Raw genomic sequence first — 511,396 nt, 5'->3', positions numbered from 1 at the left:
TCACTGGGGGTTCAGGGCTGGGATGCCTAAGCTGGGCTAGAGGGTGGGGTGGGAGGATGAGAGCAATGGAAGGCGTGGTGCTCTGACCCTGAAAGCTGGCAGAGCAGCGGTAGGAAGCCATCAGCTCCCTATCAAGGCGTTGGATCGGGGAGGGGAGGCTTTCCACAGTGCTCCTCAGCCTCTTTAGTCTTTGGAAACTGGCCAGTGTCTGGGAATGCTCAGGTTGACCGATGGATGTCAGGTTTCCCTGCAGGGGTCCAGGGATCCCTGTGGATCAAGTTCTCCCTGAAAGTTGACTGCTTCAGAACCTTGCCCTGAGATGATCTTTTGCTGCCCCCTTACCCCCCAAAACTGGCTGTCACCTGGCCCAGAGGCTTAAAGCACCCACGCATGTCAGTTCGCCTATCCACTCCCTGAATTGCTGCAAGGCTCAAAGAAGTGAGATAAAGCTTGTATGAAGTTGTATGTGTAGGAAACACAGAATGCATCAACGTACTATCTTCCCAGAATTCTCTGCCTCTATGTGTTTCACAATTATTTTTGATATTTCAGCTCAATTATTCTTTCCTATAATATTAGAATCAATCAAGTTTTAAAAATTCTATGAGTTTTTGTTTGGGGGAATGAATTGGCATCTTTTAAATATTTCGTCATGGAAGATTGGGCTCTATATTCATTCAAACCTTCTTTAATTTGTTTCATTATTTTCTGTGTATATGGTCACACATTTTTCTCATTAAGGTTATTTTCAGATACTTGGTTATGATCATGAATTGTGCTTCTTTTATTTTTCTCATATTTTCTTTTGAATACGAACCAACGTTAATTTTCGAGATGCTCTTTCAGGGTAAGAGTTCTTAACCCTGGATGTAGTTTAGAATCATCTGAGGATCCTCATCTCAGGCAATTTGTATACAAATTTAAGCCATTCTTTTAGAATATTCTTTTAAAAAAGAAAGAGTGGGGGGCACTGGAAATACAGAATAGTATATATTCAATAAAACAAATTTCTCCTGCCCTGTCTTTGTATTCCCATATTTTCCCAAGAGGAAACTGTAGTTATTCTTCTAGGGCAAGTGTTGTAAAGGGTCAAATAGTAAGTACAGTCGATCCTTGAACAATGCAGGTTTGAACTATGTGGGTCCACTTATTTTTCAATAAGCGAGTATTTTTCAATAGTAAATACTATAGTACGACACAGTCAGTTGAATCTGCGGATGCAGAAGAACCCAGGATACGGAGGGCCAACCAGAAGCTATATGTGGATTAACACACCCCACCCTGAATTGTTCAAGGTCAACTGTATTTTACTCTTTGTAGACTCTTAGTTTCTGTCACAACTGTTCAACTCTACTGTTGAATACAAGAAGTTGTGTATGTGTTCCAATAAAGCTTTATTCATGGACATTGAAATTTGAATTTCATGTCATTTTCATGAAATTATATTAGTTTTCTACTGATTTTTTTTTTCAACCTTTGAAAAATGTGAAAACTGTTCATAGCACACAGAAACAGATGGTGGGCTGGATTTAGCCCTCAGGCCGTAGTTTGATGACCCCTGTTCTAGAGGCATTCATGCATATTCAATTACACATTCCTTCTGTTTCCTGGTATATTTATTTATACCAGGAACAGGCTCCATGCTATACATAATGTTGTGCCCTGAGCTTTTTCTGTTAAGGTTTCCTGGTGGTCAACCCATATCCGTTCGTAGAGATACTTCCATTTTACTGGTCAGGTGATATTCAGGCACGTGCTGTGATGTGATGAGCATTAAGTTTGTTTCTGATCTTGGGGGCTTCCCTGGTGGCGCAGTGGTTAAGAATCCGCCTGCCAATGCAGGGGCCACGGGTTCGAGCCCTGGTCCGGGAAGATCCCACATGCCGCGGAGCAACTAAGCCCATATACCACAACTACTGAGCCCACGTGCCCCAACTGCTGAAGCCCGCGTGCCTAGAGCCCGTGCTCCGCAGCAAGAGAAGTCACTGCAATGAGAAGCCTGCACACCGGAGATTAGCCCTTGCTCGCCACAACTAGAGAAAGCCCACGTGCAGCAATGAAGACCCAACACAGCCAAAAATTAATTAATTAATAATTTGTTAAAAAGTTAGATAAAAAGATTGTTTCTGATCTTTGCCTTCCACAGATAACGCTGCAGTGGATATTCTTGTGCATTGGTGCATCTCTGTGATTCTGTCTGTAGAATAAATTCACAAAGGAGTTATCAGTACTAACAATTCAGCATAAATATAAGTAAAGTTTCTGAGCAGAGGTTTGACCACTTTCATTGCAGTTCATTACGGGGCATGTCCAGACCACACCAAAGCCCTGGGTGGTTCAGGAGACAACTTGTTATCAGGGATCCTAGAGGGTAGGGCCTAAATTCATAGGTACAGGTATGTCTTAGATACCAGTGTGCAGAGGACGGGGGGGGGGAAGGAGTACGCAGTGAGCCCGCCCCTCACAGGACACCAAGACTCTGAATGACCCCTTAGGGGTGCAGATTAGAGGCTCCCTTACCACTCTCAGGGGCTGACTGGTGCCACACAGAGCTGGAGAGGAGAGAGTGATTGGGTTTACGATAGGATATGGGAGGAAGAAATTTGAATTTCATGATTTATAAAGAAATTACTTCCCCAGAAGATTATGCACTAATTTTATTAATTACATTTTATTTTAATGGCAGATGGACGTCATCTACATGAATCTTTTGGGGAATCATTTCATAGCATAAGTAGTTCCCCCTAAAGTGGTTTGTTTTATAATAAATCAAAGTTTGGATTAGCATATGACAACTCATATTTACACATATATGTAGCCTTTGTACCCATGATAATTGCTGCCTCAGAAAGTGCAAACAGCAGATAATCCAAATTTGGTTTATTCTTGGTCCAGCAAAGGACTTAAGTCATCCCCAGCTTCTGTTTCTTCACCTCTAAAATGGGAGGGTTGGGATATTTGCTCTCCACGGTCCCTTCCAGCTTTAGGACAATGCAACCTGGACAATCAAGAAATGCCCAATAGATCAGTAGGTCCAGGAAGTCAGGAAATGTGTCTGTTTTTTTTTCTTATTATGATATTCTTCTGCTACTTAGAACAGTGTGTGACATTTAGTGGGCACCCAGGAAATGTTTGTTAAATGAATGAAAAATGAATGTATCAAGTAGCTTTTGCATTTGTTGGAGATTCTTGTTGTCGAACCCAGCAGTCATTCCCCCTTCCTTCTTTGGAATAGAACTCTGCTATTGTTTAAATGACTACCCTCCTCCATATCCCTAAGTTTCAGGGGATGTGCTCTCAGGTGGCACCTGCCAGTCATAGTGATTCCATTGCTTTTGCCTGTGATTGGATTAAGCATGGTCACATGATATAATTCTGGCTGTAATGATAAGTTAGGGGAAAATTACCGCAGGACTCTAGGAAATTTTCCCCATTGATAAGAAGGGACTCCTTGAGTAAAGCAAACTGCCCATTGTCGTCCTGTCTCCTTGACTCCTGGGATGATTGCAGCCAACTTACAATCATGAGGGAGCCAGCTGAGGACAAGTTGAGAAGCCTAGAGTGATAGAGCAGAAATATGGAAAGAATTTGAGTCCATGATGACAGTGTTCAAGCCCTGAGGAAACTAACTCTGGAGGAGCCCTGCTGCTGGATTTTGTAAGAAGTGAAATAATAAATTCTTTATGATTTAGACAGTCAAGTTATTTTTTGTTACGTGCAGCCAAAATCATCCTAATAATGTGTCACTTTTATAGTTATTATACAGACGACTTTGGTGAAAATGAAAGTCTTTATTGCTTATAAGTTGGAGCTTAATGGGTAGAAAATAAAGATGCATTTTTATTATCCTTCCGCATGCTATGGAAAATCGTAAAAAGCAAAGACTGTTAGATAGGGAAGAGTCTAGTATTGATGACAACAGAAAAAGCATACCTATCGCCAATTTTATAAACCATGTAGAGAGATTACAGAACTGGGCAGCTTTAAAAATGATTTGTGAGGCTAGATATAGTACAATATTTCCACTTTAAAATGGGTGAACATTTGTAATTGGTTACATAGATGTTTTGACTTTGATTTTTCTTTAAGGTGGTAGGCAAAAGCCCTGTGTTCCATAATTTAGGTAAATTTCATGATACTAGCATTAATAACTGAATCAATAAAATACAGGCAAAGCACCCACAGCTGTGTCAGTATCTTGAAAATAGAGAAATGCCCATTATTTCTTTGGTGTCCCACCCATAGCAGGAAGTTGGGTGCTGAGGTAAGCTTGTTAGAGTTTCGGGCCGCTACGTGATTAGCTATAGTATTATGGGAGCACATTATAGGATTAGCTGAGGATAAACTATTATTAGACCTGTCAATATTTGTTAATTGCTCGATACATCTCATCTCTGCCTCCACACAGAATCTCTCTCTTTTGAGCCCAAACACACACACACCTTGGGCCACAGTAATGGCTGTTGATTATACTAAGCACGGGTCTCAAGGACCCTGCAAACTTAATTTTTTTGCACTTTATTTTTCCAGGATTCTGGTGACAGGTGCCCATAACCCTGCTCTTATTCCAGAGATATCTTTGCTTATAGAAAGCACCAGAGAGCTCTAAGCATAGAGTCCCACAACCACACAAATGAGGTTGTTACAGAGAAACAGAGCAACTGGATGATTGTGCTAGAAGAAAAGGTCTTTGAAACCTTGATTGACAAGTCCTACCAGTTGCAGCAAAGAAGGCTTTCCATTCAGTTATGTGATCATAACATTCTTAGTCATAAGCTGTTGTAACTTTCTTCACCTTATAACCACTCTTATTTCATTTATTTTGCTTTCTCTTCCCCTCCGTGCTTTTTTTTTTCTCCCACCCGTTTGCCCTCCTTCTCTTTTTCTCATAGGTTTGAGGAGGTGAAAATTTTGCCTAACAATAGTACAGAAGTGATCTTGCAGTGTTTCACAGACAGAAGTTCTATGTTAACTGTAAAGCCACTAGTTGGGGGTGTGATAAATGGCATATTCCATTCTGTTAAGGTCTAGAAGCCTTCAGAGGGGGCTAAGTCCACATTACATTAGGGTTGCATGAATGCTTCAAGTCCATCACTGAGGTTAGTTCTATGCGGTAGAAGAAGCGTGATGTAATGGAAGGAGATGGTGATTTAGAATGAAGCAGGCCTGAGTTCACAGAGCATCTGTGTTACCCAGTCATTGAATGACTTCAACCAGATCATTAGCCAATGGAAGAGAAGCCTCAGTTTTTCATTTGCCAAATGGGATATTAATATAGACCTTGTAAGTATTAAGTGGGAGGAGGCATGGGAAGCAGCTTAGCACTCACTCATTTTACAAACTTTTCTTTAGTACTCTGTGCCAGGCACATGTAAGGAAATTCACAACCAAATATGGCGCAGTGCCGCCTGACCCCAAGAATTCCAGAAAAGAAGCCCAGAGGAGGCTGGAGATGGTGGTGATGATGACGGTACAGTGACAGCGAAGGCTTCACTGTAATACTGAAGATCCCTGAGATGTATTACAAAGGACGAGCAGGAATTAGGTAAAAGGAGAAGTGAGGGGAAGGGTAGGTCAGCTTGAATGGAAATGTAGTAAGGACACTAAGGTTTCCCAGAGCATGTGGAATTACCACTGGAATTGTATGGCTGGATCAAAGGGAGTGATGGAGGTAGCGATAGGAGATGAAACCAGAGAATTTGTCAGGAATCCCACCGTAAAGGGCCTCGTGTGCTGACGTATGAAGTTTGGGCTTACCCAGGTCACTTGGTCACATAGCCTGTAAGGGGTAGGTAGATCTAGGGTGGAACTCAAGTTTTCCTTCTTCTTTTTTATAAATAATTTTTATTGGAGTACAGTTGCTTTACAGTGCTGTGGTAGTTTCTACTGTACAGCAAAGTGAATCAGCTCTGCGTATACATATATCCCCTCTTTTTTGGATTTCCTTCCTATTTAGGTCACCACAGGGCACTGAGTAGAGTTCTCTGAGCTATACGGTAGGTTCTCATTGGTTGTCTCTTTTATACGTAGTGTCAATAGTGTATATAACTCAAGTTTTCTAAATCCAAGACCAGGAGTTCTTCATTACAGCTCACCATCTCCTTCGGTATGGGACCTTAACATAGTGACCTTCATCTCAGCGCCTGCAGGCGTCACCCAGAATGGTATAGTCTGGATTAGTAGCCTAAGTCTCTCCTTGGGATGAAGAGGTACAGGTGGACCCACCGAGATGTTAGCTGCATGGTCAGGGGCAGGCCTGAGCAAAGTAGTTAGCCTATGGCTTCTAAAGCAGGAGGAGTCTGAGATTAGCTGCCATAAAAGACCAATAGCAGGTGGGAAGCCCATCCAAAAGTGAGTGAGGACTATAGGGGATGATGCCCTGGGTCAAGCAATATGCAAGCACGATTACAGAGTAGGAAGGAGTAAAGATTGCAAGAGGGAAGAGGGTTCGGGACCCTCTTCAAAAGGGCTGCGAGGGCTCAAAGCCCCTTGTTATTTATTAGGTTATTTATAACCCAGTAAGTTTTATAATTAGGTCTATAATTAGATTATAAAGAACCTAAAAAATAATCTCTGGCTGCAGAGGGTGTGCAGGAACTAAATGCACTCCTCGTTAAATGCACAGTTGGCACAGAGGGCGAGTTGTAATTGGCAAAAAGAGCATCCCTTGTAACTGAGCTCACCTTTGCAGGATACCACTCCCATGCCCCACTGAGGAGCTTTCCACTTCCTTCGGTATCTTAGCATGTGCTTTTCCTTCTTATGTCCTAAGGCCCTCCAAACCAAGGTTGCCATTTGAATATTTACATAGTAAACATTCCCTTGAGGATAACCCAGGCTTTTAAATTAAAGTCATGTGTTGAAACTCACCTGCCTGAGAATGTTACACTATCTTCATATCCTGAAGAACATCATTGGCCCAGAAAACATGCTAGAGAGAATTCGCATTTGGGGAAAAGTTATCAATAGATGGCAGAAGGGAACAAAAAGGACCCCCAAGAAAACCCATTCCAGCTGCTTTCTGGGCTAGAAGGCCAATCCAGTACTACAGGTCTTCAAACAGTGTCATCTTGGTAAACCCGTTTCTGTTGGCTTTGCTGGGGTTAATTTCCTGTCGTGTTGTTTGGGTATTAGACCATAATGCTCTGAACTTGCTCTGAATTTGACAGTTGCTTTCGGTAGAGGGATCACTGTTGGTATGTGTCACTGAACGTAACCAGTTCTTTATTCCTCTGCCCCCTCTTGCCCAAACTAGAGAAGCATATTCTTTCAAGATCATTTTTCAATGTCCATATGTCATATTGATTTTGATCTGGAAATACTAAAGTACATTGAATTCCAGCTAGTGCCCTGAAAAGATCAAGGAACCCGCACACTGTGTTGCCCACAGACCAGCTGGGGCCGCACTCATCCAAGACTTGCTTTTGGGTTGTTGCCAGTTACTGAACCCTAAATTCATGCCTTTTGGGGAAAACCTAATGCTCCAGTTTGCAATGGCACTGATGTTTTTCAAATTACTTCAGAGCCAAGAAAGACATGGCTCTTTCTAAAATAGCTTGCAGATTCCGCATCGTAGTATATATAGTAAAGCCAGAAATTTTTTAGAACTCTAAAAAGAAATGTATGAGGCTGTGCTTTTCTGTGGAGCACAGTTGCAAAAGTCATATTTCCTAATTTGTTAGAGTCTGAAAACTTCCTTTAGAATCCTCAGTGGACTCTGGGTCCAGCAGAAAATACTGCCTGTCATCTACGAAGGGATCCGGTAAAACCACTGGGGGACCTAAACTTTCTTTTTTTTGACCTAAACTTTCAAACGTCATGATGAAAGCATGCAAACACCATCGTAGCTTGCTCCTGGAAATGGGACTTATCAAAGCGAGATATGCTAATTCTAGAACTAAGGCTCTTGCCGCATCTTCCTTCTTTCTTCGCCTACTTTTCTGCTTTCCTGAGGATGGCGGGGGTGGGGGGGGCAGGGGGTGGGGGAGTGTCAAGGAATCACTCTGTTCCTTCTGAAGAGATCCAAGTCTTTCAGCAGGGCCATATTGTCCATCAATTTACTCATATTTAAGAACTGCATTCTCAAATGAGTAACACTGCTTGTCTTCTCCTGTCCCATAAAAACCATTCCTGTGATTTGGAAATATTCTGATAATCTTGGGTCAGAAAAACCAATAGGTGGAATGGAAGCTTAATGATGGCAGAGATCATGAATTGAAGTATCCCAAGCGCTTAGAAGAGTGTCAGGCACAGAATGAGCATGCAAAATATTTGGTAAATAATAACAGAAGGAATGAATAAAGATGCAAGTGCGTTGGTCATTAACTAAGCGAGTCCAGAGAGTATGAGGTGCTATTGGAAAAGTGTAGTTTCCTCTCTTCTTCCCTCTTGGGTTGAGAGGTGTGAATCATGGAATGAGGGTGGAAGAATGGGTGAGGAGAGGTTTGAGAAAACTTGGAACTTTCAGAGAACAAGGTGAAGGGAGAAGAAAAGGCTTAAAAATGAACAAACAGAGCTTCCCTGGTGGCACAGTGGTTGAGAGTCCGCCTGCCGATGCAGGGGACACGGGTTCATGCCCCGGTCCGGGAAGATTCCACGTGCCGCAGAGTGGCTGGGCCCATGAGCCGTGGCCGCTGAGCCTGCGCGTCCGGAGCCTGTGCTCCGCACGGGAGAGGCCACAACAGTGAGAGGCCCGCGTACTGCAAAAAAAAAAAAAAAAAAAAAGAACAAACAGTAAATACCCTAAGGAATTGAAAGCAGGGACTTGAACAGATATTTGTTCACCAATGTTCAGAGTATCATTTTTACAATAGCCAAAAGATAGAAGCAACTCAAATGTTCATCAACAGATGAATGGATAAACAAATATGTTATGTACATATAATGGAAAATTATTCAGCCTTTAAAAAATGAATTTCTGATACATGCCATAACATAGATGAAACTTGAACACATCATGCTAAGTGAAATAAACTGTAAACAAAAGAACATACTGCATGATTCTACTTATATGAGGTAGAGTAGACAAATTCATTGAGACAGAAAGCAAAAATAGAGGCTACCAGAGGCTGGGAAAGGGGAAGCGGGGAGTCATTGTTTAATAAGTGTGGAGTTGCTCTTTGGGATGATGAAAAAGTTCCAGAAATGGATAATGATGATGGCTGTACAACATTGTGAATCTACTTAATGCCACTACATTGTACGCTAGAGATGGCTAAAATGGCAAATTTTATGTGATGTATATTTTTCCACAGTTAAGAAAATAAACAACAACAAAACCTGACATTTTCATATGCCCAGGAAGCAAAGCAAACTCCATCTTTTTCTCTGACTCTTTTTCTCTGCTGTGGTACAGAGGACTTTGGCATCAGACAGAATTGGCTCAAATTTAAGCCACACCCCTGGTGTGGATTTGGTCAAATTAGTTAACCTCTCAGAGTTCCGGTTTTCTCACTGGTAAAATGGAGATGACAGAAATACTGAATTATTATCATGTGAGAATAAATGTTATCATGTATGTAAAACTCTTTAGCACAGGCAATAAATGGTCCGTTGATCTCTCTCTCACTCTTTCCCCATCTCTCCATGCTCACCACCCTTCCCAGCATCCTCTTCTATCTCTTCCATTTTACAACATGTGGTGCCCTGATCCAGGGCCTAGATCTCTAACAGATGATGTTCTCCCAGGCTGGGCTCAGCGAAGTGTTCCCATAGAGAAAGCCATTCCTGATCCAGGTGTGTGTTTTGAAAACTTTCCGTGCAGCTATTTCAAACTTGAGCTCCCGTTCCTTTTGTTGTGCCTCTGGCATTGCCGACTCAGCCTACACATTCCTCATTGCATCAGGGACTTCAGAGTCCAACCTGTTTCTTGGAACATCATCTTACCTTCCTTACACCAAAGTGTAAAAGAACTTCCTCAATCCTACGGGTTGAGGTCATCGGAGCCCTTGCTTCATTCTCTCTTTTACAGTTATTTTTATTTAAAAAATTATGTAGGTATAGTTTTGAGAGTCAAAAAGTTCTACAATGATTATGATGAAAAATAGTCTCCTCCCTCACCTCTGATCCCAGCCACTCAGAAGCAGGTGCTATTAACTATTACTGCTGTTATTGCTAATCTTGCACTCCACTTTCTAAATGATAAGACTTTATTGCTGTACCCTGTTTTTTCCCTCAAGTTAGATATTTTCAATTGACTTCTTAGAATAAAAGATGAATATTTTACTCACTTAAAAATCTTTCCCAATTTTCTACCTCCATTTTCTCCCTCCCTACATCTTTCCATTATACAATTTTGGATTATATTAACATTTAAAGTTTAGATTTTTAGAATGATGTAAATCTTATTCCCAATGGTAGTATTTTTTATTATTTTTCTTGTACAACTTATAGTATTTTTATTCTTCTTCTTGGGCAACTACTTTTAATTTCCTTGGAAATAATAATCACTTAACTTTTTATTTGTTTGGTAAATCTTTTTAAGACTTTAAATGTCTGAAAATGTGTTAACTTCACCGCCACATTTGACTAGTATCTCGAGTAGCGAATTCTAGATAAAACTAATCTTTCTTCAGCATATTAAAGCCATTATTACATTTCTTCTAGTTTTGGCATTGTTATTGAGAAGTGCAGTGACATTGTGATGTCTGATCTTTTATTTTTGACCTACTTTTTTTTCTGGAAGTAATTATGATCTTCACTTTGTCCTCAGTTTTCAGAAGTGTTGTGGTGCTATAACATGCGGTGTGTGTGTGTGTATGTGTGTGTGTGTGTGTGTACGTGTGTACTGTGCTGGACCTTCAATGGGCCCTTTCAACCTGGCAACTCATGTCTTTCTTTTAGTCAATACTCATAAATTATTTCTTTGCTAATATTCTTTATTTCATTTCCTCCAAACTCTTTCTGAAACTCTCTGAGTGTTGGATCTCCCAAACTCATCCTCTAGTTCTCATATATTTTGTCTCCTATTTTCTCCTTTGTCTTTTGTTCTACTTTGGGGAAATTTTTTTCACCTTTATCTTTGAGTCCTTCTACGGACCTTTTAATTTTGGTTACAGTGTTTAACTTCCAAGAGCTTTTTCTTATTCTCTGAATGTTCTTTTTTACAGCATCCTGGCTTTATTTTGTGCATGCAATAGCTTTTGTCTTAAAGTTATGAATTATAGAGATATTTTTGGACAGTTTCATCTGTTTTCTCCATTGACACTTTCTTCTGAAGTTCTTTTTTTCCTGTTTGTCTAATTTTGTTCATTTTTCATTGTGGGAGATTTTTCAAAAATTTTTGTGACCCTTGGTTGTTTATTCATATGTAAGAGTAAGGGGATCAAACGCTGATTAAAGCTCTGTGAGCAGTAGGTGGGCTTGCTGGCTGGTGGTTTTCCCCATCCGTGACTCAGTCCAGGACCTGGCCATTTTTAGAGGGAATTCAACCATTGGCAACTAAAGATACTTTTTCTCGGTCAAATTAAAACCTTCAAATTTTTGGTGTGTGTGTGTGTGTACAGGAGTATAAATCTACCTGAATCATTCTGGGAACTAACACAGTTGGGGCTCTTAAGATGGACAGTGTTGACTGCCAACTTGATTACCCTGTTTTCATCCAAAGTCTTTCTGGTTTATTCATTCCAGAGTATAAGCTTGCAGATTTCTATCAGGATTAGGGAGTAAGTCATCTGGGCTGTGAGAAAAATCTAAGGGGTTTCTTATTTATTGTATAGGTGGAAAGTAATGGAAATACTCTTTAAAATGGCAAATTTAGAAAAATTGGATACAAAATGAATGCTCATCAACAGGGACAAGGTTAAGTAAATTGCGGCATAGCCATATCATGACATACTATATAGCCTCTAAAATCATGCTTTAGACAAGATAGATTACATAGGAGAATTGTCGTCTTGTATGGCTAAGTGAAAAAAGGTGAAGGCTATAAGAGATGTGTAAAATGTGATTGTGTTTTTATTAAAACAAAACTAAAAACTGCCTTACTGTAAACTTTCTATCTCTATAAATATTTTAGTAGTAAGACGAGGGATGTGTTCATAAAATAATCCAGAGGATAGAGCTCTTTAAAAATAAGATGGAGGGCTTCCCTGGTGGTGCAGTGGTTGCGAGTCCGCCCGCCGATGTGGGGGACACGGGTTCGTGCCCCGGTCCGGGAGGGTCCCACATGCCGCGGAGCGGTTGGGCCCGTGAGCCTTGGCCGCTGAGCCTGCGCGTCCGTAGCCTGTGCTCCGCAATGCGAGAGGGCACAACAGTGAGAGGCCCGCGTACCGCAAAAAAAAGAGATGGAAAAGTTTCCAAAAAATTTTTGTCCCATCTGATAAATACAGCTGTAAGGAAATAGTTTTTCCAATTAGTCTGGCTATTTATTTTCTACTTCTAATCTTTTCATCTCTATGGCTCACAGATGCTTCTGCATCATTGTTTAGCCAAATTAGGAAGTGGGGTACAAGCTCTCTGATACCAAGTTATCCAGGACCCTGCAGCAAACTTTAGTGGCATGAACTCAGGAAACCAAAAACCCCTGAGGCCAGGAGGCGAGACGTATAAAATGAAGAACGAAAGTGAGCAAGTTGCAAACATCTTTGGAAAAAAACAGCATTTAGGGGGAAAACATTCAGTCTTTTATTATTAGGATGTTAGCAATAAGCATTTTGACAATGCTCTTTGTGAGTCTGAGGAAGTTCTATTCCTAGTTTGCCTAGAGTATTTATCAGGGGTAGATGTTATATTTTCTCAAATGCTAGTACTGCATCTATTGAGACAATCATGTTTTTAAAAAAATCTATTAATAGTGTAAGTACACTGATTTATTTTCAAATTGTAAACCAGCTCTGCATCCTTAGAATAAATCCCACGTGGTCATGATGTATTCACTTTTTAATATATTTTTGGGTTTGATTTGCTAATATTTTGCTAAGAATTTTTACATCAATGTTCATGAGGGTTATTGATGTTTTATAACGTTTGCCTGGCTTTGGTATTAGAATCTTTTGAAGTGACTTGGGAAATATACCTTCCTCTTCAATTTTCTGGAAGAGATCAGGTAGAAATGGTATTTTTCTTTCTTCTTGAATGTTTGGTTGAATTCACTAGAAAAGCCATTTAGAGGACCTTGAATGGCTAGGCTCAAGAGCGTGGCCTTTGCTCTGAAACCTTCACTGGTCCCTATGGTAAAGAGATGATGGCTGAAAAGTGTGTTTTGGGAATATGGATCTGACAGCTGTGGGCAGGAGATATGTTGGCATTGAGGGCCTAGACAGAGGCAGCAGGAAAAACATAATTTCCAAAAGTTCTGCAGATAAAGCTTTGCTCAATTTTTCACAGGCTTGAGGAAACTCCCCACATAAAAGGGAAAGTGACTCCATTTGATGACAACTGCAGATAGGCTGGAAGGTGCCTTTTCTTCACCGAGAGGCTCTAAGGGTGGTGCAACTGTTGTCACTGAAAAATTTATCTTGGTGCCCAAGGTTTCTCGTTAGGCTAAATAAGTCCAGTCTGGCTTTACGCCTGCTTTATGAAGTCCCCACACCAGAGTTAGATTGCAGCATTTTTAAGTGATTGAAGTTTTTTAAAAGGAAAGTGATTATTGTGGTCTGAACGTGGTTTGGAAAAGAATTTCCAGACACAAGGCAGAATGTAAAGAAGATAGAATTTATTAGAAGGAAGGGTCGCTGCCAGAACAGCGAGCTGACTTCCTAGTAGTCTGGGAGAGTCGAGCCCGAACATGTGCTATTGATCAGTTTTTAGAGCCAGAAAACAAAGGAATGGTCCGAGGTGAAAATTTCGTTTACTGACTGGTCGAGGCACATATACCTTCCTTCTATAGGGTGGGAGTGGGACAGGCCAGATGCCTTTCCTTATTTGGGACAGGGCCCAGGGCCCAGGTGGGCGGAGGAATTTCGTAACCATCACAACATGGTGGGTAGGGGGATTAAGAGTCCGGTAGGGGGTGTAACACTGAAACTTTGCAGGCAGGGTCGTCCTTTGTCCTCGAAGCATCACTGTCCTTGGAGCGCCACAATTATTTCACATTTTCTTTTCTTTACAGGTTTAAAGAGTCATAAAAGAAACACACATCTTAAGGACTCGTTCATAACACAACTCTGTAAATTAGCTGCCTGCCCTCAACACTGGAGATTTGTCCTTTTGCACAAGCACAGTCTTCTGTTCTGGGCATGATATTCTACATGTGTCCTTCTACACTGTTAATTATTTTAAGAACAATATTGCAATTTGATCATCTGATTGCAGTAGCCACTCTCAATGAGTTTCACTTTATTGCATCAGCTCTAGGGATAGGATAGGCCAGTGCCAACCAAGGAGCTTAGTAACTCAAACTGCAAAAATAACAATATGTTATTTGTTTTAAGACTGAAGCCATCATATTTTACAAGCTCTTTTCAACTCATGAGTGAAAATACTTCCCCAAATACAAGTTTCGTGAGAACATTGTTCAGCATTTTCTTCTGCACGGCAACTCAAACAATGCCTATATGTTAGTAAAGCAGGCACACCTTTCTAATATAATGCAATGCTGTTGGGAGGGAGACACAATTGACATCAATGGAAAATTCAGTGGATTAGGGAATGACTTTCATTTGGCATCAGTGTGAATGACTTGGCATTGTCAATATGGGTGGTGTTATTTTAAACACAGAACATCGTGCACAGTGATTTTCATTGTAAACAAAAAGTCCATGATGTCGGGGCTTCCCTGCCGATGCAGGGGACACGGGTTCGTGCCCCGGTCCGGGAAGATCCCACATGCCGCGGAGCGGCTGGGCCCATGAGCCATGGCCGCTGAGCCTGCGCGTCCAGAGCCTGTGCTCCGCAACGGGAGAGGCCACAACAGTGAGAGGCCCGCGTACCGCAAAAAAAAAAAAAAAGTCCGTGATGTCAAGCTTCCGTAAAATGCCCTTCTGGGAAGTGAACCTACAAAATGTCCACAAGGCAAAGGTCTTTTTTTCAAACATCCCTGAAAAAAAAAAAAGCTCACGTTTGGATAATACATATTTGTTAATCTCATCTGTCCCTTTAAATATGTGAAGTGACTTATTCAAATTTTATCGTTGACTCATTTTACAGATGAAAAATTGGAGGCTTGGAGGTGCAAGAGAATTTACCAGGATTATAAAGCAAGTAAGTGGCAAAACTAAGATCGGAACTCAAATCTCTTAACGCTGGCTCCCCTGCTATTACTATTAATGGCACACTGCCTCCCTGGCGTGAAAACACAGATGTGATGATGAAGCGATTCCTAGCTTGCAGAACCCAAAATACGCACACCTGGTATGTAACAAAGGGCGAGCCAATATTATACCCCTCGTATTGAATAGTTTGTAAATCAGCTCCCAAATGTTATAGTTCCACAGAGAAAAAACTGTTAGGTTTTTGTTATTAAATAAGGTTAATTAATTCTGTCCATTAATATACCATTTTGATGATATCTCAGAGAGCTTATGTGTAGAATCTTAGGGAAAAAAGAGACAGTCATGGAAAATGTGAATGTATTTAAATGTATAAACAGGGGTTTATAGGACATTTTTAGAATCCATAGATAGGTACCAGGAGATACAGGGATCCCTGAAATTAAATGTCAATTTTTGTATGTTTTTAAAATTTTTTTGTTTTGTCTTTTTCTGGGCAGATCCTTTGGTTTCATCAAACTTTAAAAAGGAATGTGATTATTCTTGAAGAACAATTACTCTAATAGACACAAAAACAATTCCCCCTTTCCCACACCAAGGCAGCCCCCAAAGATTTCTCCATCTCCTAAGCAATCAGAGAGCTTATTGTCTGTTTGCCGCATTTATTGGGTACCCATTGAGCACAGCTTTGCCTTGTTACCTAACTGCATCTATAAATAAGAGAGAGTTCATCTTAATCATCTGTGTTTGTTTCAGAGTACCCAGAATCCTCCTGTGTGTAGTCGTAGTGCTTAGTAAATCACGGATTCGTGAGTGTTGACTTTCAACTCTCTGATAACTAAGTCGGATTTTATCATTGACTCATTTTACAGATGAAGAAATGGAGGCTTGGAGCTGGAAGAGAATTTACCAGGATTGTAAGGCAAGTGGCAAAACTAAGATTGGAACTCAAATCTCGTAACACTTTTCCCGGAACACACGAAGGCTTGTGGGATCAAGCTTTTTGTAGCCATGCTATGTAAGGCACTTCGTTAGCAAATTAATTCTAAACACTAAAATGAAGTAACAGTTGTGATTATCAAGTTACAGGATAACTTTTTAAATTGTCTTAGCAGTATATAGTAACCTAGATGAGTGTTACCGTAGTCAGTGCAATTCCCTTGGCTGGTTATGTGTTTATTTCAGAGATGGTGCTATTGGCTGGAAGTATGTTCTGTTAGAGTTCCTCATTAGGACGGCCAGGGAGGGTGTCAAAATGGTTTTAATCAACATGACAAAATTACTATGGTCCCTGACAGAACGCTCAGTGGTTTTTGCTGTTTCAGAATATTCAGTCTACCCTCAAGGATGTAAGTTTTGCTATAACAATATGTGAGCAAAAGACAGCCGTATGCCCCCTGAACCTAAGTCCACAAAAGGACCTCCAACTTGTGTGGGGTGTAGGATACGTTGGAATAGGTAAATAACCTCTCAAGGGTACTTCTTTAATGAGATTATGCTCACCTGAAGGCGTCGTGCTGGTATGCTTGTTTATAAAATATTGCTTGCGTTTGTGGGTTTCAGATTAACGAATGGTATTCGAGCATTAAAAAGTGCCCAACTTTGTGCTATACATGGGGGGGGGGAGACAAAGATAACGAAGACCGAATTCTTACATTAGAGAAGCTTTTATTTCATTCAGTCAGGAAGGTATACACATAAAAATAGATAATCTCTATATAACGGGGTAGATAAGAGACACATGAGCCAAATTGGGTCAACAGGGAAGGCTTCCTGGAGGAGGTGACATGTGAACCGAGTCTTGAAAGAAGAGTAAGAGCCAAGTGAGGAGAGATGAGAAGAGCACACAAAGCAGAGGGAAGAGCATGAGCAAAGGCACAGCTTTGTCTGAGAAGCAGCAGTTTGTGGAGTGGGGTGGAGATTACAAACAGTCAGGTGTTACCAGAGCGTGGAGTTTGGGCTGGGGAATTGCAGGATAGAAGAGAATTGAGTAGCAGGGGTCGAGGTCATGGTGGTCTCGAGCCTGAGCCTAAGAATACTGGCTTTCATTCTGTCGGCAGGCAGCAAGAAGTCATCTAAGATAGGGAGTGCCACAGTCATATTTGCACTTTGGAAAGATGACTCCGTGGTTTGAATTACTCCAAGCCCCTGCAGGCCATTGCTGTGATAAGTTCTATACACTGACTAACTAGCAAAACACCGAGCAAGCATCATCTAAAGCCACCTGACCCCACCTAATACATGTCATAATTTGCGGCATCATCTGGAGTGACTCTGTCCCTTAAGCTCCAGATAATATGGGCTTGAACTTCCATCTCACATTCTGTAGAAAGTCCACGGTCCCCGTTCTAAGCGTCCCTGGGGGGCTTCTGCTGTCTAAGCTCTTGCAGCTACTGAGTTCAGTTCAGTTCCTGGATTGTTCTGTAAGTCCCTTCCCTGTCCTGCTGCCACATCTACCCAGATCTGGGATTGGGCTCCTTTCCAGGACGTTCATCAAAAGCCACTCACACAAAGTGTGAAGCCACACACCTTCCTGAAGAGCTGAAGAGGTGGAAGGGTTCACAGTGCAGAAAATGTCAGCGGTCCCAAATTGCCTGTTAGACGTTCCTGCTGTCCGACAGCTGGAGCCCCAGAGGTCCGTGCACGCCACGTAGCTCCACCCTCTTCTCCACCTTACTGCTTCCCAGCACTTCCCCACCCCAGTCCTGAGGCCTCTTTTCTAGAATGCAGAGCAATTCAGCAGTCTGTCGCTCACTCCCCAAACCCAGCCCAGGACTTCCTTTGTCAACTCCAAAGATTTTCCTTCTCTCACAGCAGTATAGAAATTTCCTTTCCCAGGACATTCCCAGCCCTCCTGCCAAGGCAAAAGAAGCTACAGTTAGTTTGGGTTTTAAGTCGTCTTTTTTTTCACCTTCATGTCACTGGATTTCTAAGAGAACTAGAGATTCCGTCGAAACCGGTGTGCCGCTTTTGGCGAATTGGCACTATTAATGAGGTCCATGGAAATCTTATTTGTTTGCTAGTAGAGATAGTGCGCAGAGTGCTGGGCACACAGTGCCTGCTGCAGGGGAGGGAGAAGCCAGGGAGAATGGCACGTAGCCTCTAGTCCCAGCCTCGTCCTCTCCGGAGGTGACCGGATCCTGAGATAGGAAAGGTTGCTTCTCTTTTCTGAATGGAAACAGGTACCGGGGCTGACGTCTGGGAAGAGGCTGTTTTCTGTTTCTAAGCTGTTTGTTAATATTTGGCTTCTGTTCTGTGACATGCATGGGTGCCCTTCAGAGACTCACCTCACTTAAAGAGCCTTTCCTCGAAAAGAGGACAGAAAAAAAAATTCCTTTCCTCAGATTTTGGGTCCTAGGAGGCACTTGTCTTTCAAAACAATGTTCTTTTTTTTTTTTTAATATATATATATATATATATATATATTAAGGCTCACGAGCTCTTGTTGAATTTCGAGGCACATTAGGAGAGTAACTTACTCTGTGGGTCATTGTCTGATGAATGGGGTCTCCTTGCTGGGTAGATATTGGCAGACATGTTCTGCTTCCCCAGCTGGGACCTGTTACCAACGGTATCAGACAAGTACCTGACTCAGTGACCTTGGGATCCCTTTCAACTGAGAAATACCAGGATTCTGAAATTTGTTGGGGGAAATAGTTCCGATAATCTGCCAATGCCTTTAAAGACTGGGTGGGTAACAGGGAACATATCAATACATAGCAGTTGGATAGATGGAAAATGCTGGATCCTGTCTAAAGCCATTACATTGAAAAAAACATTGTGCGACCTATAGAAAACATGCCTGTAGAGGACATTGTTCAAGAGCTAGCACAGAACTCTGTACAAAAAGGACCCTGCCAGATAGGAGGACTCCCTTTGAATGGGTGAAAAGCTTGTACTTCTGTGGACTGGGATTTATGCTCCAGGCTCGTACCTTCTTCTAGGTGCAGACTTCCTTTGTTAGGGAGGAGAAGCGTGACTTTCCCTCCGGCTACCATGCAGCCTCATTGAGTTTCTCCACTGATGCTGCAGTCATGCCTGTCACCCCTGCGCAGTCAGGGGGCAGCCAAACCGATACCCGCAGGTAGAGAGCACAGCTGGGATGGAAACCAGCTAGCTTTTCCTGGGGGAGGGGACCAACTATCATGACGCATTCTCCACTCCAGAGACACGGCTTGTACACGTACTGTGCCCTCACCATCCCCATGGCCGCTGCATGTGGAGTAGAACTTTCTTCTATCCCCCCAAGCCCAAGCCATGGCCATCTACCTGCCCTACTGCCATAGTCTCCTAACTTATCTCCCTGTTTCCACCCCTGCTTCCCTGCAGCCTATTCTCAACAAAGCAGTCAGCACGATCCTTTTAAAATGAGATGTCCCTCTACTGCCCCCAAACCCTCTTAAGTGGTCCCATCACTTAAAATCCCAAACCCCAACCACATCCCTAGAAGTCTACATCACTTGGTCTTTGCTGCTCCCTTCTCCCCTCCCTCTCTGCCTTGGTCACCTCCACCTACATGGCCACCTTGCTTTATCATAGATGAAACAAGCATGCTCCTGCCTCAGGACTTCTGCTTCTGCTCTGTCCTCAGTAGGCCACTTCCACAATTCTACCAGGTTCTTTGCCCAAGTCACCTCCTTGGAGGGCTTCCGTGATGGCTGTTTCTAAAACAGCTCATTCTATCATTCTCTGCCCTCTACCCTGGTTGTTTTTCTTTGGAGTTCTTATCACTCCCTGACATATTAAATGTCTGTTCCATTCCTGACTCCCAGCTAGAATGAGCACCATGAAGGATGGGGCTTTGGCCTGTTTTGTCCTCCACTGGTTCCCCAGAATCCAGAACAAAGTATGGCACATAGGTGGTATTGAACAAGTGCATGAAATAAGGACAAATGAAGTGTGTGTGTGTGTGTGTGTGTGTGTGTGTGTGTGTGTCTGCGCGTGTGCGCGCGTAGAGGCGGTACCTTTTGAAGGGGCTGGTGCATATATATCTTTCCTCAATTTCATTAAAAGTTCAAGAGCTTTTTGAGTTCCCTCCTAACTGATGATCAATTTAGGATATGCCAATTATAAAACTGTCCTAGAACCTTTCAGAAACTCTCACTGTAAGTACCCTGACACCAGAGAAGGAATGCCAGTGCTTATCTAGTTATCTAAAATCATCCTCCAGCATTTATAAGCCCTTCTCAGGAAATCACAGGGCTATTTGTTTGGGGTCAGGTAAAAAGGAAAATTTGCTTTTAGCTTTAGAGAAGTAGTCCTTGGCAAATATCACATGTAAATGGACGAATTTAAGAAAACATACATGACTATGGGTTTAAACCATGCTCTCTGCCCTCAATCAACCAGTAGGCAAGAAATACCTCTAAGTAAGAGCCTAGAGCATTAGTTAAATGTTCAGACCCAATATTTATCATTCCTCCACATCTCTTAGGTTATGGGCCCATCACATTTGCTGAGCGGGATAAATCCAAAGATCGTGCTAACCTCACCTCCTGGAGTGGCACAAAGTTTAACATCTTTCCCCCCCACTGATTAAACAGACCTCTCTGCATAACCGGTGAACTTAAACCAGTCACCTGTGCGCTTTAATCAGCAGAGGGTCACACATACAAGGAATTCTGCAGAGCTCTTGGGTACAGCACGATTGAATTTGATTTCTTGGAGTGAAGAAAGATCTCCAAATGCTAGCAGTTCGAGGGGAGACCTAAGAGGGAACGCTTGCAAATGGGATTGAGTATGAGTGCAGACCAAAGTCAGATCTCCAAATGGACACAAGTCAAGAATTTTAACTTTTTAAAAAAATGAATTATGATTTTTTTGGCACTGGAGAACAGCAGCTGTTACTTGAATAAAGCACTTTATAAGTGTCGCCTCTCTGTCTTAGGAGGACCCTATGCAAGTAGGTGTTATGATTTTCAGAGGACAGAAGTTTGGATGATAAGCAACCTACCCGTGGCCACAGCTAGTCAGGTGGAGGAGGGAACAAACTTACATTCCTGTCACTGCAAAGCTGGTATTCACTCAACATTTCACTCATTAAGTGAATCTTAAATTCATTAAGGACTCTCTGTTGAGCTTTTAAAGATTTTTTTTTGACAGTTTATCTTTCCCTCAATTTCCTTATTTTCTTCCCACTACTCCCTGAGCCAATTCCAAGGTTGAGCACCCAATATCACTCAGACATTTGGGAGCCCTTGCTTGGAAAAAGTTTCATGGAATATCTGTGTCTAAAGGCTCATAAAAATTTAGCCTTATCATAAATGAATTTCAACACAGACCACTTAAGAGCTGATGAGGGGAAAGTATCAAAATGATTTTTCTTGCTTGTCAAGGCCTGTCTTGTCCTGTCACCCTGGGGCTTCCTACCTTTAGGGCCTGTTCTCTGTCATCCACAGGGAGGAAGCTCTGGCCTAACATTCTTTGGTAATAGTGGCTTTGATTTTCGTTTCTCTCATGGGAGGGGTGGAAAGGGGGAGTTTGAGAGGGTGGCACATTGGCTGTCTATGGTGAGGCACTAACTGTACTTCTAAAGATGGCCAGAAAAGGGACATCTCTCATTCTTTCAACTTGATGGGCCCAGATCTGGTGGTCCTGGTTGCTTCCCAGAAAGGGGTGACTGAGCCATATTCAGTTGAGAAAAGGAGAAAGATTTGGGTAAAAACTTTTGGAAAAGTGCTCTAGAAAAAGGAAAGGCTCACAATAATTCTCTCAAAAATAAACTTTATTTAGGTTAAACGTACAGTTCATTAATAAAACAATGTTTATCTACAGGTCAGCAGGATGGGATGTGTCCCAACATGTGCCTCTAGAATTCTGAAGATTCTGAGCGTGATAACTGGTGGTACGCTCTGGACTCCTGAGGCCTTATGTGCTCTTAAGTCACATTTTGGTATCAGGTGACATTTTTAAAAGGGCGAGAGAGTTTTGTCAAAGCCAGTCATTTCGTTCAAAGAATTCTCCCCCCTCCTTGCGTATGTGTGAAATGTGAGCAATGCCCAGGTCTCAGGGGTAGATTCCAGAATACCTAAGATCCAGTCTCAGAGTTACAGCATCATCACTCCGTGGACTCAAGTTCCAGTTCTTTCTGTCTTCTTGGGCATGTATCTCCTTATAATAACCGTAAAATTTAAGATTTGTTGTGTTATAGCTTGTTTTCCCCAGTGTCTTCATACACAGGAATGATGTTGCCTGTCTATAAATTCCTTTAGGGACTCTTTATCTTTCACTTTGCAATCCAGTAATCTACTCCTGCTTCTGTGATGGCCAAGGAAAATAATTCTGGAACTTCTAGCATCTTGTAGGCGTGGCACAGAACTAATACACTTATTCTGTGCCAACCTGATGTGGAGGTGCTAGCGTTCCACCCCCGTGTGCCGCCATATTGGAAGTCAGCCATCGTGGGCATCTGAGAAACTGTGGAAGCATCCTAAGGTCATTAGTAAAGGGAACTCAGCAAACATACAACGTGACATTCACCTTAACCTTTACACAGCACTGCCTCCTTTCCTGAGAGGAGATGCCAGTAAGCACATAGGGTTTGGAATCATTTGTTATTTGTAGCCTCAGTTTTCACATCTATAAAATGGAGGTAATACTTACCTATTCAGTTTGTTGTGAAGATCAAATAAAATACATGAGAGCATTTATTTAGCACGTTATTAAACGTATGATGAGAAGTTGAGATTCAAAGTGCTTTGGCTGCCATCCAAAGCCTGTGCAGGCCCCCAAATATTTATTTCCACGTCTTAGGCAGTGAAGTCAGAAGGTTGAGGCAGAAACACACCTGCTCTGTTTCTAGGGTTCAAAGCATGTAATCCTTTAAGCCTTTTTATCTACATAAAAGCTACTATTTCTACCTGAATTTCAGACTTCGATCTCATCAGATAGGTATAGTGGAAAACAGATGGGACAAGGTCTAATGCGTGTTACACTCAATGAGTTAAGTTACCTGTAATTCTCACTGGGCAGGTCGCTTACTAGTTTCTAGACCGTGCCACCATAAATACAAGTAGAGGCATACCTCTGAGAGTGACATAGAGCAGTGACGTGTGCCTTGCACCCTCTAAATGCCAGATGCAGGGATGAGCTTTCGTGTGCTTTCTCACTGAATCCTTACCGTGTCGTAGCAAGAGTCCCCAGCACCTCTGTGTACAGAGTGCCTTAGTGACTTGCCCGAAGGTACCACATGCAAGGCTGATGCAGCAGCCAGCGCCCTTAACCTCCTTGCTGCCAATCTGACTTTGCCCTTGAGCACAGTGAAGAAGAAAACTGTTTCTGATGTGCCACAGGGTCGCCCGCAGAGCCTGTACCTCCACCCTCAGCCTGCCTTCCTTCTGCCTCAGTGACTGTGGTTGGAAGGAGACTGACAGTGGGGCTGTTGGTCGGTGGTCCCACTTCGTTCCTGTGTCTCAGATGAGCCGGGCTCAGAAACACTGAATGCATCTGGGGGACAGGACAGAGAGATGGGCCACTCCTGTGGGCTGTTTCTTAGCAGCTTATCCCTGGACCCCGACATTTCACATATAGGACCTCACCACTATCTCGCATTCAGCTTTTCATGTAAAAAGAAGGCTGATCACCCTTCCCATGAATTTATTTTGAGCTGGAAAGCTTCTATGCTTGATTTGAGAGAAATAAGTCCAAAAAATGCCATCGTTTAATCTTCAAATTTGTTTCTGCTGCGTTTGGAAGATACCTTTGAAGCCTTTTCCGACTTTTATGTATTCCTGAACTTCCACAGTTTAGGTCCACGATATGGCTGAAACATGGACATACAATTCTCAATTTTCCCAGAGTCAGGCTGAACACTTGATTATGAAACTGAGAGCGCAAAAATCAATGATAAAAACTAGCAGGTTGTATTCTTCATTCTCAGACCCAAGTTGTCGCAGCAAAAGTGTAGATGCTTTTTGAAAGTTTCCCCAGCATTAAAGCAAGGAGTCAAGCTTCTACTGGGTTCAAAATAGTAAACTGCTTCCCAAGGTAAGAACTCTAGGAAATTACTCGTTGGGCTGCACGACACGGGAGTACACCCCATCAGAATCTTCTGGTTGGGTGTGAGGATAGTTAAAAGGCAAACTTCTGTGGGAGGGAGACGCAAGAGGGAGGGGATATGGGGATATATGTATGTGTATAGCTGATTCACTTTGATATACAGCAGAAACTAACACACCATCGTAAAGCAATTATACTCCAATAAAGAGGTTTAAAAAAAAGAAACTTCTATTTAGGTCTCCCGTTTCTAAGTGTTAACTGAAGAGTTAGTCCTTTAAATGCCCTATACTTTTGCTATTGAAAGCCTGTCTTCTATTTTTTTGAGAAGGGCTATCAGACTTCCAAAGATATAAGGAACAGAAGCAAGTGTCAAAGTCGAAGTCTCCATCTTTTTGCCTTGTGTTCATCAAGAATTGAATACCATAGGTTCGGAAATGATACCAAGGCTTTAAAATAGCTGTAAGAATGTTTTAAGAGAGCTGGTTGATCAACTGGGACTGTTTCTTGCCGAGTAGATAGCTTGCAAAGGCCACTTAAAAATCTGGACTCAAAGACTTGACTGGATTTCCTTACCAGAGGCCACAAACCTGTTTATTCATCTATCAGTATCAGTCTTTCTAGCAGTTGGTAAAGCCTCTGGAGGACTTCCTTTCTGTGACTTGTATGACAGCCTCATTTAACTTCAAACAGCCTCCTTTAGCGTTTGCTAAGCTTCATATTTTATCTCTTAATTCATTCTCATTTCCCACATTAAACTGTAGAGACACAGCAAACTTACAGCAAAAGGTTTCACATAGGATTCTTAAAGTTCTTGTGTGGGTACTGATTCACAGGCTCTGGCCTCCCATGATCTCTTAATTCATGCTGAATTGGCTAGCAGTGTAACTATTCTAATTTCCATAGAAATATCTAGTTACGTCATTTCTTCAAGTGAGTTTGTACCTTTTACGTTAGCATTTCTGTCCTTGGCTAAAAGAATGAGATGCTTTAGACTCTTGGAAGGTTGGAAATTGGGACCTAGAACCTGGAGGAACACACTAGGGACTGGAATCCAAGAGATGATGGAGAATCTGCTTGATTTTCTTAACAACTATGACTTTGGGTGTTAAGAGTTGATTAATACTGTATAATCCTTGTAATGGCGGAGAACACTGGTGTCTTTAAGCTTCCTAGGAGGGAATTCTGTATTGCTCCAAATGAATAAACCAATCAGTGGGTTTTGTACCAGAGCAGGGTCAAAGTCCCAATCAACCAAATGGCCTTTAGAGTTTACATTAGATGAATGCTCACCTACTTATCAAATAGGCACTCCAGATACCTCACATCAGTAGGCCACATCCTGTTTAGTGTTATGACTACCTGAAGATGAAGCAACAGGTGGCCAGAAGAGTCCTACCTTCACAACTACGTCCTTTTGCTCTACATGTTTGACCTCCTCATCTCCCAGAAAAAAGGTTCACGCCTATTCTTTCTTTCACTTTCATCCATTTGACCAAAATCTCAAGAGGGTACCTATTAAACAAGATGACAGAAGCACCTTCTTCATCCGAGATTATTGATCTCTTTGCCTGAGCCACAAGCCACATGTCCACTGTCTTATTTATATTCCATATGAAGGTGTACTCTGACTCATCCACTGATCCATTTAGCTACTCAAAACATCTTCTCTTCATCCTTTGGCTACTGTGCTGATGATTCAGTTCATGAAGACTGCTGCACCTTTTGCAGTGGACTCTCACCTAGAGCATCTTCCCAGGGTTAAAGCGTTGTATCTTCCCTTGCTTGTTGGCTTCCTGTGGCTTTAGAGAAAGAAATGGCCAATCTGATGAAAAATTTATGCAAGCTCTGTGCTACTTTTTCTTCTACCCAAAGTTCTTATCTACTCTTCATATTACACGTTTCAAAAATTGTCCACAGAAGGAGTCCATCCTATGCCAGCCAGCCTGACAAATTAGATCATCTTACAGATTCTCCACGAAGTCACTTTAGAACCATGGTTTTCAAATTTTAGTTCACATCAGAATCACCTGAAGGGCTTCTGAAAACACATACCCCTGGACCTTACCCTCAGAGTTTCTGATTCAGCAGGTCTGGGGTGGGGCCTGAGAATGTGCATGTTTAACAAGTTCCCAGGTGATGCAGATGCTAACCTTAAGTCCACTGAGAACCACTGCTTTAGGCTGTTCAGGAATGGCGTTTCTGCTTGTTACCTCCCTAGCTCTCCTCAGGGTTGACTGTCTAGGCGTGTAAAAGGAGGAAGTCCTTACCCATGCTTTGCAAGGCGCTTGCCCTTGAACACTATATAATGATAGGACACGTAAAACAGAGACTTAAGTACAGAGAAGCAGAATTGACAGAAATCTTGGCATATGTTTCTGGATCAGGCAACAAATGAATGAGAACAGGAACTTTCCTCAAAGAAGAAGAATTCCAGGTGCAGGTTAAGCTAGCTTCTTTTACAAAATAAATATTTGGGGAGGCAAGTATCAAGTGGTACCTCATCCTTTTAGCACTTGATTGTAAGAGAAACCAGCCAAATTGTAGGCTTCCTTATATAATACAATACCAAGATCCATAGCGCATCTATTTAGTTAGAACACCTGCTACTAACTCAGCTTGTTTATAGAAGTTCATCCTAGAGGAATAGGCACAAACCATGGTTAAGCTGCTTGGTTTAATTTTTTTAGCACTTGGAAAAAAAAATGTACAGTAGTTTGAATACTTAGTTCTTTGCAAACCTCCACTGAGGTCAAAGATTTCATTCATACGTACAAAATTAGTTTACAAATTTTTTGGCGATTTCATCTTAGTAACCCGTTTTATCCTATTGCCATTGTCCCAACCATTGAAAAAGTTTACAATAATTTACATAGAAATATTTTCAAAGTGCTTAAGAATAGTGATTGTTCTCTGGGATATTTACAGGTGGCCTATACAGTGTATGTACAGGTGGTATACGCTATAGCGCAAGTTTCATCGCTGGAATATGGCTTTCTAGGGAAAGTGCATATTTGGCCAGAGGTGGCAATACTGTCTAGAAATTCAAGGGTTACAGATACTTTTGGTAACCACATCCAAAGCTGAAGTAGAATGTGGACGGGAATATCTACAAAAGTAATATAAAAATGGTTAAGTATACAAGCTTGATCCACGCAAAGATATTTCGATGTTCTTCCCAACTGGAGGAAGAAAGAGGCTTCAGCTGCTGGCTCGGTTACCATTCCGAAGTGGGTTATTACTGGTTCAGACCTCAGAGGTCACAACTTGTCTCAGAAGTCAAGCTAGATCGTCGTCTGTGCTTACAACGGATATCTGTGGAAGAGAAAAAGCATGGAATGTGTCTGGGGATTCCCTCACTGGTGGCAGCAACTTCAGTCTCTAAAATGAACCTTGCTTTTGCGCTGGTCATCCAGAGACCAAAGGTGCACAGGAGGGAAGCCAGATCCCAGACAGTATTGAGTTGCATCACTAATGCATGTTAACTTGAATTCAACTCTATCTACCTGGCAGAGAGAGAAAACAGTGTGACTAATTCTGCCTGTTCTACTTAATGATTTTAGAACCTGGAGAAAAATGTGAAAAGATACACGTGTGCCGTGAACTGACCACACTCTTGTTTCACTAGAGCTTGAGGGAGTGCTCAGCACTTGTTCTGTTCAGAGTTCTGTAAGTGAAGGCCATATACTCCACGTGAGTTTCAACTGAAGAACAAGTGACTGACTCTACTGTTGAAAGGGAAGCTAGCTCTTGAGGTGTAAGAGGTCATTTTCAAGTATCTGGTCATTTTGGTTAAATGAATCTTGCTCAATACACTGACTTTAAGTCACCCCCCCCTATCTACGATATTTACTTTTACTAATTTACTAATTTACTTTTAAGTATCCAGAAGGCAACTGATGAAACAGTTCAGAAAGGAGACACTTGGCTCCTAGATACATGCTAATGTTTACATGTAGTTTCTATAACCCCAAATATCTCAAATTGTATAGTGATGTCCTTAATTGACTTGTCATTCTGTTTGGGGCAGATACTTGTCAACTGACTTACTTAAGTTCTAACAGCCTAGACTGTCTAATCTCCAGGTAGTAGATGAACTTTTCGGTGGCTCCATGATTCTAATGGTTCTTTCTAGCCCAGGCAGCCATAGCTTGAGGTGTGGTCTCCTTTCCAAAAAGTCCTACTGCGAGTCATGGTACGTAAAGACACAAAGCTGACTTACTGCTGGGTACGTGTGTCCGACAGAAGCACTGTGTCTACCAATGTCTATTGACAGGTCCTCTTCAGTGGTCTTCAAGTACACAGGATTGTCAAAGTTCATGCTTTTCATGTTCTTGTGTTGCCAGTTCCGCCACATCAAGTAGCCACCTACTGCTGCCATTGCTAAGAGCACTGCAAAAAAGTTAGAAGGTGACTAAACAAGGTCTAGTTTCAAAACATACGAAAAAGATCATGCTAAAGAATCCACGATAATCCGAGCTTTTAATTAATAAAAGCTTCACGTTTTAGGAATCTGGGATGACTAGAAGTTAGACTATAAATGGGCTGGGAGCTTAAAACAAGTTCAGACCAGAGGTTGTGTTATTGTACAGACTCTGGTGCTCAGCTCAGCACATCCATCTGGGCAAATGTGGAGTCCTGGGCCCCTCCCCAGGCTGACTGAATTCGAACTGCGGAAGCTTCTGGAGGGCTCTTCAAGTGGTCCTCCTGGTTTGTTAGCCAAGCTTGGAATCCCATAATTTAGGATAAAGAGGCCATTTGGCATAGTGCTTTAGAATTCACACGCCCTAGAATAGCTTTAGAGCGTTTGAAAATTCTTAACTGTTTTTAATTTACCCTCTACAAGTGCTATAACTCCTCAAGAAATCATTTTAGCATTTGTGTAGCTCCTCTGTATGAAGTGTTATACATATTTCGAAGGGGAACAGAACAGTGCTCTTCACTGGAAACGACTTATTATGAAAGGGGATAAAGCCGGACGAACAGCTCTGAAGTAGAAAGCAGTAGGCACCATTCATCACTGCTGGTCGCTGTGCTAAGGATACCACTGTACAGAAGGCTGTGGACTCTGAAATCAGTGTGCCGGGCTGGTGAGGGGAGCAAGGGTAATTCAGTGTCACGAGTGCTATGACAGTACAAGGGGCCATGGGAAGGGCATCTCTAGATGAACTAGAAATACCCATCGAGTATTTAAGAAGTTCCTTGGATCCAGATATGTGGGGAATCTACTTACAGAGGGGAAGGATGGCCCAGGCAGCAGAAGTCCCTTTTGGGGGAACACTGACCTCCGATACTGCTGTGGTCACATTGATCTCTACGGGGGAATAAAAGGAATCAGTTTAGAAGGATCTGAATTCAGACTTAGAAATTCAACCACCTGGTAGAGAGAGCCTCATGCCCTTTTGCATCCATCACTGATGCTCAATATCTATTACAGTCGTGTACCAAGAATAACCGGTCTAGAAGTATTTGTGAGTCTCAGGCTATAATAGCCATTTCACTAACAGCTGTCTCAGAGAAATCTTAATGAGTCAGGTCAGGCTAAGGGTTGCAGGTTCTAAGTCTTTGGAGTTTAAACATAGGTTACCAATTAGGGGCAGAATGAGTAGTTAAAGGCTGCATTAATGATTTAAGGAACAGGTAGGTAAAAAGAGTGTGGCTGTTAGCTGAGATGAACAGTTTGCAGAACGGAACCCAATACCTCCAGGAGCTAGTCCACTAGTTGGTGACATTTCTGTTGTGTTGGTATCTTTTGTCTCACTGTAAGTCACAGTAGCTGCAGTACCTGAATTACAAAACCAAGAACCAGGTCAATGCCAAGGTTCCAGAGTGGCTATAGCCGTTTAGCCCAGACAAGCCATGCGATGGGTTATTTGAACGCTGCGGGAAACTGACGAACCACTGCCAAACCAAGTTGCAGGGTGGGTGTGCCATAACCAAGGGAAACAGCAGCAAAACCAGAGAGACACTGGGGTCTTCGGGCAGAATCACAAGCATCTGGAATTAGACAATTCAAAAGGACCGACGGCCTCACTTAAGGACCCCTCTAAGCAAAGTCCCAGGCTCCTGGAAGCTGCAAGAAATGCTCTCAAAACCAGACCACCAGGCATACCAGTCTTCCTGCCTAATTGTCTGATAACTGCTTTCTCAGTAAACAGAGCTAGTCCCCGTAGGGACTCAGTATCACGCTAATAAAAACCTCACAATATGAGATCCTTGCTCACAACCCGCGGGTTTAATTTGCCGGTTAATCAAAAGCTAAGAACAGGAGACTAAAATGCACGTTTCGTTTAAGTAAGAGTTTAAGATAATGTCACCCACGGGGGCCAGAGGGTTTCCTGTAACCACGGCCTTTTTTTTTTTTTTTTTTTGGCTGTGATGGGTCTTCCTGCTCTCTAGTTGCGGTGAGTGGGGGCCACTCTTCATTGCGGTGTGCGGGCTTCTTACTGCGGTGGCTTCTCTTATTGCGGAGCACGGGCTCTAGGCGTGCAGGCTTCAGTAGTTGTGGCATGTGGGCTCAGTACTTGTGGCTCGCGGGCTCTAGAGCCCAGGCTCAGTAGTTGTGGCACACAGGCTTAGTTGCTCTGTGGCATGTGGGACCTTCCCGGACCAGGGATCGAACCCATGACCCCTGCATTGGCAGGCGGATTCTTAACCACTGAGCCACCAGGGAAGTCCCCCAAGGCCTTTTTTAAGACTAATTTCAGGCCTCTCTCTTTGGAGGAAAATGTTAAGACTTTGTTTAATTATCTGCAAGTTGGCTGGCTCAGTGCTGTAATTGGTATATCAGCATAGTCACCTGTAGACTCATCTAATGTTGAAATGAGTTAGTGCTGAAGTAGTGATGTGAACTCCTGGCATGCAACAGTAGCAGATATGTTCTCCAATCTATTCCAAGAGTGAGTTAAAACAGAATTCTTAAAGTCCAGGCTAGTTTCTGTAGCTAGTGTTTTAGTCTAATGCCTGTTGTATGTCCTGCTTGTGTTTGAAAAGTAAAAAGCCTTACTTTGGCATTCTCGGCCATTGTCCTCTAGACGGTAGCCATTGGGACAGGAACAGGTATATTTTGGAGAGTGGTCATTAATCTGTGGGGCTGGCAGGCAGAGGTATTCACATCCTCCATTCTCCATGTCTTCTTTGCACCAGTTTTTACCTGTTCAGAAAGAAAAGTCCTTTAAAATGGGTCTTCCAGCGCCTGCTGTACATAAACTTTGGTTCTAGATGCTGAAGACATGACTCCTTGTCTCCAAGGAGCCCAAACTCGTATACTCTGTCAAACCCTAAAGTTAAACCAATACCAGTGAAGGATAAATGTAAGGGTACAGGCAGCGTGCTCTAAGGACAGCAAAGTGCCACAGAAACTTCTTGGAAGTAGGACAAGAGTTATGCGGTAAACAGATGGGTGGTGAGGGAAGAGGTGGGGAAAGGAGATGGGTGACCGGACCTGGCCTCCCTATTGGTCCAAAGCTTACAAACTGGCTAGTCTGAGGCTCAGAGGAAGGAGAGAAGCATGCTCTGCGGCTTTGCCTCACTCCCACAAAACAGAAGGAACCCAGCTATGGGGAGGTTTAAGGGTTTCATTTGGGTAGAACCAGTCAAGTATTCTGAGCAGGAGACCATAGTGTTTGAGGAAGCACACAATTCCATATACGATGTGCCATAGTGGGGAGGGAGGAAAAGGCTGTGGCATAAAAGCGACTTTGGAGGCTAGTGCAAAAGTCCTAGCAAGAAGGAATGAATGCCAAGGAGATATGGAAGGGACTGAAATAAAAGACAGAGCACTGATGGTTGGGAGGGCAGCTAAGAGATGAAGTTCTCAAGCTCTTTGACTTGGAAGTCAGAATAAAATATACCGAGCACCAGGTTTGAGGGAGGCTCCAGGAGGGGAAAGTTCCATTGTAGAGCAAGCTGAGTTGCTAGGGAGCTACGGATCCCCAGGGGCACTGTGTCATGCTGCTACCCTGAAAGTAGCCACGAGGGGCTCTGCTTCCCCACAGTACCTGATGGCTGTACAAGTGCATGATAGACGATGATGTCTTGGGCATCGTTAAGGTTGTTGACTAGAGTGGCCAGCTCCGATCCAGTGAATTTATTGGCGCCGTAGACGGCTTCATTTTCCCCATCTATCCAGTAGACACGATCCTAAAACAGAACCCCCATATTAGTATGTACGTGTAGGATGAACACGAGTCAGTCTCTAAGGTCATTATTATTTACTGGCAATTTAATGGACCAAGTTTATTTAAAGCTGGTCTGGGACATCGGATGTAAAACTCTGAGAGAAGCATGAGTTCAGGTTTCTTAAAATGCTATGAGGAATCAGTACGTCATTTGTCCCAGGTTTTAGGTGAACGCAGTTTCGCAAGTCATGCCCCTCTGTCCTTCCCTCCTTCCCCTGTTCCTTCTCCCCCAAGGTGCTACAGTAACTCAGAGGTATACACTTAGATGTGAGACACACGTCTTACCTCAAATATTGTGAGCGCGAGGGGATGAGCTAGGAATTCCAGAGACTTTAGGACCACCCTGCGATCTTGGCCGTTCAAGTCCACACTGGATAACATGTGCAATTTGGAATCCAGCCAATAGAGGCGGCCCTTTATGAGGTCTGGGTAGGAGAAGAATGGTCGCTGTATAAGAAGTCAGTACTGCCCTGCTTCCATTTAAAATAGCTAAGGAATCCAATACTCTACTTTCACGGTTCCTTCTCCAGCAGGGGCTGTTAACAGGGTCCCACCAACCTTGTGAAGCAGCATGCAGAATCTGTACCCACATTCATTTGGGGGGACTCAAGGGGTACCTGAGATTGTCAAAGTAACTGACTTAAGAAGTGTTAGTGACGTTATAGAAGTATTAAAAGAGGTGAGCATTTTGTTGCTCTCCCCTTAGGAGCCAGAAGAAAACCGTTATGAGCCTGCAATTCAGGAAATGCTGCGGCACCTAGGCCAGGAGTATGTAGGATGAGAGTTCACAAGGCCCAAGATTCACCTAATTCATGTCACATGTTAGCTCCAAATGGATAGAAAAGCTAGTAATTATGGAGCACGTCATCTGTTAAGTCCACCATTCCACTTGTACTGTTCGGTTCCTCTCATCCTAAGTCCCTGCTAAAGAAGGCACCATGAGGGTTGTCTGCTGTAGTCCAGAGTTAACTATGGAGATGAGTTAAAACTCTGCAGACAGTTGAATCGTGGTCGAGGAAGGAAGAACATACGTACCAAGCGTAATTCCGTTAGGCCACTGAATGTCCGCTGTCACCAGCGCCCGTCTGTCAAATCCATTCATTCCGGCTTTTTCGATTTTAGCTGGTTCACCCCAGTCTGACCAGTACACAAAGCTGGGAAGAATTAAATTAGAAATAAGCCTTGCTGGTTTAGAAGGAATAAAGTTGCAGCTTGAGACAGACATTTTCAAAGAGTGAGCAGAAAACTCTAGGGTACAAATTGTGCCACTCAAGGGTCTAGATTATGTTCTGGGTAAACAGAAGTTAACACTGAATCTACAAGCTCATTATTAACTATAGTAAACTATATAAGTCTGCTATTTAAATTTCAGCCCAAAGTCACAGGTTATATATTTCCTGTATAAAAGGCCAATTCTTTCAGTGGAGCAAAAGATGAATATCTGTTAAGTTTTACAGTAGGGGCGGGCTGACTGTGTCCTAGTGAGGCTTCATGGGGGCCAACTGTGATTACTACAGCCTTAGTCAAATACCTTTTTTTTTTAATTATTAATTTTTATTGGAGTATAGTTGCCTTACAATGTTGGGTTAGTTTCTGCTATAACGCAAAGCGGGTCAGCTATGTGTATACATACATCCCCTCTTTTTTGGATTTCCTTCCCATTTAGGTCACCACAGAGCACTGAGTAGAGTTCCCTGTGCTATTCAGTAGGTTCTCCTTAGTTATCTAATTTATACATATTAGTGTATATATGTCAATCCCAATCTCCCAATTCATCCCCCCCCTTTTCCCCCCTTGGTATCCATATGTTTGTTCTCTACATCTGTGTGTCTATTTCTGCTTTGCAAATAGTTCATCTGTACCATTTTTCTAGATTCCACATATAAGCGATATTATATGATATTTGTTTTTCTCTTCCTGGCTTGCTTCACTCTGTATGACAGTCTCTAGGTCCATCCACTTCTCTGCAAATGTCACTATTTCGTTCCTTTTTATGGCTGAGTAATATTCCATTGTATATGTGTACCACATATTCTTCATAGTCAAATTCCTAACAGCTGCTTTTCTATATTATTTAGGGGCAGTTTGGGGGAAGTCCTCAGTGAAATGTTTCTAGAGAGGTCTGTTTATTTCCACTGGACTTTCAGACAACTTGCACATTTAGATGAAAGCCTAGAGGTAATGTGGTTACCAAAACCCTTACAACTCATGCTACTACTTAGGTTGGATCATCCAGAGCTGACCTGATAAAGTGTTCAGACAGAAATTAAAAATCATTTGCATAGCGACACAAACTTATCTATGAAAGAGAAACAGACTCACAGACATAGAGAACAGACTTGTGGTTGCCAAGGGGAAGCGGGGGTGAGGGAAGGATAGATTGGGAGTTTGGGGTTATCAGATGCAAACTATTACACATAGAATGGATAAACAACAAGGTCCTACTGTATAGCATAGAGAACTATATTCAATATCCTGTGATAAACCATAATGGAAAAGAATATGGAAAAGAATGTATATATGTATAACTGAATCACTTCGCTGTGCAGCAGAAATTAACACAACATTGTAAATCAACTATACTTCAATTAAAAAAATCACTTGCATAGAAGCTGGGTGGGCATAAGGGTTTAGATACAGCTTTTGGTGTACCTCAAATCAGAAATGTTGTTCCACTAATGTGAACCAGCAGTCATCTGCTCAGGGAGGGCCTGTCGTATAGATGAGGCCATCCCCGGGTTGCTCAACAGTGGCACCACTGACGTCTTGGACTGGATGATTCTTTGTTGTGGGGAGCTGCTAAGTCTTGGGATTTAAGTACTGCTTTAGGCATGAGGAAAGCTCCTGACCTATGCAGATAGCATCCGAAAGCTACGTGATGAAAAACACAGAATACAAACCCAGACAACGGGTCCACAGCTATGGAGGCAGGCTCTCGCAAGTCAGAGTTAAACAGGAACTTCCTCTTGGTTCCATCTAGGGTAGCTACTGAAATAGTCTTAGAAGCCGCATCAGTCCAGTAGATGGTCTTGTACACCCAATCAACAGCAATGGCTGCAGGATTATAGACATTGTCGATCATTTTAACATGTCTACCAACCTTGTCATCAATTGAGGCACTGAAACAGAATAGGTCACAAGAAATTTAAGAGTTTGACACCATCGGAGCCTGGAGAATGGACTTTCTGCTCACAAAATGGTCAACAACTTTGTTCGGAAAGAACTCTAGCAAACCCCATAGCTCAGCTCACCACTCAAATTATGTAACCATTTTGCTTACTGATCCTAAACAATACTGTAGGTTATCTCATTGTTGGTCTGTACTCTACATGCAAGAACACCACACTTCTAAGTGAAGCTATACTGATTCTAAACAATAATGTAGGTTATCTCGTTGTTGGCCTGTACTCTACATGCAAGAACACCACACTTCTAAGTGAAGCTATTTGTTTCAGTAACCATCACCTGAGTTTCTATAGTTGCCGTTAAGAAAAAGCTATCACTACCATTTCTATTTGTAGCAACTATGAACAGTTCTCAACTAACTGGAGAGAAAGGGAGGAAAATTGGAAAAATTAAGATGTTGTCTGTTATAATCTTATAGTTGTAGCCATCTTTTATAGGCGATTGTTAGTTTCTAATGAGGAACTGACAGTAATTTAATAAAGAATCAGTGTTTAGAATTATTATTCCCAACTAGTTAGATGCTAGATTGGAGCAAGACACAAGAGAAATTCCTCCAAACCTTCCCAAAGGCCAGTGACAATGACTTAGGCGAAGACACCAAGAACTGAAAGTTACCTGAAGATGGCCTTTTGGCTTAGATCAGCCCAGAATAGTTTCTGAGCAGCAATGTCAGCATCGAGAGCCACAGTGTTTCTCAGCTGTTCAACTAGTTGGATATATTCTTTCCTCTCCAAGCCAATCTTCCTGATGTCCCGTCTATTAGTGAAGATCAGACTTGGCTCTTTGCCTGCAAGACAGGAGTCAGGTTAATTTAGTTTTGCTGTAAAAAGACAACGTCCTTCCAAGTCCCCTCCTCCCAACAGAGGAGCACTTAAAAAGTGAGGGCACTGCTGAACACCTCAGGGGTACTCTTGCTGAAGTCCATGCCCTGGGACCTGCAAGCACTTCAGCACTTCCTACGGTTTAAGAAGACAGCCCTGGAGTCACAGCATTCAGTAAGAGGGCGGCCGATGATAAGTTACTTATTTGAATTATTTGAATTGCACTCAAGTTCTGGAAGCAGAGAGTAAGTAGATATTCAAGGTACCATATGCAAAAGGAACTGACCAAGGCAGGAGTCTGGGGCAACAATTTGCTATTTAGCCTATGATATTGCACTGTGCGTTCAGTACCATTGCTCTCAAGTACTTTTTAAATTTTATATTTCGTTTGACTGTTGTAGTCACTGGCTGTACCTTTCGTAATCACGTATTCAGAAAGGTACCAGAGCAACACCAGTCCAAGTCCATTTACCTACTGCCTTGCACACGCCAGTGGCAAGATCCATTTGATAGCCACGACTACATTCACACTTGTAACCGCCTTTTAAGTTGATACAAATTTGACTGCAGATTCCCGGGTTTTGGCATTCGTCAATATCTAGGAGGGAAATTAGAGTTAGTCTTGCTGTTCCTAGATCACCTACGGAGATCTACGGACCTTTCCCATCACCCCCGGGGCTTGGGCTCTGTTCTTCGACTCACCTCCACAGGTTTTCCTATCTATCAGTTCAAACCCAGCTGCACAGTCACATTCGTAGCCTATCACTAGGTCTTTGCAGATATGGGAGCATCCGCCATTATTAACCAAGCATTCATTTACATCTGAAATCAAAAGGTAGTAGAGTAACTCAACACTCCAACTGATATTCGTCCTATTAACATTTAAAATCCAGGCTGTTTGTCTAGATAGTCTGGTCAAGCCCATGATTTTTCTAAGATCTAATTATCCGTCTTATAGATATGCATCTCAGCGTGTACTGGGGGAAGAGTAAACCCAATCTCCTTGGCACGTTACCAGTTAGTTAAGCAGTATTTAGTCAAGTTTCTCTATTGCTGATTGGTTACCTTGAAGGGGGTGAAACTAGGAACTACTTTGTCACTACTTCTAAGTCATAAAATTTCACTTTTAAGCCCAACAACTGAACCTAGTTCATCAAAGTAGTTTACCCAGGCATTAGGCAGGCTCGGAACCGCATCAGCTCTGCCGGGTCTAATTAACCTTCCCAAATCTGTCCTCAAGCAACCCCTTCACTTACGACATTCTTTCAGGGGCTCATCACTCCAGTCCCTGCAGTCCTGCTCCTGGTTACACACTTTACTGATATCTATGCATTCCCCGCTTCTGCACTTGAATTTCCCGGGGCCCAAGCACTGATTGACTACAAAGAGAAACACAGAAGAGAGATTCCATTCGTGGGTCTGATCAGAGCAGTCCTTTGACTAACACCCCACACCTAGGGACCCTTTACCATTTTTGCAGTTGACTTCATCAGAACCGTCGACGCAGTCTCGGATGCCGTTGCACTGCCTGCTGCCGTGGATGCAGCTACCATCCTCGCACTCAAACTGGTCAGGTTGGCAGGTTCGGGAAGCTACAGCGGGAGGGAACGGCAGGGGATGAAGCCAGCCAAAGCGTCCCTGGTTGATACGTGGGAGAGAACCGAACGTGCCGTACTGATAGGAAAGCTACTTACGACAGTTGACCTCATCGCTGCCATCCTTGCAGTCAGGATCCCCGTCACATCGCCACTTCTTGTGGATGCACTCGCCAGAGCCGCACTGGATCTCGCTGGCTGGGCACTTGGTGTGGATCACTGGCTGGCGGCCGCACTGCTCGAGGGACTCATCCGACTGGTCCGAGCAGTCTGCGTCGTCATCGCACACCCAGCTGATGGGGATGCAGGAGGAGGTGCTGCACTGGAACTCGTGGGCCCCGCAGGTGGGTGGGGTGCAGTCAAGCTCGTCGCTGCCGTCGCTACAGTCATCCTGGCCATTGCACACGAAATTCCTGGAGATGCAGCGGCCACTGGAGCAAGTGAACTCATCAGGGCTGCACGTTACGTTGCCTATTGAGAGAGAGGACGCCCCACTGAAAATGCATCCAGACCTGTCCTTTCAAGCATCTTGTCCCAAAATCTAACATGCAGATCATGGATCATGAATCCAAGCTTTCTTGCCTAACTTAAAAGCTAAAGTCAGATTATATCAATAGGCAGTTCCCAGAATACTAGGAAACAGTCTTACCACGTAAGAGATGCTAGGACATTTGAATACGAAGAGAAATGTAGAACCGAGAAAAGAGTTGAAGACTAGAAGTTAATTTGAGATGAGATGCATCTTAAAGGGACAGTGATCAATAACTTAAACTGTCACAAGAGACTTCATTGGGGAAGGCAGACATGAGTTATCTTTAAATGGATATACTGCTCATCAGGCCAGGCCACATATCATGAGATGAGATTATCATGCATCAGGTACATAAGCAAACATTCACTCATAATAAGCATTATGACACCATCACCAAAAAGTAGCCCCCATGTATTATAACACCATACACGGTTCCTTCTCTTCTGGTCTTTCCAACCAGGATCAGGAATAACAGGTCTTCAATACTTTCAAGTTTTAGAAAGTCACTTCTGGGGCTAGAACCGCAATCTAGCAGCCAGGTGCAATAATAACGATAAGCTAGTCAGACTAGCCAGTTTGTACTTTGACTCAAATTCCTGCCAAATTAATTAAGGTCAATAATTGGTGGTGATTGGGGTGGAGACCACGACTCTCTTGGGAAGCAAAGTCTGGATTTCAGAGGGAAACGTGTGGCAGCGCCACAGCTTACCAATCCATAAAGCTCAGTTCTAGGATTAAATGCCAAAACTCATTGGACTAGGTGCAGTGGTAATGACCTCAGGAGGTGACTTCTACGCGCAAGACTGGTGTTTCAGCTACAAGTACCCTCAGCTCATTGTACACTTACTGCATCAAGAGGCCTGTGCTTGTCAGTCTCAGGAGGCCCTATAAAAAGGGCGGTAGCTTGAAAGAACATTCAACGCAATGTTTGTTTAACCTAGAGATTTTCCCAGGGCCTCACCTTTAACATTGAGCATTTTATTACATATTTTCCAAGAGCAGAAACATGAAAGCCTAGGAAACAGAGTTCACTTTTACAGGCAGGAACTGTGTGATAGGAGACAAAGGTACCACCGGTTGGGTAGAGTTATCTTTGGGTATCTGCCAGCAAGATGTTAATTCCTACTTCTGTGCCAGTTTAGCTTTTGGAAAGGTTAAAAGAAAAACTAGTTTGGGGACTGAGAAATGCTTGGGTGAGACTCCAGTAGTTTATTCCACTAAGCAGATCCAATTTTCGACCTAGGGATGTGTTCGCTGGCCCTAGTCCCTTTCTAGCTTGATTGAGCCCAAGTGAGGAAGGCCCACGAGTTACTGTCCTGGCTGAGACAAGAGTCCACAGAATTGCGGCTTCACTGAGCTACTTCTACATGGAAGTGCCTCGGATGACTTACCTTCTTATTTCTATTTGCCTAGAAGAAACACCCAAGCAAGCAATGGTCAGTCACCATGCGAACTTCTCTCAGAGTTTGAGGGCACTTAAGAAGGACAAGTAGTAGAGCAGAGAGTGAGGTCATTAAAAGGCAAGTCAACTGCACCTTCATGCCCACCCTTCTTTGAGCAAAAGGGTCTTTGGGATAAGCCACTCAACACTGATCTTCTTACCACAGTTTTCTTCATCTTCTCCACTGTCACAATCATTTTCACCATCACATCTCCAGGACACTGGGATACACTGAGTGGAACGGGCACCACAGCTGATTTCACTTATGCGGCATGTTCTCATATCTGTTGATGATATACAGTCTCAAAAGAGCCTCCAAACTCATGAGTGCAAAGCTGCTGCTCCTGTGCTGCCTGGAAGTGGTGACATCTGTAACTCAGTGGCCGGGCACACGGGTGAAATTCGACTTACTAGCTGAAGCCTGGGCAGATCCTTCGACAACTCCATGTCTCGGAAGCCATGCCAACCTAGGCTACCTGGCAGTCCACCGGAGAGCCTTGACCGTGCTACTCCGTCAAGGTTCCGCGGTGTGCGCAGTCCTGGCTTTTGTTTTACTTGGCGTGGTTACGTTCATTGGCTGGCCTGCTCCTTGACCATTATTTATCTGCTGCGTATCAAGTGACAGACCCAGATACTGGCAACCTAATCCCAACTTCATTAAAAGCCAGATGCTCTATCACCTATGAAGTCTTCCTTTGCCTGGATTCCTTCACAGACCTCCTTCACAACCTCTTTTCCACTGACATCTTGCAAAGTAGGGACACCCCCTAATTCTTGACTTTATGGGGTCATCCCCCACTAAAACTTGGGCTGAATCTTCATGGAACCTGTCTTCACCTATGGTAACTCACCTCCCTTGACCAATGCTCATATAACTTCCTTTACTTCTTGCCTGGAAAAACTGAAATTAACACACATCCCTTCCTTTCTGCTTGATTCCAGACCTAAACTTTGTTCATGTTAGACTTCCACTTTTAGTGCTTTAACAGGCCTCTACTGCCTTAAAAGGAACACCGAGACTTTCTTCACCAGGACATGCAAATGATTCTAATTTAACTGTCCCAAATCATCTTCCTCTATGATCTCACAGACTTTTTCCTGAATATCAGCTTGAGGATACACACGTATTTGCACACCTATGAAGTTTCTCTTATTTCAGAACAAGCTGTAAGCTCCCTACTTTAATAACTTTACGTTACATGTTTCTTAAGAATGGCTCTATCATCCTATTTCTAGTCACCTTACCCCTTCGGTAACAGATATTTTTTTCACAACATGAGAAGCTGTGCACCTAAAAGCTTACACGTGGCCCACGGGGGGACCCTCACATCTTGACTTAGCTTCCAGGACCAGAGTACCATCCACTCAGAGTCATTATCATCAAACATTTGAAATCTATGCACCTAGTCAAGGAGTTCTTGAATCTTCTGGCTTCAGTCTTAAATGTTCAATAGCGAAGCTACCCAAGAGAACGTCAGTCTTGTTAGACTAGGAAGAGCATTCTTTATGTTTTTAAAGATTGGCTGTTAATGATTTGACTGACCTCGGAGTCAACTGGCCTAACTTTAAGGGAGGCCAAGGAAAACTAATCAAGTTTTAGATTATACAATACTTAGAGCTATGAGACACGGAACAGCCTGGAAAAGTTCAAGTCCAAAGCAAGTCACACTCACGGCACTGCTCTGGGCTTTCATCAGAACCATCTTCGCAGTCGGGGTCCCCGTCACACTGCCATCGGCTGGGAACACACTGGCCGTTGTTGCACACAAAGTCAGACTCGGCACACGTCTTCTTCACTACGAAAGTTGATTTGCAGGGTTAAAGTTGAAGTCACTCACCCAAGAGCCCTACATTCCCACTGGGGGTACAACTGCATTTGGATGTGTTTTACTCTAAAAAATAAATCTGAGTCAGTTAGCACTCAACTGCCAATATCCCGGAGAATCTTAGAAAAATCTTTTTTTTTTTTTTCTTTCCTCTTTTTCCTCAGAGGAGGAAGGTGATCATTTGAGAGACTTAGAGGACGCTGAGGTGAAGGGATCCCTTATAATGAACTTCTTGCCTGCTTGCTAACGTTGAGATTAAGGAATAATTTTGTTCTTTTCACGCATTTCTTCCAAGTCATTCAAGTTTAACAGTCAAACGACTGGATCATAGTATAACTGTTCTAGCGGCATCTTGTAACAACACATGGGTTTAGTGCAGAGGCAGAAGACCCAGCTCCAGTACTGAATACTGTCACCCTTACAGGTCTATTGGGGCAGAGGAACCCACTGGGTAAGAAATAGAGAAAGCGCAAACCTGAGTATAAGAGAGGTTGTATTTAGCATCCGAAGGGTGGGCTCACATCCACCAGCTAAAAGTCACTGAGCCTGCCGTGGAAGCTGCCAGCACCCGTAACTGACTACTAGACTTAAATTGCCTAAGACAAGGTATCAGTTCTGCTACTAGTGCTTACTAGGGCAGCCTTTTCTCCTCAATTAGGGAGACCATGCGATCTGTTGTCCAAATTGACACAATCTCAGTAGAAGGGGGACAGTGTTAATTTTCCCAGGAAGATAAGCGTTGACCAGAACGGTGCTAAGCAAAGCAGGCAGCTTGGTCATCCTACCTGTGAGGAAGTGAGGGAGTAAGAAGGGGCCTGACAAGGAGCCACGTCGGGTATTCTAGGGTCATCCTCAGATTATATTCTTCTTTGCCCGTGTGCCTATACTTTCTACTTGAATTTCCAGTTTAAAACATTCTTCTCTAACGAATATTCTGTAATGGGAAATCAGCTAAAAGCCAACCATTTGCTGAAAAGATGAAAGGGACCACCTCAGGTCAGGGGTTTAAGCCAGGTACAGCACTCAGAGTTCAGCCGCTCTGGGTTAGCCTCAGATATTGTTAATGGGGAGACAGTGATGATAGTCAATTTCTAGAACTCAAGATGGGATGATCAATTATGATGATCTGAAAAGGATTATTTACCTCCTAAAATTGTGTAGCCAAGGGAACATGAAAGGCCATATTACTTTTTAGATTCATAACTGCTTCTAAGATCACCGAAATACTCAAACGCCAGTGTTAACAGTTTAAGTGATATCCAAGGCCCATCTTCTCCTGAGCATGTAGGAAGGTGCCAGAGGGTCTCAGAGTCAGTTATTGTAATTCACCCTGTGATACTCTTCAGAAGTTGCAAAAGAGAGAGTACGGAATGGTTGTAAAGAGACCTCATGAATTTAAGAAGTATAAGATGTTACAGGGATAGAAGAGACTGGTTATACTACAAAGTGAACAAGATACACAGGGTCAGATAGATTGCTAGGGTTCCTCTCTCTCCATTCTGAGCACAGACTGGGAGGGTAAAGATAGGCTGTTTGAACTGGGCCTTGAGAGATGGATAGAAATTTAGATGTGCCACCAGGGAAGAGAACTACCAGTTCCACTCTTGGGGTATCCGAGTTACTGATGTATCAGTTCAGCCTAACACTTGTAGAAGAGTGAGTTACTAGGACTGATGGAACATGGCTTGCAGAATCCAAGCTGAAGTTGACTAAATATGCTAGTTGACATGCTCGAAAGAAAAGGCCCTGCTGAAACTGTAACCAAGTTCAACATCAAGAGGTTGGGCAGGAAAAACAGGAATTGGCTTTGGAAGTTTTAAGTAATTGTGTAGCTTTTCCCTTCATGGAGGAACATCTCAAAATAAGCATTCAGAGCTTACCCAAGCAAAGCTCCCACTTTCCTTCTCTACCTTCATATCTGAGAGGCAGAGACAAATTCTGGCCAAGAATATATTTACTTTTTCCCACTTTGCATGATCTTGATTATAGGTACATCTACCTCCTTACCGCTTCCAAACTTTCCTGTTACGTGGCTAGAATCGATTTATGCAGAGACTATTTTAGGAAAAGCCAGCGATGACCCCTACAATGACTCAGGTTAGTTTCTACTGAGGTAGTCAAATGGTAAAGTAAGACTTCACACCATGGAGAGAATAATTACTCTCTTAAAAAAAAAACAAAAACAAATGGGTTTTGCCAAATATAGTTTAGCACAGAAGAAGAAGGGCTACTTACACCAAGAGAACAGTGGGACAAGAGTGAGGTCCTTTAGTGAGAAAATTAGTGAGAGAATTATATCACCCCGGTAACCCAGAAAGAGCATGGAACTCAGTATCTCGTAGAATAGATTAAAATCTTAGTGTTAGGATGCAAATGATATAAATGTGTCACATTGGAGAACTATTCTTGGTCCTGAGACTGGAGATAAGCTTCTTCTGATATTGCAGCATGGGTTTACTCTGCTTCCAAATGAGCTGCTAATTTACATATTGGCATGCAGACATCCATGATGCTGCTCTGAGAGCTCAAGCACAGGACTGTCTGCCAGTATGTTTATACTATAGCAGTTTAGTAATGATGCATGAAGTAGGTAAGGGCATAACAAGATGGCAGTTGGTAAAATCTACATTTAGCTTCTATTTTTCTTCTGGATTTTTAGTTTGTATAGTGGACATCTTTATGTAACGTCTTTTATTTATTTTTTTGATTTTTTTTACATCTTTATTGGAGTATAATTGCTTTACAATGGTGTGTTAGTTTCTGCTTTACAACAAAAGGAATCAGTTATATATATATACATATGTTCCCATATCTCTTCCCTCTTGCGTCTCCCTCCCTCCCACCCTCCCTATCCCACCCCTCCAGGCGGTCACAAAGCACCGAGCTGATCTCCCTGTGCTATGCGGCTGCTTCCCACTAGCTATCTACCTTATCATGTAACGTCTTTTAAAAGGTAAATGGCAATGTTATCACCGACATTCATGAACAAGCTTATTTCAAGAGTTTTACAACACAGAACAAAGGGATCATAAAGCAAACTTCAGCATGTATTCAAGGTACCTAAATGCCATCTTGACATGTAGTTCTCAGCTGTCCTGGCTTAATGAGAGGTTATATAGGTTGCAAAGACAGGCATTTCTCATAATGATCTTTTTTTTTTTATAAATTTATTTATTTATTTTTGGCTGTGTTGGGTCTTTGTTGCTGCGTGCGGGCTTTCTCTAGTTGCGGTGAGCGGGAGCTACTCTTCGTGGTGGTGCGTGGGCTTCTCATTGCGGTGGCTTCTCTCGTTGTGGACCACGGGCTCTAGGCGCTCAGGCTTCAGTAGTTGTGGCTCGCGGGCTCTGGAGCGCAGCCTCAGTAGTTGTGGCGCACGGGCTTAGTTGCTCCGTGGCACGTGGGATCTTCCCGGACCAGGGCTCGAACCCGTGTCCCCTGCATTGGCAGGCGGATTCTTAACCACTGCGCCACCAGGGAAGCCCTCATAATGATCTTTTAATAGATGCTGATCAATGGGTATGATGGCGTATCCCTATTTTCTTGGGGGAGAGAATGTCTTCCATCTTGCCTAGTGCTTTAAAATCAGCATCTCTGTAGACAGGGAATTAAAAAAAGAATCCTTATCTGATCTTTGATCTGGGCTGGCTTATAGTTTCTATACCAGGAGTTAACTAATTCCTGAAACTGCAGGGGATTTCTTACCGTCCACGGCTTGCTTTTTGGGGATCGGAACCATTTGAGAATTAAAAAAAGAAAGTCTGGGGCTTCCCTGGTGGCGCAGTGGTTGAGAGTCCGCCTGCCAATGCAGGGGATGCGGGTTCGTGCTCCAGTCCGGGAAGATCCCACATGCCGCGGAGCGGCTGGGCCCGTGAGCCATGGCCACTGAGCCTGCGCGTCTGGAGCCTGTGCTGCGCAACGGGAGAGGCCACAACAGTGAGAGGCCTGCGTACCGCAAAAGAAAAAAAAAAAAAAAAAGAAAGTCTGTTCAAAGCAGTCTTCTGTCTGTCTCTATTTCTGGTCCTCCCCTTCCTTCCTCTAGCTTCCTATACCAAAATTTTGTCTGATCTAAGATCAACCGCGTCTACCGTTTGAAAGGAACTCCACTGTATCTTCAAAATTCCATACTCAAGTCGCTAACTTCACATCAATCATATCCCTCCAGACCAGGAAGTATAGAATCTTTGGACTCGAGTTCAAAGCAGTTCTTAGGAGTGGATTCTATTTTTCAGAATCTCGATACATTTGTAGACACTAAGATATAATATCATCATCTTTCAATACAATGTGTACGTCCTAGTGAGGTGGCAGGTGAGACCGTCCAGCTCTTTACTCACCACAGTTCTTTTCGTCACTGCCATCAGCACAGTCTTCGTCCCCATCGCATTTCCACAGCAGCGTAATACAGCGGCCATTTGTGCACTGGAATTGGGAGGGTTCACATTTGGCTTTTCTTCCTAAAATCAGGAGGGAACACTCAGCTAAGCTGGGACACAAGGATCGTAAGTTAGAGGTGCTCGTTACCTGAAACCCATGGATAGGAGTCCTCTTGGAGGGACAGCTGCAGACTCAGAGGCCATAACACTGTAGGGGCCAGAGCTGGATGGGCCTTGGGGCAGTGACTGACAGTAAGTGAGTTCTTAGCTGGGCACACTCCATCTGGATAAGACTAGATTCCCCAGCCTCTCTTGCAGGAGGCATAGCCATGGGACTAAGTTCCGGCTAGTGGGATGTAAGCAGAAATGGTATATACAACTTCTGGGAAATATCCTCAAAGGCACAGGGGATCCAGTTTCCTTAATTTTATTCCTTTCTGGTTCCTGAAAACTAGGCATGGTGGCTGGAATAGTAATCTTGGGTCAAGGGAGCCAGACCAAGATAGAAGGAACGTAGATTGCCCAGAGACTGCAGGTGGCAGGGCAGGGGATTCACCTGTGGACTCATTTCTCCCATTCCTTTAACTCATTTGTGTCATTATAATCATGCAGCCAAATCCTGATCTTTTAATGGCATTTCTTGTCCACATTCTATACCGTTACTCATCAATGATGCTTCTATTACGAGCAAAGTAAAGGATATTTAGAAAAGGCGTGAGGTTTAATACATGCTTCCTCATCTCAGAATTGGAGGTCTAATTGCAAAAAGACATGTTTACAAAATGACTCCAAGATAAGATAAAAAGCACGAAGAAGGTACAGTTAAGAGGTGAAGGGAGATCATTTTTTAAATTTAATTTTTATTTTATATTATAGTTGAGTTACAATGTGTTAGTTTCAGGTGTACAGCAAAGTGATTCAGCTATACATGTATATATCTTCATTCTTTTTCAGATTCTTTTCCCGATTCTTTTCCCACATAGGTTATTATAGAATATTGAGTAGAGTTCCCTGTGCTATACAGTAGGTCCTTGTTGATTATCTATTTTATACCTAGTAGTGTGTATATGTTAATCCCTAACTCCTAATTGATCCCTCCCCCCCTGCACCTTTCCCCTTTGGTAACCATAAGTTTATTTTTGAAGTCTGTGAGTCTGTTTCTGTTTTGTAAATAAGTTCGTTTGTATCAGTTTTTTTAGATCCCACATATAATCGGTATCATATGCTATTTGTCTGGCTTACTTCACTTAGTATGATAATCTCTAGGTCCATCCATGTTGCTGCAAATGGCCTTATTTCATTCAAGGCAGAGACAGCAGAGCATCTAACCATCACGGGGCTCTTCTGAGTGTGGTAACCTGAGCAATTGCACAAGTTACCACAAAGCTGGCTCTGACTTGGGTGTTTGAATGAGGACGCATAAAATGGGAGGGTACGAAGGGAATTCCAGTCGCTGCAAATGGCGTTATTTCATTCATTTTATGGCTGAATAATATTCCATTGTATATATGTACCACATCTTTTTTATCCATTCCTCTGTCGATGGACGTTTAGGTTGCTTCCATGTCCTGGCTATTGTAAACAGTGCTGCAGTGAACATTGGGGTGCATGTATCTTTTTGAATTATGGTTTTCTCCGGTATGTGCCCAGGAGTGGGATTGCTGGATCATATTGGTAGTTCTATTTTTAGTTTTTTTTAAGGAATCGCCATACTGTTCTCCATAGTGGCTGTACCAAGTTACATTCCCACCAACGGTGTAGGAGGGTTCGATTTTCTCCACACCCAAAGGGAGATCGTTTTTAACTTAGTGATGTGAGAAAAGCAAAGCAAGGTGGGAGCCACAGACCTGGATTCTATTTTTCTGAAACTCAGTTTTCCTATGCTCAGTGTATGAATATAATTCACATAATGGCATGAATGAATACTTGGAAGTAGGGCACTTAGTTTTTTTTTTTTTGCCTGGAATGGGACAGCTGATATTCAGGTGTTTCCAATCATTAGCAGGTCTATCCTTCTGGAGGACGTAATTTCTTTGAGATAAAAGGCAAAGATGTGGTTGCTTACAGCAAATACACTGCAAATATTCGAGAAAAACAGTGGAGCCACGTAGTTCATGCAGATTCCTTAGGGAGGTCTTCCCAGCAGAAAGCCTTGCGACTTCCTGTACCTTTCAGCATCTGCAGCTGTGGCATGTGGGCATAAGAACAGATGCTACAGTGACAAGCACAGACTGGAACTCTTGTGTCATGTACACAATGCTCTAGTTGGCATCCGTACTGTCAGCTACTCCCTACTGTCTGGGAACATTCTATACTTTGTGGCTAATTCCCAGGGAGATTAAAATCTGGTCCTAGTTTACCATATGGGTGTGTGGTTACTTAGGTACTAAATGTACTCGTCTAAGAACTATATGTAGCACTCTGCCCACAAGAGTGTAGTTAAGCTGGGACCCAGATACAAAGCAGGATGAATCAACGGCACTTCCTATCTGTAGTTCATTTTTTATTTTATTTTTTTTTATAATTATTATTAGTTTTTTGGCCACACCACGTGGCTTGCAGGATCTTAGTTCCCCGACCAGGGACTGAACCGAGGCTCCAGCAGTGAGAGTGCTGAGTCCTAACCATTGGACCACCAGGAAATCCATCCTGCGTGGCCAACCCCACCCCCCCCCCGGCATTTTTTAAAGTTTACCATGTTAACCATTTTTATTTATTTGGTCGTGCTGCGTGGCTTGAGGGATGTTCCCCAACCAGGGATTGAATCCGGGCCACGGCAGTGAAAGCCTGGAATCCTAACCACTAGGCCACCAGGGAACTCCTCTTCCTACCTGTATTTCATACTATTCATTCAATCCACAAATATTTTACTGGGCATAAGAAGGGGGAACAAGGAGAGGGTAGAGGCTGTCAGGAAGCATCGCACGCTAGTTTTTATACCGCGAAACCAAGTATGAAGTACCTGGCTGCCTCTCACCCTCCCCCTTTTATCACTGGAGTCTCGATATAGTCTTAATATTCTCAATGCTGGGGTTATCTGTTCCAGGGCCCACTGGCTGTAGTTCTTTATCCCTGTGACCTCTGACTGTTGTGGGAGTGGTAAGAATCTACTTAGAGTACTTTACTTGGAAAGTAAAAAAAAGAACAATTTATGATAGTCAGAGAACAGAAATATACATATACTTGGAAAGACAAGTCAGGTTGCAATTAGAATACCTTTTTAAAAGGTGTTAGTTACCCAAGGTTTTAGTTGTTTGGTCAAAATGAGACAAAAACATCGACGTTGATATCTATGCTGTCAGAAAGGTAACCATATAATCCGACTTGCACAGGGACTTAAAAGTAGGCGTCAGGAAAAAAAAAAAAAGTAGGCGTCAGATGATGGTTTTCCACTTGGGGTTAGGTACCTGGCAGATCTCTTTAACAACGAGCCTTGATTGTAACTACAGATTTTACAGACACTCAAGCTGGCCTGGGATTAACTATGGGCGCACAGTAGCCTAAGGCTGGTGTTTAGTCCACTGTCACCTTAAGGAAGCTCTCTGAATGTAACTGGAACACACAGGCAATCAACGGTCATAAATGCTGGGTTAACATCCCAGCAATGCTGCTTTAAGAGTCGCTGTTGAGCGGGCTCAGGACAGACACTCAAGACAAAAAGGAGTTTAATTTCTACCTCTTATCTCAGACGTTTCCACTTCACCCAAGCTTCTGCCCGATGGTCATAAAGCTGTGTTTTACCATGACACACACGGCTCTCCGTTAAGAAAGGAGCACAATGGCGTTAAGAATGGAGTACGCTGCTAACCAACCATCCCTGCTTCTTTAAAAGAGGAGAGTGGTGGGAGTGGGGGTGGGTAAAGCTAGCTGGCTTTATAAAGGGCTCTTTCTTTAAAGAGAAGAGAAGAAAGACCCTAAGCTCTATGGCCGCGCCTCGGTTTCTTAAGTTTCCTAAGCACCTTGTTTTGAAAGATTGCTCCTGGGTAGAAAGGACTCCCTAGTTCTGTTTAATCCCCTGTATCGTGCAGAGCGGGGAGAGCTCAGCCACCTGACTGCAGCATGGTGGGTTTTCTGCCCAAGTTTCAGGAAGATTCTCCCTTTACACCTGTGGTACCTACCTGGGAATGCTGCCGTACAGAGCTCCAAAAGAATCGAAAACACCAAATGAATTAAGCTTTCGGTTTGCAAAGCTCTGGGGGATTACAGGATTGTGGGCCTGTAGTCTATTTCCATCCGTGACAGTTAAGTCTCAAGTTCAGCATTATACTTTCATAAAGAGAACAGGGTGAGCTTGAAATGATCGACACCCAGGGTCCTTTCAATGCTTAGGCTAAGCTAAAGCCAATGATGCCTCAGAAAATAAATTACAAGTAGAAGCGCTCGGCATCCTACAACCCAGGGTCTATCTGCTCAGAAGGGTGAAAAGTCGGAGTCAATGTGATTTTTAGCGGGTTCCTCAAAGTCACGGGGTTCACAGGAATGCCTTGGCAGCATCGGGGTGGCTGCAGTCAGGGGAAGGGCTACGACAGCAGGGAACCTGGGTATTCCGCCTCTGTTTCAACCAGCATTTCTTTTCAACATTGGAGTTTTGTGTAAGGATTTGAAAAGTGTTCCATAACTTTAAGAAATCAAACGGTTGGACTAGATCTGGGTTTCCTTTCAGCTCTAATACTTAGGATGAATACCCCTACCCCTTTGGGCCAGGGGGTTGGAAGTCACTTGTACCTAGTCGTCTGCACGGCTGTTTACACTTGTAACAAATGACTGAAGGCCCAGAAGCGTTGAAGATTTCCTCACTAATTCTGCGCTTACACAGTTGATATCAGACTCTGCAAACTTACTTCAAGGCACCCATGTCCCAGGAGCCTTGCTTACCTAAATAGTTAACGTTGCTACCCAGACATGTTGGCAGTTCACTGGCTCCAAGGAACTCAGGGGTTTTAATGCATTTAGAAGTCAGCCTGCCGTTGTTGTCTAATTGTCCCTGCAATGGTTAACATGGAAGAACAGTACGTAAGCTTCGGTTAAAAAAAAAACAAAAAACTGCATAGACCTTACGGTAAATACCAAGCCTTCCAAGTGGGCTACGAAGTTCCCTGTAGGGCTCCGAGTGGCACCTTTGCAGGAGTGCTCCAGAAGGGATGCCCACAGTAAGATGTTTCTGCGTGTCAGGCTCAGACATGAACTTCAGCCTGCACAGAGGGGCTGCGGCTGCCACACTGCTGGGACTAGCAAGGCCAAGTGTTCACATCTTTCACAGCCCTCCCATTTGCTTGAGTGTACGGGTGTTATCATCTCCTGGAATTTTGTTCAGTCCATTTGTTTTGGCACTTCTGGGGCTGCCAAGGGCATTTATTTTTAGTCCAGCTCATTCCTACTGCTTGCCACTTGAACGCCAATCTTTCTATTCATAGGCTAAAACTCCTTTTAGGACAAGCAGCTTTTCAAGTCAGCAAAGAAGTTTTCCTACAAGGGAAGAAGGTTAGTAAGAGGAACTGAGGATGAGGGACTGAGCTGTATTCTGGCCTTACAGACAGCCTCTCAAGCCTTGTGAGAACCAGTCGGGGGCCAACTAAAAACTGTGAAATACTTGGGTTAATCCTGATTCACTCAATCCTACAGTTCAATTGTCAGTTTTCCCATTTACATCAGATTGAGATGATCTTGAGAATCATGGATAAATAACTTAATTTTTATTCTTAGCCAAACACTGTTCTAAGAACTCAGTTTCTTAATTGATTTAATTCTCAATCCTCCACAGTCAGCGCTACTGTTCCCCTTTTACATACCAGGGAACCTGTTTGGGGAAGGGAGGACAGTATTTGCCCACGATCACCTTGGGCAGAACTAGAATTTGAACTCAGGCAGTCTGGCTCCAGATACCATGTGATTGAGCACGCATACCAACTAGAGCACCTGACTCAGGACCACTTCCTTCCAGAATATTCTGCTGACTTGTGATGTGGGTAGTAGTGTCAGTTTAAATTAATCCGGAATTAGGTACTATCACTTGTCAGGATGTCACTGTCCTAACACAGCCTTATTGTTGAGATAGAGCCCACCCTCCCGTCCCCATTTTGATTTTTAAAAACTGCTGCCTCAGTATCCCTAGCAGGTCTTTTCCTAGAAGGACTATCATGCTTGGTCTTCTTGTCTAGAAAGAGATAAGGCCCTCCTGATATATTTGGGAAGTTATTAGTTTTGTGGGTGGTAAAAGTCAGTGGTTCTCAAGATCGAGTTTGTATCAGAAACCCCTGAAGGACTTACTAAAACACAATGCTGCCCCCTCACCAGAGATTCTGACTTTGTAGGTCTAGCATGGGGCCCAAGTTTGCATTTCTATTGAGTTCCCGGAGGCTGTTGACCTAGCTGGTCCCTGACCGCACTCTGAAACCACTGCGGGAAGGTTAGGAGGCTAAGATTCTACCCACAATGCGGGTGACTACTTCATTCTCAGGGTTGGACTCTATAGTACTCACCCCATAAGTCGTGTGCATCACTGAATGGACATAGGTGACAACTGCCAATCGAACAACAGAGATTATGATGACGACCTTTGTGCCATTAGGTAAAATCTACTTGGATATCTTAATAGGTGTACACGGTAAAGAGGTTCTTCTAAAATCTGTCTTCCCATCCCCGTGTGCCTGATCTTTGACCCACCACTTACTCTAAGTCAGTAGTCCAACCGTGAGCCTAGATTCTTCTCCTCTGACATTTTGCCATCAAGTCCTGGGCATGTCCAAGCACTCATCTCTCACTGGATCTAAACTTGTCTCTTGTTCCTCTGCCTCCAGGCTGCCGTGTTCTCTATCCACATCAACACGGTGAATCAGGCAGCCAAGAATGGCCCAGAGTGCCAGGGATGGGACCACTTGCAGGCTTCTCACGGGCTCTAGGATTGAGTCTAGTTTCCTACCCATTTCCCCCGGCTTCTTCCTATTGCTTACCACCCGTTCAAATGTCATCCTTGAACGAGCCCCTCAGTTGCTTTCTTGACCAATTAGGTGTGGTCTGGCTGCTTTCTCACTGTCTCCTGTGCCTGTCACAGAGCCGTCACATACTGAGATGTGCTCACCTACGTGTTTCCATCTCTACAAGCGGAGATCCCCTATGGCAGGGCCTGGAATGTGTCTTTGTAAGTTGGGACCGGGTGCCTGACGTCTAAAATTTTTTTAGGCACTAGCGAGTGCCATCCGTTGATTTGTTAGTTCACTAATGAAGTTGGTCTGAACTACAGATTTTTTTCCCAAAGCATTCTTCCCAGGTTTTCTGAACTTGAAACCAAGTATGAGCAGTTGTTTCACTAGTTAGCATACTTTGAAAGACTCTTAGGTTACAAAGGCCACAGTTCTCAATGCCTACGAGGGTACTTTCACCTCATCTTCAGAAACTTTATCATTTAAAAACACAGCACTTTCCTGCACTTATATATCAGAATGAGTGTGTCAGTGTGGGTCCGTTAGCTTCGTTTCCACGTGAGGAGAGCGGTTCCGGCACGCAGGGCTCACTGGTAAAGTTAGAAATTTCAGGGCTTTTACCTCTGACGGATTTTAGCGCTCTTTGGTAACGTTGGCAGCCATCCATTGTTGATTGAGTGCTGTCACCTTTGTAGGATCATCTGCAGAGATGGACTAATTCCTGGCTTTGTCACATGAGAGTCTAAGTTCTCGGTGAGTTTTGAGAAATCTTCATAAGCTGTAACCCATGTGGTGTGTGGGACCTCCAGCAATCTTCAGCTGCTACCTGCCTCTTTTATGATTAAGTCTTGACCACTGGGTCTGCTCGCTCCCATCCAGAGCTTCTATTCCAGGCTGTCTCTGGATCACTGATTTCCTGGTTTGACTTTCCCACTACACTAAATGTCATGAAGGAAGAGCCCAACTTCTTGGTCGCTGTGTCGCCTATGCCTGGTGCTATATGGCATGTGGTGGGCACTCAGTAACTGGAAGTCAAGTGCTTTTGAGCAGAGGTACAAAGGATGCTGGCATCAAGCTACCACCTACTTAGGGAACCTACAGATCAGTTAGTAGCTCAGACCTTGGAAAGGTATCTTAAGAAAACTAAAGATTAGAGGCAGTCTATAAAAGAACCTTATTTACTCATAGTATCTGGGGGAAGAATTATAACACACGATGTAACTTGCAAATGTTGTCTATCACCAAGGGTTTTATCGCCTCCCTTGTTTGGCAAATTACAAGCCCGACCCGATAGCCCACCCCTCCCTCTCCCACAACCATGGTCCTATCTTATAGTTTCTGCCCCCAAAGTTCTCTCTTAAATACAGGGCCATGAATGCCCTTTCCCTGCTCCGCCCACCCATGCAGCATCTTTAAAATACAAAGTGGACAAAAGATCTCTAAGCAGATATTAAGCCACTTCTAGCAGAGTCGCTGTATTTATTCTCCCAGCACCTGGCAGGCATTCTCTTGTTAATTTAGAGCCACCATCTAGCCATCAGGCCCAAACTTTTCTAGGAAACTTCGCATGAAGGGCAACGTGTGCTAAGTTTAAGGTATCACCTGCCATCTCATTTAGTCCCTGCAGTGCATCTAGTGTATCTAACTAGGCAGTGTTAACAATGTTTAGAATTTTTATCGAAAACCAACAGAAAAGCTTAGCAGAGACACCAATTCGGACTGAAAAAATGCAGAGTGAAACTGAGGTAATCGTCCTTTACAAAGCCAGATTCTCCTAGAGCTAAGCTATTCCTCTGTCTTTAAGTCCTACGAAAAGCTATCAGTCTTCAGATTTCCTAGCCAACAACTCTTTAGGTGGGCCAGAACACTGCCCCCGGACCACTTACTTCTGCTCAACAGGTACATCTCCTCCATCTCTGCCCAGGTATTCTTGGACTCTTTCTCTTGAAAGCAGTCTCCGTGCTGTGGCTTAAGCACAGACGGGAACAAACGAAGCAGTGTTGAGTCTATCACGTAACTACCTGGAGAGCAGCCGTATTAGCCCACCCTGAGAAATGCTTCTAAGGCAGGAACTTTTATCATAAGCTTCATTATAGAGCTTATCATAGTCCTTTGAGGGATTTAATTTTTTATAGACTAGTAATGTGAAGGTGGCTTTCCAAAGAAAGGTCAGTATCCAAAGTAAATTCAATTATGACTCGAAATTGTATAGATGACCACCTAAATTTGATCACTATTCCCTCTAGAGAGGGACAACTTTATTCACATTCTGTAAGAACTAGAAAATGGTCTAAATAGCTAATATCTACATTTCTATGTGGTGCTCCAGGTCTTCTGGTCTCTGGACCAAAACCCGAAGCCCTACGGCTGGGGGCTGTTCCCTTGAGCTTCTGGTTGTGCTCTACTCTAGGAGTTCTTGCTAAGTCTGATCAGTTTGACATTCCTCCTGGAACAGAAGGGGCTTGTGACTATTTTTCACCTCTCCTAGAACTGTAACAAAACTACTCAAGTGAGATTGGGTTTATGGGTATCCAATTTTATAAAAGGCAGAAGCACTTCTTTGGAGCACGGAGGCTGCTATAATTAAAATATACAGTATGGTTATATTGAAGTCCTAACATTTGGCAGTTCTACTGAACTTGGCCTTTATACATGCTTTAGGTATCTAGGGACTCCAAACAATTCGAGCAAAGAACCAAAATGAGCCAGGGCAGGTACACAGCTAAATGTCACGTGAATTGGGCAAAGGGGCGATCTGGGGAGCAATGCTGCTCCAGACCACGGGCAGCCGTCATTGCCAATGAAGGACTGACTGGTGACCCTCCTTTAAAGAGTCCCTGCTCACATGCTCATTCTTTGATCCAGATGAGGATTACGATTATTGTCATAGCTCCTCTTGGTGCTATCTGGATAAGTCAGGTTTATTTTCCCTCTGCCCTCCGGTCTCCTGTCCCTCCAGGTACTGCCAATTTCACCAACCCACTCCCCACAAGAGGAGAAGTTCCGTTGACTCTTTTGTTGGTGGCTAGCCATATCTGAATAGCTCTCACAAAACCCTGGTTCTTCTAGGCTCTGGCCTTAATGAATATATAGTACCCCAGATCCTAATCTTGACTACCTAGGCTGGAGGAAAATGTCCTGGAACTCCCAGGGATTTTTTTCCATCAGGTACGCTCCATTACTGAATTTTAATTTCTCTTGTTAGCCTGACTTAAGTTCCTTGGCAGAGTCTTAAAGCACACGTGCCCTGTCCTAGAGTATTTTAGACCAGCATCATGCGTGTGTATGGTCAGAGTGTAGAAGACCAGGACCAGAAAGTCAGTCCGTATGCCTTGGGGCTTTGAACTTCAGACAGGAGCCAGCCTGGGTTAGCTTAGGGTCAATACCTGCCTCAGCCAACCCCCAATTTCCTCCAGCTCAGAAAGGATGTGTCTCCTTTCCTTCGAAGAATTTAAGTCTTACATGGGCTTCTATTTTCCGCTGTTCATGGCATGTCATATATTTCACATGTGACCTAGGGGAGCAAAAGGGAGGCTCACCTACCTGATACAAGGTGAACACATGGCTTCAACTAACTCATTTCAACAATTTAGGTGCATTCATAGCGTTCTATAGGATAAAGTTAACCTCCAGTGGAAAGTTATTTTACATTAAATTAAAAGAATATGAAAAGAACGCAGCAAAAACGAATCTTCTCTCCCACCTTTCTGGACAGTCATCAGTGGTTTCTGGTATATCGGAGTCTTTTGAAATGATATGAAAGGTGTAATGTAAGCCATGGCACTACTCTGAGCAATCGTTTAATAAGTTAGTATTGCTCAATCATTAATGATTAATGTTAGAGTCTGAAAACTTTTCAGGGCTTTTCCAATCTCTTAGTTTGGTTACACATCAGGGGTCATCTTCACTAGACACTCGCCGTTTTTCAAGGAGTCCAGGCAGGCGAAAGCATTTGAGAGAACAGTCCATTGGAGCCTGTCAGTTTTTCACGTTCCCTTAAAGGTAACATTTCTCAGGCTGCTAAATTACGAGCCCGCGGAGCCACGTGACCAACCTAAACGTGATCGGGCGGCCAGCCAATCGCAGAGCGCAGAAAAGCCCGTCGCAGCTTCTCACGCTCGGGACAGTCAGAACCTAAGGGCTGGGGGCATTCGGAGACTCAACCCCCACAAGTATTGCTTGAGGGGCTGCTTGACCATACATTAAAGTTCGCTCTCACTTCAGGAGACTCGTGACTGCGGGCAGGAGGGTCTCCCAAGCCACCGGGCGACAGGAGCTAGGGACTCTGGAGTGGGTACTTAGGACGGGGGCAGTTTTCCGTCCCATTTCCCCAGAGGTGGCGAGCCAGCCCCTTGGTGTCATGTCGAGATCACTTCAGGGACCTGCCAGGATTCTCACCGAATCCTCTTAGAAGGGCTTCGTGTCGCCTGCCTGAGAAAGTTGTGCGGCCCCTAATGAGAGAGTGGCTGAGGACAGGGCTCCCAGGCCCAGTGCGGCACACCCTGGGGACCCGACAGTTGTCCCCACCGCCCTCCCCAACAAGCCACAGTCACACACCAGCTCTCCCAGCTCTCGTGCTACTCCATTTGATCTACTGGTTAGAATGAAGGCTAATTACAGTCATCAGATAAGGACCCAATTCCTCTCGAGGAAATCTCACCGGGAACGAGGCTCAGCAAACTAACCTGATTAAGTCTTCGTTCCACTCCCCTCCCCCGTTCAGCTATCCTGGAGACCCGAGAGGTTTACAAACGCTCCCCGGAGAGCGGAGAAACATCTAGAGGTGAGTCCTATTTGATTCAAGCCTCACTCTTCCTCTAACCCGCACTACACAGAGACTGCCCGGCGCCCGGGGAGTCGCAGTCCGGGTGCGCAGGCTGCGCACTTCTAGCCGCTCGGCGTAGACTCCCAGCGGCAGCCCACCGAACGTGCGGGTTCCTCACCGCCGCGGGGAACTCCACTCCCGGTCGGCACCCGGCGCCCCGCATCGCCGGAGGCGCCCTTCCTCACCCACCGCCCGCTCTCACCCTCCGTGAAGTCCGAGGGGCGCTCCGGGGGCTGCCGCGCACGTCCCGGCCCACCCGGCCCCCTGCCTCCTTCCTAACACTCCGCCTGGCAGAAGAGACACAACCATTGTTCAACGGCTCAGAAGCCCATATTCCCCATCCCCGGCCAAGCGGAGTGAGAAACGAGGCAAAGCACAGGTTTTAGGGGAGGCAGTGTAAGGGAATGAAGACTAGTTCGGGCAAGGCTTTAGGACACCCCAAATCCCACTATCCCCCCAGCCTGGCTCCCGGGAGCCGCGGTGCTGACAGCTCAGAGGCGCCACCAGGGTGGGGAGGGAGAGAAGGCGACGAGAGTGAAGAGGCGCCTCCTAGGAGGGGGGTGGGCAAAAGGAGACCCGCGCCTCGGGGCCCCCTGGCGCCCCGGCTAGGTCCAGGCAGGCCGCGGAGGGGCGCGTCCTCACTCACCCGCTCCGGTGGTGCCGCTCTCCCGGGGCGCCCAGCACAGCGCGAGCAGCAGCCAGAGCGCCCAGCGCGCGGACGTGCCCATGGTGCCCGTCTGGATGGTGCCGCCGCCGCCGCCGCTCGCTCCGCACAACAAGTTACCAGCCCTTCGGAAAGGAGGAAGGAGGTGGGGGCGGGGAGGGAGGAGGGGGAAGGGGAGGAGGGGAAGGAGTTCGAAGGGGGGTAAAGGGAGCAGGGAAGAAGAGGCGCACCCCCTCCCCTACAACTTGCACAATCTACCCCCCACCAGCCAACCCACCCACCCACCTACCTCCCCGGGCTGCAGCGGTAGTGCAAGCCGAGCCCGCGGGCAGAAAATAATGCAGGCGCTGCAGAGGAGGGGAGGGAAGAGGAGGGGAGAAAGGGAGAGGGGGGTGGGGAGCCAAGAGCGGAGAAGACAGAAGAGAGAGGAGCCGGCCGCGGAGCACCCACCCTGGCGGCCGCTGGAGCGCGGGGTGAGGAGCGAGGAGGGGGCAGGAGGGGGAGTGGTCAGCGGGGGATGGGGGCGGGCGCGGCGGCTTCAGCCCTCCCTCCCCACCCTCGACGCGCTCCTCTTATAAGCTCGGGGCAGCCAGGTTCCTGCGTCAGGGTTGTGTGAGTGTGCGTTCGAGTGTGAGCGTGAGTGGCCGTGGCCGCCGCTGCCACCCGGAGTGCTCCCGGGGCTCGGCTGCTCCGCGCGTCCGCCCGGGGCTCACGGGGGCCCGGGGCGGCCGCTGGTTGGCTCGCGCGCCGCCCTCGCCTCCAATCCCCGGTGCCTGCCCTAATTTCCTGATCCAGGGAACCTGCCGCCGCAGCAGCTGTGCGCTCCCTACAGTCATTACTGTACCTTCCCGGCAGCCGCCAACCGTAAATGCAGCAGCAGCAGCAGCAGTGGCAGCAGCAGCAGTTAGCACTGATGCAACTACTGAGGCTATTGCCACCGCCTTCCCAGTAACGCGGCTTACAGCCCGGAGGGGGGACTTGCAGTTTCCAGGGGCAACAAGCGTCTCTCTACCACCTTCTCCTGCGCCTCAAAGAGGGCTGGTCCTGTGAGGCTGGTAGGTAGCTTCTTTCTTGGGCCTCCTCTCTCCACTTAAAAGTGATGAAGAGGAGTGGATCTAAACATTTGGGCTACTTTGGTGTGGGGTTGGGGATGCCTGTCTCAGTCAAACGCTAAGATGCCATTTTTGCTAAAAATTAAATGTGTCTTTAAGTGAGAGCGTGTGTGTAAGGAGAGTGCGCGCGGTTGTGGTTGGTCCTCTGTAACAGAATGGGACGAAAGTAACCCAGTCTGGGCTGAGGAGGAGGGGGATATCGATAGCGCAGCTCTGCATTCTCTCTTCAGCGATTATAGTTAATGGCTAATTGCACAAATGATAGTCAGAGGGCCTGTAATTAGAAGCTTAACCTTTTCTTGCTTGGGGGAGGGGAAACCCGGTTTATTCTTCTTGATATAGTTTGCAACATTCAATTACAAGGCTCAAGGAAAGAAAGAAGGAAGCAAAGGCAAGACTCCTGTAAAGGATTGATTCCTGTTTTGTGTCTGGCAATACTGAGCCTGTAATTTGCTTTTGTGTACTTCAGTTTTCTTGCACAATTTCCCCTGGTTGTCCCCATTTAACCAGACGGGGAGGACACACCGGGCTATTTCACCTTCTTAAATAAAGGGTTTGTATATTTTTAAAAAGTAGTTTCGATCTCGAACGACTCAAACTCCACCGATTTCAATAGGACCAGCTCTGACGCTATTCTGTCGATGATGAGAGAAGTAGAGGGCTCCTGGCTAGCTATATTCCTCTTGTCTTGGTGCTCCAGGGCATTTGTCAAGGCTAACCATCAGATGGGATGTTTATTAGGAACTTGCTGGATCCAGGAGATGGAGAGGAGAGGAAAATTCCAGGTCAGGATACACTTTGGGGTGGGGTCAGAGGATACCCAGATTGTGAATGGTCTCCACGAAGGGGCTTAACTCTGTCAATATGTATTGTGGAGACTTGCACTACAGTTCATTTTGAACTCTGGTTTGCTCGCTCTGTGGTTACACGTTTGATACAAACTGCAGCAGACGCACATGTGTTGCGTGTGAAACAGTTGAGCTCTGCTTTATGCCATTAGTAGTGAAGATGCATGCAGGTGTTGCTCACCTAGCAGGCATTAAGGGATGGTGGTAAAACAGGTGTGTGGCATTTTCAATATTCTCGGGGTTCTGAAAGAGTACATTAATATAGTCGTGTGGTTTGTTTCTAATATTTTACTCAGAGATAAATATGTGTACTATAAGCTGAACACTGATATGGTATAATAAGATTTACCTTTGACATACACGTTATGCTTTCTATCTCTCCAAAGGATATAAATAACCTGTTGGTGCACTTAGCTGCGGCTCTGTGTTCAACCCTGTAGCTCTCTTGTTGGATCAAAAGGAAGCATAACTTTTGGCTCTACCTCTCATTGGCTGTGTAACTTGGGAAAATCTCAGTGCCTGTCTGTGCCTGCCTTCTGACTTACAAACTGGACACAAAACCAGTTCACATAAAGTCAAAGTGCTCTGTGGCCTCAAGGACCAGCTCTCTGCAAAGTGTTGATTATTAGAAGGAAAGGTTGTAAGGAAGAGTGAATTTGATTAATATAGAAAGTAACCGAATAACCAAAATGATAAATTTATCATGAGTGGAGATGGGTGTGGTTGAACTAGGCTCAGAGAGGCTGACACTGCTGCATACAGAGCCTTCAGGTAAATGCATAGGCAACCCCACTCCCACAATCTACCACATTCGTTAAGTTGTTGAAGCAACACACACTGAGCATCCCTGGGTAGCAGGCGCTGTGCTAGGCAGTAGGTATACGGAGATGTTTGTCTAAGGAAGCTCAGGATCTGGTGGGGGAGGCAGAGAAGTTGGCGATTGTGGTACCCTATGCACAGCACACGCTTAGGCTTCAAGGTGCTATAAGGTTATAGGCAAAGAGTAGCTAATCTGACTGGGGGACCAGAGGGTCAGAAAAGGCTTTCCAGAGCACTTGTCTCTGAGCTGAAGTCATGACTTTTACCAAGCCATTCCAATTCTCTTTACTGCTGGACACATGGTAGGATTGCACTTCCTGGCTCCATTATAGTTAGGTGGGGCTGAAAGACCAATTTTGGCCAATTATTTGTGAGCGGAAGTTCTAGGGTGTCACTTCTGGACTGGGGCATTTAGTGGGACTTGCATGAGACCCTCCCTTTTGGTCTGCATGGTGACTAGAGATGCTCAAGAGATGGCTGCTCCATTAGCCTGGTCTGAATGACTAGACTGAGTAGTTCTCTGCTGTCTCCATGTCTCTGGCAATGATCACGTAGCGTAGAGGTCAGCAGATGGCCAGTGACCTGTCTCTATATGACCTATGAAAAAGAGTGGTTTTTACATTTTTTAAAGAGTTATACAAAAAAGTGAAGAAGAAGAAAAGGCAACAGAAATTGTATGTTGCTCACCAAGTGTGTAATATTTACCATCTGGGTCTTTAGAGAAAAAACTTACCGCCTCCTGACATTGAGTGAAAAATAAACCTTTGCTGTCTTTATCTACTGAGCTTTTGTTACCGCAGCATGACCTCTCGTTCGTTAACTTGACTGATACTCTGGGTGAAGGGGGAAGGAAGACCTTGGTGAACAGAGGGAACAAAGGCAAAGAGAACATCAAGTGTTGAGGAAACGCAGGGGCTTCAGGATGGTTCCATAATGGGGTTGCAGTGGGCTGACAGCAGGAGGTAAGGCTAAGGAAGAAAGTCAGGGCCTGGATTATATGGAAATGTGTATGAAATGCCAACACTTTGTTTTTTTGCATTTAAAAAAATTTTTTTTAAATTAAAGTATAGTTGATTTACAATGTTGTGTTAGTTTCAGGTGTATAGCAAAGTGATTCAGTTATACATATACATATATGTGAGAATATGTATATATTCTTTGTCGGATTCTTTTCCATTATAGGTTATTACAAGATATTGAATATAGTTCCCTGTGCTGTATAGTAGGTCCTTGTCATTCATTTATTTTATATATAGCATTGCATATCTGTTAATCCCAGACTCCTAATTTATCTCCCCCCCCTTTCATGCCAACACTTCGGACTTGATGCTGTTGGCCATGGTGAGGACTTGTGATGGATTTCTACCGTGATAGATTGTGATCAGAGGCCTGACATTCCGTGTGTTTTAGAAAGTTCGCTCTGACGTGAAGTGGTCTGTAGGGTGACTTCTTTGGGAAGCAGTTAGGATGAGACTAGAGGAAGAACAGTTAGAGGCCCTGGTAGTGACGGAAGGCACCAGGAAAGGACAGGAAGAAGCTATTATTTGCAGTCAGAAATATTCATGTAATTCTTTCATGAGATTTTTCTCCCCAGTCCTCTGCATATAGCTTCAATTAATTAATTAATTTAGTTATTTGTTTTGCGGTACGCGGGCCTCTCACTGTTGTGGCCTCTACCGTTGTGGAGCACAGGCTCCGGATGCGCAGGCTCAGCGGCCATGGCTCACGGGCCCAGCCGCTCCACGGCATGCGGGATCTGCCCGGACCGGGGCACGAACCTGTGTCCCCTGCATCGGCAGGCGGACTGTCTACCACTACGCCACCAGGGAAGCCCTGCATCAGCTTTTAGAACAGTGTTTTCCAACCATGGTCAATCCGTAAGAATCCCTGGGGATTTCCCTGGTGGCGCCGTGGTTAAGAATTTGCCTGCCAATGTGGGGGACACGGGCTCGAGCCCTGGTCCAGGAAGATCCCAGATGCCGCGGAGCCTGCGCGTCCGGAGCCTGTGCCCCGCAACGGGAGAGGCCACAACAGTGAGAGGCCCGCATACCGCCAAAAAAAAAAAAAAAAAAAAGAAACCCTGGAAATGTGTGTTAAAAACACAGATTCCCAGGTCCCTCCCTTGGAGATCCTGACTCTGTAGGTCTAGTCCAGCCCAAGAGGCTGGACTTGTAACCTTACTCCAGGCGACTCTTAGGATTAGCCATGATTAAGAAAGCTTCCTAGAGAATGTCTTCTTCAATGCAGTCTTAACTGCTAAGTAGCTTTACTTCTCTCAAACCTGTATATATATATTTGTCCAATTTCCCCAGGGAAAGTGGGTTAGGGCCCACAGAGAACGGGAGGGTTAATGTCGGGCATTTCTTTTTCTTCAAGCCCTGGAAACTAATAAATATGGGCAGCAGAAGTCATCTTCAAACCATGTTGCTAGGCTGAAGCACTCATTACTGTGTTTTCTACTTCATAGCCTTACCATAGGAAGTAAGAAGTGAAATGAACTGTCCCCTTCTGCAGCCTTCTCCTTCTACAGTATTTTGACGGTACTTTCTCAGGCCTCCCCTCCACCATTTTCTAATTGTGTGGCAGCCAGTGAAATAAACGGGATTCACCCCACTCTAGGCTTTACACGTAGGATCTGATGGTTTAAACCAGTGGCTCACAAACTTTAGCTTTCATGAGAATCACCTGCAGGACTCGTTAAACACAATTGCTAGGCACCATCCCAGAGTTTCTGGTTCAGCTGGTCTGGGGTGGAGCCAGAGTATTTGCATTTCTAACAAGTTTCCAGGAGATGCTGATGCAACTGGTCAGGGAACACATTTTGAGAACCATCGCTCTAAATCCATCAGCATAACTTCCCCCCTCAGCCACTGTGATCAATTCAAGGGTCTCAGCCAGTCAGCCTGTGGTCTTCTGGCCACACTGATTGGATACTTCAGTCCTAAGCACATTATTCAAGTTGATCCAGTTATAATGAAGTTCAGGATTTTTGCTTGGTTAGAAAGCCACCCTTTTTTTCTTTTTCTTTTTTTTTCCTTTTCACTGACTTCTTATTTTTAATTTTTTTCCAGTGTTATTTTTATTTTTAATTAATTTAATTAAAAATTTTATTTTATATTGGATCATAGTTGATTAGCAATGTTGTGTTAGTTTCAAGTGTACAGCAAAGTGATTCAGTTATTCATATCTATGTATCTATTCTTTTTCAAATTCGTTTCCCATTTAGGTTATTACAGAATATTGAGCAGAATTCCCTCTGCTATACAGTAGGTCCTTGTTGGTTATGTGTTTTAAATATAGTAGTGTGTACATGTCAGTCCCAAACTCCTAATCTATCCCTCCCCCCCCTTCCCCCTGGTAACCATAAGTTCAATCTCTAAATTTGTGAGTCTGTTTCTGTTTTGTAAATAAGTTCATTTATCATTTTTTTTAAGATTCCTCATATAAGCAATATCATATGATATTTGTCTTTCTATGCCTGACTTACTTCACTTAGTATGGTAATTTCCAGGTCCATCCATGTTGCTGCAAATGGCCTTATTTCATTATTTTTAATGGCTGAGTAATATTTCATTGTGTGTGTGTGTGTGTATATATATATATATACATACACACACATACATATACACACACACACATACACACACACACACATATAAATACATGGAATGTATGTACCACATCTTCTTTATCCTTTCATTTGTCAATGGACATTTAGGTTGCTTCCATGTTTTGGCTATTGTAAACAGAGCTGCAATGAACATTGGAGTGCATGTATCCTTTTGAACCATGTTTTTCTCTGGATACATGCCCAGGAGTGGGATTGTTGGATCATATAGTAGTTCCATTTTTAGTTTTTTAAGGAACCTCCATACTGTTCTCCATAGTGGCTCTACGAATTTACATTCCCATCTACAGTGTAGGAGGGTTCCCTTTTCTCCACACCCTCTCCAGCATTTACTGTTTGTAGATTTTTTGATGATGGCCATTCTGACTGGTCTGAGGTGATATTTCATTGTAGTTTTGATTTGCATTTCTCTGATAATTAGAGATGTTGAGCATCTTTTCAGGTGCCTCTTGGCCATCCATATGTCTTCTTTGAAGAAATGTCTGTTTAGGTCTTCTGCCTATTTTTTGACTGGGTTGTTTTTGTTTTTTTTTTTGATATTGAGTCATATGAGCTGTTTGTAAATTTTGGAGACTAATCCCTTGTCAGTTGCATTGTTTGCAAATATTTTCTTCCATTCTGTGGGTTGTCTTTTCATTTTGTTTGTGGTTTCCTTTGCTGTGCAAAAGTTTTTGAGCTTAATTAGGTCCCGTTTGTTTGTTTTTGTTTTTACTTCCATTTCTCTAGGAGACAGATCCAAAAAGATATTGCTGTGATTTATGTCAATGAAGAGTGTTCTGCCTTTGTTTTTTTCTAAGAGCTTTTATAGTATCTCGTCTTACATTTAGGTCCTTAATCTGTTTTGAGTTTATTTTTGTGTATGGTGTTAAAGAATGTTCCAATTTCATTTTTCTACATGTAGCTGTCCAGTTTCCCAGCACCATTTATTGAAGAGACTGTCTTTCATCCATTGTATAGTCTTGCCTCCTTTGTCGTAGATTAATTGCCCATAGGGGCGTGGGTTTATTTCTGGGCTTTCTATCCTGTTCCATTGATCTATATTTCTGTTTTTGTGCCAGTACCATACTGTTTTGATGACTGTAGCTTTATAGTATAGTCTGAAGTTGGCGGGGGTGGGGGTCTCATTCCTCCAGCTCTGTTTTTCTTTCTCAAGATTGCTTTGGCTATTTGGGGTCTTTTCTGTCTCCATACAAATTTTAAGATTTTTTGTTCTAGTTTTGTGAAAAATGCCCTTGGTAATTTGATAGAGATTGCGTTGAATCTGTAGATTGCCTTGGATAGTATAGTCATTTTGATGGTATTGATTCTTCCAATCCAAGAACATGGTATATCTTTCCATTTGTTTGTGTCAGCTTTGATGTTTTTCATCAGCGTCTTATAGTTTTCAGAGTACAGGTTTTTTAATCTCCTTAGGTAGGTTTATCCCTAGGTATTTTATTCTTTTTGATGAGATGGCAAATGGGACTGTTTCTTTAATTTCTCCTTCTGATCTTTCATTGCTAGTGTATAGAAGTGCAACAGATTTCTGGGTATTAATTTGTATCCTGAAATTTTACTGCATTCATTGATGAGCTCTAGTAGTTTTCTGATAGCATCTTCAGGATTTTCTATGTATAGTATCATGTCATCTGCAAACAGTGACAGTTTTACTTCTTTTCCAATTCGTATTCCTTTATTTCTTTTTCTTCTTTGATTGCCGTGGCTAGGACTTCCAAAACTATGTTGAGTAGAAGTGGCAAGAGTGGACATCCTTGTCTTGTTCCTGATCTTAGAGGAAATGCTTTCAGCCTTTCACCATTGAGAACGATGTTGGCTGTGGGTTTGTCATATATGGCCTTTATTATGTTGAGGTAGATTCCCTCTATGGCAAGGCACTCTTTTATAAGCAATGTGGTGTATGGACTTAGGCCAGGACTTCTGTAGCCATTGTGCCACTGTGAAGGAAGCCAATCTGAAGACCAGCTGACTCGTGGAGAAGAGGAAGCTGAGAGAATCAGGGAAACAGCACCCAAACTGGAGCTGGAGCCCACGTGCGATTCTCCTGAAAGCTGCCATTTGTAGGACTTTCACTTTTCTTAGCAAATAAATTCCCTTTGTTGCTTAAGCCCAGTATGGATTGAGTTTTCCATTGTTAGCAAGTAATTAGCTGATAGAGGTGCCCTCTTGAGGGAAGTAGCTTGTATATGGTAGAGCACTGGGCAAAACTCCACCTGTGGACGTATTTACAGTGGAAATAACACACCCACCCCTTCTGGCGTGGTTTTGGAAGAGGAATGCAGGTATCAGTAAGGACCGTCTTAAACAGTTGCTCTCTTGGGCATCCTGACTGAGTCGACTCCCGCCATACCTCAGCCCTGAATCAAACACTCCATGTGGGCTTATTACAAATGAACCTTTATTGAGGGTTACGATCTAATAAGAACACTTTTTTTGAAATCCCAAGGCCAAAGACTATTTTGCAGATAGCTTTTGAAGAATTTCAGAGAGTAAAAGTGTGGCCAAATGTGGTAAAAATAGAGTGATGTTTAGAGAGAAACTCTAAAAACTCCAAAATGAGTATGAGGGTGGACCAGTGATTCTCAGCGGGGAACAGTTTTGCCCCCAGTGAACATTTTTGAGTTGTCATGCCTTCCTGTAGTTGTTTAGGGGGTTGAGCCCAGGGCTGCTGCTGCTTATCCTACAGTGCCCAGAACGGCCCCCTCAGCAAAGAATTATCTGTATCAATGGTGCCACAGTTGAGATATCCTGGGCTAGACTAGGTAAAGTCAGATGATTCTGAAATGTATGCGCTTTTTACCTCGAACAGGGTAGGAGAACATTATTTGGAACTTGGATGGCCCGTTAGAAGGATGTTCTCCCTTTGAACAACGAAAGGACAAACTGGGTTTTGTCCAGTCGATGACAGCTGTGAATGCAGTATCAAAGGGCAATGTGTAGATTTACAGACCCGGGAGACGTAAAGCAAACGACGAGTAGATTCCATTCAAATTGAGGTAGACCAACGTAGGCTATCTACATTTTGGCTGCGTTGTGAATTCGTAGTGCCCTTTAGTTTGCAAGGGTTTTGTTTTGTTTTTCAAGGCAGGGATGAAGTGCTTGACCACTTCTACTTTAATTCTGATAGTTAATTCCTCTGATCCTTGTCCCAAATTTGATTGCTTTCATTTGTCCTAAATGCAATTTACAAGAGGTTTTAGAATGTAGTGCTATAGCATTTAAAACACTCTTACAACTGGAGTGTTTTTGGAAGTAGGGGCTTTGTGGTCCCTACTGTGCTAGCTAAGTATAGATGCTTATTAGAACATAAGAATTTTAATCTGCAAGTTATGAGTAATGCAGTGAGCTGTAAAGCATGTACCATTTCACCAGGATAGTTCCATTTTCAAACTTCTAGGAGTTTTGTGGAAATGGATAGTTGATATATCTAATGTTGTTTTAGTTGGCTATGTATGTAGTTTAAATTCGTATGATATGGCTGCTTGCATTCCTTGAAGGACTGAGTTTCTACATGGATATGCTTCTGTCCAACCTGGCTCTTTGAGAAGGTTTTCCTAGCATCTCTAAATCGTTTAGAAACACATTTACGAGGAGTTCAAATGCTGATGACTGTGTCTGGAGTGTGGAGGGAAGCCTGGCTTTTCCAGCCTGCTTTTTATGGTTGTTTGAAGGAGGTGCAGGTAATTCTGAACTGTTGAAGGGTAGAGGGGCTTAAGGTGGGAGTAGATACCAGGGGGGAAGCCAAGTACCGTTGGGGAAGTTATTTGTGTATCGTTTTGATCTGTATCCCATAGGCAGTTAGTAAACCATTGAAGGTTTTGGATCAAGAAATGATGGATCAGATATATGTCTTCAGAAATATGATTATTTGAGAAGGTGATTATGGCTGTATAGGATCCAGAGGTCACCCTATGTGGTCCCTGAAAGCCTTTGTGCCTTCAGTGCATGCAGGGAGGCAATGTAGGTTAACAATTATGAGAGAAGGTGCTGGAGCCAGTCTTCCTGGGTTCAAAGCTTGGCTCAATCACTTACTGGCTGTGAAATTTTGGGCAAGTTATTTAACCTTTCAATATGCCTTAGTTTTTTCACCTGAAAAATGGAGATAACAAGTATGCCCACTTCTTTCAAGAATTCAGGGCTTCCCTGGTGGCGCAGTGGCTGAGAGTCCGCCTGCCGATGCAGGGGACACGGGTTTGTGCCCCGGTTCGGGAAGATCCCACATGCCATGGAGCGGCTGCGCCCGTGAGCCATGGCCACTGAGCCTGCACGTCCGGAGCCTGTGCTCCGCAACGGAAGAGGCCACAACAGTGAGAGGCCCGCGTAATGCAAAAATAAATAAATAAATAAAAAGAAAAAAAGAATTCAGTGCACTCATATTGATACAAGTAAAGCAGTTAGAAATATGCCTGGCATATAATAAATGCTCAGGAATTGTTAGCGACTCTTGTTAATAGTAATGACATTTATTGTTTTCTTGTTGTTTTTATTATTACCAGCACCTCCCGTGTAAAAGAGGCAAAGGGATTACAGGTGTGGGCCCAGGATTGGAACGTTGGAAGGCAGTGGTACTGGACCCCATATGCACATTAAAATCCCCCAGAGAGCTTTTTAAGACTATCAACCCTGGAGTCCTACTCAAGATCAATTCAATAACAGTGTCTGGAAACAGGGCCTAGACCTGAGCATTTTTAAGCTTCCCAAGTGATTTGCATTCTAATTATGACTCACTTGGTGTCAGGCCTGATGCCCTGCCTGGCCCAGAGGAGACAGGAAAAGCTGGGTGGTAACACTTGAATGAACTTCACCCCAAGGGCGACAGGGATGCCATGGCGGCGGCTGCAGAGGAATCACGAGCAAATCCCCTGTCTGTGTTCCAGAACAGCCTCGCTGTCCTCGCTCTGTGTGTCCTGCTCCTGGCCTGGCATCCCACATTCAGCTAGATTTGTCAGCTGTAAGAGAGCCAAGGACCATGGGAAGTCAGAAGCTCTGCACAACCAGACTGCTAGGAACCCAGCTGGTGTCTCCCCATCAGTGATAGATTATGTATCGCCAGTCTCATGCCTTTGCACATCAATCCCCCAGCAAGGACTTGCTGAGCACTTTCTGGGGCCCAGCCGCCTGCCAGGTGACTGGAGGGCAGCAACCAGATAGCAATGTGGCTGCCACTGAGGAGTGAGTTGTTATTGTTTTGTTTGCCTTTTCTACAGGAGCCAAAATTCAGGCTTGTTAAGTGGTAATTGACAGTCCTTCCTTCTAAGGAAGTTTCTCTTGGATTTGCTGCCAATAGGAAGTATATTATTCCTCCTAGCACTGTAGCATTCATTTATCGAGTGCCCACTCAATTATGAAGCATGACAGAGTTTGCCATCTAAGAGAGGAAAGACCACTTAATGATTCCTAGAGTCAGAAGTCTGGAATAAATGGATAGACAGATCAAAGAGTTAAGGGGATTCCGTTGTACTAGGAGAGGCAATTTGAGCAAGAGCTGGGTTTTCCACTTAAGTCTTTTCTTCTTTTCTTTTTTTTTTTGCGGTACACGGGCCTCTCACTGTTGTGGCCTCTCCCGTTGTGGAGCACAGGCTCCGGACACGCAGGCTCAGCGGCCATGGCTCACGGGCGCAGCCTCTCCGCGGCATGTGGGATCTTCGCGGACAGGGGCACGAACCCGTGTCCCCTGCATCGGCAGGCGGACTCTCAACCACTGCGCCACCAGGGAAGCCCCCACTGAAGTCTTAAAGGAGCATTTGAATAAGTTGTGTGGGAGACAAAGTATGTTTTTGAACATTAAGGAATAGTGATTTCAGCTGATCATCTCATAGACTAACAACGTGCAAGTTGTGGTTGTTTTCTAAACCATGGTGGGAACACATGTAAGACCTGGTGGAAATTGAAATTCTATTTTGAGATCTTAACAATTATTCCCCCTACCCCAGGGGAAATTGAACTCTCTCAGAGAGTATGTTTACCATAGTAATTTTCTGGGTCTGATTGTTTTTCTGGATGGACAATTCTTACATGTGAGGGAAATAAAAAAGCTTCACCCTTTGGGAGGGGTTTCCTTCTAGAGTTGAAGAAAGGTTCATGGTTACTGATCCAGACTGAAGGACGATTGATGGTTAATGACCCAAATCAGACCTTGTTCCTTGGATTTGACTTGGGAAGAAGATAACATGGGCTTCCCTGGTGACGCAGTGGTTAAGAATCCGCCTGCCAATGCAGGGGACACGGGTTCGATCCCTGGTCCGGGAAGATCCCACATGCCACGGAGCAGCTAAGCCTGCGCGCCACAACTACTGAAGCCCGTGTGCTCTAGAGCCTGCGTGCCACAGCTACTGAGCCCACTGCTGCAACCACTGAAGCCTGCGTGCCTAGGGCCCGTGCTCCGCAACGAAGAGTAGCCCCTGTTCGCTGCAACTAGAGAGCCCATGTGCAGCAACGAAGACCCAACACAGCCAAAAATAAATAAAATTAAAATTAATTAATTAATTAAGTAAACACATGTGGACCTTTAAAAAAAATAAAAGAAGGTAACAGAAGGCCATTGGGAAGCACAGATCAGAGGTCTTATGTAGATAGAGATGGAATTGGGAGGGTACTGGGTTTGGGATGAGGGAGCTTGGGAAATGAGACATAGCTGAGACTTCTACTGAATCTAATAGTTGCCTTTCACCTTCTTAACCATAACACCCCAATATCACCAGTATTCTTCTTTGCAATCAAAACTTACTCCTTTCCTGATGTAAACAGTAAGCAAAAATTATGGTTTAAATGTTTGCCATGTTTGTGAAATTGAATTGGAATATATGAACAGGTCTTTTAATCAAGTTCTCTTGGTGAGCTCCAGAAAGGCATCTTTCTGTGAATAAGTGACTGAAAGGAAGATGGGTAATTGCTGAGGTTTCTCTTTTGACATTCCTTTACTCCTCTCTTCCGTTTGCCAGAGACTGCAACAAAGAACAAAGAGATGAGGGAGAAAGGGCAGGCTGGCTGGCACAAACACTATGCGGAACACCCAACAGAAAATCTCTGAAGGTCATGGAAGATCTTCTCTTCCTTTTATAGTGATTCCATAGCACTTGCCTGGCTGGTGGGGCTGTTTTCTAAATATGCAACAACAACAAAAAATGATGGTTATGTCTTACACAGTGTGAGAAGAATGTCTTGAATCTGTGCACTGCCTTTCTTCTGAGAACGTTCAAAGTACTCTACAAACATGACACCATTGCTCCCTGGGAGGAGACTGTGGACAGACTTTCAGGGGAATAATCCCTCTTCAGCAGTTCGGAAGGAGCTCAAGCAGAGATCAGTGTCCAGACTCAGCTCAAGCAAGTGTCCCAGATTGGTTGAGTTCTAAATCTCACATAGAGAAAGATGGTGTTAATACTAAACACGGCCAGATAAAGTTTACGTTGCAGTCTCTTGGTGAACTCTATGTCTCATGCTTTAAGAAGACACACTGTATGTTTTTCTTGTTTCTTACTCTTTTTCCCAAATGGCCATGCTTCAATCTAGCCTCCATCCATTTTGTTTGTTTGTTTGTTTTTTGGAGTAAGGCAAAAATAAAACGACAGAACCAAACAAGAGACACCAAGAAGTATTTGTGTTATCATGACAACACCAAATTGACTCACCTCAGCAAAACCTGGAGTCTTAGAGAAGATTCCTTGAAGAGAGAAATGGAAACGTCGTACCTCCCTCTGTTGTTCTGGTTAGGATCTTGTGGCAAAGTAGGGTAATTAGAAATTCTTTTAACTTGAAGGAAAGAACAAATGCGGTAGTTATTTCTTTTTCTGCCTTTGCAAGGGAAATGTAATCACATCCAAGAACTTTGCTTATTTTTCTTTTCTTCATTCCACTTCCCAGTCCCTGCCCTGCCTTCTGCCTGGCTCTCTTAAGAAATCTTGGGAGGTCCTGCCCATGGCAGAAAATTCACAGGATATGAAGAGGAATGGAAGGGTGCCTCGTAGATCTTAAATCATTTCCTCAAATCAAGGTCCACTTCAGGGGAAGATTCACTGGACGAATTACTGGAAGTATTGCAACAACGGTTATTTAGAAATTGAAGGTGAAAACAGGAACTGTTCAGCAGTATAGGTCAAATTCTCTTCCCATTTCCTTTGACGCTGATATGAACTGGCTTCAGTGTTTTTTCCACTGACAGGTGTGATACTCTGTCAGATGAAGTAGCTCTTCCATTAGAATCTTTATTTTCTTAATCACCAGAGTACCTCTGGAAGGAAATGGTGCTGGCCATTTAAATCATGCTATAAATACTTGTCCTGTATCTAGACATGACACTGTACTTCTTAGGTTTACAATCACAGCAGCAAGCCCTGTGCCTTATTGTGTGCTCACCAGGATTTTTGGCGGGCTCTTCGTGTTTCTCTCCCCAAATACTCCCTTGTTAATTAAAAAAAAAACAAAACCAAAAAAACTTCTTGTGGGTATAGTGGGAGTCTTTGATTGATTGAATTGGATTGAAAAAGAGACCGTGATGGTTTGTGGCATTTATTTATACAGTTGACCCTTGAACAATTCAGGGGTTAGGGGTGCCAACCCCCAACCCCATGCAGTCAAAAATCTGCATATAACTTTTTTTTTTTTTTTTTTCGGTACGTGAGCCTCTCACTGCTGTGGCCTCTCCCGTTGCGGAGCACAGGCTCCGGACGCACAGGCTCAGCGGCCATGGCTCACAGGTCTAACTGCTCCGCGGCATGTGGGATCTTCCCAGACCGGGGCACGAACCCGTGTCCCCTGCATCGGCAGGCGGACTCTCAACCACTGCGCCACCAGAGAAGCCCTGCATATAACTTTTGATTCCCCCAACACTTAGCTACATAGTCTACTGTTGACCAGAAGCCTTACTGATAACATAAATAGTCGATTAACACATATTTTGTATATGTATTATACACTGCATTCTCACAATAAAGTAAACTAGGAAAAAGAGAATGTTAAGAAAATCATAAGAGAAAATACATTTACAACACTGTACTGTTTTTATCCATACTGTAAGTTTACTTTGTTTACAAGATGCCTTGTCTGTTAATACCTGCATCAGTACCATCTTATATGATATAAAACAGTGTAGATGTTATACTAACACTAGCATCAAAAGTAAAAAGATAATGTACAAAGAAATTCATATTTATGATGATATAATGACATATGGAATAATGATTCATGCGTTGATAACAAAGAAGCAGCAATATGATTGCCCTGTGGTAGCCGAGTGTCATCAATACGATTGCTTCACAGTACCCTAACCTGTACACTAATGAATGAATCGTTATAAAATTTTTATGGCATACAGTATTACAGTGATATTCATGTTAGATATTGTATTGGAAACGTTGTTACACTTCAAAACCCACCTACCTGTGATGATAGGCTGATATGCAGTTTCTCCAATTACCAGAGAGAGGCATATTGTATGGTAATGTAATTGTTTGAAAGCAAAGTTATAAAACAGTAAGGAAACTAATATGTGATTAATTTTATATGCAGTATCACTTACCTTTGTGCCTGTGTAAGGATAGACTAGTATCTACATATATTTTGTGCATTCATGACATAGCTAACTTTTTCTTAATTTTTTTGGTATATCTAGGCTATGTAGTTCGCTTGCATGTTTTTTAAATTGTCACAGAGCTCCAAAAACTTTTCCAATATATTTATTGAAAAAGCTCCATATATAAGTGGACTCGTGCAGTTCATACACATGTGTTCAAGGGTCATGTGTAGATGGACTGCCAAATTCATCTTCTCAGCTTTTCCTACTGTACACATTACTCTTGCTGAGAAATTTCCAGTGTCTTTCCTTCCAAAGGCTAACCCCCTTATTATGGACACTTGGAGCCTCCTGCCCCCACCTGTCTCTGTGAGTGCATCACCCTCTCTTCCCACCCAGAACCCCCTGCTATGGTCACGTGTTTTCTCGTGGCTTATTTTGGTCTTTGGTTGCTAGTGTCATGGGAGATGGGGTCTATGAAATTTTGGCCATTATATACATGTCATATTCAATAAGGTTGGGGATCACAAAACATTGCTCTTTGTTTGCTGTGTAACTTTGCCCTCCTTTTGTTATTTTTAACCTTTTAAGGCTGTCCAATCTCTTCAACTGTGTTGACATCCCTGTAATGTTTGGGACCACAACCATGGTGCCCACGCTGGGAGGCTTCAGCACATACACACATGAGGAATGTCTGTCCCCAGCCTGTACTGACTTACCTTCTGTAACCTACTGAAATTCCTACTGGAATCAGAACTGAGACCCCAAATGCTTGAGGCCTTCATAAAATTCTGTCCTCTGGAGCATGTAACGTGGACCTCTCGTAGATGTGACACTGTGTACCGGAATCCTTGTGTAACTTGACAGCTTAAGTTGGGGACTGGACACGAGAAACATTTACCTTGTGCTAAAGTTGCTTTGTGGAGAGAAGTTAACAGTGGGGTTCCACTGTGTGTAATTTGAACCACTGAATGTGATCTGTGGTACTTGTTCATTGATAGAGATTATGCAGAACAAGTGCCATACTTAAGGGATGAACTCTGATGGGTGGGCACTAGGGGTGCACATCTGTCCCACGCATACAGCCTGGAGGTGCTCCCATTGCTTGTAGCAAGCACTGGTTTCCAGATCCCAGAAGCCCACAGCCCTTCTCACTCACAGAGCTGCATTCTGCTCACAGTTCTGAGAGGCAAGTGGGAGGGCTGTCCCATCAGCTCCTGGCGTGCTCTCCCGGAGTTCGGGGGCATCCACTGAAGAGAAATGGTGAGGTGCCCATGCTCGGTAAGGGAAAGGAAGAATAACTCCTGTCAAAGCGATATGGAATTTCAGAGCAGGAAGTGGCCTTAGCTCTCCTGCTGTGATGAGGAACACACACGAAAAAGAGGCATCCTCGAAACTTCTTGCTCTTTCCCAGGCTCTGCAGGACCTTTGAGTTCAGGAACGCAGGGGATAATAAGCAGTGGTGTTTGATAATTCCAATATGAAGTTTGTAGCCCCTAGATAAAATTCTAAATTGCTTGGGCATTTTCCATTAATAGCAGCTGAGTAAGTAACAGGTGGGAGTTTGTGTGTGTGTGTGTGTGTGTGTGTGTGTGTGTGTGTGTGTGTGTGTGTTAAAAGAACTTCTGGCTCCTGTTGGTGACCCAGTACTGTCCAAATTGTAAGTCCTATCCTCTCTACTTGTCTAGGGAGGGTGACTCTGGTTACCTTGTTTAAGAAAGAATGAATACATCTAACAGCATGTTGCAGAAGGGGCTTGTTTGACTCTGGGATGGCTTTGCAACATTTTCCATTTTCATCACTTTGATGTGATATGACCTGTGCTGGCATTTGGATTCAAAAACTGGGGTTGGAGTCTAGACTCTGCTGCTCAGGAGCTCTGTGTCTTTGAGTAAGCTCCTGAACTCCTCCTGGGCCTCACTTTCTTCAACTGGGGAAAGGAGATAGTTCCTGTCCTACTTATCTCTTACAGCATTTCATCTGGCTCCAAAGAGAGAAGGTGCATATGAAGGGGTAGGTAGGGGTAAGTAAATTTGCATAAGGAATTTGATAACCTTCCTGGGAAGGAAGGGACCAAAATCTCAACCCTCTTTCCTAGTAATTTCAGGCTATAGAAACCTTCAGGGTGAGCTGAGTGATCTAGTACCATAGGAGTATAAAAAGGCCTCTGTAAAAGCACTCAGGGTGGAAAGATGTGTTGGATGTGAGCAGAGATGCTGGATGTTGCCTTGTTCCCAAAAGCAAAGGGTTTGGCCTTGAGCAAATGTCTTGGGTGGGTGAATCTAAAGAGATGGCAGTTGGGAGCCCAAGTCACGTTTGGCATGTGACACCCACAGCTGAGATAACTCTGAGTAGGGAACCCTCCTCCTTTCTAATTGAAGATTTGGCACTCTGTTTGGTGGGAGGGTAGAGTGGTTCCCAATGCTATCAGTTTACCCCTTTAATAAGAAATATCTTAAAATGCTCCTTTTCTATCTTGAAATGAAAGTTATAGATAATAGCACATATACACATATATGATCTACAAAAAATAATCAACCTAATGTCCTAAGTATAATATAAAGAAAAAATGAATGGAAACCAATTTGTAATAAAGCAATATGGCCCAACTATACCAGAAGACACAATACAAAGTCAGACATTACACGTGTAGAATCTCCGTGAGCACAATGGCCACATAGGCCAACTGATACAGGTATAGTGGGTTGAAGACTGTCATAATACAAGCAGCTTAGCTGTTAGTGATACAATCTTCTGAAATGGTGAGCCACAACTGGTGACGTTCCAAACAAAAAACCCAATAACTTTCCCTTTACTGAACGTGGTAGCTGCATTCCTGGAAATTTCAGTGTATGTTAAAACCTTGCCACGATCTTTTGTGCTTATATGTAAAACAGAATCAGGATCTAGGCTCAGATAATTATAAACAGGGGATAAAACTTTAATGCTTGGTGGAGTATTTTTGGATGGTTGAGTCATGTAGGTCATTGTTCTTGATGAGTAAGATGTATCACCTGCTTTGCAGGATGTCTAGAATCCCTGGCTCTGCCCACTAAAAGCCAGTAACACACCTTCAGTCATTGTGACAACCAAAATGTGCCCTTCTAATTTTAAAACACCCTCTGTAGGTCATGCCATTCTCATTGAGAAGCACAAGGGTAGAGGTCCAGCTCACCTCCATTGCTCTGGAGACAGTTGGAAATGACCAGGCCTTCTAGTGAAGGGATTAATAGCCAATGGAAGACCTTATTGAACTTCATGGGACCCCAGATGTATTAGCTTGAACTGCAATAACAAAATACACCAAACTGGGTGACCTAAATACCAGGAATTTATTTCTCAAAGTTCTGGAAGCTGGGAAGGCTAAGATCAAGGTGTCAGCTGATTTAGTTCCTCTTTTCCTGGCTTATAGGTGTTGCCTCTCTCTGTGTCCTCACGTAGCAGAGAGAGAGCTCTGGTCTGTCTTCCTCTTCTTATAAGGACACAAATGCCATAATGGAGGCCCCACCCTCATGACCTCATCTAAACCTGATTATCTCCCAAAGACCTTACCTTCAGGTTTAGTGTATGAAGTTTGGGGTGATGAAAACAATAAGTCCATAACACCAGGTTTCTGGTCTTTGTTTTCTAAAGCAACCATCTTCTGTCGGGAGCTTCTGGGATCAAAGGAGACATCTGAGTTCTGGTTCTAGGGGCTACCTAGAAACAAGAGGGATGAAGAAACCCCTTGTTTATGAGGAAGTGCCTGGGGAGTTCTTAGATCTTTTGGGGTGGGCAGGTGCTGGAAGGGGAATGTAGACTTTCTGCTCTTCTGGACAAGTAGAGTCCCAATCAAGTCATGTTTAAGAGTGTGTACTTGGGAGTTAGACGGATCTGGGTTTGAATCCTGGTTCAGTCATCTGGTAACTGTGTGACCCTGGAAAAGGTACTCGGCAGCCTGAGCCTCAGTGTGAAAATGGGCATAGGTCTACCTGGAAGGTTGCTGGTGAGGAGTCATGAGATCTTTAGTAAAAAGCTGCAGGGTTTCAGGCACTTGGTTAGAACTCACTCCATTAATTTGTGTTGTTGCTTATGGTAAAACAGTCATCCTTTGAGGACTCATTTTTGTGGGGAAGAGCATTCGTCACAACTGAGGCAGCATAGAACAGCCCTATGACAAGGTACAGCGCCATTTCTGCAAAAAGTGATGGGAGTTTTTCTGGAAAGTAATTTGGGGGGAAAACAAGCCAACTCTGGATCGTGTTGCATGGAATGTTTTAAATATGAAAGCCGACATCTTCCCTCTGACCCTTAATACTTAAGGGAATTTCTTCTTAATACTTCCTCCTCAGTCCCAAGGGACCTCTGAGCAGCTACGGCGTAATGACCATCATACAGTAACCTTTATACAATTGGGGGTATAGGCAGTGGCTGCTTTGGAATTACAGGTTTGCCTTGTCATGCTGACTTATCTCCAGCTAAGCAGAGTTAGAACCTATTACTATTCTGTTTGGAAAGGACCTGGAACAGAAGTTCATGGGAGTCTTCCTTATCTATGCTATTTCCCCCCAAAGCGAATATAATGTGTGCTTCTGTTGATGCAAAACAAGCAACCAGCAGGTCCTCTCATGCGCACACATTTCCCTGGGACAAACCACAGAGAAAAACTGTTTGGATGTATTTAATGAAAACATTTTGCTAGCTCAGAACTTCTTAAAGAGATCCAGCTTTCTTATGGAAAACAGCCCAGGATTCTTAGAGAAAATATTGAAGGTTGGAGAAGTATTCTTTTCCTTTATCAGTGTTGTTTTGCCAAAGAAGATGCTGGATGTCTTTTTCACTGAAGAGTGAAAGGAAGTTCTGATCATATGCTTCCATCAGTCCATGGACACTTTTTCAAACTTGATTTTCTTTATAACATTAAGGCAAGTGCTTTTCTTGTAACTATCTTGTTTCATAAAGACTAAGATAATTAAAACATAAGAATATAGGGGCTTCCCTGGTGGCGCAGTGGTTGAGAGTCTGCCTGCCGATGCAGGGGATGCGGGTTCGTGCCCCGGTCTGGGAGGATCCCACATGCCGCGGAGCGGCTGGGCCCGTGAGCCATGGCCGCTGAGCCTGCGCGTCCGGAGCCTGTGCTCCGCAGCGGGAGAGGCCACAACTGTGAGAGGCCCGCGTACCGCAAAAAAAAAAAAAAAAAAGAATATAAAATATAACGAGGACTAAAGACAATGAGAAATAAGGCAAAGTTGGGGGTAGAAAATGTGTGCTTGTGGGATGAAAATTTGGCAACCAGGGCAAAGAGGAAGATCTCATTTGGTTACATGATTTTTAAAAATAAAGTTTCTTAGAAGGAGCTCAGTTGTCCCTGGCACTGAGAACAGAATTATGTTTTTCTCACAGGTACAAATAAAGAGGATATTTTGAGCTCTGAGGATCAATTTTCTCAAATGCCCCACAGTGACTGCCACTGAATTCTATAGGACAGCTTTATAGAATGTCCCTCATTGCTGGCATTTTGCCAAAGTGTGATTCTATAAAGGAAAAGAAAGAGCCTTCAGGCAATTCTCCATTTATACTATGTATTTTCAAATGAACCTGTGCAAAATATTGAGCAGCAAAGAGTTGGCGGTCATCTCGGATAAGTAACTGGAAGGCAGTTCTTTGTAGATGGGAAAGTGCAGAGACACAGACTTGAAACGGTTCGATGAGCTGGGGCAGAGATGACATTCCTTTATAAATGTAAAAAGGAAACGCAAAGGTGTGGGAGGCGAAGAGGAGGCCTCTACTTCTGCGTGTTGAAGGGCAGGTGCATCAGAGAAGATGTAGATAATTTGGGGGAAGGAGAAGAAAAAAGTTAATGATAATTTTATTACCTTAAGGTAACTGCTATTAGCACTTTTGTATGTTTCCTCCCCATGCCCGCCATCTACCATGGGTAATGTTAACAAAATTAGAATTTGCATATAATTTTATATCATTTTTCATTTAACTAAGCTGCATAGAATCAGTGATTGTATTTTCTATTATTGGGGCATGTAGGATGCTGTGATATAATTCCTACCATGGTTTTAGGCCTTCCATGAAATGCTATACACCCACATGCTGTGAGAAAACAATGCTTTGGGAAAATTAGGAAAAGAGGCTGTTTAAATGGATCGGTGATCAGTAAAGAGACCAGAGTGGTACTATTTGGCAGGTCTTCTCTTTTAAAGTAGCTTTCCCAGGAGTCCCTTTTTTCATGGTCAAGAATTTTTCTTTTTTGGGGGCGGGGTGGGCAAAAATTTGTTACCGATTATAGAGTTAGACACTGGTGTTTACATTTAAACTAGTCCCCGAATACAAAACTTCCCAATAATCTATTGCTCATTTCTTTCAATTTTGTGTTTCTCCCTCCCAGAAATAAAACATTTCTGATGCTTCAATACAAGCGCAAATGCACTGAACTCATGTCTTGAATGACCTCTAGGTTCAGATGTTTCTTTGCTGACCTTGTGTAGATTTCCTTATCTCCTTACTGTATGGCTTTGAAATGTGTCACTTTTTTCTCTGTGACTTTGAATTACCTTCTGTTCCAGGAAGGGATATATAAATGCATTTCTTAAATTGAGGTAGTTTTCTGCTAGCCAGATGCCGTGGTCGGATTTTACCTTCACCCGGGACTGAAATGTGACTTTCCAGTGAAGAAGCTAAGCTTTTTTCTTCCTATCATATGTGGCTTGTAGAAATCAGACCCAGTGTTATGGTTGCTTTGTTCTCTGACAGCCTTAAAAAGTGGGGGGCAGGAAATCCATCAGTAGGTTGTCTCAGACAATCCCTTTTGCACTAAAAGATGATTTCTTCTGAGGAAATTTAACCAAATGTGACTTGAACCTTCTAAATTCTTCCTTTCCCAATAAATGAATTTAAGTATCTGAAAAGACGTCATAAAATTAGAACCTTTCATTTGGTTTAATTAAGCAGCTGGGATTAATGAGAGAATGTACTTTGCCTGCAGTTATGAATCCTCCTCTGTTACCAGTATTCAGTTGATGAAAGGAAACAATCTGTACATGTTTGGGATTTTTTCTTCTCTCCAACATTGAAAATTTTATAAGCTGCTAGTTTGGGATATTTAAAGTCTTATAAGAGAAAAAACTGCGGTTTTCTTTCTTATCGCAAGAGGGAATGGATTTTTGTGCTTCTAGCATAAGAGGTAGGCTGTCCCTAGGTGGTATGTTTACTGCTCATACTTCTGTTTCAGAAATGTAAATGTGGTATAGGTACTGCATCATAGAAAAGGTCAATTTCCTAACAAATTGGTTCAGCATTTAACTGCAAAGTGAATCCTCTTTTCTCATGAGCTTCTATTCTAAAGCAGAGAAACTGCCTTGCTAGACTAGACAAATGACTTCAAAAACGTGTGATGATTGGTTCAGAGGGTTACTGGGTCCCTGAAATTCTGGGAACATCAATGGATTTCACCTGTAATTCTCTTCTCTCCTTTAGAGGCTCGGGTCACACTATTCCTGGGAAGAGGACTCTGGGTCTGTCTGTGGATTCTAAGAATGTTTGTCTCGATGTTCATGGCTTCTAAAACTTCTTCATTCTCCCTTTAGTTTAGATACTTGTAAGGACCTCTGTGGAGCTGGGTTTCAGTGTCAGTTGAGCCCTAGGTTCTCTAATAGCCTCACAGAGCCTTTCCACATGAATGTTTCCTCTTTTCCTCTCACTCCCATCCAGCTCCCCCGTTTCCTGTTATTTCCCCCTCCCCCTCCTATCCCCCAATCCTCCCTTCCTCGCTCTCATAATTTTTTTTGGTTTCTTTCTCTTTATTTCGATTCATTAGAAAAAATATTGGAAAGCGCTGAGCATAATATGGCAATTTCCACCATGTAAAATTTATAATTAACATTTCAAACTCTGAATTTTTTTAATAAGATAAAACATTATAGGTAAAATTAAAGCCCTTTTTGATGCCTCGGTCCCATATTCTTCCTTGCCCTTCCTAGAGATAACCCTTATCAAGTATGTATCCCGTTAGGCCAAAGAGTCATCTGATGGCCCTTCTTCGTCTGGACGGTCATGTCAACTGGAGCTTCACAGAAGGCTGTCCTCTTGCTTTGTGGGTCATTAGTTTATTACGTGTAGTGAGGGCTCTGGGTATCCCAGAAGCAAATTTAATAAACATCCACTTTTAAACAAGCAGATTGGGACTTCCCTGGTGGCGCAGTTGTTGAGAGTCCGCCTGCCGATGCAGGGGATGCGGGTTCGTGCCCCGGTCCGGGAAGATCCCACATGCCGTGGAGCGGCTGGGCCCGTAAGCCATGGCTGCTGGGCCTGCGCGTCCGGAGCCTGTGCTCCGCAACGGGAGAGGCCACAACAGTGAGAGGCCCGCGTACTGCAAAACAAACAAACAAACAAAAAACCAAGCAGATCGAGTGGCCCCTGGGGTAAATTCATGGAAGGATCAAGTCTAGGAGACTTGAGCAGGTGCAGCAGGTCCTTTGAAGCCACAGGAGATGTTCTTGTTGGAGTTCCATCTCCCTGGTCTCCCATGTGTATGAGCAGCCAGAGCCTTAGTGACTGTCCCTGATTTTCCTTTTCTTCCCAGGAAACCTGACTTGGGTCTTCATCACTCCTGACCTCATTCTTCATTGTTCTCTTGGCTTCTTATGGCTTCTCATGTCCACATTTCTAACCCTGGCCTCGTGGCCATTTCCTGATTCCCTGGTCATGTGATGGTTTGGCTTTGATATTCTTAAATATATCCCTAAGCTCTGCTTTATTTAGTTGAAGGAACTCAACGATGGGCTCCAATATAGTCTCCTCACGCTAACCCACCAGAGCATGCTAGGAGATAGGTAGTTGCTGGTAATCCACCTGGCTAAGACTGGACTTTATCCCCAGATCTGCACACCTTTCTTCCATTACTGCCTGCTCTCTCCTGCTGTATCCGGTTAACTTGTCCTCTCGGCTGGTGAACTGTAGTAGCACATAACTGGAGAAATGGAAAATATTGATCAGCCTTGTATAAAGCATGCCAAAATGTTCATCATCCTTTCTCACTTTCATCAGCTACCGGGGAAATAATATGGTGTGTAATGGACTCCAACAGGCATCTGTGATTCAGGTCTCATGCTGTAGATTGTATTTACTGTGGGGAAATTAGTTTTATCTGGAGTCTATAAAAAGATAATAGTACTAAAGAACAACCCTCTTTTACATATACTAGTTTTAGTGTTCTTTGGTCTTACAACCCCCTAGTGATTAAACTTGCGGTTCATGAGGAAGAGTAATCGATCAACTTTTTCTCTGTGCTTTTGCACCATCTCTATTTAAGGTGGAGTTACAGTGTTGGAGGACCCTCTTAACTGCCCCCTTTTCATGCTTTTTAAGAAAAACAAACCAAATAAAATAAAACATCAAACAACACAAAACGAAACTTTCCGTATCCTCCTAGAGATTAGAATATGCTCGAGATTCAAATTACCAGCCGGACGTCTCAGTGAGTTCCTCTTCCTGGTAGCAGCAAGAATATTGGGTCCAAAAACACTTGGGCATCTGGCTGTCTGGATTCTAATGCTAGTCCCAGCATTTACCAGTTGGGAGGACCAGAGAGAAATCATCTAACCCCTTTGAACCTCAGTTTTCTTGTGTGTAACATAGGAGTTGATGAAACAAGCCTATCTTAGGATGTTGTTAATAAGCCGAAGTGGGTGAAAGATGCTTAGCAAAGAGGTTGGCATACAGTCAGCGCTCAGGTATGGCTGACTCACCTCTGCTTCCTCTCCTCTCCCCTCGTCCCCCTCCTATAGTGAGTGCTTCAAATCAAGGCTCTGTCATGGGGTTTCCTGCGGTTGATATTGGACCCACCCATTCTTGCTATGTCACCTGGGATAAAACCTTCCCCTTTTCTGAGGTTGTTTCTGTATCTGAGAATCGATAATGGTGGAGATGATGAGGGTGACATACTCGAGTTCACGTTTTAATACAGTGCCTGAAGCATAGTAAATGTTCACCAGTTGTTATTATAACATGATTATTAATATTCTTTCAAGGATGGCAGTCTTAGATCCCTGCTGAAGTTCTGGGGTGCTGGTGGAGTTGAGATGGGGATGGAGTAAAATATATATGAAGTTTAGAAGAATAATCAGTGACTTTTCAGAGAAGACATGCTGTCTTGATTCGTTCATTTAAATTTAAGTGAGTCTCAAGTGATCCCTAAGGTCCTTTTAGTTCTATTACAGTCTCCGTCCTCATTACCCTCTGTCCCTAGAAGATGACAGAGAAATGGAGCTGCCTTAGATCCCTTCACCGAAGCTGCTGCTGAGGGCTTGGGAGGAGGGGAGCTGCCAGTCCTGCTGGGCAGCAGCCGGCGTTTTTCCTGGGTTTCTGTACGTCCCTTCTCCTCTCTGTCTAAAATGTAAATAGACGCAGTGAGTGTCACCACTTGGGATGTTGTCAGCCAGCCCTGCCTTTGCCGTTTTCGAGTTAGTGGGAATTAACTGACAATTGTGTGAAAGCAAAGACAGGACCTGGGTGGGCCCTGGGGAACTGCTCAGCATCTAGTGTTGAGCGGGTGGAAAGTACCCACATCAAACTGCCTGTTTTATAGGTTTTCCTGAGCTCATTTACACTCATCTCCTTCGCTGGGCCTCCCTAGGTTGCAGTCTACAGCCCATTGTCTTTGCCTTTAGCAGATGGAGACTCTCTAACCACACCCGCTCTTAGTTCGGCTTCTTTCATGCAGTATTGGCTGAGCCTGGTCCAAATAAACTATTCCTCTGTGTGTCCAGAGGTAACTACGTGTTCTTCCCCTCTAGCGAATTCGAGGCTTGTGACCTTAACAGTAGCTCACGTCTGACTCGCCCAAACCATTGAGAAAGAACCCTTTTCCTTACCCGTGACGGCTAAGCAAATAGCCCGTGGTTCTCACCCATAGTGCTAACAGCATGGTCGGGTTCTCTTTCTCCCTTCTCAGCCAGTGTGGCAGCAGTCATCCTTCTCTGTAACGTAGTGACTCAGACTGGACTCTTGTCCATACCCAGAAGAACTTGTGCACATTTTCTGAAGTGGTTTAAATTAAGGGCTCATGCAAGTCATTACCCCAAGTCATCAAAACAGCAATTAACTCAATAGCCATGACACTAAGCTAGCTGTTTTTTTCTGGGGAATGTGAAACTGGAAACCAAAGCTGCAGTGTGCTTGGCTCAGCTGTGAGTTTTCCACGAAGCAAAACTAAATATTGCAATTGTAAATATTGTAAATATTTGAGTTCAGAGGGACAGTAGACTACCTCTCTTTTTTGGGGAAAGGATCATGGGGACAAAATGAGAAGTACGGAATAAGGAGAGAAAAAGATGAAGTGTCCAGTTCCGGAGGAACATCTTTATAAATGAATACCCACAGCTTTTCTGTGTTGTTTACTGTATCATGCATCATCTGGTATACTTAACATATTCAAAAACTGTTCTGGTTAAACTTCTCCTAGGGGAATAGTATCTTTGGCAACAATGCTATAGAAAATTTGGGCTAATTTCATTATACATAATGACTGTGTATAGTTATATTCCTTTAAAATTATATTTTGAAGATTAAATTATACTTTTCATGAACTAGAAGAGCTAATTTTATAAAGGAGCTATGAAAGCTTTCTCTAAAAAGTATTCTGAGTATTTCTCTACAGCTTATTTGACCTGATCATTTAATGATGAAAACCTAAGTTTTTCTTCAAACTAAAACCTAAAAGCCTGATACTCAGGAAATATGGCAGTAATCAGACTTTTCCAGCCGAAAGAAGATCCCACAAATACTACAACCAAAGGCTTTGGAAAAAATGTTTTTTGTTTTATTCCTGATTGTAAAATTAACATGTGTACATAGATTATTTGAAAGAGTACATAAAACTATAAAGAAATGAACGTTAGTAATGTAACCCCATTATGAGACCATTGTTAGCACTTTTGAAGTTTTCCTTTGAAAACGTTTTAACGCAGATGTGTCAGGCTATTTAATTGTACCCATTATTAGATATTGTTAATAACTAATGTTGCAGTGAACATTTCAGTGTATTAATCTTTGATTTTCTGCCCATTTCCTTAGGATATATTCTTAGAAAGGGAATCAATTTGTTTAGGCGTCTGACATATTGTTAAATTGCATTTCAGACAGATGATACTGATTTTCACTCATTAGTGTTTCTGTGTGTTCTGACTTCACTGTACCCTCAATGCCACGGAGTATTATTTTTTGATCCAGTTTTTCTCAACTCTGGCTTTCACTTTGGAATCAGTACAAGAGTTTTAAACGAACGAAAACAAATACAAACAAACAAACAAAACAAGCCTATGCCCGAGCTCTACCGTAAACCAATGAAATCAGAATTTCTGGGGAGTTGGAGGGCCAAGGCATCTGTAAGTTTAAAAGCTCCCAAATGCATCTAGTGGATAGAAAGGATTGAGAACCACTTTGCTAACTGAGTAAATGAAAACTACTTCAAAGCCCTTTGATATCATAGCACATTAGAATCTAAGTGGTATATGTTTGCCTTATTAGCTTGAAAAACAAACATACTGTGCAATTAGGGTCTGGCCAGAATATTTTGCCCCAAGTGGATTTTCACACGCTTGGAAAAAAATAAGGTCATCTCTGCCTCAAAATAGCTCCCCCCGTTCCTTACCGTCTTACCAATTAGTTTTTAGAAAAGTTTTGCAGGGCCTTTTCTACTTCTTCCGATTTCATCTCTAAACTTTCTATCTGAGGCTCCTTCAGAAGTAGTACATTTTAATTGTCTTGGCTTTCTCATCGCTCTTCAGTTGTTTATCAAGTATTTCATTTATTTTGGCATTTTCTGCACCAGGCCATGCATTGTCCATGCAAGAGTCTTTCTGTATTTCAGTGTAACAGCGTTTCCCCATCTTATTTGTTGTTTGGTAGATAAAAATACTGAAGAAGGCTATAAATAGCCTGATAGAAATACTAAAGAAGGCCTGTAAGTAGTTTGACCTGTCAGGTTTGATGATGCTCCAGGCATGTTCTGGGTCCTTCTGGTTGTTAGTCCAGGGAAACCTTTGACGCTCACCCTATTAGGGTAAGTTGGTGTGAAATAGTCTGCTCTTTGGTGAAATATTTTCCTGTGCATGAGAAATAGGGAAGGGAATGTTTCCTACGCACTTCTAGTGATCTTACCTGAAACTCTGATGCCAGACAATTACTTAATCTCCTTAAAGGCTTTTATTTCCTCATTTCTATCTTGCCCCTGGCGCCACACCTCACTCTTACCCAAGAAGGAGAAGTCCCTTTGCCACATCCCCAGTACTCTCTTATAGCCAAGAGTGACCCTATGATACAGTTTTGTCCAACTACATGTGAACAAAATTCTGCTGGCAGATTTGGGAAAGAGTTTCATTTTCCAAATAAAAGTGCAGTGATAATGGAACCCCTTTCCCTTCTAGCCTTGAATTTAGATGTGACGTCTAGAGTTTGATGGCCATGTTGCAACCATGAGGTAACAGACCCGAGAGAAAGACCAAGTGAATAGCAAACATGGCTCTGCTATCTTTGAGCTGGTGGACCAACACTAACCATTGCCTGCATCCAGACTTTTTTGGGGAAGTAAACATGCTGTTATTTGAGTCAATGTTAGATGGATTTTCTGTTACACTCAGCTGAGAGCATTCCTGGTTCACGCAGATATTAGTCAGTATCACGTTTAGCCATTGATCGTAGCTTGTTATTTCCTATTTCTTCTGTATAAGAGCTGAATTTTAAAGTCCAAGACCATTCCTACAGGGGGCAAGGCCAAGCTATCTCGTTATCTCCCTTTTATTCTCTTCTCCCTTCGGCAATGGTCAGATTTGGGCCAGTTTTGGGGCTAAGAACTGGGGAAAGTCACTGCTTCTTATTGTCTGTCTCTGATTATGTCTCTGCCTATGCTGGTAGGTCAGCTTGCTTTAGTCTAAAGCTATTTCGGCTTAATTCAAATAGAAAAAAATGGGAAGTTATTGTCTATACCAACTTCTCCAAGCTTTTCACTATTGATTTTGGGCCCACAGACACACATAATAATAGTTGTTTGCTTCCTTTTTGCTCTTGTTTCTTGCGGATTTCTGTCTTTTACAATCCTGGTAAGGTGGGGAAGCTGATATCTAAGCAGGATATTGGTACCTCTTTTGCTCTAAGTCCATCTGTATTACTCTAATTTGACACAATTTCCCTCATCTTTAATGACTGACATAGTTGTGGGAATGAATGTAATTTGAGGTTACATCTATTTGTTCTGTGCTACCAAATGTTATGCCAGTGCCTTAATTGGTTTTGTTAGAGTGAGCTTGAAGCCACAGGTATATAAAACAATTAAAATGTTTTGGCGTTTTTCATCAGTCACTGAAGCATCATAAATTTTTGATTGCTATGTGATGAACATATTTACTGAGCACAAGTAGATGTGATTTATATGAGTTCAACTAGAGGATGGCAAAGAAAATGCAAGTATGTTTGAGGTGAAAGAGAAATGTACCAAACATCCAGTCATCGCTATAGTAGCTAAGTGTTGAGTCAAGAGGGAAAATAAAGGTAAATTTAACCTTTTCCTCCATATAATCATCACCAGCTTTACCTATTTCAAATTTTTAGCTAAGTGATTTTTAGATTGGTTTTGTGTTGTTTTCTAGCTGTTCACGATTTATTTCTATTAAATGTGTAGGAATTTATAGAACTGGTCCGTATTTTGCCCCTATACTTGTCATCTTAGGTCTGTGGAAGTATCATGTAAAAACAGGTATTTACAATGCTGGGCTTGAACTAAACTGCTGAAACAAAGACCTGGTTTATTTGTAACCAAGAATCACCCAGTTCATCTTCTTTTTCAGATGTAACATGTACTGGACCGTGAAAACAGCTATGACAAAGAGCTTTCTTTGGAGACTAAGTCATATTACTTGCTCTCTGGAGCGTCCTCTTTACATAGCCTGTCACCATGATTCTAGCTCCATCTGATTGGAACAGAGATTGATCATGGAAAGAAGCGAGCCTATGTAGAATGTTACTTCCTAGCAGAGTGCCCAGGAAAAGGGTGCCAAGGAAAACCCAGACAGGTCCTTTGCACATGGACACATGAGACCATGTAGTGACCTCCTCCCAGAGAAGGCTCTTACTAATAAGAAACTTTCCTTTTTACTTATTCACTTTCAGCTTCCTTTGTGGCTTGATAACTGGGTGCAAGCTTCACCCTGACATCTTGACTTTAAATATATAAAAGGAATTTTTGTGGTCTACCCTGTACCCCAGGCTCATTGGTATATTCTCTGCATGTTTCAGGTGAGAGCTAGGTCAGTTCCCTGTGAGATCAGGATGTGAGTGGAGGAGACTATGTCCCTTTCTTGACTCTTCATGTCCTTCTAGAGATGTTCTGACTCCTTCTTATCATTCAGACTTGGAACCAAAGAAATCAGATTTTATTCTAGAAACCCGCTGCCAAACCTTGAAGTCCCCCAACCTCAGGCTGGGTGGCAGTGATGGTCAATTGCAAAGGGGCAGTGTTCTTCCCTGACAATACTGAAGTCATTGCTGAGTCTTCTCCACATTCTTAGGAAGTAGACAAGTTAGTAAGTAGTTACCTTACTTCTATACCGACAGAGGAACTGGCAAGAGAATTAAACCTCTCAGTTTCTGGGGCTCTCGTTTAGACCCCATCCTGTGTTGTCATTCAGGCTCCTGGCCTTTGCTCTGTTCCTGGCTCATCCCAGAGGAAACGGGCCAGACTCCATCACCTGGTTGGCCTGTGAGTTCTCCCCCTCTTTCCCAGTCTCTCCTTGTTAATTATCAGCACAGACAACCCCCATGTGATAAGACTCTATAAAATCCTCCCAGGCCTCAAGTGATGAGGGTAAGAACTAAAAAAATATCTCTGCCGTGGAAGCTAATTATGTATTTTTAATTAATTGTTCCAATTAGTCCCACTCTTTTCAGTTATGTTACTCTATAACAATGTCAGCTGGGATGCTTCTGGAAGTAGAAATTTCTGTAATGGTCAGGTACTCGTCAATTAAAACTCTTACTCTATGCAATTAGCTTTTTGTGTTTTCATGGCAATGCTGGGGAGTATGACAAGCAGCATGGATGCAGCTTACTCGAGAATGAATGGCATCAATCCATTTCTATCCTATAATTTTGATCGCGTATACATATTTTATTCTAGGGAGAAGTCAGCTATCAAAGATAGTACAATTAATGATGAAATAATTGTAAAAGACCTAGTCTTGCCCCTTTATTTATTAAATTTTGTAATGTAAAATTGGACAAACAAATAATAATAGCAGCAGATGATGTATAGTTAAATATAGTATATATTTGGAGGCAAATGGCTTTCAAAGATTTCAACGAAGCACTTTGAAAGCGTATTTAACATTATTGTCACGGCTCTTTGTGATTAGCATATTTATTTGGTCATTAGAATCAGGCTTCTTCAGGATCACAAATAAGGAAGAAGAGGATAGGCTGGTTTTAGTTACCTACCTGGGCCTCCTAAAACTTTTTTATCTCAGATATTCAGGATTTTCCTTCTGTAGCCTAAAATTTTATTGTACAATAAAGTTGGCTTTCAAATAGAGCTAAGCACAGCATGACAGTTATTGCATGATTATTTAATAATTAGAATTCTTTTTACCACAGTCTGTTTTTTAAACATATTATGAACTATTACAAACATACAGAAAAGTACACAAAACATAAATCTATAGCTCAGTGGTTACTCATGAAGTAAATATCCATGTAAGCACACCAAAGTCAAGAAGTAAAATATTGAGAGCAGCCCTTAAGTCCTCCTCATGTCTCTTCCCAGTCACTCCTTGTGCCTCTCAAAAAGCAACTACTTTGAAGCAATTTCATTCGGCATTCATTTTCACGTTTTGGGAAGATGGCTGTTGGTCTCGTTGCTTCTTTAAAAGCAATTTTCTTTGTATGCTAACTGCATTTAAAATTTCTCTTTGTTTTTGGCTTTCAGCAGTTTTACTGTGATTTGCCTAGTAAAGTCCTAGGCGAGGACTTCCTTATTTATCCTATTTGGAGTTCACAGGACTTCTTGAATCCACAGTTTATTGTTTTTCATCATTTTGGAAAATTCTCAGCCACTATTTTTTTTTCTTTTTTTTTTTTTGCGGTACGCGGGCCTCTCACTGTTGTGGCCTCTCCCGTTGCGGAGCACAGGCTCCGGATGCGCAGGCTCAGCAGCCATGGCTCACGGGCCCAGCTGCTCCACGGCATGTGGGATCTTCCCGGACCGGGGCATGAACCCGTGTCCCCCGCATCGGCAGGTGGACTCTCAACCACTGCGCCACCAGGGAAGCCCTCAGCCACTATTTCTTAAAGTGTTATTTTGGACTCATTTTTTTCTTTCCTGTCTCTCTAGGATTCTGGAAGTATGTTGGAGTTTCTCACTATTTTTTCTACCCTCTTTAAAAAATATTTTCCAACTTTTTGTCTCTGTATGTTAAGTATTTTTTTCTTACTTTATTCACTAATTTTAGTTCATTAAGTCTTTTTTCTATTCTGTATAAATTGCTCTAAACTGATCCATTGAGGTCTTAATTTTGGTTATTGTATTTTTTGATTCTAGAATTTCTACTTAGTTCTTTTTCAATTTGAAATGTCCTTTAAAAATAAATTCTATTCTGTGCTGAATTCATAATCTGGTCTTTTAACTCCTTAGAAGAGTAAGCATAGTTTTGTTTTTATGCTTTCTATATTTTGTTGCTATTCATGACATACCATACTTTGATGAATGTCAGAAAGATGATGTGATGTTTCCCTAGACAATGGTATTCAATGTGTTATTGATGTGGTGATATCAAAAGAGCCAACTAAGATTCTCTTTGGATTGATTCATAGACTTTTTTCTTTTTGTCATGAAAAATTCACAGTCTGTACTGAAGTAGAGGAAAATGTATGAGAACTCACAAGAATCCATTACCCAGTTTCAACAATTATCAACATTTAGCAACCATAGTTATCTTAAAGTTCATGCCTGATAAATCTAATACCTGGATCCACTGTGGATCTATTTCCATTGTCTGTTGGCTCTATGTCTCTTTTTCTTGTCTTCTTGCTACTATTTCTTTGGGTTTCAGAAACTGTATTGAAAAATTATTTGTAGAAATAATTTGATGTGTAGGATAATTTCTTTCTGTAGGGAAGATTTATGTTTTCTTCTGCTACATGCCTGGCAGCTCTTGAATCTGGAATCATCTTAATCCAATTTCAGGGACGAAGATGATTCAAAGCTGAGCTGAAATTGCTGCAAGAACCAGTCTCCTTTGGGTCACTCTGTTAGGGTGACCTAGGCTCTCTTACCAAGTCCAAGACTACAACATTTGTGATTTTATCTCCATGAAACTGCTAAAAGTGCTGCGTAGCCCTTTGGCTGCCCCTTCCTGAATTGGTAAATTCCGTCAGAGGAAAAACCCAAACATTAGATCTTTACTATCTCATTAACTGTCCAATGCTTTCAAGCAGAATAAATATATGTGTATTATGAATATGTGTGTGTACATTAGTTATCCTCAGAAAGAAGATTGGTCCAGATCTGCTGATCTTCCATTACTAGAAGCAAAAGCCTATTCTACACATCTTAAACAATCTCTCATCCTACAGTCTTTTTTACTAATCATTTTTAAAGGGCAGCTTGAATTGTAATATACAATGATTGCTTATGGATTAATTGATTTCTATATCTACCAGTAAGAATTTATTAATCGCTGTTTCTGTAAGCTCTTTGTTTACTCTCGGGTCCTTTTCTCATTCTGATTTGTGTCACAATACAGGCTCTCTGACTCTTTGGCTTCCAAGTAGGTGTACCCAAAGAAGGCCCTGGTAGAAAATTGGAGGGTGAGAGTAGGGCAGAGATGTCAGGGTATTCTTACCTCTATTTTTGCTTCCTTTGGTGTCTCTGGCAGTAGCTGGGTCTCCTTCATGGTCTAGCTCTTACTGAAAGGCTCTGGCTTCTGGGTTGTGGTAACATATCTCCTCCCATTGTTTCCCCCACCCCTAAAAACGATAGAGTATTCCCACAGTTGCTAACCTGTGGGTTGCCTTACTCTTTTTGGATTCTCAGCCCTTCTATCACTGTGTAATCAGTGATACCTCTAAACTTACCTCCAAATTCCCACCATATAATAATACCCCCTATTTTAAAGACCTAGTGCAGTTACTTTATCTGTCTATAGGATTTTGTTACAGTACGAAACGTGTAATACGCAGTATTTATCCGCAGGAAAGGTACAGTCTTGACAAGGAACAAATGACGTCTGTATATGAAGAAATGACAGACGACCATGTGTTAAGTGTCAGCCTTGATGGATTTACACAAGAAGGCCAAAGCAACTCAAGGAAGGGAGACACCCCCTGGAATCCTCAGGACCTTTTGGTGGAGGTAAGTCAGGTTGTGTGGTAGAATAGAATAGAAAACTCTCCAGGTGGAGCTGAAATAAGAAGTTTCTGGCAAACAAAACTCTAGATCAAAATCTGCATGGGAAAGTAGCTTTTGAAATTATTTTTCCATTCAAACTAATGACATATATGAGTCACTTGGTGATTCTTGTGCATGCTTTGAAAAATCTTTAAACTTCGAAAAACCTTTAAAACCGATGTGACGGCATTTTCTCTTTTTTTTAAGATTTAATTTTATTTATTTTTGGCTGCGTCGGGTCTTCGTTGCTGCACATGGGCTTTCTCTAGTTGCAGCGAGCGGGGGCTACTTTTCATTGTGGTGCACGGGCTTCTCATTGCGGTGGCTTCTCTTGTTGTGGAGTATGGGCTCTATGCACGGGGGCTCTAGAGCTCAGGCTCGGTAGTTGTGGCGCACTGGCTTAGTTGCTCTGTGGCATGTGGGATCTTCCTGGACCAGGGATCGAACCTGTGTCCCCTTCATTGGCAGGTGGATTCTTATCCACTGTGTCACCAGGGAAGTCCCTGTGATGGCATTTTCAATCTCACTTTACACCTTTGGTCTTACTAGTTCATAAACTTGAGCTTCACTGGAAATAACCCTGTCATTCACTGCAAACAAGTTCTGTCATTTCAGGTGCTACCAACAGACAACCAATTGAAAACTGAGCGATGAGTGGTAGTCAAAGAACTCTTGAGCAAATACGTAGTTTTCCGGTGAATAAGGGTTCATGATGGGTGCATGACGAAATGCTGTTTCTAAGCCAGGATGTGACTCTACTTTTGGGTGGACTGAGGCATTTGAAGTAAGTTGGGAGATAGAAGGTGTTGTGTGAAACCAATTATTTGTATGTGGATTGTCACTCTGGAGCTCATTTTTATCGTGTTGCCAGGCTGTGGTCAAGCCCAGTGCTGGGGGATGAACATTCCTCTAGTTTGGTGTGTATTGTTTCTGGGCAGTCAGTGGAAAGAGCATTGAATTTGGAGTCAGATCTAACTTGGAGACCCCTCTTGGATCTTCCTTGGCTATTTGATCTTGGGGAAAGCATTTAACTTCTTGAGTTTCACCTTCCTTATCTACAAATTATTAAGAGTATTGCAATCTCGTAGGAGACTGTTGTAATAATTTAGGTGAAAGTGCTTAGTAAACTCTTACAAATGTAGCTATTTCTTGCACAAACATTTGAGCTGCCCCACTATGTCTAAGCTATTGTGCTTGGCCAGGTTAGAAAATTTGCTGGGGGAGAGATCGTAGGCACCTAATGGTACTTCTACATAGGACCTTGTCCTTATAAAACAGGCAAGGGAGAATCACATAATTTTCTTTCTTGCTTTTTTATTTTTCATTTTTCAATTGCCACTCCTAAAACTGACTTATAGAATATTTGCATTCATTGTACATATTGCTCACACGATGCGCTTGGCTCTGCTCCAAAGGTGGAAGTTGAAATAAATGTTCGTATTATAACTAAACTCTATCTCCTTCCCTCTCTTGTATCCTGGAGTCCTTATAATATATACACAGCATAAAATGTACATGAAATAACAAGTCATTATTTGCAAAGTACATTTTTTCCCTCTCTGGGGCCTTATTAGCAATTGACAATCTTAAAATTTTATCTCCCAAGCAGGGTCCTCATCAGGTATTCCTTGACTCCATTCTGTTAAGCATCTTCACCAATCATTATTAAGCCACCTACTAAAAATCGGGGGAAAAAAACCAGCTCAAGGGAGCCTCCCCTGACCCCTACTGCAAGCTAATAGCTTCCCCTATCCAGAACAAATGCTAAAACTGGTCAGAAGTCACATTTACTCTCAGAATAATAGTCTTTTGCAGTTTATGCTTATCTTGTCACCCAACCACAGTAATAATATGTTTGACATGAACTGCATACTAATTACTTTTATTATTCCAGAAGTTTCATTAGCAACAGTCCTCCCTTGCCCCTAATACTCCCAAACTCCCGAATGTCTAAAAATACCATCTTAACTATATCCCCGAAGACAAAATAAATTCCAGCATACACATTTTATATTTGTTCCTCCACCTCACTCCCACCCTTGCCGAATCTTTCAGCCATCACACCAAAAATGCTAAAAATCAGAAAGAATATCATCATGATTTCTCAAAAAGAGCGCTTACTTTGAACTTAAGAGGACTTTAAGAATCTTCTCTTAACTCAGACCTGAGAGACAGTTGGACACTTTCTCCCTTCCTTAAAACAAACAAACAAATTATGGTCTGTACAGATTTTTAATTTTATTAACCAGTTTTCAGCTTTTAGAAGCCTAGAAAATAAATGTAAATACCGAACTTCTGAATGCCAAGATTTAACTTGGAATTTGAAAGTGGATAATGAAGAAACTTGAGGCAGTCAAAATAAATGAAATAGCCTCCATGGATCACATTCAAACTTCTGTTTTAAGCAAAATTTGGGCAAGTGGTTCATAGCAGATGAGAAGTAGTGACTCGGAAATGGAAATGTGGTTGCCCTGTGTTGTAGTCAGTTCGAACTGCCATAATAAAATACCATAGATGGGGTGGCTTAAACAAGACACTTATTTCTCCCAGTTCTGGAAGCTTGGAAGAACAAGGTGAAGGTGCAGTCCTATTTTTCCTAGTCCTCTTCCTGGCTTGCAGACAGTCAGCTTCTCACGTGGCCTTTCCTCAGAGCACGTGTGTGAGGAGAAAGAGAGACTCCCTGGTGTCTTTGCTTTTAAGGGCACTAATCCCATCATGAGGGTCCCATCCTCATGACTTCATCTAAACCTACTTACCTCTCAAAGGCCCCATGTTCAAATACCATCACCATACCATTGGGAGTTAGGATTTCAACATGTGAATTTTAGGGGGACAAAATTCAGTCCATAGCGCTCTGCAAAAGTCAGATATACCAGCAGCAGCCAAAAGAGAAAGTAATCCCTTGATAGGGAGGGATCAAAGAAGAACTACTGTAACATTTTATTGTTAAAAGGGACCATTTAGTTCAGGAACATGTTGCTCTGTGGAGGTGAGTGGTTCCGGAGGGCATCATGGTTACTCATGTTCATAATAATGAGTCTGATTCATTAAAAAAAGGATGAAATATCTTCAGTGCCCTCTGTTTAAGAGGGCACTGAAAAGAATGTAATCTATTTTAGATTTATTGTTGTCAACGTACTTAAAATATTGGTGTGTCTGCAGGTTGCAATCAGTCCTGTGAAACATCCATTTATGTGGAATTGTTGGTCTTCTGAAACCTGATAAATCTCATGCATTAATAAACAATAAGTATTTTTTAGGGTCAGTCAGTAGGATACCATTTCCAAAGAACAATTTTCTTTTAAACTGAATTATGCAAGAGCTAACAAAATCTAGGGTTGTTATTTCAGCTGTTGAAAACAATCCATCAGGTTCTTCACGACTTAGCACCAAGGTAGAAAAAATTTATCACAGTGCTCTTTTATCCACGCATGTCTATGCATACCAATCTCATTGCCCTTTAATTTAAAGGTGGTAGTAGAGATCAGGGGGACAATAGAAGAGAAAACTGATGTTGGACCATAGTTCTTCCACCTGGGCCAAGGAGCAATGAGTTCCTGACTTGTCTGCCTTTTGTCTTAGTGCCTTCTCTCCTGTTAGTAGCCTTTCTCTGGACCCTATTGTGATTGCAATGGCCAGATTTCCCTTTTTGCTGCCTGCCATACTTACCAACAAATCAGCATCCGTCTCCGCAGTGAGGCTTATCTTGCCAAAAGTCGAGGATACTCGAAGACCATTGGCTGCAACTCCCTATATCAATCCCTAGACTAGAGATGGCCTTGCCAATGGGACCGTAATAATTGACATTGCTTGGCAAAGCCTCCCCATACTCTTGGATGATGTTTGGAAAGGTATAGTCGGCTTCTGCCTCTATAGTTCTCTTTTTGTATATGTTTTCATATATAAAAAACCCCATTTGGCTGATACATCCCTCTTTAGCTATATTAAAATCTTTGAGGTCTGGTCTTATCTTGCTGGCAGTGGTCCTGGGCTGTCTTGTTAAGGTGACACTGCAGATCTTGGTTATGAGCCATTATGTCCTGATTTTAGAGTTTATGCCTGGGTATAGTCTTATTCTTTTAAATCTGTGTTCTTGAGGAGGATGCCTCAGTGTAGTACCCCCAAATCAACAGGTACTGAAGAACACTATGTACCAAGTGCTTTATCTGCTACCCACATCTAATCTATCAGTAAAGCCTAGTGGATATAAAAAATATATCCTGATTCTACTTCTCCTACTTCCACTGCTGTCAGTCTAGCCCAGGCCTCCACTCTTATTCATCTAGACACTGCCATGGTCTCCTAACCAGTCTCCCTTCTTCCAGTCTTGTCTGTTGGGCTTTTTCAACACAGCAGCCACATACAGATAGGCTCATATCACTCTTCTGCTCAAATCATCCAACTGCTTCCTATGAGAGAATAAAATACAAATGTTCATTGACTGGATACAAGGCCCTACCTGGTGTAAGGGCACCTTCTTGACCTCATCTTCTAACATCTCCCCCTTGCTCACCCTCTTCACTTACGCTGGCCTCCAAATGCTTCTTTCGACATGCTAAGCACGGTCCTGCTTCGAGCCTTCTGCCCTTGCTGTACCCTTGCAGGGGTGGTGGTGGTGGAGCGTGCAGCGGGTAGGCCTGTTTTTTCCCCTGATGTGTGCATGTCCAGGTCCCTCACTTCATTCAGAGTGCTGTGCATATGTCCTGTCGTTGGAGAAGCCCACCCTGACCACCCTATCTAAAATAAGAGCCTCCCACCCTATGCTATATTCCTCCGTGTCTCTCCTTGCCCTGATCATTTATTTGCTCATTGATTTTTTGGTTCAACTCCCGCCACTAAAACATAATCCCCACTAGAGTTGGTTCACAGCTATATCCCCAGTTCCTAGAGCAGTGTCTGGCAACTAGTGTGCCTTCAGTAAACATTTGTTGGCTAATTGACAGAATGATTCCTTATCTAATTGAATCCTCACAGCACTTCGTTTAGGGGTTAGGTGCCTGTAATCTGATTTTGTAAAGAAACTGAAAAAGCAGGCCTACTAACTTGCTTAGAGAATGTAGATACTACAGAGCTAAGTTTTGGATTTTGGTCCTCATGACCTGGTGTTCAGTGTCTAGTGCAGCACGCTTTTTTTTTAAGCATTTATTGTTCATTTATTTCTTTTTTTCACAACTTTATTGGAGTATAATTGCTTTACAATGGTGTGTAAGTTTCTACTGTACAACAGAGTGAATCAGCTATACATATACATATATCCCCATATCCCCTCCCTCTTGAGCCTCCCTCCCACCCTCCCTATCCCACCCCTCTAGGTGGTCACAAAGCATTGAGTTGATCTCCCTGTGCAGCACACTTTTAACCCCTATCTAGTGATGTGGAGCTATAGGGCAATGTCAGTGAGTGCTGGGAGGTGGCCTTCCGGGACCTGGCCATTGGCGTTCAGTGGCAGCACAGAATCATTAGGTTATTGCTGATTTTACAGCTGATGATGAAATTTCTCAAGAAGCTAAATTGTGGCCCATCCACATATCTATCAATCAGGACTCCTCAGTCTCAACATGGAGAATGCGGAGTTTAGTTTTCTGTTTTCTTGACATTCTGTTCTGAATTAACAGGTCAGAAACTTAATGATTGGACATTGTGTTGTGGTAGTTATTACTTACTTCCTCACCCTTTCCCAGATAGATAACAATAACAGGACCTAGAGTATATACAGACTGAATCCAGAGCCAGAAGATAGGAGGTTAACCAGATCAGAATCGTTCATTCAGGGATCGGAGTCACATAACCAGCTACAGGTCCAAGATACAGAGTGTTAGATGTGACGTTTCCAGGATTTTCAGCAGTCAGGTCTTCTTTATCGATGGACTACTGCCCCATTGTAGGAGTGTCTGGTGTTAGACAAGGAGGACTCTAGAGACTAACCAAGTGCCCACACTTGCCTCTTAATGCCGCCTCGTGGGCCAGGGCAAAGGCAAGGTCAGGGGCACCTGTCGACCACATTGCCCTAGCAACTGGAAGCCAAATGGGCTCCATGGCTGGCTGCTGGTCTCTGTGTCAGTGTGGTTCGTCTCTGAATGGACAATGCTGACTGTCTGAGGTTGATGCCATTTGGTTTTTGTTTATGTGTAGATAAAATTCTAAAGTCTTCTAGCCCCTCTTTTAACTTTAACAGCTGCCAGCACAAGTCTGCTGAAACTATGGGAAATAAGTGACTCTACATAAATATGTTTTTTAAAAAGTAAGACGCAGGGCTTCCCTGGTGGCGCAGCGGTTGAGAGTCCGCCTGCCGATGCAGGGGACACGGGTTCGTGCCCCGGTCCGGGAAGATCCCACATGCTGCGGAGCGGCTGGGTCCGTGAGCCATGGCCGCTGAGCCTGCGCGTCCGGAGCCTGTGCTCTGCAACAGGAGAGGCCACAACAGTGAGAGGCCCGCGTACCGCAAAAAAAAAAAAAAAAAAAAAAAAAGTAAGATGCAATGGGCTCAGCATGAGTCAGCATGTGGGAATACTGCTTAGGGGGCAAGTGTGACTCTGGAACTTGAAAACAGGAACCTAGCAAGAGGTCCTTTTTCCTACAAACATCATTTTAACCATATGTTTTTAGAACACCTATTATACGGTAGGTAGTGTGTTATATGCTGTGACACACAGACACAAGGTCAGACAGTTCTCAGGAAGCTCAGTATCTAGTGACTTCATTGTGGGTCACTTCGAGACTCTTGTGTTCCTATTTCCTTCAGCTTTCAAGAATTATAAAAGGGAACATAAAAAGTGAGATAAATGAAAAAGAAACTGATTAGTCTGAAGGTTTAATGATTTAATGATCAGTTAGAGGAAAGATACAGAGAGCATACCATGCAGTTCATCTCCCTTCACACTTAATGAGGTGTCTGTGCAATGAGAGAGATGGTACTAAGATATAATGGATGGAGAGACCCTTCCTTCCTGACCTTAAAGCAATGAAAATATTTGCATATATATTATGTATATCTTGTGTGTTTGCATATGTGTGTACACATATATACAAGCATACCTTGCTTTGTTGCACTTTGCAGATACTGCATTTTTACATATTGAAGGTTTGTGGCAACCCTGTAATGATTAAGTTTGTAAACACCATTTTTCCAACAACATTTGCTCACTTCATGTCTCTGTGTCACATTCTGGTAATTCTTGCAATATTTCAAACTGTTTCATTATTATTATATTTGTTATGATGATCTATGATCAGTGACCTTAAATGTTACAGTTGTAATTGTTTTGGGGTGCCATGAGCCATGTTCATCTAGACAGGGAATTAAACTGATAAATATTGTGAGTGTTCTGACTGTTCTATCGACTGGTATTCTCCCATCTCTCCTCTCTCCTCATGCCTCCCTATTTTCAGAGACACAACAATGTTGAAATTAAGCCAATTACTAACACTACAATGGCCTGTAAGTGTTCAAGTGTAAGAAAGAGTCTCATGTCTCTCACTTTAACTCAAAAGTTAGAGATGATTAAGCTTAGTGAGAAAAGCATGTGGAAAGTTGAGATAGGCTGAAGTCTTGCCCTCTTGTGGCAAAAAGTTAGCCATGCTGTGAATGCAAAGGAAAAGTTCTTGAAGGAAGTTAAAAGTGCTACTCCAGTGAAGACATAAATGATTTAAAAAAAAAAAAGTGAAACAGCCTTATTGCTGATATGAAGACAACTTCAGTGATCTGACTAGAAGATCAAACCAGTTTAGGGAAAGAAGCCATTTCCATAACATAAAAGTGCCAGGTGAAGCAGCAAGTGCTGATGTCTTAGAAGCTGCAGGAAGTCATCCAGAAGATCTAGCTAAGATAATTCATGAAGGTGACTACACTAAACAATAGATTTTCTAGATGAAACAGCCTTATATTGGAAGAAGATGCCATCTAGGACTTCCATAGCTAGAGAGGAGAAGTCAATGCCTGGCTTCAAAGTTTCAAGGACAGACTGACTCTCTTGTTAGGGGCTGATGCAGCTGGTGACTTGAAGTTGAAGCCAATGCTCATTTATCATTCAAAAAATCCTATGACCCTTAAAAATTATGCTGAATCTACTCTGCCTGTGCCCTGTAAATGGAACAACAAAACCTGGTAGACAGCACCTCTGTTTACAACATGGTTTAAGCCCACTCTTGAGACCTACTGCTCAGAAGAAGAAGATTCCTTTCAAAATATTACTGCTCATTGACAGTGCACCTGCTCATCCACGAGCTCTGATGGAGATATACAACAAGATTAGTGTTGTTTTCATGCCTGCTAGCACAACATTTATTCTGTAGCCTAATCATCGAGGAGTAATTTTTTAGACTTTCAAGTCTTCTTATTTAAGAAATATATTTCGTAAGGCTATGGTTGCCATAGATAGTGATTCCTCTGATGGATCTGGGCAAACTCAACTGAAAACCTTCTGGAAAGGATACACCATTCTAGATAGCATTAAGAACATTTGTGATTCATGGGAAGAGGTCCAAATATCAACATTAACAGGAGTTTGGGAGAAGTTGATTTTAACCTTCATGGATGACTTGGAGGGGTTTGAGACTTCAGTGGAGGAAGTAGCTGCAGATAGAGTGGAAACAGCAAGAGAACTAGAAGTGGAGCCTGAAGATGTGGCTGAATTGCTGCAATCTCATGGTTAAACTTTAATGGATGAAGAGTTGCTTCTTAATGATGAACAAAAAAGTGGTTTCTTGAGATGGAATCTACTCCTGGTGAAGATGTTATGAAGATTGTTGTAATGACAACAAATGATTTATTTATTTATTTATCTTTAACATCTTTATTGGAGTATAATTGCTTTACAATGTTGTGTCAGCTTCTGCTGTATAACAAAGTGAATCAGCTATACGTATACATATATCCCCATATCCCCTCCCTCTTGCGTCTCCCTCCCACCCTCCCTATCTCACCCCATAGGTGGTCACAAAGCACGGAGCTGATCTCCCTGTGCTATGCGGCTGCTTCCCACTAGCTATCTCTTTTGCATTTGGCAGTGTGTATATGTCCATGCCACTCTCTCACTTCTTCCCAGCTTACAACAAAGGATTTAGAATATTACATAAACTTAGTTGATAAATCAGTGGCAAGTTTTGAGAGGATTGACTCCAGTTTTGAAAGAAGTTCTCCTGTGGGTAAAATGCTGTCAAACAGCCTTGCGTGCTGCAGCGAGACCTTTCATGAAACAATGAGTCAGTTCATGCAGCAAACTTCATTGTTGTCTTATTTTAAGAAATTGCCACAGCCATCCCAACCTTCAGCATCCATCACCCTGACCAGTCAGCAGCCATCAGCATCGAGGCAAGACCCTCCACCAGCAAAAAGATTAGGACTTGCTGAAGGTTCATATGATGGTTAGCAGTTTTTAGCAAGAAAATATTTTTAAATTAAGATAAGTACATTACAGTTTTTAGACATATTGCACACTGAATATACTATAGTGTAAACATAACTTTTATAAGCACTGGAAAACCAAAAAATTCGTGTGACCCACTTTGTTGGGATATTTGCTTTATTGTTGTGGTCTGGAACCAAACCCATAATATCTCTGAGGTAAACCTGTATTTGTGTCCCCCCCAAATTCCTATGTTGAAGTCCTAACCCCCAGTACCTCAGAATGTAACTATATTTGGAGATAGGGTCTTTAAAGAGGTAATTAGGTTAAATTTGGTTATTGGGTTGGGCCCTAAAGCAACATGACTGGTATCCTTAAAAGAAGAGAAGATTAGGAAGCAGACAGGCCCAGAGGAGAAACCATGTGAAGACACAGGGAGAAGACAGCCATTTCTCGTAAGCCTGAGAGGCCTCAGAAGAAATCAACCCTGCCAGTGCCTTGATCTCAGACTTTTAGCCTCCAGAACTGTGAGGAAATACATCTCTGTTGGTTAAGTTACCTGGTCTGTAGCGCTTTGTGATGGCACCCCTAGCAAAATGACACAATACACAAAGTAAAAGGACTCTAGCGCTAGAGATTTCAAGTACTCAACAACTGCACATATGTATCAGGGCTAGCTTAGAAAGAAATATTCTCAGGTACGGGATCATGCTGGGCTGCTAAGCATAGTGATGGGATGAGAAATAATCCTGGATGCTCCAGCTCTGTGGATGTGAAGTGCTTTATGTCTCTACTAGCTCGTTCACTCAGTGAGTATTTTTTAAGTTCCTGCTATGTACCAGGAAGTGAACTAGGTACAGGAAATACAAGATGGATTGGCAAAAGGATTTGTCCTCAAGGAGCAGTTATGGCTGGCTCTTGCTACAGTGTGGGAAGTCTTATGATGAATATTTGAACAGGGCACCTAACCTCACAGGGTGGTCGTTCCAGCTCTGTGTCCCGACAGTCACTGGACTACACTTGGTCTCTTTCTTACTTATTTCTCCCATTTTAAAGTCCTGTCTTTTATTGACCTCCTCCAGTTCTTTTCTTTCTTTTTCTAAACGACTAAGTGTTAGATATCAACCCAGGATTTGTAGTAGTTCAGTTAGGCTCCCAGGAAGTCATTCAGAGAACATGATGCAGTAAATCAGAGTTTGTGTTTACTCTGACTTGGAGAGTTACCATCTGTCTGACTCAATTCCAGAAGAGAGAACCATCTCCTGTGACCTCTTCCCCTGCATTTCAGGCCATAAATAGGTGCTGGGGCCCTGCCAGGTTGGGTCACTGTGGCTCAAAAGGGACTGTCAGTTCCTCACAAACACTACACAGCTGCAAAATGACTGTGCCACCCAAGGTGACTCATAAAATCTGCCCCTATAAAAGGGACTATTAGAAATGTCACCTCCTGGCTATCACTAGAATGCAATTATGAGTCTAGTTCTCAGCTGACTACCCAGAGTCCTCAGAAGAACCAAGAGAGAAATCTGGGAAACCTAACACTTTGATTTGCCCAAGGCAAGTGTTAAGAAGCAGTCAGAGTAGAACTTTTAGAGGCTATTTTTAATCTAGGATTGTGACAAAATATAAATGATGTTTGCTACCTGCTTGTATTTAGTCAGGGTTCTCCAAAGAAACAGAAGGGGAGAGAGAGAGACAAAGATAAGAGGAGAGAGGAGAGAGAGAAAAGAGAGGAGAGAGAGAAAAGAGATTGATTGATTCTAAGGCATTGACTCATGTGATTATGGGGTTTGCAAATCCAAAATCAGCAGGGCAGACCCGCAGGCTGGAAACTCAGACAGGGTTTCTATGTTGCAGTCTTGAAGCAGAATTTCTCTTTTATAGGAAACTTCAGTCTTTGCTCTTAAGGCCCTCCACTGATTGAATGAGACCCACTCACATGGCGGAGGGTAATCTGCTTTACTTAAAGGCTGCTTATTGTAGATGTTCATCACATCTGCAAAATGCCTTCTCAGCAACACCTAGGCCAGTGTTTGACCAAACAACTGGGCATCGTAGCCTAGCCAAGTTGACACATAAAATGAACTATCTTACTACTTTTAACTAAAAGAAGTAATCTGAATTTTTTAGCATGTTATTTTAGCATGTTATTGAATAAGAATCTTAATATAGGTAATTAGTAGTCACAAAAGTTTACTAACGCTCGTTTGCCTCTCTTTGAATGCTTTCAGTCCTGGGGTTTTGAGCCATTGCTTCATAAGGCAGGCAGGTCCATCTCTGGATAACTCTTATGGTTGACAAGCCCTTGCTTGAATTTATTTTTTTTATTTTTCTATTTTTTTTAAATCTTTTTTTTTTTTCCATCTTTCTTGGAGTATAATTGCTTTACAATGGTGTGTTAGTTTCTGCTTTATAACAAAGTGAATCAGTTATACATATACATATGTCCCCATATCTCTTCCCTCTTGTGTCTCCCTCCCTCCCACCCTCCCTATCCCACCCCTCCAGGCTGTCACAAAGCACCGAGTTGATCTCCCTGTGCTATGCGGCTGCTTCCCACTAGCTATCTATTTTACATTTGGTAGTGTATATATGTCCATGCCACTCTCTCGCTTTGTCACAGCTTACCCTTCCCCCTCCCCATATCCTCAAGTCCATTCTCTAGTAGGTCTGTGTCTTTTTTTTTTTTTTTTTTGCGGTATGCGGGCCTCTCACTGTTGTGGCCTCTCCCGTTACAGAGCACAGGCTCCAGACGCGCAGGCTCAGCGGCCATGGCTCATGGGCCCAGCCGCTCCGCAGCATGTGGGATCTTCCCAGACCGGGGCATGAACCTGTGTCCCCTGCATTGGCAGGCGGACTCTCAACCGCTGCGCCACCAGGGAAGCCCAGGTCTGTGTCTTTATTCCTGTCTTACCCCTAGGTTCTTCATGACATTTTTTTCCCCCTTAAATTCCATATATATGTGTTAGCATACGGTATTTGTCATTCTCTTTCTGACTGACTTCACTCTGTATGACAGACTCTAGGTCCATCCACCTCATTACAAATAGCTCAATTTCGTTTCTTTTTATGGCTGAGTAATATTGCATAGTTCCCATCCTGCTCCATGTAACTGTCATGCCTTAAGTGCAGTTCTACTCTCTGAAACAACACTGAAGCAAGACAAAGACCAATTCCTCTTAAATCATATCCCGAGTGTGTTTTATGGGATATTCATTTTGTATGACGCTCAGCGTGGGGATGGGGGACAGGGGAAGTTCTTTGGTCAAGTAAGTTTGGGAAACATTGCTTATAAGCTCTTTCTTTGGAAGATTTATCATGACTCATATGAAAGGCTTTGTAATTCTGCAGCAAAGAAACCAGCTGAACTAAACTTTAACTTAGCATTTCCCAGACACCTGATCTTGGAAAAACCCCTTTCTTTTTAGTACCATCCTACAGAATAAATGAAAAAGTTCTGCAAGATTCTCTGGCACCATCAATGCCCAGCCTTTAGTTTAGATGCTCTGTCCCCCTGATTGCTGGTGCAATGCAGCTGCGTTGTGGAACACACCACTCCAGTCCTTAGTGGTTAATAATAAGTAATAGCCATTTATTATTTCCCCCATGTCTACAGTTCACTGGGTGATTCTGGTGATCTGGGCTGATCATGATTGATCTTGGCCGGGCTTACTTATGCATCTGCAGTGATGAGCAGGCTGTGGTATGTCAGGTCTAGCCTAGCCTTGGCTGGGATGACTCAGCTTTATTCCATGTGCTTCTCATATCCTTCCAGCAGGCTAGCCTAGGATGTTTTCATTGTGGCGACAGGAGTTGAAGAGAAGAAAGAAACATGAAAGCAAACACTTTTCCATGCATTAAGTTGCTAAAACACTTGCTTGCATCCAGTTTCCTAAGATTCTGTTGGTCAGAACAAGTCACTTGGGCAAGCTCAGAGTGACAGCGTATTGCAGAGTTACAGGGCAAAGGGCAAGGATATGGGTGGCCATTAATTGAGGCTATTTGTTCTATTTATTTAATGCAGCTGTTGAATGCAGATCTGAGAAAGGGTGCCAAGATAGCTGCAGCATGGGCTTCCCTGGTGGCACAGTGGTTGAGAGTCCACCTCCCGATGCAGGGGACACGGGTTTGTGCCCCGGTCCGGGAAGATCCCACATGCCACGGAGCGGCTGGGCCCGTGAGCCATGGCCGCTGAGCCTGCGCGTCCGGAGCCTGTGCTCCGCAACGGGAGAGGCCACAGCAGTGAGAGGCCCGCGTGCTGCAAAAAAAAAAAAAAAAAAAAAAAAAAAAAAAAAAAAAAGATAGCTGCAGCAGAGTTGCCAGGGGGAGGATAGTAAACTTGAGGTCCTCAGATCCCCACCCCTCAGAGATGCTCAGGATGGGGTTGGGTACCCATAGTTTTAAAATCTCCTTGGGTAATACTGATGATAAGCCAGGTTCGGAAACCCTTGGTCTAGACCCTTCTACTGTTTAACAATATTAATTAAGGTCTTACAATGATAAATGCCACAAGGGATAGAGAAAGAGATGTAAGGTGAAGATGATGGAATTTCTCATTGAGCTTCAGGCAGATAACACTGATGTGGTGAGTTACATAGCAACAGGTCAGCTTTCAATCCGATTGCTGCCATGATTCTTCCCTGGCCTAAAATCTGACCTGGCTCTTGGGATCCCTGCAACTAGATCATTTTCTCAAACTGTAACTGACACATGTCATTCTGTGTGTGCCGTGCCCTCAGTCAGAGGGCCTGTGAGGGAGGGAGACTGAGTCAAGGGTAGTGCAAATTTAGCCAGACTTAAAAGGGTCTGGGAATAGGTGATTCCTACCCCAAAGACCAAAGATGCCAGGGGGTCAACAGGGTTACTGATTGTAGAGGGTTGACTATGAAAACATAGCTGCAGACTGAATAAAATAATATCTCCCAAATGTATATACAACTTTTTTCCCGAAGACTTTTATATACTGTTATGATTAGTAACAGGCACTACTGAACTCATCATATCAAATTGTGTGTATATATGTATTTATATATAACCTCAGTCAACAGATACTGAATATTCAACCAATTAATACCTTGCGGAAGTTAATATGCTTTTTTTACATTATAAGGTTGGGAACTATATTAGTCTGCTTGGGCCGCCATAATGAAAAACCACAGACCGGGTGGCTTAAACAATGAACACTTCTTTTCTCACAGTCCTGGAGGCTCGAAATCCATGATCAAGGTGCCAGCAGGATTGGTTTCTGATGAGAGCCCTCTTCCTGACTTATAGACAGCTGCCTTCTCACTGTGTGTGACCTTTTCTTTGTCACATGCAGAGAGGGCAAACTCTGGTGACTCTTAGAAGGATACCAGGTCTATCAGATTAGTGCCCCACCTTTATGACCTCGTTTAACTTTACTACCTCCTTAAAGGCTCTGTCTCCAAATATAGTCACATTGGAGCATATGAATTTGGGGGGGACACAGTTCAGTTCAGTGGTTCACAGGAACCACTGAGTTAGACTGCTGCTGAATGGAACGAAATGCCCTCATGCCTTACTGTTCCCCTTTGGGATCTCCTCCCAGACGTATTCCGGACTCAGAAGCTTCCCTAGCTCAGTCCTTTAGAGTGCTGACTCTCAAACATTTTTGGACTGTAGCCATTATAGGTAGCTCAGAAGGTCCTTTGGCCTCCCTACTTCATGTGCTCCGCTAGAATATATAAAGCAATTGGGTTCAAAATATGTGGATCATATGTTTACTTTAAAATCGAATGATGAGCTTATATATAGATTTTTATGTCATAGATCTTTACAACCTAGACCATGGACTTAATCAAATAATCTTATTATGCTCATCTTGATCATATGTTGCAATTTAGAAAAAAGCAAACAAAATTTTCTCACATCTCCAATGAATGTACAAGCATATATCTTACATCTTTATCAATAAGGGCGTGAATGATTAATATTTGAATTGCAATGTCTCTGAGTGTGTCAGTATAGCTATTAGAATATTTTAGTCTCCTAATCTCATATGTGCTTCATTGGAAGCTCAGAAGGCATATGTTAATGGTATAGTGGTTAACAGTGAGGGCTCTAAAGCAAGGGTCAACAAGCTATGGCCCGTAGGCCAAATCCTGCACGCTACCTGTTATTATAAATAAAGTTTTTCTGCAACACAGCCATGCCCATTTGTTTACCTAGTGTCTGTGGCTGCTTTTGGGCTACAATAGCACAGCTGAGTACAGACCATATGGCCTACAAATCCTAAGATACTTACCAACTGACCCTTTACAGAAAAAGTTTGCTGACCCCCAATCTAGAGTAGAGATCCTTGAGTTCAAATTCTGTCTCTGTGGTTTCCAGCTGTGTGACGTCAGGCAAGTTACCTAACCTCTCTGTGCCTTAGTTTCATCATTTGTAAAATGAGTACAATACCATTACCTGCCTCAAAGGGGTCTTAAGAGCAATAAATGAGTACGTAAAATCTCAGCATAGGGCCTGGACTAAAAAAACACTCAAACAGTAGTTGTTATTATTAAACAACCCACGACAAACTAAATTTATAATGAAGATGCTAAACTAAGAGCATTTATAATTAAAAAGGAAAATTAACAGTAATTAAAAACCTCACCAGCTCAGATCTACAGTGGTGAGGGTCCTCCCTAAATATCCTTTCTAAAAATTTACAGAAATTCTGTTTCTTTGTGGGGTATGCCTGGTGGGAGGGTTTTTTGGTTTGTTGGTTTGTTTTTAACATTGGTAAGTGTTGCCTGGCACTAAGCCATCTTAAGAGAATGTAGAATAAATTCATAGTAAATTTTGGCAATATACTAAGTTTAGTTTATTAATAACACACTTAGCAACCCTTAGTCATTCATTTAGTCATTTACCAGTAAATAGCCTCTAGCCATTTATAATGAGTTGGTGGAATTATCCTTTGTCTCACCCTAACCCATACCCCTTTCTGACTGATGGGCAGCCGTCTAGTTCATAGAGTCAATGAAACCAAGTCATGGATTCGATCCCTAGTTTCATTGTCATTCTTGATTCTCTCCTGTGGCCACAGGCTGAACCTTTCACCAGGGGCAGATTGGTCCCTGGGAAAGATTGAGTAGTAGCATGTATGGTTGGGTAAGCATAAATATCTTAGTCTCACTGGAAAATACATCCCAGTGACGAGTGGTAGGTCAGTAGCATCATGTTTTGGTAAAGGAAATACATAACCCAAGATAAGGCAGTGGAGGTTACTTTCTAGTCTACCTTGCTACTCTGGTCACACCCAGTTACGTGAGGTCATTGCCAGTTTGTACCACAAGGAGTGAGTTTTGCAGTTGTATACAAAACTGGGAATAGCAGTCATGAAGAATAAACTGGACGTTTAATTAGGAGTAGAAAGGGCAAATAGAAAGCTCCTCGTCTAATCTGTTGGTTGTTTGGATCCTTATTACTGTCAGAAGTTTCTTCACAAAGTTTTGAAATGAAATACAAATAATCATCAACCTGTGAGCATGATTGGAAAAGAGCCACCGAGAATGGTTACTCAGTGGCATGGCAAGGTTCATTCACCACAGTAGACTCTAATTTTCTTTTTTAGATATACAATAGATTTTTTAAAAAACTTCCTATGGATGGTTCTTGCATAAGATTCTCCACACTAAAATATCTGGTCTTTTCTTTCTTCTGACTTTCTGTTGGCAGCCTCTCTGACCTGTGAGAATCTGCGCAGTGTTCCCTCTCTTAGCGTGTCCTCTCCTGTATCTATTTCTTCAAGTTCCGTGCTCCCGGGAGCTCTCCACCCTCCCCCATCGATTTTTATCATTTCGTTCCGTTCTTGAAGATTCCTTATATCCCAGCCTAACTTTGATCAAGTAGAAGTGAGCTGTCTATAGCCTACTTTGTTTGTTCCTCGGTCAGAAATGACTAGATAATGTATTATTGAAAAGAAAGAAGGACATAAAGGAAAGTATATGTGAATTTACAGTTCTTGTTCACCTTACTTGGTTTTTAAAACAACGTGCATTTCCTGATTATAGAAGAAGTACTTGTCCACTGTAGGAAGTTTGGCAAAATAACACTAATAAAGCAAAATATAATCACCCATAATCTTACCACACAGGATAACCACTGTTAATACTTTGCTGTATTTCTTTCCTGTCTCCTTCATCTATATGCTAATTATACAGATACCTGCATACAATTTCTCTGCTAAAAAGTTACATTATAATAATAGCTTATATTTATACTGTGTACTAGCTCTATGCCAAGCATTTTATTTACATTATTACATTTAACCTGCATTATAACCCTATGAAGTATGACGTATTGTTCTCGTGCTAAATGAGGAAATAAGGCTCAGAGAATGAAATTATTTGACCAAAGTAAGTAAGGATGAAAACTCAAGCAGAGAGGAGCCCACAGTATTAATGATACACTATTCTGGTCACCATTCTACTTCATTAATACTAGATTTCATTGTTTTAATTAAATTTACTAGTGATTAGAGGATTAATTTTTTAAAGAGTTATTATCTTTGAGAAAAATAATTTAATGTGTATTAATGATGGTTAACAATACATAAATTTCTTAACAGCACCTTTTTTGTCCTCCATAAAATGGGTCAGGGAATTATTACCCATATGAGCTGCCATAAACTGAACTTGTCATTTTCTTCATTTCTCATTTCTTCTTTAACTGCCCTAAGTGAACTGATGAATCTGTCAGGAGGAGAAATCATCTCATTAACCCACAAAGGATTCACATTCCCCTACTCCCTTCACTCACTTCTTCTGTTGCCCTGGAAGAGTGACCATTACACACTCATGAATATCAAATCCATTGCTTCCTTCTCAATCCAGTCTCCTAATATTTCCCCAATGGTATTAATTATGAAATGGCCAGGAAATCTAAGTTCTCAGCCAACTTGGCAACATCTGACAACATTATGATTTCCCTTATAATAGAGAGTAGATTAAATGTAATAAATATTTTATTGTTCCAAATGTTATGTTTTATCAGTATATAATGTGTATTTCCTTCTGTCAGTGATTTATGTCTTCTAAAATAATACTCTTTCAGACTATAATTAGGAGTTCTACCTTATCTCCATCTAAAAATATTTGTGTTGGAAAATGTTATCTGAAATCATTATACACATTTATGATCTGCTTTTCCATATAATGGTCTCGTGACTTACACATTTTAGAGGGCTGCATAGTTCTTGATTCTTTAGATATATTTATATTGTTTGTGAGTATGTAAACTATATCCATTTATAAATGAGCTTCAGGGGGCACTGCTGCAGAATTTCTTCAAACTATTGCCATTTGGTTCCTGGAGTTCCTGTGAGATGTCACTACTACTGCTTATTACTAAGAAAGTAGAATAAACAAGCATCCTAAAAGGATATTCTTACAGTACGTGATTTCAAATGCTGAATAACAAGGTTAATTTAGAATAATAAGATTTCATTATATAACAGATATAAGGTAAGATTATTCATTTTAGCCCTTTTATTTTATGGATAAAGAAACTATGTGTATGGCTTGCCCAAGGTCAACAGCTAGAAGAGAAGTCTCCTGTCTTTGAACAACCAAACCTTCTATAATATCTGAAAGTAGAAAGTATTTATTTTCTCCACTATTCCCTAAAGGATTTGGGATGTAGAAAGACTCTCTGGAAAATTGAGCACTTTCCTGTCTCCACAGTCTCTGAAATGAAGTTGCCCGCAACTCTCCAACTTCTGCACCCAGGGGTATGCAAGACCATCCAATGGTCAACTTTCAAATTACTTTTAGACTTACAGAAAAATTGCAAGAATAGTACTGAGAATTTCTATATGTCCCTGTCTCAGCATACCCCAATGTTAGCATCATACATAGTGTAGTATAATTATCATAACCAGGAAATTAACATTGGCATAGTACCATGAACTAAAGACTGCATTTGAACTTCACTTTGAAGTGTCCAACTAATATCTTTTTGCTGTTGTGGTTGTTCCCAAGATCTGATTAAGATTCCACACTGCATTTAGTTATTTCTGTCTGGTCTCCTGTACTCTATAACAATTCCTCAGTCTTTCCTTGTCTTTTGTGACCTGGACACCCCCCAAAGAACATTGATCATATTGCTGCATGCCGCTCGTTTCAGGCCTGTCTGGAGTCTTCTCATGATTGGACTGAGGTCCCCATCAGAAATGCCGCAGAAATGGTTCCTCATCCTTCTCAGTACATCAAATCACAGCATTTGTGATGTTGATATGTATTCCTGTTGGTGCTGTTGATCTTGATTGTCTGGCCAAGAGAGTCACTACTAGACTTTTTCACTCTGAAGTTACTTTCCCAAAATGGCTAAGGATGGAACATTTTGAGCAATAAAATAGATAATGATAGTGCCAGATTGTAACCCATACGATAATATAAATATCCACGAGTTCATAGTGATATAAATAAGTAACTGTTAAAATAGATACAGTCAAATCTCATTATTCGCGGTAGTTATGTTCTGTAAAGTCCCTGTGAATATTGAACTGTTGCTCCTGGGGGAAGTACAGGGTTAGGTTCCTGTAATTCTCTGGTCAAAACCTTTTCATCAATTGATCAATATACTTTGCTGTATACCTGGCTTTATTTTTTAAGTTTCTGCTTAAAGACACCTTATTTAATGTATTTTGTTGATTCATTAACATTGAGCTCATAGACAACGGCACTATAACTCATGCCTGAATGAAGTGTATCTAACACACATATGTTCTCTGTAAGACACACCTCAGCCTTCTTGAATTTAGGAATAGCACTTAAGCACTATGCTTGGGGGATATTTTAAACAGTGACGTTATCAACAAAAAGCACCAAAATGTGAAAAATGTGGCACTAAATATAACAAGAAAAGGACTCTTGTTCACAGTATGAGGGCTGAAACAAGGAGGCAGAACAATGCCTTCTCCAGCCTCAGCTGGGAATGTGTGCTTTGGATGACTTAAATTTTTCACTGTTCTGCACATGTCCATGGATGACCAAGAAAGTGCCATAAGTATTGATTTAAGCATTACAAATAAATTTTAGCAAGTAGGCAAATTCTCAAATATCAATACATAATCTGTGAATAACAAGGATGGACTGTATATTTAGGAGAAGTGACAGCTCTTCTTTGCAGTAGAATTCCAATTAATAAATGTGAAAAGAATGAAGGGTCTAGAAAATTACCACTAGGTAACCCCCACAGGAATCATTGTTATAGATGGATCCACTGATGGATACTGGAACCTTGGGCAAAGGTTTGAGGAACAGAAGGATTTGCAGAGTCTCAAAGTATCTCCCCCAAGACATTTGTTGACTGTAGGGGAAAATATAGCCAATTTATATTTATTTTAGACCCTGAATTGCCAAAGCAATCTTGAGGAAAAGGAACAAAGGTGGAGGTATCACATTCCCCGACTATGCTACTTCAGACTATACTGCAAAACTACAGTAATCAAAGCAGCATAGTATTGGCACAAAAACAGACACATAGGTCAATGGAACAGAATAGAGAGCCCAGAGATAAACCCATGAACTTACGGTCAATTAATCTATGCCAAAAGAGGCAAGAATTTACAAGGGACAAAAGACAGTCTTTTTAATAAGTGGTACTGGGAAAACAGAATAGCTACATGTGAAAGAATGAAATAAGAACATTCTCTAACACCATACACAAAAATAAAGTCAAAGTGTATAAGGACCTAAACGTAAGACCTGAAGTCGTAAAACTCCTAGAAAAAAACATAGGCAGAACACTGACAAAATTGTAGCAATATTTTTTGGGTCTGTTTCCTAAGGCAAAAGCAGCAGAAGCAAAAATAAACAAATGGGACCTAATTAAACTTAAAAAACTTCTGCACAGCAAAGGAAACCATCAACAAAACAAAAAGACAACCTACTGAATGGGAGAATATATTTGCAAATGATATGCCTGATAAGGGGTTAATATCCAAAATATATAAACAGTTCATACAACTCAATATTAAAAAAATGAAAAAACCCGATTAAAAAATGGGTAGAAGACCGGAATAGACATTTTCTCAAAGAGGACGTACAGATGGCCAACAGACCATGAAAGGATGAACATGAAAAGATGCTCAACAACAATAATTATCAGAGAAATGTAAATCAAAACCACAATGTGATATCACCTCACCTGTCACAATGGCTATCGATTGTCAAAAAGTCTACAAATAACACATGTTGGTGTGGATGTGGAGAAAGAGAACTCTAGTACAGTGTTAGTGGGAATGTAAATTGGTGCAACTACTGTGGAAAACAGTATGGAGGTTCCTCAAAAAACTAAAAATAGAACTACCATATGATCCAGCAACTCCATTCCTGGGCATATATCCTAAGAAAAAAATTACTCTGAAAAGATACATGCACCCCATTGTTCATTGCAGCATTATTTGCAATAGCCAAGATATGGAAGCAACTTAAGTGTCCATCAACAAGTGAATGGGTAAAGAAGATATGAAATATTACTCAGTCATAAAAGAGAATGAAATTCTGCCATTTGCAACAATGTGGTTGGACCTAGAGGGTATTGTGCTTAATGAAATAAGTCAAACAGAGAAAGATAAATACTGTATATTTTCACTTATATGTGGAATCTAAAAAATAGAATTAATGAATATAACAAAACAAAAACTGACTCACAGATACAGAGAACAAACTAGTGGTTACCAGTGGGGAGAAGGAAGGGAGGATGGGCAAGATAGGAGAATGGGATAAAGAGATACAAACTGCTATGTATAAAATAAATAAGCAACAAGGATATATTGTACCACATGGAGAAATATAGCCATTATTTTTAATAACTTTAAATGGAGTATAATCTATAAAAATATTGCATCACCATGTTGTACACCTGAAACTAATATAAATTAACTATACTTCAGTAAAAATGGTTTTTAATATTTATTTTAAAGTTAACATTGCATCATTATGTTTCTAATATTTATATAGCATTAGCAGATGTTAACTACCAATACATATAAATAGGTGGCAGTGTTCAAATTCTTGATGATGGGGGGGCCTCCAAATTTTTTTTACTGTATTTTCATATCTGGATAATTAGCTAGTGTTCAGTCAAAGCTGTCAGTTTATATATAATTGGAGGAAAGTCAAAGAAGCTGCCACTTCAGGGGGGGACTTGGGAACCTTATGGAGCACTTCCTGTGGGAATTCTTCCCAGGTAGTGGTAAACACTGTTTTTCTGTGTTGTCACTATGCCCTGTTTGAATAGACTAGAAATATCTACTTCACACTGTAGAACTGATTGTGTACACAGTTGTCTCCTGAACAGGGTATTTCCTGCAGACAGTGGCTGCCTCCTTCATCTTCGTGTCCCTAGTGACAAGCACAGTGGCTCACACACAGTAGGTGCTCAGTAAGCCTTAATCAGAAATGGGATGGTGTGGGATGGGGCAGGGTAGGATCTAAGTTAAATACTCTGGGTCTGCTGGGCAACCATTGTCTGTATTTTCTCACAGACAAGTTTTTGTTCTTGACATATTTCTGGATGTTAATGTTTATCTCCTGCGCATGGGGAAAACAGGCATGCTCTTTGTAGTATTTAAAAGTACATGAAAATGAAGACAGGCTTTTTAAAGCACATTTAGTTCAATGGAGTTTCCTTACTCCACAAGGCTTATTTCAGGTGTGACCTTAGGTGTTCTATTCACAAACCTATTTTTATCCTGAAAATAGTGGTACTGTTGTCTGTAGAGGCAAAACAGAGGCAAGTGTTAGGGATTTTATGAAGCAGCTTATCTGAAAAAGACTCCAGTGTCATGGTTGGTTTTGAGCATTGGGATGGTTGGTTTCAGGTTTAGTCAAATGTATTAGTCAGGGTAGCTAATGTAACAAAGAGCCCCCAAATCCCAGTGACCTAGTATAAGACATTTTTTCTTCCTCATAAACTGTGGAAGCATTGTTCCTGGTTGGGTAGTTTTCCTCCAGGCAGTGTTGCAGGGATAAAGGCTGCTTGCAGCTAGTGGCTCTATGAACTTCCAGTTCCTCAAAATCCTCTCTCCTCAGCTGGCGGGTTTTATGGGCCAGGTCTAGAAATGGTTTCCTGCCTTCTTCCCACATTCCCTTGGATGTAAATCACTTGTATTTCTATCTCTAAATGCAAGATATGCTGGTAAATGTCTAACTTTGTGTGTCCTGAAAAAAAAGCAAAAAGGAGGGAAATTATTTGGTGAACAACTAGCCAGTCTCTCTCACCAATTCAGCCTGGAGTCTCTCCTCTGAATTCTTATGCCATTTGTTTTCCTTATTCTTCTTAAGATTCTTTCTTCATTGTATTCATTATTAATAATTAAACCCCTTAATACCATAAAGGGTTTATACAACATGCCAGTTAATGGGGGTTGTAAAGGAAAATCAGGGGCAGAGCCCACCCTGGAAATCAATCTAGTTCAACCTTATTTAGATGTTAGAGTGTTTGGAAGTCATGAAATACTCATATTTAATTTTATCATCAAAATAGGAAATAATATAAATTGCATGACTACCTAGTCCACAAAATAAGTACTTTAAGCTACTCAAGTGTCCAAATTCTGCCCCAGACATTTATTTGCTACTCATTCACATTTTCATACTTGTTCATGTTTTGCCTTTTTGTAGTTTTTTCAGGAACAAGAAGAGGCAGATATCTAAGACTTAAAGAAAATGTAAAAGTAAAAAACTTTAAATTCTCTTTTTAAATTTAATTATACTTGAAATTTGGAAAAGGTTATTATTCAGTCTTATTAGAGAATTACAGTTTTGAGAACCACTGGTGTAATCTCCAGTTATCTGTGGACATGGTATTCCTCTTCTGCTAGCCTGTAAGCAGTTTGAATTTAGGGACCTTGTGTAACAACACTGTTGGTGGGAATGTAAATTGGCAAAGCCACTGTAGAAAACAGTATGGAGGTTGCTCAAAAAACTAAAAATAGAACTGCCATATGACCCAGCAATTCCACTCCTGGGTGTATATCTGGAAAAAAGAAAATACTAATTCAAAAAGATACATGCATCCCAATGTTTATAGCAGTACTATTTACGGTAGCCAAGATATGGAAACAACCCAAGTGTCCATTAACAGATGAATGGATAAAGAAGATGTGGTATATGTGTGTGTGTGTGTATAAACACATATATACACACACATAAATGTATAAATGGAATATCACTCAGCCATAAAAAAGAATGAAATAATGCCATTTACAGCAACCTCTGGGTTTAAATTCAAAATCAACATTATAATCATAATCATGATGCAGATTACTTTGCATGGACTAAGTAGTTATATTTGGGTCAATAGTTTAAACACTTCTTTGTGATATAGTGCAACACCAGTATCTACATATCCTAGCTTCACAGTTTACTGACTGCAGTCCTTCCAACTGGTATCCTTGTTTGTAAAATGGGCACGATGGATGCTACTATCTACCCCATAGGGTTGATGGGAGGATTAAATGAGTCAATACATATAAAATGCCTGGTATGTTGGTAAATGCTCCATAACTCTTAGCTCTCATGACACTATATACAAGTTTAAAAATAGTAGATGGTAGTCTCTCTTCATAAGCAGGCTTTAAATCAGTGATTCTCAACCAGGAGTGATTTCCCCACCCTGTTCCCCAGGGGACATTTGGCAGTACCTAGAGATGTTTTGTTTGTCCTCACTGGTGGAGGTGGTGGTCGAGGGGATGCTACTGAATAGGGGCCAGGGATGCTGTTCAACATCCTACATTGCAGAGGAAAGCCCCCTGCAATAAAGGATTATCTTGCCCCAAAACATCAATAGTGCTGAGGTTGAGGAGCCCTGCTTTAAAGAAATGTACATGCTGTACTGTCATAGATGGAGGGGGAATTGGCCATCCCACTTTTACAATTAGGAAGTAAGCTCTCTGATCATCAATTTACATGTCTGGAAAAGAGGTTAATAGTACCCAATTCACCTGGTTTTTGTGGACATTAAACGGAAGACTTTAATGCTTTTATAAACTGATGTACTATGCAAGTATAGGTTAGTTCTAAATTGTTTTCCTCAACCTTTAAAATTTTTTTCATTATTTCCCTACTACGGTGCCTCTGTAGATACTTTTCTTCCCTGATTGCTTTCTCCCACCGTGAAATTTTAATACTACAAGTGTGCTGTGTGTCTATTGATCTAGTTAGATAGGTTCAAGGTTTGGAGGGCCACAAACCACTGTGATATCTAAGATGAGTTTTTGCCCCACATGAACCAATTTTCATCCTCTTGGGGCAATATCACCATCACTGAGAAGGCATGTTCTAAATAAAAGAGGAATGAATTATAAAAGTAAAAAATATTTTTTATGATGTTTTAATTACTTATTAAACTAAAAGTCATTTAATATCACTTGTTCTGCATTTGGGATCGTATGAGATAGCAATAGAAAACTCAAAAACAATTCTGCTGATTTAAAGTGCCTATAGGCTATATAAGGATCAAATGTCTATAGCACTTTAAATGGACAGCAATGCTCATGCAAATGAATGTCGATTTAGTGAAGTCTGAAAAGACAAAAATAAAATCTGATAGAGGGCAAAAATACGAGAAATTGAAGAGAAGATGAAAGCTTTCTAGAGAGGCAGCTAATTTGAATTTAAGCTTCTCATGAAAAGGAAACATAAAAGAAAGGTTTGAGAGGCAATAGGAGGGAAGGGAAATTGGGCTGGATAAGGAAGCTGAAGGAAATAATAGTAACATTTTTTTTTTTTTTTCTTGCGGTACGCGGGCCTCTCACTGTTGTGGCCTCTCCCGTTGCGGAGCACAGGCTCCGGACGCGCAGGCTCAGCGGCCATGGCTCACGGGCCCAGCCGCTTCGCGGCATGTGGGAACTTCCCGGACCGGGGCACGAACCCGCGTCCCCTGCATCGGCAGGCGGACTCTCAACCACTGTGCCACCAGGGAAGCTCATAACATTTATTTTTGTAGGTGAAAGTTACTAATTAATTAGGGAGCTTCCCCCCCCCCCCCGCCCCCGCTTTGTTTGAAAAGGAAAGACTAAGCACAACTAAATCTGCAAAGAGAGGGGCATGTCACGTGAGGGAAAACTGGAAGCTTAGGGCCTATAGGTTAGCTATCTGGTCATCAGGCCATAGGTCTGGAAGGAATCTTTATGTGGCCTGGCCCATTTTTATCTACTCCCTTAGTTCCTCACTCCTCAGCAGAAGGGTCCTGTCTGAGGTTTCAGCCTACATCGTACCACAGCATCTCTACAGACCCTCTCTTCTCCTCAGGTCAGCCTCCCAACCTCCCAGTAGTTCTTGTGGGTTCCTGCTTCCTTACTTCTGTTTGTAGCTGATACTTCTATTTGGATTGCCTTCTCAGTGCTTCATTTTCTCCTTTCTTACTCTTCCTTTTAGTTCTTACATCTGCATGCTGACATTGTTAGGGAGGTAAGAGCCTCACTTTCCAGGTAAAACTACAGGGTGTATGGCCCTCTGGGGTCACACAGCTAGTATAATGAGACTCCAGGTCTTCTGGCTCAGAATCTGATGCGCTCTCTACTCTTGTGTCTGGGCCTATCTAGCAACTTGACTGACATGTTGTAGATCTTCAATTAGCATTTTTTTTCCTACTGGTGAACATATAGACATATACCTTTTTCCCTTGAAGATGTATGAATGATGGTAAATAGAAATACCAGTTATCTGCATTATAAATTTTATATTTTATTCTGCTCGTTTGTTAGCATCTGACAGCAGCTGGAAATAAAACTTTAACTGTTTGTTTTCTGTCTGCAAATGTTTTGTTCTTGTCCAAGATGAGAGCTGAACGTTGACTCCACAGAATGACTATCTTGCATGTTGGGTCTATATATAGTGCACTGAGTTTTTAGCTATTTGCTATAGGTTTGTGACCATATGTGGAGGCCAGGGTGTTCACAGGAAGTGTGGGGTGTTACACTCCTTGAAGGTGGAATTTGCTGCACTTATTTTTGTGTCCATGAGCCTAGCCTGGCCCTGGTACATGATTGGCGCTTAACACATGTTTACTAAAGTAAAGGAGCTATTGTTTCCCTCCTTCTCCATATGGGGTGTCTGCCAAGTTCGTAACAATTCTCCCTTCTCTGGGAACTCAGAATTGGTGTTGGCTATTTCTTCCCTGAACTCCTGCACCCACCCCATCCAGTCATAGTCAACTGACCAGGGCTGATCACCTGACTACATCAGGGCCACATTCCCCTCCTTGAAATTTGGAATAGAGACACTGAGGGGCTGAGGGTCAGCCTCTGTGGATAAACCCAGAACATAAAAATACAGGAGCTGTAACAGAGCCGTATTATAGATTGAATGTTGGAGAAAGCTAGACTTCTAAGGTAAGAGGCTGAAACCAGCATACAGAGAGGAGCAGACAGGATACCGAGTGAAATTCCCAAGGGATTCTAGCCCATTCCGGAATGGGCAGTGTCTTGGTTGCACTTCTGCATTTGATCCGTGAGACACCGTCATGTTCTTTGAATAAACTCTCTTTTGTATTTGAGTCGGTTCAAGTTTGGTTCCCATTATTTGTAACTAAAGATCTTCTACCACTATATCAAAATTCAGTTTTCTCATTTCAATGAAGGAAATTATACTAAACAGAAAAAATATGTAAGGGGGAAAGACTAAACTTAGTTTAAAAATTATAACAGAAATCAATTGGGAATTATATGTATTAAAATTGATTTGGGGGATTGGTAGAATAATGCTGAAGGGCTGTATACACTGTTAATTTTTAAGTAGTAGGAATTTTTTCCTTCAAGATGAAGTAAGAGTGTGAAGAAAGAAAAATAATAAGTCTAAAAACCATAGAGGGTAGTCAGTGTTTAAGCGAAGGACCAAATAGTTAAAATGGGATACCTAAGAAACCTGAGTCATTCCTCGATGCTTTCTGAACATTGGCCATCATATCTAACCCATCTCTAAATGTAGTAGGTATATGAGGTTATCAATAGCTAAAGTATAATTATTGTTAGTAGGATGCCTAGGATAGCTCACAAAGGCCTGTTGAACCCATAGTGTCTCTAAAGCAGTAATTGAAAATTTTAAAATTATTCTTTATTGGTTTATAACATTATATAACTTCCATGTTTACAATTTTGACTTCTGTATACACTACAGCATGCTCACCACCAAAAGTTTAGTTTCCATTTGTCACCATGCTATGGACACCCTTTACCCATTTTGCCCTTCCCCTAATTCCCTTCCCCTCTGGTAGCCACTACTGTGTTCTCTGTATCTATGTGTTTGTTTTTGTTTTGTTTGTTTATTTTATATTTCACATATGAGTGAAATCATACAGTACAGTATTTGCCTTTCTCCGTCTGACTTGTTTCACTTAGCATAATACCCTCAAGGTCCATTCATGTTGTTGCAAATGGCAAGATTTCATTTTTTTTATGACTGACTTGTTTTCCATTGTGTGTGTGTGTGTGTATCACATCTTTTTTTAAAATTAATTAATTAATTTATTTTTGGCTGTGTTGGTTCTTCGTTGCCACGCGCGGGCTTTCTCTAGTTGCGGTGAGCGGGGGCTACTCTTCGTTGCGGTGCACGGGCTTCTTATTGCGGTGGCTTCTCTTGTTGTGGAGCACGGGCTCTAGGCACGTGGGCTTCAGTAGTTGTGGCTCACAGGCTCTAGAGCACAGGCTCAGTAGTTGTGGCACACGGGCTTAATTGCTCTGCAGCATGTGGAATCTTCCCGGACCAGGGCTCAAACCCATGTCCTCTGCATTGGCAGGCAGGTTCTTAACCACTGCGCCACCAGGGAAGGCCCTATATCGCATCTTCTTTATCCTTTAATTTGTTGATAGGCTTTTAGTTGTTTCCATATCATTGCTATTGTAATAATTCTGCCGTGAACATGGGGGTGCATATCTTTTTGATTAGTATTTTCATATTCTTTGGATAAATACCCAGAAGTGAAATAGCTAGATTATATGGTAGATCCTGAATAGCCAAAGCAATCCTGAGAAAAAAGAACAAATCTTGAAGGTATCAAACACCCTGATTTCAAATTATATTACAAAGCTATGGTAATCAAAATAGCATGGTATGGGCAGAAAAAACAGACACATAAGTCAGTGGAACAGAACTGAGAGCCCAGAAATAAAACCACACATAAATGGACAATTAATTTATTACAGAGGAGCAATGAACAGACAACGGAGAAAAGACAGTCTCTTTAATAAATGGTGTTGGGAAAACTAGACACCACATGCACAAGAATGAAACTAGACTACTACTTCACACATAAAAATCTACTTGAAATGAATTAAGGACTTGAATGTAAGACCTGAAACCATAAAATTCCTGGAAGAAAACCTAGGCAGTACGCACCTTGACATTGGTCTTAGTAATACCTTTCTGGATCTGTCTCCTCAAGCAAGGGGAAAAAAGTAAAAATAAACAAGTGGGACTACATCAAACTAAAAAGCTTCTGCACAGCAAAGGAAACCATCAACAAAATGAAAAGACAACCTACTGAATGGGAGAAGATAATTGCAAATCATATATCTGATAAGGGGTTAATATCCAAAATATATAAAGAACTCATACAACCCAACAACAAAAAACAAACAACCTGATTAAAAAAATGGGCAGAGGAACTGAACAGACATTTTTCCAAAGAAGACATACAGATAGCCAGCAGGCACATGAAAAAATGTTCAACATCACTAATTATTAGAGAAATGCAAATGAGAACCACAATGAGATATCACCTCATGCCTGTTAGAATGGATATTATCAAAAAGTCAAGAAATAACAAGTGTTGGAGAGAATGTGGAGAAAGGGAACAGCTCATACAATGTTGGTGGGAATGTATATTGGTGCAGTCACTGTGGAAAACAGTATGGAGATTCCTCAAAATATTAAGAATAGAACTAAAACCATAGTTTCAAGCCTTGAAATCTACTAAGACCCTATGGGCCTTGAGAGGGACTTAGGGGATGTGGAGGGAAAGAGGACTCCAATTACTAGAAACTCCCAGAACTCCATAGGGGAAGGCTTCTCTGACAGGTGTGTCCTGAGGTCTGCCATTCTAGTAGTGAGCATGGGACTGGGCAGATGGCATTGGAGAGGAGCCTTGGGGACCATTCAGGGGAAGAATAACCTCGTAAGCCAGCTGATAGGACTGGCTAGCATAAGTCCCTTTTCCTTTATTCTGTGTATGTCCCTTTTGAAAGTGTGTGAATTTAAGTAGAAGATACAGCTGCTCCTCTAGAGGAAGACCTTTCCTGCATCTAGACTATAGAAGTAACTGTACTTTGAGCTAGACTTTCTGTCTAAATATTCCACTCTAAGAGGAAGAAGAGGAAAGGTGTTTCCAAAGTTAGAAAGATTGGTATAGAAGCCCTCTGAACAGGGGAGCGAGGTCAACTTATGGAGGTGATGATAGACATTGCTGGAGAGAAGGGTGAAAGGCACTCAGAGAATGAAAAGAAAGAAAAAACACAGGCTACTTGCCTGAGAATGAGGGACATGAACTTTGTGCGAGTTCAATGACCAGATTTTCTGACAAATATTCCCAGAGCCCATAGCTCAGTAGAAGGGCCAGTAACTTTTCTAGAAAATATGTTTTGTTTTAGAAAGAATAATACGGTTGCAAAGTTAAGGAAAACCTGAAATCCTGAAGATATCAAATTATTTAAACAATTACTTGGCAGTGAGTTGTTTTCACGAAATTAGACAGTACACACACAGTGCTCTGAGAAAAGCATTTTTGTTAAAATTCCAACAAAGAGGATTGCCTGACAGTAAACCCCAGTGTACTTTCCAAAGATTTTTACAAACACCACCCATGTAGTATGAAACACACGAATTCTGATGAGAACGTATTTTTCAGGAATTCATCACCCCCTTCCCTTTCACTCGGAAGGTGGCCTCTTATCCGTGGCTGTTGGATGTAGCCAGTGAACCGAAACACTTGAAACCAGTTTGCTGGTTTGAGAAGAGGTTATTGATTCTCACAGCATGTATCTCCTGGGAGAATGTTATTGTTTAACTCTACATGTGGATGATTCTAGCCTCACGCTACTATAAGTCAGGCAGACTGGGTGAAGTATGTGGATTCTGCTTCTTTAGTGAAGTTTTCAGGGGCTTTGAAAAATGTTTCACAGGTCTGAGTGCTGCCTTGAGTTTAAAACACCATCGTATGTGCTTCTCAGAAAATGTCTGGTTAGGTAAGAGAGATTTTTTGTAAGCATGTGCTTTATTTTTGAGGCGGGGAGTATGTGGGGAGAGAAATTGCCTGTGCACTTCTCCCAGTGCCAAGAAGACAATGGAAGTGATTGATAAAACACCAAATTAAACAAATATATTTCAGGGTCTTGGTTAAATGATCACTGCTTGAGCTGTTGGTGATTTGTTCTCAGAATTGCAAAGCCCAATCAATGTTTTATTCATATCTTCTAGCATTATTGGTCACATGTCTTAAATTTCTGTTCTTGAAGTGAAAAGCTTCTTTCATCCCTGGTGGAAGGGAGGAACAGAGGGCGTATGGTATCAGCCGTACAACATACTCCCTGAATGATCTTGTGCATTTGTATTATTTTTCACTAGATAATAAAAGTTCAGTTGAATAGTTAATGTTCAACTCTGAGTGGGTGAAAAAACTCAGCATATCTGAGGTCGATATCTCCTCTGGGTGTTGTTTTAGAACAGATGTACGGTGGTGAAGCCACAAGCTGCTGAATGTTCCCTTTCAGATCCTGCACGTGTGTGTCTCACTCTACTGCAGCCACCATCCTATCCACTTTTTCCCTAGAAATATTATTATTGGCCCAGAGAAGGTTCATTCCAGCAGGAAGTCTGCCATTTTGAACCAGATCGAGCAGCCTTTGTAACAAGAAATGATTTATTGTTTCCAGCTGTCGTTCATAAGGTGCCCATTATAAGCAAGTCTGCTGATAAATCCACAGCCATAAGGGAGGATTTAATTTGTGACAAGGAAAATTTCTTTCTGCTGAAGGCGGAGGAGCATCTCTGATTTTTATCTGTGTGGGTTTATGGTGGGAGACCCTATGGGTATTTATTAACTTGAACTGAGGGGTCTTTCTCATATATAGTTATGTTTCAGAACTAAAACTCTCTAGGTCCTCATTTGGGGTGTGCAACTGGTGAATAAAAGCATCAAGTTCATCTTTTTCTCAAACATCTGCATTTTTGACTTAGATTTTTTTCAACTGACAAGTTACTTCTCTTTCAGGCCCCATAGTTGATACAAAAGACTGTCATATGAACCAGAAAGGGTAACTGAAACCAAAGGACCATAGTGTCTAGCCAAAGACATGCCACAAGGGGTGACAAGGAGCAGATGTCTCAACGAACAGGGCATGAGACCAGCTGTGCGTGGCCAGGTAGGAGGATGAGAAATATTTAATTTGCTGTGGTGGCACAGAAAGCTCGAGAAGCACATCGCCCCAACTTAAGGATCTTGTGTTATAATAATTTTTCGAAGACTGTATAGCGGGCACACCAGCCATACAACTAAGATAGTTATGTTTTGAGTCATTTATACACCTTGGTGATTAGCAGCTTGGGGACCTGTCTGCTGAATTTCTTGAGAAAACCTCCAGAGAGTCAGAAGTTACTCTAAGACTGAGGCAACTTTCGAGGTGTGAGATGCGTCATTCTTAGGTTTTAGACTTCCCTTGGGATTCAATCTGCAGCCAGTCTAGAGCAGGTCACCTGGAACTGACATTCTTCTGAGACACAAGAACAGGGAGGGGTAATTATTATCAGGGAGGATGCACCGTGCACTTTGCCCTCTGCTCAAGGGATGAACCAAGTTTGAAGGGTGGTGAGGACACTGGAAGAGTGATGTTTTTAATATATGAACAGATTTCCCCCTCTGGCAGCTCCTGTTGCCTTGACCTCTCCCCCTAACCTCATTCAGGCATCATTTATTGTATCAGGGGAAAAAGGAGTTTCACCAAAGCACAGGGAAAAAAAAGAAGCTTTTGATTTTCAAAAGTCAAGACTCTAAAGGCACTTGGCATAGAAATTATAAGATGAGTTGGACCAAGGCTTCTTACCTCTGAGAGAACATGCAGTTTTCCAGGTGTGCTGGTAAGGAGGAGGGAAGGGTAGGTGGAAAGGGAGAGGGGAGCAGAGAGAGCTCTCAGAAGCTGGTGGCCCCTCTCCCTTCTGAGAAAGAGGCTTTGGCCCTGCTTCTCAGGGGGAAAGGTGGTAAATGCAGAAACCCCACATGACTTGGGGTGTCATGACTTCCCAAGTAGAACCCAAGGAGACTGCAAAACCTCAGGATAGAAATGGCTGAGTGGTATCTAAGGTACAGAGAGTCTGAGCTAGCTTCCTGGAGTTGAGTGCACACAGCACATGGCTGTGAGTCTTCTGTGTTCAAAAGGGCCACCAGTGTTATGACAAAGGACCCACAACCTTCGATTGGCATCTAAACTAGGGACAGGGACTTCCCTGGTGGCGCAGTGGTTAAGAATCCGCCTGCCAATGCAGGGGACACAGGTTTGAGCCCTGGTCTGGGAAGATCCCACATGCCGCGGAGCAACTAAGCCCGTGCGCCACAACTACTGAGCCTGTGTGCCACAACTACTGAAGCCCGTGTGCCACAACTACTGAAGCCTGCGCACCTAGAGCCCATGCTCCACAACAAGAGAAGCCACCGCAATGAAAAGCCCGCGCGCCGCAACGTAGAGTAGCCCCCGCTCGACGCAACTAGAGAAAGCCTGTGCGCAGCAACGAAGACCCAAAGCAGCCAAAAATAAAATAAATAAGTAAACTGGGGACAGTCTTGGGGGGACTGAGCCCTTAGCTTATGGGATCTAACTCTACCTCCAGCAGGTAGTATCAAAATTGAATTGCATTGTAGGACACTCAGGTGGTATCAGAGGATTGGTTGGTGTGGGAAAAAAACCCACGTGTTTGGGTTAGAAGAGTTTTGAGTAAAAACAGTTCAGACGTTTTGACGTCTTCCCTGTTTTCCAAGGCACAATTCACATTTCACCTGTTCCCAGGCATCTTCCCAGACCTGTCAGTTATTAGTGTATCTGTCCTCGTGTTTCTGTAGCTCTTCACCCATTCATTACAGCCCTTTATCAAAGTCAGCCTCCTACTGCAGGTTAAGTTAGGGTGAGCTTCTGGGTTTGAACCCCAGAAGTGTTCTGTTGTGTGTGCTTACAGCACCTGCCATGAATTTAGCACCCTAGGCTGGCAGGTGTTTTGGTGCCTGGCACACAATAAAGCCTCAATACATAGTTGTCGAATTAAGTTGAATTTAAAATTCTAAAATACATAGTGAAACAAGAGACAGATCCTTGAAAGAATGTTTCATTGGCTATATCTTTGATTCCCTCACTCCCTTTCTTTCTTTTCCCCAACACTTGGTTTCAAATTTTTTCCAACATACGAAACTTTTTTTTTTAACATCTTTATTGGAGTATAATTGCTTTACAATGGTGTGTTAGTTTCTGCTGTATAACAAAGTGAATCAGCTATACGTATACATATATCCCCATATCCCCTCCCTCTTGCGTCTCCCTCCCACCCTCCCTATCCCATCCCTCTAGGTGGTCACAAAGAACGGAGCTGATCTCCCTGTGCTATGCAGCTGCTTCCCACTAGCTAGCTATTTTACATTTGGTAGTGCATATATGTCAATGCTACTCTTTCGCTTAGAATCTTTCAGAGAACACCCATATAACTACCAGCTAGGTTCTGTAATGTATGTTCTATTATATGTATGTATCTATATATTTATGTAGTATTACTTGTTTATCTGTCCATCTAGCCATCAATCCAAATTAGGTTTTCCTCACTGCTTTTCACATACAACCGCTGTTTGACAGACCTTCGACTCTGGAATCAGATCCGGGATTCATTCCTGGATTCGGCCCTTACTCATTGCATGGCTTTGGGAGTGTTGCTTAACCTGCATCTGCTTCCCGCTCTGTAGAGCAGGAGGCCCCTGAAACCTATTTCACAGGTTGTGGTGAGGAGATGATGTAGATAAAGGGCCAGGCACAGAGTGTGTGTTCACTACATAGTAGCCAGAGACAAAGTACAATGTAAATACTTATTTCAGCCATCGGCACTGGATTTGCATGGTTTGTGCTTCTAGAGTTCTTGCTTGCAGCCTCTGCTGTAGGCCCAAAAGGAAAAGAAATTCGTAAGAGACAGTGAATCTCAGACTCTTCCTTGGTTATGAGCATGAGGTCCCTGGCTCCAAGAGGTAAGCAAGAGGAATCTGGGCTTTGGTGTGGAAACTGCATTCTGAACTCCCCGGCACAATGAAAAGGCCAGCAGTAGAATCACCAGTTATCTACTTACACCACACAAGGTGGGGGATCTTCATGCTTGCCTGAAATGCAGAAGAACCTTTTCTAAAAATAGAGAGGATTCGTAGAGAACATCGGGACTCTCCTGCAGCCCTGAACACCACTTCCGGAGCATATGTTTCCTGAGTGTAGGCCCTCACTAGTACAGCCTTCCACTCTCAGGTGAGAGAATAGCCTCAGATCAGGGAATCAGAATTATGCCCAGATCATTTTGTTCCTGAAATGGCCCTGGAAAGCTGTAGCAAGAGTGTGAAGGATGAGATTTCCTTCCCCAGGGCCTCAGACCAGTCAACATCGGGGATTGTTGCAAGACTGGAAAAAGGAAATCTCATTCTTTGTTTCCAGCATGTGCTCCCACTGTGCCCATCCCCATGCCCAATCATTACGATCGCCTTCACACCCCTTAGTTTAAACATGTTGAAAACAGGATGGTATGAATACTGTGGTTTGAATGAATAAAATTGTGGCCTGTCCATATGAATTGTTTTTTTTGCTGCACACGTAGAGTTGGGGCTCTTGGTTTCAAATTTGTGTTGGTGTTTGCCAGTGGAATTATCCCTGCATGAACGGGAAAATGCCTAATGTCCTCCTAACGGTTTACAACGTAGGTGGCGTCCCACGTTACTCTGTTAAAAAATACAAGTGCCTGCTTCCCCTCGATTCCACTCCCAACCCTGGGAGTCTGAGTCAGTAGGACTTGGGATAGCCCACTGGAATCTACATTTTAAAAATCTCTACAGATTATTTTACTTCACAGCCAGAGCTAAGAACTACCTCTTTACCATAAAGCTGTACAGCGCTTCTTATTAAAAAACAGTGAGAGATGAAGCGTGTCTTCTTTTGAGATTCAGAATCTTGCTTGACGTTTTCATTTTTGCTTTGTGTTCTACCAGTTGATGGGCATATAATGGAAAAGTAGCTAAAACGGAAAAGTTGGAAATACTTCCAAAGTAGACAAAGTTGGGCATAAAATAGAAATGACAACCCAGGAGAGCACTGGAGGAGACTCTCAGCTAAAGAAAGAGGAGCTAGGAGAGGTTCTCACAGCCAATAAGGAAAGCAGGCAGGGGATTAGCAGGCGAAGGGCATAACCTAGGACCACAAAGCAGATAGGGAGATGGAGGTACTGTCTGTTATCAATTCTCAAACATCTGTATTTCCCATTTTAGCATCCCAGGCATCTGTTTGCTGGGTGCCAATTGGGATGGAGCTGTCATTGTCAATGTAGAGCTAATTTTATTGTTATTCTTGGTGACATAACTGGACGACTTCACTTCCTCAGTGTTTCAGTCAGCAAACAATTTAAGGACTGTTTGAAGAAAGAATCAAATCCTGGTTGTTGTCTGAAAACTTACTCTTGTCCTTTGCTGGTTAGATCAAAAAAGCAACAACATCAAAACCTTTAGATCAAGTGTTAGTTGCTTGGGGGAAAATTCTGGAGATAACAGTGGAATGCTTTTAAAGGGAATACTGCATTTTTAATGGTCTCGATGACACAGGTACTAATATCACGTGAAAAACCGAAACAAATGTGACAGTTTTGAGTTGGCCCAGGAAGGTTAGAATCTAAATGTGAAGTTCGGGGTATAGTTCATTGGCAGCATTTTTTTCTCTCTTAAATGCTCCACAGTAGTTATGCATCATATAATCAGTGGTGTCTTAGATTCAGTGTAATATGGTATTTGTGTTGGTCTTTACAACTGAGAATATTGAAGAAAGTTCTCCTCTAAATTATCTCCTGCTGAAAGTATATATAAACCTATAGAGGAGGATCAGGGAATCACAGACCCGTGTGTGTCTATTTCCATAAAGGATGTTCTCTTTGAAAAAAAGAGAGAAGAACCACCATATATTTAAACAATAGTCATATTTTAAAAGAAAAGAAGCTGGATTTCATTAACAAGGAATTATTCCTATTTTATTGGATTTTTTTGGAGAACTAAGTAAGCACATGAACAGGAATTGATGGATGTACCCAGGTAGGCTTCCAAAATGTTTTTTTTTTTTTTTTTTTTTTATAGCTGAAGGTCAGTTGTTCATTACCCCCTCTTGGGTGGGAGTACCCCTGAGAAGCGGTCATTTTCTCTATAGTGGGTACCTCATAGCAGAATCCCTGAAGACCCATAATCACAAGTCCCGCACCTCTTCCATATGCTGCCCTTTGAATATCCCAAGATAGCTTTCATATAAACCTCTCTCGGCTCTTCCTCAGGCGAAACATTTCTCTTCAAAGATGTACCATAATCTCTTTTTTTAATTAATTCATTTATTTTTATTTATTTGGCCGTACCGGCTCTTAGTTGCAGCTCGCGGGATCGTTGTTACCACGTGTGGGATCTTTAGTTGTGGCATGCACAATCTAATTCCCTGACCAGGGATTGAACCCAGGCCCCCTGCATTGGGAGCGTGGAGTCTTAGCCACCAGACCACCAGGGAAGTCCCCATAATCTCTTTTTTTGAGACCTGCCGCTCCTGCAGTTTCTCCTCTGAATCCCCTGCAATCTGTCTATATCCCTTATAACTAGGTAACATTGGTCCCAGTTTATCCAGGAGTCTTAGTTTTTGCCTATTTTCCAGGCTTAATTATCACCTGCAAACCCTTTTATTCTAAAAACTGTCCTGATTAGAATATTATCATATGTGGTCAACCTACTTACAACCGACTGCCCTATCTAAGGGTGGGCTGAGAAGTAAAAATGAGAGCAGGGCTTTCACTGTCCTCCATCTCGGTAGTTGACACGTGCAGTCAAGCAGATGCATTAGTGACTTGAGTCACACATCCCACCATTGCCTTATGTGGAGCTTGTGGCTGATGGCACCCGTCAGAGCCATGCCCTCCCCGTACGGCACTGGTTCTGGTGGTTCTATGGCATTTGTTCCTACACAATTTCATGGTGTTTGAATTCAGCCCACTGTCCAATCTGTAAAGAACTTTGTCATCCAAAATGCTGTCTTATTCCTTCCAACGTGCAGCTATTGGAAGATGTAATCATGCTTTTCTGTGTCATTATCTAGGTTCTTGATGAAAAAATATCGCATAGGATGATATTGTGGTACATCACCTCTTTCCAGTCTGACCTCTCTTCACATCCTAGTGTCATTTAACATCACAAACTCACTTAATTGTAGTGTCATGCAGGCCATGTATTTCTTCCATTTGCATGATAATATTTTGGGAAACCTTAGCGAATGTGAATATCTATTTTATATGAGACTCAGATGTCTAATATAAAATGTCTTTCCTAATCTATGCATCTAGGTCTTGGACCAGAAAATGGGAAAACAAAAACAGAGTTAAATCTAATGTGACTTCTCAGTGAGTGCACGTCTTTTTAGCTCCCATGGGACCTTGGAAATGTTGACTGACACATAGACGAGGTCAGTGCTCTATGAATATTTGTTGATCCAGGCACCATTTTTCATTGAAAAATAAGCAGAAGATCCTGTTCATGGCTCTTGCTGTGAAAAAAAAGCCTATTTCTTTACACCTGTCAAGGACATCTGCTTTGGGAAGTCCCACACACAGCTTAAGTCCACACCAGAGTATGAATTGACTATTTGCTAATCATGTAAATATTATTGCTGAAATGAAAACATGATTGAGGCTGGAAGTGTGACCCGAATGCAGAAAGTGCCAGCTCTTTAATGCAAGCAATTAATTAAGCATCATCTTTAAGTCTGGTGATAGGTCCCAGGGTGTCAATCAAATCAAATATCACCAGCTGCTGAGAGAACGGGCTTTCAGGAAGCGTTTCCTATACCAAGGAGGAGAGGGAGGTGGCACTGAAATGGATTTTCTGAGGCTCCAATAGCTAAGGACACCTATAGAAGGATGGTGATAAACTGCTTTGTGGATACATCTGTAACACAGGATCACACAGGCACTGTGTTGAGTCAGCTGAAATGGTGGAAACGGCCCAGATTTGGAAGCCAGATAGGGCTGGGTTCACCTCTTGGTTCTGCTTCTTTTCTTAACCTTGGAAAATCATATGATATATCTCAGCCTTAGTTTCTTCAGCTTTAAAATGGAGATGACAACACCTGTCCTGTAGGACTTTTGTGTGGGTAAGAAAGATGGCAGTGCCCGGCTTGCAGGGAGGATTCTGTATGGTGCTTGTTAATGACTAAATGATTTCTGGTCCCCACTCTGCTGCTGATGTCTCCACTTTGACCTTGGACATACCCTCAGCTTTTTAGAGCTTGCTCTTCTCCAGCTCTGAAGAGGTAGAAGTGGACTAGACAGTGTTCCAAGGATAAAAGCCCATCATTCTGTGACAGGGATGGAAATTAGGGCAATTTTGTGACAAGTAGAGTGAGCCGTGGGGAAAGTGCACTGATACATGGGAGGGGTGTCTGGTCACCAAGGGTGACGTCCCACAGGGCCTTCATTTTCCCAACTCCGATCACCTCCTTCCCCCCAGAGCAGGCTGGAGGCCACTTGAAATGAGCTGTCATCTCATCTCGGGTCCTTACCACCCCACCTGCCTGGCTGGAGCTCACGGTAGAACATGTCTGTGCAGGGCAGAGAGACACTCAGCTCCACGACAAGGGCACCTTGAAGGAAAAAGTGATTTTATAAAGTGGGGAAGGCCTGTCTTGAACTACTGGGGTATTTAAAGTAACATTTCTTTTTCCTTTTTTTTTTTCTTACTGCAAATAAGAAAACCAGTACATGGTTGATGCTGAAAACTATGAACATACAGTAGTTTAAAACAACTACCATTAACATTCTATGTACATCCTTCTAGTCATTTATATACAAGACACAAATGACCTCACAGTATCACCCTGTCTTTTTCTTTTTTTAATTTATTTATTTTTGGCTGCGTTGGGTCTTCGTTGCCGCACGCAGGCTTTCTCTAGTTGCGGCGAGCGGGGGCTACTCTTCATTGCGGTGCGCAGGCTTCTCATTGCTGTGGCTTCTCTTGTTGCGGAGCACGGGCTCCAGGTGCACAGGCCTCAGTAGTTGTGGCTCATGGGCTCAGTAGTTGTGGCTCGTGGGCTCAGTAGTTGTGGCTCGTGGGCTCTAGAGCGCAGGCTCAGTAGCTGTGGCGCACGGGCCCAGCTACTCCACGTCATGTGGGATCTTCCCGGACCAGGGCTCGAACCCATGTCCCCTGCTTTGGCAGGTGGATTCCCAACCACTGCTGCCACCAGGGAAGCCCACCCTGTCTTATAGTGTACTTTCCTGGGTATATTTCCCCCTCCTTATCACTGCTGTTTTAAGTTCTGCGGATTTCTGTTAACATAACAGTGCCTTGGTTGTTTAACAGAGGTCTCCAAAATGGGATGCTTGCCCCTTGGGCACATGCAAGGTAATATATCGGGAAGCAGGAAGAAAATTTTAGAATTCCTGTTTATACTTTCACCTCTCCTTTTAAAAATTGTGTGTGTGTGTGTATTTCATAACGTGTAAAAATGTGTCTGGAGGTAGGCAATCCAGAGCTGGGATGGTGGCTCAAGGATGCCACCAGGGACTGAAGCTCTTTCCAACTTTCTGCCCTTCTACCTTACATACAGGCCTTCACTCTCAGGCTGGCAGCCTCATGTTTGCAAGATGGCTGCTGCACATCTAACCTTTATATCCATATTCCAGACAGGAATAATGGGAAAAAGTAAAGGGGAAGGGATTTTCTCCTAGTGAAGCTTTGCTTTTTATTCAGAAAGGCATGTTTTCCTTCTCATTGGTCAAATGAGAAAAGTCGAGAAATTGAAATTTTTAGCTTTTTGGCCTCTTTGACAAAGGAAGTCAAGGGCATAGGAAATGGTGAATTGTGCGGGGGTAAACCGTCCATAGGGTCTGCCACAGTCCTCTCGCCAGAAAAATGCATCCACAGGTACACACACATCCAACTTTGCCAGGCAGTTCCAGGGGGTTTCTCTAAGTGGGGGTTGGAGGGGAGCCACTCTATAGGGCCAAACTAAGAGAGAGCCGCTCAAATGGATTCTCAGCTCAGCCCAAAGCCAGGGAGCATGAGAGAAGCAATAGGGGGAGAAGACAGAAGTCAAAAGAGAAAGTGAAAATATATGAGTGGGAGGGGAAGGAAGAGAGAACAGAGTGGCCATGAAGGTTGTAAGTAGCAGATATGATACTAACAGTAAACAAAAGAAATACAGTGGTGAAGAGAGGGGGAAAAAGGATAAAGCAACACCACAGTGGGGAAAAGAGGAAGTCTTTTAAGTTTAAGGGAAGATGCTACTCTAAAGGATCAGAAGTCACTCGCCAGCGGGGTCTGCGGGTGGCAAAGGTGGTGATGGAGGGTGCCAGTTAGTGAAAAGTTGGACCAAGTGCTGTTAACTTCTGTGGAGTCACAGGACATTCATTAGAAATTCAAGGGTGCTCTCCAGAAGGGTTTGGTGACTTGGAGATTTGAAGTCTGATAGGGAACAGTCCAGCAAGATAAGGTCAGTTCTGGAGAATTCTGAAACATGGTGTTAAATCAGGTTTTGTAAATCATTTCTGGTGGAGTTTATGATGGCAGCTTGCAGTCAGTTCCCTGATCGTAATCTTTGAGATTGTACACGTTGCCAATAGCATACACACAAGCAGCAAAATAATTAGCAGTGTCCCCTAAACCATCCTACAGGACCTATGGCAAACTTTCTCCAGCTGGAAAAAGTATAGATCCCTCCAGCATCTTTGGGCCATTATAAATTGCAGAAGCAAAAGGTTTTTAAGAACACAGGTGTTGGAGCTGTGTGTATTTTCTCTCAGGGGTCTTAATGAATCAGAGGAGGATATCACGTTGGAAAATAAGTTTAAAAAAAAAAAAAAAAAGGAAATCATGTAGCTGAAAAAGAATTCACTGACTTTTCCAGGGGAAGAAATACCTGATTTCTGAACACAGTCTATATCCTGAACAGTTTCCTAGAAATAACGGAACTGATTAATTTTTATAAAGCACTCCAAGTGTCACACAGCAAGTTTTGATGCTTCCAAGTGCCCAAAGAGGTAAGCAATTTAAAGGAGTTTAAGAGTTTTACCTGTATCTAACTTGGAGACCCACCTAGTGAAACTGCAAATTTTGGGTTCAGGGTAAAGAGTGATTTTAAAGACTGAGCTTCTGGAGTCAGACCGCACAGTTTGGGATCCCAGCTTCATCATTTGTCAGTTGTGTGATTTGGAAGAAATTTACTTCACTTCTCTGCCTTCACTTCCTCATCCGTAAAGTGGGGATAACCACTTCATAGGATGGTTTAGCAGATTAAATGAGATAATCTACATGAAGCTCAACACAGGGCATGGCATATCCCGGACACTCCAGAAACACATGGATGGATAAACAACATTTTTTTTCTGATTAGTTCCATGATTTTTCCTTTTAATTTTTACATCAGTACCATGAGTTTACCTAAAGATAAGAAACCATTTTTATTGTCAGCTCATTGCGAAAAATAGCGTTAATTCCTATTAAGGTGTTCACCATCTTTTTTGCAGGCATCAAAATGATGTAATATTTAAAAGTGATCACACTTCTGGGTTTGAATCCCCACTTCTTGGCTCCAAGACTTTGAAAAATTGCTTAACCTCTTTGGGCCTCAGTGGCCTTAGTTGTAAAAAGGGGATTCTGTGTAGTTTGAGTTAATAGATACAAAGTGCTCACGTCAGTGCCAAGTACATAAAAGTGCTCAAGGCTGCTATTAACCAAGCATTTTCCAGAAAAGAAAATGGATTTGAGAGGTGAAACCCCCAAATGGTTTTCTTCAACTTGTAAGTAACATACTGAACTTCCTGCCTCATAATATTCAAGATGAAATTTTGAAAGATGCCTACATCAGGAATTTTTTCATAGCCAAACACTAAAAGCAAAGTGAAGGTCTACACAGACAGAGATGGCAAACATATGGCCTACCGCACCTGACACCCAGGGCCATGACAGACATTACTAATCCATTATGGCACTGTTACCTACTGAGTTCATGTTCACCTTTGCATTGTTCTCAGCGGGACACTCTGCACCACCATTGTCAATTTGATTGGTGTTATGTGAAATCACACTTATTTTCCATCCTTGTTCTGGTATTATGTCTTCAGAACTGTTATTTTCCCCAGAGGTTGAAGAATTGATGTTTGCAAGCAAACTCCTTCCACTGAAATTCCATTCAAATTCTTAAATGATGAGAGATAATCCTCCTTCAAACCCTTGAGTAAGCAGAGTGAGTTATATAAAAGAGAGCTGGCAGTACGCATGATCTGTTGTTTGTGCTGCTTTGGAAGATGCTGCTAAGACAGATGACACTGATACCTGCAATTAAAAAAAAAAGATTTGCTGGGGTCTGAGGAAATCATTTGGAATATGGCTACTTTTGCTCTTGACTTGGTAAATAATTTTCCGGAAAGAGCCAGGTATAGCACACAGCTGGGCATCTTTCATCTTATCTTAAGAGGAAGATGCAAATGACTAAATGTAAAGATGTTTCCTATATGTTGATCGGTGTATTTGTCTGCTAGGGCTGCCGTAACAAAATACCACAGACTGGGTGGCTTAGATAACAGAACTTTATTTTCTTTCAGTTCTAGAAGCTAGAAGTCTGAGATCAAGGTGTTGTCAGGTTTGGTTTCTCCCGAGGCCTCTCTCCTCAGTGTGCAAATGGCTGCCTTCTTACTGTGTCATCACATGACCTTTTTCTGTGTGTGCCCCACCTGCTTGGTGTCTCTCTCTTGACGTATAGGGTCACAGCCACCTTGGAGTAGGACCCCCATACACTTGTGACCTCATTTAACTTTAATTACCTTCTTAAAGACCACAGCTCCAAATATAGTCACATGGGAGGTTAGGGCTTCAGCATATGCATTTGCGGGGGGGGGGGGCATGATTCAATCCATAACAATTGGTGTGTACCCAAATAACTCTAGATTCTATAGCATCTTATAACCCCAGCATTGTTACTTATACTCATCATCATGTGACTCTAGTTCTGCCAGAAAAGATAGTCATGCTAGTTACACACTATGGAGACAAAGAAGTGTGTGCTTACTTTAGAAAAATTTCTGTCGCAAATCAACAAAACGGCTACATCAATGGAAAATGGGCAAAGGTAGAGTCAAAAGGCACAGAAAGAAAAAATACAAAAAGGTAAGAATATGAAGAAATGCTCAAACTCATTAGTTGACAGAAAAATACAAGATAACTTGAGATATCACTTTGCATGTACTAGACTGGCAAGATTAGGATAATGCCAAGTGTTGGCAGGGGTGTGCGACCATGGGAACCCTTATGCACTGCTGATGGGAAGGACAACTGGTGTAGAAGTTCTGCAGAGGATTCTGGTGGTAATAGCAAGTTAGCTCTAGGTATACTTCTTGACCCAGCAAATCCACCCCGGGTACATATCCAGAAGGAATTCTCACAGAGTTTATTAAGGTCCTGTATGAGCAAGGTGACAAGGCATTTTAGCTTGTCTGGGGCAGTTACAGTGTACATATGCTGTCTCGGTGGAATTATGAATAGCACCCTTTTGTTCCTCAAAAGTGCTCACCCTGTGTGTAAGGGTTGTCTTCACAGTGTTTCTGTGGTGGTAGGGGATTGGAGGCACTTTGGGGAGTAGAGAGGCAGAATGTGTTAGGTTCATGCTATTCAGCAGAAAGACGTAAGAGACTAGATGTACCCATAGTAAAATATATGAATCTTTAAAACATAGAGCTGGATGAAAAAAGAGGAGAGATTGAGGTTTACAACAACAATATTTACACACTGTTACGATCCATGCATATAAAACTATATGTTTTATAAGAACACATATTAACAAAAGGGCTTGCGTTGAGCACATTGAAATGGTTGCCTTGGGCTAGGTGAGGAATAGCAGTGGGATATAGGGGAAAAAAAGAAAAAAAGATGTGAGGGGTCTTAAGCCAAAGATGATAATGAACCATTGAGAAGATGATTAACTTAGCCGTAGTATCTGAAATTGAAATGTTCTGTCAAAATAGATTAAATTGAAGAATTTTTTAAAGTGTTTAAAATATTATACATTTCTTGAGAAATTGGCACTTATTTGTTTGCTGGTTTATTCTCTGAAGCTCTGAAGGGCATTTAAGTCTGTTTATATAAGTATCTTAAGTAGGACCAAAAAAATAAAAAAAGTAATTGAATGAGGGAAGCAGAATAGAGAGTATATAGAACTAGAAAAGATAAGGCAAAGTCAGGTGTGAGGTTAATATCTAAAATTCACACCCAAAGTCCTATAGATTTCCTAGAAATGGGTCTCAGATTAGGCGCGACACCAAGGAGATGCCCTCATATGCATGATCTACATTATCTGTAGTAACAGCCACCACAAAACCACTCCAAGTACTAAGAAGCAGCCCAACTATTTCCCATTCTGAGATCAGAGAGAAATTTCTCCCTGGGCTCTCCTAAGGAGGGCACCGTGTAATGGAATAGCAGCCTAGAAAACTAATTTCGACTGAAAGACTCATCCCAAAGCCGTGTCGAATACCTGAATGCTAATTTACTCTCACAGGGTTTGAGCTCCTTGAATTTCTGCAAAATAACTTGGTTTCAGTTCCGGTAGAGTTGAGGAAATGTCCCTGTGTATGCAGGAAACCTGTGGTCCACAGATGTTTGGGCTCTTCCACTGAATTATGAACCATAGGGCCAGAAATTCCCAGTCGTTACAGCAATAGCTAATGAAAGCAAAAAGAAAAGGATTCTCCTTCCAGATTCCGGAGTGCTGTTGCCTTGGTACCCCTGAGGAGGGGGTGGGAGATGAAGAATGTTTTCCTCTATCTTTTCCTGCATCAACTTTAGCAGCAATTAAATTTTTATTGACTGAAAACCTAAAATAGTAATTATTGTAGAGACTACAGAAAGTAAATCTAGTATGTGAAAACAGGTGTCACCACAAGAGTGAAACCAACAAAGAACAATGCAGAATGGAAGGGTTTAGTGGCAGGCATCTGCAGAAAGAGTCCAGTCTGAGAGATAATCTCCAAGTAGACATTTGGGGCGTGTGGGTGTGGCAGGAGAGGGAGAGGGACAATCTGGCGTTTCGGTACATTTTGGTTTGAAGCAAGTATAGTTGATCAAGTTCTTTTGAAGCTTGGTTGAAATAACCCCGGAGCACTGTCCAACTAGATTTGATTTTGTATTTATCAAGTGACCTCTGCTTATTAATTCAGATTCTAAGAACCTGAGAAAGGGAGGTATGGAAGATTGGTGCTAAAATAGCTGTAATGATTTCCTTTCCTATATCATGTATGTGACTTTGTGACTCACCTCATTAATAGGTAGAGACTATTTCTTCACCCCTTGAACCTAGGCTGGCTTTATGACTTGTTTCGGCTAATAAAATTTGGTGGAAGTGATGGTGTGCCAGTTCTAAGCTTAGGTCTCATGAGGTCTTAAATACTCCTTCGTATCTCTGAACCTTGAACAGCCATCACGGGAACACACCCAGGCCAACTTGCCCAGTGATGAGAAACAAGGCCCATTCACTCATATTGCAATGGCTGATTGCCACGTAACACTAGACATGTGTGTGAGGCCATCTTAGATCAGCCGCCTATGGCCCAACCACCAGCTCACCACAAGTGCCTGTGTGAGGCCAGGAGAGATCAGCTGAGCCTGGCCCAGAACGGCGCTGCTGGATTTAGATGTGTGAGAAAAAACAAATGCTTGTTGTTTTACGTCTCTAAGTTTTGACATGGTTGTTATACAGCAGTAGCCAGCTGGTACAAGAGGGTTCCCTGATATTAGTATTATAACTAATAAAAAATTTTGTCTACTATTTTAAATTTAAAAAATAGAAACAAAAATATTATAAGTGAAAAGAAACCTCACACCTTTGGCATTCTGTTTTGTGTTTTAGGATCTTATAAGTCAGTGAGCAGGAAAGTCCCTGAGAACCTGAGTAGCTTTGAATATGTGGACAAAATTGAATTTCTGGACTTGCAAAATGGAAGATCAGACCCTAGACGAGTGGCTTTCAAAACACTCCCACCTGAGATTCTCAGCATGAGTGTGGGGAGACAGCCCTATTTCTCTCTTGGGAATAAAATCTCTAAAAGTTAACAGTTACCATTTCCCCATCTCAGCCTCGTTGACATGACAGAGGGTTGTTTTCTCTTAGAGTATCTTTAATTACTCCTAATTAATTTGCTTTGCACCCACTACTGTAAATTCTGTAAGTTCCTTTCTTAGAGCAGTGTTTCCTACTCTTGGTTTATATTTCACCACCTCTCCTTGGGGAAACGAGAGGGGAATGTTCACAAAAATACCTGTCACAGGGAAGCTGGAAAATCCCCACTTTTAACTGGGTTCTACAGTGGTTTCTGTGACCACTTCTGACCCCCTGACATTTTCCCTTCTGTGAGTTTCATCATCAGTTTTACTGTGAAGAATTTGGTTGGGCTTAATGTTTGCAACAAGAGGGAGATGCATCGCTAGACCTGGCCCCTCTCTCCCATGAGTCACTGGCGTCTGTTACGCCATGGCCAGCTCTCATTAGTGCCACTACTGGGCTGGCAGATCTTTTGAAAGCAGGAATGGAGGGCTCTGGGATTCACTAATGACTACTGGGGAGATGCAAGAGGAGGGTTACTGTCTTAGGGAGGTCATTGTGAAAATGCACCAGTCCGTATCTTACAAGAAATGAAAGGTGATTTCTTTCCTTTCAGAACTGCTAAAGGAATTCTTAGGCTATCCATACAAGAAAATAAGCAGAATTTAGGATTGAGTTTATAAAATATCTAGGAACGTTGGCAGTATTTTTGGGAAATTAAATTTTCCACGCTCTTTCCCCTTTTCAGAAATTAAAGAGTTAGAGCTTTATGGTACAATGATTTTGAGATGGGACTAGACAGCTTGGATTTGAGGCACACTTGGCTTCCTGTCTCTGCCATGTGAACCATATGTGGCAAGTTACTTAGGCTTTCTGAGTCCTCAGTTCTCATCTATAAAGTGAGAATGGTATAAATATGTCATGAGGATTAAATAATTTAAACGTGTGTAATTCCTAGCGTGCCTGGAGCATAAAGACTTGATAAATGCAGTTCTTTTATTTTTCCCTCTTTTCACCTTTTCTGGCTTTTAGTTCTGTTGTCGCTTGCTTGCTTGCCTGTATATGGGTCCAGAAATTTAAAAGTACAAAGGTGTCATCATGAAAAGGTCCATTGTTGCTTCAAAAAAATGTTCTTCCTGGTTATTTTCCTGTTTGCCTTGTTAAAAAAAAAAAAAAAATCACTTTTTTCGCCCCCCCTTTTTTTAATCATATGTGCTATTTGCTACTTATTATTGTTTCCATGACGTTAGTAAATTCTCACCCCCTCCCCTAATAGTTAAAAAATAGACCAGTATTAACTTCCTGTGGATTCAACATGAATCACTTCCTTCTAAAAAAGATTGTCAAATAGGCTTACTTCTTTATTCTAGGTAGCCAGTTTCCAAGAGAAGCAAAACTCTAGATTATAACCCATCTTGCATGTTTATGCATCTATTGGGAGATATTTCATAATAACTATGCCAGTCCTTCATAATGTTTGGAATAAAATGGTCAAAGAGTATACCATTAAAACAGTCAAGAAAGCATTTAAAATGGAGAAAAGGGAACTCATTTTGACTGGTCATTTGTTACATGCTCATCCCTATGCTGGGGTATTCCAAACTGTTGCTTTTACCAAAACCCTGCCAGTAAGTTTTTTATTTTATTTTATTTTATTTTTTATCGAGGTATAGTTGATTTACAGTATTATATTAGTTTCAGGTATACAACGTAGTGATTCAAAATTTTTATAGATTATACTCTATTTATAGTTATTGTAAGATGTTGACTATATTCCCTGTGCTATATATCCTTGTAGCTTATTTAATTTATACATAGTTTGTACCTCTTAATCCCGTACCCCTGTATTGCCCCTCCCCCACTCTCTGCAGTGGTAACCACCAGTTCTCTATATCTGTGAGTCTATTTCTTTTTTGTTATATTCACTAGTTCATTTTATTTTTTAGATTCCACATATAAGTGATAACACACAATGTTTGTCTTTCTCTGTCTGACTTTTTTCACTAAGCATAATACCATCTCGGTCCATCCCTGTTGTTGCAAATGACAAAATTTATTCGTCTTTATGGCTGAGTAGTATTCCATTGTTTTTATATATACTGCATCTTCTTTATCCATTCATCTGTTGATGGATACTTAGATAGCTTCCATATCTTGGCTATTGTAAATAATGGTGCTATGAACATTGGGGTGCATGTATCTTTTCAAATTAGTGTTTTCATTTTCTTCAGATATATATCCAGGAGTGGAATTGCTGTATCATATGGCGACTCTGTTTTTAGTTTTTTGTGGAACCTCCATGTTGTTTTCCACAGTGGCTGCACCAATTTACATTCCCACCAACAGTTCACTAGGGTTCCCTTTTCTCCACATCCTCACCAGTATTTGTTATTTGTGGTTTTCTGTATGTCTTCTTTGGAAAAATGTCTATTCAGGTCTTCTGCCCATTTTGTAATCAGGTTGTTTTTTGATATGGAGTTGTATGAGCTGTTTATATATTTTGGATACTAACCCCTCATTGGTCATATCATTTGCAAATGTTTTCTCCCATTCAGTAATCTGTCTTTTTGTTTTGTTGATGGTTTCCTTTGCTGTGCAAAAGCTTTTTAATTAGGTCCCATTTGTTTATTTTTGCTTTTGTTTCGTTTGCCTTAGGAGACAGATAAAAAAAAATACTGCTAATATTTATGTCAAAGAGTGTTCTGCCTATGTTTTCTTCTAGGAGTTTTATGGTTTTGGGTCTTATGTTTAGGGCTTTAATCCATTTTGAGTTTATTTTTATTCATGACGTGAGAAAATGTTCTAATTTCCTTTACACATAACTGTCCAGTTTTCCCAGCACCATTTATTGAAGAGACCATCTTTTCTCCATTGTATATTCTTGCATCTTTTGTTGTGGTTTAATTGACCATAAGTGCGTGGGCTTGTTTGTTTGTTTCTGGGCTCTCTATTCTGTTCCTTTGATATATGTGTCTGTTTTTATGCCAGTACCATACTGTTTTGATTACTATAACTTTGTAGTATAGTCTGAAGTCGGGGATGGGATTTCTCCAGCTCTGTTCTTTCTCAAGATTGTTCCGGATATTAGGGGTCTTTTATGTTTCCATGCAAATTTTAAAATTATTTGTTCTAGTTCTATGGCAGCTTAGGGAAAATGGGAAAGGGTTGAAATAAGTGAAGCACAGGGGATTATTTAAGAGAGTGAAACTATTCTGTATGATAACTGTAATGGTGGGCACATGATATTATGCATTTGTCAGAAACCCATAGAACTTTATAGAATAGTGAACCTTAATGTATGCAAATTTAAAAAATCATTTAGTATGTTGGGTATGCCAGGATGAAATGCAGAATTGTGATAAAACAATATAACTGTGCTACAAATGTGTTAAACAACCTCACTGAAGGCTGTGGAGAAAAAAAGGTGCTGACCTAAGTAATCTCAGAAATGAGTGGAGTCTGTAAGACTAAAGACAAAATGAACTGTATGTAAGCACTCTACCCTCGTTGATAATGCTATGTCCCAGGGGAGTACAGATTAATGATTTTAATGCCACTGTACATGCATACTGAAACTCAACAATTAAGTAAATGCATGCACAATGGTGGGAGCCAAGTTTGGTTGGAGGTTACAGATAAGTAAAAGGAGGAGGCTGGAATCATCCATGCGATAACAGATTAGAGTTGGAGACATCAATATGGACTCATGTTAGCTTAATATAGACACAGATGGTTATATATAGAAATACTTATAGATATGCGTATATACATGGGTTAGCGTACATACATTTGTACTTCCTTGTTCTGTCACCTGAGAGGACCTAGAGGCAATGACACCCCAGTAGCAACGAGCATACCTAGCCCCCAGATCTTGGTTTCTAATATTATTCTCCAACAAAAGGAACCGGAACTTGGATAAATGGCTGATTTTAGGACTAGGGTAGAAAATAAACAAGATGAGCCTGGAGCATCTTATAGCGCCGAAAAGAAAGTGCTCAGAAAAACAACAACGCAGTGATGGGGATGTGTCAGAGGGACACAGCTACCTGAAAGAGCTCCCAATGGCCAAGGCTGGAAATGGTAAGCAGCAAAATAAATGAAGTAGTGTAGGGTTGAAACCCAAAGTAGAAACTAAATGAGTCCATACGGATATGAATCAATTATTGAATAAATACATGAAGGAAAATAGACAAATGTTCTGTACCAAAGAATTCTAAACATTTTATTTAGATCCTATACCCTCAGGGAGGTGGAATAGAATTCCCCACGTCTTAAGTTGGAGTTGAACATAGTGACTTATTTCAAAAGAGTACAGTATGAGAAAGGGGAGCAAAGAGCAACTTTATACCAGAGAAACCTGATAACACTCTCTCAGCCGAATGAGGATCAGCGTCCGTAGTGATGTCATATTGAGAATGGCTCTACCTCTGTGGTCTTCTTCCCCAAGCATGTAACCCCAGTCCAGTCATGAGGGAAACAGCTGACAAATCCCAATCGAGGGACGTTCTACAAAATATCTGACCAGTACTCCTCAAAACCATCAAGGGCATCAAAAACAAGGGAAGTCAGTGAAACTGTGACAACCAAGAAGAGCCTAAGGAGACACGACAACTAAATGTAAATCCTAGATGGGATCCTGGAATACAAAAAGGAAATTAGGAAAAAACTGAGGGAATATGAAGAAAGTGTGGACTTTAGTTAATAATAATAATGTGTCAATATTGGCTCCTTAATTGTAACAAATATACCATACTAACGCAGGATGTTAATAACTGGGGAAACTGATGTGTGGAATATGGGAAATGGCTATACTATGTTAGCAATCTTCCATAAATCTGAAGCTGTTCTAAAATAAAACATTTACATAAAAGAATCTGCAATGCCGAGTGCTACCCTGAGAGTCTGATTTAACTTGCCTGGTCTGTAGCCTGACCCTTGGGACTTTAAAAAGCTGCCCAGGTGATTCTAATATGTCGCCAGCAAGTCACTGCTCTAAGGGAAGTGAGGGCTCTTACAACCAGCTGCACTTCTTTTTTCCTTTCTACTTATAATAAATGCTCTGACCTTGTCCCTAGTAAAATAGCAGTGTGACGTAATGATTTCGGTTGTTTGAATAAAGCAGTTCTTTAAATGTACAGCCAGCAGTATGGAACTTAGTGATATTTCCCATTAAATAAAAGAATTTTGCCCAAGAAGCTCAAAATACCATCAGCTGTTTAGGTAAACAGGGTAGGCTAGACTGTGCTGAACGTATCATTGGTTTAAATCTGTACCTAGTGGCAATGCCTTTCATTTCTCTCTGCAGTGCTATGCCACATGCCATGTGTACATGGAGGTAAAAGATCTGCTAAGTTTTAGATGCAAAGGTTTGGCTTTGATTAGACAGGAGGCTTATTTTCTGGTGTTTGATTGTGACAAATGCGGTAAAAGCATCGCGTGCTGGCAAACACAGCTTAAATGTTCAGGGACTTACAACTGACCTGAGCCATCAATGTTTCTCGTGCAGGGAACCTGGCAGCAGGGGTTCCTGGGGATCATATCTGGCACTGGTGATGATTGGCTCCACCAGTCAGTGAGGAAGGGGTCCTACTGACCCCAGCCCCCCGACCAGCTTCAGTGAAGAGACGGAGACTGAGGTGATGGAGCCCTGGTTCCTCATGCACAGACAATTATGGTACTTAATTTGGAACTGGTGAGAGTATGTGTTGGGACTTACTCTGTTTACTAAAGACCCTAACAGGCCAGGAAATTGCTTCATGTACATTAAGGGATGCAAAAAAAGATGTATTTTTCCCATCATTTCTCTTCCTCAGAAATAGTCATTAATAGGAATTCCTACTTTTTTTAAACCTATAACACTATTAACAAACCAGAAAACATCTGTTGATTGAGTCTTACACTATTCTAGGCACTGGGGGAGATATCTAAAAAGTTAAAAAATAATGTTGGCTTTTTATTCATGCATCCAAGCAGTGCTTAATTGAGTGTGTGTCACATACAGGCATCTGCTAGGTACTAGAGATTTTAAAGAGTAAACAAAAGACTAAGATTGGTCTGCTTTAGTAAGAAACCCATAGTCCAAGAACTTACTATCTAGATCAGTGGCTCTCAACCAGGCGTGATTTTGTGTCCCCCAGTGAATATTTGACAATGTCTGCAGAAATATTTTGTTGGCACTACTGGGAGAGTTGGGGGGATGCTACTGGCATCTAATGGGTAGGCCAGGGATGCTGCTAAACATCTTCCAATGCACAGGACAGTCCCCATAACTGAATTATAGGGCCCCAAATGTCACTGTGCCGAGGTTGAGAAACCCTGCAAACCCACTGGGCCCTTCACTGGAAAGAGAACACACTCTCCAGGTGTGAATTAACAAAGCCCTAAAGCCACCTCCTGCCCTCCCTTTACCAGGTGAGGTTGGAACAGGGGAGGGTCCCTAGCTGAGGGGAGAGTTAATGTCACTGCCCTGCCATTCAGAGGGGTTATGGTGGCCCTGCTCAGAGGAAGGTCAGCTATTCTGCCATCAGGTCCCAGCAGTTCCAACAGTAACAGCCCAGGCCAAAAGGCACGTCAGGTTAAATCAGGCTGCATCAGAGAGATGACCTGAGCTTGCTTTTTATTGAGAGCAGCCAAGTTTCTATAGTCAACCCTGGAAATGCACAAATCCTTTTGAATAATATTGCTAAAGGCCGAGGACACTCTTACAATTTACACATAACATTTGTACCTAAGTTGAAACTACTGTAAAATTTTTGGGGTCATCTTACTTATGCGTACGTATTAACTGTAAGTTTAAATATGAAAAGTGGCCTTAGAACCATGCCGTTCCATATAGTCACTAGCCACATGCGGCTATTTAAATTTACATTAGATGAAATTAAATAGTATTTAAAATTCACTCCTCTGTCACAGTATTCACATTTAAAGTGTTCACGAGCCACATGTGCCTATTGGCTGTTGACTCGGACAGTGTTGATGTAGTACGTTTCTGGCATCACAGAAAGTTCTATCGATAGCGCTGGCTTACAAGCCATTTCCAAGGATCCTCACCAGTATTAGTTATTGCTTTTTTTTTAAAGGCTTGTTTTCTAGCAGCTGAGGCATCAGGGCAAATGCTTTGCAATATCTCATTATCACTGTCTGTTAGAAAGACACAGACGTGTTCTGCTGGGGGGGACCATCTCTTGTTAGACATGGCGTTTTGTGAAGGTTTATGTAATGGATGTTGAGTAATGTATCAGATGATTGAAAATGATTTTCCAGAAGGTATAACAATGTGAAATTCAAGTAGATAACCTTTATCAGGCATTTCTGATCTAAGTCAAGTGTGTATTGTTAAATATTAATTCCATTAAGGTGTGTCAGCAGGGAATTAAGATATGTGACCCAAGTATATTTCTTTCTAGTAATTGAGTGTAGTAGGGAACTAGTGTTTAGTGGATCTCAACTGGGGATGGGGCAGGATGAAGGGAGGAGGGGGAGGGTCGAAATGACCTAGGGAGCTCTTTCTTGCAAAATTCACAGGGTGCCACGACGTAAGGTTTCTCAGGATGGTGAGGTGGGTGGTGGGTAAGGAGGGTCTTGCACATGTATATTTTGAAAAAGTTCCCCACATAATTCCAGTCTAACCAATCCAGTGTATCGTTTAGAGATATGAAAAGGAAAATTTTGTGTCTCTTCCACTGTGTGATGGGGTCATAGTGGGGTAGGTCGGTGTGACTTAAAAAAGACACCTGGTCCCCACCTCCAGATGTGATTCCGTACACTTCGGTGGGCCCAGATATCCACTCAGTTCTCTCTCACTGTCTTTCTTTCCAGCGACCTCTGGCCATGCCTGTCTTCCCTTCCCCGTAGGTCATTTAGAATGATCAACTGGGTTTAGAACAACTGCCTTAGGCATTTCTTTCCACGATCAGGTGTGTCTAGCGAGCTTTTGCAAGTGACCACAATCTGTTCTTGGACGCCTTTTCTGATCAGTGCCTGAAACGATGCTGTTGATCAAAGGAGGTGTCCCGTGCACAGAGGATGCACTGGCCAGAGAGGACACTCAGCTGAGGAAATTCAGGAGCCCCTTTCCCCAGAAAGATGGGTCATGGGTGTGTGAACAGCCTAAAAATATTCTCCAAAGGGACCTGATCAAGCCTTTGGATAACTGTTTAGGTTGAGCCTTCAGAGTTTGGTCATAGAGCTTGGCTCATTTTGTTAATATTAGGAGGCTGTTGCTGTAGAGAAGCCTCACGACAGTCCAATCCCATTGACAGCTAGGTCTGCTGATGGATGGAAAACTTCACTGCTCTTCCCCATCCCTCATTTTTTTTTTTTGATAGTTAAGAAGTGATTTACTAGAATAGGACGCTTGTGAGGCTTACAAGCAGGTGGGCAAGAGGGTGCTGCCCTGAGAACTTGATGGCTACATAAAGTAGAATTTCATACTGTATTTTCAAGGCATATCAGCCTTGAATGGATTTGTTTGTTTTTCAGTTTTGTGGGGTTTTGGGTGTTTTTTTTTTTTCCTGTTAATGGATTTAGAATATCTCTACTATGTTCTGTATTTTCTTCATCCCTGGTTTCAGATTTTCTCCTGGTAGAGATCCAGTTTTCCCTGACATGTAAAATGCTGGTTACCTTGGGATTTTAAAAGTATAAGGTGGGATTCGTCTCATTGGGAAACTATCCAAAACATAATAAAGTCCTTTTGGTGGCATGCTGTACGATATATTATATAAGCAAAAATAGCGTACCTCCTCTAGCAAATGTCCAGCCCTAGCTTCCTACTTCTGTTTAGGACTACAGAATCTGTTTGTAGTGAAGGTGACAAGAAGGGATACAACTCTGAGGAGACTGGGGCAGCTTGTATATCAGTAGTTTAGGTTCCTTCTCTAAAAAATCTGTGTAACTGTTTCTCCTTTGAGTCTCTCTTTGCTTTGGGTATCAGAGGTGTTGAAATGCCCTAGGATTCTGCAAGCCAGTCAGGGTTTGTCTTCTCTAGATGATCTGACTAGAGGGGAAGGAGAAGCTTAAAGCCATGTATAGTTTTGGCTTAAAAAATTTAGCAGTCTTTCAAAAGGAAAGAAGGAAAGGAGAAGGAACTTTAGAGTGACCCACTGGAGACTGTATCATTCATTAACAAATACAGAGTGTCTGTTACGTGCCAGACACTGTGGTACAACGTGCTGGTGTGGCATGATAAAAAGATATGTTTGGTCTTTGTCCTGGCTTCTGGCACCTAAAATCCTTGGAATTTCCAGTGATAGGAGTGTCTCTTTTGTATTCTAATGAGGTGACTATAGATGGGGTACTTAGAAAGCTTCAGGATGGGGGCTGGTCCCCAGAGGAACCAACCATGTGACTAGAGGAGTAGAACTTCAGTCCCACCTCTAACCTCTGGGAAAGAGAGAGGGACTGGAGATCGAGTTCAAGCAGTAATGGCCAAAGATTTAGTAAATTTAGAAGCTTCCAGGTTGGTGAACACGTTGATGTGCTGGGAGGGTGTGCCCTTGAAAAGAGTGTGGAAGCTCTGTGCCCTACTTACTCCTGTACCTTGCCCTATGCATCTCTTCCCATTTGGCTGTTCCTGAGTTGTACTCTTGATAATAAAACTGTAAGAGAAAGTAGAGAGCTTCCCTGAGCTGTGAGTTGTTCTAGCGAATTACTGAACCTGAGTAGGGGTTGTGGGTACCTCCAGATGTATAGTCGGCTGGGCAGAAGTGAAGGTCGTCTGGGGACCCCATTTGCAGCTGGTGTCTGAAGTGGGACTGAACCCTTACCTTCTGGGGTCTGTGCTAACTCTGGGTAGTTAATGTCACATTGAATTAAATTATTGGGCACCCAGTCGGTGTCAGAGAATTGGAAAGTTAGTGTTGGAATGACACAGCTGGGGATAAAATGGTGAACAAGAGCAGACATTTTCTGCTCTTACAAAATTTACAAATATTTCTATGAGTTTGTTGGGTTATGTAGCACTCTGCTGGATGTCATCCAGTTGCCCTTCCAGATCTACTCACCCTGGTCTGTACAGGCTGACTCTTATGGACCACGTCAGTGGGCACCCTGTTCTGTCTCTGGTTGAATTTGATCAGTGGAGAGCCCTGGCAGAACACTGAAGGGAGGGGGGTGAGTGAGGTCAGAGTACTTATCCTCCTTACTCCGTCCTTGTGGGGACACCTTGGCAAGGTCCCTAGATGGAACACCACTTCTCTTTTCAAGGCAGTCTTCTCTTTATGGCTTTCTTTTTCCAGGTTCTGCCAACCCCTCCTCCTTGTCTCCTTGTACCTAGGGTTGGTAACAGTGGCTGAGCTCCCAACCCCGGATTATTGCCCACAATTCCTTGTGGTTTTATTTCAACCTGCGTACACCTTTGTAAAAAGTTCCTTGGTAAATAAGCCTTTGAATGATCTAATTAGAGTATTCCATCTTATGGGGACCCTGACTAATGTAAGCACTGTCCATTTAAATGTGGGATTGACGCTTGCCAAGTATGTTGATTTTTGTTTTGATATAGTTGATGCTACTATATTAATGTAATATAGCCAGCTGCTTCTTAAGAAGGTCACCCTATCAGTGCTTCTTAGTGATGGTAAAATCATATCATAGGGCTTCCCTGGTGGCGCAGTGGTTGAGAGTCCGCCTGCCGATGCAGGGGACGCGGGTTCGTGCCCCGGTCCGGGAAGATCCCACATGCCGTGCAACGGCTGGGCCCGTGGGCCATGGCCGCTGAGGCTGCGCGTCCGGAGCCTGTGCTCCGCAACAGGAGAGGCCACAGCAGTGAGAGGCCCGCGTACCACAAAAAAAAAAAGAAAGAAAAGAAAAAAAAATTTTTTTTAATCATATAGACTAGAATGCTTATCTTCATATTTCCTTTGGCAGGAGAGTATACATTCAGTGAGTTAAAGAGAAGGGAAACTAGCACATCAGTTCTGTTTTATAGCATTTAGAATTGCAATTTCAGTTGCCAAAATGTTCTTCTTACCAATTATGATTCTGGCATTAATACTATATTCCAGGCTTTGAAGGTTCATTAATAGCCTGGGATTTATACCAAGATGATAATACTGATGTGAGGTCAATAAAGGTTGCACAAAGTCATTGTTATTAACTGGTTTATTGGTGAGATGGAACAGGATAGTAGCACCCAGTTCAATAGTTGTCCTGAAACATATATTCTTTCATGATAAACACTAGAAAGAAAGAGAGAGGAAGAGGGGAAGAGAACACCCAGAAATGAGTTGTGAAGAGAGCACAGAATGTGTGCTTTTATTGTTTACAGAGGTTCTGCCATGGGGAACTGTGTCATGAAACTTACATTTGTTATTGCTCTTTCCATCTGAGCCCCCCCCCAGCACCTCCTTGGAATCTGTTACAAGCCAGTTTTTTCAAATGATGAATTTCCTGTAGAAAGGGATGAACTTATCCGTTTGTAGCCTTTCATCAGAGTTACTTTGACCCTCCTTTCTTCCTTCTTTTGCTTCCCAAAGTCATTATTGAAATATAAATTTGGATGGCCAGACAGGATTATCAAAGATGGTGTCAGTTTGTCTGTAATCCATTGTTCTGTAGACAAGAGGGAAAGCTTTTCTCAGAAGATTGTACATGTTTATATCTCAGAAGAACTAGTGAGAGGCTGTATTCATCCTTAACCATTAACCACTAGAGATAAAAGCAATTTCAAAGGTCATCTGCCCCCTAATGCTATAGGTGAGGAAACTGAGACCCAGAGATATTAGAAGACTTAGCCAAGAACACAGCTGTATTAGTTTGCCAGGGCTCTGTAACAAAGTACCGCTGACTGAGTGGCTAAAACAACAGAAATTTATTGTCTCCCAGTTCTGGAGGCTAGAAGTCCAAAACCAAGGTGTTGGCAGGGTTGGATCCTTCTGAGGCCTGTGAGGGAAGGACCTGTTCCAGGCCTTATCTCTCCTTGGCTTATCAATGGCCATCTTCTCCCTGTGTCTGTTCTCATCATATTCCCACTTAGGTGTGTCTGTGTCCAAGTTTCCTCTTCTTAGAAGTCCACTAGTCATATTGGATTAGGGCTTACCCTCATGACCTCCTTTTAACTTGATTACCTCCGTAAAGACCCTGTCTCCAAGAGAAAGTTGCATTTTAAGGTGCTGGGGGTTAGGACTCCAACATATGAATTGGGTGGAGGGACACAATTCAACTCAGAACAATAGCTGTCTAAAGACTGACTAGAATTTTGGTCTTCTGATGCCCTTGTTAGGTTTTTTCCCCTACTACACCATGTGCCTTTTAATGTTCTTGTTCCCTCGGACACACAGAAGACCATTTTCTTTTTCACAGAGGTAGGATACAGGGATGTGATTAGAACCTCATATTTCACTGCCGAGGGGATTGGGGAACTAAGATCCCACCAGCTGCGCAGTGCAGCCAAAAAATGACCATAGTCTTTAAAAATCACAGCAGATTACATAGTCACCATCTTTAATTTATTAATAAGTATTTTAAAATAATGGGTTTTGGTTCCTATCCCTCTGGTTTCATTTTCTAGATGGTGTGAACAGGTGTCGTTTCTGTGGTCTAGAGTGCTCATTTTGAAGGAGGGAAACCTGATGATCAGAGAAATAACGTGATCAGCCCAAGAACACACGTGCACTCTCCGCTAGACTAACGTGCTTTTCACCCAGGACAGCAGCGGCGATGTAGAACTCGGGAACAGTGGACTAGGTGGCCTTTCTTACGATCTGCTGACATCCACGAGGGGTACTCATAACATGGCACGGGGCCTACTTAACCAACTCATACACTGTGTCTCTTGGTACTTAAAAGAGGTAGTAGTTTCTAGGATTTCCCCTCTGTGCCGCTTCCCCTAGCAATTTCCCAAAGCTTATCTCTTGCATCACCAGCCTTTCAACATACACCAAGGGAGAAATTTCAGTGGTTAAAGAAATTCGAAAGATGCCACACACTGCATCCCTCTCGTAGCTACTCATCATGCATTCTGGAATACAGAAGGCTTTGCAGTGTCTTTCAAGAAGAAGCACTGAACTTCCTTTAATCAGGTGTATCCAAAGTCATCTGATTAGGGAACCATTTGTCCATGTAAACCTGTAATTTGCAAGCAACACATTTTTTGAGAAATCCTGTCTAAAACTTGCATAAGTTGAAGAGATATATACATTGGGAAAGAATTTAGAATAAATGTATAGGAAATAGAGCAAGAGATCTCTCTCTAGATACTTGTATCTAGATGCTTACCTTCTTAGAATCTCCACCAAATATTCCTTATGGCTGATTAGCAGGGGCGGAATACTAAGCTGGACTGGCCAGACTTTTCACTCTTTAGGATCTTTCTTTTCTTTTTTTTTTTTTTTTTTTTTGCGGTACACGGGCCTCTCACTGCTGTGGCCTCTCCCGTTGCAGAGCACAGGCTCCGGACACGCAGGCTCAGCGGCCATGGCTCACAGGCCCAGCCGCTCCGCGGCATGTGGGATCTTCCCGGACCGGGGCACGAACCCGTGTCCCCCGCATCGGCAGGCGGACTCTCAACCACTGCGCCACCAGGGAAGCCCCATTAGGATCTTTCTTAATTGTGAGGGTGTGGGTGACTGTTTTTTGTGTATATGTATGTGAGCGAAATGGGGAGAGAGAGGGAGAGTGTGTGTGTGTCCCGGAGAATCAGATGGCTTAAAAAAGAAAAAAATGTACCGGGCTCACAATCAGAAGGCCCGATATGTTTCGGCCTTTGTCATGGATGTGAGATGACATCTCCTCCACTAGTGAGTATGGGTGTTATTGCACAAACCCCATCCCTCTGTCACAAGGCAGGCCTTTAGTACCCAGCGGGCCTCCCTGTACACTGGGGATCTCAGCAAATACTGTCTGAAGGTGAAGAGGGGGAGGTTGTCAGGCTGATGACGTAACGTCTAAGCGTTTGGGTCACCGCAGGGGGAGCAGAGTGTTTGGTCCAAAGGGCTGTCATTCCTGAGGGAGATAGGAATGGGTTGTCTAACACCCTACAGCAACCATGCAGCGCAGCCTGATGGGCCATGCAGGATGCTGGTGGTTAGATGCTCCTGTAACGAAGACCCTCTGGTTTTGAATAACAGACACTATCTTTGGGCCAGCTTAAGAAAAAAAAAGAAAATATATTGGGTAGATATTTCAGCATCTGATGGAATTTAAACACTTGGAATAGCCAAAGCTTCAGAAACTTCAGAAGCATGATGGCTCAAGGCATCTGCTTTTCACTCTCAGTTTATGTGAGCCTCAGCTCTAATTTTGGGTGAAATGTCTGCTCTAGGCCATTTAGTTATGATATATCGGTTTGTTCGGCAGAGTGTGGCAACACCTTGATCTCATGGAAAATGGGTCTTTTTCTCCAGCCCCGGGGGATGCAGTGTGACACTATAAACCGGTCACCGTGATCTCATTGCCCTGTGTCAGGAACTGGTCTAGGGGTGGCCTTGTGACCCAGTACTAAGGTAGGAGATGTAAATAGAAGGGGGCTGGATAGAGATTCTGGAAAAGCTTTTATTTTCCCAATAAGAAGGAACGACAAATTCACAAGGCACAGCTCTTTCTCCCTTTGCTTTTCCCTTCTTTGGAGTTCAGACATGATGCCTGGTGGTGCCGCAGTCATCTTGTGACTGTGATGTGACAAACCAGATGAAAGTTGTGTGCTAGGAGCAGGGATTTTAAAGGAGGGAGAGGCAAGATGTCTTTACAGCAGGGCTGCCACACTGACACCGGGCCCAACGCCTCCTGATTTGTTCTCGAGAAAAATGATAACCCCTTCGTTGAAATTACAGTGCACTACAATAGGTTGTTGTTATTGTTGTTACTTTGCAACCAAAATCATTCCTAAAATATAGATGTCGGGAGCCAATCCCTATGGGTCAGAGAGTGATTCTCAGATCTTTAATGGGGGAGAGGACAGAGGATGGCTCATGAAATGGGGAGAGGTGTCTATGAAAGCTCCCCTGGACCGTGAATTCTTACCACTGCTACACAGCACGGAGAGGGGAGCCCTCTTTGGGCTGGTCCACACCTGTCCTAGATGGAATTAACTCATTAACTAATGCATTCATTTTGCTAATTTTTTATTGATCCCTTATTATCTGCTAGATATTTTTCTAGGTGTTGAGAGCAGGTTGGAGAAGACACAGGAGGCGTTGGTTCTCATTAACGTTTTACAGGGGAAATAGACAATAAACCAGAGAAATAAATGAACAGAACCATTCCAGATAATGAGAAGTGCTATATGAAATATAAAATGGAGTGTTGTGATAGAGGGTTTGGGAGGGTGTGTGCATAGAAGGCTTAAGGAAGCGATACTGGAAATAAAACTTGAATTGCAGAAAGGAGCCAGCTGTGTGAGACCCGGGGGCCAGGCTTTTCAGAAGGGAACAGCCAGTGCAGAGGCCCTTAGGCAGGGATGAGCACGGCCTGCTAGAGGCACAGACTGAATTATTAATGGGCGTCCAGTGCATGGTGATTCGGGAGGCCACCCGTGCTCATCTCATTGTGACCGCACTGGCCACTCAGCCTGCGGGCGTTATGATGGATCGCCAGGTTGCTGACAGGGCTCCATGCTGCATAGGTGACTGTTCCTATCATCTGCTTCGGGCTGGGATGGGATGGCTGCGGGAGGGTCCATGTAACAGACTGTGATCAGAGTGACTGATCATGCCCTTTCCCTTTGAGAATGGACCCATCGTTCTCAGCCACAGCACGTAGGCTCCCCAGGGGGCTGGCTTCCCCTGGAATGGGTCAACCCTATTCTGGAGGGGCTGGCAAAGCATTCACCTGGCACACAGCTGCTTCAGGACCACACTCCAGTCACTCCCTCAAGTTACATTTGCCACATTTGACGTGTCTGCCTGTGGAGAGACATGGCTCTGGCTCCCAGCCTGCTATGCCCGGTCATACCCAACATCGTTTTCAAGTGATACTTATCAGTGAAGCAGTCACATGAGATCATAGGCCTAGAAGCTCCCTCAAAGGTCGTCGTGTCCTGCATTCCTCATGTGTCTGGCATTACCCAGAACAAAAGTGCTGGAATGCCACCACCCCCATTTCTAGCAGGTTCCCTGCTAAACCAGATACCCACCTGGTTCCGGTGCAGAATCCAGTTCTCTTTAACACAGAAACTTGGGGGCAATGAATTATATCTTGGAGCTGTTAGATTTTCCCATGGGTCCTGTGTGATTGGTGGGACCGTAGGCATGTGTTCACCTTAAGAGGGTAAGGTGGTCCGCAAATAGCCAAACTACCATTTAAAAACTCTGGTTCACTTCTCCTAGTTCTGGGATGAAACAAATCACACAGTATCAAAGTTGGAAGAGACTTCAGTGATTAGTATCCCTCCTCTTATAGATGGGGAAAGAAAAGGGAAAATGACTTAACCAAGGTTAATATTAATTCTACAATAGAAGGCTTTTGGGCATTCACATGAGTCTTTCATACATGTTTACAGCATTTTGTTGTTTCCCTTTGACTTATGGAATAAACGGAAAACAAGTTCCTGGGTCAACAGTGTGAATGTGTACAATCACAGTTCTCTGTGCCTCTGTTTGATTCGACTCTCACTACCTATGTAGCAGGAATTCTTTTTCTCATTTCACACATGAGGAAGGTGAGGAAAATGAATCCATGAAGTTAGTTAAGTGGCAATACTGAACTCAAGCTTAAGACTTCTGACTTTTATCTGATATCATTTCCAAGTCCATCTCCATTTTCATTCTCTGGGGGTTGAGGGGCATAACAGAAATTAGCCATAACTTAGGTAGGGTAGAATACACAGGAGCCCTGAAGCTAATGTTCTAGGTTGCTACGAGCCCTAAGGAAAGGATTCTGATTTTTATCAAACCACTGTCACCTTCACTGGTGTGTGAATACTTCCCTCCTAGACCCCCTGTATCTGAAGTAGAGGCCCCATGGCTCCTAACATAACCTGGTGCTGTCATTTCAATAGCTGCCTTCAGTTATTTTTAAATAGCACCTCCTGGATAAAGTGTGGCGTGTATTACAAGCCCAGGCTGTTAGAACCAACTGCCTAGGTTCAAATCCTGGCTCTACCACTTCTTCTGGGTGACCTGAGGGATATTACTTAACCTTCTGGTATCTATCTCACTTTTCTTATCTGTAAGATGGGCTAGCAATAGTGCCTTCCCAAGAAGAGTAGGTGTTCAGTAAATGTTAGTTGTTGCTATATTGGCTCTCGAGACAGCAGGAGGAATTCTGTCACAGATCTGAGTTTTCTCCAGCAGTATGAAAAGAATACTTTCATAGCTCATGATAACAGGTAGGCATTCCAGGGTGAGAAGTATCTAAAAACATAATCATATACAGTTTACTCCTTGACTCCAGAGAAGGTTTGTTCCGGGCACTCTACTACAAGAGTTATCTTCTTCTCCAACAGCAGGAAGCTTTGGTTCATGCACCTGAAAAGCTGACCCGGAAGTTATGCTTAGAGAAGAAAAAGAGGGAAGAGCCTCTTAGGTAACTTGAAGAGCATCAAGGATCCAATGATAAAAACCACTGCCCTGAAGTGACGTGTGCTACTTTCAGCTGAGGATTCAACTGCTGACATGACACCCTCGAGATCTCTCTTTTTCTCCTCTGCCATCACATCCCGAAATTCTCCAGAGTGGATGCTTCATCAGCGTGGGTTTGGAGCTAAGATGATGATGATACTGAGAAGAGCCTGGGGCAGACTCACTATGAAAAATAAACTTTTATTGTTTTAAGCCACTGAAGAAAACAGAAAACACTGCCCTGAACTTTCCAAGGTGTAATAAATCTCTCTGCATAAGACTCTGCAGTCATTGCCAAGGTATCATTTGTCTTCTTGTTTTTGTCTTAAAATAGACTAGAAAAAATGCTAACAAACCCCTTCCCATTAGATTGTGTATTTGCACTTAAAGGCTATGAAATGCCATTATTTCAAGCTCTTCCCATCATCTCAAATAACCCCCCTGTGTGTTTTATGGTTCCTGAGCAGTATTGATTGTGACTGACTTTGTCTGTTTCCTCACATGCAAATGATTCTCCCTCTCCTTTCTGTTTCTCTCTCTCTCTCTCTCTTTTTTTGCATATACTTTTTGCATGTTTAGACCATCTCTCTACCAGCCTTTCAGTGGCTCAGCACTTTGTTGCAATGCATGAGCGAAGCTGGAAAACAGAGCCAAGTGACACACTGTGAAGCAACAGCTCAGCCTCACAGAGCAAGTGCACTTTGTGCTCTTTCTGGCCAGGGCAGATGTGGCCTTGATGGGCCGTGAGGAACAGTATCTCTCAGGTAAAAATAAGTTACTAAGATTAACACCAAAATGATGTAAATCCTGCATCTGCAGGCAGATCCTGAACTGAGAGCCACGTGGAAAGAGGACTGGAATGGACATCAGATTCGGGGTCCTGCTTGGGTTTCTTCCAGATGACCCCACCCGTCAGCCATCTGGTCTCAGGTAAGTATCTGTGACTTACAAAAAAATTTTTTTTAAATCCACAACAACAAATAGGGAGAATTTAATAACAGAACTGTGTGTGCCACCATTGAGTTCTAGGCAATCCTGACATTTGGACGAGTTCGCTTCAGACCTAGCTGAGTTTTTTGTGGATTCCTCCTTAACCCCATTTCCCTTCCTCCTACCCCAGAGCTTAACACTGTCCTGAATTTGCGTGCTTTCATACTTCTTCCGTATGCATGTTTTCAACAATAGGTACTCTTGTTTTGCATGTTTTAAAACATTAAATAACTTTAAATACAACGTGCATATCATTCTACACCTTTTTTTTTTAATTTAGCATTAGATTTCAGCAGCAAAGCTCTGATCCGTTCATTTTAACTACTATATATTGTAATGATTTGTGAACAGACGTCAGTCTGTCTGTCTATCCATCTATATCCATCTCCATTCTCCTGTTGATGAATAATTAGATTGTTTCTAATTTTGCTCTATGATAAACAATGCTTCGATGAGTGTTCTTGTTTATGTCCTGTACTGACATACAAAAGCTTCTCAAAAATAGCATTTTTTCAAAATGTTTTGTCTACGCCCACAGTTAAACATACACTTTACGTGGAAACCCAGCACATACGTGTGCTACATTTCTGTGTCTGTGTGTATACACAGTGTATGTGTAATAAAATTTCTCAGAATAATTACTCACCCTTGTTGTCTATTCAGCTATAATCCAGTTTGGTCTGGTCTATTTCACACACCAAAAAATATGCTGTTTGCAATTTACTAAATGATTCCATGACCCAGTGGTTCATCTCCACTGTTCTGGGGTCCACACTTGGACATGGAATTGCTGGGTCTTACGTTATAGCCATTTTCAAATTGAGGAATTTATGCCTTTGTGAGTTCATTTGATGCATTTAAATGGATATTTGCATTTAGCCAGCATTGTAGGGGTTTCTAAGATGCAGCTTTTTGAGTTATTTAGTGGCTGGAAATGGAAGTCCCGTTTTAGCTTTCCGGGCTTCAATTTGTTCATCTGTCACAAGAAGCGGAAACAAAACAAAAATAGTGGGCTCTTCAGTGTTTTGCAGACTGCTTTCTTTTCAGCCCCAAGGTCCTGGGGAGGGGTTCAGGGTCTGCCGTAACGTGTGTAAGCTGTGGGGAGAGAGGGGCTAGGGTAGCGAAAGGAAGAGAATGAGTAGGTGGAATTCTGGGCCTTTCGCAACAGTCCCTACCCAAGGAGCTCATTTTGATATTTATCCATTGTATTTCCATTGTGTGCAGCTTGAAAATATTCTTAAACTATAGGTTTAGATATTCTCCAAGGCTCTTTCCAGATCTAAACTGGAATGAAAATAACTTCTGAGTCTCTGGACCGTTTAAAATTGCAGCCAGAATTAGAGAACATGATGGCTTAGGGCATGGGGCGTTGGCAAATAGTGTCGGTTAACCCAAATTCTTTGCGGATTTCTGCCACTGTAGAATCTGACTTGTAAAGGATGCTTTCAGAGTCCTGTGGGGCAGTGAGTTTGGGGCACTCTTGGGCTGGGGCTGCCACCTTGGGGACAGCCATTTCTACCCTGTCCCATGGGCTTCATCCACATGAGCCTGCTTTAAAGAATTTTGGGGTTTTTTTCAGTATAGTTGATTTAAAGTGTTGTGTTAGTTTCAGGTGTATAGCAAAATGATTCAGTTTTATATATATATAAAATATAAACATTGTATGTTATATATATATATTCTTTTTCAGATTTTTTTCCATTATAGGTATTGCAAGATATTGAATATAGTTCCCTGTGCTATACAGTGTATCTTTGTTGTTTATCTGTTTTATATATAGTAGTGTGTATCTGTTATTCCCAAACTCCTGATTTATTCCTTCAGCTCATGGGCGCCCCCTTCCCCCTTTGGTAACCAGAAGTTTGTTTTCTATGTCTGTCAGTCTGTTTGTGGTTTGTAAATGTTTGTCTAATTTTTTTCCACATATAAGTGATATCATATGATATTTGTCTTTCTCTGTAAAAAAAAGTTGCTTTGTTTTCACTGGCTTGTTTATTTGGTGAATAAGGGCCTAATATAAATTTCTCTGAGCTCCATTTCTGCCCTGCAAACCGTTCTACAGGCTCATGGTAAAGCTTATTTACTCAGCAGGGCACACATACAGTTAAATCATTATATTCACAGAGAGGAAATTTTATTGTCATTTTAATGACAATATTCAGCTCCTTGTGGGTTGATTTTTGCCTTCCCAAATAGGGGATGAGCCTAAAAAACTGGTGGTAACTTGGTAGTAAAGTGACTTCCGGGTGGCATAGGTTAATTCATAGAGAATCCTGGTTCCTGCCCCTAATCCCCATGCTTTCTCTCTCGCTCTCCCTGCCTTCCAACGCCCAGAAGACTGCCTCCCCTGGTCCCTCCCTTTGATTTGTCCCACTTGCATTTCATCTTCCTTAATCACTGTTTTCATCACATCACTCCATTGCTCAGAAACCCTCCAGGGATTTTTATTTCCCACCACATCAAATCTAAACGCGGTGGCCTGTTTTCAAGGCTTCTCCTAATCTATTCTTTCCTCGCGTCTCCAGCTTTACTTCCTTTGCCAGATGTGGTTCTGGTTCCTGTGGTTTAGAGATAATGGAATTTTTGTACACACTCACACACAAAAATTGAAATCTGCATCATTTTTCTTAAGCACAGTTCAGCCTAGTTCCCTTACACAAAGCGCACATCAGCAGTGATGGCTCACTTCCCCCTCCCCCAGGCCACGTGGGCGAGACCGAGGGGTCCTCTGGGGGCAGCGTGTGGAGGAAAACAGTTTAGGCCCCCACTCTCTCTCCATATCCTGGGAGAAGATTAGGCACTGAGAAAGGTGACTTTTCACTGGAGTGGCTTGTGAAAAGCGCTGCCATTTTGACGAGACAGGCAGGATGCAAGTAGCTTAGAAGGCAAGTATGAAAGATACGAAATTTCAAGCCAGAAGGAGTTGGTTCAGAAACTTGGAAAGAGGTACCCCCTGGATAAGGCAAAACTCAGCAGATCAAGAAGCCCCAGAAGAGATGCTGGTGAGGGTGGTAAAGGAGATTCAAGGGTAGGTCTACCTGTCGAAGTAGGCCTATAATATCTGTGAATATAGTTTATTTTTGACTTTTTATTTATTACGCAATGTGTGTGTGCGTCTAATTGTCATTTACTTTGTTTTTCAGTAACTATTTCGGTAAGTCCTGGCTCTTCCACTTAGTAGCTGTATGATTTGAGGCACGTTTCTTTATCCATAAAGCGGAGGTTATGATGCTGCCTAGTATATGGGGTTGTTGTGAGGACTCAACAAGATAATACATTTAGAGAGCATAGAACGAGGTCCAAGACAAAAATATTAGCCATTTTCCTATCACCGTTATTACTGTAAGTACACATAAGCTGCTCTACATTTGAGCAGCTGCTAAAATTCCACCTTCTCTCAAAATACCTTCAGGTCAGTTTCGTTGAGCAAACATTTGCTGAGTGCTCAATATATCTCTGGCACTGATGCAACACTGACGAAACTACGAGCAAGAAATTGACCTCGCCCTTGAGTAGCTTGCCTTCCAGTAGGGAAGACAAACCCATAAGCAGATTATTTCAGTTTAAGGCTTGGCTGTCCAGTGCAGTCACTACTAGCCATGAGTGGCTATTAATTAAGCTTTTGAAATGTGGCTGGTCCGAATTGAGATGTGCTCTACATGTCAAATACACAGTGGATTTTGGAGACTTGAAATGGTAAAAGAATGTAAAATACCTAAATAATAATTTTTAATATGATATTGATTACCTGTTGAAATGATAACATTCTGGATATGCTGGGCTAAATAAAACACATAATTAAAGTTAATTTCAGCTGTTTCTTTTTAATTTTTAAAAACTGTGCTACTAAAAAAATTATGTGGCTCCCGTTAAAGATTTCTGTTGGCTAGCACTTAGTCTAAGATGATACAATGGAAGTTCAAGCGGGGTGTAGGAGGGAGGCACGTCATGCAGCCTGGGGTTGAAGGAAGGCTTCCTGAAGGAGCAGATGCATCCTGAGCTGAATCTTAAAGGATGAGCAGAGGTTATCCAGGCAACGACAAATCTAAAGGGCATTCCAGATGGAGGTAACAGGAAGGCGTGGAAAGGATGGTGTTTATGAGGCACTGGAAGCAGTTGGTTATTCCACAGCATAAAGTATGGTGAGTTGGGGACTGGAAGAAAAAGCTACCAGAGAAGTGAGGTCTAATTTTCCCATCATTTAACATCTAGCTGTCATTAAATGCTCTGGTTCTTGTCTTATACTTGAGGTCTGGTTATGTTTCCACTATTGTTTGAAGTTTTAGACTATCAGCCGTGGAGAGTTGGAAAGTTATGTCTGTACAAGAATAGGGTTTTCCCAGAGGACGGGACTAATGAATGCACACATGATACTTGGAAGGCAGGATGCCATTGTCCCCTCTGCAGTGAGTCCTAAAGGTGGAAAGGCAGCCTAAAATTGCTGCCTAGAGTGTAGGACTAGTGAATGAGAATCAATATAGGAAGCCAGAGCTTTTGATTTGCTCTCATTCATTGGGTTCAAGGAGAGTATACATGGCTGCACTCACACTCATTGACCTGTCAATGGATGTCAGTAGGACTCCGCCCCCATAAATGTCCACCAATAAGAAATATAATCATTTGTCAGATTATATTAATTTGGAAGTGCATTATACCATTCTATCACAAATCATCCTCAGGTCTTCTGCCATTACTAACTAATTATTACATGGTTATTTAGTAGACCATGAAAGAGCACGTGGAAGAGGAGCAGCAAAAGAAGACTCTGAAAACCGAAGCAGATGGAGAAACTGGAGAGTTAGTATCTTCCAGGTCTGCTTCTCACTCATTAATACACATAAGAATTACATGGGATCTTGTGAAAATACAGGTTCTGATTCATTAGGTCTAGGGATGGAAGCAACAAACCGCACTTTTTATCAAGCTCCCAGGTGATGTTAATGCCACCGGCCCACAGACCTCACTTTGAGCTGCAGGGTCTTAGAGTCTGTTTAGTACAGTCCTTTACCCAGGGCTGCAGTCTCCATTGCAACAGCCCTGAAAAGGAATTGGAAGCCTCTGCAGGAAGACCTCTGGTGTGCCTCACCTCCTGTTCCTTTGTGGGATGAGTCTGATTGTTGGAAGAGTTTTGCCTTGTCCCTAGATGCTATCTGGGAAATTTCTGTGCATTGGTCCTTGATCTATTTTTGGAACCACTACGATAATGAATCTAATCTCTCTTTCTCATGATAGCCACTTGGAAATTTGAAGAGCATTTGTATCTTCCCCTTAACTCTACTCTTCAATGGGTTAAATCTCCTCATCTCCTTTAGCTATTAATCACAGAACCCTCTGGACTCTCCCAGGAAACAGTGTACCTCTCCTAAAGTGTACCTCTCACAATGTTCCAAGCTTTGTCCAAACATCAAGATGTAAAATGGGTTTATTAGCTCCCTAGCTGTTGATTCTCTGCTTCTGCCGGCGAGTCCTCAGTCTTGGTTGGTTGGCAGCCATGTGAGACTTTAGATTCAGAATGAACTTGGTTGATGAGGAAAAGCCCTGTTTTTTCTTGCTGTTGATTCATCTAGCACTTCCGGAGTTTATTTTTATTTTTAAAAAAAGAAGCTGTGATGACTTCTTTTCTGGTTATGAAATAAATATTTGGAAATGTGGAAAATGTGAACAAGCAAAATGACCATTATGAACATGTTGATGTACGTAAGCCTAATTGTTTTTATGCACAGGGATGCGTATGTATTGTCAGTGGCGTTTTGCAGTGGCACTGAACCATCCTCTGTGAACATGTTTCATACAACATTTTTATCAGCGACATATTTAATCATATCAAAACTTCGTAGATTATTCAACTAGTTCCCTGCTGTTGGACATTTAGGTTTTGATTTTTTTTTTGTCATTGTGATCAATGCTTTAATAAACATCCATGAACCTAAATTTTTTTATTTTCATTTTTTTATTGAACTACAGTTGATGTACAGTATTGTGTTAGTTTCATGTGTACAGCAAAGTGATTCCGTTTTTATATATATATATTCTTCTTCAGATTCTTTTCCATTATAGGTTATTATAAGATATTGAATATAGTTCCTTATGCTATACAGTAAATCCTTGGTGCTTATCTATTTTACGTATAGTACTGTGTATCTGTTAATCTCAAGCTCCTAATATATCCCTCCTCTCTGCCCTTTCTCATTTGGCAATCATGTTTGTTTTCCATGTCTGTGAGTCAAGAACCTAAATATATATACATTTTTTATTAAGGTAAGTTCCTAGGAGTGAAATTACTGAGCTAAAAGATATGACATTTGAAGTTGTTTCGTTTGTTTCTATATGTCATATTGTCTTCTAGAAACATTGTACTAATATGGATGTGTTACTAGCAACAATAAGAACACCGATTTTTCTACACACTTGCACTCATAATCATAAAAAAGTCTGATGGTTTGAAGAACAAAAACAAATGATATTCCATTGTTTTACTTGCATTTTAATAGCTAGTGAGAGTGAACATTTTTTTGCTTGTCTATTGCCATTTTAACTTTATCTTTTGGAGAATTAACTATTCATATCTGTTGCTCATTTTTCTGTTAGGGCATTTTTATTTTTCTTAATGGCTAGATGGCTTAGAGTAGTTATTTTAGTGCAAAGAATATTTATCGCAAATAATTTTCTCAGTTTTATTTGCTTTTTAGTTTTGTATTTCATTATAACTGGATGTGTTCTGGATTATGTCTTCTGTCAGATTATTCTTGATTTATAGAAAAGTTATATTTTTGTGTGTGTGTGTATGTGTTATTTAACTGGTAAGCTTGCTAAACGTTCATATTCATTTGAAATGTGTTCTAAGTTAATTTTGAATTTCATATCTTTTTCTTGTCTTATTGTATTAGCTAGAAATTCAAGAACAGTGCTACATAATAGTGGTGGTAATGGGCATCCTTGCTTTGTTCCTGACTTTAGGAATACCTTAAAGTTTAATTATTAAACATGATACTGGCTTTTGGTGTGAGATATGTGTCAAAACAAGTATGTATTTGCTAAGTAAATATCCATTTATTAGATATTTTTACAATTTTAAAATTTAACAGTAATTCCTGAATTTTATCAAATATTTTTTAGCATCTGTTTATATGAATGTGGTCTCTCTCTCAGGAGCTCTCTGTCTCTCTTGAAACAATTGCAAATTTGGAGAAAAGTTGTGAGTACAGTACAAATGACTATTTTTCCAGAATCATTTGAGAGTTTGCTGCTGACATAATACCCATCAACTCTAAATACTTTTGTGTATATTTTCTACAAACAAGAAATATTCTCTTGCATTACCAAGATACAACCACCAAAACTAAACACCGAAACATTACTATCATCAAATCTGTAGATCCCATTCAAGTTCTGTCAAATGTCCCAGCCACTTGGCAGTGACACCCAGTTCAGAATCACATGCTGTCCATACAAAAAAATTATACACAAATGTTTATAGCAGCATTATTCATGATAGTCCAAAAATGGAAGCATCTCAAATGTTTATCAGTTGATAAATAGGTAAAAGAAATGTGGTATCTCCATGCAATGGAATATTATTCAGCCAGAAAAGAAGGATTGAAGTGCTGATACATGATACAAGGTTCATGGATGAACTTTGAAAATATTATGCTAAGCAAAAGAAACCAGTTAGAGAAGATCACATATGATATGATTCCATTTATATGAAAGGCCCAGAATAGTCAAATCCATAGACTGAAAGTAGATTAGTATTACCTAGGGATTGGGGGGTGTTGGGAGAGGGAATGGGGGTGACTACTAATGGGTGCAAGGTTTCTTTTGGGGTGATAAAAATGTTCTTAAATTGTGGTGATGGTTGCACATCTCTGTGAATGTAGTAAAAAAAAAACATTGAAATGTATACTTTGAAAGGGTGAAATTTATGTGGTGTGAATTTTATCTTCATAAGGCTGTTATTAAAGAAAGGACTTGTATGTTGCATTTACTTCTCATGTCCCTTTGGTCTCCTTCAATATGGAACAATTGTGCAGTCTTTTCTGGGCTTTATTGACCTTGACACTTTTGAAAATTATGGGCCAGTTCTTTTGTAGATGGTTCCTCAATTTTAGGTTGTGTTCTTCACATTGTATCTTATCAAGTGGTACATGATTTCGATTTGTCCCATTACTGATGACGTTCAATTTGATCAGTTGATTAAGGTGTTGTCAGGTTTCTCTCCTGTGGAGTTATTCCTTTCCCTTTTAAATAATTTTATTTTGTGGAAAGATACCTTGAAAGGGTATAAAAATCCCATTCTTTATCAAAGGTGTATTCATTTATTATGTTAGTGTGAACCCATGCTTTCATATTTAATTTGTCATTAATTTGATTACTCAAATTAATTTTTTGATGTCAAATTATCCCAGATTTGACCCACGGGAGCCCGTCAAGCTGGTATCTGTGTCCTTTTAGTGTATCCCCTTCATTCCGTGAATGATTCCTTACTCTCTGGTATAAGAAGATGCTCTATTTCATTTTGTACTTTGCCTTCCCCAGCCCTAGAATCAGCCATTTTCCCAAGAAGCCCCAGTTCCTCTTAGGAGAAAATGTTATTTAGAAACTAAGAGTTGATCTCTAAGGTATGCTCGCTGCTTTTGGGGTTTCACTGCTCCAAACCCCTCTCAGTGGACTGAGCTAGAGGATATATGTAGGTTTCTGTGTACCTACACACACGCTTATATGTATGTGATTTTCTGTATTATCTGTGTTTATCCATCCACCCATATGTCAAAAAACATGACTTTATAGAGATACTTTTACCCCATTCCAACTCCGTAAGTTTGAGTGTTCTGCGTTTCCACATTTGTAGCTCCCTCCTCTGAGAGTAAGAAATCTGACTTCTGTTATCAGTAAGAGCATTACCTATGTGATGAAACCCTGTGTAAAACCAGTCTTCCATCTACTACCACTGTTCTCTCCTCTGTGTTTGCCCTTCTCACCACACTCAAGTTCTAACACACACCCATTTCTTCTTGGCCCTAGATACTGGCTTTTGGATTGAATTGGTCAGGAAGGGAAAGGGGACAAGGTGAGAAGGAGGAGAAAGCTGTTTTTCTCTTTTGACTTATAATTTAGTGAATTATACTAATAGGTTTTTCTAATATTGACTCATCCTTGGACTTTTGCAATGTGCCCTGCTTTGATTTCTCTACTCTTTCATTTAAGATTTCTTGATAAGTTTTTTTTTAACATTTTAATTTTATTGGAATATAGTTGATTTGCCATGTTGTGTTAGTTTCAGGTGTACAGCAAAGTGATTCAGTTATACATATACATATATTCATTCTTTTTTAGATTCTTTTCTTATATAGGTTATCACAGAATATTGAGTAGCATTCCCTGTGCTATACAGTAGGTCCTTGTCGGTTATCTATCTTATATATAGTAGTGTGTGTCTGTTCATCCTAAACTCCTGATTTATCCCTCCCACATTTTGCTTTTGGTAACTGTAAGTTTTCAATATCTGTAAGTCTGTTGCTGTTTTGTAAATAAGTTCATTTGTATCTTTTTTAAAAAATTAGATTCCACATATGAGTGAGGTCATATGATATTCATCATTCTGCGTCTGACTTTCTGCAACATGGATTGACCTAGAGATTATCATACTAAGTGAAGTAAGTCAAGGTTTCTTGATAAGTTAATTTATTTTGCTCATCTGAAAAAGCCTTGACATGCTAGAAATTTTCTTAGACATTCCCTTAATTTCATTCTCTTTGATTTCTACAGGGGGAATACATGGCTTTCTCCTCACTTCTTTGCGTTTTTACAGTGCCTTTGAAAGTACCACCAGAACGATGACTGCATTTTCAGTGGTGGAAATTATTGCTATGTCTCAGAAGCAAGGAATCACAGGATATCTACTTTCCAGTGGTGATATATGACTCTCATAAATGAAAGCCACACCATCATTTATAACACCCTAATGAGTTTTTTTCATAGAGACAGAACAGAGATTCCTAATGTTTCTTGGAACTTCCCAAAAAACAGGGCAAGAAAAAAAAATTCAACTAAATGCCTGTTTGTTAGCCCAGCATTGGAAGGGAGCAGCCTTAAAGAATAATTGGTGAGTAAACCCACACCAATACCACCGTCCTTCATCTCCTTCAGATCAGCCTGATGCAAAAGAATTTGTTGGAGCCCACAATCTTCTTTTAAGCCAAGAAGATTAATTGAAAAGATAAATATGCTTTGCGAAGCACTTGTATTTTGAGGAGAGATGGAATTGCGGAAGTGCCATGTAGACGTCTATCATTCTACAAATCATGATTATTGTCAGTGACCTGAAACCTGGAGCATGTTACGAGGGTTAAATAATGTCCATAGTTTTGCTCTCGGGAATGGTTTCGTTCCCCACCTGATCGTTACCACACTGCCTTGAGTCTTTTAGGCCTAAAGTACATAAGTTGCTTATATTTATCTGGGTAGTTGGTTAATTTTGGAGATAACCACCTTGCAGGTATGATTTTCTTCTGCTGACAGAGAACAAAGCCTGGATTCTTATCCTTTTTATGTTTCATTATTCATGCTTTCTTCCTCATCTCCTACCAACCCTCCTACCAGTTCTGTTTAAAGAAGATATTATTTATTATATATGTATGTAGATTCCTCCAGAAAGATCTAGCTATGCCCAGGTTTGCTTGTGTGAATACACATATACCCACAGTATAAGTGTACTTCAGTATGTTTTTTTTCCCCTTGACCAGGTCGCTCCTAAGAAACCATTAATATAACAAAAGCTGTCAAAAGATACGAAGGAAGAAAGGATGGTACTTTTTGATTATGAGGTATGAATTTATTTTTGCATGAACACTTGACCACTGGGGAACTGTGCCTTCCTGTGAAATGCATGCTCCAGCCACGCCATTGGCTCTGGTGACCCACAGAGAGGGCAATCCAATTATCCAGGTAAAGAAATGTCTGAAAACAAAGAATAAATAGCAGTTATATTTTGGAATTAAGCTCATTCATAAAACTGGTAGGTCACATTCATTTCAGAGGTACATCAATTAGAATACTGTGTGAGGCTGTGATTAAAACATTCATTCATTTGTTCATTCAACAAATATTTATTGAGAGCCTTCCATGCGCTAGACACTGTCCTGGGTGCTGGGGGTGTATTAATAAGCAAAGACAAACATGGTCCTTGCTGGTAAATTTAACAACTGGTTTTCCAGAAACAAAAGCCCTGTCTTTTGAGTATTTGCCAGTTTCAAGGTCTCCATGTTCTGCATTACCTGGCACAGAGTCAGAACTCAAACATGGCAACCATCGTCATCATCTTTCTGTCTCGATCGTAATTCTCATCAATATTATGTATGATGATTGTGCTTTAACAACATACTAAAAAGAAACTCATGATCTACGGAGGTAAATGTCCAAGACACGTGTTTAGGAGTGTGTGAGTGTGTGCGTATAAAGGTAAAGAAAGGCAGAGAAGGGTCTGAAAGGATGCACACTGGATTTGGTGTGGTTACCTCAAAAAGATGTGGGATTGAGTGGAAGTTAACTATCAAAGTGGGACTTTTTTTCTTTTCTTTTACTAAACATCTGTAGTTTGAATTTTCATGAGTATGGATTAATTTTATAATTTTTAAAGAAAATTTGCACTGTCCAAGTTAAACAAGCATAGCTCTCTCACATGATGGCAGTCCAACAGTGACCAAATGCCTAGTAGATAAAGGGCGGTTATTATGGGAGAGTCAGGTACCATAATATATGAATCATTGTAGATGGAGTCATCCTTAAATGATTGTTAGGTGGTTTTCCTGGCGAAAAGTGACTTCAGCTGTTGACAGAAGATGAAATAGAATCAAGACACTTGACAAGTATTCCAGTTGCTGTAGAACAAACCACTCCAAAACAGCAACTTAAAATAATGACAGTGTTTATTTTGCTCACAGATTTGCAGGTGGGGTGGGGTGGGGTGGGTGGGGACATTTTGTCCCTTCTCTGCTTGGCATCAGGTGGGGTGACTGGCGGGCGGAAGGTGGAATCATCTGAAGGGCACTCCCTCGCGTGTCTGGTGGTTGATGCTGACCGTTGGCTGGGACCAACGTGGGGCCGTGGCTGGAACACCTACGTGTGGTCCTTCATACGGCTGCTCATCTTCCCCACAGTATGGTGGCTGGGTTCCAAAGGTGAGTGTCCCAAGAGAGAGCCAGGTGGAAGCTGTATCAGCTTTTATGACCTAACCTTGAAAGTCACACAGCATCACTCCCTTCACATTCTCTTACTCAAGGTGGCCGCAAAGCATTGCCCAGGTGCCGAGAGAGGAAAACTGGACTCTCTCTCTTGATGGGTAAGTAGCAAGTTCTACAAGAACATGTGGGACTGGAAATACTAACGTGGCCATTTTTGGAAAATACAACGTGCCCCAATAAGTCCTCTCCTTTCTAATGTGGTCTGTACTACATACGTACAGAGCAAATATGGAAACTTGCCCAGATCCTCTTGGCTGCCCTGCTACATGTGAGTATGTTGCAGTTTCACCTTTACTCCAAAAACCATATTCATGCATTGTGAAAGCTGTAAATTCTTATGTGAGAAACAAAAAGAATTTTAGTATTATAAGATTCTATTTCCCACGCTTAGCACAACCATGGTTTTTAAAACAATCTCCCTGTGTACTGTCAAATTTGCCTTAACCTAAAAGGGAGATTGACACATTACAGGGATGGGGAAAGTCTACCTTTATTGGTTGGACTCAGGAAGCTGGTGGGTTTGTATTATTTTTTATCTCTGAGCTTACTTGTCAAATACAACAAAAGATAGAACACAGAAGAGAGATTCATGGAAATGAATGGTTTGCAATGGAATTTCAAATATTCTTCTTAAATGCACATTGGTGTTATTACCTACCAGCCACGCTATTCAAGACTATGTTAAGTCTGTTTATTTTTAAAATTTTAGTTTATTTATTTTTGGCTGCGTTGGGTCTTCTTTGCTGCGCACGGGCTTTCTCTAGTTGAGGCGAGCGGGGGCTACTCTTCGTTGCAGTGCGCGGGCTTCTCATTGCGGTGGCTTCTCTTGTTGCGGAGCCCAGGCTCTAGGCGCGCGGGCTTCAGTACTTGTGGCACACGGGCTTAGTTGCTCCGCAGCACGTGGGGTCTTCCTGGACCAGGTCTCTAACCCGTGTCTGGCAGGCAGATTCTTAACCACTGCACCACCAAGGAAGTCCCAAGGCTATGTTAAGTTTAATATGTTGAGAGTCAGATGCCTTTCTCATTTTTTGTTAAGGTTTGAGTCAACTTACTCATTTGTATCCCTAGTGTCCTTGGTTCCCACTGGGGCATGCATGCATAGAAAACATATTTACATAGAGTGGCACTTAGAGAATTGTCAGAAAACATCCAATTAATGGAGTCTACTAAGTTCAAATCTCCTTTTACTTTATGGTATGAATTATTCTCCCCAAATCAGCTGTAAATTAGATCTGCAGGGATTCTAATTTTTAAAAACTCTATTACTGTTAATTTTTATTTCTTTGAACACAACCAAGTTCTTTCCTCATTGAAGATGTGGTCATCATGTAACCAAAGTCTTAAAAACTAAGCTCTTTTGGTGATTGACATGTGAAACAAACAAAAAAGAAAAAAACCAGACTTTCACATTGCCTTTTAAAGTGTGAAAAACAGCTTGTATCCATGGTTGGGTAAATCAGTCAAATTGAATTTTAACAAAGTTTTGCCTCCTAATATTTTCTTGTTTAGACTCAAGACAACCATAAGACATTTCGTTTTAGCTCAGTCAACATTTTATTCTTCAGAAATTTGTTAAAGACTTGAAACTTTTTCCAGTCTGTTCTCTGCCACCACTACAGCGCCAAAGTAACAAAAGGAGCAAGGTCAGTGCCTGTATCTTCCCTGAAACTGACAGCATAAATGGAATTCAAATATTGTGAGCCCAGATTCTTACGTTCATTGATGTATCCTTGTAAAGAACATTTACTGATATGTCCAGCTCAGACAGTTATGCGAACCATTAGCCAAGACAATAAACATGGTTGTTCTTCAGCTCACCTGGGGGAGCTTTTATAAAATACTGGTTCTTTGTTCCACTCCCGGAAGATGTTGGCTCACAGGCCAAGTATGAGGCCAAGGAATCTATACTCTACAAAAGTCCCTCTTATGATTCTGGGCGTCAGCCCATGGTGGGAATGACTGAATGAGAATTTGCTAACTTTTAAAGTAACTTTTGTGAAGTAAGATGTTTTGCCTTGATAGGGTTTTTATAGCTCAAAACAAAGTGATACTATGTTTGAATTTCTATCCTTGTTACATTTTACAATAGGAATTCAGGCTTTATCTAAACTTTCATATATTGACTTTACAGTAGAAGCTACAGCTTTATTTAAAAAAAGGGGGGGAGATGTAGTTCATAACTCTCATCATTATTTCCGTCTCTAGCTTTGTATTTGGGCTGAAATATATTTTATATGTAAATAATGTTATATATAATAATAATGATTACTGTCATTATCTGGTAAAATTTTTCTTTTACATCCTTTAGGCTCCTCTAGCTGGAACTCATGAAGTAAATGAAGAACTACAAACAATTTATTATGGTTAGAGGATATGAATGGGGCATGCCTCATAAAAGTAGAAATTTTTGTATAGAGCCACAAAGGATACCTAAGATTTCTACAGATAGAGGAAACAGAATAAACAAAGGCACAGATGCCTGAACTTGCCTGGCACATTCAAGGATGTAGGTAAGCGTAGCCAGGGTACGAGATAATGGGAGATATCCATGGCTTAAAATATTCAATCTTCAGCAGTGGGGGCAAAGAATTCTGTCTCGGTTCTATTTCCAGTTGTCTGGAGTGGCTTTTTGAAAAAGTATGTTAAGATGGATTCTGAGGATGCATCTGGCTCTGAGGTTGATTAGGGATCAGCTATGGCCAGAAGACCGGGCAACAGAAAATCAGTGTATTTTCTATTCCTAGTCTACGTGCTGTAACTTTTGGGCATGTATTCTTGATCTTAGTGTTTTCTTCCACACTTTCTCTTAATTTGGTATATACATTCAATGCCTTTGTCCTGATTTTAATTCTCCCTGTGGTATCTTAGATTATATATTGATCTTTGAGGGGTTCATGAAATACTGATCCTTTGAGAAAGACGTTTTGCCTTAGGCTGCCCTTCTAACCCTATGGGTGGGCACTGTGAGTGGACTTTGCTGGAACATATTGAAGTGGTGAGAACCAGATGACTACAACCCAGTGTTTGCTTCTGAATTTCTGAATCAGCGATCGAGTCAAAGGGTGACTGATGAACTGTTAAGCTGATTTGCTGCATTTATGGGTTTCCATTTAAAAGCCGATGGGGCACAGACATATGTTTCTCCAGAAGAAAAAGAGCTAACATAGAAATTAGGTCCTACTTCAGTTTTACCAAGAAAAGTTTACACTGATTGTCAAAGCACCTGTATTATTATACATGTAAATATTGATTGATCTAATCAATTTACCAGTTTTCAGAAACAAATCTGAATACTTAACATGCTGCAAGGAAATTTTAAAATGCATATTTACTTCTTCAAAACTAATTTCTGTGAAAGCTCTTTTTGTTGTTCCCACTTTTTTTGGTTACATCTAGCAGTCTCACTTGGACAAAATATATAGGCTCTTCATTAATACTACTTGAAGACTTTATATTTAATTAGCATGTGCTTTCACTTCTAAGGCTTTCTTGGGGCCACATTTTAACACTCTGAAATCGGGCTATGTGCATTGTAATCCCTGTGAACATTTCGTGTCGCATTTTCCGTGTCTTTTCCTTCTCTGGCCTCCCCATACCAAAAAGCTGTTAATAAATCTATGCTGCTTCTTGGCTATTTTAGAATCAAGGAAGTGTGGAAAGTGCATGCGAGGATGGATGACTTTCTTTGATTTTGCCAAGAGGAGAGAATGAGAACTTGATAAATAAGGCAGAAGAAGAATTGCTTTGACGGGAGATTTCGAAACCATCTCTCCTCTTCCCCTGCATTTTGAATGGGGCTCCGTGAACGTCTGAAAGCTGGAAGTGGGTCATGACTTTTTCTGCAGTGTCTTAAAGGAGCAAAAAATGATGTATCAGCTGCTTACAATCACTTTACTTCCAGTATTTTAAAATTGGTTTAGTAAGCTAATGATGTCAATCATTTCTGGTGCTAGACGGAACATTTTTACCTAGAGATTAAAAACCTTAGAAAGTTAAGTCTTTTCTAAAAATTTTTATATTGGAGTACAGTTGATTAACAATGTGGTGTTAGTTTCAGGTGTACAGCATAGTGATTCAGTTATACATGTATCCATTCTTTTTCTAATTCTTTCCCCTTTTAGGTTATTACAGAAGATTGAGTAGAGTCCCCTGTGCTGTACAGCAGGTCCTTGTTGGTTTTCTACGTTATATACAGCAGTGTGTATACGCTCTGCCCCTCTGTCTCCTGCATACCCACTGCCACTGTCCAGACTTCCCGCATCCTTCTCCAGGACACTTCAGGTAATGCCTGTGTTCATTCACTATCCTGCAGAGAATGTTCTTCCTCCAATATTCTCCATTCAGGTGAGCTCACCAGTTTTCAGAAAAACAGGTATGATCTGTATTTAAATATAGTTGATTTATAATGATGTGTTAGTTTCAGGTACACAGAAAAGTGATTCAGATATATATATAGATATATTCTTTTTTAGATTCTTTTCCATTATAGGTTATTATAAGATATTGAGTATAGTTCCCTGTGCTATGCAGTAGGTCCTTGTTTGTTATGTATTTTATATATAGTAGTGTGTATATTTTAATCCCAAACTCCAATTTATCCCTCCCCCCCCCCACTTTTCCTCTTTGGTAACCATAAATTTGTTTTCTAAGTCTGTGAATCTGTTTCTGTTTCATAAATAAGTTCATTTGTACCATTTTTTTAGATTCCACATATAAGCAATATCATATATTTGTCTTTCTCTGTCTGACTTACTTCACGTAGTATGATAATCTCCAGGGCCATCCATGTTGCTGCAAATGGCATTATTTCATTCTTTTCTATGGATGAGTAGTATTCCATTGTGTGTATGTACCACATCTTCCATTCATCTGTTGATGGACACTGAGGCTGCTTCCAGGTCTTGGCTATTGTAAATAGTGCTTCAGTGAACATTAGGGGTGCGTGTATCTTTTCTTTTTTGAATTTTATTTATTTTATACAGCAGGTTCTTATTAATCTCCCAGTTCATCCCACCACCACCACCCACCGCCCCTGCTTTCTCCCCTTGGTGTCCATACGTTTGTTCTCCACATCTGTGTCTCCGTTTCTACCTTGCAAACTGGTTCATCTGTACCATTTTTCTAGATTCCACATATATGCGTTAACATACAACATTTGTTTTTCTCTTTCTGACTTACTTCACTCTGTATGACAGTCTCTAGGTCCATCCACGTCTCTACGAATGACCCAATTTCGTTCCTTTTTATGGCTGAGTAATATTCCATTGTATATATGTGCCACATCTTCTTTATCCATTCATCTCTTGATGGACACTTAGGTTGCTTCCATGTCCTGGCTATTGTAAATAGTGCTGCAATGAACATTGCGGTGCATGTGTCTTTTTGAATTATGGTTTTCTCAGGGTATATGCCCAGTAGTGGGATTGCTGGGTCGTATGGTAGTTCTATTTGTAGTTTTTTAAGGAACCTCCATACTGTTCTCCATAGTGGCTGTATCAATTTACATTCCCACAGACAGTGCAAGAGGGTTCCCTTTTCTCCACACCCTCTCCAGCATTTATTGTTTGTAGATTTTTTGATGATGGCCATTCTGACCGGTGTGAGGTGATACCTCCTTGTAACTTTGATTTGCATTCCTCTAATGATTAGTGATGTTGAGAATCTAGCCATCTGTATTTCTTCTCTGGAGAAATGTCTATTTAGGTCTTCAGCCCATTTTTTGATTGGGTTGTTTGTTTTTTTGATATTGAGCTGCATGAGCTGTTTGTAAATTTTGGAGATTAATTCCTTGTCAGTTGCTTTGTGAATATTTTCTCCCACGCTGTAGGTTGTCTTCTCGTTTTGTTTATGGTTTCCTTTACTGTGCAAAAGCCTTTGAGTTTAATTAGGTTCCATTTGTTTATTTTTGTTTTTATTTCCATTACTCTAGGAGACAGATCCAAAACGATATTGCTGTGATTTATGTCAGAGTGTTCTGCCTCTGTTTTCCTCTAAGAGTTTTAGAGTATCAGGTCTTACATTTAGGTCTGTAATCCATTTTGAGGTTATTTTTGTGTATGGTGTTACAGAATGTTCTAATTTCAGGGAATTTTAAAGGTTGTCCCATCCTGCCATATCCTGTAAAAACCTTCTTCCAGCTTTAGGTCCAGAGTTCTGCTTGATATTTCCTCAGCCTCATGCATATGGGAAGTTCTTAGCCACTTCCTGCCCCATGACTTCTGACCTTAGAGCAGCAACCTTTAAGCCAAGTTAAATTTTCTAGTTGCCATAGACAGATAAGTTGCTTAATGCTCAGCAAGGCATAGGAGATATTTGGGGCTCAGACAGACTGCAGTTCAGGCCTCAGTTCTGCCATCTCTTAGCTGTGTGACTGGTCAGGTTACTCAACCTCTCTGAGCCTTATTCATTTATTCACATCATTCCAAAAATCATCAGTATAAAGGAGGCTTGCACACCTAGAAAGCGCCAGCTGTGGCCTGGATGCTGAGTGTACGTTGCTAAACAAAACGGACATATGGTTCCTGCTCTCTAAGAGCTTAGCTCGGGAGGATGCTTGAGAATGAGTTGCCAGTGACACTCCAGAGCGTACGTTCTCCGGTAGGTTAGCCCAGGCTTGGAGACGCAGGCAAAACTTCTGGAGAAATTACATCAAAGCTGAAGTGCGAAGAATCACTCGGGGTAGTCAGGTGGTGAGGAATGATCACGAGTGCCTCAACTTTCTTCCCTGTAAAATAGAGACACACCTACATAGAAACCATGAATCTAACACACCAGAACTGTGCCTCGCAGGTCAGTCTTGGGCCGGAAAACATGTAGTGAACAGGTACCCTCCTAGGCAGTGGGGATGGGAAAATGAGTAGGTTGCTGTCTCTGTGCTCCTGGGTCTTAGAGGCTTGAGGTCTACCTCTAGCTGCGAGGGCTGCCTCTATTACTGCTCTTGTCCCACTGTATATTGTACTTGCCTGTTGTCATGTCTGGGTCTTGAGACCATGAGCTTAGCCAGGAATGCTTCTCTCTTATCCACTGTCATATCTTCAGCGCTGAGCAGTTCCTAGTGGACCTTTGCTCTTCTTATCCGCCGTGGCTGATGTGGTAGGTTCCCTGTCACATCATCTCTCCCTCACCTTTTCAGCTTACACCTGCCCAACTTTCAGCTGCTCTCCCCACTGCTTTGATTTGCCTGAAGGTTTGCTCTGGCTGATGAGGGCCACTCAGCTCACTAGTAGGGGAGGGAAGCCGGGAGTGCAGGAGAATTAGGGCCCACCCCAGCTGCTCTCAGCAGCTTGGGGTAGAGCTGGTGTATAAATAACTCAGCTCCTAGGCCCTGGAATGACTCTGAGACATGTCTTCTACACTGGCTCCAAGTCCCCCGTAGAGGATTTAGATCTAGTTACCTCATAGCAATAACTCGATTGATAAGTTACCCTCCCTTCCTTTCCCCACTTCCTTACCAGTGATTCCTGGGATTTTCACAGCTCCCAAAGAAACCACTTACACTTGAATCCTTGTCTCAAGGTCTACTCAGGCATCCAAATCTCTATCATATGTTTAGGGAATTCTGCCTATAAAGAGCCCATCTCCCATGACAGGAATGGAAAATGTCAGATACACTTGTGGCCAGGGTTGGGCACATGACCTGGGCATTGAGCATTAGATGTACCCATCTCCACACTCTCTAAATTGGAAGCTAATGTCATGAAGAAGTAGGAGATGCCCAGATTTGATTCTGTTGACAGATGGCAGCAGGGACAACAGTTTGAATGGCACCTTGCAGCATCCAGTGTTGCTGGTACACATGGCACGACCCAAGACCTCGAGCATGGCTTCCCCCACACAGTGTCACCTGGAGATTTTCGAGCACTGTTCTTTCCCTTGTAGTCTCGGAGCCGGGTTCTGGGGTCCTCTCGGAGATTCTTTGATCTCTCCAATAGCTTTCGTGGTAAAATCCTTTCCTGCCAACATGTCAAGGGTGGTTTCTGTAGCTTGTAACTAAGAATGGTGTCTGTGTCAGTCAGGATAGAGCCAGGAAAACAGTCCTCTAAATCTTGCACGCAGATGGGGTTTAATAATTTAATACAGATAATAGGTTAAAAGGGTGATGGAAAAGCTGGCAAGCCAAACAGGGAGAAAGGAAGCAACTCACAGGTCGGTAATAGCTGGAAGCTGCTACCACCACTAGGGCTGGAGGGGCAGTGGAGGAAGGGAACCCATCACCTGACAGGAGCTAGAACCATGTAGGGGCTGTGCAGAGGGTTGACCAGTGAGATCCAGGAGCTGAAGCTCACAGGAAGGATGGGCAAGAGGGAGAGAAAGAAATATCTGGTCTTCTTTCTTTTTCCCTCCCTCCAATTTTACACCGTACCTCCCATAAGTTGGAAGTAATTACCAGAAGCTAGAGGGCAAGGGAGCCTATAGTACACAGCAGAACAGGGCAAGAGCCAGAAATAGACCTGAAAGCCGACAGGCAATTGCCATGCCCATGTGCTAGGAGTTCAAGTGCTCTTTGGCTGAATGAGTGAACAGAATAACCAAGGAGAGGGCTGGCACCAGAATCTTGTGCTGTACCAACTCTTAAAAGAATAGGGAAATGAGAGGATTTCCCTTAAGAAGAAGCAATCGGAGAGAAAGGAGGAAAATGAGGCAAGAGTAAGGCCCTGGATGTCTTGGCTCTGAAGCAATCAACTCTGCCAGGCTTCTAACTGGACACCCACCAACTAGACCTGTGAATTATTCATCGAGTCTAGACAGGAGACTCAGAGCGCTTATCCAGGAGCTTTGAGTATCATAGCTTCTAATCCAGGCTATTCCCTGGGTAACGTGGGTTATTAAGTGAGGATAACAGTGCTTACCAACTTTCATTGGGCAAGGTAAGAAACAACGAATAATGAAGAGTTTTAAATACTTGGCATCTTGATAACCAGGAGATGAGCGCATTCACTCACAGTTTGAATTGATGGTATCGTCCTCGATGAATTCCATGAATAAATGGAATGTAATCTCTTTGTTAGTGGCAGTGCGTAAGAGGAAGCAAAGGTCTGTGTTTGCATTTGTGAGAAGGAGCATGGTATACAGGCAAAGCTTCTAGGCCATGATAAATATTTGTTCCCTTCCTCAGTCTCCCTTCTTCTTATCATAGCTGTAACCTAGAGGGAAAAAAGTGAGAAAGTGAAGTACTGTCTAGAAAAAATGGCTGGGGTGAATCCCTTTTATAGGAAAATGCTTAAAACACCAAAAATCCATGGGCATTGTAAATCCAAGGCCATTTACTCAGGATTTCAGATGTTCTAAAAAAAAATTCATCTGCACTTATTTTGTTTCTTCAGTGTGAGGAATGAGGAGGTGAGGAATCCTCACTTCCCATGGGTGCCGTGAAATGTCTACTGGTTTCTATTTTCTGTGGGATTTCATTCTCAGGTGGTGTCTTGGTGTTTCTGTGACCCAAGCAAGGAGTCCCGTGACTATAGCACACTTTTGACACGGTTGGAAATAAGATCACCTCGAGGCCCATTGCAAAAGGAGCCGGGCCTCTGCCATGGGTCAGCAGCAGCCAGGAGGGTTGCCAAGATACGGTACAAAACACAAGACCCTACATCTCCCTCTGGGTTTCTGCAGCAGCTTTCTTGAACTCAGCTGTTGAAATTTCACTTCCTTCACTGAAATCCAAACACATCTGTCCCCCCAGATAGGAAAGTGCTTATTAAGTGACTTCCTCCATGCTGGCTAGGCTTGTGGTTTTATTCAGCCCTTACAGAGTGTGTGGGGGCTTCCCTGGTGGCGCAGTGGTTGAGAGTCCACCTGCCAATGCAGGGGACACGTGTTCGTGCCCCGGTCCGGGAAGATCCCACATGCCGCGGAGCGGCTGGGCCCGTGAGCCGTGGCCGCTGAGCCTGCGCGTCCGGAACCTGTGCTCCGCAACGGGAGAGGCCCGCGTACCGCAAAAAAAAAAAAAAAAAAAGACAAGACAGTGTGGGAGCTGAGTACCACAAGGATACCTGAGTACCAGGGATGAAGGCAAAGCCCAGGGATGGGTCACTGGGGTGGAAGCATGCCAGCCAGCACTGATACCTGGGGGCCGTCGTCAGGGTACTCACCGCTTGGCTTGGCTTTGAAACATCAGCTGGAGCCCAGGCAATATCAGGTCTCACTTAAGCTTCACCCTCTACGCCGTCTCTCATTCTTCTACTTGTCATGGACACAATCCTTTTCATCTGTTTAATTTCAGAGCACAACAGGGATATTGATTGCTTTATTTATGTGTTGGTCAGGTGCCTTCAAATATCAATTTTGTCATGACTTGCTGTTTTAGAAACTATGATTTCAAACCAAAATGTAATTTTTTTTTAAAATGAATGGTGGTAGTGTCGAGCCAAGCTTATCCTATGTCCTAGGCAGTGCCTATGTCCTAGGCGGTGGAGGTCACAAAGGGAAGCTCTCCCCTATGAATTTTTAGGATTGGGTTGCCCTTCAGGCCCTATTCCAGACCAGAAAAGAACCTTCCCAGAATAGGCGAGACCCATGTTCGGGGTTTGTATGATGGAATGCTAAGGAGGGCAACTCTTCCCTTCCTAGCATTGTTCCCAGCAGTGCCAACCCCATGGTGGACCCCCTCACCCTCAGATCCCTCGTGGAAGCTGGTGCGCTGGAAACCCAGAAGCAGAGCAGCCCCTGGTCCCCCTGCATCTGTCTCACTCACTCAGTCACTTATTACCCAAAGGGCCATCATTACCCATGTCCTGTTCTTTCAGGACTATTTTAAACATATTTCTTCATTCATGTTAATATTCCTCATTCTACATAGAATGCCTACCTCTGAGGTAGGTCATATCCCTTTACCCTTCCTCCATCCTTCTAATTTTTTACACTACAGTTTTTACTATTTGTGTTATCTGACAATGGAATATTCACTGTTGAGCCGAGTCTGTTATCATTACGTTTCCTTTCTTATTCAATTGTTTTTTTTTCCTAGAGCTGATAAATTACTTATGTTTTAGAAATGTACTTACTTTTCTCTGTACACGTTGTTAATGTTTTTTCAGTCCCTCCGAGAGCCTGTAATATTCAAAACACTATTTTAACACATTAAGTAACGTATTTAATTTTTTAAGAAGCCCTGTGCGGTAGGTACATCACGATCCACATTTTATAGACGGGAAACATGAAGCACCGGGAGGCTGCCTGTGCTTCGTGGGGATGTAAGATCATTGTGGCAGAGGCAGCATTTGAGCCCGGCCCGTCTGGCTTTCGTATCCACGTTCCCAAACTGAAGCAGCACAGCCTTTGAGAAAACTTTCTACACAAGCAAGTTTACCCGATAAGCAATTGGTTTTTTCTTTTACACTAGAACTCTTTCTCCTGCATGTCCCTGTGCTCTCATTTTCCTCTGGATTTTGCTTGTTTACTATACCTGTACCTGCTGTCATAGTAGGATGGATTTTCAGTATCATCAAGGGAATTTCCCATATCTCCTTTCTGTACTGATTCCTCATTTTCTGGATATCACTTCTTTTGGGTGTACCTTATTGCTTTAGGGGGAAGCCAATCCTTTAGAAGACTTCTTGAGAAAAGGTGAATGGGAGACAAATAATTGTTAGATCTTAAATGTTAGCAAGTGTTTGTATTCTAGTTTGATAGCCCTGGGTACAGTGTTCACTGCCCTCTTATCCTCGATTGTTTACATGGGACCTGTCTTTTACTATCTTCCTGGTATTCTGAAATTTTACAGCAGTGGTTGGTATTTTTCATTTATTGTGCTGGGTGTTCGGGAGGACTTTTCTGCAGGTCCAGAAAATGTTCTTGTACTATTTCTCTTGACATTTTTCTCTTGTGGATCCTTACGGTAGGCTGTTGGGCCTCTGGGATTGGCCTTCTGGTTTCTTCTTTTTTTCTGTCCCATTTTTTAAAGGTTTTGAGGTATGTTCCTATTTGCCATATATATACAATACGCATATAAATGTATATTTATCCATGTAATTTTAGCTCTCATATTTACATTTCTAAGAATGCTTTCTTATCCTAATAATAATGTCTGCTTATTCCTTTTTCTTAATAGCATCCTGACCTTGTTTTAATGATAGCTTATCTTCTCTTTCTGAGGTCATTAAATATGTTTTTTTAAATTTTCTTCTTTTTAGTGAGTTCTCTCTTTTTTTTTTGAGTTTTCTTTCCTCCTTGCTTCTGTTTTGATGTCTCTATCTTTTATGGTAGAGGCTTTCTTCACCTGTCAAGCCATCACTGGTTTTCTGTTCATATTGTAAAAGTTAGAATGCTGGAAGCTCTGTGTGCTTACACTTGGCTTGTCAACTGTAAAGTGCACTGTAGAGTAACTGGGTGATGAGTTGGCTTTTTCATTGGGAGATTCCTATGTGTCAGGACCTACAGAGTGTTCTCTAAGCACGTGACGTATTTATTTGTGTAAATGTGTATTGAAGTCTTGAGAAGATTGAGATAATTTCTATTACGGCAGCACAAACAAACAACAAAAAATTCACTGTGAGATATGTGGGTGGGTTCCTAATGTGGGTGGGTTCCTAAAGCTCTTCCTGCTAGCTATTTCTGCACCTTGGACTCTATTTCCCCACCGTATTGCTTATCATGGTCTCCTCTCCCCACTATTAAATTCGTACCCATTTTAAGGTAGAGCTGTTAGGTTCATGCTGACGTATGTCCTCAGAATAATCAGCTTCACGAATTCTTACGAATTCTGAAGACAGTTCTAGCCCAAAGAAGAATCTTTTTTTTTTTTTTTGCGGTACGCGGGCCTCTCACTCTTGGGGCCTCTCCCGTTGCGGAGCACAGGCTCCAGACGCGCAGGCTCAGCGGCCATGGCTCACGGGCCCAGCCGCTCCGTGGCATGTGGGATCTTCCTGGACCGGGACACGAACCCGTGTCCGCTGCATCGGCAGGCGGACTCTCAACCACTGCGCCACCGGGGAAGCCCAGAAGAATCATTCTTAAGTTTGTGCCACATACCCAACTATTAGAGGTGAAAACTCTAGTAGTTACATGATAACTATCAAGAAACTTTACTTCTGGACTGGTGCCAATTTACATATACTCCTTATTTCTGTAATTACTGCATGTAGATCCATTCTACGCATCATGATAATTACATTTATCTTGATGTACCTCCTTCTCCTTGTTTCAGTGACTCTGCTGAAACCACATGTTTCTTTATCCTCTTGATGCCTGAGATTTTCTCCATTTGGGGACAGTCACACTAGACTGTCCCGCTATGGGACTTTCAATTTAACGCTCTAGACCTCTCGTCTAACATATTGTTGAGAGTTCCTCCCCAAGCCCTCAAGGTTATAGAAACTAGTTGTAGACAGAGCTGGATCCTTAAACGTGATTTCCTTTATGTGGACTCACATACTTGATCTTTCTGGTATTATTGTAACTTGACCTCCTAGCAGCATTTAATACACTGGATTGGTTTCTGCTTCTTAGAGTTTCCCTGGATACCACTCTCTCCCAATATTGCTGCTACCTCCTATCCCGTTGGCCACTCTTTTCTCTCCTCCTGTGTTAGGTCCACCTCCTCAACCTGACCTCTAATGTAAGAGTGCTTCCGGATCCTGTACTCACCTCTTCTCTTCTGTCTACCAGGTCTCTTTAGGTGATGCCATCTAGTCCATACTTTTATGCTAATGACTCCCAGACATTTAACTGTGTTGTATCCCCAGGACTCCTGACTCTAGTTGCCTCCGTGACATCTTCATACAAATGTTCAATAGGCCTCTAGTGCTTAGCATAACATCCTAACTACCCCTTACATACCTCTTTCTTCCCATTTTGGAAAATGGCACCAAAATCCAGCTACTTGCTCAAGCTCCTAATCTGACAGTTACCCTTGATTCATTTCTTTCACTTTACCCACAAAAACTATTTATCTACAAACACTGTGGGTTCTACTCCCATAAATACCTTGAATCTGTCCAATTCTCTGCATTTTCTTGACTCTTACCTTAGACAAAGACATCATAATATTTCTTCTAGGCTACTGCAGTAGCTTCTTACCTGGGATCCCTGCTTCCAAGCTTGCACACAGCAAACTTTTAGAAGCATAAATCAGATCACGCCACTGCTTAAAATCCTCCAAGTTTTATGATTTACAGAACCATACATGTTCTAGCTCTGGTCTACCAACCCTTCCTTTGGTTCCTCACAACACCAGGCTCATTCCCTCCCTAGAGTTTTTGACCCAGCTCTTCCTCTGCCTAGAATGAGCTTCTCTCTCATTCTCACAGCGCACATTCAATATTCTCTTCTTATCTAAAAAGTCACCGCCTCAGAGAATCCTTCCCAGGGTACCCACCTAGAGTACTTATTCAGTCATTTTCTCTACCATCAGCCTATTTTAATTCTATGGATAACACTTATTCCTCTCTGATATTTTTGTTTGTTTATTGTCTGTCTAACGCCCACCACTCCTTGAGAGAAGTGACCTCATCCATCTTTACTCAACTAGTATCATCAGTGCCTGGAACTAAAAAAAAAAAAAATCACTCAGTGCCTATTTGTAGAATGAATGGATTAACAGATGGCCTTAGAGGCCATCTAGTCCAACTTCCTCACTTTCAGAGGTGAGAAAAACAGAGAGAAAAGCGACTTGCCAAAGATGATGTAGTTCTCAGGCTCTTTGGCTTATTGTTTTAAATTTGTTCATTGTTATGGTGACCTCAACTACATCCCAAAGCAACTATCTTTAATTATACTCTTGGCTCTGCCAATCTCATTTGTTCATCATCTCACCTTAGGGTCATATCTTATTAGTGTTATCCTACCCAAGGGTGTTTGGGATAGGAGCCAACTCTACATTCTATTGTGTCAGTTGCCATTAACACAGGTCATATTTTTCCCGGGGCAGTTATAAGCTTTTTTTATAAACTTAGAGAACTGACTTTTTGGCTGTTCTCACCTGCTGACCCACTAAAAACCCACCTTTCTACCAAACTAGATACTTGATAGTGTTTATGTGTAGGGTAGAATTATAAATCTATTTTGTCATCATGGTAGTGGCCCAGTTTACAGGGTAATCATGGTTTGGCAGAAAGACCTTCGCCTTGGGAAGCCTGGTTTTTCATCCATTCTATTACTCAGAAGCTGTCTGAGCTTAAGCAAGCCCTTAATACTCTAAACTTCAATTTCGTAGCCTGTCCAGCTTTGCCATGAGCAGGGAGAAAACAACAACAACAAAACCAAAAATACCAATAACCACTCTCTCTCACTTCCTCTCAACCACTCTCTCTCACTTCCTCTCACTCTCTCCCCCTTTTTTTTTTCTTCTAGTTTTTGCCCGCACAGCATGCAGGATCTTTTTGGGATCTTAGCTCCCCGACCAAGGATGGAACCCGCACTCCCTGGAATGGAAGCACAGAGTCTTAACCACTGGATTGCCAGGGAAGTCCCTCTCGTCCCTTCTTTATTTGGAATAACAATATGAAAATTCACTTCCCAGGGACTAAGTGAACTTATTAATAAACCAGTTAGTTGGATTAAATCAACTCATGAATGAGAAGACATTTTGCTAAGTGTAAAATGCATTACAGATACAAGGGATTAAATGTAAGGGATTGCTTACATTAATCAGTTTCTAATGTATTAAATATACAGCCGTCAGTAATTGTGATTTTGGTTAAGTCCCTGTTACATGTCAAACTTGCAAAACAAGTGTCTTCTTATCCCGTATACTTTTGAATAATGATTTTAATTATTCTTTTTAATAAAAGTACTGTGTTCACTGTAACTAATCCAAATGATATAAAATGAAAATGGAAAAGTCTACTTTTTCACCTCAAACTCCACAAGTATAAGCCCCAGAAATAAGCAGTTAGCATTAGTTATTTTTAGTTACTACTGTTACTACTCATAATAGCTAACATAATGATAGTTTAGTACTTCACTGTGAGTCTGATGTTGTTAGAAGCACTTCATATATAAACTTATTTTGGTGCTTACAATAACCCTATGGCTTAAATATTACTGTTATCCTCATACGTGAGCAAACTGAGGCACAGAGCTGGGAAGCTATCTGCCTGGTGTCACACAGGCATTTGGGCTCAGGCAGACTGGCTCCCAAGTTCACGCTCTCAGTCACTATAAGCAGTGTATCTCGGACACCTTTCCATTTGCGTATACAGAGATCTACTGCGTAATTTTAGTACCTACAGAACACTCCATTGTGTGATGGCGCTTATCAGCTCCCAATTGATGAGAATTTTTATTCTCTTCCACATTTTTCATTATGAGAAATAAACTGCTAAAAATTAAAAATTGAACTGCCATGAACAACCTCATACTTCTGTGTGAGTGTGCCTTGGCATATACTTCTAGAAGTGAGTAGCTGAAACAAAGGACGTGTACACTAAACTTTTTGAGCACCACCACCACGTTGCCTTCTGTAATGATTACTGATTTTCACCTGGAGTCTACCAACCACCAGCATCACTGAGCAAACTGGTTATTTTTATGTGCTACTGTTTTTTTCTCTAATTGTGTTTTACATCTCATTGCTCTGCTGTTTGACAAGGAATTTTACCATATGGTAAACACAGCATTTGGGGAAAGCTCCTCCTAGGCCTGTGGGGTGATGTCTCTGCTCCTGGGCATAAGGTGAGCAGGAATCCAGGGACCTTCCTGCTTGTGCTGCCTGATACCTGAGGCTCTGGAGCAATTACTGTGTGACTGTTCACCTTGGCTCAGCCTGAGAGCTACTGTGACAGATTTAGGGGCTCTGAAACATTTATCCAAGCAGAGCCTCTAAACCAACATACATTTTCACTCACATGCACCCTAGGGAGAGAAGGAGAACTCTAGGGAGTGAAACTCCACAGAAATGTAGTCTACCCCGCACTTCACCCTTGGAAACTTCTTGAGAAATGAAATTCATTTCTTCCAATCCCAGGTCTGTCTTTTTTTAACCAGTTTTTCTCAGTGGGTCGGTACGGAGAAGTACATTAATAAAAGGAAATTAACAAGGTCCTTCAATCAACTACTATTTCATTATTTGCTTTGTAAGAGAAAATATTGAATAGTCTATGGTTCTTGCCTCCAAGAAACTTGCAGTCTCCTCCCACGGTCCTTCAATCAACTACTATTTCATTATTTGCTTTGTAAGAGAAAATATTGAATAGTCTATGGTTCTTGCCTCCAAAAAACTTGCAGTCTGCTCCCACCTTTGTAGGTATGGAGGGTGGAGAAATGGCTTGAATTTATAAAGGAAGGAATTTAGAGCAATAAGGAAGAACATAGAAGGAAAACTAGTAATAGTATTATCCCTAGTTTCCTGATGATAAAAATAAAGCTTAGAGAGATTCTTGATGATAAAAATAAAGCTTAGAGAGATTATGTGACTTAGCAGAGCTTACTCAAGTAGAAAGTAGTAAAGTTAAACAGTTCAAACTCTGGTTCCAGTTTCAAAGATCACACATTCTCTACTGCACTTGCTGGTGGTCTCCAAACCTAACTAATGCAGGGTTCTAGTTTCAACTACTTAACATATTGACGTCCTTCTGTGTACTACATGCACACAGAAATGCTGGATAAAATATAACAAAACTGTGATATACATTGCCAAGGAAGAAAGGGAGGGAGAGAGAAAGGAAATTCTTACAGGCCAAAAATAAAGAAGAATCTCATAACCGATATGGTAAGTGCATGAGCTGATGCCAGAACGAAACAGAGGATATCAGACATGGCTATATGACCTAACGGCTAGGGGCTGTGGTTTTTAACACATGTCTAGAACAAAAGACTTGCCTTTGGGCCTGTGAAAGGGGAGGAGTTGGAACTGAAATTCATGCATAAAGCTGGGACCGAGGAAGAGCTGCTCCCACCATATAAAGGGACTATGAAACATCGCTCACTTACTACAAACGCACAAGTGGCAAAATTCTCACTGATTAGATATCTGGATGGGAAGAAGTTCCACACAATAAATGGCAATTTAAAAATCTATGTTATGCACGGGTGTAGAATCCAAATCTTAGACTATTTTCATAGAATAGGAATCCCAAATGGAGATACTGATGGAGACACTGGAAATATTTCAGACCAGTGGAACTCCTGGAATCCTCAGAAAAATCAAATGTAAGACTTCTCTGAATGGTTACCACCAAATCTTACAGTACACACAGGGATTCCACAGGGAAATATAACCTAGCCGAAAATATGCTCACAATTAAAAAGTACAGATTAAGTAAGAAAGTGGTTCACAACATGGGAGAGTCAGCAGATACAGGTGGGAGGAAAAGCACCACAAGAACCTGAGATATAATGATCAAAAGCTGTCTGTAAATTAAGTATATTTACAATCATTGAAGAGATAAAGGGAGAAATAACAACCCTCATAAAAAAAACCAGGGCATTCAAAAAGAACAAGCAGATATGAAACACAACCCAATAGAACGATTCAAAGTGAAAAGTTGTGAATAAAATTAAACACAATGACCAATTTAAGAGCAGATTGGGAGTTAGTTATAGAGAGAATTGATGATATGAAAGATGTACGTGAGAAAATTACCCAGAGGGAGATAAAGAGATACGAAACCCAAAAGAGAGGTTAGGATAAATGGATGATTAAACTAGAAGTTTCAATTTGCGTCTAATGGGAATTTCAGAAGGAGAAAATGGGGAAGGGGCAATATTTTAAGGGAAAATAGCTATGAATTTTTCAGAACTAAGAAAAGCCATGAAACCTCAGTCTGAAGAACCACACTGAGTCTTGCACAATATAGAAATCCACTGCTAATCCTGTGAAGACTGGAACACTGAAGAAAAACAAACTCTAGTTGAAAAGCAAGTAGAGAGAAAAGACAGATAACATGCAAAGGAACAATCATTAGAATAATAGAGGATATCAATGAAATAGAGACCAGAAGACAATTCTCACTTATCATCAGAATCACTTGAGAAGCACATTAAACTACAGCATTATGGTTTTACTCCAGATGCCTTGCATGTTGTTCAGGAATGTGCATTTTAAAAAGCTTCTCGGGTCATCAAGTATGTTTAAAACCCTCTTTCCTTAGCACCAAATACATAAACACATACATACATTGGTATGCTCACACACATTGTTCTCTGCTGTATTTTAGTGAGATTACCCCTAAAAAAAAAATGGAGAGGTTGGATCCATAACTAAGAATCCATGCTAAATGGTGCCAGAAGATGATCCCAAAAGAACAAGGCAAAGGAGTTAGTACAGGTATCTCTGACCTGCGAAATCTTTTCCCATTTCCGTCTTCTCCAGTGTACCTATGACTAGAACCAGAGGGCACATCATTCTGCCTCACACCTTCAGAATCCTGGGTGTGTGTTTGATGAGACTAATGAATGTTCCAAATTTTCAGAGTGTTTGGCAAGACATGCTTTCTGTCTTACTTGGTATATCATATTAAATACAAAACAAACCTTAACCCACCAATATAAGAAATTTAGTCTACCTTTATGGACATCTGTTTTCAGATTAGTGGTTGTTTAACTCTTATAATAAAGGCTAACTCTACATTAAAGTAATACTGAGTGTAATTAGAATAGTTACAATAGCCATACTTTTTGAACTAATAGCACCACTTCTAGGAATTTATCCTAAATACCCAAACACAAAAAAACCACATACACAAAAAAAGAAAATTGCAGGCCAATATCACTGAAGAACATAGGCGCAAAAATCCTCAACAAAATACTAGCAAACCGAATCCAACAACACATTCAAAGGCTCATACACCATGATCAAGTGGGATTTATCCCAGGGATGCAAGGATTTTTCAATATCCGCAAATCAATCAGTGTGGTACACCATATTAACAAATTGAAGAATAAAAACCATATGATCATCTCAATAGATGCAGAAAAGGCTTTTGACAAAATTCAACACCCATTTATGATTAAAATTCTCCAGAAAGTGGGCACAGGGGGAACCTACCTCAACATGATAAAGGCCATGTATGACAAACCCACAGCTAACATCATTCTCAGTGGTGAAAAACTGAAAGCATTTCCTCTAAGATCAGGAACAAGACGAGGATGTCCACTCTCACCACTGTTATTCAACATAGTTTTGGAAGTCCTAGCCATGGCAGTCAGAGAAGGAAAAGAAATAAAAGGAATACAAACTGGAAAAGAAGAAGTAAAACTGTCACTGTTTGCAGATAACATGATACTATACATAGAGAATCCTAAAGATGCTACCAGAAAACTATTAGAGCTAAAAAATGATTTGGTAAAGTTTCAGGATACAAAATTAATACACAGAAATGTGTTGCATTTCTATACACTAAAGGTCAGAAAGAGAAATTAAGGAAACAATCCCATTTACTATGGCATCAAAAAGTATAAAATACATAAGAATAAACCTACTTAAGAAGACAAAAGACCTGTACTCTGAAAACTATAAGATGCTGATGAAAGAAATCGAAGATGACACAAACAGATGGAAAGATGTACCAATGTTCTTGGGTTGGAAGAATCAATATTGTCAAAATGACTATACTCACCAAGTCAATCTACAGATTCAATGCAATCCTTATCAAATTACCAAGGGCATTTTTCACAGAACTAGAACAAAAAATTGTAAAATTTTCATGGGAACACAGAAGACCCCAAATTGCCAAAGCAATCCTGAGATAGAAAAACGGAGCTGGAGGAATCAGATTCCCTGATTTCAGGCTATACTACCAAGCTACAGTCATCAAAACAATATGGTACTAGCACAAAAACAGAAATACAGATCAATGGAACAGGACAGAAAGCCCAGAAATAAACCCACACACCTATGGTCAATTAATCTACAACAAAGGAGGCAAGACTATACAATGGAGAAAAGACAGTCTCTTCAATAAATGGTGCTGGGAAAACTGGACAGTTACATGTAAAAAAATGAAATTAGAACATCTCTAACAACATACACAAAAATAAACTCAAAATGGATTAAAGACCTAAATATAAGGCCAGCTGCTATAAAACGCTTAGAGGAAAACATAGGCAGAACACTCTATGGCATAAATCACAGCAGTATCTTTTCGGATCCACCTCTTAGAGTAATCAAAATGAAAACAAAAATAAACCAATGGGACCTGATTGAACTTAAAAGCTTTTAAGCCATAAACAAAATGAAAAGACAGCCCACACGATGGGAGAAGATATTTGCAAACAAGGCGACTGACAAGGGGTTAATCTCCAAAATATAAAAACAGCTCACGCAGCTCTATATCAAAAAAAAAAACCAATCAAAAAAAATGGGCATATGAACTAAATAGATATTTCTCCAAAGAAGACATACAGATGGCCAAAAAGTACATGAAGAGATGCTCAACATCACTAATTATGAGAGAAATGCAAATCAAAACTACAGTGAGAGGGCTTCCCTGGTGGCGCAGTGGTTGAGAGTCCGCCTGCTGATGCAGGTGACACGGGTTCGTGCCTCGGTCCGGGAGGATCCCATATGCCGCGGAGCGGCTGGGCCCGTGAGCCATGGCCGCTGAGCCTGCGCGCCCGAAGCCGGTGCTCCGCAATGGGAGAGGACACAACTGTGAGAGGCCCGCGTACCGCAAAAAAAAAAAAAAAAAACTACAGTGAGAGATCACCTCACATGGGTCAGAATGGCCATCATCAAAAAATCTACAAATGATAAATGCTGGAGAAGGTGTGGAGAAATGGGGACCCTCCTACACTGTTGGTGGGAATGTAAATTGGTACAGTCACTATGGAGAAGAGTATGGAGGTTCCTTAAAATACTAAAAATAAAACTACCTATGATCCAGCAATCCCACTCCTGGGCATATATATATCTGGAGAAAACCATAATTTGAAAAGGTACATGCACCCCAATGTTCATTGCAGCACTATTTACAAAAGCAAAGACATGGAAGCAACCTAAATATCCATCGACAGATGAATGGATAAAGAAGATGTCGTACATATACACAATGGAATATTACTCAGCCATAAAAAAGAATGAAATAATGCCATTTGAAGCAACATGGTTGGACCTAGAGATGATCATACTAAGTGAACTAACTCAGACAAAGAAAGACAAATATCATATGATATCACTTACATCTGAAATCTAAAAAAAATAATACAAATGAACTTATTTATAAAACAGAAACAGATTCACAGACTTCAAAAACAAACTTACGGTTACCAAAGGAAAAATGTGGGTGGGAGGGATAAATTAGCAGTTTGGGATTAACATATACACACTACTATATATAAAATAGATAATCAACTAGGACCTACTTTATAGCACCGGGAGCTCTACTCAATATTCTGTAATAACCTATATGGAAAAAGAATCCGAAAAAGAATGGATATATGTATACATATAACTGAATCACTTTGCTGTACACCTGAAACTAACAACATTGTAAATCAACTATACTCCAATATAAAATAAAAATTAAATTAAAAAGCCTATATATTCAAAGATATTCATTCCAGCATTATATAGATATATGTGGAAATCTGCAAGTCTCCAGAAGGGACAGAGGGCACTAAGATCTTGGCAAATTGTTTCAGACACATGTAGAAATGCATTTGCTTTTTGGCTTGAACTCCTTACACATATATTTGGCTTTCCCTTTTCGATAGAAAATGCTTAGATAAATAATGCTATATCCACATGACAGAACTATGCCAGTTTAAAAATTATCTTTGAGCAGGTGGTTTACAAAAGAAAGAAAAATGTACCACAAACACAAATATTTAACCTTATTAGTATTAATGGAAATAATAAAATTTTCTTTTCACTCATCTGATAAAAATTAGTTGAAGAAAAAAAAGATTGATAATACCCAGTGTTGGTGAAATTGTGGAGAAATGGGCATAACTTTGCCGTTGGTAGTATAAGTTGGTACATAGCTTCTAGACAGAAAGTTGGTAGTATGTAAGCAAAGTCTTAATTCTTTTTTTTTTTTTGCTCAGCAAATCCATATAGAAATATATTTTTTAAAAAATTGAACAAGTGTAACACTGTTTATATTAAGAAAAAATTGGGAACTTAAATATCCCCAAATAGGAACTAATACAATATGGTGCTATACAATGGAATATAGTTAGCAAAAATATTAATAATATATAGGTAATAAAAAAAATGAAAAATAGGTGAAATATTATAATTTTGTTAAATTATAGATCAGAACACATAAAATGCCAAGAAAGAGTTGTACTAAGAATTGGTAATGATTATCTCTGGGTGGTTGGAACTTCTGGTTAGTTTTCTTTTTGCATAGTATTGCTTATAAATTTTGTAATGAAATTTTATTTTTTAACAAAAATAAGATACAATGATTTATTGATAAAACTTTTTAATATGAGATAGTACCGAATATGGCAAAAAGATTACAACTATGTATAAATTAAAAGAATAAAGGATATAAATAAAGGAAAAAAGGAGGAAGGACCGAAAACTCTCTCCTTATAGTTTTCTTTGGCCAGTGAAACATGGGGCAAATGTTTTCTACTTATGACTTTTTCATACTTTCTAATATATTACCAATTTTATTCTTAGAAGAATGAGTAGGAAATTTATTTTTTAAATATAAAATTGAACTTAATAAAGTAATCAGCATCTTGCCATCCTATTTTACACACCTCTCTGCTCTGTCAAATGTCCATACTGAGTCCTAATGCCAAGTTTCTGGGCTCCAACCAGGCCACCACATTAGGTAAGTTTACATACAAATATTACTACTGAATTTATGATTTGAATCATGAAAACAAAGGCTTGGAAACTTTTCTAGAATCCTCTCAGGAGTCTAGCAGGGAGCTGGGTGGGATTCGAACTGGCTGGTTTCCACTCAACATTCCATCTTAGTCTCCAGTGCGGATGGGGAGTGATGAGATCCTGTTCCAGACCCAAGTTGTAGTGCATTGGTTTTTTGGCTGGAACTCCTCACACATATGGTTTGCCTTTCTGCGATCAAGCAGAGGGCTCCTTGCCTGCACCAGTCTGGATGTCAGCAGGTGGCCTGCTGTCCCCCAAAGCCTTCTGCATGAATTACTGTGTGTGGTTTCTACACGTTGAAACATGGAACCCACACACATCCACACCTCCCTGCCCCCACCCCCCAACATACACTCTGTATTCCATTAGAAGCCTGTTCCATTTGGCCACGATATTGGGCCACCGGCAGACCTTCAAAGAATCACCAAGTTTCCATCTGCTAAGATACCATATTTCTTTTCCCCTTTCCAGATAAAGCACACTCTCTGGTCCCTTTCCAACTCCTTGGTTCTTCCTCTCCAGTCCTGCCTTTGCAGAGCCACCTGAATGAACTGATCTTGTCACTCCATGGCCCTTGAATCTTCTGTGGCTTCCCATCACATTCAGGATAATATGTGTATTCCTTGGATGGCTAGCCGGGTCCTTCGTGATATGCCCCCAACTTACCGAGTTAGCCCTCACTGTCACCACAGACTTCCCACCTTCCGCTATTTCTCTAACACACTGTATTTGGACTTGACCTGCTTTCTCACTTGCGTCTGCTTTTCCACAGGTTGTTCCCTTCCCTTCTCCCCTTGGTCCCCCGGTCAATGCCTCCTTGTCTTTCAAAACTCAATTTGAGTGTCATCCATCCCTAGTGAGAGAAACCTTTTCTGCCTCTCCCTCCCTCCCTCTCACCTCCCTTGTCCCCCCCATTCAGTCCAAGGCTCTCTCACGCATGACCCCTACAAACAGCTAAGAGTATTTGCTGGCCCATCTCTGTCCTTGCTTGGGTCTTGAGGTCCTTGCAAGCAAGGGCTGGGTTTTTCTATGACTTTATTCCAGTGCCTAGCCTACTTTCATTGTTTCCAGTCAATAGCAAGCACTCAAAAATATTTCCAATAAAAATTTCACTCTTGGGTATAATCCCAACATATGCAAGACATGTACAAGACTGTTCAAAGCAGCATTTTCTGGATTAGTCCCAAACTGTAAATAACCCAAATGTCTCGTAACCATAGAATGGGTAAGTAAATCATGGCATTTAGAATAAATAAATCCTATACAACAGTGAGACTGACTGACTGTGAATGAATTTCACAAACGTAATGTTGAGTGAAGGAAGCCAGAAATAAATGATGTAGAATTCCATTTATATAAGCTCAAAAAGCAGGTAAAAGTTATATATGGTGTTAGAAATCATGAGAATAGTTACTCTCCAATGTACAGGGTAACTGATAGAAGGGGCATCTGGGACCCCAGTAGTGTCTACTTCTTGATCTGGGTGCTGGCTGTGGAGTTTTCATCCAGCTGTATGTTTATGATTTGGGCATGTATCTGTCTCTCATATTTTAATAAAAATTTTAATTTAGAGATGTTCCCCTTGTGAAACATGTTTCTCTGTGGCATTGACGACAGTGACAGAAGTGGGGAGTGTAGGTTTGACTCAAATGAATTTCCAGGCTTCACTAATGCTCTTTTCCCCACTCAGAGCAGTGTTTCGTGGCAGAAAGGAAAATTAAAAAAAAAAAAAAAAAGGAAAATCTCTCCCGTACAGAGTTTAGCATTTGCTTTAAATGTGATACTCAGTGGTGTCAGCAGGTGTTAATTTGAATAGTTCGACTTCGCCACTTGAATTTCGGCAAGCTCAAATAATTTTAGAATGAGTCAGGGTATAAATAAATAGCTATAACTGCAATTTCACTCTTTGCTTGCTATCTTCATCCTTCTGCTTTTAAGGCTTCTGTCACCGATAGGCATAAGCTTATTGGCATGCACACATCAGTCAAACCTTCTGTATACTTTGTTGATTCACAGTTCACTGCTGCAGTTTAAAATTGGTTTTTTTTCCTCTTGGTGTAAGGATTGTGGTTAATTATCGAAATTAACATCTTTGAGCTGATAGGATTTTTTTCCCTCCCTTCCAAACCTTAAGGGCTCTAGAAATCCCAGACTATGGGACATCTTTAAAAACACATTTTCTTCTCTTTAAACAGATCAGTGTGAGAAAGGAGCCTTGAACCCTTGTCTCTGAAATCATTGCAGCCATTTTGGCTGTGGCCTTCTGCAGCCTCCACGCTGGAGCCCATCCAGCCATCAGGGCGGGAACTCACCGAGTTTCTCTCTCAAGTTCTGTAATAAAGGCCTTTCGGTGTCTGCACAGATGGGAATTCTGCCACCTTCTCATTTCACATTTCCTGCACTTTTCTTCCTAAGCACTCTACTGCCCAAAATAGAATCACCGTTTTTTAAGTCCCTGTGTAGGAATTTACAGGGAGAATGGACAGGGTCTCTGGAGCTCCCTGTAATCATCACACCCTGAAGTAATTTTCCTGCTGGCTACGAGGTAGATAAAGGATTCAGAAGGATGCTCCGATGTCTCTCAGAGAACAGCGTGGATTTTCTTTCAGGGGAATAGTTGGGGAGGGGCCCATCGTGAGGCAGGGCATTAGTGCTGACTCTGTGGACAGCGAGGATACAATAGGACAGGGGCCTGTGCCAGCCCTGCCACCCATGAACCCCCTTCATGAGTCCTCTGCTCTCCTGAGGTCTCTTCCTGATGGGATATATCCTTCCTCTCTACCTTTTCTTTTTTGGTGGGGGGAGATGTTCCCAAAGGGATCAACTCCCCTTACTCCTCTCTGCCTAGTTGAATTATCTCCATCCTTTAAGGTCTTGTTCAAATCTCACCTCCTCTGGGAAGCCTTCCTGGATGACTTCAGCTAGAAGTGATTTCCCCCTTGTTTGAATTTTTAGATCCCTTAATGACTGTACATTCTGGGGGTGCCCACATGAACTATAATTTACAGCAATAATAAATAGTAACTGAGTATTATGTGCCAGGCATTATTCTTGTCACTTTACTGATATAAAGTCAGAATCCATACAATGACTCCATAAATTAGGCTGTATTATTATTCCCATTTTACAGATGAGGCTCCCAGGGCCCATAGTGCTATCCTATCTCCCTCATCAGATTAGAAGCTCCATTTACCATCTCTTTGACTTACTGACTTGTCTCTTTTTCAGCACAAGGTTTAGGAACTTGCAGTTGGTGACTGTTCACCTCATATCTGTCCATTTAATTTTGTGCTTAAAGGACTTGAGATCATGAAAATAGCATTTGAAAATAATTTCTGTTATATATGCTACCTTTCCATTTCTGTCAACATGGAGGATGGTGCAGTGGAGTAGGCGAGACTGATAAAAAATCGTAATAAAAGAAAAAAGACCTCATTTCATATGTACTGTACGCCAGGTGCTGTGATAAGTGATATATGTTCACTCTCTTTCTTCTCAGCTTTCCCCCGCCGCCCCCACAAAGATCAGAGAGACGTTGCAAAATGATCAAATAAGTAGATGAAGGCGTTTTAGCAAAAGGAATATGAATGTAGGAAGTCAAACAGAATCCTGGGTTCAGCCATTACCCAAGAATGCATGCCCTGAGGACCCTCGTTTGTAGGTGAACCACAAACTTGGCTCTAGGCTTCCTAGTGTTTGACAAAAAAGGACACACAATCAATTACAACACTTATATTGCCTTTAAGATAAAGACAAACCAGCTATTCAGAGGAAGCACACATAAATGTCACATCAAATAATTTCCTAATACAATTCTCAGTGCAGGCCAGTCTCATTTTGCCGAAGGGCAGAATGGTAAAATCCATTCGAGGAAGAGACAGAACTATAGGGTCTAGCTATGCAGTCTAATTTGGTTTAAGACATTCATAGACTGTACACATTTCAGGAAACTCTCTCTCAAGTGGCCCCCATACTATCTGCTCCAGACAATTACCTTTCCACCTTCAACTAAAAGCTGAATAGGAGTTTTCGTTGAACACCTATTAACAGTCTGTAAAACTAGCATGCCCAGGAACAGATTTTGGAAAACCTCGTCATACAGGCAACATAAATCTTTAAAAATTGAGGTTTTCAGTGGGGAAAATGAAATGCAAACTCCTTTCCACGATTTATGATGCTTTTCACAACCCAACCTCAACCTGCCGTTCCAGACCTAATTTATTCCCACCCCTCACCCTTCACCATCTTTGTTTAGCCCAAAGTACATAGAGTTCCAGGAATATACTCCATGCTCTCTCATTGAGACCTCATAGATGCTTCCTGAAACATCCTTTCTTCTCTCCCTTATCCCCTGGCTTCTCTGCCTACTGGGGCTTGAAGGATGTCACCTTTTCTGATTCCACCTAACAATTAATCTTACCCTTTACTACGCTTCCGTAGCACTTTGCTTCTATCACATTTTATTATGCCCTTTTGTTAGCTTCTTTGATTTTTCTGCCAAACTGTGACCTCCTCCAGCGTGGAATGTGTCTTATTTAACTTTTTATCCTAGCACTGGGGACAGAGTCTGACCTGGATTTATTTCATCAAATATTTATTGAGTGCTTCCTGTACTGACAAAGCTGGGACAATTTCCATCCTGCGATGCTATGTAAAAAAAAAACATGAATTACTCCATGGTGACCTAAATATGTTTCCACTATTCTTTGAAGCCATCCAGTATTGTGTAGATGGATTGCTCTATATGGCTTGATTTAGAAAAGGATGACCCAGTAAATAGGTTGAACCACAAACTGATTCTACTGAACTCTGTCTTTTTCCTGACTCAGTATTTCCCAGATTTGAAAAGCTCCAAAGGAAGCTGCACTTGTATGTTGCTATTTATTCCAAGTGCCTTCTCTTGTTTGTGTAACATCTGTTACACAAAGAACTTTGGAAAATTATACTTGGCATAAGGATGCATCACTTCCTCCACCAATAAAACATATGCCCCTTACAAGTCAAACAGAGCAACCATCCCAGGAGACCTTAATAATTTTACTGCAGAGCTAAGAGGAGGGTCAGAAATTTTAAAAAGCTGTCTACTCCTCCATGATCTCCTGACATGAATAGGATATTTAAGAACTAAGTTACCAAATTTCATTGTCAATGAAACAACCTATTGAATGGAGGCTGTATACAGTAAGTATTGTGCAAATCTGACCTTATTTCTGAACTTCCAGAGCATTTAATCAGCCGTCCATTACAAAAACCCATATTGTGGCCATTCAGATCCACATAAACACTGTGCAAATATGAGAATGTTTCCATAAATGGGGTTCCAAAAATGTGTTGAGCAAGCAATGGAAGCATTTTAGATACAGAAATCAGAACCAGTATTGGAATTTACTTTACATCAAATTGTTTATATTTATAACTAGCCTAACAAAGTTTCTTTTGCTTTGTTAAGTATATACTCAAAGTAGAATGACACTAGTGAAATTTGTTAGAAAATGTTATTTTACAGAGGATGTTCAATATAACAGAACATACATCTTTCAGCAGAAGGTAGATCTAGTGGACAAGAAAGATTAAGTCCAGGACCTTATAAATTCACCATTAGTTTTTTATTTTCAAAACCTCACCAAATTTATATTGAGAGTTAATTGTGTGCCAGCCTCTGTAGTTGTTACCAGAGGAAGAAAGATGACTAAAATACTCTATCCAGGTGGAGATTATACTACGTTAGGGAAGACAGACCAGCAAAGATACAATTTCAACATTATAGTATATAAATTCTAAGATGCAGATACTCACGAGTGCTATGGAAACTCAGAGGAAAGGCATTGAGGAGAGGTCAATGAAAGGCTTCCTGAAGTTGCTGGGTCTTAGAAGGATGAACAAAGTGAGCACCATTTATCAGTTGGAGAAAAAATGACAATGAAATAACAGTAGGGACCAAAGACAAGATCTGGGATATCCCATAGATTAAGGGGTACGTGGAGGAAAAGGAGACTTTGAAGGGGATCAAGAAGTGATGAGAGAGGTAGAAATAGAACTGGGAGAAAATAGTGCCAGAGAAGCCTGCTGTGCAGAGCAAGAAATTATAGACAGCAACTCAAGGAGAAGGTAATATGCAACAGTAAAGTACAGAGAAAAAGTAGAGAGAAGACATCATTGCTAATTATTAGAGAAATGCAAATCAAAACTACAGTGAGGTACCACCTCACACTGGTCAGAATGGCCATCATTAAAAAAGTCTGCAATTAATAAATGCTGGCGAGAGTGTGGAGAAATGGGAACCCTCTTACACTGTTGGTGGGAATGTAAATTGGTGCAGCCACTATGGAAAACAGTATGGAGATTCCTGAAAAGACTAAAAATAGAGTTGCCACATGATCCAGAAATCTCACTCCTGGGCATATACACAGACAAAACTACAATTCAAAAAGATATATGTACCCCTATGTTCATAGCAGCACTACTTACAATAGCCAAGACATGGAAACAGCCTAAATGTCCATCAACAGATGAATGGATAAAGAAGATGTGGGGTGTGTGTGTGTGTGTGTGTGTGTATGATGGAATATTACTCAGCCATTAAAAAGAATGAAACAATGCCATTTCCAGCAGCATGGATGGACAGAGATTATCACACTAAGTGAGGTAAGAAAGAGAAAGACAAATACCATATGATATACTTAAATGTGGGATCTAAAATATGACACGAATCAACATATCTATGAAACAAAAAAAGACTCATAGAGAACAGACTTGTGGTTGCCAAGGGGGAGAGGGGGTGGAGGAGGGAAGGATTAGGAGTTTGGGATTAGCAGATACAGACTATTGTATATAGGATGGGTAAACAACAGGGTCCTACTGTATGGCACAGGGAAGTATATTCAATATCTTATAATAAGCCATAATGGAAGAGAATATGAAAAAGAATATATATATATATGTATATGTATAACTGAGTCACTTTGCTGTACAGCAGAAATTAATACAACATTGTGTACCAACTATACTTCAGTAAAATTTTTTTAAAAAGTAGGGAGAAGAGAGGATGGAGCAATGTCCTCAAGCTGATGGGAGGCCAAGTGTATGGGTTGGAAGAGTTGACCATGAGTACCTCTAATCCTCCAAGACCATAGGGAAAGATCCAAGAATGGGAGCAGAGGTAGGTAAACTTGGAGGTGGGAACACCACAGGATGGTACAGTTCAAGCCAGATGGCTTCAGTTTTTGTTGAAGTAGGTTACAAAGTCACATCTGCTGGTAGTAAGGACATTGAGACTGGGGAAAGGGCTGAGGGAAAATGGTAGCTTGGGAACATCAGAGAAGTAAGTAGAAGGAGAAATATCACTGATGGCAGGGGAGCGCATTGGGTTTGAGATGCCTCTGGTTTGTGTTTTTTTTTCATGGTTGTGTTTTTTTCATGGTTGTGTTTTTTTCATGGTTGTGTTTTTTTCCACCTGCAAGCAGAAGCCCAGGAACAGAGGCAGAAAATAACAGCAAACATTTACTGAGCATTTCCTATGTACCTGAAACTTATCTTAGCATCTCTCCATATTGTGGTAAGCAGAATAATGACCTAGTAATGGCCACATCCTAATCTCTGGAATCTGTGAATTGCTACATTATATGGCAAAGGGGAGTTAAGGTTACAGATGGAATGCAGGTTGCGGATCAGCCAACTGCGAAACAGGGAGATCATCCTAGATTATATGGGTTATGTGGGCCCAATATAATAAGGGTCCAAGAAGTAGAAGATGGAAGCGCAAGAGAAGATCAGAGTGATACGAAGTGAGAAGGACTTAACCTGCCATTGCTGGTTTTGAAGAAGGAGGCAGGGGCCCTGAGTCAAGGAATGTGGGTGGCCTCTAAAATCTAGAAAAGGCAAGGAAACGGATCCTACCCTCTAGCCTCTAAAAGGACTGCAGCCCTGCTGACAACTTGATTTTAACCCCTGAGGCTCTGCCAGACTTCTGATCTACAGAAATGTAAAACAGTAAATTGTATTCTTGAATTTTTTAAATGTGTGGTAACTGGCTACAGCAGCAATATAAAACTAAAACCTATATATGTTTTCTTTTATCCTTCACAACATTATTTTATAGTTGGGCCGTTTGGGGAGTTGATCCTGGTTATTGACCTGGATGTCATGAAGGAGGTGGAGACAAATCTTGAGAAAGAAATGTTTCCAACTTGCAAGGCGTCTGCCTCCAGGGAAGCCTTTGTAGTATTTTTAGGCAAGGAATAATGGACCACTTCTGAAGGCCCAGAGGGTTCAAGGGATTCTGAGGACCCAGAGTACTCAATTCTTCCATCTAGATGTCCCCATTCTGTGCCCCAGTATCCCATGCGTTCCCTATCAAACCTTGACTTTGGCGTATGAGATTTGGTGGGGCTACATATTAGGGCTTCTCTGTAATTTGTTTTTCACAGTCAGGTCCTGGGCCTGATTTTCAGCCCAATCTGCCTTCTGTCTGCGGTAGTGCAGGATCTCTTTAAGTCCGTGAGAGAGGCCTCTTGAGTTGCACATTACGCCCTGAATAAGTGGTTGGTTTGGTTGAGCCTGCCAACTCCACAGCCCTTATAGTTACCACTGGACTTTATCTCTCAAGTATTAGCAAGTTTGCAAATGCCAGTATCTCATCTCACCTGGCCTCAGGTGAGATGCTTAGTAATTGTGATATTACACAGCATACTCACCTTAAATGTCACTTCACCTAAATCCTAGGGAGTCCTTCCTTGACTCTTCAGTCTAAAACCTCATAAAATTCACCATCCCTACACACTATTTCTTTTATAATATGTAGAACACTGTATTTTATTTTTGTGTCTAAAATTTATTGTTTGTACATCCAGATATAATGAGACCTTTTAAAATGCAGTGCTAGTTCAAGGCTTGGCACAAAATGGACTCAATAAATATTTGCAAAACAAATATCTGAATCTAATTCACTGAGCTTGAGTGTATTAACAATGCAGTATATGTGAAAAACATTTTAGTTGTAAAGTATTTTTATCTGTACCAAGCACTAGATGAAAATATTTTGGAATGTTCAAAACTGTGCCTTGGTGGATCAGTGATTTGATGCTACACCAAAAATAGCAGTACTTGTAGGAACTTTATGGATATTTATTATATAACAATGTTTCAAATGCTCACATCCATGTTTTTTGCAATATTTTTTGAAATGTGTCATTTTATCTTTAGAAAATGAATTATGTGCAAAATTCGAGCTGTGAAAAACTGGCACATTTTGGGGGTTCTGAATGTGTAAATGATTATATATACAGTGAGTAATTACTTTCCCTTTACCCACCAGCCAAATTGTTTAAATTCCTTTGAGGCTGGAGTTAAAAGAGAAAGGCAATATAGGACCAAAACTAATACACCTCTGAAATGCCAGTCACAGAGGCACCAATCAGCTTTGAGCCCTGACGTAATTGAGCACTGGATATGTGTAAGAATGAGTTACTTGCCACTGTCACATGATTTGTATCTATAATCAGAAAAATATGAGTCTTAAATGTCAGGTGCATATTGACATTCTCCACCCTGTTGAAGGAAGCCACGAGCTATCCCTTAATGTCCGTTTCTTCTCAGCCACCTAGGACGTCAAATCAAGAAGCATCTTTGGAAGGCTCAGATTTTGAATTGTAAAGTGATCTAGCTATTACACAACTTGGGCAAGGGGAAATTAATCAAGCAGTAGACTTTTAAAGGAGAAATTCGGCCTGCATCTTTTATACATGAGTTGAAGGAGGCTTATGTTGAAAACATTTTCCAGAAACAAAATTCTTTGTGACTGTAATTCTTTCAACAGTTTAATGATAATTGCCCTGAAGTCATCATTAGAAATACATAGAGGACTTCCGTGGTGGAGCATTGGTTAAGAAGCTCCCTGCCAATGCAGGGGACATGGATTTGAGCCCTGGTCTGGGAAGATCCCACATGCCACAGAGCAACTAAGCCCATGCACCACAACTACAGAGCCTGCACTCTAGAGCCCATGAGCCACAACTACAGAGCCTACATGCTGCAACTACTGAAGCCCACGTGCCTAGAACCCATGCTGTGCCGCAAAGAGAGGCCACGGCAATGGGAGGCCTGTGCACAACAAGCAGTGGCCCCCGCTCACCGCAACTAGAGAAAGACCATGCACAGCAGCGAAGACCCAACGCAGCAATAAATAAAGAAGGAAAGGGGGTGAGGGAGAGAGGGAGGGAGAGAGTGAGACAGACAGAGAGAGAGAGGAAGGGAGGGAGGGAGTGAGAGAGAGAAAGAAAAAGAGAGGAAGGGAGGGAGTGAGAAAGAGAGGGAGGGAGGGAGGGAGGAAGAAAAAGAAAAAGAAAGAAAGAAAAGAGAAAGAAAGAAGGGAAGGAAAGAAAGAAAAGAAAGAAAGAAAAATAGAATGGGTACGCCAGCTTCTATAGCACATGAAATTTCTAGGATCAATCCCAAGTCCACCTCCTTATAATAGAGTGCTAGCTCTCACAGGCACAGGACCTGCTTCTCATACTTTATTTAACAAATTTCCCAAACAACACTCTTCTAGATTATTTCCATAGGAGTACAAGAAACAAGTTATAATTCAAGGATTCAATAACTGGCTGGGTGCCTTAGAGTTTCATGCTTTCCATTTCACATGGGGTTCAGATAGGAAAGAACACTGCTGGCTATCACAATCTGAGAACATACCATGCACCAGTGGTATCGCCTGTATTAGCTCATCTCATTCGGCCCTCTCTGTAACATCCTGACATGATTTTTCTAAATGTTGGTGACAAGGAAACTGAGACAACTCATCAATGGACACAAAAGTATGTATCAGAGCAAGGATACAAACCCAACTCTAATAGGCTCCAAGGCTCATGCTCTTTCAACCATACTATCTGCTCTTCCCACCAATGTTAAGACCAATGCTTACCACTGGCCTGCAAAGAATGCTCCCAATTTTTGAATCTAAATTCAGCCCCCTGGAGAGTTTTCTCTCAGTGGCTCACAGCAGTATCTATTGACAGCATCAGCCGAATTAGTGGTGTCCCTAGGAAAAGCCCAGTTGAGCCTGTTCCCATCAATGCCAACCGTCAGGAGCTGAAGTTGGTCCCCACTGAACAGTACACCCTGGAGCCTCTGTAGCAGGAACTCTCAGCAGCAGCAGTTGCTCTTAGAAGTGGTGGCTCCCAATAGTAGGTCGCTTAAGCTGCCTTCTAGCCATCTCTCCTAGCAATGAGACCTCTTGCCAGTAAACAGGCAAATTATCATCAGGCTCCTCTATGGGCTTTCCAGTCTCAGGTAGCTATGACTACCCAATAAGTGATTATGAATAAAGTCACATAGCTCTTTGGAGAACATTATTGCAATTTCAGTGCAAATTTCCACTCAGTGTTATACTTTTGGTTGTCCCTTCAGCCATATTCTATTTTGCTTGAGGCCAAGAAGTACTCAGCCTTCTCTTAATCTCCAAGGGGAACTATTCTCCAAAGGGAGAGGAATAGAGAACTACTTACTCTCTTCTGAAAGTACTGGATTCAGGTTATTTCAAGATGGACTGCTGTAAAAATCTGACTCTCTTTTCTTGGAGGCACAGAAGTATCTCAACAAATCAAGACCCCAAAAGAGTACAAGAAATTCCTTAGGTAGTATTCAAATGCGGTACTATTAGAAACCCAGTCTAATGCAGGCTACATACTGAATGTTCTTCTTTCTCTTCAGCTTTCTATGATAAATGATCTCTCTTAGCTTAAAAGAAAGCCCTTATTTGATTGAACTGTCTCTCTGGTTACCAACCAATCTCTCTGTTGCCTTTAAGCATTTACATTCTGGACTAGAGATGAACCTGCTTCAATTCTATTTCCTCCTCTGTTTGCAATTTGATTTCTTTCCCCCAAATTCTAGTATTCTTGGATTCTAATGTAGGTGATTCCAATGACCTCTTTAAGTCCTCATTTTCCTTGCTCCCTCTTTAGAATTTTCCAGGTGAGAAACCGAGATCTCTGGCTCTCAGCACCATCTCAGCACCTTGAAAAGCCAGCACCATCTCACTAGTCACATGAGGGCACCATCTTGGAAGCAAATCCTCCAGCCCTCTGCTAATAATTATTACCCACCAGCTACTCCGCAGCTAACACTGCATGGAGTAGAGACAAGCCTTTCCCAGGAGTCTTGCCCAAATTGAAGATTTATGAGGAAGAGGGAAAAAATGCTATTGTTTTAAGCCACTGTTGTTTTTTTTTTTTTTGGTTTTTTGTATTTTTTTTGCGGTATGCGGGCCTCTCACTGTTGTGGCCTCTCCCGTTGCGGAGCACCGGCTCCACACATGCAGGCTCAGCGGCCATGGCTCATGGGCCCAGTCGCTCCGCAGCATGTGGGATCCTCCCGGACCGGGGCATGAACCCGCGTCCCCTGCATCGGCAGGCGGACTCCCAACCGCTGTGCCACCAGGGAAGCCCTAAGCCACTGTTTTAACTTTAGGGTTAATATGACTTTAACCCTAAAGGGCCTGACTGTCCTCTGAATCCCTTAGTACCACTCATCTGTCATTGAACTCTGCTATCTTGAGTTAGAAATTATTTTTTCTTGTGTTTAGAGAACACCTTACCAGCTCAGTAATTAGCTTCTTAGGGACAGGTGTCTTAGACTACATTTGTGGAGTTTGCTGTATCTTGTAGCACAGTGACTTTTGAGGCAGTAGATACTCTATAAATATTTCTTGGCTAATTAAATCAGAGATTATGTGTTCTATAAGATAAAATAATTTCTTACTGTGCCAGTTCGGCAAACATGAGATATGGTGTAGAGCAGACATATTAAAACCTACCCAGACTCTGGGTAGATAAGCACACTGACATTTAAGATACTAAAGTATTTGCATTATAGAAAATGTATATAATCACCAATTCTTCAATCCTCTAAAGTGCTTATTTAATGCTCCACTGGAATTTGATACCCAAATCTTGGAATTTATTTAAAAAGTCAAACCACATTAGAGTCTCATCACTCAACAGATTTTTTTGATTAATGGGTTACAACACAAATGAAGCAAGTTTGCAGTTAATGAGCTACAAATAATCTATCTGTAAATAATAATTACTACTAATATACAAATTAGTTAGACTTCAGGTTTGTTCTAACTCTTTGTATTTACACCGATTTATTTCCTTTACCCTAATCAGCTAAGTTTCATCTAAAGATAATTAGAGAGAGATGACTTCTAGAATGGCAATATGAAGAGTTCTGCAAACTAACTCCCCCCAAAACAACCTTAATTGGTCAAAATTATTTTAAATAATAATAACTATTTTTAAATCTCTGTAAAATGCCCAAGGAAATACAGAAATTGAGGAAACATTTATTTAAGAAAATCTGATAAAACTTGGACAGAACAGTGAGCACTTATGTCACTTGAGTCAGGGTCTAGTCCCTCCCTTGCTCCTCCCCCACGGCTCAGCACAATGGAAACTCCACTTCAGAGGGGGCTCCCTCTATACCAAGCTACCAGTCAGGCACTAGAGTATCTCTCTGGGATCGACAGGCTGCCAACACTTCTCACCCTCCCCTAGCCACCTGCTGCAAAGGCTAATTTTTAGACAAGTGTGGTCATGAGGTCAGGGGCTCCCTTCTTCCGTCCAGCTCCTTTTGTAGCCCCACTGGTTCTATCCCAGGCAAAGAGGGCTGATAATACTGGGGCCAATTACCCTCACCACAGTTTGCTCATAGGGAGAATATTTCACACTGGGAGAAGAAAGCTGAGAGGACAAGAGGCTACCGCCCCTTCCCATTGCCCTCCTCATTAGAGCAGGAATGGTACTCTAAGAGAAGTGGGTCATTGTCCCTGCTCTCAGATCCAAAGCAGTGGCTCTGATATTTTGCTTAGAGGGAGAGGCAGGCCAAAAGAATATGAATTTGAATTGATTTGCAACAGAATGTGGAGAAGCTCAATCCTACGTGTATTCTCAAACAACAATGGAGGTTCTGGTGGTAAGCAATTCAGAGGAGGTTGGTAGCTCCATGAAAGCAAGAAGAAAAACTACAGGCCAGCTGGATTACCAGAGGAAACGAGGTAAAGAGAGAACTGCTAAGATGAGCAGTCCTGGAGTCAAAAAACACCTGAAATACTGGCCCTATGAAGAGGTCCAAATTTAATTGTATCAGACTGTGGAGCAATGTATGTACTAGGACATTATCAATAACAAAAATCAACCAGGAATTAGTGGAGCCTAACAGCTGGATGTAATACCAACAGAGACGAACAGCTTAACAGAGAAATCAGAAAAATAGACAAAGAGAGCCCTACTAAAACCAGTCATCCCAGAGCAACTGTGCCCATGCCTAGCCTGCATCCTCTTAAGAATGACATCGGAGACTTCACAATGCATGAAACATAGATATCACTAAAATACTCCAGCCAAGTTACTAAACAAATAAGCAAACAAATAAGCAAATAAATAGCAACAAGAAGGCTGGGGGAAGAGAAATCAGATCCAGAATTCCTACAATATATTATAAAAAATGTTCAGTTTTCAGGGGGGGAAAAAAAAGGAGAAATGTAAAGAAGCAGGATAGTATGACCAATATATGGCAGCTGGGGAGTGGAGGAGGAGAAACCACCTCTAAGATGGCCCAGATGTCTGACTTAATAGACTTCACAACATCCATCATAATATGTTCAAAGAACTAAAGGAAACCATGCATTAAAAAGTAAAGCAAGGGACAACTAGGGCACCTGCTGGACGCTGGTGAGAAACCTTGACACCCAAGGAGATGGGAGGAACCCCCAAGCGAACTGGTAAGACGTGGGGGAACTGAGGGGGTAGGAGAGGTGGAAGCCGGACAGGACTGGTGCCCCTGAGAGGTGGCTGGGAGGGGGGAGGCTTTCCCACACCTGGAGGGACCCTCGGGGGCTCAGATTGGGGGCAGTGCGCTGAGGATTTCCCCTGCCCTATCAGCCTGGGAAGACTGCTGAGCTCCCAGGCCAGGTCCCCCACCCTCCAAGGTCCCCTTCTGGGCCACATTGGTCCTGGGAACATAGGAAGGAGGCTGGGGAAGAGCAGGAGAGGCAGGTGAGAGGGGCTCTCCAGGACTAGAGGAGCGAGAGAGGAGCAGAGGGCATTTGCTCTGCCTGCTCAGGCCCAGGGAAGCCTGCTGGGTCCCCGACCCTCTGAGACCAGAGGCACACCTGGGCCCCTTCTGTTCCGTTGACACTAGGCCCCACCCCACACCCACCCCAGGGCCTTTTCCAGCCCTGTGGGTCCTAAGCATACGCCCCACCCACCACCTAAACCCCACCACTGCATAAGCCACACCCTCCACAGCAAAGACTTTTTCTACCTTTTTTTTTCCTCTTGTGGTTCTGTTTTACCTTCTGGTTGTTGCTTCATCTATACTTTTATTTTTATATTCTTTCTAACATATTGGTTAGTTTCCTAGTCTAATTTTATTTTTTATTCTTTGTTATTGTTCTCCCTTTTTTCTTTTTTTTTTTTTTTGCCACACCACGTGGCTTGCGGGAGCTTGGTTCATGAGCCAGGGGGTGGGCCAAAGCTCCTGCAGTAGGAGCTCCGAGTCCAAAACACTGGACTAACAGAGAACCTCAGACACCAGGGAATATTCATGGGAGTGAAGTCTCCTGGAGGTCCTCATCTCAGCACCAAGACCCAGCTCTACCCAATAGCCTACAAACTCCAATGTTGGAAGCCTCAGGCCAAACAACCAGGAAGACAGGAACACAATCCCACTCATTAAAAAATAAATAAATAAATAAATCAGACAGCAAAAAATATGTCACAGATGAAGGAGCAAGGTAAAAACCTACAAGACCAAATAAATGAAGAGGAAATAGCCAACCTACCTGAAAAAGATTTCAGAGTAATGATAGTAAAGATGATCCAGAATCTCGGAAATAGGATGGAGACACGGATTGAGAAAATACAAGAAATGTTTAACAAAGATCTACAAGAACTAAAGAACAAACAAACAGAGATAAACAACACAATAACTGAAGTGAAAAATACACTAGAAGGAATCAATAACAGAATAACTGAGGCCGAAGAATGAATAAGTGAGCTGGAAGACAAAATGGTGGAAATAACTGCCAAGGAGCAGAATAAAGAAGAAAAGAATGAAAAGAATTGAATACAAACTCAGAGACCTCTGGGACAGTGCTAAATGCATCAACATTCGAAGTATAGGGATCCCAGAAGAGGAAGAGAAAAATGAAAGGTTTGAGAAAATATTTGAAGAGATTAGAGTTGAAAACTTCCCTAATATGGGAAAGGAAATAGTCACCCAAGCCCAGAAAGTGCAGAGAGTCCCATACAGGATGAACCCTAGGAGAAACACACCAAGATACATATTAATCAAACTAACAACACTAAAATTCAAAGAAAAAATATTAAAAGCAGCAGGGGAAAAGCAAAAAATAACATACAAAGGAATCCCCATAAAGTTATCAGCTGATTTTTCAGTGGAAACTCTGCAGGCCACAGGGAGTGGCAGGATATACTTAAAGTGATGAAAGAGAAAAACGTACAAGCAAGATTACTCTACCCAGCAAGCATCTCATTCAGATTCAACAGAGAAATCAAAAGCTTTTCAGATAAGCAAAAGCTAAGAGAATTCAGCACCACCAAACCAGCTTTACAACAAATGCTAAAGAAACTTCTCTAGGTGGGAAACACAAAAGAAGAAAAAGACCCACAATAACAAACTCAAAAAAATTAAGAAAATGGTAATAGGAACATACATATCGATAATAACCTTGAATGTAAATGGATTAAATACCCCAACTAAAGACACAGACTGGCTGAATGGATACAAAAACAAGACCCATATATATGCTGTCTACAAGAGACCCACTTCAGACATAGGGACACATACAGACTGAAAGTGAAGGGATGGAAAAAGTTATTCCATGTAAATGGAAATCAAAAGAAAAACTGAAATAGCAATATTCATATCAGATAAAACAGACTTTAAAATAAAGACTGTTACAAGACATAAGGAAACACACTACATAATGATCAAGGGATCAATCCAAGAAGAAGATAAAACAGTTATAAATGCTCATGCACCCAACACAGGAGCACCTCAACACATAAAGCAAATGCTAACAACCATGAAAGGGGAAATCGACAGTAACACAATAATAGTAGGGGACTTTAACACTCCACTTCCATAAATTCCAAACAGAAAATAAATAAGGAAACACAAGCTTTAAATGCCACCAGATAGATTTAATTGATATTTATAGAACATTCCACCCAAAAGAGGCAGAATACCCTTTCTTCTCAAGTGCACAAGGAACACTCTCCAGGAAAGATCACATCTTGAATCACAAATAAAGCCTCAGTAAATTTAAGAAAATTGAAATTATATCAAGCATCTTTTCTGACCACAACACTATGAGATTGGAAATCAATTACAGGAAAAGAAAACAAAACTGTGTGCTACTAAATAACCAAGAGATCACTGAAGGAATCAAAGAAGAAATTAAACAATACATAGAAACAAATGACAATGAAAACACAACAACTCAAAACCTACGGGCTGCAGCAAAAGCAGTTCTAAGAGGGAAGTTTATAGCAACTCAATTTCACTTCAAGAAACAAGAAAAATCTCAAATAAACAATCTAACCCTACAGCTAAAGCAACTAGAGAAAGAAGAACAATGAATACCCAAAGTCCGTAGAAGGAAAGAAGTCATAAATATCAGAGCAGAAATAAATGAAATAGAAATGAAGAAAACAATAGCAAAGATCAATAAATCTAAAAGTTGGTTTTTTGAGGAGATAAACAAAATTGATAAGCCCTTAGCCAGACTCATCAAGAAAAAAAGGGAGAGGATGCAAATCAATAAAATTAGAAACAAAAAAGGAGAAATCACAACTGATACAGCTGAAATACAAAGAATTATAAGAGACTACTACAGACAACTACATGCCAATAAACTGGACAACCACGAAGAAATGGACAAATTCTTGGAAAGGTACAATTTTCCAAGACTGAACCAGGAAGAATTAGAAAACGTAAACAGACCTATCACAAGCAATGAAATTGAAACTGTAATTAACAATCTTCCAACAAACAAAAGTTCAGGACCAGATGGCTTCACAGGAGAATTCTATCAAACATTTAGAGAAGAGCTAACAGCCATCCTTCTCAAACTCTTCCAAATAATTGCAGAAGGAGGAACACTCCCAAATTAGTTCTACAAAGCCACCATCACCCTGATACCAAAACCAAAAAAAGATATCACAAAAAAAGAAAATAATACACCAATATCACCAGTGAACATAGATGCAAAAATTCTGAACAGAATCCAACAACATATTAAAAGGATCATACACCATGATCAAGTTGGATTTATCCCAGGGATGCAAGGATTCTCCAATATATGCAAATCAATCAATGTGATACACCATATAACAAATTAAGGAATAAAAACCATATGATCATCTCAATAGATGCAGAAAAAGCTTTTGAAAAAAATTCGACACCCATTTATGATAAAAACTCTCCAGAAAATGGGCATAGAGGGAACTTACTCAACATGATAAAGGCCATATATGACAAACCCACAGCAAACATCATATTTAATGGTGAAAAACTGGAAGCATTTCCACTAAGAACAGGAACAAGACAAGGAAGTCCACTCTCATCACCACTCTTATTCAACAGTTTTGGAAGTCCTAGCCATGGCAATCAGGAGAAAATGAAATGAAAGGAATACAAATTGGAAAAGAAGAAGTAAAACTGTCACTGTTTGCAGATGACATGATACTATACATAGAAAATCCTAAAAATGTCACCAGAAAACTACTAGAACTAATCAATGGATTTGGTAAGGTTGAAGGATACAAAATTAATGCACAGAAACCTCTGGCATCCCTATACACTAACAACAAAAAAATCAGAAAGAGAAATTAAGGAGACAATCACATTTACCATGGCAACAAAAAGAATAAAATACCTAGGAATAAACCTAAGGAGGCGAAAGACTTGTACTCTGAAAACTATAAAACACTGATGAAAGAAATCAAAGATGACATAAACAGATGGAGAAATATACCATGTTCTTGGATTGGAAGAATCAATATTGTGAAAATTACCATACTACTCAAAGCAATCTACAGATTCAATGCAATCCCTATCAAATTACCAATGGCATTCTTCACAGAATTAGAACAAAAAATTTTACAATCTGTATGGAAACACAGAAGAGCCCGAATAGCCAAAGCAATCTTGAGAAAGAAAAATGGAGCTGGAGGAATCAGACTCCCTGACTTCGGACTATACTACAAAGCTACAGTAATCAAGACAGTATGGTACTGGCACAAAAACAGAAATATAGATCAATGGTACAGGATAGAAAGCCCAGAGATAAACCCACACACATATGGTCACCTAATTTATGACAAAGGAGGCAAGAACATACAGTGGAGAAAAGACAGCCTCTTCAATAAGTGGTGCTGGGAAAACTGGACAGCTACATGTAAAAGAATGAAATTAGAACACTCCCTAACACCATACACAAAAATGAACTCAAAATGCATTAAATACCTAAATATAAGACCAGACACTCTAAAACTCTTAGAGGAAAACAAAGGAAAAACACTCTTTGACATAAACCACAGAAGATCTTTTTTGACCCACCTCCTTGAGTAATGAAAACAAAAATAAACAAATGGGACCTAATTAAACTTAAAACTTTTTGGACAGCAAAGGAAACCATAAACAAGACAAAAAGATAACCTTCAGAATGGGAGAAAATATTTGCAAATGAAACAATGGACAAAGGATTAATCTTCAAAATATACAAACAGCTCATGGAGCTCAACATCAAAAAAACAAACAACCCAATTAAAAAATGGACGGACACTTCTCCAAAGAAGACATACAGAAGGCCAAGAGGCACATGAAAAAATGCTCAACATCACTAATTATTAGAGAAATGCAAATCAAAACTACAATGAGGTATCACCTCATACCAGTCAGAATGGCCATTATCAAAATATCTAGAAACAATAAATGCTGGAGAGGGTGTGGAGAAAAGGAAACCCTCCTGCACTGTTGGTGGGAATGTAAATTGATACAACCACTGTGGAGAACAGTATGGAGGTTCCTTCAAAAACTAAAAATAGAACTACCATATGATCCAGAAATCCCACTACTTGGCATATACCCTGAGAAAATCATAATTCAAAAAGAGACATGTACCACAATGTTCGTTGTATCACTATTTACATTTGCCAGGACATGGAAGCAACCTAAATGTCCACTGACAGATGAATGGATAAAGAAGATGTGGCACATATATACAATGGAATATTACTCAGCTATAAAAAGAAACAAAGTTGAGTTATTTGTAGTGAGGTGGATGGGCCTAGAGTCTGTCATACAGAGTGAAGTCAGTCAGAAAGAGAAAAACAAATACTGTATGCTAACACATATATATGGAATTAAAAAAGAATGGTACCGATGCACCTAGTGGTAGGGCAGGAATAAAGACACAGACAGAGAGGATGGACTTGAGGACACGGGGAAGGGAGGTGGAAGCTGGGGCGAAGTGAGAGTAACATCAACATATATACACTACCACATGTAAAATAGATAGCTAGTGGGAAGCAGCAGCATAGCACAGGGAGATCAGCTCAGTGCTTTGCGATGACCTAGAGGGGTGGCGTAGGGAGGGTGGGAGGGAGGGAGGTAGGTGATATGGGGATACATGTATGCATATGGCTGATTCACTTTGTTGTACAAGAGAAACTAACACAGTACTGTGAAGCAATTATACTCCCATAAAGATGTATAAAAAAAAGTAAAGGAAGGTATGACGGCAATGTCTCATCAAATAAAGAATAATAACAAAGTGATAGAAACTAAAAAATGAGCAGAATGCAGATTCTAGAGCTGAAAATATAGTAACTGAAATGAAAAATCCACTAAAGGGACTCAACAGTGATTTTGAACTGGTAAAGAAAAAAATCAATGATCTTGAAGACAGTTTGATACAGGTTGCAGAAGCCAAATAACAGAGAGATTAAAAAAATGATGAAAAATTAACAGTGGCTCAGAGAAATGAGAGACATCATTAAGAGCACTAACATATACAGAATGTGGATGCAAAATGAGAGGAAAGAGAAGGAAGTAGAAAAAATATTCAGTAATAGCTGAAAATTCCCAAACTTTGATGAAAAACAGTAATCTATACATAGAAGTTCAACATATTCCAAGGAGGATACAGGCAATGAGATCCATAGCCAGACACTTCATAATTGAAGCCCTGAAAGATAAAGATAGAAAATCTTGAAAGCAGTAAGAAAATGGATTCATCATGTACAACGGAATCCCAAAAAGGTTAATAGCTGACTTCTCCCTAGAAACAATGAGACTGGCAGTGGGATGGCATATTCAAAGTGCTAAAATTTTTAACAAATAGACAATTAAGAAACTTAAATCCAGTAAAACAGTCTTTCAAAAATAAAGACAAAAATCAGAATACCCAGATAAATAAAACTGAGAGAATTTATTGCTATCAGAGTATCTTACAAGAAATACTAAAGAAGGAGTTCTCCAAGATAAAATCAAGTGGCTGCAACCAGTAACTTAAATCTATGTGGAAAAAACCAAAGAGCACTGATAGAGGTAATTATGTAGTCATATAAGACAGTATAAGTGCATATTTCTTCTCCTTTCTCTTATTTAGAAAGCAGTTGTGTAAAGCAATATGTATATAATTGTATTTGGGGGACTATATAATGGAAATGTAATATACTTGATCATAACAGCAAAAAGGAGGTGGGTGGGAGCAAGGCTATATTGTAGTAAGGAAATAACATCATATGCTAACTAAAAAACACAGGAACAAATGAAGAGAACAAGAAATGGCAAATAAGACAGTTACTATAACAAACACTGTAAGTATATGCTTGCTCTTTTTTCTTCTCTTACCTCCTTAAAACGCGTAAAATTATATAAAGTAATAATTACAAGAATGTGTTGTTGGGTTTGTGAGATACACACACACACACACACACACAATAATCACACAAAAGGGGGGAAGAGACTATAGAACTAAAAGGAGCAGCTTTTCTATATTTCACTGGAATAAAGTTGGTAAATCTGAAGTAGAATCTGAAAACTAAGATGTGTATGGTAATTCATAGAGTAAACACTAAGAGAATAACTCAAAAAATATACAGTTGACCCTTTAACAGCACAATGGTTAGGTACTCCAACCCTCTACACAGTTGAAAATCTGCATATAACTTATAGTTGTCCCTGTGTATCTGCAGTGTCTCTGTATCTGCAGTTCTAAGTCTGCAGATTCATCCAACTATGGATTGTGTAGTACTGTAGTATTCACTATTAAAACAAAAATCTGTGTTTAAGTAGACTTATGCATTTCAAACCTGTGTTGTTCAAAGGTCAACAGTATAGTGAAAAGTTACACTAGAAAATATTCATTAATGCAAAAGCAAGTAGTAAAAGAAGACTAGTGGAACAAAATATTATTATGGGTTGAGTTGTGTCTCTACAAAATTTACATGTTGAAGTCATAACCCTCAGTACCTCAGAATATGACTCTATTTGGAGATAGGGTCTTTACACAGGTAATTAATTTAAAATGAGGTTATTAGGGTGAGCCCTAATCCAGTATGACTAGCGTCCTTTTAAGAATGGGAAATCTGGGCACAAACACAGAGGGGAGATGATATGAATAGAGACACAGGGAGAAGATGGCTATCCTCAAGCAAAGAAGAGGGGCCTGGGACAGATCCTTTTCTCACAGTCCTCAGAAGGAACCAAACCTGACAACTTGGTCTTAGACTTCTAGCCTCCAGAACTGTGTAACAACAAATTTCTGTTGTTTAAGCCACCCACTTTGTTGTACTTTGTTATGGCAGCCCTAGAAAACTAATATGCACATAGAAAACAAAGGAATATGGCAGATGTAAATCTAACTACTTCAATAATAACATTAAGTGTGAATGGATTAAACATTTCAATTAAAAGGCAGAGATGGTCAGACAGAATAAAAAGACAACACCCAACTATATGATGTCTGCAGGAAACCTAGTTTAGATTCAAAAATACAAATAATTATGAATAAAAGAACAGAATAAGGGTTTTCCTGGTGGCGCAGTTGTTGAGAGTCCGCCTGCCAGTGCAGGGGACACGGGTTCGTGCCCCGGCCTGGGAAGATCCCACATGCTGTGGAGTGACTGGGCCCATGAGCCGTAGCCACTGAGCCTGCGCGTCCGGAGCCTGTGCTCCGCAACGGGAGAGGCCACAACAGTGAGAGGTCCACATACCTCAAAAGAAAGAAAAAAAAAAAAAGAATAGAATAAGATACATCTTGCAAACAGTAAACATAAGAAAGCTGGATTGACTATACATATATCAGGCAAAATAGGCTTTAGAACAAAAATTTTAATAAAGATAAAGAGAGACATTTTCTTATTACAGAAGGGTCAATCCATCTGGAAGATATAACAATTATAAACATATGTTCACCTAAAAACAGCCTAAAATACATGAAACAAAAACTCACAGAAATAAAGGAAGAAAGACAATTTAACAAGATTTGAGACTTTTATACTCCAGTTTCAATAATGGATAGAACAACAAGGCAGAAGATGAACAAATAGAAGAGTTCAACAATACTATAAACCAATTAGACCTAATAGAAGCCTCTACCTAACAGTCATAGAATATGCATTCTTCACACGTGCACATAGATTCTCCTTGATCGACCATATGTTAGGCAATAAAACAAGCCTCAATAAATTTAAAAGGATTTAAATCATACAAATGATGATCTCCACAATAGAATGAACTTAGAAGTCAATAAAAGAAAGAAATTTGGAGAATTTATAAATATGTTCATATTAAAAAACACACTCCTAAACACCCAATAGGTCCACAAAGGAATCAGAAGATACCCTGAAATGAAATTAAAGTTAAAATACAATATAGCAAAACTTATGGGATGTGAATAAAGCTTAGAGGGAAATTTGTAGCAGAGGAAAATCTCACAGCAGTAACCTAGTATTCCACATTAAGACACTAGAAAAAGAAGAGCACACTAACTCTAGAACAGGCAAAAGGAAATAAATAATAAAGATTACAGCAGAAATTAATGAAATGGGAAGAGAAAATCAATAGAAAAAACTTTTTTCTTTGAAAAAAAATCAACAAAACCTTTAGCTAAACTAACAAAAAAAGAGAGAAGAGTCATTTTACTAAAATCAGGATGAAAGAGGGAACAGAACTACCAACCTTACAGAAATGAAAAAATTATAAGGATACGCTATGAACAATTGTATGCCAACAAGTTAATCTAGATAAAACAAATTCCTAGAAAGATACAAACTACTAAAAGTGACTCAAGGAGCAAAAGACAATCTGAATAGATACATAATAGTAGATTAATTAGTACAAATTTAAAAAGAAATTATACACAAAGAAAACCCCAGAACCAGATAGCTTCACTGGTTAATTCTACAAAATATTTAAAGAATTTGCACCAATACTTCATAAACTCTTTCAAAAAATAGGAGAGAAAGAAACAATTCATTTTATGAGGTCTGTATTACCCTGCTACCAAAACCATATGAAGACATCACAAGAAAAAAGAAACTATAGATCATTATCTCTTATGAATATAGACACAAAAACCAACAAAATTCTAGCAAACCAAACTGAGCAACATTTTAAAAGATTACAAATCATGATCAAGATATAAAAAGACTATACATCATGACCAAGTGGGATTTATCACAGGAATGCAAGATTGGTTCAACATTCAAAAATCAATCAATGCTATACAAATAGAAAAATGACAAAGCACATAATCATTTCAATAGTTGCTGAAAAAGCATTTAACACAACAGAACACCACTTCATAATAAAAACGCTTATCTAGGCATAGAAAGGAACATTCTCAATCTGAAAAAGGACACCTATGGAAAACCCAGAGCTAAAAGGAACTAGCGTGAAGGTTCTGCCAGCTGCTATTTATGTCTATTCCAATTATGCACTTTCAACTGGAGAAATAACCACAGATGGGTTCAGGAACTCCGTGGAACCACTGTGAGAGATACCTATGCTAAAACTCCATTGATCACCAGACCACCATAAGCTGCTACTCTGGTACACCACAGCTGACATTGTGTCACTTAGAATTAGTGTCAGTTAGGAGCCAGTGTTCAGATCTGAAAGGTCTGATTATTTCCTTTTCCCTGATATGCAGTTACCCTCGTAAAAGGTCATAGGTTCCTTTAGGGGAAGTCTGGGAGAAAGGTTAACAGTACAGTTGATCCTTGAACAACATGAAATTGAACTGCATGTGTTCCACTTATACGTGGGTTTGTTTCATACATACTGCACAGTACTACACAATCTGAGGTTCATTGAATCCCTGGCTGTGGAACTGTGAATATGGAGGGCTAACTGTAAAGTTAGACTCGGATTTTTGACTGCATGGAGAGTCAACACCCCTAACCTCCACATTGTTTAAGGGTCAGTTCTATAAACTTTTGGTAGATACAAATACAAGTACTTGATAGTACTTAGATTTTTCTTCAAGGGGACTTGGCTTCCCTTTCATCCAAGGAGTTCAGGGTCTGTAAACTGGCTCAAGTCTGGGAATTGACTGAAGGACCATGACTGTGTTTTATGATTCGGGTTAGACTTTTGTTCACTTGACTTAGAAATTTTCTGCTTATACATATCAAGAATAAGTAGCCTTTCTATCTCTTTGACTTCTAGGAACACCATGACTAATTAGCCAGCACCAAAAACTCTGTGCAGGTCAAACTATTCTGATTGTTGCTTTGACTGCTGTTCATCATGGTAACGACGCCATTGTCTTTGGTGCCTGAGTGTCTTCACTTGGACCCTGCCACCCCGGGATCCAATTTCTTCCATTGCATTTAGGTTTCCCAATTCAGTGACTGCATTTCCCACTGTAAGGTCTGACCTACAGAGAAGAGGGAATCACAAAGCTCCCCTCACAAATGTATTTCTCAAAGTATTGGTGAAAGGTATATCTTTTGGACCCTCCCACTGCAGGTAATTAAGTCTTAAATGAAAAATCCACTCTAACATTCCAGTCTCCCTATGTCTTTGAATCCTTTCTCCTCTACATTAAATCAAGGCATGTCTGGCATTTCCAATTTGCTCATGGTGAGCCACCTTTTGGTCCATGTTTCATAATCCTTAAAGGGGAAAATCTCATTGCTGCCCTCTAAAATCAGGGATGACTGCTCTTACCATTTCTATTCAGTATTATACTGGAGGTTCTAACCAGGGCAAATTAGACAAAAAAATAAAATTAAAATAAAACAAAAGGCATCAGATTGTAAAGGAAGAAGTAAAACTATCTCTGCAGATGATGTGATCATGTATATAGAAAATCCCAAGGAATCCACCCAAAGCTGTTAGAACTAGTAAATGAAATCAGCCAGCTTGCAGGCTATATGATCAATATACAAAAATCAATTGTATGTCTACACAAGAGCAGTGGATAATCCAAAAAATGCAATTAAGAAAATAATTCCATTTACAATAACTTCAAAAAGAATATAATACTTAGAAATAAGTTTCACAAAAGAAATGCAAACCTCACACTCTGAAAACTACAAAATACTGCTGCAAGAAATTAAAGACCTAATTGAATGGGAAGCATCCTGTGTTCATGCATTGCAAGACTTAATATTGTTAAGATGGCAAAATGCCTCAAACTGATCTATAGATTCAACACAATTCCTATTAAACCCAAACAGACTTCTTTACAGAAATTGACAAGTTGACCTTAAAATTTATATGGAAACTTAAGGGACCCAGAGTAGCCAAAACAGTCTTGAAAAAAAAAATTGGAGGACTTGATACTTTCCAATTTTAAAATTTACTGCAAAGTTACAACCATCAAGACTGTGTGACACTGGCTTAAGTCTAGCCATACAGATCAAGTAAACTGAATTGAGAGTCCATATTTCATTCCCACATTTATGATCCATTGATTGTCAACAAGAATGATAAGAAAATCCAATAGAGGAAAGAACAGTCTTTTCAACAAGTGGTACTAGGGCAACTGGATTTCCACAAGCCAAAGAATGAAGTTACACCCACACACCACAACACTATATATAAAAATTAACTCACACTGAATATAACAACCTAAACGTAAAAGCTAAAGTTAGAAAATACTTTGAAAAAATCATAGGCATAAATTTTCATGACCTTGGATTAGACAATGGTTTCTTAGATATAATACTAAAAGCCCAACATCAAAAGGAAAATAAATTGGACACCATCAAAATTAAAAACTTTTGCACTCTAAAGAATACCATTAAGAAAGTTAAAATACAGTCCACAGAATTGGAGAAAATATTTGCAAATCATATATCTGATAAAGGATATAGAGCTCTTACAACACAATAATAAAAGAAAAATAACAAATTAAAAAGTGGCAAAGGATCTGAATAGACAGTTTTCCTAAGATGATATACAAATGGCCAATAAGCACATGAAAAGATGCTTGACATCATTACTTATTAGGTAAATGGCAATCAAAACTACAATGAGATACCACTTTACACCCACTAGAATGGCTACAATAAAAAGACAGAGAAAAACAAATGTTGATGAAATTGGAGCCCTCATACACTGCTCATAGGAATGTAACATGGTGCATTTTGAAAAGTACTCAGGCAGTTTCTGAAAAGGTTAAACATAGGGTTATCTTATTGCCCAGCAATTCACCTTCTAGGTATAAATTTAAGAAAAAATGAAAATGTCCACATGATAACTTGTACATGAATATTCATAGCAACATTATTCACAATAGCCAAAAAATGGATACAACTCAAATGTCCGTCAACTGATGAATGAATAAAATGTGGTGTATTTATATAATGGAATACTATTCAACCATAAACTAGAATGAAATACCCCACATATCTCAACCTGGATAAACTTTGAAAACATTATGCTAAGTAAAGGAAGCCAATCACAAATGAGCACCTATTGTATGATTCCATTCATATGAAATTTCCAGTTTAGGCAAATTTATAGAGACATAAAGTACTTTTGTGATTGACTAGGGCTGAGGGTTTGGGGAGAAATGGGGAGATCACTAAGAGTATGGGGTTTCTTTTGGAAGTAATAATATACTAATAATTATTTGATTTTATACTTTAGGTGAATCATCTGGCATACAAATTATATCTCAACAGAGCTGTATAAAATGTAAAAGATAATTATAACATGTTTAATTTGTATTAAATATGTTCAATTCTATTCTGAGGTTATTATAATGTCCCAGGAGAGGTTTAAAATTCACAGTATTTCCCAAACTTATTTGGCCAGAGAAGAGTTTTTCACAGAATTTTTCATGTAACTAATGTTCTATAGGACACAGAGAAACACTGGCGTAGCCCAGTCCATCCCTTTTACTGATGAGAACACTGGGGCCCAGAGAGGAAAAGTGACTTGCTTAAGTCATGCAATAAATTATTGATGGAGCCAGAACTTGAACCCAGATCTCCCATTTCTCAGGCGGACTTTTCTCAGTGGCAGCACAACGGTCACGGGTTTACCTGGGATGGACAGCTTGTGAATTGTCCCTTCTCTGTTTTGTTTGTCTTTTGTTTTGTTTTGTTTTTTAGAGTCCTGTGGTATAAGAATGTCATGGTAAATTGTTTTTCAATAAATATTTTGAAACTTAATAAAAAACAAAATAAAATAAAAAATTTTTGATAGTTTCATTAATATATTTTCTGCATTATAGTTAACATATGTACTTTCTGCGTGTCACCTTATTTTCTGTTATGTATTGATATTTTGTTATATTAAGACATGAGTACATTTCAACAGTTTTTGCAGTAAATATAATAGATTCACATAATAAATATTCTTTACAATAAAAAAGTTTAACAGACTTTTGTCTTAAAAATAGTCAGAACTCAACTGTGTGATTTATACATAAAATATACAAAAAGCACCACAATTTGTGGTTAAGGCAATGAAAACAGAAAAGATTAGAACTACCCAGCTGTTAACTAACCAAGGGTCCAAAAACCATTAAGCTTTTTTTTTGTTGTTTTGTTTTGTTTTTTGGTGCATTAGAGGAGTGTCATCCTCCTTCAAAGTCTAAACCAGAGGAATGAAATGTGTCATTCTGGTGATCAGGAAATGTTGACGAGTAGAAGCAGCTAAATAAAAATAAGGGAGGGCTTCCCTGGTAACGCAGTGGTTGGGAGTCTGCCTGCCGATGCAGGGGACACGGGTTCGTGCCCCGGTCCGGGAGGATCCCACATGCCGCGGAGCAGCTGGGCCCATGAGCCATGGCTGCTGAGTCTGCACGTCCGGAGCCTGTGCTCTGCAACAGGAGAGGCCACAGCAGTGAGAGGCACGCGTACCGCAAAAAAAAAAAAAAAAAAGTGAAAAAAATCAGTTAATATGCAGGCCTGTGTCAGAGGTGGCTGTCTAGCAAACCTTCGTGTGCCCTCCCTCATGTTCGTGTGTAGGTATAAACTATGCAACCAGATATGGCCATGCAACGAGTTCTCATTAATGGACATAAAAATGAGGTTCTATGCACCAAGGTTACTTTCTTCAATCTCTCTTTCTCCTTCTACTAAACTGGATGCTGAGAGCACTGGGGCCCTAGGGAATGGCCCTAGGCCATATAATAGAAGGAGGCCTGCTTTCTGAACGTGCATATGGAGGAAAGCCACTGGCCCACCTGGGAAGATTCTTACATGGGCAAGAAATAAACTTTTATTGTGCTAAGCCACTGAAAGTTCTGGGTTTGATGCCACAGTTCACATTGCCCTAGTTATCACACTGAAAAATGAAAGAAAATGTAGGGCCAAAGAAGCGATGAGAGACATCAAAAAGCATGGGATGATGGATTCAGAAATTGGGGGACACAAAACCATTCCATCTTAACTGGGAAGAGCCTGGAACAAGATAGACCACCCCTTATTTTCAGAGATGGTGAGGTCTGGCACAGACACAGCATCCCTGACACCATGCCTTCCCCACCCCCGTCTTCACTCAATCACATCACCTCACTAAACATTCTTCACAGTACCTGCTTCTCTCCATTCCCACTGCCAGTGCCCCAGGCTGAGTCATCTTCAGCTTTTGGTTGAATTACTCCAGAAACAATTAGCTCTATCTCCTGTTAGCTGCCCTCCCCCCATCCCTCATTAATCTATTTTTCCATGCTAGGGCCAGAATCATCTTTGCAACACACAAAGCAGATTAGAATCCACCTCCCCACCACCCACCTTGAGCCCTTTCAATTAATTCTCAATGTGATTACAATAAAGTCCAATCTCCTTTGCATGATATATATGGCCCTGCATGATATGGCTTCCTTTTCAGCTCTCACCTCCCATCTTTGGGCTCTGTCCTTCAGCCATTCTGAACTCCTTTTGGCTCTCCAAATCGGTCATGCCTCTCTTGCTTCTTAGCCACCGCATAGGACATTCCCACTTCCTGAACTATCCTGCCCCTTTCCTTCCTCCCCACCATGTCCTTCCTCCCCTCCCTTCCAAAAGCTTGACCCTCACTCAGCTTAGCTCTCACCTTTTCTGGGAAGTCTTCTCTGGTGCTCTCAGACTGGATTAGCTTCTTAGGTTCTGTTTGTCCTCCCCCAACCCACCCCAAAGGACTTTCAGGCTGTACTTGTCTATCAGTCTCCTTCACCAGAATGATCCTTGAGGGCACAAACGCCTCATTCATCACTGAATCTGAGCACTTCTCGGGTGCATGGCACAGAGTAGGCACTTGAAAAATTGTTCTTAAGAGAATGAATTTGGAGGTGGGTGTTGGATGGTTGGGATGGATGCCACCCTGTACAAGCCTATGACAAAGTTTGTCATAAGGCAGTAAGCAATGTTGCTTGACTATTAGTGAAAATACGCTTTTTAAAATGCATGCATTTATTTAACTATGCACCTTAAATATCTTTTAAGATATGTATTCCAAAGTTGCTGTGTTTGGCTGTTTTAAAGGATTTAATTAATTTAGTTCGTTTATCTAGGTGAGTAGACAAGCCAGCACATCTCACTCATTCTCTGCCAGCCAGGACTTAAAGAAACTGGGCTGTTTGGGCACAAGGAATGAAGTGAAGTGCTCTTGGGGTTAAGATCTTGGCTCTGGAGTCGGGGATGTCTGGGTTGAGTCCTGCAGTAAGATTTACCAGCCACGTGACCTTGGCCAGTGACCTAATGTTTCTACAGTCCTTAGCAGAGTGTGTGGTACATAATAAGAGCTCAGCTGGTAGCAATAGTTATTTTTCTATTTGCTACAAAAATTAATATTAATGTTATTATCATCCTGCAGCAATATTGTCATTAGATTGTGATGAAGACATCACGGGTTGTGGTGGAGGGAGTGTTGTGCACTCTGTGTAGGAAAAGTAAGCAACAAAGGCCAGCCCATGAGGTCATCAGGGAAGATCTAATTCTCCCCATTGGACAGACAAGAAAACCCACACTCGGCAGGGTGAGCAGACCTGCTCCTAGTCACGTAGCCAGTAAGGGCAGAGCTGAGACTCAGACCAGAACTTCTGATCTCAAAGCCAGGCCTCTTTCCACCACACTGCACGGCCTCTGGACGTGAGCACTTCCAGGTCCTAAAGGCTTCCAAGTTTCTAAGATCAAACAGGATGCAGGCACACTGGGACTGGCTGTCCCCTGCCTCCATTCATGGGCGCTTGGGATCGCGGCCCCCAGGGCATTCTGCCCAAGCTGCAGCACACACGGATGTGTCTCCTCTCCCCAGGCTGCCCTCTGCCAAGAGGACAGACCTGCTCCCATGGAGACCAAAGTGTCCTTCAGTGGAGTAGCTGCTGCATCTCCCCCAGGACTGGGCTGGGAATGCCAGCTACCCCCGGCACTCCAGATGCCACAGATGCCTGGTAGATGCATACCAGGGAAACCGAATATGCTTACCACTTGAGTGAACCTCAGGACGTGCTGCATCTCTGAAGTCCAGTTCTCAGTGCAAACTGCCAAAGCAGATACATCGAGTACTCAGAAGTCATAGATCGTCCAGGCTCGATAGGACCTGAGGCCCCATCTTAGTCTGAACTATTTCTTTTGTAAAGGAGAAAATCTGGGCAGAGAAATGAGCAGAAAGAAATACCTAGGCTTTGGTGGGGTGGGGGGCTCTTTCTAAAGCACTGTCATAATTGGGTTCCAGTTATGGTCATGAACTACCTCCGACATAGGACACTGCTGAGGATGTTTGCCATCACCATGGGGAGCATTTTTTGATACAGGTCATCTTCAATGATCTGTGATTCCTTCTCAGGATGGGATAGTTAGGGTGGGATCCCAGTCTCTGGGGGCTTTGTATAACAGGAGGCCATATAGAGGTGTGGATAATTCTAGAGCTGTTTCAGGAACGGTGCTCATCACTGGTTTTTCAGTGTCCAGAGAAAGGCACTGGAGAGGTGAGACTTTCATTAGGATCTGTGAGTCAAGCTGAAAGGCCAGACCAGGGGGAATGGCTATCAGCCATCCAGTTGCAGGGGTTATCTCTTGAGTAGACTTGGAGAATGAAGACTGCCCCCAAACACCTGCCTTACCCATGGCCTAGCCTCTTCACAGGTGGGAGGGAAATCTTAAAGGGACCACTTTGGGCTGATCAGTTCTTGGAACCTTTGATGTCTTCAAAATCCCATAGGATATTGATGTCTCAGAACCTCATAGGAGGTCCCTGGACCAGGATTTGCTCCAATCAGACAGATCAACAGAGGACATATCTAATGTCTTCCATTCTTTACAGTGTCCCAATCCTAAATTAGGGACAGGCAACTCTCTCCAGTATAGCAGTACCATGCCGGAGGACTAAAGGAGGTCTGTCTATAGCAGAGAACCATTCACGGATAACGCGGAGCTGAAAGTAGATACGAAGGATCTTGTGAGCATATTTAAATTCCATTCAAGGCAGGAAACAGTGCTTTTTTTTTTTTTCCATTTTCTTTTATTTTCTTTTATTCTTAAGCCTCCATTATCCTCCTTGGTACCCAGTACATGGAAGAGAGTGAATAAACACCTGACAAATGACTAGGGAAAGAAGAAAGAAAAGAAAGAAACGGAAAAAAGGAAGGAAGGAAGGAAGGGAGGGAGGGAGGGAGGGAGGGAGGAAAAGTGAGTGTTTGAGTTAATAAATGAACTGTCTGGGTAGAGAATGATTGTGGAAATACACAAGGGAATTGCAAAACCTTGATGATGCATGAATAAATTTGCATGAATTCTACGCTGGAGAAAGAGGTTCATCTGTTTATCTAATGCCTATTAGTACGGCATTTCCTCTTCTGTTCTTTAGTCTACTGAACTCTGTAGAAAAAGAAACATTTAACTTAGCTCTTTTGTTCTCTGAACATTTGGGCAGGATTAAAATAACTTTTTGGTGTCATTTCTTTTATTTTTCTAACCAGTTGAACATTTGTTCCCAATCCAGAGTCCAAATGAACTATTTTTCATTATAAACTCTCTCACTGTCTTGTCTTTTGCTAACACCTGCCCTTGTTGCCACAATATTCCTTCACACCCTAGTGGGAAAAAGACGAACTGGAAGCAGACAGCAAAGTGGTAAAGTGGGGTGTGGGATGCGGGTTCTGGGGGCAGACAGCCCTGAACCCTGGAGTCCACCATCTAATGCAGTAGTTTTGGGCAAGTTACCAACCTCTGGGTAATAATGGAACTTATACCATGAATGTGATCATAAGTAATCATACAAGGAAAGTACTCTGTAACCTGTCCATCACAGGGAATGCTCGGTAAGTTTTAGTTACTCTTTGTTAGGTTATATTGTATTACACTATATTACATGATATTATATATACAGTATTGTATCATATCACATTATATATAGCAGCAGTATAGAGTGTAGCCTTGTAAAACCAGTGCCAATGGGTATGTTGACCAAAGTCACATTCCCCCGTACAGATCTCTTCCAGTCACCTTTTTTCCCCCAGACTCAGACCACTTTTTATTTCTCTCTCATGTATATTCTAAAAGCAATACCCAGTGCTCTTCAGGGAGAAAAATCTACTTGTTCTTCCTCTAAAATGACATTCAGCTACACCTGTGGCTGGGCCGGGCCACTCAGGAGAAGCCACTGGAGTTGAGTCCTGACAGGAACCCTCTGTCTAAAGAAGGAAATCCACTTCAAATCTCTTTCACTGACCTGACTTTCACCCTTCCCCTCCAGCATTCCTAACTCCCACTCACATCAACAAACTGCATTTTGTGAAGTTGGTTAGACTTGTGAAAGCTTAAGGTTATGGGAGCTCAACATAAGGCCACAGCTGAGTCTGACAGCTTATTTTACTCCCTGCGCTGGGGCGGTCAACGCCAGGGCAGAATCAGTGAAAGGCCAGGGCTTTGGGCGTTATGCTAGGGAAGGCATGTGGGGCTAAACACGTGTCATTAATAAGAGAAAATAGGTACAGTACATGGCACAACTCATGGAAAATAGGTATAAAATAGGCACAACTCTGCTTAACCTGTTGTCAAGCATAGTTGGTTACCTTCTCTTTCCATCTCCTTTAGGTTATAGGATCCCCACTTCTGGGTGTGGCAACATACTTAAGGAAAATGGAACCCTTCCCCCAGCCTGAGAGAATGAAGCATAATTGGCTTACACCAAACATAGCAATTTCCTTCCCCTCTCCTGGTGACAGAATTGGAAGTGGGCATGTGACCCAGTTCTGACCGTTGAGACCAAAGGGGCAGTTTGTTGAAGGGATCTGTCTGTTACAAAGAGAAACAGTAAGTTCCTTCCTACCTGACTTGAATGCAACTGCGTGAGAACATGGTGCTTGGAGTGACAGCAACCATTTTGTGACCATGAGGCAACAAGCCAAAGGGCACAGGATAAAACAGTGAAAAGACAGAACACGGGTTTTTGATAATATTGTTGAACTGCTGATCTAATCTGCAACCATTTTCTTCCAGAATTTGATAATTTGTGAGATGGTTAAAATTTTCTTTTGTTTTAGCCACTCTTTCATTTCTCTTACTTGCAGCCAAAGACATCTTCTGTGATATAAACACTATCCAATTCATGTTGTAATTTATATATGTTATATCTGGATTCTGTCTTATTAATTTCTGTACTTTTAGCATTGAATATTATCCTGGCACTTAGTAAGATTTCAATAAATGCCTGTTGAAAAGGTGTGTAAGTGATAAAAAAAAAAAACCTCTGAAGTTCCTGAGGTATGAATATTGGGATCCAATTTTAGGTTTTATAAAGGTCTTGATTCCCTCACTGCCAGGGACTTCTTGATTTCTGTCTCATCCTACCTTTTCTGGGGCCAAAGAATGACTGAGAAACAGTATGAAAAGTAATGGATGTTGCAGCTACTGCTGAGAAATATCTCCTCAGAATTCCCAGCGATTCCCATGAGCCACATTTAGACCTAACTCTCTGGTGATCCATGTTTCTGAACTTCAATTGGAGTACATAATCCATGGAATATTTAAATTGGTATTGCCCTAGAAAATCTAGGGTGTGTGTTCTATACATTTAGTAAGATTTATTTAACATCCCTTATCTACCAGGCACTTTATGATGCATTGCGGATGTTGAGATGCACCACATAGCCCTTATCCTTGAAAAGCTTACAGTGACAAAACAGAATGTTACAATGTGAACAGAGGTATTTACAAGGTATCATATCTAGCCCTCTTAGCACAGCACAGTACTACCATTGAGTTAATTAGGAAAACCACGTTCCCAGGCATATATCTCTGACAAGTGTTGCCCATGAAAGCTTCCCAAGCTTGGTCCTCCCTAGCTGAGTTTATTTTGGGAGGTGACTTTCTGCTGTCATCGCCCAAGATCCTCAACATTTACCCTCTATTCTCCAAAGTTATTCCTTGCCCAAAGCGCACCCGCTGCATGGTTCACCCAGAGCAGTTATTTCAAGGGGAAAACAAATTTGATAATTTAGTGAAGATTTGGGGGGGGGGCATGTTTAAGGTGGAGGGGATTATGAGTTATGCCTTACTTCCTTTTGAATCAGCAAATGTTAGGATAGAGAAATCAGATTCCGTCCTCCTAAGCTGACTGTGACTTCTGAACAAGGCCTGAGCTCTCATGCTCAGCATCTCTGGCCCATCAGCCTCAAGGACATCTTTCATTCCTGCCTGGAATATAAGCACACAAAGGTACCAGACCAGGAGTATTGCTTTCTCCATTGGTCTGCCTTTTGTAGAACTGCCAGAACTGGTTTTTCTATCCCTTCCTAACATAAGCCTTCCTGCGCTCTCCTATACATCTTTTCCCCCTCTGCTGATATCCAGTCATCAAGCCTTGAGGGATAGCTCTGGCCTTCTGCTTGTTGCCGCAGCTATATTTTTCCTTCTTGGAGAGGCATTGATTCCAGAGCCTGACTGCTTGGGAATGAATCTCAGCTTCCCTATTTAGAACCTGTGGGATTCAAGTTACTCTTACTCCCTTTGTTCCAGCTGCTGCAGCTACAAAATAAAGATTTACCACCTTTCTTTCTAGAGTTACCATCAACGGCTTCCAATTTGCCAACCTGGATCGCTGAGCTCCTCTTAGCTGACCCCCTAACTGTAATCGCTCACCATCCAGATTCCTGGTTGTGGAACCACAAGCAGAAACATCACTGTTTTTTGTTTTTTACATCTTTATTGGAGTATAATTGCTTTACAATGGTGTGTTAGTTTCTGCTTTATAACAGAGTGAATCAGCCATACATACACATATATCCCCATATCTCTTCCCTCTTGCATCTCCCTCCCACCCTCCCTAGCCCACCCCTCTAGGTGATCACAAAGCACCAATCTGATCTCCCTGTGCTATGCGGCTGCTTCCCACTAGCTATCTGTTTTACATTTAGTAGTGTATATATGTCCATGCCACTCTCTCACTTTGTCACAGCTTACCCTTCCCCCTCCCCATATCCTCAAGTCCATTCTCTATGTCTGCATCTTTATTCCTGTCCTGCCATGTTCTTCAGAACCATTTTTTTTTTAGATTCCATATATATGTGTTAGCATACAGTATTTGTTTTTCTCTTTCTGACTTACTTCACTATGTATGACAATCTCTAGGTCCATCCACCTCACTACAAATAACTCAATTTCATTTCTTTTTATGGCTGAGTAATATTCCATTGTATATATGTGCCACACCTTCTTTATCCATTCATCTGTCGATGGACACTTAGGTTGCTTCCATGTCCTGGCTATTGTAAATAGAGCTGCAGTGAACATTGTGGTACATGACTCTTTTTGAATTATGGTTTTCTCAGGGTATATGCCCAGCAGTGGGATTGCTGGGTTGCATGGTAGTTCTATTTTTAGTTTTTGAAGGAAACTCCATACTGTTCTCCATAGTGACTGTATCAATTTACATTCCCACCAACAGTGCAAGAGGTTTCCCTTTTCTCCACATCCTCTCCAGCATTTATTGTTTGTAGATTTTTTGATGATGGCTATTCTGACCTGTGTGAGGTGATACCACATTGTAGTTTTGATTTGCATTTCTCTAATGATTAGCATCACTGTTTTTAAGACTCAATTTGCATTTCGGTTTATGCACTTTATGAAAAGTTATGAAACTGTGTACTTAGTATTTGTGTCTTTTTTCTGTATATAGGTTATACTTCAATAAAATATTTACTTTACTTATTATTTTATTATTATTTTTTGTGGTACGCGGGCCTCTCACTGTTGTGGCCTCTCCCGTTGTGGAGCACAGGCTCCGGACGTGCAGGCTCTGGATGCGCAGGCTCAGCGGCCATGGCTCACAGGCCCAGCCGCTTCATGGCGTGTGGGATCTTCCCAGACTGGGGCACGAACCCGCGTCCCCTGCATCGGCAGGTGGACTCTCAACCACTGCGCCACCAGGGAAGCCCAAATATTTACTTTAAAATGTTGCCTTTATGTTAAATCCACTTAGCCAGGCAGGGCTTACTTTCTCTGCTCTTTTTCCCTCTCAAATTCACAAGACTTACACGTGTATAGTCATTTTAGAACAATAATATGAAGCAGAGCAGCAGAAGAATGAAAATTTAAAACTATTTCCAGACTCAAGAACAACCAATGCTGAAATTTTAGAAATTGTGTATCATTTTTACAAAAAATGAAGTCATATGTTAATACTGTTTTATAACCTTTTTAAATATAATCTACCTATAAATTCCAGTATATTATTGTAAAAGGCTGTGTTATATTCCACTGAAAGGGTATAACAATTATTTAACCAGTTCTTACCGTTACAGATATAGATGGTTTCAGTATTTAGCAGTGTTGCTATGAACAGCTTTGGGGCTGAATCACTGCACTGCACTGGGGTTTCATGCAATTCACATTTCAATTATTCATACCCAGTTTAGGAAGTTTCTTGGTCTGTGAAGGAATTTAGAATCGCTTTATTACATACTACGTCTTCTGGACTTTCCTTCAGAAAGATTTACGTTTCACTGAAACTAATAATAGGCTTAATGCAGCCTTCTTCAAAGGTACGATGGGAAGGGACAGAGGCCCTTTGGGTCACACATCCCTTTTGCTGGAGTGGGCAGAGACAGGGAGTCTCACCCTCTAAGACCCTTGCCTCTGGACTTACATACACTACCGAATGTAAAATAGCTGGCTAGTGGGAAGCAGCCGCATAGCACAGGGAGATCAGCTCAGTGCTTTGTGACCACCTAGACAGGTGGGATAGGGAGGGTCGGAGGGAGATGCGAGAGGGAGGGGATATGGGGATATATATGTATGTATGGCTGATTCACTTTGTTATAAAGCAGAAACTAACACACCATTGTAAAGCAATTATACTGCAATAAAGATGTTAAAAAAAAAAAGACCCCTGCCTCTCTGGGGGCTACTGCTGTTCAGAAGCCCTGTTCCCACTCAGTGGTATTTGCATCCTGAGTGTTATTTGCAGCATTTCTAGGTGCTAATGACTAGAAATTGCTAATGGCTGTGAAAAACTAATTGTTGTGCAAGGTGTTTCTGCCCTCCCCTAGTTGCCAGGAGAGCTCACAGTGCTGGCTAAACAGAGATCTCATTAGTATCTCTCTCTGACACAGTCCCCAAGGGGGGGGGGGCGCCTCCTCACAGCTTGGCAAGTAGCCAAACCTCCTCTCCAGCCCCAGAATCAAGAGGCTGTGCAACCCGCCAGCAACAAAACACAAGGGAGACAGAGACTGAGGAAGCACCTCCCTTGAGGGACCAAAGGAAGTGGGAACACTTGTGTTGTGCTTCAGTTGCAGAACCCAAGATATGGAAAGGACGCGCTCTTTGTAGGCAAGTCTCCCAAAAGAACAACTGTGCGGCAGCTGGAGTGTGCCGGGCACTAGTCTGGTGCGCCTTGTGGCTTTTTCTCCATTAATCATCCCCTTCTTCAGAGGTACACTGAGGCTCAGAGACCGAATCATTTTTACCAAATCTGTTAGCAGTGTACAGATCTGGTATGTGACGCTTGGGCTTTTCACTCCAGACCAGATGCTTAACCACTGCATAACGGTACTTCTTGAAAACTAGTGGAGTAGCTTCGGGCCATGCTGGGGTGTGTGCGCCTGCCTGCGAAATACGCACAAGCGTATATATGTGCATGACGAGAATTTGAACACTGAATTTAATCCATCATATTCCATGGTTACCTCATGAAATGTGGGCTGGTTAAAAAAAACCAACAGCAAGCCTCTTATGGGCTGACGAATGCTTCCTTCTGTAAGCTACGGTGCAGTGTCTCCCTCTTCTTCCACTTAAGTCCTGTTTTCCAGGCTATCCATTTTAAAAAATCTGTTCTGTTGATTCCCTATTATTTCACTGTCCTTTGGCTGAAGGGTAACAATCTGTCCAACAGGGCAAACTTAGGCTCAGTAATGTTTGTTCAAATTTGTGGTCCCTCAAATTTTGCAGTCCCTTTTCCTACTTTTCTATGGACTCATTAGAGTTACTCAGCTGAAGATCTCAGTTTCAGAATTCCTCTCCCTCTCCGCCCCCAACTTTTAAAATGTATCCTTCAATATCCACCTTCCTTTTCCCAGTCACTATAGCCATTTGCTGCTTTGTGCTGGTAATTTCACGTGCAAAATTGTGCTTTCAGTTCTGTACAACTTTTTCAAAAAGACATGAAATCGACAGCAAGAGAAATCAACAGCAATAAAAATTGACAGAGAAGGCATGTCCGGAGTGGCCACGATGACTATTTGTGTTCATCCCACACAGGCTTTGAGAAAACAAAAGGGAGAGGCCAGGTGGTCTGCTAACACAGGACAGAGGGAAGCAACACTGAAAAGCATTGAACTGCCATTTACGGTCGTGGGAAAAGTTGCCTGGGCAACCAGAGACTCAAGGGATGATGGGATGGGCTCACCTGCCATCCTCCATGCTTACCCGGCCTCATTAGCTTAACAGAGATAGCAGTTGCCTTCACTGGCTTGACAATTAACAGGGCAAAGAACTGGCACTGAAGTTGATATTAAACTCTCAACCAACTAAATTCAGTAATGAGATTTAGCATGAGCCAAAAATTAACAACAACAAAGAAGTCCACATTATTTCCAGGGCCTCAAGAAGTGACATGTGTGGACTGCAGCTAATAAACTACCCCTGACATAATTATTCCAAGCAGATGATTTAGTGCAAAAAGAGACCTGGATGCAAATAATATGATCTGAAAGTTAAGAGAGAAAGTGAGGAAGGAAGCTCCCAAAGCAGTAAGAAAATGGTTCCTTCAGAGAGCAAGTCCTCTTGGATTCTATCAGGTCTCTGTCCAGGATGGGTTATTTCCATTCAGGGTGAACACAAAACAGTCCCTATCATTCTCGTTTGACATCATGGGCTGGAGCAAAATGAGGACAGCCTACTTCCAGGGCTGCTGAGCTGACAGCTGCCACCAGGTATCACCCCCCAGTTGAAAGGACAGAACTATCATGTGAAAAGGCCCCTCCCTTGCTTGTATTTGGGAAATGGAAGGCTTTCCTCTATCAGCCGAGCTCACAGCCAGTGCAGAAGCAAGAGTTTGCAAGCAACTTTAGTAAGCTGGATATGTCCTTGTGGTTTCTTTTTGCTGGAGTTTGGGACAAAGCCAAACACATTCATGATTCCCAGAAGAACACCCCCTCCCCCCTGTGTAAATGAGAACGCTTTATGAGAGAACTAATAGGAACCTCCTCCCCGAAATCTGTTCTCCTCTTGAATTTCTTGTCTTGGTTAAAGGCTCAACTCGCCCTCATTGGCTTCAGTCAGAAACTCAGCAAGCGTCTTCAACATCTCCCTTCCCTTCCCTACAGCTTTCAATTTCCCGGGCCAGTGGTTCCTACTTCCTTAATATTCCTCGCATTATTCTTTTCTCCATTCTCACGTGTTCTGTGCTGGTTCCGGATGCCATATTTTCTTACTTGAATTACTCATGACAACAGTGACCCAAAGACTTATCACCCTGTATGCTACAGCATGATTTTTCTTTTTAATTCAACATCTGATCACGTCATTTCACTGGTAAAAATATTTGGTAATTTTCCAAAAGTTTTAAGGATGAAATTCAAACTCTAGTTTAGGGAGAAGCAAAATGTAGAGAGCAGACATCGTACCCATCTTGTTTCAACAGAGGGTAGAACCACAGGTAGGCCTAGCACCACCCTCTTGTGGAAGGCGGAGAGCAAGGAAGGCTGCTTATGTGCTAAGTGGTGAGAAGGGTGGATTGGGCTTTACAGGGCCAATGTCAAGGTGATAAGTTTCTATCCTAATAGGGCTGCCAAGTAAAATAGAGGATGACCAGATAAATATGAATTCCAGAAAAACAATGAATATTTTTTTAGTTTAATATGTTCTATACAGTATTTGTTTATCTAAGGTTCAAATTTAACTGGGCATCCTATATTTTTATTTCCTAATCTGGCAACCTTATGCCACAGCACTTGGTATGGGATGGAAGGTGAGGGGACCCTCCCAAGACAGTATGAGAAATCTAAGGTCCAGTACAAGGAAAAGGACTGTTCATTAAATATGGCAGGTCTAGCTCAACTCTAACCAGAAAAATCTCCAACGTGATAGTAAGAGAATGAAAAAGAAAACCCATAAGTTATGAAGAAAATGGGAATAAGACATGACAGTAAGTGATAATATTTCAAAAAAATTTCAGAGATACAAAGTAATAGATAAGTGATAACTGACACCATAATGAAGAAAGCTTGTAGAGGGAGAAACTGATTAACCTGCAAAAAATCTGAAAAGGCTCAGGATTTAGGGGTACCAGGGGCATCAGAAGACACTGGGGTGCGGAGGGATTAGTGAGTATAAGAAGCAGGTAGCACCCAGGAGCCTTTCCAGCCCCAAGCTCAGAGGAGCTGATTTACTGGAGAATAGGGACATGAGAGCCTCCAGAGTTAAGTACATCAAGCACAGAAAAAAGTGGAATATTGTGCTGTAAACAGAATAACTAAGAGTCTACATGGTAAACAGTGAGATCCTACTCCCTTCCTTCTCTGGCTTGGTTTTCAGATTGCTGACATCATAGCTTAAGGGAAAACACCCATTGATATGTGCAAGAAATTCACCAGGAAAATTACTGGGTCTCTGACTGATCATTTTAAAATGCTCTCCACCCATCAACCAATCCTGCCTATGCAAATGGATCATCCACTCAGCTTCCTAGTGGCACATTCTAAGTCATGAACAGATAGCCGGGGGGGGGCTGATGTTTAAGGAAAACCCCCAAGTAAACCAAAAAAGATAAAAGTTACTTGGAGAAAAAATAAAGGGCTTACAAGAAGTTTCAAGAAAATTATATATATTATTCTCAGAAAATTAAGGGAACATTTTGCTTCAATGAAACAATGGGATGCTATTTAAAAATCACTCAAAACAAGAAATAACAAATAGAAAATCAAAATATGATAACAGAAAGAAAACATTCAGCACCCCAATGTTCATAACAGCACTATTTACAGTAGTTAAGACATGGAAGCAACCCAAGTGTTCATGAACAGATGAATGGCTAAAGACGTTGTGGTATGTATATACAATGGAATATTACTCAGCCATTAAAAAGAATGAAATTCTGCCATTTGCAGCAACGTGGATGAAACTAGAGAATGTTATGCTTAGTGAAATAAGTCAGACAGATGAAGACTGTATGGTATCACTTAAATGTGGAGTCTAAAAAATAATGCAAATGAATGTATATATAAAAGAGAAACAGACTCACAGACTTAGAAAACAAGCTAGTGGTTACTGAAGAGGGGAGGGACAAATTCCAGGTATGAGATTAACAAATACAAACTACTTAGTATAAAATAGATCAGCAACAAGGATATATTGTATAGCACAAGGAATTATAGCTGTATAGTAAGTTATAATGGAGGTATAATCTGTAAAATATACTGGACCACAATGCTATACATCTGAAACTAATACAATATTGTAACTCAACCATACTTCAATTTAAAAAAAGAAGAGAGAGGTCTTCCCTGGTGGCACAGTAGTTGAGAGTCCACCTGCCAATGCAGGGAACACAGGTTCGTGCCCGGGTCCGGGAAGATCCCATATGCTGTGGAGCGGCTGGGCTCGTGAGCCATGGCCGCTGAGCCTGCGCGTCCAGAGCCTGTGCTCTGCAACGGGAGAGGACGCAACAGTGAGAGGCCCGCGTAACGCAAAAAAATAAATAAAACATAAAATAAAATAAAATAAAAAAAGAAGAGATAAACCTTACTATGCCTAATAAAAATGTATTACTGGGCTTCCCTGGTGGCGCAGTGGTTGAGAGTCCGTCTGCCGATGCAGGGGACGCGGGTTCGTGCCCCGGTCCGGGAGGATCCCACATGCCGCGGAGCGGCTGGGCCCGTGAGCCATGGCCGCTGAGCCTGCGCGTCCGGAGCCTGTGCTCTGCAACGGGAGAGCCCACAACAGTGAGAGGCCTGCGTACCGCAAAAAAAAAAAAAAATGTATTACTATGTTCAAAAAAAAATTCAATAAAATAACTGGAAGATGAAGTTAAAGAAACCTCAGCAAGTAAAACAAATTGTCAAAAAGATGGATAATGAGAGAGGATGTAAAATTTGAGAAACAGTTCAGAAGCTGAGACATCTAGCTAACAGAAATTTCAGAAAGAGAGAAAGGAGAAAAATGGAGAGTAGAAAATCATTAAAGAAATAAAACAGGATCGCGGATCTCAATTTTGAGAGAGCCCATCATGTGTTAAAGAATTAAAATTTTTAATTTAATTGAAGTCACAAACTGACAACAGCAAAATGTATCAAGGTACATTATAATTGATCCCAGAGACAAAGAGAGGATCCTAAAAACTTCTGGGGCCAACAGGGAAGAAAAAGGTCACACATAAACACATCAAGAATCAGCAATGGCATCTAACTTGAGCCACACCGGAAGCTAGAAAAAAGCGGGAAATGTCTTCAGAATTTTGAGGGAAAGTAATTTCCAGCCAAGAACTCTTATCTCCTGCCAAAGTAGCCATCAAATCATCTGTGACGGTAGTATAAAGATGCGTTCAAATATGCAATATCACAGTGGAATCAGCTCAGGAGTGCACAAAGGGGACAAGACAAAATAAAATAACCGGCTAGTGTTTAGGGCTCCTCACTTGGATGTAAAAACCGTAGGGTGTGTGGCTACAACGGGCTGCCTTGACCTCTATAGAGCTCTACTTTCCTCCTAATGCTTCTCCCCCTTAAAGTCCCCACCCATCCACATCATTCCCTGGTGAACATGGGAATAAGCAGCCCCTGCCTTATGAAAGCATTTCTTACTCTTGGGAGAGAACTGACTTTCAGTTCTCTGTGCCCCCAGCCTAACAGAGAGAAAACTCCTAACACTTTATCCCACTTATCCCTTTACGTGCTGGCCTTCCCATTTATTTATTTTAGATTTAAAAAAAAATTTATTTTATATTGGAGTATAGTTGATTAACAACGTTGTATTAGTTTCAGGTGTACAGCAAAGTGATTCAGTTTCACATATACATGCATCTATTCTTTTTCAAATTCTTTTCCCATTTAGGTTATTACAGAGTATTGAGCAGAGTTCCATGTGCTATACAGTAAGTCCTTGTTGATTATCTATTTTTTTTTACATCTTTATTCGAGTATAATTGCTTTACAATGGTGTGTTGGTTTCTGCTTTATAACAAAGTGAATCAGTTATACATATACATATGTTCCCATATCTCTTCCCTCTTGCGTCTCCCTCCCACCCTCCATATCCCACCTGTCTAGGTGGTCACAAAGCACTGAGCTGATCTCCCTGTGCTATGCGGCTGCTTCCCACTAGCTATCTATTTTACGTTTGGTAGTGTATATATGTCCATGCCACTCTCTCGCTTTGTCACAGCTCACCCTTCCCCCTTCCTGTGTCCTCAAGTCCATTCTCTAGTAGGTCTGTGTCTTTATTCCCGTCTTACCCCTAGGTTCTTCATGACATTTTTTTTTCTTAAATTCCATATATATGTGTTAGCATACGGTATTTGTCTTTCTCTTTCTGACTTACTTCACTCTGTGTGACAGACTCTAGGTCCATCCACCTCATTACAAATAGGTCAATTTCATTTCTTTTTATGGCTGAGTAATATCCCATTGTATATATGTGCCACATCTTCTTTATCCATTCATCCGATGATGGACACTTAAGTTGTTTCCATCTCCTGGCTATTGTAAATAGAGCTGCAATGAACATTTTGGTACATGACTCTTTTTGAATTATGGTTTTCTCAGCGTATATGCCTTCCCATGTAGACGGCAGTTCTTAGGGTATGTTCATTTCAGTTTCTCTGGCACCAAGTAGTGAGTCACAGTGAACACTCAAGTAAATATTTCATGGTTGGATGTACGTATGGAGGGCTTTCAGGAAAAAAATACCATTACCCAGTTAGCAGCCACAGGAAAGGAAGGCTCTCCGTATTGAATCTGGCACTCAGAAAAAAGACAATTTCATGTTGAAAGCCCCCCAGGGAACAAAATGCTTATATTTTCCATTCATTCATTCAACAGGTGTTTACTGAGCACCGTGTCCTACACTTTACTACAATCTATGCGGAATGTTAGATAATGGCTTCTGCCACTAAATGCCTTTAATTTTAGTTGAGGAGAAAAGTCTGCTTATTAAATCAATAATAGAAGAGCTGTATAACGATATAAGAGATGTCACAGGCAGGATAAAATCAAGCATCAAAGCAGAATTCCAAACAGTAAGTCCAGGATGGGGAGACCACTGTGGGCTGTAATAATCAGAGGAGGCTTCACAGAGAAGGCGCGACTTCAGTTGATCTTTGACCTATAAGATTCACGTAAGTACAGAGCAGAGCTTTCCAGCCAGGCAACAGAGAGGATGGAGCAGTGCGATGGTGCCAATCATGATGGGTGGTGAGACTGGACTAGTGGGGATACTTTGCTATAGACTGAAAGCTTGTGTCCCCTTAAAATTCATGTGTTGAAAACCTAAAGCCCAAAGTAGTGGTATGAGAAGACAGGGCTTCTAAGAGGTGATGAGGTCATGAGGGTAGAGCCCTCATGAATGGACCAGTGCACTTTTAAAAGAGACCACAGAGATATCCCTTGCCCCTTCTGCTGCGTGAGGACAAAGGGAAAAGACAGCATTCTGTGAACCAGGACATCCTTGCCAAACACAAAATCTGTTGGTGCCATGATCCTGGACTTCCCAGCCTCCAGAACTGTGAGAAATCAATTCCTGCGGTTTATAAGCCACCCAGTCTATGATATTTTGTTACATCAGCCCAAGCTGGCTAAGACACATATATTGGAGACCCCAGAATCCCACACCAAGAGGACTGGGTTTTACAATGGAGAGCCATATGGGAACCCTTCCCCAAACTTCAATTTCTCCATAATTATAACCACATGGAATCAGCAACTCCCTCCTCCATATTCCCACAACCTCCTATACACATTTCTGATAGCATAACCGTCACAGTGGATGATGACGATTTGTTTCTGTAGCTGCCTTCCCCACAAGACTGGGAGATCATGACAGCCAAGACTGTCATTTTTACCCTTGCTTAGCACAGTGCCATGAACTTAGTGGAGCCTCAGGATACACTTGTTGAAGGAACAGAGTGAGAGGAAGGTGAGGGCTGAGGTAGACTTAGTGCAGGGACAGATGTATGATGCACTTTCTGCACCATCTCCTTCTGCTGCCACCTCCCATGGTTTCCGGGACCCCTACCTTACACCCTAGTGCTATGAAAACTCTAGCTCTGGAGAGAAACACCAATGTTTAATGCTTCTAATGCACTCAAATGTCAGCTCAAAGTTAAAACCCAAAGGAACTTCAAAAGTCTCTGTACCTTGTGCTATTCTCCATACACAGTACTGCTTGTGACTCTGAGAACAATTGCCCTGTCTTGCATGTGCCTCAGTGAGATCAGCCCTTCAACTCCTATAAAACAGCTTAGGAAAGCAAATGTACCTCCTCTGCATCCACTTCTTGGCCCAGAAGAGAGGGCTCTCCCCTATACATAAATATATATGACGTCTTAGTAGTTCAGGCTTCAGATTTAACTCCTGGCTTGGAGAATTCTGCTGCTAATTTATTTGTCAATTCCCAATCCCTCACCAAGGCCATATAGCATTAGGATCAAAGGATCTGCCTTCTATTTTCAAAGCAGTGTTCTCTGCTCTGTTAGGAACTCTGCCCACTTCTGGGGAGTGACAGGAGTTACATTAAAATGCATGCTGTGCTGAGAGGGTTGACCAGATGAGCTCTCTGCATCTCTAATTTCTATAATTGCCACTTGGGGGATCTGATCTACATTTAAGTTTCATTCCTAGAAGCTGTACCAGAAAAGCCTTTTAAAACTCCCTTAAAGATTACTATATTACCTTGTTTTCCCTCAAGCAATAAACACCCAGCTTCTAGCACTTACAGTTTTGTGAGTTCCCTCCTGAATGGTGCCAGAGCTGAATGTAATTAATATGGAGGCCCTGGGCTTTGTTTTTCCCCTGCCTCCACCTCTGAATCACTGTTTCCTTCTTCCCCTGTGAAGCAGCGAACAGCTGGTAAACCAGTTCATTCTTTCTATTCCTTTTATCTCATGCTCAAGCTGCCAGAGACTCGTAAGTGTAATCTTTTTCTAAATAAGTAGTTCTCTGCATTGATTCTTTCAATTTCCTGAGCAGTTACTTTTGGTCAAAAAAAGGTTTTTCTTAGGAAGATACAATAGAAAATATGATATGGTTTTTGCCCTTGAGCAGCCCATGAGGGAAGGCAGACATGGAGAATTAGAATTCAGTGTGCTAAGTCCACTACAGAGGTGTGTACACTGCACTGGGGAAACCTAGTCGCCAAAGAGTAGCCACCTCTAGGGATGTTATTTCCAGAGGAAATAACATTTAATGTGTGTCGTCTTGGGGTGGAGGATTGCTGGGGAGAAATGGGTCTTCCAGGCCAGGCAAATAGTTCATGCATTTGTACAAAGGTATCAAATATCTGCAGAAAATTTAATGATAATCAGCTAATGGAAAAATGACGTTACTCATCAAAGTGCCTGATTGGGGATGAAATTTCCTTCCCTTTGCTGTTCAGTCCTCTGAGAACAAAGGACTTAATGCCCTGATTCGATATTACAAAATTCACATTCATAATTGTCTCTATTTATAAGATGTTCATGCAGTTTTCCCAGGTAAATATCAGTGTATGCTAGTTGCCCTGTTTTAATTGGTAAAAATAGCCTCTTTCACTCTCAAATGTCTTTATGTCTGGACAATAAATAATATGGCTACTCCACCTATTTGGAAAAAAATCCGTAAAATATTTATCTGACCAAGAGATCTTGGTAGATACATGTAACTTCATAGAACAAAAACGACTTCATACCCTCTGAGGAGAAAACACTTCTTTCTGAGACAGGTTACTTGTAGGGAATGAAGTGGACTCAGTGAATGCTAAAGTCTTTCCCAAGCACACATTTCTGTGATCGGAGAGGTTTCTTTCCCAATTATTTTGAACAAAGACACAAACTAACAAAAAAACCTTACTTCTTCTACCTAGCAACGTTTCTCTCAGGCCAGTGCAGTAGCAGGTTACCTCCTGGGGAAAAAAATTCTTTTGTATTCTTTTTCCCAGCGGGCTTTGTACCAAACAGTATGATTTCTAGCTGTGACTAAGTCGAATGTAATTCTCCTTCCCTCTGGCTAGGAAAAAAATGGATGGAATACATTAAGGATACAAGACCAAGTCTCACAGAAAATTGGAGAATCCCCATCATTGCACTGTTACCACAGGGGTTAGAGAGCTCTAATTTTAAAATCTGACTCAACAATTCACAAGTATTTACTGTGCTAGGATATGGGAAGTACAATGAAAAATAAGCTGCCCCACCTATTCTTGAATCAATCAGGAAAGACTAAGTTATGCTGCAGTAACAAACAACCCTAAAATCTCAGACAACAAAAGTTTATTTCTCAGTCAGACTCCATGTCAATTATCAGTCATTTAGAAACTCTACTTTGAATACATCTCATTCTGGGACCTATGCTAAGAAAGCAACACCATCTGGGACATTGCCAGTTTCTATGGGAGAAGGAAAAGAGAATTTGGTGAAGCACATATTAACTCTTAAAGTTTCCACCAGGAAGTCATATCATCTCTCATTTCATTGGTCAAAGCAAGTCATATTGCTACATCTAAATTTAAGAGGGAGAAGAATGGTAATCCTACCATATGCTTCAAAGAAGAAAGAGATGAAATAACTGTGAACATATTCAATGACTATGACAACCAACATGGAGGTTACATTTTACAAAGGAAATTAGTCAAAGAATTCAGTCACACTGACATAAATTCACTAAGAGGCTTGTACAGAAATCTGATTGAGCCCAGCATTTTATGGATATAAAATCATAAAATGGATTCTCTGGTGGAATCTCTTATGATAAAATCTTTTGATATTTAAGGAATCAGCAACAGGTAAGGACTATAGGAATTTAATATGATGTACATGCACTAGATAAAGTCAACGTTAGCACTGAAAATAATAGAATTTCAAATATGTAAGGGACATTGGACATCACCTAGATCCCTTGTTTTACTGGCATGGGACCTTACAGTTCCAGCATTATTGTGAACTAAATGTGGATTTCTCTGTTTTCCTTCCTGATACAAATATGAACAAATGCAAGATGAAAAGTTTTTAGTGAATGTGACTGAGCTTGATAAAAAGAATGAGAAATATTTAGATTCCAAAAAGCAGAATATATCACCAGAATGGTGAGCATAGATGCTAATACTGGGATACCCAAGGTGACATTAAACTGGGATATGGGTCCTATTGGAAAGAGCCTAGAGTTCTGACATACATGCAGATATGCAATACATGGTCTAAGGCCCAACTGGAGTATGAAGCAAGCACCAAAACTTTGCAAAAAGTGAAGATCCCAAATGGTTCTCCCCTTCACAGAAGGAAACTTAGAAAAGCTTTATATTCTGGCCTAGGGAATCTTCTCTTCTCTTGGCTTTGGGGTTGGGCAAAAAGCTTCCTATTAGACATAAAAATACCAAACTTGAAAAATACACAGGTGTGATATCATAATTTAGTTTGCTCATGTTGTATAGAAATCTTAAGCAGATATGTCAATGGGTAAATTGGTCTTGGGATAATAAGGCCTCGCATAGGGTCCTGATTAAAGAAAATGCAAATTTCATCTGAAAGAAGGTATTTTCAATTCAATGCATATGGAGTTTCTAAAGGAAAGAGGAGGAAATGGCTGATAAGCTCAACATAAAATTTAGAAAACACATGATGAAAAAACCTATCTACCATAAGGCAGAATCAATGACAAAAGAGCGGGATTGGTACTCCCTATTATCGAGGTAATAAGTTTCAAGAAATTATAAAATAAACAGGTTCTTAATAATGAAAACAAAGTTAAAGGAAAAAAAACATAGCAAAAGAAGAATACACTATAAAGAGAAACAATGCAGATTTGAAAAAGAACCAAATAGAATGTGTAGAAATAAAAATAATATAAACCCTCCTCCAGAAATTAAAAACTAAATGGACAAATAGGAAAGACAAGATGGTAGATTAAAATCCTAAATATATCAATAATTGCATTAAATGTAAGTGGACAAAATATTCCAATTATAAAAGACTAAGATTATCAGATTTTTAAAAATCTTTAACTTGATTATCTGCTACACATTGAACATAAAGACACAGAGTTTGAAAGTAAAAGACTAGAAAAATATACACATGCAAACACCAATGGAAATAAGTCCAATGTGGCATTACTACTATCAGAAAAAAATACACTGTAAAGCAAGAAGTATCATTAAAGAGAAAGATGGGTATTTTATAATTATAAAGGGGTCAATTAGTCCTCTATAAAAATTTAAATGTGCACTTCTAAACATTAACTTCGAAATGTATAAAAACAAAAAAGTAACAGAATTTACCCTCATAGCCTGTAGGATTGCTACATATCAAGAAAAAAAGAAAGAAAATAACAAATGTTGGCAATAATGTGGAGAAATTAGAACCCTTATGTACTGTTGGTGGGAATATAAATAGTGCAAACAGTGTGGTAGTTCTTAAAACAATATTAAAGAAATAATTACCATATAATCTAGCAATCCCACTTCTGGGTATATACTCAAAAGATTGAAAGCACTGTCTCAAAGAGATATTTGTACACCCCTCTTCACTAGCATTATTCACAATAGTTGAAAAACAGAAGCAACTCAAATGTCCACCAGAAGATGAATGGATAAACAAAATGTGGTATGTACATACAATGGAAAAAGGAAATTCTGACCAATGCCATAACATAGATCAACTTTGAAGACATTATGCTAAGTGAAATAAGTTGGTCACGAAAAGACAAATATTGTATGACTCCACTAATATGAGGTACTTAGAGCAGTCAAATCCATGGAGACAAAAAGTAGAATGAATGGTGGTTGCCAGGGGCTGAGGGTAGGGGGAAATTGGGAGTCTCTGGTCAATAGGTATAGAGTTTCAGTTTTGCAAGATGAAGAGTTCTTGACATTGATTACACAAAAATGTGAATGTACTTAACACTACTGAATTGTACATTTTAAAATGATTAAGATAGGAAATTTTACATTATGTATATTTTTACCAGAATGAAATTTAAAATTTTTTTACAAACAACAGAATTAAAAGAAGACAGGCAACTCCACAGTGAAATCTCTCTTATATTAATTATCTATTGCTGCATAACAAACTGCCCAAGATTTACCTGCTTGAAACAATAAACATTTATCATTTCTGTTTCAGCAGATCATGAACCTAGGTTTGGCTTTGTTAAGGGTCCTCTGACTTAAGATCTCAGATAGGGCATTCTTATCTGAAGGTGCACTTTCGGGAAGATCTACTTCCAACGTGGTCGTTAACAGGATTTTCATTTCCTCACAAGCTGTTGGACATAGGATCTCAGTTCTCCTCTGGTTGTTTACCAGAAGACTTTTTCAGTTCCTTGCCATAAGGACACCTTCATCAGGCAGCTCACCATATAGCAGGTGACTTCTATCAGAGTGAGCAAGCAAGAAAGCATCAGAGGGCAAGAGTCTTTCATAATCTAATCTTGGAAATAATATTTTACCATGCTTGCCATATTCTATTCATTAGAAGCAAGCCTATGTACAGTCCACAGTTCAGGAGAGAGGATTAGAGAAGGATATAAATACTAGGAGATGGGGATTGTTAAGAACCATCTTAGAAGCTGCCTGCAACATTTCTCGATAACTAATAAAAAAAGCAGACAGAAATTAGTTAAGAACAGAGGAGATAGGTGAACAAACTTGATCATGTATAAAATAATTTATCCAACAACTATAAAATACATTATTTTCAAACACATATGGACTTTTCACCAAATTTGACCTTATGCTTGGTCATGAAGCAAGTGTTGACATATTTCAAAAATTGAAAAATAGAGTATGTTTTCTTATCACAGTGGAAGTAAGCTAGAAATTAATAACAAAAGGTAATCTGAGTATCTACAAAGGTTTCAAAATTAAGCAAGATAATTCTAAATATCACAGTGGCCAAAGGAAAAATAAAATCAATGCGTTTTAGAACATTTATTAACTGGATTATGATGAAAACAGAACATATCAAAACTTGTGGGATATAGTTAAAAGTACACAGTGATAAAATTTCAAAGAGAATGAAAAATATCTTGAAAACAACTACTCATCAATGAACTTTAAAACACTAGTATACTAAACAACAACAATCGAGTACCAGAAATACATATAAGTAAATAGTAAATAATACCTGAAATTTTGAGGAGAAATAACAGTCACCTTAGAATTCTAAAGAAATCAGAAAATTACCTTCAAGGATTAACAGCTAAATTAACATTCAAAAATAAAGTGGACTTCTCTTTTTGGTAATACATTCAGCTTAGTGTCTGGACTAACCTTTCTAATGTTAAGAACTAAAATGAGGAGATTGGTTCAAGATGGCAGAGTAGAAGGATGTGTGCTCACTCCCTCTTGAGAGAGCACCAGAATCACAGCTAATTGCTAATTGCTGAAAAATCATCGACACTGGAACTCACCAAAAAAATAGCCCACATCCAAAAACAAAGGAGAAGCCACAGTGAGATGGTAGGAGGGGCGCAATCACAATAAAATCATAACCTATAACTGCTGGATGGGTGACTCACAAACTGGAGAACAATTATACCACAGAAGTCCACTCACTGGAGTGAAGGTTCTGAGCCCCACGTCAGGCTTCCCAACCTGGGGGTCTGGCAATGGGAGGAGGAATTCCCAGAGAATCAGACTTTGAAGCCTAGTGGGATTTGATTGCAGGACTTCGACAAGACTGGGGAAAACAGATACTCCACTCTTGGAGGGCACAAAGTAGTGTGTGCATCAGGACCCAGGGGGAAGGAGCAGAAACCCCATAAAAGAATGAATTTAGAACACTCCCTAACACTATACACAAAAATAAACCCAAAATGGATTAAAGACCTAAATCTAAGACCAGACACTATAAAACTCTTAGAGGAAAACATAGGAAGAACATTCTTCGACATAAATCACAGCAAGATCTTTTGTGACCCACGTCCTAGAGGAATGGAAATAAAAACAAAAATAAACAAATGGGACCTAATGAAACTTAAAACCTTTTGCACAGCAAAAGAAACTATAAACAAGATGAAAAGGTAACCCTCAGAATGGGAGAAAATATTTGCAAACAAATCAACAAAGGATTAATCTCCAAAATATATAAACAGCTCATGCAGCTCAATACTAAAAAAAACAAACAACCCAATAAAAAAATGGGCAGAGGACATAAATAGACATTTCTCCAAAGAAGATATACAGATTGCCAACAAACACATGAAAGAATGCTCAACATCATTAATCATTAGAGAAATGCAAATCAAAACTACAATGAGATATCATCTCACACCAGTCAGAATGGCCATCATCAAAAAATCTAGAAACAATAAATGCTGGAGAGGGTGTGGAGAAAAGGGAACACTCTTGCACTGCTGGTGGGAATGTGAATTGGTTCAGCCACTATGGAGAACAGTATGGAGGTTCCTTAAAAAGCTACAAATAGAACTACCATATGACCCAGCAATCCCACTACTGGGCATATACCCTGAGAAAACCGAAACTCAAAAAGAGTCATGTACCAAAATGTTCATTGCAGCTCTATTTACAATAGCCCGGAGATGGAAACAACCTAAGTGCCCATCATCGGATGAATGGATAAAGAAGATGTGGCACATATATACAATGGAATATTACTCAGCCATAAAAAGAAACGAAATTGAGCTGTTTGTAATGAGGTGGATAGACCTAGAGTCTGTCATACAGAGTGAAGTAAGTCAGAAAGAAAAAGACAAATACCGTATGCTAACACATATATATGGAATTTAAGGAAAAAAAATGTCATGAAGAACCTAGGGGTAAGGCAGGAATAAAGATGCAGACCTCCTAGAGAACGGACTTGAGGTTATGGGGAGGGGGAAGGGTGAGCTGCGACAGGGCGAGAGAGAGTCATGGACATATACACACTAACAAACGTAGTAAGGTAGATAGCTAGTTGGAAGCAGCCGCATGGCACAGGGATATTGGCTTGGTGCTTTGTGACAGCCTGGAGGGGTGGGATAGGGAGGGTGGGAGGGAGGGAGACGCAAGAGGGAAGAGATATGGGAACATATGTATATGTATAACTGATTCACTTTGTTATAAAGCAGAAACTAACACACCATTGTAAAGCAATTATACCCCAATAAAGATGTTAAAAAAAAAAATCTACAAACAATAAATGCTGGAGAGGGTGTGGGGAAAAGGGACCCTCTTGCACTGTTGGTGGGAATGTAAATTGATACAGCCACTATGGGGAACAGTATGGGGGTTCCTTAAAAAATTAAAAATAGAATTAGCAAATGACCCATCAATCCCACCCCTAGGCATATAACCTGAGAAAACTATAATTCAAAAAGACACGTGCACCTCAATGTTCATTGCAGCACTATTTACAATAGCCAGGTCATGGAAGCAACATAAAGGCCCATCGACAGACAAATGGATAAAGATGTGGTACATATATAGAATGGAATATTACACAGCCATAAAAAGGAACAAACTTTGGTCAGTTGTAGGGATGTGGATGGACCTAGAGACTGTCATACAGAGTGAAGTAAGTCAGAAGGAGAAAAACAAATATCGTATATTAACGCATATATGTGGAATCTAGAAAAATGGTACAGATGAACCACTTTGCAAGGCAGAAATAGAGACACAGATGTAGAGAACAAACATACGGACATGAAGCGGGGAAAGCAGGGCTGGGGGGATGGTGGTGGGATGAATTGGGAGATTGGAATTGGCATATATATACTAATATGTACAAAATAGATAACTAATAAGAACCTGCTGTATAAAAATAAATTAAATTTTAAAAAAAGAACTAAAATGAATGATAAAATATAGAAAACACCTTTTAAAATTATCTAAGAGGGAAAAAGAGGAAAAAAGGAGATAAGAGATTTTATCATTATAAAATCTAAGTGAAGGTGGGAACCCATAGATGCAAGAGGAACACAGATGTTGCTTCTGCCTTGAGGGCATTTATCAAATCTGATAAATTTGAGTCTAAATATTCATAGGATCATATGCATAAGGGATAGAAGATAAAGTCCAGACTTCCCCTAAGTAGGGACTCTAATATGTAATCTCTCCTAAGGCTGGAACACTCCAAATGGCTGTACTTTTAATATAAGAACAGGCAAGTAAACAGTCTCATGTGGATTTGCAGCCCAAATTCAAATCACCCAAGTAGTCCAAAAACAAACAGAAATGATTAGCCTTTTTAAAAAAGTATTATTAAAGGAACTTAAACTTGTAGTACTCATGGGTTCATAGCAGAGAAAAAGCAAATTCTGTCCAGACAAATGCACCTTTATCACAATCCTCCAAGAATTTCCAGAAATAATTTTTCCAAGGAAAATATACAACAAACACAAACGTTTCAAGCACACAAAGAAGTAATGCTCCACAAACACAAAGAGCAGCAACAAAAGACAGCAAAAGACCCTCAAATATTTCAATGCGGGCATTATCAGACATAGAATTTAAATAACTACACCCACTATGTTTACATTATAAAAGACAAAGTGAAAATTATCTATAGGGAACAAGAATATAAACAAGCAGAATTTTTTTAAACCACAAAGTAAAACAAAAACATATTTTTAATACTTTTAAAACTCAGGTTTAACAGCAAATTAATTTAGCTAAAGAGTTAATGAATTTGAAGTCTCAAAAATTATCCACAATCCACAAAAGAACATACAATGGAAAATAAAATTGAGCTTAAAAGACTTGAAGGGAAAAAAATAAGAAGGTTTAAAATATATATTGCTAATTAGATTTCATGGAGGGAGGGAAAAGGAGAATATGGTAGTGGCAATATTTAAAGGTATAATAACTGGATAGTTCTGACAATAGATGCAGTGCCCAATCCATAGATTTTTTTTTTCCTAAGAATCCCAATGAATCCCAAGCAGGATATACAAAAAGAAATCTACACAAAGACGTGGCATAGAAAAACTGTAAGACACTAAAGACAAAGTCTGAACAAAGAAAAATGATATATTGTTCTCTAGGAATAACAGATTGAAAGCCGACATCTCAACAGTAAAAATGAAAGCTTTCAATATACTGTAGTGATATCTTTAAGGTGCTGAAAAATAATAATGTCCAACCCAGAATTCTATACCAATCCAAATATCTTTTAATAGTGTCACAAAATACAGTATTTTCAAGAAATAAAATCTGAGAAAGTGTACCATTACCAGAGCTTCATTAAAGGACATTTTAAAGAATGTTCATTTGGTTGGGGAAAAAAAAAGATCTATAAGGGAAAGTTTGAGGTGCAAGGGAAGAAGAGAAAAGCAAGCAGTAATACTTGGGAAATATAAACAAATATTGACTATAAATGATACTTCTGTTGCAGGATGGTGGCAGTTAATAGAGTTAATAAGGTCGAAAAACTTGTAAGGCAGATGGTAAATGTATTAAGATGTGATAAGTTAAATATGTGTTGTAATTTGTAGGTTAACCATTAAATGAATATAAACAGAATATATAACTTTCAAACAAGTACAGGGACAAAAGGAAATAAGAAAAAATGCTTAATCAATGCAAAAGAAAACAGGCATGGGATCAAAAAAGAAATAAAACTGAAGAGACAACACAAAATAAGATAGTAAATAATAAATCCAAATATACAAATAATTATATTAATTATAAATGAACCAAGTGCTCTAGTTAAAAGATAAAGATTATCATACTGGATAAAAAACATATCCAACAACATATTATTTATGAGTCACATAAAATAAAAGAATATAGGAAGTGAAACCAAACAGGACCCTATGGGGCTCCAGGGATACACATAACAATATCTTTTGAGCTCTTTATAGAACTAAAACCCCCAATAAATGGAAGATGAAGCAATCCTCATTCCAGAGAGAAGGTCACAGTTTGATAGCTTCAAGAACCAGAGAAACTTATCTGGAGACCACCTGAGGCCAGATTAAAGGAATGCAGGCCCTGCATGCATCTTAATCTTATCAGCAACCCCAGCCTTGAACCACTGCTATAAAACTCCTCATCAAATCCTCCCAGGTTGGGGGACACAGTTTTTGAGGGGCAGGAGCCCACTGTGTCCCCCTTTGCCTGTCAAAGCAATAAAGCTATTCTTTCTACTTCACTCAGAACTCCGTGTCCAAGCTTCAATTTGGTACCAGTGCATAGAGCCTGAACTTTCAGCATCAAAATGTTAAAAATTTAAAGAACAGAAAAATGATGTATCATGCTAACAATAGATGGAAGTGTATATGTATATCAGACAAAATAAACTTTAAGGTTTGAAGAACTACATTAGTTAGCAAGCACTTTATAATAAGTTAAATTTACCAAGAAGATATAACATTTTAAAATTATATATACATAATAATATAGCCTCAAATATATGTAAAGTAAAAAGCAAAATATATAAAGAAAAAAGAAAAATTCCAAGAAGTAACAAGCAAATCCACAATCACATTGGGAGATGTTAACACACTCTATCAAGAACTAATGGAATACAAAGACTCAAATAACAAAAAGCAAAGCTCTTATAGAAGATTTAAACAACATGATTAACAAATTTGATTTAATAGATAATTATAGAATGCTGTGCTCAAGAATTGCAGACTATAAAATTACTCCAAGCAAATGAAACATTCACAAAAATTGGCCACATCTTGGACCAATGCGACACAAATTTCAAAGGACTGAAACTGTGCTATCAGACCATAGTGTAATAAAACTAGTAGTCAATAACAAAAAGATACCTAGAAATTTTCCTATATGTTTGGAAATTAAGAAATACCCTTCTCAATAGCCCAAGGGTCAAAATAGAAATCGTAATGGAAATTAGAAAGATTTTCAGCTTAACTGTAACAAAATAAACCATATAGAATGCAATTTCAACAGTATTTAGAAATTTATAGACTTGAATATTTGAATTAGAGAAGAAAATAGGTTAAAAATTAATGAGCGAAGCATCCATTTCAAGATATTTGGGAAAAGAACCATAAAATTAAAAATAGTAGAAGAAAGAAAATCATAAAGAGCAAAATTTAATGTAACAGAAACAAGCATAAAATAGAGAGAATTGACAAAGCCAAATACTGGTTTATTGAAAAGCTAATATAATTCACAAACCTCTTGCAAGACTGATCTAGAAAAAAAAAAAAGATAAGGCACAAATGACCAATATCAGGAATGAAAGAGGCTACTACTGTAGATGCTGCAGATATTAAAAAGATAATTTATTCTGAAAACATTTTGTGAATAATTTAGAAAATTTTGAAGAAATTCATTGAAATATGTAATCCACTAAAACTGTCTTTGACCTGTGAGACAAGCTCAGAGTAAGAGACTATTTCTCAAGCCCAATTCTAAATTCCCTGAAGAGGCTTCCCTGGTGGCACAGTGGTTGAGAATCCGCCTGCCAATGCAGGAGACAGGGGTTCGAGCCCTGGTCTGGAAGATCCCACATGCAGCAGAGCAACTAAGCCCGTGCACCACAACTACTGGGCCTGCTCTCTAGAGCCTGCAAGTCACAACTGCTGAAGCCCGTGCACCTGGAGCTCATGCTCCACAACTGGACAAGCCACCACAATGAGAAGCCCGTGCACTGCAACAAAGGGTAGCCCTCGCTCGCCGCAACTAGAGAAAGCCTGCACGCAGCAACGAAGACCCAATGCAGTCAAAAATAAATAAACAGGGCTTCCCAGGTGGCGCAGTGGTTGAGAGTCCACCTGCCGATGCAGGGGACACGGGTTCGTGCCCCGGTCCGGGAAGATCCCACATGCCGCGGAGCGGCTGGGCCCGTGAGCCATGGCCGCTGAGCCTGCGCGTCCGGAGCCTGTGCTCCGCAACGGGAGAGCCCACAACAGTGAGAGGCCTGCGTACCGCAAAAAAATAAATAAATAAATGAACAAACAAAATGAATAAGTTTATAAAATAAATAAATAAATTCCCTGAAGAGAGAATTTAATTGGACACTCTTTAGTCCAGTGACCACACCATATACAATTAATTAACACCAGAGTGTTGGATTAACTTGCAAAACATATCTGCCAGGGGTCAGTACTGAGAGGACAAAGAGGGAGGAGAGTTCTGAGATAATAGGTCATTGTGGGGGGCAGATATTCCAAAGAAAATGTACAAGTGTGTATCACTTATCAACATGTATATTATCAACTTTTACTTATAATTTGTTTCCCATCACTGGGCTTCTCCAAGGCAGTTCTCGGCCGTGTGTCTGGGATAGAGTGGTGCTCAGACCATGTACACTGAGTAAATGCTTTAATGAATGAACTTCATCTCTTTGAGATTTTAGATTTTTATCTTTAAAATAGGAAAAAACAATGCGTTATGACTGAAGGAATGAACTTGGACCCAATAATGCTGAAATTCTTTTTTCAGACCTATGATCACATGTGAGACTTTGAAATATATGTTTAACAAAAACTTGTTTTGTATATTTTACATGTATTTTTAAGATCAAAAATTAAAAACTTATTTTTATATTTTGCGACCTTACTGAGGTATAAGTGACAAAAATTGTATATATTTAGGGTGTACAATATGATGATATATGTATCATTGTGAAATAATGGCCACAATAAAATTAACACATCTATCACCTCACACTGCTAGAATATTTGTGTGTGTGTGTGTGTGTGTGTGTGTGTGTGTGTGTGTGGTGAGAACACTTTAGGTCTACTTGCTTAGCAAATTTCAAGTATACAATACAGTATTGTTAACTATAGTCACTATTCTGGACATTAGACCCCCAGAACTTATTCATCTTATAACTGAAAGTTTGTACCCTTTGACCAACATTAAAAAATATGTTTTACTAGACGCATATATCTTCAAGATTGAATTGGGCAGGTTGCATCATATTATCATTTCCTGAGCTGTTGAGAGTATATCCAATGCTGGCCTCCAGCTCTGATCTCTCATCCCTTAGGCACAGACTTCAGGATGTGCTCCTTCTCTCTGGGAAGAGCTTATTTTTCTAGAAGACTCATATTCTGTCTCCTATGTGTACCTTCTCTCTGGTCCCTTGTCTCCTTTTTACTACTTTCTGGAAAGATCTGATTCCCCATTTGCAAGAAAGTTCATCAATGCCAGAAATTCTCTTAAATATCATACTTCTGTAACACAACTCTGGTCATGTTACTTTCCTTTATAAAATGCTTTGTGGTGCGTACATAAATGTTACTCCACAGATTTGCGTGTTTGAGGAATATCAAATTTTTAAAAAATCCAATTAGATCTAATTCTAAGCCCCTATTCTTACAGCTGGCAGGAAATTCAGTCACAGTATTTAATGGAGGTTCTTTTCTTTCCCTAGAGTAGTCCAAGAAAGCAGGAAGCTGTTTTCCAGGAAGCATGGTGCCCAGAAAAAGGGATGGCTTCCAATATTCAGTCTGTAATGGCTGCCACTGATAGCCTCGTTTTCCAAACCTACATGGACCCAGAAGTATGGGCATCTCTTCAGCTGTTGTGCCAGTTGAGCTACTGAGGTATTTGCCTAGCGGGGAGCAGCAGTGCCAGGGTTTGGCTTCTCCGAGGCACCTCCCTGAGTTCCTGCCATCCAGGTCATCAGGTTTGTGTCTCTGACCCTCTGGGGAGGTGACAGTCTCTATTTCCTACCAGACGGAGGAAATCTCTCTCTCTCTCCCTCCTCAGCCTTTCTCTCCCAGGCCCTCTCCTCTTTCCCCTCCCACCCAAGATGCTGAACAGAATCTCCTCTAAAATATGAGTCTTTGAACACAAAAGAAAGAATGTTGTTCTTCCAACAGTTTCTCCTTCGGGCCCTGCCAATGCCCTAGGGCGAGGGAAGAGAAAAGCTCAGGCTACCTTCTTGAAAGAAGAGTAGGGTGGGGTGAGTAGTTATTTATGGAAAATGTAAATCAGTAATCACAACAAATCATCTTGCCACACCCTCAAATACTTTTTTTTTTTCCAGAATAGAGTTCAAAATTCTTAGCCAGACCTCTAAGGCCTCCATAGTATGGATTCTGCCTGCTTTTCTAGTCTTTATCTTTCTCTCCTGCAAGCCCTGCAGAATTATTAATAATCCCTCCCCATGTTCTTCTGAGGCACTGTCATGTTTAAGTGACTGTTCAAGCTTCTCTCTGTGGCCCCATCTCCCCCAGGACACACCAATTCATTCACCTGTAAAGATTCAACTCAAGGACTGTCCCTTGTGGAGACTTGTCCTGACCTCCTCAGATAGGAATAGCCACTCTCTTCTGCAGACGCCACTGCTCCCTGTGACATTTCAGTACACTTTTTAATATAGATGACTGCCTTCCTCTACTACCCTGTAAGTCCTTGAGGATAACAATCATGTCTATTCGTTTCTCCATCCCAATATCTGGCCCATGCTTAGTTTATTGGTGGTAAATAAAATCAAATAGAGAACCAAGAACACACAAAGTAGAGACTCAGCATGGTTGGACCTACAAACATGAAGGTCCGGAGGCCTTGATCTCTGAAGTGTTGTATGTTTGTGCATTGTGTGACCAGCTTCCACCTAGAGTCATTTTGTATTTAGGAGGCACATTCTTCCAACGATGTTTATGCTGAGGCCCCATATTTTTTCTTTCAATACGTTCTGCCTTTAAATACTTTGTGTAAGGCCAACTGGCCCGAGGCAGGGGAACGCAATCAGATTCACAGGTTGCATGAGACCGAAACTGTCCGGACCACCCAGTTCCAGAAACTGACCTGGAAACTCTCCGGACCACCCAGTTCTAGAAACTGACCTGGAGACTTTCCGGACCACCCAGTTCCAGGAACTGACCTGGGGACTTTGAACCCAGCCCAGCCTTCCCGCCTTTCGAGGGGCGGGACTAACGGTCCCCTAGGATACCCGAAAAGACCACCAAATAAGGAATACCCTGCGCCCTCCCAGATTCACCACACCCCTTTCCCTTCTTCCCCTATAAAATCTTGCCCAACCCTCGCCCGGGTGCGACTTCTCTGGCCCCTTTCTCTCGGACCAGTGAGCCTCGCACGGGAGCGCTCCCTAATAAAGCCCACTTGAAGCTTTCCTCTGTTTCGCGGTGCCGTTTGTTAAGATCCGACCTTACACTTTGCATTTGTGATTTGAGTTCCAAGCCACTGGTTTCTGGGACTACTATTTAAATTTTCACCAAGAGTCTAGGCCAGAGGTCCCAAACTAGCAAACCAGTCAGTGAAATGTAACAGCCATGTTTCAGTTGGTCAGCAAGTTTTTTGTTTTTGTTTTTAATTTCGGTTTGAATGCTCTTCACATAGTTACACCGACTGCTGGCTCTTGAAGGCATTTAAATCAGTGCTCCCTACTCTATGCCAGCTCTCCATACAAGCCAGTCAGTCTCTAAACCCTTCCCATACTCCAGCCAAGAGTTAGTCTAGCAGGTGGTTGACCATTTTATATGGTGGGTGCCTGTGAGCGCATGTGTGTTTGGATGGAAAAACGAGCAGGGAAGAGAGGAAGAAATGAAAGGGCAAGTTGCAAGAGAGGAAACAGAGGGGAAAAGATGGAACCTGTGAGCTCTGCTTCCACCTTGTAGCCACCCCTCTATTCTAGCGCAGGGCTATATCTCTTTGAGATGTTGCCTGTCCGGATGGGAATTTGCCCAGTGTCAGGAGAGTCATCTGAGCTTCCATTCCACTTGGGTAACTTTTAGCCACGCCTACATACAGTAAGTGTTTTCATCAATGCACCTCTATTCAGTTTAAGAAGTCATCATATTGAACTTATGCCGTGTTGGGCTATATCCTAGTGCTACCGGGATGATTTGGCTATCCTTAGGGGGCACACAGTTTAGGGAAGACTGACATCTGGACAGATCACTATCAGATAAGACAGAGCTATGCAGAGGGTGCTGTGGGAATTTAGAGAGGTACTTGGCATAATGTGGAGACTCAGGGTAGGCTTTCCAGAGGAGGTACTCTTTGTGCCAGGGAAAGAAAGGCAGCTGGGGCCCATGGTTGGGGTGGGGGTGAGGGTTGCCTAGGAGATAAGACTAAGGAATAGATTATAAAGAGTTTAACATGCCAAGAATTTAAACTTTAATCTGAAGTCAATGGGGAACCCTAGAAGATTTTTTTAAGGAGGGGAATAAAGAAAATTTGAATTTTAAAAAGTCAGTCTGTTTCTCTAAATAGATACCCTACTTAAACTATTCTAAGACATTTTAATAGATGCAAGATGAAATATTTCCATATGCTTGTCTGTCAGCAACTGTGTAACGTACATGCATGTGTGCTTTTACAAAACGGTAGATGGCCTTTTTCCTTCCATTATTTTATTTGCATTTCGCTCTAGACACTGAGAAATAAAGCAACTTGGCCAAAGACAGTCAAAAGCTTCCAAAAGGCAAATAAAATCCAAGACACCCAAGTTTCAAATTGGCAAGTCAGTAAGTCCTATGGAAATTTACCAGATCCTACCTGAAATTTGTTCTACCCACTTCTTTTATACTCTCAGATCTCATGCCAACTCAGCTCCAAACTTTAAAATTGTGTTTTTGTCACTGTAGTAAAAGTCCCTTTATAGATTTTTTTTAACAAATGTCAGTTCTTGCACATTGATTCCTCATCTGTTTTCCATTAATATTTACATGAATGATTAACAAACAGGCTCTCAATGAGGAGAGATTACAGGGCTTATTTATAAGGATGTCACATTTTAGCGTACCTCCAAAGCCGTGGCTTTTACCTCCATCGCTCATATTTCTGAATTTGCTGACATTCTAGCTTTCAGAAAACCAAGAATTCAAGCAGCTAAATATTGCTCAAAAGAGAATGTCCCACTAGGTTACGTTCTGTAAATCTGAAAATAAATCGGTTTGAGTATGTGTTTGCAGGGCAGGATCTTTCCCTGTAGTGGGTTACGAGGGGAGGGAACCGTGTTTCACCTTTGTCTACCGACTCCTGAATGGGACAAGGCATATGATTTGTCACTTCCATAGTTACTGCCAGAGGCTCTTTGCAAACATTTTAAATATTCCCTGGGTCGGATACCTTTCTCTTTGTAAGAATTTTGAGTAGTTTCTAATTGTGAGATTAACAAAGTTTGTCTTCTAAGTTTTCCTACCCTTATTTTGACCCTGTTGATCCCTGGGTGCCCCCAGTGACTCCCACCTCTGTCCTAAGTAATCCTGGATGATCCAGAGCAGGTGTTCCCTTCTATCCTCTCCCAGTTCAAATTTGGAAGTCATTTGGTTGGAAAATTTATTCCCACTAACCTATTGATGGCTAGAGGTGTTTTATATTATTCCTCCTAGAGATGTTTTTAGTTTTACTAGAACGGATTGCCCTCATGCAAAGAAATAGATCTGCCAAGTTTGTGGCAAAACTGATTTATTTTCTGAAGCAATTTATTTTTCATACCTTCATTTAGCAAAGAGCTACAGTATTAAGTTACTACTGTGACAAAGGCACTTTGCTCGGAGCTGGTGGATACCCAGATAGAGCACACATAGATCTTGTTTGTAAGCAGCTTACGGATGACTGAGCAGGTAGCCTTTCAGGCTGGAGGCACCAGGCTGGTAGGGTGCCTAGTATCTGGGCACAGCTATAGCCCAGCATCTAGAGGAAAGCCTGCACTTTATAGGTGCTCAACAAAATTTGTTGAGGGATGAAATAGACCACTGAGAGGTGAAGAGACCAGAAACAAGTTAGGCTCCTGAGTATTCTGCAACCTTCCAGGGAGGGGCGGAGGGGGAAGAGTCCATTTTAGAACTAGAAGTTTAATAGGACACCTATATAGAGGCAAACATACATTTGGCTAGCTGGTGCTGCCAAAAACAGAGCTCAGAAACAAAACTAAACAAAACCACTGTAAGACCTCAATAATTAAATAAATAGATAGATTAATATATATATTTATATTTGTCAAAGCTTGGAGCTGAAGCTGGGAAGGAAAGTACATTGAGGTTTTTTCAAACCATAACTGGACTCGCCAGGGTTTTGGCTAAGAGCCAATATGAGGAAGCTAAGTACAACCAAATCAAGGTCCCCAGGATGGGAATAAACTGATGAAAGAAATATTAATGTTCAGTGAGACAGATTTTTTAAAAACGTAGCTGACTTTCTATTAAAACGTGGTAGTTACTACATGATGAAAACCTATGTAGCAATTAAAGTCATGTATACATTGTGATAAAAAATATGTATGTGCATAGAAGTAAATGCACCGAAATATCGACTAACAATGGTTACCCCTAGGAGGTAAAATTATGGGTGATTTTTATTTATTTTTATTTTAAATAACAATTTACAACGAATGTTTAATAAATTTTAGAGTTCATTTTAAATACTGAATTATTTAATAATGTTTAAATAATTAATGTTTATTGACAAAAAATGTTTTAAAAAAATAATAATTACTTCATGTAGCTTAAACGCTTCAGTGACAAGGCCTGTGTGGGGCGGAGGGAGAGGAGGGTAATGCATGTGAAATGAGGTGTGGAAAATTCAGGATGATTCTCGGTGCTAGAAGAGGCTTGAACAGAGACCTACCTCTTAAATGTCAGTGAAAGCGAACACCTTGTTTTCAAGTAAGAAATTCCATTTTGACCTGTCAGGGTGATTATACTTTTTGCTTTGATATGATTAAAAGACAAAAACCAAACAAACAAACAAGCAAAAATACCTAAACAACATCTCTAAGGGATGAAAAGGCAGCAAGTGCCACATTCTCTGAAAAGGCTCTTGGATGGGGGAAGGCCAGTGACCATGGTGCTGGGAGGTGGGGAGATGGGAGGGTGGGTAGAGGGAGCTTTCCCAAAACGCTGACTCTAAAAATTATAGGTGAAAACTACTCTAACCCTTTTCCTCGAGTCAAGACAAAAATAAGAGTCACATGTAGTTGTCTTACATAAGTAACCCAATCTACATTGAGGTCTTAATAATTCTATTGAGATTGGTTGGTGGTACGGCTTCTTTTCTGTTGAAATCAAAATACATTAAAAATTCCTTTGTGGGCTTCCCTGGTGGCGCAGTGGTTGAGAGTCCGCCTGCCGATGCAGGGGACGCGGGTTCGTGCCCCTGTCCGGGAAGATCCCACATGCTGCGGAGCGGCTGGGCCCGTGAACCATGGCCGCTGAGCCTGCGCGTCGGGAGCCTGTGCTCCGCAACGGGAGAGGCCACAGCAGTAAGAGGCCCGCGTACCGCAAAAAAAAAAAAAAAAAAAAAAAATTCCTTTGTGACATACCTAAAAAAGTAAACAATGAACTTTAGGAACAGCAGAGTTTTAGGTGATTTTTGTTTTGGTCTTTTGCTCATCTGTAGCTCCTGCTTTTTAATTGCATTTTACTAGGAGCATGTATTGTTTAACAACAAAAAGAAAGGATAACACTCAAGAGGATCAAAATTAAGTGACACAAAGCATGTGTGAAAAGAGAATGGACTACAAGAAGATATACCCATTATTCCTAGTGCTTGCCTTTGGGACCGATTATAAGTGATGGGTAAGTTTCCACTTCTTTGTATTTTGCATATTCTCCAAACTTCCTAAAATGGCCATGGGAAAACAATACACATAGCACGATCCCACTTTGTAAAAAATGAAATTGCCTACCTATATAATGTATAGTTTTGCAGGGAAATATTTAGTAGTATACATACTAGCACAGTGATTTTTGTTTTGTGGGGTGGTGGGAAGATGCATTAGAAATGAGAGAGGAAGGAAAGCTTTTTTTGTTGGCATCAATATACTGTTTGATTCTGTGTGCAACAAGTGTGTATTACTTTACTAATTTTGCCAAAAACAAAAGAAATTAGAAAACTGCACGAGAAAATCTTGACAAGCCCAGGTTGTCTTGCTAGCTTCTTTGCACCCTTTCACGTATGTTTTGTTTATGACCTAGGGAGGATGTGTCTCCCATTGTAGAGTTCCACTGTTCAGCTCTGGCTCTCACTGAGGTTCTTAGCCCTTTAAACGATTTGAAATGCATTCTAAAGAAATAAATCTTTTTCTATGGAATCCTCCCCACTTTTGCAGTGTATCTGAAAATCAGGGAGCCAGGAAGAGTTACTTTGAAAACTCAGATTTCTCTTCAATTTATATCATACAGGAAGTGATAGGACCTATTAATATTAAAAGGCTGTCCATATAGCTTGCATTTTTGCTTTTGGAAACTAAAGTGATGGGTGAAGAGCACTGTTTATCTCAGTTAGCTGTGTCTTCCTGTGTCCCACATGCAGAGCAGAACCAAAATCTACAGAGGTCGGTAATTTTATAATCCAAGCTCTAGCAAATTCTGCATAGCATTTTCATTTATTGGCTTTCAAAAATGAGAATTCTGTCCTTTAAGCCACTGAGGGAATGGGGTTCACAGCATTGCTTTGATAGAGTTGTAATGTTCAGTTGCACAGATTGGGCACAGCACAAATGTGTCATGCACCTACAGTGGCGTATTAACCCCAAGGGGATGCTGGCCTCTAGCTTGCACAATGGCTGGACATGGGTTACCAGGAGCCCTGAGGGTCAGCAGCCAGCCAGGGGCTGGCAGGCACCCAGATTACCTCTAATTGGTAAGGAAATCACTCTGTCTTCATCACTGCACACAACTGTTTTGCTCATTTTTTAGTCTCTTTCTCCTACCCACGATTCCTGTTATTGATCGGGTTGCACCTCCCGCACTCCTTACAAAAAACAAAGGAAGAAGATGTATTGGAGTACCTCGGAATGCGACTTTATTTGCACATAGGGTCTTTTAGAGATAATTAAGTTAAAAAGAGGTCATTGGGTGGCCCCTACAGAAACAGAAATTTGGACACAGGGAAGAGCATATAAAGACACAAGAACACCATCTACAGGCCAAGGAATGCTGGAGGCTACCAGAAGCTAGGAGAGACGCCTGGAACAGATCCTTCCCTGACAGCCCTCAGGAAGAACCAACCCCGCCGAGACCTTCTTCCAGACTTCTTGCCTCCAGAGCCATCAACAGTAAGTTTCTGTTGTTTAAGCCACACAGTTTGTGGTGCTTTGTTTCAGCAGCTCTAGAAAATGAATAAATGCCCCGCCCCCGCCCCAAGCTCTCCATTTTTCTCACTCCATGGCTTTCTCCTGTCTTCCTTTCTCTCACCTTCTTGTCCCAGGAAACCCATCTTTATGTCACTTCTCTGCTTTGGTTGCATTGGCTGCTCAAACATGTGGTCAGTGTGTTCAATGAAATAAGCCAGACCCCAAGAAATCACGAAAGAAGAGAAATGCCTCTTCGAAGGACCCTGTGTTAGTCATGGTTTTTTGGATAATTTACACTCCGGGCATTACCAGTGCCAGCATGTCTGCTCTATTTCTTAAATTTCGACTCCATGTAGTATCTAGTGCACGTCCGAAGTTACACCTGCTTGAATACCTCCTAAAGAAGAACCAGGAGCACACAGAATGTCTCCAAATGGAACTGAATTCTGTACTCCATACATATTATCAATTATTGCCCATCGTCTATGATAATCAAGCACCTCTGAGCTGTTTTACTTTCCGCTCATTTAATAAATAGATTTTCTTCGTGACGACAGGGATAGATTTTTGTCTTGGCAGTCATAACTGTGGATGGACTTGCTTTGATGTAGAAACCTGTCAAGAATATAGATGAAAGAAACGAAAGCAATATATCCAGGCAACCTAGAAAACAGCACTTTCCAAGAAGTACTGTATCCTGAGTTACCAGCCTTGGATCTTAGAAGCTGCATTCCCAGCCAGGATTAGACTATAGTATTCCAGTGACCCAGATGATAAACTTAAACTTGTTTTCTTTGGGGGACAAGAGGAAGGAACATCAGTGGGCTGTTTTCTCTGAAAATTATGTACAGTTGACCCTTGAACAATGCAAGGGGTGTAGGGGTGCCCACCACCTTCCATGCAGTTGAAAATATGCCTGTAGTTTATTGTGGATCCTCCCAAACCGAGGTTCTTCTGTATTCATGGTTCTGTATCTATGGATTCAACCAACCGCAGGTGGGGTAGTGCTGTATTTACTTTTGAAAAAGATCCACGTACAAGTGGACCAGTGCAGTTCAAATGCATTTCAAGGGTCAACTGTATAATATCCTAACATCCTACAGTTTGTTCGGTCTTCACTCTGAAGGTCATTTATGCTCAATTCTCAAAGGTTTTGCAGGGATTTGAGACATTTCAGGCCAGGTCCCTCCTACACACAACACTGGCATGTAGAGATCTAGTGTCTGTCATTAAAAACTACCTCAGAGTTTCTTGCCAAGTGCCATTCATTTGATGGTACTATTAAAACTGGCAGTGACTCCATATCCCCATTACTGAATGCACTCTTGAGATTGTGAATTCTACTCCCCAAGCCTGCCCCAGATTTTTGCACAAACCGTAGGGCTCTGTTGCTTCCTTCCCACTGAATACCACTACAGACAGCGTCTGTTGAATCAGACAGACCTGGGCTCTGGGTCATGGTCTAGTTACTTAACCTCTCTGAGCCCCAATTTCCTCTTCTGTGTGTAACTGCGGAGGCTGGGGAATGCTCTACAGATCTACACTGCCTTCTGAAGGGGGCAGATCAAGGCAAGGGTAAGACCTTCAACTCAGGGCTTCTGTAGGTCCTTTGTACTGCTGCAGAAATCAGTGGCTGTTTTGGGTGAATTTTTTTTTTTTTTTTTGTATGTAGTGGTTCTATAAGGGTTGTTCCCAGACCAGTGGCATCAATGTCATTTGAGAACTTGGAAGAAAGCCAACTTCTCATCCATATCTACAGGCTCAAAACCCAGCAAGCTATGTCATAAGGCCCCTAGGTGACTCGGATCATGTCCCTAGCATGCTCCGATTTGAGAACCACTGGTGTAGGTAAAGGAAGGCCTGGAACTGAGTTTAGATGTAGGAGCTTGTGAGAACTAATGACTGCTCTACATAATAAAGAGGAAGCTGGAGTTCAGTACAGTCTGGGAAGTGGGTATAAGAGGAATGGAGCCAGCAGGCTGGTGGGAGGCCTAGATGGTGACAGGTTGCATGAGGTCACATGGGCAGTGAGAAAGCCCCAGCCGTGTGGTGGCTTCAAGGACCTTGAGAGCAGGCCTGCCTAATACATGATTTGGCTCATGTGCTGTATAGTGTGATTTTGGTCCCTTCGGCCCCATACCTACAAATATTTAGATCCTTCTCCTGCATGCAATAACTCTGCATGAGTGGGATCTTGTGTTAGGAAGGGAGGGATGGCAGTTTGGATATACACTGAGGTGAGATGAAGAAATCAGTGGATTTCAGGAAATCAAAGCCAGAGATGATATACTCTAGAGCAGGGCTTCTCAACCTCAGCATAACTGATATGTTAGATTAGATAACTCTTTGTGGTATGGGCTTCTATCAACTGTGAACTTTTAGCGGTATCCCTGGCCTCTAGCCACAAGATGCCAATAATACACACAGCCCAAATTTGGGCCACCAAAAACGTCCTCACCCATTGCCAGAACAGGGAAAAATAACCCCCTTTGAGAACCACTGCTCTGGAATCTTCTAGGGGGACACTGGATTTTCTTAAGGGCATGTAATAAGTGAGGTAATTAGGGATATGGTGAGTACATTTTCTCTGAATCAGAAGCGACCAGGTTATCCTAGCTGACATCTGTGGTGGTAACATCTTACAGAGCAGTGTGAAAACACAGTGAGAGTATCTGTAAAGTGCTGGCAGAGTAGTTGGTCCCTGATAGACATACTGTCTCTTGCTTTTCCATTTCCATTATACGCATTCTTAGTAGACCATGACCCATGATGATCCCAGAGGTCTGTACACTGTCCTCTTTACTTCATGTCCAGAACCGTGAAGGGGCTGAGACTATATGCAAGCTCACAGGTTAACTTACTTCAGTTTTATGGATGCTGACAGAAGCCATGAAGCCGCTGGGTCACAGACAAAGGACCATTTATGACTCCCAGAAATAGCAGTAGCCAGAGCATGAGCATTTTCTTGAGCTGGTTTTCCAATTCCAGTTCTCACACAGTGGCACTAAGGGGGGCATGCATGCACACCCAGGTTTGCCTTACAAGAGAGTAACTCTGAGCTTAGGGAAACTGAATCTTGTGTGTTAGACTGTGAGCACGTCTGCCCTTTGCTCTAGGGGTAGATACTCTGTCTTTTAAGGCTGTTCATTATACAGACAGGTATCCTTGAAAAGATAGTCTTGAACGGAGGCAATCTCTTGTGTGCCTCTGCTCACAAGCTGTGCAGAAACATAAGAGATTGGCTCCCAACGTTACTATTCTGTAAGCTCTTTTGGGAGCAGGACCATATTTATTCATCTTTGTAACTAACCCTGGTACCCAGGAGGTCATCAATAAGCACTTTTGGGATTATATAATAAAAATTCCTAACAAAAGCGTGTGGGATGAGTGCAAGGAGCTATGTTTGGCCCGATTCGACATTCTAACCATTTGAGAGTTCTATTAGTTTTCAACTGCTGCTGTAACGAGTTACCACGAACAGTGGCTTAAAACAACAGATATTTGGGTTAGAGTTCTGGAGGTCACGAGTCTGAAATGGGTCTTATTGGGCTAACATTAAGGTGAGGGCAGAGCTACATTTCTTTTGCAGGCTATAGAGGAGAATCCTTTTCTTGCCTTTTCCAGCCTCTAGAGGTCTGCGTTCCTTGGTTTGTGACCCTTTCTGCCATTGTTAGAGACATAGCATCTTCTAGTCTTTCTCTGGCTCTGACCTTCCCCATGCCCTCCCTTTTTCACTAATAAGGACCCTTTTGTTCCATTGAGAACACCTGGAGAATCCAAGATACTATCCCTACCTCAAGATCTTTAGCTCAATTACAGTTGCAAAGTCCCTTTTGCCGTGGCAAGGTAACATCTCCACAGTTTCTTGGAATTGGGATGTGAAAAATCTGTCTACCCTTTTGTAAGCAAAATCAGGTTTCTATCCCTTCAATAAGACTTCCCCGAGGTATAAAACATAGTCATTCTTGTTTGGGAAATCAGGAATGAACTTTTTCCTTCACACTATTTTTTCCTCTTATAATTTACATTTGGAACACAGTTAAAAATATTTTTTACCAGTCCTCTGTTTAGCACCAAAAGTACATTAAGGAAAAAGCGTTTCCAAGAAATAGTAGGCAGCACACCATGTTTACTTTTGATTTTTCCATGTTATCTGTAGAGGAGATTATGTACATTTCCTCTTCTTTTATAAATTCCTTTCCTACTAGATAATTTTAGTCAATAGCAACAAGAACTTCTGTCAAGTCTTGGTAAAAGTGGTTGAACATGCCTTAAAGACCCTATTATATGAGAGGAAAAGAAAATTCTTGAGCATTGAAAATGTGCTAGGAGCTCTACTAAGCACCTAGCCTGACCATCTCCGCTAATTCTCAGAACAAATCTATTAGGTTGGTATGATCATGACCCTAGTTTTACAGGTATACATTATCTGTGTTGCCCAAGCCCCAGTACCTGTGAGTAAGGCACAAATCACACCCAGGCTTTCTGATTCCACAGACATAAAGCTCAACACCTAAGCTCTACTTCTTTCTTGGCTCTGAATCCTTCTTTTTTGTGAACTATGACATACATACCCCCCAAATGCATAAACAGATAATCATAAAGCAAACACCCCTGTAGCCATGACTTAGAAGAGGGGTTGGCAAATGGGCCAAATCCATTCTGCTGTCTTTTTTTTTTTTTTTGGTAAATCCTTTTATTTTTTGGTAAAGTCCTATTAGAACACACCTATGCCCATTCCTTCACGTATTGTCTATGTCTACTACTTTCAGGTTATAACAGCAGAGTTGAGTAGCTGTCACAGAAACCATATGGCCCACAAAGCCTAAACTAATTACTGTCTAGTCCTTCACAGAAAAAGTTTGCTGACCCCTGACCTAGATCAAGCCAAAGAGCATTGCCAGCACTCTGGAAGACTCCTATATGCCTTTCCCCACGCATAACCCTGTCAGTAATCACTATCCTGCTTTTTGTGATCATGATATTTTAAGTAATAAGTTTAGAACCTAAATATTGCTAAACTGTATATTTCGGTTTTGCTGTTTTTTGGAACTTAAGAATAGAGTCATACCATGTGACTTTTTCCATTTTGTTTCTCTTGCTCAACATTAGATGTGTGCGATTAATCCACGTTGTTACATTTAGCTGTAGTCTGTTCATTACCATCAAATTGTACTCTATCCTATTGGTATCACACCACTTATTTATTCCTTCTACTATTTATGAAAATTTGGACTATTGCAATATAATGACTCATGCTGCTAAGGATATTCTTTTCCATGTCTCCTGGAGCACATGTACCTGAGTTTCTGCTGGTAGGTATCTAGGAGTAGATTTGCTGGGTCATAACATGTGTGTTAACTTCATATTCTGATGTGAATAGGGATACTAGTAGTATTCTGGATACTAATCCTTTGTAAGTTATATGTAACATAAATAGCTTCTCCCACTCTACGACTTTCCTTTTCACTCTATTTATGTTGTCTTTTAATGGACAGAAGTCCTAGATTCTTAATGTAGTCAAGTTTATCAATCTCTTCGGTGAAGGCTTTTTGGTCTTAAGAAACTTTCCCCCATATTTAAGTTACTCTCCTTCATTACCTTCTTAAAGCTTTATAGTTTGCCTTTTACATGAGGTCTTTAATTCAACTAGAATTCACTAGTGAATTCTAGTTGAATGGTGTGACCTCAGGGTCAATACTTTTTCCCATATTACTACCCATTTGTCCCAACACCATTGACTGCAGGTACTTTCTGCTCTTCCTCAGGGCCTCTCTTTCATATACACAGTGGCCATTTATGCATTGATGTGTGTTCTAGGTTACCTTTGCTGTCTCACTGGCATATTTGTGTATCTCCACACCAATATTATATTGTCTTTATTATAAAAGAAGTTGTGAAAATTGGTAGAACAATTCTTCCCACCTTGCTCTTCTTCAGGAGCATGTGTGGCTATTTTTGGCCATTTGTACTAGTGTATAAATTTTAGAATTAACCTGTCAAGTTCCACAGGTTCTACTGAATCTATAACTCAGCTGGGGAGATGTTACAAGTTTTACAACATTGAGACTTTTATTTTTACTTTTTTTTTTTAAAGTTTTTATTTTATATTGAAGTATAGTTGATTAACAATGTTGTGTTAGTTTCAGCTGTACAACAAAGTGATTCACTTATACATATGCATGTGTCTATTCTTTTTCACATTCTTTTCCTGATTAGGTTGTTACATAATATTGAGCGGAGTTCTCTGTGCTATACAGTCATACTGAGTAAAGTAAGTCAGACAGAGAAATATCTTATGTTTATATGTGGAATCTTAAAAAACTAAATAGATACAAATGAACTTATTTACAAAACAGACTCACAGACTTAGAGAATGAATTTATGGTTACTAGAGGGGGAAGGGTCAGTGGGGAAGGATAGTTAGGGAGTTTGGGATTGACAGGCACACACTGCTATATTTAAAATAGATAACATTGAGACTTTAGTCCACAAACATATTCTAGCTCTGGACTTATTAGGTCATCTTTAAAATTTTTCAAAAACATTTAATCATTTTCTCTCTACAGATCTTTCATATGTTTTGTTAGATTTATTCCTAAGAGCTCTGTATTTTTAAAAAAATTTCTGTTTAATGCTGATACATAGGACTATAATTATTCTCTATTGCATTCTGTATCTGGAAATTGTTGGACTCTCATTAATTCGAATACATTTTTGGTGTATTTTTAATAAACAAAAATATTATGTCATCTGTGAAAAGTGGGAGTTTTATTTTCAATTGTTAATTTTTTTTCTGACTTATTGCACTGACTAGGATCTCCAGTACAATGCTGAATAGAAATAGTAATAACAGTAACTTTATCGCTTCTGATTTTAAAGGGAAAGTATTCAACATTTCACCATTAACATGACATCTGCTAAGTGGTGTTTTTATAGATGCTCTTGATCTGAATCAAGTAGTTCCATTTTTACAACCAGTGTGCTTAAATCATAAGTGATACTGCATTTTATCATAAGGTTTTTCATTGTCCATTGATATGATTTTTTTCCTCCATTAATATCTTAATGTAGTTAATTATATTAATTGGTATTCTAAACCAATTTTCAAACTAATCTTGCATTCTTGGAATAAACCCAGTTTGGTCTTAATGTATTGTCCTTTTTACCTATTCCTAAGTATTCCTAAGTTTGCTAGTATTTATGACTTTTGCACTTATATTAATGAGGGAGAGTGGCCTATAGTTTTCCTTTCTTATTACTGTCCTTATGAAGTTTTAGTAAGGGGGTTATGTTAACTCATAAAGTGAGTTGTGTGTGGCAAAGACATGCTATGTTTATACCACATCGTTTCTACATCCTCTACATATAAGACTATTTCCCAGCCTTCTTTGCAGTTACAGTGGCCAAGAGAAATATGGGTAAAAAGGACACACATTTATAGTCTAAGTCAGTTAGGAGTGGTCATGCCTTCTCCATACTTTCTCTTGGAGGCCACAGGCATTCCAGATTACGTAATTACAAGATGGTGGAGGGACAGAGCACAGCATTAATTACCACTACAAATAGGGAATATATTTCCCCTTTTTCTGTTCTCAGAATAACTTGTGTGAAATGAGTTTTCCTTTAGATTTGTGGTAGAACTCACCTATGAATTTATTTGAAGGAACATTTATACCTTCTCATTCAATTTCATTAATGGTAGTAGGGCTGTTCAGGTTTTCTATCTCTCCTTACGTCAGTTATGATAAATTATGTTTTTAAAGGATTTGATACTTTTATCAAAATTTTCTAATTTATTCATATGAAATTGTTTCCAATATCCCCTCATTACATTTTAAAGTGTTTGCAATATCTGTGGAATATCAATGTTTTCATTTCTTATATTCATTATTTGTGTCCCCCCCCCCCTTTTTTATCCTTGATCTATCTTGCCTGAAGTTTCTCAATATTATTAGTCTTTTCAAAAAACCAGCTTTTGACATTGTGAATTATATTTTGTGTGTGTCTCCCGTTAAGTTACTTTCTGATCTTATTTTTATTTATTTCTTTTTACTTTTTTTGAATTTTTGGCTTTTATTTCTTTTTATAAAAACTTAACTTATTAATTTGAAGCTTTTATTTTCTAATATAAGCATTTACAGTTATAAATTTCCAAATACTGCTATGTCTGTCCCCTTAAGACAGGAAAGAAAGTCATTTTCAATGTTCAGTTAAAAATGTTTCTAATTTTTTGTTTATGCTTTGTTCTCTGACCTATAGATTATTTGGAAGTAGAGTTCTTAATCAATAAGGGTTTTCTAATTATCTTTTTGCTATGGATTTCTATGTTAATTCCAATGTGTCAGAGAACATGGTGTGCATCACGTCATCCTTAAAAATCTGTTGACGCTTGCCTTGTTGTCCAGGATATGATAAATTTTTGTAAAAAGTCCATATATACTTAGAAAAGAAAGTATATTTTGCATTTATTGGCTATAGTACTCCATATAAGTTCAATAAGTCAAATTTGTTAATCATTTCTTTTAACTCTTTTATATAATCACAGAGTTTTTCGGTCTGCTTTTTCTATTAGTTCTCCTTAGAAAAATGTGTTAAAAATCTCCCACTGTGATTGTTAATTTGTTATGTCTTCTTGTAATTCTGTCAACTTTTGGTTTATATTTTGAAGATAAATTATAACATAAATGTACATTTTAAACAGTGTAGAATAACTTCCTGATGAATTGAACCATTTATCTTTATGAAGGATCGTATTTATCTCTAGCAATATATTTTGCCTTAAAATTTATTTAATGTAGAAGTAGCATAATCAACTATATTTTAGTATTTACATATTCTTTTATTTTTTAACATTCCTGGTTCTGATATTTTAGGTATGTGGCTTGAGAATGACACATAGTTAGATTTTATTGCTGTTATTTTCATTTTCTATCCTGCCTACAATATTTGTCTATTAATTGGAATATTTGATCCACTTATATTAATGTAATTAGTTACACACATGTTTTAAATCTATCATTTTTTGTGTGATTTCAGTTTTTTGTGTGTGCCTATGGTTTCTTTGTTTTAATCTCATACCATTTATTCTTTGGATTGATTTTTTTTCTCATTCCACTTTTTTCCTGCTTGTTACAATGGCAGTTGTATATTTTATTTCTCCATTTTGTTGTGCTTTCTACAAATAATAATTAACATTAAAATTTGAAGTTAATACCATTATTATGCTCCCAAAATCTATGAAGAATTCTCTTCCCTCCTTCCTTATATGCTATTGTTGTCTATATTTTACTTATACCTGTTTCTTTTAAAATTTATATGACAAAGTCATTATTTTATTCAATCTGAGCTCTTTTAGGTATAATCATATACTTACATTTTTTTCTCTGTATTTCTTTTTATTCTTTCTTGTATTTCAGACTTCCCATTTTAGATCATTTTCCTTCTGTCAGAAGGTTATCTCTTAAGCAAGATCTCCCCCGCAAAACAAAAACAAACACAAAAACAAAACAAACACAAAATAATATATAAAATACTAGCCAAAAAAAAAAAAATCTCAACAAAAGCCCTGGACTACAAAGAAGCAGTAGCAAAAACTCCACAGAGCTCAAAAATTAAGGATGGCTGCATAGAAAAGTGCAGGAGGTACATCACCTATATCACTCCATCCCCCAGTGAAGAGCAGCTCTGTACCAGGAAGGATTCCCTCAGAGGAATTTCACCCCACAGGAAAAAGAAGAGCAAGAGAACCCCAGCAAACCTCACCACTGTGAATGCTTGCAACCTTTGCTGCAGAAGTCTACCACAGTCTTCACCAGTGTTGATGCCAGCTGATGGAGCTGCCCTGGAGTCCCACTTACTGAATCTACTCTCTGACGCTAGAACTGTAGCTGTGGTGAGAACTGCCCTCAGGGGCCCCAGTTGCTGTTGTGCCCTGCTCTCCAGGTTTAGGACACCACAACACCTCACCATTTATAGGGTAAGAGCTGCTACTGCTCTATGCCCCACATTGCCCTATGTCAAGGCTTCGTCTTACCATTACCACGGCAGCCTCTATTGCCCTGATCCCTAACCCCCTAGATCCCAGGTTGTGGCTCTGATCCATCATTTCTGGGGTAAATAGAAATAGAATCCTCAACAGACCAATAACAAGCAAAGAGATTGAATCAGTAATCAAAAGCCTCCCAACAAACAAAAGCCCAGGGCCAGATGGTTTCACTGGTGAATTCTACTGAACACTTAACAGAAGAATTAATACCAGTCCTTCTCCTCCAAAAAAACTGAACAAGAGGAAACACTATGAGACTCATTTTACAAGGCCAGCATCACCCTGATATCAAAGCCAGATAAGGGCACCACAAGAAAAAATTATAGACCAATACCCCTGATGAATATAGATACAAAAAATTTTAATAAAGTAGCAAGCTGAATCTAACAGCACATTAAAAGGATCACTCACCAGGATCAAGTGGGATTTATCTTTGAGATTTAAGGATGGTTTAACATATGCAAATGAATAAATCTGATACACCATATTAATAAAAAAATCATACGATCATCTCAATAGATACAGGATAAGCACTTGATAAAATACAACATCTTTTCAGGGTAAAAATGCTCAACAAATTGGGTACAGAAGAAATGTTCCTTGGCCTAATAAAGGCCATAGGTGACAAGCCCACAGCTAACATCATACTCAATGGTGAAAAGTTAATTCTTTTTTTCCTCTAAGATGAGGAACAAGAAAGACAAGGATGCCGACTCTTACCATCTCTATTCAACGTAGTACTGAAAGTCCTAGCCAGAGGGATTAAGGAAGAAGAAAGGCATCCATATCAGGAAGGAAGAAGTAAAATGTTTGCAGATGGCATGACTTTATATGTAGAAAACCCTAAAGACTCCACCAAAAAACTCTTAGAGCTAATAAATGAAGTCAGTAAAGTTGCAGGATACAAAATCGACATACAGAAATCAGTTTCATTTTTATACATTAACAATGCGCTATCTGAAAGAATAATTAAGAAAGCAATCCCTTTTGTAACAGCATCAAAATCAACAAAATTAACCAAGGAGGTGAAAGACTTGTACACTGAAAAGTATAAGACATTGATGAAAGAGACTGAAGAAGTCAAATAAATGGAAAAGTCTTCCACGGTCTTGGATTGAAATAATTAATATTGTAAAAATATATTGCCCACAGTGATCTAGTATTTAGGGCAATCCTGATCAAAACTCCAATGGCATTTTTCACAGAAAAAGAAAACACTATTTAAAAAAATTGTTTGGAACCACTAGAGACCCCAATGAGCCAAAGCAATTCTGAGAAAGAACAACAAAACTGGAAGCATCACGTTACCTGATTTAAAGTTATATTATAAAACTGTATTGTAAAACAATAGTAAACAAAACAGTAACATATGGGAATAAAAACAGGCCAGTAGATCTGTGGAACAGAATAGAGAACCCACACATATACCTATGCATATGTGGTCAGCAAAGTTTTGACAAGGATACTAGAACACACAATGGGGAAAGGAATGTCTTTTCAACAGATAGTTTGGGGAAAACTGGATATCCACAAAAGAATAAAATTGGACACCTTTCTTATACCACTCACAAAAATTTGAAATTGATCAAGGATCTAAATATAAGACCCCAAACCATAAAACTCCTAGAAGGAAACATAGGGAAAAAATCCTCACATTGGTCTTGGCAATGATTTCTTGGATGAGACACCAAAAATACAGGCAACAAAAACAAGTGGGTCTACATTAAACTAAAGAGCTTCTGTACAGCAGAGGAAACAATAAATTGAAAAGTCAAACTAGAGAATGGGAGAAAATATATGCAAACCGTATACTGGATAAAGGGTTAATATCTAAAATGTATAAAGAAACGCATACAATTTAATAGGCAAAAAGCAAATAATCCAATTTAAAAAGGTGCAGAGGACCTGAATAGACATTTTTCCAAAGAAGATATATAAATGGCCAATAGGTATATAAAAAGATGCTCAAAAGCATTAATCATCAGAAAATGCAAATCAAAACCACAGTGAGATGTCACTTCACATCTGTTAGGATGACTATCATCAAAAAGATAACAGACAACAAATGGCAAAGACGTGGTAAAAAGGAAACCCTTATATACTGTTGGTGGGAATGTAAGATGGTACCGTCATATGGATAATAGTATGATACTTCTTCAAAAATTAAAAACTGAACTACCATATGATCCAGCAACCCCACTCCTGGGTGTATAGCCACAGAAAATGAAATCACTACCTTGAGGAGGTATCTGCACACCATGCTCATTGCAACATTATTCACAACAGTCAAGATACGTACACAACCTAAACATGTGTTCAATGTAGGAATGGATAAGTCACATATATATATATATATATACACACACACACACATACACGTGCACGCGCATATACATACATACACAACGGAGTATTATTTAGCCATGAGAAAGAAGGAAATTCCACCATTTGGTACAACATGGATGGACCTTGAGGGCATTGTGCTAAATGAGACAAGTCAGACAGAGAAAGACAAATACCCTATGATCTCACTTATGAATGGGATCTAAAGTCGAACTCATAAAAACAGAGACCAGAATGGTGGTTACTAAGTGCTAGAGGGTGAAATGTTGTTTAAGGGTACAAACTTACAACTAGTAGATAAATAGGTTCTGGAGGTCTAATGAACAGCGTTATGATTATTGTTAATATTATATTATAAAGTTTAAAGTTTCTAAGAGACTAGATCTTAATTCTTCTCACCACAAAAAAAGAAATGATTATATGACATGATAGGTGTTAGCTAATAGTGGTAATCATATTGCGACATATAAACATAACAGACCAACATGCTTTATACCTAAATGTTATGTGTCAACTGTATCTCAATAAAAATAAACTTTCTCTTAAAATTTCTTTTAGTGAGAATCTTTGAATGGTGATCTTAATTTTGTCTGTCTAAAAACATTTATTATCATCACTCATTCTTCAAAGATTTTAGTGTACTATTTACTGTTCCAGGTTGGAGATATTTTCTTTCTGTTCATTAGAGATATTATTGCACTGACTTTTGGGTTCCCTTGTGGCCATTAACTGTTGCTCATTTGAAGATGACTTTTCCTTTCCCCCCGCCTACCAGCTTCTCTTCGTTTTTGGTCTTCTGCAGTTTCTCCGTGGTATACCCAAGTATAGAGCTTTTTTAGTATCATTTTTGAATTTGCTGGGCTTCTTGAAAATGCAGATTCGTGCCGTTGTTTGAGGAACTCCTTTACAATTAGGTCTTTTTAAAAAATAAATGTATTTATTTTTGGCTGCACTGGGTCTTCGTTGCTGTGTGCAGTCTTTCTCTAGTTGCTGAGAGCTGGGGCTACTCTTCGTTGCGGTGCGCAGGCTTCTCATTGCAGTGGCTTCTCTTGTTGTGGAGCACAGGCTCTAGGAGCGTGGGCTTCAGTAGTTGTGGCACGTGGGCTCAATAGTTGTGGCTCACGGGCTCCGGTGCACAGGCTCAGTAGTTGTGGCACATGGGTTTAATTGCTCCGCGGCATGTGGGATCTTCCTGGACCAGGGCTCGAACCCGTGTCCCCTGCACTGGCAGGCGGATTCTTAACCACTGCGCCACCAGGGAAGTCCCACAATCATGTCTTAATATTGCCCTCTCCCCATTATTTTTCTCCTGTCCTAGAACTGATGAAGCATAGGTTACACTTTCTCACTTTATCCTTCTGATTTCTTAACTCTCTTCCCTATTTTTCATTTTTTATTTTCTGTACTGCATTCTGGCAATTTTCCTCACAGCTTTTTTTCAGTTCTAATTTTTACCCATCATTTGAGGTTTTATTTTTGTCTATTCTATCTTTTCTATTGTGTGTTTTTCCTAATATGGTAGGTCCCCTTTTATATTTCAATGTTCTTTGTAGAAACTTCTAAGTTTACCTTTTATTTATTTATACACTGGTTATCAAGTAATTATGCTTACAGTGTTCTATAATTACAACATACGAAGTCTTTAGGGGGCTGTTTCTTTCATTTGCTGGGTGTCTGATTCTCACTTATGATGCTTTATTTCCTTGGTGCTCAGTTATATTTGACTGTGTGATGTTTACTGCCCTTGAATTATTTTCTCTATGGGGATTTTTTATTTTTTTGAAGCCTAGAATAAGTGTCTTCTTTTAAAGAGAACTTGTATTTATCTACTCCTATTTGGGGGTACTATCTGTCACCAATCATGTAAAATACGTTGATGACTTGAGATCCCATGGATCAACCTGTTGCAAATCTGTGCATGAATGGGGTGTGGCCACAACTTATGGACATTTTTCCCCTCTTGCTCTATCATCAAGGCATTCTCTCCTGCAACACTGCAGCAGGAGGTGGTTTACTTCCGGTTCCCACTTACACTGAGAGTTTTCCTTTGGGGTCCAAAAGGGATGTGGCCACCTTAAGTTCTCTCCCTCTTGATTTGTGACAATATTTTTTTAAATGGCCAGAACAGTTAAATGCCTAGAAAAGTGACTCTGATGCTAAGGCTCTTAATTTTAACTTCCATTTTCATTTAAACTGTGTTGTGGTAGTTCCTTTCAGTCATAGGAGGTGTTTCTTGTTAAAGAAATTTTAAAAAATTTAAGTTGTTTTCACCTAAAGTTTTGGCCCAAACAACTTAATTTCCCACTCTTGGAATCAGAAATCTGTGTATGTATGCATGTTTTAGAGATGTCCCATACAGTATAGTTAGGAGACAGTCTCTGAAATGGTGTATTCTAAATTGGCCAGAGGATATTACTTTGGGGCCCATTTGTCAGGCTTGAAGTCAAAAGGCCACCTTCTTTGTCCTCAAACACCACCTTTCAGAATGTGGCACTGTCAGGAGACATGCTTTGTCCCTTTATTTTGATAAAGCTCATCAATACCATCTACACAATCGTGAAGTGAAAATGATTGTCAGGTAAATTCTAAGGACGTGAGCCTCCCTGCACTCAGCTTGGGTCTTCAAATCTCTGCTAAGCAACTGATATGTTTATGAAATTTAAGTTTATAAAGCACTTTAACCATCACCTCCTAATCTGACCTTCACAACATCCTTGGGAGCTAACCAGGGCAGGAAGAGTTACTGGTCTTTCACAGAGGGAGTTAGCTGGGACCCTAAGATACTGGAGTGGGACCTGAGAGTCAGGACTCACTCTCCTTATTGAATGCTCTTCAACTATAGGGCTCAGCGTCATTGGAACTCTAACATCCAACAGTCACCAAACGACATTTTCAAAGCCGTACTGCCTGATATTCCGACGTCCCTAATTGATCCGTGAGAATGAGTATGCTTTCTAATACTCGACCACAGCCCATTTTCTCACAAGTTACATAAAAGCCCATCCTGAAAATAAAAGACCTTCAGTAGTTTTATTACTGCCGTGACTGCCAGTTCTACTGTTGACTACAATTTTGAGAGTTTGTATCTTTTCTTTCCTGCCTGTTTTCACCTTTTCTTTCTCCCTCTCTTGCTTCATCTTTCCCTCTTCTTTCTTGCATTCTTGCTGTCTGACTTTTCTGTCTTTCTCTCCTGTTTTTTCCCTCTATGGACTGCTTTCTATTTGAGTTTGGATGAAATCGAGCAGGGGAATTTAGAAGCGGGGGGAAGAAAGGGGGTTACATTAGTTTCACCTGAGTTGTGTTTTCCAGCCTCAGGATTTGGTGTTTGAGCAAAAGATAACTCCGCTGAAGCCTGTGTGAACTTAGTGTAACTCGAATATCCCCAGGCCTCAGTATGTTCATGAATAAATGACATTAACAGTTAAGTCTTCATGTTACTAACTCTAATACCGGACCAAGACATAATTTCCAGCCCCATGAGAAGAGCCCCTGGCCGGTAACTTGGCAGGGCCTCGAGGATTGGCCATCACTTGACATTGTCCTCTGTCCCTCTGATGCCTATCATGGTGCCTTCCGTGGCTGCCTCCACGGGTGCACATCCCCGTAGATAACCCTGACTGACACATGCTTAATCCTTAAGTCATCTCAACAATTCACTGACTTGAAAAATAAGAAACAGCTTCCTCCCTCTGCCTTACATTCAGACGGAGCTCCACAGCACAGCTGTTTATGTCCCGACACGTTTGAGTTTAATAATACAGTCGCACCTGAGTTTATAGGCAGAAACCTCTTTGTTCCCAAGGTGGACAAACCCACAGAGTAAGTGAGTCAGAGAGGATCTTAGGACCAGCTGCCGTGCCCACCTCCCACCCAGACTCACAGATGCCTCCCTCCTCTTGGTGAATTCCCATTTTCTGAGAGGCTTCTGAGGTCCTCCACACTTAACCCCACCCAGGGGTCTGAAGCTCAGTTTGGGACACGCTATGATGTATTCCCAGGAGCCTCTGCAGCTCTCATGATAATCAGAGGAGCAAGGACACAGCAGACAGTAGAGATAAGCCCAAGTCTCCACAACTGTTGTATCTAGATCTCGAGGTAAAGCCCACGGGCCCTTTGACTCACTCTGCTGGTGACCAATATCCATTCTTCCCTTCTTTGAAAATGAAGTTTTAATTATATTCGAGGTGACAATGTACTGTGAAAGTCAAACGTCCCACTCCCTTGTGGATAAGTGTGGCCACCTGACAAGTTCCAAGCAATGAAGCCTAAGCAGAAGTGGGGTGGGGGGGGGAACTCAGGAAACTCCTTAAAGGAGGAGCAGACAGCTGCTCAGGTACGTTTTGACCTTTCTCCCTTCCTCTTTGCTTTCTGGAACAGGATAGGACGGCTGAGGTCCTAAAAACATTTTTGTATCATAAAGTGAACTTAAGGATCAAAGGTGGGCACGAAGTTAGGATGGTGACCCAGAAATGTAAGAAGGAACCAGAGCCCCAATGACAGAGAGTAGTTATATCTGGATTGGCTACTTCCAGATTCTTATTACCAGAGAGAAACAGAAAATAAATCTACGTGTGTACTGGCTCCTGTTATTTACTATTTCCTGTTAATATCTGCCTCTGTCTAGTTCTAGCTGATCAAGCTCTCTGGTTGTGAGCTAGGTGTGGAGCAACTTTTCCTGGGGTCCTGTGCCAGCTTTCCCATGCTTATCTCTGTGTGCTTGAACAATTCATTCAAGCTCCCTGGGCTTCATTTTCTCATGTGAGAAACAGGATAAGCAGAGCAGGTGTCTCACAGTAATAACAGGGTCAAATAAGGTAATACTATGAAGCTCCTAGACGAGCCCTTGGAACACCGTCTTCATTAAATATTTGTTATTATTACCTGTGAGAGAAAACCTGTCCCTATATTGACTGCGTTGGACAAGTTCAGTGCTATTGTATCTGCACTTTCATTTAAATGCCCAAGATTCACTTTTCTCCTTTTGCATTTCAGAGGAGGCTGGACCTCCCAGCTGGTAAACTTTGCTTCCCCCTCACTCGTAGAGAGGCGAGACGTGTGCGTACGTATTTGAATACACAGTTTCCCCTTGGTTTCAGACACCAGAGAATGATCTCAATTTAATAAAAATCATAGATCTAGCATCTTGCCTTCAAGCTCAGGGTCAGTGACAACCCTGGCAAGCCCACATTTTCTTTGTTTAGGATTCCACGTTGTTCTGCAAACTTTTCATCAATGCCATCACTGCCACTCAGCATGAAAATATAGACATCTCTGCGACACAGGGCAGGATGGTGTGGCTCTTACAAAACTTTGTAGACGCATGGCACTATTGTGCAAAGAAACAGAAGAGGCCCACTTCAATCCAAGGGCAGAAAACCTCAAGAGGCAATCAGTCCAGATGCCCCTCACATGCCTCCCTCGGGCGTGAAAATGGGAATGGCTGAAATTGAAAATGACGTGGGAAGAATGAGGCATCATTTGTAGGAGACGCCAGAATACAAAGCTCATGAATGCTCTTTGCTCCCACTCCGTGATTCAGCATCTACTGTTGACCCGTTATCATTTGCATCCTTTTGTGCTGGGCCACCTCAGAGATTTCCCATTTTTGGAGACAGACGATGAATTCCAAACCCACTCTGAATAAGCCAATTGCCGACCATTTGTTTCTCGAACAAGGGTGAATGTATGGGGCTTGTTTGCGGCAGGATGGCTGCACTCTGCCTTCTTTCTGCCTTGATAATGGGGAGGCGGCAAGATAATGGCCAGCCCTCGGGGGCAGCCCCATGAGGACCCCCAGCCAGGTGCACAGGATGGAGGAGGCTGGTTTTAGTTCATTTTCAGAAGGTACAGGCTCAGATTTTCCCCCGGTTTTCTTCTTGGAGCAAGGCAGAAACAGAATGAAGAGGAATCAAAGCAAAGAAACAAACCTAGAGAAAATAAGGACCACATGTACCATTCTACCTGAGCCTCCAGAAGATGACAGCCACATCAGACTGGAAGAGGGGGTTTGGAGTTCAAAGGAGCAGACTCCTCATATATAGGCAGCCAGAATGCAGGACTCACCCAGGCCTGAACCCAGGGCTCATTTCTCAAGTCCAAATGGCCTGGCAGGTTAACTGGGGAAAAAAAAAAATGCGTCTACTCCTAAGCCTGCAAACGCCCAGGAAACTCCTTTGGGCTCAGGGAGATTGGTGCATTCAAAAGTAGTAGCCCAAGGCCCTGTTTTGATATGCAGAGGTCAATGGAAGTTCCTGGTTTAATAAATGGTGAGGGAAAAATTCAAAACGGCAATTATGTTTTCCTGTCAGATTCCATGTGCTCCTCTGAGTTTTATCCTTGCTGTCTTCCTGATGCTTTTGATAATTATTTAATTGGTTTCCAATCTAAATAGATGCTGTCTGAACTGCCTTTCAGGGCTGGTAGAAAGAGTGACTTATTATACAGCTCCCAGATAAATAAATACACAGAACTTTTTTCCTTCCCTCTGATCATAGAAAAGCAGCACTTTGGATTCATTGATAGACACAAAGTGAGGCCGAGAATTGAAGCAATTTCCTACATAATTTTAATATGCACATTTTTTGGGAAATAGCCAGGTATGTAATGACAGAACAGTCGCTTTACGAATAGCACCTACACTAGCAAGAGTTGAGGGCAGGAGAAAGGGCACTTCTTTTTTTTTTTTTTTTTTACATTTTTCAAATAGCATATTACAAGAAGAGAAAGTGACTCTTAGATCTAAAACTGAGTAATCACACATTCCATATAAGCACTGTATCTTAGAGGTAGTGCTTCAGTAATAGAGGATCCCTATAAGAACTTTGAATTTGGACCATTTTAAGGCTTGATGAAAGAATATAATGTGTTCTTCTAAACTGAGACCTCTTTGTTGCTATCAAGTAAGAAGTTTTAAAAACACTGTAAAAAAAAAAAAAAAAAAGTACAGCACTGTTACAATTGTTTTTATTACTAGCCACTTCAATGCTAGTTAATCCCAAAGCAGCAATGTGTAAATGCCGTGAGTAACGTGATTTCAAACCAGCTCCTCAAGCGAGAACAGCAGGGCTAAGCAAACCAACTCCTGCCAGAGACTGGATTATACCCCTACCTTGGGATCTTGTTAGGCACTGTGGTGGTATTTAGGGGGACTTTCACTTTATATTGTTGGGTCCCTGCTCAGCTATCAGGCAGAATAATACCTGTGTCTTTCTGCAATCCTACAGTGTTAGGAGAATTAATGAGGTAATCCCATTGTAAAACATTTTGGCATCAAAAGCAAAAATGGGAGCTAAGGGTTATGCCTTTTGGAGAGAGACCCATCACTGTCTACTCTGAAGCCATCACTAACTACCCCGCACAGACCTAGTTGTCCCCTCCCATCTGTCCTTCTCTATGGCCCAAGTCACACTGTATTGTCAGTGTGTCCTCCACAGACTGGGAGAACTTGAGGAAGCAGGTCTTGCTCATCTTGGCATCTTCAGAGCTAATGCACCTCCAGGCAGAGCAGGTACTTAACTTTTTTGAAGCAATGATAATTTATCAAACATTCTATCATCCAAAAGTATTGTCTTGACTCAACCTTCTTTTGGACAATGCACCAGCTGGTTATTTTGGTGAGAATGGACAACTAGGGCTGGATGTGGACCAGGAGAACCAGGTGGCCAGCTTACCTTCCCTTTGGTAACCAACGTTCACTTGTTTAACAACAACCACTCTGTGTTTTGACGAAACATTCCTCTTTAGGGTCATTACTGCTGTTTGGTTCTACACAAGAGCCGGGAATTATGACCTGCATGAGAACCTGTACCATTTGCTTTGGTCAGATGGAAGATGCTCTGATAGGAGAGGGTAAGGGGAAAAAATAGCATCCCTACTATGTGCCATCCATTTAGAACAACATGGTAGCTGGAATTGTGTCAGACTGGTGATCTGCAGATGTAATCGACTGCGTTCTTTTCTGATCAGTACCCATCTTTTTAAGAGATTGGATTTTGAATACTATAGGCCTAGCAGATCAAGTATAGCTCATCAGGAGTCCTATCAGGGCCCATCATCTCACATGTGACCCATTTCACAGATTAATGTGACCTCCCAGTCTCTAGCAGGCAGTTGAATTTGCTGTCCTGATTTAGTTCAACCCCCTTTAAAGTTTTCCTTGTGTTATGATATAAAACCAAGACCCAAGGCCACTCATCTGGGGAAGGTTGTCACAGTCAGCCTTCTAAAATTGCTCCCAATGGTCCCTACCTCTTGCTGTCCACTCCCTGTATAATATGTGGCCCTTGTGTCGGGGGGGGCGGATCTAGTGATTTGCTTCTAACAAACACAACACAGAAAAAAATGGAAGGAAGTCACTTCCTACACTAAGTTATCTGAGACTGACTTCTGTCTTGCTTGTGTTCTTTCTCTAGTACCCATGCACATTCTCTTCCCTTCTTGGCTTGTTCATTTTAACGAACCAAGTTCCCACATTGGAGAGGCCTATGTAGCAAGGAACTGAGGGTGGCGTCTGGCCAACAGCGAGCGAGGAACTGTAGTCCTCAGACCAAGCTGGTGAGGAACTGGGTCCTGCCCACAACCACTGAAGAAGCTTGAAAGCAGATCCCACCCTCACTTAAGCCTTGAGATGATGTGGCCAGACCCAACCTTGATTACAGTCTTCTAGAGATCCTGGGCTAACCCCCTGACTGCAGCTATGAAGAAACCCAGAAGAAGACGACCCAGCTATGCCACGCCCAGATTCCTGACTCACAGAAACTAAGATAAAATTTGTTGCTTTAAGTCACTAAGTTTGTGGTCATTTGTTACACAGCTGAAAGTGTTCTGGTACCAATTTCAATGGAGGAGTGTGGGTGGGGTTTCCCACACCAATGAGCAATTCTCTGGGAAGGGTTTTTCCCCACAGAGTGAGTAATTCTCCAGGACAGCTGGGTATCCCACCATTCAACTCCATTCTGACACTACCTACCCAGAGACAGCAACACATTCCACAGATCCAGGGCTCAGTCTTACGAGACTGCCCCTTCCTCCACCACTTCAATGCCAGTCACAAGCCCAGGTTACCTGTGCTGCTGAATGACTGGGTATAAAACAGAGGTTCCCACAACTTTCTTCTTGAGTTTGATTAGCTTGCTAGAGAAGCTCACAGAACTCAGAGAAATATTTTTAACTTACTAGAACACTTGTTGATTATAAAAGGATATAACCCAGGAACAGCCAGACAGAAGAAATGTAGGGCAAGGTATGGAGAAAGGGCTTAGATCTTCCATACCCTCACCAAGCTCACAGTTCTCCCAGTACTCCATGTGTTCACCAACCTGGAAGATCTTCCAGCGCTGTCCTTTTGGATCTTGGGGTTTTTGTAGAGGCGTCATTACATACTCATGATTAATTCAACCTCTAGTCCCTCTCTGGAGGTCAGGGATGGGACTGAAAGTTCCAACCCTCTAATTACAAGATTGGTTCTCCTGGCAACCAGCTCCCATCCTAAGGTGGGGTCCAAAAGTCACCTCATTAACAAAAACACGTTTATGGCTTTCTTCATTGAGGAAATTCCAAGTGTTTTAGGAGCTCTATGCCAGAAATAGAGTTGCAGATCAATATTTATTTTAATACAAACCACAATATCAGAGCAGCTACAGAGAACTACATGATGGCAGAGTAGAGCCAACTACATGACGGCAGAAGTAGAGCCTCGACCCCTTGCCTTTCATTCACCACTCAGTGCCCCACAGGTATTGGCAGCACTGAGCCCCTTTAACCAGCCAGCGGACATCCACGCTATCAAGCTCAGAGTAAAAAGGGTTGTCCTCCTTTCTTGGCTACACAGAAAACTTCACAAGCATTAAAACAGCTGCAAATGATCAGAAATTAAACGGAGCAAGATAGAATATAAAAATGAACGCAAGTCACTAGAGTGTTATACTAGCAATTATTTCTGTGTTCAGGGAGGGAAGTCTGGTTCTCTGAAGCTGCTTTCAGAGGAAGTTGGAGACAAAAACCCTCTCTCTGACCCCATTGTCCCTATCAGAGCCAGAGTCCTTGCGAGCCCAGGATGGAGTTGTGGGTGGGAAAGCTCCACATGGGCCTGCTCAGCTGAACATGTGACCTTGCTGGATCCCCATGTCCATCTGATGCGAGCTGGAAATGGGGGGCAGTGGGGTGGTGAGCAGTGGTCCCTACATCATGAGCTCCCTCGGGTCTCCTGCATTGATCATACATCATGATTCCCTTTCCCAAATTTCCAGCCCTGGCTTGGGGCCAGCCCTTCTGTCCTGCCATCTTCTGAGACTCTGAATAATTCCCTCCCTTCATTTATATTGCTTCTGTGAAGTGTAACTTTATCTTGTTCCTCCAGAGCCTTCTTTTTCTAGGTTATGTAAATTTAGCTCTTCACCCTCCTTTTTACAACTTGCCCTCCAAACCTCTTGCTAGTTTATTAATTTTTCTTCATTTCTTACACATATGCACAGGTACGCACCGTGTTGCAGGCTAAAAGGGCCATAGGAAACAAGATCAAGAAAATGTGAAAAATTTACACTGAGAAAGGGGAAAAAAAGTGAAACAGGAGGGAAGGGGGCAGGGCACAACCTTTGGAAGAATGACATAGCCCAAGGACATGACATGAACTGATTAGAACCAAATGGGTCCAAGATGGCAGACAAGTCAACTTCCACCAGACCTTAAGCCTCAGTATACGCTCACTGTAACACATCAGCAAACTAGGTGACACACCCACAGGTGCCATGACAGTTCTAAGACCGATGATTCCTGGAAATCCCTGTCCTTTCCCGAAATAGCTAGAATACTCCTCCCACTCGTTAGCATATGAAATTACCCACCCCTATAAAAACTGACAACCCCATACCCTGAGATGGCCCATCGTCTTCTGAGATGGCCAACACTCTGTGGAGTGTGTTTGTCTAAATAAATCCACTTCTTACCTATCACTTTGTTTCTCACTGAATTCTTTCTGCCATGAAACATCAAGAACCTGAGCTTCATTAAGTCCTGAAACTAGGTGTGTGATCTCAGTTGTAAGACTGTGGGTTTTGGCCGGGTTTGAGTCCTGGCTGACTGGGTTCAAGTCCCAACCTGAGGTGCACTGTTTCAAAAGGAAATTTCTTTATTCTGATAGTAAATGCATGGAAACTTGTTTGGGGAAGGCCACAGAATGAACATCATTTGGAAAAGATTATGGTTTTGGGAAATTGTATTAAGTTTCTTCCTCAAGACAAAGAGTTCTAATTAAGATCAGTCTAAAAGATGTTTTCAACGCATGCCGGAGGGCTAAAGCCAAGAGATTTGTCTTTCTCTCATTACTTCTTTTCCTCCCCCCTCTCTCATCTCTCTCTCAGAATCTCACTGAGCCCCTGACTGACCCTGACCTACTCAAACAAGCTGCAAGGCATGGAGAGAAACAGAGAAGCCACCTTCCCTAGGGGAGAAGGCAAGGACAAGGGTGCTAGCTCTAATCCCTGCCTCAGGGTAACTCTTTAAGTCAGCAGAGCTGCTCTGGGAACATATACCCTCCCTACCCTGCCTGTGAGCTTTCTAGGCCACAGGTAAGTGCATTTAGGAGACACCCGGGACGGTTTTACTGCATTACAGAAAATATCTGAGGCAGAATCAATGAATCTATGCCTTGTTTTTGTTTTTCTAGAAACCCTCTTGAAACCCAAGTTCTTTCTTATTTATGATTTCAAAAGCTTTGTTTCTTTTTTTTCCCCTCCTTTTTCCCTTTCTCCTTAATCGTTCTATTTTAAGGAGTTGAAAATATTTCTGCTTGTCAGGACTTCAATGTGGCCACTTCCGGCATTAGGGGCTAAGGAGGATGACCATCTTCTTCCCAGACTTTCCCTCTTACAGTAAGAAGGCAACAGAATGGATTGTGTCTCTTCTCTGTGGGCAGAAGAGGAGGATTTAGCCAAGCAAAAATGAAGTTCCTTAGGGATGAAGAGAGAAGGCAGATGAAGAGACCCGGTGCTCTTCAGCCTCCAAGAGCAGTAAGTGGGTGTGTTGATGCCGCAGGTTACGTATATGTATGTCTGTGGCAGGCAGAGTAATGCACCCCTCCACAGATGCCCATGTCCCCACCCCAGAACCTGTGACTCAGTCACCTTACACGGCAAAAGGGACTTTACAGATGGGATTAAGGGGATGAGTCTTGAGATGGGGAGGTTGTTCTGTATTATCCAGGTAGACCCAATGGAATCATAAGGGTCCTTAGAAGAGGGAGGTAGTAGGGTCATGGAAGGAAAAGGTGGTGTGACAATGGAACCAAAGGTTGGAATGATGCACTTTGCAGGCAAGGTCATGAGCCAAGGAAGGCAGGCAGCTTCTAGAAGGTAGAAAAGACAAGGAAACATTCTCCTCTAGAGCCTCCAGAAAGAACAAGCCCTGCTACACCTCACTTTACCCCAGTACAACTGATTTTGGACTTCTGACCTTCCAACCGGTAAGGTAATAGACCTGGGCTGCTTTAAGTCACTAAATTTGCGGTGATCTGTTGTAGCAGCAATAGGAAACCAATACAATGTCTTGAGCACATCTGTCTCTTCCTTTTCTGTTCCCTTGCCCATTTCTTCTTCCTTTTCCACCCCCCGCCCCACCCTCACTGGCTTTCTGTCAATCAGGAATCAGCAGGGGCTGCCCTGAGGAAGTGCTGTTGGGTCCCTAGAGCCTGGAATTCTCACCCTGCTCACAGTTCTGAAGGCCTCTCCAGGCCCGAGAATCCAATTGATGAGTAACCCCTATACTTTCTGCCTCACGCCTCACGTCAGCCTGGATACCTTCAACGCACACAGCCAAAATCTGGCTTGCGCCTGACTGATGACTTCAAATAGATTATTTTCTTTCTTTCAAGAAAATCCAGACACCTTGATATGGGCTTTAGATGCTATGGGCTATCAACTCACAGCTGTGTAAGGTAGGTACCGTTACTCCCATTTACCAGAAGAGAAAAGAGACAAAATTACTCCTCCGAGGTCACAGAAACCAAAGCCCACCTAATTACAAAGACTCCCCAAGACAAACGCTTGCCGGGTAAAGATTCTCTTTAGTGAATATCCTGATGTTTACATTCTGTCCACTAGATGAAGCACAGCAGGAATCTCACTACGAGCACAGTCATTTCTTATGATTTGCTTTCTACACGGCTCTCATCCGGGCAGCAGTTTGGTTTAGTGAGCTTTGGGGTTAGAGCGCTCATTGAATCCCAGCTCTAGCTGTAACATCTTGAATAGCATAGCAAAGTGGCTACTGAAATTATATACAACCTTCAACTCAGCGCTCTCAACCCTGGGAATATTGTCCTTAGAAGTAAAAGAACAAGTCACTTAAGACTATACATACGAGGATGATTACTGCAGATATGTTTATAGTAGGGGGACAAAAGGAAAAATGAATGCCTACTATATGGGAATGGCTGAATTAATGGGCTATATCCAAACCATGGATTATGCAACCATTGGAACACTGAGCTAGATCTACGTCAGGTAAGTGGAGAATTCTACAAAATACTACATAGCGAAAATACAATATACGGATGTGTGTGCATATTATATATATACAGATATATAACAATCCCAGTTTTAGAAATCAATGACACAACTCCTTATTTGAGATTATATAAGAAAGGAAAAAATGTATTTAATATATTACAGACAAAATTCAATACCCATTCTTAATCTTTAGAAATTGCAATTGCAATGAAATAGTGTTAGATAAATAAGTCTGTTACAAGATAAAATACTTCTGTCGTAACCCCAAAGGAAATACTATGCCTAGTGTGAAGCACTAGAAACATTCCCATTAAAGTCAAAAATAGAACTTGATGATGTGCTAGAAGTATAGGCAGCACAACGGGGTAAGAAAAAGAAATCATAATTCTAAAAGCTGGAAAGAAACGTGAAAAATTATTTGCAGGTGCTATGACCATATGAAACCAACTGAAAAGTTACCATAACCAATAAGAGAACTCAGAAAAATAATAGGTGTATAAGAACAGAAACATCAGCTTTCACATACATAACCCCATAGATGATATAAGAAAAGACTACATGAATGTAACAACCAAAACAGGAATTACTGACAATACGTAGGCCTCCTAATATTTCCAATACCCCTGAAGACCTAAGAAGACTTTTTAAAAAATGGAAACACACACCATGACACAGATGTGAATTTTCCATAACCTAATTGATAAGTTTAATACTTCCCAATTAAAACACCCCAAAGGTTATTCAGGAAAAAAAAAAGACAACTGGGTAATGTGATTCTAAAGCTCACATGAAGACATAACCAGGAAAACTCTGAAAAAGAACAATGGGGTAGAATGAGGGAGGTGGAAAATGTCACAGTAGATATTAAAACATATTTAAAACCTTCAATTATTAGATCATAGTAATAATATATAAATAGACTGATGGAAGGGAATAGAAGTCCAAAGGAGATATATACTCACACATACACACAGACCTATCTATAGAGAGGCTTGAAATCAGTATGATAAAGACATCTCAAATCAGTCATGAAATGTTTCAATATATAATATTGGGATAATTGGAGAACTAGCTAGAAATATATAAAGTTAGATGCATGCTTCACTGGAAGCTGTGGGATTGTTGCCAAATGGATTAAAGCCTTCAATGCACTGAAACCATCAAAGTTCTAGACAAAAACATGGGGCAGTTGTAACCTTGGAGTGATGATGAGCTCTCTAATTAGGACTCAAATTTAGAAGTGATAAAGGAAAAGACCGGCAAACTCAACTTAAAATAGAAATTTCTCCATGGGGAGAAACACCATACGTAAGGTCAAAGGAAGAGAGAAACTAAGAAAAGCTATTTGTAACTCATATCACAGAAGGCTACCCCCCCTAATATATGAAGAATGCCCAATAGAAAAATGGGTAAAGTAAAAATGAACAAGCAATGCATGGAAAAGGAGATACAAATGTCTCTCCTCTCAAACATAAAGAGATGGTCAACTTTATTCAAAAGAGAAATAATTCTAACTACACTGACTTAACAGGTTTCACCTATCAGACTGGCAAAACTCCAACAGTTTGATGAACACTGTTGGCAAAGCTACGGGGAAACAGGCATGTTAAACTCTATGGGTGAGTGGACAATTGGTCAGTATCTTCCGGAATTACAAATGCTTCCCTTTACCTTTGATTCACCAGTATGTCCTACAGAGACACTAGCACTCCTAGGGAAAGACACATGACCCACTTGAGAGCTGATTCATTTCACCATTGTCTGTAGGAGCACAAAATTGAGAACACCTCAGCGTTTTATTCAAGTTAAATTACGGAATTCGCTTTTATAAATTAATAAAGTGGAACATGATGCAGCTAATTAAAAAGACTTTAAAACACTTCACACTGATTTGTAAACATCTCTAGGATAGAGTTAAGTGAAAAAATGAAAAGCAACTTATGAGATAGTGTGTCCATGCTGTCATGACTAAATAAAGGGAGAAATACATCCATACATGCATTAAAAAGCCTCCAGGGGCTTCCCTGGTGGTGCAGTGGTTGAGAGTCCGCCTGCCGATGCAGGGGACGCGGGTTCGTGCCCCGGTCCGGTCCGGGAGGATCCCACATGCCGCGGAGCGGCTGGGCCCGTGAGCCATGGCCGCTGAGCCTGCATGTCCGGAGCCTGTGCTCCGCAACGGGAGAGGCCGCAACAGTGAGAGGTCCGTGTACCACCAAAAAAAAAAAGCCTCCAGAAAGAGTTGATAGATTAATGACAGTGCTTCTCTTCTGACAGAGTTTTTGCTTTTCTAAGTATGTAAAAGCACTGCATATTCAAAAATTAAATATTTGAGAGTTTTTCTGTATTGATTTTTTGCCATCAGCATACATTATTTGAACAAGAAAAATGTATTTTTCTTTTGAGAAGGAAACTTCAAAGTTCGAATTTGGAAGTTAGATCAAGTGCCTCTAAATTCCGGTTCCACTTCTGAGCAGCTGTGTGATATTCTCCCTGCAGAGCTTTACTCCTAACATGCGTGTAATAGCTCGGCATGGGTTGTTTTGAGACTTCACTGTGGTAATGACTGTGAGGGGTTGGGGCCAGAGTAAGCCCTCAAGAAATACCACTTCTTATTCCCTCACAGGCTGTTGTGGACAGAAGCCCATGAGATAAACTACCTAAAGCTGCTGGTGCAGGCGCTCAGTGAATACTCATGTCCTTCCTTCCCTTTCCCTTCCAGTTCTCCTGTAGCTCAACTCACGCTAGGCCTCATTGCCGGCCAATGTTCCCTGTCTGCTCAAAGTTCCTGAATCATCTTTCTTGGCAGTATGTCATCATAAAGGAAAAAATGGCTAAAGACTGGAAATAGTGATAAGTTACTTGCTGTTTTGGAGGCTGTTCACCCTTCTTACAATGAACTTCCCTAATAACTGGAAACTGCAGACCTGGTCTTAACAGCTTGGCTGGAAGTGGAATTATATACACAGCCAAGGAATCCCAGGGATTCAATTGGATGCAAACGAACAATTATGTTGACAAATTTTGAATTTCCAAGTGACCGAACTTTAGAAGATATAGAAAATTAATAAACCCATGCTTTTCAGCCTCTTCTGTTTTCTTCTTGATGTTAATATTTGAGTTGAGTGGATCCTCTCAATCTATGAAGCAGTCAAAACTCAGATATTGGTCATTAATTATCAATACTTTAACCAACATTTAAGTAGCTGCTAAGTGCAAAGCATACTGTTGGTCTCTGTGTGTGGTCTGAAGAAAATGAGTAAAAGTTACGACTTTGCTTTAAAAGTCGAATAACGAAGTAACCCAGTCCTTTAGAGTAGGAAAATCAGTCATTCCAGCCCTATTAATTTTGAGTTTTTCTAAGAAGAGAGATTATTATGCTTTAAAAGTTGAATAACAAAGTAACCCAATCCTTTAGAGTAGGAAAATAAAATATCATTCCAGCCCTATTAATTTCAAGGTTTTCTAAGGAGATTATTATGCTTTAAAAGTTGAAAAAGTAACCCCCCAAAAAAAACAGTAACCCAATCCTTTAGAGTAGGAAATAAAATATCATTCCAGCCCTATTAATTTCAAGATTTTCTGAGAAGAGAGATTATTATACCAACAATTTATATAAAATAGAGACAGGGAATGCCTTGGCTTCTTCTACCTTAGTAAGCTTCAACATTTTTGAAATACCAGTTATGTGTAAAGGATACATGTTGAATTTGATCATGCTTGACGGTTCTATAAGGGAGCGCTTTTAGGTGTTTGCTATGCAATACTTTATAGGCAGTGTGTAACATTTGAAGACAAAAACCTCTTTCCAATAATATAATCTGCAGCACAATTCTCATTTGGAGCCCAGAGGGGAGAGGAGGCAGAAGTGGGGGCAGGATGGGGCACGATCTCATCAACTCCCACAGCCCTTCAACATGGGCATCACAGTTCCCACTTTACAGACCATGCAGTGGAGGCTTAGGCAGAGAGGGGCCGAGCCAAGTCTCACCCAACAGGAAGCAGCCACATCCCAGATGTGCTGACGACACGGCACGCGCCCTTCGTCTTCTTCACCCCACTGCCTAGTTCCCCTTGCTCTGTAGCCATTAGTGAGACAGGAGGCCAAGGCTAGGCATGACCATGACCATGGCATAGAGCATTAGCGACTGGCCACAGAGGAACCCAACTCCTTGCCTCGGCCTGTTTCGTGCAGGGAACTGAAAAACAGGCCTTGATTTTAGATTCCAAGCCCTTAGAGATGCTAACGATTGAGGGGAGGGAATCTACCTTTCAGGCTTTTAAAAATGATCATTCAGTTATGGGGTAGTTTTAGAGTTCAGAACCACCTAAGCCCTAGGTTCAGGGTACCACATCTTCCACATCCCCCTGGGCCCTGTACATGGCGTATATTGGGTTGGCCGTAAAGGTCATTCGGACAATGACCTTTTCAGCCAACACAGTACTTCCCGAGCTCTCCTTCTGAAACCTCCTCTCCCCTCAGCGGTATGTTAGCTCTTCAACAGGTTGTGTCAATAACATTTTTGTTGCAGACTTCTGTTTTATATCCTGACTGATTTTTCGTTTAGACACTCATCATTTTAGAAATCCCAGGTTGATCTCAAAACAAGACTATTTTATCTGTTCCAGTCTGCGTTCCATTTTGCAGACTTCCCGTGCATTCTTCCATAAGCTGTGTGAGCTCTCCACCAAAAAGTAAAGGAACCTCAAGTTGATCTGGCAAGAAAAATAGAAAAGCTGCTGGTGGAGGGGTATAGACCTTGCTCTGAATTATCAGAGGTAAAACTCCAGACGAAATAAAAACAGCAACTACTTAAGGACTCTGAATAGTCAACAGAAGCAGGTGGGTGAATTGTGGAACAAGTGAATATTTGAACAACTAATGTGGCAACAATGACTCTCCTGGTTTTATGTTTTTCTGTCTACCTGGGTCTTCCGGCTTTGACCAAAAGGCAAGCCAAATAGGGAAACTGCACAGTGGACATATACAACTAAACTCACAAAATCCAACCTTTCTGGCCAAAGGATTGGCAATAAGGGCCTAGTAAAAGCTGTAGAGTATTGTGAAAATCCTACTGTTTTCCTCTCTTTTTTCTCTATCAGCCTGCCCCAAGGCCAGTCACATAGTTGCCACAATAGCATGAACATCTAAAAATTCTGAGATAGGTTTTACCTCTCCAAATAGAGGAATTAGGATAATAGGTCCCTGTTGTGCAAAGAGTATAAGGGTAATTCCTGTTATTTTTCTCTTTTCCTCTTCATTTCTCCCCAAACGTAATAGTCATGGTGGTCACAACTCTAAGAGAAACCCTGTATTTCCAGCTAGATGAGTAAGGAAAGAAGACTTAGGGAACCAAAAAGAATGGAAGAAATACTGCAGAGGACAGAATGAGAAGAAAGGGACCCCCTAATTCTTTATATGAGTTGATACAAATCTCAGGTTCACCCAAGCTGTAAATTTGAAGCACACACCAGAAGAATCACATGCTTTGACAAGTGAACGACCATATAAGCCACGCCTCTCGTCCCAGACTACCCTTTAGTGGCGTATGCAGGAACAGACCCAGACAGCATAGCAAAGGCTTCGAAAACTGAACTGACATCAGAACCACTGCCCTCAGAAGGCAAGACAGATTGATTCCCTACTAAAAGTAACAGAAAAAAAAATTTTCTTCTCCAGAAGATCTTAGTAAAACCCAGAGCTTCACAGCGTAATTTACAAGATGTGCAGGATACAATTTGAAGTTACTCGACTTACCAAGGACGAGGAAAAATATGACCTACTTTCAAGTAAAAGACAGATGCCAGGGCTTCCCTGGTGGCACAGTGGTTGAGAGTCCGCCTGCCGATGCAGGAGACGCGGGTTCGTGCCCCGGTCCGGGAAGATCCCACATGCCGCGGAGCGGCTGGGCCCGTGAGCCATGGCCGCTGAGCCTGAGCATCTGGAGCCTGTGCTCCGCGACAGGAGAGGCCACAACAGTGAGAGGCCCGCGTACCGCAAAAAAAACCAAAAAAAAAAAAAGACAGATGCCAACTCTGAGATGACCCAGATGTTGGAATTATCTGAGAAAAACTTTAAAGTAGCAATTATAACTATTCTTCAGGAGGTAAAGTGCACTCAGTAGGGAGGAGGGGAAGGGGATTTAATTGCTTGCTCCCTCTTATCTCCTGTGTCCCATGGGTCAAAGTTTGCCCTACAAGGGCAAACTACCATATATATATATATATATATATAATTTTTTTTTAAACCTCCCAGCTCCTTTGGCAACCCTTTGGCAAGTAAGAGACCACGTCTTACAGCAGGAGTTAGAAAACTTTCTGCAAAGGACTGAATAGTCAGTTTTAGTGTTTGCAGGCCATACAGTCTCTTTTACAACTACTCAAATCTGCCATTAGAGTGCCAAACCATAAATAACATATATACAAATGGGCATAGCTGAGTTTCTTTAAACTTTCCCTATAAGAAATGGCAGTAGGCTATATTTGGGCCACAGGTCACAGTCTGCTGATCTATGTCCTATAGCTTAACTCTTCATCCAAAGCTGGAAGTAGCAGGAGGATACAGAGGTTCCGAGACGATGGGGTACATGATCAAAACCGGGGAAGTTTGTGATTTGAGTCCATTTTTGCATCTCCTTTACAGTAAGTTGTGTCCGTCAGTCTGAAGCAATGTCATACAGGATATAATGCACTGTGGACAAATCTGCGTCTGAAGTAGATGTCAGTTCTAGTCAGTAACTCATCGCTCTTTCCAGAACAGAAGGAATGCAAAATAAGTCAGCCTGCCACCAGCTGCCTGGGTGGTCTCCCCAGGGATGGTGCCAGCTAAGTTGATAGACGTACCTGCAGTCGATGGCATCTGGTGCACACTAATATGTGTGCTCATTCGCATGGGGCCATCCACACAGCTCTCAGATTCCACAGTCACCCATTTCAGCCTGAGACAAAGACTATATGCTAGTATGTTTTGGGAGCTCAAGACAGGAAGAATAGAAAACAGAGCTAGGTACAGAGGATGGGAAGCAATGAAAGGTAATGTGTTACCATATGGACACTGGTTCACCATGAGCTGTGAAGAGATTCAGCTGGTCACTCAGCAGGTTCACTGGCTCAGCCGTGTGGGACACCTCCATATAGGCTATTCTTTGCTACAGCCATGGTAGGGAGGGAAAGAATTTATCTGCTGGCTCCTTCCCATCTGCCAATGGTAAACATGTGCCCAAAGATTTACTTGGCTTGTCTTTGCCTTTTCAGCAGGTACTTGGGAAATTGCAGCATGTAGTTGAGTCTCTGGAAGTGGCCAGAAGAGCCAAAGGCTCTGTAGCTGGCTGTCCGCAGGCAGCAGAGCCATTTAAATGGGTTCACAGGGAGTCAACTGGCCATAACAGTGGCTTACGTGAAGCCATGCTGCCTGTGGACTGGGAGACAGGCGAGGCCAAAGAATCTCGAGAGGTGTCTAAATTACACCCACAAAGAAGCCCTCGGTGTTTACTTATTCAACAAATATTTATTACACTCCTAGGCACTGTACAGGATCTTGGGAAAACAGAAATGTTTTCTGCCATCAAGGAACTTTGTCTAGTGAAGATAACATAAATAAACATTTTGCACAATGTTTAGTACTGTACGATGAGTTTTTAAAAATGCCATAGCTTTCCAGAGGAGGATGTTCAACCATGCCTAAGAATTTTGGGAAAGGTGTTCCCAGAGAAAACCATGAATCGCATTCAATTTTGTAAAATCGAAGTCTTCGGTTAGAAAGGAAACTTAAGAGCTCATCTGGCCAACAATGTACTTCAATCCCCCAAGTCTTTATTATCCTGGCACCCAAGACAAGATAAACACCACCGCAATCCCCACCTACCTCAGTCTGCATTACATATTCAGGCATTATTAACCATTTGCACTTTCCAGATCAAAGACATTGCATGTCTCTGAGCCTTTGTAAATAGAACCCCCTGCCCAGAACGCCCTTTTGCGTTGCTCAGGACAGAGGACCTTATGTTACCACATCATCCACTCTGCAATTTCACGGCTTTAAACAACAAAGATTTCTTTCTTCTCATTGTCACCACTCAAGAGACAAGACTGATGATAGCTTTATCTTAACATATTGTTTCCACAGTTTCTGTAGCAGTGAGATGGAAAAACGGTCAACCACTACTGGCATTTAAAGCTTCTACCTAGAAGTGATACACGCCACTATCCCTCACATCTCATTGGCTCAAGCACAACCAGTCGCCACGCTTTTCAAGAGGATAAGGACACGCTATTCTACTGTGTGCCAGAGGTAAGAACCAGAAATAGTCAAGGAAGAGTATTAATGACTCACATTTCTAAAACTTCTCCACCTGCCTAATTCCTACTCGAGCCTCTAGATCAGGGGTCTCCAACACCTGCGCCGCGGGCTGGTACTGCTCTGGCAGCCTGATAGGAACCGGGCGGCACAGCAGGATGTGAGTGGCAGGCAAGCGAGCAAACCTTCATCTGCCACTGCCCGTCACTGGCATTACTGCCTGAGCCATCCCCACCAGCCTAGGCCGTGGAAAAACTGTCTTCCACGAAACCAGTCCCTGGTGCCAAAAAGGCTGGGGACCGCTGCTCTAGATTCAGGCCAGGTGTCATCCATTCAAAGCGGCCTCCCCGCTCCATCTCCCCCACATTCCTGCTCGTTAAGGAGACCTCACCAGAGCTCCAGACACCATGCACCTGCCTCATTGCACCACAATACTGCAGAGGTCTTCTCTCTCTGCTTGTCCCTCTCCCCAAGCCCCCTCTCACTTACCTCCGTGTGCTCAGCACCCAGCACAGTGCCTGCTCTCGTCAACAGACACTCAATGCATGTTTGTTGAGCTGAACAAAACTAAAACAGAACTTAAAAGGAAACTTCCTTAAGAATCCATTTTAACAGTACTAAGTGAAGCGTCGCACAGCACTTTAAGCTTTTTTGCAATGCCAGTCTCTCCTCCCCTGCTGTTTATCAAATTAAAGTGACACATTCAGGCGATAAAAAGAACTCCCCTTGCACAGAACCTAAATATAAACATCTTAGGAAACCTTTACCATCATCCGTCTTGCTGGTTAAGTGTACCTTGCCCAAATCCTCAAGTTTGGGTTTGTTTTCTGGGTTTTTCTTCCCCTAAGCAGAGTTCAGCAAGGAGGTAGGGCCTAGATGGGGAAAGGAACTCATTTCCCTAGCTCTTTGCAAAGACAAAAATCAGGTCATAAGCAAAAGTCATTTGGAAATCTGATTTCTCTATGGGCTCATCTGTTCTACTCTGCTAAGTGGGTGAATCCCACGAGCACCAGTCCTGTCTTTTCTGGGCCGTTAAGAAAGAAGGGGAAATTGTACTTACAAATTTCCTCAAGCTCAGGCTCCTTTGTTGGTGGTCTCAAAAACTTAGGCCAAGTCCACTGTGGGGCTGAACACAGCCAAGGACAGCTCTGCGGTGATACTCGGCTGGCAGTGAAGCAGGGACGACATCTTGCTGCAACTCCACGCAGACGCTCTACGAACAGCCCAAGCAGCCCCTTCCTAGGCCCTTTTTGTAAGGTGTGGTTCATGGGCCACACCTGGGGCCTCATTAGAAATTCAGAATCTGAGCTCCTTGCCGCATACTTGCTGAATCAGAGCATGCTTGTTCAGCAAGCTTCCCAGGTGACTCTTGTGGACCTTAAAATTGGAGAAGCCCTGAGCCGGGCTCTGAACACGGTTTATGGAGGAGACGGATACGTGTAAGGACAGCTGTGCCCGTCACAGCCCCATCTGTCACTTGGGAGAGGTAAACACTCCTTGACCCATGAAGCACAGCACTGCCTTTATTCACTGTGTAGGAGACAGGAGGGACTGAGCGGGAACAGAGTCACGATGGATCCTAGGATCTCAGTGCCAGGTGCTCTGTGGACAGCACTCTTTATCATCATGCTGGTGGTCAGCAAGGTTGAAAAGGTGGACAGCCAGTTTACCAAGGGGTGACCCAAGAGACCCAGAGATGCTGCAAAAACATTTCCAAAGGCTCCAGAGGTGCCCAGCCACTTATACTACAAGCTACACCTGGTATCTCATTCACAGCCTTCACCTTAGGTGAGGGGAGGGAGAGGTAGGGGAGCCGCAGGATTTGTGAGCTGGTTAAAACCTTCCAAGTCTGGGCTTCCCTGGTGGTGCAGTTGTTGAGAGTCTGCCTGCCGATGCAAGGGACAGATTCGTGTCCCGGTCCAGGAAGATCCCACATGCCGTGGAGCGGCTGGGCCCGTGAGCCATGACCGCTGAACCTGCGCGTCCGGAGCCTGTGCTCCGCAATGGGAGAGGCCACAGCAGTGAGAGGCCCGCGTACCACAAAAAAAAAAACCCAAAAAGCCTTCCAAGTCATTGTTCTCCCTTCCGCAAATACGGGGCCTTTCCTGTCCTTGTCTATCTTCTCATCTGACTGTCATCTATTTCTGAATGCCACCTGTCTGATGTCCACAATCTCTCCTTTCCTCGCTGCTGTCCCTCTTGTGTCACCACTCTTCACATCACTTTGGTGGACGGGTAACTTGACTACCCTTTGATGTGATCTTGTGTAATCCATCACTTTAGACTTTCACGATAGAGTATTTTAGTCCACGTCATTCCATCTACCCTGGGATGAAGGCATTTCTCTACTGACGTTTGCTCCCTTTTCATTGTATTATTGTACCACATACAATGGCATTACAATTTAGTGAGTTCCTTTGCGAAGGAACTAATACAACACGCTGCCTATAGTTACTTGAAAGCAATTCGGCATGGGTAAAAATCTTGCTTCGTCAATTATCTCTGCTCTCTCCATCTCCAATGGCAACTGACCTTCAACCTACAACATATTAAAATCGCTTCCATCTTTAAAAAAACCCAACTTTCTTCAGTATTGCTCTTCCTGAAGCATACCATCCCATCTCTTCCTTCCTTTTGGTGTCCTTAACTATCTTCCCTGCCTCCGTTTCTCTCTTTTTCACTGCCACCTAAGTGGACTTTCTAAAACATATACTGTGACTGCACTCCCCTGCTTGAAATCTAGTGAGGTCTTTCTTCCATTAAATTTGATAGGAATTAACACAGACATTGCCCTTTGCAGCTAAGTCTCAGCCCCACTTACCAACCTTATTTCAAGTCATTCCTTACCTGCTCAAATCATACATCCAATCCCATGGTGCTTTCAAAACACAGTCATCGTTTTTCCTTCTCCCTGTCTGTGCTCATAACAATTCCTCTGTGTAGATGGCTTTTCCCTATTAATACCTGATGAAGTCTGCTTGCCTCTCAATACCCAGCTCAGGTCACCTCCCTTGGTGAAGCCTAAGGCCTTGCCTCACCTCCCCCATGTCTTAAAGTGTCTTGGCCATGCCTGTGTCTCATTCATTGCCATGTGAATAACTGCACTCTGCAGTATGAACTTCTTGAATGCTTGGACTTTTATTTCGTCTTTATAGCCCAGCTTCTAATATAATGCCTGATGTATAAAGGTACACAAATATTTATTAAATTACATTTCAAATGGGTTCCAATTTTTTTATCAGTTTATTACATACTGTGGTTTTAGATTCATAAGATGTTAAGAACTCAATCCAGAGAGTCATGTACAGAGAGGGGCATGACTGTAAGCAAGCAGTACCCTATGGGGCCTTCCCAGGACAGGAACACCCCCTCTGCCCCATCCCCCTTCCAATGTCCTCCACCTGCCTCTTGCTTATAGAAAAACTTTAGCCTCCTAGGCCTTCCCCGAGTTCCAAATAATAATTCAATCAGAGAAGTGAGAAAATGCAGAAACAAAGGAAAACAGTCAAGCAGGACAAAATAATCATAGTTTAGCCATTAAACAAAGTCAAGGACCTTTAGTTCCTCCTCAAGGGCTATAGATAATATCCTGAGCCATGTCCTTTGAGCTGTTTTGCAGACGCTGAAGCCCCCACCAGGTGGAAGAAGTTAACTGTATGTTGACCACAAGCACATAGACCCCAGACCAGCTGGAACCAGAAGGTTGATGATCTTGACTCCCAGTTACCTCACCACCACCCAGTCAGAAGAATGTCCATGAGCTGATTTGCACCGTGCAATGCTCTCTCGCTCACCCTGTCCTTAGAAACCGTTCCCTGAAAGCCATCGGAGAGTTCAGGCCTTTTGTGCGTTAGCTGCCTGGACTCCCTGCTTGGCTCCTGCAATAAATGCTTCACTTTCCTTCACCACGATTCAGTGTCAGTAGATTGGCTTTTCTGCTCATGGGAGAGTGGACTCAAATTTGGTTGTAAATCACCAGGCCTCTTAGCCGGGAACGTCCTCTCCCCATCTGCTTTTGATTTGATCTGCTGGGGCTAGAGAAGTTGAAAAGCAACTTTTCTAGCCTCCCCAGCTGCCAGAGATTAGCCTGGATGATGTGACTACTGGGAAGGGGGAAATGCTGGACCCATCCCCCCGCTGGCCAGATAGCCACTGAAAATGAGGCCAAGCTGGAGTGGGCAGCAGTGAGGCCTCTGTACTTGAGGAATTTGAATACAGAGAAAGGAGCCTGGAGAACTGTGAATTGTTTTCACTTAAAACTTGTATACGTATAGCTGATTCCCTTTGTTATACAGCAGAAACTAACACAACATTGTAAAGCAATTATACTCCAATAAAGATGTTAAAAAAAACCAAAACTTCACACTTGCTTTACGGGGCGGAGCAACAGATGCAGGCTGTATTGGGGGCACCTTACAAAACCCCACTTCACTTTGCTCAGTCTCGATTGCCCACTCGGCTGGCCTCCGAACTTAATGTGTATGGTTCCTTAACCGCGTTGCGTCCAGCTCTTCAGAGCCGTGCTGTGAGCAGAACTGAGTATCCTGAGGGTGCAGATCTGACTTTAGCTGGGGGTGGACCAACTTCTCGGCTGGCTCAGGGACCCCGAGTGGGCCTATGGGAGAGTGGTGAACTGTATTTCACATACAAAAGGTCTTCCATACAACCCCACCCCTGCCCCCAAGGCCAGGGTGTGCAGCCTTGAGTTTCAGGACTTGTCTGAGTCTAAATTTAGGTACCTTGAAATGTTAAAGCTTTCTGATGCTCCAATCAACTCTGTCTTGTGCCCAGACATCAGGGGAACTTTTCTGCTCTCAGAAGAAATAGCTTCTCCCCGTATGTCATGCTGAGCTCACATCATCATGAGATGACTCCGTGAAATGTACAAGAATTTTTCTAAAAATTAGCTGGATGTGTTTGTATGTGAGCAAGCATGTTGTGCTCTCTATGTCCTCTATGTAAATAATTGCAATGCAAGCTTCTTAAGTATTGAAATACTTCTATTTTTTCCTGGAGGAAGGCTTCATATGTGTATCCATATTTTTAAGTTCTGAAATCTGATTTTTTCACACCTTGAGATATACCCAGAGAGTTATTGACTGCCCTAAAATTTCAAATCTAACAAAACCGCCTTCATTTAGAAAGTGTTCATCTATGCCTCGGAAATCCTCAGGAGGAGAATGAAAGTGACAGTCAATGAAGTCGAGCTTCTATTGCGAGGAATATTTTTTACTCTTGTTCAAAGACTTTTGAAAAAGTGGAATATAAACATGATAGAATTGCAATTGATGCAGGGAACCCTGCATCAGATACTTCATCTACACATGATGAAATTGAAAGCGTGGAATGCAAGCTGGCAATGCTCTTTGAAACAAAGCTATAGCTTGCCGTCCATGAAAAGATTATGGTTTGTGCAGAAGAAAAAGCTTTTCAAAAAACACCTCCTCAAAGTTGTCAAACAAGAGATGAGATTATTTGAAATTAAGTCAAAGGAAAATGTTTGGAGTCAGTTTATGAATAATTTCACCATCATCCTTCCCATGAAGAATCAAAGATTTATCAACAGCTGGAGCACTGCATCAAAGTAAACCCTCATCATGACACCATAGTTTTTTTAATGTGAACTTAACTTTTAAATAATATTTAATTTTCAACTTCCATGGTTGATAAAGTTTTTCCTTTTATACAGTGTTTTTGAGTATTACTTTATGCTGTTAATTATATTGTTAGTAAGTGATTTTAGAATAACCAAGTATGTTTAATAAGCATACTTTTAAAATTTCCATTTATAGTTGTTTTAGAGTATATTTAATTTTTTAGTTGTCACATATTAAATATTTGGTATCATTTTTTATTTCACAAACTCTAGCTACATTAAAGAACAGAAAATGCTAAGATCAGTACTACTATTTCAATGTTATACAAAATAAATACCAAATTGCTGATATTAGCATTTTGCTTTGGTACTGTAATCACCCAATAATAAAACAATAAAAACCCATAATCAATATGCACGCAACACACACACACACATACACATAAATAAACAATCATAGAGGGACCTTGAGGGCTTAGGATTTCTATATCTCTGTCCCTTATATTCCAGTTTCAACCATTTGATTAAATTGAATGCTGAAAAATGTTCCTAAAGCTTACCAAAATTAGGGCGATTACTCCAATCTGGGTAAAACTGTATTTTGGTTTCCCTTGTGTCGCAATGATATGGAATTTGCTGGACTTCAAGCTGGCCAAGTTTCCCTGTTTGTTTTGTCTCTTAGTACATGCAGTACAAGCAGTAAATCAGACATGACAGATTTCCTCCCTGCCTCTGTCTAAGATTGGAATTCTTCCATCACCAGCGCAGTGCCTTTGAGCTGGACCAGATCACTGGGTGCTGACCTCTGAGATGTTTTCCCTTCCCATAGCCAACTCTGCAGCACAACTCAGGTCCTCATTTCAAGAGGGGCCTGGGTTCTGATTCCCTTCTCTGAATTTCCTGGAGGATCCTCTGGGACCCATGAATATCTAATGAGAACTCTTTCAACCCATTCAGATTAGGTTTCCCCCTATTCTTCAACAATAACATAAAAGGCAAAAAAGTATAGTTTCTAAACAAAGAGAGAATGTTTAATAGGGCATTTGCAGGTATGGTAAAGTTTTCTTGTCTAGTTTCGGGTTCTCAGCCTGTCCCTGGGGAGAGAGAACCTACTCACAAGTCACAGTTAGCCAGTGATTCAGCCAGGATCCCACCCAGGTCTAGCTGCCTCGAGAGCCCCTGTTCTTTCCACTCATTCCTGAACTGCAGCAGCATCAGAATCCCCTAGAGGGCTGGGTCCCAGTCCCAGAGAGCTGGAATGAGGCCCACATATGTGCATTTCTAACAAGATCCCAGGAGATGCGGGTCCTCAGACCACACCTGGACACCTACTGCCCCATATAGTGGTACCCCAACCTGAGGAGGAGATTGTTATGAAAGCCTCAAGAACTACTTCCAGGCTATTCTGATGTAGGTGATCCACAGGCAACATTTGGGGCAAATTACACATTGTTAGCAGTGGCTACATGAAAGGCCGTAGTAAATGTAATTCCAAATAACGTGGGCAAAATACAGTACTAAACAGAAGTTTAAAAATAATTAGAAGTGAAAGGCAGGGAACAATTAATTTTACATGGACAGTGGTAGGAACCAAAGATGATTTTAATGGGAAGGAGGCATTGGAGCAACATATTTTGCAGGGTCCAGTGCAAAAGAAATCTGGGGTCCTTTGCTCAAAAAGCAGGAAAAGCACGTCATTCATGGTATTAAGCTTATAAAGTTTTTTCCTTTCTCAGTCTCTCAACTTGTCATGGCGTTTTTTTATTTGCTATTTAATGACATCCTAAGTAAAGAAACAATTTTTAATTTTAAATTATTTATATATATTTTGTCATTCGTCTTTACGTGTGCAATGACAGTGTTAGATGCAAACTTAAAAGCATTTAATTAACATGCAGAATCACCGACATTATACAGTTCATATTTTGGAGATTACCAGACAGTAGAAATGCTGCGCAAAACTAACCAACCTATTTTAATTTCATTTCTTGATATATGCACATTCTACCAACACTCTCTCTCTTCAGCTTACTGATGAGTAAGGAAGAAAGGACTAAGGGAAAGGAACTATGGATTGCCCTGTCTTGCCTTTTTTTTTTTTCTTTAGGTCATTATTTTCAGCTCAAGTGGTTGGCTGATCAGGGAAATAACATGAGTAAGAAAGGATAGGATAGGATTCCTTTGTCATTCCTGTTTCTTAGGACACCATTGCCTTCTTCCTGTGTTGGAAGCATGTTCTGGTTAGAGCAGAAAGCATGGCTTCTCCAGGCTATCAACATCCCCACTTAGTTGTAGAGGTAACACTCTTACATTGTACTCACTCACCTGGAAGTTTCATGCACGCTGAGCCCCCCAGAGTTCTGTGCTCAGGGGGCACTTTGAACACTACATGCGAATGAGGCAGCAGGGAACAGAGGCACCCACACTGCATGCATCTCAACCACTCACGTGCATATGCCACTGTTCCATCAGGTTTCACTTGCAAAACCTAAGTTCAAAGATACAATTATTAAGTATTTGTTGTTGTTGTTCTACAACTTGCTTTTTTAAAAAAATTGAAATATAGTTGATTTATAATGTTGTGTTAGTTTCAATTGTACAGCAAAGTGATTCAGTTATACATATATTTATACATATATATTCTTTTTCAGATTCTTGTCCCTTATAGGTTATTACAAAATATTGAGCAGAGTTCCCTGTGCTATACAGTAGGTCCCTGTTGCTTATCTATTTTATATACGGTAGTGTGTGTATGTTAATTCCAAGCTCCTAATTTATCCCTTCCTCCCTTTGCCTTTTGGTAACCACAAGTTTATTTTGTCTGGAGGCCTATTTCTGTTTTGTACATAAATTCATTTGTATCAGTTTTTTTTTTTAGATTCCACATATAAGCGATATCATATATTTGTCTTTCTCTGGCTTACTTCACTTAGTATGATAATCTCTAGGTCCATCCATGTTGCTGCAAATGGCCTTATTTCATTCAAGGCAGAGACAGCAGAGCATCTAACCATCACGGGGCTCTTCTGAGTGTGGTAACCTGAGCAATTGCACAAGTTACCACAAAGCTGGCTCTGACTTGGGTGTTTGAATGAGGACGCATAAAATGGGAGGGTACGAAGGGAATTCCAGTCTGAGAGAATCAGGTGGGGTGGACGGGGGTGGGGGGTTGTAGGCGGAGGGTATGGGAGAGGCACGCATTCAGTACCATAAAAATGGAAGGGAAGGGCTTCCCTGGTGGCGCAGTGGTTGGGAATCCGTCTGCCGATGCAGGGGACGCGGGTTCGTGCCCCAGTCCGGGAAAATCCCACATGCCGCGGAGCGGCTGGGCCCGTGAGCCATGGCCGCTGAGCCTGCGCGTCCCGAGCCTGTGCTCCGCAACGGGAGAGGCCACAACAGTGAGAGGCCCGCATACCGCAATAAAAAAAAAAAAGCTTAAATTCATGCATAAGAATAAAAATAAATGTGAGGTTATTTTATTTTTATATGCTATATTTTCTCTCAAAAGCAAGAAACCTCATGAAAACTGTATGTTATTGATCAGTGTAATAAAAGTATCAGAAGATAGTTTTCAGGTTTCGATAGTCTAGAAGACATATTAGTTTCTTTAATAAAATTATAAAGAAATATTTCCACTTGTTTGTTAGTTTTCTACATGAAACCATGTTTCTTAAATCATATTGTTATGACTCTCTCTCTCCCCTTGGTTATGACTGTGAAATATTGAGGCCCAAGGCCCAGCCTGTTGGGGATGGTTTTGTAACATAGCTAATATTTTGTGAAAGAGTAACCTCTCTTTGCTTTTCAAATTACTATCATATGAGCTAAAATTAGGCCTCATTTTTACTTGTGTGATCCAAACTAGGAGAAAATTCTTATTAGGCTCCATTATCAGATTTTATATAAAAATACATTCCTTTTTTGTCCAGAGATTAGACATTGTATTTATAGATTAAAATAATATAAGAATTCAGTATTTAATATTTCAATATAAATTTAACATATTATGTCAAATACTTTGTAATGTGTCTTTTAATATACAAAGTTGACATGTTAGGGTTCAAAACTAAATTCTAATATTTGAGATGAAAGTGTATTTTGTAAATTTTTACCTTTTAATATTAAATTGAAATTATACAAGTAATTTATTAGTCCTTACTCACTGCAAAAGATGCAAACAATACAAATAAATAGCGGTCCTCCCTGAAAATACCCCTCGAGAGGTGACAATTATTATCAGTGTTATAGGAATAATGTAAATTATTTTCTTTGCATTTATATCATAATGTGCATATAGAAACTTGGACTTTTTAAAAAATATAAGTGACGTTATTTCGTGCTAACTGTTCCGAAATTTGCTTTAACTTTAAACTATCAATGTCAGAAAATTCTAAGCAGGTATATACGTATATACATAGATCTAACATATTCGTTTGACTGCTGCCGTACTCAGATGTTTCATTGTTCATTTATCTCCTTCCTAATAACATTTTGATTATTTTCAATTTGTCACCCTACATACAATGCAATAATAAACAATCTTGCCCATGGGTATTTTCAAGGATACAAAGTAAAAAAATTAGAACTGATAGGTCATAAGAGATGTACTTAAAAATTTTTATAGATCCTGTCATATTACTCTCCAAAAAGACTTTACCACTTTATACCCATGTTCCAATATCCAAAACTTGTCATTTTGAATCTTTTTAAGTACTGGCAATCAAGTGGGTGAAAACTGATATGAGTTTTCTTAGGAATGCAAGGAAAGACTAATATTAAAAAAATCTACTGGACTTCCCTGGTGGCGCAGTGGTTAAGAATCCCCCTGCCAGTGCAGGGGACACGGGTTCGATCCCTGGTCCGGAAGATCCCACATGCTGCAGAGCAACTATGCCCGTGCACCACAACTACTGAGCCCATGTGCCACAACTACTGAAGCCTGCATGCCTAGAGTCTGTGCTCTGCAACAAGAGAAGCCATCACCATGAGAAACCCAAGCACCACCACAAAGAGTAGCCCCTGCTCACCGCAGCTAGAGAAAAGCCTGTGCGCAGCAACGAAGACCCAGTACAACCAAAAAATAAATAAATAAAATAAAAAATCTATTGATAAAATTACCTATGGTAACAGAGGAGAAAATCGTACAATACACGTGCATTTGATAAAATCCAATTGCTTCTCTGTGGTGGTTAAGTTCATGTGTCAACTTAACTGGGCCATGGTATCCAGATATTTGGTCAATATTCTAGATGTTTCTGTGAAGGTACTGTTTTAGGTGAGCTTAACATTTAAGTCAGTAGACTTTGAGTGAAGCAGAGGGCTCTTCTTAATGTGAGTGAGCATGATCTAATCAGTTGAAGTCCTTAGGCAAAAAAGGCTGGCCTCCCCTGAGGAAGAAGACATTCTGTCAGCGGACAGCCTTTGCACTTGAGCTGTAGCATCAGCTCTTCCCTGGGTCTCCAGACTGCCAGCCTCCCCTGCAGATTTTAGACTTGCCAGCCTCCCTAATCACAAGAGCCAATTCCTTAAAATAAATAAATCTCTCTCTCTCTCCACACAGACACACACACATGTCTGTGATACACATGCATGCATCTAGACAAACACATATAGAGACACACAGATACTTACACCACTTGTACAGGCAAACACAGAGACAAAAAAAAATGCACCCACATAGACACCACCACCCTCTTTGACTCTATATGAACAGCAGTCTACAGAATAATGAGAAGGACACTACACTGGGTGCCAGAACACCTGGGTTTCAATTCTGGTTTTGCCCCTTACCAGCTCTATGACCCTTACAAAGTTATCTATTATCACTGAGCTACAGTTCCATGCCTTAACATTAAGAAAAACAAAAAATAACATCCTACTCATAGACTAAGTTTTTAAACAATTGTTCATTGATAGAATACGATGGAACACAAAGTAAATTTTAAGTGCTTGTTTTTTAAGAAATAGATAGCTACATAAACACTTACACACACATCAGTTATAATGGCCTTTCATTCTTCCTTATTACAAATTTTATATTCACAGAGAATTCTGTGTGTGTGTGTTTAATGAGATTGCTATGAGACTAGACGCCTCTGGTTTTATTTTTTGTTGTTTGTTTGTTTTGTTTTGTTTTCTATTTTTGAGTTGGCATGAGCAAGTATTAGTGCCCCAGGTTTTGGTTTAGTGTATGTAGTATTTTTTTTTCCCAAGCAAAAACACACCACCATTGATAGGAAGGGTCAAAAATAAAACATAGACATCTCAGTTCAAGGCAACATCCAGACTCTGACTTGAGGGTACCTTAGTTATAATACTGCAGCATTTCAGAAGTCAGGTCCAGGAACTCCACAGATGACAAAAAAACAGCTGACAGATTTGATCATATAAAAAATCCTAACTTCTGAGGGATGGAAGACACCATAAACTAAGTTAAAAAGACAAGTAACAAGCAGGGATATTTGCAACATGTAGAACAATCAAAGGATTTATATCTAGAATGTATAAAGAGCTCCTACACGTTGTTATGAAAGACAAATATTCCAACAGAGAAATGAGCTCAGGATGTGAACAAGCAATTCATAAAAGAAGAAAAGCAAAAACTCCAATAAACAGATGAAAAGATGTTCAACCTTACTAGTAATTAGATAAATGCAAATTAAACCCATGTGAGCTATCTTTCTCTATACCCATCACATCCGCAAAAACTCAAGAGCTTGACAATATATAGTACTGATCGAGGAAACTGGCATTCTTGTACACTAGCAGTGAGAGGGTAAGGATCGGTAAATCTGTCGTGTTTTACATGGATATACCCCGTCCCCCTCTCCGCCGTCTCTCATATCTCCCTCTTTCTCTCTCTTCCAAGTGAGGATGTTGCAGGAAGATGGCTATTGTGCAAGCCAGGAGCAGAGCTCTCACCAGAAGCCGAATCTGCCAGTACATCGATTTTGGACTTCTCAGCCTCCAGAACTATGAGAAATAAGTTTCTGTTGTTTAAGCACTTGGTCTCTGACATTTTCTTATAGCAACCTGAGCAGACTAAGACACCAAGGCAGTGGTGAAATCAAACCCTGGCCAGGCTATGAGGCTAATTAGCAGTGAGTCAAGTAAGCAAACCAGCTCTGGACGGTAGCCACCACACTGCCCTTTCCCTTCACTGGCGGTGTTGTGCGAGTTTGCCCTGTCCTGGGGGCATGCCACTCAGGCACTGTCACTCTGAGTCCTGGCTCTGTCAATGCCACTAATCATTTGTGTTTCACAAATCCCGTTGTCAAGAGCCCATCAGAGCTCGTGATGTGAAAAGTAGTGGCCATAATTCCCATCAAGAGCAAAAGGAATTGATGTGTCAGAGGGCCACCAATTCCTTATAGCTCCTTGAGAACTTTTAAAACTTCCAAAAATAACCCGTCACAGACCTAGAGATTGTCATACTGAGTGAAGTAAGTCAGACAAAGACAACTATCGTATGATATCACTTATACGCAGAATCTTTAAAAAAAATGATGTCCCAGTGCTTCAGATTCACAAAAATCATGATAGCATCGAATTTGTTCTGACCACCCATACTCCCCCCATGTTCTGAGCAATACAGTAGGTAAACATAAATTAAATTTATATGTTTTTTCCAGACCCTCAGTGAGAATAATTTCACATGTAGGAGCAATTGAAATGCTGGTGATCAGGTAGCTTCAGATGAAAGCCTCATTTTCCTACGTGGAGGATGTAAGCTGTTGCCTTATCAAAATGACACCTGCAAGTGCATCTATAGTAAGTAGAAAATGCAAAAGTGCGGTCCCCTAACTCAGATGTGCCCAGAGTGGGATTTTCTTTATTTTTCTACAACTTAATCTGATTTCTATTTCAAGTCCCCTTTATGCCAGAAGAGCATAAACTGAATCACATTCTATTTGAGGACTCCCGCCTTCCCTGGGGTTGTGTGTAAGTTTGAGGGGAGGGTTCAAATGGTATCATTGTGAGGGGGGGACCTTGGCCCTCGGTATCATCATTTCTTCAGGCTGGCATCTGCTGAGACATTTCAATTTCCATCTGGACTTCAATTATCCATCAAAGCAGCTCCTGGGTTGTACCTCATCTCCACGGAAGGCCTTTGGGTGCAACTCTCTCAGCTGCGGCCAAGCTCCACTGAGGGGCAGGGGGGCAATTCTGGGGCTCCAGCACCACGCTGAACCATGGTAAGACCCGGAGGCTGTGTAGGACCCCACGTGCCTCAAATTACCGCACAGGCAGCCACTTCTCTGCTCATTGGCTTCTTTCCTAGGATGCTACTTAGGGCAGGAGGCTCAAGGCATCTTTGCTCTCAGATTTCCCCGGTTGAACAGGAAGTGCTCTCACCCCCAGATGAGTGACAGGTTGAGAACACGCCCCCATCCCCCACCAATCCACAACATACACCCATTCTTGGCTTCCTCTTTCTTTTTCTCCACCCCTCATCCAAATTCTGGGAAGCCAGAGCTAGTCTAGAGGTAAGATGCCTTCCCCTCACTCACCAGGTATCAGTCCAAATCTATTGTTTATGCCTTAGGTACCCTCGAGGCTAGGCTTTTGAAACTCAAAGACTTTTTTTTCTGGTTTTGCAATAACATCAATTCTCCAGGGCGAAGAACACCTCAGAGTCTGGGCTTGAAAAGGGGAAGGGTCAGGGGGTTGTGGGGTAACAGAAAATAACAGGAAAATTAAGACTACTATTAATATTTTAAAATATTATTTCACCGCAGGTATTCTCGGGTTGGTTGCAAGCCGCAATTTCAGGAGCTTCAGCTCACCTTCAAAGTTCTTCATCCCTTCAACTCTTCTGAGGGGGGGAAATCCTAAAATGTGCTTTCACCGTTGTTCCCTCCCCCTGCTAACTGTCAGCTCAGGCTCAGGAAACCCCGGGGGCCACTACAAAGGCCCCCTGTGCCACTTCCTGTGGCTGCCCAAACCCGAGGCCCCAGGCTGCCAAGTCAGCGAAGGCTTTTCTGCGCTCTCGACGTCCCCCGGGGATTTGAGAGAGACAGTTCTTTTAGCTTCTACTCACTGTTTAACTTCCTTGGCCGTGAGCCCATGGGGCTGGCGCAGGGGGAGATCTGAGTGACAGACGTGGTCCCTGCCCCCCAGTGGCATTCAACTTCTTGGGCTCCGAGCATGAAGCGTCCATGCTTTCCTCTGGCACGAGAGAGAATCCTGTCCAGCAGGCTCTTGGGTCCTGCAGGCAAAGAGGCCTCTGGTGGGTCAGCTCCACGGGCCCCCTGGATGTGCTCAGGTGGGTTTGAATCCTAGGACAGAGACAGTCAAGGTTCTCAGGCTGGGACCCACAAAAACTGACACCAAAGACTGATCAACATACATACAAACACTGGCATTTGACATCCTTTCCACTTCTAGGTGGTAGAGGCTCAGAGGCCAGGACTAAGGAACTTTGTCTCTGCTCATGGACACCAGTCTGGCTACCTCCACCTCTGCTCTGAACTGAGACTAAGGGGAGCACACCTGTGAGGACAGGACAGGCCCCAGAGAAAGACTGGATACCTTCTTCCCCCTTCTTGGGAATGCAATGGCCTTTTGTACTATAACCCTCCCATGCTCTCCTCAGATAAATTCCTTGGCAAGTAAAAATTTTAAATCACTCTTTAAAAGTCATTGAGCCTGTAACCAACAAGGACCTATTGTATAGCACAGGGAACTCTGCTCAATCTATGTAACAACCTTAAATGGGAAAAGAATTTGAAGAAAAATAGATACATGGATATGTACAACTGAATCACTTTGCTGTACACCTGAAACAAACAACATTGTTAATCAACTATACTCCAATATAAAATTTTTTTTAAAAAGTCACTGAGCCTGATACATTAAGAAAATAAAAATTTCCTCTTTGGGGGGGGCCCTGAAATATGGCCACGCCCTAGTCCCCAGAACCAGTGACTATGGCAAAAGAGACTTTGCACATGTGATTAAGAATCTTGAGGTGAGGGGATGAGCCTGGATTATCCAGTGGGCCTGATATAATCACAAGGGTCTTTATAAAAGGATGCAGAAGGAATCAGAGTCAGAGAAGAAAGCAATGTGAGAATGGCAGCAGAGACTGGTGTGATGGGGCCACAGGGCAAGGAATGCCAACAGCTTCCAGAAGTTGGAAGGGGAAAGGAAGCGATTCCCCTTGGAGCCTCCGGAAGAACTCAGCTTTGCCCACACCTTGATTTTAGGTCTGTAAGACTCATTTGGGACTTTTGACTTCCAGAACCGTAAGACTCCCAAAATACTAAGTGTGTGGGAATTTGTTACAGTGGCAATGCGTAACTAGTACAGCCTGCTTCCATGAGGTAACACCAGGTTCAGACCCTGTCACAACTCAGGAAAATTACTGCAATAGCAGTGTTAACTTAAATCTGGAATTTTACCACATAGCGCTAGAGCCGTAGAAGGGCTAGGAGGTTGAGAGAACCTAGAACTGGTGTTTCTTATCAAGGAGATGGTTGGGATCCGCTTGCCTATTTGTCCTTCATGGAATGGCAAGCCTATGTGAGGCACAGCACGCTAAACCTATAATCCGTAGACCACTTTGAACCCTGGTTGCCATTTGCTAGCTGAAGGATTCAGCGCAAGTAACTTAACCTTTGTAAAATGGGAGAGCTCATGAACTATCTAAAAAGATACTGTGAGCCTTCAATGAGATAATGTAAGTGAAAGGATTTCCTATCCCACAAAGACCTTTACAAAGAGTATAAGCTACTCTTACAGAGAAAACTATGGCATAGAATGTATAAAAGACTCCAGACATTTGCATGTCCTGGTTGTTTGCATTTCAGATAAATGGGAATTAACTGAAATCTGCCTCAGGTGTTCTTTTAAGGAGCTCAGATTTCAGGGAAAGTTTTGGACTCCATCTATAAGGTCCCTTCCAGCTCTGCCATTCTATAACTCTAAATGTCAGCCTGAACGATGCTGTGACAGCACCGTTAATTCTCTCATGGCAGATATATAGGACCAAAAGCCCAAGAAAGAAGCTAGAGTTGATCAAGAATGAAAGATGGTGTGGGCCAGTGTACAGACTTCTGAGTAAGAGTGTTTTATTCATGCATTCTTTATTCATTTGTTCATTACACATATAATCACCACGTGAATATAATATATATCAGCAGCTATGCTAGGCACTGGGTAGGATGAAGTGAGAGTGATTGAAGGACACGGAAGAGTTATAAAAATGAATAAGACAAGTTCATGACCTCCAAGACTATGCAGTCAAGTAGGGGAGACAAATATGCAACCCCCAACAGCCCGACTATCTCTAGGCCTCACCTTCCTGGGGTCTCCAGGGAGGTCCCACTATATCTCCTTGATTCAGGGATGCACCTACTCACGCAGAAATTCAGCCCCTTGCTAAATCGCCCGATATTTCTAGGGCCTGTGGAGATTATCTCACCTGAGCTCACCAACATTCTGGGCCTGCTGCCACTCCCAACAGGGACGCCACCAGCTGTGCCCTGTGCCGTCACAGCCATCAGGCTGGCTCCTCTGCATGTCACCGATGTGGTTAACTCTCCAGCCAACTTCCATTGCAGGGCTTGTGACCACCTAAACCTTCCCATAATTTCTGTACGTTTCCATGGTTTCCATCGTCCTTACCTGCTTTGTTTATCACTCACCCACCTCCAACACCCTTCCCCGCATTCCTGCTGCAGAACTCAGCTCCTTCTACTGTCTCCAAAGAAATCCATGCACATCAAACACTTCCAACCTCCCTCCCTCCATTCCTTCCTCCCTTTGGTTGATTTAACTGACTGTAGGGTAGGGAAAGGACAGAGAGGGGATTCAGAGGGAGAGCACATTGCACAGGGATATCCTTCTGCCACCCACTTGCTCCAAGCCCCTCTCTCCCTCCTCCCCTCTCTCCTTCCTCCCCCCTCTCTCTCCCTCCTCCCCTCTCTCTCTCCCTTCCCTCTCCTAAGTCACCAAGCCAACCCGCCCCCCTCAGTTTCCACCCAGGTGCTTCGGAGACTTAGCTCCTAGTACAGGTGATTAGCCAAATATTTTCCCAAGAAAGATGTGTGGAATCCCGAGAAGGGGCTGAGCCTCACGTGCAGAATCTTTCGGGATACAACACAGTAGATCCAGCCCTTAAAATTGCTTCCATTTCATCACCTAAAGCCTCAGCGTCCATTCTGTCTGGGTTCCGGTGTCATTTGAGATAATACAGGCACGAGGACATGAGCCAGCTGTGTGGTGCTGGGCTGCTGCTGTTTGTGTTATGAGGACTGTGGGATGCGGTGGGTCTGGGCTGCTGCTTTTTGTGTTATGAGGACTGTGGAATGCGGTGGGTCTGGGCACCTGCCTCGTGTAGTGACGGACTGGACACAGCAGGACCCCCTGGTAAACACAGAGCAGGAGCCCTTCCATGTTTTAGGGTCCTGAGTGTTTCAAAGTATCAGTCATACACCAGATGTCACTAAAGGAAGCTTTTTTGAAACAATCTGACTTGAAATAATGAGGCTCAGATTGTTGCTATGAGCTCAGGGGGACAAAACATAAACACAAGCTGAGGCGGATTTAGCCTGAAGCTAATGAAGCTCAAGGTTCAGTGTCTGTCGCTCTCGCAGGTTTTTCTGGGGCCTGTTCCTAACTTTGTTTTTTGTCATTTTTTACCCATTTCCTTACAAAAGCTCCCCCAGTTGTTAAGTTTCAGGTCCCCTGAAACCAACCTCCCCAGAACACCGCCTGAACACAGACACGGGCTCTCAGAGGACCAGCTCTTGCCAAACCAGGCAAAGTGAGAGCTCGTGACTGACATCCTTCCACCCCTCCCGTTTCAGATCTTGCGGCCTTGAACCTCAGAATCCTCTGTGTTCCCACTGAGTGTGCACCACCTTCCTCCTGGGTGCACTCAGCTGCCTTCCATCCCCTTGTCTAATGCAGCCATCTGCAAACTACTGCCTGGGGGTCCAATCCAGCCCACCTCCCATCTTTGCAAAAGCCGTTGTAGTGGAATACAGCCACACTCACTGCAGCCACATGTTATTTATGGCGCATGAGGCAGGATCGAGCTTTCCTGGCCCTTTGCAGAAAAAGTTTGCCAACCCCTGATCTCATCCGAATAACTTCATAACCGATATTGAGAACTCATTCTATCAACCAAAGATGTGTATAAAAAATAAACCAACTCCTGCTCTCTCCTCTTCCTCCCCATGAAACTTTAAAGGAAATCCAGCTCCTTACCAGGCCCTACCAGGGTTTATGTGATCAACACGTAATCCTGACTCCCTGATGTCTTCTGCCCTCGCCCTTTCCCTCACTGTGTCACTCTCACTTTCTTTCTGTGCTTCCGACACGAAGTGCTTCCAGCCTCTGAGTCTTTGCACATGCTGTTCTCTCTTCCTGGGATCTCACATGACTGGGCCTTAGGATTCAGATTGCAACGTAAACGTAAACACTGTCTCCCCAGAGAGGCTATCTGGGACTGTTACCAAACCAAACTTGGGTCCACTTACCTGCTCTCAGTACATAAAGCCAATCTACTGACACTGGGCTGTGCTGAAGGAAAGTGCAGTGTTTACGGCAGGCACCAAGCAAGGAGTCCAGGGCAGCTAGTGCACAAAACATTGGAACTCTCTGCTGGGTTTCAGGAAAGCATTTTTTTTGTTTTGTTTTGTTTTTGCGGTACATGGGCCTCTCACTGTTGTGGCCTCTCCCATTGCGGAGCACAGGCTCCAGACGCGCAGGCTCAGCGGCCATGGCTCACGGGCCCAGCCGCTCCGCGGCATGTGGGATCTTCCCGGACGGGGGCACGAACCCGCGTCCCCTGCATCGGCAGGCGGACTCTCAACCACTGCGCCACCAGGGAAGCCCCGGGAAAGCATTTTTAAGAGCAAGATGAGGGAGGGGAGTCCCAGGGTATGTGATCAGCTCACACACAGTTCTCTGACCAGCCTATGGTGAGGTAACAGGGGTAAACACTGTCAATCCTTAGGTGCCAATAGGTCTGAGGACTATGTGCTCATGGTCATCAAGTAGTTAATTTCTTCTGTTTGCGGTGGTTTTAGCATCTGTGAAACAACTCAGGAAATGTGCCTCAGATACTATTGTCCAGGTACTTCAGAGGAGAGCTAAAGCAGAGGATGTGGGGGAGGAGTCTGTCCCGGGAAGGCCCCATAGGGTCCTGCTGCTTTACATGACCACTTATCAAATATCGTCTCCTACCTTCAGTCACTTTTGGTTACAGGCCCTGGTTTCTTTTTTTATAGCTCTCGCGATCATCTTGTTGGTTTACCAGTCTACCATCAACATCTCCCATTAGAGTGTAAGCTGCCCAGGAGTAGGGCCAGGAAAGGACTGTCTCATTCAGTGTTGAAAAATGCCTAGAACAGTGCCTGGCACATACTAGGCTCCCAAGAATTATTTGTTGAACACATGGATGAACAGAATGGTTATGTCTTAATAGGAGGACTCTGAAAGTTGAAAAGGAATCACCTCTAACAGAGGAATTTCAGAACCTCACACACAGCTGTGTGGGTACCTTGCAGGGAGACCAGACCAAGGGTCAATCAGGTTCTCCTTCTGGGAGCCTTGGGAGGTAGGTTTCAGGTGTAAGCTATGACCAGGAAACCACCCAAAGCTGAGATGGATGTAATGCAAGCCACACCTTTCACACTCTCACTGGAGAAAGAGAACTCACCTTAGGGCTCAGCCTGGACTAGTGAACCTATTTGTTTATCACCATGACATATTGCAATAAACGGCCTCTGACACTGAAGCAATAACCAGAGGTGAGGCCTTCTTCACCTTGAAACCTCCTTCTCGGTAGCAACAAGCATCTCCAATAGCAGGCATTACCCTGACATTATCCATGATTTTTGTTTTGTTTTGTTTTTTGTTTTTTGCGTTACGCGGGCCTCTCACTGTTGTGGCCTCTCCCGTTGCGGAGCACAGGCTCCCGACGCACAGGCTCAGCGGCCATGGCTCACGGGCCCAGCCGCTCCGCGGCATGTGGGATCTTCCCGGACCGGGGCATGAACCCGCGTCCCCTGCATCGGCGAGCGGACTCTCAACCGCTGCGCCACCAGGGAAGCCCGATTTTTTTTTTTTTTTAATCTCTTCCTGCTGTTGTTTCCACCCACAGCAGCCTCTCCAGTCACTCCCGACAAGCTTAGCACTTTCTGCACGTGCTCCCACTGCCCTGCTCCCCTGCTGTCCTCCCACCCTGGGAACGCCCTCCCCATCGCCTTCACCTCCACTTGCCGTGGCCCACCCTTCCCCGAGGTCCTGTTAAGTTCCAATCACTACCAACCCAGCGATCCCCAAAGTCAGCGTTCACCTCTTATTCCCTGACATCCTGTCCTCCTTATTACTTTGCTGCTTTGCCTATCACTGCATCACAGACCACCCCAAAACTAGTCAGCTTAAAACAACCACCATTTTATTTTATCTCATGATTTTGTGGATCCGAAATTTGGGCAGGGTTCAGCCTGGTGGTTTTTCTGCTCCACATGAGGTCAAATGAAGTCATTAGGTGGAATTCAGCTAGTGAGTAAGTCAGTCTGGTCTGAGACAGCTCCCTCAACGTTTAGCCCTCAGTGGGACTGGAGGAAGGCTGGACTCAGTGGAGGTGTTGTCTAGACACCTACACGTGGCCTCCAGCATGCGCAGGCCGGTAGTTGGACTGCTTTGGTAGCAACTCAAAACTCCCTGAAGAGGGATCTAGGAAACACGAAGTGGAAGCTTTGGGGGCTGCAGTTTCCTCCCTGAAAATAAAGCCATCGCATTGATGAGGTGGTCTCCCGATTGCCTCCAGCCCCAAAGTCTCACACTTTACTGTCTCAGAGTGTGTGCACTCAGCAATTAATCCCTTCTTTACCTGGAAAGCAGAGAACATCGAGGAACGGACAAATCACAGTAGAATATTTTAAGAACTGTTTGTTAGAAGGGCTAAGGGTTATGAACCAACCTAGTAGAACAGGATCGCACATGCATACGTACTTCACTATGCTGGCAAAAAACAAAAATAAAATAAGCTTCTTTATATTCTTTAATTGATCTTATCTCTCTCATTACAGCTTCTCTTCCAACCCTACTAAATAATGGGGATATGGGGCAGCATTTAACTTAATTAATAGTATCTCTATGTGAAATAACTCTTTTAGACAAAAATTCACTTACTTTAAATTCTTTAAACAGAGCTGTTTCCCCTCTCTCCTTTCTCTTTTTCAAGGTAACTTCTGAGTGAAGGTAAAAGCTTGAAAGTATTTCTGATCCCTGGGGGAGTGGGGATGCAGCAGGGGGCCAAGGCAATGAGAGGCAGCTGGCCCAGGAAATGTCCCTCCCTGCAGACCTGGCACAGGGTGGCTGTGTCAATCTGGTCTCAGAATTGGCATCTGCAAAGATGGTGCCCTCAGTAGAGCAATACAGTTCCCTATGTAGACAAGTGAGGTAACTCATCTGACTGCACACATTTAATAAGAGGCAGAGCTAAGATTTGAATCCAGGTATTTCTAATCCTTGGTCTTCTTCCCTAACTGCCCTGTCGGGCAGTTGAGTTAATTCATCGGATAGAAGCTTGGGGTCATGACCCCTCTAAATCACTGGCTCTCTACTGGGGGAAGGGTGATTTTGCCCCCCACCTCCACCCCAGGGGACGTTTGGCACTATCTGGAGACACTTTTGGTTGTCACATGTCGAGGGCGTGCTACTGGCATCTAATAGGGAGAGGCCAGGGCTGCTGCTGATTGCTCACAATGAATGAGGCAGCCCACCCTGCAAGGAATTATCTGGCCCCAAATGTCAATAGCGCTGAGGTTGTGCAACCCTGCTCCCGTCAAAGCACAGCGGTTGTTGCTTCCTAAACCCAGTGGTGAGATCAGTCCTGAGACCTTCAGATGGGTGAATCACTCGGTGTGTTTGCTTCCAGCTGGCCTCCAGCAAGAGAGTAAATGCTGGGACCCAGGCTGAAGGCAAATAAGATTAGCACACACCGCAGAGCATGTGAGGCAGGGGTGCTGGTGGACAACACCCATCTCCTGGGGGTGGGGAGTAGGTGAGGCGGGGTGGAAGGATGCAGGCCCCAGTGTCCTACAGAGGGATGGGGGTGGTCTGAGAGACACAGGGAGGTCCCTCCTCAGCCCTGGATCTAAACCTCCACACTCACTCAACCTCTTCGGCAGTCACCCCTGGCTCCAAATCAGACTGTGACTCCAGGGAATTGGTGTTTTTTTCAGCTGAGCTTTATTTACTCTTTTATCCTTTTTTTTTTTATTTTGCAATCTCTCTTTTTTGTGATTTTTTTCCTAAGAAAACTTGAAGCACACTGGTATCCTTTTTCACTATTTTTCATTCCCCTAACTGGGGGCTCCTTGAGGATATTTTCTGTTTCATCAACCAAGGGCCTGGTACATAGCAGATGCACAATACACATTGGTGGGAATAAAGGACTTTCTAAGATGGAGGTAACAATGCAAAAGCAGCTCATGTTGTCTGTGCTTAATGGTTAACATATGTGTGGCAGAGGAGTTGATTGCGTCCACAAACGCTCACCGAACATGTACTTGTCAGTGTTTCAGGTGCTCTAAGGGATATACAGATAAATAAATCATGATTTCTGGATCAAGAAGTTAAAATCAATGGGGGGGAAGCCAATTTGCAAAGATTTAGCTAGTCCAAACAAATTATGGCAGATACTAAAGTGAGAATATAAGCAGACTGTCAAGATCACAGAGAAGAGATACATTTAGAGAATTTTGTTTTAACAAGAAAAGCTTAGAGGTGAGGTGGCATCTCAACCGAATCCTGAAAGCTGGTGAGATATTGATTGGTCCCGTCGATCCACATTATACCTGCAGGCGTGATGCCCTTGACATTATTTTTAAATTTTTAATGTAAATGTAAGGACTAGACAGAAAAGTGCACAGTTCATAAGTATATCATTCGATGAACTGTTACAAAATGAGCACACTTGTGTACTACCCAGGTTAAGAAATGGAACACTACTCTGTTTCCAGAAGCCTCTTTGTACTCCTCCCCAATACTACCCTTCCCAGCCCCCTAAAGTTTAGGACTCTCCTGTTTCTAAAAACAGATTCATTTTGCCTGATTTTATAAAAATGGAATTTCATAGTATGTTTTTGCTCATGTGTTGGTCACAGTTACTTTTAAGAGAATCATCCATTTTTCCCCACATAGCTGTAGTTGACTCATTTTCATTGCTGTATAGCATTCCACCCTATGAATATGCCACCATTTATTCAGAAAATTTCGAATTTATCCACTCTACTGGTGATGACAAGTGATTTGTCTCAAGTTTTTGGCAATTTCAAATATTGCTATTTTCGTGTGGATTGTTGGTAGACATGTGTTTGCTTCTTTATTGGGTATATGACTTAGGATTAAATTTGTAAAAGCAGTTTAATTCCATGAATTAAAGACTGGAGACTGAATGTACACGGATGTCCTTATCTATTCTTAATTGGGGGTGAAATCTTTGCACGTGAGGTAGTAACCTGGGGATGGATGAGATGATTTCAAACCCAGAGGGTTGAGAAAATGGGATACACAGGTGAGATGAATACGCTACAAAAACACAAGGCTTGCTGATATGTTGAGCAACATAGATGTGGATGCCCTCCCCGTATCATCTGACAGAACCTTGTTGGGACTTGGAAAGGAGTCTAGAACAGCAGTGATTCCACCCTCCCATTTCAGCTCCAATCTTAACCACAGACGTCAGCCAGACTGAGCCCATGTGCTCTGGCAAGACTTTCCATGTCACTTAAATCAGGTTTCATCTCTGATTTATCAGGATTTTCTCAAATTGCTAAAACGATTACTCTACCCCCATCCATTTCATCAGCAGCAGTTTAGGCTCCGGGGCCTTGAATCAGTCAGAGTCCCAAAGGTTTATTTGGCCTTATATTTCTTAACACAATTTACAGCATTCAAATATTGAGTTAGATTTCGGGATGACATTCATCAAGCCTGCTGTAATATGCCCTCAGCTTTTTTCTCATCGTCCCTGTTAACTATCTTGGCAGTAAAAGCGCCGCTGCCTTTACCTCTGTTCCATATGATCAGATAAAATCACTTTTTCTTTCCTAGGCTTATATTCCAGCAACACCCAAGAACTCATCTACGTGTCCTGCTTAAATTTCATTCTTTCTATAAAGCTTTGTAATAAACTCCCTGCTTCAAATACATTTTTCCCAAGGACATACCCCAAATTTGGTCTTTTTACCTTTCTGAATGCCAGAATTGCTTACGTGGGTAAGGGATATCATATTTTCTGAAGCAAAGATCAGCTCCCCTGGACCCCCAAGAATGCATGTGTTCATGGGGACAAAGGGCTGAAACACTGAGCTAGGCTGGGAACATCTCATTTATAGGGGTCATTGTTCAACCTGAATTACTTCCCAATGGTTAAGTCCCCAGGACTCCAGGCTAAAAGGCAGAGTTCCTAGATTCCCTGGAGATATGGCTGCTCTATCCTGACTCCTTTCAGACTCTAACAGAGGCTACAGTGGGATCACCCAGTCCAGCCCCTCTTGTTTCATAAATTGGGAATCTGAGGTCTATAGAAACAGATGAATCCTAATAAGTCCTAATAAGTCTAATAAGTTACCAGGCAAAGTTCCAGATGTGCCCTGTGGGTATTGTAGCATCAATCATTCCCAAAGACTGTCACAAAAACCCCCACTGTAGAAACTCCAGGGGAAAAAGAGCACAAGCTTTGAGAACACACAACCCCAGATTTGCAGTGAGGACTGCCCCCCACCTACAGATATTCAGGCAGAGTATTTTCCTCCCCTTTGAAATGGGGTATGACACCGCCTCCCTGAAAAATCGCAGAGAACCTATATAGGACCTAGACATTGTGGAGCTTGGTAAACGGCAGCTAAACAGTAATGTTGGAGAGCTGGGGAGCAATATGTAGACACTGGACATTGGGGAAAAGAGCCAGAGAGTTGGGAGGTAGGTGGAGTCTGAGGATGACCTGAGAAGCCAGTGAAACCCGTGGGCTGATTCGCACAGTCTACCAATGCCTGCTTTAAGATCTCTGGGCCGGGACTTCCCTGGTGGTCTGCCTTCCAATGCAGGGGATGCGGGTTCAATCCCTGGGTGGAGAACTAAGATCCTACATGGCTTGGAGCATCTAAGCCCTAGCGCACTACAACTACTGAGCATGCAAGCCACAACTAGAGAGCCTGAGTGCCGCAACTACAGAGCCCATGCAGTCTGGAGCCTGCGTGCCACAACTAGAGAGAGAGGCCTGCGTGCCACAACGAAAGATCTCCCATGCTTCAACGAAGAGCCCGAGTGCTGCAACTAAGATCCAACACAGCCAAAAATAATTAGATAATTTTTTTTTTTTTTTTTTTTCGGTACGCGGGCCTCTCACTGTTGTGGCCTCTCCCATTGCGGAGCGCAGGCTCAGCGGCCATGGCTCACGGGCCCAGCCGCTCCGCGGCATGTGGCATCCTCCCGGATGGGGGCACGAACCCGTATCCCCTGCATCGGCAGGCGGACTCTCAACCACTGCGCCACCAGGGAAGCCCTAAATAAATGTTTTTTAAAAAAGGAAAAAGAAAAAAAAGATCGCAGGGCCAATTTGCAAGACAAACGACCTCAGTCAAACCACTGCTGTTCAGAGAATTCAGTTTCCTGGAGTTCTCTAGATTCTGCCTAGTGTCACGCATCTAGTTGTTGTTCCTCTCCTGCAGACAGGAAGAGCAGAGGAAGTCAGGTAAAAGAAGAAAAAGATGCTGGCCAGAGCCCGGCCCCCTCTTTCAGTAAGAAAACTGGATCTCACTCAAACATGCTGCCCTCTCCCCGCTCCTTTATTCCAGGTCCTGAGAGTGCATGCAGATGTCAGTGTTTCAGTGCTCCTCTAAAGGACGTCCTATAGCTTTCTCGCTCAGGATTCCTGGCACATTGCTGGGCATAAGGAGAGGCATCCGATAAATCATTTGTAAAGGCATATAGCCGGAAGGGAGTTGAGAGAGAAACTCATTTTACCAGGGAGAAGGTGGAATGAGGCTGGGAATTGGAGAGAGCTAATAGCATCATCTTTCCTGCTGTTTGGGTGTAAGAGTGGGTATAACGGTGTTCCAGAAGATCAAAGCTCGACCTACAGTCCTTCCTCCTAACCATGCTTTTTGTCTCTCTGCTCTAGGTGACCACAGAGGCAGCCACGGTTTCTGTTTTCACGCAACCTCCCTGCTGAATCTTGCCATCCTGCATCATCGAGTGGCGCTACAACCACCCACAGCCAAGTGAGAGAACCATTTCCTCTTCTTCAAAACTTTTATATGTATGGCCTTTGTTCTCCTTCTCAGCCAGTTTCCAGCTAAAGTTGAATTCCCAGTTTGGAAGTGAACACGTGGATATATGATTTAATACATTCTTGTTGGTAGAACTGGAAGTCTTTCTTCAGAAATATACAGCTGTGGCTCAGACCCAAGATCATGGTTTAACAGCAGAGAATAGTAGGGACCAAAAGAAAAAAAATACTATACAGTTTTAAGGTTCAGCGATCCCAAACTCAGACGACTGTCGCCACAGCCGGGCAAGTTAAGGCCACTCTCTGCAACAGCTGGGTTTCCGTAAATATCACGGAGCCTCTTACTCATCAGTGGCATTGTGTCTTTGTGTTGGTTTCACAAGACTGTCTGCCTCTTGGCACCATTTCATTGTGTGAATATTTCCATTGAAGATTTCCCCTTCTGGCAGCTGCCAAGGCAGTCATGCCCTGGTGTGCTCGGCGGTGTCCTTACAAGGGGATCAGGCCACTGAGAACGTGACACCTGCCTACGGACTATGAGGCAAATAGCCAGACGAAGCAAAACGTCCCAGGGCATGGCTGCAAAGAAAGAAATTAAATATGTTGTATGCTGCAGGTGTAGCCAGGTGACAGAAGTCCATCTGGATGTAACCTTTCTGAGAAGCAGTCAGAGATCCAAGAAGTGGCAGACACACAGATGTAGAAATTCTCATCCCTTGTCAGTGAGATTGCGAAGTTTGGATTCTCCGTAGAGCTCCACATTTGGGATAGTCACCCACCCAGCCAATAATAACATCTTTTCAGGTCCATGAACGTCGCTACACCTTCCTGGGCTCGAAAGAGCCAAGCAATCTCATCACATGCTAGTCTCTGGGAGATGGATAATGAGAAAAGTCAGAGGTGCTCTGTCTTCATCCTGGTGACCTCTACTGGAGAGCTTAATTAAAATGTTAGGGAGGGTGGGAGGGAGGGAGACGCAAGAGGGAAGAGATATGGGAACATATGTATATGTATAGCTGATTCACTTTGTTATAAAGCAGAAACTAACACACCATTGTAAAGCTATTATACTCCAATAAAGATGTTAAAAAAAAAAAAGAAGATGTGGCACATATATACAATGGAATTTTACTCAGCCATAAAAAGAAACGAAATTGAGCTATTTGTAATGAGGTGGATGGATCTAGAGACTGTCATACAGAGTGAAGTAAGTCAGAAAGAGAAAGACAAATACCGTATGCTAACACATATATATGGAATTTAAGAAAAAAAAAATGTCATGAAGAACCTAGGGGTAAGACGGGAATAAAGACACAGACCTACTAGAGAATGGACTTGAGGACACAGGAAGGGGGAAGGGTGAGCTGTGACAAAGCAAGAGAGTGGCATGGACATATATACACTACCAAACGTAAAATAGATAGCTAGTGGGAAGCAGCTGCATAGCACAGGGAGATCAGCTTGGTGCTTTGTGACCACCTAGAGGGGTGGGAGGGAGGGAGACGCAAGAGGGAAGGGATATGGGAACATATGTATATGTATAACTGATTCACTTTGTTATAAAGCAGAAACTAACACACCATTGTAAAGCAATTATGCTCCAATAAAGATGTAAAAAAAATACAAAATAAATTTTAAAAAATTAAAGAAAATAAATAAACAAATCAACAGCATTGCTCTAGTTAAAAAAAAGATGTTTAGGGAAAAGGAGGAGGGCATGTAGTAAAAGTAGGTTCTCATTTCCTTTCGTGGCTAAAAATGACCTCTTATTCCATCTCAACACAAATAGAATCCTGATTTATGTTTCACGATTTTCATAGGTGATTTCCTGTACTTTTGACAGTTTCAATATATATTAGGCAGTTAGGCCCCCTCCTTCACTGGGAAACTGGAGGGGAGAGGGGAGTCAGGTGCCTTTCTGTGCCCCTTGGGTGCCAAGTGGATGGTGTCTAGGTCAATGCTTTGCATATGGTAGGTGCTCAATAAGTATTTGCTGCATTGAATGTAAGCAAACATATTCACAAGGGAAGAGGGCAGAGACCATGTGAGAACAGGACTCAGTGTTCCCGTCACCACCAAGACCACTCCAGCCCCTCACGGTGGGAATTAGGGATCAGCTGAAGTCGCCTGCTCATCTGATTGAATTGTTATAAGAATGATTCCAGGTCCTTTACCCGCGATGCTCAAACCTTGCTTAGTGAGGAGTAGTTGTAAGGATCTGGTGGTGAAGTAGCCAGTTTGACTATGTACTGGCTGCATGGCCCTGAGCAAATAATCTAACCCCTCTAAATCTCAGTTATCTTATCTGTAAAATGGGAAAAAGTCACAGGACCTCTCTCTCCAGTGGTGGGCTGGTGTCAGCTCTCTCTGTATTGCAAGGGCTGATTTTGTGCTTCTCTTCCCAACTCCGAGTTCAGGGACCTCACATTAAGTTGAGAATGACCAGTGGGAGTATTTACACCATGGAAATTGGCGAAAGCTATAGATCAGAGCTTTTTCTTTTTGGAGAGCCAGCTGTAACACATTTTGTGTGGGTTAGATAATATAATTCATATTAAAGGACTTCACAGTGTCTTGCACACATTAGGTGCTTGAGAATTGTGGATTATTACCAGGTTTCCTAGACTATGACTTTTGATTTACGTTTTTACATCTTTGAAGCCAGAATGTGACTTATGATCAGTGGCATCTTGCAATTATAATCAGCAGTATATTTCCTCAGGAGCTCACAAAATAATGGCTCATGTAACAATCAGCGGAGTATAAAGGGTCAATGACACATTATTATTATTATTAGCAGCAGCAGCGTTACACTAGGTCCTTTGTAACAGTCTATGTATATGATTTTCAGAAGGTGAGGGAAAACACGCCAAAGCCTTACCAAACCAAGTAGCATCTGGTTGATTCTAGGGGAGATTTCAAAGTAGATAAAACCTCCCTATCTTCATCCTTGCCTACCCCTGACAGTTCTGCCTCATCCAGCCAAGCCTTGTCTCAGGAATGATCCCATGGGACCCTTGGGACTCGCTCCTCTGAATGTGACCCCTCCCTGAACAGTTTTCCACTGACACCCTGACAGCTCACTAGGTACCAGGAGCTTGAGTCCCCTTTAAAGGCACTTCCGGTGTCTGTGGTGGGCAGATGAAAGGGGCTGGGCTGTCAGGAGCCTTTCCTGACACCAACATCATCCATACGGGTTGCTGCTTGCAAAGTAGCCGGTCTTACAAACCTTTACAGACGATGGCCGAGACTCAGTACACGTTTGTTGAATAAGCCAATGAGTGACTAAGTGCATAACAATATCAAAGTTATGCCAAATATAAACGTTTTAACATATGAAATCATCAAGTATTATTTAGGATGTACTCAAAGACCTTGCTGGTGGGGTGTAAATTGCTTTAGCTCTTTTACGGGACACTTTGCTGGTGTGTATTAAAATTTAACACGTGGAGAGAGGCACTCACACTTGGGCACAGACTAGAGGGCACAAGGATGTTCATGGCCGTGTCACCTCTAGTGGCAAAAACTATAAGCGGCCTAAATACTAGTAAGGGATGGATTAAATAAACACTATGACACCCATAACCATTCTATGTGCAGCAGTGAGGAAGAATGAGGCGATTTGTGTATACTTGATCAAGATAAAAATATTAGTGGGAGAAAAAGCATTTTATTGAACACTGTACATAATATGATAATGTTTCCACCTTTAAAACATGAAAGAAGACCTTTTTTCTGTATTTTTATATATGAGCCTAAATGCCTAAGAAAAGGTTAACAACAGTTACCTCTGGGAAGGGGGATGCAGTGCATTGGGAGGGGATGGAGCATGTGGCCAAGGCAGACTTTACCTTTATTTTTATGTTTGGATTTAAAATTTTGCAACCAAAAGCTAGCCATGTGCTATCTGTGTCATCAACATTTTTAAATAAATAAAAGGGAAGCCTGGCCGGTGGTCGCTCAGACTGAGGCACAGAGCCGTGCAGTAGCTACGGAAGCACGCTCTCTGCTGGGGACGAGTCTGAACTGTTGAGCGGCCGAGCACCCTGAGAGGTGATGCTCGGAGATGGAGGAAGCCAGGAGCCCCTCATGGGCTGATGGGACAGCAGTGGCCACAATGCCCCGCCTTCCTCCTCCTTCCTTCCGTCCCTTTGTTGATGCCTCTGTTGATGGTGTGTGTATGCATGTCTGTGTGTGTGTCGGGGGAGGGGAGGGGGGATGAGGAAGGAAAAGGGAGGGAGGGGCAAAGGGAGGAGAGTAGAGTCTACAAGACAGGCATGCCGACCTGGTCACTGTACTAAGAGACTGGGCTTTCCATAGCGGAGAATTCAAGGGATTTGATGATTTCTCCCCGGCTCCTTCATTCCCCCTACCTCCTGGGCAGAGTGATCTGTCTAGGCTAGTACCAAGCTCCAAACTTCCTCACACTACATAGCCTTAGAGCAAGTTGGGACCTCAAAGAGCTATCGCTTTGAGTCATCCGCTCCTAGGAAGTTAAAAGTTAAGCAGGCCATGGGAAAAAAATCATCACAATACACCCAGAACATTCTTTTTTCTTCTTTGGAAACCAAAATATTTTTGCTTTCCCTTTGGGAGTCCACGTTCTTATTTATTTCCTAAAGGTGTCACAGAATGGGATTCTACCATTTGCTTGGTCTGCATGTACCCATCTGTCCATCCATCCATCCATCCAATGACATTTACATAGCACCAACCTCATGTATACAAGTATCTCATTACTACAGGGCGCCAGGTTTTCAAGGGTGAAGAGTTTCACAGAAAATGAGTAGCGTGTGTCGAGATCCCCCAGGCAAATATTTGGGGGTGTGAGTGATGAAGGGTGGGAGTAGCATGACGGGGAGGGGGGGGCGGGGACCAGAGCAAGCACACTCCAGACCAAAGGAAAACATGGGCTGCAATATGTTTTAGCAACTCAAGCTCCCCTGTACTCAGAGAGGGAAACAGAAAGTACAGGAAGCAACTCTCAACTCAGGGATGAATAAGTGAATTAGAGTTCCTGTAGGATGCTGGGTGAGACTTTACAAAGCACAAAGACCATCCGTCTGAGGGACTTTTTTGCTTGCTAATGAAATATCAATAAAGGCTATGGAGGCAGAAACACAGTCAAGTGATTCGGAACTGGAAACTGAATTTCCGGTGAAGGCTACTGGATTAAGAGGGTGCTGGTGTTTCTTCCAAACCAGGGCAGCCGGACAAAGTCTGAAGTGCTCAGAGGAAACTCAACCACGAACTTGATTTTTCAAACATTTAACTTATGGAAATCACCCTTTGCAGAAACAAAGTAAAAAACAAGAAAAAATCAGAATCTGAAAAACAGACACATTCTATTTGGGAAGTAAATTAAACTTTTTAAGATGTTTTAAGAGGTAGCTTTTCTAAGATAATTGTATTGCAAGGATTCCAGGCCAATCACTCTTTAACCCAAACGTCACCTAGCTGTGGATACCAAGAGGTCACATCTAAATTGACGTTGTAATTACAGGGCCTCTGAGTCCAACAGACATTCAAGCAAACCTTCAGTGCCCCTTGCCCCGGTTATCGCTGGCGGGCTCTGAGGGGTGTCTCCTTGTGTCCGTGGGGACCGGGCACGAGGACTGCCACAGATCCCTCTCCCTGTTTTTCTCTCCTGCCCTGCCCCACCTACCCATAAAGGAAACTCACAGGTGCCCTGCTGTTGCTGCTGCCTATCACAGATGCCAGTGTCCATGCCCAGGGGCACTGTCTCTGGTGACCCCAAAGCTGTCAGCTCTTGGAGAGCCAAAGTAACCATGGTGGTATGAGTGGATTCCCCAATGCTGAGACCACTTGTTGAGCTCCGGTCCCAGCAGCCACTCTGGCTAGCAACACCGCCAAGGCACTTAGCTGACCTGGCAGGGAACAGAGATCAGGCTGTCTCCTACAAGGTCCTCCTCTCCCTTCTCTTCTGCTGCCCCAGCTCCAAACACTCCTCCCTACTCCCCAAGTTCTGGTGAGAGCCTCCAGGGCATCATCAAACAGATCCAAGGTGGAGGAAATCTGCCCGGCCAGCAGGGAACAAACGGCTTCATCGGCCAAAGGCCCCAAAGGCTGCTGCGGGGCTTCTAAACCATCTGCTTGGTGCTAGTGGTCTATAAACCTAAAATAAGGTTCCCATTAACCCGTAAGAAAAAAAAAAGCAACTCAAATAGCTGCATGATTTTGTTCCAAGTTGCATTATAGTTGTTCCTCCTATGGGATCAGGTTAAGGTGACTGAGGCATAAAAAATGATGAACGAAGTTAAAGCGATAAAGGCATCAATATGCCAAATGGGAAATGCAGAAGATGGTTTACTACAGGTAAATTAGTATTACAGCTATTCATTATAAGCTGAGGCAAGACAGCAAGCTATCACAGTAACAATTCCTTCAAAGGACTCATTGGTGAGGGGAGGGCTGCGATACATCGGTTAACATTTCTTAGTTACGTAAAGGTCATTTTTAACCCTCTTCATTTCTGCCTAACATTAACTTCTTCCACTTCAGCAAGTTCATCAGAGAGAGTTCATTAGAATAAATTCATTTATTCCTTTACTACATAGTACTGTGTGCCAGGCATTACTTTGGGGTATGATACATGATTGACCAAACCTACCAGGCCCTGACTTCATGGGTTTGCCTTGTGTAATTGAGGGACAGACAAACAACAAACAAACAGAAAAAGAAATATTTCATATAACATCAGGTAGTGATGAGTTACAAAGGTAAACAAAGGAACTACGGGTGATAGGAATACTTCAGATAGGGTCAAAGCAGACTCTCTACGGAGGTGACATCCGAGCAGCTGTAGGATTGACGTGAGGCAGCGTCCATAGGGTCATCTAGAGAGAAGCATATCCGAGAGGCGCAAACAGCAGGTGCAAAAGCCCTCAGGTGCTCAACACAGGTGAAGAGTAGCAATCTGGGGTGAGAGGAGTGAGAGTTCGGGAAGGGACGCCAACAAGTGGTAGCATGTGTGCAGTGGGTAGGTCATGGTGAGCACTTAGATTTTACTCAGCATCTTGGATAATTACAGATAATTTCTCACCTTAGAATTTACTAATATTTTGATCATTTGCTTAGTGGATGTTATGCTGAACCACCCAGACTCCCTAATCCTTCTTCAGGACCTACATAGCCATTCCCCTCAGCTGAGGGGAGTACAGGCTGCTGAAGACGCAGCCTAAGACCCTCTCCAGGAACTGTGGTTTTAAGGAAGCTGCCTCACAGAAGCTGACACGCCCCCTCTCATCAACAGTAGCCAGTGACTGGTCAGCGTGGGAGCACGGAGGCTCAGCCCCTTTCCTCAACTGAAATAAGCCTAAGGGTCACATTCGCTTCTGAGCTTTCTGTAGGGTCGGCTGCGGCTTCTGCTACGACTGTACCGCAGTCCGACGTCTCCTCTGGCCAGTCCTGCTTCCGTCACGCCACACAGGTGTTGAATCTACCCAATAACTCTCCGGCACACAAATCTCAAAATCTCGGAGTCTATCCCCTAAGGAACTCAACTAAGGACAATTCTCAACAACAAACTGCATTATACAGATCTTCATCTGTAGATGGAGAAGTAGAAGATGACAGCCAATGCATTCCGACAAGTCGACAGAACCGGTGAGTTAATTTTTTTCATTGTATTCCTGATTTGGATTTTTGTCATTTGGCGCTTTTCTCTAAAAAGTAGAAGACTGAGAAGAAAGAGGGAGGAGGTGGTGCATATTCTGCGTTGGAATCTTTATTTTTTTCTCATGAGCCAATCAATTAGTTCATTCAAGGATATGGAAAGCATGTTAACAGTATTTAGTGCAGTGTGAAGGGATGTGCAAAAGTAACTCTTAGAAGTTTTTGGCAGTTTGACTACCACTTTTCTGACTTTTGAAAAATCTAACGTCTTCAAAATAGAGGTAATGCTGTTTATCTTGAAAATTTCGTGTTGCTAACAAGTCTCGTAAATGTCTGCACGCAGCTGGGTTGAATGTTGTTGCAGAGTCTTGGTCTTACCCAGGTGTTTGATATTACTGCTGCGCGGTACAAAGTTGCACCTTGAAGGTAGATCCTCATTTACCCACTGAGAGTATTTGTTTCACCACCATTATGCTGAGCTCAAAACGGTAATCAAAATGTGCCCAGCCCCTGTGCTTTAACAATGTTACTCTCCTAGTTACCTCTCTGGGATCTATTGACCTTCTCTTTCTAACTGAATCTCCGTACTGTTGGGAGTAGCTAGGCAGCCAGTGAAAACCTACATTTCCGAGGTTCTCTTGCTGTTTGGGATGGGAGGAAGGGAGTGCTGGGGAGGTGAGGGGTGCTGGGACAAGTTGCCAGAAGTCATTTGGTGGGGCTTCTGGGAAACGTCTTCATCAGGACCTGAGTCAGCTGATGGGCGCCCTTCTGCCTTCCCCTTGTCTTTCCCCTTGCTCTCTGGATCATGGCTCCCAAACTTGAGGGTGTCTCGGAATCACCTGAAGGGCTTGTTAAGACGCTCACTGCTGCTTGTTAAGACCCCACTCCCACCCCCGCAGTTTTCTGAGGCAGCTGGTCTAGCGTGTGCTGGAGGAACTTTGGAACAAGTTCCCAGGTGAGCTAATGCCACTGGCCGGGAGACCACACGTTATAGCTGCAGCCACAGTGACCGTCTTATGAACACAAGATGACCTTGAGGTTAGAAACCAAGTCCTAAGGGTTGCAGAACATAAGGATAGAAGGAGTCTGGGTAGCTGACATTAAATTGGTGATATCACGGTTTATAATAAGAAATATATGTTTGCTTTTTGTCCTGTTTCTAGCACAGAGCTTCTGAAACCCTTGGGATGTCCTAAGGGGTAAGAGAGAGAAAGGTGTCTTTTGTTATGTTAATGAGGTGACTTTGGAAAGCCCTTTTGTCCCTTAAGGATGGGAGCTGGTTGCCAGGGGAAGCAACCCTGTGACAGAGGGTTGGGACTTTTAACTTCCCTCCTCTTGATCTCTGGAGAGGGGAGTGGGGAGGTTGAATCTATCGCCAGCCACCAATGATTTAATCAGTCGTGCCTATGTAATGAAGTCGCCATAAAACCCCTAAAAGAACAGGGTCTGGAGAGCTTCCGGGCTGGTTGGGGAACAATGTGGAGATGCGGGGACACTGGTAAGCTGGGAGAGGGCATTGAAGCTCCGCGCCCTTTCCCCACACCATTCCCTGTGCATCTCTTCATCTGGCTGTTGAATTCTTACCTTTTAATATTCTTCGTAATAAACCAGTTACCTAGAAAGTAAAATGCTTCAGTTCTGTAAGCTGCTCTAGCATATTAATTGAACCTCAGGAGAAGTTGTGGGAACCTCAGACCTGTGGCTGATCAGTTAGAAGCACCTGGGCTTGCGACAGGCGTCTGAAGTGGGGGATGGGAGGCAGATCTTGTAGGACTGAGCCCTCAACCTGTGGACTCGGAAGCTGTCTCCGGGCGGATAGTGTCAGAACTGAGCTCCTTTGTAGGGTGCCCGGCTTGTACCCGAGAAGCCCCCAACAGCATTGGAATTGTGTGCAGTACTCTTTTAACTTAAGAGTCATCCTACCAGCCTGGATTTCCTTTTCCTAAGAGAAGAATAAAACTCTTATCTTGTTAAAGCCCGACTCCTTGGATTTTCTACTGTATGCAGCGGAACTTACTCGTATTTGATAAAAAGGCCTCAGGCCGTATCTCATAGTTTCCTCCTCTTTTTAGAAAATCCCAAGTGAACGGAAAATTGGAATGTGACTTTAGTCCTTGAACTCTAGCAATGAAAGCCTTGAATCCTTACATCAAATTGGGCTGTGCGGCTTAAAACTCTCCGTGAATCAGTACTTGCCCTGATTATTTTATGAGAGATTGTACACCCTTGAACCCTGGGTGCGGAGGCGGCAATGCGAGTGGTCCCTCCAGCACTCAATGCACTGTCCCGGGATGTGTGTTACAGGGATCCCTAAATCCTGTGCTCCTGACACCTGCATGTAAGGATTTTACGCTCTCAGTGGAAGCAGCTGGAATCAACACTGACTTTTTTTCTTTTAAGCAAGGAGTGACAAGGCTACCTGCTCTTTGTAGAGGTCACCCTGCCTATCTGATTAACGAAGGAAAACCATGTAGTATTTAAAGTTCCTGTGATGAAAGTCTTTGGATAATTATACTGTTCCTGAAGGTCCTTTGTTAAAGCTCTGTCTTTGAGAATTTGCTGTGCTTGCTCTTTGAAATAGGTTTTTATCAAAGATTAAGAAACAGCATCTATTTGTCGCAAATAAGATAACAGATGCTTGTGAATGGCTGTTGCCACGGGTCCGTAATTTCTGCTCGGGTTGAAACAGAGGGTCAAAACATTTAGTCCTCACCCACACGTCCTCAGTTGCCTGGTGATACTGGCGGAAGAGGGCAGATGCTGCTTTTTCTGTCTCTGTCACCACAGCAGGTACATTAGCTCCAGGGCACGTCATTATTTGGACTGTTGACAAATTCCACCTAAAGGATGCGAGCTGAAGGTAGTGTAGGTAACATCCGGCATTAGAAATGCATCCTGTCTCAGACTACACACAGGGGAAGCCTGCATCTGTGGGTGAGGCCGTACCCCAGGTACTGTTTAAAGGCGGCGTGTCTAGGAGGAAAGAAAGAGATCTCGTGAACCCTAGTCTCATAAACCTAATCCTAAAAATGGTCATCAAATATCACTATAAAAGGGCTTCCCTGGTGGCGCAGTGGTTGAGAGTCCGCCTGCCGATGCAGGGGACACGGGTTCGTGCCCCGGTCCAGGAAGATCCCACATGCCGCGGAGCGGCTGGGCCCGTGAGCCATGGCCGCTGAGCCTGCGCATCCGGAGCCTGTGCTCCGCAACGGGAGAGGCCACAGCAGGGAGAGGCCCGCGTACTGCAAAAAAAAAAAAAAAAAAAAAAAAGCACTTTGCTGATTTCCTGGTTTATAGACTCTTTCCCCACTTTCAAACTAACCTACAGAAAATAAATCATTGATCCTGTGACGTTCTAAGAGGCTCTAGGCTGGCTGGGGATCTCAACCAACTGAGTCTCATCCGAAGCACACATTTCACCCTGGGGTTTCCATACCCCAGACGCCAGCCCATGTGAGTCCTCAGTCTGGTCACCCTCGGCCAATAGGACCGAAGCCTAGGGCAGAAGTGAGGTGACTTGTGGATATAAAATGGAGAGCTGAGCAAGGGCTCAAGGAGCATGGCAGGTGTGTGGTTGCCATGTGTTTCATTTAATTCAAAGAGAATTAAATCCCTACTGAACAGAAGGGGCAGGTAGAGCAAGTCCCAGGCTGACATGACAATCTAGGGCTTGTTTTATTGTCGTTGTCATTGTTTGAACCAGGGTAGCATTCACTACTCACCCTTCTCTGTGGGTGTCATGAGCATTAGGCAAGTAGAGATGGGGCAGAGCTTCCCTCCACCCGCAATTGGCCCCATACACACAGACCTCTGGTATTTAGGACCCTCCTCCTTTTCTTGGTTTTATACATACGCTGCTAAGTTGGATGTGGGACAGGTGGATAATGTCCATGGGGGATAAACTAGAAGGGGTCCAGGGACTTCCCTGGTGGCGCAATGGTAAAGACTCTGTGTTCCCAATGCAGGGGGCCCAGGTTCGATCCCTGTCAGGGAACTAGATCCCACATGCCTGCTGCAACTAAGGAGCCCGCCTGCTGCAACTAAGACCTGGCATGCATGCATGCATAAATAAAATAAAATAAGAAAAGAAAGAAGGGGTCCAGCAAAAGTCCCCAGCACAGACAGGGGCGGTCCTGCTATGAAATCAGGTGTGGTACAGGATGTTAATAAAATGAAGTCCTTATTACCTAGTTCCTGGGCACAGGCAATGGGCCAATTGTGTATGTATCTATTCTTGCAAAAGTGAAGTGAGGGGAGCCGTGATTCAGCACCCAGGTAGCTCCTGCATGTTCCACCAGCCCGCCTCCAGGGCGCCCACCGAAGGTCCACACAGCCCCTACTTTTTACGGAAATCCCCAGTTCCCTGAGGCATTTCCTCCTTTGAGTATCCCCTTTCTTACCTCTTCTTCAAAACCCCTTCTTCCTTTTCTCATGCTAGACGTCGATGGCCCAATAGACGTGGAACCCCAAAGAATGGGAACCAGTGCCCTTACCTTGGAGGCCAGGAGGGCTTCATCTTTCTAGGATAGCACAGAAAAGGAGGAAAAGGAGAAGCAATTTACTCTCCATATTAGCATTTCCTGACCTTTCACATGTGTAGCCATCACTGTGGATACACTGAGGTTGCCAGGCAGGGCTCTTTAAATAAGCTCGCAGCACCAGTGCACGCTGAGGACAATAGATATTGAATAACAAGAAAACAATTAAGTTTCTGGGATGTGCTCCATGGGTGTTTATTCCTGGCAGTAATTATTGGCATCTGAAGTCCTGGGTTGAGGAATTAGAATCAACAGCTCTTTTTCCAATTCAATTTTTGCAACACAGTAGGAATTGTATACATATACATTTTTCTGTTTGCTTTGAATTATAGGCAACATCTCACAAGTATGTATTTGAGGTGCAGCCAGGATGCCTACATTTAAATTTCCTAGTAAGAGGTACAGTGAGGTTCTGGAATTGATAAAGCTTTTCAGCCCGGCACCGTTTGACCCCTGGCACATAGATCCATCCTGTGTTGTAAAAGCTGGAGTCGTGAGAGGGCAAGATGAAGAGCCCGGGTCAGGATGAATCATTTTGGAATGATGCACGATGCTGCCTAGACAATAACTACTGCCTCTTTTAGTCAATTAATGTTCTCCCAATGGTCCACGGGTACAAATGACTTGATATTGATGGTTCAACAGAATAAATCGGAAAAGCTCCCTACTCTCCCTGTTATTGTAAGGATATGATTTTTAAACTAAAAAGCATATCATTTTCATTTTATTTCCTCATGCAAGAGCTTGGATCAAACACCCATAAGCCCAGCTCCAAATGCAAATGGTTTTCAGTTTACTCACCTGCAGAGTTGATTTTCTTTTTTCCTGACAGCCTCCATTCCTTGATTAAATCCTGGAACATCATTGACTATGTTAAGTCAGAACCAGAGTCCCTAAAAACAAACCAAATTAATCATGCGATTCATTATCTAGGAGGCTGTTTCTTTCACTGTTTTGTTTGCTGAAAAGGAGTGTGAAAAAATGAGAGACGGACCAAATAAATAAATAACAATAGATCAATAGGAGAAATAGATGAAAGGAAAAAGGGAGATGATAACTATGGTAAATAGGTTTGAAAACAGATGTGTGTCAGATGAAAGGCTTTCCAGTCCTTTTCTCAATTAAAAAGAATCTCATCAACCTTAATTTCTTTATTAGGTTCTTATCTCTTTTTTTTCTGCTTCTCTAATTGCACAGAGAGCAACGTATGAGCATCTCAACAGTCGTCCTGTTAGATCAGAAATGATACTACTTCAGATCACTTGATAGAAGATTTCTCAAAATTTTGACAAATTTTGGTGGTTTTGGAAACGATGGTAAAACTCAAGAAGTTGTCATACAAACATGCTTTTGGCATCATCATCATCTTTAATGCCTTAGTCATTGTTACCGTCATCACTGATGTTGTTATTAGCAAACATGGAACATACTGATTTTAATTCCAAAGGCAAACAAAAGTTTGCATTCAGTTGAAATCATGGTCTCTGGTTTGGATTTGATGCCTTTTCTGGATGTATAGAAAAACTTTGGTTTGTATAGGAAAACTTTAGCACGTGAGCTCACTTCTTTGCTTTAAAGATGCTTGATTAGCAAACACAGGGCAACAGGAATGAGTAGGCAGATTTCTACAGAGAAGCCAAGGGCTTAAAAAATGTAGAATTCCCAACAATGGAGAAATCACTCAACAGAATACAAAGAAGTTTTCCCCTAATTTGGTCTTGTTAAAAGCAGTAGGAACTAAACATTTTTGTACTTTCAAACAGCTACCTCTGTCCTCCAGGTCTTGAGTGTGGTGGGGAAGGAGACCAGCAGTGTTGGGCCGTGATAAATATTCGCTGTATCCGAATCTGAACAAGTAGGCTAGACAGCCAGGGAACACTGTTTACATCATGATTCCTGCCCCATCACCACACTTCAAAAAACCTCTCTCCTATAATCCCACCCTTAGGAAACCATTCCTTTGATTGAACAAGTTTCCATTTGACAAATGAAAAGAAGTCATTGAGAAGGTTAAGACGATAAATAGTAATGAGCCATTGAGGGGTGAGGGGTGAGGAAGAAGATGTATATTGTCTATTGCTCCTTCTCTGAGCCTGGGTGAGAAGAGGGGATAGTATGAAAGAGTGTCTAAAGCCCAAACTAGAGAGTCAGGGAGACCTAGATTTGAAACCTAGCTCTGCCCCTTGCTGGCTGTGTGACCTAAGGCAAATTACTTCACTTCTCTGAATTTTGACTGCTTCATCTTTATTTTTATTTTATTAAAAAATTTTTAAAAATTTATTTATTTTTGGCTGCGCTGGGTCTTCGTTGCTGTGCGTGGAGGCTACTCTTCGTTGTGGTGCGCAGGCTTCTCACTGCGGTGGCTTCTCTTGTTGCGCAGCACGGGCTCTAGGCGCGCAGGCTTCAGTAGTTGTGGCTCGCGGGCTCAGTAGTTGTAGCTCACGGGCTCTAGAGCGCAGGCTCAATAGTTGTGGCACACGGGCTTAGTTGCTCTGCGGTATGTGGGATCTTCCCAGACCAGGGCTCGAACCCGTGTCCCCTGCATGGGCAGGCGGATTCTCAACCCCTGCACCACCAGGGAAGCCCCCTCGACTGCCTCATCTTTAGAATAAGGAAGATAATCCTACTTCCTAGGTTGACTTGGGGAATCAAATGAGATTACAGTATACATATCAATCCTACCTGTGCAGGCAATGTAGGATATGTAGAATAATAGTTATTACCTAATTATCTGACGTGCCTTGCCAGTTCTCAGGTGTGACAGTGACCTGTGGTTTACAGTGTAGCTGAAGGTCTGCCTCAGTACAAGGGCCCTTCCAGAGAGACCCTAACCTGGCCTGAGTGGATCGCGTGGCAAAGAGATCACCTTCAGTGTCCTTCCCCTTTCACATAAGTAGAGCTGCCCTGCTGTGGGCAGGATGCATACTCTTAAATCTAGGTCTTTAGGTTTAAGATAAAGAAAGAAATAAAAAGCCTTGCTCTGCCTATACTGCACACTTCCTTTTGGCTACCATTTTCTGCTTTTTTTTCTTTTAATTTATTTTTTATTGAAGTATAAAAATATTGAATTACAGTGTTGTGTTAATTACTGCTGTATAGCAAAGTGACTCAGTTATATATAGAGAGAGAGAGAGAGAGAATATATATATATATTCTTTCTCATATTCTTTTCCATTATGGTTTATCACAGGATACTGAATATAGTTCCCCGTGCTATACAGTAGCACCTTGTTGTTTGTCCATTCTATATATACAGGTTTGCATCTGCTAATCCCAAACCCCCACTCCATCCCCCTCCCACCCCCTCCCCCTTGTGGCTGTCACTTTCTGAACTAATTACTCATTCTAGTCACTGGCAGCTCCTATCAACAGCCCCGTTGCTGGCATCGCTCCCTATACACTCCTGTAGCATTAACATTTCATGAGGAACAATAGGGTAGGACCATACACCAGTTTCTGGAAAAGAATAAAGCACGGGAAAGAATGAAATAAAATGGCCTGAATACTTCGAGGGAAATGTGATAAACCCAGAGCCAGTTTCCTCAGCGGTGCTTTACAGAAAAGGATTTATTGTACAGCAATGAGCTTTTATTTATTCTTCTTTCAGTAGGCATTTTTGCATTATTATTCATTCGGCAATTCAGCTAGGTATTCAGAAGTGACAGCTTGCCAATTTTTTTTCACAAACATTTTGGACTTTAACATCTTAATCCGACGTCATTGCGGTAATTACACGGAAGTAATGGGTGGGAGGATATGGGAAAGGTAGCAGTGTTTTCAAGATGCTCAGACCAAGAGGAATTGTGCTAAACACGTAGCTCTGACAGCTGCAGATGGAACGTTTGCATCTCTGCTTGCTGATGGAGACCAAGAACAGAGATAGATCGGATGTCGAAGTACTGCTTTCTCTGTCTTCTCCCGTTTTAGAAAATGATCACACCTGTGCCAGCCAAGATAGCGCTTGCTCTCGTCACCTTCTCTTTGAAAGCAGCAGAGAGTCATTGAAGCTATCCAAAGGCCATACCCAATCAACCAATTAATCAATATTTATTAGGTATCTACTATGCCTAGTGAACTCTCTAATCCTTTATCTTGCTTTATTTTCTTCATACCACTTGCTATTAATAGTGTTACATTTCAGTTGATTTATTTGGTTTATTTTCTGTTTGCCCAGTTAGAGTGTAAGTTCCATGAGGACAGACACCTTGCTGGGTCTTGTTCACTGCTGCATCCCCGTCACCAAGAACAGTGGCTAGCACACAGTAGGGGCATAATCTTTGTTGGATTAATGAGTGAATGAATGTGGGAATGCTAAATGCTGAGGCAAATTAAAGAGTGGTAAGACACTTTCCCTTGTCTTGCTGTATAAGCTAGCAGGAAAGCAAAGTGTGTGAATGGTAAGAGAGCCTGCAAAGCCAGGCAGGGCTTCAGAAGCTCTTGGTTTTCCTTGGAAGGGTAGTCCCTACAAGCAATAACAAGGAGCTTCCTGTGCAGAAGGAAAAAGAATCTGTTGCCACCCCCATTTCAACACTAACCAGTAAAAATAAACTCGCATCACCCTTGGACCTGCTTTCCAAATCCTGCCTTGCATGCTCTACATTACTCTGTTCCTGACCCTTACAGAGTTCCTTACTTTGTATCTCATGGCTGAGGTCTAGAGGTTCCCCACCTGCCAACGTTACCAATTGGTTCGCCCCCTTCTTATCCTGTTAACTATGTTCAGATGGTGGCTTGATACGAATGCATCCCTGAAAGAGACAGCTTCAGCCATGTTTCTCAGCTTGTGTTGCAAAAGATGAAGTCTTTGTGGCTATTAATAGAAATGTTATGGGAAAATGTTTCCATAGTCCAATGGGTATGAGGAATACAGAGTTAATCAAAGTCACTCCCATACTGGTGTGCATTTAAATATCTGAGACAGGGGCATAGTAGATGGTGGGTGTTTCCTTTAAATTTATTTGACAATGGAACTTTTCTCTCCTAAAATATACATTACCTCTTGCTACCACTGAAACATAATCTAGGAAACATTGGTCTACAAGCTTTGCAGGAGAAGGGCGTGTAGAGGTGGTAAGCCAGAGCTAGACCTTTGGGGGTGTGACCTTTGAAGATTTACTGATGGTTCATCACCAAGTGATTGGGGATTACCATGATATGTAAGTTCATAGAACCAGGACCATAGCATTGCAGAAGATGGGAGAACCAAGGTTTCAAGGAAGGCATAGGATGGAGCTGGGCTTCAAGTGATAGGATTTAGGTAGAGGAGGAGAAAAGAAAATTTCAAGTGTGGGCAAAAATGACGGGGAGATGCATAACAATGAGTATTTTTATTTTCAAAATTTATTTTCCTCAGATTTATGAAAATTCAGTGGGACTTTTATTGATGGTTCCAAAACCCAGTCCTGTTTTTCTTACTAAGTCAGTGTGTTGGTTTGCATCCTCTGAAGCAGATACTGAAACAGAATTCAACGTACAAGGATTTTATTAAGGGAAATAAAATCTGTGTGACAGAAAATGGGGAGAACACTGGGAAAGCTATCAGACCATTATGCAAGACTGACCCCAAGTGAAGGAGAAAGGGAAGGGAAGTTGGGTAGAAGTGTTCTCAGCTACTGTGAAGTCTAAAGAAGGTTTAGCGATACAGTCAGGCAGTCCTGTTTCAAAGTCAGACATTGGAAGAGTCCACTGTCTCCCAGGACTAGCTCTGTCCAAGTATTCCCACTGTGCTGAGTTACCAGCTGGAAGCAGCCCATGGGAAACATGGCTTTGGTGCAAATATGGTGATGGGTTTCAGAGCTCAACTGCTGGCCCCTTGATCAATTAAGCTCCCTGTAGTTGGAATTCTGCAAGACACACTCTCATAACCACCACACTCAGGAAACAGAGCTTTTTAAAAAGTGAACTGACGTACATATGAGGAACAGACTGCCCCCAGACTCAAAGTTACGCATCTGAAATGAGGGATAAGGGCAGGACAGTATCTGCTGCAAATGACCTTAGGCTTAGCCTGGTAATAAGAGAGAGTCTTGCTACTTCTCATTTTATACATCTCCAGATAAGAATATTTTATTTTCTCCAGGGGGTAGATTCATTTTGTGGGATCTCAGCTTATAAAATTGGATGTTGATGATGGGGAAGACTATCATTAAGAACAAAGAATATAAATGACAAACCCAAAATGATCAGAGCTCCCCCCCGGGGCCTTGGAAAGGGGCCCTGCACGTAAGAGGCCAGCTCCAGACTCACTTGCTGCCCATCTGCAACTTATGGGTAAGAAACTTGGAGTATACTGCATGAACATATTCAAATATAATTCACTGTTGATTGATTCATGAAGATGGAAAATGCCTCACAAGTGTTTAATTATCTGAACTATGTGTGCTTTTGGCGGCAAAGAAACAGCTGATGAGAGACAGAGAGAGTGAGCCACCGAGGGTAACGCACAGAGGATGACCCTGGTGTGCTCCCTGCTGCTGAGCTGACTGAGCTGCTGACACAGATCCAGAAGGACGTGTTCTCAAACCCCAGCTCCGTCACAGTCTTCGGAGGGGAGCACAGTGTGGCTTTGGTTCTCTGATTTTTCCCTGTCTCTTGAGGGACACAAAGTAAGGAAAACGGGGGGGAAACATGCAGCACAAAAAGATTTGTTCTTTTAGCTGAGCCCCACGATGCAGTGCAAGAGGCAGTCAAATGCTGAGGGCTGCAACTAACACACTCGTGTTGGTTTGTAGAGATCCAAGGATGACAAGATGTTTCCCAGAATTCACTTTTTCCCCCCAGAATTCATTTTTGTAGAGGACTCCAAACTATTCAGATGGAGAGGCTTCTAATGAGAGAAATGAAGCAAAACAAAAGTGAAAATGAGGGAGGAATAAGGAGGAAAAGAGGAAGAGGAAGTGACGACAGACGGCAAAGGGAAAGGAACAGGAAAGAGAGTGGAAGAGAAAGGGGAAGGGGGGAAGGATCAGAGGCCCATTGCTTCTGGATCTTGTAGCGTCATTTGAAAATAGAATATTAGACTCAGGCAGATCTACTTAGGGGAAGCTCCGGTACTAGAGGTGTCTTTGCCGGACTCTGATAATCCAAAGGTCTTCATCCTGATGGCTTTCTAGTTTGGTTTCCAGTCCATCCGAATATTCCATTGCTGGGATAATCTTCCTTACACCCAATGACACGATGACATTCCGACTCCCCCAACTCAGCACGGAGTGAAACTCTGCAGCTGGCCATGCGAATCCAAACCCTCCCCTAGCACAGTCTTGTACCACTTACTTCCTCCATCTCACCTCATTTCTTGCTATTGCTCTCTCTCTAACACTTGATCAGCCCTATTTCTCATTTTTTGTATTGTTCTCTACCTAGACCCATTGTTCCAACCAATCAGATCCTGGTCTGATGAACTTAATCATAATAATTAAAATTTCCTCCTGATCTTTGTATTCCCCATATTTTATAAGCTCCAAGAAATTTATTGTCCCACTCGTAGCACCTATCCCAGTGGATGGCAGATAGCAAGATCACGGTCAATATTTCTTGAAAGAATGAATGAAAAAGATATTATATGCATATATACTTCCCTTATGATTCCTATGACTTTTGCTTAATTATCTCTTTTTCTTTAAAAACCCAGCTTAAAGTTTGTCATTTCCAGAAAAATGTACTGAAATACTCTTTTACACACACACGAAACTCTGTGTTGGAAGGTTCTAGGTGCTGCTTTACTTTTCATTTGTTTTCCTACTGTGAAATGTAGCAGACCAATTGTAGCAGACCAATGATTCAGGAAAGCTCGTATTTAAAAAAAAAAAAAAAAAGAAATTCTGCTTTAAGGCATTAGAGAGCAACTAAGAAAATCAGGATTTGAGGGGCTAAGATCCCAGGAGGAAAGGGAGCTCACTGATGTGACCCCAACATTCTACACTGAATTTCTCCTCAGGATATATGCTAATTTTTGACATGGTTTGAGAGGCTGAGAATCCAGGCAAAAGGTTGACATCTAAGATGTTGAGAAGCTAGCTGAACTTTTGGCAATCTTCTGGAACTAGGGAGAAAAAAAATTTAAGTTTGGGCGGCCAATGCATTAGGAGTTGTATAATCTAGAACTCTGAAAGAACGGATAAACAGAGAAGGGAGCCCAACACTTGGAGGTTTTTCCCCCTCAATGTATTTGATGATTGGATAGAAGGCTTAAAAGCCAAGTTAATACCATCTAAAAGTCACAGTGGAGTTCTTAGCAGTCACTTAGTCCTGGGGAGACAAAAATTGGAGTTCAGGATAGGCCATATTAAACACCTCAGCATCTCATCTGAGTATCCTAAAGGACTGTCCCCTAGAAGCTGGTGAAAAATCAGAAGTAAACTGAGGCTTACTTAGTCCCTAACAGCACTGAGGTGAACTGTCCGTCATCCAGCTGCCTGCGGAGGAGAGGGTAAATTCCCTCTGGAAGAAAATAACATCGTGCAAAGCCTCTCACATTTTTCTTATGTAATATGTCTAACAAGCAATCAAAATTTGCTAAGGATATGGAAAAAAGGACAGAGATGAAAACAGAAAAGAGGGACAGATCCATAGGTGCTCAGATACTGAAATGATCAAACATTGGCTGGACCACGTTCAAGAAAATAGATAACAAGATGGAAATTTTACCAAAAAATGGAATCTATTTAAAAAATGACCAAATGAGAATTCTACAGCTGATATTAAGATATCAATAAGTGAATTTAACAGATTATTAATACAGCTGAAGTTTAGTTAACTAAAAGTTAGCAGGAAATAGCAAAGCTTATAATCGTAGACAGAAAAAGGAATGTAGAATACAGAAAGGAGCCTGAGACAAATAAAACACAGGGAGAAGGTTTGACATATTGTAATTGGAATCTAAGAAGGAGGTGAGAGAATAGGAAAGAAGCAATATTTGAAGAGAAAATGATAATTTTCCAAAACTTTTGAGAGATATCAAGCCACAGATTCAAGAAGTTCTATAAACTAAATACAAGTGGGTTAAATACAAAAGCCCCCCAAAAAACGACACCTAGACGTATTATCATAAGACCACTAAACACTAAGGACAAAGGGAAATCTTAAAAGCTGCCAGATCAAAAGACAAATTACCTTCATAGGAGCAAAAATTAGGCAGATGGAAGACTTCCCCCCAAAACAATGGAAGTTAAAAGACAAAAGGATGACATCTTTTAAAGTGTGGAGAGAAAAATCCTGCCACCCTAGAATCTGTAACCAGGGAAAATAGCCTTCAAAAATAAAAGTAAAAGACTTTTGCAGTCAAACAAGAACAGAATTTCATCTCTTGCAGAGCTGCGCTTACAAAAGGGAGGGAGGGAGGAAAGGGAAAAAAGGGAGAGAGCTTTCTTCGGAAAGAAGAAAGTTGAGCACAAAAGGAATTACAGAAAGGCAAGCTGGAATAGACAACAATGAAAAGAGAAAAATATGAGGATAATTTTAGGTTAATATAGACTGCATAAAACAATGGTGGTGAGATTTAAAACACATAGACTCAAAGTGCATGATGGTAATGAAAAAAGGCAACATTTAATTCATTAACAAATGCATTAATTTCATCTTGTCCATCTCTGTGTCCTCAACGCCAGGCACAGTGGAGAGTATACAGTTAGTGCCATATAATTGAATGCTCCTTGAAACCCTCATTTTACAGATGAAGAAAAGGGAAGACCAGAGACATAAATTTACTGTCAGGGGGTGCCCAGCGTCCAGGTCCTTTTCAATGACCAGCACTCCTCCGGTGCTGACTTGAGAGTCTAGCTTTGCCCTCCGCCCACTTCAAGACTGGTGACATTTTAAACTACTTTACATTCCATAAGTGCGCTTGGGAACAAAACCTTGCACCCCATTACAAGAGTCTGACCCCAGGGCAATTCTCTGTGTGCTCACCCACCGGGGGCCCAAATCTAATCTGGGTCCCGGTGTGTAACCACTTTCCTACCTTCTTTTGTAAATATCCTCTAAGTGGCAAAGCTTTGAGAAAGCCAGACTAACCTGAGACCTGGGTGTGGGTCATGGTTATTTATATTGGCTCAAGCCCCCTTTTCCTCCAACTGTTGAGGCTTTGTTCCAGAAGAGTGCAAGGGAGATGGAGGAAAACACTGCAGTGGCCTATTGTCTGCAGAGCTGTCAGAGTTCATTTTCCAAGCAATTCTTCCAAAGGTCTTAGGATGACAAATGGCTTCTGCCTTGTCGATGATTCTGTTTTTAAAGGGAAAGACTTGGAGGCTGCAGGGAATTGCTAAAGGGGAGAGAATAAGATGAGAGCTTGAACTTTCTTACAACCCACTTCCACTCTCCTAACAGGATCAAAAACAGCTGGCATGGAACAGGTATATAATACAGGACTGGTTTGCAGACTTTATGATATGCAATATTTTATTTTGTACAATAATTTTTAGTTAATGTGCAAAACAATGAAGTAGGTTTCTGGGCAGGGGAGGAAGAGCTTAGGTCTTGCAGTTCTTAATTTCAGTCCTTATTCTGCTTCATAGATCATAGACCTAACCTCTCTGAGCCTCAGTTTCTCCATCTGTAAGTGGGGAACATAGTAATCCCTACCCAGCTTACTTTACATGATTTTACAGGGAGATCAAATGAAATGACATGTATAAATATGCTTTTGAAATGGAAGAGTCCTGAAAACAATCTCAAGTTTCGTTACTTGCCTAAAGAACACTGCAGATATTGCAACCTGTGACAACTGATGAGGAATGCATGGAAAAAAAATGCCAGGAGTGTTTAGAACCGGATGGATACTTAAGGCCGTTCTAGCCGAATACATTTATTTTTCAGATGAGAAACCTGAGTGAAAGCCAAACAAGGAAAGTTACTTTCCCAAAGTAATGAAATCAGAAAAAGGGGGAAGGAAGAGCCTCCAAATCTGATTCAAATTCTGCCTGGAGTCTCCCAGTGCAGGGGAGTCAGAATTACCAGATCCTGGTATTTACTATTTCCTGGTTTTTGATGTGCACAGAGAGTCCTGATCTGAGCAAGGAGATGAGCGGGTGATCAAAGAGAGATGTTAAAAGTCATAAGCATCTATCTGATGTTTTCTTCCTGGCATAATATCAAGAATTACAAAAGCACTGGGAGACTTCTGTAAAGAATGTGGGCAACTTATCTGAAGAATGTTAGGTCAATAAAATTGTCTCCGGTGGAGGCACTGACATACCTCCTCAGAATGGAGGGGGGGGTGTTCTGGTTACTGCTTCAGGACCATTTCTGAGACTTCTGGGGTTCACTTGCAGTTGCTCAAATGTCAGAGAGAAAAACGTGGATTTCTAGTGGATCCTGCATCATCTCGGGAGCAGTTGGAGGGAAGAAAGGAGGGCACCTGACATGTGAGGGTGTATCTTTGGTGTGCATGACAGACCTTTGAACACACGCTACCCTCGGGCTCTACAATGATGGCCACATAAACTCCTCCATTGAGTGTTGGGACGATTTCTGATATCAGGTTGGAGTTTCTCCAACAGCACAATTTTAGGGGTCTGCACAGAGAAGACAAGCCCACCGTCCACTTGGTACAAGACTTAGAAAAAGTTACTTGAGCCCTTGATCAAACAACTATGAAAATAACACTCCCTACCCCCGTCCCCTTCAGTGCTGCGAGGCCTCAGGAGTGTTTGAAGATGAAGTGGCCATTTGATCCTGAACTTACTACCACCACCACAGCGTGAATCAAAGCTTTCCAGCAAGTCTTTTCTTCCCCCCTGTTCAAAGGTTAGAAATCAAAGAGCCCCAGCTCTCTGTGGGTCCCAGAATGCTGCTGGTTTACCCAGCCACACGTTGGCACTGGGTCAACACCATTGTTTGGACTTGGGTGTTCCCAAGATCACATTCCTCCTTAATCAGTGTTGTCCTCTGAAGAGGTAAGCCCCAGAGCCTGCCCCAAATCTGCAGATGCATTGATTTCATGTCATCAGGGACGGAATGGAACACCTCTGGTTCAACAAAAATAACTGTCACTGACTCAGAAACAAGAAACGGCCTGTCCCCAAGGGGCCAAGTCACCAGGCAGGAGGGCCCTCCCTAAGGCCTGGCATGATGCCTTTGTTCTGTGCCAGTCAGCTACCGCCTTAAACTGTGTTGTCATCTCTGATTCAGCCCTTTCTTTCCATGCACGGGGACTCGGGGATGGGGAGGTAAAGTGCGATGGAAAGTCTGGCTACATTTAGTTGATAAAATACAGCCAGTTACTGCCAAGCCAAAGGGGGCAAATGGATAGTCCAAGGATGCCCTGAAGTAGAACCCTGAACAACTTGACAAATGGCAGCGGCCGCACACAGCTGAGCCGGGACCACAGTGGATGGGCTTCTTTGGCCTTCAGCCATTTTGTGCAAAAGCATCAGAAGCTCTTGGGGACAGAAAGTCAGAGCCACAAGCACTGGCGCGACCCATAAATGCCAGTCAGGGGCACCAAAGAGAGGCAGGCCACAGTCAATAATTTTAGTCATCTATTAAACATAAGCTAAATACCACTCAATGTAGGACGAGCACTATGGTAGGACGGTAATTATCCATAGAGGAGCAAGGTGCTCTCTGAACCTAGCAGGCTGGACTCTGGTTAGGTGAGATAAGGTGGCATACAACTTGGTGCTCATTTTGAGCAATAACTAAAGAATATATATATATATATATATGTTTTTAAATTTTATTTATTTTTAATAGGTCTTTACTGGAGTATAATTGCTTCACAATACTGTGTTAGTTTCTGTTGTACAACAAAGTGAATCAGCCATATGCATACACATGTCCCCATATCCCCTCTCTCCGGAGCCTCCCTCCCATCCTCCCTATCCCACCCCTCTAGGTCATCACAGAGCACCGAGCTGATCTCCCTGTGCTATGCGGCTGCTTCCCACTAGCTATCTATTTTACATTCGGTAGTGTATATATGTCAGTGCTACTCTCACTTTGCCCCAGCTTCCCCCTCACACCCCTTGTCCTTAAGTCTATCCTGTATGTCTATATGTTTATTCCTGGTCTGAATCTAGTTTCATCAGTACCATTTTGTTTTAGATTCCATATATATGCATTAGCATATGGTATTTGTTTTTCTCTTTCTCACTTACTTCGATCTGTATGACAGACTCTAGGTCCATCCACCTCACTACAAAAAACTCAATTTCGTTTCTTTGTATGGCTGAGTAATATTGCATTGTATATATGTACCATATCTTCTTTATCCATTCATCTGTTGATGGACATTTAGGTTGCTTCCATGTCCTGGCTATTGTAATAGTGCTGCAGTGAACATTGTGGTACATGTATCTTTTTGAATTATGGTTTTCTCAGGGTATATGCCCAGTAATGGGATTTCTGGGTCATATGGTAGTCCTATTTTTATTTTTTTAAGGACCCTCCATACTGTTTTCCATAGTGGCTGTATCAATTCACATTCCCACCAACAGTGCAAGAGGGTTCCCTTTTCTCCACACCCTTTCCAGCATTTATTGTTTCTAGATTTTTTGATAATGGCCATTCTGACCAGCATGAGGTGATAACGTCATTGTAGTTTTGATTTGCATTTCTCTAATAATAGTGACGTTGAGCATCTTTCCATGTGCCTCTTGACCATCTATTTGTCTTCCTTGATGAAATATCTGTTTAGATCTTCCACCCATTTTTTAGCTGGATTGTTTGTTTTTTTGAGATTGAGCTCCATTAGCTGTTTGTATATTTTGAAGATTAATCCTTTGTCTGTTGTTCCATTTGCAAATATTTTCTCCCATTCTGAGGGTTGTCTTTTTGTCTTGTTCATGGTTTTCTTGGCTGTGCAAAAGGTTTTAAGTTTAATTAAGTCCCATTTGTTTATTTTTGTTTTTATTTCCATTACTCTAGGAGGTGGGCCAATAAAGATCTTCCTGTGGTTTATGTCAAAGAGTGGTTTTCCTATGTTTTCCTCTAAGAGTTTTATAGTGTCTGGTCTTACATTTAAGTCTTTAATCTATTTGGAGTTTATATTTGTGTATGGTGTTAGGTAGTGTTCTAATTTCATTCTTCTACATGTAGCTGTCCAGTTTTCCCAGCTCCGCTTATTGAAGAGGCTGTCTTTTCTATATTGTAAGTTCTTGCCTCCTTTGTCATAAATTGGGTGCCCATATGTGTGTGGGTTTATCTCTGGGCATTCTATACTGTACCATTGATCTATATTTCTGTTTTTGTGCCAGTACCATACTGTCTTGATTACTGTAGCTTTGTGGTATACTTTGAAGTTGGGCAGTCTGATTCCTCCAACTCCGTTTTTCTTTCTCAAGATTGCTTTGGCTATTCAGGGTCTTTTGTGTTTCCATACAAATTGTAAAATTCTTTGTTCTAATTCTGTGAAGAATGCCATTGATAATTTGATAGGGATTACATTGAATCTGTAGATTGCTTTGGGTAGTACAGTCATTTTCACAGTGTTGATTCTTCCAATCCAAGAACATGGTATATTTCTCCATCTGTTTATTTCATCTTTGATTTCTTTCATCAGTGTTTTATAGTTTTCTGAGTACAAGCCTTTCGCCTCCTTAGGGAGATTTATTCCTAGGTATTTTATTCTTTTTGTTGCAGAGGTAAATGGCAGTGTTTCCTTAATTTCTCTTTCTGATTTTTCATTGTTGGTGTATAGGAATGCCAGAGATTTCTGTGCATTAATTTTGTATCCTTCAACCTTACCAAATTCATTGATTAGTTTTAGAAGTTTTCTGGTGGCATCTTTAGGATTTTCTATGTATAGTATCACATCATCTGCAAACAGTGACAGTTTTACTACTTCTTTTCCAATTTGTATATCTTTTATTTCTTTTTCTTCTCTGATTGCTGTGGCTAGGACTTCCAAAACTATGTTGAATAAGAGTGGCGAGAGTGGACATCCTTGTCTTTTTCCTGATCTTAGTGGAAATGCTTTCAGTTTTTCACCGTCGAGGACAATGTTGGCTGTGGGTTTGTGATATATGGCCTTTATTATGTTGAGGTAGGTTCCCTCTATGCCCACTTTCTGGAGAGTTTTTATCATATCGGTGTTGAATTTTGTCAAAACCTTTTTCTGCATCTATTGAGATGATCACATGGTTTTTATTTTTCAATTTGTTAATATGGTGTATCATGTTGATTGATTTGCGTATATTGAAGAATCCTTGCATTCCTGAGATAAACTTCACTTGATCATAGTGTATGATCCTTTTAATTTGCTGTTGGATTCTGTTTGCTAGTATTTTGTTGAGGATTTTTGCATCTATGTTCATCAGTGATATTGGCCTGTGGTTTTCTTTCTTTGTGACATCTTTGTCTGGTTTTTGGTATCAGAGTGATGGTGGCCTCGTATAGGAGGTAGAGAAAAGGTATAGAAGAGATTAAAAAAAAAAAAAATCGGGCTTCCCTGGTGGCGCAATGGTTGAGAGTCCGCCTGCCGATGCAGGGGACACGGGTTCGTGCCCCGGTCCGGGAAGATCCCACATGCCGTGGAGCGGCTGGGCCCGTGAGCCATGGCCGCTGGGCCTGCGCATCCGGAGCCTGTTCTCTGCAACGAGAGAGGTCACAACAGTGAGAGGCCCATGTACCGCAAAAAAAAAAAAAAAAAAAAAAAGGAGGAGGGAAAAGGAAAAAAAAAGGGAGGGAGAGGAAGGCCTTTTCTGTGGAGGGTGGGGCCTATGCTTAGGACCCACAAGGCTGGAAAAGGCCCTAGGGGCTGTGGGGGGTGGGGCTTAGGCTTAAGGAACAGAAGGGGCCCAGGCATGCCCCCCCACCCCTGGTCTCAGAGGGCAGGGGACCTCACTTGGGAGCCCAGCAGGCTTCTGGGCTCTAGTGGATGGGGCAAACGCCCTCCTCTCCTCTCTTGCTCCTCTGGTCCTGGAAGGCCTCTCCCACCTGCCTCTCCTGATCTCCCCAGCCTCAGGGGCTCTGATCCTGTCTGGCCTCCACTTCTCCTCCCCCCCCAGTGCCCCCACATCCTACCTGTTCACTTGGGGTTTCCTCCTGTCTCTTTGGGCATCATGGTTCCCCACCAGCAGACGGCAGGGGCCCGTAGTTGTGAGGAGATGCTAACTCAGCGTCTTCCCACACTGCCATCTTGACTCTCCCCCCTAAATTTATTTGTAATATATATTTATCTTGTGTATATTATATATTCTACATTGTATATTAGGTATATCTATACACATACATATATACATAAACACACATGCATACATATATGTACATATACATCTACTTTTTTAAAACATCACCTGTTGCCCCCCTCATCTGCATGCTGACTGAACCTACTCCTATGCAGAAAAACTCATGATCATTGGGTTTAAAACCAAAAATTACTATGTAAAAACACCTTTTTGAAGTGTAAACACCATGTGCAAATATAATTTACTTTAGGCAAAGACTCATAAAGACAGAGAATTGAAATTTTTTTTTTAAATGTTTGAATTGGGTTAGAGTATAAGCTTGTCTTGGTTGACTCCACTGGAGTCTGAACTCTGTTTCTGAATTTAAGGCAGGGGAGAGCTCAGGAGAGAAGTCCTTCACCATCAGGAGGGCTGGGCCTCCAACAGGCACTCACAGAGGCAGCGGTGATGCATGCGTTGGGAGGCTGGGGGCACCATCCTGTTCAACCTACTTGCCAGCCTCATTCCTGGGCTCCTCCTTAGATGAGTGTCAATGCCAAATAAGTCAATATTTTACATTAGACATAATGTTTTACAAAGATAATTCCAATGATGGCATAAAGTATGACTTAGAGGTGGGGCATGATTGGAGGTAGAGAGAACAGTTAGGAGGATATTGTACTAGGTACCTAATACAACATAGTTGTATTAGGAAAGGTGTAATTGGTGAGACTCACATGGGTATCAATGGCACACTGGGACAGGCCTGATGTGCCAGAGAAGAGGGTCTTTCCCTTACGTGCCCAGACTCTAGCTATAATAGTGAATTTAATTTCTAGCGCATGCTATAGTGACAAACAACCCCTAAATCTCAATGGCTTAACACAGTAAATGCTTCTTTATGCAAAGACCAGAAGTCTCCATGGATATGAGCGGATACAAATAGTTACAGGGGGAAATGATAACTAGTTCCACTCACCAGAAGTACAATACTTCAGGCCTGCCAAGATAACAGATACGGAAATGCAGGTGTTTCACAGAGAAAACCAACTCATTTCAGTTGCTAAAAACTGCATGATGAAGAGAATGATGTACAAGACAAGGCAGCCCAAAACATGGTGCTTGACATCTATTTTTTGAAGTATGTTTTAGGACTTCGGAGGCTGCAGAGCCCAGTTTTCATTCTTCCTGCATGTGACCCTCGTTTTCTTCTGTCATCTGGTTGAGCTGCCATCATTGGCCAAGTCACCACTCTAGTGTGAAGACAGAATAGCAGTATAATAAAATGACAAAAATAAGTCACGACATGTACAGACAGTTTGGTTGAAAGAGGTAGAGAAGGATGGTAGAATAGCTGCCGTTCACTTCATTAAAATGGGAAGTAGCCTGCAGTTTGTTTTCCTCCTGTAGATCATCAGTGACCCGTATGGAATAGTCAGGCTTATTGCTGCTGTTCCTGTTTTCTTTTTTTTTTTAATTTATTTATTTATTTTTGCTGTGTTGGGTCTTCGTTTCTGTGCGAGGGCTTTCTCTAGTTGTGGCAAGCGGGGGCCACTCTTCATCACAGTGCACAGGTCTCTCACTATCGCGGCCTCTCTTGTTGCGGAGCACGGGCTCCATAGTTGTGTCACGCGGGCCTGGTTGCTCTGCGGCTTGTGGGATCCTCCCAGACCAGGGCTCGAACCTGTGTCCCCTGCATTAGCAGTCAGATTCTCAACCACTGCGCCACCAGGGAAGCCCCTATTCCTGTTTTCTAAAAGAAGAATATAGAAGGTTAAAACTGAGAGGCAGTTGAAAGTTTACCTAGTCCACCTGTCCCATTTCATGGATAGGGAATCTGAGACACAAATGGCTTAAATAAATTCCCCAACTTACAGAGCTGACAAAATCAGGGCAGTAAAATACACAGTTCTCATCACCCATCCCAATCCGCTGTACAAATCCTCTCTCGTCCTCTCCTTTTCCTTCCTCCCCTCCCCCTCCTCTCCATCCTCTTTCCTTCCCCCTCCCCTTTGCCCCCTCATTAAAATCATCTTAAGAAAACAAGTATGAATATAATACATAAAGTAGTTAGGCTATCAACTCATAGCTCTGATAAGATTTAGCTTCTTATCTGTGGATTTTAGTATCCATCTTTAGACAGGTGCTCCTGGGGGAATGTCAGCAAGTCTGGAAATGGAAGAGGCTTGCTGATGGTAGAACATTTTTCAGTCCAGTGAATCCTCAGAGCAAACAGCCATGGCATCACGTGTTTCCTTGTCATTATTCATAATTGTGCTCTCAAAGCATTAAAGGAAAATAATGTGTGGCATCTATGAGGCACTTTCTCAGCAGACATGCTGAAGAACCGAGGTGTAAGAGAGTCCATAGGGAATTGACAGGGCAGGGTGCTGCTTTGTCAAATCTGTCTGTTGTATGTGAGTCCTTAAAATCTGACCCAGAGCGATGTGCTGTCCTTCTTACTGAGTGGTGAAACACTAGATGCACACCATTTGGGAATGTGCTATGACATTTCTTCCTCCAGAAGTGATGGGGTGTGTGACAATCTGGGGTTAAAAGCAGTCCGTAGACGTAATTATGACAAGGAGCTAGTCACTTAACCTCTCTGACTTTTGTTTGGGTTTGTTTGTTTGTTTTTTCCCCCCAGTTTATAAAATGGAGGAATTGAATTAGATGACCTCTAAGACCCTTTCTAGCTCAGACATTTCAAATCTATAAACACAAAGCCACCTGCCTCACGTCCGGATTAAACTCATAATTTTGCCTCATTAGCAATCCGTCCTACTCAGCCCAGAGAAAAGGAGAGAACAGAGCTTTTGTTTGAGGTGTGGGCACCAGGGGAACCCAGATTCTTGATCTGAATCCCCTTTCTAAGAAGAGATTTTCACTTTTCTATGTGGCCACAAAACTCTGTGCTCCTAACTTGCTGGGCTACTAACAATAATTTTAAATCAAATGAAAAGCAAATGAGCTGGTTCTGGGTTAGATACCCACAGCCGTTTATGCAAACGGCTGAATCCACAGCCGTTTACAAACATTGTTGGTTGTTAGTGAGAAAGAATCATATTAAATTCATCTACATACCCCATCTACTAAGACTGCTAGAAGAGATGTTAAAGGAAATCTTGTCTTAAACATGAAACATCAACATCTCCTTAGGAGGATGAAGGGTATAGATTGGAGTTTTTAATTGGAGGTTTACTTTTGTGTATATAATAAGCATTTGTGGTAGATAATATTCATGGTTAATCAAGTCTGGCTGTTTTTATACAGGAAAGATTTTGGTTGATTCTTAAAAAAAAATTTTTTTTTAATTAAGGGAATAAAAGCCTGTATAAAGAGAACATCTCTGTGTGAAAGAAGATGCTATCTCAGAGCTAATTGAAAGTGTCAGTTGTGCAGAACAAGAGTTATCTTAGATGGTTTCTTCATTCGTTTCTTCCACCACAAATTTTTTGAGTGCAAAAATACTCTAGCATTAGGTGCAGATACTGTAAATATAAAAAGAGATGGTGCGTATGCTCAAGAGACTCACAGTCTGATGGGGAGACTCGCATGCACTGGGCACGCTCCATCCACAAGGCAGGCACTAGGGATGGAGGAGACTCCGGGAGACCAAAAGTACCGGCCCCAGCACGGGAGAGCTGGAAGGTCACTAAGAATTAACATGTGACATTTGTCTTCAAGATAGATGGTTGAAATTTGAAGCAGAGATGTTAGGAATGGGCATTTGTTCTGGATATCTTCAGTTTGCCCCTCCAGGTCCCATCCTTCACCTTCTGCTAGGGCTACGGGACCAGCTGACCTGGGTGAACCCTATTGACAGGCTTCATGCCCTTTGGCTTCAAGTTGTGACCCGTCAATGGGCAGCCCCAGCAGGAGCTTGGAGGAAGAGGAGGGTAAGGTCTGGGTATTTTAGCCCCCTGGTTTCCTTCCTGAGGGGGCTAGTTGATTCTCAGTCTGAAGTTAAACCAAAGGTTTCTGCTCCTCTCAGGCGGCTTCTACAGGACCCTCTCTTTTTGGGTCCCAGTAAACACTCTCTCGACGATGGACCCTATGTTACACATTTGCCCTTGGGCTTCTCTTCCCTTGCACTCCCCTTCCTGTGCAACCCTCTCTTTGCACACCGATTTGAGTGTGCCCTCTCTTCCCAGCTGGAACTCGGACTGAGACAGCATCAAAGGCTGAGTGGACAGACTGAGCAAAGATAAAGGGAGTGCCAAATGACTGTATGCTTGGAAGTCAACCTATAGGTCAGAGATGCTAGAATATAAGGGGCATTTAGGGTGGGAGGAGGGAGGGCAAGAGAAGCACCAAAGGTTTGTGAACTAGGACATTAGGATGTAACAGGATTCAGTCTGAGTTGACAAAGATCAGCCTGGCAATAGCATGGAGAAAGAACTAGAAAAAAGAGACAAGAGTCTAGGGACAGTAGCTGCCACTCCCCTGTGGCCCCAGCTTCCTCCAGTCAGCATTGCTGTGGTTCCAGGTTTTGTCAGGACAAACTGGCTCTGACAGAATTTCAGAACTTCAGTGGGACTTCAGCCACTGGGTTCCTGGAACGTGACGCCTTCCCTCTGGTCCTCCAGCCTGCTGTTGCTAGCTTGGGGTTATCTTGCCATCCCATATTTGGCTCTCAACTTCTCCATCACCTGGGCAACCAATGCCTGGTAGTAAATTTCCTCTTTTATAAATATCCAAAGTGTTTTCTGTTTTTCTGGTTAGACCCAGGTGAATACAAGCATCTTAATAAGCCCAGGCAACGAGATGGCAAGCTGTGACATGTTCTAAGGGGCCTAGCTTGCTGGCAAAGGGCCGCAATCTCTCCTCACACCAGAAAGCTGTTACAGTCTTTCACGAGGGGCAGTTCAGTGCAGTGTTCTTACATGGATTCCAGAGCAGGCTGCCTGGGCTAGAAAGCCTGCCTCAAGGATCCCATGTAAGATTTTTGATGTTTGTGTGCCTTGTTTCCTCACATGTAAAATGAAGATAATAGTACCTTCTTTATGGGATTGTTGTAAGCATTAAATGAGCTAATATGGTATATGTAAAATGTTTTAAAAAGTGCCTGGTAGGGTTTCCCTGGCAGTGCAGTGGTTATGAATCCACCTGCCAATGCAGGGGACACGGGTTCGAGCCCTGGTCCGGGAAGATCCCACATGCCGTGGAACAACTAAGCCAATGCGTCACAACTACTGAACCTGTGCTCTAGATCCCGTGGCTCACAACTAGTGAGCCCACGTGCCACAACTACTGAAGCCCGCGCGCCTAGAGCCCGTGCTCCGCAACAAGAGAAGCCACCGCAGTGAGAAGCCCGTGCACCACAAAGAAGAGTAGCCCCCGCTCACCGCAACTAGAGAAAGCCCGTGCGCAGCAACGAAGACCCAACGCAGCCAATAAATAAATAGATTAATTAATTTTTTTAAAAAGTGCCTGGTAGATATTAAGTGCCGTGTAAATACTAGCTATTTTAATTTGCCTAGGGACTTCGGGTTGGAGCCTGAAAGGCTGAGGTCTCCTTTCCTTTCCAAACACCAAGTCATCTCCATATTAGGACAGGATTTTGGCTGCCATATCCTAGGGATGGCAGCTTTGGAAGTTGGAGGAAGTGTGCACTGATGGACAGGGATGCTGTAAGGAGATATCATTTCCCAGGGGCAAGCAGTGGCTGTCACGTTTTCCAGCTGGCAGAAACTCCAAGGTCCATTTCTTGAAAATATTTCACTACTGATGTGAGCAGGGCGATTCTTCTCGGCTCCTAATGGCTTCCTGTGCAACAGGGCAGATTGCTCCCAAACTGAACCCTGCTCTCAGGCAGGGCAGCAGGAGAGAAAAATCGGAACGAGTAGAAATCAGAAAGCACAGCCATCCAGCTGACCACTGACTCTGAAGGCAAACACAGCTGATTCCCCACGGAGCCAAAAAAGGGAAGTGTCACCTGAAGAAATGCAATTTTAATAACCACAGGGGGAATAGAGCATTTTATTCTGAGACTCAGGTCTGCACTGATAAAGATCACTGAGAACAACTTACACTATTTAAAATTCTTATTGCTGTCCGAGTGATTCATTTTTACTTCCCTGGAAATTCAAGTCCCAGGGTGCCAGGGAAATCGCAGTGCACAGACTGCTGGTGATAGCCCACAGCTCAGCTCACCACCCAATTTAACTCGCTGCTCGTCTGCCTCCAGACCTTGTGTGTGTGTTTCACCCTTAAAGCAATGCTCCGTCCTTTGGAATTAAACTCCTCTGACAGCCCAGCTGCAGTATCAATTAAATGTTTTCCTTTGTAGAGTGGCTCACGTTGTTTTGGGGAAGTCTCTCCCCAAGGCCAGGGATTATGTCCAGAGTCCATTCTCCAGGGGGGTGGCCTTCCCCACCGTGTTGGTCACTTCAGGGCAGTCCCATTAGCTGGGCACGGAAAGCGGATGTCTGTTCATTGTGGGCAGGCTAGGGTGTCATTGGATAGAATACGCAGGTTTCATCTAAAAGATGCAGGTTTCTCCACTATGAAAGGGCTCTGCCTAACTGAGTGAAGCACCAAAACAAAAACAACATAAAAATCAAAACCCCTCTACTACTTATTCATAACTCAGGAAGTACCTCTGCACATTGACCAGTCATTCAAATGCTTTCGAAAATGCTTTTTTAAAAAGCAACCCAGAAAAGTTAAACCAATGTTATTTCCTACTCACGCAGCATCAAACTCTTCTTTCTCTAGGGAAGCTGAGGCCTAACCATCTATTTACAAAGTGGTACTAGAGATTTAAGGGAAAGAAAAAGGGAATTGTAGTTAGGACTTGTGCTCAGTTTTAGATGGCCACAGATTCTTTGCAGCTGTGCCTGTCAAGAAATGCAGTCTTACCCCTCCTCTGGATCCTCGGCTGGTGTGGAAACTTGCTTTGGCCAGTAGAATGCAGCAGAAAGGAAGTGGTGAGACTTATTTGTCTTGGCTTCGAGAAGCTCGTAGCTTCTGCTCTGACCCTCATGAATGGTGTCTCCATGTGAACAAGTCCGAACTGGTCTGCTAGGGAGGCCATAGGACGGAGAGCCAAGGCCCCGTAAAACCCACAACCACCATGTAGGTGAGTGAGACCACCCTAGACCATCCAGCCTTGTCGACCACCAGGTGGCTGCAGCCGCACCAGTGACCCCAGGCTAAAGCCGTGGCCAAATGCCCAGCCTGGGTTCAGCCCCAATGCTGACGGGCAGAATCAGGAGCAAATAAAACAGCTGGTTACGTTAAGCCCTTGAGTGCTGGACCGGCTTGTTAGCCAGGCACAGATAACAGCCAGAGGATGCATTTCTGGTTTAGTGCTTGATTTTTCTGAGAAATAGAAACAAATCACCTTCAATTACAGAAAATATTCAATCAATGGAGTATTCGCACTCACTAAATATTACGAACAGTGTTAAGAGAATTAAAGAAACTATTTAGACAACGTAAGCAGTCTGGATTATTCATGCCAACGGATCTGACTCCCCACATACTCTCACCCTGAATATCCACCTCCATTTCTCAGAAGCAGATAATTTTATGAGAATTATCTGTAAAACTGACATATTGCTACTTTTTCTGGAACAGTCTGGCCCTAGGCTTATTGGTCATCAGTTATTGGGTACACCAGTGTTCTGATCGTAGGTTTATCTCCCCTTCTGTGCAGTAATGAATTTATCCTCGCCTAAAAGACATCTGGCCTTTGCTCTCAGCTAATGGGAGGTGATCTCTAAGCCCTTATAGTGTCATGCCTGATAGGAGTATCTTTGCCTGGGGCTCTTGGGTCAGCCAAATAGTGACAATGTGATTTAGGGTTGGGGCTTTGAGCCACACTACCAGTGCGACTTAGGTTGGGGGCTTTGGGTCATACAGTATCAGCTTGGCCTTCTGAGGAGCTGGAAACTGAGATTATGCAAGTGGACAGTCAACCATGCCTGTGTGCTGGAGGTCCCAGTAAAGACTCTGGTCAGCAAGGTTCAGGTGAACTTCCCTGGTTGGTAATACTCAGTGCATACTGTCACACATCAATGCCAGGGAAATAACACTTTCCTTCCCCCATGAGAATAACTAGAGGCTCTGCAGTTGGTACTTTTCCTGGACTCTTCCCTATGTGCTTCTTCCCTTGGCCAATTTTAATCTATATCGTTTCCCTGTAATAAAGCATAGCTATGAGTATATAATACTTTCAGTGAGATCTGTGGGTCTTTCTAGTGACTTATCAAAACTGAGGATGGTTTTGGGAACCCCCCCGAACTTTCAGCTGGTTCAGAAGTAAGGGTAGTCCCATGTGGACTGTCCTCCTAACTTTGTAGTTAGCTAACTTTCACACCTTCCTTCAAGATGCAAATCAGATATGCTTCCAGGAAGCCCTTCCCTGACCACCCACTCCAATTCTAAAGAAAAATTCCTTTCTCTGAATTCTTACAGCTTGTAGGACTCAGTTGTAACTTCCTATGATACTTAAAAAAAACGGTTCTGGGCTTTGCTGTTGATCATGGATACCTATCGTATGTCCTGTACTAGATTTAAGTGCTTCGAGGACTCAGCCTATTTCTCACACCCTTCCTACTTCCAGTAGCCCCACATTCTTTTTAAATTAAACATTGTGATATTCACAAATTGTGCTGCCTCTACTGTAAACTAGCAATTTCTGAAATTTAGGTTACCTTGGTATTATTAATGAGGCTAAAATAATTATTCACTCATTCAAATATTTATTGAGTGTCTACTATGTGCTAGGTTCCAGATCTTAGCAACAAGCAGTGAAACGAGTCCCTGTCTTCAGGGAGCTTCTATTCTGGAGGATAAAGAGAACAAATCAACACACGTATGTTATATTAGATAGTGATGCGTGGTAGAAAGAACAGTCGTTCACAATAAAGGATTGAATGTGATGGGGATAACTAGCTTAGATAGAACAGTCAGGGGAACGCTGTCAGAGGAGCTGACATTTCAGTAGGGACCTGAAACAAGCAAGGGAGGGGGGAGACATGTAGACATGTCTAGACAGGCTTGCAAAATTGGTCTCATTGCCTGATGACTTCAGTGGCTGAATTGGTTTGAGAATGTGGCTATCTGAATGGCAGATAATTCTTTCTTAAAAAACATGTGTTTTAATGAGTTAGGAATTCTAATCCACTCAGGACACACAGATAGATCCTCATAGACCCTTTAAAGGTAGAAAGAACATTACAGGTAAACAACTTGGGTGTGCAAAAGGCATAAAGCAAGTTCATAGCTGACTGAAGACAAAATTCAAACTCGTCGTCGTCTTCGTGTGTCCAATTTCTTGAGCGGACACTGAAGAGGACAACTTTAGCCTAAATAATCATCCCGCTGTGGAAGAACCCTCCCGACAAACCTCTTCCTCAGTCTAACAGCCTTTGTTCTGAGGAGGGTTCAGCTGAAGCTTGACAAGGTGTCACCCAATTCTGAAGAGAACCAGGTAATTCAGATAGAAGGATCCGGGCAAAGATAAATGTGAAGAAGAACCTTGTCAATGTAAGGTGTAAGATCCAGGAAAAACTTAGACTTTTTCATCGTATTTAGTTTCAGTGAACAAACTAAGGTTCATAGACTTAATTTTTTTTTTTAACAAACAAGCCAAAATCTCTCTATAAGTAGAACTGGATGCTCTGAGAGAAGAAAGGTGGGACTTTTAAAGATGGTGATGGTAGAATTGTTCCATTTCTACTTTCTGATTTCATGTGGTCACCGCCATCGTTCTGCTACTTTTTGGGAAGCGAGGAGTGCTTACTGGGCATCGTGTTTGAATATGATCATCCTTCTATGATCTAGAATCTCAGTCTCCACAAAGCTCTATTCTCTGGCGTTCTTGTGTATATAAAATGAAATGTCACAAAAATCTAAAAATGCCTTCTGAATCATCAGAAGAGGATTAAATTATGTTGCAGCATCTGTGGTGCTGAATATATCAGTGTGTTCTAGTTCTTTAAAAAATGGTGAGTTAGGTATAATGTATGTGGCAAGTCTTGACTCATCAGAAGAATCATTAACCAGGATATAACATTCCCCAACTATGCTGTAGATTGAACTGTTCAGATAAGCTTTTTGTACTAGTCATGTTTCTAGATTTCAAGACAAGATGCTTTGGTTTGGAAAAGGTGGGAAATGGAGACTGTCCAGACATGGTGTTTTAGAACTGAAGCCCAGAGTCTCCAGAGTACCACCCTTATTTCCTAATTTCTCTGTCTTCTTCTCAATTGCCCAGTGAAAATATTGATGAGATGTGGTACCATGAGGAAAAGTTGAAAAAACAGGAGGCAAATTTGGTTCAGAAAAGTTGCTATGGAACAGGAGAAAAGAGAGAAATGCCTTGCCCATTTCCCTCTTTTTTTCTCCATCAAACATACCAGAAGACTGGTATTGAATGTGTTGGTAGCATCTCTGTAGAGAAATGGAAATATTTCTGGGATATCAGAGGGAATGGACATGCTGGTTGCCATAACAATGTAGGTCAAGTAGGAGTCGCGCTAAGAAGCCCAAAACTATAAATAACTTTAGGGCAAAGTCTTAGGAATGCAAAACCAATTTATTTATCATTCAATAAACACCTTCTGTATGTCCACACTCAGGTAATTGCTGTGAAGGACATTAAAGAAGTATAAGATATAGTCCCTGTTTAGCATTTAGTTAACTCACATACCAGGCCTAGCCAAGTATGTGACTTAACTAAACGCCAAATGCATGGACATTGCTTTCCAGGAGCTCATGGGTTTGTGGGAAAGACAAAGTGTGCGCTTAAAATACTTAAAATTCATAAGAAAGTATGCCCATCATAAAACCACAAAGAGAAATTCAGGCAAACATATATACACAGGACAGCAGTGCTATATGATGGGCTAAGGCACTTCTGGAAAAGATAACATGGCCTAAAAGCACATCAAAACCTAGAAAAGAATCTCAACATTTTGAACATAGAGTGACCATGTGACCAGAAATTCCACTCCTAGGTGTATACCCAAAAGGGTTGAAGATACAAGTCCACAAAATACTTGTGCACAAATGTGCATAAAAACATCATTTATCATAAGCAAAAAGGAGAAACAACCCAAATGTCCATCAGCTGATGAATGGATAAACAAAGTGTGTTATGTTCATACAATGGAATATTATTCAACAATAAAAAGGAATTAACTACAGATGCATGCTTACTAGTGATGTTTGCACAGCTTAGTGAATATACCAGAAATCACTGAATTGTTCATTTGAAAAGGGTGAATTTTATGGTATACGAATTGTACCTTAACAAAGCTACTGTTTTAAAAAATAATAATAAAAAATAAAAAAACAACCCCTGGAAAGAATACCTCTCCCAAAATTGTTAAGAATGATTTCACTCTGGCTCCTAAGAGTGAAATTATAAAACAGACAGCTTAGAAATGAAGAAAAGTCATGGACAAAATACAGAAGAATCATAGAAACAAGGTTCTTTCTAGAGCTTTGCCTCTCTTATGGTATTATGGGGAATTAAAAAAATAAAAACCTATAACATGTGAAGTAAGAAAAAAAGTGAGGTGTTTTATGTCAGTTTACGTGATAAAGTCATGGTGTCATTATTTGTGCATATGTTTCGTTAAAGTGAGCTGTACTTAAAGTATTTAGAAATAATTTCAAACATACAGAAAAGATACAGCAATACTACAGAAGACATTGTATATATCTTTTAACCCTTTACTCAGATACACTTGGCGTTGACACTTTGCCCCACTTATTTGATCATTTATGCTTGCACTCTCTTTCTCCTCCCTCCCTCCCACCTTGCTGTCTGTCTCATATGTATATTTGCAAATATCGTGGCCCCTTACCTAACATATCAGTGTGCAGTGTATATTTCTTAAGAGTAAAGATATTATCTTATATACCCAGAGTGAAGTTCAGTAAAGTTTACTAAAGTAAACTTCAGTAAAGTTAACATTGTTATAATACATTTTTTTCATCTGTGTTCTTGAAGTTATGTCTGTTGTGTCTTTGCAGTGGAAATACTGTGTAACGGTGTACCTCTCTTCCCAACTTGCTGTTCGGTGGCACTGTTTAGACAGCTTGAAATCGTCTGTGGTAGGGGCATTTACACCATGGAAAGCGGCAAATGCTACATACCACAGCTTGGTTTAGTGTTTCATTGATTTTCTAGACTTAAGTGATGGAGAAAATGTTCATGCAGTTAAAAGTGTATCATGTCTGTAGCTGTACATTGTAAAAAAAATTGAGGGAAGCTGTACAAGCACAAAAAATTGAGGGAAGGCTATTCTTCCAGTACTTGAAAACTATCTCAGATTGATCGAGAAACTTACTCGTCATTGACAAACAAGTGAAATTGTAACATATATCTTTGTTGTTTCACTTTGGTCTTAAATGTAAAAGAAAATAACCATGAACATTCAAGTCAGGACTACCCATGGATAACTTCTTCACAAAATCAGATAGTAATCAAGCATTTTTTCATAGCTTGATTTTGTGTGTGGTTGAATTATAATCATAGGTTGGCTATAGATTAAAAAAAAAGTTTGCAAAACTCAATAAAAGTATTCTATGAGAATCAATTGGCTATATGAAATTTATAATAAAAAGCTTTACATAAAAATCAATTAAAAATGAGAAAAAAACACAAATTTCAGCCATCTTACATTCATTCACTTCTGGAAGAAAGACAAAATTTTATATTGTTTACTCTTTTTGATACTTCCATTTTTTTCTCAGTGTTTTCCAGATATATGTGTATGTGTGTATATGTACACATATGTATACATACTGCATATTCAACGAACACGGGGGTGCATATATTTTTTTGAGTTGGTGATTTTGTTTCCTTCAGATAAATATCCAGATGTGGAATTGCTGGATCATATGGTAGTTCTATTTTTAATGTTTTTGAGCAACCTCCATAGTGGCTCTACCAATCTACTTTTCCACCAACAGTGCACAGGAATTCCCTTTTTTCCACATGCTTTCCAACACTTGTTATTTCTTCTCTTTTTGTTAATAGCCATTCGAACAAGTGTGAAGTGGTATTTCATTGTAGTCTTGATTTGCAAATGCCCTGATGATTAGTGATGTTGAGCATCTTCTCATGTACTGTTGGCCATTTGTATGTCACTTTTAGAAAATGTTCAGATCCTCTGTCCATTTTTTAATTGGATTGTTTGTTTGCTAATGAGTTGTATGAGTTCTTTATATATTTTGGATATTAACTTCCTACCAGATAGATGATTTGCAAATATTTTCTCACATTCCATATGTTACCTTTTCATTTTGTTGATGGTTTCCTTTGCTGTACAGAAGTTTTTAGTTTGATGTAGTCTTACCTGTTTGTTTTTGCTTTTGTTTCCTTTGCCTTTGGTGTGGTATCCAAAAAAGTCATTGCCAAGACTGATGTTCAGGAGCTTCTCCCTATGTTTTCTTCTAGGAGTTTTACAGTGTCAGTTCTTACAAGTCTTTATTAATTTTGAGTTAATTTTTGTGTATGGTATAAGATAATGGTTCAGTTTCATTCTTTTGCATGTGGCTGTCCAGTATTTCCAACATCAGTCATTGAAGACTATCCTTTTGCCAGATATAACATAATACATATATAATATATAATAATGCTTTTTTTATAATCTACTGTTCCTATTCCAGTTTTGTCAAATGATACAGTGTATTAGCCATGTATTACGCTACAACAAATTACTCCAAATCTTAGCAGTTTAAAACCACAAAATTTATGATGCCACATTTTCTGTGGCTTAGGTATCTAGATGTGGCTTAGCTGGGTTCTCTGGCTCGGGGTCTGTCACCAGGCCATAACCCAAGTATAGGCTAGGGCTGTGCTCTCATTTGAAGGTTTGATGGGGGGAGGATCCACTTTCATGCTCACTCACATGGTTGTCAGCAGGACTCAGTGCCTCCCTGGCCGTTGGCCTGTGGCCTTTCTCAGTTCTTTGCCACTGGAGTATCTCCATAGGGAAGCTCATGACATTGAAGCTGGCCTGTCTTAGAATGAGAGAGTGAGAGAGCAAGCCCCCAACTGGGAGCTTCAGTCACTGTTTCATAACTTAATCTTTAGACGTGGTATTCCATTACTTCTGCCATATTCTGTTCATCAGAAGCAAGTCAGTAAGTCCAGCCCACATTCAGGGGAGATGATTATACAAGGGTGCAAATACCAGGAGATGGGGTTATGAGGCTGCCTACCACTCCCAGAAAGTTTCCAGTACAGGATCCAGTCTAGAATCATATTGCATTTAGTTGACATATCTCTTTAGTCTGTATTTCTTTCTCTTTTTAAATTTTAATCAAACAGACATTAAAAAAAATACACTTCTCCGTTTTAAAATAGAATGTTCCTCATTTGGGGTCAGTGTGATTTTACTTATTATTAGGTTCAGGCTGTGCATTACCAGCCGAATATTACATGTGCAGTGTTGCCCCTCTTCAGGGTATTGTCTTAGTCAGTTGGGGCTGCTATAACAGAATACCACAGATTGGGTGGCTTACAGACTACAGAAATTTATTTCTCACAGTTCTGGTGGCTGGGAAGTCCACCATCAAGCAGATTCAGTACTTCATGAGCGCCCTCTTTCTGGTTCATAGACAGCTATCTACTCGCTGTGTCCACACATGGTGAAAGGGACAGCTCTCTGCAGTCCCTTTTAAAGGGGCACCAATCCCAGTCATGAGGGTTTTACCCTCAGGACCTAATTACCTCCCAAAGGCCCCACCCCCTAATACCATCACATTGGGGATTAGGTTTAAACATATGAATTGTGGGGGGACACGAACACTGAGTCTATAGCAGGATATCATATCCAGAGACACTTGTGGTCCTTCTGTCCCTCATTGGTGATGTAAATTTTGATCCTTGGTCAAGATGCTGCCTGATTTCTCCACCGAATAATTACAAATTTTTCCCTTGCAACCAAAAGGCAATCTGTTGGAAGACACTTTAAGACCATGCAAATACCCTGCTCTTTGCTAAAAGTTTCCTCTAGACTTAGCATCTGGATGATTTGTGCCTTAACGGTAGTAAAATGATTTTTTTCCAGCTCCAGCACTCCATCCACATCTACCATTTGACACTGGGTATTTTATTCGTCTGTTTGGACTTCCATTACAAAATACTACAGACTTGGTGGCTTCAACAACAGAAATTTATCTTCTCACAGTTCCTGGAGGCTGGAAGTGCAAGGTCAAGGTGCTGGCAGGGTAGGCTTCTCCGAGGCCTCTCTTTTTGCCTTGCAGAGGGCCACCTTCATGCTGTGTGCTCACGTGCCTTGTTCACCATGTGCACGCACTCCCTGGTGGCTCTTGCTCTTCTTGTAAGAACACCAGTCCTATTGGATTTGGGCCCCACCCTTATGACCTCTTCGAACCTTAATTACCACCTTAAAGACACTATCTCTTTACACAGTCATATTGGGAGTTAGGGCTTCAACGTTTGAGGGGGATACAATTCAGTACCAATAGCCTACTGTAAAAATGGCCACCCCTTCTCATGCATTTGTTTATATCTCTGCTTATTAGTGTATGGATTCATGGATTCCCATTTTCTTTTTCAATGGTTTATTACTACCGTTATTTTGGTGTTCAGATTGTCCCAGACTTAGGCAGTGGAAGCGCCTTCAGTCTAGCTCCTCTTTTGTTATGACATGTCCCTATAAGCTTTTTTTTTTCTTTTTATAAAATTTTTATTGGAGTGTAGTTGATATACAATGTTCTGTTAGTTTCAGGTGTATGGCAAAGTGAATCAGTTATACATACATATATATATATATATATATATATATATCTCCACTCTTTTTTAGATTATTTTCCCACATAGGACATTACAGAGTATTGAGTAGAGTTCCCTGTGCTATACATTAGGTCCTATTAGTTATCTGTTTTATATATAGTAGTGTGTATATGTCAATCCCAATCTCCCAATTTATCCCTCCCCCCCTCCTTTTCTCCTCGGGTAACCATAAGTTTGATTTCTACATCTGTGACTCTATTTCTGCTTTGTAAATAAGTTCATTTACCATTATTTAGATTCAAAATATAAGTTATAGCATATGATATTCGTCTTTCTCTGACTTACTTCACTCAGTATGACAATCTCTAAGTTCATCCATGTTGCTGCAAATGGCATTATTTTGTTCTTTTTTATGGGTGAGTAACATTCCATTGTATATATGTACCACATCTTCTTTATCCATTCCTCTGTTGATGGACATTTAGATTGCTTCCATGTCCTGGCTATTGTAAATAGTGATGCAACAAATATTGGGGTGCATGTATCTTTTCAAAGTATGGTTTTCTCCGGATATATGCCCAGGAGTGGGGTTGCTGGATCATATGGTAGCTCAGTTTATAGTTTTTTAAGGAACCTCCATACTGTTCTCTATAGTGCCTGTACCAATTTACATTCCCACCAACAGTGTAGGAGGGTTCCCTTTTCTCCACACCCTCTCCAGCATTTATTGTTTGTAAATTTTTTGATGATGACCATTCTGAGCAGTGTCAGGTGATACCTCATTGTAGTTTTGGTTTGCATGTCTCTAATAATTAGTGATGTTGAGCATCTTTTCATATTCTTTTTAGCCATCTGTATGTCTTCTTTGGAGAAATCTCTATTTAGATCTTCCCGCTTTTTGATTGGGCTGTTTGGGTTTTTTTTTTTTTTTTTTTTGACATTGAGCTGCGTGAACTGTTTGTATATTTTGGAGATTAATCCCTTGTCAGTCACTTTGTTTGCAAATATTTTCTCCCATTCTGTGGGTTGTCTTTTTGTTTTGTTTATGGCTTCCTTTGCTGTGCAAAAGCTTTTAAGCTTCATTAGGTCCCATTTGTTTATTTTTGTTTTTATTTTCATTACTCTAGGAAATGGATCAAAAAAGATACTGCTGTGATTTATGTGAGAGTGTTCTGCCTATGTTTTCCTCTAAGAGTTTTATAATATCCAGCCTTACATTTAGGTCTTTAATCCATTTTGTGTTTATTTTTGTGTATGGTGTTAGGGAGTGTTCTAATTTCATTCTTTTACATGTAGCTGTCCAGTTTTCCCAGCACCACTTATTGAAGAGACTGTCTTTTCCCCATTGTATAATCTTGCCTCCTTTTTCATAGATTAGGTGACCATAGGTGCATGGGTTTATCTCTGGACTTTTACTGTGTTGCGTTGATCTATTTTTCTGTTTTTGTGCCAGTACCATACTGTTTTGATTACTGTAGCTTTGTAGTATAGTTTGAAGCCAGGGAGCCTGATTCCTCTAGCTCCGTTTTTCTTTCTCAAGATTGCTTTGAGTATTTGTGGTCTTTTGTGTTTCCATACAAATTGTAAAATTTCCTATTAGGTTTTGAGCACTTCCTTACATGCTAGCATAAGATGTTCCAGGCTCCCACTGAATAGATGTGGTGGTTACACAAGCTTGTGGATGTACCAAATACCACAGAAGTGTACACTTCAAAATAGTTCATTTTATGCTATGTGAATTTCACTTCAATTTAAGGAAAAAAAAATGTCCCAGACTCATCTTGCACCTTTCCTGCCTCAGCCCTGGAAACAGTCATTTCTCTGAGGAATGCTAGTTCTTGCAGTCAGAAAACTGCAGTAGAAAGCAGGATCTGGATGTCAGATGTGCTCATTGCTACTGGGGTATCTTTGTTTCAGTGAAAGAGCATAGAAATACATACATATATATGGTATATATATATCATATATGTATGTATCAAATCAGTACACACATAAACATGCATATATACATATTTCAGAATTTAAGAGTCCACATTCATAGCTCCAACTGTAATTTATTCCTCCTACGGTGGTGTCTTTCCCCTTTCTGTGTTTATAACTCCTTTCTCCCACAGTGAGAACCCTGGCTCCCAAAAACACTGACATACATATTCATTTGCTCAATACTAGAAAACATCTAAAATAGTTTCAGAGTCACTTTGCCTATGCTGCTACAAAACCAAACGTATTAAAAAGAGTTTAGTATTTGCTGACAGTTCTCCTCAGTCCTCATCCTACCTAATTCTGACAGATCGTAGTGTAATACTTGTTCATAAATTACTTGGATTAGTTTTCAGTGTGATTATTCATTTAAAATACAATTGGGTTCATTTTTTTTCAAATGTTCTTTATTCAAACTGAATTTTTTTGGTCTGTTTTCCCTATCAATTAATGAGAGAGGTACTTTTTTTTATTATTTTTTATTTTTTAACTTTTTGGCTGCACCACGGGGCATGTGGGACGTTAATCTCCTGACCAGGGATTGAACCTGCGCCCCCTGCAGTGGAAGCACGGAGTCTTAACCGCTGGACCTCCAGGAAAGTCCCGGATTCTTTTTTTTTTTTTTTGGTTTACTTTTAATTTTAGTATATTTTTTCCTTTCTCATACTTGTTTTAATTTTACTTTTAAAATATGCAGAACACTAATAAGATTCCCCAAATCAAAATCACACAAAAAGTAACACAGAGAAGTATTACTCCCTCTCATATCTTTTCCACAATCTTCCCCACCTACCTCTTGTAAATGACTCATTTCATCCCACTTCATCATCTTCTGGTTTATTCCTCCTATATTTCTTTTTTTTTTTTTAAGATAAGTAGATATGTATATTTTTCTCACTTTCCCTTCTTCTCTTCACAAAAGGTAGCCCACTTTGCACTTATACATCTGCTTATTTGCACTTTGCTTGCTTTACTTAATAATATATTCTAGAAAACACTCTGTCATTTCATATGGTTCTGCTTCATTTTTTTTAAAGATGCATAGTACTCCATTATGTGTCTACCATAATTTATACACGTTTGCATGTTTAAGTCCTTTCCAAGAGTTTGCAATTATGATAATGCTGCAGTGAGTAAGCTTGTGCATATGAAAGTTCAAAAGTACAGAAAGGCTGTTAAAAAAAAAAAAAAGCTTTTACGGACAAAGCTTTATCAAACAGGGTCTGCAGTCCAGTCGGAGATGTCTGTGCAGTGATGCTGCACATAAAGTGGCAGCTGTCTCCTCAGGTACCTATGGTTGGGAATTCCCCAAAGAGCTCCTGGTGGGACTTCTCCCGGAACAAGGATGCCTGGGAATTTTGGGATCTCCCAGCTATCCAGACTCAGTTACTCAAGAAGGAAAAACTTCCTTCCGTGTTGAACACTGAGCAGGCTTCTGTGCAGGCCCACATCCATTCAGTGAACATCTGTGTCTTTCCACAGAGATCCCACCCACACTTGTCAGCGAGTGCTGTGTCCTCAGTGACCTAGGAACACAGTGCAGACCCTTCTCAGCTGTGCTCTGCACTCAGTGCAGCCCAAGGCTCGCAGCCTCCTAGCACCACATTCTTTCCTGGACCTCATCCTCCCCGATAGTTTGAGGATGCAGACCCTTGACTGCCAGCAGCTTAGATGACCGTTACAGCCCTCACCTCTACCCAGTACAGACATGTTTTCTAACTTTTCCCTGTTGCCTAGTTCTGCCCTCCCTAACTCACAAAATTCATCCTCCAGGAGCAAAGCTTTCTCTTGAAATGAACTGTTAACTCCTCTCAACTCCTTCCCCTCCCTTCCCTCTTTCCCTGCCCCCTCTCAGACTCTCCCTCTCCCTCTCTCCCTCTCTGAAAGGCTTGGATCTTTCCCTAACAGTGGGAGACTCCCAAGAAAACGGGGAAAGGTTTTTTAAATGGAGTCATTTCCAAACCCGCCTGCTCAGCTGCCTGCTGGGTAATTCACCAGTATTAAACATCCAAGCACCGTTCTCGTAGAGGGATGCCTCTGAAACCGTTTACTGTATTCTCCAGCGTCCTAGCGCATCCCCTCGGGCTCGGGGCTCAGCAGCTGGGGAGTCATAAGAGCTAAGCGGGGCTTCCAGGAGGATTGACATGACGACCACAAGACGGGGTTGCTTGGTCCTCAGTAGGCGGCGGGAGCTGACCCAGCTCTTGTCTCGCCCCCCTCCCCACACCTCAAAGCCCCGGTGACATTCAACATCTGTGGCTGTCCATCTGTATCTGTCGTACAACAAAACTACCTCCAGGAACTGGGAGGGTTAGTGAGGGCCCGAAGAGGGTTTTTAGTCTTCAGGCTACAAACCCGAAGACAACCACAAGGGAGACAGGAAAGCATAGCATGAGCCGGCGGTTCCTCATAGGGTTAATACAGCCGGGCGTACACAAAGGATGGATGAGGGCGAGACAAAATGAGAAATGGGGCGCGCCGAGGGGGAAAAAAACACCTTCCAACCTTTCTTTTTGCATCAGGAGGTACATTTACATTTCAGAGTAAACCCGGCTACAAATGAGGGTAGCCGGGAGCATATCATTCCTTAGGCAGCTGATGAAATACCCTCCCAACGCCTTTGATGCTGAACGCGCATTCGAGCACGTTTTCAACAGAGCATCTGTGGTGAGTTCAGCCCGGGAACCCAGGGGAGGGGCTGCAGCCGGTGGATGAGAGGGAAAACCTTACCTGGAATACACAGGCCTGGAATACACAGGCCTGGAATTGGCAGGCCTGGAATGGGCCTGCTGCCCGGCACTAAGCAAAACCCGGACTGGATTTTCGGAAGGGAAGAGGGCGCTGCTTTGACGCTGTGCACTGCATCCCAGTCCCCTATACAAGCTCATGGCCAGACTCGGGCTCCGAGAGGTCCACCGTTTGAACACACACACACACACACACACACACACACACACACACACGCACCCCCCCCCCCCCCCGAGGGCTCACCAGTGGTGGGAACCTGGGAGGGGCCGAACATGCTGTTTGGAATAATTGAGGAGGGGGAATATTCTTCCTGCTTGGTAGTGTGAAATCTCTTATTTATGGCTTCCATTCAGGCTCGGGTTTGAAAATAATCCCCCTTTCTCATGAATGTTGATCTTGCAAATCAAGCTGACACTAGCAGCTTTTGTCCACCGGGGCACACATCAAGGCCTGCCTTCTCCCCGGCATGTTTCCCCTCTCATCGGAATGCATGGCCCAGCCTCCTGGATTCCTGAAAGGCGCGCTCCACCCGAAGCGACCTGAGGTCTCCAACTAAAATCGAGGGGCTTGTCTGCCAAGTGCTCGGGCCCAACTTAGAGAGTCCTGTTCAGGGCCCCAAGAGAAGCCCTCGAGAAAAATCGCCCCGACAAGAGGAGGTCATCCGATAAGGGGCTCCGGGAGCTTTAAATCCTCACCAAGGGGCCTTGATACTGGTCCTGAAACAAGCATGCCAAGCCCAGACAAAACCAGGCTCCCAGAAAGGAAGCAAGGAAACAATTGCATTTACGTGGCAGGAGGACCGTGGACGACGGAGAGGAGGCAAAGCCAGCCAGGATGTATGGATCTGAAATAATGAGATCAGATGGGGGAGGGCGGATGTCAACTACATCCACAGAAGCCATCAATAAAGGAGGCTTTGCTCAAAGCAAGGCAGATGGGTGGTTTTTAGACTGTACATGGTGGTAGCTCTGGAGCATGGTGTGATAGATGCTTTTTTTTTTTTTTTTTACTAATGCTAATGAGCTAATGCCTGTAAAGTACTCTAGGCTCCAGAGGAATAGGTACTAACTACAGACTAAACATGTATTTGACTGTTTTTTGATTAACGTGACTCATGAATGAAATAAGAATACAGGAACCCACACCCTCACTCTTGGGAATCCAGACTCATGAATAAAGATATTCATGCTTAATTTAAATTTTATTATGATGCAATTTTCAAAGTGATGCCTATAGCTGAGGCAACTCACTCTGTTTCGAAAATGTAGTTCACCTGTGTAATCTCTCACCATTTGGTTAAAGTTTTTCAGTGTTCGGGTAGGGCTGTAGGAAAGCTACGTTAGCACACGTAAGTTTGTATTTTAAAAAATTACCTTGACTGCTTGCTAGAGAATGAGTAATGGAGGTGGGCAGAATCCCTCCTGGCATGGTAATATTTCCCACCTCCCTGCTTTCATCCCTCCCCCCATTTACAGTTCCCAGCCCCACTCTGTGAAATGAAGCCCCTGTGGGAGTTTGAGGACCTATAAATGACCGATGAGTCCTCTACCTCAAGGTCCCAGCAAACAGGACCACTGATTCTTAGCATTTCTTGTCCAATTTTCACCTCTTTCTGGTTACTCTGACCACCATGGAGCTCACTAAAGAGGAAACCATAAAGGAGGGATGAAGCTGGGTTTTCTGAAGAGCGGGGGTGATCAGAACGACCATATTTGGTTCACACACAGTTCTCAGAGAGAAGGGGGGTGGTGAGTTAGGGCATAGTCCGTGGGAAGAACCTCATCTCTATGCACTGTTCACCATTTCTGCATCAGTTACACTCTCCAGTCCTGGAGTCCTGTGGTCAGTAGAATGGAGCAAATTAATTGCCTTCCTTTTGTGGAATGAAATCTTCAGAACAAGTTGCTTGTCATCAGAGAAACCAATCCATCTTGTCTTTGCTTGTGATTCTCATCTGCACACCTTCTTGGATCCTGGTGTTTTCTGTCTGTTGGCTTTGACAGTGTCCAGCTAGTGGTGAGCACACAAGCTGGTGAGAACCACAAGGTGGTTTTCATCTGCACAGCCTCCTTCCTCTCTGTCTCCCTGATTCCACAGGCTCTGGTGGGGCAGGTCACATGACCATTGGGGCAAGTGACTAGGCTAATTCTTTCTTTTAGGAACTGGGACCTCCAGAGGGAGACCCGGGACTTGGGAAATTGATCAAGGTATCTGATGAGCACATCGTATAGAAAGGGTCCCTCAGGGCATGATCCCTGGAGATGTCCTATTGCTGGTACCTCTCAAGCCCTGTTGTTCAGCTCCTTTCCATTCTAGGGCTGCTCTACTTACCCTTCAAAAACCTTTTTCCAATTGCTTTATTTAAATACATTGACACATTAGTCATACAGAAAACAAGTTGAAAAACTATTTAATATTGTGAAATATAACATACATCCAGAAAAGTACATAAAAATGTATTGCAAATAATTATAAAGCGAGCTTCTGTGTATGTGATTAGCACCTGGGTCAGGAAGTAGAATATTACCACTGTGCCTGGAAGCCCTCATTTCTCGCCCTGGGTGCCCTTCCTTAATGACGACAGCCATCTCGCCCTTCTTCCCTAACCGCTAGGCTGACATGCTGGCATGCTTGATAATCATTCCCTTGCTTCATTTTATAGTTTTATCATCTGTATATGCACCTCTACATGTTATTGTTTAATTTTGTGTGTTTTGAAATTTATGTGAAAGGAGTCTTTTTGTCTGGTCACCAGAGTCATCTGGTGAGAGTCATCTGCGTTACTATGGATAGAAATAGTTTATCACTTTTTTTTTTTTTTTTTTTTTTTTTTTTGCTGTGTTGGGTCTTCGTTTCTGTGCAAGGGCTTTCTCTAGTTGCGGTGCGCGGGCCTCTCACTATCGCGGCCTCTCTTGTTGCGGAGCACAGGCTCCAGACGTGCAGGCTTCCGTAGTTGTGGCTCACGGGCCTAGTTGCTCCGCGGCATGTGGGATCCTCCCAGATCAGGGCTCGAACCCGTGTCCCTGCACTAGCACGCAGATTCTCAACCACTGCGCCACCAGGGAAGCCCTAGTTTATCACTTTTAATGCTGTATGGGAGTACATTTGTGACTGTGCTACAGTTACTTGTCCATTCTATCCCGGATGAACATTTGCATTCTTTCCATTGGGACTATTACAAACAGTGCTGCGATGAGCGTTCTTGTTTATGCCTCCCAACAATGTGTGAACACATTTCTCTAGTGGAAGTCCATAGGAATGGAGTTGCTGGGGCATAGGATATGGATATTTTCATCTTTACTAGATCCTGCTACACTATTTTTCCAGAGTGCTTGAACCAATTTTGCATTTCCACCAGCACTAGATGAGAGGTTCCGTTATTCTGCCTCCTTTCTAAATTTGCTATTTTCAGCTTTTTTAAACTTTTGCCCATCTGCTGGTTTTATTTTTATTGTAATTCCGTGATGACTAATGAGGCATGCACCTTTCCAAATCTTTACTGGCCATTTTGTTTCTGAAATGTATATGAATAGTTTAGATTCCTTTAAGCGATCAAAACAGCAAGTTTATGTCTCTATTCAACGATCAAATTCTAGGAAAATTGTCATTTTTCTGGTGTCTACATTTTCATTCCCTTTGTTTTTTATATTTACCTCAACAGACATCATTTTTTAAACCTAAGGAACTAGTCAGAAACTCTTATTTTTGAAATTATTTCCTTTGACTTTCCACTTGAAGAGCTAACTTCATTAAAACCTGAGATTAATCCTTCCTCTTGGTAATGACAATTCAATTCATGCCTACTAAATGAGGTACATATTAACCACAGATGCTAGCACAGAACTGAACAACTATCCTGCAAAAGAGGCCTGCGATAAAATGAGATCTGTTGGGGATTCTTCCTTGATCCGATGGAGTTTTCTGTTTACGTCCAAAAGAGGCAATTTGCCTCTTTGATTTTATTCCAAAAGTAGAATATCAGCCTGCGCTACCCAGGTCCAGCCAAACATTGACACAACGGTATTTCAGTACTCAGCCAACTTCTCTCTTCTCACTCACTGCTAGTTTTGGTTCTCTCCTCTCCTTCTACTTGATCAATAAAAAGATAACGAGGGAACGTGAGACATAATAGTCTATAGACGTAATATAGTAAGAAATTTCTGGGTGCTAAAACTTTGGGTTACGGACAGCTTCTGTTCTAGCCCAGGGGACCATTTAGAACAGGAATGGCAAGTAGGTTTCATTTCACGTCAGCCCCAATTGACTGGAGTTGATGTATGGGTTGTATGGAAAAATATATGGAAAAAATTCCAAAGCCACACCTGGGCTCTGTGGGAGAGAATGTCATGATGGTTTAGTCACATCCACAGTAGCTTAGGTTGGAAAGTGGCGGGCCTTACATCACGGGCAGTCTGGAGCAGTGGTCCTTAAACTCACCTTTAGACCCCTCTGGAGAGTTCTTACATGTACCAAGCCCAGGTCCCATTCCAGACCAATTACATCAGAAACTCTGAGAGCGGCCCAGGTGTCAGTATTGCTAAGACTCCGGTGAGGTTCCATTGTGTAGCCAGGTTTGAGGACCATAGAGCAGTGTTTCTCAACATTTTTTTCATCATTGCCCCCAACAGATGGAGTCTTTTTAAGATGTGTCTTTTTCCTAATTGCCCTCCCTCCCAAGGATTTTAATCCCACAGATATACTGTATATGTGTTTGTGTACTCAAGGTAGATCTGTGCTTTATACTTTAAAAGGGTAAGATTTTATCACCCCTCCCACCCCAAGAACCAGTTTTTGCCCCCTTGGTGGCAATATCAACTCTGTTGAGAATGTGTGCTCTAGAGAATGAGAATTCGCATGTAGCGAATTGTCTCTAATGACAAAAATATGGCTTGGTACCTTTGAGATTCAGGAGTGTTAATTTACGCTATGAAAGCAAAATGCCTCTGTAAGCATAATAGTAGGGGTACAAAATTAAGCACTGTAACAGCTGAGCCACTTGGTTTTGTGGTTAATAGTTTCTGGGACTAATTAAGGGATAATGTTAATTGAGCAGAATGCTATCAGATGTGAGGATCCCCTGCTGCGAAGTAAGTACTGAAGAGAAGGGGGAGTGTTCGCTTTCCTAGCAAAATAAACTGCTTCTATAGTTAATAATTCCCAATTACACAGTGATTATTTCTATTTTCCATTATTAACAGAATTGATATTTTTTTTTCTGATGGAGTTTTGTGCTTTGCGGTGGTGTCTGATCTCTTTACTATCACCAATTTAATAAAAGCCTTAGCATGAGTTTTAATCTAGAGGGGGCATTTATTCACCTATAACTACAGTGGTCTTTATCATACATTTTCATCTTTACAACTGAAAAAACTTGATATTTCTTAAGGTGCTCCAAATCACCACCAATTTAAAGGCTTATAAGTAAGTTAGGGGACAAAAAATATAGGACCTGGGAGGTCTCATTATTCTCTCCATTTCCTTAAGCATCCCCTCCCCTCCCCCTACTCAGCAGACTGCTCAAGTGCCACCCTGACACTCTCTTGCCCTGTCACCTTGGGCACATCATTTAACCCGTTTGTGCCTTGGTTTCATCTCTCTTCTGAAGAACGGAAAAATATTTGCTCTGCCACACAGGTTTCCAGGAAGAATAAGTACGTACAGCTGTTTCATAAAAGTAGAAAGGTATATACACATGAAAGGTAGTGGTGATCCAATGCCGTTTAGCGAATATTTATTAATCACTTATCCAATCACTAACCTTAACCTCTGGAGCCCCACAATGAATAAGGCACTGGCTCTGCCCTCACTGAGCTCACACTGACCGTCTTCCTGCTGACAGGTCTTAGCTGGTGGTTTTCACTACATGTGGATTCTTGTCCCCTCAAAAGAGAAGAGGTGAGCGAGGCATCAGACGGGAACCATGTAAGAAATATTCAGGCACACTGAGTATTGTACATCATAGAGGAACTGCAGTTTAGAACTGTCTTTTTGGTTTTCAAATCACTGACTCATTCTCAGTGTTAAAATAAGTGATCACAGAGCAGTTTTGTCACTGCTGGACTCTTCATTTGTCCACCAAAACTGTGTTGATCAGTACTGGTTCTTGATTGGAAGGTAAGGCCATTGAGGGCAGGCACCTGTGGGCTCCTTAGTGGGCCCCTGAGTCCCTAGATCTCTGCTCCCAGTTACACGCCGCTGGTGGAAAGCAATGCTGAACGTTAGGTATTGCACAGTTAGTGAGGCAGACGGAGCGGGGGAGCCAATGTCTTATTAATGTCAATGTCATTCTTTAAGAGCTGTATCATGTCAAGACCTCAGCTGAAATGGCCAGTTCCCATTTCCCTCTGGTTCGTCCCGAGCAAATCCTGCCATAATCCCGAGAAGCAGTATGACACTCTCCTTTCTAATATCCCGGTATTTCTTTGCTCTTCGGCCCTCACCTCGTTCTTCTTGTCTCAGGAGCTCCATGGCAGTGGCTTTTAGGACTCCCTTTTAGTGACAAAGAGAAATGAAATGAGACTTCTTTTTTTTTTTTTTTGGTACATGGATCATCATAGCGTCTTTTTATTTTATTTTTTTTACATCTTTATTGGAGTATAATTGCTTTACAATGGTGTGTTGTTTCTGCTTTATAACAAAGTGAATCAGTTATACATATACTTCTTTACGCTGAACCTGCTTTCAGAACACAAGACAGCTGAAGATTCTTAGGACGGTCTGCCGCGCAGATCCAGTTAGAGCAGCCCCTGCTGAGGAGGGGAGAAAAGCTGATCGGTGTGCCCAGCCTGGGCTCGGTGTTTGCAATCCTTACAGTGCATCTGGGAGCCTGAGAAAAGACAGCAGATCCAGAGAGGGGGCCGCTGAAGGAGAGGCTTAATCGAGAGCTCCATCAGTCGGCTCAGCCCTGGGCTGCATGGAGTTTGTTGTAGGAGGCTCCCTTGGCACGGCCTCCCAGGAGGCATGCCAACTGCCTGAAAGATGCTTACCACTTTTTTTTTATATATATATAAATTTATTTATTTATTTTTGGCTGCACTGGGTCTTCATTGCTGCACACAGGATTCTCTAGTTGCGGCGAGCGGGGGCTACTCTTCGTTGTGGTGCGCGGGCTTCTCATTGCGGTGGCTTCTCTTGTTGCGGAGCACGGGCTCTAGGCGCGTGGACTTCAGTAGTTGTGGAGCGTGGACTTCAGTAGTTGTGGCTTGCAGGCTCTACAGCGCAGGCTTAGTAGTTATGGCGCACGGGCTTAGTTGCTCCGTGGCATGTGGGATCCTCCCAGACCAGGGCTCGAGCCCGTGTCCCCTGCACTTAACCACTGCGCCACCAGGGAAGTCCAGCTTACCACTTCTTGCAATTAAAAAGCACCATCTTTCTGTCCCACACTCCCCAAAATGCAAGCAATGCATTTCGGTCCATATGAGTGACAGGTCTCCCAATCTGTGTCCATCTGTGATGGAGTGTTTCAAACCCTGCACTAATGGAGGTAAGACACAGGCCAGCTGGTCAGCACTGCAGAAGTGGGGAAAGGCGGGCAATCCCAGCCTTGCTGCTGGCAGTTAAACCCATGTATTTACTTTATAGCAATGAGCCCTTCCACACCAGGGGCCTGTTTTCTCCTCTCAAGAACTCTTTAGTGTTCAGCTTGTCTTAACTGGGGGAGATAGCCCGACCCAGGCAGTATGGAACAAGAAGCTTGTGGGTTGACCCAGTTGTTTCAATTTGTTTTATGTTCTTGAGAGTCAGCAAATCACACACAGCCCCGGGGAAAGAGCTCTGATATGGCAGTTTGAGATCAAAGACTCCAAATGAGAGTAACTGGCCTACGTATCCTCCACATTTCATTTTTTCAGAGATCCCAGTTTAGTTAGGCAGTCACTTTCAAAAAGGGCAGTCACTTCCTCTCCTGATTGAATCATCAGTATCACATTTTTATAACGTAGAGAAATCTGGTATAATCTTTATTACACTTACTCTTGGCAATTGACCTAGAACACTCTAATAATTTGGGGGGAGATAAAGAAAACTCCTGGGGATGTTGCAAGCTTCTAAAATAGGTATCAGCAATCTAGGAGAGTTGCTACCTGTGCCTGTGGGATGCACTCTCACCCCCTTCCTACTCCTGTGTGAAGTGTTACCTGCTCCCACTAACTTCCTTCCATATTCTCAGAACTGGGCTTTCATCCTCTTCTCCCACTGGGGGCAAAGACATTCTTACCATGTCCCTAACGTCTACCCTGGCCTCAAATCACAGCAGAGTCTGGAATTAGCACCTCAGCACTGAAATGTTTACCTCCTATGGTTGAAAAGTGATTTTTCTAAATTGTTGCCAAAATGTCACATTGACCCTCAACTGTGCACATGTGGGAATGTATGGAAACTAGCCAGTTAATCGTGACACAGCTCTTATCCTAACATTCACAGTGTTGATTCATGGTAACAGTAGGACATCTCTGCATACACCTGTGCATCAGAGTATAGAACCTTTGGGTAGAATTTAGCTCCAGAGCAGAGTTTCCCAGCCTGCATTCTGCAAAGTGCTAGTATTTGTAATTTGTGTTAATAGGAGTTTCTTGAAATAAAGTGTTCCATGGTCCAATAGGTTTGGGAACCACTGAATATAAATGTACCTCGTAGAGATTCTTATACAAATTACCATCGTAAAGATTCTGAAAAGTCCCATAGAAAAGAAAACTTTCTTTTACCCAGCATTTTCCAAACACATTTGACCCCAGAACCTTTTACCCAGATACCCTAAGAAAACTCAACTATGGGGAGAGAGGAATAGGACATTCTTACTAAGACGATGTTGATAATTGGGGAATGGATGTGAGTAAACCTTGTTAATTGGAGTTCAGCTATGGAGTGTACAGGGGCATCTTAGACTTGAACTTAAAGGGTTGTCTAGCTAGCATTTATTGGGTTTGCATGTGCCAGGCACTATACTAAATACTTAATCTCATTTATTTTCGTCCATACAACAGCCCCACAAATAGGTCCTACACACATTCTGATTTTATAACTAAGGAATAGAGAGATAAAGTAATCTTCCCAAGGTCATACAGTCTTTAATGAGTGGATGAATGAATACTGGAGTCCAGGTCTGCCTGTCACCAAGGTCTGTGTCCTTAACCCGAAAGCTCTACTGCTTCCCTATGGAAACGTCATATCCTTGGGCTGACCCAGCAGAGATTTGAATAAGGACTAGTGTAGATCAACAAGACAGACGTTGTCCCAAGGGGGCTCTGGATTTGAGAAGCCAGAGGCCCTTCCTGCTCTCACCCCACCCAGTGCAGCCATTGTGACCTACTTGGACGGAGCGACTACTGAAGTTACAGATCCGATTTGGTCAGTACTTCCAGGATAGAAGCAAAATTGAGAGTTCAGGCCTGTCCTTGTATTTCTGTCAAGAGTTTGTTATGCCCTTCGCATAGTGGAGGCAGAAGCAGAATCGCTAGCTGGGAGCCTCAGAATGAAGACTTTTAATCATTCCCGGTGTTACTGTATGCCGGGAACTGAGCCGTCACCTAGCCCCGGGTCACTCCCAGGTGTGGTCCCCAGACCAGCAGCATCGGTATCACCTGGGTACTTGATAGAAAGCCAGACTCTCGGGCCCCACTTCAGACTTGTTGAATCCGAATCTCTGGGGATGGGGCCCAAGATTTGGGGCCCAAATCTCTGTGTTTTAACAAGTCCTTCAGAGGATTCTTATACACACACTAGCCCGAGTCTCTCATTTTATAGGTGAGAAAACTGGGTCCTAGAGAGTTCAAGTGATTTACTAAATTCCTACAGAGCAAGTAGCAGGAAAGCCAGGTGGAATGAAAAACTGTTGGTTTTACCTGCCCAACATCCGTAGCTCTTTCACTTTTGGTAACAGCCCCAAGCTTTTCCCTGGGGTATCCCCCCTGATCCTCTTTCTGTTCATGTGGTTTGGATGGGGCTAACCCCGCACTCCCAGATTTCAGGGTGCATGACCCAACCTCGTGAAACTGCTTTGTCACCCCTCTGACACCAACCTGGCTACAGAGTCATGGTTCGTGCCTATGACTCCAGCCAGGCCAATGAGAGTAGGTTATGGGAATTTTACTGGACTCTCAGGAAAGAGCATCTTTCTTTCCACTGAGATCAGTACCTGTAAGGGTGAGGTATGAATAATCTGTGTACTCTGAGGCCCACCGGAGAAGTCTCATCAGGATATGGTGCCTGTGTCCTAGTTTTCCCCACTCTGAGCTCTAAAACCTTGATTTGCACTGTAGCTAGACCCCATTTAGTCCAGGTACCTACTTAAGAAGCACTCAGGGGAGACCGTTAACTCAGTATTTTATGACGGCAGACTTCTTGACAATGTGACCCCTCACTCTGGTTTGAGAATTACACAAAGTTTACTAAACATGATGATATTCATTGAGTGCTACAAGCCAAAACATGGACTATAATGGGACTCTTTCAATGTTTCTTACCAAGGAAGTAGTCATAATTCTTATCCAACATGGCCAAAGTGATAGTTCCCGTCTGGACTCCCTGGATAAGCAGAAGTATGGTTGCCAGATATTGCTGTGGAATTCTCTTAAACACACTCCCAGAAGGAAATTCAAGGTTTTTCTGGTAATCACTCTATGTCTGATATTGTGTAAATTAGAAAATACTTTAAAATATCCTCACTTTGAAATAAAACTTTTCAGCACTATTTCCTCCCTGGTGAGTAAATGGTCTGGACTCCAGAACGCCATTCTCCCACCCTTCCTGTAAAACTGTAAGAACTCATTTATTGAGCACGACATGCCAGGTACTGGGCTGAACCTTTGCTAGGTGTCATCTCAGAATCCTAGAAAGAGCCCTTTGAAGGACCAATTATGTTAGCTAGCATCAGATGAGCCCTCACTATATGCCAGAGACTGTTTTTTTCACTTTACCCAGTTTTAGTTACTCATTGATCATATCATATTTAAAATTTTATTGAAGTGTAGCTGATTTACAATGTTGTGTTAATTTCTGCTGTACAACAAAGTGACTCAGTTATACATATAAATATTCTTTTTCATATTCTTTTCCATTATGGTTTATCACAGGATACTGAATATAGTTCCCTGTGCTATACAGTAGGACCTTGTTGTTTATCCATCCTATATATACGAGTTTGCATCTGCCAGACACTGTTTTAAGCACTCAGAGCACATTAACTCATTTTATTCTCCCACCATGTTACACGGGTTACATAATTAGTCAGCAGCAAGGAGGAGTTCAGACCCTGGCAATCTAACACACAGATTGTTCACTTAACCACTGCAAAGTACTACCTACAAGGTGCTAGGAGAACAAAACTGACAGGAGGTGAGACCAAGAATCAACCTCCTTTTGGTGCCCTCTTCAGGTTAGTGAACTAAATACATTCCAGGTTAGAATCCTCAATAGGAAAATGGGGGCTAAAATCAGTGATTTCCAAAGTTTCTTTTGACTCTATTCCAAATAGAGTATGGATTTTTTTTTCCATGTCTTTTTTTTGTTGTTGTTAACTACCCCCAAAGCAATGAGACACCTGGAATTTCTATGCAAGGTTTCAGAAGTGGCAACCCCGTTGGAAGATGAAATTAGGACATTCGAAACTCCAGTTACGTGGCCAGCATGCTGTATTTATTTAGATTTTAGGCTGATTCAGAGTAGATTTTAGAGGCTGGAAGTTAATAGAAGTCATTATAATACCAGAAGCTACCCCTTGGTGTCTCCAGATATAAGCCATTGATTCAAGGGTGTTGGAAGGCAAGAAACTCCTGCTCTTGGGAAAACTCTTGGAAACTCCTGCTTTAGATTTGGTCTGGTATTGAAGAATTTCACTCTTCCCAAATTTTGGAGGTCATCTCATCCTCCAGATAAACCCAGCAGAGGCTGACAGCAAATCTGTACATGACAAAGAAAGTACCCGTGCTTCGGCTCTGGATCTAAATCGTTTAGCTAAAGGTCTTTTCTACTTGTGATAAGATTTTGGACTTTATTTTAATCAGCAGGTTTTTCCTTTGAGTGGACTCTTCAGTCTCTCTCTTATGAAGGTCATGCTACCTTTGCCTTGCCAGGTCTTGGGAGAGAAATTAGAATTCTCTGGAAGAAGCAGCCTCTTAAGAAACAGTTGATTGACTGTTGCTCTGGATTTGATTCACTGAGCTTAGCGTCTACTAAATGGTCTGCAGAGAGTCTGAGAATGCAAAGCATGTGTGGTTTCTCAACTTTGTTGGTCTGAGCGAGGTCGTGGTAGTCTAGCAGGGCAGCGGCGTTCTTCACCTGCTTTGTTTGGTATGAACGTTCACAAAGCACAGAATATGCAAAGGCAGCAGTCACTAAATGCTTTTTTCCTTGGGGCAACTTGTTTCAATACCTGTAGATCCGCCATCTTCACTGTACCCTAGTGGCTCGAAATAACACTTGGGTTACAATGTCAGTTCCTAGTAGACTTCCTAGTTCTTTTTGCTGGCATTTCCCTAATACCTGTGGTATTAGGGCTCCTTGAACTCATCTTTGAAACTGTGAGCTTTCCCAGATAAATGAGGAAAAAGAGAAGAATTGGGCAGGGAAATGGCAAATAACATTGATATCAGGGTTTAGTGAAGAGAACATTGTGCTGAGGACTCGTGACACCTGCTGTCATTGGGTCTTTTTAATGCAGGTAAGTTACTTTCCCATGCTTCTGTAAAACGGGAAATTCGACTTGCCCTATGTCCTATGGAGAGATGTTGGAAGGGCCAATTTCAACATTCTGAGCTCTCTGGAATATTAATTTTTCTTTCAGAGATCTTTGAAATCGTCTACTTCTGCATAACCCACTTGGATTTAGTTTGTGTGCCTTCAAGTAACAGGGTTTCCCCAGAAAGTTTCAGTTTAAATGTTTTTCTTGGAAAGGATTGGGTCAGAGGGGAACTGGAATCTCCCCAGTAATCCACCAGAGATACTATTGTATGGTCGAGTCCCCTAAGCTGTGACCAGCAACAATCCATTCCAGATCCAAGTCTACCTGTGCTAAGGTCTCAGTGGCCTAGGATTTCATGGATCTCCACACTAGCTTTCTACGTAAATGAAACTCAGCTGTTCCCCCAGTTCTCTACTTTCCCTACCATGATTTCTCAAGTCTTCTCCTGCTTCCATGACATGTCTTTATCTTCCTCTATCTCCATTAGAACTTCCAACTCTTAATGTTCTCATTACTCAGAACATTGCCTTATTCAAAACTTTAGTTTATTCGTGATCCCCACTCACTCTCATGACCTTTTAGCTTCTGCATCTACTCTCATCTGGTTCTTTCCCTATTTTTTAAATACAACGTCATGAAAGAGAGAACATTGAATTGGCGCACCTGGTTCCTGTATGGGCAGAACTTTTTAGTCCAGGCCACCTCATAGGCTGTTTTCTGGCTTGCACGAACCTCCATCTTGGATCAGTTGCCAACTCCAAGTTTGACCAAATTAGTTCAGGTCGGGGCATGAGGAGAGCAGGCTTCATAGGGAACACGATATGCTTTCTAGGCCTATCCTGTACCTAGGGCTTTACCTTGACCTTACCTTAACAACCGGGGGGATCGGTATAGAGGACACTGCAAAGCAGGGTGTCTAGTTTCTGTGCGGAGTGTAGGAGGAACACATTTAGGGAACACAGAGACTCTTCTCAAAGCAGGGCCCCTCCATGTCGTCAAATATGTGGCAGGAACTGGGAATAAAAGAGTAATATTCACTCTTGTTCTCTTAGCGTGAGTCACATCTCATGAGGTTAAAGAGTAAGATGATGATGAGAAGCTCGAGGTGGTGACTGTAAACTGCCCTTTTCCAAAAGTTTCATAGTAAAGAGAAGAGTAGCTCAAGGTGATTGCAGTGTTGGGAGGATTAATTTCAAGCGTGTGCTTGGGATAAGGGATGCCTGAGCATGTTAGTAGGTGACAGCCAAATTGAAGATGAGGGGAAAAGGATCGTGTCTTCTGAGGGGCTTCTCCCCATGAGATTGGTTCATACATTCACACATTGCTTTATTGGTGTATCCACACTCCCTTACTATGTACTAGGCTTGGTGCTAGGCTCTGGAAAAAAATAATGCAAAAGAAAAGAAAAGAAAAGAAATCCACACTCTCCCTTCTTCCCTGAACTCTTCCTCCTAAACCACTCAAGGTGCGCTTCTACCTTATGCGCACCTTCACTCAAAGTCTGGTCTTTCCAATTCCATCACTTACTCTGTTTTGTAGAAAGGTCAGAGGAACTGCTTTTGCAACAAATTTCCTGCCTAGGGCAAAGCCCACAAAAGTCTGGTGATTTGGCGCCCCCCAGGGGTACCCAATCAGCCCCATTCCCACTCTGTGTTGGATAAGGGGCCCTGAGGGGCAGAGTGAGCCTGACAGTTACTGGGACCAGCCTGAATGAAACTTTACCATGTGTCCTGGACATTTCTCATAAGGGGTCAGGCGAAAGGGAGGCTGCAGCCCCCGGTAGCTCTCCTTGGTGTAACTGACATCATGAGGCTTAGCGTCCTAAGGCATGAGTTGAAACCTAATTCTGTTCTGCCCTTGTCCTGTGACATTGGACAAGTGATTTTAAATTTCCTCACTTGTCAAATGGGGTCAGGAATATCTAATTTGAACGCTTCTGTTAGAATGAAATTGGGCAATAACTTAGAGATGAGCTAAGTTGACCCACAGAGCTCATCCCCATGTTCTCAGTCTCCAAAGCCTGGAGGGTCCTTGGTGTCTCAGGGAGTGAGGACAGTCGAGAATAAGCCACACCCACTCCTAGAGAGTATTCCTCATCCTGAGAACTTCCGCAGCCCCAGACATACTAGAATGGCTCAGAACAGGGGGGCGTTTGGGTTGCCAGATGCCAAGCAGCCTGAGTGTGAAATCTGGGGCTCTCATGGCGTGTTGCTCCCCAGTGCCTGCTGACCGGCCAGCCTAGTCTCCAGACACTGGGTTCAGTTCCCAGGACCTCAGTCCAGGCTGATATAATCATATAGAGGTGTCAAACTCTTACTGTTTTGCTTTTCTCTTAGTCTTAAATCATCAAGAGGGAGTCAAAAACTTGCTGCCTTGGCAAGCAATCCCTGGCTTTGCAATCGGTCCCTCCCTGCAAATCAGGTCATGGTGTTGCAAAAGACAATCTTCTAAGGAAAGAGTTTTTTTTTTTTTTTCTTTTTTAGAGAAAAAGCCCAAACTTGCTGGTATTTTTACAAGGATACTGTTGATGATCCTTGTCAACCCTCCTAAAAAAGAACTGTTTGCCTACCTTCTGTTGCTGTTTGCAGTATCTCTTATGGAAATGGAGGGCTGGGATGGGACTGACCTGTGTAATGAAGAAACCAAACAGGGCTTCAGAAGTGCTAAGCCTCCCTCGGGGGCATTAAATCATCGTTGGGACTTCAGGCTATCTGTAGAAGGGTGAGCTGTCTACTCTTATGCACAGGTACCTTCCATCATAAAAATCACAGGACATTAGCGCTAAAAAGGAACCCTAGAATTTTTGTCAGTTCAGCTGCTTCCTTTGATGAATGTGGACACTTAGGCCCAGACAGGCAGAGCCATTTGCCCAGGGCCAGCCAGAAAGTGAAAGCATTGGGACTTGAACCCGTGTCTTCTGACTCCTGCCCCTTCCACTTTCCACCCCGTGTGTCTCACTAGCTGAGTCAAGGGGATGTGTTGAGCTTTGTGGGTTGAAGGCAGAAAGAAGGTCCCAGCCAGGGGCATCTTCACGGAGGGCCTGGAGTTGCAGCTGAGCCCAGTGGAGGTTGGTGGAGAGCATGGAAGTCAAGGAAAGCCCGCTTAATTGGTCCAAGGTAGGTGTGTCAGTCAGCGGGGAATTGCTCTCCGAGGCAGGGGCTGACTCTGGGAGGAAGGGCAGACACTGTGGCTTTAGAGCTTCGCTTCTGGAGGGCTTTAAGATAAATTTCTGGTCAGTTATACTCTATAAGCTAGAGGAAGGTGCGGACAGTGGACCTGTTTGTCTTGTTCACTTTGGTGGCCCCAGCACCTGGCATAACCATTCATATATTCACCACATTGATGAGTGTACACTGTGGCCGAGTCTGTACAAGGTGCTGGAGAGAAAATGAAGACCAGATACTGCCACTGGCTTAGTCATTGCAGAGACTGCAGTTCAGTGGCAGAGAGAGAAAAGAAATTGTCACACAAATATGAAATTATGATGTGAATTGTAGGAGTGTTTAAAAACAAAACATGCACTTATGTGTTATAAATCAAAATAGTAGTCATTAACCTTAAGGGGAGGTATAGCAACTGGAAAGGGGAGCTTCTGGGATGCTGGGAATTATGTTACTTGACCTTGAGCACACATGGGTGTGTTGATCATGTGAAAAACCATAAAGCGAAATTTTTCGAGTGTGGCTTTCTGTTTGTGTTAGGTTTATTCAAAGTGTATTCAGGTGTTATTTTGTTATGAATAAGTAGAAATTTTAAAATTGCCACCATGTGAAATGCTACAGAGGTGTGCAGTACTATGAGCATGCATCATGGGTCAGCAGTGGGGTCTCATCTCATCAGGCGAATTGGAGAAAGCTTTCTGAGAATATGAGTTTTGAACTGAGGTCTCAAGGATGAGCAGGAGGTTCTGCATGAAGAGGGGAGAGAGAACATTCCAAGCAGAGCTAGCAGCATGTGCAAATGCCCTGTGGCAGGAGGGAGCATGGTGTAAATGAGGAATTGAAACAACATGAGTCAGACAGGAATGTAGACAATTAGAGAAACTGTCAATGAAAAGAGGCTGGGGAAATGGGTGGGGCCAGATTACACAGGGTCCTATTAACTGTGTTAAGAATTTTGATGTTGGTCTTAAGAATTGTGGTTTGCCACTGAAGTCCTTTTAGTAGGTGGTGCCATGATCAGGTTTGTATTTCTTTTTTTCTTTTTAATCTATTTTTTAAAATTTTATTTTATATCAGAGTATATTTGATTTACAAAGTTGTGTTGGAATATATATATATATATACACACACACATACACACACACACACACACACACATATATTCTTTTTCAGATTCTTTTCCTATATAAGTTATTACAGAATATTGAGTAGAGTTCCCTGTGCTATATAGGAGGTCCTTGTTGATTACCTATTTTATATACAGTAGTGTGTGTATGTCCCAAACTCCTAATTTATCCCTCCCCCACCTTTCCCCTTTGGTAACTATAAGTTTGTTTTCCAAGTCTGTGAGTCTGTTTCTGTTTTGTAAATAAGTTCATTTGTATTGTTTCTTTAGACTCCACATATAAGTAATCTCATATGATATTTGTCTTTCTCTGACTTACTTCACTTAGTATGATAATATCTAAGTCCACCCATTTGCTGCAAATAGCCTTATTTCATTCTTTTTATGGCTGAGTAGTATTCCATTGTATATATGTACCACATCTTCTTTATCCATTCCTCTGTCAATGGACATTTAGGTTGCTTCCATGTCTTGGCTATTGTAAATAGTGCTGCAGTGAACATTGGGGTATACATATCTTTTCAAAGTATGGTTTTCTCTGGATATATGCTCGGGAGTGGGATTGCTGGATCATATGGTAGCTCTATTTTTAGTTTTTTAAGGAACCTCCATACTGTTCTCCATAACGGTCGTACCAATTTACATTCCTACCAACAGTGTAGGAGGGTTCCCTTTTCTCCACACCCTCTCCAGCATTTATTGTTTGTAGACTTTTTGATGATGGCCAATCTGAGCAGTGTGAGGTGATGCCTCTTTGTAGTTTTGATTTGCATTTCTCTACTAATTAGTGATGTTGAGCATATTTTCATGTGATTTTTGGCCATCTGAATGTCTTCTTTGGAGAAATGTATATTTTGATCATCTGCCCTTTTTTTTTTTTCAGGGTTGGGTTTTTTTTTTAAAATCAGTATTTTTCTTTTAGCAACATAGCAGATCTAGGACTGAGAGGGACCTATCACATAATGTTGTTTACATAGTAGTACCAAAGCATTTTTCTATACCAAAATTTAACACTGTATAGCAAGTGTCTTCTTTTTTTTTTTAATTTTATTTATTTTTTGGCTGCGCTGGGTCCTCGCTGTGGCGCGCAGGCCTCTCACCTTTGTGGCCTCTTTTGCCACGGAGCACAGTCTCCAGGCATGCAGGCCTCAGTGTTGCAGCACACGGGCTCAGTAGCTGTGGTGCTCAGGCTCCAAGGTGAGCAGGCTTCAGCAGCTGTGGAGCAGGGGCCCAGCTGCTCCATGGCGCGCGGGACCCTCCCGGACCAGGGGTCGAACCCGCGTCCCCTACATTGGCAGGCGGACTCCCAACCACTGTGCCACCAGGGAAGTCCTATAGCAAGTATCTTCTAAAGAAATCTTTTTATTTGATCTTTTAACCAAATATAGGCTGAGTGTGAGGGAAAGTAGTTAAAATAAAGTTATTACACAGTCTTATACTTCGTATTTTTATACTTTGACATTTGAGTATTTTTTAACATATTTGTGGCTTATAAGAGGAATTTATGTTTTTGGTTACATGTCATATATGCCTATCCATGTGATATGTGTGTATCTATGTGATATGTATACCCAGTGGTGTGGTGGTAAGTCAGCCCTTCAAATAAGTCCTGATTTATTCCCTTTGCCAGTTTCCAATCATCTGCCCATTTTTGGATTGGGTTGTTTGGTTTTTTTGATATTGAGCTGCATGAGCTGTTTGTATATTGTGGAGATTAACCCCTTGTTGGTTGCATCGTTTGCAAATATTTTCTCTCATTTTGTCAGTTGTCTTTTCGTTTTGTTTATGGTTTCCTTTGCTGTCCTTAGCACATTTCTTAATTCTCCAAAGTGTAGGAAATAGTGGGCTGTAATGTTTAGAAAAATCTTCTCAACGCTAGGGAATCACTGGAGGAATCATGAGTGGAAGGAAAAACTTCAAATTCGATACAGGATATGGTAGGTCTAAGGTATGCCATGGGATTCTCTGCTTGGAGCCAGGCAGCCTACCATACTGCAGAGGCCAGCTCATCTCCCTCTAACAGCAGTGCCCTATGTATGCCTCTCCTACCCACAGTCCAGATCTCTGAGCTCTGCAGATAGAGGAATAAAAAGTAGAGGAAGGAGACTTCAGGTTTCTGGTCCAGCATGTAAGGAGCTTGGAAGTCAGCACTCATCTTAACAACAAGTACAAAGCCGAACATACTGAAAAATGAACGATTCTTCTTACATCTGTCGGAGAGGTGTGGTCACAGAGAAGATTGCTGCTCCCTAAATTGGAGAGACTGATGGGCAAGTACAGTGAATCATGACTTATAGGAGCAGAAGCCTATGAGCAAACACCTCCACAGGAACCCGTGCTGGTGTAGGAAAACCTGTATAATTGAAAACTATAATTGAAAATTTTCTGGAGGCTCAGTGTAGACAAGTCTGAGAGTGAAAAGCTCCAGTGGGGCCTCATCCCAGGCTGGTCTCCACACTTTTGTGAGTTTCACCTCTAGGCGCTTGAACAGATTCTCCCAGTGAATATCACAGAAAAATCCCTAATTTTCCTAGGGGTGGGGAGAGGTGAAACCATTTTTAAGTAAGGCAGAGCATTCTGTTCTTCTTAAGGCCTGCTGTCAAGAGAAACTAACCAGATGCTAACTTTCTGGAGTTTAATCAGTGCCTAACTGACCTGGGGGAAGGGAAATACCCAACTTCATCCTACTCTAGCCATCCTGTCCCACCTAAGGGTTGGAGGTGGGGACTGAGAAGCATTTGTGAAGTTCACATTCCAAAGGCACAGGTTCACTAGAAGATTGAAAGGTAAACGTAGCGTTACTGAGTGCTTTCCCTCCCTCTGCACCTCACCACCACATTACTGAAGGACTATTTATAGCAGTTCCTTTTATGTAGCACATCATGTCCAGTATCAAGCAAGCTATACTAAAAGGCAAAAAGCCTAATTTGAAGAGAGAGGAAGCATCAGAAACAGACTCAGATATGGCAAGGATGTTGGGATTATCAGACTGAGAATTTAAAACAACTATGATTAACATGCTAAGGGCTCTAATGGATAAAGTAGACAGATGGAAGCATGCAAGAACAGATGGACATTGTAAGCAGAGAGATGGAAATTCTAAGGAAAACATAAAAAAGAAATGCTAGATATCAAAAAACAGTGTAACAGAAATGAAGGATGTCTTTGATGGGCTCATTAGTAAACTGGGCATGGCTAAAGAAAAAAATCACTGAGTGTGAGAATGTCGCAGTAGAAACTTTCAAAACTGAAAATCAAAGAGAAAAAAACTGAAAAAAATAAAAAAAGCTAGAACACAATATCTAAAGACTGGGACAACTCCAAAAGATGTAATACATGCATAATGCAAATACCAGAAGGAGAAGAAAGAAAGGAACAGAAGCAATATATGAAGCAATAATGACTGCGAATTTGCCCAAATTCATGTAAGACACCAAACCACTGATACAGAAAGTTCAGACAATACCAAGTAGGATAAATGAAAAACAAAAAACAACAAAAACAACACCCTATACCTAAGTATGCTATAGTTAAATTTCAGAAAATCAAAGCAAAGAGTCTTGAAAGAAGCCAGGGGAGGAGGAAATCCTTACCTACAGAGAAGCAAGGATAAGAATTACATCCAACTTCTCCTCAGAAACCATGTAAGCAAGAAGAGAGTGGAGTAGGATATTGAAATGGTAAGAGAAAAAACCCACCAACCTAGAATTCTGTATCCTGTGAAATCATCCTTCAAGGTGAAGGAGAAATAAAGACTTTTTCAGACAAACAGAAATTGAGGGAGTACACATGCCTTGCAAGGAATGTTAAAAGAAGTTCTTTAGAGAAAAAGAAAATTATATAGTTCAGAAACTTGGATCTACATAAAGAAAAGAAAAGAAGGCACAAGTAAGCTTAAAACTTTTGTTTTTCTTAATCTTAATTGATCTAACAGGTAACATTTTGTTCAAAATAATAGTAGCAGGGCAGGAATAAAGAGGTAGACATAGAAAATGGACCTGAGGACATGGGGTGGGAGGGTGAAGCTGGGGCAAAGTGAGAGTAGCACTGGCGTATATACACTACCGAATGTAAAATAGTTGGCTGGTGGGAAGCAGCAGAATAGTGCAGAGAGACTGGCTCGGTGCTTTGCGATGACCTAGAGGGGTGGGATAGGGAGGGTGGGAGGGAGGCTCAAGAGGGAGGGTATATGGGGACATGTGTATGCATATGGCTGATTCGCTTTGTTGTGCAACTGAAACTAACACAGTATTGTGAAACAATTATAATCCAATAGAGAGCTATTTAAAAAAAAATAGCAACACTGTTTGCAACTATATATGCTCATATATGTATATTGCAATATGTATTGCTTATATATACATATAAATATGTGCTCATATATATTGCTATATGTACACGTATATATAGGGAATGAATAACAGCAATAATACACGGGATAGGAAGGAGGAATTAGGATTATATTATAGGGTACTTACACTACCCGTGAACCAGTATAGTATTATTTGAATGCAGACTTGGATTAGTTGAAAATATTGCAGAGTCTAGGTCAAACAATAAAAAAAAGTAAAAAAGAAAAAAGCATAACTGATATGCTAAGAAAGGAGAAATAATAGAAACATTTAATACGCTCATTTAAATCCTCAAATGGCAGAAGAAGGATGGAAGACAAAAGTAGAAACAAAGGAAAAGAGCAACAAATAGAAAATAGAAGCAAATTTGGAAGCTGTTAATGCAACTATATCAATAATCAATTTAAATGCCAATGGTCTAAATACACCAGTAAAAACTAGAGATTGTCAGGATCAAAATACAAGACCCAACTATATGTTGTTTACAAGAACCCACTTTAAATATAAAGACACCTATAGATTAAAAGTAAATGGATGCAGAAAGATATGCCATGCTGATGTTAATCAAGAGACAATGGGAGGAAATATATTACTTTCAGAGAGTAGAATTCAAAACAAGAAAATTTATCAGGAATAAAGTGGGGCATTACATAATGATAAAGGGGTCTATTCTCCAAGAAGACATAACAATTCTTAATGTGTGTGCACCTAACAACAGAGTGTCACACTATGCGAGCAAAAGCTGATAGAACTGCAGGGAGAAATAGATGAATCTACTGTTACAGTTGGGGTCCTCAACACTCCTCTATCAGAAGTAGACAGACCCAGCAGGCAAAAAATCAGTGAGAACAAAGTTGAACTCAACAGTACCATCAATCAACTGGATGCAATTGACAGCTATTGACCATTTCATCCAGCATCAGCAGAAAACACATTATTCTGAGATTCACATGGAACATCCACCAAGATAGACCACATTCTAGATCATAAAATACATCTTAACAAATAGAAAAGAATAGAAATCATACCGTGTCTCTTTTCAGACCACAGTGGAATAAAACTAAAAATCAGTAGCACAAAGATAGCCAGAAAATCCCAAGATACTTGCAGATTAAACAACACGCTTCTAAATAGCTCATGAATCAAGGAAGAAATCTCAGGAGAAACTTTAAAATATTTTTAACAGAATGAAAATGAAAACACAACTCATCAAAATTTGTAGCATTAAGCAAAAACAGTGCCTAGAAGGAAATATATAACACTGAATGCACATATTAGAAAAAAAGAGAAATATCACATGATATCACTTATATGTGGAATCTAAAAAAAATACAGATGAACTTATTTACAAAACAGAAATGGACTCACAGACATAGAAAAGAAACTTATGGTTACCAAAGAGGAAAGGGTTGGGGGAGGGTTATATTAGGAGTTTGGGATTAAAATACACACACTACTGTATATAAAATAGTTAACCAACAAGGACCTACTGAATAGAACAGGGAACTGTACTCAATATCTTGTAATAACCTATAATGAAAGAGAATATAAAAAAAGAATGTATTTATTTATATATAAATGTATAACTGAATCACTTTGCTGTACACCTGAAACTAACACAACATTGTTAATCAACTATGATTCAATAAATTTTTTGTGTGTGTGTTTTTTTTTTTTTTGTGGTACGCGGGCCACTCACTGTTGTGGCCTCTCCCGTTGTGGAGCAAGGCTCCAGATGTGCAGGCTCAGCGGCCATGGCTCACAGGCCCAGCCGCTCCGCGGCATGTGGGATCTTCCCAGACCAGGGCACAAACCCGTGTCCCCTGCATCGGCAGGCAGACTCTCAACCACTGCGCCACCAGGGAAGCCCCAATAAATGTTTTTTAAAAAAAGAAAATTAATAATCTAAATTCCACTTTAAGAAATTAGAAAAAGTAGATAAAATTAAATCTAAAGTAAGAAGAAATCATAAAAATTGGAGTAGAAATCAAAATTGAAAAAAATCAACAGAGAGAAATCGACAAAACCATAAGTTCATCACATTAACAGGCTAAAGAAGAAAAATCACATGATCATTTCAGTAGATACAGAAAAAGCACTTGACAATATCCAACACCCATTCATGTTAAAAAATTTTCAACAAACTAGGAATAGAGGGGAACTTCCTCAACTTGATAAAGAACATCTACCAAAACTCTACAGCTAACATCATACTTAATGGTGATGAACTTGAAGCTGTCCCATTAAGATCAGGAACAACACTAGATGTCCCCTCGTTTTCAACATCAGACTGGAAGTCCTAGCTAATGCAATAAGACCAGCAAAGGAAATAAAAGGTATACAGATTGGGAAGGAAGAAACAAAACTCTCTTTGTTCACAGGTGACATAATTGTCATGTAAAAAATTCAAAAGAATTAACAACAACCAAAAAAAACCCAAAACTGTAATAAGCAAGTATAGCAAGGTTTCAGTATACAAGGTTAATAAGCAAAAGTCAATCCCTTTCCTATATACCAGCAATGAACAAATGGAATTGAAACTGAAAACACAGTACCATATATATTAGGACCTCAAAAAATGAAATACTTAGGTATAAATATAAAGAAATGTATACAAGATTTGTGTGAGAAAATCTCCAGACCTTCAGAGGAAGGAAGCAAAGAAGAACCAAATAAATGGAGAGATATTTCACTTTCATAAATAGGAACACTCGATATTGTCAAGATGTCAGTTCTTCCCAACTTGATCTATAAATTCAACACAATCCCAATTAAAAACGCTAGCAAATTATTTTGTGAATATTGACAAAATAATTCTAAATTTTATATGTAGAAGCAAAAGACCCATAATATCTAACACAACATTGATGGAGAAGAGCAAAGTTGGTGGACTGACACTATTCAACTGCAAGATTTATGACAAAGCTACAGTAATCAAAACAGTGTGGTGTTGGTAAAAGAATAAACAAATAGATAAATAGAACAGAATAGAGAGTGCAGAAATGGACACACATAAACATAGTCAATGGATCTTTAACAAAGAAGCAAGGTAATACAGTGGAGAAGACAGTCTTTTCAACAAATGATGCTGGAACGACTAGACATTCACATGCAAAAATAAATAAACCTAGACACAGACCTTATGTCCTTCACAAAAATTAACTCAAATGGGTCTAAATGTAAAACAGGCCTAAATGTAAAATGCAAAACCATAGAGCTCCTAGAAGATAACATAGAAGAAAATCTGGATAATCTTGAGTCTGATGATGACATTTTACATACAACACCAAAGCCAAGATCCATGAAAGAAATAATTGATAAGCTGGACTTCATTAAAATTAAATTTTTCTGCTCTGTGAAAGACAATGTCAAGAGAATGAGAAGACAAGCCACAGACTGGGAGAAAATATTTGCCAACGACATATCTGATAAAGAACTGTTATCTAAACAGACAAAGAACTCTTAGATCTCAATAATAAGAAAATGAACAACCTGATTAAAAAATGGGCAAAAGACCTTAACAGACTCCTCACCAAAGAAGATATACAGAGGACAAATAAGCATGTGAAAAGACGCTCCAGATCATATGTCATTAGGCAAACGTAAATTAAAACAACAATGAGATACCACTCAACACCTGTTAGAATGGCCAAAATCCAAAATACTGACAACACTACATGCTAGCGAGGATGTGAAGCAACAGGAACTCTCATTCATTGCCGGTGAGAATCAAAAATGGTACAACCAACTTTGGAAGATAGTTTAGCATTATCTTATAAAATTAAACATGCTCTCACCATTGATCCAGCAATTGCACTCCTTGGTATTTACCCAAAGGAGTTGAAAACTTACATCCACACAGAAACTTGCACATGGATGTTGATAGCTACTTATATTCACTTTATTCATAAGCAACCAAGATGTCCTTCAGTAGATGAACGGATAAACTGTGGTACATCCAAACAAAGGGATATTATTCAGGGCTAAAAAGAAATGAGCTATCAAGCTATGAAAGACATTGAGGAAACTGAAATGCATGTTACTAAGTGAAAGAAGCCAATCTGAAAAGGCTACGTACTGTATGACTTTAACTTAAGTCATTATGGAGAGAGTAAAAAGATCAGTGGCTGTCAGAGGTTAAAGGGGAAGGAGGGGAGAATAGGCAAAGCATGGAAAAATTTTAGGACAGCAAAACTATTATGTATGATTCTATAGTGGTAGATATATGTCATTATATATTTGTCAAAACCATAGACTGTACACCACCAAGAATGAATGCTAATGTAAACTGTGGCCTTTGGGTTATAATGATGTGTCAATGTAGGTTCATTAATTGTAGCATATGTACCACTCTGGTTGGGATACTGATAATGGGGGAGGCTGTGCACGTGTGGGGTCAAAGAGTACATGGTAAATCTCTGTAGCTTCTGCTCAGTTTCGCTGTGAATCTAAAAGTGCTCTAAAATGTACTTTTTTTTTTAAGTAAGGGAAGTATATTTCAGATCTGCAGTCCTGCCCATAGACAGAATTTCCCAGTATGATACGTAGAGAACATTGACCTCCTTCCAGTCTCAAACTGCGTCATCATTAAGGTTTTAGCTTTGTAAGACAGAAAGTCTCAAAACATGATCTTCCCCATCCCTTCTTCCCCCAGTCACCACAGGCTCCCAGAGGTGAATTCAAGATTTGGCTTCCAGAAAAAGAGAGAACCTGCTTAAAGTTAGAATATAGTGATTTCTCAACCACTTCTGGCTATCAAGCTATTCACAAATTACTGATGTACTAACTTAGCTAGAGCATCCCATTTCCCAGTTTGGGAGCTGTGACTAGAAGCCTCAAGGCTGACTAGAGTGAGGTGAGGCATAAGCCACCAGAAGCCTCTCCCTGTAAGACTCCTCACTGCAGAAAGACCATCAAAGTGACTCTTAAATCTCCATTGGCTTGGGGGCTTCACTGCAGGTCATTGCCCATCACAGGACAAAGCAAGAACCAGAGGCAATCTTCTTTACCTTAAGGGTTTAGTAGTCAGGGCTAAACATTTGAGCACTAGAGCTTTCCATATCTTGATCATCACTGTAACATATGATGCCTGACTCTTCTAACCAAGAATGATGTGAAGGGTTGAATTGATGACACACAGCTTGGCATAACAAAACTGGAAGGATCAATAGAGCTCAATTAGTACAATACAGAGAGGAAGTGATATATTTAAGATTACCCATATAATTAGAGGCAGCGTTTATTGTAGCCCCTGTACTTTATCCACTGTACCCCACTGTACTCTGCGGTCCATTTCAATCCACAGATTCTTGAGGATTCTAGATGAGTGAATTAAAATAGTGTAATGTAATTGGTTTCCAAAAGATGTTATAGAGGAGTCATTTATTAGCCTTGTTTATCTTCCCTACAGCTGAAATTCCCTAGATTGGAAGGCTAGCACGTGTCATTAATTCATTCAATCAGGCAACGAACATATTATTGGGCCCTTTGTTCCAAACAATGGGCAACACCCTGGTAATTCTTAGCCTTCACTCTGCATGGTCTTGAGTTATGTCATTATCTATCGCTTGAAACAATAGTTGGGTTAACGTGCTTCTTTAATAATACATAGCAGTGTTAAGTGATGACTTGCCTTGTAGTAGCAAGAGTAATGCTGAGGTAGGATTATAAATTACCAACATTTGAACCTCGGCCTTTTGAGTCAGTTCCATTTTTCAGTACAGGAAAATGAACTTCTTTTCTCATTGACTTCGATCCCTCTTGCTATTATTTATAGTAAACATTAAGAGACTTTGCATATCACATGTCTAGCCATCTCTGTCTGGTCTTGCGTTGTCATTAATTCTTTGTGTGGGAGATGGTTGCCTTGTGCAGCTATTTTAATTCATGACACACTACTGTCACCAGCCTATAAATAATTAATGCAAGGAGACTTTGCCAGTGAAGGCAACTGTCAGGCCCATTGGATTTAAGTCCAATTTCAGTTCCCTTCCTGTAACTTTTTTACTGAAATTTTTACAATGTAGAATCAACTTTTGCAATAAAATGACCCTCATTCAGACAGTGGGGGCTTGGGAGAGGGGAGACCAGTTAGAATGAATGAAAGATATGTTTTTTGAAGTGAAGGTTTATTTCTTTAAAGAAACACCATAAATTAAACTCTGCTACCAAAGGCTTTTCTAGTGGGACTCTCCTAGTAAGAGAGTGCTTGGTTGCAAAGAAGAGGCACTCACTCTAACTTAAATAAAGAGACAGGGGTGAGTATAACACATGCTCTCAGGGTGCCCTTCCCACATCCCCCTTGTTGATTCTTACATGCTGATAGCTTCTTACCGCAAGTCCATCGAAGGGTCATCTCTGGCCACAGGACAGAGTGTTGAGAAGTTGACAATTTCTGCAAAAGAGCCTCAAACAACGTCAGGCAAGAGTTGGTGGATAAATACCTCAGCTCCTCATTATTCTGATAGGACAACTCTAAGACACGTTCTACATCGTCTCCTAGAGGTTCCCCAGTGGGATTGCACCCCAGCAGCCCACAGCAGTCACCTTCTCATTAATACACATGGTATCGGCTTTCTTCCCTTCCTTGCTTCAGTTTCCCACTCCCCTGCTGGGGCTTCTTGTGATCACCTCCCAAACTACTTGCACTCAAATCTTTGTCTCAGGTCTACTGCTGGGAGAACCCAAACCAAGATTGCAAAGTAATGGAAGGCTACAAGAGATGATCTTACTGAACATGTAAGGACTAATAACCAAGGTAGATAAAGAAATCAACCTATCCATAATAAGTCTGTCCTCCATGTCAGTAGAGAAAGAAACTGAAACTCTCAATGTAATGATCTATAATATTTTAATGACAAACACTGCAATAGCCCTTTTAAGATGTGCTAACTTGTCACCTCAGGTCCTGCCTTCCCCATTCAAGTAGAGTAACCTAAGTCCTCCCCTCTGCCTGAGCATCTCTCGGGCCTTTGTCCCTGCTGATCACATGGTAATCTGAGAACAGTTCCCTGCTTTCTTTGAGCAATGCGATTTATATAATTAACTGATAGTTTTAAAATTATGAGTCTGAGATCTTTGTTTCCTCAAACAGGTCACATAGGAACTGAAACTATGAAGTTAGGAATTCTGAGGGGTCTGATCGCTTGCCCCCAAACCTCTGTGGGCACCTGCTCCTTTCTCCTACTTTAAGTTCTCTGTATTCTCATTGTTGGTTCTGTCATTGGCCCAACTCCAGCAATACCTCAATATGGCCACTGTGTCTTTACTTGAAAATCCCAAGGGAAGGAGAATTCAGTTGGCTTTGCTGAGTCCGTGTGTTGATCCAATTGGTCATGGCCAGAGGAATGGCCATCCAGGCTCACCCCTCCACTGGGGCTTTGGGGTAAAAGAGAAGTTCCAAATAAAGAGGGATGGGCTGGCAAGACACCCAAAAACATAGCAACCATGACATTTTTTCCTGTTTTTTTAAAATTGAAGTATAGTTGATTTATAATATTGTGTTAGGTTCATGTGTACAGCAAAGGGATTCAGTTACACGTAGATACGTATATATCTATATTCTTTTCATCAATTCTTTTCATTAGAGTTTATTACAAGATATTGAATATAGTTCCCTGTGCTATACAAAAAATCTTTGCTCTTTATTTTATACGTGGTAGTGTGCATCTGTTAATACCATACTCCCAATTTATCCCTTCCTCCCCCTTCCCCTTTGGTAACCATAGATTTGTTTTCTACAATATGCCTGGGTCTGCTTCTGTTTTGTAAATAAGTTCATTTGTACGTTTTTTTAGCTTCCTCATAGAAGTGATGTCATATGATACTTGTCTTTCTCTGTCTCACTTCACTTAGTATGATAATCTCTAGGTCCGTCCATGTTGCTGCAGATGGCATTATTTCACTCTTTTTTATGGCTGAGTAATATTCCACTGTGTATATATACCACATCTCTATCCATTCATCTATTGATGGACGCTTAGGAGCAATCATAATATTAATATTGAATAACTATTAATAGAGAGGATATCTATTATTATGATTAAATGGTGCTTCTAAGGTGCTTAAAGCTACCTGAAGTTTGTTTTCTTAAATAGAAAAACCTTCCCCTTAAATTTCTTCATTGGTAAATGTTTGCTGTGCTGAACTGAAGCAAAAATTATAGTGAGCTAGTGATATCTTATTTCATTTATCATGGTGACTATAGTAATTACCACAGATTTCTCAGTATTTTGGACAAAGTCATATTTCCTGTTTGTTTTCATTCCCTACGTGTGTTAGCATGCCTTTCACAATACTCTGTTCATATTAGGAACATTTTTGTCGAATGAATGATAATATATATAGGATAACATGTGATGCACTGAACTGTTTTTTGAGGCTCATTCATGGAGACATAAGCATCTGGTGAAAAGGGGGAAACATTGTCAGCTATGGGCCAATTCCTTTACTGTATTGTTGAGGATTTGCAATCGCTCTGAAATAGTCTTTCCCCAGGATAAATTTTAATTAGTCTCTAAAGTTGGTGATAAGTGAGCTTAGGTGTTTTTGTGTTTCTGTTGGTTCTGGCCTGATTAATAATGTCTTAGATCTGCATTCTGTGCACTTAATAAAGAATAACATGTGCCTGTTGGGAGGCAGCCTTGCAGAGGGATCAACAACAGGGTAGGGTTCTGGCACCGCACTGTCTGCTGGAGTTCTGGCTCTGCCCTTTACTGAGTGACCTTGGCTAAGTCGTTTAATCCTCCGTGTGTGCCGTCCTCATATGAAAAACAGAAAGCATAGTACTCTCTGCCTTGCAGGCTCATTTCGAGGGTTAATTCTAGAACAACGCTTGGACCTGTGCTTAGTACAGAGGAAGCTAAAATAAAGTAAGCGGGCATAATCATTATTTGGTAAAAAATGGGTGAAAAGCTTAAAAAGAATGCATCACTATTTAGCAACCATGGGTTGTCTTGTGCTTGTATATTGTCAAGAAAGATTATTCTTGAACCTTGTAGTGAAAATGGAAACCATCTCAGTAAGGTTTGCCATTGGATAGATAGATTGAGGGTGGTGGTAAGAACAGAAAACTAATACTCATTGGGTGTCATCTACGTGCCAGGCACGCTAAGTGCATCTCCTCGTTTCCCCCACACAGTTCACTGGGATTCTGTCAGGTCTGTGTGTCTCGCCATGCCACTCTCTCTTCCAGGTTAAATAAAATCCGTGCCCATCTTTATCCAGTGAAGCAAGTAAGAAGCCGGGACAATGCACTTGAATCCACTGTCTGTCGCTCGCTGGTTCTATGACCTTGGCTGACCTCTCTGGTCCTGTCTCTTTCTGTTTTCCACCTTAGCTTTCTTTACTTTGTTTGTGGGCAAACTCATTTAATATCAGTTCCAGACAGCTCTAGCCCTTCAGTGTCCTGGTCCTGTTTCTCCAAATCCCCAGACCATGTTTACTGCTGGGTTCTACCCTCTTCTTGGCCATGGTTGCTTTAACTGCCAAACCCATTGTGAGGCAGTCAGACCAGTGTCTGAGCTTGGATGCACAAGGAGCTAAGGCCCGGGGTGTTCCTAAGCTGAATACTTCCTCCTGCTTTTGACTTGTTTTTATTCCATGGATCAGAGAGAAGCCTCTGTTTATACTGTAGCTCCAAATGAAAGCCACTGAAACATCAGTGCTGTTTTAGGCATCCCACTGTTTGGGAGTCTTTCCTGTGTTCTCAAATTTTGGCAAAGCAACTGACTCTTAAAAATAACAAATCAATTTGAGGTTTCTTATGTCCACAGGCTGGCTTCTTGGAGAGTTTTGATATGACTGGGAGTAATTCCATCTTTGTCTGTGAAGTGTCACTGAGTACCACCTGGTCTATAGATAGCCAGGTTAAGTGAAATATCACTGGTGAGTGATATGACATAGGGGCTTCCCAGCTGATTTTCCATCTACCTGCTCCTGGGCTACTACTTAATTTCATTTGTTTGAGCATTGCTTTAAAGCAAGTAGCCTCACTAGTGACAAATAGGTGTTAAGTAAACGAGGAAGGATGCAAATTCTGGACGTGCTCATTAGCAGACTCAAATAGATTTTCTTATTTTCTATTTTCTTAAATAGATTGAATGCCATTTCCAAGGATTTAATAAATTGAACGAAATATATCAGCATGTTCTTCCTTTTCCCCCTCCCTTCACCTGGTCAGGGCTAATGAAATACCATCTATTTAATGATATGCATTGCCTGTTTCTGCTGCATCTGGGAACCTAGTCATGTAGTCTTCCTTCTTTAATTATCTGACTCCGAAGAACATTTCAGTAGTCTTTTCAAGAACTTCTGAAGTTCTTATTTCACTTTTGAATGTAAGAGTTACTCCTCCCCTCCAGACACATAATCTCTAATCATTTTCTTCATATAAAATTGATCATTCATTTGTCTCCTTAGCAATAAGACATGACTGCCTCTATGCATAATGAATCGCAAAGGCTGAATTTATCGTGAAGCACGTAGCAAAACTAATTGCATTTAACCACAAAAGTATAATCAGCATGAAGGATTCGAATATAGACACACTCATTGAATGCTAGTGCCAGAAAGGACTTCAGAGATCATTTATTATCGGCGCAGTTTAGAGATGAGAAAATTCAGGTCCAGAAAGATGAAGAAACTTCTGAAGGTCACAAACTAGCTCCTGGCAAAGCTAGGTCTAAAATCCTGCTCTGCAGGGTCTTCATACTTTTTTCTCTTAAACGAACTTACTTTCTCATGTATTAAACACTTTGAAAAAGGGACTGAAATGTATTTTTGAATATACTTGAGAAGAATTGTAATTTGTTGAAGAACATAGATCTTTGAAACATGAATGCAAGATCAGGTCAGATGTGACCTGTACCCTGCAAGATTTCCAGATCTCACCCCAAGCTGGAAGAACGTTTTCCCTCTGAATTCTCATGTGACATTCTTCACCTGTCATATGACATTCTTCACCTGTCATATGACACTTGCCTCTTCCTATCTTACGTTACACTTACTTGTGTCCATGACTTATCTTCCCTAGTAGATGACGAGCTCTTTAAGAATGGAATTTCGACCTTTTATATCTTTATGAATTTCCTAAATGCCCAGTCCACTGGTTAGTGTGGAGATGGAATAACAATCTCTCTCGCTCTCCTCTTTCTTCTCTCTTCTGTAAACTTTTGTGCCAAATTCCAAGAATCTCTAGAAAAATATTGACTCTTTTAATCTGAGGAAAGAATTTTCTGTTTGTTTTAAACCAGTAAAATGATGGTACAGTGCAGCTGATATACAGGTCATACAGTAAATTGGGCAGGAGACTGTAAGTCGATAATGTAACAGTATTGTGTTTAATTTCATTATTTCTGGCTTTCAGCACATTAAGCAGGGTGAAACAAAACTCAGCCTCGTGGAGTATTTTAAATAATTAAGGAGTGTGAATTTGTTTTTCTTTTTGCACTGCAGTTTTAAGAGAAAATTAAAATTTTAAATTTGCTTTTTTGTTATTGCTGCCTCTAGACTTAGGAAGAAAGCTAAGATTCCCTTGCAGCCATCTAGGGGAAAATCAAAGGTTGGGCAATATTATTTTAGAGCTGTTCTAGCTGTTTTATGTCTTTGTTCATTCATTTGGTCAACTAATATTTATTGAACACCAACCATGCGTCAATCCGATACTGGACTAGGCACTATGGATACAGTGGTGAATAAGAAAGAAATTGTTCCCTTCTCTCAGGAAATTCGTAGAATGATGAGCAAGACAGGTAAGCTGGTGGAACATTACAGTGGTGTCTGATAGCTTTGATGGGAGAAGCAAGGCTTCTATGAGAACACCCGGAAGAGGCACTTATACTCGGTCATGGGGAGAGCAGAGCAGGCTTTCTGGAGAGAGTGGCATCTCAGCTGAGGCCTGAAGGATAAGGGGGAGTTAGCCAGGTTGGCGTGGTGGTGTTGGTAAGAATGTTCCAGACAGAGAGAACCACACGTACAAAGTCAGAGGCAAGAGAGAGCTAGATGTATTTAGGTACTGGGAAGAATTCAGGAGGTCAAGGTTTGGAGACGCCAACCCAGTTACGATGGGCGCCTCAGTGTTGTAAAAGAGCGAAGTGGGCCTTCAAGACCTTTCCAGAGAGGGCCCTTGTGCTTGGTCTCCTGCTGCTTATTGCCAGCCAGAAATACAGCCCTACATTATTATATTGACACATTTTTCAACAGAAGTGTGGAGTCTAGCTTTTTATGAGAAATCGAGCTATTTTTAAATGTTGGTAATTACTTAAGTAAGAAAAAAACACTATGTGGTCCAAATAACATGGTCTTGCAGCTGGATGCAACCTGTGGCCACCAGTTTATAATCTCTGATCTAGAATAGTGGTTCTCTCAAAGTGTGGTCCAGAGGCCAGCATCAGCATCGCCTGTGGACTTGCCAGAATTGCAAATTCTCAGGCCCACCCCAGATTTAACGAATCAAAAACTGGGGGCAGAGCCACCAATCTGTGATCTAACAAGCCCTTCAGGTGATTCTGATGCAGCTAAAGTTTGAGAACCATAGTTCAGAGCTGCGCCATAAGATACGGTAGCCACATGTGACCAGCGATCACTTGAAATGTGGCTAGTCTACGCTGAAACGTGCTCTGCGTGTAAAAGTGTGTACTGCTTTTCAAAGGTTTTGTGTAAAAGAGTAAAATATCTCAATTTTTTATACTGATCACATGTTGAAATAGTATTTTGTAGCATATTGGGTTAAGTCAAATGTATCATTAAAATTAAATTCATCTGTCTCTCTTCACCGTTTAAAATATGGCAACTAGAATATTTAGTACCCATTGTTATTTCCATTGCTCACTGCTAGTCTAGAGTATGGTTTCTGGGCCAGGGAGTGCAGGTTAGCGAGGCTGAAGCAGTGATGTGGAGATGAGCCTTACTGGACTTTGCCAGCTCTGTTAAAGACCTATACTTTGCCCTCAGGAAACCTTGACATGATCGAAGCTCATGAGAAGTATGATTAGATTGATGTTTCGGATGGACGCTGACTGGAGAGTGACTTATGCAGTAGAGGGTGCTGAACTGTGCACACAGGGAGTGAGTGGAGCAAGCCAGGGGCGACTTCTGGTCTGGCATGGACATCCTGTGCATTCTATTTAATATATTTATTCAGTGCATATTGCTTAGCTGGGTGGAGGAGAAGGGCTCACCCAAAGACGAATAGTATAATCTGTGTCCTCTAAGGAGCGTGCAGCCCAGTCCACAGAAGAGCCACTGAGAGGCAGGTTGAGGTTCTAGTTGGAGTCCTAGTAAGGAGCAAGGACGCTGGGAGCTGGTTGGCCTGGAGATTGGATCCTGGCTCCACTACTTACTCCATGAGTGATCCTGGTTGGTCACCTCTCTAAGACTCTTTTCTAATTTGTAAAATAGGAATAATAATAGTGCTGACTTCATAAAATTGTTGTGAAGATTTAAATGAGCCTCCCTCTCTGCTTCCTTCCTTCCTTCCTTCCTTCCTTCCTTCCTTCCTTCCTATCTATCTATCTATCTATCTATCTATCTATCTATCTATCTATCTAAGAGCTTACAGCAGTGCACATTGTAAGCAGCTGCAATTGTTTTCACTGCTCAAGGGGGACTGGAATGGGGAAGAAGGAGCTGAGTTAAGGAGTGAGGCAGCCTCCAGTCGGAACTGGAATGCAGGTGTTAGGGTACTAATTTCAAATCCTGGTATTCTGAAGACTGAATACAGCAGAATAGGCTGGATAAAATGTGTTAAGCTTGGGGCCACTATGATTTCACTTTCCTCATTTTGTTAGTTTCTTTCACCCTGGTCGACATTCTTGAGCATTCATGCTTTCACTTATCTCTAGGAACCCACTGCATGTTTCTCAGTCATATCCAAATCATCATCATCATCAAATAGTTAAAGACCTTCAATATCTCCTCTTGCAGATCTATTTCCATGGGCCCTATGTCAGCCTGAAGAAGGCAATGAGTAATGACTATGTCCAATGTCCTTTCGAGACAGTGAAATGGGCATTAAACTTTGATCACTAAGTGAGCTCTGGGCAAGTAAAAGAAGCTCCAGGGCAGACGTTTCTTGTAAATTGTTTGAAATCTGCACATCTTAGCACACTTCCAATGGAAGATGGTGAGTGGCTTTCCTACGGTGTGCCCAGATTAAACTCCCAGGAGCAGTTTGACCTGTCCCATGTCTCACCCTCCGTTCAGTCTCAAACCTGATTTCACATCCTCTACAAAACCTTCAAGTTTTCTCCATAGCACTTGGCTCTCAGTCTTCTCATAGCATTCATCATTTTTGGCAACAATGAATAAACACAGACTAGAAACCACCAGAATGTTCCACTAATATGGAAGTGCTTAGATAAGTTACAATAACAACATAATGGAATATGTGCAGTGGTTAGTAAGAATGAGGCAGCTCTTTATGCACTGATATGAATGTTCTTCAAGATAACTTAAGTGAAAAAGATGTAGAAGACTTTATATCACTTTGCTACATACAAGGCATGTTAAGAAAAGAAAAAAATACACAATATCTTAATGACTCTAAGACTCCATCCACTGTAAATGTATTATTTTATTTATCATTAAGAAAAATTGTTGCCAATCAAAATTATGATAGCGTAGATTAAAAGACATTGTGTCTTTCAAAGATGAAAAAAATGTAAGGTTTAGAATTGATAAAATACGACATATTTGTATTTACTTTGCATGTACATGGAATATCTCTAGTTATTATCACATCCTATAGAACTTTGGGGACTGGAGCTGCTCTGCTCAGTGGGCTCCTCTCTATCTAGGCTGTGTTGACCATAGCACTTTGGATACATGCCCGTGAGCCACTGAAGGAGGCCACAGAGTGGTGTGTTCATGTGCTGGTATCTTTCCCTGGTGTGTTGATTTACTTGTCTCTTTATCTGGTATACATCCTTTGCACTGATTGCTTGCTGGTTTGGGAGTAAACAGAGAAACAACTTAGAACCAAGTCCAAGGATGGAAACAAGAAGAGATACTGTTTTTCACTTGCTCAGCCTTATTAAGAAGGCCAAAGACTCTGGCACTCAGTGGGTGATGAGACATCACTTGCTGGAGTGTTAAGCTGGACTGTCTCCTTTTAATAAGATCCCTGACCATGGAGGAAGGAGTAGGGGTGGTGGAGTGGGCAGAGAAGGTGCCTGGTTCTAGGGCGGATGCCAACAGGTACTGGAGTTTACTCTCCTTGAGATTTTCCCTTGCGGTAAGCGTACGACCCGGCGTGGAATACCCTCAGTATGTTGTGTATAAAATAAAATCATCAAAGGGGAGTTACAGGCTGAAAAGTGGGAATAGACCGAAAGCAATGGAAACTGGTGTTTGACTCCAGGGAAACTCTCCCTATTTTAGGCTGCTTATGAAGGACTCAGATCCTTAGGAAATGTTCCTAGGAAGTCTGGAGAAATTCTGTAGGGTCATATGGGATGATTGAAACTGGAGGAAAGTGTGTTCAGAATCAGACATCTCAAGTACACCATGCCCTGCAAATATGGTACAATCCCTTGCTAACACTGTTACAGGATAAAGAATCCACATTGTGCCTTATGATGGCTCTACTAGGCTAGTCCTTTTCTGGAAGTACACATTTTCCTCAGCTTGCAATGGGGTTATGTCCTGATAAACCCATTGTAAGCTGAAAATATCATAAGTCGAAAATGCATTTAACACACCTTACCTACTGAACATCATAGCTTAGCTTAGCCTACCTGAAATGTGCTCAGAACCCTTATATTAGCCTATAGTTAGGCAAAATCATCTAACCAAAGCCTATTTTATAATAAAGTGTTGAATAGCTCATGTAATCTATTAAATACTATACCGAAGGTGGAAAACAGACTGGTCGTATGGGTACAGAATAATTGTAAGTGTATCCGTTTTTGCTCTCATGATCTCATGGCTGTCTGGGAGCTACGCTCGCTGCTGCCTCCCAGCATCACGAGAGAATCACACCATTTATCACTAGCCTGGGAAAAGATCAAAGTTCAGACTTCGAAGTATGGTTTTTACTGAATGTGTATCATTCTCACACTACTGTAAAGATGAACCATCCTAAGTTGGGACCATCTGTAGTAGTTATTTATATATGGGGCCCATGCTTGAATCAGTGTGGTATTGAAAGCTCTTAACTAGAGTTCCGTTGTTTCTCCAAATAAGCCAGGCTTAAAAATGCTAGCATAAATATAAATTCTCTGGAATTATTTAAATGGGAGTTATTACTATCAAGGTGTCCCTTTCTGGTGGATTTTACCCTTGGGGTCACACTCACTCCAAGTGTTCCACATGCCAAACCTGATCAACAAGAGTGAAACTGTGTTTTTTCTATGAAACCTCAGTAAACAATCAACTCATAACCTCACCACAGAGAGGCAGTTTATGGCTAGTATCACCTTCGGGAGCCAACTTCCACAAGAGCTACCAGGCTGAGAAAATTCTTTAGGAGCCTGGGGTGGAGGATAATCGTGTGTTGAGATTCTTGCCAGCGTAGGGCAAAGAACTAGGTCTCAGGGCCCTGCAGTTCCCAAACTTTGCCTTCTTGGAACATCAAGAGGGATCCTGACTGTCTTACAAAGTTCAATGACAGGGAGAAATATGGGTACTTGGTTTTCTGAAGAAGCCCTTTTCACATGCAACTAAATTAAGGAGCATAAGCATCTCCTTTAAATTCAGAATCTCCTTTAAAAAATTAAGGGCTCAAGGGAAAAAAAGGGCAAGATAAAGTAATTTTGCAGGGCCCCCCCTTTTTTTTTTTTTTTTTTTTTTTTGCGGTACGCGGGCCTCTCACTGTTGCGGCGCACAGGCTCCGGGCGCGCAGGCTCAGCGGCCATGGCTCACGGTCCCAGCCGCTCCGCAGCATATGGGATCTTCCCAGACCGGGGTATGAACCCATGTCCCATGCATCGGCAGGCGGACTCTCAACCACTGCGCCACCAGGGGAGCCCTGCAGGGCCCTTTATAAAAGAAGCGGATGGAAGTGTTAGGAAAATAAGTGCCGAGAAAGCTTAACTGATCAAGCATAAATATGACTGAGAAAGAAAAGCAATCACCTTGAGTTTGTTTGTTTTTTATTAAAATCCAATGTAAATGGAAGGGAAATGTTTTCAGCCGTGACTTAAAGGTAACTCTGCTAATTTGTTTTTAAAAACAGACAAAAAGTGTAAAGTGGGTTTAATGACTTTCTAGAATTATTTATAATGGCATAAAAATCCCAACTGGTATCAACTCAAATATCCATTAGAAGAGCAAATGCAATCTAAATTATGACACACACATACATGGAAACATCATAGAGTTACTGGGACGAAGTGAGAGAGTGGCATGGGCATATATACACTACCAAATGTAAGATAGATAGCTAGTGGGAAGCAGACGCATAGCACAGGGAGATCAACTGGGAGCTTTGTGACTACCTAGAGGGGTGGGATAGGGAGGGTAGGAGGGAGGGAGCCGCAAGAGGGAGGAGATATGGGGATGTATGTATATATGTATAGCTGATTCACTTCGTTATACAGCAGAAACCAACACACCATTGTAAAGCAATTATACTCCAATAAAGATGGTAAAAAAAAAGAGTTTCAAAGTGATTATACCATTTTGAATTCCCACCAGCAAGGTGTGAGTTCTGGTTGCTCCATATCCTTGTCAACACTTCCCATTGTCAACTTTTAAAAATTTTAGCTATTCCAGTGGGTGTGTAGTGGTATTTCTTTGTAGTTTTATTTTGCTTTTCTTTGATGATGAAGAAAATTGAGCACTTTTCATGTGCTTATTGGCCATATATTTTCTTTTGTGGAGAGTCTGTTCAAATCTTTTGCCTAGTTTTTTATTGGACAGTGTCTTTTTAGTGAATTGTAAGAGATCTTTGTATATATTCTGGGAACAAGCTCTTTTTCAGATACCTGCTTGCAAATATTTTCTCCTCCTCTGTGACTTGCCTTGTCATTTTCTTAACTATGTTTTTCAAAGAGCAAAGGTTTTTAATTTTAAAGAAGTCCATTTTATCAATATTTTCTTTTATGTTTCATGCTTTTTGTGCCCTAAGAAATCTTTGTCTAACCCAAGATCATAAAGATTTTCTCCTATGTTTTCTTTTAGAAATATATTTTAAGTTTGAGATCCATTTTGATTCATTTTGAGTTAACTTTTGTGTCTGATATGAGGCAAGGGGTGAGGTTCTTCTTTTTTTCCCCCACAAAGATATCCAGTTGCTATTATTTTCTAAAGTTAAATCCTTACCATATAACCCAGGAATTTCATTCCTCAGTATTCAACTAAGAGGACTGAAAGCATATTCACACGAAGATTTGTACATCAGTGTTTATAGAAGGCTTATTTATAATACCCAAGAACTAAACAACTCAAATGTCCATCAATTAGTGAACAGATAAATAAACTGTGGGAGAGCCATATTATGGAATACTACTTAGTAATAAAAAGTCACAGAATACATATGCAACACGAATAAACCTCAAAAATATTATAGTACTTGAAAGCAAGCAAACACAAAAGGCTACATAATGTATAATTCCATTTATATGAGATTCTAACAAAGGCAGCACCATAGGGACAGAAAGCAGATCAATGGTTGTCCTGCAGCTGGCAGTCAGGGTAAGAAACTGACCGAAAAGGGTGTGAGAAAACTGTTTAGGGTAAGGAAAATGCTCTATGTCATGACTGCGGAGTTGCATACATTACTGTATGTAATTGGCAAAACTCTGCTTTTAAAGTGGGAAAATGCTACCGTGTGTTAATCAATCTATGAACAGGAGAAAATGGAAAGGAAGTAAGTTAAAATTTTAAGAGTGATTCTCTCTGGAGAATTGATATTTTTAGCATCCTGTAATGACCTTCTTCAAAAATATCACCTGAGATGCACAGTTCATTGAGCTGTATGACCCTGTTATTGTACAGGAGACATTGACGTGGTGGTGAGCTCTTGGGGCAGGGGAACTGTTCTGCAGTCCTATGATTGGTTGCAGTGTTTTAGTGAGCCCCTGGGGCTATGACCTTCACAAGTGCTTCTCAGATTTGTTTTTTTCCCCCCTTAGGAGAGACAGGAAGGCTAGTGGGTACTGGAGTTGGGTATTGCCCTTCTTCCACGTTGGCAAAATAGTTTCTATTAAGGGCAGGCCTTGTTAAAAAGGCGTATTTAAATATGACTACTTTTCCACTCCCTCCTCTCAAAAAGTGAGGGGGAATTTTTCCTCCTGTCTGTACCGTGAGAACATAATAGGGTTCCCGGAGGGAAATCTCATGGAAGTGTGGAGGCCCTCCTAAGACTGGACGCCTCTCCTATGTTTAACTCACAAACTTGTCCACACTGAGGCCTCTAGCAATTCGTTAATTACAGATTAGGTTTTCCTAGCCTGGTGATGGTTGTTACCAAGAGTTTTTTCCTGCTGGCCTTCGGCTCCAGTAGGTCGGTCGTGATTCTCTATATCTGCCTGTCTGTCTCTTCAGCTTGGCGGGCAGCAGTTTACCCTATGACCTCAGTTCTCTGGTGGATCTAAGAAGCGTTGTGGATTTTCAGTTTGTTCAGCTTTTTTCTTGTTGCGTTAATGGGAGAGCTGACTTCCAAGCTCCTTAAATGCTAGAAAAGACATGGGAAATCTCAAGCGCTTCTTTCTGCGTGGTAATAGTATCAGTGTTTTTTGGTTTTTTTTTTCTTTCTCTGTACTTTTTGTACCTTTGTACTTTTCTTACTTTCCACATTTTCTACAATGTGCATATGTTCATTTTGTAAGAAATATGAAAATAAATGTTCTCCTAGCAGAAAAAAATTTAAATGAGTTTAATCTCTGTTGCCTTGGAGGAAAATAAGGCAAGTTGCAGAGAACAGTACAGTACTTAGAAAAGAAAAAAACCCAAACTTTCAACCCCTACACAGCTTACTATCTATTGTACATTAACATGACTTTACAATGCCATTGTCATCATTAGCACAACTTAAATATTACAGGAGAGTCTTGCCCCGGCAAATAACTTTTTCATTACACGAGCTTCCTGTAAGACACATCAGCTCTTCAGTGGAAAGCAACACAATTGATAGTTATGCCCTAAGACTCTTTGATTTCCCCCTCAAAATCCTTTCCTTACTCCTTCCACCAATCCTAAACTATTATATCATGATCGTTACCCTGTCCTAACCAAATTCCCACACTGAAAGACACTTTAAATCTAATTTCATTAAAATCCAACCTTGACTTTCCCTCTCAAATAAACTACCAAATCTCCATCAAGGTGGTGGTCTCCCTTACCACAGTAAGCAGTAAATTCAGCTTCATCTTACTACCAGGTTACACTGGGAAGCTGGGGAAATGACATTTGACAGTGTATATCATTCTATGTGAACAGGAAGAAACAGGAAGAAGTGACCACACCAGTCTTTGAAAGCCGATTGCCTGGTAGGGGTGAATTCTAAATTAATTTTTTTTGTATTATTTCACTGGTTGTGGTGAATACATGTCTATTTTATAATCTTGGAAGAGGAATTTAATTAAAGTTCTTACAAGAGAATTAAAAAATGCATATATATGCTGGGGGCACTATGAACCTCCATTCTTTTTGAGGTGTGTAATCCTGAGCCTTGCTTCGTAACAGTTCTTGGGTTCACAAAGAGGCCTCTTTCAAATGGATAAACAACAGGTCATAGCACAGGGAACTATATTCACTATCCTGTGCTAAACCATAATGGAAAAGGATATGAAGAAGAATCTGTGTGTGTGTGTGTGTGTGTATATATATATAATATAATATATATATAATGTATATATAATATATATTATATATATATTATATATATATATTACCGTACAGTAGAAACTAACACAACATTGTAAATCAACTATACTTCAATAAAATAAATTAAAACTAAAAAGACCAAGAGACCTCTTTCTAGTTTATATGTTAAAAAAGAAACCAGTGTTTATAAACAGGAAAGTGGTTTTCCCTTAGTCTTGACTTTGTTGTCTTGCTTTATTCAACTTGGAAAATCCCTTTGGAAAATCCTTACTGAAAATGATGCAGAATACAGATCCTTTTGCATAAAGGGCTTAGTCATTTGGAACATGTCACTTCCACCCCCTACGAAGCTCAATGTCCTAAACCACACCAATGATGAATACAGCTCACCTGGACATAGATCGAGCAATTCTACACCTATGGGTCATTGTTTCTCACCCTACACCTCATCATTTTTTTTTTTTTTAAAGATGGTGTCGGGGGTAGGAGTTTATTAACTAATTTATTTATTTTTGCTGTGTTGGGTGCAAGGGCTTTCTCTAGTTGTGGCAAGCGGGGGCCACTCTTCATCGCGGTGCCCGGGCCTCTCACTATCGCGGCCTCTCTTGTTGCAGAGCACAGGCTCCAGACGCGCAGGCTCAGTAGTTGTGGCTCACGGGCCCAGTTGCTCTGCGGCATGTGGGATCCTCCCAGACCAGGGCTCGAACCCGTGTCTCCTGCATTAGCAGGCAGATTCTCAACCACTGCGCCACCAGGGAAGCCCACATCTCATCATTTTTGATGACCTCTCCCTAAATACAACAGAGATTGAAACCCTGAGATTCGTATGACAGTATAAATGAATAAGGACAGAAAATTTGCTTTATCTGGTTTGACACAGCTCTTATTTAGTAAATTTTAAGAAGAGGAATATACTTAGCCATTCCTCCAAGATAGCTGTATAGTGAGATTGACTGTTACTATAAAATTCTCACGGGAACTACGTTTATTCATAAGGAGAGAATATGTCTCTATCCTTCTGCTAGGGAGACCAAAAATATTTCTCCCAAGTATTATATACTTATCAGTGTGAATGAAGTTCAAGTTAAGCACAATTGAAGCTTCCTTCCTGGTAACATATATGACAGAAAAGCTGTGTCAGAAAAAATATTCATCCTTTTCAGTTATTCCCGTTTATGTTGGTTTCACTAGAGTGACAATTGTGTGATGGATGGATATGCCTGTACCAGTGATCTAAATCAAGATTAGGATCAGCGTGGCCTCATACTGTGCCCCAGGAGCGAAATAATGGGGATTAAGAGTCTGATGGATTAGCAGTGCTCCTTCAATTTGATCACACGTCAGAATCACGTGGAGGGCATTAGTGCTATCCAAGTCAGCTGGATTTGAGCAGCCTTGAGGGTCCAATGGCAGCTGAATATAAAGACAAGGTCTTGGTCTTTGTGGAGTGGCTTGTCACTAAGAAGAAAGAGCCAGGGTAGCGGAGGAGCCCGGCCAAGAAAACTGGGTCCTAAAGTTCCATATTCTCAGCCACAGCAACCAGAGACCTAAGGCAAGACTCGTTTGTAAGCCTGGCTGGGTCAGCAAGTGCCAAGCAAATGGGTGCCTGGGACTCTTATCAATAAGGTCAGTCCCAGGCCTCGCTCACTGGGGAGGTAGGGAGGCTGCGTGGAATATGGGTTTTTTTGTATGTATGTATGTATTTATTCATGGCTGTGTTGGGTCTTCGTTGCTGCACGTGGGCTTTTTTCTCTAGTTGCAGCGATCGGGGGCTGCTCTTCGTTGAGGTGTGTGGGCTTCTCATTGCGGTGGCTTCTCTTGTTGCAGGGCACGGGCTCTAGGCGAGCGGGCTCTAGAGCACAGGCTCCATAGTCGTGGCTCACGGACTTAGTTGCTCCGTGGCACGTGGGATCTTCCCGGACCAGGGCTCGAACCCGTGTCCCCAGCACTGGCAGGTGGATTTTTAACCACTGCGCCACCAGGGAAGCCCCAGAATATGGGTTTTAGAGGCAAAGAAATCTTACTTTCAAATTCTGCTTTGGTACACTGGCCACAGCTATTCAGTCTCTCATTCGCGTCATCCTTATTTGTAAAGAGGGAATCAGAACTACGCCTTCTCCCCAGGTCTCTTGTAATTAAATAATTCTAGTAAAGGATCAAGTACATCGCCTGATACTCATAGCTTCCTTCCTCCGTTCCTAGAAAACTGTTGCTCTTGGAAAGACCTAAGCCTACCAGTGGGCTCACCTACTGGAAATGGACAAGGCAGCTGCCAGGACCAGGTGAAAAATAAGCAGATGTGCAGACGCAGGATGGCCTGCCACTTGCTCACACATGTCACGCTCCCTGCCAGCTCACCACTGTTGTGCAAGCCACCTTCCTGCCTTGCCTTTCCACTAAGGCCTGGGAGAACAACATACCAAAGACAGCAGAAGAGAAATTAGAAAACATCCTTCACACAATAGACATCCTACACGGTAAGGATAATGGTTTGGATGGCCTTGGAACAGCAATACCTCTAAGGCTGAGAAGAGATTCCAAGGAGTACATAAAGTATAGGAAATACAAAAACTGAAGCAGTGAAATAAGATTGTTTCTTTGAACTGACAGCAGGTCATCTCACTAAGAGAAACTAATGTGGTTTATTCTTCATGGGAGTCTAGAATCCTACTGTGGTCAGCAAACTGTAAACAAACAAGAAGGGAAACGCAACACATTCTGTAGTGCTCAGACTAACTGGAAACTCAGACCTGAATGGACACTTAGGAGAAGAGTTTCTCGGGAGGATTGCACACAAAAATTTGTATGGGTCAAACTTCCTTCAAGACTCAAGGAAAGATACATTGGCAATTCCTCTTATTATGAAAGTAAGAAGCCCAGAGTTGTCCTTAGACAATTCTAAGAAATGAAGTTTTCACCAATCCGTTAGAGATGAGCAAATACTCTTGCATTTTGGTCCTTGTCATCATTGGGTCCATAAGAAGGAATGTGCCAAGCTCTGGCTAGGCTTCTTTGTACACTTTTAAAAACAAATGCAAGACAATTTGGGGGCAACTGAGGAAATGTGACTGTGGATCGTACATGAGATACTAGGGAACTATTGTTAATTCCCTTTGGTATGGAAGTAGGACTGTGGTTGGCCAGGAGATGCCTTTATTCTTAGGGGGTTTGTGAAGTATCCAGGGGTAAAGCGTTTAGGATGGTTGTGACTTACTTTCAGATGGTTTAGTTAAGAAACAAGCGGCGGTGCTTTGTGACCACCTGGAGGGGTGGGATAGGGAGGGTGGGAGGGAGGGAGACGCAAGAGGGAAGAGATATGGGGACATATGTATATGGATAACTGATTCACTTTGTTATAAAGCAGAAACTGACACACCATTGTAAAGCAATTATACTCCAATAAAGATGTTAAAAAAAAAAAGAAGTGGGTGGGGTGGGAGGTAGGGAGGTTATAGTCATTGTGAATCTTAGTAGGAGGGTATATGGGTATTTACGGAACCAGTCTTTCAACTGAGCACTTTTCAGATCTTTCTAAATCGATATGAACATAGATTTATTCCATGCTAAACAAACAGTCTAAATCTATATTACCGTACACAGGCATACCTCATCATACTGCGCTTTGCTTTATCGTGCAACTTCGTAGTTACTGTATTTTTCACAAATTGAGGGTCTGTGGCAACCCTGACTCCAGCAAGTATATTGGTGCCATTGTCCGATGGCAGTGGCTCACTTCACGCTTCTGTATCGTGCTTTGGGTGATCGTGATATTCTTTCATGATTACATTTGTTTGGGTGATCTGTGATCTTTGATATTACTACCATGACTCACAGACGATGGTCAGCCTTTTCGGTGATGAGGCAGATTTTAATGAAGGTGTGTACATTGTTTTTTCAGACATCATGCTATATTGCACACACTTAATAGACTACAGTAGAGTGCAAACCGAACAACCTGACGTGCGCCGAGAAGCCAAAAGACTCGTGTGACTCACTCCGTTGTGACATGCACTTTGCTGGGCTAGAACTGACCCTGCAGTATCTCTGAGGTTATATACCTGTAGATTTTTCTGGCAAGTAAATAGAATTTAAGCCACTAGAAAAGGTTGAGCAGGGGCTTAGTGTGACTCGGTCCATGGCAGCATCTCTCTTGTTGTGTAAGTTTAAAAGTCACAAAAGCAATAGACTCCTCTCCCTTGCGACACACCTGGTTCATCCCAGGGGATTCTCTCTCTCAGTCTTCTTAACTTTTTTTCCTACCATGTGCGCTGCGGCAAGAGCTTGCCCCGCTCTCTGCAGGAGACAGTGACTCAGGCACCAGGGTTTCGGTCCCTTAGAACTCAAAAACCAGAGGCAGTGTTTGTTGAGCTCAGCTGTTATCTCTTTATTAGGAAAGCACCAACACCACGTTCTTGGAAATTACTGGAATTTTATTTGCCTCAGGCTTATGACTTGCAACCAAAGACATTGTGCAAAGAAAGCAAAGATTAAGTACACTTGAGGGAGAAGGAGACAATACACATGGGTAACACAGGAGATCAGGTTGACAAAGGAAGCCATCCATTACACTATATAGATTGCAATATTCAATAGCGATTTCAACAAAACTTTTCTTTTAAATCAAGAGCAAAAAATTAAGCAATGTTTACAGTAGACATAAATCTTATACAATTCAAAAAGCGTTTTTTTCAGATCATAGAGCATAAAATGGAAAAATGTCTATGTAGGTGAAGTCTAACTACTGTACATTTATCGCCTATTCAAGTTGCTTATATGTACCACAGTGTAAAAAAAAAAACAATACCGAACAAATAAAAACCTTGAAAATTGCCTGATGAAAAATAAAATAACCAGTGGCTTTTAATGGCTTCTCCTGGTTATCAGTGCTACAAAAAGACAAAAATCTTCTCATCTGAACAGGTGATAAAACCAGGCACAATCAAACCGTTACCAAGACCCACCCATAGAAATATACTATCCACCCACATATTTTCCATCAAAAGCTTTTTTGTTTGTTTTAATCTTTGAGGCCCATTTGGTCACAATATGTTACAAAGATTTGTGTATGAGTGTGTGTTTCTTTACACCATGATATCATATGTTTGTCTGGCACTATCCTAAAGCTAGCTTATAGATGATAATGATATAGAAACAACCCAGTGCCCATATGACAAATGAACTCACTGAGTGGAGACGAGAGAGGGGAGAAGGAGTTCAGTTCTACCAAGAAAAAAATGTCCATACTGATCACTCATCATCAGTCCCACTAGCTTCTGACTGTTCCTAAAAGTAAAAATAAGAAAGACAATAAGCCATCAAGAGGCAATGTAGCAAAGACATGACATTTTGGAAACAGTTGACCCTCCCAGTAAAGAGGCATCGACAGCCTCTATGCGGAACAGGGGAGCTCCCGCTTGGAAATCCCACAGCAATGCCCGCTGTCTATGCCAGTGTTTTGCTCTGTTGCACTTGGGCGTGGAAAGTTCATGGCTATTGAGTTCTAATTTTAGCACTACGTTTTTAGAACATTCACGGGAGAAAAAGATTCCATGCATTTGCTGTCTACTTAAAGAAAACATAGGATTTTAAATGTATTTGAAGATGCTTGTGTCGAGGGTCAAAGGCTGGGTGGGGTGGGATAAGAATGCTGAACCTTTTCAACAGACCCAGATAGCGGCACGTTGAAGGAAAATCAAACTAGCATAGGCGCTAACATGGAAAATTAACCTTCCAGAAAGAAAAAAGAAGGGGGTGTGGGGTAGGGAACCTGAGGTCCTCTTGAAAGTGAAAGAAATAGCGGGCCCTTTAAAAGGCACTGGATTAGAAGCTTGTGTCAGGCACTGCTACCTTGTGGACCACAGAGTCAGGGACAGTGCACCGGACTGAGTTAATGCTCTCTGGGTCTGAATTCAGCCTCTGCTGTTTACTTCCATGCCCTGCAGCAAAACACACATAACCTAAGCACTGAGTTCTGTAATATGTTGAGAGTGACACCTGTCTTAGGATGCTAATATTAATAAGCACCGAATATGGTGCCACCTGGAAAGGTCCTTATGTCAGGGCCTGGCTCCATCAGGGCTCCCTGAATTTTTCAAATATTAAAAATAATACCTCTAGGTACTTAAAGATGCATCTGGGTTTTCCGCACGGCACCTGAAATAGCAACTCAAACCCCAAAGTAACTCTATCATCCCACTTAGTGTCAGTCTTCCACGGAATCATTATTTCCTCTATATACTGCTGTATCCTAGGCACTATGCTGGGTGTTATGGATATAAAATATTAACGAGCCGTGGAGAATCTCTCTTTGTAAGTAGGCACTGGGAAGATATGAAAGGGGAAAAGGAAACTTGATTTAGTAAGTTTTTCACTTTTGAAGACTATTCAAAAGGCAATAAACAAAACCCCAAATTCTTTGTTTTCAATCACGCAGCTCAGTTCACATCCCTCAACACCAAATCTTTACATTTCATTTCTGGGTAATGAAGCATAGAGGTTGGCAGGGGCCTGGGAGTACGAGAGGGAGACAGATGTGGGGAGAGTGTCCGGACCTCAGGCAAGGCAGCCGCACTTACATTTCCATCCGGCTCTTCATCGCTGTCAAAATCGCTCACCACAGGTTTGGCTTTTCCTCGATTTGGCCTTTTCTTGCCTTTTCCTTTGTCCCGGCCTTTGTCATCTTTTTTATTGAGCTTGATTTTCACCTTAACAGATTTTGCTACAACAAAACCAAAACACACAGCAATGAGGAATCAATCACAGGGAAATATTTTTTTTTTTTTTACATGTTTATTGGAGTATAATTGCTTTACAATGGTGTGTTAGTTTCTGCTTTATAACAAAGTGAATCAGTTATCCATATACATATGTTCCCATTTCTCTTCCCTCTTGCGTCTCCCTCCCTCCCACCCTCCCTATCCCACCCCTCTAGGTGGTCACAAAGCACCGAGCTGATCTCCCTGTGCTATGCGGCTGCTTCCCACTAGCTAGCTATTTTACGTTTGGTAGTGTATATATGTCCATGCCACTCTCCCGCTTTGTCACAGCTCACCCTTGCCCCTCCCCATATCCTCAAGTCCGTTCTGTAGTAGGTCTGTGTCTTTATTCCCGCCTTACCCCTAGGTTCTTCATGACATTTTTTTTCTTAAATTCCATATATATGTGTGAGCATACGGTAATCTTTTTACGGGTAGGAAAATGATCGCCTACCTGCAGATGACAAACCCAACAACCCCGAGTGCCCTGAACATTCTCAGACTGATTCAAGCCTGTTCTCCATTGCCCTCCCTAGTTATAGTTAGCACCCCTTTCACTTGCAAACATGCCTAAGTTTGCATGATAAGTTACACAGTCACCCTAAATGGGCAACAAGAAGGAATGAGGTCCCAGAGGGAAGCTGGGCTGGGTCCTTTCCAGGTCTCCTAATGGATGAACAGGGATCTTCCTAACCAGGACAGCGAGGGTGGCCTTACCTACTGTGTGGAGGGGTGTGGGCATTTTAAATTTTTCATTACAAAAATATTTTCTTATAATGAATTTTTATTGGAGTACAGTTGCTTTACAGTGTTGTTAGATTCTACTGTACAGCAAAGTGAATCAGCTATACGTATACATACATCCCCTCTTTTTTGGATTTCCTTCCCATTTAGGTCACCACAGAGCACAGACTAGAGTTCCCTGAGCTATACAGTAGGTTCTCTTTAGTTATATACTTTATACATAGTATCAATAGTGTATATATATTGATCCCAATGTCCCAGGTCATCCCAGCCCCCCCTTCCTCCCCTTGATGTCCATACGTTTGTTCTCTACGTCTGTGTCTCTATTCCTGTTTTGCAAAAAGATCATCTATACCATTTTTCTAGATTCCATATATATGTGTTAATATACGATATTTGTTTTTCTCTTTCTGACTTACTTCACTCTGTGTGACAGTCTCTAGGTCCATCCACATCTCTGCAAATGACTCAATTTCATTCCTTTCTATGGCTGAGTAATATTCCATTGAATGGCCATCATTGAAAAAATCTACAAACAATAAATGCTGGAGAGCGTGTGGAGAAAAGGGAACCCTCTTGCACTGTTGGTGGGAATGTAAATTGATACAGCCACTATGCAGAACAGTATGGAGGTTCCTTCAGAAACTAAAAATAGAACTACCATATGACCCAGCAATCCCACTGCTGGGCATATACCCAGAGAAAACCATAATTCCAAAAGACACATGCACCCCAATGTTCACTGCAGCACTATTTACAATAGCCAGGATACAGAAGCAACGTAAATGTCCATCAACAGAGGAATGGGCATTTTTTAAAACAGAACTTTGACATTAAAAAGTATACATAAGTGTAAAAGGTTTAAAAAAAAGCCAATGATTTTTACTGTGTAAATAACTTCAGTTGACTTAAAAAGAAAATTCATAGGTGAATATTTTTAACAGTACAGAAAGGTACAAAATGGAAAGTAAAAACAAAACAAATGAATTTGAAAGGTTTCTTTCCCTATCTCTAGTCTCTCACCCTACTGGTCTCTTTCTGGTGATTATTTCCAGAAAAAGAAGTATACCTCAATATTTGAAAATATACACATCCCTGTGTATGATTCTCTATTGATAGATGACATAAAATTCCATAAATTTCTGTATAGAGAGATATAAAGAATTCAAGCATATACACATACAGAAAGATGGCATCCCCTTCCACTCTCACAGGGCTATTCTGAGGATAGAAATAAAAACACATGGAAGAAAGAAGTCCAAGTGTTATACCATAGTTAGAGGTGCACATCCCAAGGTTCACAGAAAATCTGTTCCCTGGCATTGTTCTGGGACAGGTGTCCACAGAACAGCATTTTTAGGGATGGATGATGAAGTGACTGACAATGCAAGTCTCTCATTCAAACCAGTTTTGTTAGAATATTATGTTTGGTGGGTCTCAAGGAACCTAGAAATAGATGTTGTCATGGAGAGAATCAACTCCAGAAAGAATCTTAGAGATGAGAAATTTCCAGACTTCTTCTGTGAAGGGGAAGGACCCATAAAACGTTTCCAGAAGTGAAGTCTTCCATGGAAGTACAGGCTAACAAAAAAGATGAGAGCAGAGATGTTCTGAACTGAAGTGCAGGGGCAGCAAATGCCCTTCCCCCATCCCAAACAGGGCTGGCAAAAGGCTGGCAAACCTAGTGCTCAAAACAGTATTCCTAGCCCAGGCTTCCGTATATCACACCCAAATGTCTACTGCTTAATAAGCTATAAGGTGGGGACTTGACGAAAAGACTGGGGATGCAAAAGTCTACCGATTAATGGAAATGCACGAAGCTGTGAAAACCTTTAAAAATGTAAAAAGTAATTTGGAAAGAAAAAGTGAAATATCTTTATCTACACAGGTGTGGCTCTTCCTGACACGGGAGTACAGGAAATCCATGGGCAGTGTGAAAGGGCAGAAGACTGTCAGTAAAGGTAAGAAAATACATCCTCGAGAACATAATCTAAATACTCACTGGAGTGTGGGACACTCAAAAGCTACCAGGCTTTGTGAGTCAGTGGACATGCCCCTCGAAAAAACCCACCTGAAAGGCTGCCATGGGCAGCTAGGCTAATAAACTGGACAATCAGATGGGCCCTTTAAACAGCATCCTAAGGCTTTATGACACCACTACACAGACCTACGACAAGTTCCAGTTAACCAGGGTGGCAGGCAGAATAGTGATGGCGCCCAGAGACGTCCATGTCCTAATTCCCAGAACTTGTGAATATGTCACTTTGCATGGCAAAAGGGATTCCACTGACCTTGAGATGGGGAGATTACCCTAGATTAACCAGGTAGGCTAGGCCCAATCTCAATCACACGGGTCCTTCAAAGTGGAAGAAGATGAGGTTCTGATTTAAGAAGGTGACACAAGAAGACCCTGAACTTACCTCTTCCCACGGACACACCGAATCTAAGGTATGTATGGAACAACCTTCTCTGAAAAAGACCTAAAAACTAGCTCAGTGACACCTACACATTGGACAAATGTGGAGAAACCCACACTGAAGCAAGTAAGAAAGGCAGAGAGGCTGATACATGATCTGATGATAAATGCCATCCTTGGTGCAGTGACCCACAACTGGAAAGGAACTGAAAACCTGAAGCTTCTCTAGGAGGGGTGAAGCTTTGAACCCCACATCAGGCATCCCAACTTTTAAGTCTTGCACCTGAGGGATGCCCCCAAAACATCTAGCGTTGAAAACCAACAGGGCTTGTGTCCACAAGACCCACAGGGCTACAGCCAGTTCAGAAATGGCTCGTAAAAGTCTCATGCTCAGACTCACCTGCCCCAGGACCCAGCTCAAAGTCAGCTGATGGAGAGGCACCCAGACTTCACATAAAAGAGCCTTATTTGCTTATCTTAAAGCATCAGCCTAGGGACGAGCATCTAAGTTAACCCATATCTAAGGGCTGACCATCATCCCCTTCCAGAGAACTTGGCAGAGGGGGGGATGCTATCTTTGCACTCTCCCTCTGCCACACTCCAGAGCACTAGTGTCTCTTGGAGGGGAGCTTTCACACACGCCCGGTGCCCTGGTTTTTGCGAGTGCTGTCCAGGGGATACCTTCAGATTGCCTGCTTCTGGTGGTCAGTGGGACTTAGGCCTGTGGTCCCACTGGACTGTATATTTGCAAACTTTAAAAAGCTGCTGCCTGAGGGTCTGGCTTCCAATCAGCCTGAACCTAGGTGTTGAGATCCTCCCTTCTAAGACAATGACTGACAGGTCTTGGCACACCCTCCACTATTGGGAGCCACTACATGTAGGCTGCTTGGACAATCACAAAGGTGTGAGAGACAAGGAAGAGTCAGGGTGTAGGTTGAAGGATAAAGTTTTTGTCTCCTACGTGAGGCCGCTCCTTCAAGACTGGGAGAGATGGCTGTTTTATCAAATGAGAGAGTCAAGAAAAATAGAGAGAGGAATATGTTCCAAATGAAAGAACAAGATAAAACCTCAGGAAAAAAAGTCTTTCATGAAACAAAGATGAATGGCTTAGCTGATTGATAGAATTAAAAATAATGGTCATAAAGATGCTCACTGAACTTGGGAGAAGAATGAATGAAAACTGAGAACTTCAAAGAGAAAACACAACCCTTGAACAACATGGGGGTTAGGGGCGCCAAACCTCTGTGCAGTCAAAAATCTGTGTATAACTTTACAGTTGGCCCTCCGTATCTGGGCTTCTGCATCCACAGATCCAACCAGCTGCAGATTGTATAGTACTGCTGTATGTATTTATTGAAAAACGAACAATCTGCCTCCATGTGGACCCATGCAGTTCACACCTGTGTTGTTCAATGGCCAACTTTATAAGCAAGTACCAAACAGAAGTCACAGAGCTGAAGAATATGATAATTGAACTGAAAAGTACACTAGAGGGGTTCAACAACAGACAAGATGAAGCAGAAGAGAGATCAGTAAACTCAAAGACAGGGCAGTGAAACATCCAATCAGAGCAGCAAAAAGAAAAGAATGAAACGGAGGGAAGATGACTTATGGGACAACATAAAGTGGACCAATGTTCACACTGTAGGGCTCCCAGAAAGAGAGAGAAAGGGGCATAAGACTTATTTGAAGAAATAATGGCTGAAAACTTCCCTCATCTGCAGAAGGAAATACATCCAGATCCAGGAAGAGTCCCAAATAAGAGGGACCCAAAGAGACCCACACTTAGACGTACTACAATTAAAACGTCAAAACTTAAACACAAGAAGAGAACTGTAAAAGCAGCAAAAGAAAAACAAACAACTTGTTACATACAAGGGCAACCCCCCCCACACCAGAAGACTATGGGTATATTTTTAAGCAGAGACTTTGCAGTCCAGAAGTGAGTGGCACAAGACAGTCAAAATAGGGCTTCCCTGGTGGCGCAGTGGTTGAGAGTCCGCCTGCTGATGCAGGGGACATGGATTCGTGCCCTGGTCCGGGGAGATCCCACATGCTGCAGAGCAGCTGGGCCCACAAGCCGTGGCCACTGGGCCTGTGCGTCCGAAGCCTGTGCTCCGCAACGGGAGAGGCCACAGCAGTGAGAGGCCCACGTACCGCAAAAAAACAAACAAACAAAAAAAACAAGACCTATCTATAGGCTGCCTACAAGAGACTCACTTCAGCTTTAAAGACACACACACTGCAAGCGAGCAGATGGAAAAAGGCAGTCCATGCAAACGGAAACCAAAAGAAAGCTGGGGCAGCTATACTTGCATCAGACAAAAGAGACTTTAAAGACTGTAATAAGAGAAATAGCAAAGGGTCAATATAAAAAGAGGAGATAACATTTATTAACAGACAGAGGGAGAAATAGATGGCAATACAATAATATTAGGGACCTTAATACCTTTCTTTCATTAATGGACAGATCATCTAGACAGACAATCAATATGAAAACACTGGCCTTAAATGACACACTAGACCAGAGGAACTTCAGTTATATATGGAACGTTCCATTCAAAAGCAACAGAATACACATACTTCTCAAGTGCACATGAAACATTCTCCAGGATAGATCATATGTGCCTCAAAACCATGTGAGGCATGTGATGCCTTAATAAATTTAAGCAGATTGAAATATCAATAAGCCTTCTCAACCATAATGACATGAAACTAATCAATTACAGGAGGAAAACTGGAAAATTCACGTATGTGGAGATTAAACAACGTTCTACTGAACCACCAATGGCTCAACAAGGAAACGAAAAGAGTAAATTAAAAGGTACCTTCAGACAAATGAAAATGGAAATCAAACACGCCAAAATTTACAGGATGCAGAAAAGTAACCCTAGAAGGGAAGTTCAGTGATAAATGCCTACATCAAGAAACAAAAATCTCAAATAAAACACCCTAACGTTATACTTCAAGGAACTACAAAAAGAAGAACAAATGAAGTCCAAACTTAGTAGATGGAAGGAAACAGCAAAGATCAAACTGGAAACAAACAAGCAACAACAACAACAAAAGAGAGAGTAAAAAGACAATAGAAAAGATCAATGAAACTAAGGGCCGGTTCTTTAAAAAGATTTTAAAAAATGAACAAATCTTTAGCTACAAATCATAGCTACACTCACCAAGAAGAAAAGAGAGAGGACTCAAATAAAATCACTAATGATAGAGGGGATGTTACAACTGTTATCAGAGAAATGCAAAGAATCACGAGAGACTACTATGAACGATTATGTGCCAACAAATCATACAACCTAGGAAAAAACAGGTACATTTGTAGAACCAGACAACCTACCAGGACTGCCTCACAAAGAAAACAGAAAAAGACCAATTACTAGTAAGGAAGTTGAGGCCACAGTCAAAAACCTCCTGTTAAACAAAAGTCCAAGACCAGATGGCATCACTGGTGAATTCTGCCAAACATTTAAAGAAGAATTAGAATGAATACCTATCCTTTTCCAATTTTTGCCAAAAAAAACCCAAAACCAAAAACAAACAAAAAATGGAAGAGGAGGGGACACTTCCAAACTCATTTTAAGAGGCTAGCGTTATGCTGGTACCAAAACCAGACAAGAAGGCTGCAAGCAAAGAAAATTATAGGCCAATATCCCTGATGAACGTAGATGCAAAAATCCCCCCAAAAATATTAGCAAACTGAATTCAACAATACATTAAAAGAATCATATACCATAATTAAGTGGGATTTCCAGGGATGCAAGTTGGTTCAACATCAATATATCAATCAATATGATACAACACATTAACAGAATGAAGGCTAAAACTTATAATGATCATCTCAGTAAAATGGTACATATGAACTTATTTACAAAACAGAAATAGAGTCACAGATGTAGAAAACAAACTTATGGTTACCGGGGGGGGAAAGCGGGTAGAGGGATAAACTGGGAGCCTGGGATTGACATATACATGCCGTATGATCCAGCAATCCCACTCCTGGGCACATATCTGGAGAAAAACATAATTATATGAAAATACACATGCACCCCGATGTTCACTGCAGCACTATGTACAGTAGCCAGGACACAGAAGCAACCTAAATGTCCATCCACAGAGGAATGGATAAAGAAGATGGGGTACATATACACAATGGAATATTACTCAGCCATAAAAAGAACAGAATAATGCCATCTGCAGTGACATGGATGGACCTAGAGATTATCATACTAAGTGAAGTCAGTCAGACAAAGACAAATATGATGTCGCTTATAGGTGGAATCTAAAAAAGCGATACAAATGAACTTATTTACAAAACAGAAACAGACCCACAGACTTAGAAGACAAACTTACAGACACTAAAGAAGAAAAGTGGCCGGGGTGGTGGGGGCAGTGGGTGGGAAATTAGGAGTTTGGGATTAACACATACACACTACTGTATATAAAATAATCAACAAGGACCTACTGTACAGCACAGGAAGCTCTACTCAGTATTCTGTAATAACCTATATGGGAAAAGAATCTGTAAAAGAATGGATACACGTATAACTGAATCACTTCACTTTACGCATGAAACGAACACAACATTGTACAGCGACTATACTCCAATACAAAATAAACATTTTTAAAAATTAAAAAAAGGACATTTGCGACAACATGGATGGACCATGAGGGCTTTTATGCTAAGTGAAATAAGTCAGTGAAAGACAGATTCTGTATGATCTCACTTATATGTGAAATTAAAAAAAAAGAAAACAACTGAACTCACAGATACAGAGAACAGATAGGGTGGCTGCCGGAGGTGGGGTGGGAAATGGGTGCAGGGAATCCAAAGGTATAAATATCCAGTTATAAAATAAATAAGTCGTGGGGTTTAAGGTACAGCATGGTGAGTATAATTAATAACGCTGTAGTGCATATTTGAAAGTTGCCAAGAGAGTAGATCCTCAAAGTTCCCGTCACAGGAAAAAAATTTTTTCTGACTATGTGTGGTGATGGATGTTAACTAGATTTAGGTGTGATCATTTCCCAATATAGACATATATTGTTATCGTTATGCTATATATCTGAACCTATTATTATATGTCAATTATACCTCAACAACAGCAAAAAAAAATGTGGATGAAGAGAAGGCCGAAGAGAGGGTCAATGAGATGCAACATGAGAAAGAGACACAAGGAAGTGGACTCTCCCCTGGAGCCCCGACAAAGGAAGGCAGGCTGGTGACACCTTGGTTTTGGCCCAGAGAGACCCACAGCAAACCCGTGACCTACAGGGCTGTGAGATAATAAATGTAAGTTGTATTGAGGCACTAAGTTTGTGGTAATTTGTTAGAGAGGCCATAGAAAGTTAACATAACAAGTCTCCGGAGAGATTAGAGCAAACGTATCTCAACCGATAGCTGGGATAAGAAGGTAGCTATTTGGAAACAGATTAGAAATCTCGCTCTAAAACGAGGAAACGTTTAGCTAAGATATGCCTTTGTAGACTAAAACATCAAATGCTACGATATTAAAACTAGGGAGTAACCATATGAAACTGAAAAAGGTTAAATTAATACTTAAAAGGCAGAATCACGAGAAAGAATAATACTGAGAACACATGAGGGTATGGGGAAACAGACACGTACGTACACCGCTGACCAAGATACCAACTCCAGTCTGTGCAGCAATAGGTATGCGTCAGATGTTTTTACAGTGTGTGCAGTGGTTTCTGGGTTAGAATTTTCAGGAGAGCGTTATTTGGATTGAGATTACTATGTTTTGGTACACTCATTAATGGATGTTAATATATGTCTTGCTGTATAAAAACACTCATTGCTATGGAAAAATATCTGTAATAGAAAAACCATGCTACAAAACAGTGTGCTATACTTTTATAAACAAAATATTTATGTATATAAAAAGACTGGAAGGCAACTGGAGTTAAATGTATATTGGGTGATGGAATTATACAAATCTGGAGTTAAATGTATATTGGGTGATGGAATTATACAAATTTTCCTTTCTTAAAAATATCTTCTAAGCTGTCTGTACTAAGTATGTAATTAGAAACAAATCTAATAAAAAATGGTAAAGCATATCTAAACTGTTTTACATAGAAGACTACAAACTACTAGGATTTATTACTTTGCGAGGAGGTATGGGGTGAAAACTTAATTAGGTAAGAAGAAATTTTAGACTTTTCAAGGCAGCCGTAACCTTTGAAATATGATACTTGCCTTGGGTGCAAAGTTTAAGAGGGCACCAAAACTCAAAAAAACAAAACAAAAAACCTCAAAACTCATGCCAAACAGAGCCATAATGAATAAAATATCAAGATAAAGACAGGATCAGTATCGGATCCATGATGGACAAAATGGACCACAGTTTGACAATTATCTTCTAAAGCCGTGATTCTCAAAGTGTGGTCCTGGGTCCAGTCACATCAGCGTCCCCTGTGAACCTGTTAGAAAGGCCGACTCTCAGACCCTTCCGCAGGCTACTGAATCAGAAACTCAGGGGGGGACGCCAGCAATCACTCAGGTTAGAGAACCACTGTGCTAGGTTAACAGATAGGTGGTATCAACAGCCATGCTGGTAGAAAATGTATATTACACTGATTTCCAAAGGCAACATTCCGTGTTTGCTGTGAGCCTGGCCATGTGCTAAGCTCTTCGCATGACTGGGGGCACATTTAGTACCTCAGTTTCACAGAGGAGGAGACTGGGCTCAAGCAGGGTTAAGTATACGGCCTGGGGTTGCCCAGCTAGGACACGAGAGACAATAAGACCTGGAGTCCAGATGTGCCTGACTCTGCTCTGTTGGCATCTGTGGCAACAGCGATGCAGGTGGCCAGGGCCAAACCAGTGGAGGAACCACACGGACTCACCCTCTGACTCTGACTCGTCTTCCTCTTCCTCGTCCTCCTCTTCGTTGCTCTCGTCCTCACTCTCTTCTTCTTTGGCAATTTTCTGCCGAGCACTCTTGAACACCGACTGTAAGACGATGGAGTCTTCGTAGATCTGAAGGGTCAAAGTGGCACCTGTTAAAAACCTCAAGCTGAGGGCCCGAGACTCACCATCGCAGCATGCTCTTTTCTTCCCTGTGCCACACACCAGCATTACTTTACGTGAATTTTAGTAGAAACATCAACGTTATTGTCTATGCCTGCAGGAAAACACCAAACTCAAATCTACAGACATAGTCTTACAGGAAAAGTCCACATGCAGTTGAAATAATTTCAGAGTGTGTGTGTGTGTGTGTGTGTGTGTGCGTGCGCATGCTTGGGAGGGAAGGGAGGGCTTCAATACGATGCCCTCTCATTTTTGACAGCAAGACCGATATTTAAAAAAACTATTTCTTATTTAGGTTGTTTCATCAAACACTGTGGTAAAGCAACCTTTTTTTAAAAATGCAATTCTCCTAACAAAATGGAGGCTATTATTTGTCACTGGGTTTATCAGTACCAGCCAATACTTATTGCAATCAGTGCTTTCTCGCTAGTGTACGCCCCTATCTGAGCATAGCCCTGTGTAACTGCTGAGAGAGAGATAAAGTTCAAAAATGGTCCGTTTTCTCAAAACACTAAACACAGAAGTACCATATGATCCACCAATGCCAATTCTAGACATATACCCAAAGGAACTGAAAGCAGGGTCTTGAAGAGATACATGCACACCCATGTTTACAGCAGCACTATTCACAGTAGCCAAGAGCACACCCAATGTCCATCAATAGAGGGATGAAGAAACAAAACGAGGTCTACCCAAACCGTGGAGTATTATTCAGCCTTAAAAAGGAAAGAAATCCTGTCGCAGCCTACACAGCATGGATGAACTTTTGAGGACATGATGCTAGATGAAATAAGCCATTCACAAAAAGACAAACACTGAGTGATTTGGCTTATGTGAGCTATCTAGAGGAGTCCAATTCGTAGAAATAGAATGTAGAATGGTGTCTGGCAGAATGATTACAGAGTTTTAGTTGTACAAGATGAAAGTGTTCTGGAGATCTGCTGCAGTATTATGAAAATATACTTCCCACTACTGAGCTGTACACTTAAACATGGTGAAGATGACACACTGGGATGGGGCCACTGGGACAGAATTTGCCAGGGACACTAGAGTTGAGCTGGATATTAAGGGTGAGGAGGGTCCCACCAGGGATCATGAGAAAGGAGACGGCCTTTATAGAAAAGGAGAGCAAGGAGAAAGGTGGGGCAGCCAAAGTAAAAAAAAGATGCATCCGGGAGGGTGCCATTACCAACTTCCTGGTTATGACATGGGACGATGTTACTATCCTGGGACGATGTCAAGACTCTCTCTGTATTCATATTCTTTCCTACAACTGCATGTGTATCTGGGGAAGCCGGTGTTTATGGACCATGAACCGTTACTGGACCATGAACTGTTTAGGTTGAGGAACAGCAGGAAATGAGGCCAAAGAGTTAGTGTATGACTTTAGAAAGCAAACTCCAGCGATTAAATTCATTCTAGAATTTAACAGTACATGGGGAAGTTCGAAGCTTGGTGGGCAGTAGAGGGACAGGATAAAAAGGTGGTTACAGAAAGATCGGCCAGCATCCGGGAGGGCCTCGGAGGGAAGCCAGTAAAGAGGCCATTTGTCACTCCAGTTCAGGGGTGAGGCAGTGGGTGTCGGCAGACAGGGAGGCTGTCTGGGACAGGGTGTGTATCACAATGTTGCCACAGTCCTATAAAGAACCCCCAAATCTATCCACAAACTGTAAGCAGTCATTCATAAAAGACTTGCTTGTTGACGCTTATACTTACTCTCTGCGTCCTAGTTTTCACCTTAAATTTCTTTGAAAAAGGCTTGCTTTCACAACTTATTGTTTTGGTCAAAATAATACTTCTATTAACTCCCATTAACTGGAAAGGTATGGTCTGTTCAAGGCACATTCTGAGGAGTCCCACATTCTCCAATTTAGTGACTGGAATTGACATGAAGATAAAAACAAGTCTGATCCGGAAAGAGGCTTGACTATGCATTGGCTGGCAGACACACTGACCTCTCTTCTGGTTCTTTCTGCCTCATGGGTATGAGAGCATAGATAGGAAAAGGGGAGTCCCTACAAAAGGTGAGTGGAATTGAGGTGTAAAAAGTGAAAAGTGTCCTCGGCCAACTTAGTTATTTTCATAGTGTCACTTGCTCTTACACTTGCTAACTACAGAGAAGAGGAGTAAAGAGAATTGCAATTGACCTGATAAAAAGCATTTTTGTAACAATTAGAGGCGATGGTTATTTTTTCTATATATTTTTTGTTTTAAAACAAAACAGCAGTTTCGGCTCCTGATGCAAAGTTTACAGTCAGAAAACCCAAGGTAAGTATAACCAAATACACCATCTCTGTAAAGGCAAAAACTGTACCTCTAGCTTTTAAGCATTACATTAACTTATTAACTTAAATTCCTCCTCTGATTAAAAGCCAAGCCTTTAAGGGAAGCACAAGTAGGAACTAGCATAGCTATGGTACAAAGGAGCTGGCATTAACTTGAAAATGCCAAAGCCTCAACTGACTTACATAGGTAGCATGGAAATACAGGCTTTTATCTCTCCTTTTCTTCTGCCAGGATAATAGCGACGGTAGCAAATGAAAAATTTTACTTAAAAGAACAAAGCATGTTTAAGGTTAAACATGTCTCACCTGGGATCCCTCCAAGTTGAACGTCTGAGCATTGTGACAGAGCAGCATGACGTCTTTCTCCAGGTCACCCAGGCTTCGGTACTTATGATTACGGATTCTTTCCTGATGCAAATTTTGGATAAAACAGAGGAAAGTTGGGGAGGGCGGTGGTGGAAAATACAACAATCGTTACTTGGTTAACAAAGCCTGATTTTCCATTTGTCTTCCCAGTAGACAGTCCTGCCAGGGAGGTGGGACTACACAATTCCAGGGGGTGTCATAAACAGAGACCACCCTCCCACGCGTATTCCTTTCCTATAAGGGGGAGTAAGGAGCATATGATGGGAACCAGGAAGAGCAATGGGATCCAGGAAGGAGTCTGAAACTTTTCAAATAAAATGCAATATAGGGCTTCCCTGGTGGCGCAGTGGTTGGGAGTCCGCCTGCCGATGCAGGGGACGCGGGTTCGTGCCCCGATGCGGGAGGATCCCACGTGCCGCGGAGCGGCTAGGCCCGTGAGCCACAGCCGCTGAGCCTGCGCGTCCGGAGCCTGTGCTCCGCAACGGGAGAGGCCACAACAGTGAGAGGCCCGCATACCGCAAAAAAAAAAAAAAAAAAGGCAATATAATCAATATGAGCTCTCAGTATATTGATTTCATAACATACATTTAAAGGCACAAGAACATCCCGACCTTTTTAGTGCCAAGCCCTGCATGGGTGGCAGTGGCAGTCAGATAGGTTACCACTGTCAAGTCCTAACTGTAATCATTTCAATGAATTTACACTTCTACTTTATTTACTTAAAAAATAAAGTTCGTAAACAAAAGATCTACCTTTATTTTTTTGAAATCCACCGGTTTCCTAATTAATTCATAGTATTCTGGTAATTCTTTTCTTGAAGGTAACTGAATGAAGACTTCACTGAGCTGTCGCCCTGAACTGTAGGGGGGCAGGGGAGAAACGAACAAAAACATAACAGATCATGCACTACAGAGAAAAACTTGTATTTTATTTCAGAAAAATGTCAAAAAAGCAAATGACATCCCATGCATATAAACATGGGGCTCTTCAAATCAAAGAAAATCCTACAACTGTATGGGACATCAATGCCCCCAGTGCTAACTTCAAAATGACATTAGAATACCAGTAGATCTCCACTTCTGTCATACATATGGGAAGGCCACTGTGGATTTCTCTTTCGGAGTGAACCTCTCTTCAGTTTGATACAAATATTTAAAGTGTCCCATTCCACCAAAAATTCCATTTCTAAATGAGTAGTAATTGAGTTGGTTAAAAAAAAAAAATACTGACTTTATTTCCATATCCCTTTGTTTTCAAATCCACTTTATATTCAGAAAATAATGTGTTAGAATATACTCTGGAAACTCAAATGAAAAGCTTTCGTATGTACCAGGGACTGTCTTTTCAGTCTTACTCCTCTTAGGGCATTTTTCCACACTGTGAACTACACAAACCTTTATGATTATTTGCCAGTGGAACCCCTTCATCTTGCCTAACTTCATTTTGTGTGTATGGAGTCATTTGTGCTGAAAAGAACAAACATATTTAGCAAGTGTGGCTGCCTCCTGTTCCTGGGATCAGTGCTATACCCTCCCCGCAAATTCACGGTAGCTTTACTTGAAAGCACATTTAATAGCAACGAACGCTTAGCATTTTGTAACTTTGAGAAACAGACTATAAAGCAATGTAAGCATTTAACATCACTTAATGTTAGAAGCAGACATGGTCAAAGGAACCAGATATTCATAATTTAGGTTCAGGACCCTAATATCTGACTCAGCCTATCCAGATCAATAACAGCTCGGGAGATACAGTACAGTCATTTTCCACAAAAATCTCCTTTCCCTTATGATGCCATCTCTACTTCCTTTGTGAAGGCAGAAATATTAAAAACAAAACAAAACAAAAAACCCCATAAATCGCTATCAGGTAAATTTTGGAAGGTGATTCTAGGAGTGTGTGAGAATGCTAGAAGCAGCGGCAGAGGATGAGTGACAATATGCTGTTTTAATCTATAGTCCCAGTCATATAATTAAAAAATAATCATAATGACACTTATCATAAAAAAGGCATGCGCAGTAACTCAAGTGGTTGCCTAGCAACCAGTGGGGAAAATGCTGAAGTGCAAAGGGGCCTGCATAAATTAACCGAAAACCCTGTCAAAGGGATGGGCGAGTTTTTCTGTGATGCTGGGTCAGGGTTTTATTTTATTTTTTAATGCACATATGGGCCTCATGAATACTAAAACCAGGGGCCAACACAAGAGGCATAAGAAGACTGCAGTTTAATAGGAAACTGGATTTTAAGATTATCATGGCAAGAACCAAGGTGTTCTCTTACCCTCCGCCACCCCTACCCGCCCCAACCCCTTCCAGGTTGAGAAATGCATTTGTACCGCCATAAATTATACCACACAGTATATGACAAAAACTGTTTCATCTGCTATCACCTTCAGCATAGGGCCACAATCTCTGGTCTGTTTTTCTTTCTCCCATTCTGAGACTTAAATACACAAACATTTCACCGGTCTGTAAATGAATCTCTGAAAGGCCAGAAGAGGAATTTATAGATATTCATTTTTCTATTTGTATCAGTGACTTCTTTATAATTAGCATTCTTTATACCCTAGCAACAGAGAGTCAGACCTCTTTGTGATTCGGGATTTAACAGCTGACCCTCAATGACATCTTCAGTGTCATTTTCTGCATTACCAACAGATGGTGTCATTTTTCTATTGACGGATTACAAGTACATCTTTGCTTTGTACACCTGGGATGGACGTACTCTTAATTTCATCTGTGCTACTGGTGAAATAAGAAAGAAGCAGTTTGCACTGAGAATGTGATAGAGCTCTTTCCAACAGGGGCAAAATGGCTGAGACAATCTTGGTCTGATGTCCTCTTCTTAGGACATAGAAATTCTAGACCCTATAAGGAGACAAGTCCCCAGTTATCTGTGCTCACAAAGGAGAGAGCTGAATGTTCTGAGACTCAGGGCCAATACTGTAAAATGACATAAATTTATTCGCTTTTAAAAATAAAGGTTACGTGGCTTAATATTCCCATCTCACTTCCTTTATTCCCCCTGCTAAGAACCAAGGGCCTGAGCTGAAGGAGGGCTTGGATGCCATGTAAGGAAGTCTTCTCGTGGTTCCACTGGAACCATCTCCACTCACACACCTCGGTCTGGATTTCGAAGACCTCCTTGATTCCTCCTCTCTAAACCCTGACTGTACTGCTGACTTGACTCTTCTGGTCAGAATAGCCTCTCTCCTGTGTACCCCCAGGTCCCACGGCCGATCCCCCCTTTATCACAAATTCCAAGTCTCCAGGCTTGACCCACCTCTCACTCCAACGTTCTCTATCCTTTTCTCCCTTCAAATATTCCATCATCCATTCAGGATCAAGAACCCTTCCTCCAAAAAAAAGATGGAAGACGTTTTCCTCAATATTAAACCAACGTTCCTCAATATTAAACAACTCCTGGTACCTTGCTGCTCAGAACTTAGTTCTATGCATGCTGGGTTTTTTTCTCTCCTCCACGGAGTGTGGGAACACTTTACATGCAGTCAAAACCCCTCCCCCATCTCTATCAGAGGGGACAGTTCTGACGGTGACCCTGGGCAGGAAAAGTCAGGTGGTCCTGGAAGACATCCAGCTTTTATATAACCTACAGAATGCACTGAGGTAGCAGGACCACTTGCTAATGTTGCTACGGTAACTTATTTTTTCCCTAAATTAAAGGTTAAAAAAAAAAGGTAAATAAGAAAAAAGAAGTGAAGCAGCCTGACAGAGTTTTGAATTCTTGGCATTTCTTTCTCAAACTTAAGCTGCACAAATGCTTTTTCATTATACCTTTTCAAATACTTGTTTTTCACTGCCAGGAAGTTTTTTTGTTTTTTTTTTTTTAAGTACAGAACAATGGGCTAATTGTACAACGGTTTGCAAAAGGTGTTCCGTTTCTGTTGAAATGCTTATCCTTACCCCCAAGGTATTTTCCATTATGTCATTTTACACATTTAAGGCCTAAGTATAAATTGTTATCTCAAAGAGTACTGTTTGCCATGACAAAAGTGATACCTGTCCCCCTCCTCCAAAAAGGTCTGATTTCAGATCTATTTCATACAACGATCTATCACAATGAGAAACGTGACCCTGATAAGACGTAGGGTGTTGGGGGCGAGGAGAATAACCTAAAGTACAAATAGACAGGAAAACTCACTGCACTTAATAGAGTTTACAGGTGCTGGTGGGCAAACACATTTCCTCTCCACAGAGAGGAAAGGGCAAAGGGACACCTGGCTATGCTGTCATGGTGTATGCGATGGAAAAGCCCTACATGCCACTATGTTAATGGTGGTTTGCAAACCCTGCATGTAGAGCTTACACACACACACACACACACACACACACACACACACACACGAGATCTGCTTTGCTATGCTTCATCTGGGAACCAATTTTTCTCCCATTACCTCCACAAACCAAATGGCAAGAATTTCACATCTATACTATTGTGACTTTAAAATAATGACTACAGACATTATAAATTTCACATAAATATCACCTCTACCTTTGATTACAGTTTAGGTAAAGCTGGAAGAGTGCATAAGGCTGTAATAGTAGCTTAGAAACCTATTCCTTTAAAATGCTGGCCAGTATGCCTTTCATAATATCGGTTGAGAGTCCTTTTTTTTTTTTGGCTGCTTTATGATTTGTCCTTTTACCTACCGAAGCTGATCTGTTGACAAGAACTCCTAATGGATACTCCTGGAAAAGTGATCTTAACTAAAGCTGACATAGGTTTTGTTTATGTTAGTTAATGAATATAAAAATGTGGTTATCTTGCCTCCTTAAGGAAATGACGTCATGATTTAGAATACCCATTTGTAGTTGGAAACGTTTTACAGAAAATGATTACAGTCCTAAAGGAATCAAACATAGGAAATCATTTTGGGGAAAAAACCCATAAATATTGGGTCAGCATTGGAGGGCAGTAGGTGAATACATGTCTTTTTTTCAGGGTCAGATTCCTATAGGGTTTAAAAAATACCATTTCAAAATGCACTTAGACCTGAGTGGCACCCTGCATATCTAGAAAGCCCCCAGAAACCTGAGCCAGTCACAGAATAGGTGTCAGAGTACCCACACTCTGCCTTCTCTATTGAGGTCTCTCATCTGAGTCTTACTGAGTATTGACGGACAATACCGATGACTCCTAACAAGCTTGGAAATCCGACTTCCCAACTTCTTGAAGCATATAGGAGGTAACAGCAAAACAGAATGGGATGTGGATTGACTTGCTTTTGATATGGGATGGATAGCTGTAAAAATCACCCCAAGGGTTGTGTTAAGGACTAGGTATCTAATGTGCCTGCATTACCAACCAAGATGAAGTTACATCAGGTTTATGCAAGGTAAATGCCCCCATGTTAGGAGGCTTAAATGGCTTGCTCAGCTCAATAAGAAAAGCAGCAAGGCTTTAACAGCAGTCTTCAAGGTAATCACACTCTGATGTATGGTTTTGCTGTTGGTAATCTACTCTAGGCTGGAATATGGATAAAGATATATATATATATATTTTATATGTACATGTAAAGATGTCCATCACAGCATTACTTAAAATTTAAGGCAGCCAAAATGTTAAACAATCGGGGAAGAAAACAAGTAATGGAAGGCTAGAATCTAAAATTATGTATTTTTAAAGTAGGTGCCTTAAAAAGCACAAAAAATGCTCATTATGACATTCAATGGGAAAAAAAACCCAAAAATGACAGGCCATCAAATTGTAAATGCAATACACATTCACCTAGGTTTTTAAAAGGGCATGAACTAAGGACCAGGAGGAGAAATGCCAGAGCATAAATAAACATTAATAATAAGGTACTCTTGTTCAACAAAACGAAGGTTTACAATCTAATGTAATTTGGAACCACGCTGTCATCCATAAATAAAGTAGGCCTCAAACACTTTTATGGGTTACCTTCTTTGAAAACATGCTATAAGTCAAAAATCTAATTTGATTTCTCCCAGAAAAATGTCATCCGAGGGGCATATGACCAACCTTTATTTACATCACCATAAACAGCATAGTTCATCAACTGGCACCTCTGAACTCTCCCACAGAAGGCCAGATAAAGAGAATAATAGAACAATAATTCCACAATTTTTTAATTTACTATATTACAACCAACAGAATCTACTGTATGAAGTCCCTATTTATTCCTTCAGAATTCTCTCATTGAACTTATGACTGCAAATCAGAGGTGATCACCTGGACATGAGATTCAGAGAGTCCTGTTTATTTACTTGTTTATTTAGACAAGCATTTTGAGGAGACGACTGTGAAGACTTATCATCTATCACCTGACTTTTTAGAAATACTGACTCGGGACACCTAGGTTCTTCTCCTCTTTTTCTCACTCGACACTTCATCATAGCAGGTAGAGGTACAGGATCCTAACTGTCCACCCGTCTCAATGTGATAGACACACCGGTCACGCCGTTTCATCAGCTTTCGTCACCTCATCTTGGAGACCCGGAAGTGACTCCGAGGATGCCTTCCTTTCAAAAGGTAAGGACACACCTTCCCTTCCACTGAATGTTCTGTCCTTTGGTCTTTCCCCGGGTCTCTAACTTCGTAATGTTAAAAAAAAGAAAAGGCTTCGGAACTTTTGGCTGAATTGTGATCAAACTCAAAATCACAAAGCTTTTGCAGGCAAACAAAATCAAACGCCTCTCCACCTGAGCTGCAGATCCCCAATGTCACTCTGTCAAAGGGGTGTGTGTGTCGTATCAGGCACCCTGAGTGCTGCTTTTTCCTAAAATGGCCGTTTTCGGCAATTCTTCAGGAAGACGTATGAGGTGTGACTCTAAAGGAACAAGGCAGATGTTTTTCCCATGAATACACAAGAACACTTATGCCCAAATAACTGCCCTCTTTCAGAGCAACCCGTTTCTAACTCAAAAGACAGAGGGTGCTTATGAAGACAGTTTATCAGCCCCGTAAGAAAGTCAGTTTTGCTGTTTCCAGCTGGGACTCCTCTCGTAAATGAGAGGTCATTTATGCTGGTTGTCCTGAAGCTTGGAGAGGCAGAGACCCTGGGCTCCTGGGCCAGGCTGATGCCGGAAGCCTCGGGGAGGCTTTCTGTGCCTCAGAAAGCAGATGGACCACGTTTATTTGTGGGCTGCCCACCTGCTGTACGTGGGTACAACTGGCTGAGCGTCACCAGTAAGTGTCAAGTCACTAGGAGTCAAAGCAGCTTATTCCAGGACACATCTGAAAGTATCAATACTTTTAAGAAGGACAAGATAAAGTTCTAGAATCCGCATTTCCCTGAGCTGATTCTCTCTGGACTAAGCGCAGCTTCTGAGCTCTAAGTCAGCATTTCCCAATGTGTGCTCCATGAAACGTGAGCTTAATGGATTATTAATAGTGTTCCCTGAAAAGGGGGCTTCACTGGTCAAATGAGTTTGGGGAATGCTGGGTTAGACAAAGTTCAGCAGGCTACTTCACACAAAACTTCCCAGAGCCTCTAACCACGCTGGGAATTCTCCAAGAAGCTCCAGGACTAGAGTTTGAGGACCATACTCCGGGGAAGCGTCACCCTGGACATCAATTGAAGTTCTGACTTCCCCACGCTGCTAGGACACAAGATAGACTGCCAGCCCCGTGGCTCAGCCCTAAGTATCCAAACAGAATAAATGAAGAAAGGCTCTTCACCTAGAACCAAGATTCTCTAAGTGTATCCACTTGGTCACACTTGTATTTCATGGCAATTTCTCTGTAACCTAATTAAATGCAAAGGGGCTTGAGCCTGACATCCGGTCACAGCCTCCCTCCCCCACTTAAAGAAATGCCGAATGTCTGGTGCCGATGTTGCTAAAACTAAATTTTGACTATAACAGCTTCTTAGCCGGTCCTGAAGGGACAGTCAATACTAACAACATAATCACGACGCTAAGGGCTGTTAATAGCCATGGAGGGAATTTAGATTTCCTGGGATGGAGTATGTAGGGCTGGGTACCACGTGCCACCTTTCTTTTCAGCCATATTTCTGTAAATGTAAATTTCACTTACCACTCAGGACACAGAACCAGGAGTTATCCTCAAAAAGTTCTCCTCCACCTCTCACATCTGGTCTGCCCTAAGTCCTGTCAATCATACCTCTCTCTGAGTACTTGCTCTCTTGCCTTCACCCCCATCGCCATGTCCAATGCTATGCCCCTCTTCCCTTGCACTTGAGGACCCAGTCATACTGAGAGACGTGTGGTCTCTAGAAGGGGTCCTGCTTTTCCATACCTCCTCCCTGGCCGCCTACACACATGGGTCTCAGCACCTTGGCTGCCTCCGCCCACCCCCCCACCCCCATCTGCTTGGGGGATTTCTACTCCTCCCACAAGCCACCGACTGACTTTGCTTTCCCCCTTCCTACCCTCCCACCTGGCATGTACACTTGATTCATACCGTAGATGTGCGTTATTCCTTTATATAACTCTTTCCAACTATGCTTTAAGGCGTTCCATTTTACTCATTTCCCCACCCCCCGCCCCCCATTCTCAATACTTACACAGAGACTGACACATAGAAAATGCTCAGTGCCTTTGAACACATGGAGGGATTTTTTTTAAAGAATGTTTAAAAATTAATCATAAGGCAAGCTCTGAACAACATGTCTTAAACTTGGGTTTCTGGGGAGAAGCAGCATATGTGACAGTACGGGACCAGACAGACTCCGCAGAGTCCTGAGGAGGCAAACGTCAAGCCCCTTCTATGCCTCTGGAAATTGCAGTTTAAATGTGTCTTCAGTGGAAGGATTTATCTGGATCCTAACTACCTATGGTCACATTGTCTCCTCAGAGAGCCGAGGCATGACGCTGGGGGCTCTTAATACCCTTTAACGTTATTAATCCACTTTTCATGGTCACATGATTATTTTGATGCAAGAGGGGATATGGGGTGAAGGAGCTTAGGCCTGTCCTTGTGCACTGCGCTGGGCGTTTAGCCTATATCATGCCTTTTAGACCACATCATGCCTTTTAGAGACGATAAAGCCTCCTTCCTACGTGGTTGAGCTGGAAAGATTTACCCTGGTAGTTCATCATTTCAAGCCCCCCAAAGTCAAGCGTTTCTTGTTTCAGTTCCGAAATTCGAATCCAGACTGAGTTCTTTCTCGTAATGGCAAAAACAGAACACCATTCTCGATGCCTCTTAGTACACAGTATGGTTCGTGTGTCTGGCTTCCAGGATTGCTCACTGTTTACAATAAGAAATACCCAAAACTGACAATCTTGCCCACCAGTTTCACCTCCGCACAGACACGGATGGGTACAAATCACCCCACGTTTAATCTCCCTATGTAAAAGGGAAGGCCACAACTGGTGATGGTATGTATTCTGAAATACAGGACACAGCTTCAATTCTTTTGCCTCCTGGCCCTAGATTGGATCCTATACCAGAGGGGAAAGAAGTACCATAAAGGACGTCATTGAGTCAGTTGACAAAAGTGGAATATGGATGGCAAAGTACTGGCTCGATATTTTTTTTAAAGTACAGGCTGACCCAAAGGGGGAAAGAAATGTTATTTTCAGTATACTAATAACAACTCCTAACCCTGGCGAACCACGCACATCCCTCTTTCCGCCTCAACTATCATCATCTCAGTGTGGCAAAATCTCTAGGAAAAAAACACTTCTGCTTCCCACCTGACAGAAGCAGAGGCACACAAAGGTTAAACAAGCTGCCCGAGGATGCTTAAGACCACACAGGACAGGTCAGCCCAGAAGTCACGCCTTGAACCCCACCTGGTGCGCAGACCCTCCACACACGTGACTGACTCCACAACCTCAGACAGGGCAGGCACGCGCATGCGGCACCCCAGGTGCTTCTCAGTAAGCTTCAAAACCAAGACAGCATGGAGTTAAGAGGCCCGTGGGACGTAAGACAGAAGCTGCGCTGGAAGTGGTGAGGGAAAGCAACAGAAACCCATGGCTGAGTGATGCTGGGGGGGACCGTCCCGCTCAGTGGCGGCTCCTGATGCCTTTATAAGGAGTGCAGTTACAGGATGGACACGCCCAAACTACAACACAGCACAAAAACTTCAAAAGCCACGACAGGTGTTTGAGAATATCTGTGCCTCCACCTCCCACTCCAAGGAGGGGTGGTCAGGAGGCCACCGGAGAAATTGGCTTCCAAAGGCCGAGTCTTTAGGAAATCAGTCTGTTTGGTGGACCAAGGGATACCTGTATTTAGAGACCCGGGAATACAAGACAGATCCTGACCTGTTTCCTTCTATTTCCAACTGAGAATTACTGGGCACCTTCTCCACGTTACACCTGTGGTAGAGTAGAAAGAACACTAGAGTCAGAAGACCTGGGTCCTCGTCCCAGCCCGGCTCCTTCCTCTTAGGCTGGTGACCTCGGGTAATTCATCTTGCGCTCCCAGCTTCAGTCTCCTCACCTACCTGCCTTGCCAACCTCGGGGGACTGTTGGGAAGATTACTGGGGACGTTTCCTGCTTCTCCCGAACGCGTCAATACCTGTTACTCTGGTCTCATTTCCCTCCACACGTTTCCATCCGTCGTTCTAGAAGCAGTGGAGGAAAGGCAGCGTTTGCTTGGCGGGGGTAAGGGGTGGCCTTAGCAATGTAGTAGCTTCGGCCTATCCGAGTCTAGCTCCTCACTTGTAAAATGGGGATAATACCTCAGAAAATGGTTGTGAACCCCGAACGGGATGCTGTACTCTATTACAGCAGCCAGCACGCAGAGAGGGCACCGAACCACAGCCTAAATTGGTTTCTGAACACCATCTAGGTAGTCAGCTCTCCTTCCCAGACCTCCATTCTTTTCCAACAGATCACCAAGTTAATGATCTTCCACTGGAAATGACAACCACCACGTGAGGTCTCTGGCCCTTCCTTCTCCAGGCCTCTAGGGAAGCCCCTTCCATTGAGGAGTTTGCAACTGCACCACTGGCGTTCCTTCGTGTGGTGGCAGAGAAGTGGCTGAGAGGGGTGTCGCGCCCTGGGAAATCCCTCCATCCTCTCTAGATCTTACTCCAGGCAAAGACGGTGCCATTGGCATATACAGCCCACGTCTGGCCACTTACACATTCCTCCTCAGAGACCTTACCCACTGTGCCCTGGGAGAGCGGGAGACACTACAGAAGGTGCAAAGCATAAATCCGGGAGTGGTGAGGCGAAAAGTACAGGCGATGTTGGGAAAGCAGAGAAGCGGGTGGAATGTCTGACAGACAAGGGAGAGTTGCACGTTGGAAGATGAAGTTGGGAAGGTCCTAGGGCCAGGTTGTGGAAGGCTATCTTTCCCACGGTGAGAAGTCTGGTCGCTATCGGGTAGGCAATGAGAAGCTACTGAAAGTTGTTAAGTAACCACTGACGAGAGGGGATCCATGAATCAGAGGCAGGAGGAGAAGCAGGCAGCGTGCAGCCGTCCAGGCACGGCCAGCGACGATGGTCAAGGACCTGATGCAGATGGTGGGTGAGGACACAGAAGTGGTGGGGGGCCTGGGAGAAATGCTGAGGAAACTCTGTATGTAAGGGCGTGTTAGGAATAAGGCACAGAATTGGGACCACTTTTCTCCCAACACACTGGGGACCCTGAGGTGATGATGGGTGTTAACCAAGGGGATACCGAAGCTGAAACAGACCGTGTTGTCTCAGAATGTGTAGTTGTGAAGAGCATTCTGTAGACATGTTACAGGACATACTGCACATGCTTTGGGGAGAGAGGTGGGCATGGTTCTACGATCTGACACTAACGGAGATTACACCTCATCGGGGAAGGAAGGCTCTGATCAAAGGAAATTCCAACAGAATGCTTTCGAACGATTCTGATAAGGAGTATGTGGGGACAGACCTACACGGGTCAGCAATCTGACGGAAAAAGAAGTACAAACACAACAAAAAAACATATTAAATGAGGGTATGGATTTGGCTTTCAAAATGTATGTTACTACAAATTAATTTTAAAAAGACAGTGTGAACACTGGTGTGATTAGTCCACCTCGGATGGAAGACTCAGGATAACGATAACTGAGGGAAAGCCTTCGACATCACAAATACCTGAACACGCTTCAGATAAAGCACTTTGGGGAGATAATACTGGAAAAAGAAAAGGCAACTTTTTAAAGTAAGAGCCCATCCCTTCTGGAATATGGGTTGACGATATGTGGGCCTTGAAGACAGTAGTTCAGCCTTACTCTAAACGAGGGAAATGCTACAAATGACTTTCCATCTGTATATAGGAATTCGTGTACAGGAATTAAACAAGTACACTTAGTCCTTAGGTTTGCAGTATTCCCAAGCCCTTAGAAAGGTACTATAATGTAACGGGGTAAAATGCCAGCTCTCTTTTCCCCGGTAAATGCAGTGATAGTGATATACATAAATATATATATCATATACATAAATATATATATCATATACATATCATATACATAAATATATATATCTCATATATATATCATATACATAAATATATATATCTCATATATATATCATATACATAAATATATATATCTCATATATATATCATATACATAAATATATATATCATATACATATCATATACATAAATATATATATCATATACATAAATATATATATCATATATATATCATATACATAAATATATATATCATATACATAAATATATATATCATATATATATCATATACATAAATATATATATCATATATATATCATATACATAAATATATATATCATATATATCATATACATAAATATATACATCTCATATATATATCATATACATAAATATATATATCTCATATATATATCATATACATAAATATATATATCTCATATATATATATCATATACATAAATATATATATCTCATATATATATCATATACATAAATATATATATCTCATATATATATCATATACATAAATATATATATCTCATATATATATCATATACATAAATATATATCTCATATATATATCATATACATAAATATATATATCTCATATATATATCATATACATAAATATATATATCTCATATATATATCATATACATAAATATATATATCTCATATATATATATCATATACATATATATTTTCCCCCCAAAAGAGACCATAAACTCAAGATAATGTCATTATATTCTTATTTAAGGGACTCACGTGACCCCACCTTCCCTGAATCTCCCAGGCCACCTGCCTGTTCAGTACTATCCGGGCTATCTCCTCTACCACATGGCGAGCTAGTGGAGGTAAGTACCGTGAGTCTCTTTTTACCCTCTGGCCCTCAGGGCTGGAAAGCAGGGGGGAATAATACAATTAATATTTCCAGAATCAATGAATGATTTTCTACAATGTGGGGAGAGCTAAGATTCAGAAGAAGCTGAGGCCTTCCACCATTGCTAGGGAAGTCATCAGTGTTTCTTAAAATGAGGGGCAAGAAGAAGACAGTCTAGCCTCCGGGAAGAGAGCAGAGGCTGAAGGGCATCAGGTATCAGGGAGGAAGGAGCCGTTTGGCCACGCCTGGCCGCCCCACTGTGTGCCAGGGTCAGGCAGGTATCTCCCGCCTCCCCGCCGCTTCCCTTGTCCATCCTCAGAGCTGCACCTGAAGTCCAGACCCTCTGCAGACAGCGAGGCCCATCCTCGCAGTACACTCCTGCTGGTCAGAGCGGGAGGAGGTGATGATAACCGCCTCATATTCTGTTTCCAGACTCTTCGGGAACACGAACGACGCTCAGATTTGAAAAGCAAGGCATAATAAATGTTGAACAAAAGCTACTGATAGGAGAGTTGATAGAGCATATCAAGAAGCTTCAGATGAGTTCAAGTGTCCAGTTGCAAACTAATTACATCCTGAAAGAGTGTGTAGATTGCTTTTGCTAACGATGTTTAAGAAATCACAGAGACTAGATATGGAATCAGAAGACTAAGTCTCCCACTTTCAAAAGGAGAAGGGAAACTCGAGGCGGCTGTGCCTGATGTGGACCCTTGGTCAAAATTTAGAGGAAATTATTCAGATGCCACAGGGCTACAGAGAGAAGATAAATGACATCGTTAAGTACCGGTAGGGGGTCCGTTAGAAAAAGCCATGGCAAGCTAACCTCATTTCATCCTTTCGGCAGGGTTTCTAGGTTGATGGATCGGAGAGGCCACAAACACGGTATATCTTGGTTTTAGCTTTTTTTTTGATAACCTTGAGAAAGGATAGATGAATGTGGGTGACATGACAGCATGGTCATGTGAGTTCACAGACGGTTCATCAACTCTAAAGATGACTGATTAATAAATTCACATCAACCTTAAGTGATTTTCAGGGGCATGTCACAGAAGACCCGTCCTTTGCCCTTTAGAAGTTTCTTCGCAATAGCTTATAGCAAATCTTCAGATGACAACAACTTAGGAAAACAAGTAAACGTGGTTTTGTTTTGTTTTTTAAAAAAAAGGCATAAAATAATCAGTGTTACATCGATAGGCTAGAATGGTGGTACAAAAATCAGTAAGATGAAACTCTATAGGAATAAGTCGATACAGGATAAAAAAAAATCAGAGGTTTAGCTGAAGGCTAACCTTGGCAGCATTCACGTGAGATAAGAACTGTGTGTATGTTTTGCGGGAGAGGGAGTTTTTCAAGAAGTCGTGTTTTCAACGTGAGTTAACTCTGAATCAAGGTTGGTGAAAAAAGTTAACACGCTTCTGAGTTATGTTAACAGAATTTTGGTGTCCAGAATAAGGAGGCTAGCCATCCTGCAATTAGCCGCCATCGGAATACCTCTGGAGTTCTGGGTGCTATGTTTTCCATGGGACACTAAGAAAGTAAAATGTGTCTAAGGGCGGGGCGGAGTTGGGGGGTACTGGGATGGCTGGAAGTCCAGGCATCACTCAGATAGCAAAGTGAGGTGTTACAACCCGAAGGAGAATGTCCTAAGGCAGATGCGTTTATGAATATTTTAAAGGACATTTCTCGGAATGAGAACAGATTGACTCTCTGAAGTTCCAAGCAGAACAAAAGCTATAAGTCAGAGGGCTGAGTCTGTTTTCATATAGGAAATGCCTGTCGTGTTTAGAGCTGTCCTTTGGTGTCGCAAACGGCTTCCTGACACAGTGAGCTAACGCTGGGCATGTCCGCACAAGGTTAGATGATGGTCTGCTAGAGGCAATGCAGGGGGACACATCTGGGAAACTGGACCAGGTAGAGCTAAAACCCCTTCTAACACTAAGAATTCCCTCTAGGAATCTCCCTCCTTATCCAAGGAACTGTAAGCCATGTCTCTAGACTTGGAATAGCTCCACCAAACCCAGACCCTGCTTTTTCACCATCACCATCTCTTCACGGGGGCAATTTTAAAGGGTACAGATGCAAATTAGGATGGATCCCTTTTCCAAGACAAAAAAGATCTTAGGTTAAATATTATATAAAGGGAGAATATCATTTTAAAAGCCTTCTACATAACCATGCTTATTAACAGATCAAAACAAAGCCTTCCAATAATACTTCATATCAAGTTTTCTATTTGGAGAAATAAAATGGTGGGAACGGTAACAAGAGATCAGTGCTACCTCTCGTAGAGATTACCGCAGAAAAATTTTACATTTGTGAATCACACAGAATCATTGGCTCTCGGAGGGGAGGGGGGGGGTCACATTTTTTAAAAGCATCCCCCTAAAAAAAATTAGGACTGGCACTGAAAACAAAGGCAATAAATAGACACAAATTATCCTAGTTCTTTTTAAACAATAAAAATACATCTGTCCCAGAATCATGCAAGAACTTTGAAAAAAAAAACTGTCTCATAAGAGCTAATTAATTCTTATGTATCAGTTAAATATAGATGGTAGTTCTTATTTAATACGCTGCTGATGTACACGACTGTCAGAGCTGTAACATTTGACTGAGGTGATGGGAAGGAGGTTAGTCCAGGTGGTACTTCTTTCACAGGTAGGTTGAGTTACTATATTAGTCACTGACTTTACTGGTGCAAAAATCTCAACACATGGCGAAGTACATTTCTCAGCAGCATTTTCTAAAACCAACCAAAAATATGATGTATCTAATTAAGGCCCTCCTAATTTGAGTACCTCCTACTTGAGCACCAAATTTGGTAAGAGACATAAAAAACATAAACTGAGTAAGTGCTTTTTTTCTAGAGGATCACTAACACGAAATATACATGAGACATGTAGCAGTGGAGAATTCAGAACATACTTCCCAGAAGTACCTAAATGTGGGCAGTAATAGAATGGGGGGCCTCACCAGGGTACTTTCAGGAAAAGTAAAACAAATAAATAAAACCAGAGAAAGGGGGAAAACAAACAAACGATTCAGTGTCTGCAGGTTGAAATATTTAAATAGCCTCTCCCTATAGTACAAGCAAAGACATGCTCAGTCATCATTCCCAGTGAAGCTGTGCTTTCTGGTTTTGGAAATAACAATATGAAAGCCGTACGAGCAAGGACATTTTCTTTATAGTGCTCAGAGCTCCATTCACCTACCTGATTTGCTATAAATTGTCTGAAAGGCTGATTATTAATAATTAAACTGTTCAAAGAGCTATATTAACTCATCAAATCTTCCTAATGCCTCTAGAGGCAGGTACAGTAATCATTCCATTTTGTGGACTAGGAAACTGAGGACCAGGGAGGTTAAGTAAATTGCCCAGCTGCTCCACAGGTAGTAAATGGTAGAGACAGGATTCAAATGCAGGTAGTTCAACCAAGACAAGAGCTTAAACTACTGTGCTATGCTTAGCTGAGGTTAAAGAGACCTAACATCATACTACTCTGTATTTGGGGGTGGGGGTGGGGGTGGGGGTGGGTTCTGGAAAAGTCATCAGCCCATAGCCCTGTGCATCAGGAAATCACAAACGTAAAAGGCTACAGAGGCAGCAGGTGATATAAAGGAGTGAAGTGGGCCAGGAGCAAAAAACACGATGATAAATGGCAACTGACACTCCATATTGGAGGGACGATAGTGAGCGACGGGGATGGTGGCCGCCTAGAGCAGACAGTCTGCAGCGGGTTGGGGTGTGGGTTCCACTCCTACTGTTACCTTAGGGAAGGCTAGGTAGAGTGCTGCCAGATTTTTAGGTTTTTCCAAAAAAGGGGGGAGGGGGGAAACCCTGACGTTTTTATAAGAACTCTCTCCAGCTTTATGTGTTTGCTTAAAAGAAAAAAAAAGGAAAAAAAAAGAGAAACATGAAATAAAACCATCTGTTGGCAGTACGTGGTCCACTGGCTGGTGACTCCTTTTACACCATTAAAGGAGGAGACAGCCATCACCTGGCATAAAAGGCCTGGCTTTCAAACCTCCAAGGACTTTCTTGGCTCTTCTCAATGCTACAGCAGCCCTAGGCTCACTCAGCAGGTAATGAACACAATGCCTGTTAGATATCAAGGCATACCTGGTCCAAGCCACAGGCATTTTCACTCTCCCGGGACAAAGGCAAAAAGTTAGAGGTATGTGCAGAGTGGTACTCTCTGCTTATTTTTCTCTACACCAGGGGCTGATAAAATAAGGTGAAACTGTCCAACCTGGCTTCCTGGAAACTACTCCTGCTTCCAGCCAATCTACCAGTACAGCTGGGGAGGCACAGAAACTTGACAGAGAGAATTACTGACTCCGAGTTTACAAGGAAGTTGGCGTGTTCATCTGGGCAAAGAATGATCTCGTGGCCAAATTTTCCTTCCTAGATTACTGTCATTCCCCTGTGTCAGTGAACAGCTTATCCAAACCTAATGTAATGGGGCTGCCCTTTGTGGCCACTTTAGAATGCTCAAAGGGAATGACTTTAAAAAAAAAAAAAAGGGAATGACTTTAAAAAAAAAAAAAGGAAAATAATAGTGAAAATAGTAAGCAGGGAACCTGAGAGACCTGGTAGGCAGAGAGGAGCAAGAAATTCTGACCCTTCCACACGCATCTGCTCCTATGTCCCTTTCACCATTTCTGAAAAGTCTTTATATTTTCTCTAAGGAGCTATCAGTAAAACCCCATTGAAAGTTTCTTGCTTTTTATACCACTTAATCTTCACGATGAGGTTTTCTTCCTCGTATGAAGACATGCAACTAAAATTACCACGAAGAACTAAAAGCACAACTTATTTGTAGTAACCAATTCCAGTTATATAGAGCAACACCAGTGAATGTCAAGAATTTTTGGTAACGAAAAGTTGATTCATGCCACTATGTAACTTAGAGGAAAAAAAATGTCAATTTTTCAACTGAAGTGAGATGTCATCTTCCTATTAAAACCGCATCACATGATTACTGAGTAGAAATCAAATCAACCAACCAAAATGTAGCCTAACTAGTTTATCGACTATATAGGGCTGCCTGACACCCAAGAACATCTTTACTTTGGTTTTCAAATAATTGTTTATTGTTTAAAAATGGCCTGGGGATAGTGTCCAGTACACATTTCTCAAAGTTCGCATTCGCAAGTTCCATGAAAAAGAGGGAAATTTGCTGAAAAACCATCCTGTCTAGGTAGGGTTATGAGAAAAGAGGGAGATGGCTCGAACAAGTGCTCAGAAATTCAAGTGTCTTGGAAGGAAAGAAGGAAAGGTATTTTTGATGGAAGCTTCGGTTTGGCTTAAAACAAAGTCCTAGCATGAACATTTACCTTAAATATGTGATAGAACTCTTTTTCTCCTCTAACACCTCAATCCAAAGGTACAATTTCACTCTCTTTCCAATGCTTCCACATCAGTGATGGTATTTTGGAAATCCTTAAAGAACCCTTCTCCAGCTTAGGTTTTTTTTTCTTTCATTTGGTCATCTAAACTCCTCTTTCCAAATACCTTAAATAACACCTGGTAAACTCTCACACAAAATATCAAGAGCAGCCTCTCTGAATAGAGTACAAGTTTACTGATACCTCTGGAGCAAAAACCATCAAACAGGAGGTAGAAAGGGCCCGGAACCCAGCGTACACCTTAATAAATCTTGCTCTGCAGGCAGCGTTACCTGTGGTCTTGATGAAGATGATGGAGGTGAAGGAACGAAACGCTCACCTGTCTTTGTAGTTTATCACAGTATCGATGATAGCGTTCATCTGCTTTGTCAGTTTAGGGGGATTTGGTGACAGTTTCTCAGCTGGAGGGCGACCTCTCCTCTTCTTGGCCTTTTCCATATCTTCTTTTGCAGGATCTTTATCCACATTTCTTCGTCTTTTTCGCTTCTTAAGCCGTACTTCCTCTTCCATTTCTTCCAAATTGCCGTCTTCAATGGCCTGTTAATAGGGAACGAAGGAGAAAAATTCAAGACCAGAGAATACCGAAAAGAAAACAGTTTACATAAGTAGAATAAAATGAAACTAACAACAGCAAAAAAAAAAAAAAAAAAGTAAAAGTTAACAGTAATCAGTGAAGTAAGAAGAAAAAATAGAAGACCACCATATTGGATAAATACATCTTTAACCCAAGTCTGTTTCATGAGCAAAATAGGTGAAGGCCCGAAACACTAATAGCAAAGAATGTGACAAATATGAAAAGATCTATACATTTAAGTGTCTGAAGATAACTAAAACCAAATGACATTTCAGCTCAATATAAGATAAAGACCTTTATTGTCTCATTACCGTAGAAGGTAAAAGGGAAACCAAAAAAAAAGGGGGTGAGTGAAGAATAAATTTCCCTAAGACTGCATCCTTACAATCATATAAGCTTTGATCTTCTCTTCTTTGAGGTTTAACATCAATTTATTCGTGATTCACAACACAAAATCAAAATTCCATCCAGATTTTCTTCTAACGTACCAATTAGTAAACAAGGAAACAGGAAGTACAAAGCCACATTCCTGGGTAAACGCACTTAAACCATCCAGATCAAGAACACACACACAAACAAAAAACACTTTTTTCCAATTACCTGCAAACGCTTGCTTTAAACCAGAGCCAGCAGCACTAATGCAGAGAGATAATAAAATAGCTATAAAAACAACCAGGTATAAAAAGAAACCTGTTCATAAATGGCTAAAAGATCCATGTGACAGACCCAGAAGTTTAAACTTTTTTTTTCCCCCTAGGAAATCTCAAAACTTAAGAAGAATAAAGGGAAAGAAACAGAAACAAAAACAAAAACTGCAAAGAAAAAAAACAACAATAGGTAAGAGAAAATTTGACCATGGAAAAGAAGATTTTTAAAAAGACCTTGAAATTACATTTCGAGATTGGTTTCTTACACAAAACAAGTGATGTTATTTGTTCCTCCTGCCCCTCAATATTGCCTCCAGTATGTCTCGTGGCTGAAAAGAGCTCTAATCATCAGGCAATTACCTTCATTTCTCCACAGCACCAAACATGGCTAATATTTATGATCATGTGAGTATAACAATCAATATAAAGAGTGATTACAGCTCAGACATAATTTCTTTCACTTATGTACAATGCCTTCTGAAAAAGAAAGGTTTTGTGAAGAAAACCTGGTGCAGAACACAAAACAACCTGGCATGTTAAAAATGCCAGTGGGATTTAAAAAAAAAAAAAAAAAAAAAAGGTTTTCTATGCATCTTCCAACGTGCAACCCCAGAGAAGCAACATGCACACAGACAGAATCCTAAAGGGACAGTCTGAGCCTAGGCCTTAATAATCAAAAGACAATTTCCATCACGATCCTACAGTGTTCAGATGATAACCACTATAAAGGAGGCAAGGTCTGATGGGTTATGAGGAAAAAGAAAAAAGAAAAAGGAAAAAAAAAAAGCTCCACGTTATTTCATTAATATTCATTTGCCTAAAAGCAGGACACCCACTATACAGCTAAACACACTGCAGCTAAAGCGAAGATCAAGAAGAGGAAATTGTCCCGCAAATCTTGGAGGCTGAACATGCTAATAATAAATACAGCATGCAAGGCTTGTCAACAGTTAATGGTACTGCTCTCCTCAAGCACCCAGTTACACACAGAAATACGGAGAACACCGGCTTTTGATGTGTTACACACCTACACATGCCTGGGATGTAGTTCTACTGAATCTTCAAGACGGCAACGAAAAAGGATATTTACCTTACCACTATCAGCAGGCCGGCTATCGGAAATCACAGTTAGTGGGGATAAAATTAACAAGCCAGCAAAGCAGCGAGCTGCTAGTCTCTTCATCAGCTGATCAGGAAAAAAAAGAGAGCTGGGGAAAGGCTATGTTTTCATATACAAGTAATTTTATTTTACTGAAAATTTAATACTGAAAGGATTGTGGATACTCAAATCTGCTGTTTCATTCTACCCACTACAAGGCCCGAAGCCTTCCTCCTTCAGCCTGTTTTAATATTGACAACTACTTATCATATTTTTTTCCCCCTTATTATTCCAGGCAGCAGAATTAGAGATTTTAGCTCAGGTGGTTTCTGATTCTTACTTGCATTTGAACAATTAAGCCAATAAGAAAACAAATTAATATTCAAATTTATTTTTTAAACAATTAAAACCAGGTATGCTTTTATTTTTTATTTTTGTATTTTAAAGCTCATTTTAGTGCCTTGAAAAAAATAGGCTGCATGGTTTTGGAGCAGTCTAAGACGAATTTTTTTCTTTTTTGGATAAAAGACTTTTTCATTAAATGCATGTAAGTAAAAGCAATGTGCATGTTCTCAAATATTTTAATACAGTATGTTATTCTCTTTAAAGAAAATCCCCAACAACTGTGACACTTCACTTTCAGTTTCATGCTGTAAAATTTTTCATTGTTTTTCTTTTCTGTGGGATAAATGATGAGGGGGAAGCTGTGAAAAGAATATTTCTACTTTACCTCCTCCCCCCTTAATTTTGCAAAAAAGGAACAAAGCATAAGCTTGTGATATTTGGACTTTTCAGTCTCTAAATCTGGGAGTAGCTAAGAAGCGAAAACAAATTAAACTGCAAAAAGAACCAGTGAAACGATTTTTATTACAATTGCTAATACGTGCAGATTCTTAGTAAATTTAGGTTTTGGAATCATAAGGAAACACACAAAGTACTGACCATTATCCCCTTAAATTAAGGTTTTATGCAGGAATGCAGAGAACTACAAAACATCTTCCCTCCTCCCCAAAGACCCCAAACACATCCATATGCAGTGCTTTATGTTCAGGGATTTCTAAGGGTCTTTTTCTAATGGAAATCAATTCACTAAATATTTCCCTGTGCTTTTCGCACTTCGAGTGGAGTAAGATTACTCCTGCCTGTAAGTAAAATTATGCATGGAAAATTTTAAACTATTCTCCTTAAAAAATTATTTATTCAACTGGCTTCACTGACACCACTCAGGGCTAGGGGCGAGTGACACACACACAAAACTTGCTACACAATGCTCAAGTAACTACCCCACAAAGAATTCCCTTCCAAACCTTTTACCAGCACAATATTGAAATAAATCACAGAAGCAAACCCCCAGTTTCCGACTGGTGACGTGTTGCGCAAGAGTGCGAGCCCTAATTCAACATACAGACGGCTCCCATGCTGAACTGCCTCTAGATTTAATGAAGTGAATAGGAAGGAAGTCGGGGAAAAAAAGTGTACAAATAAGAAATTAACACTTTCCTTCCCTACCCAAACGGTGAGACACAACTACAGCGAAGTTTGGTGAGGCGCTTCTTCCCTTAAAGGCACACGGCACCCACTTGGGTCCCGATGCCACTAAGGAAAAAACCCTTCTGGTGATAAAAATCCCCAGCCAAGTTAAAATAGTTAAGCATATTTCAGCCTGCGTTTTTTCCTGAATGAAGCTGGGAATTACTCTTTCCTCCACTGGATGGCAACCTTCTCCACCCCCACCCCCCCTTTTCTTTTTCTCTTTCAATTTTTTTTTTTTTAAGAATACATGATCGTGACACAGGATGTGCAAGGATGAGATACAGAGTGGCTCTTTCCCCAACGAGTTAAGAAAGCAGCGTGTGTGTGTGTGTTTGTGTGTGTGTCTAGGTTCTGATAACAAAATGCAGGAGATGGTCGTGCAGGATTAGCCGTTTTAAAGGAAACACTTTGCAGCTCACAGAGCACACAGCAGACCCGGGAATCAGCTGCACGTGGGTCCAGCCGTGCCCCTCTGTCATCCTGACACACACTACATCTTTTAGTGAAAGATGAACAGTCCAGAAAGTGTGCATTATCTCTGCTCTTCTCAACCTGTGGTATAGTGGGGTGCTATTATATGTAACGCCACAATACCAGGCAGCAGCAGAACGGATCCATGACTATGAATAGGTAAACAGGGACAAGCAAACAAAAGCCACAAGCCAACTCCAGGCGCATTGTTTCACTGTGGTTGTCTTTTCCACTCAGCATCTCCAAATTCACCAAGCGGTGCGGCACAGCCCTTACAGTGGAACAGACCATCTTAAGAAAAAATGAAAGGAGCAATTCAAGAGCAATTCTAGACAATGCATGGGGCATCTCTTGGATATGAAATGTGAAATTTAGTATTTTAAATTTAAATATCTGCCCCCCTGACAAGGTCTCTCTTTCCCTCTCACCTCTCCCCCCTGCTCTGGGGGTCCTCCTTCCTTAGGACCATAATTGGATTGCAGAAGACGACTAGGATGCTGCCGGGGCTGTGAGGTGAGGGTTACAGAACTGAGGGCTAAGCAGTAAAGACAGGATTGTTGCTAATTACATGTCAATTCCAGTGCTTCCTGGGGACCACTAAACTTGATTTCAGTATTCAGGGAGACTAAACCTCCCTCAAGCCCTGCTAAGACCTGGAAGCAAATAATACAGGTAATGAACCTCCAAACAACCAGAGCTATTAATAGCAGCAGCAGCAGCAACAACCAATAAGTGGACTTTTTAAGAAAAATATAAGATTTCTTGTATGAGAAACTTTCTTATAATAGGAATATTTAACAACAAAAAATTGAACGTGGAGCTCTTGATCAAAACGCCACATCATTTTAGTCACTCGGTTTAATAAAGACAGTAGCAATTTCGGATGCAGAATTTCAGACCCATGGCTGAAACTGGACAATTGTTAAGTTTTTGATTATCATGTAGAAAATAAAGGGAAGCCTCATGAAAATGGAGTCAGGAGGCCACAAGGGGGAGCTCTCACAAAGCCCCACTCCACAGTCAATTACAGGAAGAACTGCCAATTACAGGGCCCAAGGGAAGAATCATCAACAGGACAGAACCACCAGTTACAGGACCCAACCAGAACAGATGCATGGGTGACCCTTGAACAACATATGGGTTTGAACTGCACGGCTCCACTTACACAATGATTGCTTTCAATAGTAAATATTGTACCAGAGCACTACATGGTTTGCATTTGGTTGAATCCCAAGTTGGGTGTAGAGGACCGACTATAAATTACACACAGATTTTTGACTGCTGGTATGGTCAGTGCTCTTAACCCCCGGCATAGCTCAAGGGTCAACTGTACATCGCATCTCTTATAAGACATCTACTAACCCAGCAACTCAGCCAGTGAGAAAACATTATCACTCTGAACTTTCCCTTTTCTCCATTGGAATTTTATTCAAAACAACCCCTCCCAACTTCCTTTTTCTCCATAAAATAACGTTCCTCTCCTTTGTTTGTTGGAATTGCCTGTGGTTTTTGTTACAGCATGCTTGTCCTGAATAATGATTCTCTGCCATTCCTGAACAAGCTCATTTTTGCTGGTAAAATAATTGTTTTATTTTTGAGGTCAACAATTACCACCCCTCAAAGCAATCTGTTAAACAAGTATGCATAAAATCAAATTTCCAGAGGTGAAATAAGCAACAGGCGAAAAGACAAATATTGTAGATTCCACTTATATGAGAAAGGAGAACAGTGGCCCTCAGGGAACAAGTGAATAGGGGTACAGGGAGTGACTGATTTATGAGTACAGAATTTCAGTGTGAGATGATGAAAAAGTTCTGGAGTGGAGAATGGTGATATTTAACAATGTGCTTAAATATAAACTTAGAATGGTTAAAATAGTAAATCTTACGTTATGTGTTTTTTACCCCAATAAAAAAGTCCCCGAAAAAGAAACCAAATTCAATATTAAGGAAAAATCCCCAACAACTGCAGGTTCATACGCATCCTAACACCTCAACACACAATGCTAGTGAGATCTTGCTAGCTTTCCTTCCAAACTCAAACCTTACAGTATTTCAACAAGAAGCACGTTTGGTCTTGTCCTGGACGATGACTAGAAGCCTTTTCAAAAATCCTCAATTATTCACTCATTCAATGTTATTAAGGAAATATCCATGATGCAAGGAAATACCTGGACACAGACTTTATACTGTTGTTAACAAATGCCTCAAATAACAAATGAAACAGCTTACTCTGAAGGCTGAGGATTTTAGCATAGTTAAAAAAAATGTTTTTTTCCTCTGGGGTGCAATTAACTGATGATACTTTAAAAGACCCTCATTTCTTATTTCACTGGTTTGTCAGGCAGCCCGGATACCAGCTCTCCCTTTGTTTGGGACTGAAATGTACAAGGCTGGCCATTAAGGGAAAGCAGATGGGGCCTCAGTTTAACTGAATTTCTGGTACTGAGAGCTTTTCAGTTTCTTGTTTGACAACTTTAGATCACTTTTGCAAAAATGACCCAAGGCTCTTTCTTTCCCCACTAATGGCATAAGGAAGCCACATAAGGACACCTGGAGGAGGAGGGGAAAAGGGGAACCACACTTTATACAGATGAGACAAGGTAGATTAGCACATATTTCAGGTAAAAGAAATTTGAGGTTGGGCAGAGGAAAAAGCAGAGGGACTGTAAAAACTATTTCAGCCACAAGACCAACTATGGACCTTTTGGGCAGTATTAAGCATAATACTCGATCCAGAGAATGACTTGGATTTAGTGGAGGGTGGCCCCCCAAAACCTTTGGTCCCGTAGACCCTTCCACATTACAAACCTAATGTATTAACACCTCTGTTCTTGCGAGTTAGGCACGTGCTTCCCCCCAGCACCCTTGGTGGAATCAACCACAGAACCCAAGAGAGAACTTGGGAGCCTGCAAGAGGTTTAGAGCAACAGTGGAGAATTAAAAGAAATACACTTCTGCTTTCTTACCCTGAGACCATACATCCAGTTCCTATCAACCCCTAAGAGCCAGAACTCCACCTGCTTGTTTCTAGATCAGGGCTTCTCTGGGGGGCCTGGGCCACCTGTGTACTTTGAGGTTCTCAGGATACTAAAAACATGAAGACACGCCAAAAGAAGGTAACAGATTGCAGTACAATGTCAATGCTTACAAACAATAACTTAATGCTTCTGAGACAGATAGGTAAGACACAATGATTAGGCGTGTAACCTCATCTGGAGATGATGACAAATGGCGAAGTGCAAGTTTTGGAGCCAAATAAACAGTGCTCTTCTGGGCCTCCTCGTGACAGGCCGTCCAGGAGGAACGGAGCCCTCACCCAGGCGTACGGGCCACCAGCACAAGACCAATTCTCTCATCTGTAAACCCACCACGGTTAAAGCATTCAATTCAAACGAGATGGGGCTTAAGAGTAGGGTGCTTGTTCTGCTCGAGGCAGATGTAAAGGCGGCCTCCAAGAGCCAGGTTACAGGGGAGGAGGCCACATAAGGAAAGCGACACAAGAAATCAAGAGCACAGTGGTTTGAGGCCATTTCGTAGAGGAAGTACAGCACATCAATTTCAATACATCTTAAGATTCATGGCCTCCTGAATCCTTCTACTACCACCACCATCACCACTTACAGCAGGAGTAGCAGCTAGCACACTGTTCACCACGTGGCCGGGCACTCTGTGCTCTATACACATTTGGTCATTCAACCCTCACAACAGCCCTATGAGATCCTGTTATCGTCCTCATTTTACAGATGAGGAAACTGAGGCACAGAGAGACCAAGCCTACAGGATTAAGAGATACCAACTACTCTGTATAAAATAGGTAAGCAACAAGGATACACTACATACCACAGGGAATTACAGCCATTCTCTTGTAATAACTTTTAGTGGAGTACAATCTGTAAAAATACCGAATCACCATGCCGTACACCTGAAATTAACGTAAGATTGTAAAACAACTATACTTCAAAGAAAAAATTAAATCAGTCACAGACCCAGGACGTGAAATCTGAAGTTTGGCTGCAGAAACCACACTCTAGCTTGGAGGTTATTCTGCTTCACAGCACAAAGGATGACGCTGAATCATCAGGAAAAGGCTACATTACGCTTAGGCTTAGGTGAACAACACAAATAAAAACATAACATGGTACATCTCAGGAAGACTTCCAGCAAGGACAGACAGACAGACACACATACACACACATGCATGCACACACACACATGCACACACACGTATGCAGTCCTTGTTTTGCATGGAAATGAGGGACCATACCAATGACCGTGCAAGTTGAAACCGAACGAAGTCATTCCGATAATCAATAGGAAAATTATGATCATTCCACGACACTGACCAAACTTGTATCAAAGCATTAAAAACTCTTACTGTGGGTTATGCATGTACAGGGAAATGAAAAACAGTAAAATGAGTATGTAGAACACTAATTCAAAACATTAGAAATATGACATTAAAATGGTAGAAAATGTAGCAAGAAGATTTGGATAGCACTTGGCTTCTTTTCCTTCTCATCAAATAGCTCAGGATACAGAGCAAGTCTTTTCTAAGCCTTGGCAACTTGCCAGGGATCCACTTTCAACATTTTATCCTCTGCCCTTTCAATGTCTTGACATCGCTCAGTTCCCTTAAGGTGAACTTTTCTCTTTTTTTTGGCTGGTGTCACTTCCTCTGGGACATCTTCATCTTTTTCCTCACAACCATTTTCTTCATTATTTCGGTGAGTTCGCCTTCACTAAGCTCCTCTGGCCGAATATCTGGATTCCATTGCGAAGGCCACTTTGTGATCCTACCTCTTTCTTCACTTAAGCTCTTGATATGGTTCTCTTCCAAAAAAGATCTGTCTCATCAGCAGTAAACATCTGTGATCATCACAAGCTCCTGCCTTAACTAATCTTTGGAACCTGGGTGCAGATTTCACAGTCATGCCCTTACGTGCCCTGGCAGCACCACCAAGCCCACTCAACGATAATCAAATCATGCCCATTTCTGAAACGATGAAACCAGCCTTTACCGGCAGTAGTATGTTCTTCTCCAGTTTCCTTGTAATTATCATTTTCTTTCAATGTGGCAACTAAATTCAACACTTCGGCCTGAACACTAAGCAAACTGATTGGATTTTTTTTTTAATTATTGTCATGGTCTTCAATCCAAAGTAAATACTCAAATTCAACCATAAGTGGCTTCATGTTCCTAGTGCAATTTACACTAAAATACGTTAAGGTGACTCCAGCTTGCTTTTTATATTCATCGGGCTTTTCCAGTATGATTTGTATTGTAGTTTCATGAGGACTCCTACCTTCAGCTTGATGTTGCCCTTTTTAAATCTTCTAAATACATCCAATTTCACTTCCTGTGCTGTTACTTTTTGTCTCTTTGCTCCACGTTCACGTTTGGTGTTCACTTTCCTCTCCTGATTATTTTTGTGGGTTTATCACTGGGACATGAGGAGGCACCACAACCGCATGCTTTGCTGTCTGTAAATGGACTGAACAACAGATGCTCAGGGACCAATCACCAGCACACTTTGGAAGAAGTGATATGATTGGTCACTGATCATGATATGCATCTGTTATTTATATAGTGATTTGTGGACTGAAGAGCTAGCAGCACAGCTTATAATTTACACAGTTAGTATACCGCAGTGTTAGGGGCTGAATTGTGTCCTTCTGCAAAATTCTTATGTTGAGGTCCAAATACAGTCAGAATGTGACTGTATTTGCAGACGGGGCCTTTAAAGAGGTTAACTAAGGTAAAATGAAGTCATTAGGGCGGACCCTAATCCATTCTGACCGGTGTTTTTCTAAGAGGAGAAGTTTAGGACACAGACACACAACCCTGACAATACCTTGATCTCAGACTTATTGCCTCCAGAACCATGAGAAGATCAATTTCTGTTGTTTAAGCCAACCAGTCTGCGGTACTTTGTTATGGTAGCCCAAGCAAACTAATACATATGATAACCGAAATTTGTGGTTGGGGGACTGATTTTCTTAACGCTATCACAGTAATGGAAATTTGTACATGTTGCAATGGGGCAAAGAAAAGACTGCTTGTATGTATATAAAACATCCCTTTGAATAACTGATAGCAGCCTTTATCTTTCACGCCATCCTAGAGTGTAAGGGAAACTGTCCTACCCTCAGCACATCCTGCCTGGCATTTACATTCCAAATTAGGCAACTCCTCCCTGCCCTGGTCTCACCCTGTGGGACTGGGAATGGGCCCCTGTTCTTAGGATGGGCTGTCTTTAGGCTTGTGCAGGGCCTGGCTTGAGGGTCTCTGCATAAACCCAAGTGAGAGTGACTGGCTGAGTTAGTTCACTTCCCTTAGGAATTTGAACTACAAATGTGAAAGAGCATTCCACATTGGTGTGAGAGTTGAAGCTGAATGAAGGTCATGAGGTAGCACGTAGGCCTGAGATGTTATAAACGATGAACAAACAGGAAACAAAAAAGGATAACAGGAAACAAACAGGATATGCAAAGAGTATACTGTGTGAAGGAGAGAGTAGCTGGTCTCAAGGAGGCCACAATTCCATAAACACAACACACACAAGTATCTGGTTAGGCTATATAGATACATGCATATGAACACACATACAGATATGTACACACACATACACACACACATACACACACACACATTATGAGAGTGTCAGTAGAGGAATGTCTGGTTCCAGTTAAAGTTGAGAAGCCAACTGGGAAATGTACAATAATTTCAGATTTAGATTTGCTCACGTCGTATCTGTATGGTCCTTCTCAGTATACACAAGGCTATTTGTCAAATATGACTGTCCTGCTTTATTTAATGCCAAGTCAATAAAGCTAAAAATAAAGCTAAAACAGAATTGTTGAGCCCCAGTTAGCTAAGCAATATACACGTGTTGCAAACACAATTTGCAATGCAATAAACTTGAAAATGAATCTCTAGTTTTAAAGCACAAACAAACAAGTACAGAGGTAAATATGGCCAGGGTTTACTAGTAAGCACACTTAGCACTGTTCTGGCCTTGCGCTGTTTCCATAGCTTTGTGGAATCCTAAGCCAGGACGAGCAGTTTTGCTGGGAATCCCCAGCTGAAATCAACACGGGCAGAATCAGAGATCCCAACAACTAACACATGGTCAGCAATTTGCATGAGGCAAACAAACAGGGACGGGTTCTAACGCGCAGTGGCATTCCTATGTAAAGGACATGCCCTAAAATGCATTCCAGAAATAAAGCATCTAGAGAAATTTTACAAGGTGCACACCTGAGCAAATCTGAGGGAAGGGACTTCCCTGGTGACACAGTGGTTAAGAATCCGCCTGCTTATGCAGGGGACACGGGTTTGAGCCCCGGTCCAGGAAGATCCCACATGCCGTGGAGCAACTAAGCCTGTGCGCCACAGCTACTGAGCCTGCGCACTAGAGCCCGCGAGCCACAACCACTGAAGCTCGTGTGCCTAGAGCCCGTGCTCTGCAACAAAGAGAAGCCACCGCAATGAGAAGCCTGCGCACCGCAATGAAGAGTAGCCCCCGCTCGCTGCAACGAGAGAAAGCCCGCATGCAGCAACGAAGACCCAACGCAGTCAAAAATAAATAAATAATTGTATAATTATATATAACTACAATTTAAAAAAAAAGAAAATTTGAGGGAAGCCAGAAGGCCCCCTCAATGGACCTCCACTCAAGACTCTACCCACAGCATGGATCTTCTGCTCTCTCCACCTGCCTCTGTACCAACACCCAACTGTGTTGCCCAACATCTTGATGCCAGTTATGCTTGTTATTGGAACTACGTAATTCAATTAGATAGTACATAAAATTAAATATAGTTGTGGAAATAGCGTTCTTATTTCTATAAACAGTGAGTACAATCGAAGACATAAAAGACTAGTTGCTTAAAAACAAATCAAAATACTGTGGAATGTGGCAAGGACTAGACTCCTATAATTAGGGAAGAGCCTGCCCTCAGTTTGCTTTGTTAGTACTAGGATTCTCCCTCAGGTGAAGGATGGGTTAATTAACTAAACGAGGGCCATCCTTTCACAATGCAAACTTATAGCAAATCAGCACAATGTATAGTTGATATCTTACAGTTTTGTCATTTATACTGCAATAAAGCTAAAAGTTCTTTTTTTTTTAAGATTCTCACGCTTGGGCTTCCCTGGTGGCACAGTGGTTGAGAGTCCGCCTGCTCACGCAGGGAACACGGGTTCGTGCCCCGGTCTGGGAAGACCCCACATGCCGCGGAGCGGCTGGGCCCGTGAGCCATGGCCGCTGGGCCTGCGCGTCCGGAGGCTGTGCTCCGCAACGGGAGAGGCCACAACAGTGAGAGGCCCGCGTACTGCAAAAAAAAAAAAAAAAAAAGAAAGAAAGAAAGAAAAAGATTCTCACTCTTAAAAACAGCAACACTGGAAATCCTAAGTGATACATAGCGTGTGGCACTTATGCAAGATAGACCACCGCATTCTAGTAAGCAGGCTCAGAGGAAACCCCAGCCTTACATCAAAAATGTGTCAAACAGATATACCTTATGTTTTTCATTAAAGTTTTCATCTACATACAAGTGACGTAGCATTTTCTCACCTTAACTAATATTTTCATTGACAGACCGGCTACTGGTTCCGATTATTTCAGTCAAGGCGGCTTCTGCTGTTTTTTTTTCCTTTTTGGAATAGGGGTCACAAGGAATGTCCTATTAGCTTGCTTGTTGTTGTTTTGGTCATCCAGTCCTTTTCTCCCCTGCACTGAGATGTAACAGCTCCGTTCTGAGGATTTCCTACGTCGTTATGGGCTACACCCCATTGGTCAGATCTTAAATACCCCTTACATCACGTGACCGCCCTATTCGCGTTCTTCAGTTTTCCTCAGCGAATCAATTCAAGTCTCATGCCTGGAGCCTTGGGATCACCGTGACCTAATCTTCCCCCTTCTGACCTGCCTTCTTTCCTGGTATGTGAACGCACGCAGAACAAGGATCACAAGCCCGGTCCCTCCCCAGAGCATGCCACGCTTCTTCCCGTCTTTGTGATTTCTCACACTCCTCACCTGGAGCGTCTTTCCCAAACCCTCGTATCCATGATTGTGGTCCCTGCTTCAGGGATCTACCCTCTACTCAGATCTTCTCCAGCTGTGAAAGGTCTTTTTTTTTTTCCCCTTAGAGACCACGCCTTATTTTTCTCAGTTCCCCTACAGTCTCTAGCACAGTACCGGGAGGGAAAAGTTAGGGAGTATAAATACAGTCAAACACAAACTCAACGTTTAGATAGGGTTCCCTGAGAAAACTGCTCCTAGGTATCTACCAGCTTACTGAATACTACGATTGAGTTCAAGTGTTATTTGTTCTAGACGTTTCTGTGAACCCTCAAGTACAAAGTTATCAACTCTAGCATCAAACCCTGTCTTCCCTACATCACTCTCAGGTTCTCATCCCACTTCTCACCTTCAACTTCTACAGTCATCGATACTGACGACTCTCCTTCCTGCCACACAGTAAAATTCTTTTGGCAACTGGGACACTGATATGTTTCAAAAGTTGCCCAAAGTTTCCTGTCTCCCGTATCTATTAATCTCCTCTAAAGCTTGTTTTATTTCTCTTCCATTGCTCCTTACTTAAAATCTCTCCTTCCTTGAAACGCTCCGGTCTTGGGATTTCCTACCTTTTTTCACCACATTTTCCTTCCCTTAAAGTAAAGATTCCCCAAGTTTTCCTCAGGCCCTCTTTTTTTTTTTCATTCTCACTGATTGTAAATATGCTGTCAGTTGTGGTCAGCCGCCCCTTCTGAGTACACAGCAGGCATCACTAATAAGGCTGATGTCCTCATCAGCAACAGGTGAGGTGTCTCTTAACGAGCCTGGGAGGACTTGCTGCTGGGGAACTTCCAAACCGCTCTCGCAGAGGGGCTATGAGACACACCCTGTGAAGGCTCCTAGACGGGGGTGCCTTCTGCCGAGCAGCCTGGACACAGACTCACGATCCTCCGTGCACCGAGGGCTCTCTGAGCAGCCCCTCACTATTGATGGCCGGTACCTGTGAGGAGTCCAATCCCGTATTCTGGACGTAGAATCTTCCGTGGAGATCCAAATTGCCCCTGGCTTCAAGTGTGACCTCAAGGCACTCAGTTTCAAAAATTCTCTCTCTAGCCTGGCCTTCTCTTTGGAGTTGCCAATCAGGATTTCCAATATCCTACCAAAAGTGCCAAATTAAATCCGTCACTTTTCTTCCTCCAGAACGAATGTTTCACTTCTGGATCCTTCTATTTCATTGAAGAGCAGCAGCATTCCCTACCCCCACCCCCCAATTATCCTGAATTTCTATTTAAAACCTTGAAAATCATCAGTTTCCCTTCTTATATGCCACGTCCTGTCAGCCACCGCAGTTACCTCTAAAATAGTTGATCAACAGTCGTCTCCTTGCCCTTGGTCTGGTTTTCCCTTCACAGGGTCAAATATTGTATAATGGCCTCCCTTAAGGGGTCTCCCTCATCCTCTCTCTTGGGCCCTTTACATTCATCCTTTATAATGCAAAAGGTTATCTTTTCTCTATTTAAATGGAGGGACACATCACTCATTCTCAGATTTCAGAAATGTTCAGGCTTGCCATTCTATCTGTGGAAGAGAATAAAGCCCAGATTCTCTGGTCATGCATAGCCTCCACCCTAGTTTTTCTTTTCCACTCCAGACTCAGCTCCCGACACAGGGTCACAGCAGCATGAGCCACGTTTCCATGTCTCTCTGCGGCTCGCTGAGCCTGGCACCCTGCCCGTCCTGACCCCTCTTTCCTACCCAAATCGTGCTCATCTTTTCAGAAAGGGCTAAAATGCCATTTCGTTCATAATACTGTACTTGATCTCTTTCCCCTGTACTTTCACAGTATGTTACAGGTACTTTTATTCACTATTTATTTAAATCTGCTTGGTATGAGTTTTGGCTTTGTCTTAAAATGTCAATCTCCTATCGGTCTGAAATCTCTTTTGGAATTTTTTAAAAAGTCATTTAAATAAAAATAGCCTCCCAAGGCATTTAGATTGATGCCTTGCTGACCAGTGGGACCCCAAAACCTTGCTGAAATAAAATTAAGTCTTTATTGTTTACTCTTTTTCCTTCTCAAAATGACAGGGTTTTACCAGGGAAGTACATTCTAAGGTCTGGCTTAAAAGATTACCGTTCAAGGAAAGGCTACAGGATTATACAGAGAATTAAACTAAGCCAGATCAATGGGGCAAAATGAAGATTTTTGCGTTTTGTTTGCCCTGTTGCAGCCCACCTCTTTAAACTGCCTCTATTTTAACTGGTAATTATACAATCTTCTGCCTTGCTCCAGCTTTGGTTTAAATAAGATATCCAACCCCACTGGCAGAAAGGACCCTCTAAGCGGGACAAGCCATGAAGATCCATACCTCTCACTCAGCTCAGAGGCACAGCTGTGTGGGAAACTCAAGTGAACAGGTAAGGAAGAGAAAGGCAGGGGCCCTGGCCCCGCTAGAAACAAGGCAACAAGAAGGGTAGAGAAACTGACCTGAGTCCCCAAAAGCCCCGAGCCCGCTGCTGGGTGGAAGGGAAGCCCACAAAGGAGGGCTTTCTCGAGGAGTGGTGGAGCTAACAGCCTTCACGAGGTGTGTCTTACATCCCGTGCAGGAGGCTGTCTTGACATTCTCGAGCAGCGGGTCCTCCCAGGGTCATCAAGAGATTCACCTGCTGCTCATCTGACCTGAGCTCCTGCACCTTTTCAAGCGGCGGCCGAAATAGCAGGCCAGGAGGAGGTATATTGAGTGGGTAAAAGGGGCTGTGAACTGGGATGGGATTTGTCTTTTACCAAGCTCCATGCTCCCACAGAATTGCCCGGATGTGCATTTTCAAAATCTAAAAGGCAATACATTCAACATTCAATATTTAAAAACAAACTAGGGCTTCCCTGGTGGCGCAGTGGTTGAGAGTCCGCCTGCCGATGCACGGGACGCGGGTTCGTGCCCCGGTCTGGGAAGATCCCACATGCTGTGAAGCGGCTGGGCCCGTGAGCCATGGCCGCTGAGCCTGTGCGTCCGGAGCCTGTGCTCCGCAACGGGAGGGGCCACAGCAGTGAGAGGCCCGCGTACCGCAAAAAACAAAAAAAAAGACAAAAAAACACAAACTAAATGCTAAATCCCAAAACCATCTTCCAGGCCTATGAGGCTTAGTGCCTCATCTGTAAAATGGGAGAAATAATACCTATTGCAAGTCTGTGAGGGGATTAAGGTGCGATGTGTATTTACAGCACTCAGCCTAGCACTGTCTGGTACAGAGAAGGGAGAGGACATGCAGGAACTGAGAGAAAGGGTCTGATTTGGCTCGAGAAAAGTCCTGAAAATTCTATGGGAATAAACTTGGATTAAGAACTCAGTCCTAGGTAGGGGTATGGTGTGATGTGAACTGACTTAATGACAGTAAAAAAAAAAACCACACCAACTGTGTAACAGGATAGAGGTGAAAAGTCATCTTTATTTCTTATAAAAAATTTTTATTGAGGTACAGTTGACATATAACATTATATAGGTTTCAGGTGTACAACATGATGATCCAACATCTTTATACCTTGCAAAATGATCACCGCCAATAAGTCCCGTTACCATCCATCACCACACAATGTGAACTTTTATGGTTTACTCTCTTGGCGACTTTCGAGTGTGCTCTACAATATTACTGACTATAGTCACCGTGCTGTATATTCCATCCCCATGACTTATTTTATAACTGGAAGTTTGTACCTCTTGACTCCCTTCACCCATTTTCACCTACTCCCTAACCTTCCTCCCCTCTGGCAAACATCATTCTGTTCTCTTGTTTGTTCATTTGTTTTGTTTTTAATTTCCACATATAAATGAAATCATATGGTATGTCTTTCTCTGTATGACTTCTTTCACTTAGTGTAATCCCCTCAAGGTCCATCCATGTTGCTGAAAATGGCAAGATTTCTTTTTTCTTTTTTTACAGCTGAGTAGAATTCCATTGCATATACACACCACATTTTCTTTATCCATTTATCCACTGATGGACACTTGGGCTGTTCCCATATCTTGTCTATTGCAAGTAATGCTGCAGTGAACATGGGGGTGCATATTATCTTTTCAAGATAGTGATTTTGCTTCCTTTGGATAAATACCCAGAAGTGGAGTGGCCAGGTCATATGGTAGTTTTATTCTGAATTTCTTGAGGAACCTCCATACTGTTTTCCGTAGTGGCTGCACCAGTTAATGTTCCCACCAGCAGGAAGGTCCTCTCTTCTCCAAATCCTAACCAACACTTGTTATTTCTTGCCTTTTTTAGAACAGCCATTCTAGCAGGTAGAAGTGATGTCACCGTGGTTTTGATTTGCATTTCCTCTATGATGAGACATCTTTTCATATGCCTGTTGGCAATCTGTATGTCTTTTTTGGAAAAATGTCTATTCAGATCGTCTGCCCATTTCTTAATCAGAATTTTTTTGTTACTTTTATCAGTTCTTTACATATTTTGGATATTGACCCCTTGTTGGGTATATAATTTGCAAATATTTTCTCCTATTTAGTAGGTTGTCTTTTCATTCTGTTGATGGTTTCCTTTGCTGTGCAGAAGCTTCTTAGTTCATTGTAGTCCCACTTGTTTATTTTTGTTTTTACTGACTTTTCTTTTGGAGTCAGATACAAAATTCATCACCAATACTGATGTCAGGTAGCTTACTGCCTACGGTTTTTTCTAGGAGTTTTATTGTTTCAGATCTTACATTCAAGTCTTTGATCCATTTGGAGTTAATTTTTTGTGTATGGTATAGGACAGTGGTCTTGTTTTATCCTTCTGCTGTCCAGTTTTCACAACACCATTTATTGAAGAGAGCTTCCTTTCTCCATTGTATATTCTTGCCTCCAGAGTCATAAATTAATTGGCCATATATGCATGGGTTTACTTCTGGGCTCTTTATTCTGTTTCACTGATCTGTGTATCTGTTTTTATGCCAATACCATAACGTTTTGATTACTACAGCTTTGTGATACAGTTTGAAATTAGGGAGAGTGATGCCTCCAGATTTGTTCTTCTTTCTCAAGATTACTTTGGCTATTCAGGGTCTTTTATGGTTCCATAAATATTTTAGGATCGTTTGTTCTATTTCTGTGAAAAATGTCATTGGGGGACTTCCCTGGCAGTCCAGTGGTTACGACTCCGTGCTTCCTATGCTGGGAGTGCAGGTTCAATCCCTGGTCGGGGAACTAAGATCCCACATGCCGTGTGGCACAGCCAAAAAATAAACAACAACAATGTGATTAAACCAGCCAAGATAACTAAATATAATACCACAAAAACTCAAAAAAAAAAAGTCATTGGAATTAATAAGGATTGCACTGAATCTATATATTGCTTTGGGTAATATGGACATTTTAACATGACTAACTCTTCCAATCCATGAGCATGAAATAGAAATTTCCATTTCTTTGTGTCTTCTTCAGTTTATTTCACCAGTGACATAGTTTTCAGTGTACAGGTCTTTTACCTCTTTGGTTAAATTTATTCCTATGTATTTAATCATTTTTGATACAATTCTAAGGGGGACTGTTTTCTTAATTTCTCTCTCTGATAATTTGTTGTTGGTATATAGAAACACAACTGACTTTTGCATATTGTATTTTTTGTACCCTGTCAATTTACTGAGTTCATTTATTACTGAGTTCTAACAGTTTTTTGGTGGAATTGGAAAGCTGTCTTTAAAAGAGAGGGGAGGGCTTCCCTGGTGGCGCAGTGGTTGAGAGTCCGCCTGCCGATGCAGGGGACGCGGGTTCGTGCCCCGGTCCGGGAAGATCCCACATGCCGCGGAACGGCTGGGCCCGTGAGCCATGGCCGCTGAGCCTGCGCGTCCGGAGCCTGTGCTCCGCAAGGGAAGAGGCCACAACAGTGAGAGGTCCGTGTACCGTAAAAAAAATAAAAAATAAAAAATAAAAAATATAAAAAATAAAAGAGAGGGGAAAACAGCCTGTGAAACTTGAAGTGGAGACATAAAAGCCCTGTTTATGAGAAGAAGCAAAACTCGCTCTTCTAGTGTGGGAAGGCAAGCCCCCACGTGTGCTTTAATGGTCCTAAAAAAAAAGTCAGTCCCTTGGCAGTGGGTGCCCAGGAAAACAGGGTGTTCTTAAGACTGAATGGAAGGACATGCAAATACTACCAGCAACAGGCTGGGGCTTGATGGTCATCATGGCTTGGGATTTACTGAAACTCTACAGAAGAGCCAAGCCTCCTAACAGGTTAAAAATAATCCTGAACGTAATGGCACCAAAGTAATCCCTGTCTATGATTTTACTTGGCTCCTTTTCCAACCTGCGTATGTGAAGGTCAATGAGATCTCAGGTGATTCTGTTTTCTTTCCCTCCGTCTTCCATATTTCTCATTATGCTTTTATGATGGAGAAAATCCCTCCAAATAAACTTTATTTTAAACTTTACTTTTCTTAAAAAATAGTAAGCTCCGGGTGTTCTGCGTGCTGACTATAAAAACGCAGAAAGATACAATTCATAAAACTACTAATAAACGGTCATTCATTAGATTGGTGCAACACAATAAAATGGTGGCAAATAAAACCCCTAAACTGGGTTTGTTAACTCTTTTGCAAAACACATGTTCATGCCAGGGATTCCCCTGGAATGTTAACAATGTAATCTGTTAGATGCCACAATATCCTTCCCAGACCTTCCAATAATGTCCCATGACATTAGTGTATTTCTTTTTAATTAAAGTAAATGCAAACAGATTTGGTCTTGATAATGTGGCAGAAGAGTTGATACGTTTCAATGAACAAAACAGATCCATTTTAGCAGCTGTTTCGTACTCTGCTTGGTACAAGGGATTAAACAAAATGGCAAGGTGGGTCGTTTCTTCTTGACGGCAAAGAACTAGAAAATTCTTGGTCTTGGTCTGTACAGAATTGCTGAAGCCCCCAGCTACCTGAGTAGAGAAAGCAGCCCCCGGTGGCAGGTAGGTATTCCCTTCACTGGCTCTACCACGCTGGTATCCTGTCCATCATATACTGTCAGCACAGAGGACTCAGCTCAACTATCCAAATGTTACCAACGACCAGTTTGTCCTGTACACTAGATCAGGTACTGAGTCCACCAACATGCTATAGAACCCCTCGTCAGGCTGCATTTTTGAGAGAAAGCCTGGCTAAGAACAAGGAGAAAAATCTCACCCACACCCTTCTGAGTTTTAGTTCCTGGCGGTTGAGTGTCAGCTGGAGCCAGACCAGGGCAAACCCACATAGTCCTTTCTAGGGCCATCAAAGACAAAGTCAGAGAAGGGCAGGCAGGAGAGACGGGCTGTGCTCTCTTCCTCACCCCCATCTCTTACTTCATGACTCCAATGTATTGACAAGAAAACAGGCGCAGGGAGGTGAACTGACTTATCCAAGATGTCACACAACCGAACAATAACACATCTGGGACCAGAGCCCTGATATCCTGATGCCCTGAGGCCTGGCATTCCACTAAGTTAGGAGAGGCAAACTATGGAAGAGAACAGAACCAGTGGCAGCCTCGGTAAAGCTGAAGTTTTGAGGATATCATTTTAAATAATCTTTGGAAAATATTCTACAAGGCCCAAGGGAAAGATATTTAAAAAAACGGTGTCCTGCATTAGGAATATACTTTTTACGATGGACTATATGACCCTAGAGACCTTAAATATTGGATTTCAGTAGGAGTGGCAGAACAAGAATCAAGCTTTGCCTGGAGCAAAGTTTCATGGTCCTGTCTACAATTTCTCACGATTCCGACAGTTCAACATTCTTTAATAGAAAATAAGAAAGGAAGCCATATAAAAGGTACATGGTCTTATACTTAAAATCAGCATTCTCCGTTGGAGACTCTCTTGTACAGAAATAGAAATGAAAACCCAATTAATTTAGTACTTTTTTGCCTTTTCATTTTGAGTTAGATTAGATATATTAATCTGGTTTTTGTTGGAAAAGAAATGAGGGTTTAAAGCTGGAAGACAGCTGTTGTAAAATCTAGGAGAATTTCCAAGGAATAGCTGGGTTGAAGCAATGGTTGTATTTTTTATGCGTATTTAAACAATCTTCATCAGTGTGTTCTGAAATTAGAACAGAGCCTTCAAACTCTTGAAAAGCTCAAGAACACTTATGTCAAAACTGCACATGCCTTTAGCATTCTTTTAGGGAGGAGATCTTTACATGAAGACACAGACTGTGAATCTAACGGGAAAGAATGCCAGCAATTTCTACCTTGATCCACACTGGTAAACAACAACAACACAGGATTCTACTGACTTAACCAAAAGGACATGGAATGGGACCAAACCTTCTCTCGTAGCCCTCGTCTCTGGCTGGTACATTCACTTATTCACAACTATTAATGGAGTGCTTACTATGCATGAGGTACTGTCCCCGCGCTGGGATATGGCAGTGGACTAGACAGGCGCGGTCCCTGGCTTTCCTGGAGCTTAGTACCAATGGAAGAAGCCAATGAGATAACCTTTAGATGGCGGCGAGGGCGACAAAGAAATTAACACAGGTTATGTGACAGTTATCGGCAGGGCCTGGCTTTTTCAGCTAGGGTAGTCAGGCAGGGTCTGTCTGGAAAGCGACCATTAAGACAAGGAGACAACCATGGACAAGCTGGGAAGGAGCCTTCCTGGAAGTGCAGAGGATCAGAAAGACAGCCCAGTGTGGCAGCCACCCAGAGAGCAACAGGAGAGGAGGAGATTCGAGGGCCAGGCAGAGGCCAGATGGCCATGGCCTTGGACACCATGTTAAAGTGCTTGGATTCAATTATACTTGAGGGAGGCTGCCGGAGGGGTTGACGTGGGGAGCGGCGCTGCGGGTAGAGGGTCATCAGAGATGCTATGTGCTTTGGAAAGCGCCCTCTGACCGCTCTGAATAGCCACCTGAACTGTCCTGAACAGAGAGGAAAGCTGTTCTCTAAAACACCAGCAGTCTGCAGATGTCACATGCTTCATTCAACTCATCGTTCTGGTACCTAAATTCCCCAATCCCTTTTTCTTTTGTCAAGCTGGATGGGGGATACACTATGCCGTATGTCTCCTCCACGGGAGGCCAAGCAGGGTGGTGAGAAACTCCGAGGAGCAGAGGTGTGGCTGTTAGGGAGGCTCGGGTCTCCCAGAAATAGCCAGGAGATGAATGCCATTGCCAACTGTGTTTGGAGGCCATACCATGTGCCAAACAAAGAGCAGCTGTCCTCCAGAGTCTGAGGATGGGACGAGGGAAACTCATAAATAACATCCCTGGAGACATGACACTAAAAGTCTAACGTGCAGGAGGATGCGTGTTGTTTAAACTATGCTGATTTCCTGAACAGCTGAAAGGCCTCCCAAAGTTAGTTCATCTCACAATCCGTTTTCATCTCTATGAACTCCCATCTGTGTACACGTAGAGACCTGTTCCTGACAAGCTCTTTAAGGTGGCTAAGTGTGCAATATTATCTCTAATAGCATTTCTCAAATCTGGCCCTTCATTGCACTAATAAGGCAGGCCAGCCACGGTGGGGAACGCAAGCTTGACAACTAACACCATTCTCCCCGTGCATGCCCCGCAATGTTCAATAAATGGGCGTTGAATGGAATGCGCTTTTTAACAGCCTCCATCAATGGACCCACTGATCAGAAAGCAGGGGATGATCATCACTGAAAGCACAGTAAGAAGGAAAAGGAAACCAGCTTCACGTGATTTCAGAGGTTGTCTTTAGGTAGGTGGAGGAGTCCCAGCACATTAAAGAGAATGCAACTCCACCCTGGATCGAGAGGCCTGACCAACATCACATACCTAGCTGGCAGCAGGGCAGGGACCCACGTACCAGCTTCCTGACCGCTAGCCCCGTGCTCTTCCTGCAGCCACGGAGGAAGCAGAAAACCAGAATGCAAAGAGTTGATAGCTGAGTGAGTACGGGTTGGAGGGCGTGAGGTGAATAAATAAGCCTGTAGCCATGTCCCATAACAGACTCAGCAAGGAAACGTGTCCCCCTCCTTAATCCCACTTATGAATGAGGATGGGGGCCTCCTTCTCCACCCCTTTTACTTTTCTTCTGTTGCCCCAAACCTTGCATTTGAGACGCACAAACAGAACTGTTTCATTTCTTCTCTTCTTATCACCTAGGTTTTTCTCTGAAATAATTTAATACTTTTTCCTTAATAGCTATTTTTTTGGTAATCTTTATATACCCAGTTCTGTGTTACACACATTTAAACTTCAGAAAATTCTACGAAGAATGAGCTAGTATTTTCCCCATTCTACAAGGAAGCTACGAGAGGTTACACGAGGCGCCCAAGGTCACAGAGCAAAATAGGTGGAACTGGGATTTGAACCCTGGTTCATCAGATACTAAGGTTTTCATCTCTTATCCACAATCCTAAACTCCCTTGAGAGACAGACATCAAAGACATAGTTCTGACACCCACCCAGACATGAGCACAGTAACAGTAAAGTCCCCTGCCCTGTCTCTAACTTCTTAAAAAACCTGTACCTTCCCCAAGCCTCACTGGGAGAATGAAGTCATTTCACAATGTATACCTATATCATAACATCACATGATGCACCTTATGTACATACACCTTTTGTTTGTCAAAAATAAATAAATAAAAAAAGATTTCATAGCTTTATTGATAAAGATAAAAAAAGTAAAAGAGAACAGAACAGAAAACAAATCTTGATTCAGAAAAGCAGCCACATATATTTCTAAAACCATCTATTTCTATGCAGTGGTTAAAGATAACGTGAATTTACTTGGGCTCCTTAGTATCTGTAAGCTCGATCCACGGTTACTTTCAATGTCTGAGTTAGACTTCAGAGCTGAACCCCAATTTCAAATGGTTAAAAATTTGAGACTTGAATTTCCAGGCATCACAGTTTTAAGAATCAATTGAAACAGGTCTCTCTCACTTCTCGCCTTTATTTAGTATTTTAGTTGGCCCACTGAGGATACTTTCTTCTATTAAACGGACCCTACTGAATTTTGACCAAAGAGAACATAACAGGTCCAATCGCTGTGAAAACAATCTAGCCAATGGACTGAGGAATAAAATAAAACTTATAGAAAGTTATCAAAATTCTTCTACTACCGTCAAATGTTTCCCCCAGACAATTCACAACTCTGGCCACCGTTAATTAGTTCAATACTTCCTTCCTGAAGTGCTGAAGGACCTTGAATTTGGCAAAACCCAAATCCATTTTCTAGGGCCTTAGCTCTCCCTTGTGTATAAAAACGGAAATGCAGCTTGCTAGCCATTTTGCCCCAGTAAATCTGATGACCCAGGTTGAAGAGCTAAAAAATGCCATTTGCTAAAAGAAAATGAATTTTTATGTCTTTTAACAAAAAGCAAGGAAAGATGATACAAAATGACAAAGCAAAATACTAAAGGTATCATGCACATTATACTTTGGATAAAGGATCCCCCAAAACTTTGCCCGTATAAAATGAGGTCTTTTGGGAGAAAAGGACATCTCGAAGAATCACTGATGCTCTCAGCTGTGATTATGGCTAGGCGATTCCAGCCCCTGTCTGGTTTCAGGCTGGATCATATCGTACTTAATCCAGCCCAAACAGAGGAGACTTTATCCTGTTTCAAAGATTTCTAGAGAGAGAAAAATCCTCTTCGTATAGATGAGGAAATATTTTGTTATTTCTCATTGTGCATTTCAACAGAATTTCAAATATTTTGTTTGAAATCCCAACTTCTTTAGAGTTTCTCGGTACTCTTCCCAGTTCTTTGTGACTACCTTTCCTTGGATTTCTCTGCCTTTTTCCCGCGTAGGTTTTAGCACAGGCTGGTGGTAGTGGAAAGCTGACTACGGGACCTCATCCTGTATTTCCAACCTGGTGTTAGGTAGCTTTTCAAGACATACAGGTAAACTCCTGTGTGTTACTCCTGTTACATGTTACTTTACCGATTCCCTCTATTATTATATGGTTCAGGAGTCTCTTACTCTGTTCTCTCCACTTTGAGCTGTGGGAAGGGGAAACCCCCAAAATCCTTCTAGGGGTCAGTAGACCTAACTATGGAGATGTCATTCAGGCACCGAAACTGTGGGAAACTCAGGCTCTTATCTGGTGACAGACTGGTTGAAGGGAAAAATGATGTTCTGTGCTGCCTTTCCTCAAGGTCCCTCTGGAAATCCTGGGGCTTCTAAAACTAGCTGTGTCTATCATGAGATTTAAAGATCTGAGTCTTACCCCCATCATTTACATAACACGGTTTGGGACCCAACAGTACAGAGCACTGTAGAAACAGAGCTTATACCATCACCAGGGGCTTATAGAGTACACCAAAAGAAGCACCCTCACACTCATACATAAGGACCGCAGTGAGAGACACCAGCAAACAAGAACCTTTCCAAATTACAGTTCTGAGACATCAGATCGACTGTGAAACAAAAGCATATTCCAAAGTTTGTTCCCTCCATCAGGCTGGCAGTTAAATATTGTACAGAGCACATAATTTAGATTGCATTCCAATTATCTTCAAGTGCTGAAGGGCACGAATCAATCACTTGGCAATTAAATTCTGGGATGTCACTAAATGTTTAGGAAGGGAAGGATTCTGAAGTTGGCAGAAGGACAAAAGGAACAGGAAGAACAGAAAAACCAGGCATTCCGGAATTCACCCTCCCACCGTTTAGTCTTACAGACACCCCAATTTTACAGAGCTCCTGCCTCAACCATGATTACAATACTAGCAACATCACAGCCCGTGCACACCTGGCTGAAGTTAAACCAAAAACACCTGACCCCTTGGGCTCATCAGACGTCTGCCAATTTAGCTCTACTAATGCTTGCCCTCACATATAAATAAAGATGTTTTTCCAAGAAATTATCAATGTGAGCCAATTACTGGTTATGTGCAAATGCACACACACACAGAGACACACACACACACAATACGTAAAAGAGCACTATTATCACCTTGGGTACCCCATGGGAAAGCTATAAAATGGTAATGGACATAAATAATTTTTTTTTTTTTTTGCGGTACACGGGCCTCTCACTGTTGCGGCCCCTCCCGCCGCGGAGCACAGGCTCCGGACGCGCAGGCTCAGCGGCCATGGCTCACGGGCCCAGCCGCCCCGCGGCATGTGGGACCTTCCCGGACCGGGGCACGAACCCGTGTCCCCTGCATCGGCAGGCGGACTCTCAACCACTGCACCACCAGGGAAGCCCGGACAAAAATACCTTTAAAATCACCATTAGTATTCTCTTCCACACTTTCTAAAGGGACCATTCCCTGTTCAGGGGAGCCACCTATTGCCTTGAGGAGGATGAAGATAACGTGGTAAGCAAAGACGACGAAAAAGACAAAATGACACCACTGACTTCCAAAAGAGGATTTGCGAGTCTACCATCAGACAGCAGTCTAAATCAGGCTTCCTTGATGGAGAGGAGTTCCCTCAATTCCAAAGGCTCCTTGTAATCAGGAGCTAAGCCAGGTGGGCAGGGATCCCCAGAACTGCTCTAGAAGCCACAGTGAAGAGCACCATGGCCGGGCCACGTGTGTATGGGACGTTGCTGTAAGACAGGAAGGCAAGATAGAGAGCCTTCTGCCCTGGGAGAAAGGGAGCTGAGAGGAAGAGCGGTGAGAGATCAGCCCTGAGGATATTGCTGCCTGCAGTATTTGTAAGCCATCGAGCCAGCCCCTCCCATGCGGACGAGACCCCAGTAATAACTCTACACACTGAAGCTCAGTGGAGCTTCCTGGTTGGTGAGCACACTGATGTGCCCGGGGGGATGCCCCCCGATTCCATGAGGAGACGGCAGGGAAACTGTGTCCCCTCCCAGAGATCATCCTACGTCCCTCTTCATTTGGCTGGTCCTCCTGATTTGTATCTTTCAAAATAAAACTGTAACCACCAGTAGTGCTTTCCTGACCCTGTGATTCATTGTAGCAAATTACTGAACCTGAGGGGTTCATGAGAACCCCTGAACTTAGAGCCCGTCAGTCAGCAGTGCAGGTGGCGCAGGGACGCCCAAAGTGTGGCTGGCATCGGAAGTGAGCCCGGTCTTGTTGGGGAAACTGAGCCCTTTAACTTGTGGGGTCTAACTCTGGGTAGTTCGTGCCAGGACTGAATTGCAGTACGCCTAGCTGGGGCTGACATGAATACTCACCCTGCAGGCTCCGAGCCTGGTATATTTGGGGGGGTTGGCGCAGGGAGCAAGAGGTATGAGGCTATAGAAGTATCCGGGGGCACATTTACTGTGAAGGCATTAATGAAGTGTGAGCTTTAGGACTCCCGAGGCTCTGGGAGGGTCCCTCACTGTGCATTCATGTGGTCAGATACTTTGACAGAACTTGTAAACGTAAGACGTTTCTGTATTGCTTGTTTTAAAGACCTCCCTGACCCATCCAACCATCAGATTCTAGAGGCTTCAGGCCTGACAAGCCCCTGGTGGTGAGGCAGCAATTTTTGCAAAAAGGGGCTGAACTCTCTTGCCTGTTCTAGCACAGTGGGTAGAAAGCAACCAAGAGTCTGAAGATTCCCAACGAGGGCACAAAAGAGCTGAGAGCACTACAAGACCAGAGAGGCTGACAGTCTTCATGGGACTTCAGACCGCAGGAAAGCTGACCACTAGAGACTCGGGCCGGAACCCCAGACCTTAACAGCACGTGTCATCAAAGACGCCAAAAGAATAAGGTGGGACCAGCTGCATGTCAAGACCTCCAGGGACAGAACAGACCAGTAGTCCTGCGTTGAGCCCAGCAGAGATCCACAGGACAGGATGCCTGCCCCAATGCCATGATGAAACCCTAGCTTCTCCGTCTATCCAGATGCCACCTTGGGGAGGAAGATGGGAAGGAGCTCTGAGGAGAGGAGAGAAGAAGTGCATACAGGGCATGGATGTTGAACTGACTATTCCCAAAAGATGAAGTTCACCAAAGAAATTTAGGTTTCCTCAATGGAAACTGAGATTCCAAAACAATTTTTAAAAACTTAAACAAACAAACAAACTGAGCTGTGTTTGAAACTGTGATCCTCTTCATTTAAAATAACATGAATACAGAACAATTTTTTTAAGTCTTCCAACTAAACAGATTGTCTAAAGGACACTGTGGGAATTTTTAGCATACTATGATTATATAATAAAACCTGTTTGTGATGAAACCATAATACAATTTTCACAGAAAGTGGCCACAGCACTTCAATTCAACCTAAGTGTTCTGAGGCGGCGACTGCAGCCTCATCACCAAAATCTTACCTTCCTGGGCTCACAGACAGACCACATCTCCCACTCCCCCTTACAGCTAATGTGGCCACATGCCCGAGTTCTAGCCAATGGGATGCGAGCGGAAGTGACAGAGATCCAGGCAGGCCTGGTCCTTAGAACTCAACACGCACCACTCCATGCTGCGCTCCCCGCTTCCAGCTCACAGGGACAGGGATGACTAAGCTGGAAAGAGACTCTTCAGCCTGGATCCCTGAACGGCCACGCGGAGAACGGTTGCCCCCGCCAACCACAAACACCCACCTTGGGCTTCTATGTGCGAAACAAAATTCAACTTTTTTGGACAGGCCCACAAATAGGGCATGTTTAGGTCCATCTGTTGCAGAAGTGAACGTTACCCGAGGCTATACTCTTATACATCAATCCAGGGCTATTTCAATCTGGCAATCCATGGGCCCTGACTATTTGCACACAGAAGTCCTAACAAGATCCAGCGTGTCAACAAATCAGGAAAGCAAGTATGTCGGCAACTACCAAGAATACTAGGAAGTTGGATTTGAGCCGTGACAGAAGAACAGGCCAAGAAATTCAAGAGCCCGGGGGAAATGCAATTAGTATTTACTTGTGAAGGCATCACAGAAGTGGTAGCATTTGAGCTGGGCCCTGAAGGATGAGGCAAGTTCCAAAGAAAGAGGAGAGGAGGGGAGTTCATTCAAACTGCAAATGAGTCCTCGAACGTTTCATCTGGTGGGAGGTGATGCTAAAGACAGACAAAATATTGTTCTGTTCACCCCAGGGAACAGGATGAGAACCAGCGAGGAGCAGCTACCAGGAAAGAGGATATTCGTTCACAGGGAGGAAGAACTAACAGCTGGGGCTGAGCATGGAGGGGGCAAAATGCAGACGAAATGCAGAGTGTCTCCTCTACTGGTGGCCAGCCTCTTGGTGGGGGCGCTGCAGAGAATGTGATCTAAGCACGGGGTGCGGAGCTGTCCCATTCAGCTGCCTCCAGCTCTGGGGTTCTATGGGTCTGCGATGCCTCTACCACGCCATCTTGGTACAACATTGCCAGGAGAAAGGAGAGTTACTGCAGCCCTGCTACAGCATTTCTCACGCAACAGTCTGGGCCAACCTCCCTTTCAAGGCTGCGTTGCCTAGGTTCGCCCACTGTGTTCAATCATCGGCCGGTGGAGACGATCTCTGCACGTCCAGGCCCATGAGAAACCCTTGAATAAAATTTTATTACCACAAAAAGCATAACAGGCTAGTATTAAACAGGATTTCTGCTGGTGAACAAGAAAGAAAACGACTGCAAGCATCTGTTTTGAATGCTAAGGCCAGGAGGCATTCTGCATTAATTGCATGGCCTGGTTAACAGCAAGTTACCAGCTCACACCAAACATGGACGCACATTTCCCGGAAGATTGGATTACAAAAAGCTGTATTACAATAAAGCTGTACTGAGAACAGTTTCGTCCTTCTTGGGTGACCTGGTATCTTGCAAGGCACCTTAAGGTGAAAACTATGAACATCAATTTCATGGTGTAGTTTTGTAAAACAAACTAGTTTTCCATTTTTAGACGTGCACATTATAGACAAAAAGATGTGAATCCAGTGAAGAAACACCACCTAGAAAAAAAAAAGGAAGTCTACTAGATACACAGATACTATCCTAACATTATTGGTAAATTAGAAACTTTCCACTTTCCTCTTCTAAGGTTATCGTTTCATCTTCACAAGCATTCATTGAGTTTCTGCTGTGTGTTAGCATGGTGCTAATCATCAGTGATATAAACTGAATGAAGAAGAGAAAAAATGAGGTATTCTAACCGTGAAAACTTCCTAAGATTCATAACGTTATTTTTTGAAGAGCATTTGCCACTGATTATTGAAAAAATGATAAATTCAGCTACCTTCTTGCCTGATAAACGAGATTATTTTGCTTGTAGTGTCTAGAGGTTATACATATATAAAGACTGACTTTAAAATGTTGGCCTAGATTGTCGTCTCATCTCCTGTAATATTCCAGGTATTCAAATTACTGCTTACATAAAAGAGAAAGGGAAAAGAATTTTCCCAAGCTCATAAATGAATATTAAAGTAAACCTCTTCCCATTATAGAATGGATCTTAATTATACAACTACAACCTCACAACAGTGAAACAAAAGAAATCCATAAAACCATATTCTGAGGCCACTGGAATATTTGGACGCGACAGTACGACGGTCACACAAAAGTTACATTTCATATGCCATTGCTCAACCGTAAGTATGAGCAATGCTTTCTTAGTCTCTTTCTTTTCAGGATACGACAGGCTTTTCGAAATTTAGGTCATGCCTCTCTCATCATACAACATCCTGAATAAGTCACATCTCAAATGGTGCCAAGACCTGTCCGCCTTTGATATCCAATCTTACAATACTTCCCCCATCGCTTTTTGACCCACCTACCTACTTACAGCCCGGGTCCTAAAATCCATGTTTTACAAAGCTTGCGAACTATATTCCCTTTCAATAAAATGAAGAACTCACAAAAACAGCTTCTATTTTGTTTGGTTTTCACCGAACCACCCTTATTATTTCCAGCACGCATTTACCGGCGCTGCCTGGAGCGCACATCCCTGATCGTTCTATCTTGGTACTAAGTCTGCTCCCAATAACAGAAATTACGGCTAAACCTTCAAAGGGAAGATTCACACTGGCCTCAGCCTCACACACGTGGCTCCTGGGAGCATTTTGATATTTCTGTGCTCGAACATTAGGAGATAACATTCCTCAGTCAAAATGAGAAACTGACATTTTCCAAAGCAGAGAAAACAAAAAACAAAACCCCCAAAGTACAGAATACTGTTTCCAAGTGTCAGTGACCCGAGCCCCAGGCCCTAGTCTGCGCTGGCGACGGTCAGGTCAGATTGAGCTGACATCGAGCCCCCACATGCATCAGCGCTCACTGATTCTGTTATTTCTAGTCAGCCGTGTGATCCTGCGGAATCACCTAACCTCTCGGGGCCTCAACTGCTTCGTCTATAAAACCAAGAGAGTACAAAGGCACCTTCCAGCGCTAATGTTCTTCGGGTCTAGGAAATAACGTGGGTAGAAGAGGCCGCTGTCCTGAACGCTCTCTCTGCGAGACTTGCAAAAGTGAAACTCCGATTAAAGACCATGAAATGAGGGGGGACAATTAACAAGTCCTCTAAGGCCCTCTTCCACATTTTGATTCTAACTCCGAGAGAGTGAGGCATGACCAGGCGATCGGTCATAAAACATTAGTGGGTCTCATAGCTCTCATAACCCTGTGTTTCCAAAGGCCAATTCTGCCCTTGCAAAACAATTCTTCATTATCTTCCAAGGCCCTGCCGTGAAATGTAGAATGACTCCACTGCAAGAGCAGAATGACTTTATCTATGTTCAAGAGGCCCTTCCCCTTCTATGGGCAACTGGTCCCTCTCAGACAGTTCCAGCCTCAGGCCCCTGATTTCTCTGAGCCAACAACACTCCACGTAGCAAGAATTCGAGAAAGCCACACCTACCCTCAGCCACTGCTTCTCTGTGAGGGCGTCGCTGTAGTCCACGTCCCGGCGCTGGCGAGACCCCCTCCCGAAGATCTTCTCCTCCTCTTCTTCACACGTCAGCCGTTCCACCTCGGCGTCATCTTTAATAATCCAGGAGGGCAGCTCATCTTCCTCCATCAGGCGGGGCTTGCGTTTTGGGTTCCGGGCATCCTCCCTCCGCCGGTCCATGTCCATGCGCTGGAGGGATGAACAGAAGTGTCACCAAAGGGAAAGGGGATTCGGTACGGTGTAGACTTGCAGCACATAAGTCTTCACAAGTCACCTCCTATGGCTGCAGGGTCCCTTCAGCTTCTCCCACGGAGCCTCTGTATCCTGGCTGACTTGTTCTAGCTCATCCCCAAGGCCCAAATCTCTTCCCTTCCCCTGTACCCATCTTTGAAATTTACTTATGCACTTAAAAAAATACTCTTTAAAAAGTTCCTTTTCTTAGTCTATGTGGGTGCAAAAGCTTCCCCTTAAGTAATAGTGAGAAAATTCAAATTGGGGATGTATTTTACAAATGATTACAGCAGGGCTTCCCTGGGGGCACAGGGGTCGAGAGTCCGCCTGCCGATGCAGGGGACGCGGGTTCGTGCCCCGGTCCGGGAAGATCCCACATGCCGCGGAGCGGCTGGGCCCGTGAGCCATGGCCGCTGAGCCTGCGCGTCCGGAGCCTGTGCTCCACAACGGGAGAGGCCACAACAGTGAGAGGCCCGCGTACAGCAAAAATAAATAAATAAAAAATAATAAAAATGATTACAGCATAAATTGATAGAACATTGTAAATAAACTATACCACAATAAAAATAAAAATGAGTTAAAAAAAATGAGCTCTGGTGATACAACTCATTGCTGCACTGGTATAGAAGTATTCTTCAAGCATATAAAGGGGAAAGTTCATTAAGAAAATTTCCTTTCCCTCAATAGGGTTCATGCTTTTAATTAAAGAGCCAGGAAAAAAAAAATCAGCCACCCAGCGTCACTATAAAATAGCCACCCTCGGTTGGACTCAGACATGTGGGCACATAACTGGTTTATTAATCAGTTGGCCATGAATGCATTGAATTTTTAGTGCACCCTGGGCTCTGGGAGAGGAATGTCCCTCAATTCTTTAGCTTTCAAAAAGCTTAGCTCTTATGAAAATATCATGCCACAGTGACAGACCTCAAAGGTAATCTCATCTCAACTGATATAAGTGAAATGGCTTCCTTTCAACAGCCTTCAAAATGCCTATTTCCCCACCTCCTGCTTTCTTTTTTTAAAATCCAGTGTGCTAGTAAATAAATTAAGTGCCACATACTTGCCTTTAACCTATAACTAAACAATTTGGTGGTTAAAGAAAAACAAATAAAACCTCCACTGAATTGTTATATACGTTCGTTATATGTATCTATCACTGGCTAGACCATTTCTACAAGCGAACAGACCATTAACCATTAAATGATTTACCTTTTCCCTCTTTCTTCCTTCAGTTCTACCGTACTGAAACAGGGATTCAACATTAATTTTTTCTTAAGAGCTGAGAGTGGTAACAAAATGTAAATGAAATTTCTATTTAAATCCAAATTCGACCTCTAGAATCTATTTAAAGTTCAAAGTTACTTAAACTATGCTTCAACATTTTTGGAAATCATTGTATTCCCAAGATGGGGTAGGCTTGGAGCATGGTGGAGTCCTATTGGTAGATAAATGTGGCCGTTCTGTTCTGTCATATGCTATAGTTAGCTGGAGAGGCTGCTCTTAATCCTGCCTTCCAATGCTCTGGATTCAGAAATGGGATCCACAAAACCTTCATAATTAGCACACAGAGGATGCCTTGTTAACAGCACAATCTGAAGAGGGGCTTCTCACGGTAATCTCCTAATAGTTACTAGATAGTTATCAAGAAAAATCATTTTTTGGTTACGGCACTACACAGAGATGATAAAATACTGCCACTTCAATTTTTGGTTATACGATTACCATTTCCTATACCGAGGACTTGTAAAATGACTTATGCCATGCGTTAGTCCACAACTGAGAAAATAAATCTCTTCTAATACAAAAGAAAATAAATTGCACTTGCTTTTTGTTTTTTCTTTTAGGAAAGACCCCCCAAAATATTTTTGATGCAATTTTTAATAAGCTTAAAGTTCTCAGGATTGTATCTCTTCCCAGAGATTTCCGCTTGCAGAAGACCAGTACAAACTTTGAAGTTGATATTCAACTAAGCGTAATTAATTATTCAGATACTACATGAATATGTTTGTTTTAAGACCCAATAACCTTATGCTAACAAGTACAATTACTTTTAAAAGTACTTGTTGCCTTTGGAGGGAGCAGGGCAGCTTGAAAGCTTCATGTTTGTATGTTAGCAAAATGTTTCAGATATGTATCTTGACCTGTCAAAGATCTCTTTTAGGTAGAATTCACAGGTAATCAGTATAAGAGATAACTTTCGAAGTCACATTTTTTAAAAGGAGAAAACAAGAAAAATGTTCGAAAGAAAGGTTTTATTTTAAAGAGACTATCTGCTTCATGTGTGTTATTTAACTACAGTGCCTATGATATAAAATCAAATAATACGTCTGTATTAATTTTATATAGGGAGCTAACTTTTTGTTTTTGTAACAGTGGATAAAGAGTTTAAATATTCCAACTCCAAATCTAGCTCACATTCCATTCTTGTTTCTCACTACAGTTTTTAATCTGACTGAACTGGCAAGGATTCAATTTCATTTCCTGCCCCCTGGTGGAGGTGCTAATGAATAGTGAATTGGCCAAAGGCAGCAGGCTGATGAGAAGATTTTAAAAAACCAACACAAAGCAAACCAAACCAAAGTGAACTGAAAATCTGTATTATCCAGAAATGAGAAGCCAACCTTTAAGAAACAAGCACAACATTCACAAAATCAAAACGCCTACAGAGAAGTATATTCCCTAACCAGCTTCACCTGTTCCAAGCCTGATATTCCCAAATTAAAAGAAGACGGTGCCTTGGCCAGACATCCAATTTTTTTTTTCCCTGAGGCTTTCAATTTCTACAGATACCCAGCCGGAAAGGCAGAAAAGAGAAGTACTCTTTTTCTCTTATTTCAGGACTGCTGATGGAAATCTCCATCTCTGGGCCTAATCTAATTTGTATAATGGCAGACAGCTTATCCTTTCCAAGGGCCTCGAGAGTATCTGAGGCTACAGCAGTGCTGAATTATTGCCAATCAGTGATCAGCCAGGGAAGCTGAGGGCCTCTTGCCTCGGTGTTCCCTCCTCATCTACATTTTAATAAGTTCCTCAAAAAGAGAAAAGATGTCTATTTCCTACGTGTATCTCTAATCTCCCCAAACAGAGAATAATCTATAAAGGTGGTGATTGGCAGTATGAGTTAAGAAATTTAGGTTTTATGAACACCCTATGTTGAACATGCTGGTAAAGTCGTTTTTCTGTTATTTCTCTTCAAAATGGCCTTAGCTGGGTAGGATGGTTCATTTAGGAGGGGGAAAAAAGTGCACATCCCAGGGTAGGACTTATTCCCCTGGCTACCTTAAAGTTTCCAGAGAAAGAATTAAATGTCCTTTATCTTGAATCACTGTGTGTGAGCACAATCATTGTTCCCAAAGTCACAAAACCACAAAAATAACGTCAGCCTCCATGCAGCTGGGGTTCCCTTCTCAGACTGCCTAGGCTAAAGAGGTGGAAAACGCAAACCCTGTGGGTCCTATCTGGCCCAGGGTCGTATTTTGTTTGGCTTGAAGTGTTAAATACTAATAAAAAACTGAATTTAGTTGCAAACATTTTGAAGTCCGGAGACTGAATATAAAAACCTCACTTTCTAGCTTCTCTTGAAAATTTGGAATTTCTGGCTACATGGGGCTTGCAGCTCTGTCCCCCCGAGAAAAAGCAACTCCCATTCACCGTTCACCACCATCCCCTCACCCCTGTCCACTTGCTTCACTTGTGCAAATCACTTGTCTGAGACCTGGGGGCTTCAAATTTGGGACCTCTGATTTGGGGGTTCCTCAGCGTTCGACCACCAGAGTTACAGTTCACATTTATTTACTCACTCCACGGTCAGGCTAAATGTTAGAAAGGTCAAAACGACTGAAGGTATTGGGGGGGAGCCTTGCAACTTTATACATCCTGACCTCCTCACAAGGCCCGAAATTTTGCAAATGCCACCATTCGTTCAACAAATATTTATTAAGCAACTACTACGCGCCAGAAACTGTTCTGAGTGTTGTGCATACAGAGATAAATAAATAGCTATAGCAAATGCCTTAAGAACACAGTCAAATGTGACTTCTGAGGGCCTCCCTCACCAGCCAAGGGGGTTGCTCCCTTCCCTACTGACCTTGAGGCAGGCCACACACATAATCAAATTCGGGTTTCAGCAAAATGGCAGATGACTACGTATCTTGGAACGTCAAGGTTGAAACCATGGATGTTAAATGGTCAAATGTCAAGGTTCTTTTGCATCTGCTTTGTACCGGTGAAATGCAACCAGTTTTGATCTTTAAGTGAAGTCTACACCTTGATGCACATCTGGAAGGTTGCTTAAGCAGACTCTCTTCAACAATAACAAGAGGCAGGACTATGTCATTTTAGTTGCTCTCCGCCCCCCTGCTGCGCCCCCAGGGCGCATATTTGTTTTGATTGCTAAGGAGACAGCTAGGGAATAGCTGTGAACTCTACCTAGAGGAGCAGGGCAGGTTTCCTGAAGGATGCTGGCCAGGATCAGAAATGAGCTGGAAGTGGGGGGGGGGTGTCTGTGGTAGACCACATGGCCTGTCCTGAGGACGCAGCTGCTGCGAAGCCGTAGCCAAACGCTTCCATAGAGAGATGTGGGCCTGGTATTACTGCCCATGTTCAGTTTTCACGAGAAGCCAGAAATCAGGATTCTTTTTGCGTTGGCAACGGATTCGAAATTTTTAAAAAAGATATGGCATGGGCCAAACAAAATATGTCTGCAGGCTAAAGCCAGGCAATTTGCAGGCTCTGAACTGAAGGAAAGGCCCCGGCTTCACAAATGAAATTTGGCCAGGGCACACAGGCCCCAGACATCTTGTGTTTAACAGAAAAGGAGGGAGAGGAATGAGGCATTTGTTTCCATGATTTTCTGTAACGTTACCATAAAAAGATCAAATTCCTCCTCTCGTCGAGCGATCATTTGGTTCAGAGTCTCATCGTCGGGTACTTCATCTTCTTCCTGGGGTTAAGACCAGAACAGAACAATTTAACAGGCTTCCGGAGAGAGGCTGGACAATTGGGCTGAGGTACTGATAAGTAAGGTGAATCAGTCCTCCAGACCAGTGGGACCCCATTTCTCAAGCCAGAAAGAAAACAGAAGGGTCACTGGGTATAGTATACTTGCCATTATTATTTTGCAAGCGATTCAAACCATCTTCCCAGAGCAAAATCTGTTTAGGGAGGAAAGGTGGTGCACTCTCTAAGACATACTGGTTCTCTCGGGGCAGGGGTGTATCTTGATTCCCTTACTTTTAGAACAAGTTAGAACAAGTTATGTCTCCCCGCCTCAATGACCTCATCTGTAAACTGGGCATGACATTTCCTTCACAGAGAAGATGTAGGATTTAAATAAGGAAATCCCCATGAGAAAGGGCCTAATATTAATTCTTTTAATTCTTTACCTTATCCCCAACATAAATGCTTATTTTCAAAGCTTTACAAAGGACATGAGTATGTGAAACTTAGTGGCAAGGCACCAAGCAAGACCATAAAAATCATACACATATGTGTGTGTGTGTGTGTGTGTGTGTGTGTGTGTGTGTGTCGAATACACAGCCTTTAAAATACGTTTAATATGTATTTCGGTGGGCACTGTTACGCTCATGTTAGAGCTGTGGATACGACAACTCAAAAGGTAGCAATAACAAAACCTCCACAAAACTCTTCTTAATGAAAATCATTTAAATGAGGTAGAGAAAGCAACTACCTAAGGCCTCACATTTTCATTTGACAGTATGTTAGACCAAGGCACCTTATGGCTCTGAAAATTCCTCAGAAACCAACAGTTCTCAAATTTTTTAGAAATGTTATGCTATGATTTTCACACTTTAAAAAAAAGATTCTAAAAGTTGGGCAGATACTACAGAACTCACCGCCCAAAATTATTTTTATCGTATGTCGAGTGAGCTTGTTAGAAATCAAATGGGGCGTTTCAATGTATCAGCAGAGGGACGAAAGGGAAACCCAGAACTTCAAACATCCAATTTCCCAAATCCTACGTTCAAAACAAGGCAACCTGTTCTAGAAAGAGGACGGGTGGCCTAGCAGCTTAAATGAGATGACTCTGCCTGTTCTCAAGATAATGTCTTGCGCACCGTGTCAGAAATGAATGCAATTCAATCAAGTGAAAACTGATGACTCAAGATAAGAATTACTTGTGAAAAACTTTCTATGCTAGTTCATCTCTAGATGGAAGGCAATCTGTCCAAACACATTATTACATTTCATCTGACAATGAAATAGACTAGCTGGGAGTGGACTGAGACTTTAAGGTACAAAGAATTCAGTTAATGTATCCACTGGGGAAAAGATGTCCTGCTTCTGCCCACCCTATTCCTAGGGCCACGTTATCCCCTCATCACCTATACAGTGTCGGGTTGGACTTCCCCCAAGCCCAAGATGAAAAGATGCTCTTGTAAACTGGCAAGAAGCCTGTCTACAGTGGCCTGGCCTTCACAGAGAACAAGTGGGCAATAAATCTTCCTGGGTTCCTTGTGCCCGAGTGTTCCATGGTCCGTCAACCATGGTGATGCTGCCTCCGATATTCAGGACCAGAGCCCTTGACTGCAGGCTATCAGTGTCCCCAAACATTTTCATCTCAGGACGCATGCCATCCAGAAAATGATAACATCTGTCTGACACACGGAGAGCCTGGAAGGGGTGTGGAGCCCCAGCCAGGCTGCTCACCGTTAGAAGCCACCGGCGCCGGATTGCACTGCAGGCCCCACCTGGTGGCCTGCAAGGTTAGCAGACATTCCGTCCTGTCCAAAATGTCCATAAGACATTCGGTTCACGCCGAAAGGTTCTTGAAATTTGGTCCCATCCAAAACATCCATGAGTATATTTGGTCCCTGACAAGTGGTTTTGGATAGGATCAAATATCGAGGACCCTTTGGTCCGGACCAAATGTCCTGCAGGGGCCCTCAGGACTGGGAGGGATCAACATCTCCCTGAGGCTTAGGAAGGTTGGAAAGCTCCAGGCAGCCCTACACTCCCCCTAAACCAGGCTGGGGACTATCTTCACAAGGCCTACACAAAACAGAAAGCAAAAACATCAGGGAGACTCCTGGCTGGGTATCAGCTCTGCCCACACCTGCTTTGTGACAGTATATATCACTCACCCTAGTATTTCATTTTTAAAATTTCCATGTGTGTAAATACCAACCAAAAAAATCACCTGAAAATCTGATTCTAAATGTGTATCAGCTATTTCAATTTTGAGAATCGAATCTGTATCAAGTATTCAACTTCCAGAATCAGACGTGGTAAACTATTTGAGATCAAAATTTTAAAAACATGCGTGAATGTATGAATGTATGTGCATATGCATTTTTCATCACTTTAGTGAAATCTCATAGATAACTAATCAAACATATAAGACTGACAAGTGAAGAGGTATAACAGAAAAGGGCTCTTCAGTTTGCAAAAAGATTCATTTCAGGATGACTTTAAATATCAAGAACTACTTCACATTTCCACTTATTTCAGAAAAAAAAAACTACATGAGATTTTTGAAAGAATTTGGTTTATAATTTATAGAAGATTTCAAAAACATCCTACTTAAGGCAAAATCAAACTACAGTTGACACTTGAACATCTGGGGTTAATCTATGTATATCTTACATGTAAATTGTAAATCGGCTGTCCGATTCCTCTGCACCCATGGGGTCAACCAACTCTGGACCCATGTAGTGCTGTAGTACTTACTACAGAAAAGCATCCACATGAAAGTGGACCCACACAGCTCAAACTGTGTTGTTTAAGGGTCAACTGTACATCTAATGTACGCAATGAAAATAGTATTCCACATGAATAGATAAGATAAACCCATTCTTCCACTTACGAACATGGGCACACCAAACCAAATTTGTCCATCCCAAGCCAATTTTATGGTAAGGACTGGCACTGGTATTTTGTTCAGTTTTCTAGACTACATAAGAACTATGTCTTTTAATCTATTTCAAATCCATCTGGGGATGAAAATTTAGTATAGAATTACTAAGACTGGCAATCTAAAAAAATACAGCTACCCAAAGATCCCCTGAGAGAAACATAATCAATGCACTCTTTGAACAATGTTGGCAAGTAAAAAGAGATTTTTTTTTTAGCCAATAATTTTCTCAGCCGTTGGTCAGCTCTTACAGGAGCATTTGGAGTGGAGGTTAAGGTCATTCTTTTCCAGTAAAAGTATGACTCAAAGAGCTAAAAACAGCTTTGAGGGCTTATCCTACAAACACACTGAAGTGCTGTGATCCCTGATAAAAAGGCAATAGAGACAAAGGGCTCTGAAGGATGGAGAAAGAAAAGGCAAGGAGTGACCCTTCCAGCTTTGTGTTGTCTCATCTAGCAATTTTGTTCCTGCAAGTGGCCTCTCTGCGGTTCTGCATCTGGCCTACAGAGGGCAGCACTTACAGTACAATCAAGCATGCAGGCTGCACCTCCCGGCAGAAACCAGGGAAGCATTGGATGGCCAAGCCTTCAGGTCCCTCTAGCAACTGCTTTTTAGACACTCGTTTGGATGTTTCACAGGCTTTTTGTGCTTGGGGTGTAACAAAGCAGCTAATTCATTCATTTTAATTCACCCCAGCCCAAGAAATTCTTTAAAGAACAAAGAGGTTCTTCCCAAGCCTTGCAAGACACAAGATCACTGATTTCACAGACTTGGCTTTCTGGGATACCTCATTTTCCTCTTCGTGCTCCAGTATGGCTTGCAGGAATGCCCTCCGCTCGTGGCTTGAAGACTTCTGATCAAACATGCCTGCCTGGATCACTTTCTGATCCACGTTCAGCTTGTACTTGGCAGCTGCGAGGATCTTTTCCTCCACACTGTTCACGGTGCAGAGTCTCAGCACGCGGACCTCGTTCTGCTGGCCGATGCGGTGAGCGCGGTCTTGTGCCTGCAGGTCCTGTTTGAGAAAACCACGTGTTTGAGGGCCACTGTGCCTGGATTAGCCTAGCAGACAGGTCACCCACCCAAGAGGGAACTATGGAAGCGTTCTTTAACCCACCTTCACTAATGCAAGATTCTGCTTACACTTTCAAAATATACAAGCTACCTTCTTCAGAAAAATTCAAGGTCATTCCTAGTTGAGGGAGACTGGGTTCAAATTAGCCAACTGAAATACACCTCAGGTTTTGAAATCCAGGTCTCAAGATGTGTTTGTGTGTGTGTGTGTGTGTGTGTGTGTGTGTGTGTTTAATCTGTCCCTAGGTTCACTATCAGATTTGTCCCTAACTAAAAAAAAAAATTAAATAAATAAAAATAAATTTGGTGTCAGAATTATGACTTGGATATTAACTAAAACTAACCCTAAGTTGCAAGGTTAAAGGAAGGCGTTAAAGGTGATTTTTAAGACATCGCTGAATTATACACACATACATTATACACATAAACACACACTGTTCATACAATGATTACCCATGTAGCAAATTTCCTGGGATCTAATTCCATCAAAGGCTCAATCTTTAGTTCGGGGAATGAAAAGATTGCTAGCGGAGTAGTAAACTGGACAACTTTGGGGGCATAGAAATTTAGCACTATGTATCAAAAGTGTTGAAACCGGGTATGGCCCCTGACTCAGAAATTTCAATTCTTGGGAAGGTATCCTACGGGAATAATCATGGATATGCACAAAGACTTACAGTAAGGATGTACCTCTCAGCATTATATATCATTTATAATGTTTTTTTAAAAAAGCAGAATTAAATAAACATTCAACAATAACAGATTGGTTAAATAGATTACAGTTTTTTACTCTATGTATATACAACGTAGTACATTAACAATTATACTCTCATTTAGAAAACTTAATGATACATCATAAAGCTATAATAACTGAAAACTACAAGTTATATATGAGTATGTACATTATGATCTTATGTGCATACATTTATCTGTACCAAGAAAAGGCAGGAAGGACAAATACCAAGAAGCTAATAATGTTTATATCTGCAGGTATTAAGATTATAGGTGTTATTAAATTTTCTTCATTTTACTTTCATGTGGTTTGGCAATTTTTTTCTGCTTTGAATGTATATTACTCTTATAATAAAAAAATAAGGTTTTAATGAAATCTTTAAATAAAAACCGTCATAAAGCTATGAAGCAGAGTTACCTAATCTTAAGGCTATGCCATAAAAACTTCTTGGTACATCACTTTTGTTCATTCTGGTCCAGGTGATGATCTCTCCAATGCTAATTAGCTGTTTCCATGCGTCCCCCATTAGACCCGTGTACATCTTTAGGGCAAAGGTCTGTCCCCTGCATCCTGCATCCCTGGCACCCTCTTTTGCACAGAGCTGATACCCTGCTACAGCTGTAAGACCATCGTCTTGACCAGATGAGTTTCTTGGTCACCTAGACAGCACAAGGAGACAACAGGCCGAAGTCTGCCCAGGATACCTGTCTTTGCTGCAGGGACCTTTACAATTAAATGACTAATTGGGCAAAAGGTTTTCCTCAGAAGATATTTGAAGAAGTGACTATAAATATGGGAGAGCTGAACCATGAATACAGCTGGGACTCATCCAAATTAGATTATTTTCCAAAGAGGAGAAAGTGAGGTGGGTCATTAAAATCCAAAGTGGGGGGCGGGGGCGGCGTGGAAACCCTAAACGTCATTTTCTGTTGGAGCCCTGAGCTCAGTCATCTCTCTCCACACATCTTCCCCAGAACGGCTGAGCAGCAGCCACGCTGGCAAGTTCTGTGTCATCAACCTCCTGATTATTTCCTAGAAAAGGGGTCACACACTGCTTCCAGAATGGGCCCAGTGGTAAACAGTCCAGGCTATCTTGGCCAAGAGCAAACACTGAGCGACTGTTCTCACCAAGAGGCTGGTAATCGTTTTTCTTTCTTTTGCAATTTACATTTTTATACTTTTAAATGTGAGAACCATGCTTTGCTTTCAGGTGGTCCAAACTCAGGTTGCGGGCCAGACTCAGCCCTGGGTTGCAGTTTGCTGACCCCTGTCCTAGAAGATGCTGATAACCTACAAAACACTAAGGCACAGGTGGCGGCAGAACATGCCAGGTGAGGAAGTAGAGGGCATGGACCATCTACCAACAGGGCAACAAGTTCTTGAACCCCTGGGTGCTTACAGCAATTAGTTTTTTGCTTTTTTTTTGGTGGTGGTGGCAGCAGTGGTGTTTTTTTGGTATGTTTAAGATGATCTATCTAGGGACTTCCCTGGTGGTCCAGTGGTAAAGAATCTGCCTTCCAATGCAGGGGACGCGGGTTTGATCCTTGATCGGGGAAATAAGATCCCACGTGCCGCAGGGCAACTAAGCCTGCGTACCACAACTACTGAGCTCGTGCGCCTCAACGAGAGAGCCTGCGTGCAGCAAACTACAGAGCCCGCGTGCTCTGGACCCCACGTGCCACAACTAGAGGGAGAAAACCCGCACGCCACAACTAGAAAGAAGCCCGTGGGCCACAACGAAAGATCTCGCATGCCTCAACAAAGGATCCCGCAGGCCGCAACGAAGACCCGACACAGCCAAAATAAACAAACAAGCAAACCCAAAAAACAAGACAAAAAAACTTTAATGTAAGATGATCTATCTATTTGAAAAATAGCAAAAATGACGATTTCTAGGCTGAAGAAGTTTACGCAAGGTAAGCCTGTGGGCCCCTAAGCCAAAAATGGGGGGGAGGTATTACGACGAAGAAAGAAGCGTTGTAATCACTGAATGGATTATTCACCAATTCTGAGGTCTCCGTGGTCTGAAAGCCCATCATACTGATTTAGGTGTGATTATAGCTGAAGACAAGAACACAGCCTGAGAAAAGGACCTCCAAAGTAACTGTGTGGTTGACCATTCTGTAATAACAACACAGCTCCAGCTTCATGGGTTAAAATGAATAAAATAAAGTGCCAACCCACGTTTCTCATAACAGTTTGGGAATGAGAGTCCTGATAATCCCGAGGGGTTTTAGTGCTAATCCTACATTCATATGTTCTATCTTTGACTTTAGCAGCGACCTCCAGTTAGCAACTTTAAGGTCTGTATCTTCAATCTGTAAACCTATGTCAAATAAACCCTATTTCATCCATGTGTGTTAATTTTGATTCAACATAATAAAGAATAATTACAGGGGCTTCCCTGGTGGCGCGGTGGTTGAGAGTCCGCCTGCCGATGCAGGGGACGTGGGTTCGTGCCCCGGTGCGGGAAGATCCCACATGCCGCGGAGCGGCTGGGCCCGTGAGCCATGGCCGCTGAGCCTGCGCGTCCGGAGCCTGTGCTCCGCAGTGGGAGAGGCCGCGACAGTGAGAGGCCCGCGTACCGCAAAAAAAAAAAAAAAAAAAAAAAAGAGGCTGGCATAGAGTGAGGATCCAATAAATGTTAGCTGTTTTATGTTGTTTTTATCTTGTAACATTTTTTTTTTTTTTTTTTTTGTGGTACGCGGGCCTCTCACTGCTGTGGTCTCTCCCACTGCGGAGCACAGGCTCCGGACGCGCAGGCTCAGCGGCCATGGCTCACGGGCCCAGCCGCTCCGCGGCATGTGGGATCTTCCCGGACCGGGGCACGAACCCACGTCCCCTGCATCGGCAGGCGGACTCTCAACCACCGCGCCACCAGGGAAGCCCTTGGAACATTTTTGATTTATCCTTAACTAAATATGCTTTGTTCAGCGGCAATCCCAGGAGATGGGGTAGGGGGGTGGGGGGATGGCTTAAAACTAGGCAGAAACTTGAGTCTTTGTCCCCCAAACTTGAACTCTTCAAAGGTACACCAAAGGCGTGTGCAAGAGATCTCAATATCTATGTTCCAAGAGAGGTAAGAAAACAGCCATAATAATGTGCTGGGTTATTTTCTCTTTGAGGAAATGGTCCACTCGTTTAGAAATGTGCTCTGCCCCATTAATGTATATGAGGGAGGGAAGTGCTAGTCTTTCAGTTCCTCTCCAGAAGGAAGGCCTGGGCACCCAAGTCAGAGACATGCACACCTGATGAGGATTCCAGTCGCTGTCAAAGATGACCACGGTATCAGCTGCCTGGAGATTTAAGCCCAGGCCTCCAGCTCTCGTGCTCAGCAAGAAAATGAAATACTGGGACCCAGGTTCATTGAATTTCTTCAGCAAAGCAGCACGATCTTCAGACTTGGTGGTGCCTGAGGGGATAAGAAAAATAAATTTGACAATTAACTCCTGTCTGAAAATGTCACAGAGTTAGACAAAAAGGCCTACTTCCTTGAGAAACAGACTCAGACTCCTCTTAGTATTGGTGAGGAAATCCCCTAAGGTTTTTGCACTTTTGAAAGGAACTTTGAACATCTTGCAATTAAAAAAAAAATTAGAGAGATAGTTGAGAGACTTTTCTCTAAATAAGAAGGAATACTCTGTCTACTACTCATTGTTCCAAAATGTTGAAAAGAGTTTAAACATTCTGACTGGGCATCTGTGAAACTGACATATCCTATAACATTCTTATGTCAACCTAAAACTTGGTGGAAACATTTCCTGAATTTTTTTTTTTTTTTTTTTTGCGGTACGCGGGCCTCTCACTGTTGTGGCCTCTCCCGCTGCGGAGCACAGGCTCCGGATGCGCAGGCTCAGCGGCCATGGCTCACGGGCCCAGCCGCTCCACGGCATGTGAGATCCTCCCGGACCGGGGCACGAACCCACATCCCCTGCATAGGCAGGCGGACCCTCAACCACCGCGCCACCAGGGAAGCCCCCTCTGAATTTATTTTTATGCTTGAAAACACCAAATAATTTAACACACACACACATGTGCCTAAAAGATTGATTATAATGGCTTAAAGCTACTTTGCCAATAGGCTTTAGAGTGAGGACTTGTTCATGCCCAAGAGAATGGAAACAAAAGTAAATCTATTTCTACTGTATTTTACCATTCAGATGGCTACTGAGCATGATCCGGCTGGTAAAAACATAAAATGTGAATGGAATATTTTTATCCTTGTTAGCAAGACTTGAAGCCAAAATAACTCAAAAAAAAAAAAAAAAAGGAATTTCTCAGTTGGTTTCTCATGTTGACATTCTGCTCCGCTGAGTTATAAACTATAACCATACAAAGCAGCATGTAATACACCTGGCGATGGCTCGCCCCATGGTATCTGATGAGACTCCCAAACAGTGAATAAGCAGAGAGTATGAAACCCCAGAGAATAGTACTCACTTTTAGGGCACCAAGGTACCCAGACTTGCATCCCAAATCAGCCCCTCAATCACATACAATGTATTTGTAATGTATTTACCTGGTCATTTCATGAACTGCATTGTGGAAAGGAAAAAAACCTACCATATTCCATCTGAATATATTTCACCAGAAAAGTGTAGCTGCAGAGTTCTGAAAAAGGTCTTAGGCTGTTGGGACATATATATGTATGTTACATGATAGTCCCTAACCACCTGTTGTACAAATATTATTTCTACATGGTGTTTTTTTTTTAACGATGAAAATATACTGAAAATTTATTTCAGAGCATTAAAACATCTAAGTGACTCCAGCTAATGGAATCGAGTTACTGTGGAGGTTCAAGTTCCCAAACATGGGGAGATCTGTTTTTCATATTAATAAAAACAGTAAGTACCCTCCTGAGGAGGGAAAAAGAACATTCCTGAATACAGCAAACGGGGACTGGAAACAAGGGGCTTTGGGAGTCCCCATTCAATGAAGCAATGTTCTTTAGAGCTCATTCTACTTTCCAAATCAGATTTCAAGTTTTGCAACCTGGTCAAATCCTGCAATGATGAATTGTAAGAATTTAGATTTGCGGGGAGGAACGTGAAATGTGTTTTGTTAAACGAGGTTTCAAACACGTGGTGCCCTTTTTTCTCTTATTTTCAGAATTGGCTTTCTGAGATCAGGATAAACTATCTGCTCACGATGCTAATGGAAGACACGTGCTGGTCTATCATGAACCCATTTTGCTACATCATTTGCCCAGGTGCAATGATTTTTTTAAAAAATTACTCACATAGATTACTGGTTCACATATTTACCCTCTGCCTTAAAGTGAAGGAAAAGCCAAAGAAACCAAAAAAAAAAAAAAAGCAAACACTTCCAAAATGGGGAAAGACAGAGTTCCCAGAGATAATGGTATAGTCGTCCCTTTGTACCTATGGGCTGTGCATCATCCAGGGATTCAGTCAACAGTGGATCAAAAGTACTCCAAATTCCAAATTAAGAATTCCAGAAAGTTCCGGAAAAGCATAATTTGAATTTGCCAAGCACCAGCAACTATTTACATAGCCTTTACATTGCATTAGGTATCATAAGTAATCTAGACATGATTTAAAGTATATGGGAGGATGCGCATAGATTGATTACATGCAAATACTACACTGGTTTTTTGGCTTGTTTGTTTGTTTTTTTAATTTTTGGCCATACTGCACGGCATGTGGAATCTTAGTTCCCCGACCAGGGATCAAACCTGCGCCCCCTGCATTGGAAGGCAGAGCCTTAACTATGGGACTGCCGGGGAAGTCCCACTACACTGTTTTATATCAGGGGCTTGAGCAGCTGCAGATTCTGGTATTTGTGGGGTTCCTGGAACCAAGCCCCCACCTTGGATACTGAGGGACGAGGGACCAACTGTGTCTATTTTCTGACATCAGGGTACAAAAACTGTGCATCTATATACTAAGAGGGTAGAAGTTCACTTTTGATCCACTGAACTGAAAAATAATCAGTTAACAATTACATGCATTAAGATATAAATAAAACGAATTAGTGGATACGTCTACTTGGGATGAAATAACACTAAATGAAAAATAAAGCACTGAAAAACAAAAGGGATATCAAAATTATCTGGTCAAAAGAGTTTTTAGGCCCTATGCTAGACACTTCAAGCAAACAGACGGACCATATTATCTGGTGTGTATTTAAATCATATATGTAGCTTGGAACTTGACACATTATAAAGCCAGGAAAAAATACGATTGAGTCACTTTTCATGCAAAGCTATGGCATTTCTTATTACAAGGTTCAGAATTTGCTGGGTTACCATTTCCATTAGTCAAAGGTTCTCCAAGCCAAGATCTCTGCTGTTCATCAGCAATCTTTGGGACATTGTTCAAGGAGAGTCAAACTACCGTGTCAGGGTTTAGCCCCAGCCAAAGAAATGCTGTTTGTAGGTGGGCACAGGATTTAAAGTGTATCAAGTCCATGTTCTTATAGGCTTTAATGTAGAACATAACCAAGCATACAATTAATAATAAGGGCAACTGTGATGAAAACTGCAGATTTTGCCAGAAGGAACACACTGCCTGGCTTTCATGATTAGTCACTTTAACTTAGTTTCAGCTGCTTTTGGAAAATGTTGTCTTCTGGGATGTAACTTCATCACTTGCTCTCACTCAAAAATCATTTCCGGTGAAAACAAAGACTATAATGGAATCGTAGTTAAATCTATTCATGCAACCATAATCTCTGCAGAAAAAAATCTACTTAACTGTCATCAAATTTTTTTTCCCCCTGAGGTCAAAAATCTGGGACATCAAATTCAGCAATGAAAATCTGAAGTCATTTTAACAACTGGGTTAAGAGGGTGGTACAGCTGGCAGTGTGTGTACCAATTTATCCATGTGTATGTCGACTGTTTGCCATCAATTCTCTCTAACCCCAGAACAAATGGCTGCTGTTTCTTCCAGGCAGAAGCCCATGCAGCCTTCTCGATGGCATCTGTAACACTTATTGGAACTTGTTTACTTGCCTCCTCCAACCTAACGGTAAGGCCTTTGATGGTAGGATCAGTGAGCAGCACATTCTCTTGAAATGGCCTGGTCATTTTCAATCAACCAACTTACAATTTTTGAATTCAGTTCAAAATCAGTCTTCAAATGTCTCTAGGAAAGTAAGCTGCATTTTCAGAGATGGAATAAATCTTGCTGGATTTGCTAAAACTGATTCTAAACTAATTTCGAATCAGAGACATCTAAGTTAGAACATGATGTCACCATTTGCTTCATGTGTAACCTATGACAAGTTAACTCATCTCTCTAAACCTCTGTTTTCACATCTATTAAATGGGATCATATTCGTACCTGGTAAGAAGGGGATAACAGAAGCTTGTTTGTTGAGAAAATTAAATGAATAATGCTCATGAAGTGCTTAGCCTGGCATCCCACATGTAGTAGGTCTTCCATAAACATTAGCTTTTATGACTATTATGATTATAACAATAAGGACAGCAACCAACAGAATATTAAAGACACTCTCTCGGGACTTCCCTGGTGGCGCAGTGGTTAAGAATCCGCCTGCCAATGCAGGGGACACGGGGTTGAGCCCTGCTCCGGGAAGATCCCACATGCCGTGGAGCAACTAAGCCCGTGCACCACAACTACTGAGCCTGCGCTCTAGAGCCCACGAGCCACAACTACTGAAGCCCGGGCGCCTAGAGTCCGAGATTGGCAACAAGAGAAGCCACTGCAATCAGAAGCCTGTGCACCGCAACGAAGAGTAGCCCCCGGTCGCCGCAACTAGACAAAGCCCGCGCACCGCAACGGAGACCCAACGCAGCCAAAACATTTTTAAAAATTAAATAAAAATAAAGACACTCTCTCAAGCTGGTAAGAACACATTAGAGAGATTTGTTTCAAGGAAATCACTTCTTGCCAGTTTCCCAGACTCGAACATTCCAAGGTCACAGTCCCAAGAGAGCTGAGATTCCAAACGAAATGCCACAGAATAGCAAACGACAGTTCTACAGGACACCTGTGGGGGGCTGTACATCCAGGGAAAATAGAGCTGGCCGCCGCCCCCCTCACTCAAGCAGCAGTGAGAGGGCTTGCCTTTCAAAGGAAGAATGCTGACAGAAGGCTGAACTTACCACTCACAGAGAGGGAGAAACCAATGCATCAGGTCAGAAGATGAGACACAAGGCAGATTTGCCAAAAGACAGACTGTGGTTGACGTAACTGTGTCATGAATTCAGAATTAACATTGACTTAACCATTCCTCTGTTTTCAGTGACTTTAAGGAGGAGAGGCAAAAAGATTTTTAAAAAATCAAGTCTGTCAGAGGTATAATTAATTTAAAAGTTAATAAGGCCCTAAGAGTTACACCATATAGAGAATTCACTTAAAAACTCAAGTAAGAGAACATATGGCAGGTCCGAGGTTGGTAAATATCCAGTCATATCTAATTCACGGCAGAAGGGGGAGAAAATGTTGGATTGAAAATAAAACAACACCTTTTAATGGAACGTAAACTTTAAATTTCCCATTTGACGATAACTTGAATATTGCATTGGATAAAAGTTGGTGCTCGTAACACCATGCAGGAATTCAACACCAGCCGGGCTATACATCAGCTCCTATCCCCACTTACTACTCTTTGAAAATGTTACCCCTGCCATGGTATGAAAATCTTGATACCTTTAATCTCTGAAATGCTAGAGCTGCCACCCCAATCATATAGCAATTTAGGGAGTATCCCTAAATTCCTACTTTCTTCCATTCATATTTTCTGACTAATTTTTTAAGGACATGGTATTTAAATTTCACTCTTAAAATCAGGCCAATACTCTACACAGTTGGCAAAATCCAGGAAACAGGGAAGCCCTATCTCTTAACGTAGCATGTAGATATGTTCTATTTAGAAAAAGAGAGAAGCTTTAACGATAGATGTAATCTTAAATGAACTACAACAGTGTCACTGAAGAAAGGAGTCATAGCCTTTATCCGCTTAAAATATGCCTTCACAGAGAGAGCTAAAGGCTTATCAAAATATTCTATATGGTGCACAGGTAACAGACAAGCCTAAGGGCAAGGAGAGTTTTTCAATTTTAGTTTAGTTTGGCTTAATTTAATTGTGGTACTTATCAGTGATCCTAAGTCCATTTGTATTGGTTTGTACGTGGGATAAACAGCAGCACAAACGACTTCAGCTTATTTTAAGCTGGAGGATGTAAAGATTGCTCTCTAGAGAAGCTGCACCCCACCCTGCTAGTTAAATCTTCAAGAATTTTACTGCTCCTTTTGGGGGAGACTGGAATTCGATCTGAGCGCCCATGATCCCTGCACTCTGGGTTGTGTGGCTTCAGAGCCTAATTCCTTACACACTTACCGTCAAGGCGCAGGTAAAGGAAGTTCCGAAAAGCAAAGTAATCCTCCATGATGGTCATGAGAGACGTCATCTGGCAGAAAAGCAGCACGCGGTGATTAGTCGCTCTCAATTTTGGCAGAATACGATCAAGTAGCTCAAACTTTCCTGAGGCCCGATACAGCTCAGCCCTGAACCCAGAAATGCAAAACAAGAAGACAGTATTACTGCTGTCTTCTTGAAGGAGCCAGTAGCGCTTTGCTTTTCATATAGTGCCTTGTGCATAGTACACATTCAATAAATAACTACAGAATGAATGAATGGATGGATGAATGAGTGAATGAGTACCCACTCCGAAGCAACTGAGACTATTGCATGGAAAAAATAAACTATATTTCTAGAAAACCCATAAAAAGTATATTATATACTCTAGGTATGATGACAGTTTCTAGAAAGAAAAGGAAACCTAAAACCCTCCCTCTCTCTGTCTTTCCTACACATGCATATATGTATATGTTGTCATTTCCTTAAATCCCTAACTTATTAAGTACATAAAATTACTAATTTAGGGCACTTAAGATTCATTGAAATACTTACTGAGCACCTACTACGTGCCAAGCACACTGCTGGGCATGTGTACAAGCAAAATAGAATCCCTGCCTTCCAAATGGGTAATTAACAACGTGTGATAAGTCCTAAAAAGAAAAATAGCAAGTTGCTATGAGCGCTCATAGCAACATGTGACATCTTCTTTACATTAGAGCAGTGCTTGGCCAAACATCAGCCCCTGGACTGCTGTCTGTTTTTGTAAATAAAGTTTTATTGGCACACAGCCAGGCTCACTCATTTCTGTTTGCCTATGGACTGCTTTCAAGTTACCACGGCAAAGTTGAGCAGGTGCAACAGAGACTTTTTGGCCAGCAAAGGCGCAAACATTTGAGATTTGGCCCTTTGCAGAAAACAATTTGGCAGCCACTAGTGTAGAGCATCAAAGGTGACCCGCTAAAGAGCTAACAGTTTAGCTAAAACCTGAAATAAGCAAAAGGCAGCCAGGTGAAAAAGGTGGGCTTAGGATTGGAGAGGAGGAGATTCCAGGAAGCGGAAAGAGTATATGCAAAGGCCCTGAGGAGTAAAAGAGCCTGGTGAGTCTAAAGAATTGAAAAAATGGTGTGTGTGGCTTAAGTTGGGGGGCAGAGAGGGATGCTGGGACATGAGAGCAGAGACGAAGAGCGTGGGAGGGGGGACCGATCCTGTAGGGCTCTATTAGTTTTAGTTTTAAGTGCAACAGAAAGCCAATGATGGGTTTTAAACAGGGGGGTGACGAGATATGACATCTTTTTAAAAGATCACCATGTACACAGTGAAGAATGGATTGGGGAAGGGACACAATCCTGGCTTACACAGAAATTCACATTAAAAAACACGATGATAGAGTGCTGTCAGATAGAGAAGAATGTTAGTGAGTTAAAGTAGAGTTCTTCTCCTCCACAAGAAACCACTCTCCTCTTTATCAACAGGGATGTGTCATATTATTAAAACTTAGTTGTAGGGGTAATGTTGTTGGGAAAACTCCCCAGTGCATGTGCAGTCTAGTCTATGATACTGAAACGTATCATTGGTAGTTGATTTTATGACACACAGAACAGACATTTTCAAGTGTAAGTCTTCCCAACATCCATCGCCTACTGTGAGACTGTCCTCCAAACACCCCCTGAGGCCATGTTTTCAATATGCAAAACCCTGGCCAACCTGATGGCACCCGGAGTGAACAAAGGACCGAGAGAAAAGGAGAAAAGGAGAGACAAAGGAGAGCAACACAGTCTGCCCTTGGGATCCAAGAATTGACCCCTTTATCCTAATAATAAAAATTTCCCTGGTGCCACACAAGCAAAACAGAGACTTTCTATTAATGCAACATTCGGTTTTGTTGTGTTGCAGGCACGCAACTCTTCAATGTCCACTGCTAATGAAAAATTATTTCTTATACAGACCATAGGCTAACAAATTACTGTCAAGCTGTATATACGCACAGCAGATGAGACATTTTCCTCTCATACACGTTAATGTTGAATATCAACTTGAGACTTCCTATGGTAAACTCGCTTTGAGCTCAAGCCACACTCTTGGTTATAAGAACCCTTGGAAGCTCTGACAACGTTTTTAGAACACTAGGACACTGTTAAGTCTATTAAAGGAGATCTATGTCCTTTGAATAGCCACTTGCTCAAGGCATGTAGTAATGTATGCCAGTAAAGTAAAAGGGAATGCTGATAGCATTTTGGTTAACAACTTCTGTACCCTCTGCTGAGGAGAGAGGAGGGCTGAGGGGGCTGCCAGTTACGTATTTGTGTGATAGGAAACACTTCAGAGAGAAAAGTTAGGGAGGACCAACAAACTATGTTTTGGAAGAAAAAAAAATTAAGATTTACCCATTGATGACCCCATTTGAATAGCCCAGGTGTTCAGCAAAGGATTCCTTTAAAAGAGAGAGAAGAAAATGATTCTCAAAAACGGATCTGTAATTATTAACTTAATGATTATTCTATTAGTGAGGTCATCCTATCTATTTCTAGAGCACAGTTAAATAAGATAATGAATAAGTAAGAAAACACTCGTTATACAATGAACCAGAAACTCAAAGTCTTTGAATTCAGACTATAGTTCTGCCAGAAACGTACGCCGTAAGTCTGCAAGTCTCTAGACTCTCATACTGAGATGATAGGGCTAGTTCACTCATCAAACAGTGATTAAGTGTTGACTGGCCCAGGGCTGTGGTAGGCAGGTACTGGGAATCCAGAAAAAAATGAAGTAGCTACCCCAAGGAGCTTAGAGTCTAGACTACAGGAAGAGCTTCGTACAAGCAAATCAAGATTAATATATACACATAAATACACTGTGGAAATAGTTAACAGTAAAAGTAATGATTATTTATGTACTACATACTGTAAATCTTAGTTTGGTGGAATCCTAACATCGCTTCCATACTGTGCTTTTCTGTATTATAAATAAGGCTCTAAATGTATACCACCCCTCAGGTGACCGGCTTCCATTTTAAAACACAGAACTTAATTACAGAATTCCCTCCTCACTGATTCTGTGGAAGAAATAAGTTGCTGTTCTCCATGTGACTTTCGCATTCCTTCCTTATGGGAAGGGAGACCATCTGTGGGGAGGGGAGCACGTCACACCTTCACATTAACCACCAGCTGTCTCCCTTCTCTGCTCCCCTTCCTTCCCAGATCACTGAAGCTTTCCTCCAAGGGGACCAGATCCTCCTTTTGGGCTTTGCTCCCAAACATGCTCATCATTTATGGCAGGCCCAGCCCCTCCGGATGCTGCCCTGCCGGCAAAATTAACGCCAATGGACCTCAGCTAAAAACCCTACCCTGACTCCAAGCCTACCCTTTCGTCTCTACAGGTGCCATTCCTGACTAGAGATTTGGGTCTCATCTGTCTCTCAGATGGTATGTGTTGATAGATGGTGATAAGGTCAGGTATCAGCAGCATTTTAAAAACACTGCTTTCATTTCTCTGGTTTGAAGATCCCCAGGGAGGCAGTGAGCCCAATCCAGAGACCAGGTTTCTAGTATGAAGTAGTATGAACAAAGGGTGTGTAAGCAAACAAAACGAAGACAAAAGCAAAACGCACACACCGTCTCTGGTTCACAAGTGTGATACCTTTGCAAATAACTGTGGGTCTCATTGCCAGCAATGTGCTCCTAAAAGTTTTTTACATTAAAAAAATTGCAAATCAAAGTCTCTCTTTCTATTGACTGCTACTTAAAATGTCAATGTGCAGGCAAAGGAGGACATGTTACTTGGACCTAGCTTCTTTGATTACCCCCTTCCCTCCCCAGGTGCTCCAGATAGAAGCTTGACAACCTCTCCCTTCCTGACACGGCCCAGTGTGTCTCAGAGGTTCATCTTGGTACGATAACCAAAATGAAGTTAAGACTGACACCTAATTTTCATAATTTCTAAGTCCTCAAACTCCTCTATACTTTTACAAAGTAAATATCTTAAAGTTATTTTTAGGAAAAATAAGATAGTGGGTGACAGGTTGACCTGACATGACCCCGACCATTTTCATCAATAGATCTTTTTTTTTTTTGGGGGGGGCTCCTCCAATCCAACATGTACCCCCCACTAACTCATGGATACCTTACAGCCCATGTATCACATTATTGGTTTACCAGACACTTCATACGTTATTTTTCTTTAAAGTTTATCCTCCTGCCAGTCCTATAATCTATTACCATCTGATGACAAGTCAAGTACTTATGAGTGACTTACACCAAGTCACAGTCAAAAGTGACCTGGGGTATAGACTTATTACCACACAGTGGATTCTCCCACTATGTGTCTAAACAGGCTTGTTGGTGGGACCTTCCCATCCTTCCCTTTCTTCCTTCTTTCTTTTCTTCCTTCCTTCCTTCCATCCATCCTTCCTTCCTTTTACTGTTGTCATTTGACTTATATTGAGGGCCTTTTACTCTATGAAGGAAGGGTTGCCTGTCCCTGAGGCAATAACAGTGTCAGGAGTTTTTCTGATTTCCCACCACAGGTGGGATAGGACTCCAGGACAGGGACAGAGGTGTGATATATACTGTCACCTAACAAGCACGATTACCAAAAAGAAGGAAGAAAAAAATAATCTTCAAAGTCAAGAATATTTCAGTCTCATTTCCAGGAATATGCTCCTGAAAGTTAAATTCCTAGAACCTTCTATTTATTTATTTGTTAATAAGCGGGTGCCGACACGGAGCCTGCAGTGACTTGCCCCATGCCTGCTTCTCATCTGTAGTAGAAAGTAAGCAGTGCCCTGGCAAGTAACTGTCGCCAGGACCATGTGCATCTGCGGCAACACTGAAAAGTGGAGGCTACAATTGTGGCTCCTTTTCCTTCCTGCTCAAGTCAATGGCTCCTACTGGGGTGAAATTGTCAACTTTAGGAAACTCATTCGCATGTA

The 511,396-nt window shown here is 41.8% G+C and overlaps 2 protein-coding genes and 2 long non-coding RNA genes across 14 annotated transcripts in view; 1 reads left to right on the top strand and 3 right to left on the bottom strand.

Annotated features, from left to right (window-relative positions):
- Positions 1–26,801: 26,801 nt before the first annotated feature.
- VLDLR (very low density lipoprotein receptor) lies at positions 26,802–59,166 on the bottom strand. Of its 6 annotated transcripts, none has more exons than XM_067744256.1 (20): positions 58,796–59,165; positions 58,489–58,631; positions 46,059–46,178; positions 41,572–41,694; positions 40,060–40,182; positions 38,025–38,396; positions 37,800–37,922; positions 37,587–37,709; positions 37,033–37,152; positions 36,803–36,928; positions 36,125–36,296; positions 35,224–35,442; positions 33,359–33,477; positions 32,609–32,748; positions 32,144–32,285; positions 31,150–31,296; positions 29,845–29,928; positions 29,377–29,457; positions 28,366–28,535; positions 26,802–27,458 (listed from the first exon to the last, which is right to left on the bottom strand). In XM_067744256.1, exons 2-20 carry the CDS (start codon positions 58,568–58,570, stop codon positions 27,423–27,425), a joined length of 2,622 nt encoding a protein of 873 aa, XP_067600357.1. In that variant the 5' UTR covers positions 58,571–58,631; positions 58,796–59,165; the 3' UTR covers positions 26,802–27,422. The 6 variants fall into 6 exon arrangements, with proteins under 6 accessions (XP_067600357.1, XP_067600358.1, XP_067600361.1 ...); XM_067744257.1 differs by having other exon boundaries at positions 58,957–58,971; XM_067744260.1 differs by lacking the exon at positions 37,587–37,709 and having other exon boundaries at positions 58,796–59,166.
- On the top strand, positions 59,129–202,993 carry LOC137227808 (uncharacterized). The gene is made up of 15 exons (XR_010945007.1): positions 59,129–59,561; positions 93,650–93,808; positions 147,027–147,212; positions 158,901–159,314; positions 159,835–159,945; positions 169,566–169,658; positions 169,771–170,107; positions 170,748–172,181; positions 172,283–172,342; positions 173,754–173,887; positions 174,553–174,754; positions 175,885–176,066; positions 176,366–176,409; positions 176,443–176,525; positions 187,533–202,993. It is a non-coding gene; the product is annotated as an uncharacterized lncRNA (long non-coding RNA).
- Positions 177,447–300,771, bottom strand: LOC137227809 (uncharacterized). Its single transcript, XR_010945008.1, has 5 exons — positions 300,285–300,771; positions 183,248–183,293; positions 182,336–182,452; positions 181,187–181,387; positions 177,447–178,968 (listed from the first exon to the last, which is right to left on the bottom strand). It is a non-coding gene; the product is annotated as an uncharacterized lncRNA (long non-coding RNA).
- A 120,532-nt stretch (positions 300,772–421,303) lies between these two features.
- SMARCA2 (SWI/SNF related, matrix associated, actin dependent regulator of chromatin, subfamily a, member 2) overlaps positions 421,304–511,396 on the bottom strand; it is a 173,516-nt gene continuing 83,423 nt past the window's right edge. For 5 of the 6 annotated variants that reach the window (XM_067744250.1, XM_067744254.1, XM_067744252.1 and 2 more), the window contains 13 exons: positions 508,857–508,903; positions 506,452–506,618; positions 500,367–500,530; positions 496,099–496,326; positions 492,303–492,380; positions 487,178–487,396; positions 455,472–455,689; positions 446,741–446,794; positions 437,273–437,378; positions 436,461–436,562; positions 433,686–433,818; positions 423,470–423,612; positions 421,304–422,177 (listed from right to left, as the gene is read on the bottom strand). In XM_067744250.1, the coding sequence (XP_067600351.1) occupies positions 422,142–422,177; positions 423,470–423,612; positions 433,686–433,818; positions 436,461–436,562; positions 437,273–437,378; positions 446,741–446,794; positions 455,472–455,689; positions 487,178–487,396; positions 492,303–492,380; positions 496,099–496,326; positions 500,367–500,530; positions 506,452–506,618; positions 508,857–508,903 (1,695 nt within the window). In that variant the 3' untranslated portion in view covers positions 421,304–422,141. The remainder of the gene's footprint in view (positions 422,178–423,469; positions 423,613–433,685; positions 433,819–436,460; positions 436,563–437,272; positions 437,379–446,740; positions 446,795–455,471; positions 455,690–487,177; positions 487,397–492,302; positions 492,381–496,098; positions 496,327–500,366; positions 500,531–506,451; positions 506,619–508,856; positions 508,904–511,396) is intronic. The other variant, XM_067744253.1, reaches the window with a different exon arrangement.

This window comes from Pseudorca crassidens, chromosome 7, assembly GCF_039906515.1.
Source record: "Pseudorca crassidens isolate mPseCra1 chromosome 7, mPseCra1.hap1, whole genome shotgun sequence".
NCBI lineage: Eukaryota > Metazoa > Chordata > Mammalia > Artiodactyla > Delphinidae > Pseudorca > Pseudorca crassidens.
The sequence above is the reverse complement of the archived record's forward strand: the minus strand, read 5'-3'. Positions and strand labels throughout refer to the sequence as shown.

Bases quoted from the DNA above. Each gene is read 5' to 3' on its own strand.
- VLDLR (XM_067744256.1), bottom strand. From the start codon at position 58,570: ATGGGCACGTCCGCGCGCTGGGCGCTCTGGCTGCTGCTCGCGCTGTGC. The intron at 41,695-46,058 runs GTGAGTAAAGAG...CAACTTTCGTAG, and splicing joins CAGTGACGAAAAGAACTGTG to TGAAGAAGACGTGTGCCGAG. The intron at 29,458-29,844 runs GTATTGGGTTCC...ATTCCCCCGTAG, and splicing joins TAGTGGACTAGCTCCTGGAG to AGATCAATGTGACCACAGCA.